This window comes from Euprymna scolopes, chromosome 2, assembly GCF_053919585.1.
Source record: "Euprymna scolopes isolate OS-2025 chromosome 2, ASM5391958v1, whole genome shotgun sequence".
NCBI classification, from domain to species: Eukaryota; Metazoa; Mollusca; class Cephalopoda; order Sepiida; family Sepiolidae; genus Euprymna; species Euprymna scolopes.
Window position 1 is genome coordinate 14,016,229 of NC_136483.1, and position 519,172 is coordinate 14,535,400.

The window sequence follows — 519,172 nt, forward strand, 5'->3', positions numbered from 1 at the left end:
AGTTTAGTGAGGGGGTACCATAGATGTGAGTTCAGACAAGCACTTGCCATAACGATAAAGCAGAGACAGGCTCGCAATGTTTCTTCTGTGAGAAAGAGGTTGAAAAGAAAAGCCCCTCCCCCCACTACGAGTCTACAAAGTCTATTTTGAACTCTGTCAAGGCAGAATAAGAATTTTCTAGCAGCTCCTGCCCAAATGTGGCAACAATACTCCATCCTGATGTAATTCTCTATTTATATGAAAGCCACTTTCTTTTTTTTTTTTGTATGGGTACTTTTATTGATTGTCCCTCTTCAAAGTAATCTCCTCTGGCTGCAATGCACTTGTACCATTTCAACACCTTCTGGAAGGTCTCATGGAAGACCTCTTGTGTGAGCGTGTCAATGACTCTCGTCACAGCTTCTTTCATCTCCTCAATTGTCTTATAATGACAGCCTCTAGGGTTTCATTGAGCTTAGGGACTAACCAGAAGTCACAGGGAGCAAGGTCTGGACTATAGAGAGGGTCATGGTCCTGATGCCCATCTTGGTCAAATAGTTTTTTGACAAGAATGGAGTTGTGGACTGGTGCATTCGTGCAAATCTTCTGCATCTTCAGTTCCTTGCGAATAATTGTGTGTACAGTTGCCACACTGACCTGAAACTGTGCACTTATTGTCTCTGTAGACACATGATAGTCCTTATCCATGAAATTTTTTATTTGGCCAATCAACTCTGCTGTTGTAACTTTCTTACTCCTCCCATACTTCTCGTCATCCCTCACAGACTCCCTACATTCCTTAAATCTCTTATACCAATCAAAAACTGACGCTTAATTTATGCAAGTCTAATGCAGTCTAATGCATTCCATATGTTTCTGCCATTTTTTCATGTTTTTTTTTTCTAAACAGTTCACTTCTTGTAAAAAAAAAAAAAAATACTCAAGCTGAGATCGAAACAAAAATCTAACAACAGTGAGTCAAATATGATATCCATTAGACCAGATTGACACAATATCTACAAAGTGTTTTCAAACAATCTTATTCTTAACATAAAGAAGCTGTCATATTTCACTGCCACACATGCACATTCATGAAACAGTTAACAAACAGATAAAAATCCAATTACTCCCAAGTACCAATTCTAAAATTTTTACCCCTTAGCAGCCATTTTTTCCTGATGAAAAGCAATTAAAAAGTTTCCTGCATGTCTGAATATCTTAGATACCAAATTTCAAGTTTGTACATCAAAGATTTGTTGAGTATAGAGGTTGAGAATTGTCCTTACACACACACACATGCGCACACACATTCTCACTAACACATGAAAATGTGTTGGTTTAAAATTCTTTCAATAATATTTTTCACTTTGGTCCACACCGTGCATATTGTTTCATTTTGTGCATTTTCATTGACCAATCATCTGATTTGGTTTGAATGTTTTGAGATGGAATATAGAGAAGGCATTTTCTTGCTTGGTATTTGCTATACTGAACGATTAAATAAATGAATCATTCTTCCCATCTCGACAAACTCAACTGTTGTTAATTAAAATTAACAAAAACAAACTTTTGTTTGTTTTTGTTTTTTGTCTTTTTTCTTATAAATCAGCAGGGGGGGGGGAATATAACTGCAGTTTGTTTTAACCATTTTTTTAAGGACATCTTCTCAACTCCCTTACCAATCGGTTTCTCACTTATAAAATATTTTCCAACTTTTTTCAATTACGTCACTCCCCATGTGATTCATACTCCTACTTCCTGTTTTTTCCCATTTGCACACCTTGCCACCTCTGAATATCCTGACCTCACCGGACAATCGCTTGCCCTATCATCCTTAAAAGCTTCTCTGTACTTCAGCCTATGACGTCAGATCCTGCAACATAGTTTTAAATCTAGTCTGTATTGTTTTTAACTTTACACACCTACCTCTAATCCTATTAAACGAGTTAAAGAAATTTTCATAACTAGCAAATATATGTTCCCTCCTGTTTTACTAGGCTGGGCGGATTATATAATCATAAAACAATTACATACTGTATGTAATTAAAATAAAATGATTTTGACTATTAAAATAATTTCCAACGCTATTAATAATGTTTACTCATTTATTTTTTTTAACATTGAAACTATAATTATCTTGTTGAGGTAACGTTTTAAGCTCTATAACAATGTCCAAAAAGGGTTGTTAGTAAAACCTCATACTAAAGATTTTGATTTTGGCATAAGTTTTATTTATTAAGAATTTATTATTTACTATTAATGTAAGATTATCAATTTCTTAAAATAGCTAAATAAAATACAGTTAAATATGTTTCCTTTTTACAAATGTCAAACACAAACGAAGACCCCATAATATTATTGTTATAAATAAAATAAAAGTAAAACTTTATATGGATGCCAAGCACAAATAAAAACTCAGCAATATTGTTATTAAGAAAACTAACGTGTGAATGCAGACCTGACTTCAAAATAAAAAATACTCTCGCCCCAAACTTTATCTCATGAGGCTTTTGTTTTTGGTTCAAGTTATTTCAATTTAATTTATTTTTATTTCGGACTATTATTCTCATCTTTATTAGTTGTTGTTTTTTTGATCTTTTATTGTTTTTTTTTATTCACAACGTTTCAGCCAACTATTCCTCTGGCCTTCGTCAGGTGGTAACCGCGACGGATAGGAACTTCGAATCTCCTAACTGCATTCTCAGCCATCACTGCCATCCGTAGTTGTTGTCGTCTCACCACATTTTGGTCAATTAACCTCTGGCACGCTTTGGGTGGGATTGAAACCGCTATCTTCAGACAATGTTTATCTGGAACTGTAGAGATTAAACGTCTCTATCAACTGCGCCACGGGCCCCAAAGGGCGATCAAGGTTGGATTCTTTGATCTTATAAATCCACGTTTATTTATTATCTGATCTTCCATAGTCAGGTCCGTACCAATTGGTATATATATATATATATATATATATATATATATATATATATATTATTCCTTAATTGGAATGCAGTTAGGAGATTCGAAGTTCCTATCCATCGCGGTTACCACCTGATGAAGGCCAGAGGAATAGTTGGCCGAAACGTTGTGAATAAAAAAAAACAATAAAAGATCCAAAAAACAACAACTAAAGATGAGAATAATAGTCCGAAATAAAAATAAATTAATATATAATGCTCATCTCCAAAATGAATTCCAATTAAGGAATAATATATATTTATTTCAATTTGGTTGGATGAATTTTTCAACTCAAATGATTTCTACCGAAAAGGTATTGAGAATCTTGTTGGATGTTGGGAAGAAATTATAAACACAAATGGAGAATACATCATTGCTTAAATAGTTGTTAGTTCTTATTTTACTTTTAAAAAATGTAGATTTAAAAAACGGCAAGAACTTAGTTGCCAACCTAATATATTATATATAGTTCAAGCAATATTAAATTTATTTTGCTTTAAAAAAAATTGTTTTTGATTAATAAATAAATTCCAACATTATTGATTATGTTTAATCATTCTTTCATTTTTTTATGATATTAATTATTAGCAGTCATTCCTGGTTATAAAATTCGCTTAAATATAATTTAATTCATGCAGATTCGTATTTATTATTACAGAGTCAATTTTCTATTGAATATTATATTGTACCTAATATATAATACTGATTTTTAAAAGATTAAAAAAATGACTTGGGTACTTTCGTGGCTTCTCTCGGTGGCTGTGGTACTATTAGCTAGAATCAAAACCAAAGCATTTAGCATCTCAGCCACGTTCTCTGCCGTTTGAACTATTGACAGATATATCAGATTTTGAATTAAACCACTTCAAGCTATGAATGAATTTGCACATACGCAAAAGTAATAGAAATATGTTGGCAAGTTGAAATGAACATTTTGCATTTCAACTTTCCGACATATTTCTGTACATGTTATTCATCCATCCAAACAAAGAGTTTACTCATTATAAACCATCCTTGGTGTATGATTAATATTTCTTATTAATTTCAATGTTATGTGATCAGTAGTTTAAGAGTTTATCGGTTAAATATTTACAAACACACATACATACATCTGTTTTATTTATATATAGATTAAATTGTTTTTATTGTCATTAAAGCAAAATGAATTGTTTAAAAAAGAAAAAAAAAGAAATTGAAAAAAAGCAACAATAAAAAACATGAATTTCGTTGAAGTAAAAATGCTTTCTTTCAAAATTAAAAATACTCCTGTTCCCGACTTTTTGTAGCAAAAAAACATGGATATTTTTCTCGTGAATTTTTTTTTCATATAATTTTTATTTACATTTCTTTATATCTTATACTAGACTACCCGTGACCCGTTTGGTCAGTATGGTATATTAGTGATGGAATTCATGTATGAACGTGACACTTGTGACATAAAGAAAATAGGGGTTGTTTTTGACATAGCAGAAACATTTCTATGAAAGTATATTAAAATGAAAAAAGAATATAGATAGATTTCTATGAGTCGTTCTGTTTATTATAATTGATTATTTTTTTTTTTTTAAATTACAGTTACTGAATTATAAGTGGTTGGCCATACTAATAGGTAAATGTGCACTGAACAGATATCATAATACTTATTGTAGTTAAATTCAAATTTTGATATATCTGCTTTTTTTTTTTTTTTTTTTTTTTTTTTACATCGTTCATTTCTGTATTACGTTTAAATTATTTTAAACCCCTCTCATCCCATGTTAAATAATAATTTCGAAATAATAACGTTAATATTTCAGCGTCCCAATTGTCCTTTGTTTTGTTTTTTCGCGTTTAAATTATCCAAATAAACAATTGTTAATACTGTCTGCTTTTTTTTTTTTTTTACATCGTTCATTTCTGTATTACGTTTAAGTTATTTTAAACTCCACTCTTCCCATGTTAAATAATAATTTCAAAATAATAACGTTAATATTTCAGTGCGCAGGTCATGTGCGCATGTGCAACTGGATGTCGTAAACCGGAAAGTGGGTTACATACATCGTTACAAGGTCATTTGAGTTTTATAATTGTATAGATTAAATTGTTTTTAATGCCGATACGTCCTTTTAAAATTTACCTCTAATATATAGTTAAATCAAAATAAATTGCTTTAGAATATTAAGATGATTTCCAACAGTTTTTTTAATTATGTTTACCAATTAGTTCAGTTTGTAGAATCTTAGATTGAAGATCTTAAGATTTCTTTTTCAATTCCTAGTGTTGGGAATTTATTATTTATTCTAAAAAATATTTAAGATTTGCAACATTTCGAAATGAGACAAACTCTGCAATACAAATAGGGTTCAATCTTTAGATCTTTATTTCTGATATTCATAAACGACTTCTTTGATAAAATTGTGTCCGAAGTGGATATATTTGCTGATGATAACACATTCTATAACAGACATGAGTGCAAAACGAATGTATACATGTCCAAGAAAATGTCAGAAACCTTAGAAAACTACATTCAGTCTGTAGTGGAATGGATCCGTAAACGCAAAGTAACATTTAATGCTACTAAGACTAAGCTTAACAATTACAAAAACATTCTCAACCACCGATTGCCATGACAAATAACACCTTATCTGAGAGCTCAAACTCTTTGGCTTAACATTCATGGGCAACATGAATTGGAACAAATACATTTAGAACATTGCTACGGCTGCTGCAAAGAAGATGGGTTTTCACTACCATGCTAGAAAATTACTTATACCAGAGAGTATTCTTTATCTTTACAAAGCCACAATTCGCCCAAGCATGGAGTATTGTTGCCACATCTGGGCTAATGCATCGACCACTAGTCTTTCACAGGATCTAAAGAAAAGTCTCAAATCTGATAGGCTCCACACTATCAGCCCAGCCCCAACCTCTGTCCATTATCGCAATGCTGCATCTCTGTGCTTGTTTTACAACTTTTTTTTTCTTTTTACTTGAGTCACCACTTATCAAGACCCGAAGGTCACTCGAGGATAAGGGTTAATGAATGTAAGGTAATAGTTTAGTAAGCGTTAATGGTGTAAATTGGGTGGAATTTGATTATTTATGGGAATGGCTCAATAAAAACTTATTTACATTGGATTTGAAGGCTACCATGTTGTATTCAACTGGGAAGCAGGCCAGCGGAACAGTGTTCCAAAGGTGGGCAATTCTGGGAAAGAAGCTTTCTTCATAGAATCTGCATTTAGATTTAGGTACAGATAGAGAGTGGGGAAATCATATATAGTGGCTGTAGCTAGTTGAAAGTTTTTTTGTGAAAGTTTGGCAAGGGGGCATCATAGATTGGAGTTCAGTCGAGCACTTGCCTACTTTAATGGTATCTGTTCTAATGAACTCCAACACTTGTGCATCCATCCCCAATATACATACTTTTGATTAACCCAACAAGCAGCAAAATTTCACTCCTTCACTATTGAGGTCCCTAGTTGTAGGAAAGTCTTATACTCTAATAGTTTATTTGGATTGCTATACTTTGGAATTCCCTTCCTGTTTCCTGCTTTCGTGACTGTACTTACATACAGAAGTTTAAATGTAATGTGGACAGACATCTCGCTACTCAACTCCCCACAATCGCCAGTAAGACATGATCCCAAATAATAGCCCTTTATGACCAAGTGGCAGTACACCTTGTTTAGAATGAACAAGAGTAAAAATCCATTAATTTTTTAAAAATGTACTTATGTTTAAAAAAATTGTGGTTGACGAACAGACAAAATCTCTATTTATATAAGATTTAGATATTTTTTTTTTTCTATTTAGTTGTTTCATCTAATCTAAAAAAAAAAAAAAAAAAATCTGTCATTTTCAGAATTTGTTTATTTCCTCTTTCAAATCAAGCTTTGGTGACATAATTGTCTTGACCGAAATATTTTCATGTTAACAATGTATTCATGAGCAACAATTACTAAATACTTCCTCCGGGTTTAAATAACTTACCTGAACGAAGAAAATCTAAGAAGCTGTGGAAGCAGTTTACTATCTAGAAAAAAAAAAGGTATTATTAATGAGCAAATTATCCACGACCCATACACAAAGATTTTTTCTATGCACCTGCTAACCGTGTTTGTCAATAAAACATAGTTACCTGATTCTCACACTAAATAGGGAGAGATTTCTTTCTTTTTATCTTCTTAATGCATCAAGGTCATTTGCAAAGCTCTGGAGGTCGTATTTATCTTAATTCTAATTAGATTAGATTTATTGCAATGAAACTCATTGTTTCAGAGAATTCAGATCATTCTAAACTTTTATATCATCATATTCGGTTTAAAATCATTATCATCATATTCATTTTAAAGTCTGTTTTACATGCTAACAGGCATTCGACGACAGATTTAAGAAATTGATTTTCAAACTAACCTATTACTAACCAGGTTTTTATCTAAGTTTATTTTTATAATTTTCATGTTTTCCTTGCTACCCTTCCCCCATGCATTAAACCTGCTACTTAACTATGACACAATATTCAAGAACTCTCATAGATTTTTTTAAATCTGTCCATACCACCAAAGTGATGACAGCTCAAGCAAAAGTTACGTTTAAACCAGGACCAAACTCAAAGAAAACCAACCTGCCTCCTCTCTTGAGGCTTGCATTTATTAATATCCGCGGGCTTAGAACTAACTTAGATGATGAGTCATTTCTCCTTGTAAACACCCCGGATATCTTAGCATTAAGTGAAACTAACCTTCACTCCTCCATTCTCTCTAACCACTTTAACATGCCTGGTTATCTCCCACTCTACCGTAAGGACTCGGACAGACATATGCATGGGCTTGGAGTCTATATTCGTAACACCCTCCCCCTGACTAGAGAAATAAAACTAGAATCAGAGGACCAGGCCTTTATGTGCTTCAGACTAAATATGCAACACAATATTAGCTACTTGTATTTTATCTACCGCTCTCCTTCAAACCAAGACTGCACCCTAATAAACAGTCTCAGACGGCATAGATATAGCACTCTCCCTCGATACTAGCGCACAAATACATGTATTTGGTGACTTCAATGTCCACCACAGTGACTGGCAAGGATTCTCTAATCACACAGACATAGCTGGTAGCACAACACATAGCTTCTCTATATCCCATTCCCTATCTCAGTTGGTTACATTTCCGACACGTTTCCCAGACCAGCAAGATCAACATGCCTCACTTGTAGATCTCTTTCTGACAAAGGTTCCTGATGACTGTACAACAAAGGCCCACAGCCCACTCAAGAATGCAGATCACGCTGTGATAATGGTAGAAATCAGCCTAAATTCTCGCCCTAAAACTGAAGACCCACTACTCAAAACAACGAGGTATTACAAAAAGGCTGATTGGGAAGCCATCAGGGAGCTCATCAGAGATGCCCAATGGCAAAATATCTTCCTTGGTTTACCACTGCTTGTGCAGCTGCCATTTGTGAAAGGCAGCATGCGTTCTGCAGATTCAACCGACATGTCCAGCTCAAATAAACAGAAGTTTATAGAAACAAAAAGTAATTGTAAGAGAGTGATAGAGACAGCTAAGACAGATTACTCTGAAACCACCAGAAAACGCATCGAAGCACAGAAATTAGGAACCCGGGATTTTTGGAAAATCTGCAACAGCGTAGTAAATAATGGACAGTAAACTATTCCCCCACTATCAAACAATCATGAGGTTGCTTGCACGGCAACTGACAAGGCTAATCTGCTTGCCAGTCAGGTTGCCTCAAACTCCACACTGAACTCGGTACACCACTCCCTCCCTGATTTTCCTCTGCGAACAGACGCCACACTACACGATTTGAAAATCACCCCTTCTCAGGTACATGCTATTATAAAAAACCTAGACACCTCAAAAGCATGTGGACCAGATCTCATCCCGGCTGTGCTATTAAAAAAATGCTCTGCCGAGGTTGCTCCAGTTCTGTCCAAACTTTACAATAAATGCCTTAACGAATCTTGCTTTCCCGACTGCTGGAAAACCGCCTCTGTGGTACCAGTCTTCAAGAATTCTGGTGAAAGAACTGACCCACTAAATTATCGCCCCATTAGCCTTCTCCCGCTTTTCGCCAAAATATTTGAGTCCTTAGTTAATCAAGCCCTAGTCCAGCACCTAACAGCTGCTAAACTCCTGACTGACAAGCAATATGGATTCAGGCAAGCCTGTTCAACAGCAGATATATACCGTTCATTGGACAAAACAGGGGAGGGTAGAGCGGTGGCCCTTGATATATCTAAGGCTTTTGACAGGGTATGGCACGATGGTCTTCTAAGGAAAATTAGATCATATGGAATCACTGGAAGAATTCATAATGTAATTAAATCCTTCTTAAGTAATAGAAAAATCAAAGTTGTCCTCGACGGTCGTACATCTAAACAATATGACATAAATGCGGGAGTACCTCAGGGGTCTATCCTTGGACCTCTATTATTCCTGATATTCATAAATGACCTCCCTGATAAAATTGTTTCGGAGATGGGTATATTTGCCGATGACACCACTCTCTATAACAGATATGAGGGGAAAACAAATGAACACATATCCAAGGAAATGGCAGAAACACTAGAGGATGACCTCCAATCCGTAGTGGAATGGGGACAAAAATGGTTGGTCACATTTAATGCTGCTAAGACTAAGCTTGTTTCCTTCAATAACCTTCTCCACCACTAATAGCAATGGCCAAGAACACATTGCCTGAAAGTACTTCCTTTAAACTCCTTGGCCTAACGTTTACAGGGAATATGAACTGGAATAGATACATTGAGAGCATTGCCAAGGCTGCTGCAAGGAAGGTTGGATCCCTCTACGTGCTAGAAAACTACTTACGCCTGACAGTATCCTATACCTCTATAAGGCCACCATTCGCCGATGTATGGAGTACTGTTGTCACATCTGGGCTGGTGCATCTGCTGCTTGTCTCTCACTCCTGGACAGGGTTCAAAAGAGAGCCGCCAACCTGATAGGTCCTGAACTGTCATCTAGGCTTCAGCCTCTGTCCCATCGACGAGATGTTGCATCCCTCTGCCTGTTCTACAAATACTTTAATGTTGAATGGTCTGACGAACTGCAAACACTTGTACCTCCCCGACGTAACTACCCCCGACAAACCTGACAAGCTACTAAGTCTCATCCCTTTACAGTAGAGATCCCTAGGTGCAAGAAAGCCTTTTACTCCAATATTTTGTTCCCCAGAACTACGGGTCTTTGGAACTTCCCTCCGGGATTCTGCTTTCCCAACTGCACTGATATGCAGAAGTTCAAGTGTAATGTTAACAAACATCTTTCTACTTATCTCCCTTCATAATGACCCCGCTAATTAAGTCCCTGATAGTAGCCCCCTGCTTCAAAGTGGCACTGTGCCTTGTTTGGGGTGAAAATTGAATAAAAAAAAAATAAATTAAAAAAAAAAGCTTCCTGTTCTGTTCACATATCTCTATATGCTGTCCATATTTTATTATCTAGTCCTGACGGACAGTATACAAGTCTCTTAGACCTTTTTCTTACAACTTGCCCAGAACTGTGTTCATCCTTCGTTCTGTCTCCACTGAGATCTTCTGATCACTCGGTTGTCTCAATTAAGATAAAAACAACACGTAATAAGTCCTCAGATGTACCTCCATTGCACAGTACAAAATTGTCGCCCTAGAAAAGATGATATGATTCCATATTCGTTTGATGAAAACCGGTTTTCTTATTTTTTTGTTGCAGACCATCTACTCGTTGGCCAGTTGTGTACAAATCCCAAGAGCGATTGGAGCCTTATATCATGTCTAAAAAAGATGTGCCGCTGTACAACTCATGCTCTCTACTGATACAAGTTATGACAACAGTACCATTGCCAGCACCCTCAAAATAGAAATCCGGATGGTTCAATGCTTGAGGGCACAGCTCAACAAAGTTTCCAGCTACAGTTATGGTTTTTGGTTTCAAGTGAGAGCCACATCATGCCACCTTGCATTTTCGAAGTCGGCTTAAAAGTCAACACCAAAGAGTACCTGGGTGTACTGAAGTGTGGTGATCTTCTGGTGCAATTAGGTGGCCGCAGGGCTTGGCGCTGGCCCACAAGATCAAAGAGACCCAAGCTTGGCTAGAGAAGGAGTGCTATGACTATGTACCCTTCTCTCATTGGCCCTCAACTCCCCTAACCTGAACCTGCTGTGCTATTTCGTTTAGTCATACGTTGAGAACATCACCAACATGACCTCCCACAGCACCAAAGCCAGCTTGATTGCCGCCATCCACTGAGTATTTGCTGAGCTCCCACTGGCGCTTGTGGAAAAGGCATGCTTCCAGTTCCAAACCTGTATCAAGGCAGTGATTGAGGCTGAAGGCAGCTACATTGAATAGATGTCATCTCTACTACATAATCAAGTTACCTGGAGTGATTTTTTTCCAATAAAAGTTTAAAAATAAAATTGTAGTGTTGTTTTCTTTAGGGCGACAAATTTATCGCTCCACCCTGTATATCAATACTCTATGGATGTCTGTGATAGCTTCCGAACATTTATATAAGATATACCTCTGCATTCCATGTTTTAAAAAAATGTGTCTTCTATAGTATTAAACTGGACTGACTGGTTAACTGTTGGTATAGACCGCTTCATACTCTCCAAGAAATTCCAGCAAAAACTCAACAGCCAGCTATGGTTCACTCCAGAATGTACCGCTGAGATCATGCACAAAAACTACTATTTTAATTGTTTTCAAAAAATAAATGTTATGAAACTAAAGCCGCCTTTAGAAATGCCAGCAACCACTGCAAAAGAGTAATAAAAAAAAAGTGAGAGAGTCACATGCTTAGTGCATCAAGTCTAAAGTAGCTGAGCGGCAGCTTGATTCCCATGAGTCTTGGCAAATAACAAACAGGGTCCTGAACAGAGGCGTGCCTTCTATCCCACCTATCATCAATGGACCTGAGATAATTTTGTCAGCATCTGACAAAGCCAAACTCTTTGCTAAGAATTTTGCAGCAAATTCTACTCTTTGTGATCAGGGCCGCCTACCTCTCATATTTCCTCCTGCTGTAAACCTGCATTGGTCTGCATCCGTCGAATCCCAACTCATGGGACCATAGATTCAACCCAGCAGGGCTAGGGCATACACACAGGCAAGAAAATGCATACTAACCCTAAGTCCTGAGGGCTACAGTTTTAACTGTCTAGTGGTCGACCCCTCAAAATGTAACCAGATGCTGATTATTAGAAACTACTGCTCAGGGCATGCAAAACGTGCATGATCTCTGTAGCAACACCTTTATCTTCGGGTGACTATTCATTGTCAGATGCTGCAGTTTGGAATTCCTCCTGCAGATGCCCTGGTGAATGGCTGGTATATCTCCTCCTTCAGCACAGTCCAGACTGGTTGTGGCGTCGGTGTTTCAAATCACTAATCCAATAATCAAATCCAAAAGTAACTCTTATGAACAAAAATAATTATTGCCTAAAATCATTTTGGATACAGCTTGTACACAAACAAGCATTGGTTAAATTTGGGGCTTCTCTCAGATTTAAGAAAACAAAATGTTTCTGGATGCAGAATCTTTCAACTGAAATCAAACTCTTCAATTAATTTTCTTGGTCGGAGGAGGAAAGTCGTTCTTTTCACTTTACTCTTTCGAGGGTCGCCAGTCTTTTGGGCTGACAGCCCGAAAGCTGATCTGTTCTGCTCTGAGGCCAACAAGTGAAGTTCTTCATTTCTAAAAACACAATGATTTTTATCAAACTCTTATTCCAACTACCCATCATTCTGTTTGAAGATTACCCTTTCTTTTCTGAATCTCTTTTTCTTTTTTATCTTAACCATATCCCTCTTCAATTCTCTTTTGCCTTTTTCTCCCTTTCTAACTCATTTTCCAAAGAAAATGGCTTATCTGTTATGCTTAAGTCAATAATTTATTCATTTGTCTCTTTACTTCTTTATATATTCTAAAGGTTTTTTGTAACGACCAACCTTTATTTTTCTCTGACTGATAGTTTATTGCTGTCTTATGGCTGCCTGGGTGGTCAATCATCTAGACATCTGAAATATGGGAGACCGGGTAGATATTCTCCTCTGATTCATAGTTATTATAGACTTCTTGGTGACACAGTCTAGTTTTTAAATCTAAATTCCATGTAACTGTCTGGCTTCATTAGTTATTTAAAATCTATTTTTACCAAACCCAACAAGAAAAACAATCTCCTTCCCTAGTTCCCTTGTTCTAAAGAAATTCCATTATCAGGTTTATATTTTTCTTTCATTGAAACAGATATTATTTTTCTGATGCACAGAATTGTATGGAAATCTGTTTTAATTGACCAAGTGTCAGCATAGTCCCCCTTTAGCCATACCTCATCCTCTTTCATCCTCAGCTATCTGAGCAAGGTTCCTGGCATCGCCCAGGATCTTGCTACGTCGTGACTGAAAACACACTATGCGATATACAAACATCTGTGCGTGATGTTGCCAAACTTATCAAAAACCTTGATTCTATTAAAGCAATTAACCCTGATAGCATTCCAAGCAATGCTTAAAAATCTTCAACCAGAACTAGCTCCTATACTTACAAAGCAGTTTAAACGCTTGCTTAAGGTGAAATGCTTCTCAACATGTTGGAAAAATTCATCAGTCTGCCCCATATTTAAAAATTCTGAAGATTGGTCATTCAAACCAATCAGTCTCTTGAGTAAGTTGCTGAAATCTGCAATAAATAGAGAAATGGCAAAAGCAAAAATAGCAAAAATACTCAGTGAAATTCTATATGGTTTTCATTTTGCTAGATCTGCAGCTGATGTGCTAAATGTAATATCCCACAGGATTAGTAAATCACTTGATGGAGGGGGGGGGTTCGTTTCTGGACCAACTGCTATTGACATATCAAAGGTTTTTTATAGGGTATGACACAACGGTTTACTTCACAACATTTCCAGCTACGGAATAGATGGAAATGTTGTCTCAATTACTAAATATTTTCTCTCTGATAGGTTTATAAGAGTAGTCATAAATGGGCAGAAATCAGAAACTCATAGTATTAATGCTGCCATCCCCAGGGTTCCATTCTGAGTCAACTCTTCCTGACTTTTATCAATGATCTTCCAAATCACATTCGTAAACATTTATGTAGACCACGCTACCACCTACAGTAACATTTCAAATGTATAACGTGATCGACTTGAGAGAGTGATTTGCTCCCCATTGGCGAGGTTGAGACCCCCTTGGGACTGAGAAAGACTGAGTAAATATACTGATTGTTTAATTGATCCCAGACGACAGCGGATATCAAAAGACTTGAATTAGAAGATATAGATATATATTTTGTTTTATTGTCAAAGTCAGATATATATGTTACTGTTTGAAAAGCCAGATATATATTTTGTTGTTAAAAACACCCAATAACAGGAAACATCAGAATAATGTAGAAATGAGATTGTACTTGTTGGCCTGGAAAACACCTTTGGACTATGGCTTTCTGAGTGGCAGGGATTGACACCTGGGTCATGTGAACAGATATCAGTTTTGGTCCCAGGTTTCAAAACTCTAGACTATGGCTGAACTGCACACACAAAATTTAGATCTGGAAATCCCCAGATACGTGACTGGTTCTGATTGGTTGAATAGACCACCACACCCCAACCCGGCCCTGACTATAAAAAGCCAATGCCGCTCGAAATTAGACAGATTGCGTGGAATCTCGAGATAATAACACCGCTCCCAAACGCCTGCCCCCCTCTCCATTTCGCCTGAGTGCCATCTACAAAGAAGAGAGATTTTTTACTAAAAATGTGCTAAGAACTGAACGTGTACATATCTGTAAAAAGACTGTAATTTTTGTGAAATTAATTTTTGGTAGATAGAACCAAATTGTTTGTCTTCCTTCTTTCTGGCATATGCGAGCTTCACTTTTTGCTTTCAGAAGAATTCGACACAGAGGCGTTCAGAATTTAATGTGGAGGTCTCTCGGAGAACTAGACATCACGACCCACGGTTCTTGAAGATGAGAGGCAGTCAGTCACTTGACATCAGCGCGAGAGACATTCACAATGACTAAGATCTCTCTGATTCCTTCTCTTCTGACCTTGAGCATGTGGTGTAATGAGGAAAAAGATGGCTGGTTAATTTTAATGCATCTAAAACCAAACTTCTCTTTTTCCATCATCAACGCTCTGACTCACATTTGGTTCCAATTGAAATGAACGACTCTCATCTTGGGGAAGCACCGTGTGTTGACAAACTTCTGGGACTGACCTTAACCTGATCTGAAATGGAACACACACATCAAATCTGTTGCCAAGTTCACCGGAAAAAATACTCCAGTAGAAATATCACTGCTGATGCATTTCTCTACCTTATAAGAGCCAAGTATATCCTAGTGGAGTACTATTGCCACATCTAGGCAGGAGCTGGTTGGGATACTTTATCCTGCCTTGACAGAGTTTAAAATCGGCTTTGAAACTTTGTAGGTGATGCCATTTTCTTTTCCCTGCAGCCTCTTTCCCCCGTGAAAAGACATTGTGAACCTGTCTCTGCTCTATCGTTATTTTCATGGCAAGGCCTCGTCTGAGCTTCAATCTATGATCCCCCCTACCAAACTTTAACAAAAAACATTAGGCTAGTTACAACCACTATCAACAATTTCTCACACTATCTATGCTAAAATCTCCATGATCATGGCTTCTTTCCTAGAACTGCCCACTTGTGGAACTCTGTTCCATTAGCCTGTTTTTCAACTGACTACAATATGCTTATCTTCAAGTCCAATGTAAACAAGTTCTTGTTGAACTGTTCCCTTAAATAATCAAATTATACTTGTTTTTTACCATTAACGATTACTATGCTGTTGTCCTGGTTAATACTGTACACTCATTAACCCGTATCCTCGAGTGGTCTTCAGGCCTTGATAAGTGGTGACTCCATTGAGTAAAAAAAGAAGAAAAAGAAACAAACGGTCTGAAAGTGAATGTTTCCAACAACAAAATGAAATGTTTTGGAATTTCCAAAAATTTAATAGTATATACATGACAAATACTAATCTAGGTAAATATAGACTGTTCCAATCTTAGTTTTTATGTACCATTAAGATATTTATAAGTTTATTTGAAAAATGATTAGTGGTACATCATAAGAGTTAAACAATATGATAATTGCTATAAATATAAAATAAACATGCACTTGGATGCATGTTTAGTGCATGTATATGAATAATGGCTACAATCCACACAGAAATTTAGTTTCTCACTTTGAAAATGTAATTGCTTCTCAGGAAGAAGGCTGCATGCTGTGAGAAATGACTTACTTGCGATTAAGTGAAATTTATGTTCATAGAAATTTATGAATCTCCGAGGTGATCAATCCTAACTGGCAAATATTGTCTATATAAATTGAGGTCAATGAGAGAATTGGGGGAAAACAGGAATGTAAACGCAACTTGGCTGTTAATTTTGATTTGCTAAAAAGCAATTCAGATAGACTCATTGCTAGCAGCATTAACCCTAGGCTGGTTGAATCAATTTCTTCCAAAGGAAGAAGTGTCAAGGGAATATATAATTCACAAGCTTTCCTCAGTCATGTGTATATACCAGTCGGGGAGATGATGAGGATGTTATGTCTTTGAAGTTTTTACAGGGAGGCTTTGACATCCTCCTACATACAGCACCTAGTATTCCCAGATGATCACCTATCTGGTAATGACTAATGCCTCATTGCAAATTGGTGTGGCCATGCCTCATTACAAGTCTGTTTGGTTGATACTATTTTGTCTTCATAATCCATTGCCAATGTTGCTGGAAAAATGGTGGGATCCTTCTATTGATCCAGTAGATATCTCACTGCTGATGCAATTCTCTATCTATATAAGAGCCAGGTACATCCAAGAATGAAGTATTGTTGTCACATCTGGGCAGGAGCTGCTGGAAAGAGCTTATCCTGCCTTGAAAGAGTTCAAAATAGACCGTAGTCTTGTGGGGGTGCCCTTTTCTCTTCCCTGCAACCTCTTTCTCACAGAAGAGACGTTACGAGCCTGTCTCTGCTTTATCATTATTTTCATAGCAAGTGCTCGTCTGAGCTCCAATCTATGATCCCTCCTTCCCAAACATTCACAAGAAACACTCGTCTAGTTGAAAACACTATCAATAATTTCCCCCACTTTATCTGTGCCTAAACCTAAATGTAGATTCCATGAATAAAGCTTCTTTCTAAGAACTGCACGCGTGTGGAACTCTCTTCCAGTTGCCTACTTTCTAGCTGACTACAATATGGTCGTCTTCGAGTCCAACAAGTTCTTGATGAGCATTTCCCTTTAATAATCCAATTTCCCAAATTTCCACTACTAAAGATTGACTACTATACACACTTTAACCCTTATCCTCGAGTGGCCTCTGGGCCTTGATAAATGGTGACTCCTTTGTAAAAAAAAATTAAATTAAATAAATAAAATAAAATAAAACTTTATTACTTGTTAAAAACTAGTTGTGATTTTACTTTTTGAGCAAAACACCGTTTGTTGCAGCATTGACAAAAATCACATATTTGAAACTCTGTTATCAAAGTTAAGCAACAATGGATTCAGGCTGCCTGTTCTACAAGTACTTTAATGGAGAATGCTCTGACGAACTACAAGTACTTGTACCCCCTCGACGTAAATACCCCCGACAAATCTGACAAGCAGCTAAATCCCACCCCTTCACAGTAGAGATCCCTAGGTGTAAGAAAGCATTCTACTACAATAGTTTCTTCCCCAGTTTCTTCCCTAGAACAGCTAGACTTGGAACTCCCTTCCGGGATTCTGCTTTCCCAACTGTACTGACATGCAGAGGTCCAAGTGTGATGTGAACAGACATCTTGCTACTCATCTCCCTTCATCATATCCCTGCAACTTATGCCCCGGATAGTATCCCCTACTTCAAAGTGGCACTGTGCTTGTTTGGGGTGAAAATTGAATAAAAAAAAAAAAACGTGACCAGACGTCAGCAGTAATATATATATATATATATATATAAATTTAAAGGAGATTAGAACAATAGTCTAAAAAGCAGAGTGTATTTTAATGTAATAGTAAAATTACTAGTTTAATTAAAATACAGGGAAAGAAAAAGTGCTCGTTGTAATTTAGATATATAATAAGCTCGATTATCAATCACATTACTAAAAATATATATATATATATATATATATATATATATATATATATATATATATATAAAGGCCACTTTATACCTGGATTTTCTTAGACAAGATTTAGTCTGTGGAAGAAACTGCTGACATGAAATTTTCTTTTATTCTCTGTTAAATATACTAAAACACCAGGAAGTTCCTTCATTATGGCATAGGTTACTTGGTGTCTTCTCTCATCTAAACTTTTGTACTTCAAATTCTAACTTTGGCAATTTCGAATTTAGACTAATAATTAATCACAGGACAAATTAAATCGACATATTTGACAGAAGATAACGACCCTGTGATGACGGTTGGTTAAGTGGTTAACGACAAGGACTGAAAATTCACGTGTATTGAGTTTCATTCCACAGAAACATTTTCATCAAACCCACATTTAACCTTGTGTCTAACTTGAAAAGGAAGTAAATAAACTAACTTGACCTTATGATCCCTAAAGTTCCAATCAAAATTGCGAATGCAAGCAATATGAAAATGCACTTGTGTAGAAAAAGACCCTACATTATTTAATACAAAAACAGAAGTATATCACCTGACATCGATGTCCATCGCAACTTTTTCTGAGGAGAAGGGTATATATTGTAGATACCTATCCCCCCTCTTGAAAATATTTGAAAAGTAGATCAAAAGGTATTATGAAGTCATAGGAAATCTTTATTTGGACACATTTGTCTTTCAAAGTCAATATTTAGTACTGAGATAACCGACAATAGTAATAATTTTATTGAACAATTTCTGATCACTAATTCTGATATATGGTATAGTTCTGTGCTAAACTTGAACTGAGTAGAGAGGCGAGACAACCATTATCGGAAATGATTATCAGCGAAGGCCAGACATCAAAAATGAGATATATGAGAAATTAAGCATGAGAATTTCCATTTTCAAAAAGGCATGGGAATGTTTTTTAATATTTATACTGGAATTCGTTCTCACAAAAACAGAAGAAAGCAAGAATGTAATTGTTGCAAATGTCAAAAGCCACTAAAAAGTCAAAGACAGAGATTTTGATCTCTCTATCTCTCTTTCTGCATATGTTTATATAATTGGATGACCGTTTGGCTGTAGCATGGCTCTTAAGTATAACTAGAGATGGCAAATTTTTCCAGTTGAGAATCAAAACCTTTGATCAAGTTGATTCAACATCTTACACTTATACTATTTCACTAGTTATGAAGTAAGAAAATTTAGAATGTATGCTACCAAAATGTCTAGAGAGTTCAATTCTTTTTACAAAGAACAATACTTTATGCAAAGTGGCACCTGTTAATTCCCATAGGAAAGTTCAATCGACAAATGAAGAATAAATGTAGTTTTTGTGATGTGGCTCGAACACGTGACTACAGTTCACATGTATTTAAAATACCAGGAAGTTCATTGATTATGCCCCAAGTTATGTGGTATCTTCCCTCACTTAATCTTTTGTCTATCAATTTCGTATCCAGACTGATAATCTCGGAACAATTTGAATCAACATATTCAAGATAACTTGACCCTGTTACAAATGTCAAAAACCACTAAAAAGTAAAAGAGTTTTTAATCACTCTTTTTCTGCACGTATTTATGTAGTCAGACAACCGTTTGCCTGTAACATGGCTCTTAAGTATAGATAGAGATGGAAGTGTTTTCATTTGAGATTCAAAACCCAACTGCTGATCAGCTGTTTCAACATCTTACCCTTATGCTATTTCACTCGTTATGAAGTAAAGGAATTGATAACTTATGCTACCAACATGTCTAGAGAGTTCAATTCTTTTTACAAAGAACAATGCTTTATGCTAAGTGGCCACTGTTAATTCCCATGGGGAAGTTCACTTGACAATTGAGCAATAAATGTTTTTGTGATGTGGCTCTAACACATATATTTAAAAAGAGCGAGATTAGTTGGAGTCAATTGAATCTGTAAGTTGGAATGTGAATATTTAGTAGTTCACTTGTAAACTCACTTACCAGTTGTTGCTACCTGACACGGATTTCTATTATTGTACCTAACCGAATAAATTTATTCTATTTTTTATATCTATGTATAGTTTTCCACTCAATGATACAACAGTAGTCATCCATAGGCAGCTGTTTTACAATATATCTTTTGAAAACAAACAATGTATGCATGGACGTAATATTCAGTATTAAATTATATTTTTGTATTACTATCGTCAGATATTAATAATCAGTGTTAATCAAGATTCATTGAAGGAGAGATATTCCTGGCGACAAATGTAAGAAACATTAAATAATTATCAAATGTATCAAAGGATGATTTGAATAAAAATTATGAACCTGACATCTTGTTTAATACCTAGGCTGGTGTACTGAGAGATCATTTTGACAAAAGCGTGTACCTGTAAAAGCAATAAAATAATTATCAAATGTACCAAAAGTTGATTGAAATAAAAATTATGAACCTGACACAGGCACATGTAAACAAAAAACTTGATCAATTGTCAAAAAGAAGATAAGTTAAAAGTATCATGTTTGAAAGGTCATTTTTGGCAAAAGGTTACACAGGTGTAATCAAACTCAGGTCAATCCAGTGAAACGCCAGTGGTTGAATAAACCGCCCTTGGGATGTGGTTGCAGTTACAATGCTGTTACAAAAAAAAAGCATTTCAGCTAGTCATAAATAATAACAACCAAAATGGACATCGTTTTTGGTTGACGATTTGAGCCTGAAAAGAATCATGTTGAATCCTTATGTGTGCATCTCCCTCCTAACAATCAACCGTCCATAACCGTCACCAAGAATAAAAATATATTGCTATATTTTTATATATCAGGTCATCGTTATTCTTTTAAACACAGTAGAAATCAACAGATTGAAACAATTCAAAATCCTCTCCCAATCCTCTCATTATGTTCTTTATCTTTCAACTAACAATCATTCCATCTCCATTAACCTTTATCCTTGAATAGCTTTTAGCTAAATAAAAAGATTTAGAACTAAGCCTCTACCCAGCCAAGAATAATCCACACCAAATAAGTCCAAATACCACCATCATCATCATGTAACAATCATGACTGTGTGAATGAGATTCCATATAAATGTGCAAAACATGTCGTCCACTAAAAGTAAGGTTAGAAGAACATAAAAAAAAAAAAACGTAATATGTGGAGAGATTGAAAAGTCAGGAATGGCTGACCACAGATGGAGGGAAAAAGGAAACCATATACTCTTACTGGGACGAAGTAAAAATTATAGACAGAAAAGAATGGTAAATGTAAGATGACTCAAAGAAGCAGTACATTATGTTGGGTGATGATCAATTACTAAGCAGACTTAGTATAGAATTTAATACAGTATGGGAACCATTAATTATAAATTATATATATATATAAATAATTATTTTCCACAGCCGAACCAACGTTGCAGCCCACAAAAGCCAAGACGTTGGTTCAGCTGTGGAAAATAATTATATATATTCTCTCACACTTTCTGAATATATATATATATATATATGGCATAATCACGTTGACACAAGATCACTGAAGTTAAGCAACATTGAGTCTGATCAGTACTAAAATGAGTGATCATTTGAAAATACCAAGTGCTGTATGTGCTCTCTGCTTATCTCAGCATTGTTTCCAGTTGTTGTGGACTTCTTCTTGCCATTGAAGTCAAAGAATGTTGACTCAGGAGAGAAGAGAGGTTAGAGATTGCACCACCCTTGCTTCATAATTCAGTGCATGTCAGATGATCCTCATCATTCCAATAGATGGACATCTTGTGTGTGTGTGTGTGTGTGTGTGTGTGTGTGTGTGGCATGTGTGTGTGTGTGTGAAAACAGCATTCAAGATAAGAACGGTAGTCCAAAGTATTCAAATAATATGAACAATCAATCCTCATCTCAAAAATTCAGAAACCTAATCATGAAATCATGAAATCATGAAATCATGAAGCATATATGTTGCTCCTGACACCAATGACAAGAGTTGTTGCAAATAACTGGAGGTGGGGGTACAAACGTGACAATATTTATTGATTAACCTTACTTATTGATTTGTTAAAAGGTGGTTACTGTCTATTCTAAAATTTATTGTTATATATTATTGCCTTTCTACATAAAAACTCAACCCATTTTTACTTCTGAAATTCCAGCTTGAAAGCTTGTTCTCTGTTCGAAGGCTTTTGATTCTGGACCAATGACTTGTCCATCCCCCACTTCCATTACCTAGTGGATGTACATGCCACGACATGTCAATGGCAAAATGATTAATGGCTTTGTTCAACTTGGTGAACTAAAATTCCATTCAGGATATTATTCAACTTTCAAAAAAGATCTATTTGGGCTTTCCATATCTGAACAGACGATATGACATGTGTGTAAATGTTTACAGTTTCTCCAAAAGATAACTACGTCAGAAGCTCAAAAGGAAAAATAGAGACACAGAAAACGTTTGGAAATATTTTTTTTACTTTACAGTTTGACTTGTGAAAGTTCATTAAAATGTTTCATTCATTTTTTTCAATTTGATTGTTTTACTTTTTATGGGAATGGAGCATCCCACCAGATGCCAGACATTCATCTGCTATTTCAGACATTTTAATCGAGCAATCCTTATAAGATTCTAACCATTCTAATAAATGCAATAAACGCAATGCAATAAACTCCAATCCCTGGTCCCCCCTCGCCAATCTTTCACGAAAAACACCCGTCTAGCTGAATCCACTGTGAAAAATTTTCCCCACTCTATATCTGTGCCTAAATCAAAACGCGGATTTCATGAGCAAAGTTTCTTTCTTAGAACTGCACGCCTGTGGAACTCTGTTCCGTCTGCCTGCTTCCCTCCGGACTACAACTTGGATGTCTTCAAGTCTAATGTTAACAAATTCCTAATGAACCGCCCCCCCCTAATTAAACACTTCATAAAATCTCCTCACTGACGTAATGTACTTGCAATAACCCTTATCCCTGAGTGGCTTCCGGGCCTTGATAAGTGGTGATCACTGTGTAAAAAAAAAAAAAAAAAAAAAAAAAAAAAAATTGTTTGTATCTCTCTTGCATTTGGTTCACTGGATATATTTGCCAGGCAGTTTTAAAAAATTCTTTTTCATGGATCTGATTGCTCCTATTATTACAGGAATGATGGAGATCTTCCTAAGATTCTAGTTTCTTCTCACGTCATACATAAAACCTTGGTATTTTGTTATCTTTTCCCTTTCAGTTCTGTTTAACCCAGCTTCATTGGAGACACTAACATCTACTAAAGTTGCTTCTTTCTCCCATATCACTATGTCAGGTTTAACAGCTACGTTTTCTAGATACATTTTTTTTATTCAATTTTCATCCCAAACAAAGTACAGTGCCACTTTGAAGTACGAGCTACTATCAGGGACATAAGTTGCAAGGGTACTATGAAGGGAGATGAGTAGCAAGATGTTTGTTCATGTTATACTTGAACTTCTGCATGTCAGTACAGTTGGGAAAGCAAAATCCCAGAAGGGAGTTTCAAAGTCTAGCAGTTCTGGGGAAGAAACTATTGGAGTAGAAGGCTTTCTTACATCTAAGGATCTCTTCTGTGAAGGGATGGGATTTAGCTGCTTGTCAGGTTTGTTGGAGATATTCACATCGAGAGGGTACAAGTGCTTGTAGTTCGTCAGAGCATTCACCATTAAAGTACTTATAGAACAGGCAGAGGGATGCAACATTTTGTCGATTAGACAGAGGCTGAAGCTTAGATGACAGTTCAGGACCTATCAGGTTGGCGGCTCTCTTTTGAACCCTGTCCAGGAGTGAGAGACAAGCAGCAGATGCACCAGCCCAAATGTGACAACAATACCTAAAAGTACTTCTTTTAAACTCCTCGGCCTAATGTTTACAGGGAACATAAACTGGAAGATATACATTGAGAGCATTGCCAAGGCTGCTGCAAAGAAGCTGGGCTCTCTCTACCATGCTAGAAAACTACTTACACCTGAAAGTATCCTGTACCTCTATAAGGCCACCATTCGCCCATGTATGAAGTCTTCTTAGGAAAATTAGTACTTCATACATGGGTGAATGGTGGCCTTATAGAGGTACTGGATACTTTCAGGCGTAAGTAGTTTTCTAGCATGGTAGAGAGAGCCCAGCTTCTTTGCAGAAACCTTGGCAATGATCTCAATGTATCTATTCCAGTTCATGTTCCCTGTAAACGTTAGGCTGAGGAGTTTAAAGGAAATACTTTTGGGTAATGTGTTCTTGACCATTGCTATTGGTGGTAGTGAAGGTTTCTTATAATTATTGAAGGAAACTAGCTTAGTCTTGGCAGCATTTTTGTCCCGATTCCACTACAGATTGGAGGTCATCCTCTAGTGTTTCTGCCATTTTCTTAGATATGTGTTAATTTGTTTTCCCCTCATGCCTGTTATAGAGAGCGGTGTCATCAGCAAATATACCCACCTCAGAAACAATTTTATCAGGTAGGTCATTTATGAATATCAGGAATAATAAAGGTCCGAGGATAGACCCTTGAGGTACTCCCGCATTTATATCATATTGTTTAGATGTACAACCATCGAGGACAACCTGGATTTTTCTTTTACTTAAGAAGGATTTAATTACATTATGTCTTCTTCCAGTGATACCATATGATCTAATTTTCCTAAGAAGACCATTGTGCCATACCCTGTCAAAAGCCTTAGATATATCAAGGGCTACCGCTCTACCCTCCCCTGTTTTATACAGTGAATGGTATATGTATTCAGAGATTACAGTTAGGATATCTGCTGTGGAATGGGCTTGCCTAAATCCATATTGATTGTCGGTCAGGAGTTTAGCAGCTGTAAGGTGATGAACTAGAGCTTGATTAATTAAGGACTCAAATATTTTGGCAAAAAGCGGGAGAAAACTAATGGGGCAATAATTTAATGGGTCAATTCTTTCGCCAGAATTCTTGAAAACTGGTATCACAGAAGCGGTTTTCTAGCAGTTAGGAAAGCTAGATTCGTTAAGGCGTTGGTTGTAAAGTTTGGAGAGAACTGGAGCAACCTCAACAGAGCATTTTTTTAATAGCACAGCCGGGATGAGATCTGGTCCACATGCTTTTGAGGTGTTTAGGTTTTTATGATACCATGCATCTGAGAAAGGGTGATTTTCAAATCATCTAGTGTGGCGTCTGTTCACAAAAGAAAGTCAGGGAGGGAGTGGTGTGCTGGGTCCAATGTGGAGTGAGGCAAACTGGCTGGCAAGTAGGGTAGCTTTATCGGTTGCCGTGCAGACAACCTCATGATTGTTTGATAGTGGGGGAATCATTGACTGTCCATTATTACTACACTGTTGTAGATTTTCCAAAAATCACGAGTTCCTAATTTCTATGCTTCGATGCGTTTTCTGGTGGTTTTCTGTGTATTCTGTCTTATTGTCGCTATTTCTCACTTACAATTACTTCTAGCTTCTATATACTTCTGTCTATTTGATCTGGACTTATGTCGGTTGAATCTGCAGTACGCAAGCTGCCCTTGAGCAATGGCAGCTGCACAAGTAGAAGTAAACCATTGGGGAGAGTGGGGCTTGCTATAGAATTTCTGTGTGGGAACATGTGCTTCAATTGCAGTTTTGAACCATTCAGTGGTCTCATTTGCGCTCTGTTCATCAGGAAGTGAAAAGATATTTCGCCATGGGGCGTCTCTGATGAGATCCCTGATGGCTTCCCCATCAGCTTTTGTTATAATATCTCATTGTTTTGAGCAATGGCTCTTCAATTTTGGCCCTAGAGTTTAGGGCGATTTCAACTATTTTCACTGCATGATCAGCGCTCCCAAGTGGGCTGTGGGCATTCCTAACACAATCATCAGGAACTGTTGTCAGAAATAGATCTAGAAATGAAGCATGCTGATCTTGCTGGTCTGGGAAACGTGTTGGAAATGTAACCGTCTGAGATAGGGAATGGGATATAGAGAAGCTATGTGTTGTGCTACCAGCTACATCTGTGTAAGTAGAGAATCCAAGCCAGTTACTGTGGTGGACATTGAAGTCACCAAATACATGTACTTGTGCACTAGTATCGAGGGAGAGTGCTATATCTATGCTGTCAGAGACTTTGTTTATTAGAGTACAGTCCTGAGTTGAGGGGGAGCAGTAGATAAAATACAAGTAGCTTATGTTATGTTGCATTTTTAGTCTGAAGCACATAAAGGTCTGGTCGTAGCTGTAGAGTTTGCATAGTCATAGTGGATGATGTATGATATATTTCTAACTGTTCTTTTTGACATATATTCCCAGAACTTGCTCGCTAATAAAACCAATGTGTATTTATTTGTATATTTTTATCTTTTTATCCTTCCCATAGGGCAAAAGTTAGTGAGTAAAAAATGTATCCTTTTGTAGTCTCCAGACGAAACCATTTTAAGTGGTGGGGGGGGTGAGAAAGTTAATAGCAAGTCAGACAATTACTCCAGACTCACCCCAAAATGAATTCTGAAAGAAATCATTCAATAAATATTAGTGTGAACATTTTTGATGGATAGTGTAAGTGAGTTTTAGATCAAACATAGGATGTTTGTCTTATTTAATGAAATAAACTGGATTCATTAACTTGAGCACGTGCACGCATGTGTATGAAAGAGAGAGAGAGAGAGAGAGAGAGAGAAAGAGAGAGAGAGAGAGAGAGAGAGAGAGAGAGAGAGAGAGAGAGAGAGTTTTCACTATTCAATATGTATGACATCCGGACAACACTACATTGTTATCCTCAGTAAATGAATAATTTTATTTGAAGGCATATTTAAAAGAAAAAAAAAAAAAAAGAATCATCTCTATTTTTAATTTTCTGTGAAACAATAGAAAAAACTGTTATCTTCAATAAATATGTAGCTGAATTATTGGGTGAGGGGGAATGTTTATTTTTCAACATAATTAATTCCATTAACAAAATGAATTTAGTCTCACATATTAATCATTTAAGGTGAATACTAAATTTCACATGAACATATATATATATAAGTTTCGTGGTTAAATTTTAAATTCTGAAAAAACAACATATAGAGACATATATTCGATCTAAGAATTTATTGTTTGACAAAAGGAATATATAGAAGGGGTTATTTTAATTTCCTTAATCCATGGATTTTCAACAATGGCTCATATCATCAGAGGAAATGAAATGCAGTTAGCAAAATGTTCAGCTACGAATGGACGCTATTTTGCTTTTTAGCACAATTATTGAAAATAGTTTTTTGAGTGGTTGTGGATAATTATATGGAGAAAATTATACGAAAAGAGAAGTTGATACAACCTGGGTAATCCATTATCGGAAGGAGTCCAATGTCGTTCGAGGTTATAAATACAGGTGGGCAGAAAATAGGCCCATGGGAGAAAGTGATATTCCCATATAGCGAAAGTGTATTGCTCCTTTTTGATTTTTCGTAAAGTATACGGGACAACCTTATTCGTTGTTGCGTTGAGTGTATGTTGGTTGCTGTAGTCCAAATGCTTTCTTGGTGTTGAAAAAGTGTATCCGAATTTCGGTGGATATACCATTCCATTGTAATAGAATTTGAGTATTGAGTTAAGTATGCAATGGACCTCAAAATCAATAGTGTAGGTAACAAAATAGCAAAAATAGCAAAATAATCCTGGAGATGATATTCAGAACGGTGCGTTGGACGGCTTGGTTCAGGTGTGAGTCTCTGTAGAAAGATAGTTCGTTTTCTTGTTTATAGTGGGTGAGGGAAGCCTTTTAGATGAGGGAAAGAGGAAAGTTGGGTGAAGTAGAGAGGGTAAAGAGAGAGGAGGGAGGGTTAAAGTTGGGCGAGCATACAAGTTCTTAATGGAATTTTTTCGGCAGGGAGGGAGGAATTGTATTTTAGTATTCTTTAAAAGGGTTGAACTCTTGATTTTAAGTTCAAGTGGGAAATGGATATTCTTGTGATTTTCAATGGGGGTGTGCATGATAAGGGGTGGGTGTGCTGTTTTGGCTGTGTGGATGGCTGAGCAGATCACTGAATATGCAATGTAAAAATAATGATGCCACTTTTGGGTTGTACGTGAAACTAAAATATACCTTCTTGGTCTTCTAGCTAGGATCCAAGAGTAGTATCTGTTCTATCTTAAGATGGTATAATGATATCGTGGAGTTTTCGTTCATGCTGGGCATCCATACAATGGAAGTATGTCAAGACTCCTATGAGAATATTGGAGATAAACCATAATTACCAGATACATTCTGACACTACATTACAGTTTTAACAAATGCGGGTAGTGAATTAACCATGTTTTCACATAGTCCAAATACCTAAGCTCAATTTGTTTACACAAAGAGCATTGCTTAATACGCTAATGGCAGTTTAAATAATGTTATTTATTTATTTATTATATACTAGCAAAGCGCCCAGCGTTTCTTGGTTGTAAAAGAAGCTTAAATATGATATTTTAACTTATGCAGATTGTAATGGGGCGCCAGTATTGAATTATGATCGCATATCAGTCAAGGAAGATAACTCAGTATATTTTGAGTTGTCGTCTGTCTCTTCCATTTGTGTTTACTTTTTCAGTTTGTGTTTTGAGTTTCGTTCTGTACGCTCAAGAATAAAGTCTCTTCCTCCCTTCAAATGGTTTCGTGTGATATACTATTATTTACTGGCATGGTGGCAGCGGTTTATTTACCCTCATTCACTATTCCGAAGGAGTAAAAAAAAAAAAAAGGATTTTTTTTTTTAAATAAGGAGTATATTACTCATCAACTAATTGGGCGACCACTTGAAGGGATTATCTTGACAAGACCGGACTATTGAAGTGTCTCTTATCCATATATACCAGTTGTTTAAGTTTATCTAACTCAGTATGTCTGCACACGCCCCCAAGCAGTGGTGCCTGGGAAATATTGAGACTATCTCTTCCTTTGAGGTGTGGAGAAATAACCTTATATAATGTCTCTCTCGATGCCAACTATGCACCATTCCTTGAGACAAATTAGGAAAAGAAGTCACAGACTCATCCACACAGGGGCTTCACAAATGATGGTATGGAAATATCTGATGTCAACAGACTCACTGCTACCCCAAAAAAATAATATTGTGGAGATGATGTTGGGACAAGTGGCAAATTACTGCCCCGGCATATCGTGGAGTGCCATTGTTAAGAACTCAACACCATTAACAAATGTTAGGCAAACCATAAGACAACATTATGCTTTCCAGACTAGCGGCTCTCACATAATAGTATCTCACACGGTTTTGCGTAATTGTAATTACCACTGGAACATTTTAAATAAGGGACTGTTCAACGGTCACCGGGATATACAAGAAGAGAGACTCTCCCTGGACTGAACACGATAAGCACTACACATTGTCTCTTTGTAAATATGTTAATAAATGGCTTTGAAACAAATGTGAGTGTTGATGACATTAACTGAGAGTTTGATCATGCAGCAAAAAGCCCAAACTGACTTTCAAAAAAAGATGTCAGTTCAGCAGGAGCGTTTTAAAACATTTGTTTTCTGGTAGACTAACAACATAACAATTCATTCAATCTGAACTAGTTTTAATTCCATATAAACACATTAGCTTTATATATATATATATATATATATATATATATATATATATATATATATATATATATATATATATATATATACAAAGTGTCTGTGTCTGTGTCTGTGAGTTCGTTCCCAATGAACTTCAAAACGTCAACGGCCGCCAACCCCCAATATTTCCTCCTGTATCAGAAAACACACTATGTGATATACAAATATCTGTACCTGATGTTGCCAGGCTAATCAAAAACCTTGATTCCAGTAAAGCAACCGGCCCTGACGGTATTCCAATTATAGTACTCAAAAAATTCAACCATCAACCATACCCATCAACCACTACTCTTATGCGCCTATCAGAGAGAAATGATTTAATAATTGAGAAGACATTTCCAGCTATACTATAGCTAGAGATCTTGTAAAGTAAACCTTTATGCCATACTCTAACAAAGGCCTTTGATATGTCTAGAGCAATTGCCCTAGAAAGGTTGCCTCCGTCTAGAGATTCGCTAATCCTATGAGATATAACTGTAAGCACACTTGCTGTAGATCTAGCGGAATGGAAATCATATTGTGTGTCACTAAGAAGGTTATTTTTGCTGAGATGGATGATTATTTCTCTATTTAACACAGATTCCAGCAACTCATGATGCAAAGGAGACTTATTGGGATGAGCGATCACCTGAATTCTTAAATACAGGGCATACTGATGAGATTTTCCAGGGTGATGGTAAGCAATTCTGCTTAAGACAACGTTTAAACAGTTTTGTAAGTATGGGCACTAGTTCTGGTTGAAGTTTTTGAGTACTATAATTAGAATACCATCAGGGCCAGTTGCTTTACTGGAATCAAAGTTTTTCATTAACTTGGCAACATTGCGTACAGATATTTGTATATCACATAGCATGTTTTCTGATACAGGAGGAAATATTGGGGTTGGCGGCCTTGGTCACAAAGGGTAGAATTAGCTGCAAAGTTCTTGGCAAAGAGTTTGGCTTTGTCTGATGCTGACGAGATTACCTCAAGTCCATTGATGATAGTTGGGTTAGAGCACACGCTTCTGTTCAGGATTCTGTTTGCTATTTGCCAAAACTGATGGGAACCAAGCCGCTGCTCAGCTACTTTGGACTTGACGGACTGAGCATACAACTCTCTTGCGTTCTTTATTACTTTCTTACAATTGTTGCTGGCAGTCCTGAAAGTGGCATTAGTCTCCATACATCTATTACGTTGGAAGCAATGGGAAAAGTGATTTCTGTGCGCAATGGCAGCAGCACATTCTGGAGAGAACCATGGCTGGCTGTTAGGTTTTTGTTGGAAATGTTAGGGAAAAAATTAGGTGAAATCCAAATAGATCCACAAACGACACCAAGATTAACCGCAAAGAATAATCAAGGATATGTCGAAATGACATACAAATGTTATCCTATAAGCTTCAAAAGCAACAGCTTCTTTCTGCATTACAATTTCAAATAGACTCATTAGAAGTCGATCCTTGTTAAACCGTATCAGAGAAGGCGCACTCAATATCATCTTCACAGATGGAAAGTTATTCTCATGTCAACAGTCTCACAATCATCAAAATGATAGAGTCCTTGTAAGAAGTCGTAAGGCAATACCTGATAATGTAGGAAAAGTTTCAGAAAGCAAAAACTAACACCAGTGATGGTCTGAGCAGCCATTTCTGAAAGAGGGAAATTTCCACTTGTTTATCCTCCATCAAGGGGCCAAAATTAACAAAGAACGTTACATTGAAGACATTTTTGAAGGTGTACTAACCCCATCGTGTAATTCTGTGTACGGTGATGAAGTTTGTACTCTCCAACCAGATGATGCGACAAACCACATTGCTCATATAACACAACAGTGGTGTAAAGACAACTGTTCATTCTGGGTCAGCAAAAAAGAATGACTTCCCTCATCACCTGATCTTAACGCTCTTGATTAGTCTTTGCGGTCAATTGTGAAGCATGAAGACTGCTCTACTCATTGTGAAAATATTAAAGCTTTTAAGATAAAATTGATCAAATTCAGGGATAAAATACTCTTAGATGTTGTGCGTGCTGCTATAAATGATTTCCCCAAAAGACTTCCTAGTGTAGTGAAGGCTCAAGGGAAATATTTTGAAAAATACTTATGCCATATTGTTGTTTCAATATTTGCTGATCATTTTCTGTAATTGGGTTTTGTAAGAAATTATTTTGTTGGGATAAATCTGAGTTTTAGTTTGTAACAGTATTTATGCCTGTCTCTGTATAAAGAAAATAATTTTTAAATGATTTAAATCAATCAATGTGAAATCGTTAGCATTACAAGTCTAATATCACAAATTTCGAATTGTTGTGGATTTATCAACCCATTATTTTTTTCCCAGAAGACGGCGCAAGACATACCATTTTTGCTTACTCATAAAATTTAATTTTCTCAAAAATAAAACTATTTGATCAATTTACATGTTTTTGGAAAATGACATTTTTGTTCCATGCCGGGTATGTACGTACATCATAAAGATTTCTTTTTGTACTTTCTGTATTTTTTAAAATTAAGTTAAATTATAAATAAGAACAAAAATAAAATAAAATAAACAAAAAAAGATATTGTAAAATCAGCAAATAGTGAAATTATAATTTTTTTTTCCATTTTAAAAATATTCAGAACAGACAAAAAAACCCTTGATGACAGATATGAAATCCATTTAATTTTTAATAAACGCTGATTTTATTAAAACAAAATATACCATTCTACGAAAAACAGACAAAACTAGTTGATAAAATTTGGCAGCCATTTTAGGTGCTGACTGGTTCAATATATCTCGATAGAAAACACAATAAATATTGTGTATTCATAACGTTTTTATATTGTACTTAATATAAGTTGCCCGGTATTAAACAACGTTAAATTCCTTTAAAAACTGAAGTAAAAGAAGAAAAAAAAAAATCGAAAGAATTTTGAGACATGTGCATGCAAGTATTGTTTTTTCTAAACAGTTCACTTCTTGTAAGTAAACACAAAAACAAAAAACATACTCGAACTGAGATCGAAACCAAAACCGGAAGACACTGAGTTAAGGATGATAAAGATTAGACTAGCTTGCAGCGTTCTTTAAAAAAGTGTTTTCAAACCTATTTATTTTTAACATAAGGAAACTGTCATGTGAACGATTTGCGCATACACATTTGTGAAACAGTTGACAAACAGATAAAAATCAGATGGACCCAAAATACCAATTTTTCGATTTTGACCCCTTAGCAGCTCTTTTTTCCAGATGAAAACCAATTAAAAAGTTTTCCAAGTATCTGAATACCCTATAGACCAAATTTCAAGTCTGTAGATCAAAAATTTATTGAGTATATAGGTTGAGAGTTGTCCTCACATGCATGCACACACACATTCTCACTTATATCTTTATATCTATATATATATATCTTTACTATGATATAAAAGAAACTGTGTGTGTGTGTGTGTGTGTGTGTGTGTGTGTGAGAGAGAGAGAGAGAGAGAGAGAGAGAGAGAGAGAGAGAGAGAGAGAGAGAGAGAGTTTGTTCTTTATACACTCCACAATGGTTGGGCCGATTTTTATGAAATTTCACACAAATTTATTTTATGTATCTGGCAGTGTTCTTAGATAGGTTTTGTATCAGAATGTCTTTGATGAGTATCGATAATCCAAAAAATCAGATGAAAGAACGAACAGGCGATTTTGACTAAAGTTAACACCTGATACAGCCTAACATCACAAGTGCATTTGAGAAGTTTTACCACACAAATATAAAGGCCCGGCATATAAAATCAACGGCAGGTTCTTTGATATCACAGGGACGTGTTCAAAATAAATGTTTCTGTTTAGAGCACAACTGAAGCATGATACTTGACTTTGGCATTTTAAACTTTGATTCAAGCTGTTATATATAAAATTTTTTTATAAAATCAACAGTAAGTTCTCTACATTACAATGTAGACTAGAATATATTGTGGATTAAGTTAATGCGGGAGGCATGTAAATTTTCATCCTAGTGCACTGTGATGGGTCCCCAACTAGAGCAGACAATCAATCGATTTTATTGAAAAATTGTCGATTTCACCGATTTCGATAACAATAAAAATATGGGAGTGAGAAACATTTGTTGATCATCATTGAATCCTGGACAACACTAAGTCTCCCTGCTAGTTTATATATGTATGCAACTTATTGTCAGGAATGAATATCACATTCATACACATAATTTCCATCGATTTCTGAGAGGGAACAGGTTAATGTACGGAGTATTACTTAGATTTATAACGAGGTTAAAAACAAGCAAATAATATAAGAAAGAAATAAAAGAAAACAGAGAGAATGTCATTGATATTAAGAAATAATTTTTGAACAAAGATCCACAAAAACACTCAAATTAAAAGCGGTTTCGAAATAAGTGTCTTATGACTGACAGCAAATATAATTTTCTTGATCGTATCACGTAAATACTCAACTGAACTCCAATATATGATTTCCCCTTGCCAAACTTTCCCCAAAAAAAACACTCGACTAGTAACAACCACTATCAATAAATCCACTCTCTATCTGCGCCTAAATCTAAATGCAGATTGTATGAACAAAGCTTCTTTCCCAGAACCATCCACCTGTGGAACACTGTTTTACTGGCCTGCTTTCTGGTTGAATACAACATGGTAACCTTCAAATCCAATGTAAACAAGTTCTTATAGAGCCGTCCTCATAAATAATCAAATTCTACCCAGTTTACACCATGTGAGAAATTCCAGTTACAATACCATTTTCATGTTATAAGCCACCTACACACATTTCTTGTAGGCAACCTGTGATTGGTTAATTTGTATGAGCCAAGATAATTACTTGGCGCCTTTTTTGTAAACATTTTGTTTTTCAGTCTAAAAAACCTCTGGCAAGAGCGAGACTCGCCAAAAGTCGGCTCCGAGAAGAATACCTTATCGGGAATGGAGCCGCAACAATTTCATGTTTATATCACCTAAATGTTTGGTAAAAAGGACTTAAAATCTCTAGAGACACCTTTATATTGTGCCGAAGATATCCCAGTTAGGGGATGGCATCATTTCAACATTTTCATCATGTTTATATCACCTAAATGTTTGAACTTTTCTCAATCCAATTAGGGTTCCAAGAGAGCACCATGAATTATCATGGACCTTATTGAAGGAAAACCACGCTACCACTCCAACAAAAGGAGTTAACTACTGGCTCCCAATTTGGGAAGCAGAACTGACCCACCGTTTTGCAAGAACTGTAACCAATAACCTTTCTTTGATGTTATAACTGAATAAAATTTGAGTTTAAAGGTATTGTTTTGTAATTGTGGAATTATTTTGCCTCAGCCAGGGAGTATTGAGTCTATAAGATTAATTTCTCACAACCATTAATGATTACTACACTACCACCCTATATTCATGAACCCTCATCCTTTAGTGGCCTCTGGATCTTGATAAGCGGTGACTCCCAAGAAAAAAACAAACAAAAACATATTTATATAGAGTTCACAGTGAAAATCTTTTTTTTTTTAATTTTTTTTTTATTACATTTTCACCCCAAACAAGGCAAATTGCCACTTTGGTGTAGGGGGCTACTATCAGGGGCAACAACTACTGGGGTACTATGTAGGGATTTGGGCAGCAAGGTGTCGGTTCACGTTACACTTGAACTTCTGCACGTCAGTACTGTTGGGGAAGCAGGGACCTGGAATGGAATTCCAGAGTCTTGCGGTTCTGGGGAAGAAACTAATGGAGTAAAAAGATCTTTTACATCTAGGGACCTCTACAGTGTGGGGGTGGGATCTAGTAGCCTGTCGGGTTTGTCCAGGGTGCTCGCGTCGTGGGGGCACAAGTGATTGCAGTTCGTCAGAGCATTCACCACTAAAATACTTGTAGAAAAGGCAGAGGGATGCAACATTTCGTCGATGGGACAGAGGCTGAAGCTTAGATGCCAGTTCAGGGCCTATCAGGTTTGCGACTCTCTTTTGAACCTTGTCAAGGAGCGAGAGACTAGTAGCAGATGCACCAGCCCAGATGTGGCAGCAATACTCCATACATGGGCGAATGGTGGCCTTATAGAGGTACAGGATACTTTCGGGTGTTAGTAGTTTTCTAGCACGGTAGAGAGAGCCTACCTTTCTTGCAGCGGCCCTGGCAATGCCTTCAATGTAATTGTTCCAGCTCATGTTTCCCGTGAACGTTAGGCCAAGGAGTTTGAAAGATGGACTCTCAGATAAAGAGTCGTTGGCCATTGCTATGGGTGGTAGAGAGGGTTTCTTGTAATTATTGAATGAAACTAGTTTAGTCTTGGCAGCATTGAATGCGACCAACCACTTTTGTCCCCATTCCACTACAGATTGGAGGTCTTCCTCTAGTGTTTCTGCCATTTCTTTAGAAATGTGTTCATTCGTCTTCCTGTCGTGTCTGCCATAGAGTGTAGTGTCATCAGCATATATACCCATCTCAGAGGCAATGTTGTCGGGGAGGTCATTTATGAATATCAGGAACAATAGAGGTCCAAGGATAGAACCCTGGGGCACCCCCGCATTTATATCATATTGTTTAGATGTGCGACCGTCGAGGACTACCTGGATTTTTCTCTTATCTAAGAAGGATTTAATTATGTTAAGTATTCTACCAGTGATACCGTATGATCTGATTTTACTAAGGAGACCCTCATGCCATACCCTGTCAAAAGCCTTAGATATATCTAGAGCTACCGCTCTGCCTTCCCCCGCTTTGTCCAGTGAATGGTATATACGTTCAGAGATCACAGTGAGGATGTCTGCTGTGGAACGGGCTCGTCTAAATCCATATTGTTTGTCAGTCAGTAGTTTAGCATCTGTAAGATGATGGACTAGAGCATGGTTAATTATGGTCTCAAATATTTTGGCAAAAAGTGGGAGGAGGCTAATGGGGCGATAATTTGATGGGTCTGTCCTTTCGCCAGAATTCTTGAATACTGGTACAACAGAAGCAGTTTTCCAACAGCCCGGAAAGCAAGCTTCATTAAGACATTTGTTGTAGAGTTTGGAGAGAACTGGAGCTACTTCGGCTGAGCACTTTTTTAATAGCACAGCTGGGATAAGATCGGGTCCACATGCTTTTGAGGTGTCAAGGTTTTTTATGATAGCATGCACCTGAGCAGGGGTGGTTTTCAGATCGTCTAGTGTGGCGTCTGTCCACATAGGAAAGTCAGGTAGGGGGTGGTTGGAAGGGTCCAGTGTAGAGTTTGAGGCAAACCGACTGGCAAGCATGTTAGCCTTGTCGGTTGCTGAGGAGACAACCTCGTGATTGTTGGTTAGTGGGGGAATTGTTGATTGCCCATTATTTACTACACTGTTGTAGATTTTCCAGAAGTCTCGAGTTTCTAGTTTTTGTGCTTCGATGCGCTTTTTAGTGGTTTCCGTAAATTCTCTCTTAGCTGTCGCTATTTCTTTCTTAACGTTATTTCTAGCTTCTATATACTTCAGTCTGTTTGAACTGGACTTATGTCGGTTAAACCTACGGTATGCATGCTGGTTTTGTGTAATGGCAGTTGCACAAGTCGACGTAAACCATTGGGGAGAGTGGGGCTTACTATAAAATTTCCGCATGGGAACATGCGCTTCGATTGCAGTTTTGAACCAGTCAGTGGTCTCGTTTGCACATTGTTCAGCAGGGAGAGAGAAAATATTTTTCCATGGAGCATCTCTAATTAGTTCCCTGATGGCTTCCCAGTCAGCCTTATTATAATATCTCGTTGTTTTGAGCACTGGCTCTTTAGTTTTGGGTCTAGAGTTTAGGGCGATTTCAACCATTATCACTGCATGGTCAGCGTTCCCGAGTGGGCTGTGGGCCTTTGTTATGCAGTCATCGGGAACTGTGGTCAAAAACAGATCTAGAAGTGATGCGTGTTGTTCTTCCTGGTCAGGGAAACGGGTTGGAAACGTAACAATTTGTGATAGGGAGTGAGATATAGCGAAGCTATGGGTTGTGCTGCCCGCTGCATCTGTGTGAGTAGAGAATCCAAGCCAGTTTTTGTGGTGGACATTAAAGTCACCAAACACATGTATTTGTGCGCTAGTGTCGAGGGACAGTGCCGTGTCTATGCTGTCAGATACTTTGTTTATTATGGAGCAGTCCTGAGTCGAGGGAGAGCGGTAGAGAAAATAATAGTAGCTAATACTGTGTTGCACGTTTAGTCTAAAGCACATAAAGGCTTGATCATCTGTTTCTAGGTTTGTTTCTCTAGTCAAGGGAAGGGTATTACGAATGTAAACTCCAAGTCCGTGCATATGTCTGTCAGAGTCCTTACGGCAGAGTGGGAGATATCCAGGCATGTTAAAGTGGTTAGAGGGAATGGAGGAGTGTAGGTTAGTCTCACTTAGTGCTAAGATATCCGGGGTATTTGTTAAGAGAAATGCTTCAACATCAGCTAAGTTAGTTCTAAGCCCACGGATATTTGTGAATGAGAGCCTCAAGGGAGGAGGCAAGTTGAATTTGTTTGTCCCTAATCCTGGTTTAAGCTTATTTTTAGATTGTACTGTCGTCATATTTTTTTTTTAAGAGTTTCGGTAAGGGGGAGCTAAACAAGAGGTTATGCGGAGCTTCAGACATGCATCACAAGTAGACCATCAGCTGACCTTTCTCCAATTAGGATTGTGGCCTCAGGAAAGCCCACCGGGGATGAGTGCAGGGTCCCTTTCCATGCGCGTCATGGCACTGCAAACAACCCGATATTATTCAACTGTTGATGGAGCAGCCGCTCTAAGCGCTACCAAAGAGTTAGGGCACCTGTACTACCAGTCGGGAACAGCAGCCAGGAACTGTCAATCCGGTACCCTCAACCCTTTAGAAGAAGGTCAACCAAATCTAATCGCTCAGGCATATCTTATACTCAAGCACTCCCAAATGTTCAGTTTTAGGGGTGGGGCATGCTGGGAATGGGGAAGAACGGCGTTCATTGCCCTAGCCAGGAAACAAGATCTACCGCTGGGTGTTTCTGTTGAATCACTGAGATAGTGTCTCTGCGCTTGACTAATAGGCAAAGAAGGAGTATGGAAGCCGGGCGATAGACAGAGCCTATCTACTCCTTAAGCAATTTAGGTTTGCAAACCGGTGAATTTGTTTGAGTCACCAGCTCTAGGAAGGTTGTCATCCAAGACTGAAGAGGCCTCTCTCCCCTTTGGTTTAGTTTCAGAGTTTTCCTTCTCCTAGACGGATGATCTGGGAAGACCTACTGGGTCCGTCAGCCCTGAGAGGGTTTTCTCCGCGCCTAGGTTCTAATCCAGATATTTCTGCGACCCCGCGTTGTTAGTGTTAATGGCTTTTGAAAATTTTGAAATTTTTATATGCTTATAAACGTTGGCCAGAGTGTGACATTAGGTTTTGGTTTCTATTCTAGCTGATGATGATGGCACCCAATTTTTTGCGCGCATGTATCAAAAGTAAGTGCACGTGCGCGAAAATAAACATAGCCACCAGTGGGAATACATTGAATAATAACAGTATTAATATCATAAAAATACCTGTTGGCGACAATTTTAAATGTGATATTCGTTCAAAATAGATCCGAATACATCTTGAAATCAACTTTTTGAAGGTAAGTATTTAGTTGGTATTCTAGTGCACATTGACCTAATCTGCATGAATGAAAATATCATATAAGCGTATTTTACGATAGGGCCAAGGGCCACTACTATATATTGGGCACAATATATATATATATATATATATATATTAAAAATTATTTCAAAATTATAGTAATGCAGAAGAATAGGCGACTCGAAGTCGGCAGCAAACATTAGATAAAATAATCGCATATACTTAATTATTTTTGCATATTTCATTGTTTTTATCATAATATAAAAAATATATTACTTTACGAAATATTTATTGATTTCTTTATATTTTTAGAAAAATAAAATAATTTTTTGTCTGACATTACTTGTGCTGCGGACTCGCCTATTCTTTTGCATTAAAAATGACTTGTAGTTTTCTTAAAAGACTCTGTTAACAACAACAACAACAACGGCAACGGCGCTAAGTTTATGAATTTCAGCAGTGAATTTCTGTCTTGGATTTGATTGGTTAAAACGAAAAGCTTTAACCAATGAAAATTGTGTACAAGTTGCGAGAGTGAAAATCTTTAGCGCTTTAATTTGAAATTTTCCTAAATGGATTACGTACTACTTAGGTGTTTATGATAAACCCTGAAGTTTATTTTTCTTAAATATTTTATAATCTCGATATAACTTGGTAAGTTCAGTTTAAGTTTTCATCATATTTAATTTAATGACATTCATATTTAAATATATATTTCTCTTCGCTTACGTTTTTTTTCGTTCTGTTTACATTTTGTGAAATCGTTTTTTTTTGTTTTTGTTATAGATTTTTTTTGTTTTAATTAATAAAATTATTTAAAAGTTGGAAGAACAGTAACACGTACACCTTTCCTTAAAAAAGTAGAACACTTCACGCATAAATAGTCAAACGAAATGACAACCATATGTGAAATAAAGCAATTGCCCGGAATAGTTTTTTTGGTGCAAGTCTATTAATGGGCCGAAAATGAAATCGGTTACATGGAAAATCTGCAAAAAAAAAAAAAACAAAAAAAAAACAGTATAACGTACGTACTTGTCATTGCATGTACATGTCATATTCCAAAAATCACGTAAATCGATCAAGTAGTTTTTTTTTTATTTAAGAAAATCAAATATTAAAGCACAGTTAATCGAGAATAAGTCGAGTTGGATCGACACTATGTGAGCTAACGCCACCTAACAGCTAAATGCGATCCACGTTTTTTTTTTTTTGTCAAAATAAACAAAAGGGGCAGGATTTGTTTTACTGTACACATAAATTCGAAAAAGTTGTCAAAAAATAAATATATAACAAATAAATGTTATCAAAGGCAAGATAAGTTACTTTTCTACCAAACTGGATATATTTTTCATGTTTTTATTCAATGTAACATGTTTATTCAGCTCGAAAAACATACAGTGTTTACCGATGTATTCGAAAATTCAAGATGGCGTCTGATTCTCTCTTTAACACGGTAAGTTTGGGAAAAGGTGTTATAAATAAAAAAACGGATAAAATACTGTTAAAAACTCGCTCAATATATGTTACCGTGATATAAGTTGACATATATTCGGTGTTTTTTTAATAGTATTTTGTCTGGTTCATTATTTATAACGCCTTTTCCCAAGCTTACCGTGTTAAAGAGAGAGTCGGGCGCCATTTTGAATTTTCCAATACATCAGTAGACACTGCATGTTTTTCGAGCTGAATAAACATGTTACATTGAATAAAAACGCGAAAAATATATCCAGTTTGGTAGAAAAGTAACTTATCTTGCCTTTGATAACATTTGTTATATATTTGTTTTTTTGACAACTTTTTCGAATCTGTGTGTACAGTAATACAAACCCGAAAATTGACAATGGGATGGAAAATTATGAAATATTTCTCCAGCATGTTAGTGAAATTTATAATACTTAAAAAAATGCTACATTAATAAAAACACTAAAAACATATCCAGTTAGGTAGAAAAGTAACTTATATTGCCTTTGATAACATTTATTTGTTATATATTTGTTTTTGACAACTTTTTCGGGTTAACATTTACGGATATGGTCCCGACGTCCCGTCTCGCTCGTTCTGAGTTCGGGGAGAAGCCGTCTGACGTAAGCGGTGTCGAGGCAGAAAATTACCCCTTCAATAAAGTTTCGAGTTGTTAAGAAAAAAAAAACCCGTTCCAATAATTAGAATTTTTGATAATTCAACAGTTCAAACAATTAGAATTTTTGATAATTCAACAGTTCAAACAATTAGAATTTTTGATAATTCAACAGTTCAAATAATTAGAATTTTTGATAATTCAACAGTCCAAACAATTAGAATTTTTGATAATTCAACAGTCCAAACAATTAGAATTTTTGATAATTCAACAGTTCAAACAATTAGAATTTTTGATAATTCAACAGTCCAAACAATTAGAATTTTTGATAATTCAACAGTTCAAATAATTGGAATTTTACAAAATAAAAACAGTTCAAATAATTGGAATTTTCCTTTTTTAAATATCTAAAAAAAAAAAAAATAAACATTGAATGAAATAGAAAAAATAGCTATCAGCGTCCGGTATTTACTTGACGATATAAGCATAACATCAGCTTTCATTAAAAAAAAAAAAATAAACTTGGTTTTAAAAAAAGTTTATACTTTGGACTTTGCAGGTAAATTTCCAAAAAACACTTTTTTGTTTTTGTTTTAAATTAGAATATTTTATTTATTGATTTTTTTTATCTTCAATTTGTGATATATAAAACTTTGGTACATATTTAATTTTTAATAGACATTTCAAAATGGGGGGGGGTGAATTTAAATAGTAAGGTTTGTCTAAAATATTATATTTAGTTTATTGGAAAGAGCATAAAATTTCACATTGACCCTGAAAATATCGAAAAATTTAAACCAATAGAAAAATTTCGATAGATTTTTAAAGTTTAAAAATTGAAAAAAATTTCACTCGTAAAATTCAATTGATTTCATACGTAAAAAAAATGGCTGGTGAATGCGCACCGGCACTTTGTAAATACTGTTTTTAAAAAAATAAAAAATATTTTTAAACAGCTTTAATAGTTTATTTTGGAAGTATATTCCATACAGAAAATAAACAACCCACTTTAAAAAGAGAAATTACGAGTTTTTTATATTTTATTCTGTTTTCTGTTAGGGGTGTCAAAAATTCCCTCAAAATTCTGATACTCCTACAACTCCGTCATAGTTTATGTGCGCATGTAAAAATGTTTGTAAAAGTGAGAAATTATTTTAATATTTATTTTAAAAAATTGGTATTTTTTATTTTTTTTAGATTAGGTCAACCTTATAAACACCCCCAACCTCCCCATAATTTCGTAATAAACACCATTGGGGGGGGGGGGAATATTTGAAAAATTTAACTGATATTTGTTGTCAGCAAATACTATTTAAAAAAAAAAAAAGGGGGGGGGGGTTCAGTGTCTGTTACAGAGAAGTAGATTTATTTATCAATAAAAGTCATCATTTAAAAAAATAAATTATGGAGGTGGACCTAAATGTAAATATTTACCAAAAAGTTATCTGCTCATGTAAATTAAAGGTGTTTGTAAAAGTGAGAAATTATTAATAAATGTTTAGTAACTTTTTTCTTTTAATATTCGCTAGCGGGAGGGTACCTGGCGTTGTCCGGGTGTTTTGAGGTGTGTGTGCTCGAGTGGGTGTTAATCAAAACATAAGAATAAGCGAAGTAAATATATTGAAAAAAAAACACAAAAAAAACTAACGTAAGGCAAACAATGTTTTTTTTTTTTTTTTTTTTACCCAGTGATCACCACTTATCAAGGCCCGGAAGCCACTCAGGGATAAGGGTTATTGCAAATACATTACGTTAGTGTGGAGATTTGATGAAGTGTTTACTTAAGGGGGCGGTTCATTAGGAATTTGTTAACATTGGACTTGAAGACATCCAAGTTGTAGTCCGGTGGGAAGCAGGCAGACGGAACAGAGTTCCACAGGCGTGCGGCTCTAAGAAAGAAGCCCTGCTCATGGAATCCGCGTTTTGATTTAGGCACAGATATAGAGTGGGGGAAATTTTTCACAGTGGATTCAGCTAGACGCATGCGTAAAACTGATCTCGTCATGAGAGGACTTTTTTTGCTGACAACCCCCCCCCCTCCCCGTAGAAAAGTGTTGATTTCAGGGTGAAAAAATTCACATTTTTGGCCAGTTTTTCAATATTTGTCGGACGAAGGATGGGGCTTTCATATGAGACCAAATTTGTGAATTTTTGTTCTGTCTGTGGAAAGTTTTTAGCAGGCACACAAACATACGTACATATTCGCTTTTATATATATAGACTAGTGGGGGGGGGAGTACCCGGCATTGCCCGGGTGTTTGTAGGTGTGTGTATGGGGGGGAGGATAAGTAATAACCCTGAAACGATGTTAAAAAAATCGGAAAAACCAAAAAAAAAAAAACTGCGAAAAAAAAAAAAACGCTGTGTGTATAGAGGGGGAGGAAGTAAACTAAAGAATAAACAAAGTAAAAAAAAATAAAGAAACGTTGCCTGCGTGTCTAAAGATGTAAAAGAAAAAAAATAGTTTTGGTCGTGAGGCTGGATTGAACCCAGGAGCCTTGACGCGGAGGTGAAACAAACTCCAACCACTTAACCGTGTAGGCCAAGAGTAAGAGGAATTGATTATAGTGTTAAAATAAGGCTTATAAAGCGAGTGAAAGAGGTTTGATTGACAGATAGCCACTAAATGAGGTCATCGCGGGAGCGTTACGAGATGACGTAGCAGTATTTTATTTTTTTTGTTTTACTTCACATTAGCGTTTATTAAATTACGTATTTCGTTTCCTGTCTAGACATCTCTCTCTTCGTCTTCCTTACTCTAAAGACAGTTACTAAAAAAGAAAATGGCGTCTGGCTGTTTTTTTTTTTGTAAAAACTTCGATCGTTAATATTTTTTGTAAGCGTATTTCTTTTTTTTTTTACTTCACATTTTTGGCTTTTTATTTTTCGTTTAACTATCGTAGCTAAGTATTTTTAATGTGCTAATAACTTTGGTAACGTTGTCATAGCGTAGAAGTTCATAGTTTAGCTTGTGTGAGGATTAAATTTTTTTTACCGATAACATTTTTAAATTTTAAATTCAGACTGCCATTAGAGCTTGCTGACGTCAAGATCACGTGACATGACTCAGTGGGTTTTAAATACAAGTTGACCCAAAATAAACGGCCCCGTGTATACTTTATGTAGAAGAGTTGGCGGCCGTATTTTTTGGAGCAGTTAGAAATCGATTTAAAAATATGTAATGTTTAACATTAAAATGTCACTCCCCCCCCTGCAGAAAATCGATCAGTTGACGCACTTCTGATGGTTCTTTTGGGCTAATTTTTCAATATTTGTCGTCCGGAGGGTGGGGCTTTAGTATGATACCAAGTTTGTGAATTTTTGTTCCGTCGGTCAAAAGTTTTTAGCAGACACACAAACATACATACATACATACATTTTCGCTTTTATATATATAGACTAGCAAGGGGTACCCGGCGTTGCCCGGGTGTTTGGAGGTGTGTGTAAAAAAAAAACCGGAAGCCTTGACGCGCATAGTAAAAAAAAAAACAGGTGCCCATGAAAAAAAACGAAGCCTTGACGACGCACAGTTGGAAAATAGTAAAGTGTGGAAAAAAAAACAGGTGCGTGTTTTTGATTGATGTGACCGCGATAGCTATTCAGCAGTTACTATTTTGTGCGGGACAGTTTTTAAATAAATAAATAAATAAATAAATCGGTTTGTTTGTTTTTAACTAAGTTCGGGGAAAACCAGCTCCCTGTTTATTGGGGAGTATCTCGTCTCGAAATGAAAGCTACCATCTGATATGACGAAGTCGACATTGAACAAACGTTACTTAGCTTCTCTAGAGACCGCTGGCTCTGGGCCGGTGATTAGAGTCGAGTTTCGCTTTTTGTTTATACCGAAAACCGAATGTAACGCGTGCCGATGCGGGAAATGTGGAATAATTAACGCTTGAAAGTCAATAAAATTAAATAGACAGGCGAACCCCGTGGTTGTGTGAGATATTACAATTTATAGATGATATAAAAAGTTTTAAGAAGTTGCGAAGCGAGCGAGCGCTTCTCTGAAAGAAGCCTTTTGTGGACATCGAGGAAAACGTACATACATACATACATTTTCGCTTTTATATATATAGATAAAGAGTAAAACTTTTTTCAATATTCATGAAAAGAGTTAAGCCAACGCAAATAAATAAATGTTTGTAAAAGTGACAAATTATCAATAAATGGTTTAGTTACTTTTTTTATTCATGAAAAGAGTTCAGCCAACGTAAATAAATGTTTGTAAAAGTGCGAAAGGCAGCGTAAATAAATAAATAAAAAATTTAATGTGCGCATGTGTTAGCCTTAACTAAGGGGGGGGGCTAAGGGAGCGACCATTATATAATTCTGCTGGTCGCCATGGAACTCAACGCCCTTTAAATTTTACAATACATCGGTAAACACTGCATGTTCTTTGAGCTGAATAAGCATGTTACATCAAATAAAAACACTAAAAACATATCCAGTTAGGTAGAAAAGTAACTTATCTTGCCTTTGATAACATTTATCTCTATATAAATAAAATGAATTCATTTTTTCTCGTCTGATTTTGACCTTAATAGGATTAAAAATCAAGATATTTCATGCAAATATAATATGCACAAACGGCAGAACAATATCTGAGGTGTGTTATAGGCTTATTATTTCTCAAATTCCTTGATAATCTTAGATTTCTATACTTTTTCTGCTGAGAAGTCACGGCCAAAATCGGTTAAGATCAATGGAAGTGGTAAAATATTTTCTCTCTTATAAATTCCTCCTCCCCCTGCCACCACTTAACACCGTTTGGGGATCGTTCACAAGGAACAGTTGAAAAGAGAACACCGGTTTGGCTTCGTAGTTCTTTCATGTGAAGTTATTTAAAATCACTAAACTAAGCTGCAGTGCTCTGTGGCGTAGTGGTTAGCGTGCTGGACAATTCACATTATATTTTCACGTTCGCGCAGACCTACTGTAGTCGTTTTTTTTTTTTTTTTTTTTTTTTTTTCCTAAACAACTGGAATGGACTTTTCTTGGTGGCCAGACTGTTAACGTTGCAGATGTTTTTTTTTTTTTTTTCTTTTTTCACACACTTTATTTTCCTACTTTTACTCATGACTCCGGGTTTGATCCTTCCTACTTACCTACCATAACATTTTTTAAAACTCGGCCCCCCCCTCCCGTCCCGGAAACAAACACTCGGGCAATGCCGGGTACCCCCGCTAGTTTGTTATATATTTGTTTTTTGACAACTTTTTTGAATTGTGTACAGTAATACAAACCCAAATGACAACTTTTACAATTCTTATGAATTCTTTGAATTTTCAGACACTGTCAAGAATTTTTTTTTTTTATGACCTGCCCCAGCATAGTATAAACACCCCATATTAAGAACGGCTTTTGGAGTAACCCCTCCATGTTAGGAACAGCTTTTGAGCTTGGGGTGTTTATTCAGAAAGCTATTCTTAACATGGGGAGGTTGGGGTGTTTATAATAGTACTCTTGCATAATTTGACCTGAATTCTCGTGAATTCCCATCAAGCATGGATTGGGCGAGACCGGCAATCATCGGTGTCAGCCGAGCATTGATCAAATGTTGAAACACTAACTCGACTTTTTATTTTATTTAATTTTTTTCTGTTATATTTTTAGTAATTTTTAAGGTGATATTAAGGGAGTGGGGGGGTGAATTTTTACTTATTTATTATTTATTTATTTTTTTATTTAATTTTTGGGAGTTTGATTAGCCAAAGAAAAAGCGCTATCTAAATGGAATCAGATGACATTTGAATTGGAAGAAAGCGACTAAACCAAAAAAAAAAAAAAAAAAGCTGACAAATATATTTTCAAACTCACCAAACAGAAAAATGACAGGCAAGAAAATAAATTTATACATGTTAGAAAAAGAAATGAAAACATCGATGCAGAGAATCTCATATTGTCAGGAGAAGAAATTGCTGTCCCCAAACATTGCAACAATTGTAAACACAAATGTTTACTTAAAAAAAGATTGTGTGAAAGGATGGTTTCTCCTGGAGATGTACAAATTGACAGTGCCACAAAAAAAGTTGACTGAACAAGTCTTGAAAATAAAAAAAAAAAAAAAACAAGAAAAAAAAATATAGTTACAAAAAAGAAAACAAAACAACAACAAAAAAACTTGTACTTAACCTAACAATTATATGGTTAAAAATCTTTTCTTGGAGAAAAAAAACAACTTTCTGTTGATAAAAAATTTGCATTTGTATTTTTTCTGTTTTGTTTTGTTTTTTTATTAGTCTGTGTCTGTTACGACGTGCTCGGCTGACATCGATAATTGGCGGTCTTGCCCGATCCATGCTTGACGGGAATTCACGAGAATTCGGGTCAAATTATGCAAGAGTACCTTTATAATATGCTGGGGCACATCGTAAAAATCTACCCGTTTTAATACATAGAGCTTCCTTAAAAAAAAAAAAAAAAAAAGTATCCGCAACTTTATTTTTATGCTTTCATTCTTTTTATAATTTCATTTTTTGTTAGGCGCTTGTGTTTGAAAAAAACAAACAAAAAAAACAAATAGTTGCCATTTTATTTTCTAAATTAAAAACTTTGACATTTTTTAATAAAAAATCATCGAAAGAGTTGCATCGCAACGTTTTCGGATATTTATTTAAAAAAAATAAATTCTCATATGAAAACAAACAAATCTCTTAGTAAAATGGTGTTATCCCTCCTCAGATTTCGTTTGTTTCATTCAGTTAGGTAGTTCTGTTTTTACATGAACATGAGTCACATTTTTGGCATTATTGTCTAGCAACAGTTTTGTTTTATTATCTAAATCATGTTTGAGTAAAGAAATAAAGGTAAATTTTTACATTAGGTGTGAGATATTCTCTCATCTCGGTTTTGCCTTTGGATGAATGAAAAAACAATCACAAATCACAACAGGCTCACCTTTAAACTTCAACGTAAATTTTATTAAAGTAAAAAAAAATAAAAATCCAAATTGCAAAAGATGCCATCTTTAGCTATCTGCTGTTCAGGGCTGGTAACACCCGAAAAGGGGAGAAGGTCATTGTTTATCTTCATGTTTGCAGTATACAATACTCCACACTGTTCGAAGAATAGTCCAATGAGTTGAGTGATACCTTCCAAGGATAAATGCTGCCAGTCCGGTAGTCATCATGGAGTTCACTGTGAATAACCATTCGAATGGTGGACAAAGGATGGATCAAAATGTAGACCTGAGAGACCGTATATAAAGAATGAGGAAAGTCAGTCTATTCGCAGAGCATAAGTGTGATGAATATAATATTTCGCCTAACATAAGGGTATTTGCAAATGATAACATTTTGCCCCACATTAAAGCATTAATAAGTCTCAATGAAACAAAGGGGTTTTGAGGCCATGAGTGAGTTTTCTTACGTCCATTTTGACTTGTTGTCTTTGTGAAAACTGGTGGCCAAGAATACGCCTCGGCAGTTAGTAAGAACAATCTGATAGGTTCAAACAAAATCGTGGGCGGTCAAACTGACCAATGAGGTGCCTGCTTATTTCTGCAGAATTTCTTACATAGGTCCACCTCTACAATTTTCTTTAAAATGACAACTTTTATAGGTTTTCGACTACGCTAAATAAGAAAATCTCATTTAGATTTTGCAGAGACAAGTAGTTTTCGAGATATAAAGACCTGTGTTATGCACTGTAATTCACTGGCCACCATGTTTGTATGCACGTGGTAAAGAAATCTACTTCTCTATGACCAACACTGCCCCCCCCCAATTTTTTAATAGTTTTTGCAGGTGGGTATATTGACAACAAATATCACTTAAATTTAGGGCAAATAGTTTTTCAAATCTGGGGGTGTTTATTTCGAAGCTGTTATCATGGAGAGGTTGGGCGTGTCTATTCCGAAAACGTATACAAACATGATGAATTACAGTGTATAATACAGGTCTATATCTCAAGAACTACATTTTACAGAAAATTGTGGAGGTGGACCTAAAAAAAAAATACTGAAATAAAACTAAAAACACTAAGTTATAGCAAGTTTCAGCGTACACGTGAAACGCCAAAATGAAAATTATATTGTAAAGCATAATTAATATAGTTGTCATTTTTATAAACAAGGCTAGCCAAAAAAAGAGCAATGATCCATGTTTATAATTTTCTAGTTAAAGAACATGGCGCATATTCAAAGTTGTACTTTGCGATAAGCAAAAATAAAAATAGCGCTACTACATTTGAAATAAAGTATTTTTTTTTTTTTTAATTTAAATATAGAGCACAAGTGCATGTATTTGGTGACTTCAATGTCCACCACAGCAACTGGCTTGGATTCTCTACTTACAGACGCAGCTGGTAACACAATGCATAACTTCTTTATATCTCATTCCCTATCACAGATTGTTACGTTTTCAACTTGTTTCCCAGACCAGCAAGAACAACATGCATCACTTCTAGACTTGTTTCTGACCACAGTTCCCGATGATTGTATAACGAATGCGCACAGCCCACTTGGAAACGCTGATCATCCAGTGATTATGGTTGAAATCTCCCTAAACTCTAGTGCCCAAACTGAAGAGCCACCGCTCAAAACAAGATATAAAAAGGGAAGCCATCAGGGATCTCATCAGAGATGCCTCATGGGGAAATATCTTTTCTCTTCCTGCTGAACAGTGTGCAATTGAGACTACTGAATGGTTAAAAACGGCAATTGAAACACATGTTCCCATGTGGAAATTTTATAGCAAGCCCCACTTTCCTCAATGGTTTACTTCTACTTGTGTAGCTGTCATTGCGTAAAGGAAGCATGCGTACCGCAGATTTAATCGACATAAGTCCAATTCAAACAGACGGGAGTATATAGAACCTAGGAGTAACTGTAAGAAAGAAATAGTGACAGCTAAGAGAGAATTTACTGAAACCACCCAAAAACACATCGAAGCTCAGAAATTAAGAACCTGTGATTTCTGAAAAATGTACAACAGTGTAGTAAATAATGGGCAATCCACAATTTCCCCACTATCCAACAATTATGAGGTTGTTTGCACAGCAACCGAGAAGGCTAACATGCTTGCCAGTCGGTTTGCCTCCAACTTCACACTGGACCCTGCTAACCACCCCCTTCCCGACTTTCCTTTGCGGACAGACGTCACACTAGACGATCTAAAAATCACCCCTTCTCAGGTACATGGTATCATAAAAAATCTTGACACTTCAAAAGCATGTGATCCTGATCTCATCCCGGCTGTGCTGTTAAAAAATGCTCCGCCAAAGTAGCTTCAGTCCTCTCCAAACTTTACAACAAATGCCTTAATGAATCTACTTTCCTGACTGCTGGAAAACTGCTTCTGTGGTACCAGTATTCAAGAATTCTGGTGAAAGAACTGTTTCATTAAATTATCGCCCCATTAGCCTCCTCCCACTTTTCGCCAAAATATTTGAAACCATAATTAACCAAGCTCTAGTCCATCACCTTACAGATGCTAAACTTCTGACCGCCCAACAATATGGATTTAGACAAGCCCGTTTAACAGCACATATCCTAACTGTAATCTCTGAATGTACATACCATTCACTGGAAAAAGCAGGGGAGGGTAGAGCAGTAGCTCTAGATATATCTAAGGCTTTTGACAGGGTATGACATGAAGGTCTTCTTGGGAAAATGAGATCATACGGTATCACTGGAAGAATACTTAACAGAATTAAATCCTTTTTAGATAAGAGAAAAATCCAGGTTGTCCTCGACAGACATACATCTAAACAATATGATATAAATACAGGTGTGCCTCAAGGGTCTATCCTTGGACCTCTATTATTCCTAATATTCATAAATGACCTCCCTGACAAAATTGTCTGTGAGATGGGTATATATGCTGATGACACCACGCTCTATAATGGACACAACAGGAAAACAAATGAACACATATCTAATGAAATGGCAGAAACACTAGAAGATGACCTCCAATCTTTAGTGGAATGGGGACAAAAATGGATGGTCACCTTTAATGCTGCCAAGACTAAACTTATTTCCTTCAATAAATACAAGAAACCTTCTCTACCACGAATAGCAACGGCGAAAGACTCATTATCTGAAAGTACATCTTTTAAACTCTTCAGCGTAACGTTCACAAGAAACATGAGTTGGAACAATTACATTGAGAGCATTGCCAGGACTGCTGAAAAAAGGTAGGCTCTCTCTACCGTGCTAGAAAGCTACTAACGCCTGAAAGTATACTGCACTTCTATAAGGGCACCTATGTATGGAGCATTGTTGTCATATTTGGGCTGGTGCATCTGCTACTAGTCTCTCACTTCTAGACAAGGTTCAAAAGAGTTGCCAACCTGATAGGTCCTGAACTGTCATCTAAGCTTCAGCCTCTGTCCCATCGACGAAATGTAGCATCCGTCTACTTGTTCTGTAAGTGTTTTAATGGTGAATGCTCTGACAAATTGCAAGCACTTGTACCCCCTCGACGTAAATACCCCCACAAATCCAACAAACAACTAAATCCTACCACTACACAGTAGAGATCCCTAGATGTAAGAGAGCTTTCTACTCCACTAGTTTCTTCCCCAGAACTGCCAGACTTTGGAACTCCCTTCCGGGATTCTGCTTTCCCAACTGTACTGACATGCAGAAGTTAGTGTAACATGAACTCACATCTTGCTGCCCAACTCCCTACATAGTACCCCTGTAGTTTAGGTCCTTGATAGTAGCCCCCTACATCAAAGTGGCAATGTGCCTTGTTTGGGGCGAAAATGTAATTAAAAAAAAAAAATTCAAATTTTATGCTTTATAGCGATAATTTATTGTTGCAGCTATGTATTTCTGGAGAGGTTAATAAGGGGAGGTAATTAATTTGACCTTCTCTACATACATTAATAAAATTCTCCGGAATTGGCATCAATCAGCTTACGAAAATGTTAGTTATATAGATAGAAGTGTTAAAAGAAAGTGCAGAATTCTCTCTAATGCAGTTATGTGACTGGAAAATGTTTGTCAGGGATATTTGTGTGAATATTTATTTTTGTTGGGGTAGCATTGTGCATGTTTGATGACATAAATTTATGAAAATAGATACCAAATTAATTTATTTACAACTTTATATAATGAGTAAAAAAACATACATTTTTTATACAAACAGTATTTTTGTGTGTATGTGCACATTTGTTGGTCTCTACAATCATGAGTGGACTGAAGTTAACATATTTTGTTTAATGTTTTTACAGAGTTAATTCATGGATTGAGAGTTTGTTCATGATTTTGCAATGTTTGGCTTACCTCTGTAAGGCTGGATTGGTACGCAGTAGTTCATTCATTACAGAGTTACATGTGTAACCAAACTCGGAGCGTGTGATACACATCCATCATTGTCTGTGCCTCAAGGAAAAGAGAGAGCTGGAAAAGGAAGTTGATATCGCCACCTATGGGCTGAAACATGTATGGCTGGAAATAACGAACGATCACCATATAACGTTAATAAATTATTTTGTTTTAAATTGTACCTTTATGTTGTCTTTCCAACATTATTAAAAATATAAATAAATAAGAGTCCAGTTATCTGCTCTTTCTTTCATTTTACTATGGCCGCTAATTTGTCTCCCTCATCGAGAACGAGTACAATTTGATTTTCTTGAATAAAATAAAAACTACTTGATCAAAATATGTAATTTTCAGAATATTTCATTTTTGTTCTTTGACTGGTACATATATCAGATTTTTATGTATTTTCTTTACTATTGATTGCTGCCATAAGTAACAATTTGAATAAACATCAAGAACACTGCAAGTTCATCAATTTGAGTAATTGTTATTGGCTAACCTTGCTCTTGATTTGTCTATAAAAATGGCAAGGACAAAATCGACTTTTTTTAACGGTCTCATTATGCTTACTGTGCTTGTAGCATTTCACTGTGTGTGTGTGTGTGTATGTATTGGGATGATTAATCGCAATCTGGAAAAATTGGAACTTTCTGGGATATCATAATCAGACAAATTTGTGCCTATTTTCCGATGCCAAAACAATTCCTTTAATTGTCTTATTTGATTTTTGTTTGAAAAAAACTTTCTACTGCTGGTAGTAAAAATAAATTTATTATAAACTTCCAGTAAAACTAAAAGGCTTCAGTGGAATTGATGTCAGACAAATTTTAAGACGCAGATGACCAACTACAGGGTGGTCAAAAAGTCAGGTAACATTTTAAAGAAAAACGATATTAGCAATACACATATATTTAAGTACCATACATTGAAATATAAAATTAAACAAACATGAAATATGTTTATTTTGTTAATTGTCGTCCATACGTGTAATCATGTCAGCTGATATCCGCGCAATCTCCTCTTCAATAAATAACTTTAAAGACGCTATTGTATCAGGCTTCTTGCCATAAACGCTATCCTTTACAAAGCCCCAAAGCCAGAAATCAGGAGGGGTAGTTTATATATTACACTCAAATATTTAAACAAATAATATTAAACGAATAGAGATTATAATGGATCATATTGTTTTTTCTACCTTTAACATGTTACCTGACTTTTTGACCACCCTGTATATATATAATATTGCTTTTTTTTAAAGCAAATATAAAAATAAAAGTTTTATTCAAACATTTTTTTATTTGAATTTTTATAACAAAATCATAACTTTTATAATAAAAATGTTTATGAACTGTTTTTTTAATCAAACATCAGAGATGTTGGTATTTTTTTTTTTTTTTTTTTCAATGAAAACCGACTAAAATCTATAGATCACCCTTCACAAGTGTTTTTATATTTGTGGAAATATATGCACATTTAAATTTTTTTACAGTAATCAGGACAAAATAACCATTTTGTAGTTGAATATTTAGAGATTTATAAAGAATCAGAATCGAGAATTTAGTATGGAATCGCAAAGAATATTGAAATCATCCTATCACTAATACACACACACACACATATATATATATATATATATATATATATATATATACTGAGAAAAAAATCTGTTCACATTAATACTTCCGTAATTCCAATTTAATTTGAAAATTACATAAAACACTAGTCTTTACTTTAAAAGTTTAGATAAAAATAGTCTTCACTATTAAATTTTTTTGACTATCTTGTAATAAAAATATTTTTAGTTTTTACATTGAAATATTTTTTAATATCTTGGGTGCTTCTGCAGAATAACGGGATTTAAAACACATGCATTCCAAGTGAAAACACTGTCACATACTTACATGTTATGTCGAAATTAGTATACATTCCAAAAATTACAAAAAATTATCCATTAGATGTGCTAAATCTGATTTTTACAAAAAAATAATCATGCCTACTACTGGTCCGACATTTTCTATTTTAGAATGTTGGATTTTAATTGAAAGCAAGGCAACCAAGGGAGATAAGTTAGTTTTTCATACAGAATTCGTTGCAAAGAACTGTTCCACATTAAAACATAACATTTTATAATTTGATAAATTTTAATTATTTTTTTTATTGGCTCATTTTTCATAAGTTTTGGAATTTATACTAATTTCGACATGACACGTAAGTGCGTAATGCATTTGCTTCAAATCTTACTATTTTGCAGAAGCACCCAAGATACTAAAAAGAAAAGGAAAAATTATATAGATACAGTAAATAACGTGTGTGTGTGTGTGTGTGTGTGTGTGTGTGTGTGTGTGTGTGTGTGTGTGTGTGGTATTAGAGGAGAAAAATATTTAAAGAATATATAAATCATATTTTTTTAAATTTTTGTCAATTAATGCACCTCTTTCTACCAATTTTGTTATTATTAAACCAGAATTTGAATCTTCAGAAATGATCAAAATATAAAATGATTTATTTTTTTCTTTTCCAGATTTGCAGTTTTTGAACAAAAAAATCAAAATGAGTGGTGCAGCATTTTTAGAAACGCTGCGTAAATTGGAGTATCCTCGCTTGGAAAAATTAAATTGTCCGCTGTTGGACAGACTTTTTGCTAATCAGAAAGCAAGCCAACCTTTTGTAGCCTGGTTTTGTAAAAATGTTAATGCCAAACATTTGTTGAGCCCAGAGGAACTGAAAAGGTGATCACTTTTATTTTATGACAATTATTCTTTTTTTTTTTTTTTTTTTTTCTCATTTAAAACATTTCAATAATTTGTTTATGCATCTTAATAGAAATTTCTTTGACAGTACAGGACCCCCCCCCCCTAAAAAAATCTTATTTACAAAAAATGTTTCAATTACTATATTGATTCTCAGATTATATTAAAAAAATTGATAAAATGACTGTTCAATTTTTAGGTGTTCAGTTTCCGATGTGTAATTTTTTTTATTCATTTATTTTTTTTTTAAATTACTGCAAGGCATGAAGCTACTTAATGTAAGGCGCTAACAAAAACGAAAGATGATTATTGCAAAGATAGAAGATGCCTATTGACCTTAGTCTTAAAAATATTAAGTCTATAGGTAGGAGGAAAACAGTCAGCAAGAAGAGTTCTGAAAGTCTGCAATTCTTGGAAAGAAGCCACTGGAATAGATAGCTATATTATGAGGTATTGAAATGGTGACTTAATGGAGACAGACGAATGAGTCAAACTAGAAAAAAGGAATAAATTGGACAATTCTGAAGAACACGTAATAATAGTATTTACAGAAAAGAGACATCTGGGAGAAAGGGTACAGTCAATCAAATGACAAATGATTGCTTACGCTTGAAATTCTGAAGACATTTATAAACAATTTTTTTTTTTTTTTACAAGTTGAACCATTTTACACTTAAATTCCATAGAAAACTGAATCCCTCTGCTAAGAAAAAAATGAATGCATAATTTTTGCCGGAATTTAGTGCATAGTTGACATTTACAAAGAAATAAAAAAAATCAAACAAACAAAAAAATGGTGATTTTTTTTTTTCCAGAATTTACCCATGTAAAAAAACAAAAAAAAAAAAAATAGAAAAAATCTTTGTATTTACTCGGCATGGAACAAAAAATATCATATTCCAAAAATTACTTAAATTGAAGTATTTTTTATATAGAAAATAATTTTTATAATTTTTTTTTTTTTTTTTTGGTGATTAATTGTAACCATTCCAAGGCTGAAAAAAAAAAAAAAAAAATCTGAAGTTTGAATTATCTCCCTTTGCAAGATTGCAAAGTGAGACACCGTCCTCATATCCTAATAAAATTGGATTTTCTTAGCTAACTACTTGCTCAATTTATGTGATTTTTAGAATGTAACCTTTTTTGTTATATATTTATTAGAGATATGAGAGAGCAGAAAGTCTTATACATTTTGTGAAATTTCTTGATCGGTGAAAATTTTTGAAAACACATAAAAGTTCATTTTATGAATCAAAGCAGAAATGAATATTTGATAATTTGCATAACATTCAACACGTTTCTGATAAGGTTTTATGTGTAAAACTAGGATCAGAATTCTGAAGTTAGCAATTTTTTAAGGAATCCAAAATCTATCATGAATTTTTAAACAGACACTAGTATGGGCATTTGTTTTATCAACTCGGAACTAAGTTAAGGAAGAAGCAACTTTTCAAGTTGGGGGGGGGGGTAAGTGATTTGTACATCCTCAACTCCATATTTAATGTTTTTTATACCATTTTTTTTTTTAAGAAAAAAACTGAAGTAATTTAAATGTTTTTAATAAATTAATCTGAAAATAATTTTATTTATTGAAATAGTTTTTAAGTTTTATTTTTTCCAACATCATAATCTTCATTCATTTGTTACTAATGAAACATGAAGTAACAAATTTAGATTTCTTCAAAAATCATTTTATTAAGTACCGGCAGCCAAAATTTTAATATCACCTATGACTAAATTTGATCCTCTTATATAAAAATACACAAGAAAAATAAAACAAAAATCATGAAGATATCTTGTTTAGTTTTCAAGTTATGATCATTTTCATATTTGCAAATGTAGCTTGAACATGTTTACATTACGACATGGCAATTTTGAAAGCAACTGATAAAAAAGTAACCGGTAAAAATGTCACAAAAGATGCTTTCATCACTCTTAGTATTAGAAGACAATAGGAAATAAAAGTATAATCGTATCTAATTCAATTTCGGCCTTCATTTTTGAGATGTGAAAAGTGAACATTGCAATATTTATAATAGCAAAATCGCACTGGTGGGCACTTTTTGAAGTATCAGCAAATTGAATTTAAGAAACCTATATGTGAACATGCAATAAAATTCTATACATAGTGGTTATTATGCCTATTTTTATTTTATTTATTTATTTTTCAAACAATACCAGCTGCAAGTTTTTTCATTATAAGTCAATAAAAATACTGATATCTTCAATTTCAATGGCGGAAATAAAGTACCAAATGTTTGAAACGTATACAAATTTCAAAATCACAAAAACTATTAAAGATACAGATGTGAAATGTTGCATGCATAATCAATACATATTGTAGAATGTCATATCCAAATTTCAGCTCTGTACACCTTGTAGTTCTAAAACAAACTTAAAAATCGCAATAATTCACTGTTTATCATGGCGAAGTATCGTATATAAGCAAACGTACCTATTCAACACCAATTTACATTCAATACAAAAGGAAGCTGCATCTTAACAATAGAGTTCTCTATACAATTGATATTTCCTTGTGATTCTGTTGAACTCTTCGCTGGGAACTGACCACATTTGTCCATTTGAGGTGGTTACCTCAAACCCCCAATCAAACACATACAAAGAAGAGATTTTCTCTACTTCTGACCTTGCCCATCTAAAGGCATTTATTTTCACCTTACACTTGTCCAGAAATTTCACTTGTCCTTCTTCACTACTTGTGACAGAAATTACTTGACCTAAATAAGTCATCGTCATAATATACTGCCACAAACTGTCCTTGTTTGCTGAAGCTGTAGTTTCCAAACTCTGCCTGATCAACTAGAGCACTTTCTTCATCTGTTTCACTTTCTGATTCTTCGTTGTCGGGAAGTGTTTCATAGTCATTTATTAGGTCTATGCCATTCAAAAATGCTTTCAAGTGGCTTGCTAGTAACTCTAAAAGTTGGTCAAGTTTTAAATGTTCAGACTTATTGCCCAGAACTATTTTCTGAAACCTAATTTCATCTTTGAGGGCCTCTAGTTTACTGTTCCTACTTCCTAGTACATGCAGCATTTGTGTGACATTCTCTTCACTGAAACAAGGCCCACCATGTGTCTTCACCTTCTCAATGATGAAATTTTTTCTTATGGTTTGCTTCCTTGTATTTTTCTCCTTTTCTTGTTTTGTTTTCTCCAGTTGTTGCTTCCTCTTCTAAAGTACCACCTTCTGTAATGTCTGCTGTTGTATTTGGAGTTTAGATTTGGATCCACACAATCCAAGCAACTTGTTCTTTTCAGATTTACTATCAAGCCAAATTAAAGTCGTTAATTTTATGCTATTTATAGTTTTTTTCATTGGTCAAATGGCAAAAATTCGCGAGAGTTTTAAATAAGGGGTATGATTTTCTTGATTTTTAAAAATTTAGCAGTTAGCGTTCGATATCAAAATTTTATCACTTTTGTTGGTGTTATTAAAATAAATCAGTAAAATTGAATTTTTATTCAACAAATACAAAATAAACACCATACAAAAGAGGAAGATTTGCACTTTTATTTAATGTATATTTTATCCAAAAGCGAATTTAAACAAATGAAATGCAGGCTGGTGAACATAACCTAAATTTAACCATTTTTTTTATGAATTCTACCCATTTTTCAGGCTGCTGCTGGTACCTAATTTTATGGACAAATATTTCCTAGAAACTTGTAATTAGTAAATTTAATATTCAATTAATTGAATTTTGTAAAATTATTGCTTGCTTTTTGCTTAAAAAACAGAAAGAATTCATTTCTTTGATATAAAAAAACGTCTCTTAGTGAAAGTTGTACAAATTTTCTGACTCCTTGTATGCATGTATATCTATTCTGAAACTTGACGAATGGTTTTATTTCAAAAAATCTTTTCTAGTTTCAATATTATTCAAGATTGCGGAGAAAAAATTTTTGATGGCAAACAATTAGAAGAATCCATGAAAGAATTTTCTGCCAAAGAAGCTATTTTAACCTCGGAGAAAGAAATAAAGTAAGTTCATAAGTTTTGCTTTAAATTGCATGTTTTCAAGTCTTTTTTTTTCTTTTTTTCGTTTAATATAAAATGTTAAGATTTATAGTGAATATTTCCTATACATCTTATTGCTTTTATTTTTTAAAAGTGTTTTTGTATTAATCTTTTACCAGGAACACAAACAATACAGTATGTTAATACATAAGAACTGTCGACCCCCCCCCCCTCCATCCTGTATAGTTGCTGGACACTCTTAATTCTGAGACCATTAAAATGCCTAATTGCTTACTGATAGGTTCAGTCTTACCTTTTTGGGAGATGGTCCTCTTTGTTGGAAAGATAACACTTAACACTTAACGAGTTTAGGGATTAGAGTTTTGTCAGCCAGCCAACCTTGTAACCTCTTCCCTCCTAATTGGGTTCTTGGAAGGCTTACTTTTTGGCTGTTCAGGGGATTGAATCATGGTGGTGGGGTCTCTGTTAGGCTTAGTTTTCCTTGAAATAATTTTACCTTTGTCTCCTCTTTTATTAATGTTTTTCACAAATCCACACAAGAAACACCTTACTATTTCTTATAGTAACATTAAAGATTAGGTCAAACTTTCCAGATGTCCAATGCTTTCTTTTGTGCAAATCTCTTTACACTATAGCTCTTTGTCAGACTAATTTGGATATTTCTATTGATAGCATTGATCAACATATAGATGGTTATTTGCATCTTGTCTGCATGGTCTTAATTTTTCCTCTGCAAGAATCTCCCTATTGCACGTGTCCTCAATCTTAAATCTCATGGGTATCCTTTCATCAGTTTGTTTGCTGCACTGCATTTCCTATTTGTTCTTTTTGTACCATTCCATTTCTGACAATAATTGGTTCATATCAATGCATTGCAACTTCATTTGACAACCTCCATCTTTGTTTTGGTTGACTTAAGTGCTCATCGTCTAATCACAAATCTTGATGAAATGTCTTAACTTTTATGTCTCATGATTGTTCCAAATTGTCACATTCCTCGTACGCTTTTTTTGATAATGACCTTCTTCATCCATCTTTAACTTTTTTCTCACTTCTTTTCCTGACTTGTGTTTAATTTCCCTTTCTCTTCTATTGGATTCTTCCAATCATGCTTTCTCCATCCCCCCTGGTGTTGATTTTTTTTTTTAAAGTGTTTTGTTGATCGTTTTTTCCACAGGAAGACAACTACATGAAACCTGATTAAAATGGGTTTTGCAATTTCATATATGATGTACTGTTATATAGCCGTATATAAATGTGTGAATATGTTTATGAGTGTCTTTAATTGTTATGTATCTATTGAATGTGTATAACTGGTATATATGTACTGTATTTATGTATGTTTATACATACTTTTAAATGTCTCTTATCTTCGAGTAGGTAAAATGTGTATATACATTCAGTTAGTAGTATTGTAATGTTCTCTTTCATTAAGTGGCTGACTGTGGAAGAACGTTTACACAGATATTATTCATTTACTATGTGGCAATACATAACATACACTGGGACACGTACCTTCTTCCTTTTGGCTGGTCTGTAATTAAAGGTTTCTTCTGACGAAACACCAAATCGAAGTTATATTTTTATATAACTTTTATTTCACAGGTTTTCCCGGAGTTTGCTACTACTTCACATCGTGCTATATTACACCTGTTAGCTGACCGGCATCAAGAGACCAAATCTGTTCCAAGTCAAAAAGCCCAAAATCTAGCTTCTTAGCTTTCATTCCTCTAACTCAAACTGGTCTGTCTTTTCTTCTGGCTAACATGTATATAATAAAACTATTTCTTTGTAACTATGCCCTTATCTGCAAACGTAGCACAAAGAATCAATCATGTAATAACGCCATTGTTTTCATAATTCCTAATTGCTATTGATTCTAAAATTCCTTATGCATATTTTAGCTGATATTCCATTTTTCCCAAATTCCAAACATCAACAACATTTTCCTCTATTGCATTTTTCACATTCAAACATTTAGATTTTTTATTACAATAGTAATAATAATAATCCTTAGGTCACCTGGCATTATCCGGCAATGCTCAAATATAATAGTATGATAGGGTTGTATCTTTAGTGATTCTGCTAAGGTTACTGACTTCTTTTTGGAAGTGACACCTTCATTCTTCATTCTAAGTTTCTCTTATTCTTCTCCTTGTTTTTTTTTTTTTTTTTTTTTTTTTTTACAAAGGCATCACCACATTATCAAGGCCCAGAGGCCACTCAAGGATAAGGGTTAAAGAGTGTACATATGGAATATGGAACGGCTCATCAAGAACTTATTTACCTTAGACTTGAACACAACCATATTGTAGTCAGCCGGAAAGCAGGAAAACGGAAGACAATTCCACAGGCGTGCAGTTCTAAGAAAGAAGCTTTGTTCATGGAATCTATGTTTAGGTTTAGGCACAGATAAAGAGTGGGGGAAATTATTGATAGTGTTTACAGCTAGACGAGTGTTTCTTGTGAAAGTTTGGCGAGGGGGGACCATAGATTGAAGCTCAGTTGAACACTTTCCATGAAAATAACGATACATCAGAGACAAACTCGCAACATCTCTTCTGTGAGATAGAGGTTGTAAGGAGGAGAAAAGGACATCTCCTACGAGGCTACGAAGTCTATTTTAAACTCTATCAAGGCAGGACAAGTCCTTTCTAGCAGCTCCTGCCCAGATGTGGCAACAGTATTCCATCCTTGGACGTACCTGGCTCTTATATAGATAGAGAATAGCATCAGCAGTGAGATATCTACTGGATCGATAGAAAGATCCCACCATTTTTCCAGCGGCCTTGGCAACAGATTTGATATACGTGTTCCATTTAAGATCAGGAGTAATGGTCAAGCCCAGAAGCTTGTCAAAACTTGAGGCCTCCTGAAGACGAGAGCCATTCATTTCAATTGATGACAAATGTGGATTAAAATGATGATGTAAAGAGAGAAGCTTGGTTTTAGATGCATTAAAAGTAACCAGCCACTCCTTTCCCCATTGTACTACATGCTCAAGATCAGAGGAGAGAGAATTGGAGAGTACTTGCTCGTTTACTGTCTTAGATGTGGTACCATAAATGGTAGTGTCGTCAGCATAAATGTCTACAAATGATGTAAGGATATGATTTGGAAGATCATTAATGTAGATCAGGAAAAGAGTTGGGCCCAGGATGGATCCCTGAGGGACACCGGCATTAATACTGTGAGCTTCTGATTTTTGCCCCTCAACTACTACTCTTATGAACCTATCAGAAAGAAATGATTTAATAATTGAGAAGACTTTTCCAGCTATACCATAGCTAGCGATCTTATGAAGTAAACCTTTATGCCATACCCTATCAAAGGCTTTAGATATGTCAAGAGCAATTGCCCTAGAAAGATTGCCACCGTCGAGAGATTTGCTAATCCTATGCGATATAACTGTAAGGACATCTGCTGTAGATCTAGCAGAACGGAAACCATATTGAGTGTCACTAAGAAGGTTATTTTTGTTGAGATGTTTGATTACTTCTGTATTTAACACAGATTCTAGCAACTTACTCATGACGCACAGGAGACTTATTGGCCTGTACTGAGAGGGGGATGAGCGATCACCTGAATTCTTAAATACAGGGCATACTGATGAGATTTTCCAGGGAGATGGGAAACTATTCTCCTTAAGACAACGTTTAAACAGTTTTGTAAGTATGGGCGCTAGTTCAGGTTGAAGTTTTTTGAGTACTATAATTGGAATACCATCAGGGCCAGTTGCTTTACTGGAATCAAGGTTTTTGATTAGCTTGGCAACATCACGTACAGATATACGTATATCACATAGCGTGTTTTCTGATACAGGAGGAAATATTGGGGGTTGGCGGTCTTGGTCGCAAAGGGTAGAATTAGCTGCAAAGTTCTTGACAAAGAGTTTGGCTTTGTCTGATGCTGACGAGATTACCTCAGGTCCATTGATAATAGTTGGGATGGAGCACACGCTTCTGTTCAGGATTCTGTTTGCTATTTGCCAAAACTGGTGGGAACCAAGCCGCTGCTCAGCTACTTTGGACTTAACAGATTGAGCATACAACTCTCTTGCGTTCCTTATTACTTTCTTACAATGGTTGCTGGCAGTCCTGAAAACGGCTTTAGTTTCCATACATCTATTACGTTTGAAGCAGTGGAAAAAGTGATTTCTGTGCGCAATGGCAGCAGCACATTCTGGAGAGAACCATGGCTGGCTGTTAGGTTTTTGCTGAAACTTTTTAGAGGGTATGAAATGGTCAATACCTACAATTAACCATTCAGTTAGGTCTAATACTATAGAGGACACATCCTTTTTAAACATGGAATGCAGAGGTAGATCAGATATAAATGTACGGAAGCTATCCCAGTCAGCCTTAGTGTATCGATATACTGTACGATGAAGTGGTACGTCTGGGGACTTATTACATTTCATTTTTATCTTAATTGATACAACAGAGTGGTCGGAAGATCCAAGAGGCGACAGAACAGAAACTGAACATAGTTCAGGGCAAGTTGTGAGAAAAAGGTCTAGTAGGCTCGCATACTGGCCGTCATTATCGGGCACATGGGTAGGTTCCTGAACAATCTGAGTGAGGTCATAGGCAATGGAGAAATCATGACAGAACCTCCCCTCATCATCGGTCTTGTTTGAGTGGGTCAACCATTCGACGTTGTGAACATTGAAGTCTCCACATACGTGAATGTTAGCTGAAGGATAAGTAGAAAGGACTTGGTCAATTTTCTCAGATATGCTTTGAAAGATAGTAACTCCGCTGTTGTGGGGGCGATAGAGAGTAAATATAAATGCAGTAGTGTGAGCTAAAGCAACCCGGAAGCACATATAGGGTAAGTTAGGATCTTCCCTGGAGATGTCCCTCCCACATGGAAAGCTATCTTTAATATAGGCACATATTCCATGCCCATGGCGATCTTGGGGGTCAGATTTAGAAGTTAAGTTAGAGTATCCTGTAATTGCAAACTCATCTAGGGAAATAGCCTGTCCAATGCCAGTTTCACTTAAAAATAAAAGGTCTGGTTTAGTCTCCTGTAATTGGGTTTCAACCTCTGGAAGGTTAGAACGTAGACCCCTGATGTTGGAGAAGGAGACATGGTAGTAGGGGTCTACGTTGGAAGTTGGAGAACCGGGTTTAATCGTGTATTTTTTCTTGAAACTTGTCATGATGAAATTTTGGAATTTGTGGACTAGGTCGACAGATTTACTTAGAGCAGGACAGAGAGGGGAAACTAAGAGAGAAAAAGAAACGAAGAATTTTTTTTTTTTTTTGTACCACATGATAAGGTAAAGCCGTAACAATTACCCACTAGTATGGCATCGAGAGGCCCCACCAGAAGCTACTGCATGGTCCAGATTCCATTCACCAAATGGCAATACAGCAGCCCCAGTACTTTGCACCTGCTGATAGGACAGCCTCCTTAGTGGTTAATCCAAGGTTCGGGTCCCTGACTATCAGGCGGATAACGTCAGCCCAGACAAAACGTTTACCTCCAGCACCCTTACTAGTGACATGGCTACAAGGATAGACATAGAAACAGAAAATTTCCACCAACTCTGCCAACTGTTCGCGCAAAAATACTGCCAACCTAGAAAACAGCTTTTTCTTCTCCCTTTGTCAGAAAAATCACTCATTTAAAAAATGAGGACTGAGGGACAAATAAGAAGAAGCAAGAGTAACAGGAGCTGCCGATAACGCATCCACAATGCGTTTTCTACTCTCCATTAAAAAAAAAAAAAATAAATAAATAAATAAAAAATAAAAAATAACTATTAAGTATTGTACTTAATAAAAGTCCAACGGACCTGTTTAAGGGAAAGTATGGTGATAGATTCCCCTCCCACGAACTAAAAATGAGTACAATAAGGTAATCTATTTTTGCAATCAACTCGGTAGATAAATAAACATTTATGGACGAGAGAAAAAAAAAAAAAAAAAAGAAGCTAGCATTTAATACAACAGAAATACATAAATTAAATACTGAAATAAAATGTAGTTATTAATATTTGAATCTTAAAATAAAAAGTGCGAATTAGTAGAGAAAAAAATCACTTATCACAACAACGCATTCCGTCTCCAAACTAGTGAAGAATTTAACTTTTAATAGCGTTCAGAAGATTTTTTTTTTTTTTTTTAAATTAACCGTTAAGAGAAAGTGTGATTTTATTCTGAACTTTAACTAATCACGTTTTAAGCAACTTATGATATAAAACAAAATCGGATGGGGGGGGGGGTTCTTCCGAAGTTAGTTGGTGACGTTATAAGTAATTGCGAGATAAGATGGGAGCCAGAAATTAGGGGTGGGGGACTGAAAATGATAATATAATGGATTGATTATACAATATTTAAGATCAACTTGGTAGATAAACATTTATGGACGAGAAAAAAAAAAAAAAAAAAAAAAAAAAAAGAAGCTAGCATTTAATACAACAGAAATACATAAATTAAATACTGAAATAAAATGTAGTTATTAATATTTGAATCTTAAAATAAAAAGTGCGAATTAGTAGAGAAAAAAATCACTTATCACAACAACGCATTCCGTCTCCAAACTAGTGAAGAATTTAACTTTTAATAGCGTTCAGAAGATTTTTTTTTTTTTTTTAAATTAACCGTTAAGAGAAAGTGTGAAGTTTTCATTTGTTTATGCTTCTGCCATTGCCTATCATAACTATTACTTTAATAACTATTGTCTGGATGGTTATGAGGTTCTGAAACAATCCTACAGAAGAGATAGCAATGATTACAAGAAAGCAATCTCTAAGACTTACTATTCGCAAAAGATTCACAAATCTTTTCTCCAAAGATCGGTTCTTGTGATTTTTGGAGAATCTAAAATAGTGGCAAGTTTACTATTCCTCCTCTTTTTAATGGTCTTCAAGTTATTTCATTTGATCTCTTTGCTCATCTTTTTATGACAATTTTTCTCTTGATGATTCTGGCGATGTCTTTCTTGATTTTCATTTGAAAACTGACCACTCTCTTTACTGTTATCCCCACCTCAAGATGGTTGCTACAGTTCTTTCTGATCTTAACCAATCTAAGCCTTTCGGTCTTAATTCAATTTATGTTGTCCTGAACTTCTATCTTGAAATTATTCAATCTCAGTTCTGCTTCTCTTCTTGGAAACCATTCTCTGTTGTTTCTATTTTAAAAAACACTGGTGATACAACTAAGTATTAACCTGTTTGCACCCACTGTTTTTGAAAATGATTAACAAGCTTGTACAATTTCTGCAATATTTGGGCCTCTTTTATGATGTTCAGTATGGCTTTTGTGATTTTTGTGCAAGGCATAATCAATCTATAAGCTTGCTCAACAATGTCCTCATGAGATTCCTAAACAAATCACACAATCCCATCCCCCTTAAAACATGTAATCCTCTTAGCAAGCCTACTCTGTGAACTAGGGATGGAGTATCGTGCCCCCATGATTATGAAAGTGGAATGTGGAGAATTTTTCACCAATCTCCTTTCTGGGCTTACATTCCCATCAGTAACCGAATGGTACATCACTCTGCTCCCCTAGTCTCCTCCACAAAGCAGACCCAGGTTCTCATGCCCCTCTAAGGACCCTTCACATCACCCTGTCGTGTCCTGCTCATACTCCTTTCCATCTGTTAGAGTTGCCTCACAAAGATATATTATACTCCGAGCAATTGAGACAAAATTGATCTCCAAATGATATGAATTATGGGTGAAAACCTAATCACCATTTCACAGGAGAGAAAACAAGATGAAAAAAAATCAGCAAAAAAAAAAAAAAATGAATAAGATATGATGTTGCTAATTTATCTCTTTTTTTTTTTTTTTTTTTTCATTAAAGCATATCATAAAATACAAACAAAAGCTGTTTTCATTTTCTACCACTAGTCTCTCACTCTTAGATAAGGTCCAAAAAAAAGAGTCTCAAATCTAATAGGTCCCGCACTATTGGTCAAGTTCCAACTTGCGTCCCATCACCACAATGTTGCATCCCTGTCTTTAAAGATAATATAAAAGGAATATTTTAAAAAATAATAAAAATTTAACATTTTAGAGTGAGGGATTACTTTCTCATATAAGTTTAATGTAAAATGAGCACCCATTTCTTGGCCATGTAGCGGTAAATGAGACGTGATCATTAGTATTTTTTTTAGTTTGGTTGCAGGGGAGGGGCAAAAGAGGGAACAGAATGGGGATCATAAGTTCAAACATTTTAAAAATATGTAGAAACACTTCAAAGCATGGGGGGGGGGGTACTTGTGCAAAATTTGAACCAGACATAACTAACTGGCTGCTCGACTTTGCTCAGAACATGACATCAACCACAAGTTTTTGCCAGGCGTCACTGATTATCACAGCGTAAGAATGCTACTCAAGGAAAATAAAAAAAATCACCAGAAAAAAACAAGTATATTAGATATAATAAAAATAAAGAAACAACAACCTAATGCAACAATTCCTGTTTAATTGTTGTACGAAGTTTTTTGGAGTGAAAAAAAAACAAACTTTTTTTTTTTTTTTTTTTGCTCAAACAAAATTAATGAGAATCAATATTGTTTTTCATATTTTTAACAAAGGTTTTTTTTATGAAAGCACTTTTTTTTCATGTATTATATATATATATATATTTTTTTTTTTTTCATTTCTTTAAATTTTTTTTCTTTAAATTTGTAACTAAGGTAAAGTAAACTTTTTCTTTTCTTTTCATGTTTTCATGAACATTTTTTTCTGTGGGGCTGGGCCACCAAATTTTTAAAATTTAAATTAAGACAGCTGGGATATTCCCTTATGATTAGGTAGACTTTTCTATGGCCACATCAGACGATGTTAAAGTGGCATGAGAAGAGAGAGTGAATGTGGAAGAAACTTCGCCAGCCGGGTAGCTTTCTGATATATGGCTTAAAATGGAAACAAAAGATCATTGCCAAATTTCTGTCTTCACATAAACTTGAAAAATAACTGTCGAGAAGCTCCTGGCATTTGCAACTGACTCTTGATCCAAGGTGGAAATTTTCACCTTGTATAAAGTTGTTAGGAACGGCCATTTGAGGTTGTGTTGTTTACTTAATTTAATGATTTTATTTTCTTCCAATATTTTCACCAAGGATCGTCTGCTCTTTTGCCACACATTAAGCGGACAGTTACGTCTGGTTCAAATTCTGCACAAGTATCAAGATTTGCTTTGAAAAGGTCTCACTGTTAAATATTACTTAATTATTATTTCCTGATGTTAAAAATAATTGTGTGTTAACAAAAAAAAAAAATGAGGGTGGCCATGTACAATGCACACTCCTTGTATTTTTTTCGTCATGTTTTCAATTTTTTCAACAGATTACACTCCTCTTCTATAAAGGATTTTTCATTTAATCTAAGGACAATGATGTTAAGTCCTTTATTATTCAATGTATTCTGTATTATTTTTGCGTGCATTCAATTTTTGTGCATTTATACATTAATTCTGTATAGTCACTTGCACTTTTTTACACATTAATTCTGTCTATTCACTATTTCATGGCTTGCTATAACATATACTGACCCAACTAGTAAATTATTATTTTATAGTTATTATATAGAAAATAGAACTTTTCATTTGAACCTTTTAAAGGATATCAGTTCTAATTTGTCATTTTCAGTCTTTTTAATGTTTTAAAAATGTAAAAATAAAATTTTGCTGTAAAATAAAAAAAAATAATATAAGAAATTCAATTCGATTTTCACACTTTTTATTTTTTATTTTCAGTGATGAAGAATTAGATATTTGTCAGAAAAGAAAAGAAATGCTGTTACAATCAAGAGCTGCTTTAGAGTGAGTACTTTTCTTTTTACTTAATTTCTCAGCACATAACAATAAATGTTGGAGACAAATTCTTTCAATTTAGATTCAATGGAGATAAGACATTTTTTATATTAGAATAAATGTTTTTATTGTGAACAAAGCTTTTTACTTAATCAAAATATTTATGATTAAATCAGTTCTGTAATAATTTTCATTTAAAATTTTTCAGAATAATATCTATTTACTTGCTTTTCCATGAGGGTAAGGTTACACATAAGGGTTTGTTTTTGCTTTTTTATAGAGAAAATTTGGTTCACTCAAAAGTGGAACTTTTGGCCTATAGAAATTAAAAATTACTTCACTTTAATCACTGATTGCCATGAAAAATAACGCTCTTAATGACCATCCTAAGCCTAACATCTACAGACAATATGAATTGAAACAAATACATTGAGGACATTGCCAAGGCTGCTACAAAAAAATTGGCTCTCTCTATCATACATTTCTGGTGCTACCAGATCAGACTGTTTGGAGATATTGCCTTCCTGAGATAAAATGCACCTAACATTGATGATTTTTTTTTTTTTTTTTTTCCCTTTTTGCCAAACTTAATTATGTTCTACAAATACAACCGCCCACCTTTCCTCTCTTTCTCTTTCCCCCACTTCCCGACTGGTTTCCTTACTTAAAACAAACATTAATACTATAACTCTTTTTCCCTCTCTCATTGCAAAACTTATGCATGTTCTGCAAGGCTTGGAACAAAAAAAAATCCACAACAAGACAACCAAGCCAAACACGACAAACTGGTGATTGAAGATAGAGTGAGGAATAAAAACGTACCAAACAACTGAAACAACAAATGAATATTTGAAGATATAAAGAACTTGAAGCATAAAAATTGCTTCCAAAATTACTGTATTTGGCATTAAATAACCTGAAAAGGGTGGATATGCCGTAAAACAAAACAACCAAACCTATCATATGAGAAAATCACTCACACCTAGGAGTATCCTATACTTTTACAAACCCATAATTCACCCTTGCATAGAGTATTGTTGCCACATCTGGAATGGTGCATCTACCACTACTCTCTCTCACTCTTAGATAAGGTCCAAAAAAGAGTCTCAAAAGCTGCACTATTGGCCAAGCTCCTACCTGTGTCCGATCACCACAATGTTGCATCCCTATGCCTGTTTTACAAGGACTGTAATGGAATTTGCTCTGATGAACTCCTAGCACTTGTGCCCCTGCGATGTACATACTACGAACAAACAGCAAAATCTCACCCTGTTGATGTTTCTAAATGCTGGAAAGCCTTATACTCTAATAATTTTAACCCTCAGCTCGTTAGACTTTGGAATTCCCTCCCTGCTCCCCTGAATGTATTAGCCTGCAGAAATTGAGACACATTTTGTTGCTCAACTCTTCACAATCTTTTTTTTTTTTTTTTACACAGTGGTCACCACTTATCAAGGCCCGGAAGCCACTCAGGGATAAGGGTTATTGAAAGTACATTACGTTAGTGTGGAGATTTGATGAAGTGTTTACTTAAGGGGGCGGTTCATTAGGAATTTGTTAACGTTGGACACATCCAAGTTGTAGTCAGGTGGGAAGCAGGCAGACGGAACAGAGTTAGACATGATCCCAAATAGTAGTCCTTTACATTCCATGTGGAAATATGCCTTTTATGGGGTGAAAAAGAATTTAAAAAAAGAAAGGATTTACTTTTCATTGACCACGGTTTGGTTTGTTTTACAACATCTCGACCATCTATGGGTTATTTCATGCCAAATACAGTTATCAAATATTATTCTATAGGTAGGATATTTCTAGAATTCATTGCTCTTTTGAAAACATTACTTTTTAGTATTGGTAATCTTTTTCAACATCATTGACTCTCAGTCACTGCCTTCTAGTATCTATTGGGGGAGAAAAAAGGTTTTTGGTATTTGAAGAATCAGATTTAATGATATGGTTGGTCATGAACTTACAAATTCTAGAACATAACGTGACCAGCCAATTGATCAGATTAGACCTCTTTGATCTTCTATCTAGCTGAAATAAAAGATGAATTGGAAAAACGGCTCAGTCACCAGAATTCCTTCCTAAGGCATCATGAGTCACCAACCATGGCCTACAGGTGGCTCTGTTTTTTTTTTTTTTTTTAATTATTTTTTATTTGTTTTGCATGATGTGTAGTCAGTGAATTCATGGTGAGAGGGCAGTCACTAGCTAATGACAGAGGGACAGATAGCAAAATGCAGTATGAGAATAGATATACTAAGAGTCAAAAGATCAAAGAAGATCATTCAAATTATGTTTTTAAAAAGATTATTTTAGTTTTAGCAGGGTGTTTGATCTTCTATATAAGTTTAATGTAAAATAGTCTCTCTACTTTATTATTGAACTTCTCAAATTTGAACAGTCATAATTTCTCTTTATTGTTAAAATCAAGTCGCTGTTGATTATTATATTGTAGTAAAATAAAATGACTTGGGTGCCATTAGCTAGAATTGAAACCAGAACATTTAGCACTCCGTTATTTGTTACCATCTGGGTTGCCCATATGCATATAAAAACTTTAAAAAAATAATTTTGTTAAAGGTATAAATGTATATTTGTGCATGCATAGAAGTAACATGTTTAGTTGACTTATGCCTACCAAGTTCCAATTTTTTTTTTTCAAAGTTCACCCCTTAGTAGCTATTTTTACCAGCTAAAAACTAAATTAAATTTGTTCCACAAATTCAAATCCCCTATTTATCAAGTTTCAAGTCTGTAGACCAATAATTGACAAAGGAGTTTGGTAGAGATCCTTCCTCACACACAGACAAGGTCACTTTATATATCTATATCAAGAAGTAAAAATTAAGTTTACAAGTATTTTAATGGAAAGTGCTCCAACGAACTACAAGCCCTTGTATCCCATCCTTGACATAAATACCCGACAAGCTACTGTAAATTTAAAGCGAATATTAATATTTATATAGTAATCCCAAACAAGATAGGAAATAGAGCTTGTCATAAATGAACATAATTTAAAACTATAAATTATAATTTACAAGAATTTATTACTCGACAGGATACTTTGTAAATCCAATTACTTGTTATGAGAACATTGACTCTTATGATCATTTCGCCATTGGAATATCCTTTCATCTGAGTTTTAAATCTTTAATTTTTAATTTACTGCTTTCATTTCTTTTCTCCATTTTATGAACTCTTTATACTAACCTTTTTTTCTTTTTTAATGTATGACTAGTTTTCATATAATGCAGTTTCAATTCATGCCAGTACCAGCAAATTCATAGCTTCACTATAATATTAATTTGCTAATATCTTTCCTCTGGTGAAAAGAATGCATTCTTTGAAACTCCATAGATTAAGGAAATCTTTATATTTCTTTGAGTATCCTGTTGGACAATAAATTCTTGTAAATTATAATTTACAGTCTTAAATTGTGTTCTTATATATATAAAGGATCAATAATGGCAATAAATTGCAGTAGCATTTTATAGCGGTTTCACTCACACAAATTAGTTTTCATTATATCCTGTATGAGTTTTTTCAGTAATTATTCTTTCAAATAAGGATGTTTGTTTGTTGTCAACGATGAAATTTTCTTGTCTATAGTCCTGCTTATGATGTTTTATTTTGTGTTCAACTGTTGCAGTCAACAGCTGAGTGTTTTGAGTAAACAAATGGCTCGAAGCCAGACTCTGATTGATGACGCCAAAAAGAAATATACTGCAGCTGAGCAACAATGCCAGGACGACAATTCCAAAGTAAGTTGCTCAATTCACTATTATGTTCCGATAGTCATTATCCTGAATCATTTCAATAGGCGCCATTAAAAAAAATCTGTATTTCTACTTACTATAAAGATGGTGCGATTATGATGGTGTTGCTCCTAGGATGCAATGTAGCATTTTATTAGAGCGACTAAATGTGTCTAAAATATTCTTCTAAAGTTACATATAACAGTGGCAAATAGTCTAGATATAATAAATTAGTATGTGTCATCTGTTGTTGCAAACCTACAGTACTTTGGTCTAGAGATGAATTTCTGCAATCAAATATATATGGAGGTATAGGAGCAAGCGCAAACCTTTAAATCTGTTTAAATGGAAGTAAAGTATCATGTTTTTAGTATAGCAATTTAATTTTTACATATTAAAATGAATGTAGTTTGATATTTGTATAATCATTTTATATACATTAATAAGAAATCATTAAAAAAATTAGTCAGAATACTGATTAAAAAACATTAATCTAAGGCGTAAAAAAAAAAAGTAAAATTTTTATTTCTAGCTTGAATTTTGCAATGTGTTCATATAGTCATGTAACCTGATCAGTTTTCTTTTTAAAAATGAAAATCAAATTTTATGGCAAAATTATGAGAAACAATCTTGTGACACAATCTTGAAAATGGTGAAGGAAAAAGGGAGATAACTCTAATTCAAATTTGTAAGATTTGAAAAAGCTAATCGTAACACAGAGGAATATTGTAAAAACTCAAATTCACTTAAAAATGATTTTCTTTACAAAAATAAAGCTACTTGATCAATTTAGGTAATTTTGGTGATTTTGGTGTATAATATGTTCTTTTAGTTACAGAAATACAGATTTTTCTTTATTTTTGTTTTTTTTATATATAGGAGCAATTCTGAAGAAGGACCAACATTTTTAATAAGTATCTAAGGTCCATTTCTAGCAAAACTGATGTTTAATTGAAAAAGATCTGTGTTTTTGTTCTATGATACAAATTTCTGATAATTTTAAAAATTTCAGATGCAAACTATTTTGAAGCATTTGACTGAATCTGTGAAAAACCTATCTTCTTCCTATGTCCAGTCAGCGTCAGGTGATGCTGGTCCTAACTTTCTGTCGCAAGCATCTTTAAGCAGCTACGAAGCTGCAGAACACAAATATCTTGATGAGATCAACAATTATATCAAAAAACAATTCTCTGAGGTAAGTTTAAAAAAACATTTTTTTTTTCAATTACAACCATTAACATAGTCATTGGTTGAAATTAAGATTAACGTACATAAAGATTCAGAAGTTGTTTTTACACAAAAAGATTTTTTAAATTCTTTATTTTAATCTAAAGTTCAATTTAAATTTTAATTAAAAATGTTTGAGTTTTTATATATAATTTTTGTACAAAAAAAAGAAAAAAAAACTAATTATTTTTTTATTTTATTTTCACCTCAAACAAGGCACATTGCCACTTGATGTAGGGGCTACTATCTGGAACATAATTTGCAGGCATACTATGTAGGGAGTTGAGCAGCAATTTGAACTTCTGCATGTCAGTACAGTCAGGGAAGCAAGAACCTGGAAAGGATTTCCTAAGTCTAGAAGTTATAGGAAAGAACCTATTAGAGTAGAAGGCTTTCTAGCATCTTGGGATCTATAGTGTGTAGGGGTGGGATTTTGCTGCTTGTCGGGTATTTATATCAAGGATGGAGTACAAGAGCTTGTAGTTCGTTGGAGCACTTACCATTAAAATACTTGTAAAACAAGCAGGGGGATGCAACATTTCGTTGATGAGACAGAGGTTGAAGCCTAGCTGACAGTTCAGGACCTATTAAGTTGGCGGCTCTTTTTGAACCCTGTCTAAGAGTGAGACTAGTAGCAGATGCACCAACCCAGATGTGGATACATGGATGAATGGTGACCTTGTAGAGGTACAGAATACTCTCAGGCATAAGTAACTTTCTAGCACAGTAGAGGGAGCCCACCTTTTTTGCAACTGCCTTGGCAATACCCTCAATGTCTACAACCTTTCTAGAGCTGGTAATATTAATAAATTCTCCAGTTTGCAAACCTATATTGCCTAAGGAGTAGGTAGGCTCTGCCTATTGCCTAACTTCGATTCTTACATTTTGTCAGGCACAGCTTTACAATATAAGGGATTCACTTTAGACACTCTATGCCTGGACTTGCTTCCTGACTAGGAGAATGAACTCTGACTCCCCATTTCCTATTTGTTTCTCTCACAAACTGAATAAATGGTTTTGCTTGCATGCTACTTATGTTCACTTGAATTGTTTAAGTCGTTATTGTAAAGTTGTTGCATAATGTACTTAAATTAAATTTCCCATCTTTATTTTATCATAAGTGATATCTTTATATCATAAGTGATATTATTAAATAAAAATATAAATTTCCAAAAATCCACAAAACGACCCCCTGCTGATATGCTTAAGTACTGATTACAGGCTGAAAAGTAGAAATATAGCTGCTTATAATGCTGAACGCAACGAGTAGTCGAAACATTTGTGGAAGGCGAGCCTCTTCGTATTCCTTACTTGCTTACTAAGTATTGTAAAGTTTTTTGATTATTCACCTAAACTTTTATTTTGTGCTCTTAATTGTCTGATACTTCCTCACTCTTTTGACGCTCCTAAATTATCATTCCCTGACTAAGTGCATGCTTAAATATAAGACCTATACTGGTTGTATGTATATGGTTACTTATGTATAATACTAAACTAACTGGCACAAATTCTTTTCTAAATGTTGAGTTAAAAGGGCTGGTTACTTTGCCTCAAAGACGTGTCTGTTTTGCATAATAAACGTTATAAATCCTTATAATCCTTAATCCTACCATAATTCCTGTATATCCTAATATGTTAATTTGGTGTCCTTGTAGATAATCTCTTCTAGACAACTGGACACAAACCAATTGCTCTTCTCCCCAAGCTGCTATGCGGGTACCATGGGAGAGGGGGGGGATTATCTTCTGATCCTTAACCTTAGAATAAGAAATTTAAACCTCAACACTAAACATCTAAAGTTATCTATAATAGATACCTATACAAATTATCTATAATAGATACCTATACAAATTATCTATAATAGATACCTATACAAATGATCTATAATAGATACCTATACAAATTATCTATAATAGATACCTATACAAATTATCTATAATAGATACCTATACAAATTATCTATAATAGATACCTATACAAATTATCTATAATAGATACCTCGATAGTATTGGTTCCCAACTGGTGTACTGCGAAGAGATTACAGGATGGAATTACAACTTGTTTTAGATGGAAAACTGCTTTCATATCGTTATAATCGGAGTTGTTTGTATTAATAAATACTAACTCACACATTATTGCTTACATGTTTAAAAAATATCAAAAAATAAATTGTTTGTTTCAATTGTTCTCAACCACTGATAGCCATGGCTAATGATGCATTAGCTGAAAGCTCTTCGTTCAAACTCTTTGGCTTAACATTCACAGGGAACATGAGTTGGAACAAATATATCAAGATCATTGCCAAGCCTGCTGTGAAGAAGGTGGTCTCTCTCTACCGTGATAGAAAGTTACTTATTCCTGAGAGTATCCTGTACCTCTACAAGGCCACCATTTTCTCATGTATGGAATATTATTGCCACATTTGGGCTGGTGCATCTCCTACTAGTCTCACACTCCTGAATAGGGTTAAAAAAAAGTGGCCAACCTAATAGGTTTCACACTGTCAACCAAACTCTAACCTCTGTCCCATCGACGAAATGTTGCATCCCTGTGCCTATTTTACAAGTTTTTAATGGAAAGTTCTCCAAACTCTAAGCCTTTGTACTACCTCAACATAAATACCCCCACCTAACATTGATGCTTTTTGTTTTTCTACTTTCTTTTGCAAAACTTAATTATGTTTTACCCCTTTTTCCTTCTTCCCATTTCCCCTTTCGTTTTCTATCTCCCCCACTTTCTGACAGGTTTCCGAACTTAAAATCTACCAAACATTAATACTGTAACTCTTTTCACTCTCCCATTGCAAAACTCATTCATGTTCTGTAGGGCAGGAAGCAATAACGATAAAATCCACTAAAACAACCAAAGCCAACACTACAAACTAGCGGTTGAAAATACAAAGAGCTTGAAGAATAAAAACCTTCTACAAAATAACTGGATGCAACATGAATACTATTTCCAAAATAACCCGAAAAGGATTGATATGCCGTATAACAACCAAACCAGTTAACAGCAATGACAGCAGTTTCTTTTATGTTACACACATAACTACAATCTGCATTCTCTCCTTCATTATTCTGTTTAGTAATCTTGAAATTTTTATAGGTTGTTTTGTAATTGACAAATATTTAAAGGGTTTTTTTTATCGTTGCAGAATTTTTCAGTTTTGATAATATTTTCATTAGACTTTGTCAGTTCTTTTACAAATAGTGAAAAAATTCTACTTTTAGATATAAAATACCAAAGTGTGTTCAATAAATTATTTTATTATTAAATTATCTTCAAAAACAGATAAAATAGATAAACCAAACAAATATTTTTTTTCTTTTTTGCTTTAAAAAAATTGTGAAAAATGAAAATTGTTTGACTTATTTCTGCTTTTTTTTTTTTTCCCCCAGACAATTTCTGAAATTAGTGGCCAAGGGGAATGTGATCGGTATGAACTTTTGGAGGTCAGTAATCCTGACATTTTGTTAGTGAGAGGAGAAAATGAAAAAGTTAACATCAATGAATGCAAGGAATTGGCTCGACTCCAAAATCTGTATGTACCTCCTCAAATCAATTTATTTAAAATCCGTGTGAACGTTCAGATATTTCCGATATTAATGAAATTTTAATGTCTATTATTAGTCATCAATTAATAAATATCCTCTGATTTTAAGTTTTTTGGAGTATTTTAAAGGGCTTTTATGGAGTATAATGTAGGCATAACTTCCTCTTGAAAAATCGAATTTTTCAAATTTGCATTAAATTTGATTCATAGTTATTAAATATCAATAAAACCAAATTTAAAACTTTATATTTACACCTCAAATTGAAATTTTCCTAAAATTAAAATCTTAATCTTGGTGAAGGGATATAAAACGGCTTGATGACTGGTTAACTTTAGTAGGACCTATGTCCCAGCATTGGTCAGGAAAATTTAGGAACCAAAGAAATTATAGCTTTCACTCCTGATGAATATTTGATGTAAATGAATTTAAGAAGGAAATGCATTTTATCTGTAAAAGTGAGAATGTGTGTGTGTGTATGAGGACAATTCTTAACCTATATACTCTACAGATTTTTGATCTACACTTGAAATTTAGTATATAGGGTATTCAGACATGTGGAAAACTTTTTAATCAGTTTTCATCCAGAAAAAAGGGCTGCTAAGGGGTCAAAATCCAAAAATTGGTATGTCGGAGGGTCATTGGATTTTTATGTGTTTGTCAACTGTTTCATGAATGCGCATGCATGAATCAATCAAATGACAGATTCATTATGTTAAAAATAAATAGATTTGAAAACACTTTTTATAGATCATGTCAAGCTGGCCTACTTGACCGACTGTCTTAAGGTTATGGTTTTGATCTCAGCTCATATTTTTTTTTTTATTTACAAGAAGTGAACTGTTTAGAAAAAAAATATAATGCTCGCATGCACATATCTCGGTTTCTTCCAGTTTTTATTTTTTTTTTAACTACACTTTTTTAAAGGAATTTAATGTTATATTTAAAACCTATGGTATTTTTGTTTATAATAAATAAGAATTCTGCATTAATTAAAATATAATATTTATGTATATTTTACGACCTGGCAACACCAGGCGACCTGTTATGTTTGTTTGTTTATTTATTTGTTTTGGTTACTTATTAAAAAAAGTTTATCCAGACTTGAGTTATTTGTTGGTAAAATGTTATATTTTTCTATTTTTGACTGAACGGATACCTTAGTTTGTTAATATAGCTAAACTGAATAATTTCTCTATGCTTTTAGTTTATTTTTTGTTATGAAATACAGGTGCTGAGTAGAGAGTGCATGTGCACAATGAAAACTAGAACAATATGAGATTAATCTTTAGAAGTGCGGGAAAACCAAGGAGATATAAATGTCAAATGATTACTTGTAGAAAAAGGTAGGATAGAAAAGAAATTTGAATTGACCCCCTTTTTTTGTTTGGCTCAACTCAAAACCATTCAAAATAAATGCGCCATGTTTTCGATGTAGCGTGAATGAGATCAACAAAGATAAATTTATAATAAATAATGATGATGCAATAAAAATCTGTTCAGAATGAAGAAAATTGGTCACATCTTTGAAAACATTATTTTATAAGTTTAATTTGAAAATTTAGAAAACCGAATGTTATTTATTTATTTTTTTTTTAAATAATTTTTTTTATAAAATGATTAAAATCATTTTTTTTCTGTATTCTTAGACTTTCTTTGTTAAAATGACATTTATAGAAGATCTTTTTCTTTTTTTCTCTCTTCATTTTTTTTCTTTTGATATTAATTTGAGGGATTGACTCCTTGTGAAGAGAAAAAAGTAAATGTCATGTGTTGTTAACAGCTGCTGTAAATCTGAATTGATTTAAAAAATCTATAAATATTCTGTTTTAATAGTGAAAGTCTCAGAATAAAGAAAAAACATTTAATAAAAAAATAACATTTTTTAAAATTTTCCAAATTTGTTTATTTCTTTAATGTTAAGTTTGGATACGACTGACAATTCAACATTTTGTTTTTCTTTCTATTTCAGTTATCCCAACAGTGAACGTCTTCTTGTTCAGGCAGCACTTGACCAAAAGATAATGTCGGTTTCACATCGATATCTGGAGAAATTATACTCGGCACTTGAAGAAAAGAAGACCAACTTGGCATCTCGCACACGGTAATAAGTCCTGCTTATGACGCAAACAACTCAGGATTTCATTGCTTTTGTTTTTAGTTAATGTATTTCTTCAGTTATCCATACCATCTTTTTCATATCATTATTCCAGCCATGTACAGAAATGTTCAGTCATGTTAACAGCACAGATAGTGATAGCTTTCATGTTTAAAGTGAGATTGCATCAGGAATCTGTGCCAAATTTGTTTGTGTCTTAGAAATGTTGTCCATGGAGTTTCGTACAGGTTGTCTGGAAGAGATGATGTATGCTGCTGATTCTAGTGCTTGTGAAACAATGGAAAGTTGATTTGGTAAGTTAAACACTTGGAGGAATGCTGTGGAAAGTAAAGGTGTGAGAGTGAATGTTACCAACATTAAAGTGATGATCAGTGTTAGAAAACTCCCCAAAAGAGGGAATTTCCTCTGCTCAGTGTGTGGAAAAGGATTTGAAAGCAACTCGATTTTATTTGATTATATTCATTTTTTTTGTGATAGTTGTAGAGTGTCGAATTACAGCTAGGTTAAATGATGATAGCCGGTTTATGTATAAGATGATGAGAATTCACATGTATATTTGGATAGCAAGGTTATTGATTTTGTTCAGAATTTGTTTTTTATGGTGGTGATGCCGTCAGAGCAGAGGAAGGAGCTAGTCCTAGTATAATTGCAAAAATTAATAGTGGATGGAGCAAGTTTAAAGAACTTTTGCCATTATTAACTAGCAGAACGTTACCTCTGGTAACCAAAGGAAGAGTATCAGACTTGTGTACAAAGTGTGATAATGTAGTGAAACCTAGCCAGTGAAGGTTGAGGACATGTGTTGCATGAAGAGAAATGACATGAGAATAATGTGATAAATATGTTTTTTATATGTACTAACAAGTTACTACTTATCACATAATGTGTAATATAAGTCTTAAAGACTTAGGTCTGATGTCTTCACATGAAGATTAAATCTAGATAATGTAAGATGGGTTAAGAACAGGACACTTTGTTGGTTTGGTCACATTGAAAAAATGAATGAGAGTTCTTGGATTAGTAGATATAGAACAGTTGAGGTGAAAGCTGAGGATGGATTTGAGGGATAAATAAAGAGCTGGCCAGAGATAGATTAGGTTGAAAGTCAATTTCTAAAGGCTGTCTAACATATATGAAACATATGTTAAACCAAATATGATAAATGATCACCTAATTCTGCATTTGTTTTCCATACCATTGGCCACTTCTGCAGATTATCATACCATGTTTCAGTTCATTGTCATCTTTTGCAGTTATCTATATCGCATTTTTTTCCACATATTCATGCCATTTTCTTCATCTGCATTTATCAATACCATTTCTTTTTCTGCTTTTAATTTATTTTTTCAAAGATTCCATTTCTTTTTTAAATTGTCAGATTAATCGAAGAAAATCAGAAATTGCAATCAAAACAAAAATGTCTGAATACAAAGTTTGAAAAAAATCTTCCATTGTTGATTAAAAAGAACGCAGCATCGCAAGTTTCAAAGATTCTTACAGGAGATTATGAAATGAAACTCGCACGGCAGAAATATCATTTGAGCAAATTAGATGAGGTTTGTAAACGTTTTTAGATTAAAAAAAATAACTTTATGAAACTTATACCAAAAATTTTATATTCATTTTGTCAATGAAATAAGTTACCGATATATTATTCTACAAATAATCATTGGATATGCTGTTGAATTTATCTGGAGCTGCTGTTGCTAAGCAAATTGGGTACACAAAAATGGATTAAAAGTTTATGTATTTATTTTACTAAATTATTAATAAATGTTAATTTTTTTGCAGTTGACAGTTTGTTGAAAATTTTATGATTAAAGTTTAATCAAAGTCATTAAATTTTAAGTCACTACATGTCAGTTGACAAAACTTTGAATACCCAAAATTTCAGTTTTCAAATGAAAACCCATGAAAGTTGAAAATGGATTTGAGTTTTTTTTTTAACATATTAAGATACTCTTGCAAATTTTTTTTAAGCTTTATACAGTTTTTTTTTATCATCTTGGAGTTTTTCTTTTTAAAAAAACTAAATATACATTACCTTTTGTAGTTCATTTTTTTTTTCACAAAAATAATTTTATTAGATATTTTAATTGTAAAATACAAATAAAAAATAGTTACAATAGATGTTATTTTTTAACATTTTTTTTTAAATATTTAAAAAATATTAAAATTTAATTTGAAACTTAAAAATAATTTTAACTAAATTATTTGACACTGATTTGCAATTTAACTACACTCATAATGCATTTCATTTTGGCATTGCTTTAATTAAATTACACTTGATTAAAAAAAACAACAAAAATACAGAAAAATCTTTGTATGTACACATCATGGAATGATATCCTATTCCAAAAAATCAAAATTAAATTTTACGATTTTTAGTGATTAAAAAGTTGGAATTATCTTCTCCATATATAAAAAAAAATGACTGCAGAAATTCCCCTCTGAATCAAAGTATTTTAGATTTGCAACAACAAATACCACATACAAATTCAATACGTGTAGGCTAATAGCCACTATCTTGTCACCTTTCAAACACTATTTTGGACACATTCAGTTGTGATGTTAAAATACAAATACTACATTACATACTAAGAGCAACGCCATCACAATCACAACATCTCTAGAGGAAGGAGTCCCTAGTTTTCTCTCTAAATATTTAGTACTAGTACTGTTACCGGTTGTCACTGGAATAAATTCTACATGTTCTACAGATTCTGTGATTACACCGACTATAACTGGCTAATATATACATAGACCTAACATAATCTTTCCGATTCATAAATAATAAAGGCTCCCTTTGTCCATTCTGATTGGCTGAGCTCTGAAAATTCTTATCTTTCAGAATCCAATTCTTCCCTTTATAAACGAACGGTTACTATAATTAAATTATGGTGTCACTAAGAGACCTTATTTCTCATGGCGTCAAATTCGTTTAATTCTTAGGTCATTACTATGGCTATGACAAGAGAATATTCTTTTCATTATTTTGACTCTTAAGTATATATCAATTAACCTTATGTTTTTAGATAGTGATATGGTTCTTACTTGATTAACTGTATCGGCTGTATACTCGAGCGTCAAAACAATAATATTCTCTTGTCATAGCCCTAATCATTATAGCTGTGTGTGTGTGTGCGCTTGCGTACGATACAAATCACTCTATTACTTGCTTTTTAGCTGTCAGCCTGCTGTTCCCTATTATTCTGTGTGTACAGGGATTACTCTTCACTCCCTCCTTCTCTCACTGCATGTATTTCCCTTCGCTAATGATTTTTTTGTGTGTGTGTAAATAAACAATACAAAATGCAACTTTTCTTGAGAAAAATAAATATATATATTCAGTAAATTTACAGTAAATTTTTATTTTCTATTTATTGTATTTGTCTATTTATTTTAATATTTCTGCATATGTTACATCACTCGGTTTCATCCAATGACAGCCAATCGAGCCCGAACCATAATTGACAGAAAATCCTGATCTGGGTTAACTTTTGCAAGAGTACCAAAAAATTTTAGATGGTATGTTCATTGTACAGGTCTGCCAATAAAAAGGGTGGTTCTTCGTTATTGTAGTGAAATCTGACAGCTAAAAAGTTGACTTTTAATTAAGGACACAATGATAACTACTTACAACTTTTTATCAAATTCAACAATAATGTTATCTAATTGTCATGTCAAAATTAGTTCAGTCTTCCATGATTCAATGTAAAATGATTTCAGCTATGTTTGTTTTTTCATTTGACATGTGCCATAAACACAAGGAAATTTTTAATTTTTACAAAAACTATTTTCTTTACTTTATAATTTATGCCTTCTCATTTTTTGTAAGCTTTGAATATTTTTATTACTGTGACATGATAATTCAATAAATATCATTGGTTTCACTTTTTTTTTTTTTTTTTTTTTTTTAAATTCAATTTTCAACCCAAACAAGCATAGTGCCACTTTGAAGTCGGGGGCTACTATCAGGGACATAAGTTGCAGGAACATTATGAAGGGAGATGAGCAGCAAGATGTCTGTTCACATTACACTTGAACTTCTGCATGTCAGTCCAGTTGGGAAAGCAGAATCCCGGAAGGGATTTCCAAAATCTAGCAGTTCTTGGGGAGAAACTATTGTAGTAGAAGGCTTTCTTACACCTAGGGATCACTACTGTGAAGGGGTGAGATTTAGTTGCTTGTCGGGTTTGTCGGGGGTATTCACGTCGAGAGGGTACAAGTGCTTGTAGTTCGTCAGAGCATTCACCATTAAAGTACTTGTAGAACAGGCAGAGGGATGCAACATTTTGTCGATGGGACAGAGGCTGAAGCCTAGGTGACAGTTCAGGACCTATCATGTTGGCGACTCCCTTTTGAATCCTGTCCTGGAGTGAGACTAGTAGCAGATGCACCAGCCCAAATGGATAACAGTACTCCATACATGGGCGAATGGTGGCCTTATAGAAGTACAGGATACTTTCAGATGTAAGTAGTTTTCTAGTACAGTAGAAAGAGCCAACCTTCTTCACAGCAGCTTTGGCAATGCTCTCAATGTATCTATCCCAGTTCATGTTCCCTGTAAACATTAGGCCGAGGAGTTTAAAGGAAGTACTTTCGGGTAATGTATTCTTGGTCATTGCTATTGGTGGTAGTGAAGGTTTCTTATAATTATTGAAAGAAACCAGTTTAGTTTTGGCAACATTGAACGTGACCATCCATTTTTGTCCCCACTCTACTACAGATCGGAGGTCATCCTCTAGTGTTTCTGCCATTTCCTTAGATATGTGTTAATTTGTTTTCCCCTCGTGCCTTTTCTAGAGCGTGATGTTGTAAGCAAAAATACCCATCTCCGAAACAATTTTATCAGGGAGGTCATTTATGAATATGAGGAATAATGAAGGTCTGAGGGTAGACCCCTGAGGTACTCCTGCATTTATATCATATTGTTTAGATGTATGACTGTCGAGGACAACCTGGATTTTTCTCCTTACTTAAGAAGGATTTAATTACATTATGTATTCTTCCAGTGATACCATATGATCTAATTTTACTTAGAAGACCATTGTGCCATACCCTGTCAAAAGCCTTAGATATATCGAGGGCTACTGCTCTACCCTCCCCTGTTTTGTCCAGTGAACGCTATATACGTTCAGAGATTACAATTAGGATATCTGCTGTGGAACGTGCTTGCCTAAGTCCATATTGATTGTCGGTCAGGAGTTTAGCAGCTGTAAGGTGATGGACTAGGGCTTGATTAATTAAGGACACAAATATTTTGGCGAAAAGTGGGAGAATGCTAATGGGGTGATAATTTAATGGGTCAGTTCTTTCGCCATAATTCTTGAAAACTGGTATCACAGAAGCGGTTTTCCAGCAGTCAGGAAAGCAAGATTTGTTGAGGCATTTGTTGTAAAGTTTGGAGAGAACTGGAGCAATGTCAACGGAACATCAATATTTTGATTTCCGACTTTCACCACAATAATGAAGAAGCACCAAAATGTTTACGAATATTTTCCTTAATTATATTTGAAAGGAATATTTTTTTTCTCCAAAAATATGTGCAAAAATAAGGATATTTATTTAATTAATAAAAACAAAAAAAAAGTTTTCCAAACTATTTTCTTTTTTAAAACTTATCCAACAGCATTTTTACATTCTTTTCTTCTTCCTTCAGAATTATCATCGGTCTCCCACTTTGTTGGGTTTATTTCTTAAACAGTTTTCTTTTCAATTTTTCCATCGATTTATTTTTCATAAACCACTATACTTTCATAGAAAAAGAAAACAGCTAAATTTTTTAATTTGAGATTTTCAAGTGCATGCTCACATGTTCATAGTAAAATTAAACTCCGGTTTTCTTCTGTCAACCTCGAAGAACGGGCAACGAACGTGCATTAAATGACTTTAATGGATATACCATTTTAAGATATTGCACTTCACAATTCGCTGTGTGTTTGCAATAACCATTAACAAATCTCAAAATGTTGTGTATCCACAAGTATTGAGAACATAAATATAAGAAACATACACTTTGTCTTCTGTTTGTTTTCCATTTAAACAAACTGAGCCACAGCAACGCATGGCTAAGTACAGCTAGTTTTTTAATATAAACAAAATCTCTACAGTCGAATTGAATTGTCTACCTTGAATTTTGACAAAATTTAAAACAATATGGCTGTTTCCAGTCTCCTCCTTGCTTCCTCATAAAATTTTATTTCCTTAATTAAAAAAAAAAAAATATTTAATCAATTTATGAAAATTTTAGAATATCACATCTTTCTTCCTTGTTGAGTATGTATCGCAAAGATTTTTCTGTACTTTTTTTTTGTGTTTAATTAAAACTATTTTAGACGAAATATAAATAGGAATACGATCTCTGCAATGTTTTATTATATATTTATTTATTTTCTAAATATTGTTTTTCCGATTTTATTAAGGTAGAATATAAATATTTAGAGAATTTTCAGAGATATATTAAAGAAGAATTAAAAAAGAATGAAAGTTGAAACAAAACAATATTTTTATTTGTTATGAAAACTTAAATTTAAAAAAATTTTTTTTTTTGTCCAGTTGATCCAAATTTCTGGTCGTCAACAATCCCGACAAGAATTCATCACAGCTGCTTACACAGTTGAGGATCAACATCAACGAGATGCTCATCATTTGCTGACTTCAATTCAGATGGAATTAACAGCCATCAAAGATAACTGGCAAAAGAGAATGGTAATATTAAAAAAAATTTTATCCAAAGAATTTTTTTGTCATAGTTTGAATATTTTGGTTTTATTTTATTCAGTTGATATGTGGATCCAACTTATATTGATTAATTGATGTCGATCAACTTATATCAATTCTGACGTGTAGATATTCAAACTGATGAGGATGAAAAATTTCACTAAAAAATAAATTCTTGAGCATTTCACTTTCATTTTTAAATATTTCTACTTATTTGTTTCTAATTTAAAATTTGACAAGAAAAAAAGGTTAGAAAATTTTCTTAATTTTGTTAAAATAGTTTTTAATTATTTATATCTTTCAGAGAATTTCTCCAATTTATTATGTAAGGAATTGCATAATATACAATAAAATCGATCTTTCATGTAATTGCTACAGATTATTTAATCATAGATTGAAGATGATTTGCCACGATTAGTTTTAACTGATGTAAATGAGTACAAAACACTTTCTGGCTTAAATTGTTTTCGTTTACTCATTTCATTTTCTGATAAGGTGTTGCATGATTGGTTTATAGAATTGGTTGCATTGATTTCAAATCCTATTCAACGTATTTTGATCATTTCAACACTAACACTGCCATGAAAGTTATGTTTATTACCCCTCCTCTCCCTTCAGTAACAATAGCAACTTATATTCAATTAAGTGTATGCAATTGTCTCAGTTGATTTTCCAAAGCAAACAATAATTGACCAGAAATGTGTTTACATCTTATTTTCACAAACTCGATGATGCAATATTCAATATTTATTTGCATTATTTTTATCCTTATTTATTTTTTAATAAATCTAATGTTTTAATTGTTTAAAACTCATCATCATAAAGATGTTGAAAAATTAATCTTAACCCATTTCTCTTAACTGCAAATATACCATCTTGAAAAGAACATTTTTGTTCGCTTGATGATTTAATAGCCATGGATCTTTTAATGTAATTTTCTCCAAATTTATCCATTAATTGCTAAATAAAAATATTTAAAGAAACTTACCTAAAATGTATTAACATTTGCAGATTAGACATTAGGGTATCTAAAAAAAAATGTACTCGCACTTCAAATGATGATAAAACCTTTTATTTATGAACATAGAGTGAAATAGAATAGCTTTGAATACAGAAGATAAATGTAATTAAAAAATCATGTTCGCAAATGTTCAAATTGATGAATATTAGTCCCCGATTTATTGGAGAGGGACCTATGTTTTCAGTGGCATCCATCGGTTAGTCCGGACAATTGCCAGATAACTTCCAAGGTAAGTTTTTTTTCTCCAGATCTTTATTTATCCTTCTTTCTGCCGGATTCATTTCGGTCACTTACTCTCATGGTCCTCTGTGAACTAAATCTTTTACATCAACTTTTCTACATCTACTAACCTAAGAACTCTCATCCATTCTTTCATTGTGGCCATACCATCAAAGTCTCCTGTTTTGGACATAGCTTCCTATATGTTTCAGTTTTAATCTTCCTCTGAGGTTATCAGAACGAAGCCTGTCTTTAAGACTTGCATTATGCATCCATCATATCATTTCTCTCCATACAACACGTTCTAAACCTTCACTGACCAGATTTTATTTTCATGCATCTCACTGTATACACATGCCTGATAGACTCTTTCTTTGACCGACAATGATAATGCCCTGCTGGGTAGTAAACAGGGTTTGTACAGACTTGAAAAGTTCTTGAATTTTGACTTTTGCTTTGAAAAGGCCTTATTTCTATTATTAGCTTGAAAATATGGAAAAGGTCTTGAAAATATCTTGAAAAAGCCTTGAAAATCATATTCTCTATTAAAAATTTGTGTTGTAATATTAAAATCGAAATAAATAGTATTAAATTATTTTTTAAGTAAAAAAACACCATTAAACTATTTTTTAAATATTGAAAATAAAATCAGAATACATTGTTCTGAAACTACATCATACAGTAGATAAGAGTTGCTTCCCTTTTATCACAAAACTATATAATGTTCCTATTTACTTGCCCATGAGGGCAGAGTTAGACACAAGGTCGATTTGAATTTTGTCTGGAGAAGACCCTGAAAAACTTTGGAAAGCCTTGAAAATGTACATTGAAAATCTGTATGAACCGTGGTAAAAGAACTGACTCTATCCACACCTAATTCTTGCAATCGCACTAAACACCCGTTCTACCCTGTGCTTGACTAATATCATCAAGGTAAAACTTCTCAACAACCTTGATGATTTCACCTTTCAGATATACATGCAAACTATACTTCAACTATAAATATATTTATTCACATAATTTTGTTTATAAATAAAAAAAAAAAAATATTTAAACACTAAACCATGATTCGGCATAAAATAACCCAACAAGGGTGGACATGCCATTAAACACACACAAAAAAAAAGTTCAGTCTTTCGGGATGACCATTTTTTTTTTTTTTTTTTTTTTCTTAGTGTCTGATTTGTTAAGTTCGTGATCATATGTCTGTGTCTATTTGACCTGCAGCCCACGTTTCGGCAACGACACTTGAGAATGCTCATCTTCAACTTGCTCACAACTTCCTGTACTATTTCTCAATTTTTATAGCTGAATCGGATATTGTTCCAGCAACTTTTACATTTTCACAGTTCCATGAAAACTCAGTATTCAACAATTTTTCATTGTGACATCTCCAAGCATCCCTTTTGTTCAGTTCATTTGTCTTAATGTAAAATATCTCCAAGTACTTTGACAATGTCTTCGATGAAAGTCTTTTCAAGAAAATCTACTCGAATGGCATTACTGGACGAGTATTTATGATCAAATCTTCCTTAGCTAGCTAAAAGAAATATTCAGGTTATTCCTGATGGTCGTACAGTGCAAACAAAACCACAAAAACAAAATCTACTACCTGGACCAATCAATATGGATGTACCCCAGGTCTCGATACTTAACTCATTTTCTTCAGAATCTTTATAAATGACATCTTGATGCAGTCTAGTCCAAGATGGGTGTATCTGCTGATAACAGGACACGATTTTTGGCAGGAGGGTGAATTGAATTCCCACACATGCAATGCAATAGATGAAAATTCTTGGAAAATAACCTTCAGAGGTGTTTGGAATTCCCCTCACATTCCTGAGTTTTTCATTTTTTATCCTTATTTTTCCTCTTTTTATATCTTTTGATCCCAATAGTAGAATGATGTCACAGACGTTTATGTGTACAATATGAAGAAACCAACAAAACCTGGAATCTTAGCATGACCTTCATCATTCTCATAATAATAGGAACAACCAAGCTCATAAAAAAAAAAAATGATACTCAGTCAAAGCTTTTTTTTCTTTAAGAAAACCTTTCCAACCAATGATTGTCATGTCTGATAGCATTCTTTCAATGTTTAAACTCCTCATTCTGATATTCTCAGCCAATATGAAATTGAATAAGTACAAAGAAGATGCTGTCAAGTCTGCTGCAAAGAAAGTAGGCTTCCTTTATTGTGCTAGAAAACTTCTCACACCTGCCAGTATTCTATATCTCTACAAAGCCACCATTCATATGTGGAGTATTGTTGCCACATAACAAACCTAAACGTAGATTCCATGAACAAAGTTTCTTTCTTAGAACTGCATGCCTGTGGAACTCTCTTCCGTTTCCCTGCTTTTCAGTTGACTACAATATGGTTGTCTTCAAGTCCAACATAGACAAATTCTTGATGAGCCGTCCCCGTAAGTAATCCAATTTACCAAATTTCCACTACCAACAATATTGTCCCATTGACTACTGTACATTCATTAACCTTTATCCTCGAGTAGCCTCCGGGCCTTGATAAGTATTGACTCCTTTGTAAAAAAAAAAAAAAAATCACAAACCTCTCGTGGACAAGGTGCAAAGAAGTATTTAGATCTTAATGTCCTGCACTGTCTGCCAACTCCAACCACTGTCACATTGCTGCAATTTTTCATCCCTGTGCATTTTTAAAATTTTTTATTTAGTACTTCATGGAATGTGATGAACTTGCTCTGCTTGTATGCCTTCAACATTATATTGTATTAATGTATTTACACTTGAGTTAATGAGTAGTACCCCCACACCTCACCCCTTCACTGTTGAGATTTCTAGAGGTTTGAAGATTCTCTACTCTAATAGCTTCTTGGATTGCTAATCTTAAAATTCCTTGCCTATTTCCTTGGCCATACCAACATGCAGAAATTTAAATGTAATGTAAACAAACATACCATAAGATAATACGTTTTTTTTCTTTTTTTTTCTTTCAGTCGATGTTGGATGATTTTTCGTCCGTAGATGAAAGATATCAACGTAATACAGTTGATTCTCGGAACAAATTTATGAAGCTTTTGTATGACTCGCTTGTGGCTTGTAAGTAACATTTATCTCCCTTGGATAACATAGGTTTCCTTCACTTTTTTTGTGTTTTGTATGTATGTATGTGTGTGTACGATATGAATTTGAAATTAAATGTTTTTATTAACTACAATCAACGAATGATATGTGAAGCCAAATTTATAAAATTTATAAAAATATTTCTCACTTATTCATTTGGACACTTAACCTATCGACTATATAAGCTTGGAAACAAAAATAAATTTTAATATTTTATACTTTTTTGTAAAAAAAAAAAAAAAAAAAAAAAAAAAATGACTATTACTGTACTAGTAGGACTTGTGGAAATTCCATGGAATAAGAAATTCCACTTAATCAACATAAAAAAGCTGATATTTTTTTGGATAGCAAAAAAAAATCTTTTGAACAGAAAAACCAATAACACTCAGCAAATATGAGTTTATTAATATTTCTATGAAAATAGTATCCATTATATTTTAAATACAGAATTGACCCAAATGAGATAAAGTAATCAGTACTAATAAATACTCAGAAAGTAATATTGTGTTACATAGTTTAATACAAATAATAAAATCAGTGTAAGACACCATCTTTAATTTACTTTTTCAGTCCAGCACCTCTTGGCAAACAATGTTCTTTTTGCCTTGTTCCTTTCAAATTTTTTCTTTTTTTTAAGTAACGTTTTGCTTTGTTTGTTTTTTTTGTGATGAACCATTATATGTCAAAATTGAGAGTTGTTTTCTCACACCATTCTAACAATGATCATAAATAAAACTCGAAAACAAGGCTACATCAAAGGAAGATCACTTTTATATTCTTGTCCAGAGTTACCAGATTGACCTTTTTAATGCCAAATTTTGCAGGGTTTTTTTTTTTTTAAGCGTAACGTACAGACTAAGGAAGTAACAAACAATTATAGATAGTATTACCTACATGTAATAAATTTGATTTATCTGAACATTTTATTGCAGTTTCATGATATAACCACTCTTGAGTGATGTAAAAAAAATTAATTTGAATAAAAATTCAAATAAAATACAATTTTAATTTCGATTCAAAAGTATAAAATCGCTCAGGAATATCTGAAACACTTCTGCTACAACTCATCAAAACAACTTCTAAACATATTGAACCTTTTAAATGATGACAGTTTGCAGAGTTGTGATTTGGTTCTCTTACACAATTCATATCTGCAGAAGTATTGAGGCGGGTGATTCCTTTTTAACACACTTTGGTGGATTTTGTTAATTTGTTTATTTTAATAATGTTTATTGCTGATAATTAAAATGAAAAAAAAAACAAATAAATGTTGGTGCTTATTCATAAAGAGACTAGCAGGGTGACTTCATGTTGCCCGGCATTGAATGATGATCAACATATGTTTTTATTGTCATTGAAATCGATGAAATAGCCCTTTTTTCAATCAAATCAATTGATTACCTGCTTTAATTGGGGACCCATCATGATACACCTGAAGGAAGCTTCACATGCCTCTTGTAGTGACTAAATTCACAATATATTGTAGTGTACATTGCACTGTAGAGAACCTACTGATACAAACCCTAAAGATATATCATAGCTGGAATTAGTTTAAAATGCAAAAGTCAAGTATCATGCTTCAATTGTGCTCTAAAACAAACATTCATCATGAATGTGCCCCTGTCATATCAAAGAATCTGTTAATTTTATATGCCTGGCATTACTGATTGTGCAGTGGTAATGGCTTGAATTTAAGTTTAAAATGAAAAAGTCAAGTATCATTGTGAAAATGTGCTTTAAACAGAAACATTCATTTTGAACGCACCCCTTTCATATCAAAGAATCTACTATTGATTTTATGTTTGACCTTTCAGCTTGTGTGGTAATAAAACTTCTTAAATGCACTTGTGATGTTAGGCTGTATAAGATGTTAACTTTGGTCCAAATCGCTTGTTCCTTCTTTCATTGATAAGTATCGATAATTGATATAATCCAAAGACATTCTGACACAAAATCTATCTAAGAACACTGCCAGGCACATAAGTACCTTTGTGTGAAATTTCATAAAAATTGACTCGGCCGTTTGTGAGTCCATAGAGAATGAACTCACAAAGTTTGTTTAATATAGTAGAGGTAGAGATACATGTGAAATATGTTTAGAATAACAAGAAAAACTTGTGGATTTTGTTGGCAGTGAAAAATCTTAGTGTATACCACAAATTAAAAAAGTAAGAGTAGAATTTTAATTTAAACAAAAAAAATTATTCGGAATCAACAAACTCCAATCAATATTTGCATCAAGTCAGCATATCGTAGAAGATTATCTCCTTTCTATTATTTGAACATGCTACAGTCTTTTCGTTCAGAGTTAATTTTAATTTTGTTTGTTAATTTTCTGTAATTTTTAGTGTACACTAACGTTTTTCATTGATAATTATAAGTTTTTAGTGTACACTAACGTTTTTCATTGATAATTATAAATTTTTAGTGTACACTAACGTTTTTCATTGATAATTATAAGTTTTTAGTGTACACTAACGTTTTTCATTGATAATTATAAGTTTTTAGTGTACACTAACGTTTTTCATTGATAATTATAAGTTTTTAGTGTACACTAACGTTTTTCATTGATAATTACTTATAAGTTTTCCTGTTAATCTGATATTTTTCTTTCCTTTTAAATATAAAATTTTTCTGATGAAATAAAAGTGATGTGGACTTTTTTTTCAGCTGAAAGTGAATCGCACCCAGAGACCCAATTATGTCTTCCTTATTCCATTATGATAGAAGCTGCAGAAAGGTCAAAACTTAGGAAGAACAACGTATTACAATCGTTGGCTGTTGCTGAAGAGAAGCACACCGAGAGACTGGAGTTGATGTAAGTTTCGCTGGAATATATATATATATATACACTATTAGTTACATTTGACGTTAACAGTTTATATAGTAACATACCCCATGAATTAGGAAAAGAAGCAGTAACATTTTGGATCAACAGACACACACAAACACTGCACCCTAGATTCACAAAACAATTCATCATCGATAGTATACACATAATCCTAGATAATAATTCCTTCAAATTCAACAATGGCAACTACATCCAAACACTAGGTACAGCAATGGGAACGAAAATGGCACCGACTTACGCAACTCTTACTACCTAGAAGAAACCTTATATGAAAAGATAGAACAAACATTTGGTTACAGCACTAAAAAACTGTTTATAGAATTCTGGAAAAGATACCTTGATGACTGCTTCATCCTGTGGAAACCCACATGGGGGGGGGACATCAGACTTACACACCATACTCTAAAACCTACACCTCCAAATTAAATTCACCATAGAACAAAGCTCTACAGAATTATCCTGCCTAGATATACTGATAAAGATTAAAGACAATAACATTATTAGACATTTACCACAAACCTACAGACACTCAACAATACCTACACTTTCAAAGTCACCACCCTAAAAGCTATTCCCTACACTCTAGCACGTAGAATCTGCACCATAGTTACGGACAAAAACCTTCAGACAATCCGACTCCAGGAACTATGAATGAATCTAAGAAAAAGAAAATACCCACCGCAACTTATAGACAAAGGGATCCAACTTGCGATAAATATACCAGTAGAAGATTTCAGAACCCCTAAAGAACGAAACAAAGAACAAATCCTAACATATGTCTCCACACACAACACAAACAACCCAGAGTTTTTCACAGAGATAACGAAAAACCTTGTCGTACTTAACCAAAACAGCAAACTAAACAACTTCCTTAAAACAACAAAAATAATAAAAAGCAAACGCCAACCCAAGAACCTAAAATGCATTCTTACTTCATCCAAACTCAATCAAGACACAACAAAGAGTCACAAAGTGCAACAAACAACGATGTGAAGTCTGCAACATAATATTAGAGGGAAATACATACACATTCATGAACCCCATACAAACGTTCAAAATTAAAAAAAAGACCTAGATTGCACCTCAAAAAATGTGGTCTATGTAATAAAATGTGCAGCATGCAATAAATCCTACATAGGCGCCACAAAAAACCTTAGTAATAGAGTAGCCCTACATCGATCCAACATCAAAATCGCAGAAAATAGACACCTGCTTGTATCACAGCACATACGCACAAATTAGAGATAATGCCCATTTTCCAAACTGACAACTACTTCTACTTACTAACACAAGAAAAAACTTCATAGCATGGTTCAACCCCACTTTAAACGTTTTCCAATAATTATACACATAAATAGACAAAACACAAAATACACTTACACGCATGCATACTTAGGTAAATGTGCACCCTCACACACAAAACAAAACAAGCACAATAAAGCAATGCGCACACGCACATCCATATCCAGTATAATACCATTTCCCTAAACTAAACAATTAGAAACAAAATACACCACTCTGCCCACATCTAATAAAAGAAAATCTTTCTAGACAAAAAAATCTTTAACTAATGTGTGTGGTGGGTGAGCGGGTGGGTGCATGTGGATGCGTGTGTATATATATCATCTGTTATCTATTTTCCATCTTGTTTGTGTGTGTGTGTGTGTGTGTGTGTGTGTGTACTTATATTTGGGTGACTGAGTACATGTATGTATGGATTCGGAAAGACAAAGAAAACTTTAATCAATATGTGTGTGTGTGGGTATTTATATATATATATATATATATTATATATATATATATATATATAGTGTGTGTGTGCGCTTCTGTATGTATGTGCCTACATGCATATGTGTGTATGTATATATGTGTGTGTGTGAGTGAGAGATTGTATGTGCGTATATATCATCTGTTATCTATTTTCCTTTTTGTTTATGTGTGTGCGTGCACTCATGTTTGGATGACTGAGCACTAATATGTATGAGTGTTTGGATTGGGAATCGGGGGGGAGCACATATTCACACGCACGCACAGCGGCAACTCTCGCCTTAACACATGGGCACACACTGGCGCACGCATACACACACATCAAAAAAGAAAGAAAGTCATAAAAACACCATAAAAATCTTCACCAAATAGACCAAAAGCCTAACCTCCTTACTAAATGGACTTAACTCTGATTGAATTCTACAATGACACACTGACCATTGGTGACAAAAAGTCTGAGATTGAATGTGTTTTTCAGAGAAATGCCAGTGTCAAACTTTCACTTTAAAAAACCTTTATATAAAAATATCTGAAGAGCTGAACAAGACTTGAAACACGTTATAAAAATATTTTAAAATAAAAAATGATAAAAGGCTGAAAAACCCACAATTGTTGACGGCTACACTCTTAATATATATATATATTAATTTCAAATCCACATTTTGTAAATAAACTAGTTGATTGTGATTTGTTCAGATTAGCCCAACTTGCAAATTAACAAAAGTTAAAAAAAAAAAAAAATAAATAAAATAAAAAAAATATGGTAACTAAGTAATAAGAAAATTTTTAAATATTGATTCTTAAATGTGGAACAAATTTTACATATTTTTTTCTTTTCACATAAAAAAAAAATTTGTTTTATAAATTCAGGGAAGATTGCATCAAGAAATGCAAAGATGTTCTGTGCAGTGAGCATGAATTAAATGAAAATCTTGATACAATTCCGATTCTCCCATCTGGACTCCAAGACACAACCATTTTGCTGAAGGATACATTAGAGAAACTACACAAAGAATTGGAAAGCATTCTTCATGAATACAATAATAAAAAGGTAAGTGGTTTAAATCTTTTAACCGAATTGAAAATAAAAAATGAATTTTTTGAGGGGGTTTGGAAAATGAATATCGTATGTTCGCATGCAATGAAGATTTTGACTGTGCAAAATTCTTTTAAACAAGTTGTGTTGCAAGATGAAATGTTGCTGGGAAGAACAGTGAAAAAAAAATCATGGTGACGAAAGAAAATCATGGGAAGAAAAAAATTTTTTTTTCCCTAATTTCCACTGAAAAATAGTCTTGTATTGATGTGAACAAATGGTACACAAGTCCACAGTAAATTAAAACAAAAAATCTGTATTATGTAGATACCTATCATAAAATGAAAATGTAATATTCCCCCCAAAAATATAAATTGATCAATTTTTATTTTTTTTTTTTATCGTTTTTTTTTTTTTTAAAGAAAATCATTTTTAAATGATTTTAAGTGATTAATGTGAAATTGTTAGCAGTACAAGGCTGATCTTGCTAGTTTGAATTATTGTTGAATCATCTGCTCTTGTTTCTTCAAAATAGCGACACAAGACAGTCTTTTTTTTTTTTTTGCTTACTCATAAAATTTGATTTTTCTAAAAATGAAACTACTTGCTATATTCTCATGATTTTTTTGAATGACATCTTTGTAAGAGCGTGTATTCAAAGATATCTTATAACATTTTATGTGGATGCATGCAATGATATATATCAATTCATTTAAAAAAAAAAATTTCTGAAAACATCTAAGCCAATTTCGAATCTTGCATTTGAATGGTCCAACAAAACTGTCATTTGGATCAAGAGAGCAAGAACCAATCATCTCCACTTAATTTGTTCCATAAAATTTTTTAACTTGTTAACATTTTTGTACATAAAGATGAACTCAAATCTTGTCATAAACTTGTTTGTATTGAAAATACTTATATGAAATCGATCACTACTTTAGTTATTCCATCGTCAAATTTTTTGTTGAGGGTTTCCTTTTGTCATTCCATTTTTGTTCTTTTTTTTTTTTTTTGACTGGTCTTGTCTGTAGTTTGTAATTTTTTTTTTCTTATGCATTCATAAAAAGGATTTGAAGAACTTTTCTATCTTGCACATTCATTTGAAGCTTTTTGTTTGCTTTCGTTTTAGGCGCAGCACAAAACAGATTGGCTTCAAGCAAAAGAACGTCAACTTTTTGTCTCTTTTCACACTTGCCCGACCCAATTAGAAATGGATCTTCAAAAATTGGAAACTCGCCTGAAAGTTGAAAATATCATCCAAGATTAAAGAAAACTCTTTTCATCATATTTATATTTGGTAAATGTTTTTAATGTGAAATAATCAGCAATAAATATTTTAACTTATCTTTAAAAGCAATTCTGAAAGTGCCCGGATGTCATATGGATTTGATTCTTTGAATTTTTTTAAAACCGGCTCTTCATGTATGGTATACAAACTGTGTTAAGTTTTCAAGTGGTGTCTTTTGTCTAGATTTCTTGGAACTGATGTCATTCTTTGGTGGAAGGTTTCTCGCAAACTGTCCTTCTCTTGATATGCATTGCTGTTAGTATATGTTGTCAAAGGATAATGAGAGGTGAAGTCCAGATACTGTCCAGTGAAAGTTGGTTTTCAATATGGATGACATAAAACCCTGACAAGTATGAGTTATCAGTACATCTAAGAATCTTATTTTTCTTTTCCATTGTGAACTGTAGTTGGAGGGATCAAGTTTTCATGGTCCAGTAATGTCTGAACATCTTCCTGCTGGGGCCAGAATATGAATGTATCATCCACATTGTTGGCTTAACACCATTTCCTTAAAGTATTTCATATATACATTGGCTAATCCCACTACCAGAGCTTTTGCTATATCAGATACCATCACAAAGTATGTGGTTTCTACATAGATAAGATGTTGGCCTTCTGTCGTCAACTTATCCCACACCGGTCTCATTAGTGGGTACTTTTGTGAACAGACTTACCATTTGGTTTGAAAGAATGAGAATTTTTAAAGTGAGCTTTTTTGACATTTGACGGGAATTTGCCTATGATTGGAGTGATTATATTTACCAGGAATTGGCATGCTGAAAACTTGAGCACTGACATTGTGCTTTAAAAGAATGCCATCTTGTAGATGATATTAAGTCCTTCAACTTAATGGAGATCTGTGACAGCTTTTGACAAATTTCTGGTTTCAAAGTTGAATTCTTATTTACTTATAGTAGCCACCAGATTCCTATAAGGTCTGCCAATTTCTATCCATTAGCACTGTAGAATTGCCTTTGTCTACATTTGATAGGTTAAACTTCGGATTTTACATTAAAAATCTTGTAAGTTATTTTTAGATTCAAGAAATGCAACTGTCAAAGTTAGAAACCAAGATATTTTTTTTTGATTGTTCATGATACCAATGTATTTGGTTTTTAATTTGGGTTTCAGCATAAAAGTGTGATTCTGTTGTTGCCATTGGTTACCTTATTTCTTGAATTCAAGTACTTACAGGAGGAAACACATGAAGGTTGCAAACATCCACTATAGAAAGTGGTGCTATAAGTGACTGGATTTAAACTTGGCCGCCTTCCAAATTATGGAAATGGCAGAAGATTTTGCAAAAATTGTTTCATACCGTGAATTCCATTGACTTGTGAAGATTTCCCACTTAGATTCTTCAATCAGTTGCAAATTATTTAAAAAAATGTTTATATAAAATGTTTCATGGCAGGAAGCAACCTCAATCGAAATAACAGATGGGTGAGGGATATAGAAATATTTCATCTTATTTAAATTCATATGTAACAAAATCCTTGCTTACAATAAAAAAAAAAGTCTTAAATATAATTTTTCACACATTCAAAGATTTTGAAATAAAAAAGTCTAACAGTTCTGATTCTAATCTTTTCATGGCACAAAATTAAATAATTTACTCAGCTGAAATGAAAGCTCTCATATGAATTATTTATCAAACATGAAATAAAAAATGCATTTTAAAATTTACAAAACAAAAAAACTGAAAAGGCTTCCATATTTGTTAACAAATATTTATTAGCACTTCCCTTTTTTTTTTTTCATAGTAATCAAGAAATTTTCCTATATTTACTGAAATTGCAATTTTTTTTAATAGAATTTGTAATGAAACATTTTCACAGCACTTTTTGTTATAACCAATAATTTAGTGTCATTTTTAACAGTAACTTCATGAAAAAAAAATGGACACATAACAGTACAAATAACTCACCAGAAAAGGAAGAAAAACACTTGGAATAATTAAATACATCAACATTTTCTCTTCTCAATTCACTGACTGAAAACGGAGGGGAAAGGTAAAAATTGAGAATTTTTGATTCCTCATAAATAAAACCTCCACATTTTTTTTTTCCTTTTCATGCAACACTTTTTTAAAATATTTCCATTGTTAACATTCATCGCTAGTAAATCATTTTCTCTCTGCTAAAAATAATGAATTTCTTCATTTGAAAAATAAAATGGAAAACATGTAAATTATAGGTGTTATTATAATTTTAATATCTTCAGCATTTTTAACCGAGAAGCATATTTTAATTTAAAAAAAAAATTTTCATTCATATGATAACATTAGTAGAACAAGGTGCTTGTGTGTTGTCTCGACTTTTGATTCCAGACAGAATCACGATGCGAAACTGCAATAATAATGCACCAAAATATAAGTTCTGCATCATGATTTCAATTAAAATCAAACAACTATTGTTGTGAAACGCACCTCGTTGTTCAACAATATTTCAAGCTGTAGGAAAGCTCATTGATTTGCTTGAAAAGAAAACTTGTTTCATGCTTCTTTCAAAGAATTTAAATGGAGCAGACGATTGTCCATGATATTTGTATTCTTCTTGAGGCTTAAACACAACACATAATACATTTACCATTGCAACAGTCATTTAAAAACATTGAAGTTTTTTTTTTCTTTTTTTTCATAACTTAAACCCTTTTTTATTTTTTAGATGACAATAGAATAATGGTCATTTAAAAAAAACTGAAAGTTTAACATGTTTTCTCAAAATTAAATGATTTTAAACAATGAACGTAAGATTAAAAAAAATACAAACTTAAGAATTAACAGATACTACCCAAATTGTTGACAAAATATGTAGCAAAATTGCCCTTTATTTAAAGTTTTTTTTCACATAAATTTGAATCTGTATTAGGGTCGTATTAAATATAAACATTTTCATAGTTTCAAGATCAAATAAACCAAGATATTTTGTTATTCAAATATGTTTAAACAAAATTTCTTTACTTTATTTATTGAACTTTACCAATTATTCTTATTTGTCAAAATCGACAGTTGTATATTATTTAGATTTGTTTGTAGGATCACCTTTCAAACATGGTTCAGATGTTTGTCTTAATTGACAACTTACTCTGTTCAAAATTCTCAGGAGTATAACAGAAAAATAAAGTGAAGTTTGATAGTGATACCAACCAAATTAAACATGTATCGAAAATCTATGAATTGAGTGAATTCTTATGTTAAATTATTGAATATAGAGATGTTGGGAGTCTCTCCATCTGATGATATCACCATTCAGAAAAAAATATCTAACATTTTGTTTTAATTTTAGATTTAATCACACAATGACAGATTCAAGAACCTAATTGTACTACAACAATATTTGAAATGGTTGCACAACATTAAAAATTCCTAATGTCTACTTCATAAAAATTAATAGCAACATCCGATTGGGTTCTATAACTAATTTATATTTGACAGTTTATAAAATGCTTTAAAGACATACCTAAAGAAAATAAATCATCCAGATTTCAAGATATTGACAAAGTAGGTATTAAACTGAAATACTTCTATTTTAAATGATTTGGTTAAAAAAAAAAAATATTTTGTAAAATGTTTCCATATTCTAATCAAAGCAATTTACAAATCTTAACATTTCTTCCAGGCAGAAGAAAAATAGTCTACAATTTAGACTGGGAAAAGGGGGTTTTTAAGAATTCAAGCTCAGATTTGCAAAAATCTTAAATTTTCTGATGTCTGTTTTGCTTGTGTAAAACTAAACGTTTTTTTTTTTTTAATGTTCAAATTTTACTCTAATTAGTTCGTCATTTTCTTAAAAGAAATCTAACAAAAATATTTAAACATCACTTTACACAAATTTGCATAAAGAAAATTCACATTTTAATAGGTTTTTTTTATTTTAAGCGCTGGAAAAATTGTGATCATGGATTTAAAAATAAATTTCTCTGGAAACCTAAATAATCATCAACCTTGAAAAATACAAGTCAAGAAGGCTGGAGAGCACATCAGCCAAAAAAATCTTCAAAAACAAAATATTACCAAATTCAGAGAAAAACTTTTATATTAATTCCTCAAGAGACAGAAACATTTGATATTTTTGATTAAAAGTTTGATTTCTACTGGAAAATTGATTTTGGGTGGGGGGCATTTGAGTTTGGTGTAGTGGTTTGTGTCATTAATGAAGTCACCAAGTGGGATTCAAAATCCAAACCATTACATTTATTCAGAAATGTATGAATCCTCCTAGCTGGAAAGGAACAGACTGCCAGGTACAACTACCTCAAACCTACATATCTAAACAGCTGAAGGATTAGAATATTCTTCAACTTGAGTAGAAAATAATCATATCTGATTTAAATCTTTTGGATTTTTCTAATAACAAATATGTCAAAAAGGGGGAGTTTTCTTTTTCAACCATTTCAGTATAAAAACGAATACTTACATGGTGATTAAAAACAAAAAAAAAAAAAAAAAAAAAAAAAAAACGTGCGTATGAAAATTATTTCAATAACTTACTTTATATGTACTTTTTTTTTCTAAGATCATCTATACAAGTGATAATAGAACTTTGACTTGTGATTCAAATTAGTGTAAATGTATCACAAAAAAATATGACTTGTAATTTTCATGATGCATTTCAATTTTCAAGCAAAAATACAGAAACAAAATTTTCATTGGAATTTTCTCAAATTATTTCAGATGATAACATTTTAATCTGAGGTTTTTGAGAATTTATCACTTTTTTTGTCTTAAGTCCAATAGCTAATTTCCTAATTTAGATTATTCAAACTATTGTTCTCATCGTGAGTGTTATTTTTACAATAAATCCATGAGAAAATGACATTCAGGGTGAGAACTCTTAAGTAATATGAATTATCAATCCTATTCTCAAAAAGTCAGAAAACTATTTCCTAATATGGCCCTTCATTCAAGTGATTTCCATCTGAATTTGCTCATAAGAATTGTTGCATTATGTATGTGTATATATATATATATGTGTGTGTGTGATTACCTATCAAAAGGAATGTTATATATAATAAATAAACCATCTTGAAGTGCCACCATTTGTGTAAAACATGTTCTTAGTGTGTTCCACTAGATTTGAATCAACTTTTTTTTTATTTGTGCATATACACAACATGAAATCGTCCACTGATTTAAGAACCATATAAGGTAGATTTTTTTTTTTTTTTGACAAAATCAGTTCAGACAAAAGAAAATGTTTACATCAACTATTTTCTGGAGCGGAGAGATGAAGACATCTTTAGTAAAAAAAAAAAAATAAATAAAACAATTCATATTAAAAGAAAAATTTCAAAATTAATATTCAAACACATTTTTTCATCATTTTCTGATTTCGTCAAGTTTTTAAAAAAATTTATTTCATTTTACTGTGAAAAACATTTTACACATTGTTCATCAAGTTGAAACATTTTTTGTTACCTCAAAAAATCTGACATGATTGAGCAACGATGAATCCATTATATTATTCGATCGTTTAAAGGTCACACCGCTACGAGAAACACAAATGTATGGAAAGCAGAAACCCCATCAAGGTCTACACTCTAACAGCAGTATTTGAGAAGAAAATTCTTTAGAAATTTGTGATTCTCATCTGGACAAAGTCTAAACCAAGAAAAAAAAAAAAAACAAAAAAAAAAAAAAACGTCCAAGATGGAAATAAGAAATGAATTACAATATTTGCTTTTTTTTTTTTTTTTTTAAATACTGATATTTTTTTTCTTTTACAAATTTCTACCATGCCAGCAGAGATTTTTTTTAGATGATGGCGAAACCACATAACTGCAACAAAAACCACTTGAGTCAATTTTACCAATACATTTGGAGATAATTTAAACGAATCTAATCACGACAATCATCGGAGATGTTATAGCTAGGAGAGAGGACAGAAATGAGGGTCACGGCGAACATAAATGCAAATGGACTCCAATAGGAATTATGTACAACAGCATTTTTGTCTTTTTTTTGATAAGCAAATTTTACATTTTTTTCTTTCACTTCCAGTTGCAATTGAACTTGATAATCATCAACAGTATGTACAGAAAAACAGAAAACAGCATCTGTATGTCTATATAGACCAATTGTATAGTTTGTTTTGATAAAGAGAGCAAGTTTGTGTCAACATTTGCTTTGTATTCTTTTACCAAAAACTTGATATTTTTTCATTTGAATTTCTAAAATAGTGAAACAATGAAAACACGAAGTTCCAAAGAAATGTTGTGGGTGATGCTATTAGGTTCATTTATTTGATCGTCTCTTCACACCTAGAAAACATCAGAAACAATAATAGTGTGACAACATTATTGTAATTGTTGTAATATATCATAATTTCATGACATGATTAGTGCGTAATCAAGATAGGAGAGAGAGAGAGAACACGAGTTGTAAAAAATAAGTGGGAGTATGCCTCCTCCTCCTCTCATCCCCTGCACTCTTGTTGTTCCTCTCCCCCATTCCTTCTTTCAGATAAAAATCCATATTTTTGGAATGTTTGAATAAGCTGAAGGTCAGTAGATATATTTTTTTGTGATGACTAAGTTTTTTTTTTTAATGGTTTCTTTTTTCAACAAAGAGACTGCATTCCTTTTTCTTCAAACTCGGCCCAGGCATCATTTAATTCCATAAAAATCATTTTTGCCAACGCTTCATGTGGCGTGCCTTGTAACTGAAAACAGAAAAATGAAACAAATTTTATTACCAACGGTTTCAATTGTTTACCCCCCCCCTCCACGATTTCTGGGTTCTTCAATATGACATGGATGCATTAAAACATGATTTCAATTGCTCAAATGAACCATGATACTTGATGTTTACACTTAACTGAATGCCTGAAATTATGTTAATTTACTTTTTAAAAAGTTACAAAACCACTTTCAAATCTAAGTCAAAATAAGTTTATGTATTAATAAGTTGAAAATGTTTGACAAAAACTTTACAAAATATGTTAGCAAACAAATGCTGAAAACAGCAAATGAAATATTCAAAAATGTTGTAGACATGTTTTACCTTATCTGGATGTACAGAAAGAACAGCTTTTCTGTAGACTTTTTTCACCTGATCAGCTGAGACCAATTCATGCATTCCACATTCTTTCCACCGCGTCTCTTCTTCCCACAAAACTGTGTGCAAGGAACAAAGAAGGGCACGGATGTTTCGCTCTTTCCCTTTTGTCCAGTCCATTATCTACAAATTGAAACATACAAAAATTTGATTATTTTTAAATACAGTTTGAAAGCTCAAATAGTTAAGAAACTTTAATATTGATTTTATTTGCATATAATGAATATATATTAAATGGCCTGTGATACCTTGGATCAAGACTACACTAAACAGCTCAATATAAAAAGATTAAAAGGTTATGAGTTTAACATTATCAATGTATTAAAAAAGCAGAATCAATAAAACATACATTTTGGCAATGTTCACAAAGTTAAAAAAAACTTCATAATACATTGTGATGTCATAACAGACCACCCCTTTCTCTCTCTTTTTTTCTATTTACACTTTCTTAATTATTGACATTTCATTCTTCTCACCTCTTTTCACGTTCTCTTTATTTACATTATTTGCCTTTCTACCATCCTAAACATGCACGGTGACAAGCAAGAAAACAGTCACAGTTTTAGTCATTTATACATGTATATATTCTGTATGATGTGTGTAATGTGTATATATATATATATATATATATTACACACACACATTGCAGCATAAGTAACACCCTACGTTTACAAAATTAAAATTTAAACTATTTGCTTATTATTTACTTTTTCAAATATGAATATATTGCTACAGATAAATAAAATTAAAAAGGATGGTACTTATACTACACTGTGTGTGTGTGTATATATATATATATATTGGGTAGCTATAACCTATAAAATTCATTAAACTTTTTGACAGACCCAGAAATTATCTGCATTTCATAGGTCAATATATTCAAAATGTGCAAAGAGTAAAAGAAATTTTGTCTGATATACATGAGTGCTACTTCTGTAGCGAAATACGCATCGGCTCCAATGTTGTACACAGTTTGATTTAGGGAGCAATTATTATTTTTACAAGGAAAGAATTTTTGCGTGTGTGGCCTATTTAAAAAAAAAAAATTTTATTTTTATTTTGGCTTGAACTTTGCGCTTTATTTTATTTATTTATTTTTTTTAGGGGGGGTGGAGATTATAGTTATAGGTAATTATTAACAGGAAAATTGGTGCAAGTTCAAATTCGCACTCGTGGCAATAAACAAAAAGCTTTAGCGTGTATCTACCTCTCATGGAATGTCGTCAGTCGAAACACTGAAATGTTATTTGGTGCTTAATGCACTTATTGATTCACGCTATTTTTAAATATTATTTTCAAGTTTAAAGTTTTACGATACCTGTTTTTATTAAATTGTTAGGTGAAAATACAGAATAGGTACACAACACCCTCCTGTCTCCATGTTAAGAATGGCTTTCTAAATAACGTAATTATTTCAACACGGCTCAATAAGTGCATGAGTACCTTTTATTTTCTTGAATAAAATAAAAACTACTCGACGAGAACACTACTGTTTTTGTTTATTTTTTTTTTTTAATAAAAAAATAATTATTAAAAAATTCCAATTGTTCAAACGTGCTTTTTGGGGATTTTTTTTTAATTACCAAATTTTTCATGTACATGCTTTAAAAAATGTTTCAAAATTATTTAATATTTTTTCACTTTTCATGTTATAAGCCTCTCTATACATGGCCTCATCGACGTGAGACCATTTTATTTTTCCTACTGATCACGATATGTACTTCAAAAAATCATATAACAAAATAATTCACAAAGTTCAAACCCAAATAAAAAATATCCATTAAAAAAAAAAAAAATATACCCAAACAAGCCAAAATAAAAATGCCATAATAAATAAGAAAAACTAGGCGCTCCTTAAGTCGAACTATATACAATATCAGAGCCGATGCGTATTTCGCTAGAGGGGTAGCACTCATGTACGTCCGCTGAAATTTTTTTTTTTTTTTTTTTTTTTATAAAAACACCAAAATGATTTATTATGAATTCATTTATTTGAATGAATAATTTCATTAAAAAAATTACAAAAAATACCAATTAAAACTCCCAAAATTACAGACACAAAAAATATCTTTGTAAGTTCATTTTTTATCATTAATGATGAACTCACAGAGTTTCTTATTAACATAAATCTATATAGATCTATTTTAAAACCGATTAAGAAATTAATCTGAAAAATATATTCTACTAGAAAAAAAGTAATTGTGGTAAGATTTAGTTTTGGAAATATAGTCATGGCAAGTGCTCGACTGAACTTCAATCTATGGTCCTCCCTCGCCAAACATTCACGAGAAACACTCGTCTAGCTAAAAACACTAGCAATAATTTCCCCCACTCTTTATCTGTGTTTAAACCTAAACGTGGATTCCATGAACAAAGCTTTTTTCTTAGAACTGCACATCTGTGGAACTCTCTTCCATTTAACTGCTTTCCAGCTGACTACAATATGGCTGTCTTCAAGTCCAACATAAACAAGTTCTTGATGAGCCGTTCCCCTTAAGTGATCCAATTAACAAATTTCCACTAACAATTACTACGTCACTGTCCCATTGACCATTATACACTTATTAACCCTTATCCTCGAGTGGCCTCTGAGCCTTGATAAGTGGTGACTCCTTTGTAAAAAAAAAAAAAAAAAAATCCTTTTTGATAAAGTTTCAGCACAAGGTTAGAAATTCAAAAAAGAAAAAATCAGTTCAATTTTTATACATTCATTATTTAAAAAAAATTCACAATTTAATTTTTTTCATAATGAATAGGTAGGTGTGTGCTTTTTCTCATTTCATACCTTTATTTTATCTGGATCCATTTCTTTCACTAATATTTCTTTTCTCATTTCACCAATCGTCCGCGGTTCGTTTGCTTTCTTCGAACTAAAATCTCCAAGCAAATCACCAAATGTATCAGAGTGAACTTTCGGCTTTGGTCCTTTAAAACAAAAGAAACAATTTTTTTGAGATTAAAGTTTTGCTCATCTCGATCGCAAATTGATTTTCAGCAAATGATCTTTCATTCTAACATGAACACGTTTTGAAGAAATATAAAAAAAAGTGCAAATTATTTTTTTTTTCAAATGCGGATCTAAATTTTAGTTTGGTTTTATGTATTCTTGTCAGAATTTCTCCAAATTAAAAACAACAATAAAGAAAAATCTGTATGATGGACATAGCCATGACAAAAAAAATATTGTATACCAAAAATCATGTAAATTGATCAAGTAGTTTTATTTTTAAACTAGCAGTACCTGTTGCCTGGAGGCATTTAAAAAAAATGCTAACTAAAAAAATATTAAATATTCATTTTTAATGAATATATGCTTAAAATTAATTTGTATTTACATGTAAACACCCAAAATTATAATTTGAGCTTTATTTCCATGTTGATTCTTTGAATCTCACAAATGAATGCAATTGCATTCTTTTGTATTTAAGTGATCAATAGGGATTTCCAATGTTTAGAATTTGTAATGTCATTATTTTGCCTGTATTTTATGAAGCTGTTTATAGGTATTGTTTATTAATGGATAAAATAAATATTACTTCAGCATAGATAATGGTAAAATTCCGAGGGATTGTGATATGTTTTGTTCAGATTTCATGGGGGGGGGGGGGGTACGAAAATAATTTTCTGAATTCTTTAACTCACACATGCAATGGAAGTATGAAATGTGGAATATGAACGGAACAGTATTGGAAAATGCTGAAGGCAATCTATTTTTGTTTTCTGTGAAGGAAATTAATTGTGATATTCAAAAACATTTTTTTTCTAGGAATAAACAGCAATGTCTGGTCTGATGTTAAACTTTACTAAATCAAGTTTTTTTTTTTCTTTTCTTCCAATCCAAAGTTCTCCAATTTTTGGACAAGTGGATGTTTCTCCACATTAAGAACTGACTTTTTGTCAAAATTTTGTCTTGTAGGGAGGCAAGTACAATGTGAAAATAATGTTATTTAAAAACCCATTCTAAACATGGGGATGATTGGGGCATAATGACCTATTCTGTACTTTCAGCTAAAAATTTAATGAACCCAACTACTGCTAAAAATTAAGTTAACTTGAAAATCATAACCTCTCCCTTTTGAGTATATACCCCTTTTTCCACTTCCCCAAAAATGTTACCAATGAACACAAGCACTGTTAAAAATTAATTGAACTTGAAAATCCTGAAAAAAAAAAAAAGAGTAAATTTTGATCATCTTATGCCCCCCCCCCTCCTCCCAAAGTTGAAACAATCTTGTAACTTTGTTGTAAATGATGCAAAAATATTTATAAAAAAGTTGCAGTAAAATATATTTAACCATAAATAAGGAATACTTTTATATATTTTAAATCAACTGTACCTTTGAAAATGATTTATTGTATAATTGTAAATACACATTAAAACAGTTAATTGCAGTTAAAAAAAACAAAACAAACTTTATGTGAATGACAATTTTTGTAAGAATTTAATGGGATAAAATAAGAAAAGAATCTTAAAAAATCATATTTGAATAATTTTATTCTTCGATAATAATTTCTAACAATTCAACTGTAATTTTGATATACAAAAAAAAAAAATAATGATTTATATAGAAAAGTTTTCAATCATGTAATTTTTAAATTGTACAAAATTAAAAATCAAAATGATTTCTATATAAAAGTTATCTTTCTTTTAATTCAGCTGATACTTTTGAGGAAACGATTTCCTTTGCAAAACAAGATGTAAAAAAGATCTTATTATAATTAGTAACAATTCCCTGACTTCAAATATCCGTAGGATTTCACATGAAGCAACATTTTATTTTCATTCTGTTTATTAAGGGATAACAAATTACAACAATAGCCAAAAAACAGATGAGGAAGAAAATATTTAAAAAAAAAAAATGGCCGACTTACAAAAATTTTAAAAGCTTTTTAATGAATTTCCAATAATTTTTCAGAGGAAAAAATTGAAGTGTATAATAACGAAGACAAAGAAAAATGCATATCCTTTTTTTTGCAAAAGTTAAAACTGTACTAATGATGGTTGGTCTGTAATGCTTACGTGTCAGATCATTAGTTCTTTCCATTTGTCACACAAATTTAAAATGAAAATCTTCAAAATAATAAAAATTTAATTTTTATTTTTTAATTTTATTTTCACCTCAAGCAAGGCACAGTGCCACTTTGATGTAGGGGGCTACTATCAGGGTCATAAGTTGCAGGGATGCTATGTAGGGAGTTAAGCAGCAAGATGTCTGTTCACATTACACTTGAACTTCTGCATGTCAGTACAATTCAGAAAGCATGAACCCGGAAGGGTGTTTCAAAGTCTAGCAGTTCTGGGAGGAAGACACTATTAGAGTAGAAGGCTTTCTGGCATCTAAAGATCAGTGTAGAGGTGGGATTTTGCTGCTTGTCGGGTTTACAAGGGCTTATAATTCATCAGAATAATCACCATTAAAATACTTGTAGAACAGGCAGAGAGATGCAACATCTCGTCGATGGGACAGAAGCTGAAGTTTAGATGACAGTTCAGAACCTATTAGGTTGGTGACTCTTTTGAACCTTGCCTAGAAGCGAGAGACTAGTAACAGATACACCAGCCCAAATATGACAACAATACTCCATACATGGGTGAATGGTGGCCTTGTAGAGGTACAGGATACTTTCAGGCGTAAGTAACTTTCTAACATGGGAGAGAGAGCCCACCTTCTTTGCAGCGGCCCTGGCAATGCTCCCAATGTATCTGCTCCAACTCGTATTCCCTGTGAATGTTAAGCCGAGGAGTTTGAAAGTACTTTCAGATAATGTATCTTTAGCCATAGCGATTGGTGGTTGAGAAGGTTTCTTGTAATTATTGAAGGAAACAAGCTTAGTTTTGGCAGCATTGAATGTGACCATCCATTTTTGTCCCCATTCCACCACATATTCGAGGTCTTCCTTTAGTGTTTCTGCCATTTCCTTAGATATGTGTTCATTTGTTTTCCCCTCATGTCCGTTATAGAGCGTGGTGTCATCAGCAAATATACCTATCTCTGAGACAATTTTATCAGGAAGGTTATTTATGAATATGAGGAATAATAAAGGTCCAAGGATTGACCCTTGAGGTACTCCCGCATTTATATCATATTGTTTAGATGTACGACCATCGAGGATAATTTGGATTCCTTATTTATTTAAGAAGGATTTAATTATGTTAAGTATTCGTCCAGTGATATCGTATGATCTAATTTTCATTGTGCCAAACCCTGTCAAAAGCCTAGGGCTGCTGCTGTACCCTCCCCTACTTTTTCCAGTGTATGGTATATATACGTTCAGAGATTACAGTTAGGATATCTGCTATAGAACAGGCTTGCTTAAATGTTGGTCAGTCAAAAGTAGAGGCTGTAAGGTGATGGACTAGAGCTTGGTTAATTATGGACTCAAATATTTTGGCAAAAAGCAGGAGGAGGTTAATGGGGAAATAATTTGATGGGTCAGTTTTTTTTGCTAGAATTCTTGTAAACCAGTACCACAGAAGCCGTTTTCCAGCAGTCAAGAAAGCAAGATTCATTAAACATTTGTTGTAAAGCTTGGAGAGAACTGGAGTTACCTCAGTGGAGCATTTTTTTAATAGCATAGCCGGGATGAGATTGGGTCCACATGCTTTTGAGGTGTCTAAATTTTTTATGATACAATGCACTTGAGAAAGGGTGATTTTCAGATCATCTAGTGTGTCTGCAAAGGAAAATCAGGGAGGGAGGAAGTGGTTTGCTGGGTTCAATGTGGAGTTTCAAGCAAACCGACTGGCAAGCATGTTAGCCTTCTCAGTTACCGTGTGAACAACCTTATTATTGTTGGATAGTGGGGGAATTGTCGATTGCCCATTATTTACTACACTGTTGAAGATTTTCCAGAAATCACAAGTTCCTAATTTCTGTGCTTCAATGCGTTTTCTGGTAGTTTCAGTATATTCTCTCTTGGCTGTTGCTATTTCTTACAATTACTTTTAGCTTCTATAAACTTTTGTCTTAGAAACAACTTCACAAAAATACATAAAAAATCAAACTTTCATAATTACCAAATAACTAATAACCTTTCTCCATCTCTTCTGAACAATGACAACAAAAAAATTAGAATATTAAATACACATTCAAATAAACAATGTTGAAAAAGGGAAATGCAGTAAAAAGAAAAAGAGTATTAAAAAATCAAAAGAGTATTAAAAAATCAAAAGAGTATTAAAAAATCAAAAGAGTATTAAAAAAGAAAAAGAGTATTAAAAAGTCAAAAGACGACAGATCAAACAAGTTTGATTGGTTGTTGGCTTACATGGCACGTCAATCATTGATGGATATTTGTATACTGAAACTATATGTATTTTAATTGGCTTGTAAATTTATTTGTTTTGGATACTTAGATTTTGTAAACAAATTTTCTATTTAACCCATAGAGAATTGGTGGGGGGTCCTAACAGGAATTTCTATTCTTGACCAGAGTGAACTTGAGAGTACTGATAATTAAGGCTTGGTTTGTTTTACAGCACATCAACCCTTTTCAATATCCTATAATGCTGAATTTGTTTTTTTTGATAAAAGTTTTTATTCTTCAAGTTGTTTTAAATCTTCAAATATTTATTAATGGTGTTTGGTTTGGTTGTTTTGTTTTTGACTTTGCAGAACCTGATTACTGTTTGCAAAGGGGAGAAACAACAATAAAGTTTTGTGTATTTTAAACCAGTATCTTCAGACTGTCTGATCTGGTAGCATCAGTATTGAAAATTAAAGAATAATTTCTAAGTGTTTAAATTGCACTTGAAGAACATGTACAGAACAAAAAGAAAGAATACTATGAAAAAGAACAAGTAAAAAAAACAAAAAAAAAAACAGGATTGAACATTGTATCATTGTTGGTTTTAGTATTATTATTAGACTGGGTTTGTGTTCAGGAGAGATGAAAAAACATAAGCTCAGTGTCTTCCATTTTCAAAAAAGTATGAATTTTATAAATGTTTGTAGAATCATGTTGAATGGATGACGAAACATAATATCATTCATTATGCCGAACTGCAGAAATAGATTGCCAAAATTGAAACCATCCGATTGTTTTAAATAATTCATGATTAAAGCAAATCTTACCAAATGGTTTTCGAGTACCACGATCATCTCTGTTACCGATCACACTGGCTGATGTGAAACCAGCTTTTGATTGCGGCTGAGCTGGCTGCTGGGGTGGGACTTGTTTCTTTGGCGACGGCGGAGCCTGGGATGCAGGAGGAGCTTGAGTTTGTTGCCAGCCGCCACTAGCTGTTGTTGGAGCACCACTAGTCGTACCTACAATATATATATATATACCCATCACATTTATTTACTTGTACCTACAATATATATATATATATATATATATATATATATACCCATCACATTTATTTACTTGTACCTACAATATATATATATACATCACATTTATTTACTCATACCTAAAATATATATATATATATCTCCCCATCCATCCATCACATTTATTTACTCGTACCTACAATATCATATATATAAATTCAACCAAAGCAGGTTGGGGAGTACACCAGACAAAATGATGTAGAAATAGAAATCTCAACATAGTTGAAGACAAAGGATGGAAATAATAATTTAAAATATCCATACAAAAAGGTTGATAACAATGAAACATTACTTAGACATAACAAAAATTCTATCATCATTGAACTATAAACTAGTGTTGGGACGATTAATCAGAATCGGAAAAATCAGAGCTTTTTGGGGTATCGGAATCGGGAAAATTTTAGCCTATTTTCCGATGCCAAAACAGATTTCTTTAATTATCCATTTTATTTTGTTTTTATAAAACGTCTTCCATTGCTTGTAGTAATAAAATAATATTTATTGATTTAAACTTCCAGTAAGATTAAAATCTCTAGATCACACCCTCACAAGTGTATTTTTAGGTTTGAGAAAATAGGATGTGTTTTACAGTAATCGGGACAAAATAATAACTTTAGAGTTAAAATATTTAGGAATTTATAAAGAATCAGAATCGGTAATTGTATCGGAATCGGAAATTTAGTACGGAATCTGGAAAACTATTGGAATCGTCCCATCACTACTATAAACACAAGTGTTACATATAATGTTAATATGATCATGCTTCCTGCCAATAACTAATGCATGTTTTTGCAAATTAACAGTTACTTTCATTGGATTTCAGAATTTCTTATATTAATTCTGACTATCTTGACTCTCACAAATCAGTCATCCTTTGAGAAAGTGAGCAAAAATTTCACTCACTTCTAGGAATTTTCCTTCATTGTAAACTTTTTCATGCACATTCTGTTATTGTTTTATTTTCTTATTCCTTGATATTTTCTTTCAACTTCCCTCAGTAAATATAGACCACTCCTGCAAGCTAACATTGTTGCTGCATTTTGATTAGCTGACTAAAATCCTATTCATGGAATAGAAGAATATTATTGCTGAACACTAAACAAACAACGGCTCTTAGCCCGCCATTCAGTAAATGGCATTCGCTTACAAAAAACTATGCTTCTAAAATTTCCATGAGTCTCTTTTTATGCATAAAAAAAATTACTTTGAAATAATTTTTCAGATATATATGTTCAATATTTGATATGCAAAAACGAATACTCACTATGATTTGTAATCATCTGATAAGACATCACTCCTAGAATGAATATTATTGATGATTGAAAAGTTTTTAATTATTCACAATATAAATCAAGTTGATTAGATTTTCAATGAATTGTATAAGAAATTTTTCAGGTGAAATCATTCATCTCAATAGTTTAGAAATGAAAAATTCAAATTTTCTAATATTTCCTTGTGATAACTTTTCTCAACATACATGCTCTTTGTTTCATTTTTTTTTAAAACTCTTAACATACTTTTTCTCTACACTTCAAAAATGATAATGGTCCATGTTAATTACAAAACAATATTCACTTCTGATATAACAAGAATTTAACTTTGTTTTGTACTATTTTCAACAAAAATCAGTTTGGTTTGGTTCAAATTCTGTAGAAGCACCAAAATAAAAAAAAAAAAATCCACACGCTGATCTTCTATCTAAACACAAAGTATTTGACAGACTTCTTAGTGTGTGTGTGTGTAGGGGGGGGGACAATTAATAATTTTTAAAAGACTATCTCTTTCACCTAAGAAAAAAAAAAAACATTTTTCTGCAACACCTTCCATTTTAAATGATTAGTTTGGTTAAAACTATAACAAAAAATCTAAATCAAATAATTTGATTAAAAAACAGTATAATTAAAATAATAAAAAGAGGGAAATAAAAACGAAACGGAAAGAACTGGCAATGTTGGATAAGTATATCTAACAATCTTTTATTTAAATTTAATAAAAAATATTTGTTTACTTTCAATCAAAGTTGCAATAATATTTAGTCAAACTATTTTACCCTGCATAGCATAATCTAAAATAATAACTGTACGACATAATATATAAAAATAACTGAATGACGTAATCCCAAAAAAAAAAAAAAAAAATAACTGCATGACGTAATCCAAAAAAAAAAAATAAATAACTGCATGACGTAATCTTAAAAAATATATAACTGCATGACGTAATCTTAAAAAATATATAACTGCATGACAATCTAAAAAAATTACTGCATGACATAATCTAAAAAAATAACTGCATGACATAATCTAAAAAAAATAACTGCATGACATAATCTAAAAAAAAAACTGCATGACATAATCTAAAAAAAATAACTGAATCACATAATCTAAAAAAAATAACTGCATCACATAATCTAAAAAAAAATAACTGCATCACATAATCTAAAAAAAATAACTGCATCACATAATCTAAAAAAAAATAACTGCATGACATAATCTAAAAAAATAACTGCATGACATGATCTAAAAAAATAATGTAATCTAAAAAAATATCTGCATAACGTAATCTAAAAAAAAATAACTGCATGACATTATCTAAAAAAATAATGTAATCTAAAAAAATAACTGCATAACGTAATCTAAAAAATAACGTAATCTAAAAAAATAACTGCATGACATGATCTAAAAAAATAATGTAATCTAAAAAAATAACTGCATAACGTAATCTAAAAAAAAAATAACTGCATGACATGATCTAAAAAAATAATGTAATCTAAAAAAATAACTGCATAACGTAATCTAAAAAAAAAATAACTGCATGACATTATCTAAAAAAATAATGTAATCTAAAAAAATAACTGCATAACGTAATCTAAAAAAAAAAATAACTGCATGACATTATCTAAAAAATAATGTAATCTAAAAAAATAACTGCATAACGTAATCTAAAAAATAATGTAATCTAAAAAAATAACTGCATCACATAATCTAAAAAAAATAACTGCATCACATAATCTAAAATAATAACTGCATCACATAATCTAAAATAATAACTGCATCACATAATCTAAAATAATAACTGCATCACATAATCAAAAATAATAACTGCATCACATAATCTAAAATAATAACTGCATCACATAATCTAAAATAATAACTGCATCACATAATCTAAAATAATAACTGCATCACATAATCTAAAAAAAATAACTGCATCACATAATCTAAAAAAAATAACTGCATCACATAATCTAAAAAAATAACTGCATGACATAATCTAAAAAAAATAACTGCATGACATAATCTAAAAAAAATAACTGCATGACATAATCTAAAAAAAATAACTGCATGATATAATCTAAAAAAAATAACTGCATGACATAATCTAAAAAAATAACTGCATGATATGATCTAAAAAAAATAACTGCATGACATGATCTAAAAAAAAATAACTGCATGACATGATCTAAAAAAAATAACTGCATGACATGATCTAAAAAATAATCACATGACAATCTAAAAAAATAACTGCATCATATAATCTAAAAAAAATAACTGCATGACATGATCTAAAAAAATAACTGCATGACATGATCTAAAAAAAATAACCGCATGACATGATCTAAAAAAATAACTGCATGACATGATCTAAAAAAATAATGTAATCTAAAAAAATAACTGCATGACGTAATCTAAAAAAATAACTGCATGACGTAATCTAAAAAAATAACTGCATGACGTAATCTAAAAAAATAACTGCATGACGTAATCTAAAAAATAACTGCATGACGTAATCTAAAAAATAACTGCATGACATAATCTAAAAAAAAAACTGCATCATATAATCTAAAAAAAATAACTGCATGACATGATCTAAAAAAAATAACTGCATGACATGATCTAAAAAAATAACTGCATGACATAATCTAAAAAAATAACTGCATGACATAATCTAAAAAAATAACTGCATGACATGATCTAAAAAAACAACTGCATGACATGATCTAAAAAAATAACTGCATGACATGATCTAAAAAAATAACTGCATGACATGATCTAAAAAAATAACTGCATGACATGATCTAAAAAAATAACTGCATGACATAATCTAAAAAAATAACTGCATGACATAATCTAAAAAAAAAACTGCATGACATAATCTAAAAAAATAACTGCATGACATAATCTAAAAAAATAACTGCATGACATAATCTAAAAAAATAACTGCATGATATGATCTAAAAAAAATAACTGCATGACATGATCTAAAAAAAAATAACTGCATGACATGATCTAAAAAAAATAACTGCATGACATGATCTAAAAAATAACTACATGACAATCTAAAAAAATAACTGCATCATATAATCTAAAAAAAATAACTGCATGACATGATCTAAAAAAATAACTGCATGACATGATCTAAAAAAAATAACCGCATGACATGATCTAAAAAAATAACCGCATGACATGATCTAAAAAAATAACTGCATGACATGATCTAAAAAAATAACTGCATGACATGATCTAAAAAAATAATGTAATCTAAAAAAATAACTGCATGACGTAATCTAAAAAAATAACTGCATGACGTAATCTAAAAAATAACTGCATGACGTAATCTAAAAAATAACTGCATGACGTAATCTAAAAAATAACTGCATGACATAATCTAAAAAAATAACTGCATCATATAATCTAATAAAAATAACTGCATGACATGATCTAAAAAAAATAACTGCATGACATAATCTAAAAAAATAACTGCATGACATAATCTAAAAAAATAACTGCATGACATAATCTAAAAAAATAACTGCATGACATAATCTAAAAAAATAACTGCATGACATGATCTAAAAAAACAACTGCATGACATAATCTAAAAAAACAACTGCATGACATAATCTAAAAAAACAACTGCATGACATAATCTAAAAAAATAACTGCATGACATAATCTAAAAAAACAACTGCATGATATGATCTAAAAAAAATAACTGCATGACATGATCTAAAAAAAAATAACTGCATGACATGATCTAAAAAAAATAACTGCATGACATGATCTAAAAAATAACTACATGACAATCTAAAAAAATAACTGCCTCATATAATCTAAAAAAAATAACTGCATGACATGATCTAAAAAAATAACTGCATGACATGATCTATAAAAAATAACCGCATGACATGATCTAAAAAAATAACTGCATGACATGATCTAAAAAAATAATGTAATCTAAAAAAATAACTGCATGACGTAATCTAAAAAAATAACTGCATGACGTAATCTAAAAAATAACTGCATGACGTAATCTAAAAAATAACTGCATGACATAATCTAAAAAAAATAACTGCATCATATAATCTAAAAAAAATAACTGCATGACATGATCTAAAAAAAATAACTGCATGACATGATCTAAAAAAATAACTGCATGACATGATCTAAAAAAATAACTGCATGACATAATCTAAAAAAATAACTGCATGACATAATCTAAAAAAATAACTGCATGACATGATCTAAAAAAATAACTGCATGACATGATCTAAAAAAACAACTGCATGACATAATCTAAAAAAACAACTGCATGACATAATCTAAAAAAATAACTGCATGACATGATCTAAAAAAATAACTGCATGACATAATCTAAAAAAATAACTGCATGACATAATCTAAAAAAATAACTGCATGACATAATCTAAAAAAATAACTGCATGACATGATCTAAAAAAATAATGTAATCTAAAAAAATAACTGCATAACGTAATCTAAAAAAAAAATAACTGCATGACATTATCTAAAAAAATAATGTAATCTAAAAAAAATAACGTAATCTAAAAATATAACTGCATAACGTAATCTAAAAAAATAACGTAATCTAAAAAAAAATAACTGCATCACATAATTTAAAATAATAACTGCATCACATAATCTAAAATAATAACTGCATCACATAATCTAAAATAATAACTGCATCACATAATCTAAAATAATAACTGCATCACATAATCTAAAATAATAACTGCATCACATAATCTAAAATAATAACTGCATCACATAATCTAAAATAATAACTGCATCACATAATCTAAAATAATAACTGCATCACATAATCTAAAATAATAACTGCATCACATAATCTAAAATAATAACTGCATCACATAATCTAAAATAATAACTGCATCACATAATCTAAAATAATTAATTGCATCACATAATCTAAAATAATTAACTGCATCACATAATCTAAAATAATTAACTGCATCACATAATCTAAAATAATAACTGCATCACATAATCTAAAATAATAACTGCATCACATAATCTAAAATAATAACTGCATCACATAATCTAAAATAATAACTGCATCATATAATCTAAAATAATAACTGCATCACATAATCTAAAATAATAACTGCATCACATTATCTAAAATAATAACTGCATCACATTATCTAAAATAATTAACTGCATCACATTATCTAAAATAACTTCTGCATAAACAGTTATTTTCACACAGCAACTATTTATGAGATTGTTGCATTAGCAAATTGACAAACATTCAATAAATGATTGCAACCTAACTGGAAATCTTACCTGGGAACAATCCAGCAAACGGATCCTTAGGTTGTTGGGGACTGGGCTGTGGCTGCTGCCATGTTGGTGCAGCTGGAGATGGTGTCCCCAGACTTGCTGTGCTACCAGGAGATTTCATTGAAGATAAATTACCTGCAATATTCAACCAAAACTTACCATTTTAATAACAGGAATCTGCATTTTTTTTTTTAAATATGTAAAAATCAGTTTTGACAGACAAACCAAACAAATATAAACCTTTTTTAAAATTTGAATTTAAATTAAAATGAATGTAATTTAAGCAAAACAATATTTTAGTCACAAAATATTTTTAATAAATACAATTCATTTTCTATTTTAATTATAAAATATTATTACTTGTAAAAAACGATTATCAATCAATATTAAAGTTAATTATATATTTAATAAAATATTATGTTTCTGATTTTGTAAATACGATTTTATAATTTGGATTTTTTTCTTTAAATAAGAATTAATAATTTGGATTTTTTTTCTTTAAATAAGAATTAATAATTTCGATTTTTTTTCTTTAAATAAGAATTAATAATTTCGATTTTGTCTTTAAGAATAAATAATTGGAATTTTTTTTCTTTAAATAAGAATAAATAATTTGGGTTTTTTCCTTTAAATAAATTTTTATTTGATTTTTCAAACTACTGTTTTCATTTTGGATGTTATTCTTATGCTTTGAATTTCTTTAGGTGAGTCTGGTTGAATTTGTGAATCTTTGTTAGATTCTCGAATTTGTACAGAATTTCAAACAGAATCCTTTCATTGATTTATAGCGGTCACTTGTTCTTGTTCCATCATCCATGACTAGATAGAAGTATTAAGTTGCAGTTGTATTCTTAGTATTGTCTGTACTGAGGATTGAACCTTCAACCTCCACAAGATTGTCACTTAAAACTAACATACTTAGCATTTTCATCCGTTGCACCATGGGTTCTTGCTGCTAAGAATACAATTACAAAATTACTAAAAACTTCTACCTGGTCATGGTTGACAGAATGTGAACAAGCTACTTCTGTAAAAGGTTCTTTTTGAAATGTACAGATTACTATTGTTGGCTTTGACGGGTTTTAATTTGTATGCACTCCATGACTCATAAAATAATGACGTGCTTAAACTGCGTTTTTATTTAGCAGTTATGGTTGAAATATTTTGTTTACATTCTTGCAAACAGGAAAGAGAAAAAAAAATTATTTTATTTTAAGGAGAAAAAAAGAAAAAAATTTACCCAAGTCAGCAAATGGATCTGGAGATTTTAGATTTTGAGCACTTTTTGCTGGTTTTGGTCCCTCACCCAAAATATTCATGGCCGATGCTGCCGAAGCCGTTCTTGGAAGGCCAGTGCTGCTCATATTCATGGATCCCAGATTTTGTCCGCCAAGACCCCCAGGAGCAGAAATATTTGGTAGATTAAGTCCTGATGGAAAGCTTGGATTCTTTTTAGGTAAACTACCTGGGAAAAGGTTGCTAGTAGAGCCACTTAGGTTGGAGCTACTTAAATTGGAGTTGGAGCCAGTATTATCCCAAGAGCCCATCAAATCAATCCCAGCAGTTGGGGAAGGTTGTGGCTGGGCAGGGCTTTTTCTACCATCCATTAGATTAAAAAATTCATTCTGCGTATTCGAAGATGACTGGAATGGATCAAAATTACCAAAATTCATTTGTGGCTCTTTGATTTCTGGTTTCTTCTGAGGTGACACCTGAGGCTGAGGATAAGTAGGTGTTGTGGCTTGCTGGAAGGGATCAAAAGTATCACCCAGGTGAGATCCTTGTGATGAAACGGACGTCTGATCACCCTTCCAGTCTGACCCACCCATCAAGAGATCAAAATTACTGACTGGTGCCGAATCATTTATGTCCAAAAGATTCATTTGTCCAGCTATCTTTTGACCGCTACTGTCATTGTTTGGTGATCGTCCACCTATATTTAGCAAATCAGCTGTTTGCTCTGGAGCTGGAGGGGCGGTAAATGTAGCCGCGAAACCGGCTTGACTATTCTCTTTATCTGTGGGTTGGGTGGGTTTATGCTGAGGTGATCCTTGGTGTTGGAAGGGTGTGGGGCTTGGCCCGCGTGAAATGTTGACCCGTGTATTTGACAATGTGGAAAAATCATCTTCAGCTGTATCTGTGTCTTCAAGAAGACTTTCGGATGATTCTTCTGGGGGTCTTGATTGACCACTGGGCGATGCACGGCCATTTTTTTGCCAGTCAAGGTTATCAAAGAATTGACTTTTGCCTACTTGTTTCGGACCAGACTCGGGTCTTTTTGGTTTTGTCTGTGGGCTGCTACCCAACTGGGGCGACCCTCTTCCAATTGAAGATTTACTTGGACTATCATTTGGAGTGTCAGATGAGCCATGACTGGAATGGCGCTGGAGAGAAGATTGTTCATACATAGCTGAAATTAAAACAAAAAAGAAGTTTTCCTTAATCTGATAACATGTTCAAAAAGGATTAGTTCAGTGAACAGATGAAAATTGCATCTCAAGTAAAAACTCTTTCATATACTTATGTATCATCACCAAAAATTAGGAAAAATTATTGAAAAGAATTTTAATTAAAAATAAAAATCAGTTTTTGTATTTTGCTGTTTATTATTACTAAGTTAAATCACAGACGGACTTATCTACAGTGTTGCCAATTTAATGGTTTTCTTGCCAGATTTGGAGATTTTGTTTAGAATCCAGTGAGTAAAATTTTAATTAAGCGTTCTTTTTTTCTGGAAAATCTGGAGAGTTTGATATCCACACACCTACAATTTAAGATTTCAAAAATAAATAAAAGCGCTTAAAAATACTTAAAAACAAACTCATCCAGGAAGGTAGAAAAGTAGCTTTTATTGCCTTTAGTAACAATTATTTGTTATTTGTTTCTTAGACCAGTTTTTTTCTGTTAATCATTAAAAAATTGTTATAAAATAGATTTCTCAAGATATGTTTTTTGGGGGAAGGGGCATTCTAGTCTATAGTTTTAAATAAGGATCTAAGAATTTCCCTTGTTTTTAATGTGGTGAAAATCTTGCTCCCCCTCAAAAATCTTTAATCTAAAAGGAGTTTTCTTTCACTGACCGAGAACAGAAAAGATAAAGTATAGTATCAGACGGATTCTATACTTTTGTGATATACCTTTTCGGGGTGTATTTGTCACAATCCTGGTTCACAGGACCAAATATATAATACATCTCTGGTGGGTTTTCATTGTATATATGGGCAAGAAAATGTGCACTAACCCTAAGTCCTGGTTGCTACACTTATCTTTGTCTCATAGTGAACCCTTCAAGGGTGACCAGACTCTCACTGGTCGCTGGAAAATACTGCTTTGATGCTTAGGGTACACAAAACATGCATGACCCCAAGTCCATGTGGCAATACCATTAGCATTCTAGTGCCTGTTTGTTGGTTTGTCGTGTTTTTTTTCATAGATGCTCTGGTGTCACTTAGATATCGCTTTTCCCAGTGCAGTCTAGGTTGGTTGTCAGTGCTGTAATGAACTGGCTTTTCAAATCAAAGCAATTTAATAACTAAGAGATAATTTTTTTTTTTTTTATATAAACAAGAATAATTATTCAAAAGATATTCAGGATACAGTTCGTGCAAAGGAAAGTTAATTCTTTGGGTTCTTAATGGCTTCATGATGCAGGATGTTTTCAACTTAGGTTCGTTCAGACAGCTTCTTAGTTTTTCAACTTAGTTCTTCTGAGGAGGTAGAAGCCCCAAATAATATGTACTCTCTGATGTCAGCAAGCAAGTCCTCTCCATTTCCAAAACATAATGGGGTTGTTTTTTTTTTAATGAACTTTAATCCTAACCACCATCTCTTTGAGATTAGCATTTCCTCCTTTCTCGTTTAGAGATTACTCTTTTCTTTCTCTATCTTAAACCATATTTCTCTTTAATTCTCTTTTTCCTTTTTCTTTCCAACTCATTTTTCTGAAGAAATTGTCTTATCAGCTATACCCTTCCATTTTTCAGTTTAATCCCGATGATTTACATTGGAGAGTCTCCCCCTCCACTTGCTTTATTTGTATAACTAGGTTTACTTTTTCTCAAATGCCATTTTGTATAAGAAAAAATAAAAATAAAATAAACAAATATTGTTATCTTGAGAAGGGTGAATTTGGATTCTCATCCATAAATAATGGTGCTAGCCATCTTGCTTTGTTCATAGGAAAACCATTTAAAATAAACTTTTGGCCACATTAATCTCCCCACCAATTGTTTGTCTAACCCAGGTAATTTCCCCTGGAGTTGTGTTTTTAATAGATTCTCTGGTGTCGGGATTCTAAGATGTCAACACAATGTGTGGTGAAACAAAACAGTTTCTCCCGTATCAATTCAATCAATTGCATGCGTGCATCAAGTCAATATAACAACAGCCTTTCTCAATGCTCTCTCCTTCCATCACCACCATCACCATAACCATCAACATCCAACCCCAAGCCCGTAAGCAAGGTTAACTTGGTATTACCCGGGCAACATTGTTACACTTTGATGTTAATTTTTTTTCGAAAATTAAAAAAATAAGAAAAATAAGCCAAAAATAAAGTATTGTAAAATTGGCAAATATTTAAATCATAAGTTTTTCAGTTTTAAAATGTTAGAGAATGGATCAAGAGAGAGAGAGAGGGAGGGAGATGAGTAAATTATATTGTAGACACGTTGACCGGAAGTGAGAGTCAGCTGATTGGATTGCGTGTGAGTCATGTGATCAGGTTGGCTGAATTGAGGAGATTGCGCTTGGACTTGGAAGGCGACGGACGGCTTAACAGTCGTCTCCTCCCCTTCACTGGGGGGAGGGGAATGCTGACGTGTGTAGAAATGAGACCAAGAGAAACCACGCAAGCCAGAGATTCACTTCCATCCTTCTGCAAGACATCTGGAGGTGAATAAACTATAAAACCAATTCATCGTTTTGGAGTGATTGAATCTTCGTCCAACGGGTACCAGTCTCCCTCCAAGACACAAGATGAATCCAGATAGACCAACATCCAACACGCATGAAGGTATGTCCGATTATACATGACCACACACGCACACAACGGCATATGAACATATCATTTAATAGAAAGAACAACTAGACGATCACACAACGTTCCCCCTTATGAGATATAACAACACAACAAAAATATTCAGAACAGACAAAAAATAAACTTGATTGTGAATGGTGGTAGGCATGAAAAGTGTTGCATAATTTAATAAATCAATACTCCCCATTTCTAGGCCTTTGTCTCAAGACTTCACCATTTTTTTGCTATAGGAGATAAATTCTGTGTTTTACTTTTTAAGGTGTTTTGTATGGTTTTATGACTGACAGTCGGACTTAGGGTTAGACAGCAATAAAAGAGGAGTTAACTTTCCCAAAAAGTTATGACCAAGAAGTGAGGAATCATTTAATATATTTCCATCGTGCTATTTTTTCTCATTTACTTGTGCCCAATTTTTATTGGTGCCAAATTTACCCTTCCCTCTCTCAGAACAGTTCTAAAATCTATCAATTAATCCACGTATAAATTTGTTGTCTGTATGTTTGCAGATTTCTTTTTTAATTTCTATTTTACAGATATTAATTTTGCTGATATTTGCAAAGAATTTCTTCAGTACTATTCAATATTTAGATTATTATGTTTATTTTGTAACATTTTTATTTTTTGATAAACACTGATTTTATGATTTGATTCTTGCAAAACTAAATATATAGTGCTGCAAAAATCAGATAAAACTGGTTGATAAAATTTGACAGCCATTTGGGGAGTCAACAGCTTCAATATAATCACAAAAATATATAGAGAATATTTACACAGAATATTTTGTACATTTGTACTATTTTTTTTATGTAGGGTAGGAAGTTAAAATATAGCGTTTTCTTTTTTGGAGATTTTTTTTTGATTCAGTATTTTTTTTGATTCAGTATTTTTTTTTCGCAACACGTTAAAAATTTTCTGGAGATATTTTTTTTGATGTAGCAGGTTTTGAAAATCTCAGTTAGCAACATATAACATTGGTTATTTCTCCCTGTTTTACAAAATTTCCACTGATGGCAGATTGGCAAAATACAAAACTAATTTTTATTTTTAATTAAAATTCTACTGAAATATTTCTCTTTTTTTTTTTGCATTTGAACCTCAAACAAGGCACAGTGCCACTTTGATGTGGTGGCTACTATCTGGGACATAATTTGTAGGGGTACTATGTGGTGAGTTGAGCAGTTTATATTACACTTTAATTTCTGCATGTCAGTACAGTCAGAGAAACAGGAACATGAAAGGGAATTCCAAAGTCTAGCAGTCCTAGGGAAAAAACTATTAGAGTAGAAAGCTTTCTTATATCTAGGGATTTCTACTGTGTAGGGGTGGGATTTTGCTGCTTGTCGGGTTTGTCGGAAGTATTTATGTCGAGGGGGTACAAGGGCTTGTAATTCGTCGGAGCACCTACCATTAAAATACTTGTAAAACAGGCAGAGGGATGGAACATTTCATCGATGGAACAGCAGTTGAAAACTAGCTGATAGTGCAGGACCTATTAGGTTGAAACTCTTTTGAACCCTGTCTAAGAGAGAGAAACTAGTAGCAGATGCACCAGCCCAAATGTGGCAACAAGACTCCATACATAAGCGAATGGTGGCGTTACATCCTCCTTTGGAGTTCTATTTCTAAATATTCCAGGAAATCAGAAATAATCCGTTTGTCGAGAGGGTCATCGACAGGAGCATGTGCTAGACAACATTTCGACCAGCCTTGCTGTCAAAATTTTAATAACATATTTTAACTTAGAAATGCTGCCTGTAAGCTTTGGAGGGGTTACATCAATTATCGGTGTATTTAAACAGAGTTCACATGACTATACCTAACTAGAGAAAAGTAAAGACGACACGTTTGGTTAAAAAAACGTTAACATGATCCTCCCTTTATTTTTTTTCTCTTTTATCTTTTTTATTTATTTTTTTTACAAGGAAGTCACCACTTATCAAGGCCCGGAGGCCACTCAGGGGTAAAGGTTATTGCGTATACAGTAATCAATGGGATAATATCGCAGTAATTGCTAATAATGGAGATCTGATAAAGTGTCTTATTTAAGGGGGCGGTTCATCAGGAACTTGTTTATGTTGGACTTGAAGACATCCAAGTTGTAGTCAGGTGGGAAACAGGCAAACGGAAGAGAGTTCCACAGGCATGAAAGAAGCTTTGTTCATGGAATCTATGTTTTGATTTAGAGTGGGGAAAATTACTCTAAGTGGTTTCAGCTAGACGGGTGTTTTTCGTGAAAGATTTGCGGGGGGGGGGGGAGGCCAGAGATTGGAGCTCAGATGAGCACTTGCCATGGAAGTAATGATAAAACAACGACAGGCTCGCAACGTCTCTTCTGTGGGAGAGAGGTTGCAGGGAAGAGAAAAGGACATTTCCCACTAGGCTATGAAGTCTATTTTGTACTCTATCAAGGCAGGATAGGCTGTTTTTAGCAGCTCCTGCCCAGATATGGCAGCAGTACTCCATCCTTGGATGTACTTGGCTTTTATATAGATAGAGAATTGCATCAGCAGTGAGATATCTTCTGGAGCGGTAGAAGGATCTCACCATTTTTCCAGCGACCTTGGCAACAGATTTGATGTATATGTTCCATTTCAGATCAGGAGTAAAGGTCAATCCCAGAAGCTTGCAAAACTGAAGAAATGGAGCCTCCCCAAGACGAGAGCCATCCATTGATGCCAGATGGGGATCAGAGCGCTTGATGATGTAAAGATAGAAGCTTGGTTTTAGATGTATTAAAAGTAACCAGCCACCTCTTCCCCATTGTACCACGCGCTCAAGATAAAAGGAGAGAGAATCAGAGAGAACTGTCATTTACGGCCTGTGATGTGTTGCCATAAATGGTTGTGTCATCAGCCTCAAAAACACATAATATATACGAGTCGACAACAATTAAAATTCCAAAGTAAAGCAATAGGAAATAAAAAATGAAGCAGTTGATAACAATTTCTTTCAAGATAATTTGTGTAATGTAGATGTACGAGCATGCTAAAGCCGATTTATTTGAGGGATTTTGTAATTTCTCTCTTTTCTATGTTACCACTTCTTGATAACGGAGTCCCAAAATCATTCAACAGGTATGGACTGGATGGGATCTTAACAGCAACTGACAGATTGACCAATGCCCAAAATAATGGTTGCTTTTATCTTTGGTGCTAGAGTTGGTTCAGTTTTTTTTTTATCCAATCTGATTGGCCACTTACTGGTCTTCCTTCATTAGATTGCCCTGCTGTTACCCATTTTGGGTGATAACGATCTTGGATTGTCAGTGGCCTTGTAAAGGTACAGGATACTCTCAGGCGTAAGTAATTTTCTAACACGGTAGAGAGAGAAAGAGAGAGAGAAAGAGCCCATCTCTGTATTAGCCTTGGCAATGCACTCATATATCTGTTCCAACTCATGTTCTTTGTGAACGTTAAGCCGAGGAGTTTAAACGAACTACTTTCAGGTAATGTATTATTAGTCATGGCTGTTAGTGGTTGAGAAGGTTTCTTGTAGTTATTAAAGGAAAGAAGCTTAGTCTTGGCAGCACTGAATGTAACCATCCATTTTTGTCCCCATTTCACCACAGACCAGAGGTCTTCCTCTAGGGTTTCTGCCATTGCCTTGGATACATGTTCATTCATTCTCCCCCTCATGTCTGTTATAGAGCTTGATGTCGTCAGCAAATATACCCATCTCAGAGACAATTTTATCAGAGATGTCATTATGAATATCAGGAATTTAATTTTTCCTAATATCTAAGTATATCAAGGTGCTTTCCTGTTTATTCATTTGGAACTGCGATTTTCAACTCTGCATCATATTGTATAAATACGAGATTAAAAATTAAAACATAACAGGATTTTTGCAACCATGCCATAAAAAAGAACATAATTTAGTACTATACAAATGTTTGCTTTTAATTGCTAAGATTAAATTTTTAAAATGGAAAATAACAAAAGCATGATGAAAAAAGTTTCCATGTTTTTTTTTAAGTACTACAATTTATGAAATTATTATCATAATTATATTCATAAATTTCAAAAAATTAAAATATGGTTTTAATATAGGCAAGAGAAGTTTAAATGTTTTAAAATGTTCTAAATTAGAGTCTTATGTATATGATTTAAATTTCACTTAAATCCAATACACATATTTGAAGTTTTAAGAGATTTTTGTCTCCAGAGGTGGAGTTACAGAGTAATGTAGAGATTTGAGATCACTTTCATTGTCTTCACTGGAGAAGTTTGTACACATGATATAAATTTCATCAAAATAGAATATATTTAAAGTTTTAAAGATTTTAATCATCATAGCTCTTAGGTTAGATTAGAGATTCAAAACCACTTCCATTGTCTTCCCCAGAAAACTTTATATATATGATTTAAATGCCATAAAGTTGAAGTTTTAAAAAGGTTATGCTTGCTTAAAAATGCACTTTGAGATTTGAGGACACTTATTTTTTTTTTTGTACTAAGGAAGACAATGAAAAAGTTCAGTGTTTATTTATTAAAGTTCAAAATAGGTGAGAAACACTCACACACGCATCAATCGGCTGAGGTGAAGATCAGGGGAATTTGAAAATTGCCAACACAAAATTTTTTTGGATAAAAAGATGGTTTTGGATTTACTTCATGTAAAATCATTTGATTTCTACCTGGATAGCCTAACAATAAATTATACATATAATCATATACATATATGCATACACACACACACACATATATATATAGCTCATTTGAAATCAGCTTACCCATTTCAGCTGTGATTTTATCCATTTCTTCTTTAGAGGAAAATAAGATTTTAGAGTTGATTGGCGTTCTATCAAAGTTCTCCCAGGGTAAAACTTGATCATCTGTAGGTCTATCATTTGGACTAACTTTCACTTCAAGGCTAACTTTGAATAATTCTGGGAGTTTTTCAGGGGCATCAATGCTGTCCAAATCAGTGCTAGAATTGAACAAATAAAATGGGTTTATTTACAAATTTCAATCTTTAATTTAGATTTGATTTAGACAGATATTCGTTAGAAATGATACACATTAAATATTGATAACAAATAACTTTATTGGTGAGTCTCATTAGAATTTGTTCAAGTGAAAGTATTAAAGCATTAGTAATAGATTTTTGAGGATGCAATGGAGACAATGCATCATCAATACCATTTGGCAGATACAGTCTGAAACAATGTTCTTAAAATAAATAAAGAGCCAACATTGCTAGCATAGTATACGCATTGGTGAAACAGATGCCGAGACATTTTATTATGAGAAATCTGCATTTTATGTTTTACATTGTCAAAGTTGATGAAGAGATTCCGATATGAGAAATTAAGGAAGAGGAAAAAAAAGGAGGAAAAATTACTTACAAGAGGTATTTAATATTTTCTGTATCAGGTTTGATCATTCCCGTATGGAACTGAAGTTGGAACATTTTCATGGAGGTGATCTAATAATAAAAAAGTACATGTGAATGCTTGCAGATCGATAATTGCATAATTTTTATATACGATGTTGAGGACAAATGTCATTTTGTTTTGTTTTTGCATTCTAGAATCATGTTAAAGTATTCAAGAACGTAATATGAAACAAACAGCTGTTTCTGTATTACTATTGGTCGGTTTGAGAGTAGAAGACAATGGAATATTGGAAAGGTATTTGAAATAATATAGTTGCAGAAAATTCCATTTTTTTTTTTTTTTTAAATTCTTTTTCACCTGAAACAAGGCATATTATCACTTGGATGTAATGGGATACTATTTGGGATCATACCTACAGGCGACTATTATATACGGCATAATCACGTTGACACACTGGTTTTCATCAGATCAAAGTTCAGTAACGTTGAGCCTAGCTAGTACCAGATGGGTTAGGGTTAGGGTTAGTACCAGATGACCATTTAGGAATTCTAGGTGCTGTATGTGCTCTGTTTATCTCGGCATTGTTTCAGTCATCCTGAATCTACACTAGCCACTGGTATTTAACAATAATGACTCAGGAGAAGTGTGGTTGGAGATTGCGCAACTCTTGCCACAAAAATTCCATGTGCAGGCATCCTTACTACAGTGGGTATCCATAGTTTGTCAAGATTGAAGGAAGCTACAATGTAAGGAGATGAGCAATATGTTTGTTCACATTACATTTGAATTTCTGCAAGTTAGTACTGTCAAGGAAGTAGGGAGGGAATTCCAAAGTGTAGCAGTTTGGGAAGAAGCTATTAGAATAAAATGCTTTCCGACATCTAAGGAGCTCTGCCATGAAGGGATGGGATTTTGCTGCTAGATAGGTTTTTCGGGAGTATGTACATCGAAGAGATACAAGTGCAATGGGTTTGTCAAAGTAAAAAGTTCTAAGAAAATAAAATAATTATAATTTGTAATTAATCCTGGTTAAGCCTATGTTATTTATTCATTGTGTGTGTGTATATGTGATGTAAGAATCCGTTGCACATACCTTTCCTTGAACTTTTCCACCAAACGTTGATCTGGCATGATAAACAATAATGGTGACATCTCCAACAGCAGAAATATTCAGTGGAATTATTGCTTTGTATTCTTCAATAGAAAATCCTCTGGAAAAGACAAAAAAGTTTGATTATTTCGTAAGAATAATAAAGAAACAAAAATTTCTAAGATAATCCCTATATATATATAAAATGAACTCATTTTTTCACCCTCTGATTTTGACTTTAATAGGATTAAAAATCAAGACTTTTCATATAAATGTAATATGCACAAACTGCAGCACAATATCTGAGGTGTGTTATAGGCATATTACCTCTCCACTTCTTCGATAATCGTAGATTCCTAGATTTTTTCTGCTGAGAGTTCCCCGCCAAAATCGGTTAAAATCACTGGAAGTAGTAAACTCTTTTCTCTCTAATTAATTCCTCCTTCCCTCGTCACCTATTTACACCATTGCGTGATCGTTCTCAAAGAACACTTACGAACGAACGCTGGTTTCGGTTTTCTGTACTTCATAGTTGCTTGAAAAAACTGGAATTGAATTGCACCGTACCTTTCCGTTCTATGCTTCCTATTGGGTGAAACGTACCATGGAATTAACCGATAGCAACATTCACACAAACATTAATTCTTATCCCACGCTTACTTTTACGTTGCTTAATTACCATTATTTTCTCAACATTTTTACAAAAAAAAAAAAAAAAAAAAAAAAAAAAAAAAGTATTCTTTTCATTTTTTTTTTTTCATATATAAAATAAACATATAATACATCATTTCCATTTTATTTTGTATGGAATTTTAACGTTGATTGATTGATTGATTGGTTTTACGGCATATCAACCTATGTGGTCATTTAATGCCGGAGTCCTTTTTTTTTTTTTTTTTTTTTTAAACTTTTTTTATTGGGAGGGGGGGGGGAATGACTTTTTCAGCCTTTCCTCCCTTTTTTTTATAAAATTGAACTAAGAAATTAAATGTTGTATTTATACATGGATGTGTATATTTGGGTAACTTTAAATTTCCTTAAATTTTCTTATATAAATTTACTTTCCTTAGGTATGCTAGAATATTTGCTGAGTTGACCTTTTCAAAAAGGTCTTCCATATTGCTTTCTGTATAATATAATTTTCTAGTTGGGGCAAGGTCATCACACCCAACTAGGATATGTTTTACTGTGAGTGTCTCCTGGCATGGGATGCACTCTGGCGCCGATTCTCCATTTAGTATATAAGAATGAGTAAAGTTGGTGTGCCCTATGCGCAGCCGAGTCAGTATCACATCTTCTCGGCGTGATCTCTTGATGTCCGGACATCGTTCCTTAAGTTCAGGTTTGATTGAGTATAATTTGTTGCCCTCTTGCTGACTCCACCGCAGTTGCCATTTTTCCTGTATGTATGCTTTTATCTGGGGTCTAAGATCAGTATGTAGAATCTTAAAATTGTCAGTTGGAAGGTGAGAAGATCTTTTTGCAGCTATATCTGCCCTGTCATTGCCTTTTATCCCCACATGGCTGGGGATCCAGACAAGAATAATGTTTTTAGTAGTTGAAAGGATATTGATTTTTTCTATTAATTTTGTTGTTAGTGGATTTTCTTGTTTTTGATTTTGTATAGATAATAGGACTGATAGAGAATCTGTGAGAATGATGAAGTTTTTGGTGGTTTCCTCTGAAATGATGTTGAGTGCTAGATCGATAGCTATAGTCTCTGCAGTGAATATAGATGCTTCATTTTGAAGATTTCTCTTCATTGTGGTTTTATGGTACGTTGCTGCACATCCAGTGTGATTGTTGCTTTTAGACCCGTCTGTGTAGATAAAGGTGTAGTCTGAATATTGTAATTTTAAATGTTGAAGTTCGTCGTGGTATTCAATAGGGTTTGTGGTAGATTTGGACTTTTTGTTTAGGTTGAGTTTTATTTCAACTTGTTTCATGGTCCATGGGGGTGTTTTAGGCAGTATGAAGTTGTGAATGCTGGAGATTGGAATTTTCGATTCTTCAATGCTTTCCTTCATTCGGAGCCCGAACGTTTTGATAGTTTTTCTTCTCATGTTAAAGAGTTCTTCATATTTAGGATAGAAGGTACATTGGTATGCAGGGTTGTTTGGGCAAGACTTCAGTTTCAGTAAATATTGAAGGGCTAACTTTTCTTGCCTTAGATCTAGTGGGGGTTCGTGTGCTTCCGTGTATAGACTGTTCACGGGGGAAGTTCTGTATGCTCCTAGGGCCAATCTTAGGCCAGTATGGTGAATAGGGTCTAGGCTTTTTATATATGATGTTCGGGTTGATCCATATATGAAACAACCGTAGTCTAGCTTTGAGCGGACTAGTGCTCTGTAAAGTTTAAGGAGTGTTTCCCTGTCTGCACCCCAATCGGTATGTGCTACCACTCTCAAAAGATTTACAGCTTTGTTACATTTTCTTTTCAGATAGTTTATGTGTGGAATGAATGTTAACTTTTTGTCAAATAAAATCCCTAAGAATTTGTACTGGTCAGTAACGGGTATGGGAATTCCTTCCATGGTTAGGACAGGATCATTATGCATGTTCTTTAGTTTGCAGAAATGCATGCATTTCGTTTTTCTTTTGGAGAATCTAAATCCATTCTCTTCCGTCCATCTCATTACTTTGTTTAAGCACAATTGAAGCTTCCTTTCTATTATAGATATATATCTAGATCTACAGCATATTAAGAAGTCATCCACATATAGGGAGCAATCTACCCCAGGGTTAAGGTTTTTTACAATGTTGTTAATTCGGATACTGAACAGGGTCACTGACAGTATACTCCCTTGAGGTACTCCATTCTCTTGTTCTTTCAAGTCCGAGAGAGCTGTGCCAACCTTTATTCTGAACAGTCTATTTTTTAAAAAATTTTCAATAAAAATTGGCATTCTGCCTTTTAGTCCAAGTGCCTTCAGATCCCTTGTAACACCGTACTTCCACACAGTATCGTAGGCTTTTTCCATGTCAAAAAACACTGCTGTTAAATGTTCCTTCCTTACAAAGGCTTCTCTGATGAAGGTTTCAAGTCTGACTATGTGGTCTATTGAACTTCGGTTTTTCTTGAATCCTGTTTGAAATTCTGTAATAAGATTCTCTGTTTCCAGGAACCAGATTAGTCTTTTGTTTATAATCCTTTCCATGGTCTTACAAATGCAGCTTGTTAGAGCTATTGGCCTGAAATTCAATGGATCTGAGACGTTACTTGATTGGGATTGGATGTTTGAGTTTTCAGATTTGGGGATTGGTATTATTGTGGCCTCTTTCCAGGTCTCGGGTACGTTTCCACTGGACCATATAATATTGAAAATTTCAATAGGTATTTCATTGAGGTTTCTGGAAGTTTTTTGAGGATTTCATATGGAATTTCATCGGGCCCTGTAGCTGTGTCATGGGATTTGGTTAGCGATTCTTTTAATTCAGGCAAGGTAAGAGGTTGGTTGTATTTTTCAGTATTTTGTGATTTAAATAGAATTTTCTTTTTCTCTTCCTTTTCTCTAATCTTTTTGAATTTCTCTGTTTGTCTGTCACATGATGAAATTTTTGATAAATTATCTGCCAGGTTATTGGAAATGTCTTTTTGATCGGTGTATATTTTGTTGCCTTTAGAGATGTGGGATATTGGTGTACTACTACACTTTCCTTCTATTTTCCTCATCATGTTCCAAACTGTTTTCGCCTTGGTATTCACATTAATTTTGGATATATAATTTCTCCAAGTTGTTCTTTTGGATTCCTTTATGATTCGTCTGGCTTTTGCTCTGTTGTTTTTGAAGAAATCCAGATTTTCGCTTGTTGGGTACTTTTCGAATTTTCTCAAGGCAGCTCGTCGAGCTCTGATGGCTTTTCTGCATTCTTTTGTGAACCAAGGTTTGTTGTGATTGTTGGTTTTGGTTGTTTTCGGTATGGTATTATTTGCTATGTTTGTGAGTGTTTTAATGAAGTAGTTCAAATGGTCATCTTCATCATTCTTTTCGATAATTAATTGGTTTTTGCACTGTTCCTGGAAGTCTTCCCAATCCGCTTTATGTAGGTTCCATTTGGGTGTTTTTTGTTCAGTGCTAGTACTTAGACTTTCCAGGATGATTGGGAAATGATCACTCCCACAGGTGTCATTGTGTACTTTCCAGTCATAGTCCATATATATGGAAGGATCACATAAGGTAAGGTCAATGGCGGTGAAAGTACCTGTTGCTGGGTACATATAGGTGTAGTTTTGATTATTAAGGAGGCATAGATTATTTTTATTTATTATGTTTTCTATTTCTTTTCCTTTTTTATTTGTTTCTTTACTTCCCCATATTAGATTGTGACTGTTGAGATCTCCTAGTAGAAAAAAAAGGTTTAGGGAGTTGTTTTATTAATTGAGTTATCTCAGTTTCATTGATTGTATCTTTTGGAGGGATGTATATTGAGCAAAGTGTTATAGTTCTATGTAGAGTCACTGAAACTGCAATTGCTTGCAAGTTTGTGTTTATATTTATTTGTCTTTGAGGGACTTCATTCTTCACAAGTATTGATGTGCCTCCAGAAGCTCTGTCCGTATCTTTATTTATGTAGTTGTAAGATGTGTAGTATTTTATGCTGATGGTATTATTTTCTTTCAGAAAGGTCTCCTGTAGACAGACAAGTGCTGGGCTCATATTTGTTATTAATAATGTGAGTTCATTTTGGTTTGCTTTTATCCCTCTGATATTCCATTGTAATATTTTGTTCATCATTTGGAATTGTGTTCAACTTCCATCGTCTCCAATCCCTCAAATCTATTTTCTGTCCCTGTTCGAGATATAGATCGGGATCTTTCTTTTCCTGTTTTTGTTTGTTTTTTTTTTTTGTCTGGGGGGATTTTTGATTCTTTTCTGGCTTGTGATGTGTTTGATGGTTGTTCGGTTGTTTTTGTAGAAATGGTTTGTGGTTTTGTTTCTTTTTGTGGTTCAGTAGTGTCTTTACTTAATATTATCCTTGGATTGGTTGCAGACATTGCACTATTCATTTTCCTCATTTCTTCTAATAGTTCTTTCATTTCCTTTATTAGTTTGCTTAGGACATCAATTTTCTTGTCAGTTGTATCCGTTACATGTATATGACCATTTTGATTGTTGATTGGATTAGTTTTTTTTGTTGCATCTGCATATGTTTTAGTTTCGATGATTTTCCTGGCCTCTGGGTAGGATATATTCTTTATATGTTTTAGTTTGGTCACTTCTTTTTCTCTTTTCCATATTTCGCAATATCTAGAGCCAGCGCCATGGTTTCCCAGGCAGTTGGCACACTTGAAATCTTTTCTGCAGTCAATGTGTGGGCCACTTTCTCCACATCTTCCACACACTGGTAATCGTGTGCACCGATCTTGATGGTGTCCAAACTTCTGGCACTTGAAGCATTGGAGGGGGTTTGGAATATAAATTTCTACATTTATTTTCATATATCCGACTTTCACTTCTTTGGGTATGGTGAGCGAATCAAAAGTTAGTATATATGTATTGGTATCGATTTTCTCACTGCTTTTTTTAATTTGAACTCTGCGAACATCTAACACATTCTGTTTCTGTAAGTTTGTCCTGATTTCCTCCAAGGGACAAAGTGCAAGTTCGTGGCTTTTCACTACTCCTTTGCAGGTATTTAGGGTTGGATGTCTGTAGCATTTGACTTTGATGTTTTCAAATAATTTTAGTTTCAATATTTCTTTAGTTTGTTCTTCGTTATGGGTTTCTATTAGCAGGCTGCCGTTAAATTGTTTTTTAATAGACTTTGGTTTTAGAGTTTTAAGATTTTTTTCAATTTTAAAAGGTGATAGCTTGCTCAAAGGAGTTTCCTCCATTGATTCTATTACTACGAATGTTGAGTTCCTTGGTTTTATCGTCTCTTCGTCAAAGCTACTGATGTCAGAGACATCAGAGTGGGTTCTCTTTGGGTGGTTGGGTGGTTTTTGGGAAGAATAAGCCATATATTTTGTTTTCTTTTTTCGTCATCTTTGTTCCCCACCCACCTTGGAGTCCTATTTGGGAAGAGCCTGGGGGGAAACCCATTCGCCCAGCCTCTACAGGGATACAATGATGATATAACCGACTTTGGTGGTATCATAATGATTATCTGTTCTCTCTTGATATTGCTATGGGATCTGTAGCAATCCCGAGGGGTTTACAGCCTCGTCATCGATATTCACACCTAATCGATTGACCCTCAGCCACCACTTTCCATCATATATTAGGGAGTAGGGTTATTTGTGGGAGAGGGGGGGGATGTGTTGTATTAGTAGTGAGTTTCCGGAATGGGCAATATATGGTGGGGCTTGGCGTGACTGGCCGATTGGTCGGATCGGGCCTCTCCGACTGCCCATCTAGTCGAAGTAAGGGCCAAAGTAATGTGTTGCGGTGCCTAAACTTCTATGTATCCTGGTTTAGGTTCGCTCAATCACCAGGATCACGTCCTAAGACTTTACGGGTAGCAACCCACGGCTAACTGGTTGCCCCATTGAGGGATTTTTACCCTCTGCAGGGGGGCAGTCGGTTTGTTCTCATGCCCTACCGACAGGGCAAAAAAATAAATAAATAAATAGATAATTTAATAGAATATATTTGTTTTCTTTTTCTTTCTTTTTTTGTTGTTTCTTTTCCTTTTTAAAATCTGTTTCTATTTAACCCATAGTTGGGACCCTAACAGGTACTACCACTCCGGGTCAGGGTGGACCTGGGAGCAATGGCAATTAAGAGGTGGCTCCACACTCCCCAAGCCCGTAAGCCGGACCTCACCATCGGATGTAGTTAAAGGTCATATCCAGGACCGGGAGTAAGGTAGGAAAAAATAAAATAAAAAGGGGGGGGGGGAAATAGGCTGTTGTTTTTGTTTTTGGTTTTGCAGAACATAATTAAGTTTTACAAAAAAGATCAGAAAACAAAAAAAAACGTCAATGTAGGTGCATTTCGTCTCAGGAAGCCACAGGGCAGCCTGATCTGGTAGCACCAGGGAATTTTAACGTTCCTTTTCGTTCTATGCATTCTACTGAGTGAAACGCACCATGGACTTAACTGAAACGATGGGTTATTTATACCATTTTTTTTTTTTTTTTTGCTTTTCGCTGTGTTTCTTTGTTTTTGTTTTTCCGACCACGTTCATCATTTTTTTCCCCTTATTTTTGCTTTTCCGATTTCTTTTTTAAAGAAGTTTTACGTTTGTTCAGTGCTTTTTTTATTTTCGGTTTCCCAATTTTTTTTTAGGAAGTTTAACATCGTTTTTCTTTTTTTTTTTCAATATTTAAACAGGATTATTACTTCGCTTAAACACCCGGCAAATGCCGGGTACCCCCGCTAGTTTTGAATAAAAGTCAAAAGCTGTTAAAAGGGTTGTTTCTACTCTAGCTTCTGAAAAAGGTTTTATTTAATCATAATAATTAATCTTAATTTTGTCCAAGTGCATTTCATTTCCATTATTATTGTTAGCAGCAGTAGTTCTCCATGTTTTGAAAGTTTTTTTTAATGATAGTAGTAGTAGATCATATTTTAAGTTTTTTTTTTTTTTTTAAGTGATTTGTAATTTTTAGTATAAATCTAAAAGAGCATAAATGTAATTATGAGAAATGTGATCAAGCAGTTGAAAATAATCAGAAGTTTGAGGTGGAATTGAATGACACAGATTAAATTTAGTTAATTAAATATAGGGGAGGGGTATGAATAATTTCAGGCATCACGTGTATATATATATATATATGAGCCCCAAAACAATTTGTTGAGCTTTGTATTATCCCGATAAGTCTCCTCTCAAAGAATCGATCTTATTCTTTAAACCCCCCCTCCCAGCCATATATATATATATATATTACTAGTAGGGAGGTCCGACATTGCCTGGGATTGAAAGAGAATCACTGAATCTTTCACACTTCCAATACTTTCATTGTCATCAAAATTGGTAAAATCATCTATTTTTCAATAAATCGATTAATTTTCTGCTCTATTGGGGATTCACCACAGTGCACCGGGAGGAAGCTTCACATACCTTCTCACAGTGATAGTCCACAATACATTGTAGTCTATATTGCACTGTAGAGAGCCTACTATTGATTTTATAAAATTATTTATATATATATAAAATGACTTGCATTAAAGTTTAAAATGTGGAAGTCAAGTATCATGGTTCAATCGTACTCGAAACACATTCTTTAATGTGCCCATCTTATCAAATCCACTGTTGATTTATAAGTGGAGCCTTTCCACTTGTGAGGTTATAAAACTCAAATGCACTTGTGATATTAGGCTGTATAAGGGAGTTAACATTAGTCAAAATCGGTCTATTCCTTTCTTTAATTGGATTTTTTAGATTAGTGATTTTTTTTAATATTTATCAGAGACATTCTGATACAAATCTTACACAATTTAATAAAAAAGTTCAGAGAAAAAAATAAATATGAAAATAACATTGTTTTTTTGCTCTACAGTATTTTAAAATCACATTTAAAATATTATCCATTTGACAAAACTGTTCAAATACGGTCAATCAAATCTGTGTGTGTGTGTATACTTCCTCCCTCACTTACACAGAAAATTTGATTTCAAAATCTTACCTCATTCTTTCATATTCTTGTGATGTAGTTAGGAGTCTATCTTCTCCTAAGAAAACTTCAGCAAATGGTCGACATCCAGTCCTGGAAGGAATAAACATTCACATTAAAAAGAAAATGTTTTTTTAAATTTTTTTCTGAGACAATTTTGGGTTCTTTAAATGCTAAAACACAATACATCAAAGATGAACTACCATTTTAGCTATTGTTGAATATTAATTGTTTGAAGTTTGGAAAAATTAACATTTCCAGGCAGAAGGGGACATAAAATAAGACAAGAGGAAAACAAAATGATGAAAGAGAAATAGAATTGCATCGAAACAGAAATCAAACTGGTTAGTTAAAAAAAAATTTAAGTAAGAATCCTGCCTTTTCTGATTTACTTAATTAAAAAAAATGTGATTTTTCATTTTGAAAGAAAAAATTATTTTAGAATTCCAGTTTTTCTGAATTATAAAGAAGCTGAATTCCACTAAAAAGCATAGGTTTCACATCTCTTAAAAATAAATAGCAGGAAGGAAGTTAACACTTTACAATGCATTGATAGTTAATATTGTTGTAGATGCAAGTGAGACATAAATTATTAAGAGGAAGCTAAACGTCTTTGAAACGGAATTTTTTTAGATAAACTGAGAAATGCACATATCAGAAAGAATATTGACCAATCAACAAGGTTATTTCAGAAAAAGAGATTAATGTGGTTTGGACATGTTCCCCAGACATCAGCTATGTAAACAAATCATTCAAGAAAGATCAAGAGGACATCGCTAAAGAGATGGACTGACCAGATGATATTAGAACAGTTGAAAGATTGTTCCAAGATCAGAAGTGGTGGAAGTTTGTTTTTAAGCAAATGGCAAAGTTCTCTGAAGTATGTAAATATGTCAAGCAAATTACAAATGAATATTAAAAATTAAGCAATATGAAAAATGTTGCCCAACAAAAATAAAATGTAAACTTACTTTACTTTATTGAACAGTGGAATTGGGGACATCGTCAGAGAGACCAGCAAGACAGGTTTATTATGAGGAATCACAGGTGGATCACGGACAATATCAGCTACGTATTGTATATACCTGAAAAGAAAGAGAAACAAAAAATAATGGTCGAAATAATTTACAAACAATAAAGTTATGAATTGTTGAGCTTTAAATAAGTTGTGACAATTATTACAAGAATAAAAAGTTTTGTCTTAAAATCAAAATAATCGATTTTTTAACAATTATTTTTTGTTTTTGACAAAATTTTAGTGTTAATATCTCTATTTCTTTTTTCAAACAATGTCTTTTTGCAGAAATCGTTTTTGATAAGGAGTCAAATCGAAAACTGCTATAACTTTATTGCTATTTAAAATATTTTTTAAAAATTAGTTGTACAATAACTTTCTTGTTACCTTTTTTTAAAAAATTATTTTAATTAAAAAAATTACTTGCACAATAAGTTACTTTTTAAAAAACGTTTATATTAAATGTTCATCTCTTTCACAAATAGAAAAAAATGTGGCCACAATGGGAGACATAACATAATTTAAGCAACAGTTTTGCCATTTTTTACTCTGTAGACAATTATTAATTTCATTTTAAAACATAACTTGTCTTCTGTTGATGAAAACTCACTTCTTGATCTATCAGGTTGACAAAGTTCTTGTGTTTTTTAATTTTTAAATTCAGATGAACATAGCTCTAGCAAAAATCTATTGATCGAAATAAGCACCATCAGAATCAACACCCTTTTGCCAACATAAAACAACATAAAAATCTTGCGTTCTAGTGGCGATGAAGTCGCTGAAGGCGTTTTTGATATCGCTTAGGTTTTTGAAGCATTTCTCATGCAGAAAATTGTTGAGATACTTGAAAAAGTGATAGTCAGTAGGCGAGAAGTCTGGAGAGTACGTCAGATGAAGCAGAGTTTCGTAGCCAATTTGTTCAAGTTCTGCAGGGTCAGTTTAGCAATGTACAGTCGGGCATTGTGGAGAATTATGCATTTTCTGTTGACTAATGCTGGGTGTTGTTGTCAAAGTTTCTGATGCATTTCATCCATTCGTTGACAGTACTTCTCTGCCATAAATGGTTTCGCCTGCATTCAAAAAACAGTCAGCATGACCTTTTTTGATGCAACTCTGGCTTTGGGAAGTGTCATGAAGTGTCATGAAGTGTCATGAAGCTTCATAGGCATCCAACCACTGAGCTTAGCATCGCTGGTTCTTGTAAAGAACCTACTTTTCATCACAAGTCACAACCCAGCGGTCGAAAAACAGGTCATTCTTGTTGCATAAAAGGGACAGTGTTTCTTCTGGTTGTCATTCAATTCGTGAGGCAGCCATTTCTTAAAGTATTTTTTCTTTCCAATCTCTCTCAAGTGGTTGGAAATTATTGTATACGTTATGTCTAATTCAGAAGTTCTCGAACAGTTGTGCATGGATTAGCTTTGACTAAGGTTCTTAATTGATCGTTGTCAACATCCAATGGCTGAACACTATGCTTATCAGCTTTAAGACTCTTGTTGCTGCTACAAAATTTCTTAAACCACCATTGTGTTGTGTGCTCCGTAGTGGTTCCTGGGCCAAATTCTTCATTGATATTGCGAGCTGTTTCAACAGCTTTTCAGCCTAACTTGAACTGAAATAAGAAAATTGTACGAATTTGCTTTTTTCCATCTTGCATTCAACGTTCTGAAAAGACATAATTGTTTTAAAACAATTGTAATTGAAACGATTAAATAGAGGGGAAAAATGCTATTTAAAATGATATATAAAGTAAAGGTATTATAACAAAAACTTATTTGAAAATACATCATTTGAAATCAAAATTTTAAATTCTGCAAAAACTTTCTCATCAATCTAATATTTCTGATTACACTACCTGAAACTTGGACAAAGGTCCATCGCCCACTCAGGAATGCTGATCACCTTGTAATATCGGTAGATATCACTTAACTCTTGACCCCAAGGTGAAGAGCCTTTGCTCCAAATGATTAGATATTTCATAAAGGCTGATTGGGAAACTACCAGAGACTACATCAGAGATGGCTCATCTTTTTTTCTCTGTTGAACACGGTGTAAATGAGGCAACTGAATAAGTCAAAATAGTCATTGAAGTAAATATTCTGACACGGAAATTCTATAGCAATCCCCATTCTCATCAATGGTTAACTTTAACCTGTGCAGTTAGCATTATGCAAAAGGAGAGGCACTCCGCTAATACAACCATCATAAGTTAGATGAAAATAGGCAAATATTTGTAGGAGCAGGAAATCATTATAAGAGTGAAATAGATGCAGCCAAAAGATATCAAAATGATCAGAAAACAAATGAAGTCATAGAAATTGGGAACTTGCAATGTCTGGAAATTTTCTAATAGTGTGGTGAATAATGGACACTCAACAATTCTCCCACTATTCAACAATCATTATGTCAATTAGATTTGCCTCCAACTTTTACCCCATAAACCACTCTCTCCCAAATTTCTGGAAAATTTCTAGTACTGCAATGAGTAATGGCCTATGACAACAGCATATTTTTATCATTGTTTTGACTCGAGTATATATCCGACACAGTTAATCAACTGAGAACCACATCACTTTATATAAAAGCATATAAGATATCAACGGATACACACTCGAGAGTCAAAACAATGAAAATATGCTGTTGTCCTGGCCTTAGTAATGATCAATCAACAATTCTCCTATAATTTAACAACAATGATGTTGCTTACATGGAAACTGAGAAGGCTGAACTACTTGCATAGTGGTTCGCCTCAAACTTAGACTCCATAAACCACTCTCTCCCAAATTTCCCTTTGCTGACAGAAGCCATACCCAGTGATGGCCCCTTCCTATGTTCGTGATATCGTAAAAACTTAGACATCTCCAAGACGTGTTGACCTGATCTTATCCCTAATATACTAGTAAGATATGTTCTGCTGAGCTGGCCCATCTTGCATCATTGATAGCTGGAAAATCACTTTTGTGGTATCAGTATTCAAGAATTCTTGTGAAAGAATTGTCTTACTCAGTTATCACCCATCAGTCTCTTTCAATCTAACGCTAGTCCACCACCTTATCAATGCTAAACTACTTTTTGACCATCAATAGGAATTTACGCAAGTCCGTTCTACTGTGGATATCCTAACAATCTTCTTTGAATACATATACCATGCACTGGACAAAGCAGGGGAAGTTAAAGCAGTAGCCCTTGATATATCCAAAACATTTGACAAGGTTTGATATGAAAATTACATTATTCGGTATTACTAGATGAATACTTATTAGAATCAGATCCTTCTTGGATAAATTCAGGTTGCCCTCAATAGCCATAGATCTAAACAACATGATATTAATGTGGGTGTATCCCAGGGGTCGATCTTTGGACTTTATTGTTTCTGATCACCCTGATGAAATTGTGTCTGAGATGGGTATATTTGCTCTTGACAATACACTTTGCTAAAAATATGGTAAAACAAATGTACACATGTCCAAAGCAAGATCTGAAACCTTAGAAAATGACCTCGAGTCTGTAGTGGAATGGGGACATGAATGGATGGTAGCATTTAATGCTACTAAGACAAAACTCATTTCCTTCAATAATTATAAGGAAAATTGCTCTGGCTAATAATGCTCTGAGAGTTCATCATTTAAATTCCTTGACCTAACCTTCACAGATGATGTGAATTGGAACAAATACATAGAAAACATTGCCAAAGATGTCGCAAATAAGATGGGCTCCCTTTACTATGCTAGAAAACTACTCACATTTACCAGTATCTTCATTCTCTACAAAGCCACCATTCACCCATGCACAGAATTTTGTTGCCACATATGGACTGGTGCATCAACCACTAATTTTCCTCTATTATGCAGGGTCCCCAAAAAAAGTATCCAATCTAATAGATTTTGTATTGTCAATCAAGCTCCAACCCCTGTCCCATCACCACAATGTTGTTTCCCTGTGCTTGTTTTACAAGTACTTTAATGAAATGCGCTCTGATGAATGCATAGCACTGGTGCCCCCTTTCAACATAAATACTACCAACAAGCAACAAAATCCCACGCCTTCAGGTCTCCCGATGCTGGAAGGCCTTCTACTCGAATAGTTTCTTCCCTTAAACTGCTGAACTTTTAAATGTAATGTGAACAGATATCTTGCTGTTCAACCTCCTACATAGTATGTCCCTGTAGGCATGGTCACAGTAGCTCCTTGCATCTAAGTGGACATGTGCCTTGTTAGTGGTGAATATGAGTTAATAAAGAAGACAGTTTCTTACATTTTTTTAGGGTTAGAGTTTCCACAATTTTTTTTTTCAATTTCCAAAACTTTGCAGATTTTCTGTTGGTGTTACCGCAGGCAGATCTTGCAATTTACTTGAGTCATAATTGAAAATTGTCAGTTTTAGCAAGGGTCACAAACTGTACAAGTACCTTGTTAGCTCTTCTATAACGTTATTTCCTATTTTAGATATATTGTTTAATAGAATGTTTGCTTGTGAAGTTCTTATCTGTGTTATTTTCATTATCTTATTTAAATAATGGTTTACCCCATTAAAAGATGGAAAGACATTTTCAGTAGTAATTAAATTTAAAACGAAAAAGTAAATAATTCTAAAATGCAGGAAAAAAAATTGGATAATTAATTTTACAAAACATATGACGAATAAAGTACAATTATGTCATCCATCCCACCAATTAAAGTTTATCAACTGTAAGAATGTGACAAAAAAGAAAAAAGAAGCAAACCTTTGCTGGGACGCAGTCAGATTTGGAGAGCCTCGTTTTGCTATGAACAAAGAAGAAGCTTCTTGGACAGATTTACAAAGATTGCAAAACACAAGGAAAGCACAAACTGCAGTGGCAGACACAGATTTACCATCCTGAAAAAATAGATACAATATATATATATATATATATAAACATACATACAGACATATACATTGTAATACAAGATGCTTAGGACATATTTTTTCAATAAAAAAATCAAAAATGTCATTTTAAGAATACCATCAAAAGTTTGGATTTGAATACAGGTGTGACAAATAGAACTTCCAAAATGTTCTCTCATGGCTATTTTTGCAAATATACAAGAAAAAAAAAAGAAAAAAGAGTAATGTATGATTACTCAGAAAATGTTTTTTTCCCTTTAAGCAAGAAGTGCATTAAAAGAGTGAGTCATCCTGTAGAGTGCAGTTGGGACTTTATTTCAGCATCCTAATAAGTATTATTTCATTACATTCAGCATCCCAAGGGCAATTTATGTTAAGTCTGGTGCAATTCTAATAAATAATATTAAAACCCGCGTATTAATAGTTGTAGTATGTGAAACATCTATGATATGAGAAATTCAAAAGGCTCTTCATACTAAAAATTATGACAAATACTTTTAGAGGACTTAAGTATTTATTAGTAATAGTAGCATTCGTCAGAGACGGAATAGTAGTAATAATAGTATATGTTTTCTCTCCGTATCCCTTCCATAAGTGTATGTAATAAAATGCATAATTCTTTTTTTTCTTTTCTTAATGAAATTGTTAGTGTGTAATCATTTTTTTCCTTCTCTATTTTAAGTGTATGTTTATTTTTCTAAATAAATGTGTGTAGTAAGTAAGTAAATGTGTGTTTATAAAAATTGTCCGAATTGTAATTACAAATGATCAGATGTTTTTCTTTTCTATCCTTGCTCTTTCAGTTTTCCAGACCCTCTTTCTTTCTTCATCTAATGAGTGTGTATTTTTGCTGGTAATTCTTTTCTTTTTTTAAATATGTTCCTTTATGGAATTTTTATTGGTAATTCTATTTTTTTTTTTTTAATATGTTCCTTTATGGAATAATCCAGTCACGGAAACCAGAATTAAAAGTCTGCCATGTACTTTATCGACCACAAACATCTTAGCAATAATATTGATGGTTCCTTTCTTTATCCTTGGCCAGAGAAATATGAACCAAATCACCATTACTATGTACACCAAACATGCCATAAGGTTGTTGTTGGTGGTGTTGTTGTTGGTGGTTGCTCCAAGGACTCTAGAGATGTTTGTTATTTTGAGTCTAACCAAGAAAGAGGCTGATGCATTCTCACTTCTTGCTTGTCATGTTACAATCACAAAGCTTATCTACCCCTTGATATGTAGAAATACGCTTGTCAGACTGCTAGCAAGCTTTAACTCGCACACACACACACACACACAGGCACAATTCATTAGCAGCTTTCAGCAATAAAAGAATAGGCGCAGTTATCGCCCTTTACTTAATCAGTTATATTTTCTAATACAGGTGGCAGTAACCACATCTGCTTTTTCTATATCTCTCTACCTCTCCTGATGCCAACATGAGTAAATGCGTTCGAGTCTGCTCCGCGAACGTATTAACAAAAACAACAACAAAAATCTCTTAAAGTGACATATATCTCCTTGAACACGGACCATTTTTCATATTTTTTATTTTTTTGGAATCTTTTGAGATGAGGCTTCATAATTTGTGTATCCATTTTTTTACGGACTGTCATCCTCAGCTTCATAGTTATTGCCATTTCATCACATTTCAGCCAAGTATTCCTCTAACCTTAAAGTGGTTAACTGCGATAGGATAGGAATACTGCATCTTGTAACTTATCCCCAATAATTACTGCCTTCCATAGTTGTTGTCTCACCGTTATCTTCAAACAATGCTCACCTGGAACTGTAGAGACTCAACACCTCTATCCACTGCACCACGGGCCCCGAGGAATAGTTGGCCAAAACGTTGTTACTATGAAGATGAGGATAACAGTCGGCAAAAAAAAAAAAAAAATCAATGCACAGACCTTTTTCATCTCATTGCATAGATTTTGCATAATCATTACTAAGGTAAGAACACAACAACCTGCATATAAACTTTAATACACAATCACCACTGTATTGTTGATGTATTATTTGTTGTCACAAAAATTATATGGGTTGTAAATATCATGAATTTAGTGAACGTTGCTTATTTCCTCCGATGTTCCGCTACCGATCTATCAATCTACACCACCATGACACATTCGTAGTCTTTAGGATGCTTCATCCAAATTTTGTGCAACACTTTAGAGTAATTTTAGGGCCAATAACTGACAGATAAAAAAGCTAGGCTTAATTATAAATATAAAGTTGGCTTATTTCTTAATAATCAGTGATTGATAGGTTATATGTGCATTTGCATATACACTTACATAAGTAATATAAAAAGTAATTGGCCAAGATCCTCCTAAGTATCACGTCTTCCTAATGGACCAATGAGAGATCAAGATCAATTCATGATGCATGTAAACTTCAAAACATTTTTTCTTCAAATTATAAATGAGGTTTCTATACTTGACTCTTGTTGCACCACCTTCTTGTGGTGAGAGGTAAGCAACAGTTGGTGGATGTGGTCAGGAAAAGTGTGGTGGTCTTGATCATTGAAGCTAGCTTCCTGTGTGTTGATCTCCAGCCGAGGAATTATGCAGTAGTTTCTAAAGCTTCAAATAAAGATAAATCATGTCCTTCTTTATATGAGAACTGGTCTCATATCTTGTGTTAAGTTTCAAACAATGTACGTTAACTTGGAATCGAAAGTTGAACAAGAATGTAGTTAAAGAACTATAGAATGACATTCTGGGAATTGAGATAGTATAAACATACTCTAAAATAAATTATGATTAAGGAAATACAAATAAAACAAGATCATAAGTGAAAATCAGTAAGTTCTTTATTTGGCTGAATTGATGGCTTCAGTTTGATTTGAAACCTCATCACCAACGGCAAAATATTTGAACTTTCAACTAAATTGAAGCAGCACTGAAAGAAGGTTTGGCACTTACCAAACAATGTATGACACACATATTTTTGGGATTTTGGCGCAACCAATTATAAATACTCTTGCAGGTTTCGAAAAGACTTGCCAAAGTGGGAGCCCTCTTTGTAGGCCAGCCCAATTCGGAGACCTGTAATAAAAAAAAAAGTTCAACTAGTTACATGGTATGAAGAGAAGAAATTTTGCATCATACATTGATTGCAATTAAAAACAAAACTAAAAATATACAATTTCACATACAATTTCTCCCATAATTTTTATACTTTTATATATTGACACTTTATAAGAAACAAAATATTTGGTATTTCTATTAATACTTTCTACATTCCATCTGAAAAATTTGATAGCAGAATGAGGTCACCAACATGCAAATCCTTATACCAGACAAAATTGGTACCTACTGAGGCAATGCTTTTTTTAGGAGATATGCAGATGGCCTGACTATGTTCACAAGAATGAATCGTTTATTTATTTGCGAACTGTTATCCTAGTTGTTGTTTCATGACATTTCGGCCACCTATTCCTCTGGCCTTCAAGTGATTAACCGCGATGGGATAGGAATGCTAAGTCTCTTAACTGTATCCCCAGTAATTACTGCCTTCTGTAGTTGTTGTCGTCTCACCACGTCTTGGCTAACTAATCCTCTCACCGATTTTGGGGTAGGATTGAAACTGCTATCTTCAATGTGAACCTGGAACCGTAGAGATTCAATGTCTATCCACTGTGCTACGGGATCCAAAGGTTGATATTTTGATCTTATAAATTAAAGTATTTTATTCTTATCTGGCTTTCCATCGTCCGGTCCGTACCGAATGGTATATTATTTTATTATTGGAATTCTTTGAGATGAGTAATTTGTATATTTTTATTTATTTATTTGTGGACTGTTATCCTCATCTTCATAGTCGTTGCTTCATGACGTTTCAGCCATCTATTCCTCTGGCCTTCAACAGGTGGTTAACTACGACGGGATAGGAATCTGAAGGCCAGAGGAATAGTTGGCTGAAACATCATGAAACAGCAACTATGAAAATGAGGATAACTGTCCACAAATAAATAAATACGCAAATTACTCATCTAAAAAAATTCCAATAATAAAATTTGAATGAATTATTATATTCTAAAACAAATGTTAATTTTTTTTAACTGAGACATGGCCATAGAAATAGAGGATATCCAAATGAGATATAAAGATATGCAAAGAAAAATCTTTAATGGTGTTACTTATCTCCGTCTGAACTCCTCAAAATATTATGGTAAAAATAATATCAAACAACTTGGACAATTTTCAACAACAGATAACAGATCATAGATTTTTACACCAACAAAATTTGTTCTTTGTATATAAACAAAAAATGGTTTGGCACTTTTTTTTCTAGAATGAAAAGTTATTCTCTGAAAATGTGGAAAGACATGTCTGAATAATGTCAGAAGCATGTGTAAAATGCACTTCTTTTAACAGCTTGCATACAAAGTGTCAAATCAACATTACACTAATAAGTTATTAAATTGTGTAGCATTTGAAGTATCCAGAGTGTTTGCAACAATATCTGCAGCTAAAGAGTTACATGTATTATTTTCAAATGCAGGAAGACTAAAAGATTTTTGATATTAAAATCTGAATCACATTTATCCAAGATTTCTTGCTTCTCTTGTCTATCATCAACACAATTGTTTCTGTCTTGACAAAACTGTAAATAGCCAGAAAAAATTCAAAGGAGTTAATTTATAAACCACAATATTGTTGGCATATTCTGTTTGCCAAGACAATGGATATCCTATGAAAGGGTGTCTGCATGATGAAGAATTTATAGTGAAGCAAGGATTACACAATCACCAACCACATTTCTCTTGAGCCTACATGCTAATATCCAGTGGCAAGGAGATATCTAAGATAACCACAAGCAATGTTGTGACAAGCAAAGAACTAATGTGAAAACACCAAAAACTAACCAATCATTCTGTACTTATTGTAACCATTACTTATAATCAGCCTGGATTTTTTCTCTGATATTAGTTATTCTAATGAGATTTCAGATTTCACATTTCATTCTCTCCTATTTTCTAATCTAAAGCTGTTCATTAATTGTCATTCTGGAATGTGTAAAAATGTATACGGTAAGAATGGTAGTGTTGACTACTAATAAGGGTCTGCGTATTTGGCATCCAATCCAATATTCTTTTATTTGATGAATACGGTTTGTAGGAGAGAGGAGAAATGGACTCATATCTTGCCCAAGAGTGTTAGTAATTTAAGAGCTAGTTTTCAAACGGTCACCCACCTAAGTACTGAGCATACTAAATGGAAGTTAATTTTGGTGAACTGATGAGATCTGTTAATTTAACATGACACATCTGTAAACTTTAAATTGTATAAGGTAGAAAAAATTAAGGGAACTGAGAGTTTCACATGCAATAATTTGGGTAAGAAATTTCAGATCAATATAGAAAAAAAAAAAGCTGGATCAGCTAAATCAAGGCAGATATGATCACTAAATCAGATCATAAAGTGATGCCAGACTCACCCTATTTTCAAATTTAACTGCACGGTAGCAGCGTTGGGATAAATTGAAAACTGCATAATAACCACGGTGCTTGGATTCAAGGAAGTAACGGACATCATCAATGTGATTTCGGAAAGCAGATTCAACTCCTTCAGCAGGGAAGGACATCACTAATGAGAAATAAAATTAAAATAAACACAAAAATGTAAATCAATATTAGAAATAAGAAAAAAAAAAAAAAATTAAATGAGAAAAGTGAAAAGAGCATAAAGATGTTTATAACCAAGTCCTCGATTCATATTGGCAATGAAAGTGAGATTAATTTGGAGTCAATTTATTTGTTTAAAATTAAATATATTAAAGATAAATTAAAATATATTTGGTAGGGGGTCTTACTATAAGAATCCTTCTATAAATTACTAGCGAGGGGTACCCGGCGTTGCCCGGGTGTTTTTCGGGGTATGTGAAAAAAACCCGAAAATGTGAAAAAAAAAAGCCTTCACGACGCGCAGTTGGAAAATAGTAAAGTGTTAAAAAAAAACAGGTGCGCGTTTTTGATTGACGTGACGGCGATAGGTATTCAGCAGTTATGATTTTGTGCGGGACAGTTTTGAATGAGGTGAATAAATTGGTTTGTTTGTTTTTAAAAATCCGCTCCCTGTTTATTAGGAGGAGCGAAATGAAAGCTACAGTCTGATATGACGAAGTCGACATTGAACAAACGTTACTTAGCTCTCTTGAGACAACTGGCTTTGGGCCTGTTATTAGAGTCGAGTTTTGCTTTTTTTTATACCGAAAACCGAATGTAACGTGTGCCAATGCGGGAAATGTGGAATAATTAACGTTTGAAAGTTAATAAAATTAAATAGACAGGCGATCTCCGTGGGTAACTCTGAGATATTACAATTTATAGATGATATAAAAAGTTTTAAGAAGTTGTGAACCGAACAAGCGCTTCTTTGAAAGAAGCCTTTTGTGGACATCGAGGAAAAGCGTACATACATACACACATACATTTTCGCTTTTATATATATAGATGAAAAAAACCTTATGTGCTTTGTATGTTTAGCAGCTTATAATGTTCCTTCTGGATTACTTAAATTCATTGCAGAGAATTCACTGAACACAAGTTGTTATTTTTTACCAAAAAGAGTTTTCATGCCTTTACCAGATTTTTAAAATATTTTTTTTTTAAATTGATTAAAAACATCAACAAATCTTACCAAGCACTCTTGATGTAATATAATTGACATCCAATTCATTTTTGTTCATTGATCTGAAAATAAAAAGACAATAATTAAAATTGCTTTCCTTTAAATTAAAATTTGTTTCATAAGACATGTCAATACTTTTTCGATTGTTGCTAACAGGTTCACCCATCACAATCAAAAAAATTAAATTTTAACTTAATCAAAATTTAATCTGACATTTTAGAAATTCAAGATATTAAAACATGAAAATTTCTTCAGTTGCTTAACGTCCATATTGACATACTGATTTTTACTATTAATAGCTTAAATAATTTATCACCAACCAATTTAGCATTGCTGATTCAGTCAATTTTTTGATAGTGTCTCGATTAAAAAAAATATTCTTAATACAAAACTGGTCTTATATGACATTTTTTCCATAATACAAATAACCAGATATATTTTCATTTTCAAATATATATTTTTACTAGCAAAAGTATGCTCCCTCTGGTTGCATATTTTTGAGAGCCTGGCAGGATGATATCATGATAAATAAACATATACTACACTGACCCCCAAAGGAGGAGGTAATGGCTGAGAGAATAGTATCATAACGAACATTATTACCCCCTCCCCCCAACCAAGAAAGATGAGTTAACACCTGATGATATAACAGATACAGTACCCCCCCCCCCCCAAAAAAAAAAAAACAGGAGAGGGCGATCTCTTAGGAGGATGGCATCATAAGGAACAAACATATTACAGTGACCCCCTCTAAAAGAAGTAGCGCCTGATAAGAAAGTATCATGACAAATGAAAATATACAAGTTATATCCCAATAGAGGTGGTAAAGCCTGAGTGGTGCTGCATGGAATGCGCTTTCCTGCCTTAATAGTACAAAATTGATCCTGCAACCTAGTAAGGAATGTTATCTTCTCATCCTGCCAAACCCTTTCACATAAAAGAGATGTTGCAAGAGTCTCTTTACTAAATCATTATGTTCATAGTAGGTGTTCAACTGGTACCTCTATCCACATAAAACATTCGCAGCAAGCACTCTGAGAAATTTCCTTTCTATTACCAAAAGCAAAAACTTCCATCAACAAATTTTCTTTCCTAGAAAGTCCCATCAGTGGAACAGGATATCACGAACTTTTTTTCAGGATAAATTTATTGAAAATATTTTGAAATTTTCTTAATTTCTTCTTTGAATGTAGAAATCTACATAATATTTTGAAATTTCCAAAACAGGATTTTTTTTTTACATGTTAATAATAAGTTCTGTCCATCAGTCATTATGCTTCAGTTTGAAACAGCATTTTCAATATTAAACATGTAGAATGAACGAATGCATCTTAAAAATATATTTTGTTGAGTTTTTTTTTGTTGTTTATGCTATGAAATCACAAGTTGTAAAATCTGTTGTTTCTTAATGTTTTATCAAAGTTTGGATATGCAGAGATGCAGTTATTTCTACTTATTTATTTGAACCTAAAACGCTAATGTAAATAAACTTTTAATTCTGAATTAAAAGTGCTTAAAAATTGGGAGGATTACCCACATTAAACATTTATTTTTATGATTCTTTGGCCTTTTGGCTAAAACCAACATGATGTATCTGTTCTCAGCATCCTAATGAGATGAGATATTTCACTACTGACCAAACTTTTGCATATAAGAAAATATAACGATGCAAATTACAAATGTATATTACAGAATATTTATTAGAAACTGTTTATAAAATAAATATGAAAATTAGGAATACCTAAAGCTGTGTTTGTAGATTACTATATGTACAGTATTTCAAGATTGTATACTGTATAACAGAATTAAAGAATGACTCATATTTTGCTAGTAAAGTAAATTTATCATATGAATTGGGACAATTATGTTGTTATTGGTTTCCCAGATTTTTTCTAGAAAGAAATAGAATAATTGCAAGAACAACCACATGAAGGTTGCTAACATCCCTAAGTGAAAGTGGGGCTATGGAACAAATGTTATTCGAACATAGCACACTCGGCTTATTAACCTGTAGAGTTTTAGCAATGCACACACACACACACACACACACACTTGTTACTTACCTTTGCAATTAAGAAAAGTATGCATTCAAAAAACTGATAGTCATTCCAAATCTCGTTATCAGACACAAACAATAAATTATTTTATTTTTCGGATGAACAATAGAAATTGTCAATCAATGCTGTTGATAAAAGTAAAATGGAATCATCCATGGATTTTTCCTTGGTAAATATTTAATTAAATGAAACATTTGAGAAAACAAACTTTCTTTTTATTGTCAAAATTTCTCAACATGATTGTGTGTCATAAAAGTAAAATGAACAAAAAAAATTAGAAATCAATAAAACCAAACAATTACTTATTAAAGTTTTTGTTTTTAAATCAAGATGCAAATTAATCATTTCATTCAGTTTGTGAAATGAGATTAGTTTATACATAAAAATACAATTGCACGTTTCATATGAGTAGGATTGCAATGTGCATGATAGAGGTAAAGCAACAGTATAAATAATATCAAAGACAATAATTGTTAAACTCTAATATTTTAAATAAAATTATTGATAATAACAATAGCGTAAATAATGATGAGGATTGTGACATAGTTTCGGTTACAGACTGATACTTAATTTCTATTATAATAAGATATAATAATTTGTAACATTAAGTTATCAGAATCTTTTTGGAAGATAACATAGAAAATTAGGTTGTGCAAGTAGCAGGGAATGACCCCCAGGTTCAATCTACCCTGATATTATGAGAGCTTTTTGAGGTTAAAGATTAAATTGTTATTCTTTCCATTCTAACATATGTGAGATGTGTTTTAACTATTGACAGAGACTACAATGTTAATTCTGGATGACAAGCGAAAGAGAGAGAGAGACCTAGGAACATTCATGTTCCTCCCCTGCTTTACAACAAGATTAAGGGAATATTATCTTCTACCTCATAATAAAGACCAATGTGTATTTATTTGCATATAAATAAATATATGTACTTCCATACAGTCATGCAAAAGTTAGTGTGTAAAACATGTGCATTTTCTAATGGGCGAAACCATTTCAAATGATGAAGTATAAAAAAAAAAAAAAGTGAATAGCAAATCAGACAACCACCTCAGACTTACTCCGCCGAAAGAAATCCATAACTCTATAAAACGTCAACAGTGTTTTTTTTCTTTAGATCATCAGAAATGATAATTTATATCTGAAAAAGTTAAATTGCTGACATAATTCTGATTTTATATGAATATTTCAGAAAAATATCTAGATAAATAGCAAGTGCTAACACTGAAAAAGCATAATTTTTTCTCATTTTTGACTGAGGTGTAAACATTCCAAAGTCTAGCAGTTCTGAGGAAGAAACTAATGGAGTAGAAGGCTCCTAGGGATCTCAACTGTGAAATGGTGGAATTTTGCTGCTTGTCGGGTTTGTCGGGGTATTTACATCGAGGTGGCACAAGTGCTTGCAGTTCGTTGGAGCATTCACCATTAAAGTACTTGTAGAACAGGCAGAGGAATGCTACATTTCATCGATGGGACAGAGGCTGAAGCTTAGATGACAGTTCAGAACCTATCAGATTGGTGACTCTCTTTTGAACCTTGTTTAGGAGTGAGAGACTAGTAGCAGATGCACCAGCCCAAATATGACAACAATACTCCATATATGGGCGAATGGTGTCCTTATAGAGGTACAGGATACTTTCAGGGGTTAGTAGCTTTCTAGCACAGTAGAGAGAGCCTACCTTTTTTTGCAGCAGTCCTTGCAATGCTCTCAATGTAATTTTTCCAACTCATGTTTCCTGTGAATGTTAGGCCGAGGAGTTTAAAAATAAATAATGACAGAGGAGAAACCATTCTATCAGTCACATGTCCTCTAACCGTTACCCGAAGGATTTAAAATATTTTCGCTTCACTACTTGACATGTCTATGGATACTCATTACTGTAATATGCTTTCATTTTTTTCTAAACCTAACGCATATTGTTTATGCATGGGTTTAACAATTTCAGCTATTTAAAGCAAATGTTGACTGCTTATTAGACGTAATTTTAATATTTAAAAATATTTTTAAAATATTTGTAGATATTCAACTCTTATATCCACTGTCTTTATGCTTATATGTCACCATATATTTCATTCAACTTTATTGTAAAATCTACAAATATGCATTATTGTTAGGAATCTCATTCCAGTGGTAATATATTTACTATATTTATCCAGACAAATATCAGAAAAATACCTTAAGAAAAATCAGTATTTTGCTTTTATGTATCTGAAGAACTCTTGACAGTATGCCACGAGAGATGTCTGGTGGGTTTTGTATAAACTCAGAACAATCAAGTGGTTAGTGAAGGTTGTTCAAGCAATGTATGGAAATGTTCAGTTGCTTTTCATGCAGTTCTAAAAAAGCCAGGGTTGTATTTTTTTGTTACCTCTGAATTCCAAAATATTTTTATTATATATATATATATATATATATATTTTTTTTTTATTCAATAATTATAAGATGTGTCCATACATCTTTTCATCTAATGACAATCTTTCACGATATAACAGGTTACAGTAAATAGCAAATGGGACAAGAAGTGATGGAATGTGGGAATATAATTCTGAAGAACTCTTTAACATCGTCCTAGACTTTGCTGAGATTATATATATATACTAGACTACCCGCGACCTGTTGGTTCAGTATGTTATATTAGCTATGGAATTCATGTATGAGCGTGACACTTGTGACGTAAAGAAAGGGGTTTTTTTTTTGACATAACAGAAACATTTCTATGAAAGTATATTAAAATGAAAAAAGAATATAGATAGATTTCTATGAGTCGTTCTGTTTATTATAATTGATTATTTTTGAAAAAAAAAAAAAATTGCAGTTACTGAATTATAAGTGGTTGGCCATACTTATAGGTAAATGTGCACTGAACAGATATCATAATACTTATCATAGTTAAATTCAAATTTTGATATATCTGCTTTTTCTTTTTTACATCGTTCATTTCTGTATTATGTTTAAGTTATTTTAAACTCACTCTTAATAAACAATTGTTAATACTGCCTGCTTTTTTTTTTTTTTTACATCGTTCATTTCTGTATTACGTTTAAGTTATTTTAAACCCCACTCTTCCCATGTCAAATAATAATTTCGAAATAATAACGTTAATATATTAATGCGCAGGCCATGCGCGCATGCGCAACCGGATGTTGTAAACCAGAAAGTGGGTTACATACATCGTTACAAGATCATTTGAGTTTTATATATAGAAGATAGAAATCCATATTATTAAAAAATGTAGTCCTAATCAATAATAGTGATCAACAGATAAAAACTAAAATGAAAAATTCCTTTGATTTGGTGATGGGTGCCCTTGACTCTGTAAAGATATCGGATCTGCATGAGTGCTCTAAACTTTGGAGAGGTATGGGCATATTTTATACAGGGTTCTTACAGATTTTCAATGTCATTTTCAAGACCTTCTCCAGACAAAATGCACGTTTTCAAAACAAAATTTGAGGTTTCTTTTATAATCCCCAGCGATTCGAAAAAGTGGTAAAAATCAAATATACAACAAATAAATGTTACCAAAGCCAATAAGTTACTTTGTTATCTATCTGCACCATTTTTTGGTGTTTTTAAGTAGTTTTAAATATTTTTGATATTTCAAATAATAACTCTCTTTAAGGTTTTTTATTTCCAACCTGCCGTCTTGTCCATTTTTTTTTTGGGGGGGGAGGGGGGTCTGGCCGACCTAATTTAAAATTATCAAAATTTTTAGAGTGGGGTGGGGTGAGAGTGCCAGTGGAGAGTTCCGTCTGCTCAAGGAAAGTATTTTTGGGGGAGGGGGCGTAATTTTATTTATAGTAGCCCCATTGTGTCACTCCCACCACCAAAATTGAATTATAACTGAGAATAAAAATAGACAGAGATTTGAATCCACAGTTTTGTGATAAAGGGATGTAACTCTTATATCCACAATATTATGCAATTTCAGAACAATGTATTTCGATTTTCAATATTCAAAAAATATTTTAATCATATTTTTTTATTAATACTTAAAAAAAATAATTTAATAGGATTTATTTTGATTTTATTTTTTTGATAGATTTTTACTGGACATAAAGAATACAATTTTCAAGAGATTTTCAAGATTTTTCAAGGTATTTATAAAAATAAGGCCTTTTCCAGGCAAGTCAAAATTCAAGGATTTTTCAAGTCTGTATGCACCTTGCTATATACCCTCACAAATACATTTCATAATACAGATACCAGTCTGTATAGAGATGATTGATTGGCTTATAATAAGAGATTTCAATAAGGTTAAGGTGAACATTTCAAGAAAATTATACATATGGAAATGAAAAAATTAAACCTAAGTGTAGATATATTAGTTAACATGAATTTTGATAAATATTAAATTGGATAAAAGGCAATATTGGAAAATGGAGCAAAATGTAAGATCTTGTCTAAAATTTAATTAACAAATAATAACTTACGGCTTATGTGGTAAAAATTCCAGCCTATACGGATCACTGTTTATATTTTCATAATGTTTAAAAATTGTTATTTTATTATAACCATCATCCAAGTGGAATTCTTCGTTCACATTTTGGCATGCTGCGACCCGTTGACGCCATCTTGCTTTATTGAGAAATACAAACTCTTTATTGATTTTATGTTTGGCACAGCCCGAATAACAAATGGTCAGTCTAGTGGTGTTGTTTTTGATGCTTGCCCGCATACATGTGTCATTCATGTTTAATCCAGTCTGTTTGTTTTCTTTCATGACTTTGATATTTTAACAAGATGTCCGACAAATTTTTTTTTTTTTGGGGGGGGGGGTATTGAAAATACAGTTTCAGAACCTAGGATCCTTTTTGGGGTAATTTTACTGAAAATATTTTGAACATTTCTTCTTTGAATGTAAAAATCTACATGATATTTTGAAATTTCCAAAACAGGATTTTTTTTTTAAAACATGTTAAGAAGTTCTGTCCATCAGTCATTTGTTTCAGTTTGAAACAGCATTTTCAATATTAAACATGTAGAATGAAAAATATATTTTGTTGATTTTTTTTTGTTGTTTATGCTATGAAATCACGTTGTAAAATCTGTTGTTTCTTAATGTTTTATCAAAGCTTGGATATGCAGAGATGCAGTTATTTCTACTTATTTATTTGAACCTAAAAAGCTAATGTAAATAAACTTTTAATTCTGAATTAAAAGTGCTTAAAATTTTTTTAAAAAACTATACTTCAGTTATATTTTATTAAGTCTTCCTATAATATAAACATGAAAGAAATTGGACGAAAAACATTATAAAATAATTGCTATTATTATTATCACTTATTTATACTCATTAAATTTTCATATTACAATTATGATGACACCTTATGATTTCAGATATTTTTATTAGAAATAAGTTGTTCCAAAATATACAACTAAATTGTAGTAAAATACAAACTACATATCCATTAAATTACAATAACACTTTTAAATATACATATAGCATTCACTTTTATTCATATGTGTTAAATGTACTTTAAAAAACTAATCTTGTTGGCACTATAAATACTACCATTAAGGTGAATAACAAACTTTCAAGTACACTATACTTCTGTTTATTATTAATACAGCTATTTTTTTTATCAACAGAAAATTGATTCAAAAATATTTAACTAAAACTTAATTAAAATGAATATTTATAAGTTTAATATATTATAAAATCACAAAGACCAGACATGTGTAGCAAAATATTTTTATACATTTTATATTAGAAAGTTGTTTATAGTCAATGGTGTAACAAAAATATTATACAGCAAACTTTTATATATTTTGCTTAATGTTATCAGTTGTTTGCTGTTATCAAAAAAAACAACAACCTCTAAAAATGATTGTCAGAATAACTTATTATACACAGGAAAAAAATTGTGTTCACAATCAAAATGAACATCTGCATCTTAATGAAAAAAAATTCCTAATCTTCAGAAAAATAATTTAAAGTACTACATGTTATCCAAAGATTAAATATTATTAAAAAAAAAACAAATTGATTGTTGATTTCAACAATAAATTGACTAAAAATAAAATTTAAAGCAACTAAGTAAACATCTACATTCCTTTTTACAATGGAGTTCTATGTTATTACTGTAGAATGCTGTTTCAAATAGTAAACAACAATGCTTATTACAAAATGGAGAAAAATAAATGTATAAAACAGTTATAAAAATTTGTGAACATTACGAGTAAGAAAATTGATAAAAAGAATAGAAATAAACAGAGATGAGTGTGTGGCTGATGATGATGCTGATGTGGCTGACGAAAACATCTGATATTCAATTGTAAAAACACCCGATGGAATGTTTGACGTGTAATGGCGATGGCCAAATGAAATATATTTAACATTTGAAATATTATTGAAAGCTCAGATGAACATCTGGTACAGTAGGAAAAAAAATCAATTCCCTTTCATTTACTAGCAGAATAGAAGGAGGAGGAGGATGAAGTAATTCTAAAAGCAAATTAAATAGTAATTGATTAGAAATATATGAATTACAATCACTAATGGTTTGTAATATGTATTTGTGGCATATCAACTCTATCAAGATTATTTAATGCCAAAGCACAATACCTATCGTAACCAATTTATTTTATACAATTTGTTTTTTTTACACATGGCAGAGAGAAATTTGTGGATTCATACCTTTCCCAACATAATGAATAATGGAAATTGAACTTGAAAAAAAGGGGAAGGGTACATGTAAGAGATTAACCACAGGCAACACAAAATATTCATGCTTGATGTAAACATCATGGCATCAACATCCAAGACTATTAAAGATCTACTTTCACCAAACACTTCCTTAACCCCAGCTCGAATGACATTTCCTCCTCAGTTGGCAGCAACAATGCAAACATATTGTTGCATATTAGTTAAGGCAAAAGGTCATCAACTGGGGATTGCAAGATAACATTTCAGATGTTGCAAAAATTTGTATTGGGGAATTTCAAATTACAATCTACGTGCATAATTTGTTGCTGATATTTCAAATAAAGAATAAAAAATAAACAAACCGTAAATACCTAGTATGGTATTGGCCATGAGTGAGCTATACTGGCTTCTTCTAAAGGAGGAAGTTTACAGGGAATTTTCTAGAGGTGAAGAGTATAGGAAAGATTAGAAACATTTATGCTGGTGACACTACCATTTATGGTAGCACATCTAAGGCAGTAAATGAGCAAGTTCTCTCCGATTCTCTCTCCTCTGATCTTGAGCATGTGGTACAATGGGGAAAGGAGTGGCTGGTTACTTTTAATGCAGCTAAAACCAAGCTTCTCTCTTTACATCATCAACGTTCTGATCCACATCCGGCATCAATTGAAATGAATGACTCTCGTCTTGAGGAGGCCTCAAGTTTTGACAAGCTTCTGGGATTGACCTTTACTCCTGATCTTAAATGGAACACATACATTAAATCTGTTGCCAAAGCCGCTGGAAAAATGGTGGGATCTTTCTATCGATCCAATAGATATCTCACTGCTGATGCAATTCTCTATCTATATAAGAGCCAGGTACGTCCAGGGATAGAATACTGTTGCCACATCTGGGAAAGAGCTGCTTTAAAGGACTTGTCTTGCCTTGATAGAGTTCAAAATAGACTTCGTAGCCTCGTAGGAGATGTCCTTTTTTCTTCCCTGCAACCTCTATCGCACAGAAGAGATGCTGCGAGTTTGTATCTGATATATCGTTATTTTCATAGAAAGTGTTCGACTGAGCTCCAATCTAGGACCCCCCCCCCTCGCCAAACTTTCACAAGAAACACTCGTCTAGCTGAAAACACTATCAATAATTCCCAACTCTTTATCTGTGCCTAAACCTAAATGTGGATTCCCTGAACAAAGCTTCTTTCTTAGAACTGCACGCCTGTGAAACTGTCTTTAGTTTTCCTGCTTTCCAGCTGATTACAATATGGTTGTTTTCAAGTCCAACGTTAACAAGTTCTTGATGAGCCGTTCCACTTAAGTTAACAAATTTACCAAATTTCCATTACTAACGATTACTATATTGTCTAATTTTACTACTGTACACTCTTTAACCCTTATCCTCGAGTGCCCTCTTGGCCTTGATAAGTGGGGATGCCTATGTAAAAAAACCAAAAAAAATAAAAAAAATAAAACACCAACTTAAAAGTAATAAGTTTTTAGAGTTAAGTACAGATAATGTTTGCCCAATGAAAAAACTGCTGGGTAGTATGATTGACAAGGTTCTGCTCAGTTTAATCATTTGACAGAAGAAAGGTTAAAAGTCAGATATCAGTTGAAAAGTAGACTTTTGATTAAAAAAAAAAAACCCAAACAAACAAAAAACGAATGTGACATCAGGAAGATAGAAGTGCATAAGCATTCTGTGGAAATGGTTCAGCTAGATGCAATTCATAGTTAAGGAAAATTTATCTCCCTGTATGGTTAAGATTAATAGAAGTATATTTAAAAAAAAAAAAAAAATGATCATTACCCATTCTTCATAGACATATGAGCTCACTTGAGAGAAAAATATCTTGAGAAGTATCCTGAGAATAGTTATCTTTGGCCCTTAAGGAAGAAAAAAAGACCCAAGTTCCAACAATATAAGATAGAGTAAAATATGGAAGAAATCAGAAATTACTATAATATCCCACTAAACCAACCAAATGCATTATGGTGGATTTAATTTTGTAATAATAAAAAAAAAAAGAATTAGTTTTATCCTATTGCATGTTTTATTTAAATAAGTATTCCATTAGCAATAAATCAAAATAACATAAGTCATGTACAGGCTAGAGTGTTGTTTAGAAGCAGGAAACACACATGGGAAGTTGTTTTAATTTTATTAATCCCAAAAGATTGTATCTATTAATATTTTTTTTTCTCAAAGTATTTTTTTTTTCAAAATAAAATGAAACTCGAATATTGTACAGTCAAACAGTTTGCTTAAAGAAACTGTGTTACAAAGTTTGGGATAATTTTTATTTCATATTTCTTACTTTTTTCTTTATAGAATTATTTTAAGTTTAACTTAACTAAAACTTAATTTCTTCTTAACTAAAACTTCAGTTTCTTTCTTATAGTGATTAAACAAATATATAACAATAAAAAATACATGTCACAACTTATTGGAATGCAAAGTTTGGTTGACATCAAGCCTGGAGTTTCAGAGTTTGTAATGGACAAAACAAATGCACCATTTTGTTTTAGAATAGAAGATGGTAGTTAAAAATAAATGCTTCTAAAGTCATATGGTAAAAGTAAATTTTTAGATAACCATTAGAAATCAATTATTAGACTGAAAGTAATATTAGTAGAAATTATAGGAAAGAATATTCCTGCTCACAAATGAAAAATTATGATTAGAAAGAAAATGTGAACATGCACTAAATATGCTTAATTCTTTCATCCACAAAAGACAGAATTAGAGAAGTGTATAGCTGAGTTTTTTTTTTTTTCAAATGTGTTTATATATATATATATTGTCATGTATGTCAGACTTTATGTATATTTATATTTACATTTTTGTTAGTTTTATTTAACAATTCACCAAATTCCAAAATATTTTTTTTTATTTAAATATTAAATTCTGTTATCTTCCATAATATAAAGTCAAAAGACTACTCTCCTGGCTTGGAAACCAAAATCTCTTTCCCAACCCCATGTAGCATTTTATGATGAAATCCGAAAGTCTCTTCATATCTCTATATGAAGCTACAGACTTCTGGATATTGACCGGATACTAAACCCACTGTTTTTTGTTTCATATTGCCATTAATGTGTGAAGCCAAGAGGTGCCAGATGGTTTAGAACTTCAAAGGAGAAGCAGCATCACCTTAAACTAGCCACTTCCCCAATGAAGACAATTTCAGTTTTTCTCAAAATCAGATCAACACAAAATGAGAAATTAATACAATTAACAGTCACATGATTGGTGTTGACAATCATGCTCATCAGAGAGAGATTAATTATTGGAGTTGACCGTTTCTCCATAAATATGATTGCAATCAAGAGAGAAGTTTCGTTGTCAAAGAGTAAACCACAAGCTTCACCCAAATAATCCATTTTGAAGCATATTTTTCATCTACTTCAATTTCATCTGATCACGTTCAACATATGGCCAAACATGAAAATTAAGTCAGCTTTTAAAAAGTGTTGTATGCAATATTATTACATTTCAGAATTCTATCGGAAATCGGATTTTTTTACCTAATGTAAAATCGTGTCGTCTCAACCCTAAAAAACATGTAGGTTTGAAATTCTAGAAGTGTAAGCCATTTTTAGTTTCATAACAGTTTCAGATGGTTTGCTGTTACACACAAGTCCTGGGAGGTGACTTGTTTGTAGTAGACAGTTCCACAGAACAAAATATTCTTACCGTGTCGAGACGGAAAAGAACATGTGAAATTGCTCCAGAAAAGGTTTAATATTTATGAAGCAATTCTGGTTTCTGATTGGTTGGTAGCAGAACGTAGTTAATTTGATTCGTCAGTTCTTAGCAGCATCGTTTATAAATAGAATCGTCCGACTGTGTGGGATCATACCCCATTATAACACCAAAATATTGCAACATAAACCATATGAGTATGATTGACGATATTGTTCTTAAAACTTCAACCTGTCAGTGATCATATCAATCTTAGTAACTGAACACTTTTTCTTGGCCTTTTGGCTAAGAGAAAAGTGTAGGATCTGTTCTGATATCAGACATGTCCTTTGTTCAGTCAGTGAAGATGAAATCCTAAATTGATGCAATTTAAATTTTAGTTCTAATCCAGCGTGTTCCATTTTTTGGGAGGGGGTGGTGGATCCTCTCCCCCATTAAATTGATTTTTCTTTTATCTGTCCTTATGAGGAGGCAATTAAAGATTGTAAAAATATTATTTTCTCCATTGTATGTAATTATCTTCTTAAAAGATAAAGTTTGAATTCATTTCATTCGTAAAAACTAGTTGTTCCAAGCCAGAACATTATTTCTTTTCATGTCAATATTTTCTTTATTCTTCCTTACTTTTCAATTATTTGTATAATATCCTTGTAAATAAAGCATTCATTTTCTACAAGTTTCTGTGTCATTGTTTATTCGCTGTTTCGTGGTTGATATTTTCTCTGAAACCCAAAACTAAGTATGAAAATGTATAACAAGTTTTATATTTTTAAATATTTCAATCTGAAAAATTGTTTACATCTGCTGATAATGCATTTCCTTGTACAACATGTCACGCCCGTTTATGACAATACATATATATATACATATACACTCACATACACACATTACATACCATTCAAAAGCTTACACTTACTTATTAGCAACATCTGAGACTTTTCTGTACAAATAAAATTTACAATAGACATGAAACAATATTTAAACAGGAATACATATAAAACCAATATTATACAGACATAAAAGAGAGTGAACTTTGGACTAATTATTTACCAATTAAAATTTAACTTTTTTCAAATGATCATCAACTTCAATAATGTAATTGGTCCTGATTAAAAGTCAACTTGATTGACCTTGATGGTTTATTGTGTCTGTGCATATCAACCCATTCTGGATTATTTAATGCTGAAAAAAATCCTATAGTAAATGATTTATTGAACATTCATTTTGTGAAGAATTGTATTTATAGATTCGATGTCATTAGAAATCTGATCTGACCCAAACTCGGCTTAGTCAATTTCATAGCATGCTGAAATCCACTACACTGCTCTGATTGAACTCTGATTTCTCAGTTTATAGTTCATGCCAACATTTGTCAACATTTGCAACACCTCCTCATCACATATACCAATAAGTAATAAAATGAACCAATCAATCGCAACATCTGCATGGTTTAAAAATTAAGCAGATGAAAATGGAAAATTGCTAGTAACATACAGATGTAAGCACTGATAGAATAGTCACAATCCAAACTTCAATTCTTAGCTGCAAAATCCAAAAAAGTCACTCAGTAACATGTTATTTAACTATATGGCATAATCTTGTATGCAACGTAATCATGTAGACAAAGTGGTTATCGTTAGATTACCAAAGTTAAGCAATGAAGAGCCTGGTCAGTACTGGATGGGTGACCATTTAGAAAATTTATTTTTTGAATACTGGGTGCTTTATGTTATCTTTCCATGACAAGAATACACATGCAGCAGGGGACTCCTTGTGAATTTGATATTCCTTGTAAACTTTCTTCTTTGGAGGAAATCAGTATAGTACAACCAGAGTTAAATACCACACCAAATATTACTAGTCAGGTTGTTTTTTAGCATTATCATTTTTGAACTACTATTCTCATCGTAATTGCTATATTCACAACGTTTCAGCTGATGTAGCTTTTGATCTTGAAGTGCATCTTTTTTTAACTTGAAACTTTCTAGTCAAATTTATATGAAATTTAGAACTGGATCATTCAGTTAAGTCACAGGTTTTTCTGCATTCCACTAGCCATGACTTTTAGGTAGAAGTGCTAATTTATGTTTTTAGTTATTCTCATCTGTAGTAAAGATTAAACTTTCAATCTTCTGAAAACTGGTCGATTTACATTCTTAACTATATGTTAGTGTGGACAATTTTAGTTTGCATTTCTAGAGCCTTCATGATATAGAGGTTGAAGGTTCAATCTTATTACAGTGGATTTTACTAAAGATGTACGATTAAAAATTATGTATGATCATCGACAAAATGTTGCAATCCCTCTGCCTGTTCTACAAGTACTTTAACGGTGAATGCTCTGACAAACTGCAAGCACTTGTACCCCTCGATGTAAATACCTCCGGCAAACAGCCAAATCCCACCCCTTCACAGTAGAGAACACTAGATGTAAGAGAGCCTTCTACTCCAGTAGTTTCTTCCCGAGAACCGCTAGACTTTGGAATTCCCTTCCAGGTCCCTGCTTCCCCAACTGTACTGACATGCAGAAGTTCAAGTGCAACGTGAACTGACATCTTGCTGCCCAACTCTCTACATAGTACCCCTGTAGATTATGTCCCTGATAGTAGCCCCCTACATCAAAGTTACAATGTGCCTTGTTTGGGGTGAAAATGTAATAAAATAATTTTTTTTTTTAAAATTGTATGACTAATTGCCACTGCTGTGGATTAAAGCAACTTTGACGCAGGCAATCAACTGGGTCCGGCAGCGTAAAATATCGTAAAGTGTCACACAGAATTGGAAAAAATATTTTAAAAAAATGTTTTTGGTAAATACTTTTTATATCAATCTAAAAATATATTTGCCAAAAATAACCTCTTGATTGAAATTTGTAAGTAAATTCATTTTATTGTTTATTTTAATACAACAGATTTTTATGATATTTTGCGCTAACAAACACTGTATCAAGTCCGTGTAAAAGTTGTTTTAATAGCAAATCAGCAGCAGGAGCAAATAATCATACATAATTAGTTGTACAATTTTAGTAAACCCCCTTATGTACGATCAAAATCCGGCATGACTAAATTGTCTGATTTGGCTCCTGCTGATTCAAGCAACTTTACATGTTTCTATATGAAAAACAGTAGGAGCAGTTAGTTGTACACTGATCGGGAATAATTTTGGTCGTATATATTACAGTCAATAATAAGAATGATATAAATTATCACTTCTACCCAGAATGAGAAAAATCTGTCCCCATGAATTAAATAAAGGGTTCAGATCCAAATAATCCAAATTAATATTTCTTATTGTGAAACAGCATATAATTGATTCCATGCCATTAAGTTGTCAAGTTGTTTAAAAAAACTTGATAGTAATAATGCATTTACAACAAAAAAGAAAAGATTTTTATTATGAAAACTGTTTATCTTTAAATTAGGTTAGGCAAGTTGCTGTGGTGCACGTGAAAAAAAAAAGAAAAAAAAAAAAAAAAGAAAAAAAAAAAAAAAAGAAAAAAAAAATCAAAGAAAAAAATCAAAGAAAAAAAAACACCTACACTGTGCAACAGCTGCACGGTACATAGAAAGAGTCGCATATTTTTTAACAGAATTTTTTTTTAACTCTTGCATGTCATGTCAACAATCATTTTTTTTTTTGTTTTAAATTTCGAATGAACAATTTCCAACCTTATTCACAAAACATCTAAAACATTTAATGCTGTATTATGAGCAATAATCTCTGTATTAATGCAATTATGAAACTTTTCTGTCTGTATATTTTTCGCATCTACATGACTTTCATTGAATTTCTATTTTTGTTTAAAAAATAAAATAGAAATTCAAAAGAAATTTTTCAACCCATTACCAATAATTTTATGTCTCTACTTAGCTTATGCTGAGCAAATATACTTAGTTGTATAAAAACTAACATCCTTTATTTTTGACTAGATGTTTGCTATCTGGTTAAATTAATTTAATCTTCATTTTATATATATATATTCATTCATATATAAAGAAAAATCAATAGGTTTTCTAACTTTGGACATTTTAAAAAGATTTTTTTACAAGGTATTCACCACTTATCAAGGCCCGGAAGCCACCCAGGGATAAGGGATATTGCATGTACAGTAATCAATGGGATAGTATTGTAGTAATCGTTAGTATTTGAGATTTGATAAAATGACTTACATAAGGGGGGCGGTTCATCATTCAGGTTGTAGTCAGGTGGTAAACAGGCAAACGGAAGAGAGTTCCAAAGGCATGCACTTCTAAGAAAAAAAGCTTTGTTCATGGAATCTACATTTTGGCTTTGGCACAGCTAAAGAGTGGGGAAAACTTTTGACAGTGGTTTTAGCTAGACGGGTGTTTTCTGTGAAAGATTGGTGAGGGGTGACCACAGATTGAAGCTCAGACGAGCACTTGCTATGGAAATAGCGATAAAACAAAGACAGGCTCACAACATCTCTCCTGTGGGAGAGAAGTTGCAGGGAAGAGAAAAGGACATCCCCCACTAAGCCACAAAGCCTATTTCGTACTCTGTCAAGACAGGATAGGCTGTTTTTAGCAGCTCCAGTCCAGATGTGGCAGCAGTACTCCATCCTTGGACGTACTTGGCTTTTATATAGATAGAGAATTGCATCAGCAGTGAGATATCTTCTGGAGCGGTAGAAGGATCCTACCATTTTTCCAGCGACCTTGGCAGCTGACTTGATGTACGTGTTCCATTTCAGGTCAGGAGTAAAGGCCAAGCCCAGAAGCTTGTCAAAACATGGAGCTTCCCCTAGATGAAAGCCATCCATTTCAATTGATGCCAGATGGGGATCAGAGCGTTGATGATATAAAGATAGGAGTTTGGTTTTAGATGCATTAAAAGTAACCAGCCACCTCTTCCCCCACTGTACCACGCGCTCTAGATTAGAGGAGAGAGAATCAGAGAGAACTTTGTCATTTACGGCCTTTGATGTGTTGCATAGATGGTCGTATTATCAGCATAGATGTCAACAAATGATTTAAGTATGTGTTTTGGGAGATCATTGATGTAGATCAGGAAAAGAGTTGGGCCCAGGATGGACCCCTGAGGGACTCCAGCATTAATACTGTGGGCCTCTGATTTCTGCCCATCAACCACTACTCTTATGAGCCTATCGGAGATAAATGATTTAATGATTGAGAAAACATTTCCAGTTATACCGTAGATGGAAATCTTGTGAAGTAGACCCTTATGCCATACCTTATCGAAGGCCTTTGATATGTCAAGTGCAATTGCCCTAGAAAGGAAGCCTTTGTCAAGAGATTCACTAATCCTATGAGATATAACAGTTAGCACATCTGCTGTAGATCTGGCAGAATGGAAACCATATTGTGTGTCACTAAAAAGGTTGTTTCTGCTGAGATGGTTGACTACTTCTCTATTTATTGTGGATTCCAGCAACTTACTCATAACACACAGGAGACTTATTGGTTTGTACTGAGAGGGAGATGACATCACCTGAATTCTTAAATACAGGGCAAACTGATGAGGTTTTCCAGGGTGTTGGGAAGCACTTCTCCTTAAGACAACACTTAAACAGTTTTATAAGTATGGGGGCAAGTTCTGGTTTAAGCTTTTTCAGCACTATAATTGGAATGCCATCAGGGCCAGTTGTTTTACTGGAATCAAGGTTCTTGATTAGCTTGGCGACCTCACGCACAGATATTTGTATGTTGCATAGCGTGTTGTCTTATAGGATTTCATTTGGCAGAGATTTAATTTTGTCTGCACAATGAATTAAGGAATTTTTCAATTGATGTTTACAATGAAAAAGAAAACCCGTCAATTTCATACCATATCCGGCCAGACACATCCTTTAGCAAGATAAACTTTATAATTTCCTTTATATCATCTTACTCCATGCAGATAAAATTCAGCATTCAAATGTGGATTTGAAACCAATAAATATCATTGATTGGGTTTTGGAAATTGAAATAAAAAAATATTTCTTGGTGGAAAAAAAGAAAAAACGACGACCATCACATGCATGCATGTGCATATATTGTGTGTGTGTATAGAGTAGATTAAATAATGGATTCAGTTTGAAATTCACGGAAGATTACCAGAAAACAACTGGAGAGTACAACAGGAAAAACATTGTCAAGATGAAAATAGCAATGTGAAACATGTAAATATTGTCAGATTTTAAATCAATGATACATTTTTAAGAATCTTCTCCAATTTTTTTATTTGTAGAAAAAAATAAATTATTCACAAAAGAAGCTCACAGTATTAATGCTGGAGTCCTTCAGAGGTGCATCTTGGGCCCAACTCTCTTCCTGATCTACATTAATGATCTCGCAAATCACATCCTAAGATCATCTGTAGACATTTATGCTGACAACACTACCATCTATGGCAACATTTCAAAGGCAGTAGATAACCAAGTTCTCTTTAATTCTCTCTCCTCTGATCTTGATCAAGTGGTGCAATGGGGAAAGAGTTGGCTGGTTAATTTTAATGCATATAAGACTAAGCTTCTATCTTTCCATCATCAACGCTCTGATCTCCATCTGGCATCAATCAAAATGAATCTTGTCTTGGGGAGAGTTTGACAAGCTTCTAAGTCTGACCTTTACTCCTGATCTGAGATGGGATACATATCAAATCCGTTGCCAGGGCTGCTGGGAAAACGGCAGGATCATTCTACTGCTCCAGTAGATATCTCACTGCTGATGCAATTCTCTACCTGTATAAGAGCCAAGTACGTCCAAAGATGGAGTACTGTTGCCACATCTGGGTAGGAGCTGCTAGAAACAGCTTATCCTGTCTTAACAGAGTTCAAAATAGATTTTGTAGCCTAGTGGGGGATGATCTTTTCTCTTCCCTGCAACCTCTTTCCCACAGAAGAGACGTTGCGAGCCTGTCTCTGCTTTATCGTTATTTTCATGGCAAGTGTTTGTCTGAGCTCCAATTTATGCCCCCCACCAAAAAACATTCATCTAGTTGAAACCACTATCAATAATTTATCCCACTTTATCTGTGCCTAACCTTAAACGTAGATTCCATAAACAAAGCTTTTTTTCTTAGGACTGAATGCCTGTGGAATTCCTTTCCGGTTTCCTGCTTTCCAACTGACTTCAAGTCCAATGTGAACTAATTCTTGATGAACCATCCCCTTAAGTAATCCAATTTAACAAATTTCTACAACTAACGATGACTATGATGCATTCCACTTGACCACTGTACACTCATTAATCCTTATCCTCAAGGGGTCTCCAGGCCTTGATAAGTAGTGACTCCTTTGTAAAAAAAAAAGTAGAAATAAAATGAGTAAAGTTGATACTCATTTAAAACCTTAAAAAAACAAAAAAATTATTTTGAAATAACATTTGGAATAATTTGAAATAACATTTGGAATAATTATAAACTATTTATCTGTAGATTACCACAAAAGTTTTATGGTTTCTTTTGAATTTTTTTCATATGTAGTTTTTCTGTCAAACTATAACACCACAGAACTGTATAATTGACATTTCAGTGCACTGCATTTATGATTTGATTTATAAAGCAGCCAAATCATCAAAATCACGAGCGTTTTGTGTTGTTATACCTTAACATAAATAATGTTATTGTGAAGAAAAAAAAAACTTACGCAGAAACGGTCTCCATAACTTTTGATGAGGCATCTTTGATATTTTTAAAGAGGCTTCCTCCAGCTCCTTTAAGGGAACTGAAGAGCTGACTGGCCCCAGATGCAGGATATCCTTGGGTCATTTCGGAAGGGGGGACGTAATGAGATGAAGGGACTGATGAAGTTTGAGGTGGAGGTGGTCGTGGAGGAGGGGTACTTTGTACTGACTGATTTTCAGGAGTTGGAGATGTAGCTGAAATAAAAACAAAAAAAAATTTAATATTTTACTCTTTCTTGTTCTGCCTTATTCAAACAGTTTCAAAACAAACGTTTCAGTTTTTTTTTTTTTTTTTTTTTTAATAGAAATTATTTTCATAATTTTTTTGCTGGTGTAACCTCCAACCTTCTTGTGTCTTGTCGAACTCAGAACTGAACCCTTTATTTGATCCACAAGTAGAAATTGTCTTTATTCCACCAGCCATGATTAGGTTGAATTCTTAAATATTCATTTTATTCTTAATATTATCCGTAGTGAGGATTGACCCCCACCCCACCCCCCCCAAAAAGATTGTTACTAAGAACTGATTATTATTTAATTACTTTATCCATTTCACCATCTGTCTAATGTTGTGAGAATAAAATCCAAGATGACAACAAATAATATCAAAATAATGAAAATTAAACAGTGATCATCAAAATTTTTATCCTATCAGTCCTAAAATGATTTCAAGTTTTATGTTCCTGGTGTCTGTCCTGACAAAATTATCAAAACATCAGATTTCTAGAACTTCTACTGTTTGTTTCTTTTACAAGGAAGAGAAAGTCCTACATGATTACTATGCAATTAGCATTGTTTCACCAATTCACCGAACTGACTATCCCGCTTAACATGCAATCTTATTCAATCTATCTAATATCCCATTCAATTACAACACATAAAATTCAAGTTCAATTCATCAATAAATATTATCTCCCTTGCTAATGCTTTTTCCCTCAAATTATAATCATAGCACAACATTTTCAAAAACGCCATTTTGTTCAATAGTATTTGTTTATTAGCAAGAGTTGATCACATGATGTCAAGTTATATGGTTTTATTTGTGCTACAAACGGAAAACATTTTCTCATTTACTCCTGTCAAACTTGATTTGAGTATTTTAATGGGCTAAGAATTGACTATAAATTTGTGGATGACTTATGGTGCTTCTGGTCTTAAAGTGGTAAATTTTAAAATTTAATAAAAAGAAAAGCAAAAGCACTCTAAAAATTAAGACCTACCACGGTATCACCTGACTAAACAAATCAACTTTTAAATCTTTTCTCCAATTTTTCTACAACGTTGTCACTAATTCACAAATACAGTATTATTGTTTACAAATATTTACCACAGTGTTGTTGAAAAATAACGTCAACTTTATAACAAACTATATTTTTGAAGAATCTTTGTAAAACAATGTCATATTACTCTTTCTACATATACCTAAAGCTAAAATAAACTACTGAAATTTTTTTTTTTATTAATGTCTTCCTGTTCTTGAACCTTTATTAGTAGCTAGGTTTAGAAAGATGGATTAACTGGGATTTTTTTAAAAGGTGTATATTTTAGAACTGGTAAGAAATAATGTATCATCAATAATGTAAATCTATGAATATGAATTGCTGAAGCAGTTTTGCAAAACAATTAGATAATTGTGATAATCATACACCTTTGGTAGATTTTACTAATTATTTATCACATCTTATATATGAGGATCGTTCCAAATATAAAGCCTCTTATCTTTTAAACACAAAAGTGTAAGAGCTATGAAAGCAGGATAGGTATCATTAAAACAAGCGATGGTTTGTGCTCTAGAATTTATTTTTCTTCAAAGTCACCATCATTCTCAATGTACTTTGTGATACATTTATTAAAATGTATAATAAATTATTTTATTGATTTTTAGCCGAGAGGAGATATTTTCAGTATATTTTATTCACTGTATCATTTTTGCGCCAAAAGGATCAAATTCACGTCTGCTCGGTCATATTTTGTAAACAAAACAGAAAAAAAGGGGAGGAGGAGGCTTGCGAGCAGGAGGAGAAGGGAGAGAGAGAAACTGCGTAGAGAAAGAGAGAGATCGTATATAGAGAGAGGGGCCTGAAAAAAGTTGTCAACAGGCAGTGGAGCTTCGCGCTTCAAAGCGACAAGACGTAAGTCAGCGAAGGTCGAGTTGGCAAAGCTGGCGTGGTAAATATCAATGACACCAGCCGATGATCAGCGGTCAAAGTTAGAATATTGACTGAACAAAAGAATGAACCCAGCAAAGGAAAGATCAATGGAGCAGTGAAACTTTTACTATAAATCAAGGGCTTCGATGAGTTTCGGAAATGAATATTTGGAGCAATTAACACGCACGCGCGTAATGAAACATAAATCATCCGAAGGACAAAAATATGAAAATTAACCTGCACGCGCGCGTAATCAAAAACAAGTTACAGGAAAGGAATATATATATATATAAAAAAAGAGACGAAAGAAAGATCACATTTCAAAGGACAGTGAGTTTTTCAATGAAAACTTTTATTTCTCCAACATCTCTCTCTTACTCTAGAACCTGTATCTAATTTAGCAGATGATTTCTTGTTTTATGTGAACATTGACTGTTGATATATTTTTCTCTCGGTAGAATTTGAATCATTAAATCATTTCATTTAGTTAGGCATATTTAATTTTCTTTTCTTTTCTTGAATTTTATTTTATTTTTATATAAATAAAAGTTTGTTAATTTTTCGACGATACTTGTCCTCATTATTTCTTATGTGATTTCGTTGTCCAATACATTTAATTTTATTGTTGTCCCATTCCCATAACGCATTATCAAGGAACCTGAGAAACTTTATTTTTTTTATATATTTCGTTACGTCACTCATCTCTACCGTCCTCAGTAGGACTGGGATACGTCGTAACAACTTTTGTTAGGAATTCAATGACACATCTTTGTTTCTGATGCATGTTCAAAACAGAGATTACTTTCTTAGAGTCTTATACCATCAATATCTGTAACAGAGAGATGAAACTTCCAGGTCATGAATGCACAAAATGAAATTAAAAAAAAAAGAGGCATTACTTCTGGAACATTTTTCATATAAAGAAAAGTTTATTTAATTCTTGACTTTAGATCATTTCATCTGATGATTTTTTCTTTATCCTTCGAGCATGTCCTTTGCACTAAAAAATTCATTTCAGTTCTATACAAAAATACTCATTTCAGCAAGGAAGATTGTTACAATAGAGATAATTTTAAATAATGTCCTAAAAAGCTCATTTTAAAATTAAAATAGGAGTCATCTCACTTCTCTAGATTAATAAAATTATATGCTCAATTTCCTCGTTTCTATATTTATTGCCTGTTTGTAACTTAAATTTTTTTAAATAAAAAATGTAAATTTAAATAACATTAATGAATTCTGAGCAATGCCGAGTAGGTACAGCTCATATATAACAAATAAAAACATAAATCATGTAGATTATACTTTAATATAAAAACTTTTCAATGCAGAAAAAGTTAAAAAAAAAAAAAAAAAAAAAAATGAAACAAAATTATTAAAAAAAAAGAAAAAGAAAAGACTTTTTTGTACCTCAAAATTCAAAATCCACGATTGACTATGAGGAAAGTTCTAATACTACACTTCATCTTTTCTGTCCTCAGTCAGAGGAGAAATCCTTCTAACCTGAGACAATTTTAACTTTTGTTTGGTTTGTTTTATAGCATATCAACCATTTAAATTTTTGTCTAAATCCAGAGTGAGGGAGGAAAGTTGTATTTTCTTACATTAAAAGCTGACCCTGTGTCAAACTGTCTTCATGGGGATGCAAGTAAATAGGGACTTACAAATAATTGTGTGAAACATTATCTCCTTTTTTTGTAATTACAAGACATTTTTATATTCTGTTAATGGTCAATTCCATCAGAAATTGATAATTGAATTGGTTTATCTTTTTCTTTCTTAAATATTGTTGATTTTTAAAAATAATTTCAAATATTCACTCAGAAAAAAACCCCAAATATTTTTGATGGTAGATAAAAAAAAGGTATTGCTGAAGCAGAGTACATAAATTTTATTTTTTGGAATATTATTTAGAAATTAAATATTCCATTTCCATTTCAAAATTTCCTTAATTCCATTTTCATTTTTAGAAGTAAATTGACCAGAAAGAACTGGTATTCTTTTTAACAAAAATAACATCTTTTTACTTTAGGAAAAATCCATCCTCTCATTGTTACAACATTTCATGAGAAAATGTCAATAAACTATTCTATAATTCTCAAAACAAAATTCAAAGTTATATTATAGCTAAACAAACAGTAAATAATAAAATAAATTCTTGCTGTGATTTTTTTCTATTTTCACGCTTCCAATTTTTATACCAACTTTATCTTCCCATTTCCACTTGAGTCGCAATTTCTATTTGCTTCAGTTTCTGTGAAAAATCATTAGTTTTGTTTGTTTAGCAAAATTCAATATCATTTTTACACGGTTCAATTAATAATGAATAAAAAATGATAAGGTAAAAATCAATATTGCCTTTTTTTTTTTAGATCATGATCAGAATTGAACAATTAAATGTGCCACCTCATAAAACTTAATTGAAATAGATAAAATTCAAATGTAAGTAAAAGCTTAATGATTTTTTTAAAGAAGGTAAATGTAATTGACAAAGCTAATCCTTGTGATGTAAACAACAAAAACTAACCTGTGCTATGCATGAAAGCCTGAAAAGAGAAATTTAGATAGTGTCCAGGCGAACTGATAAAAAGTTGAAAACAAAAAAATGAGAGAGGGGCAGAAATGATGGATTATTGTTAGAAGATAGACCTGGATTCTTTGGTTTTGTGTATTGCTTTCTTGCAATCAATTTCAGTGTCATGATGGCAGATAAGAGACTGATCTGAAGCTTATATGGAATTTAGTGGATCGGATCCCAGCCAATCCATTATTGAATGGATTGAGAAGACTGAGTTTCTGGTAGATTTACAGAAACTTCCTATCCCATTAAATGACATGATGGAGACCTTTGTCTATTGATTGCCCAGCCATGTTTAACAACTCCTACGAGCTTCTTCTTGGATAGAGATTAACATTTCTCAACCTGGCTAGAGTAATAACTATTGAAAGACGACCCACCTGGACTTGCATTAATTGCAGCAGCCATGGGGCTAGTGAAAAGCAAGAAAAACCAGATGAAGAACACGATAAGGTTTAAGATATAACAGCTATGCATCAGCTGCTTCCCCCAAAAAGATGTGAACTGGATGCTGCCAACTGTAAGGATAGCTGAGTGGGCAAAGAGTGCATTGCACTAGTTGATTCTGGCTATTGTTGCATGAAAGTGAGCAAAAAAGTGTGAGAGATATGGTGAAACAAGGCTATTGAAATGGTTACTATTAGTGGAAGAATACAGATATGTAGAGTTAGATCTATTAGTCTTATAGTGGAGAGTGGATGTGCAGTTGTAATTAAAGTTCTGGTAATGGTTGGGAATCAACTTGGGTTTGACCTCTTGATAAGGATTGGCGCGATAAAAGTTCTAGGCGAAGTATCCATTTTGAAGTTGGGGAGGTCCAATTTCTTGACAAGAAATGTTATTCAGAGACAACTTTAAAATGTGTTATTTTTAGGTGGGGTGGAGGAAGAAGTTGTATGTTCAACATCAGATTATGTGAAACATGCTTCTTTCAATTATTAGCATAGTTGAGACGCAGAATTTCTAAACCTAATAGCGTTTTTATTAAAGCTAGGTATGCATCCTATTTTCTTAAAAATTAGGCAGTTAATCTTACTTTTTGGTTCACCAATTTTTTTTTTTAACAAACAATGATTTAATTTTTTCGATGATGAATTATTTATTTACAAAGCTTTACTTTGGATGATTGTTAAGTTTAACTATAACTTCACCTCTCCACATTTATATTTTTGACTTATTGGAAGCAATCATGTGATGTGATGAGATAGGGATTTGATGTGAGAAAAGCATCTACATCATCACATTAGTGACCTTGTGTCTTCTCTGAAGACAGCAAAAAACAACACAAAATTAAAGAAAATGGATCCATAAATTTTGTAATGATAAAGTGTTATGCTCTAGTGCTGAACAAACACAAAATAAAGTGAATAACTTGATAACTGTTATTTGGGCTCTGCTCCATCAGAAACAACAGTTAAGAGGTGATACATCGACTTTAAATGTAGTCTTACAAATATAAATGATGCTAAACACTCAGCTCACTCAAATTTGGCAGTTATCACGGAAAACATAAAATAAGTTCATAAACTCATTGAAGGTGATCATGATTTGAAATTGGGGGAGATAGTAGAGAAGCCAAAGATATCAAAAGATGACAGTGTATTCACCATTTTATATGAACTGTTTTTCATGTCGTTGATTCACAACATTATCTGTAACTATTTAAACACATCAAAAGGGAATTTTGTGTTAATGTGAGACAATGGATGAAACATGGATCTATCCCTTCACTCTGCATTCAAGCAAATAGTCAGCTGAGTGGACAGCAGCAGCTGAAAGTCATATGTGCCCAAAGATGCAAACATCAGCAGGCAAGGTTTTGGCCCCTGTATTTTGAGATATGCAATTTCCATGTTCATCAATTTCCATGAGAAAAAGGACCATCAACAGTGAATATTACATTGCATTTTTAGTGCATATGAAGAAAAAACAAAAAACAGTTATAAATTTTTAAAAAAAGTTCTTTAACCAAAGCAATTCACTATGTCAAAAATTGATGGCAATGATAGCAAAACTATTTTGAATTGTTAACACCAATCCTGTTCTCAAAATCTGGACCCCAGCGATTATTGGCTGTTTGCAAACCTTAAAGATATCAGAAACCAAAGGATATTTTTAAACTCAAGACAAATCGTTCTTCAAAAAAGTACATCAAATTGTTAAAGAAGCAGGTGAATCAGTGTATCACTCTAGAAAGAGACTATGTTGAAGTATAAATTTGAATTTTGTCTAAAAATAGTAAAGTACATTAGTAAATTCTTCCTCATATCAGATTTTTTAAATGCATTTTACTTAAATAGGAGTTAATTACATCATCTGAAAGCATTTTTTTTAAGATTAAATTTGAAAACTTTAGAAAAGTGAGTATTTTATTAAATGAAAAATCATTTCTTGAATTTTTTTAAAGACTTTTGATGGCATCCACCTTAATCAAAAAAACTTTGAAATTTTTTTTCTCTATTTTTTTCTTCTCATTTTGCCGGTGATGTAAGTCTTCTTTCATGATAAGGTTCTATCCGACTGAAAGTCAGAGTTTTTTTTTTTATTTAATAAAATTTATACTACATTACTCGGTTTTCTAGAGTTTTCCAATTTAATTAGTTTTTTTTTTTACCATGCTCATTAATATGGTCACACAATTAAATGATAATTAAACATGCCATCCATTCAAGACTAGATTATCCTATAGGGATGCTCAAGCTTGAGAGTCTAAATTTGAAGTTCTTGAATTATATATTAAATAGTTTCATCAACTGAAATGATCTATCAACATGATAAACTGAAATTTATTTTGATCATTTTATTGTTGAAATTTGCAATAAAGTAAATCGCTTTTCTTGAAGAATATTTAAACAAGATCCTGAGATGCCGGATAGCTTTCTACTCTAATAGTTTCTTTTGTTGAAGTGTTGACTTTGGAATCCCCCCCCCTCCGTTTCCCTGACTGTACTTGACAGAAATTAAAGTGTAATGTAAACAGACATCTCGCTGTTCAACTCTCTACATGGTGTCCCTATAGATATGGTCCCAAATAATAGCCTCTTAGATCTAAGTGGCACTGTTCTCTGTTTGGGGGGTGAATAACAGTGTAAATATTTCTAGTTTATTTAAAGAATTTATTAGAAGTTTACTTCAAGTTTGTGTAAATGATGTTAAAATATTCAAGATGGATGCAAGCAACTTAGATTATGTGTATATGTATATGTGTGGTGATGCATAATTTCAGTAGTTTAATGGGCACAAAAGGTCATGACCTGATCCTGCCTCAATTTTTGATTGTATCTGAAATCAACTCACCTTGAGGATTCACACCATTAGAAAGCCCAAGCCCAATTTTCAAATCCACTTCACAAGCAATTGCGATTTGTTGTAATCTATCAATAAGTTCATTTATATTTGGACGATGACGAGGATCAATTTGAAGCATAGAACCTAGAAAATTTTAAAAGGAAATTTATTTTTATATCTTAATACATACAAGAAATAATAATAATCAGAATAATACATAAAAGAAACATTTCTGACAAATCAAAAATTACTAAGTTTGGTAAGTCTGTTTTATGCCATATGAGACTTTCTGGTTTTATTAAAAAAATAATTTCTATTTTCAACAACTTATTGTTCTTTCCAATAAATTGTTAATCTGGAAAAGCATTTGATTTTAGTGTAAAAAAAGCTTAAAATTTTAATTTTAAAAATAAAAAATTATATCAGGCAATAAATCAAATTCAATAATTCACTTATTTATTGAGAAAAATTAATGCGTTTTCTGGATAAAAAAAAAAGAATAGTTTAATAAGAGGAATAAACTTAATTAGCACTTACGTATCAAATCATGAAAAACAGTGAAAGTTTTATCGGTTTCAGGAATTGAGTAATTGGCATTTAGTATCCGTAGTTTAGCAGAATCTTCAAACGGATGTTCATTAAAACACAATTGGAAGAGAAGGCAACCAAGGGCCTGGAAGAACAAATAAACAGAACATTAAATCAATATATCAACAGTTAGAATATTCAAATAGGTTTCACAATAAGAGTTTAATTTTTCATAGTATCTAAAAACACCATTGAAATTTTCCTTCGATTCCATCTGGAATCACTGGGGGTAATTATTTGAATTTGACTTTGTAACCATTTGACCAGCATGATGATTACGGCTAGGACAACAGCATATTCTTTTCATTGTTTTGACTCTCGAGTGTGTATCCATTGATATCTTATATGCTTTTATATAGAGTGATGTGGTTCTCAGTTGATTAACTGTGTCAGATATATACTCAACAGTCAAAACAATAAGAATGTTCTATTGTCATAGCCCTAATGATGATCACAGACGGTTTTTTGGAGAGTGGGGAGGTTATGTTGAAAAACTCTGCAAATTTTTTTTTTCTTTTCAATATTTAACCTCTCAACCTTTCTTTAACCCATTACTAACCCCAAGTCTGAGTGGCAAGCCCACCAAAAAGAGAAAAAAAAGGAAAAAAGAAAAAGAAAAAAAAAAGAAAAAAGGGAAAAAAAAGAAAAAAAGGGAAAAAAGGGAAGAAAAAAGGAAAAAAAAAAAAAGGAAAAAAACAAAACAAAAAGACAAAAAACTTTAACACCATCACTAATCATCTGTTATGTTTCTGAATTTTTGAGATGAGGATTGGTTATTTGTATTATTTGGATTCATTGAACTACTGGTCTTATCTTGAGTGTGATTGTCACAATGTTTCGATCGATGTAACCTTTGACTTTCTTTAGATGTATCTTGTTGAACTCTGGAATGTTTCTGTCAGAGTCTGGAATTTGGGACGTAACCCTTTATTTACTTCATGGGGGAAGCAAAAAAACAAAATACATTTCAAATGACTTAGGACCTTTATCCAGTCATGGCTGATAGAACAAGAGCATGCTACCTCTATGTAATAAAGGGTTCTGTTCAAAATTCCACAGTTTGACAAAATACACCTGAAGGAGGTTACATTGACCGAAACATGAAAATGAAACTCAGATGAGAACAATAGTCTGATGAATCCAAATAATATGACCAATCATCCATATAAAAATACAAAACGGTTAATTGTCCAAGTTGGAATGCTTTGGAGATGGGAGATCATTTTACATTAAATTCATACACAAAACTGATTTTCCATTCTAAATTTAAAATACTGATTTTTTTCAAGGTCTTTGCATATAATCGCCTAAAAAGTAGAATATAATGTTTTTATTGGGGTGGGGGCGAGGGCAGTGATTTAGCAAAGGATGCTGATTCACGATACCTGTTTTTTATGGGTAGACAGGAAATAATTTTTCATGAAACAAAAGTCTTCTACTTCCTCTATCCTCTCAGAAATTGCTAAAGACAAGATGGGTAGAGGAGGAGAAAAAAGATAAAGCAAGAAAGAAAGAGAAATACAATTTATTCGAGACCAAAATAATCACTTCCATTTAAAGAAAAGAAAAAAAATAAAGCTGGAAATCCTGCTTTTTCCAAAGTAGAAATCCTGCTTTTTCCAAAGTAAAAAAACAAAACAAAAAAAAAAAAACAAGAGGATTCCACCCTTTTTGAATTATAAAAATAAAGAATTCTGTTAAAAAACAGATGTCATATGACTGCTGCCAAATTCATCCTTTCATACAATACATGAGCATTTGTTTGTTGGCCCTTGAATCACAATATCAAAAAATCAAAATTTAGTCTCTTGACCATGAAATAAGTCCTAACGATAAGATCAAAATGTAGGTGTTTTATGCATTTTAGTTTTCCCTTATTTAGTGTTGATTTCAAATAATTTATGTATAATTATCACATCTCAATATTAGCGAGACACATAAGATCTTATTAATGCAGAGGTGAATGTAACCAAGGGGAGATAATAATTCAGAAAAATAACTCAAGATAGTTTACTGTTAATCACATCTTATTTTTAATTTAGAAGTTTCCAAATTTAATTTTTTAAATTTTATGCTAACGTTTTTTTTAATTTAAATGTTTAACTCACATTGAATTGATGAACACACACATAAAGTTGTTGCATGTAACTGTTTTTCTTTAAGAAACATTCTTATTTGTCCCTCAGTCCTCATTTTTGAATGAGTGATTTTTCTGACAAAGGGAGAAGAAATAGCTATTTTCTAGGTTGGCAGTATTTTGCACGAACAGTAGCAGAGATGGCGGAAATTTTCTGTTTCTATGTCTATCCTTGTAGCCATGTCACTAGTAAGGGTGCTGGAGGTAAACGTTTTGTGTGGGCTGATGTTATCCGCCTGATAGTCAGGGACCCGAACCTTGGATTAACCACTAAGGAGGCTGTCCTATCAGCAGGTGCAAAGTACTGGGGCTGCTGTATTGCCATTTGGTGAATGGATTCTGGACCATGCAGTAGCTTCTGGTAGGGCCTCTCGATGCCATACTAGTGGGTAATTGTTACGACTTTACCTTATCATTAGCTACAAATAATAAAAAAAAAATTCTTTGTTTCTTTTTCTCTCTTAGTTTCCCCTCTCTGTCCTGCTCTAAGCAAATCTGACGACCTAGTCCACAAATTCCAAAATTTCATCATAAGTTTCAAGAAAAAATACACAATTAAACCCGGTTCTCCAACTTCCAACATAGACCCCTACTACCATGTCTCCTTCTCCAACATCAGGGGTCTACGTTCTAACCTTGAAACCCAATTACAGGAGACTAAACCAGACCTTTTATTTTTAAGTGAAACTGGCATTGGACAGGCTATTTCCCTAGAAGAGTTCGCAATTAAAGGATACTCTAACTTAACTTCTAAATCTGACCCCCAAGATTGCCATGGGCATGGAATATGTGCCTATATTAAAGATAGCTTTCCATGTGGTAGGGACTTCTCCAGGGAAGATCCTAACTTACCCTATATGTGCTTCCAGGTTGCTTTAGCTCACACTACTGCATTTATATTTACTTTCTATCGCCCCCACAACAGCGGAGTTACTATCTTTCAAAGCATATCTGAGAAAATTGACCAAGTCCGATCTGCTTATCCTTCAGCTAACATTCACGTATGTGGAGACTTCAATGTTCACAACGTCAAATGGTTGACCCACTCAAACAAGACCGATGATGAGGGGAGGTTCTGTCATGATTTCTCCATTGCCTATGACCTCACTCAGATTGTTCAGGAACCCACCCATGTGCTCGACAATGACGGCCAGTATGCGAGCCTACTAGACCTTTTTCTCACAACTTGCCCTGAACTATGTTCAGTTTCTGTTCTGTCACCTTTTGGATCTTCCGACCACTCTGTTGTATCAATTAAGATAAAAATGAAATGTAATAAGTCCCCAGACGTACCTCTCCATCGTACAGTATATCGACACACTAAGGCAGACTGGGATAGCTTCCGTACATTTATATCTGATCTACCTCTGCATTCCATGTTTAAAAAGGATGTGTCCTCTACAGTATTAGACCTGACGGAATGGTTAATTGTAGGTATTGACCGTTTCATACCCTCAAAAAAGTTTCAGCAAAAACCTAACAGCCAGCCATGGTTCTCTCCAAAATGTGCTGCTGCCATTGCGCACAGAAATCACTTTTTCCACTGCTTCCAACGTAATAGATGTATGGAAACTAAAGCCGCTTTCAGGACTGCCAGCAACCATTGTAAGAAAGTAATAAAGAACGCAAGAGAGTTGTATGCTCAATCCGTTAAGTCCAAAGTAGCTGAGCAGTGGCTTGGTTCCCACCAGTTTTGGCAAATAGCAAACAGAATCCTGAACAGAAGCGTGTGCTCCATCCCAACTATTATCAATGGACCTGAGGTAATCTCGTCAGCATCAGACAAAGCCAAACTCTTTGTCAAGAACTTTGCAGCTAATTCTACCCTTTGCGACCAAGGCCGCCAACCTCCAATATTTCCTCCTGTATCAGAAAACACGCTATGTGATATACGTATATCTGTACGTGATGTTGCCAAGCTAATCAAAAACCTTGATTCCAGTAAAGCAACTGGCCCTGACGGTATTCCAATTATAGTACTCAAAAAACTTCAACCAGAACTAGCGCCCATACTTACAAAACTGTTTAAACGTTGCCTTAAGAATAGTTTCCCATATCCCTGGAAAATTTCATCAGTATGCCCTGTATTTAAGAATTCATGTGATCACTCATCCCCCTCTCAGTACAAGCCAATAAGTCTCCTGTGCGTCATGAGTAAGTTGTTGGAATCTGTGTTAAATACAGAAGTAATCAACCATCTCAACAAAAATAACCTTCTTAGTGACACTCAATATGGTTTCCATTCTGCTAGATCTACAGCAGATGTGCTTACAGTTATATCTCATAGGATTAGCAAATCTCTCGACGGAGGCCACATTTCTAGGGCAATTGCTCTTGACATATCTAAGGCCTTTGATAGGGTATGGCATAAAGGTTTACTTCATAAGATCTCTAGCTATGGTATAGCTGGAAATGTCTTCTCAATTATTAAATCATTTCTCTCCGATAGGTTCATAAGAGTAGTAGTTGAGGGGCAAAAATCAGAAGCTCACAGTATTAATGCCGGTGTCCCTCAGGGGCCCAACTCTTTTCCTGATCTACATTAATGATCTTCCAAATCACATCCTTACATCATTTGTAGACATTTATGCTGACGACACTACCATTTATGGTAGCACATCTAAGACAGTAAACGACCAAGTTCTCTCCAATTCTCTCTCCTCTGATCTTGAGCACGTAGTACAATGGGGAAAGGAGTGGCTGGTTACTTTTAATGCATCTAAAACCAAGCTTCTCTCTTTACATCATCAACATTCTGATCCACATCTGGCATCAATTGAAATGAATGGCTCTCGTCTTCAGGAGGCCTCATGTTTTGACAAGCTTCTGGGCTTGACCTTTACTCCTGATCTTAAATGGAACACGTACATCAAATCTGTTGCCAAGGCCGCTGGAAAAATGGTGGGTTCTTTCTATCGATCTGGTAAATATCTCACTGCTGATGCTATTCTCTATCTATATAAGAGCCAGGTACGTCCAAGGATGGAATACTGTTGCCACATCTGGGCAGGAGCTGCTAGAAAGGACTTGTCCTGCCTTGATAGAGTTCAAAATAGACTTCGTAGCCTCGTAGGAGATGTCCTTTTCTCCTCCTTGCAACCTCTATCTCACAGAAGAGATGTTGCGAGTTTGTCTCTGATGTATCGTTATTTTCATGGAAGGTGTTCAACTTAGCTTCAATCTATGGTCCCCCCTCGCCAAACTTTCACAAGAAACACTCGTCTAGCTGTACACACTATCAATAATTCCCCCCACTCTTTATCTGTGCCTAAACCTAAACGTAGATTCCATGAACAAAGCTTCTTTCTTAGAACTGCACGCCTGTGGAATTGTCTTCCGTTTTCCTGCTTTCCGGCTGACTACAATATGGTTGTGTTCAAGTCTAACGTAAATAAGTTCTTGATGAGCTGTTCTATATAAGTTATCAAATTTACCAAATTTTCATTACTAATGATTACTATATTGTCCAATGTCTACTGTACACTCTTTAACCCTTATCCTTGAGTGGCCTCTTGGCCTTGATAAGTGGTGATGCCTATGTAAAAAAAAAAAAAAAAAAAAAAAAAAAAAAAGCATATCAGTAACATTTTCCATCTTAAAATGCTTTAAATAATTTGGTAACAATCAAAATTATTTAAAACTAAATCTTCTAAAAACTATGCCGTTATTTCTAGAATAGCTTCTCCAATAAATACTTTTTTTTATGTATTAGATGTAAAAATGAACAATATTGCCACCATTTGCAAATAAGTTCATTAGACATTAGAATCAAGCAATATTTTAAATTGTTAAAAACCAATCAAAAAAATGTTAAGAAACAAATGTGCTAATGAAACACATTCTTAATATTTATGTAATAAAATGCAATTGTTTATCTATATAAATAAAACAGTTTTTTGCTAAACTCTTAAATTACTGGTCACATAACACGAAAATTAACAGGAAATAGTAGTCATATACCAACGATGGTTAATAACAAGTAAAATCTTTGTTTAGACGGATGAATAATGCATACAGAAGTCAGCAAGTTGAAATGCAAAATGTTTGTTTTAACTTACCGACATTTCTATTAGTTTGCGCATGCAAACTAACCATAGCTAAAAGTTGTTTAATTTTATTACATTCTTATCTATCTGTTGGGTTAGCTCAAATAGTAGCGAATATAGCTGGAGTGCTAAATGTTTTGGTTTTGATTCTAGTTGATGGCTCCAAAGTCATTTTTTTTTTTATTTTTACTTTTGAAATTAGTATTATATATTTGGTACAATATAATATTTAACAGAAAATTATCTCTGAAATAATATGAAATCTGCATGAATTAAAACATTAAGTGTACTTTACAACCGACAAAGATATGAAAATTATGAAATGTGTGTTTTTTTTATTATTAATGACATAAGTTGATTGTTCTTTGTAAAGAATGTACCAATTTTATAAATCTTCATAATCCAAATAATTTTCTAAAGAAACAGAAACGAAGTACATTTTTAAAGTCAAAAATAAAGCAAAGAATAACTAGTCAGAAACAAATATCGATCTGTCAGATGTATTGCTATATGGGTTAAAATTGAAAAATCTGACAAAATAACTTCATATGTCAGATGCGCATGTACACACACACACACGCACACAAAATGAATTTAAAAGGTTTATGAAAATCCATTTGCAATGAAAAAAATGTTAATCTCTAAAAGGTGAAAAGTGAAGTGATAAGATTGAATAGCCAAAACTAAAAGAGGAAAGGCCATCATTGATTGTGTTAAATGTCAAGTTGTGCCGGGATTGTCTTCTGGTTGGCCAATATGTCATGAAAACATCATGGCTGTGATATGTTATAGCATCTCTCAGGAAGATGTTCATGGTAAACTTATTAAAACAAGCTGATTTATTTTAAGCTAACAAGAAAATACACTTTAGCTGAATCATTATATATATATATATATATATATATATATATATATATATATATATATATATAGTCATCCATATATAGTACTGTTTCGCTGTTTCACAGCTCATCAGTGCGGCTAGACAGGCAACTACCTCAAGCCAGGATTGAAACCCGACGGTCTGTACGGCAGTCAAGGCTCCTAACCATTACGCTATTGGTGGCTGCTGAACGAGTAGTGAATTTAACGATGTTTTGACATTGTGTATATATATATATATATATATATATATATATATATATATATGTGTATAAAATAAAAATTACAATTAAATTTACCAAAATGATCGAAGATGGTATATTATAAATATTAAGGAATTAATATTTATAAAGTAATCTCAATCAGATGTAAAAGCTTGATAAAACCAAATAGGAGATAGAGCTTATAATAAGAGCAAATAGTTAATAAAACATGTTAAAAAAAACTTTGAAAAAGAGTTAAAAACATATTTAATCTGAAAAGTAAACACTTAAGTGGATAGTCCTTAATCCGCGGAGTTTTGAAAAAATACTTTCCTCCTCATCAGAGGGTAGGAATTAGCAAAATGCGGGATCGGATTTTGCATACAAAAGTATTTGATGAAACTGCAAGTGAGTCAAAGATCTTACTTGATAACAAAAAGTGAAGCAGAGGGAATATGGTGAAGAAAAAGGTGATTTCACGTGAATGGATAGTCTGGTGAAAAGTAAAATATCCAATGACGGTAAAATCCAAAAATGTAAATCCAAGAAAGTTAATTAAATTTCCATTCGCATAAGTAAAATCCAAGGAAATCGCGTAATCGGAAGATGGTCCAAAATAATCCAAAAGGCCGAAATCCGTGGAATAATTCACAAATATTTACAAGGAAAAGGGGGAAAAAATTCCAATAATATTGATAAAAGAAAAATAAGATATGCGTTTAACACGGCTGCTAAGACAAAGTGTAATAAAGAAAAATCAGTGAAGAAGAAGAAAAAAAAAGATTAAATGGTGATAGAAGTAAATATAAAATAGAAAAGCAAATGTCAAAATGACCCACACAAGATGATGTTAAAAGGCACAAAATATATAGGGCAAAAAAAAGTCAACTGAAATGTACAGGTTATTACTTAAGAAAATGTTAGCAAGAGTTATTAAAAGACACTAAATTGAAAAAAATAAAATATTTAAAAAAAAAAAAAAAATTAAGGGGAGAGGATGGCCGGTATCTGCAAATTCCAGATAAAGCAAGTAAGTATGTAGGAATATTTAAAGACCAAAACAGAAATTGCAGATAAAAAAAGGTATTTTTCGAAACTCCGCGGATTAAGGACTATCCACTTATTAAGTGTTTCCTTTTCAGATTAAATGTTTTTAACATGTTTTATTAACTATTTGCTCTTTTTTATATATATATATATATATATATATATATATAAAAAGGCACGTTTGATTAAATACAACAAAGTTTTCTTTCTTCTGTATTTTTCTGTTGATTTCCTCAATCTGCCAAGCATTGTTTTTGTTAAAAAGGCTTTAAAAAAAAAAAAGAAAAAAAAAAGAAAAAGAAAAATTGCTCCTGATGATTAATGATCGAAAACGCTTGAGGAAAATGGCTGACAAAAAAGAAAAAAAAAATCACACGGCAATCTAATACACAACTTACCAACTCAAACGAGAAAAAAAGCTCGGCCGATCAAGAAAATCAACAGAAAAATAAAGAAGAAAGAAAACCCTGTCGTATTTAATCAAACAGGCCTTGATAGTGACTTGCTGCCAAAATATATATATCTTAAAGTGTTCTAAATTGAAAATAAAACAAGATCAGTTATGCAGTGTAAAGAGTGAATTATTGACACCAAAAAGCACGAAACGAATCTGTCCTAGTGAAATATTTTAGAATGATTACTGGATGGAATAGAATGCTTTAGGCATCTGATAATATGTATGTGAAAAGCATTATCAGTTTTTATTGCATAATGAGACAGACTGTGAAAAAAATTATTTTTTTAAAATACTCTTATTCACCTCAAACAAGGCATTTTGCCACATAGAACATCAAAAACTACTTTTTGGGCTCATATCTACAGAGACACTATGTAGGGAGTTAAGCAGCAAGATGTCTATTCATATTACATTTAAATTTCGGTAAGTTAGTACGGTCAGGGAAGCAGAAAACAGGAGGGAATTGCAAAGTCTAGCCATCCAAGGGAAGAAAATATTATAGTAGGTTTTCCGGCATCCAGCGATCTCAACAGTGAAGACGTGAGATTTTGCTGCTTGTCAGGTTGGTTGGGAGTATGTAAGCGGAGGGGGGCATAAGTGCTATGAATTTATCACAGCACATTCCATTAAAATACTTGTAAAACAGGCATATAGATGCAACATCATGGTGAGAGGACGGGTGTTTGAGTTTGATTGATAGTGCTAGACCTATCAAGTTAGAAACTTCTTTTTTAGACCCTGTCTAAGACTAGTGGTAGATTCACCAGATATGGCAAGAATACGCTATGTATAGGTGAATGGTGACTTTGCAGAAATGCAGGATACTGTCAGGTGTGAATAGCTTTCTGACGGTAGAAAGAGCCCACATTCTTTGCAGCAGCTTTGGCAATATCTTTAATGTATTTGTTCTAATTCATGTTGCATGTGAATGTTAAGTTGATGAATTTGAATGAAGTATTCTCACATTGCATATTATTAATCATGGTAGTTGGTGGTTAAGAAGGTTTCTTGTAATTGTTAAAGGAAAGAAGGTTAGTCTTAGCAGTATTAAAATGTTATCACTCATTTAGGTCTCCATTCCACTCCAGATTGGAGGTTATTCTCAAATAAATTTCTATTATTCTATTGTATTGGATATGTGTATATTAGCTTTTCCCCTCCTGTTTGTTATTGAACATTGTGTCTGAGATGGGTAAATTTGCTCATGACACCATTTTATCAGGAAGGTCGTTTATGAATATCAGAAATAATAAAGGCACAAAGTTGTGTTTCAATCTAAACTTAAAGCATTTGTTTGTTGACACTAAACAACCGTGATACAATAAAACTCGATAACTATCATTACGTTATATCTTTTAACAAAATATTTTTTAAAATAATATATTTTTCAATATTTATTTAAAAAGTGCTCAATGCAAAGTAGAGCTTAATAATAATAAAAAGATAAATTTGTGAGTACCTATGCAAATGCAATTATGTTTTGAGTCCAGATCTTGTTAGGTTAAAATCAAACATCAATTTTATGAGGAATCCAATCTTGATATTAATTCTATATTTCATAATGCACTAGAAAGTACCTGTGTCTGGATGGATAAAATTAGTTCACTAAAAAAATTAATTCTTGTAACATGTTTTTGACTCCTAATTGGGGTATGAAACGAATGGATTCACCAATCATTTTTATAAGCACCAGCTGTGTTAAACAACCAATGAAAACATTTCAAAATTATTATAAAAATTATCGAATTTTGGATTCAATCAGTTTGCCGTTAACTACGCCATGGACCCCATTTGATTCTTGGCCGCCATCTTGGTTACTGATCTGAACTATGCCACCATCTTTGTTCAACACAATATCTCAAAACTTAACAGGTTATGCGCCCAGCCATCGTCTTTTCTTTGACGGATTGGAATCTAAATTTGAATTGTGGCAGGTAAAATTTCTGGGATATCTAAGGATTCGAAAACTACACAAAGTCATACAATCTCCAACAGAGAATCTAAACGACCCCGAATTTATCGAAAAGAATGCGACTGTTTTTGCAGAACTGATTCAATGTTTAGACGATAGGAGTCTGTCTCTGATTATAAAAGACACATTGGATGATGGACGAAAAGCATTGAACATATTAAGAGAAAATTATTTATCAAAAGGGAAACCGAAAATTATATCCCTATATACAGAACTAACGTCTCTGAAACGTAACGAAGATGAAACGATTACCGACTACGTTATAAGGGCAGAAACAACCGCCAATGCCTTAAAACTCTCAGGTGAAATAATAAGCGATAGCTTGTTGATATCAATGATCCTCAAGGGACTTCCAGCCGATTTTAAACCATTTACAACTGTTATAACTCAGAAAGACAAACCCATAAATTTCAGTGAATTTAAAGTGGCATTGCGCAGTTACGAAGAGACTAATCGTATGCTCGTGGACAATAATAATTCCAGCAATATTATGAAGTTCAAAAATGCTTCTCGAAAGCAGACACCACCAAATTACGCACCTCACTGCAACGTATTCTCCAAAAGTAATTTTCCCAAGAAAAAGAATAAAATTATCTGCTATAATTGTGGACGACCCAACCACAAAAGTTTCCAATGTCGATATAAACGCTCTAAAATGGACTTTGTAAAAAACGTTGAGAACTATTTCTATTCACATGTAACTTTGACAATACCACAAATGGTAAAAACCTCCTTGTAGACTGTGGTGCTACAGCGCACGTTATCACCAAGGAATCTGATTTTATTAATTTTGATTCAAACTTTAATCCTCAAAGTCATTTTGTCGAACTTGCCGACAGTAGTCAAATAAATGATATAGTCTTGAAAAGAGGCGATGCTAAAATATACCTAAAAAATAATAAAGGCGAAATCTGTAACTGTATTCTAAAAAATGCTCTGTTCATACCTACATTCAAGCAAGACATATTTTTCGTGCAGGCTGCAATTAAACAAGGTGCGAATATAAAATTTGGCCAAAATACATCAAAATTGATATACCCCAATGGAACTGTATTTGACATTAAAGAAAATGGCCGACTATATTATTTAAAAAGTATGGTTCCCTCAAAAATTGCCTGTCACGACTTGGAAACCTGGCATAAAATTCTAGGACACTGCAATACAGCTGATATTAAAAAATTACCAAATGTAGTCGAAGGCATGAAAATAATACCTTCAGACGATCTCCCAAATTGTGATGGGTGTGCACAGGGGAAACTGACAAAAGATATAAGCCGAACGCCAGACAAAAAAGCTACGAAAATTCTCACTTGCGCATTGTGACTTAGCAGGTCCGATCAGCCCAGTGGGGAAAAACAATCTAAGGTACGTTTTGAACTTTATTGATGATTTTTCCGGTTTAATTATGGTTTATTTTCTAAAAAACAAATCCGACACAATCCTCGCCACTAAGAAATATTTAGGTGATATTGCCCCGTATGGTTAGACTGAATTTACTAGTAAAGACTTTGAACTTCTATTAATTAACTACCTTATTAAACACGTTTTCGTGTTTAATACGGTAGTTAATTAAAATTACTTTAAATCAGCGCTGTATTCCTCCTTACAAAATGGCATCGCTGAAAGGGCATGGCGAACCCTTTTTGGGATGACAAGATGCCTACTTATCGAATCGAAATTAGCGCATAGTTTATGGACGTACGCTTTAATCGCAGCAGCATATAACAGAAATAAATTGTTCAATAAGAGGCTAGGAAAAACGCTGTATGAAGCGTTTTGCAGTGTAAAACCTAAAATGAATAGAATGGATCTATTTGGTTCTGATTGTTTTGCATTTATAGAAAACACCAGTAAACTAAATACTAAAAGCGAAAAAGGTACTTTCGTAGGTTACGATAAAAATAGTCCGGCATATTTAATCTACTTCCCAAACCAAAATGCCATAAAAAGGGTTAGATGTGTAAAATTCAATGATACATTAAATTTAAAAAATGGCAATCCAGTGGATGAAAAACGTGAAATATTACCTAGTATCTTAATCGATCACAATGAAAACATTAATAACGACGACAATTACAGTAGAACTTCTGACGAAAATATTAACCAGACACGTTGATACCCAATAAGGGAGTGAAAAAGGCCAGACTTCTTACAAATTGAAAAGATACAAGATTACGCCGTGGATTACTGTTATTCGTTGAACAGCGCACCAGAAAGTTATAATGAGGCGATTAATTCAGAAAATCACCAAGAATGGGAACAAGCTATGGTATCCGAATTGAAAGCTTTATCTGAAAATAACACATACGAAATAGTGGCAAAACCAACAGATAAAAATATAATTTCTTCATACTGGGTTTCTTCCAAAAAAACACAGCTTCTGGCAGTGTAACTTTTAAAGCAAGATTTGTTGCAAAAGGTTTTTTACAAATTTCTGGAGTGGAATATTTTTCCAACATTTTCATCAACGACAAATTTAACGACAATTAGAATTTTATTACAACTTACCGCTCAATACAATCTAAAAATACATCAAATGGATGTAACAAATGCTTATTTAAATGCTCCGATTGACTGTGAAATCTACATTTACCCTCCAGAGGGATTTAAAATTAAAAATAAAAATTGGGTGTGGAAATTAAATAAATCGTTATATGGACTAAAACAAAGTGCACACAATTGGAATTTAACACTCAATTATTTAATAGAACAGAAATTCAAACAATGTCCCGCAGATGCGTGCATGTATACCAAACATATAGATAATAAATTGTTGATTTTGTTTTTTTGGGTTGATGATATATTACTCGCCTCAAACTGTGACAACACTTTAAAAGATGTTAAAAATGAATTAAATAAAAAATTTAAAATGGCCGATCTTGGACGACTGTCATGGTTCCTTGGTATAAAATTTACATGTGAAAATGAAACTATAACTATGAACCAATCACGATACATTGAAAAAATTCTATTTAAGTTCGGAATACAAAATTGTTAGCCGCGTTCAACTCCCGTCGAAATGGACATAAATAAAAATATAGGGACCAAAACAAAATTCATAGATAACCGAATATACAGGGAAATTGTAGGGAACCTCATCTACTTGATGGCCGCAACAAGGCCTGACATATGTTACACTGTAACAAAGCTATCTCAAAATTTATTGGAACCGACAATTAAAGACCTTAATTGTGCAAAACAAATCCTTCGTTACCTAAAAGGAACCAAGGAACAATCTTTAAGATTTAAAAAATCCACATATCCTCTAAATTTAGAAGGCTTTTCGGATTCGGATTGGGCTAACTCTGAGGATAGAAAAAGTATAGCGGGGTATTGTTTTAGACTGTCAAAGACTGAACCTATGATCTCTTAGAAAACTAAAAACAAATTGTTGCATTTTCTACTTGTGAAGCAGAATATGTGGCTCTTACTCATTCCGTGCAGGAGGCAATTTTTCTGAACACCTTTCTAAAATCTATTTTAAAACCAGATCTAAGTAAAAAAACCTATAGTAATTCATTGTGATAATCAGACCAGTATCTTATTAGCAAATAATTCTATGATTCATCAAAGGTCGAAGCATATTGATATCAGATATCATTTTATAAGGGATGAAATAAAGAAAAAATCTATTACTCTTACTTATGTGACGTCTGAAAATAATATAGCCGACATTTTCACTAAACCTATAAAAAGAATAAAATTAAGACATTTTACAACCAAACTTTTTGGAATCTAATTATGAATAAATCTCTTTTCAGAAACCCAAAAAGAGAAGCATGAACAGTCAAAATCACACACAAAAAGAAAAATTGTAAATTATCCCGGGCACGACGTTAAACTGCGACCATTTGTACCTTACTAACCAAATTAACCAACTAATACCTAACATAATGTTTCCAGTTTTTGCAAAAAAAAAAAAAAAAAAGAAAAAAAAAGTAGCTTGATAAAACCTTTTCTTTGTAAATTTCTTATTCGTCAAATAATTCTTTTTTTGTATCTTTTTTTTGGCAAACGTTTGTTAAAAAAATAAAAAAAATGTATATTTGTGAATTTTTGTGCATATGTTTATATGTATTTGAAAAATATTCTATTTGTATGCTTATATATATTTGAAAAGTGTTTATTTTTATGTATAAAAAAAAAAAACCCTCAATGTCATAAAAAAAATGGCTTCTTTTTGCACACATTATACCAATATATTAATAATTCTTTTTGACCAATGAGAATAAAGACAAATTCCCCCAAAACCAGAAGAAGAAAAAAAACAAAAACAATTATTTTATTAGTTTATTTTTCTTTGTTCATTTATTTGTTTATTTTTATTTATTTTTCTTTCCTTTTCTCAAGTCAAACCAAAATTGAACCCGAAAGGATTGTTCCATTATATCAAAAAAGGGGGTGTGTAAAATGTTTTTGACTCCTAATGGAGGTATGAGATGAATGGATTCGCCAATCATTTTTATAAGCACCGGCTGTGCTAAACAACCAATGAAAATGTTTCAAAATTATTATAAAAATTGTCGAATTTTGGATTCAATCAGTTCGTCGTTAACTACGCCACGGACCACATTTTGATTCTTGGCCGCCATCTTGGTTACTGATCTGAACTACGCCGCCATGTTTGTTCAACACAATGTCTCAAAACTTAACAATTCTATATTCCATAATGCACTAGAAAGTACCTGTGTCTGGACGGATTAAATTAGTTCACTAAAAAAATTAATTCTATATTTCATAATGCACTAGAAAGTACCTGTGTCTTTTTTTTTTTTTTTTTTACATAGAAGTCACCACTTATCCCGGAAGCCACTCGAGGATAAGAGTTAATGGGTATACATTAGTCAATGTGATTATAGCGTAGTAAACATAAGTAGTGGGAATTTTGTAAATTGGATTACTTAGGGAGAGGTTCATCAAGAACTTGTTTACGTTGGACTTGAAGACAACCAGATTGTAGTCAGCAGGAAAGCAGGCAAACAAAACAAAGTTCCAGAGACGTGCAGTTCTAAGAAAAAAGCTTTGTTCATGGAATCTACGTTTAGGTTTAGGCACAGGTAAAGAGTGTGTGAAATTGTTGATAGTGGTTTTGGCTAGACAAGTGTTTTTCGTAAAAGTCTGGCGAGAGGGGACCATAAATTGAAGTTCAGATGAGCACTTGCCATGAAAATAATGATAAAGCAGAGACAGGCTCGCAACGTCTCTTCTGTGGGAAAGAGGTTGCAGGGAAGAGAAAAGGGCATCCTCCACTAAACTACCAAGTCTATTTTGAACTCTGTCAAGACAGGATAAGCTGCTTCTAGCAGCTCCTACATAGATGTGGCAACAGTACTCTGTTGGCCGTACCTGGCTTTTATATAGGTAGAGAATTGCATCAGGAGTGAGATATCTACTGGAGCAGTATAAAGATCCCACCATTTTTCCAGTGACCTTGGCAATGGATTTGATATACGTGTTCCTTTTCAGATCAGGAGTAAAGGTTAAGCACAGAAGCTTGTTAAAACATGAGGCCTCCCCAAGATGAGAGCCATTCATTTCAATTTATGACAGCTGGACATCAGAGTATTGATGATGTAAAGATAGAAGCTTGGTTTTATATGCATTAAAAATAATCAGCCACTTTTTTCACTAAACAAATTTTATATTTTATAATGCAGATATCTGTGCCTGAATGGGTAAAATTAATTCAAACAAATTAATAGTATATTTTACTAGCAGGACCCATTAACCGGCATTTCCCAGTTGTAGTTTTGTTGGACAATATTTATAAAATTTAATGATAAAACAGAGCACCTGCAATATTTGTTTTCAAGAATGATATCCACGTTCAAAGTAAACATAAATACTATTTTTAATAATTAATGTGTTACATATTAAATGTACTAAGGTTGAAGAAAAGAAACTGGTCTGTACTGCCAAAATAGCCTAATCAGTTATTTTATTTTTTTAATAAGTGTATAATAGGTACCTCTAATGTGTGCCACAATTTTAAACCCCCTGTATGTAACACCATGTAACTAATTTGATTTAATATTATTATCCTAAGTTTTGTACCATTTAAGAGAAATTTTAAATAAACTGCTAATATTCTTAAATTTTTTACAGCATACAAAACAAAAGAAAATGCTAGACAAAATTCATGTTTACATTATTGACACTTTAAAACAACATTCCTATGTAGTGACGTTTTTGAAGCCGTAAACATACACGTTTTAAAAATCTAGAAAAAAATGAAACAATAGTCATATTTTCCTGAAATTTTCGATATTTAATCATTATTAAATAAACTTACATAATAAAAGTAGGTTTTGTTAAATATATTAGAAGAAATATTTCATTTTAGGTGTTCTCCCCTCCCACTACCAAAGGGAAAAAAGTGCAAATATGACACAGAAATTCAACTTTGTTCATATCAATTTCATTTCAATAGCTAATGTATTGAATCTTCTTAGTATGATTCATAACACATTAGAGATCAAGATAATTTTTTATTTTAATTAGAAATTGATAAAACCACTCAATTGTGGACCATGTAAAAGCAGTTGAACAGACAATTTGGTAAAAAGGGCAAAAAAGGGTTAAAAAAAAAAAAAAATGAGTCCAAAGTATATGTTACTGAAATTGCTGTAAAAATGTAACCATTGGAGGTAGAAGCTTAAAACTTTGCAACTTTTTAGTAAAGTTGCAAATCTAATTCATAACTTGGAATAGTCAAATAGTTTTTTTTTCAAAATTGTTTAACATGAAAGATTAAAGATGTTGCAATAGTTTGACTATTTTTTTTATTATTATGAGATTCTCTGTTAAAAAAGCCAATAACAAAGTTGAAAACAGTAAAAGAAAAGAAAAAAAAAGGTACAAACCCATATATCACCAGCTTCATTAATTGGAAAATTCTGATAAAGATCTAACATTTCTGGCGCCCTATACATGGGCGTTGTGTTCTTGGCAATCTACAAAGAAATTTTTAAAAAGCTTACCGTTAATGTGGCATTTGTAACATGAAACAGATATCAACATATTGCAGTGTCCTTGAAGAATTAAATCATTAAATTCAAATTAAAAAAACATACATATTATATATTCAATAATAAAGTCATCTTAAAAAATTATTATAGACTATTGTTTAACTTCTTACCATTAACAGACTTAAAAGGTGATTATATTATTAGAATGAAAGAAAAATGTCAACTGTGGATCTTAGACAATTCAATTAATTACAATAACATTTAAATTTGAATAGATTAATCTCATCTTTTTGTAGCAATTAATATCATTTCATGTATTTATTTTCAAATTAAATCTAACACTAAACAATAACCAACAAAAATATTTTCTACTCTCATTGATTTTAAATAAATAAAAATTAGAAAGATTGTTTTATTAAAAATTCTAATTAATATGTATGTATTTTCCGATTGTGTAGGTTTTAGTGTCCTAAATTCAACATTTAAATTGGTACTACTCTTATACATTAGCACCCTAAATTTTTTCAAAAGGTGAATTTTAGCATTGGTTGACTCCTAAATTGACATCTTATGTTTTACATAACAGGTATCCAACTTAACCAACTTCGACAATTATATATTATTCAACCAATCTTCTTCAACTTGTAAGTAATAATTAAAAAAAAAAAAAAAATTCTCAAACATTCTACAAATAATTAAACGATGTGAATTCTTCCAATTAATCTTTATTGATAACCAATTTAATTTACTAAAAACTTCTAAACACTATATGAAGGTAATACTTGGTTATTGTCTAGAATTTCTCCATATTAAAAACAAAAAGGAAAATCTGTTTGATGTATGGACCCAAGACAAAACAAAAATATCATATTTCAAAAATTATGCAAATTGAATAAGTAGTCTTATTTTTAAATTAGAAAAATCAAATTCTATGTATATCAGAGGAGTGTCTATCTCGCTCACTATTTGGAAAAAAAATTTAAACAAGGGAGATAACTCAACAATTCAACCTTGTGAGATTTGTTGTAATGCCTACAAATTTCCATTAATCGCTTAAAAATGATTTTTTCTAAAAATAAAACTACTTGATCAATTTTCGCAATTTATACAAGAAATTCTCTTAATAATGCAAATCTTGGAATATACCATTGTATTTAAGATAATTTCAAGTAAAACAAAATCCTTGTTAAAAATTATCAATATTAATATGACATTCATTATTCTTGAACTAAAATTGATTAAATTATTTTTATATTGAAAACTCAATGTAAATTTGTTTTTCTCTACATTTCTATTTAATATTATCAGCAACTTAATGGAATGTCAGCAAAATATATATATTTTTTATTATTATCAGCAACTTAATGGAATTGTAGCAAAATATATTTTTTCAAATATTATAACATTATAAAAATAAAAGACAATCTCATTTTTTTCACTGTGGCTACATACCTCATCTTCAACCAAACTTCGCTGTATAGCAGACCACGACACATCAGGACTGTGAGTTTTAATGGTAGCACTTCCAAAATCACACAATTTAATAGTGCCTTTGGAACTTATTAGTAAATTTTCAACCTGGAAAAGAAAAGAAAAACAAAAAAAAACTTAAATTAAAAAGCAAATGCATTTATTTTTTTGAAAGAAAAATTTGAACTTCGCAACAGAATCAGAGCCTTTGTTTTTTTTAGGGGTGATCAGTCTGTTGATAATTGACACGCTTCAAAAACATAGCTGACCCCACTACTGTTATGAACACCGATCAATATCTGATGAGCTCCCAGAATCCAAACCTCATGATGGTACATTAGTTTCAAGAAACAAGAACCATCATAATAATCTCATCACAAAACTGGCCAAACATTTTGAACAAGACTATCTTATGAGACAGAAATACAAAACAAGCCTGCTATGAAAATAGCTCAAAAGAGTCACCAAAAAATATATTGCAAAAAAATTGGAAGTATGGGTCAATCAACAAGCATGTTAAATATTTTTAGAATGAAATGACCCAGGATAAGGAAGGTTCTATAGACTGGCTGATCATTCCAATGAGATCAGAAGATGATAATGGCTACCCAATTGCTTGATAACCAATGCTTTTAAGATGAGTGGTCTCAGCAATGAGAACAAGTGCAGGTTCTGCCACACAAAAGTAGAGAGTGTGAACCACTTAACATCTAGCTGTAAGGTTCTGTTAGGGGATGGCTACTATACAATACAACACAATAAAATGTGTAAATATCTCCACTGGACCGTTTGTAAGAAGCTGAATATTGTATGCAGCAACAAGTCCTAGGAATGTTGGTCAGAAAGAACAGTTGGAAATAAGGCATACACCATTTATTGACTATGCAATTCCTATAGTTACTTACATAGAAACCAGAACTATTAAACCTGACATAGTGATATGGAACAATAAGAAGCAACCTTATTAAAAGTTGTTACCCCAATGACGCCGAGTTAAATAGAGCTGAATTGGTAAAGATAACGAAATACCAATGTTTTATATATAACATGAAAGAAACTTGAATCTTAGATTGCTACCGTTCCAATAATTATAGAAGCAACCAGACTCATGAAGAAGAAGTACAAAAACTAGTTGGCAAATATACCTGGTGAACCAAGTGCAAGAGAGATACACATAATTGCACAAAGGGATGTTTAGAATTTTAAAGATCTCTCAGTTGGAATGTATGAGATAGCAGGTGTTAGAACAGAATTATAAGAAATTAAAAAAATAATAATTCAAGATAAATCAAACACAATGTAATGGTCAGAAATAGAATCAGTAAGAATCTAAGTAAAATTAAAGTTAACACACACAGATAGGGGACGAAGGTAGAGAACTACATACAGTGAAAACAAGATCAGCCAAAAGAGACAAACACATGTAGTTGAGATAAATATGTCTGACTTGATATTTATTAAATTTTATTTGAATCTTAACATCTGTAATATATTCACTTTTTTAATACGACATGTTGTCTTCTATGTTGAAAGTACATTATTTTTCTTACTTCATTACAGGTATTCAACTGCTAACCAGTCTCTGTCCGACTGTAAAAAATTGCTAACCAGTCTCTGTCCGACTGTAAAAAACTAAAAACTGTTAACCAGTCTCTGTCTGACTGTAAAAAACTAAAAACTGCTAACCAGTCTCTGTCCGACTGTAAAAAACTAAAAACTGCTAACCAGTCTCTGTCCGACTGTAAAAAACTAAAAACTGCTAACCAGTCTCTGTCCGACTGTAAAAAACTAAAAACTGCTAACCAGACTCTGTCCGACTGTACGAAACTAAAAACTGCTAACTAGTCTGTCTAACTAAAATTTAAAGTCTAAGCATGGAAAATGAAAATAGACCAATTTATTTGCTGTATAAAAGAAAAAAAGTCACAACAATAAGTCATTTTCCTTGCTCACTCATATTTCTGCGCACACACACATACTAAAATTTAAATAGAGCAAACAGGCACTTACATATACGTACGAAAAATTAGTACATAGTAGCTGCAGTATATAATTGCAGGGTTTTTACTGTACTTTACAACCAAGTTATAAAAGTACTCCAACCATTGCAGATAAGTTTTGAAAATTTCAAAAGATCAATGACTTATATATTAGCAACAGAAAAACTTATCAGCTAAATCATTTGGAATGTTTCTTTTTCTTAGATATTTTTGATTATTCAGTTGAAGTAAGAAAAGTAAGATGATTCTTGAACTATACACAAAAAAATATTCATTTTTTTTTTTTTAATGTATTTTACAAACACTTAATATTTCATATTTAAATTTGTAGATTTACTTTAAATCTACAAATTTAAATATGAAATATTAAGTGTTTATAAAATACATTAAAAAAAAAAAAATGAATATTTTTTGTGTATAGTTCAAGAATCGTCTTACTTTTGATTTGTCATCAATTCATGATCCAGTGTTCAAATTGAAAATTGATCAATTTCATAACAAGGTTTTATCTTGGCTATTCTCAAGGTATTTTATTATTTGTATGTGTTTTCTCTGCATTGGATTGGGAAATAAATAAACGAAGTGGATATACAGACAATTATACACACACACACACACAGATATTAGTGTTGAACACCAAACATCACAGAGAGCCCAGTCATCAGGTCAATGTTTGTCCTCACTGTTCCTATCCAAGTCTTCAGTTGGTTGCTTCTGCACTTCTTCCAGTCATGTGATGCAATTGGAGTGATCAACTTGCAAACAAATTCTTTCTCAGGACACTGATTAACATAATCAAACCAGTGAAAATTTCCTTGTAAGAATTGTCTCTGTGATGTTAAACTAAGCAGAATTTTCCAGGTTTCATTCCCGTGAAGATTCATCAGGTTATTTCAGGGAAGTGATATTATGATATGTTTTTATATGTTCATGTGATGCACAACACTAACATCAATTGCATGATTTGACGAATCCTCACCAGGATGAAATGTGTAAAATTCTGTGCAACTTAATTGCCATATATATATATTTTCAAAACTTTATATACGTATTAGTGATGGGACGATTCCAAAATTTTTCCTGATTCCGATTTTTTTTAAGTCCCTAAATATTTAACTATAATATTGTCATTTTTCCTGATTATGATTTTTTTAAAGTCCCTAAATATTTAACTATAATATTGTCATTTTTCCTGATTATGATTTTTTTTAAGTCCCTAAATATTTAACTATAATATTGTCATTTTTCCTGATTATGATTTTTTTTAAGTCCCTAAATATTTAACTATAATATTGTCATTTTTCCTGATTATAATTTTTTTTAAGTCCCTAAATATTTAACTATAATATTGTCATTTTTCCTGATTATGATTTTTTTTAAGTCCCTAAATATTTAACTATAATATTGTCATTTTTCCTGATTATGATTTTTTTTAAGTCCCTAAATATTTAACTATAATATTGTCATTTTTCCTGATTATGATTTTTTTTAAGTCCCTAAATATTTAACTATAATATTGTCATTTTTCCTGATTATGATTTTTTTTAAGTCCCTAAATATTTAACTATAATATTGTCATTTTTCCTGATTATGATTTTTTTTAAGTCCCTAAATATTTAACTATAATATTGTCATTTTTCCTGATTATGATTTTTTTTAAGTCCCTAAATATTTAACTATAATATTGTCATTTTTCCTGATTATGATTTTTTTTAAGTCCCTAAATATTTAACTATAATATTGTCATTTTTCCTGATTATGATTTTTTTTAAGTCCCTAAATATTTAACTATAATATTGTCATTTTTCCTGATTATGATTTTTTTTAAGTCCCTAAATATTTAACTATAATATTGTCATTTTTCCTGATTATGATTTTTTTTAAGTCCCTAAATATTTAACTATAATATTGTCATTTTTCCTGATTATGATTTTTTTTAAGTCCCTAAATATTTAACTATAATATTGTCATTTTTCCTGATTATGATTTTTTTTAAGTCCCTAAATATTTAACTATAATATTGTCATTTTTCCTGATTATGATTTTTTTTAAGTCCCTAAATATTTAACTATAATATTGTCATTTTTCCTGATTATGATTTTTTTTAAGTCCCTAAATATTTAACTATAATATTGTCATTTTTCCTGATTATGATTTTTTTTAAGTCCCTAAATATTTAACTATAATATTGTCATTTTTCCTGATTATGATTTTTTTTAAGTCCCTAAATATTTAACTATAATATTGTCATTTTTCCTGATTATGATTTTTTTTAAGTCCCTAAATATTTAACTATAATATTGTCATTTTTCCTGATTATGATTTTTTTTAAGTCCCTAAATATTTAACTATAATATTGTCATTTTTCCTGATTATGATTTTTTTTAAGTCCCTAAATATTTAACTATAATATTGTCATTTTTCCTGATTATGGTAAAAACACATGTTAAATGTGTAGATATTTTCTCAACTGTACAAGAAAAACACTTGTAGGGGATGATACTTAGATTTTAGTTTAAAATCAAAAAATATTTTATCATTACTATCAGCAGTGGAAGATTTTGCTTTAAACAAAATCAAATAAAAAAAGATTATTAAAGGAATCGTTTTTGGCATCGGAAAATAAGCAAATTTTTCTTATTTCGATAACGATTCCGATACCCCAAAAAGTTCTGATTTTTCTGATTAATCGTCCTAATACTTATATATGATTAGTTATCTTTCCAAAATTAGAAAACCCAAAAACTGACATTATTTTATAGTAATTTTGATTATCACATCTCAGCCATATATTTCTTTTGTCACAAATATAGTCATATAGTCAAATTTATAATACCTTGAGATCTCTGTGAATAATGGGCGGCTTCAGTCGGTGCATATGCTGTACAGCTCGACATGTTTGGTAGAATATCAACAAAACTTTATCACATGGCAAAGGAGAACCTTCTCTTCTCTGTAATGCATCTATTAATGGACCACCTGCAAAACAAATATTAGATATTGAAATAAACACAGGTCTAAGCATGGAAAATGAAAATAGACCAATTTATTTGCTGTATAAAAGAAAAAAGTCACAACAATAATTTTCCTTGCTCATTCATATTTCTGCGCACATACACATATATATAAATTGATATTCCTGTCTGTACGTTTGTTTACAATTTAATATATACAAAAGGTCCATTACTTTTCTATTTCATTTATTTCTATACCTAGTATGATTCTCGCAAAATATATAATTAAGAGGCAACCTCATTTGAATATTACATTAAGGAAAATCTATTTTACTAAATAGTTGTATGTTAGTTACTGTTTATAGCAAGAGAATTGTTTTAAGTGTTCTATTTAAGATTGTTATTTAAAGTTGATTTATATTGATAATATGTACAATTTATTTTGAAGCACATGTCCCCACGTGGAAATTTTATAGCAAGCCCCCACTCTCCCCAATGGTTTACTTCCATATGTGCAGCTGCCATTGTGCAAAGGCAGCACACATACCAGATTTAACTGACATAAATTCAGTTCAAACAGACAGAAGTATATAGAAGCCAGAAGTAACTGTAAGAAAGAAATAGCGACAGCTAAAAGAGAATTTACTGAAACTACCCAAAAATGCATTGAAGCTGAGAAATTAGGAACCCGTGACTTCTGGAAAATCTACAACAGTTTAGTAAATAATGGGCAATCAACAATTCCCCCAATATCCAACAATCATGAAGTTGTTTGCACAGCAACCGAGAAGGCTAACATGCTTGCCAGTCGGTTTGCCTCGAACTCCACACTAGACCCTTCTAACCACCCTCTCCCAGACTTTCCTTTGCGGAGAGACACCACACTTGACAATCTGAAAAATCACCCCTTCTCAGGTGCATGCTATTAAAAAAGTGCTCCGCTGAAGTAGCTCCAATCCTCTCCAAACTTTACAACAAATGCCTTAATGAATCTTGCTTTCCTGCCTGCTGGAAAACTGCTTCTGTGTTACCAGTTTTCAAGAATTTTGGCGAAAGAACTGACCCAGCAAATTACCGCCCCATTAGCCCCCTCCCACTTTTTGTCAAAATATTTGTCCATAATTAACTAAGCTCTAGTCCATCACCTTGCAGATGCTAAACTTCTGACCGACCAACAATATGGATTTAGGCAAGCCCGTTCCACAGCAGACATTCTAACGGTAATCTCTAAGAGTATATACCATTCACTTGACAAAGCAGGGGAGGGCAGAGTGGTAACTCTAGATATATCTAAGGCTTTTGACAGGGTATGGGACGAAGGTCTTCTCAGGAAAATCAGATCATACGGCATCACTGGAAGAATACTTAACATAATTAAATCCTTCTTAGATAAGAGAAAAATCCAGGTTGTCCTCGATGGCTGTACATCTAAACAATATGATATAAATGCGGGAGTGCCGACATTAATTTTTTTTAGAAACTGGTTTAAAGTGAATTCCCGTGTTGTTCTATTAAAGATTGTTATTTAAAGTTGATTTATATTGATAATATATTTAATTTACTTTGAATTATTATTACCGACATTAATTTTAAAGTTAATTCCCGTGTTGTCTTATCTATTATGTAAGTCTCAAATGATGGTTTGTGTGCTTGTTCGTATATCTGCTAAAATCTTTCGCAGCGGACCAGATCTAAACCAATACAGATTCAGTTCTTTCCTGGAGGCGTTACTCAATATTCTTAGTATAGCAGCTTTGTCCAAACCGAATTTCATGTCCACCCAGGTAATGCTGGGTATCCATGCTATACATATATCTGCAAGCAAAAATATTCATCATATTTTATGATTGTTGGCTATTTTGCCCCTGTTTAGGTAAATATAATTATTATGCTCTTAAGCACTGTTAAAATAAAGAAAACTTCAAACATAATATATTATGTGATATGTTTAAAATTCATATAAACCGGTAATAAACACGTTAACTAACCTTGAAGTTATATATATAAATAAAGGCTTAAAAAAAAACAAAATATTAGATTATTTATTGCATTATTATATATGTGTATGTGTGTTTATTTTATATATAACTAGTAGGGGTACCCAGCGTTGCCTGGGTGTTTCGAGGTGTGTGTGCTCTTAAATCAAAAAGAAACACGGGGGGGGGGGGTGTTAAACATTTTTTTGGTAGGTAGGTAGGTAGGATCGAACCTGAAGTCCTGAGGCAAAGTTGGAAAATAAAATGTGAAAAAAACATGACACATTAACCTCTTGGCCAGCAAGAAAGAGTTACTGAAAGACGTTTGAATTTATTTAAGTAGGAAGAGAACTAACAGGTGCTCGCACTTAATGACTTAATGAGGTCAAGTAGAAGTCATGGAGTTAACATTTTCTGCGAGCGTTACCACGACATAAACAATAGCTATTCAGCAGTTAACATTTTCTGTGGGGACAGTTTTTAATGAGGTCAAAAATCCGGTTTGTTTGTTTTTACCCAACTTTTGGAAAAATCAGCTCCCCCCCCCCGTTTATTAGGGGAGTGTCCAGACGAAAGCAATTGTCTGATATGACGGTGAAAAGCCGACATTGACCAAACGTTTACATCACTTTCAGAGGCCACCCAGCCGTGGGCAAGGGAACTGCCGATTCGAATCCAGTTTTGCTTTTCTTATACTGAAAAGCAAAAGAAACATGCAGCGATTTAAAAATCTGGAAAAAATAGCGTGTGAAAGTCTGGCAAATTAAATACACACACGGCCCCCATTTATAACTCATAGATATTATCATTTAGACAGCATATAAAAAGTTTAAAGGAGTGAGCCGACTGAGAAGCCCAGCGAAAAAAGCCTTTTGCGGACATACACAAAAAGTGAACATACATAGATACACACATTTTCGCTTTTATATTTAAAGAAGGTTTAAAAAACAAACCAAACAAAATACAGTTTTTATTTTCATATACATTTTAAAATTTATTTTTTACTTTTGTTTGATTAAAAAATATTGACTAGATAAAGCAAAATGCATATGCTTAGAGACATTTTGAAATTGAGACGAATTAGAGGTGAAAAGATCTTTTTCTTTAAACAACTTATGCTTACAATAATATGGTTGAAAAATTGAGAAAAATACAGTAAAAATGAAAAAATAAATGAATACTTAATCATACTTTAGCTTTTCTAGCTGGATGTGTAGATTTTTGAAACATAAGATTGAGCAGTTACTCCAAAGAACAATACAAGGAAAATAGGAAACAGGGCAAACTAAAGAAAAGGTGGACTGAGTGGACAGCAATAAGTAAGATTAAATTTAAGCAAAATCAAATACAATCTCAAAATAAAGGAAGACTACCACTAGCAGGTACAGTGTAAAAGAAAAAAAAAAAGAATAATTCAGTAAACTAGTTTGACAGCAACAAAATATATTTCCTTCTGTTATTTTATCCAGATTAAAAGGTGCTGGACCACCAGTGCTGGAAAATCAGTGTTGCAACTATATTTTGAAAATCAAGGTGGATTGAATTTTGAACAAGAAACTAAAAATAAAGGAGAAAAATGTTATTTTAGAAGCAAACAAGATGATCAAAACTTATAATGCGATCGTGTATTAAGTAAAAAAAATTAAAACAAAAAACAATACTTACTTGTAAAAAACAAAATGCAAAGATTTTAAGAGTTTAAGATTATTGGAGTATTAGCTACTTGAAAATTTGACTACTGAAAACAACAAATAATAAAGTTTTTTGGGGTTTTTTTTTTTTTCCTGGTGAGGTGATTGTAAAGATGGCAGCAAATATGAGTTTAAGGACAGAAAATCTTTGTAAATGTTGAAATCTGTGTGCAACTAACATCAGGAGTTTGTGAAGAAACCTGATCCAAGAAATGAGACAACACATGATAAGTTTCTAATGTAGAGGAATAAAAGCCAATCCTCGATAAGTGTGTTTATATATGTTTACCATGACAATCGGCCTTATGAGTAACCAACAATATCATTTAACCAGGGATGCTGAGTGCCACAAGTATGAGAACCAATTGAGTGGAAGTATCAGTATCACTTGTGGTTATGTTATTCAGAAGAAAATGTACACGAAATTGTGTGTTTTTGTCTGCTTGTATGAAAGATATTGGCCGCATTAACACATTCACTGCCAGCTATAAGCTATATTAAATTTAGAGCCATTGCCAAGCTATTTTTTCTGCAATTTCCAAAAAATAAAATCAATAAATAATGCACATGAATACAATATGAAATATTAAATTTGCATTTATTTTTAAAGGAATTGTCATGAGCCACTTTTTCTAAAGGAATTGTCAGTTTTTATCAGTTTGTATATTTTTTTGTAATAAAAAGAACTCAAATCAGCTTTTATTTATAGTGAATCATTCAACTTGTAACTTTCGCTAGGAAAAAACATAATACATAGCAGGCCAAATACAAGATAACTCATAAACATACTATTTAATATTTGTTATTTTGAGACGCCAGATCAAGTTAAAGACAGTTATTGTATGTGCTGAGCGCACATTGACTAATAAAAAAAGAATTGTTACAAGTTTACTCGTAGCAAGCAAGGCTAAGCAAATGCTAGGGTACAAGAATACTCGAAGTTGATAGTGATTGTGTTAAAGAGTCATGCAAAATGTTATATGTGACAGTGTATATGTTTTGTTTTACTTTTTACATGGTTTTGCTCTCACAAGAGTTAATGAATACTTAATAATTAAGTAAAACTCAATTCCAGTTGTTTTAACTTTGCTTCCAGTGTATTAATCAAAGGAAGAAAAATGTTTTATTTCTCTGATGAATTCATTGCATTTATCAAGGGATATTCATATTAAAAAGTATGAACAGTGCAGCATGGGATAAACACATTCCTAGAATACCACATCTGAAAAATTCATTGTTTTTATGACCTGAAAATAAGGTCAGTAAGAGAAAGGTGAGAACATATTTTAGTTATATGAAAAATATCACATACTAATGAGAATAGAAAATTTTAGTTATATGAAAAATATCACATACTAATGAGAATAGAAAATTTTAGTTATATGAAAAATATCACATACTAATGAGAATAGAAAATTTTAGTTATATGAAAAATATCACATACTAATGAGAATAGAAAATTTTAGTTATATGAAAAATATCACATACTAATGAGAATAGAAAATTTTAGTTATATGAAAAATATCACATACTAATAAGAATAGAAAATTTTAGTTATATGAAAAATATCACATACTAATGAGAATAGAAAATTTTAGTTATATGAAAAATATCACATACTAATGAGAATAGAAAAATGTAAGTTTTTCTTTGTAAAATGATCACATTTAATTTTCAAATATAAATATGTTGAGAAAATAACCAGACAAAATAAATGACTGCACAGCAAGGAAAGCAAATCAAAATACATAAATATTTTACCATATTCAGCAAAAGATTTGATTTTTATTGCTAAGTACAAAAAATGCACACTAAAGTAAATATGAGAATGAGGGATAAGGCAGAAATGAAGGGTGACTAGCAAGGAAGGTATGGTCAGCAAATACACGAGGAGGGGCAGGAATAGAACTGAGAAAAATGTTTGAAGGGGAAAAATTTGAAATATGTGAGTAATTAACCAATAAAAACCTTTGTTCATTTTTTAATATCATCTTTTCTATACACAAGATTAATTTTTGCATTTGTCTTTTTTTTTATTTCAGTAGAAATGTAATTATAAATGCGTGTGTTCAAAACATGTCCATTTGCTTAAAAACATGTACATATATTGAAGTGATGTGTGCCACCATATGTGGGTTGGGCAGAAGATTTCTTGAGAAAAATTGTTTATCCTCACAGCTCAACAAATATTTATTTACATTAAGCTTGAAGATAACCATATTGTAGTTAGCTGGAAGCATCGTCACAGTATGTTGTTCTGCAGATGAAATGCACTAGGAAAGAAACTTTGTTCATGGAAGTTATACTTGGTCTTTGGCACAGAGGGAGAGAGAGAAAGAATGGGGGAAGTTCTCTACTGGAGTTGTAGCTAGGTGAGTTTTTGCTATGAATGTTTTACAGGGGTGGGGAAAAATTAGGGATAGTAGGCCAGTTGAGCACCTACAATGACCATAACAATACAGTAGTAAGTCGCTAGCAACATCTTTTCTGTGCGAAAAAGGCTGCAAGGATGAAAAGAAATCATCGGCCACTAGATTGCGAAGGTGATTTTGTATTCCAATGTAACAGCAGTTCTCCATCAGGATGAATCTGGTGCTTATACAGGGGAAGGAGTACCTTCTAACTGACAGAATAATCTAACCATTTTACCAATAAGTTATGAAGATTTAATCTAAATCTTCCATTTCACGTCTGGAGTAAAAGTTAGACTCATGCGCTTATCAAGGATGGGAGTGGGGGAAGCTTCCTTAAAGAGAGAGGTGATGCTTAGGTGTAAACAAATATCTGAGTCAGCTGATTAATCTATATTGCTGTTATGAAGGCGTGTCATGTTGCTAATCAATCACTGACAACAGTCATGTAATTAAACAAAAACATTTTACTTCTTCAGATTTATTTTCTGCATCCGTCACATTCACATGCGGCTGATTTGCTTCCATATTATTTCCTGTTCATGATTTCCGATATCATATTTTTTTCTTTTTACTCTTTTTCACCCATAACAAGACATTTTGTCACTTACAATGGAAGGGGTTACCTTTTGGGATCATGTTTAACAGGTGAATGTAAGGAGTTGAGCAGCAAGATGTCTGTTCATGTTACATTTAAACTTATACAGGTTAGTACAGTAAGAGAAGCAGGAAACAGGGAAGGAATTACAAAGTCTAACAATCTGAGGGAAGAAACAGAGTACAAGGTTTTCCAACATTTAGGGACCTCAACAGTAAAGGGGTGGGATTTTGTTGTTTGTAGGCTTAGAGTGTGTATGTTGAGGGGACACTGTTTCAATTTATGTTGCTTGTGAATGTTCAGCAGAGGAGTTTGAAGGAAGGGCTTTCAGGTCGGGTGTTGTCATGGCAATCGGCGGCAGAGAAGGTTTTTTTTTGTAGTTGATAAATGAAAGAAGCTTAGCATTAAAATGTTACTATCCATTTATGTCCGCGTTCTACTACAAACTCTTGTACATTGTTCTTGTCTGTTTTTAGAAATTTAAAAATCCATTTTCAATTCTTTATGTAACACAATACTTGAAGATTTCTATCAATGATATTGCTTTAGACAATTTTAATGTTGATTTTGAGCATCTGGAACAAAAACTACTTATGTTGCAATATTATGCAACAAGACGAATGGTAGTCTTATTCGAACATTCATACTGCTGTTACTATCTACATAGCATTTGAAACACATTTTGTTCAAAAAACCCTGGTGTTAATACTTATTAATATTCTTTTATTATGACCGTAGAACCAGTGTCCCAGCGTTGCTCGGGAAAATTGAGGAAACCAAGAATCGCTAAAACATTCACAACAAACACTCGTCTACCTATAACCACTGTTAATAATTTACACCTAAATCTAAAAGCAAATTTCATAAAAAAAAGTTTCTTTCCTAGAACTGTGAAACTATACTGCAGGGCTGCTTTTCAGCTGACTACAACATGGTCATTTTCAAATTCAATATAAACAAGTTCTTGCTGAACTATCCTCATAAATAATCAAATTCTACCCAATTTTGACCACTACAGATCATTATGCTGTTGTCTCACTGACCACCTTACACTCATTAATCCTTATCCTCGAGTGGCCTTCAGGCATTAATAAGTGATGATTCCCCATGTATAAAAAAATTGATCAGAAAGATTCTTGGCACAAAAAATGCTAGGTGTTTCACAAAATCAGTATATTAAGCTGTTCATTATAATGCCGAGGTTTTAATTTCACTGTCAGTGCAACAGATGGTCAAACTTTATAAATCTATTATTAAATTAAATGTTTGTTTCCCTAAGAATTTTCTATATATACTTTAAGAACAAAATATATGCCAAAATATACTTTAGTTATGCGATTGAGTTTATTCTGATTAGCAGTAATTTGTAATTAACTAAACTAATCTCTTAGCTATGTATTTCTCTTATCACCCTCACTCTATGTTGATTCAAACACTCTCAGATTTCTTAATGCCTCTGTGAGCATTTAGAGACCAAGTCACTTTTTCAGTATGACTTACATGTTTGTACACAGCACAAACACATATGTAAATTAAATATTTCTTAATGTCTCTGAGTGCATTTAGAGAATGAGTGACTTTTTCAAACTAATTTACATGGTGTGTTCATGCACACCATAAACACATACATAAATTAGATAGCGCTATAACAGGTCATTTTTCTATATCATCAATAAAAATAAAGACTTATTTTTATCAAGCAAAAAACATTTTCTAGATAGATCAATCTAGAAACTGAAAATGAAAGGCTTTTTTTTTTTCAACTCCCATATAATTTATTTCTCCAAGTGAAAATAAATACATTAAATATTAGAGAATTAAAATAAAAAAATTTCCAGTGTTTATTAATTAATAAATCAACACTGATATAAAGTATTTATTTGACCATGGTTTAATAAAATAAAAAAAATTTTTTTTAATACAAACATACATTTTTTAGGTCACTTAAATTATTTTACCTCTTTCCCCTTCATTTCATGGAAGAAATACATATTAATAAAAATATACTGGAGTTACAAATCCAGAAAAGTAGAATAGATGCAAATGTTTAAAAAGTATATAACAATTACCTTAATAAAAGATTAAAGTAGATCTTTATGAATATTTTACATCTTCGATTGAAATGTAATTTTAAACTTACAAATTAAATAATCATATAGAATAACATCTTTGGAAAATGAAATTCACTGATGCTTAAAACATCATGAGTCACATCTGCTGGGTGAAGATTACAAACCTACATGACTTATTTTTCGCCATTCCTTCTGATCCAGGGCATGTTGGTTGCTGGACGGCCAACTGTTGAGATATCCAATCAAAAACATTTTATCTCCACCTTCTCCTTTGCTTTCCTCTGCCTCTTTTGCCTTCTAACATACCCTCAAAGTATAACTTTGACAGACCAGTAGATGATCGTTTGACATGGCCAAAAAGTTTAAGGGTTTTACTTTTTATTTTATCAAATTGAGGGAGTAGGGAAGTAGTTTGACGGAGGGTGGATATTTTTTTTTTTTTTTTTTTTGATCAGGTATGTCCATTAATGAAATGTATTACATAATTTTTAAACACCTCAATACGATTGGTTACATACACAACCCATATGCAAGCATTGTTGAAGAAACCATTTTGGAATGCCTCATTCACTGATTTTTTTTTGCATGCATTTTGGATAAAATTGTCTAAAATTTTTGCAAAAATAAAATTTCTCATTTACTTTTTAAAGTGTTGAAAACCTAACTTTAATTCAATGGCAGTTATGGCTTTTAAACTTAGGAAAATTCTATATTACTTGTTTTGATCAGACTATTGTTTATTTTTTTTGTTGTCTTTTATATTACATTTTCACCCCAAACAAGGCACATTGCCACTTTGATGTAGGGGGCGACTATCAGGGACACAAGCTACAGGGGTACTATGTGGGGAGTTGGGCAGCAAGATGTCGGTTCACGTTACACTTGAACTTCTGCATGTCAGTACAGTTGGGGAAGCAGGAACCCGGAAGGGAATTCCAAAGTCTAGCGGTTCTGGGGAAGAAACTACTGGAATAGAAGGCGCTCTTACATCTAGAGAGCTTTACTGTAAAGAGGTGGAATTTAGTTGCTTGTCGGGTTTGTCAGGGGTATTTACGTCGAGGGAGTACAAGTGCTTGCAGTTCGCCGGAGCATTCACTGTTAAAGTACTTGTAGAACAGGCAGAAGGATGCTACATTTTGTCGATGGGACAGAGGCTGAAGCTTAGATGATAGTTCAGGACCTATCAGATTAGTAACTCTTCTGAACTCTGTCCAGAAGTGAGACTAGTAGCAGATGCACCAGCCCAAATATGACAACAATCATACATGGGCGAATGGTGTCCTTATAGAGGTACAGGATACTTTTGGGGATTAGTAGCTTTCTAGCACGGTAGAGAGAAACTACCTTCTTCACACCGGTCCTGGCAATTCTCTCAATGTAATTGTTCCAACTCATGTTTCCTGTGAATGTTAGGCCGAGGAGTTTAAAAGATGTACTTTCAGATAAAGAGTTTTTGGCCATTGCTATTGGTGGTAGAGATGGTTTCTTGTAATTATTGAAGGAAACAAGTTTAGTGTTAGCAGCATTAAATGTGACCATCCATTTTTGTCCCCATTCTACTACAGATTAGAGGTCATCCTCTAGTGTTTCTGCCATTTCTTTAGATACGTGTTCATTTGTTTTCCTGTTGTCTGTTATAGAGCATGGTGTCATCAGCATATATACACATCTCACAGATAATTTTGTCAGGGAGGTCATTAATGAATATTAGGAACAATAGAGGTCCAGGGATAGACCCTTTAGCTACTCCCGAATTTATATCATGTTGTTTAGATGTATGACCATCAAGGATAACCTGGATTTTTCTCTTATTTAAGGATTTAATTAAGTATTCTTCCAGTGATGCCGTATGATCTGATTTTCCTGAGAAGACCTTCATGCCATACCCTGTCAAAAGCCTTAGATATATCTAGAGCTACCACTCTACATTCCCCTGCTTTGTCCAGTGAATGGTATATACGTCCAGAGATTACAGTTAGGATATCTGCTGTGGAACGGGCTTGCCTAAATCCATATTGTTGGTCGGTCAGAAGTTTAGCATCTGTAAAGTGATGGACTAGAGCTTAGTTAATTATGGACTTAAATATTTTGGTGAAAAGTGGGAGGAGGCTAATGGGGCGGTAATTTGCTGGGTCAGTGCTTTTGTCAGAATTCTTGAAAACTGGTACCACAGAAGCAGTTTTCCAGCAGTCAGGAAAGCAAGATTCATTGAGGCATTTGTTGTAAAGTTTGGAAAGAACTGGAGCTACTTCGGCGGAACATTTTTCTAATAGCACAGCTGGGATGAGATCAGGTCCACATGCTTTTGAAGTGTCAAGATTTTTTATGATAGCATTCACCTGGGAAGAGGTGATTTTCAGATCAGTCGCGTCTGTCCACAAAGGAAAGTCAGGGAGAGGGTGGTTAGCAGGATCCAGTGTCGAGTTAGAGGCAAACCGACAGGCAAGCCTTCTCGGTTGCTGAGCAAACAACCTCATGATTGTTGGATGGTGAGGGAATTGTTGATTGCCCATTATTTACCACACTGTTGTAGATTTTCCAGAAGTATTGCTCTTATCTTGAGTATCATTTGTGCAACATTTTGGTCAATGTAGCCTTCAACCTTCGTCAGGCATGTTGATTGCCATCTTGGAAAAGAAACGTTGCACAAATAACACTCAAGAAGAGAACAATAGTTCAATCCAAACCAGTTATATAAACAATCAGCCCTCATCTAGATTCTGTTTACACAAGATTTAATCAATTTAAAAACCGATAATGCAACAATAACAAATTATTGGAAACAATAAGTGATATTCTCTCTTTTCAATGATTTCTATGTTTGGAAATTATTTACACTAACCTGCATCTTTTTTTTGCCATTATTCCCAAACATCTTATTTTATCATAGTTTTATGTCATTCTCTCGAGTAAACACTACTTGGTCTTGATTTTAATCATTTTATTTATATTTTTAAAAGATTAAAGCACTACTAAATTAAGCATAAAAAAAAACGCAATCAAATTTAGCTGTGCAGTTTTTTTTTGTGTTTAAAAATTAAAATAAAAAACAAATTTTGTTATTAGCTAATGTAAATGTCTCCTCTCATCACCTAGGACTTCTCTATTGTTTCAGAGTGTAGAGTGGAACATAACGTGTATGGAACTTGGAGGCCACACTCAGACTTCATCAAGATCGTCAGTGCCGTGTGTAATCAACCCTCGTCAGTCTCTTCGCCCATACCTCATTGACTAAGGAAAAGTGTGCTACTCATCTATGCTGTTCTATGACTACACATCGTCAGGATCTCGCCGCTTTCGAAAGCAACTCATTCCACCTGGATAAATAATGAGCGACAAAATTGAAGTCACTTGCCCAGTTACTGGATGTGGCTGGAAATACCAGAAACTCCCTGAATCCCTCAGTAACGTGCTCATTATCTCCATGAATCTTCATCCCCAAACTGCCCATCCAGCCCCAATAGCCAATCCCCAACAACCAGCAGCTCCCAGGCTTAAGCTTAAGTCCCCATCTATTGGTGCTGGGAGCACTTCCGATCAATGGTTGTCCTTCAAGCGACAATGGTCTATGTATAAGACTGGCATGACTATCACTGATGCTATGTGTGCCACGGCCCTCTTTCACTGCTGTGATGAGGACCTCATGAATGACCTCTTGAGAGACTTGCAGGAAGATGTGTCATCAATGATCGAGGCAGACCTCCTTGCTGCTATTAGGTGCCTTGCAGTCAGGGAAGAGAGCACTCTGGTCCACCACATCAAACTCAGTAGGATGATACAGGCCCCTGGTACCCCTATCAAGACCTTCCTTGCTGCTCTCAGGGGTCAGTCCGCCTTATGCCAGTACACAGCAAAGTGTAAGGAACCGAGTTGTGGCCACACTTATTATAGCAGTGAGATTATTAGGGATAATCTCATTCGTGGTATTGATGATCCAGAGATTTTTTCTGATTTGTTGGGTGATCCCAAAACAGACCGAACCCTGGAGGAAACTGTTGCCTATATAGCCCAGAAGGAACAAGGTAAATCCACCAGGGCAGTCATTGGGGAAACTATCGCCGCCATGAGCCATGACAATGACAAACCCCACCAGTCACAACCATCTCGCAGCAACAAGCAGAACAAGTGCTGGGCCTGCGGAGAACTACAGCACAGTAAGTCGAATGACCAGAATTCCAGAGCCAAGTCCTGCAGTGCTTGGTCTATAACATGCAGCAAGTGCTCTGTAAAAGGCCATTTTGCGACCAACTGTAGTAAGTGCTTGAACTGCGGGTTATGGGGCCACCGAGACAGATCTTCCAGGTGGTGCTCTCAGAACCCCCGCTGTAAGGTTAAGCCCAAGTACAGTAATAACACCTTGCACATGGGGGATGACGAAGCTGGCACTCTATTTGACTAACTTTGTACTGTCCAGACTCATCAACCCTTAACTAGCAGCTGCAAGCCAATCGAACATCATGTTTACGAAGGCAAATGGGTTGCTAGACCTTCCAAGCCTCACCCAATGATGACGGTGAAGCTCACCCCATTACCAGATGACCACAAGAAGCTTGGCCGCCCACTCAAATCCTCCCACATCAATCGAAATACCTATGATGGCAGATTCTGGTTGTCAGAGTTCCATCATACCATCAGATCAGCACTTTGATGCTATTATCGCCAACTTCAAAAACAAGGTTAAGTGCGTGGATGACACGTGCATGTGGGCTGACTCAGTTGAGGCATCATTCTTTCAGGCGTGCAAGTGGTTGGACCTCTGTGCCAGAAATGGGATTACTCTCAACCCCAAGAAGTTCCAGTATGCCGAAGAGACTATTGTCTTTGTGGCCCTCCAGATCAAGCCCACTAATGTCACCCCGTCTGACAAGTTCTTGGAATCTATTTGAAATTTCCCTACTCCGAAGGAAATCACTGGTGCAAGGGTTTGGTTTGGATTGGTCAATTAAGGAGCATATGCATTCCCCATGGCCAAGCGCATTCAGCCGTTCTGGCATCTCCTGAAACCATCCACCAAATTTCAGTAGACAGAGGAATTGAACGAGATATTCACTGAGTCTAAGCTCAAGATCATAGAGGAAATAAAGGAAGGAGTGAGGTTGTTCCAGCCATCCCGCCAAACCTGTCTGTTAACCGATCGGTCGGTCACCGGCGTCGGATACTTTATGATGCAGAAGTACTGTGACTGTGCCACCAGGAATCCAGTGTGCTGCAAGGAGGGCTGGAAGCTCTGCTTGGTGGGTAGTCGCTTCACCCATGCGGCAGAATCCAGGTAAGCACCCATTGAAGGAGAAGCCCTCGCTGTTGCCTACGCCTTGCACCAAACACGGTATTACATCCTCGGATGCCGTGATTTGACTGTGGCTACCGACCACAAGCCGCTGGTCCAGATACTCAATGACCGCTCCTTGACGGAGATAGACAATCGCTGTCTGTTGAATCTAAAGGAAAAGACCCTCTCCTACAACTTTGAAGTCATCCACATCTCTGGAAAGAAGAACCTGGGACCTGACGCCGCCTCTAGGTACCTGCCAGCCGTGCAGATGATGCTTCTAGCCTAGAAAACACCACAGATATTGGAGAGGATAATGGGATACACACATCTATGTCTAACACTCTCTATGCAGTCACTAATGTGGTTTCCTGGGACATGGTGCGGGAAGCTACATCTTCAGACGCAGACCTACAGGAATTACACCGACTGATTCACGATGGATTTCCTTTGGACTGCCGACAGCTAAGGACCGCACTCCGGCCGTACCACCGCATCTCCAACAGTCTTTGCACCATTGATGGCGTCATCCTTGCCGGCAACCGCATCATTGTGCCGGCAACATTATGCCAAGAGATATTGGAGGCCCTGCATGCAGCCGACTAGAGAGTCAGCTTAATGTGTGCCCACGCGGCTGACTAGGTTTATTGGCCCAATATCAGCATTGACATCCAATGTGTCATGGACAATTGCACCCACTGCCATCGGATTGCAAAGTCTAATGCTATCCAGCCACCTTTTTACGCTGCACCTCCAGAGTACCCGTTCCACAAGATCGCCAGCGACTACTTCATACACAACAACCATGATTATGTTGTGGTCGACCGGTACTCCAACTGGCCGATGGTATTTCAAGCAGAGAACGGCGCAGATGGCCTCATAAAGTGTCTCAGAGAAGCCTTTGTGACTTTTGGGGTGCCTGAGGAGCTGACATCCAACGGTGGGCCCCAGTTTACTGCTGGGAAGACTCAGGATTTACTCTGATCATGGGGAGTCCATCATCGCCTCACCTCTGTTGTCAACCCTCACACCAACTGTAGAGCAGAAATTGCAGTCAAAACTGTCAAATGAATGCTGGTGGATAACACCTCAGCGGGCGGGTCCATCAATGTGGACAAGTTTCAACGGGCGATGCTAATACACCGCAACTCCATCGACCCAGAAACAAAGGCATCCCCTGCTCTTATAGTTTTCGGACAACCCATTAGAGATCCTATCCCGATCCCAATGGGTCGGTACTGCCCCCACCCCACATGATCTGAAATGCTCGTAAACAGGGAGAAGGCACTAGCAAAACGTCATTCCCTTGAGCATGAAAAGTGGAGCGAGCATACAAGATCTTTTCCCCCTCTAAGCGTGGGTGATCATGTGCATATTCAAAACCTAACTGGAAATCACCCTAAATGCTGGGAATGAACAGGCACTGTTGTGGAGGTGAGACAATTTCACAAATATGTGGTCAAGGTAGATGGTTCTGGGAGACTCATGCTCAAAAACTGACAACACCTTCAGAAATTCAAGCCTTTCAGGACCACAACTAGCGAAGATGTGATAGAGTCCTTCTTACCAGTCACCAGGCTGCCGGAAGACACCTCTGTAAGCACCCTACCAGGGGCGCCAGAGGACTCTCCTGCCACCCTGCTAGAAGTCCATGCTGGTAATCCAACAGATAGTCCTATACGTAAGTGCGGCGATAAAGATTTTTATGACATGCCATCGAGCCCTTCTGAGATCCTTCCAGCTACTCCTCATGCTTCTGACCTAGCTAGAGATTCTGGCACTCCCGAGAACTCTGTACCGGTCGCACATGCGACCACTCTCAAGAACACTGGAGCTGAAAACGATACCACCCTCAAGAACATGCATGCAATTACCAAGAAGGCCCCCAGGGCCTTGAGCCGACTGATGCCACACAACACTTCTGGTGCTTCAGAAACTGCACCAGCAAGTATGGAACTTGGAGGCCACACTCAGACTTCAACAAGATCGTCAGTGCCGTGTGTAATCAACCCTCGTCAGTCTCTTCGCCCATACCTCATCGACTAAGGAAAGGTGTGCTACTCATCTAGTTATGCAAGAAAATGACAATCATTATTTGAAGGCAAATAATACGCCATGAGACATCAGAAAATTACTTATTTTTCTTGTAAAATTAATGTATTTTCAATAACAAAAATTTGGAATAAAAGTTCAATTTTATGTTATAAAGTAAATTAGAATTTTATTTTAGAAGAAAAATTCCATTTCATACCAAGAATTGATTTTACCGAAAATTCGGACGAGATACCAAGAAAAATGTATTGATTTTAATTTGAGTTTTCAATCCAAAGATTTGCACAGATTTATACTCAAAGATTTATTTCATTTTTTTTACCAGTGCAATTACAAAATTACATGTTTAATAATGAAATACACACACACACTAGCAGATTCCTGTCCTGGCACTGACATGAAACTCCTGGCCCCCAAATTAAACTGTTAAAATATTTATTGTTTATGGTTGTCCAGTGCAAATGCAGACTCCATGATATTAATATAAATGGCAATTAGAAAAGTAAAAAAACAAAATTAAGTATAAAATTTGCAAATCCATAATTTTACAAATGGCTAAAAGAATTAATTTCTAGTATTTTAGAATGAACGAAGCAAAATGCATTATTGTGAAATTAAATTTTGCAATGAAATAAAATTGAGTGGGAGGGGGTATTAATTTTTTTTGCTTAGCCACAGTGTGTTTCAGATATTTTGTTGGTAATATACAATTTAAAATAAAATGACTGATTTGTGTATAACTGATACAAAATGCATTATGGTGGAATTTAATTTTGTAATGAAATGAATATGGGGATGGGACCAGAAATATGCATTTGTTTTGTCATAGTTTATGTCCGCTTTTGTTGGGGAGGGGGGGGGCTTGCTTAGTGGAATCATAATCCTCAGAAGTAGATCTGAAAATAGCTGAGAAAAACGCCTTTCATTCAGAATGTTAACTCCTCATCTATAATGTAAGAAAATTGTCATAAAACTGTAATAAAATGAAAAGTGTCATTAAATTAGGAAACACGATTAAGAGTATATTAATGAGATGTGATTTTGTAAAATTGTAAAAATACAAATTCATCATAAGAATACATATATCATATGGGCACGCAGAATGTTACAAATATAAATTTCTTTTAATTTGAATATGAAATGTGACTTCTGAGAATTATGATTCCACTAAGCAAGCCCCCCCCCCTCCCCAACAAAAGCGGACATAAACTATGACAAAACAAATGCATATTTCTGGTCCCATCCCCATATTCATTTCATTACAAAATTAAATTCCACCATAATGCATTTTGTTTGAGAAATGACCCAATATATGTGTGCGTATAGACAGTCTAAAAGTCCATTTATATTTGGTTAGTTGACAGAAATTAAATAGATAAAAAATATCAAGCATCGGGTTTCAAAATACTAAATATTGTTAATAAAGGGAGTTAAATTCTATTTACAATGGAATGATATTCTGCATTTACACACAACTGAAAAAAAGTAAATTATCAACAACAAAAAATTAAATGACATTACGTTCCTTCCCTCATCAGATTTTACCAACCGTAATTAATAGATAGAGTACATCAACTTAACACCAATTGGTTATATCAAAATTGAGGTTAAGTATTTGCCACTAACCTTGACTCAACGGATCAATAAATTGTCTAATTAAATAAAAAAATACATGTCTTTACATGACAAACTAAGTCAAGAGTACTTTTCATAGTAAAATAAAAAAGTTTTGCCATTTTTAAAACAAAAATTTCAGAAGGATATATTTTCGTCTCTTACTGGCTTCTCCATCCAAAAAACAAAACAAAAAAAAAAAAAAAACAAAAAAAAAAATCAACTGCTCATGTGTTTTAATTGGACTACTATTCTCATCTTGCCCAATGTAACCCCCAACCTTCTTAAGAGGCATCTTTTTGAACTCTGTAACTCAAACAGTATTTCCAAATCAAACCTTATATTTAATTCATAGGAATATAATGTTCTTATTCTGTCAACTATGACTAGGTGCAAGTATTAATATTTATGTTATTCTTAATTATTATTGCCTATAGTAAAGGTTGAACCTTTAACTCCAATAAGACTTACCTTAAACTGTTAGTTTTTACTATTATCCTATAGGTCATATGAGCAATTCTAGTATGAATTTTGAAACCTTAACGATAATATGTGATATTTATCAATCATTTATAAGTCACTTAGAACTGATTGCTAAACGCTACTCTCAACCGTTAGGCCATATATTCATGTGAGAACAATCTTCCTCATCATGAATTAAATAAAGGATTCAAGTTAAAATTCATCACAAATTCCCAAGCTTGAACGATTCATCTGAACAACGTCTGGCATTAAATTGATTGAAAAATTGTGAATAAGATAAGAATAATCCAATTAATGAATCATCATCTAAAAAAATATCTTGAAATTGTCTTTTATAGATTGTAACATTTTAATTGATTTTAATTTTACATTATTTCACATCTCACAATCATTACAGTAGGTAAAAATTTAAATGAAAAAAAAAAAAGTGTAATTACATTTTATAAACATGTAGACATAATACATCATTAAAAAAATATTAGGGAGTAGGCAATCAAAACATTTATGTACATCAGATTTTTATTTTAGTGAAAGAAAGCCCAAATAACTTGAAATTTTGTTAAGTTTCTCTAAAATAAAATTCGAACAAACAGTAAGAGTTCTGTGTAAACACTCAATAGCATATCCAAAATTTTTTTGTTACTCATTTCCATTTTGCAGTTTTTATTTTCTATGACTGTTGACTCCATTTCAATATCTACTCTCTTTTCCCTTTTTTTATAAAACACATTTACGGGGACCTATTTTAGCATCAGATTGCTTGGGATTATTTTTACTTTCACCCCTCCCCCTTCTCCTTTTGTTACAATTTTGTTCATGTAATTTTCTTTTAATCTATTTATATAATGATCGAATACAAACAGTTTATAAAAAATTTAAATCTTAATATTTGCTAAGAATTTTACATGATTTTCTATTCAACAGTTTCAATGCTTCCAAATTCCTTTCACATTCTGAAGAGTCACAAAGTATTTTTTATCAACTATTAACAGAATATAAAAATAGCCAACTTACTGCATAACTGAGATGCATTATGGTAGATTTAATTTTGTAATTAATTTTTTTTAATTGGAATTTAAAAATTTGTTTTATTTTGCATTATTGCATTTATTTTATTTCATTAAATAATCGATTAATAATAAAAAATAATTCAATTTTTAATTATCTAAATTACATTGACACGAGAAATACACATGCACAATTTTATTAATATAGAGATTTTATACCTCTATTCTTGTAGCTGTTCTGAATGAACATTAAAAATGATAAAAGATTTGCAAAGTGATGCATAGTCATGAGGCCATAGAAAGCAACTAGCATGTTTAGGTGGAGTGATTTGTAACTTAGCAACAACATTTACAGGTTATAATGTGACCACCAATTCAAAAGTAATCAGACTTAAATCGGGGATTATCCCTAATACGATAACAACAAGGAAATCTTATTCTAATAAATATGAAAAAGGTCAACCATTAAATTTTCAATATTATTTTTTTATTTAAAATATCCAAGAAAGCGTGCGCACACACACTTTATCACATACAAAACACTTTTACATTTATAACATACAAAACACTTTTACATTTATCACATACAAAACACTTTTACATTTATCACATACAAAACACTTTTACATTTATCACATACAAAACACTTTTACATTTTTAAAAAATCTGGATATATGTAAAAGAAAGCCAGATTTGTTCTTGACTGAAGAATAAAAGAACATATTGTCTAAAGTCCGAAACTACTTTCATGTTACTATGTACTTTGATGAATGATCATTTGGGAATAACAGTGACTGGTCATTTGTAGTGATCTGTAATGACCATTTTAATAAAAGATTTTATGCCACAAGTTTTTAATACATAAAGTTATTTATTCATGGTGGTTGCTTTAATTATTCAGGATATAAAAAAACTGATGCAAATGATACCATTCTGAGTCAGAGTACACCTGACAACAAATGGCAATAAAGAGTAACTCCTTAAATTTCTCAAATTGAAACGTCACCATTGAATGCAGTCTTGTCATAGTCAAACCATACAATGTGAAATCAATGCTCTATACCCAATGGCTAGTACTTCAATACTGACCAAAAAGTTTAAATTTTTTTCGGAAATGAAAGATAAATAACATCAAAATTTGATATTGGTCTAGATTTCAAATCAGACAAAACCAACTTTCTGTTCGGCCTTTTCAAACTGTTTATATAAACAGTTGTAAGATGCCAAAGCATTTATTCAATCAGAAGGTGAGAAAAAAAAATTGTAAATCGATTAAATAATAAATTAATTTTATGCTATGTAAAATCTTCCAGGGTTAGGGCTAAATCTGACAGAATAATTTCAGAATTTTGGAAAATAATTAAAAAATTTCTCTAAATAAAAAAAAATAATTAAAATAAAAAATAAAATAAAATAAACAAAAAATAAATATAAACGTTATTCCATTATTTATCTGCTATACAATTTCTAGTTTATTCATACATTTGAAAGTAATAAAATTTGAAAATGAGTAAAAAAAATATTCTGGGGGAAAAAAAATATAAAATAAAATCAATTTCTTGTGAAAGACAAAATCATAAAAAGATGTTTCATTAACTTTGTTAAAAAATGCCTTTTCATAAAAATATAATACAGTGGGCATTTTTCTTGCTTTAAAAGTTATTTCATTTTTTTTTTTTTTAATAGAATGTTGCTTCATTTTGATTTTGATACAGTTCATTTTTAACTTGTTTTTCTTGTCTTATTTATGTATTTTGTCTGTATTCTCCTGTCTTATCCGTCACCCCCCCCCATGCTACAAAGTAAACGATAAAAACAAACAAAATGCCGGCAACTAACGATTAAAAAAAAAAAAAAAATGCTGGAAATTATTCTCTATTAGAGTAGATAAACTTAGGAATTTATTAAGTAGTATACTTAATATATACTATTACTGCAAGCTTGTCTGTATTGAAAATGCTTGCTTCTTTGCTGGCCAATCAAACCATCTAATATAGTTAGCCTTATGTTCAAGTACATTCGAAATATAATACAGTGCAAAGAAACAGTTTCCCATGAAAACGAACCTCCTAAAGTAAAACCTTGAATAATTATCTAAACTCGAATGTAAATTAATATTAAGCCGACTTTACAAATTGATAATAGTTAATTATTGGATTTTAATTAATTATAAGATGAAACTCTAATGATTCAAACTCGATAGATAACGATAAACTTCCACCCATTAATATGGGAGGGGAGATTATCATCAAAAGTGTCCTGAATTGTTAACTTAGCACCGGACTTACTACTTAGATATAAATAAGTCACTTGTACCCATTCCCCTTCCCCCCCCTTTATTTATTTATTTATTTTTTTTTTTAAATGGAGAGTAGATAATACAGTGGATGTGTTATCGACAGCTCCAGTAACTCTCGCTTCTCCTATTTTGTCATTCAGTCCTCATTCAATGAGTGATTTTTCTGACAAAGGGTGAAGAAAAAGCTGCTTAAAGGTCGGTAGTACTTGGTGACCAGTAGTCTGAGATGTCGGAAATTTTTCTGTCTCTGTCTGTCCTTGTGGCCATGTCACTAGTAAGGGTGCTGGAGGTAAACGTTTTGTCTGGGCTGACGTTATCCGCCTGATAGTCAGGGACCCGAACCTTGGATTAACCACTAAGGAGGCTGTCCTATCAGCAGGCGTAAAGTACTGGGACTGCTGTATTGCCATTTGGTGAGTGGATCTGGACCATGCAGTAGTCTCTGGTGGGGCCTCTCGATGCCATACTAGTGGATAATTGTTACGGCTTTACCTTTTTGTGTGCTACAAAAAAAAAAAAAAATTTCCTGTCTTTTTCTCTCTTACTTTCCCTCTCTGTACTGCTCTAACCAAGTATGCCGACCTATTCCGCAAATCCCAAAACTTCAACATGAAATATCTCCAGAATAAAAACTCGATTAAACCTAGAACCCCATCTTCCAACGTAGACCCCTACTACCAGGTCTCCTTCTCCAACATCAGGGGTCTACGTTCCAACCTTCCAGAGGTTGAAACCCAATTACAGGAGACGAAACCGGACATATTCTTTCTAAGTGAAACTGGAATAGGGCCGACCACTTCCCTAGATGAGTTCATAATTAACGGATACTCTAATTTAACAGCTAAATCTGACACCCAAGATCGCCATGGGCATGGAATATGTGCCTACATTAAGGATGGCTTCCCGTGTGGCAGGAATATCTCTAGAGATCCTAATTTACCCTATATGTGCTTCAGGGTTGCACTTGCTAACACCACTGCATTTATATTTGCCCTCTATAGGCCCCACAACAGCGGAGTTACTATCTTTAAGAGCATATCTGAGAAAATAGACCACATACTGTCTTCACATCCCTCGGCTAACATCCACATCTGTGGTGACTTCAACGTCCATAATGTGGAATGGCTGACCCATTCAAATAAGACAGATGATGAGGGGAGGTTTTGTCATGATTTTGCCATTGCTTATGACCTCACTCAGATTGTTCGCGAACCCACCCGTGTGCCCGATACACCCGGTCAATATGCAAGCCTCTTAGACCTTTTTCTCTCAACTTCCCCTGAGCTATGTTCATGTTCCATTCATTCTCCTCTAGGATCCTCCGACCACTCCGTCGTATCAGTTAAGATAAAAACGAAATGTAAGAAGCCCCCAGACGTACCCCTCCACTGTACTGTATACTGATACTCTATGGCTGACTGGAATAGCTTCCGTACATTCATATCTGATTTACCTCTGCACTCCATGTTTAAAAAGGAAGTGTCCTCTATAGTATCAGATCTGACCGAATGGTTAATTGTAGGCATAGACCAATTCATACCATCTAAAAAATTCCAACAAAAACCTAACAGCCAGCCATGGTTCTCCCCAGAATGTGCTGCTGCTATTGCGCACAGAAATCACTTTTTCCATAGCTACCAACGTAATAGATGCACTGAGACTAAAGCTGCTTTCAGGACTGCCAGCAACCACTGTAAAAGAGTAATAAAAAATGCAAGAGAGCTATATTCCCAGTCTGTTAAATCCAAGGTAGCTGATCAGCAGCTTGGTTCCCACCAGTTTTGGCAAATAACAAATAGGATCTTGAACAGAAGTGTGCGTTCTATCCACACCATTATCAATGGACCAGAGGTCATATCGTCAGCGTCAGACAAGGCCAAACTATTTGCAAAGAACTTTGCAGCTAATTCTACCCTATGCGACGAAGGCCATTAACTCCCCATATTTCCTCCTATAACACAGAACAAGCTAGGTAACATACAAATATCCGTGCAGGAGGTCGCCAAGCTAATCAAGAACCTAGATTCCAGTAAATCAACTGGCCCTGATGGCATCCCAATTATAGTGTTAAAAAAGCTTCAACCAGAACTTGCTCCCATACTTACAAAACTATTTAAGCGCTGCCTAAAGGAGAAGTGCTTTCCGACTCCCTGGAAGACCTCATCAGTTTGCCCTGTATTTAAGAATTCAGGTGATAAGTCATCTCCCTCTCAGTACAGACCAATAAGTCTCCTGTGTGTTATGAGTAAGTTGCTGGAATCCATATTAAATAGAGAAATAGTCAACCACCTCAGCAGGAATAACCTTCTTAGTGACACACAATATGGTTTCCGCTCTGCAAGATCTACCGCAGATGTGTTGACGGTTATATCCCACAGGATTAGTGAATCCCTTGACAAAGGCTTCCTTTCTAGGGCAATTGCTCTTGACATATCAAAGGCCTTCGACAAGGTATGGCATAAGGGTCTACTTCACAAGATTTCCAGCTACGGTATAACTGGAAATGTTTTCTCAATCATTAAATCATTTCTCTCCGATAGACTCATAAGAGTAGTGGTCGATGGCCAAAAATCAGAGGCCTGCAGTATTAATGCTGGAGTCCCTCAGGAGTCAATCCTGGGCCCAACTCTCTTCCTGATCTACATCAATGACCTCCCTAAACACATACTTAAATCATTCGTTGACATCTATGCTGATGACACAACCATCTACGGCAACACATCAAAGGCTGTAAATGACAAAGTTCTCTCTGGTTCTCTCTCCTCTGATCGAGCGCGTGGTTCAGTGGGGGAAGACGTGGCTGGTTACCTTTAATACATCTAAAACCAAACTCCTATCCTTACATCATCAACGCTCTGATCCCCATCTGGCATCAATTGTGATGGATGGCTCTCGTCTGGGTGAGGCCCCGTGTTTTGACAAGCTTCTGGGTTTGACCTTTACTCCTGATCTGAAATGGAACACGTACATCAAGTCTGTTGCCAAGGTCGCTGGAAAGATGGTGGGATCCTTCTACCGCTCCAGAAGATATCTCACTACTGATGCAATTCTCTATCTATATAAAAACTAAGTACGTCCAAGGATGGAATACTGTTGCCATATCTAGGCAGGAGCTGCTAAAAACAGCCTATCCTGCCTTGAAAGAGTACAAAATAGACTTTGTGGCTTAGTGGGGGATGCCCTTTTCTCTACCCTGCAACCTCTCTCCCACAGAAGAGACATTGCGAGCCTATCCTTGTTTTATCGTTATTTCCATGGCAGGTGCTCATCTGAACTCCAATCTCTGGTCCCCCCTCGCCAGTCTTTCACGAAAAACACCCAGCTGAATCCACTGTGAAAAATTTCCCCCACTCTATATCTGTGCCTACAGCAAAACGCGGATTCCATGAACAAAGCTTCTTTCTTAGAACTGCACGCCTGTGGAACTCTGTTCCGTCTGCCTGCTTCCCTCCGGACTACAACTTGGATGTCTTCAAGTCCAATGTTAACAAATTCCTAATGAACCGCCCCCTTAAGTAAACACTTCATCAAATCTCCACACTAACGTAATGTACTTGCAATAACCCTTATCCCTGAGTGGCTTCCGGGCCTTGATAAGTGGTGATCACTGTGTAAAAAAAATTCAGCCTTTTCTGGTTGTTTATGCAAATCTGTGTCTATTTTATCTGGTTCAAAAGCTGGGCAATCAGAACTCAAAATTCTCCAGGCATCAAGTAATAATTTTTTGTATTTATTCTTAATGAGAAATATTAAATCTGAATTATATTATACCCCACATCCAACTTAATTGATAGATCAGAAATGTGAATCGCTATCATAAACATGATTCTCTGATATACTGATAAGCTTGTTCAGTTAAACACTTTATCAATATGGTTTATCTTTTTGAACACCGGTTCCATCTCTGTAACAACCCAATTCATTGTTATTTTAGCTTTTCTTTTACTTCTGATAGTATACATTTTGTCGGTTCAGCTATTTCTCCCAATTAATTCACTGTATTCTTAACGCAGAGCAACCAAGCATGATGATCCATGAAATGAATGACAGTATTGATTCCACTAACATTGTTGATACATGGACTGACAATCAGTTCTCTATCTGACTTCATCATTCTGAGCCAGATTTGAATTGGTCACCACCCCACTTCTTTTAGCACCAAAGTGGAACTGAATCAATAAACTGTTCAAAGATTTGCCTCGTGCACACCAAAGACTGTGACAAAAATGGTTAACATGTTTTCTCAAAGGAGGAGATTTTGGATCATAACATTTGTGACAAACTCTTATTTCTAAACTTGGAGGATGTGACGCAGACAATAGTGATCAAAGATTTCAAGTCTGTAATGGTCTGCAACTCATTAGCCAGAATATCCAGAGAGAAGGTTGGTGCAAACAAGATAAATTTTTGTAGCTTAATTTCTTATCTGGATCGCAATCAAGATTTTAGCCAGCAGAAAGTAAGGCAGACATTTACATTGCAGCCATTTATAATCTGCCCCTTCTGCCTGCTGCAATAATAATAGAACCGAGCTATTTGAAGCATTCAACATCCTCAAGAGAAGTTCAACACCAATGACGCTTAGCTGCTGTCAGTATGTTGGTTTCTGCCACATTCACCGTCATGCAGAGTTGGGAAGAAAAGCTTTGCAATCCGTGTTATTTAGGTTTGTAACAAAGTAGAGGAATCCCAAAAAGAATTCTCAAAAATGATTTGTAATTTCTGGCTTTAATAGACTAGATTTTTTACAAAGATTTTTTCTAAATTATTTCTTTAAGAGAACGATTCATTTATGAATGATATTTTACCCATATTTAATTATGATTGTGTTATTTGTGTTTATTGATGATCCTTATTGGCTTAATTCCAATGTACTGACCATTTTAACATTTAAAAATTCTAAAATTTTAAGTATTTTGTATTGTGAATCAAGCTTAAATAAAAACAAGGGAAATAAAGAGAAAAAAATTAAAAGAAACTCAAATATCAAGATTTTGCAGTCATGATTTCTTGTGAACAGACACACACACACACACATATGTGTGTGTTCACAAGTAATAACTGAAAACCCATGTATAAATTCATCTGATGCATTGGTACAATTTCTACTATTTTCAGCTATGGAGAAAATAAAGTTATAGTGAAATAACATATGAACTTTAAAAAGCCTATTTTATTTACGATTTTCCAATCATTATTTCATATTAATGGATATTTTCCAATTTTCTCTATGCTCACCACCAGTCGTGGTCAACAAAAAAAAAAATATTCATTTCATGGTTCCAGTATAATTCTAGGGTAATTAAGTGTGCAGAATCTACATACAAGAAATGTTAAAGTGTATCAAATGAGAAGTAACATAATCAGATTATGACATATAGCTATGTGACTCATATTCATCCAATTAACGTATCATACCGAAGCAACACTGACTATGGGGATCAAACTGGTTCTCTCCAAACGAGAAAGTTTCACAAGAACATAAAATTCAAAAGCTGTCCCCAGTCATCCAATTGCATCCATAATATTCAATTGTCAATTTATACTTTCTGTTTTGATTTAGATCACAGAATTATAATTATCTTCTGCTAACTTAGACTAACGGGAGAGATGGAATGCCAATAATGTGTAAATGATCTGGATCAATTTTGCCATATTTGTAGATTCTTCACCTCAGAAAAAGAAAACAAAACCACAAAAGCAACTCAAGTAAACAACAAATGCTACTTCAAATAACCAAAGAATAAAAAATGGCCGCCTCATATTGTGTTCAGGTGTTAATCACTTAAGTGAATGGAAACATGGGGAAACAAGTTTGTCGTACCAATCATATGGCAAGAACTAAAAGACTATAACAATGATTGCAACTTCTGTCATATAAATATGCAAGGAATAATTGCAAGGACACAAACTACAGCAATCTGATCAATACCAAAAGAAACACATTTTCAATTTGATTCTGACATTCTGGTTCAATAGCAAAAAATTAAAATGAAAACCAAATTTAGTGAATTTATTAAATTAGTAAGATACACATATTCAACATTTGTTGTTATGCTCTCAAACAGTGGTGGGCTCATCAATAGCCGACTGTCCTGCAATCCATTGATTTTGCAGACGTTTTCAACTTCCCTGACAAAGGTTCCCTCAGGCACATTATACAGGAAAATAGTATTCCTGCAAATCTTCATCTCATCCAGTGTATTAGAGAGCATTTTCTTCATTTACATTGTTCACTACATTCTTGATCACACTCTTCATGATTATAAGGGGGTGGCAGTTGGGCAGGAGATGAACATTGAATTTTGCTTATGCTGATGACACTGTATTGTTGAGGTCAACTGTGCAGATTGCGCTGAACAGGCTGCAGAAAGCTGTGCTTGTGTGAATTTGCGCATCAACACATAAAAGACTCAGGTTCTCTATTCCTTGATCTTTCCTGAGAATTAAAAATTGCTATCTCTGAATGGTGTTACATTGGAGGACATGACGTCATTTGTGTACCTTGGTTCCACCAATATTCTATCTGAGCAAAATGCAGAGGAGGTCGACTTAGCTTTTGTACATCTCCAGTGGTCCTTATGTGGATGTAGAGAGATTTCAATAAATACAAAGAAGCATATTTACAAATATGTGATTTTTTTTTTTTTTTTTTTTACACAGTGATCACCACTTATCAAGGCCCGGAAGCCACTCAGGGATAAGGGTTATTGCAAGTACATTACGTTAGTGAGGAGATTTGCTGAAATGCTTACTTAAGGGGGCGGTTCATTAGGAATTTGTTAACATTGGACTTGAAGACATCCAAGTTGTAGTCCGGAGGGAAGCAGGCAGACGGAACAGAGACATGACCAATGAGGGTGGCTGATTAACGGAAGCTTGAATGAGGGTGGCTGATTAACGGAAGCTTGAATGAGGGTGGCTGATTAACGGAAGCTTGAATGAGGGTGGCTGATTAACGGAAGCTTGAATCACATAATCTTGCATTAGCAGCTGACAGTGCCCCTACTACTTCACCAATGTCTCAATCTTAAGTCTCGACCATATGTCCTTTTATAGCAATGAATGCTATGGTTTGGATATGCAGCTTGTCAACTGGAGGAAGAGCTAATTCACAATGTGTTCCTACTGTCCTATCTGAGCAATACAAGCATATCAGTGGACAACTGAGAATCTGGACTATATATTTTCTGAAGACATTTTATCTTGTTTTTTTCTCCTGTTGAATTATTTTTTTGTTTGACTGTTTTACTCTCTTTCAGATATATAAGTAAAATTATAAAAACATCAGAAAAAACTATGTGGATTAACATACATTTCGACAATATTAATCATCTTGTCAATGGTTCAATAACTGTTTGCTAACAAATTTGTAGAACCCCTGATGAGATGATTAACATCATCGAAATGTAGACTAATCCACATAGGGTTTTCTGATGTTGATTTAATTTCACTTATAAAAGTCCTGCATAAGTATTGAGTACCATTTGAAAAGAATGCTTTCTTTTTTTTTTTTAATTTATATATATATATAATTTCTGCCACTACTTGGGGGCCTTCTGCTGGTGTCTATTGTATTATCTCTCCACGGATTTTTTATCCTGCCTTCACTTTTTATATAGACAGTACTTTTTTTAATTGAGTTGAATATAAATCTCAATCTACATGATTTCCTTCAAAAGATTTTAAGAAATCTTTTTGGGTTTTAAATTCATACTTCAGGAATGTAATCTTTCCAATTTTTTCTAGTCATCACCCCTATTGTAGACCACTTTCGAAAGTTTTTTTGGACATGCTTATACATATGGATTGTTTGGATCAACTACTATCATCTAAGGTTTTCTTAAGGATTGCTTCATCTGTATTGGAGTTTATTTCTGGTAAATTTATGGATCGATTGCCGAAATGTGGAGTTTGTTTGAGGTTTGTTTTGCCCAAAAATTTTACAATGCAGTTCATCCTCAGAAGGATTCCTGTTTGATTAGACATTTGAGGCCCTCTTCAGGATTGCTGTACCCGGTTTTCTTACTTTGGAGTTTATTTTTGGGCTGATTTGTATTGGACTACTGCCGCCTGACCTGGATTACCTTTCTTAGGATATTGGTTGGACTATTTCTTCAGTTTTGAACATTTTTCCATCATGCTCCTACTTAGATTTTTCCATTTCTTCACTTTTTTCTTATAGGTATTTTCTTATTTTACTCATTCTTTCATATTTCTTCCTTTTTTTTCTGTTTCTACCCCTTCCTCACTACAACTTTTCAATTTGTATTCTTCTCTTTTTCAAGTGGTGAAAAAAAATGGGGCAGTTATTTTATTTTTTTTAACCTAAATATTCTGAAACTGATTTTATTTGTATACCCTTATATTGTTAAAATGTTGGCTTTTCCCCTCTTCTGAGAAGCATTTAGCTTCGAAATGCCATGGCCTAAAGAGGTTCTTTTTCCACTTTCCTCTCATTTTCATCCTTATTGATCTGATTTAATGAAGTTCTATGTAACTTTTATTCCTTTATCTTTTTAATTTTATTCATATATATTAGCCAAGATACCAGGCATTTTTTGGGTGTATGCATATTAGTCTAGCTCCCTCCCTTTTTCCATCCTTCTCTTATTAAAAACTTTAACTAAAACCAATGTAAAAAATTGTTGAATATCTATATTTTTTCAGAGTTGAATGTTTATTGGAATTTTTGTCAATTTGTGTCACTTCTAAACAGGAAGCATGTGATTCACTTTTATCTCAATTGATTCAAGTACGATTTCCCAAAATATCAACACTTAATGAACGATCCTGTGGACACAAGGATATATTTTTTTTTAGAACTGACCCATACACAGAATTCAAAACTGATTTTATTATCCATCACAAATTTGCAGAAAAGATGGAGCTATATAATTCTTATTTTTCCAACATTGTTATTAAGAAAATTCCAAGAAAAATGATGGCAAGAAATATTACATTAATCAAACCAAAAATAATTAAACATAAAAAATATTCAAACTATTTAAATCTCAATAAAATTCATTTTCCTTTAAGCATCATGCATTTATAGATGAGTTTTAAACAAATGGTTGGCTATTATTACTTTATATAAATTGACCACAAACAATTCTTACTTTTTATATCATACTTTGAATTAGCTGCTCCTGATATAAATATGCAATTATTCCCTTAGTGTTACGTACTATTTATACAAATATAGATTGAAACAGTTACATGAACTGTAATATGTTCGATTCTTTAGATAATCAAATGATTTTGTACAGTGAAGGTTTTTTTTTTTTTGCAAATGAAATTAAAAAAAGACGACAATATTTCAGCAACATAACCTATACTATTATGTTCGGTCAAAATTCCATATAAATTCATAAACTTAAAAGATTCCAAGTTGAACAAGATGCACCTAAAGAAGGTTGGAGGTTATGTTGTCAGAAACGTGAAAATAACATCCAAAATGCAAACACTAATCCAACCAGTTCAAAAAATAAAAAATTACCTTAAAATAAACAATTTACATCATGCATTTATAAATGAGATTTTTTTCAACTAATTATCGTCTATTGCTACATCTCATGAAGTGACCACAAACAATTCTCACTTTTTATATTTTTAATCAGCTGCTCCGGATATATACTTATCTTTCTTAATAATAATAATGATATATATATATATATACATATATATATATATACACACACCATTGTTTCAGTATTTAATTCATGGATTGGAGGTTAAAACTGTTGATTATCAACTAAGTGATCATAGGCTCAATTCTTGACTCAGAACGGGTGCTCATCTACATGCACAGAATAGCTGAAACAGTGTGGATGATATATAAACTTTTGAAAAAATGTTTTATTTTTAGCAGGAGGGTGTAACAATTTAATTTCTGTGTTTGATTTTGGAAAAGTCAAAATAATCTTATTTTGAAACAACTTTGTGGAGGGGGGGGGGAGTAATTTCACATAAATCTTATGCAGCAAACAATACAACCTAATAAATTTGATAGTATTTAAATTTTTTTTTTTATATAATTAGAGAATTTGATTGTTTAATCTATACAGTAATCTTAAGAAAAAAATAGAGATTTTACAGAATAGCAAAAAATCCTTGGAAAATACAGACAAGGATTATTTTACATTAAGCTTACATTGTAAACTAACTCCAGCCACTGAAAATTGAACAAATCAGTAAATAAAATTATACAGATAAGTTGAAAATCTGATTACTTAATAGTAATCAATTTATTTTTGTAAATTAAACAAAACTTGTGCTAGTGGTGAAGATTTGTACATATATACAAAACATATTTATATACTTGTAAATAACAAAATACTGTCATCTTTATACTTTTCCAAACTTGTAGGTGATAGAATGGAAAACTGGGGGGAAAAAAAAAAAAAAAAGTTTATCTATGCAAGTTTTATTTTTTATGTGTCTCCAGTAGAAACACTATTGAAAATCTTTTTTTTTTTTTTTTAATAAAAAATTTTTAAAATCAATATTAATTCATCAATCCAATAAGAAATTTCACAAAACAAAAAACTGAAATCCATGCTTTTTTTTTTTTTAAAGTGCTTAAATCACTAAAAAACTTAATTTTTTTTAAATATCACTTGATTAAACAAAAACAAACTAAAAATAGAAATTTTATGACAAGATTAAAAGCAGCACCCTGGAAATATTTTTAAACTTTATCATCTAATGGGTAAATATTGCTTTCAGTCCATACAACTAAGATTTTTATTATAATTATTATAATAATAATAATAGTTATAAAATATCATTCACACAGACATTTCTGTGTGCTGACTGCAGTCCACACAGTTAGGTTTCAATTCGGTTTTGAAATCATGTCTAGTCACACTGAAGATTCGCAATATAACAGTTATGTGAATCACACACTAGATTTTTTGATTTTATAAGAGTCAATTTAAAAGTTTTCAACACAGCTATCATGTTATGTTATGGTCAAGGTCATAATCACAGCAAATGTTGCATTATAATGGTCATCACTGAAATGATAGTTCCACCAATTGCCATCGTCACTGCTGTTGACTCTTGTACCCTAATTATTTTGTGAACCCACAAAAGAATATACATGCACTTGTATTTATATAAATATGAACAAAAGACATTTCTATTAAAAACTATAGAATTGAACAGCAATCACTATTTTTATTATTTCATTTTATTGAAAATTACTCAAAACACATGTAAACGCTGGCCATTTTGGTTGTGACAACAAGTTAGAGCAGAGCGGCTGCCCTGGAAAAAGTATTACTCAAAAGTTGTGGTGAAAAGGTAATAACACATTTTTCTCAAGGCCATGGTGCTTTGGTTCTATGAGGTTACTAAAATAGCGACCATTTTGGATTTAAACGATAGGTTGTCAATTTTTATTATGTCGATAATTATTTTATTTGAAAATATAATTTCAATAAAGAATGATTTCAAATTTCTAATGTTAAAGAAATTAATGCAAAAAATAAATCCAGCTTTAAATTCTATCAGCCTTTGTTAAATGGATTATTAAAGCAAGATGGATTAAGGAATTAAAAAAAAAGATTTATAGTACCCCCCACCCAAACACAGAGTTGTTTTATTTTTATTTGTAGCTGTCATGGCTAATCTTTTAATGGGGCACTGTCATATATATTAATAAATTCCTGTTTGCTATATGCATTATAAATCAATATTCAACATTTTATTTCATAAAATATTTTCGATCTTTTCTATCTAACAGGTGGTTTTATCTCTATAAAATTGTACTTCCTGTTTAGAGTTCTCTATAAACATATATCCTGAAACTACATTATCTAGCAATAAGTATATTTAACTTTGATAAAAGGTAAGGGATAACAATATTGTTGAGATGGTCAGGGTTGGCAACATGAGTGTACAGGGGAGAGGTGTTGTTTTGAAACATTGGTGGTGCCTGAAAGGGATTAAAGACTAAACATTCACCAAAATTGAATGTCATTTTACTTACATTCCTCATATCCAATCAATGCTTAGTATATCCCTACCCAAAAATCGAATCAAAATGTACAAAAATAATAAAATAAATTATATGTTGCTAAAGATTTGGCATAAAAAGGTTCCTCATTCAATGTGTGACAATACCGGGTCTTTTTGTTAGTATACACGTGTGTGTGTGTGTGTGTATATATATATATATATATATATATATATAACTTTTTGATGGTACAAAACCTATACAACACTTTAAAAATAATATGTGGAAAAACCCTAGGGGCCTGGCTAGTACCAGATGGGTGACTATTTGAGAATTCTAGGTGCTGTATGTGTTCTCCGCTTATCTCGGCATTTGTTTCCAGTCATTCTGAATCATCATTTGCCACTGGTATTTAACAATGCCAACTCAGGAGAGATGTGGTTGGAGATTGCGTTATTCTTACCAAATAATTCCACGTGCAGGCACTGTTACAATGGGTATCTATTGTTTGTTAAGACTAAAGGAAGCTACCTATATATATATAGCCTTAAAAATATTCATGCAAGATATTTAATTAAAGTAGAAAAATTTTTTTCTCTATCATGTCTGAATCTCGGAATGTAACAATTAGCATGAATTACTGACAGAGTTAGATTCAGAAATAAATACATAGATATACACACAAAAGTTATAATTAGTGTTTTAAGTATAAGTTGGATTAAAACTTATAACATTTTCTTATTATCTTACATAAATCAATATATATATATTTTCGGCATCAGTTTTAGAGAAATTCTATGAACATTACAGTATTTCTTTAATAGTGTTCATTAAAAAGTAGAGCCATAGATTTTTAAAAATAAAATATTTTTTATCTGCGAACAACATACATTGCTACATTGTTGTTTTTTGATTTAATATTTGGGTATTATCAGGAGAGGATATAAAAAATATTTATTAGGTGGAAGCAACTGCATTTGTGCAGCAAAATATATTTGTATAAATAAAAACCATAAAAAATTTGTGTAAGGTGTTATATATATATATATATATATATATATATACATACACTGCCCTAAATGTCAAAATAAAATAAAAGACTAAAAGATACTTTTTAAATAAAAACTATTTCTTTCCAACCTAAAATCTGTAATAGTTATATATTAGAAATATATTTTATTTTTAATCTAAAAGGAAAACAAAATTCATACAAATATAAACTAGAAAAACCATAAAAAGAAAAACATAACATAAAAAAACAAAACTTTTCACCGATTCCAATTTCAAGTAAAGATCAATTTTGGTACACAAAATCTTGACTCACCTTGTACATAAAAATAAATGAAATAAAATTCAAATAGTTATAAGTTTTTTTTTTTTTCCTAAGTTTTTTTTTTTTTTTTTTTTTACCTGTGCAGAGTTCTGTACAAATTAAATATTCCGCTTGGCCATGGTCAGACTCTTCTTTACTGATTGATGCTGCCGAGATAAACTGGATCACATTCGGATGGCCAGAAAGTTTTTTCTGTATTCAAAGTTAAAGAAAATTTTTTTTTGTTTTTTTTTTTGTGCTGTTTTTAAAATTTTAACCACCCACCCATTTTTTATATCCATTCCAAACGTCCCACCAGTCAATCCCTTTTTTTCTTTTTTACTAGAAAAATAACAAGAAAAAGTAGAGTACTTGAGAAGTGCAGACACAGACACACTATTGTATGGACAATAGGCAGAGAGAGAGAGAGAAAGAGAGATAGATATGAAATTAGATAGAAATGAAATAACTTAACCTCTTAACATTTTAGTAAAACCTCTACTCCCCCTCTCTGTGTTGACTGTTTGCTACCGTTCCACCCTCATAATCTTGTTTTACTTTGCAGAAAGCATTTGAATAAATTACAGGTAGAATCAATATATTAGGAGAAACTGTAGATGCTAAAACACATTGGTCGTTTAAACACACACTAAAAATATGGGCATTGCAAATTTTTGATAAAAAAGAAAAAGAAACACGAAATTTATAAAATCAAGTAAAAACAAACAAACAAAAAACACACATGCATGAGAGAAAGGAAAGGGGGAGAGTATATTTTATTAGCAGTAGGAAGAGAAAAGCTAGTATTTGTTGCTTATCATAAATTGTCCGGAAAAATGTAATTACATTTTTTCCAGGCAATTTATTTATAAATAATCAAAAATAAATAAAATGGTGTCAAAATTAAAAATAATTAGAAACATTGTCAAAAGTATTAAAATCATGTCAATTAATCTAAACAACAAAATTATAAGAAATTGAGGTTTATTACAAGAATTGAACATTTGTTATCTTATAAGAAAAAACAAACAAAAATAAACAAAAAATTTTTTTATAGTTTGTTTATATTTACTCGATTACCAAAGATCGCAGAATATGAAACAAGGTCATTTTTTAATATTGGGAAAATCCATCTCCACAAAAAGAGGCATTCTCGGTGGGAACAAAAATAAAAATTGCCTCAGTCTAGGACGATTTCTCCCTTACTGACTGAAAAATGTAGCGTAGTATCAAAACAGATACTACACTTTTCTCCTATCGAAAAGGCTAAAAATTGTTTACAGGTTTTGTACTTCGAAATTAATCCAAACAATTCTGCTCAAAATTAGCACACCTTACCATTCTTCATTTGAACTTATTTTTTTCTCTACTATTTAAAAAAGAAAATAGAAAAATGCATGAAGCAAAAATCTAACTTACCAAAATAAAACTACCAAGATTTATATAGAAAATTAACTTCCAGGGTATTTTTATAACTACTAGAACACCTGTGATCAATTGGTATTTGTTATATTATCTATTGTATAATGGGTAGGTTTGTGTCCAGTTAAAAGTAACCCCCCCCCCCAAAAAAAAAAGCCACTAAGTTGATATTTTCACAATTGGTGTTGGTCTGGATGAATTTCGAAAATTAAAAAAAAATTGTTTGAGGATCAACTGAGTCAGGTTTCATCAATGGGAAGGGGTGGTTTTTCAGCACTTTTCAATCATATTATGCACCAACTTGAAAAGAAAATGCTGTCTCATTTTGAAATTATCAGATGCTAACCCTGAATTTTATTTATTGTTTCTTAACATTCTCTTCAGACTATTTCTCTTCAAAGGAAGGAGGGGGTGACAAGAAACCTATAATGTGTGATTTTAATAGCGTTTTGGAGTCTTTAATTTTATTTATTAATAGCACTAGATATCTCATCAATTTTGATTCTTTTCACTTTATATGAGCAGAGTAGAAAGAGGATGGGAAAGATAGAGGGAAAATGGGAGAGGAGGAAAGAGAGACCTGAGAGAAATATTTAATAGAAATATTTTACACATTTTTAACCTCTTATTTTAGTGGGTCTGGGCAATGTCAGGTAACTCTGCTAGTTAAATATATAATTTATTAACTTTGATATTGGTTGATAATCATGTTTTTACAAGGATTACAAAGTTACGATACAATGTGATGTTCCATCTCTCTTGACTAAAAAAAATAATTTTTTTTAATTAAAAGAAAAAATAAAAAAATTTTTAAATTAAAAGAAAAAAAAAATAACATTTTTTTTTTGCACATTTCTTTAATTATCTGTCATTTATATTATTCATTCTTTCTCCCACCATTTAAAGTATGCAAATACAAATGAAATGTGCACAGTGACAAGAAACAACATCATCGTTTGAGACAGATTTCACATCTTAATCCAAATTTGTGAAAATATATGATGCATAAATTATTGAGAAAAAATGGTCTTGACTAGATTGAAGTCTATCTACAACAATCAACATGAGAAAGGCATGAACTCATATTCAAGCAGCTTTAAAAGTAATAAGCCAAAGTTTGTCATATACTATTGTCACCATGTAACTAAGCTTCTGGAGAAGTGATGAGTACTGTCAAATGATGCAATCCACATGATATCATTTTTGTTAAGAATTATTTGGATGAGGCATCATTTTTATTCTCATCAATGTTACTACTTCTATTCCTAATATGATTTGACTGATGTAATCACTGGCCTTCAGTTGGATAGTCATGGATAAAAATAAATGTCTATACAATGGTTTATAAGAACGGCCATTACTTATGTCGTACTCTGCACGAGTGGGTTTAAATAAATTAGCAAAAATATGCTCCTCTAGTCGCATATTTTTGCTAGTTTATTTATATGACACATATACTACATAAAACACGAAAAACACCCGTCTAGCTGAATCCACTGTGAAAAATTTCCCCCACTCTTTATCTGTGCCTAAAGCAAAACGCGGATTCCATGAACAAAGCTTCTTTCTTAGAACTGCACGCCTGTGGAACTCTGTTCCATCTGCCTGCTTCCCACCTGACTACAACTTGGATGTCTTCAAGTCCAATGTTTACAAATTCCTAATGAACCGCCTCCTTAAGTAAACACTTCATCAACTCTCCACACTAACGTACTGTACTTGCAATAACCCTTATCCCTGAGTGGCTTCTGGGCCTTGATAAGTGGTGACCACCATGTAAAAAAACTACATTGTCCTCTCGCAAAGGAGAAGGTAATGCCAAATATAAATAAATAAACAAAAGTAATGGATGTTAAAAATCATCACTTATGTAAGACAAATTAACATACATAAATGAATTATTATACTAAAGTTGAGTACGTTTGTACTTGCCTCCCCACGAGGGCAGAGTTAGACCCTGAATCAGGTTTAAAGCAAAAAAAAAAATTAGCTTCCCAAAAAGGGAGCGAGTTTGGACAGTCATCCACTGTATGCCAACATACCGATGATAATCTAGAAAGATCTCTCCTTAACTGATGACAGATATTACACTTCGACCTCCAACCTGAAGGCAAAGCTGAGTCATTTAGGATTTGTTTCCCTAAAGTTTTTTTTCTTACTATATCCTTTCATCATAGAATACATGTTAAAATATACCTTAGTTTTGAGATTGAATTATGGTTGAGGAAGAAAGAAAAAAAGAGATCTGTTTTAATTGTTCTAATTAACTGAACAAGTCATCCATCTTAGCTATTAAAGTATTTTTTCATTCCTCACAATGTCGATTTAATGACTAATATTTTTTAATTTCTGCGACCATTTAAAGACTTTTCCATGTTCACATATAATTTACATGATTTTTGTACACACCGCAAACACCTAACGCTAAATAACAAAATAAGTCTCTTTACTTCTATATTATCAATAAGAAGTACAGAGACTTATTATTTGTTAAGTAGAGTGTCTTAAAAGATATGTCACAGTTTATGAATTGTTAAATGAAACAAAGAGTAAATAGCGGTAATGATTGCGAGCCAAGAGGTCACAGGTATGTCTTCTAATAACTAATTAATCATATTTGGGCACAAGAAAAACATCATCTTAATTCAATGATACCCCTAAAGAAGGCTGGAGAGCACATTGGCTGAAACATATCTTTTTGATGAGCATATTGAAGGGAAAATATATATCTTTTTGATGATAACAAAAAATATTAATATTTCTGGACTTTTAACAAAATAGATGCAGTTGATATCATTTCATGTAAATAATTAAACTTAAATGACTAATTTACAAAGAAACTTGTAGTACAAATATCTACATTAGTAGAACGATATTATGATAGACAGAGAATCTCCTTTAATAAATATTGAAAATCAAATTAAAAAAAAAAATAGAGTAAAACAAACATTTTTAGAGATCAAGAGATTTGAAGGAAAGAATAAAAAACTATAAGCACGAATAGAGGTCAGATAGCGTCCACTACAATGCACACAAAGATTATATCTCTGCATCCGTCTTGCTGTGAAAAACCATCACATGCAGCAGATAAAAATGGGTTCATCTACTTATATTAATTATGTGACAATTTTACTTTGTATTCTTTTTTTTTTGCATTTTCAATAATTATACATTGAATTTCTTTTTTTTAATATTTATTGTAATCAAAAATGCAATAACATAAACTAAACTAAATTTTTGAAATCCTATTTTGGATTCATTAATATTAACTCTTCTCCTTTCGTTTACAAACAAGGCTGGCATTATATAGCCAGTTTGCAGGAATCGCATAATATACACTCTCCTACAATAAGGCTGCTTGTCAATTTAGTACTTCTGGCTCTTAGCTTATTATTTATAAATGAAATAATTTAAAAAAAAAATATGTACATAATTTAAAAAGAAAAAAGTTAAAACAAAAATTAAAGCAAAAAAAAACAAACTTCCAAACAATGTCATAAGTACAGATAGTTTTTATAATATTGTCTTTTAAAATAAGACAATTTGTGTTTATCAATATAAAATTTTATATTTTAATAAAATAAGTTGAAACTTTATTTCATGAGTTTTCAAGAAAGAATCAAAATTGATTTTCTAAAGTTTCTACAAATCAACAAAAGAACCATACCACTATTTCCACAAATACAAACACAATTAGAAAACAGTCATTCAACTAGTACCCATTTATAGACCATTGAAGCATGAAATGGTGGATTAAAATAAAGGGGCAATAATGTCATGCCCAAAACAACAAAGAATATATCCAACTAGCAGAAATGCATGCTCTTACCCAATAATGAATGAGAAACTCTGTATCCTCTTGCACCTAGCACTAAACCCCATATTATTATATTGTCATCAAAATTTCTCTTCTAATCAACAAAATCCTAGACTCTTTAATAATGTTTTTTTTTAACATAGGTATCACTACTTATCAAGGCCAAGAGGCCACTCGAGGATAAGGGTTAAAGAGTGTACAGTAGAAATTGGACAATATAGTAATCGTTAGTAATGGAGATTGGGTAGATTTGTTAACTTATTTTATATAGTGAATTTTTTTTATGCTATTACATATACATTTTTTCATTTTCAGAATCAGAATAAATATATATATATATAGTTTTAACAAAAACCAAGACTGTTTTAATGCTCAATTATGAAATATGATAATTTTATAGCTTCCAGTTTAAATCATCTCCTTTTGGCTTAAAATTTATTGGCATATGAACGATTACTGAATTATATGAACACAGTAAAATTCGAAATACTACAAATAAGACTATATATATGTGTGTGTGTGTGATAGGAGCAAAATTTGCAAAATAAGAAAAGATTAAAAAACTTTTCAAATATGAAAATGTAAAAATATAGAAGTATATATTTATCAAACTTGAAACTCCATGGAATAATAAACCTTTCGCTTTTATTTCATATTCCTGGTTTTGAATAAAATATTGTAAATTTAATTCTACAATATCTTAACTTTTTCTACTAATATAATTTATATAACAATTGCATTTATATCTGTAACATTTGCATTTAATTCACAAGTTCGAATCTTACCTTGTTGCTCAGTCTGATTCCAAATTGAAACGGTCATATCACAAGAATAATACAATTGTAAATTAGTATTTGGAAAAGCCAAATATCAGGACAACTTTCTTTCACAGACAAATTAAAGTTGTTACGCTCACAATTCTTTCTTAAGAATGAATGAAAGTATAGAGGCTAACCTGAGAAAATAAAATTACAGCTAAGTAATTGCAGTTTATTACAGGAATCAAATGTATACCAAAGAAACCTTTACATTTGCTAAATTTAAAAACTAAAAAAAAAATAAAAATTATCACCAAACTCCTTGTCATATAGCTCACATTTGCATATAATTTCCTTTGAATACCAAAAATTAAATTTGATGAATATTTAATAGGATATTAAAAATTAAACGATTCAAAATTTCTTTCAAATTTCCAAAAGATAAGTAATTATTAAAAAAACAAAACAAAAAAAAAAAAATAAAAACTGATGGATGATTAAAATGCCTGGATTGTAGTGGAAATGTATTATCATGAATTAAATTTCTTTTTTAAATAGGATTTTTAAAAGTTATTTTTTGGTAATTTATGCTATTGCATGTTTGCTTTCAATAAATAGTCAATAAAAAAAAAAATGCATGACTTACAAAGACTGAAGAAACACAGAGACACATAAAAAAAAATGATCATACAATTTGATCAATATATTATATAATCCTTCTAACAGTAACAACATGTTAAGGGAGACAAAAAGATTAACCTTAGCAGGTGTCTGAAACTCTCTCTCCCAACCACAGCAGCTTTGCTGACCCTCTTTTCCTCAGTTTGGAGTAGGTGGTGGAGGCAGAAAGTTACCCCCCCCCCTCCCAGTCACTGACTAAAATAATACCATGTTATCTAGTGATTTATAAACATCAGGTACAGAGTTCATGGTTCATAACATTACTGACAATAATAAACATACTTTTTCTTCCTTTTCTGTCTAATTACCTCCCCTTAATACACAGACAACAGAAAAACGTTATTCAAATAAATTATTATTCTTGTGGTTACTACTGCTGTAATCACTATTTTGTTTACCATGACCTGTGAACATCAGTTCATGTGTTATTCATAGACTACAGTGTTAACTTAAAAAAAATTCAATTATATATATCATATATATAATGTTTGCAAAAAAATTTTTCTATGCCTAAAACATGAACTTTATCTCTAAGTCTGATATTTATAAAATAACTTGAGGGGTCTTAACTAAATGTATGATTTTTGTAAATGCATGAAGATTATACAAAAAACATTTCTTTTCCACCCAGAATGTTTATCTGCTACAATTAACTTTAAAATAACATTTTAATCGCAGATTGAGTTGACAAATCCTAACAATATCTGTTCTTAGCTTTCAGAATCCTGTAAACTGATTTTTTCCGCATGTGACTAGATAACCCTATAAGCATTTACAACTTTGTTTTATCATTGAGAATTCTTTTAAAGTTAAGACTGTAGAATTTGAATTTTAGTGAGGAAACATGTAATATAAGATCCTGGCAGATGTAGATATTTTTATTTCATTACATTTTCACCCCAAACAAGGCATTGCCAATTTGGTGTAGGGGGCTACTATCAGGGACAAAGGGGTACTATGTAGGGATTTAGGCAGCAAGATGTCGTTACACATGAACTTCTGCACGTCAGTACAGTTGGAGAAGCAGGGATCTGGAAGGGAATTCCAGAGTCTAGCGGTTCTGGGGAAGAAACTACTGGAGTAGAAAGATCTTTTACATATAGGGATCTCTATAGTGTGGGGGTGGGATTTAGTAGCCTGTCGGGTTTGTCGAGGATGTTCACGTCGTGGGGGCACAAGTGCTTGCAGTTCGTCAGAGCATTGACCATTAAAATACTTGTAGAACAGGCAGAGGGATGCAACAATTCGTCGATGGGACAGAGGCTGAAGCTTAGATACCAGTTCAGGGCCTATCAGGTTTGCGACTCTCTTTTGAACCTTGTCTAGGAGCGATAGACTAGTAGCAGATGCACCATCCCAAATATGACAGCAATACTCCATACATGGGCGAATAGTGGCCTTATAGAGGTACAGGATACTTTCGGGTGTTAGTAGTTTTCTAGCACGGTAGAGAGAGCCCACCTTCCTTGATGATTAGACCCCCAACCCCCACACATAATTCTTAACCAAGTAAAAATGATCGATATTAAAGTAAATAAAATATATTGTAATTCAAGTTTTTTATTCATATATTCTACTTACGAGTTTTAAATTGTCTCTCTGAGCATACAACAAATGAGCAACACAACGTCTATTGAAAGGTATCTAACAACATGTAACTCTTCACTTCTTATCAAGCATAAATAATTAGGAACAAATACATTGAGGACATTGCGAAAGCTGCTGCAAAGAAGGTAGGTTCCCTTTATCGAGTTAGAAGATTACTCACACCTGAGGTATCCTGTACCTCTACAAGGTCACTATTGGTTCATGCATGGAGTATTGTTGCCACATCTAGGCTGATACATCAGCCACTAGCCTTTCTCCCTTGGATAGGGTCCAAAACAGAGTTTATAGATTCATTTTTGTTTTGTCAGCACTTTATTTGTTAACAAATAGTCTGCAATGTCTTCTATTTCATCCATAAATCTAACAGATATTAATCTGACTCAAGTAGTGGTAACGAGCTACACTTGAAATTATGATGGTGAAGAGGGAGGGGATTGAGTAGTTGATACCGTTGGTAATGGGGTAGGTAGGAAAAGATAGAAGAGTCTGGAAAGATGTATTTCAAGGCAGAGTAGAGGCAAACACCTTGCCCAAGAGTGTCTGAGGCAGTTTAGTAATGTGCCCAACCCATAGATAGGGCCCTGACAGGTACTATCACTGGGAGTAAAGGGCAACTATGGGGTAACTTACTGTAGTTCCCAAATTGAGGCTTAACTATCAGATAAAAATAGAACATGAGAGGAAGGAGACAGGCAGTCATTCCGACCGACCACACACACCCAAAAACACCCGGGTACCCACCGATTTTTTAAATTTTAATATTGAAACAGGCTTATTTAAGTCATTTTTCATGTTTTTTTTTTTTTATTTTTTATTTTTCAGAAGTTTTAACGTTCGTTTTTCTGTTTTCTTTTTCAGATTTTTACATTTAACATCGTTTGTTTGCATTATGTTAGTTTTTTTTTTGTGTTTTTTGTTTTGATTACCCCCACCCCCCATCCCCACCACCCGGGTACCCCTCGCTTTATTTTTCAGATAAGTTTAAACGTTCGTTTTTCTGTTTCTTTTGTTTTTTTCGATTTTTACATTTAACATCATTCGTTTGCCTTACGTTAGTTTTTTTTTCTCGATGTTTTGATTACCTTCTCCCCTCCCTCCACCACCCGGGTACCCCCTATTTATGTTTTAACGTTCATTCTTCTGTTTTCTTTTTTTACTACGCTTATTCTTAGGTTTTCATTCACACCCCCACCCCGACCAGACACACCTCCAAACAATCGGGCAACACCGGGTACCACCCCCTATATAAAAGCAAAAATGTGTGTATGTATGTATGTATGTATGTTTGTGTGTTTGTATGTCTCGCAAAAACTTTCCACATGGGACATGGATTTTCGCCTGATCGGTATCATTTTAAACTTCCAACCTTCACCCGACAAATATCGAAAAATTTGCCAAAAACGTTAATTTTTTCACCCTGAAATCATCACTTTTCTACAGGGGGGGGGGGGGTCAGCAAAAATCGTCCTCTCATGACGATTCCGCTTCTATGCATGCGTCATACGACATCGTAACCGGATTTAGTTTAAATATTTGAAAAACTGACACAATTTCGTGGAGGTCGTCTTAGCCCAGTTGGTTAGAGCGTTTGTGTTTGTATGTCTCGCAAAAACTTTTGACACGAGTTTCACGAGATTGGTATCATTTTAAAGCTCGATCCTTCGCCCGACAAATATCGAAAAATTGGCCAAAAACATTAATTCCCTCACCCTAAAATAATCAGTTTTCTACAGGGAGGGGTCAGCAAAAACCATCCCCTTAGGACAAGTTCGCTTCTACGCATGCGCAAATGACATTGGAACATGATTTAGTTTAAATATTAAAAAAACGACCTAATTTTGTCAACGTCGTCTTAGCTCAGTTCATTAGAGCACAGCCTCATTATCTAAAGGTTTTGGGTTCGAATCATGGTGTGAGAGGTTTTTTTTTTTTTCGATTTTGAAAGGTTTAATATTGAAACAGGGTTATTTAAGCCATTTTTCACGTTCTATGTTTTTTGGTTTTTATTTCTCAGATTTTTTAAAGAAGTTTTAACGTTTGTTTTTCTGTTTTTCTTTTTCCATCACATTCGCGTTTTCTTTTTGTTTTTCCGATTTTTACATTTAACATCGTTCATTTGCCTTATGTTAGTTTTTTTTAGTGTTTTTTTTCGATTTTTTTAAGTTTTAACATTTTTTTATATAAAATATTTAATAATTTAATAAAAATATTTACTTTGCTTATTCTTAGGTTTTCATTAACCCACCCACCCCACCCCCGCCCAAGCACACACACCTCTAAACACTTGGGCAATGCGGAGTACCCCTGCTAGTCTATATATATATATATATATATATATATATATATATAAAAGTGAAAATGTATGTATGTTCACTTTTTGTGTATATCCGCAAAAGGATTTTTTTCGACGGCTTCTCGAGGCGGTCGCTCATTTTTTACATTACGTCGAAATCATAATATCTATGAGTTACGAACGGAGGTCGTCCGTCTATTTAATTTGCCAGATTTTGAAACGTTAAATATTCGACATTTTGGGATCGACGCATATTGCTTTCGTTTTTGGTACAAAAAACTCGATTCAAATCCCTGGCCCATGGCCAGCGGTCTCTAGAAAGTGATGTAATGTTTGGTCAATGTCGGCTTACCGTCGTCATATCAGACGGTTGCTTTCATTTTAAGACAAGACACTCCCCTAATAAACGGGAGATCTGTTTTTCCCCAAAGTTAGGTAAAAACAAACAAAACGGGTTATTGACCTCATTAAAAACTGTCCCACAGAAAATGTTAACTGCTGAATAGTTATTGATTACGTTGTCGTAACGCTCGCACAAAATGTTAACTCTATGACTTCTGTGCGGGCACCTGTCATTCTCTTCTTACTTAAATAAATTCAAACATCTTTCAGTAACTCATTCTGGCTGGCCAAGCGGTTAACGTGTCATGTTTTTTTTTCACATTTTATTTTCCAACTTCGCCTCAGGGCTTCGGGTTCAATCCTACCAACTTACCAAAACATTTTTACCCCCCCCCCCGTTTTTTTTTTGATTTAAGAGCACACATACCTCGTAGCACCCGGGCAACGCCGGGTACCCCCGCTAGTCTATAATATAAATCTCACTGTTTCAATGTATGTATGTTTGTATGTCTGTCTAAAACTTTTGACAGAGGCGACGGATTTTTACCAAATCAGTATCATTTTGAAGCTTGACCCTTCAGATGACAAATATCAAAAAATTGACCAAAAACATTAATTCCTTCACCCTCAACTGAGCACTTTTCTACAAGGAGGAGTCACTTTTTTCGTCAATATTTTCATAAGTCATCCCCTCTTTTCGATTGACTAGCCTTAATTTAAACCTTCGCGACTTCCGGTTTGGCAATGGACACAATGGCAAAGACATCATGTTTTTTTTTCATGTTTTTTTCCTCCCTCGCGGTACGGGTTCGAGCCTGCCTGCCTACTACCATTTTTTTTTTTTTCAGCACACACATACTTCCAAACACCCGGGCAACGCCAGGCACCCAGGCTAGTTCTATAATAAATCATAAAGGTGTTAGTTTTTTTTTTTTTTTGATAAAATGATGAAATTTCATTAAATAATACTAACTAAATGCTAGTACAACAGTTTTGATGTTTTAAAACCTAAAACTTATGAAGAAACCCGTACATAACTGATGACCAGCTGTGATGCAGCTACATAATAATAACTTAATAACAAAAGGAATGATATGGTGTTAAACGGAAACTCAACTATTCTTGACTGCTTAATATCCATTGTAAATGGATAGTTCAGCTAGTGTTATATGTTCTTAGCACTGTTTAAAAAAATAAAATAAAGAATCAACAAACCATGTGATTCACAGAAAGCTAAATTTACATTCTTACTGGGAATCTGCCATTTCCATGGAAAATGTTTATAATAACTGTGGCTTATCACAGATCTGGCTGAAGAGATAACATAAAGCTATCAATTTCTTTCTCACTTGAAAGAAATATAAAACTGGATAAATTTGTCTGGCATTTAATAAAAAATGAAAACGTCATTTTTTTAAATCTTTACCAAAAGTAGGAAAAGATCTAGTAAATTCTATCTGGCAAAAATATCAGATTCCATAGTTGCGGCTATTTAACCATGAAAATGCTATTTTAAACTTAAGTGTGATGGAAGAACGGACCAACTAACAAAACTGCTTACAGAGATGCATAGAAACATGGACTGATGACCTTTGTGTCCAAAGTTTAAAGTCCCTCCTATAATCCCAGTGTCTTTCTAGAAATAATTCTGACTAGAAATATATCGGGAGAACCAATGTCAACAATAGAATCTTCTGTCTAATTTTTTTAATAAAATACTAGATGACCTGTAATTTGTTTAGTAGTCAAAATTAGTACATTGCCCATAAATCTATACACTTAGTGTTCTGAACTGATTTTGAAAGGAAATTTTATATTTTAAAAGCACATTTATTTAGTGATAGCTTTGAAAATATAATATTCTTAAAACCCACATTTTACCCCCAATTTTCACAAAGTCAAAAGATTTCAGAATATATTGTGATGTCATAATATTCCTTCTCCTTTCTACCCTCTCACTTTCTTTTCCCCTATTATTTACATCATTCCTTTCATTTCTCATCATTTGCTCTTTATTTATGTATGCTGCCCTTCCGCCTGTCAATTAAAATGATGTCTAGGACAACAGCATATTCTTTTCATTGTTTTGACTCTCGAGTGTGTATCTGTTGATCTCATATGCTTTTATATAGAATAGTGTGGTTCTCGATTGATTAACTGTGTCGGATATATACTTGAGAGTCAAAACAATGAAAAGACTATTCTGTTGTCATAGTCCTAATGATGACACCATACTAGAATAGACGCTAGGGGAAAAATGAATGTACACATATCCAAAGCAGTGGCAGAGAACCTAGAAAACGACCTTAATGAAATGGAGTAATAAATGGATGGTAACATTTAATGCTACTAAGACTAAGCTTCTTTCCTTTAACAACTAAAAAAAACAACAAAAAAAAACATGTTTAAATCACTGATTGCCATGACAACATTACCTGAAAGCACATCTTTCAAACTCCTCGGCCAACAATTACAGGTAATATGAATTGGAACAAATACCTTAAGGACATTGCTAAGACTGCTGCAAAGAAAGTGGGCTCTCTACTGTGCTAGGAAATTACTCACACCAAAGAGTATTCTATATCTTTACCACAATTAACCGATGCATGGAATATTGTTGCCACATCTGAACTGGTGTATCTTAGTCTCTCACTCTTAGACAGATTGTAAAAAAGAGTCTCAAATCTAATAGGCCCTACACTTTTGGCCAAACTGCAACCTCTGTCCGATCGACACAATAGTACATTCTCGTGCTTGTTTTATAAGTACTTCAATGGAACGTTCTCTGATGAACTCATAGTGCTTGTGTTCCCTCAATCTACATACTCCAGACTAATCCATCAAGCAAAATAATCCTACCCCTTCAGTTGAGGTTCCTAGATGCCAGAAAGCCTTCTACTCTAATAGTTTTTTCCTTTGGACTATTGTCATATATTCACTGTGGTCGATCATCAAATGCGTTTTTAAATCTATTTAATTTCTAAAAATCAACCTTTGTCATTTCCTGATTTATACACTTGTTGGTGATAATAAAACAAATACAGCTGGTTATGAAAATATTGTTTATTCAAAATCACCTTTTTGGTTTTCAAATGACAGTTTTGACAAGTGTGATAGTGTCCATGGTGGTGGTGGGGGAGGGGGGGTGTGCTTGCCTCTAGTGGTCTTTTATTGGCCCAGATGATGTCAACATTCCAAACATGTATTGTGTTGAAATGTGGGTCAAACTTGCTGCCCCAATCTCTGGGGATTCTACGTTCCACAATTTGACCTCCTTTGATGTCACCTCCCAGGCCTTCACATCCAGACTTGTAACCAACTTTCTTTTTTTTTTTTTTTACAGTGATCACCACTTATCAAGACCCGGAGGCCACTCCGGGATAAGGGTTATTGCAAGTACATTACGTTAGTGTGGAGATTTGATGAAGTGTTTACTTAAGGGGGCGGTTCATTAGGAATTTGTTCACGTTGGACACATCCAAGTTGTAGTCAGGTGGGAAGCAGGCAGACGGAACAGAGTTCCACAGGCGTGCAGTTCTAAGAAAGAAGCTTTGTTCATGGAAGCTACGTTTTGATTTAGGCACAGATAAAGAGTGGGGGAAATTTTTCACAGTGGATTCGGCTAGACGGGTGTTTTTCGTAAAAGATTGGCGAGGGGGGACCAGAGATTGAAGTTCAGACGAGCACCTGCCATGGAAATAACGATAAAACAAGGATAGGTTCGCAACGTCTCTTCTGTGGGAGAGAGGTTGCAGGGTAGAGAAAAGGGCATCCCCCACTAAGACACAAAGTCTATTTTGTACTCTGTCAAGGCAGGATAGGCTGTTTTTAGCAGCTCCTGCCCAGATATGGCAGCAGTATTCCATCCTTGGACGTACTTGGCTTTTATATAGATAGAGAATTGCATCAGTAGTGAGATATCTTCTGGAGCGGTAGAAGGATCCCACCATCTTTCCAGCGATCTTGGCAACAGACTTGATGTACGTGTTCCATTTCAGATCAGGAGTAAAGGTCAAACCCAGAAGCTAGTCAAAACACGGGGCCTCTCCCAGACGAGAGCCATCCATCCCAATTGATGCCAGATGGGGATCAGAGCGTTGATGATGTAAGGATAGGAGTTTGGTTTTAGATGCATTAAAGGTAACCAGCCACATCTTCCCCCACTGAACCACGCGCTCGAGATCAGAGGAGAGAGAATCAGAGAGAACTTTGTCATTTACAGCCTTTGATGTGTTGCCGTAGATGGTCGTGTCATCAGCATAGATGTCAACGAATGATTTAAGTATGTGTTTAGGGAGGTCATTGATGTAGATCAGGAAGAGAGTTGGGCCCAGGATTGACTCCTGAGGGACTCCAGCATTAATACTGCAGGCCTCCGATTTTTGGCCATCGACCACTACTCTTATGAGTCTATCGGAGAGAAATGATTTAATGATCGAGAAAACATTTCCAATTATACCGTAGATGGAAATCTTGTGAAGTAGACCCTTATGCCATACCTTGTCGAGGGCTTTTCGTATGTCAAGAGCAATTGCCCTAGAAAGGAAGCCTTTGTCAAGAGATTAACTAATCCTGTGAGATATAACCGTCAGCACATCTGTGGTAGATCTTGCAGAGCAGAAACCATATTGTGTGTCACTAAGGTTGTTTCTGCTTAGGTGGTTGACTATTTCTCTATTTAATATGGATTCCAGCAACTTACTCATAACACACAGGAGACTTGTTGGTCTGTACTGAGAGGGAGATGACTTATCACCTGAATTCTTAAATACAGGGCAAACTGATGAGGTCTTCCAGGGAGTCGGAAAGCACTTCTCCTTAAGGCAGCGCTTAAACAGTTTCGTAAGTATGGGAGCAAGTTCTGGTTGAAGCTTTTTTAACACTATAATTGGGATGCCATCAGGGCCAGTTGCTTTACTGGAATCTAGGTTCTTGATTAGCTTGGCGACCTCATGCACGGATATTTGTATGTTACCTAGCTTGTTCTGTGTTATAGGAGGAAATATGGGGAGTTAATGGCCTTCGTCGCATAGGGTAGAATTAGCTGCAAAGTTTTTTGCAAATAGTTTGGCCTTGTCTGATGTTGACGAGATGACCTCTGGTCCATTGATAATGGTTGGAATAGAACGCACACTTCTGTTCAGGATCCTATTTGTTATTTGCCAAATTGGTGGGAATCAAGCCGCTGATCAGCTACCTTGGATTTAACAGACTGGGCATATAGCTCTCTTGCATTTTTTATTACTCTTTTACAGTGGTTGCTGGCAGTCCTGAAAGCAGCTTTAGTCTCAGTGCATCTATTACGTTGGTAGCTATGGAAAAAGTGATTTCTGTGCGCGATAGCAGCAGCACATTCTGGGGAGAACCATGGCTGGCTGTTAGGTTTTTGTTGGAATTTTTTAGATGGTATGAATTGGTCTATGCCTACAATTAACCATTCGGTCAGATCTGATACTATAGAGGACACTTCCTTTTTAAACATGGAGTGCAGAGGTAAATCAGACTTTTGTCTGACATCACTCTGGGGAGGACGTAAGTTATTCAACACTTTTCTTTTTTAGACTTTTGAAGTCCTTCCTTATTTCCAGACTATACTAAACAGCAGAAGTTTAAATGTTATATCTTGCTGCTCAACTCCCCATTTTCTTATCCAGTGACAAGGTAAACATGATTCTCAAAGTTTAAGTACTACATAGATTATCCATTTCATTCATCTATCTTGAAAAAAAAAAAAAAAAAAAATAGCGACTATGGTTCGTGTATGCATGCATGTGTTAAATCCATGCATAGCTTTAAAGCTATTCATGGATTTGTACTTTCATCTGAATACTTTTATGGTTTTATTAGATTTCAGTTTTGGAGACAGAAAACCAACAGTACTTATATAACTAGAATACATAAATAACATTTTTCATTACAACAGGCCGCCTGGCATTGCCCGGTCATAAAATACGCTTAAATATGATATTTTAATTTAAGCAGATTTCGTATTTATCATTATACTAGCGGGACATGTGGAAATTCTACAGGGAATTCATTCATATGTAATATATTGATGTTGGGATTCATTCATATGTAATGTATTGATGTTGACATTCTGTGGATGTTCAGTGCAGATGGAGACACTCTGATATTATTGTAGTTTTTTTTGTTAAAACTGAAAAAGTATTTATCTAGTACGAACACCCAGCAAAGCCCAGTCATAAAGTATGCTTAAATATGATATTTTAATTCTTGCAAATTTCATATATATTATTATATAGTTAATATTCTATCAATTTTTATATATTATAAAGTTGCAATTTCCAAAATAAAAAAATATATGCATATGACTTGGGTGCATTAGCTTGCATCAAAACCGAAATAAAAACTTATGAAAAAAAAAAAAAATATATATATATATATATATATATATATATATAACTTGAGTTCCTTCAACCATAATTGAAATCGAAACCAAAACTTATAAAAGATTCTTGGTAAAATGATTTATGACAAGAAATGAAATTACATAACAATTAAACGACCCGGATGTAAGCATGACATAGAAAATAACACATACGCTATTGTATTAATATATAGATTATATTGGACCCAATATATAGTAATGATTTAAAAAGTTAAAAAAAAAAATTAAAAAAAAAAAAAAAAATGACTTGTGCACCACCACCTAGAATTGAAACCAAAACGTTTAGCTTATGATTTACTTTTTCCTTTGACATTAATGTCTGAGCTGAGGACATGTTTTTTGCAAGGCTAAAAATTAAAACATGAAGCAACTGCTATTACGTTACGTATGTATATTCATAATGCTATTGTTCGACCTTCACCTGGCAAATTCCATTCTTTTTTAATTTTCACACTTTTGCACTGATTTTCCCCAGCTAAAACCCAAATATATATAGTTTTGCATGGGTTCGAATACCTTATATATTAAGTTTCATGTCTGTAGACCAAAAACTGACAGGAGTTTAGTAGACAAAACTTTTTAAACAAATATATAAACACACACAAATATATATAGAAAGAGTTTTAAAATGAAATGCGTATAAAATAAAATTCAAATTCAGTCAACGCTTCTAACACGAAAAAAAAAAAGAAAGAGGTTTGTGCTTACTATAACCTTTCTACGCAAATATTACGCAAGTATAAATCATGTAGAATATCTGCATGAATATAATTACACGTAATAGTTAACTAAAGATGATCAGCCCATAAGAAACCCGAAAAAATTTATTGAGAAGTAATTAAAATGAACGTTTAAAAGAATATGCAAATTAGCTAGGTCTTTTGCAGATGAATGCAATTCCACAACTCATATATAACAAAGTTGTATTTTCTTTTTAAATAAATAGAAAAAAGGGGTTTTAATATGAATATCAAAACAAAACAAAAAAAATTATAGGCATATAGATAATGTTTTAAAGTTTATTTTGCTTAGCAAGGAGAAACAAAATTTTAGTTATATAATTTTAGATTAAACTGACACAACAAACTGCCCCCCCCCTTTTAAATTGAAAATTTTATTCAGTATGTTTATTAATATACAAGTCGGTTAATCGGTGCTTGTGCATCTATGCCACTGAGCTATTTTTTAAATATTATTTTCAAGTTACATTCAATTTTTATAATATTTTTGTTTATTAAATTGTTAGGTGAAAGTACAAAATAGTTACGAAACATCCTCCCTATGTTAAGAATGCATTTCTTAATATTATTATTTCAGCACGGTAACATAAATGCACAAGTACCCAATTATTTAAGATGTTTGAAATGAGGAACTTATTGTAGTAGCAACCTCCAGCCCGTTCTTCAGTAGCATCTTTTTGAATTTGGAAATTATTCTTCAACTCTAGAATAGGTATAAAATTTTTTAACTAAATTTTATTTCATCCATGTGGTAGATTGTTCTCATTCTGTCAGCCATTACTGGGTACAAGTGTTAATTTATGTTGTTCTTTGTTATTATCTGCTTTGGTGAGGATTAAATCTTCAAGTTCAAGAAAATTCATAAAATTCACCATTAACTAATATTTTCTTGTTTTGACAATTATGCTCTATGTACATGTTGATTTTGAAACATAATGGTTGTAAACAATCCATTAAAACCAAAGTGATATTAACTGGAGAGGAGTATTCATACTTTTATGAATCGTATTACAACAAATTCGATCAGATTTTAACTTAACTGATTCCATAGTTGTATGAATAAATCATAAAGAACATTGACATAACACCCAACAAACAAACCCCAGGAAAGTTGTTGTTTTTTTCAACAAAGACAAATCAAATAATGGGAATAAAAGAAAAAAGTCTCTATAAAAGATTTTTGGAGAGATGTTTGATGCGATCGCATTGGAGAGATGTTTGATGCGATCGCATTGGAGAGATGTTTGATGCGATCGCATTGGAGAGATGTTTGATGCGATCGCATTGGAGAGATGTTTGATGCGATCGCATTGGAGAGATGTTTGATGCGATCGCATTGGAGAGATGTTTGATGCGATCGCATTGGAGAGATGTTTGATGCGATCGCATTGGAGAGATGTTTGATGCGATCGAATTGAAGAGATGTTTGATGCGATCGAATTGAAGAGATGTTTGATGCGATCGAATTGAAGAGATGTTTGATGCGATCGAATTGAAGAGATGTTTGATGCGATCGAATTGAAGAGATGTTTGATGTGATCGAATTGAAGAGATGTTTGATGTGATCGCATTGAAGAGATGTTTGATGTGATCAAACTGGTAACAAATATTACCAAATGCCAGTAAGCCTTCTACTCTAAGAGTTTCTTCCCCAGAACTGCTAGACTTTGGAATTCCTTTCTGAGTTCCTGCTTCCCTGACTGCACTGATATGCAGAAATTCAAGTGTAATGTAAACAGACATCTTACTGCTCAACTCCTGATAAAGTATTCCTGCAATTAGGTCCCAAATAGTAGTACTCTACATCAAAGTGGCACTGTACCTTATCTTGAGTGAAAATGCAATAATAAAATTTTTTGTTAAATTTTTAACCTATGAAATTTTAAAAGATCCAACTGCAATATGAGAAATTTTCCACTAGTAATAATTTATATATACTACACATTATATTTATAGAGTTTTGATTTTAAAGAGGATGGGGATATTTTTAACGGTTCTGTAAATTCAATATTTTGTTAACAAGCAAAATATACTCGAAGACATCCGAAGTAATCCGAAAACTGAAACATTGTTAAAAAGCAAATTTTGTTTGAATAAAAAAAAAATATGGAGACACCCATATTGCGTTGGTTATTAATATATTTTGAGTCACTTCTTAGCTTCATTATGCTATTTACTAAGGAAATGTTTTGGAATTTTTTTCTTTTTAAGATGAGGATTGATAATTCATATCATTTTGATCAAAATGGGGGAAAAAAGTAACTGGTTAATTTTAAACGCTCTGATCCCCACTTGGTGCCAACTGATATAAATAGTTCTCGTCTCAAAGAAGTACCTTGCTTTGACTAGCTTCTGGGTCTGACCTTCACTCCTGACTTGAAATGCAAGACTTACATCAAATCTGTTCCCAAGGTCGCTGTACAAATAGTTATGTCATTCTACCATTCCAGAAAGTATCTAATTCCTGATGCAATCCTCTTCTGCCAGATACGTCCTAAAATGGAGTACTGTTGATATATTGGAGCAGGAGCTGCTCGGAACACTCTATTTTGCCTTATCAGCGTTCAAAACCTAGTAGATGATGCCCTTTTTATCCTCCTAGAACCTGTTTCTCACAGAAGAGTGGTTGCAAGCCTGTCTCCACTATTATTACGTTCATGGCCGAGCTTCAATCTATGGTCCCTTCACTGCTAAACTTTCACAAAAACACACTTGTCTAGCTACATCAATTTCCCCCACTCTCTATATGTCTAAAACTAAACCCAAATTCCATGAACAAAGTTTCTTTTCTAGAACTGCTCACCTGTGTAACTCTGTTCCATTGGCCTGCTTTCCAGCTAACTACAACATGATTGGCTTCAAATCCAATGGAAACAAGCTCTTATTGAGTCGTCCACTTAAATAATCTAATTTGACCCAGTTTCCACTACTAATGATCACTACGCTGTTGTCTTGGTGACCACCATGCACTCATTAACCCTTAACGTTTAGTGGCCTCCGGGCATTTGGTAAGTGGTGACTCCATTGTATAAAAAAAACCAAAAAAACACTATTTTAATTTTGGATGTTATTCTCAGAAAGTTTAGGCTGATGTAACTTCTGACCTTCTTCAGATGTATCTTTTGGAATGGGAATTTATATAGAATTTTAAACTTAACCCCTTCTTTAATACATGGAAGTAGATTGTTCTTCTTCCATCAGCAATGGCAGGGTAAAAAATGTTAAGTGATCTTTATTTTATTCTAAGTATTGATTGTAGTGAGGATCGAATCTTCAACCTCCAGAAGACTGTCACTCAGAACTGATTGTATTCAACACCTTTATCCATTGTGCCATGTGTTTCAAATACATTATAAATACTACCAGCAAACAAGTTAAAGGAGACTCATCCAAAAAAATCTGATTGCTAAAGTTATTAGTATAAAATATATAACGAACATCAAAACAGATTAGAATATAAACAAGGCCGATATCCATTAGTCGCGTGCTCTCGTTGAATGTGTGAATGTAGGATTGACATGAAATTCTTAAAGATAAACTAAAATGACCGAAAAATGGGCTGAAATGACTTAAATAAATAAAAAGTGAATGACTTGAATGACCTTAAGAATTACTTGAATGCTTAAAAAATAACTGGAATCCTTCAAAAACAACTTTAATGATCTGGAGAATGACTTGAATGGCTTTGAGACTGACTGGTTGTAAAGTGGGTGATCATTTTACATTAAATTAATAATGAAAAGTGATCCCCCACTTTATATCACAAAGTTACAAACATAAGTACAGCATGTAGTAAGAACAGATGCTGCACTTTGATGTTGTCCAAAAGGTAAAGAAAAGCTTAAAAAGCTAAGAACAGTATCTATTAACAACAGACCTTTAATCTTAATCAAAAAGGCCAAGCACAGAAGTGTTACGGACAGACCGATGGAGTGACTTATAGAGTCACTTGCACGCGACTAAAAATGCATTCATCTTAAATAATCTTTCATGGATTCTTTTATCATTGATCGATCATTTGATACTAAAGAAATATTTCTAGTGAATTTTCACATGGATTCTGAAAAAAAAAAAAAAAACCCTTCAACCTTACATCTTAGATTCAAGCATTCTAAAAGACAAAGACAAGAAGAAGATCTTATCTATTATATAAAGAGCAGTTGTCTGTGTGTACGTTTGTATATGCTTGACTAAAACTAAAAAAATACAAAACAAACCCACAAAACTGGTATTTTCTTGATCAGTGTTGCCTCGGATGAATAATATCTAAAATTTAGAAAATTATCTTTATTCTTTGATCCTAAACTGATTCAGGTGGGGTCGGTTTTACAGCCAAAAGTAAAAGAAAGTTTATTTTTAAATCAAGGAGTTACTTCTCTTATATGGACTAATTCCTCAAGGAATCATAAAAAGTAGTTGTGTGTGTGTGTGTGTGTGTGTGTGTGTATAGAGGGGAAAGGGGGTGTTAGGGTGAAAACGGGAGAGTGGAGAGAGAGTAAAATAGAAGTTTTAGCAGAAATGTTATGTTTTTGCCTCTCTGGCTTTACTAAAAAAATAAAAAAATAGCAAAAAAAAAAAAAAAAAGACTAATGAAATTAATCACCATCTTTTCAAGTGATTCTTAATGTCTGTCTTAACTATTAACTTAATTGAAATTGATTCCTCAGCATCCTCTGTTATCTACAAGATGTTACCCCCTTCTTGATAAAAAAAAAAATCAGGAATTAGTTGGGGTTTTTCAGCTGATTGCCCACATTTAATTCTAACAGAAGAACAAAGACACTGCTTATTCTTCTTATTATTGAATTTGGAGTTTAGAGAAAGTGTCAGAAATTCTAGTGTTCAGTACGTTATGTTATGGAATTTTGAGATGAGGATTGATAATTTGGATTATTTGAACTACTATTCTCATCTTGTTTTCACAATCTTTAAGATGATAAAACCTCTGATCTTCTTCAAACGTATTTCTTGACGCTGGAAATCTTTTTATTTGAAATTAATGTTAAATCCAGAACCTGTACAAAATTTCTCATTGAACCTATTTAATCCATAAGGGCAGATTATTCTGATAAAAGTGTTAATTTTATGTTATCATTAGCTATTATCTGTACTAAGGATTGAATCTTTAACCACCCTAAGACCGTCAACAAAACGAAGGTGAGAATAGTAATCCAAATAATGAACATGCAAATTCAGTATCTTATTTTTTTTTTAACAAATTTCAAAGAGAGTTAACTATACAATAAATGGATGCCCAAACTGTAGTCAGTCATCAAGTTATAATAGTTTGGCTTAATATCCTTCAAATTTACATCAATTTAGAAAATAGTCAAAGATGAGGTTGAATATATATTTTTGAAAAAAATAAAGTAATAAAAAAATTAAAATTAAATTTCTTCAAAAATCCAGGTATGGTTTAAACTTTTACCATTTAGAAAAAAGTAAAAAAAATATAAAAAATAAAAATAAATAATAAATAAATAAATAAAAAAATGAAAATGAATCAGAAATTCTGGTATGGTTTAGACTTACATCATTGGGAAATTAGTCCAAACTGAAGAAAAAATAAAAATGATAATTTTTGAACACAACCTCTATCATAATCAATGAAATTCTACACAATTAGGTTTTTACCCATTCAATCCAAATTGTTTTTATCAATCCATATCCATCTTTATGAAAATATACATTGCCAAGTGATTTTAGGAAAAAAAAAAAAAAAAAAAAAATTGCATCAACATGGTTAAATGAAGTAAAAGCAATGCATTTTTTTCTGTGTGTAAAACATTGTTTTGTCTACCATTAGATTTCTACCTATTTGACATCATTGTATGCAAGGACAGATCCAAAACGAGAGGTGCGAATAATACAGACCGATTAGCAGTTGTTTTTTTTTAAGCTTAAAATATTATGTCTACACATTCATGGCAGATTACTTAAAATGTTCTTTATTTGGTAATAAATGCAGGGAGACAAAGCTTTATGGGGATCATCGCTTGACAAGAGCATCCTAATCTGCAACCCCCAACCCATGCAGATAAACATGTAGGTGCACCCTAGCTACATGAATTGAACGTGCTGCAGCATAAAAAGAACAGGTTCGTTTCAAGATCGTCTGCAAACATTTCAAATTAGAATTTTTCCCTCCTCAAATATTCCACTTCTTTTAAACCTTGTCACTAATTTTTAATTTTTTTTTTTTTTTTTTTTTCATTCTTTTATTATTATTTACATGTTTCGGTTGCTCTACTCTCCTGCTTTCTTCAGGTGACTTTTGTTTACTGACTCAGTAGCCATCTGGGAATTCTAAACTTTGGGTATATTTTTTATTCTACACCATATTCCATACTCATTATCTTATATTTTTCACATTCCTTTACTGATGATTGAACTCACAACCTTCTCGTAGAATTTATTAACTAATATCTCTTAACCAAGGTGTTCATTCACTTAAGTAGGTATCCGATAAGATATCCACCTATACATAGCCAAGTGGATAAAGGTTTTAACTTTAACAGATATTCTAGCAAATTCTATCTGTAGATTGTGAGTTCAATTTCCAGTGAAGAACTTTAAAAAACATTAGCTTTAAATATGGATATCTAAAAGGCATGTAACAAGTCTATCCAAGTGGTTTCAATACAAATTCTAAGATGGTTACCGACTATGACCTAAAGTTACCTGAAGAAGACCAAAGAGTAGAATGGCTGTAAATTTGTAAACATGACAGAAACTAAAATGAGAAAAACAGTTGCAATCGTGTAAATAATATCACTATACATCATCTAACAAGTCAAAATTCTTAAAACTTTTATTCTAAAATTTTAGTATAAAATAATTTTTCGAGGTGCACAAAATGGTTTAATCTTTTTAATTTGAATAACTTTCTGGAAATTTTTTTTTCTTTTAACGCAGCTTGGAAGTAAAGAAATGCCTTACTAATCAAACTTAAATAGATTGAATTCTAAAGTATTTAATAAAGAATAATAATTGAAAAAATAATAGCCAGGTTTTATTAATATCTAACGGCTATATTGTGGAAGCTGGCGAAATATTGTGGCACACAAAACAGCAAAGGATACCAGAAATCGGATTTCTTCCATGATGATGGTGCTTTTTTCGTCATCATTTGCAAGCAGCCGCTGAAAAAATTAAAGGAAAATTGCTAAAAACATCAGCGAATAAAACGCAATGACAAAAAAAAAAAAAATGAAAAAGAAAGAGGGAAGGAGGATGAAAGAATTTTTGTTGTTGAGAGTCAATATGTAAAGTGATTCATCTATTTTATGGCAAATAAACCCTGAAAGGGTTATTTGATGCCAAGACTGTCTACTTAAAACAACTGAACACAAATTGCTATTTTACCCATAGCTTAGGGGAGGATTCATACCTTCCAACATTATTAGTACATAAATAAGGACAATATGTGAAAATCCTATCAATTTTAAACTCAACTGTTTTAATTGGGTCAATAAAGGGAGGGGGTAAGTTGACAATGCAAAATGCTATAAATCAACTGAATTGAATATGTGTGTATTCAAAAACACTTCTAAGTGAAAGGTTAAATTTAAATGAATATTAAATATCAACCAACCCAAGAAACTTCATGAGTTGTAAGACAAACAAGGAATTTGCAGCTGAAGTAAAAGAGATTGTTCATTCAAAAATGATCTCAGCACTTCTCTTTGGCATGCCCAAGTTGTCATAGTCACCAATGAGTGACCTTAGAGAATTGTGACCAAATAATTCACCATGTTTGATGTTTATTATCCACTGCCTTGTTGATTGCCATTAAATTAGTCAAATTCATTATTAATGTAGACAACATTCCATTTATCATCAGATAAGAAAATGCAAATCTTATGCTGCCTTTCAAGCAGATCTACAATGTTCTGTTCATGGTAAGCAAAGGTATTGCCTGCTTTCAAACAATGAAACATACACAGAAAATGCTTTATAGATAGCTTAGTCTATTTAAAACGAAAGACAGAAACGATAAGAAAGCCCACTACAATGCCATATGGAAGACATATTAGATTAGCTCCTTTCTGCTTCTAGAAATAATGGGGTACATGCTATAAGGTTGCTTGTATGATGAGGAGCTTCTTATAGTGAAGCTTATACAATAAACAATCGCACTTTCCCTGACCTAACAATGCATATGCCCAGTGGCAGGGAAAAATCCAAGATGACCAGAAGAAATATTGGGTTAAATGGAGATCGATTAGGATTATTTCTTCAAGTTTTTAAAACTTTTTGTCCTAGCAAGGCCTAAATTTACCCTATTATTACACTTGCAGCTGGGACTCCTATTTTCCCAAGGATATGAGAGAAACTATAATTTTAGTCATCCAATAAAAACCGGAGTTTCAACATGACATATGACATAGATGTTATGTGTTAATAGTAAATAGATACACACCATCATTTTGAGTTGTGAATTGGGTGTTTTATTAAACATTCAGAAGTCATTAAATTTAGCTAATAGGGTTGTTAAAAGTATAGACACGTAGATACAGTGTATACAACTTTTAAAATATAATAGACATCATTTAGATATGTGATAACAAAGTTGTATATGTTAAAATGTTCTTTGTTTTGTACTTTTATATTCTGGAGACTCACATAGTCCCTTGATCTCCCCGTTCTCCTTGACCAGATTTTTAACTTAGCAGCTGATATGTTAACAATAGTTACTTCCTACTCTTCTATTTCACTGTCAATTTCATTTCAGACCCCCCCTCCCCTTCTCGGGGCCTTTCCTTTCTTTTTTTATTTTTAATTCCTTATTACTCTTTCTTTTCTCCTTTGCTTTCTGTCAGGTTTAAAGCTCTATGGCATGCAATTCCATTGGTGTGATTATAGGACTTTTTTGTGAGATTAAATATTGTAAAAAGAGTATTTTTTTACGTTATCATATTCGGTTTAACGTTTATTTTACATGTTGGTATGTGTTGGACAGTTTGTAGAAATTGACTTCCAAAAAAAAAAAAAAAAAAAAAACTATCTCTAACCAAGTCTTTATTTTTCCCTCTTTCTCAAGTCCATTCTTATCCTTATTATTCCTTGACTACTAGTATTGCAGCAAAGTAAAAATTCAAATATTGTGACAACCTTACATGGTAAATGCATGAAAATGGGTGTTTGCGATTGACACACAGTGATTTATTACTTGTACTAAGTACAACTAAAAACGGTACTTATCCATAAAATGCTAAATGTGCTAACACAAGTATTTTTGCAAAGTTTAAATAGTTTTGAACTTGACCTAAAACATCGTTCTGCAAAGCATATTTTGCATTACGACCTGCATTTCCACCATCTACAAATTAATTGGGTAACGATTAAGGCAAAAGGACTATGCACAGTGGTTTAATCAAAGCATGTCATATGAAAATAATTAAGGCAAATAACAACCTCATTTTGTTAATGAGTGATTAAGTTCATTTTCATCTCACTAACAGGATTTTTTTGTGAGAAAATGTCAAGCCTCGTATATAGTACAACTTGAAGGAAGCATTTCACATGGAAGTTGTTCAAATCATGGGGGGGGGAATTATTGCAAGAACATTTTCAGATATACGTAACTAAAAATGGATGTTACTTTCAACCGTTTTTGTTCTCAAATTCTAATTCAATACAAAAATACATTGATGTCAATAAAATTTTTTTTAAATTAACGATTTGGGGAATTTTTCATAAACACACACATATATATATATATATATATATATATATATGTATATAGCTCTTGGAAGACTGTTCGTTGCAAATCATCAGAACTTGGCAATCTATAGTTTGAAAAACTATATCTTATAAGTAAATAGTTGGATGAAGATATTTGTATATTTTACGGCCTTTTACATAACTTAATGCAAAAACGACATCTATTGTACCTATTTACTATGCCTCCCCACGGGACAGAGTTAGACACCAGGGTCGTTTTTTAACGTGGAGAAAAGGTACAAAAATAAAAATTGTCTCAGTCGTGAAGGATTTCTCCTCCACCGAAAGAGAACAAGAAATAGAAGTGCAGCATCTGAAGAACAGATACTACACTTTGATCTTGCCCCGAAGGCCAAGAATTGTAATTGATTCATTGCATACAATTAAATGAATGCAAGTTTCTATTTTAATCATTTCATATATTTATTTATTTGTGTTACAGAAGATCTGAAAAACATTGGTACCATAAGTTTCAACTCCAAAACAAGGGGGACAAGTTTCTGATCACATATGTCAGACGCTCTTCGGTCCCTATTCTCTTCCACAAACCATACATGGGTATTATATATACACTATTCAACTTCAGTAGTAGTAACCTTCTACAGATGCATTCAACGTTTTTATAGCCATTGAGAAGATTGACCTTAGAGTCAGTATGCAAGTCTTATCGTCATTAGTTTTGCAGAAAGATCCTTGTGAATGTGTCGTTATCCACCCACATACAACAACTGGTATTCCCAAATGGTCACTGATCAAGTTCGCTTTACTTCAATGATGTAAGGGGAACTAGTGTATCAATGTGATTATCGAAATATATTTTTGTAAACAATAATTGACCTTTCCCAACAGTATTAGTGCATAAATAGGTCTCTGCATTGTGTATGTGTATAAATAAATGTCATAGAGTTGTGTATCTCAATACATGTATGCTGAACAATGTAATGTGCGTGCATGCGTGTGTCAAGTATGCAGAAGATCAGAGACATGCAAATATATACCAAATCAAGATGACATCATCTTTAATAAATGACATAGAAATTAATCTGGATTAAAAAAGTCCTCAACAACATTCCAACGATATAAGTATTACCTTCTTGGCTTATATTTGTAGCTGTATTCAAGTTTTTTTTTCATGATCAAACAACCAAATTAAGTAACTTTCAAGAATTTCTGAAAATTGAACAGTTTTAGTTATGGAAGGCTCTAATCTATCTAGATAGTACATTATCTTGCTTAGCATTGTACACACTTCACCTTAGATGGTGGTAGGAAAAGTGGATAACATAACGAGTAAATGATAGGAAAAGTGATGAAAAAAACCCAAATGAAATACAATTGAAAACATGTAGATTTTTATGCTTTCCTGTACAATAGCTGGATGTAAACTTAGAAACAAAAATGGCGAATGTATATTTTCATTTTTTTTTTTTTTTTAGAGGAATAAAAACCATTGCTTTCTCTACTTTATCATTATTTCCATGAAAAATGCTCCACTCCCCGATTCTTCCTTGTAAGACATTCACAGCAAGAACACATCTTTTTAACAAAACTGGGGGGAAAAAAACTAATTTCTTCATGTGTGTGCCTAGTGGAATTTCCATGAACAGAATTTCTTTCTAAAAACTTCCCATTTGTGGAACACATTTCCATGGAACTACTTCACTGCAGACTATCACATGGTTATGTTCAAATCTAATGTCCTTATTATCCAACCCCACAAATAAACTGTTCATCCCAATAATCATATTCTTTATCATTAATACTGATAGATACATCTCATTAAACCTCACCTCTAAGTATCTTTTAGCTTTGATAATTGATAAGCAGCAATTCATTAGATTCCCCCCACCTCCACCTAAAAACAAACAAAAAAACAAAACAAAAAATCCCACTGCTCTATAAGCAGGTTTCATTTTCTTTGGGATTTCTATAACTTTGAAAATTATTTCATTTGGGAAATTAGAGTGTGAACGTAAAACAAATGAAAAATTTCAAATATTTTTCTCTGAAAAAAAGAATTGAATCACTTTCACAAATTAAATTATCATTTTAAAATAAATTATATAAAACCCCTCATTTGTTTTATCTTCACTTTTTGATTTTAAAAATTTCCAAGATTCAAAAAAAGAAAAAGAAAATTAAGTAGGAAAATGAAACGCTTAAACATTCAGGCATTTTTGCTTGTTTTATGGCAAAGTTATTGTAGACATATACATTTTCTTTTTTTTTTTACATTTTCTCCCCAAACAAGGCACATTGCCACTCTGGTGTAGGGGGTTACTATCAGGGACAACAACTACTGGGGTACTATGTAGGGATTTAGGCAGCAAGATGTTGGTTCACGTTGCACTTGAACTTCTGCATGCCAGTAGAGTTGGGAAGCAGGGACCTGGATTGGAATTCCAAAGTTTAGCGGTTCTGAGGAAGAAACTACTGGAGTAGAAAGATCTTTTACATCTAGGGATTTCTACTGTGTGGGGGTGGGATTTAGCAGCATGTCGGTTTGTCGAGGATGTACACGTCGTGGGGGCACAAGTGCTTGCAGTTCGTCAGAGCATTCACCATTAAAATACTTGTAGAATAGGCAGAGGGATGCAACGTTTCGTCGATGGGACAGAGGCTGAAGCTTAGATGCCAGTTCAGGGCCTATCAGATTTGCGACTCTTTTGAACCTTGTCAAGGAGCGAGAGACTAGTAGCAGATGCACCAGCCCAAATATGACAGCAATACTCCATACATGGGCGAATGGTGTCCTTGTACAGGATACTTTCAGGTGTTAGTAGTTTTCTAGCACGGTAGAGAGAGCCCACCTTCCTTGCAGTGGCCTTGACAATGCCTTCAATGTAATTGTTCCAACTCATGTTTTCTGTGAACGTTAGGCCAAGCAGTTTGAAAGATGTACTCTCAGATAGAGAGTCGTTGGCCATTTCTATTAGTGGTAGAGAGGGTTTCTTGTAATTATTGAAGGAAACAAGTTTAGTCTTAGCAGCATTAAATGTGACCATCCATTTTTGTCCCCATTCTACTACAGATTAGAGGTCTTCCTCTAGTGTTTCTACCATGTCTTTAGATATGTGTTCATTTGTTTTCATGTTGTGTCTGTTATAGAGCATGGTGTCCTCAGCATATATACACATCTCACAGACAATTTTGTCAGGGAGGTCATTAATGAATATTAGGAACAATAGAGGTCCAAGGATAGACCCTTGAGTTACTCCCGTATTTATATCATATTGTTTAGATGTACGACCATCAAGGACAACTAGGATTTTTCTCTTATCTAAGAAGGATTTAATTATGTTAAGTATTCTACCAGTGATACTGTATGATCTAATTTTCCTAAGGAGATCCTCATGCCATACCCTGTCAAAAGTCTTAGATATATCTAGAGCTACCGCTCTGCCCTCCCTCACTTTGTCCAGTGAAAGGTATATACGTTCAGAGATCACAGTTAGGATGTGGAACGGGCTTGTCTAAATCCATATTGTTGGTCGGTCAGAAGTTTAGCATCTGTAAGGTGATGGACTAGAGCATGGTTAATTAAGGTCTCAAATATTTTGGCAAAAAGTGGGAAGAGGCTAATGGGGCAATAATTTAATGGGTCAGTTCTTTAGCTAGAATTTTTGAATACTGATACCACAGAAGCAGTTTTCCAACAGCCCGGAAAGCAAGATTCATTAAGGCATTTGTTGTAGAGTTTGGAGAGAACTGGAGCTACTTCGGCTGAGCACTTTTTTAATAGCACAGCTGGAATGAGATCGGGTCCACATGCTTTTGAAGTGTCAAGGTTTTTTATGATAGCATGCACCTGAGCAGGGGTGATTTTCAGATCGTCTAGCATGGCGTCTGTTCGCATAGGAAATTCATGTAGGGGGTGGTTGGAAGGGTCCAGCGTGGATTTTGAGGCAAACTGACTGGCAAGCATGTTAGCCTTCTCAGTTGCTGAGCAAACAACCTCGTGATTTTTGGTTAATGGGAAAATTGTTAATTGCCCATTATTTACTACACTGTTGTAGATTTTCCAGAAGTCACGAGTTCCTAGTTTTTGTGCTTCGATGCATTTTTTAGGGTTTCCGTAAATTCTCTCTTAGCTGTCGATATTTCTTTCTGAACGTTACTTCTAGCTTCTATGTACTTCGGTCTGTTTGAACTGGACTGGTCGGTTAAATCTGCGGTATGCATACTGCCTTTGAGTAATGGCAGTTGTGCAAGTCCAAGTAAACCACTGGGGAGAGTGGGGCTTGCTATAAAATTTCCGCATGGGAACATGCGCTTTGATTGCAGTTTTGAACCATTCAGTGGTCTCGTTTGCGCACTCTTCAGCAGGAAGAGAAAAAGTATTTCCCCATGAGGCATCTCTGATAAGATCTCTGATAGCTTCCCAGTCAGCCTTTTTATAATATCACATTGTTTTGAGCACTGGCTCTTTAGTTTTGGCTCTAGAGTTTAGGGCGATTTCAACCATTGCATGATCAGCATTCCCAAGTGGGCTGTCGGCATTCGTTATACAATCATCGGGAACTGTGGTCAAAAACATATCTAGAAGTGATGCGTGTTGTTCTTCCTGGTCAGAGAAACAGGTTGGAAATGTAACAATTTGTGATAGGGAGTGAGATATAGAGAAGCTATAAGTTGTGCTGCCTGCTGCATCTGTGTAAGTAAAGAATCCAAGCCAGTTTTTGTGGTGGACACTAAGGTCACCAAATACATGTACTTGTGCGCTAGTGTCGAGGGAGAGTAATTTTGAGCTTTGCTCGTAGTCAATAGTTACAATAATCTGTAGCATATTACAAGGGTTATGTAGACAGAAAATAAAACAGTACTCAAGAAATTGAAACAATACTCTTAGAAACATTTATGAAAATCAAACATACATTTTTTTAGTTATGGAAGGCTGTAATAACAACTAATGTTACATACTTCTCTAGCTCTCCTGAATGTTTAAAAATACATTAGTAAAAAAAAAAAACTGGCAAAAATGTATACTTTCTCTTGATATCCTAATCTTTTGCACTTGCTCCTTTTTTAAATGTTTTTCTCTTTGTTACATCAACATTCCTTTTAGTTTTTCTATCTTGCATATATTTTTATATTCTACAACTATACTCCCATTGTCACTCCTAGTTTAATATTATTAGACTAGGATAGAGTTCATGAGGAATCGAATTTGGGTCATCCATAATTATAAAAAGTCCAATTTTTATGAATGCTCACAGATTAAATATATTAGACTATGACATAAAAAAATTACTATAATTCCTATGACTTATAATTCAATAAAATTATAAGTTTCGTGGCATAATAAATAATAAAAAAGTATTTAAAATAAAATGAAAAATAAATGAAGATGGTTGCACATATTTGAGCAAGACAAAATCCTGTAAAAGCTGACATGAGTATCTACAAATATCTTGGCTTAGCATGGAAGTCTTATCAGTTGTCCGCATGCTAAATAGTTTTGGCATTCGGAATCAAAATTCCTGTGTAAAGAAAATGTCAGATGAATTGTCAAATATAGAATTAGGTTTAGTTTGAGACTGAGATTGGTTCACAACTTCTTTGTATGAATCAAAGAAAAAATGAAGATGAAAAATAAAATATGGCATTCATTTAATATTGCCACTATATGCAGATACAGCAGAAGAGTTAAATAATAGGCTTATTTAATAAAAAAAAATTATAGAGTACAAAAATAAACTGCCGATTAGTCAGCAAAATATATTTTAAAAATATTAAAATGGGTAATATAAGTAGAACAATTTCCATTTTGAAACTAGTCAAATATTTTGGACAAGACTGTTTTACAAATGAGACAGAATTAGAAAATAAATCTGCTATGGAAATAGCCCAAAAGAGTTGCCAAAAATGCACCAAGACCTTCCATTGCAAAAAACTGGAAGAATAGACCAACCAACATCATGCCATTTTCTGGGTGAATTCATCCAGGACTATATAGACAAGAAAGGTTCTATAGACTGGCTAAAAAGGATTGCTCCACTATGACCAGGAGAGGATTATAATAGCTGCCCAAGATCAATAACAGCAAGTGCAGGTTCTGCCACACAGAAGTAGAGAGTGTGAGGCACCTAACATTCAACTAAGTTTCTGCTGGAGGATGGCTACTATATGACTCGACATAATTTGTAAATATCTCCACTATACAATCTGCAAAAGGTTGAATATCAAATGCAGCAACAAGTCCTGGGAATGTATACCAGAAAGAATGGTCAGAAATAAGTTATACATCATCCACTATGCAATCTCTACATTTATATACCTAGAAAATGGGGCCATAAAACCTGACAGTGATATAGGACAAGAAGGAGGAGGAGGAAACAGCCTTGGCAGAAATTAGTGTCCTCAATGATGCTGTGTTAAACAAAGCTGAGAGGGAAAAGATAACGATCATGAAATACAAAGGTTTTTATGTACCGAAATCTCAGGAAGATCTGTCATTCCAGTAATTACAGGAGCAATTGGACTCATGAAAAAGAATTTCAAGAACTACTTGGCAAATATACTCGGTGAACCAAGTGTAAGAGAAATTCAAACAATCGCACTTAAAAGGACAGTCAGAATCTTAAAAAGATCTCTCAGAATATCTGAGTTAGCAGGTGAATGTTTACCATTCAGTAAGATACCCCATCCTCAGCTTGAACAAACTGCTAAGAAAATTTTAAAAAATTTGAATAACATATGAAAATTCATAGTTACACTCACACACAAAAAAATAAATTTAATAATTTTATTCTATTTGCTGCAAAGATATTTATTCACTACAATGTAACTTAAAAAAAAATAAATAAAAAACAATTACCAATCCAAACTGTTTTTAACTGGTCAATTAGAGAAGAGAAAATTATGTTCTCAACTTCTTTATCACCTCAGTGTTTGAATTTTAATGAAATATTCGAATATCTATGTATTTCATATAGAGATCAAGTGTTAGCTCCAGGAATGTGAGCCCCTTGATTTCTGAGTGAAATGCAATAGATAGTGAACTGAGCTATTGTTGACTAAATAGGTACAAGTAAATGTTTATGCTTTGAAGAAAAGCAAATATAGCGCTTGTATCTTGTTTGTTCTTTTTTGACTTGATACTGCATAAATTGCATTGATAGCATCTGTAGCACAATGTGAAAATCAAATATCAAAAAGTGAAAATTTTAGTAAAAGCAAATGAAATATATAATTGCTATCACCATTTTATTTTAATAAAAGCAAATGAAATATATATTATTTTAGTAAAAGCAAATGAAATATATAATTATTATCACCATTTTATTTTTTTAAATTTTATCACCATTCAGGCAAAATAGGTTTAATGTAAAAGTCACATAAATAAGACTAAGCAGACAACATTACCCCCCCCCACCGCCAATAGTGACTTGGAAATAAATTAACAACCCCCGCTTTTTCAATTTATATTTAATTATTAATAAAAAAAAAAACATATATATATATATATATATATATATATATATATATATATATATATGTGTCAATATTCAGGTTGTGATTCTATAATTTTTGAAAGAAAATAAAAGAAGAGCAAAACTTAATTCAAATCATGAAATAAAAAAGCAACTGACTGCATCCAAAAAAATTAAGACTTAACGTAAAAGGTTGTTTATGGTGTTTCCTAAAGTCAAGATTCCAAATGGTTTTAAAAAAATAGGTATTAATCAAAATGGACGATATAGAAGTAGTATTAAAAAATTAATAATTTAAGCCTTCTTTTAAACATATGTAAAGCTGTGAAAGAGATATTTATTTTTTATCAAGAATATAAGCGGACGAAGATGTGAGAAGGTGAGTAATCATATAAAATTCTGAAGTGGACTAAGTATTATTTGAAAGAAACTGAAGCAACAAAATACATAAAAAAATTGGCTAGTCAGAAACAAATGAGTTAATTGCTATCGACAACAAACTTTGAGAATCTAACAAGATAACTATTATTAGATTACTAATTTATTATGCACCAAGGATGTTTCATGTCAAACTTGATTAAGCTCTCTCAAGTAAGACTATAAGTGAACATTAAAATTATCCTCACCTAAAAGATGCTTCATGACAAATTTTGTGCAATTCTGCAAGTAGTTTTGGAGCTTATAGATAATCAATAAACAGACAAAAATATGATCTCTTGCAATATACGTTAACTATATTGTAAAGCAATCTTGGCCATCTACGTAAATAAGCACAAGTAACAATCATGTTGTAGCAACACATTTTAAAAATAAAAGACATGCTATACAAGGTAAGAAAAAGTCAACGTATTAAAATGCAAAAGAAATGACAAATCACAGACATATAATTGAAGATGCTGGATTGTTTAGCTGCTCGATCAAGGAATCAAAATATGGAAAAATCTACATAAATAAAACAGTGTGTATGTGTGTAAAAATGATAAACTATTAAACTACAAGTCACATAACAATGAAATTAAGAAATAGTAATCATATACCAAGAATGGTTTATAACAAGTAAAATCTTTGTTTGGATGGATGAATAATGCGTAGAGATATATGTTGGCAAGTTGAAATGGAAAATCTTCATTTCAAATAGCCAACATATTTCTATTACTAGCTAGAAGTGGTTTAATTTTAAGTCTTTCTTATCTGTCAATAGCTGAAACAGTAAGGAACGTGGATGGAGCACTAACTGTTTTGATTTCAATTCTAGTTGATGGCACCCAAGTCATTTTTTTTTTTTACTTTTGAAATCACTATTATATATGTATATGACATTCCATAGAGAATTAGCTCTGTAATAATGAACACAAAATCTGCATGAATTAAAATATATTTCTTTTACTGCATCCCCCCCCACCTCCCGCTTCACCCATAATAGAAACTGAAATGTTGGAAAACGCTCTGAATTAATGTCGTATACGTATAGCTTAAATTTGATGAAAAACATATTTGAAGTTTAAAGATTTTGTACTCATGAATCACTTAGAGCTGTGGCTACACAGATATTTGGCATATGGAGGGTAATGTAGACACTCTGGACCACCTTCATTGTCCTTTCCAAAAATTTTATACATATAATTTAAATTTCATAGCAATAGAATATATTTAAAGTTGTAAGGAGATTATGCAGACAAGTCTAACGTAAACAAGTTTTTGATGAACCGTTCCATATAAAGTTAACAAATTTACCCAATCTCCATTACTAACGGTTACTAATATTGTCCAATTTCTACTGTACACTCTTTAACCCTTATCCTCGAGTGGCCTCTTGGCCTTGATAAGTGCGTACGCCTATGTAAAAAAAAACAAAAACAAAAAAAAACACACACACACACACACACAAACATAACCCATTTTATGGGTGCACTTAGAGATTCAGAAATACTTCCATCATATTCTCCAGTAAATACTCTTTTAGATTTTATGTAGATTTTCTAACCTACAATTATTTTCTTTTCTTTTTAAAGGAAACACTAAAACATCACATATACAGAGTTTTATATATAGAGATCATTGGTGCATTTGAAAGTAGAAATCATCTCCCAAAACAATCCAAATAAAATGTTCTTTCACCAAGACAATGCACTATCTCATGAGTTGATTACAATGATGGGAAAACTATGTTAATTGCATAGTGAATTGCTTCTGCTTCCACCCTATTCTTTAGATGTTGTCCCTCCCTCGATGACCACTGGCTTTTTACAGTCATCAAAGGAATGCTCCAGGAAACAAATTTGCCTCCAATGAAGAGGCTACATCAGAAACTGGAATCTATTTTGAGGATAAAGATGGATCACTCCACAAAAAAGCATCAAATTGTTAAAGAAGCCTTAGAATAAGTGTATCACCCTCGAACGAGACTATGTTGATGAAGAAAATGTTCCCTAAAACTTGTTTATTCGTAAAACCCATAACTTATTAAATGAAGTGTTGGGTCATTTATGTAGCTATTAACTGTATATAAGCTAGACGAACTGTCAAAACCATTTGGGCTCAGTATGCTACTAAAAAGTCTGTGGATTTTTCTTTTCCATGAACATTGGATGCATATTACAAACAGATAACGCCAGCCACTGAAACAGGTGGAAGACAATGGGAAAATCCTTTATTACATTATAAATGTCAAAAGAACAAAAGGATGTCATCATAGGTCGTTCATGTGAACAATAACTGTCCATACCATATATATATATATAAATTGATATAGAATTGATATTTAGATTTCCTAATACTTTTGTGCTAGCAGTAAAGCTTATTTGGTAAAGTAGAGCATTTGTTCATTCAAATTAACTAGTCTCGAGTAAAAGAAAATATTCTTAATTTCGTCTGAACAGGCGATATGTATATATATATATATAGACACTGTATGTGGAACTGGTAAGACTTTTAAATTGAAAATTTAGGTTCTGTTGTTTTTTGGCATGATAAAATGCCAAAGTGTATTGCAGACATTTGTTAAAGTCTGGAATTCATAGATCCATGTTTAGCATCATCTACCCCCTCCCAAACCTCCCTGTCTACAAGTTGCATCAAAGCTGACATTGGCATTGCAGAGAATTAACAAGCAATAGAGAATTGTGCAAATGAAGCACAAGTGTTCATCTCAGTTTCTTCTGCTTTGCTTCAAAATTTACAATTGATTAATAAAAACGGTTTCTCATCTTTGATTTGCTCGGCTATATTTATTCATTTCGCCAAAATCTGGTGATGAGGAGCAAGATCCAACAAATGCAACCACCGGCATTGCCTGGTATAGTTATTTTTTTTTTATTTTTTTTTAACATTTTTAAATTTATATAAAAGAAAGAAAGAAATTAATGAATGCTAATCTGTTATTCTGATATACTAAGAGAATGTGAAACCTATAGATTCTGAATGAATGAATGAAATTGGTCGGTTTCACTTTGGTATGTGCAAGTTCATGAGAACAGATACTTTAAGAAGAAAAAATAAAGTAAAACGTATAAATAAAAAATAAAGTAAAATATATCAATAAAAATAAAGTAAAACGTATAAATAAAAAATAAAGTAAAATATATCAATAAAAATAAAGTAAAACGTATAAATAAACAATAAAGTAAAATGTATAAATAAAAATAAAGTAAAACGTATAAATAAAAAATAAAGTAAAATGTATAAATAAAAAATAAAGTAAAATATATAAATAAAAATAAAGTAAAATGTATAAATAAAAAATAAAGTAAAATGTATAAATAAAAATAAAGTAAAATATATAAATAAAAATAAAGTAAAATGTATAAATAAAAATAAAGTAAAACGTATAAATAAAAAATAAAGTAAAACGTATAAATAAAAAATAAAGTAAAATGTATAAATAAAAATAAAGTAAAATGTATAAATAAAAATAAAGTAAAATATATAAATAAAAATAAAGTAAAATATATCAATAAAAAATAAAGTAAAATATATAAATAAAAAATAAAATAAAATATATAAATAAAAAATAAAGTAAAATATATAAATAAAAATAAAGTAAAATATATCAATAAAAAATAAAATAAAATATATAAATAAAAAATAAAGTAAAATGTATAAATAAAAATAAAGTAAAATGTATAAATAAAAATAAAGTAAAATGTATAAATAAAAATAAAGTTAAATGTAACCAGCATTAACCTGGAATAATTTTTCATGCATAAATCATATGGGTTTGAAAACTATAATAAAAAAATGTCAGTGTAATGAACAATTGTCTTACTGACTCCCGAGTCCATTGTGTTTGCTGAACTCAAATCTGCTAATCGAAAACATAAAACTTTTTCGGAATAGGCAATCAAAAATAAGTGTAGGTAATGGGAGTGTCTTGTGTTTCGGAGGAGAATGTAGAATAGCAAAAGCGAAATATTAAGGACAGTGTTACGAACATATGCACACTATGAAAAAGGTTTCCTGCTGAAAATAGATAACAGTACATCTGAAGGCAAGAAGGAAAATTCTTTTTGAATAGAAAGCAATACCAATCAATGAAAAAAAAGAGAAAAACAATAACTTTACTTTTTTATATAGATGTATAATATTTAATGTATTAGCACTTCTTTTTATTTCTAAGGAAGCAAGTCATTCTCTTGCACAACACTCAGTTATTATTGAACTATGTCAAATGTGTGACTCAATCATTGTCTTATTTAAGGGATTAACTACTGATATCAAACTTAAAATTCATGAATTACATTTTTTACAGTTAACATCTTAAAACAGTGACCACCATGAAAGACTTATTAAAAGTAACATTTGATACTTTATTCTGTTGTAACTTTCTTATTATAGACTAATTGTATAAGTGTGTACTGATGTGTGTGTGGTGCGTACCTTAACATAAAAAAACAAAACAAAACACACAAAGCAAGTTTCAGACTTACTCTCTTTTGATATGATTTTTATTTTGTAATTGTGAAACAGTTTACTTATAAATTATATTACAATGTGATAAGATATTTCTTTAATAAAGATATTTTTTACAAAGAATCTAATGATAATAATTAGGTATTAGATATTGTACACCTAAAAACAGCAGAGAACCTTTTTATTTTATTTATAGCTCCAAATTTATCAAAAGTTAAAAAAAATAATAAAAATGGTATTAAGTTTGGCAGCAGGAGTACATCCACCATTCTAACCAATACAAGGGGTGCTTGTTATATTATATGTAGTTTAATGAAAATTGAGATATTTTTTGATAATGATTAATAAAATAGCTGAAAGTACTCAAAAACAAATAGATCAATTGGAAACTTTTCCTTGCCAACGAAATAGACCAAAATTTCTTAGCCGTCTTAAGAGAACATGAATGCCTAGCTTATATACACACACACACATTATATATATATATATATATATATATATATATATATATATACACAGGGTGACCCGAGAAAAAAAGAAAAAAAAAGAAAAAGGGCCCCAACTCTAATTAGGCCCTGTTTCTTAGTGTTTTGTCCGAATGAAATGAAACTTTAGTCATAACTAGTTTATTATATTCAAAACATCACATCAAAACACTAGGGTCTTTGGCCTTTTTTTCTCCGTTGACTGTAAAATGCTCAGAAAAACAATTGAATGTCCTGTTTTTTTTGGGGGGGTCACCCTGTGTGTATATATATATATATATATATATATATATATATATATATATACACACACAGGGTGACCCAAAATTTATATATCAACAAAACAAATTTTTATATATATTATATATATAAAAATTTGTTTTGTTGATATATACACGAGCACTGATAATGGCCTAAGAAAAATACTACATATATGGCAAACTTAAAGTATTTATAGTTCTAGTCCAGTACTATTGAACTATTAATAGAAATTTGTGTTTTTATTTATATTTGGAACACACACATGACAAAATGTCTATGTTCCAAATTCCAAGATATTGTTCATCTTACCATTTATTTATTTCAGCATGTTAAAATGTTCAATTCTTGACAGCACCTGTTTCATAGTGAAGAAATAATTATATAATTATAATGTCAACTATTGAATATTTTATGCCTTGACTCAACAGAAGAATAATTCATTCACTTTAAAAGAACATTCTAAAAATTTGGGCATGATTACATAAATCCGAAGAGTAGTTGCAATCGTGTTTTAGGAAATTTATGCCATCTTTGATTTTTATAGATATAAAAATCAAAGATGGCATAAAATATTCAAAAATTGACATTAATTGTTTCTGTGCTACGAAACAGATCCTTTCAAGAACTGAATATTTTAGCATGCTGAAATAAATGGTAAGATGAACAACATCTTCGAAGTTAGAATATACTTTTTGTCATTTATTTGTTTATACTCTGTAGTTATATTTAACATATATTGAACTTCATAAAAAAAAAAATTGGTATAAATAAAGGCTGAAATATAATTGAATAAGCATATTTTTCTCTATAAACACACACACACACACACACACACATTCCAAATTTGTTGTAAGTATGCAACTGTTTTTACTCATTTTTGAAATATACACTTTTTCTTTATAATAAATTCAAAATGTTTTCAAAGAGCTTTTTCAATGAATTTTTATTTCTCCCTAGATTAAAATAACAAAATGAAAATCTCAGAATTGTTAACATCAAATTTGTACTCTTCATTTTACTTATAACTTTTTTTAGTCAAAAGACTAATCACAGACATTATGGAAAATACTTTTTTTTTGTCTTTAATATTAGTTTTGATTATTCACCTACATAAGGATGCAACTGATATTTTTTTCATTAGTTTGCTTTGAAAAAAAAAAAAGAAAGAAAGTAAAATGAAGAGGATGATTTTGATAGTAATGGTTGTTTTTTTTTGGGGGGGGGGTAATCTGATGGCAAACAAAATTTATGAAAAGAAGTCAGAAAACCAAACCTTGTTCATGGAATGCCTTATTTATAGCAACTTGGACTTGTTTTAACAACACGTGATTATAAATATCAGTATACACCGACAATATTATGGTTGTAAAGTTGGTAGCCTAAGCATTTTAAAAGGTCAAACTTTGCACAAAGACAGTATTTTGCATAAGTAATAATTTATGTTAGATTATTTATAGCGTAATTGTCTTTAACGAGCACAGGCATGTTTTTTCAAGGCTGCATGACTTAAATGTTTTTAATGAACACGATCTAAGAAATTCAATTTAAAAGAAATACATGATGAAAAATGGCCTCAAACAAACAAAAAATATCAAAATCTTTGTGTCATTATTAAGCAGTCATTGCCATTTAAAAATAAGTGGACCATCATTTTAGAATAAGATTTAAATTTTTTTGTTTGGGGATATTTTTCATTACATATCAAATAAATATATCCAACTCAATAGTCCTGGACAACATGCTGTTCATTTTGTTTCCAAATTTTACTAAATACTTGATAAAAATCTAAGATATAACTTCCATATCTATCCATGCAAAATCTGAAGAACAAAATGTTTAAGAACTAATTTTCATTTTTGACAATCTTATGCATTCTTATAACATAAAAAGATTAATAAAAACATGTTTAAATTCGACTCATAGAAATCACTCAGATAAAAGAAAAAAGTTCTTAAAAAAATATATATAATAATAATAATAATAATAATAATAATGAGAATGAGAAGTGTATCAAAAAGCGTGGGTAGATATACATTTTTTGACAAGAAAGCAAGCATCATTTTTCAAAAGCGTAGACATATAGGCAACTCTTTTTTTCATCTTATAAGACAGTCTGCCTCTCAACCTAAAAAGGATTTATATTTAGCAAAAACGTTTTGTCTTGAAGTGCTTATGAAATCACTCCATTCAAACCAATTAAAGTACATACTATTGTATTGATAACACTTTAATTAATAAAAGATAAAGGACCTTTGCATAACACATTTGCATAATAATATCATGTTTTTTGTTTGTTTTAGAATTAATACTATACATATATTATTAATACTATACATATATTATTAATACTATACATATATTATTGCCATTTTAATGTATGATCAGTCCATTATGTCTAAAATCAAATTAGTATCTGTCTGGGAGATTTTGGGAGGTTTTTTAAACCAAAGTTTGGAGTGATCGTTTTCAGCTAGCTTTTAATCTGTGAGGTAAAAAGTCAGTTAGGAGTTGGCAAATTTTGCAGGAGTTGGCTGCATATAGAATTCAGTCATGAATTTTTAACTTGACTCAGCATCTAAATTTTTATATTATATTTCTGACCAAAGTGTTAGTTACCAATATTATCCTAAGCACATTTACACGAGTAAAAATTATCTCCAAACATTTTATTTAAAGCGATATTCATTTGGCGTACCGATAGAATCTGACATAAAACCATGGAATGTAATTAGGATAAAAGCAAGAAATAGAGGCTTATTAATGGTATATCAACATATTTTTATTGAATGGAATCATTCTGATACTATTACACTTGTCTCTACCCCATGGCAATTGTTCAGAGGAAGTAAAATTATTGACTTAATGCTAACAGATTTGGTATAGTAATTCCCTTGGGGTTGTTTTAAAGTTGAATAGATTAGTTTCGATAACACTTTTTATGCTTCAAGTTATTAATATATAAACTCCTAGATGAGTGATAGATAATACCACTGAGGGTGAGAATGAACTTGGAGTCATGGAAACTAAAGGGTGAATGTATAACCTAAAATATGGCCTCACTATCGGCTGCAGTTTTGTATCATGCCTAGAATGGTTGCTGAGAGCTGGGATAGTTGCATGTCTCTTCCACCAACCTTCAAAGAGTTTAGTGTAGCACTAAAACAAATGCACCAAAGCTGCCAGACCCGACAACATCCCTACAGAGCTGCTCACACAAGGGGGGTCTTCACTCTCATATTAAAAGCATGGAAGGAAAAACAGGTCCCTAGTGACTGGAAATATGCTCTCCTTGTTACTTCAAAAAGAGAAATAGAAGAGAATGTGGGAATTATAGAAGGATTTCGCTACTATCAATAGCAGGGAAGATTCTGGCCTGTATACTTATATAAACAGACTATAGGATATAGCTGAAGATATCTTGCCTGAAACCCAGTGTGGTTTCTGCCCACCAGAGGAACCGTTGACATGATTTTCTGTGCCCGCCAACTGCAGGAAAAACCAAAAGAACAACAAAAACCCACATTCCTAATATTCTACAACCTTGAGAAAGCATATGACAGTGTTCCAGCAATGTGGTCAGTCTTAGATCAGTTTGGAGTTCCTGAACCATTTGTGGACATGATCAAAGCCCTGCATGACAGGATGTCAGCTAACGTGATCCACCAAAGCAACCTTTTAAAGCCCTTCTTGATCACTTGCGGGCTTAAACAGGCCTGTGTGCTGGCACCGACACTGTTCTCCCTCTATCTCGCGGTTATGATATTCAAAGTCTCCCAAAACAACCCCAGGATATATATCAAGTTCAAGTTTGATGGAGGAATTTTCAAACTGGCCAGATTAAAATCAAAACGAATGACCAATACCATCAAAGTGACAGAACTGCAATATGCAGACAACACTGTCGTGGTCCAATCCCCCAGATGAACTCCAGTAGTCTGTGGACAATTTTCATGCCACGTACTTGTGCTTTGGCCTTACAGTTAACAAGACCAAGACCAAAATGCTGGCCCAACCACTGCCAGAGGAAGTTGTGCCAGACTTCAACATCACCATGGATGGCACCACCATAGAATGCGTTGAGCATTTCCCATACCTGGGCAGCATTCTTTCCACTCAAGCTAACTGCTCAAAAGAAATTGAAAACCGACTACAGGCAAGCCACACCACTTTTGGAAGACTGTCCACCAGGGTTTTCAAGAAGAAGGATCTAACCATCCAGACAAAGATGATGGTATACAAAACCAAAGTTGTATTATATGCATGCGAAACCTGGATCATCTACAGTAAAGACTTTAAAAAAACTCAAACAATTTCAGGCGATTATGTGTCCAACATAACTGTCCTCGAGAGAGCCAACGTCACCAGCATCGAGGCCTTGATCATGAAACATCGACTGAGATGATCTGGCCATGTGGCTCACATGGAGGACACTAGAAACAGTGTTCTTCAGTTAATTAAGTGCAGGAAATCGACCCAGAGGCCGCCCGCTACTTAGATTCAAAGACCAGCTGAAGAAATCTCTAGGTGAAGCCAGTATAGATCCAAACACCTTTGAAGCCTCATTCAACAACAGACATAAATGAAGGAACAGAGTCAAAGTGGGTATAAGCCAATTTGAAGAAAATAGAATAGAAAATCTAATAACAAAACTTGAACAAAGGGCCCTTAAAGCCAACCACTCTCCACAATACAATGTGACCAATGCTCCTGAATATTCAGAGCCCAAATTGGTTTTTCCAGCCACAAAAGGACTTACCATTCTGATAATGACTAAAATTCTTTTGAGACACAAAGCTCTCTCTTCTGCTTCTTTTCTGTATAGGACTTGGGAACTATGATATTTGGACACAAATGCATGCCAATGATGATGATAGGAACTGACCACAATAATTAGCAACTAACATAAGCCACAATAATTACCTGAAAATGATAAGAGAAAAGGGGTAATGGTAATGCTGTCATCAAGAACAAAAAAAAAAGACTCATCTTGATTGAATTGACAGTACTTTATACAAGCTGGGTAGAGAAACAGCAATAAAAGATAAAATATGAAGATATCAAAAGAGAGCTGACCTGTGAAAGTTATGTGTAATCTTTCTAGCTGTTGAGATTGGAGCAAAGGCTTTCATTGTAGGCTCTCTATATCAGCTTTTAAACCAACTTGAAATTAAAGGCTGAAAAAGAGTTGCAGCTGGTAGCTTCATAGAGATAACTGACCAATGTGCAATGAGGTTCTAGACAAAAAGGAATACTGCATTATAATACAGTAGTAAGTGTCTACAGTGTAGTTATCTCTGTGAGTAGATTTATTTTATGTATTTTAATTTGTTTTTTTTATTGAATTTTAAAATTTATTTTTCTTTTATTTGTTCATTTTTTCTTTCTTTTTGATATGAATGCGTCTTAACGAATATGTTGGACACAGCCTTTGAAGATTTAAACGACACGTGAAACAAAAAAACCGTTGCTTAAAACAGGAAATGCTAAATTATTAAACATCCAATTTTTTATATTGTATTGTGCAGTTCATTTAAATGCAATTCACATAATGGGGCCTCACATCAGTGAGAAGGGCTGATATGTGAAAAAAACATTGGAAGGAAGGCTTCAAAACAGTATTTTCTCCTGATGACCCAAAAAGTGACAAATGATTATATACAAGTCTAAAAGTGAATTAACTAATAAGAAATGGCGTATATTCTCTCCTGATGATCTGACATTAACTGGAAGTTAAAATGAAATATTTCTCAAATGAAAACAGCTGACAAACATGATTATATACAAACCTATGAGGTAAGCCGCTTCTTTCAAAACACAATATCTTCTGTTGCTTGCTTCATAGCAAATTTCTGCTACTGTTCCAGTAGAAAATTTTACTCTATTTTATTCTTAGAGTAAATGTCCATTTTTTGGAATCTCAAATAATTTTTGTGTTTTGTTAGTAAATTTAAGTAACATTTTCAGAGATATTGTATGTCTATAACAGATTATGTATAAAAGTAAAAAAAAGAATTAAAATGAACCCTGAAAAAAATTCATTGGTAGTTGAATATCTGTTAAAATAACTGCCTAACATATTAAACACTAAAATGAGGCATGCATTTATTTTAATAGTTGTATTGATAGTAAGTTATTAAGTTATTTAATGCAACGAATGTTGCCCATCTTTCTTGTTCTCTTGTATCTGACCCTTTCTTCTATAGTGGTAGTTATATAATCAAGCAAACAGCCTTTATAAAGTGGTTTTGTTAAGTTGAAACCAAAATAATGCAGATTTTTTAAAACAAATTTTCACAGAATATTGTATGTCTATAATAGATTATGCATGCTGTTTATAGTTAATAATTGATTTGAATTAAATTTTCATCAAAGTCAATAAATATGAACCACTATGCACTGACAGAACAACCAAAATAGATATTTCAAAAGACAATACATAGAAATGCTAGAAACTTACTAACATTAAAGAGCATTCTATATCTTTACAAAGACACAATTAACCCATGCATGGAGTATTGCTGCCACATCTGGAATGGTACATCTACCACTAGTCTATTGCTTTTAGATAAGGTAAAAAAAAAGAAAAAGTCTCAAACCTAATAAGTCTGCAATGTGAGCCAAGTTCAAGTCTCTGTCCCATCACCATAATGTTGCATCCCCATCCCTGTTTTACAACTATTTTAATGGAATGGGCTCTGATGAACTCCTAGCACTTGTGTCCCCTTGACAGATATACTTCTGACTAACCCAATCAACAGACTTTCACTGTAGAGATGCTTGAAAACCTATTTTAATAGCTTCTTCTCTCAGACTGCTAGACTTTGAAATTTCCTCCCTGTTTCTTGCTTCCCTGACTGTACTAAACTGCAAAAGTTTAAATGAAATGTGAACAGACATCTCTCCGCTCAACTCCCTACAGTCCCTCTTAGACATGCTCCCAAATAGGAGCTCTTCACATCCAAGTGGCAACACACCCTGTTTGTTTTTTTTTTTGTTTTTTTTTACATTTTCACCCCAAACAAGGCCCATTGCCACTTTGTTGTAGGGGGCTACTATCAGGGGCATAAGCATCAGGAGTACTGTGTAGGAAGTTGGGCAGCAAGATGTTGGTTCACGTTGCACTTGAACATCTGCATGTCAGTACAGTTGGGGAAGCAGGGACCCAGAAGGGAATTCCAAAGTCTAGCTGTTCTGGAGAAGAAACTACTGGAGTAGAAGACTCTCTTGCATCTAGGGATCTCTACTGTGAAGGGGTGGGATTTAGCTGCTTGTCGGGGGTATTTACGTCGAGGGGACACAAGTGCTTGCAGTTCGTCAGAGCATTCTCCGTTAAAGTACTTGTAAAACAAGCAGAGGGATGCAATGTTTCATCGATGGGACAGAGGCTGAAGTTTAGATGACAGTTAAGGACCTATCAGATTTGCGACTCTCTTTTGAACCTTGTCCAGGAGCGAGAGACTAGTAGCAGATGCATCAGCCCAAATATGACAACAATACTCCATACATGGGCGAAATAGTGGCCTTATAGAGGTATAGGATACTTTCAGGCTTTAATAGCTTTCTAGCACGGTAGAGAGAACCTACTTTCTTTGCAGCGGTCCTTGTAATGTTCTCAATGTAATTGTTCCAACTCATGTTTCCTGTGAACGTTAGGCTGAGGAGTTTAAAAGATGTACTTTAAGGTAAAGAGTCATTGGCCATTTCTATTGGCGGAAGGGAAGGTTTCTTGTAATTATTGAAGGAAACTAGTTTAGTCTTGGCAGCATTGAAGATGACCATCCATTTTTGTCCCCATTCCACTACGGATCAGAGGTCTTCCTCTAGTGTTTCTACCATTTCTTTAGATATGTGTTCATTTGTTTTCCTGTCGTGTCTGTTATAGAGCGTGGTGTCGCCAGCATACATACCCATCTCAAAGACAATTTTATCAGGGAGGTCATTTATGAATATTAGGAATAACAGAGGTCCAAGGATAGACCCCTGAGGCACTCCCGTATTTATATCATATTGTTTAGATGTACGACTGTCAAGACAACCTAGATTTTTCTCTTATCTAAGAAGGATCTAATTATGTTATGTATTCTTCCAGTGATGCCATATGATCTGATTTTCTTAAGACCCTCATGCCATACCTTGTCAAAAGCCTTAGATATATCTAAAGCTACCGCTCTACCCTCCCCCGCTTTGTCGAGCGAATGGTATATACATTCCGAGATTACAGTTAGGATGTCTGCTGTGGAACGGGCTTGCCTAAATCCATATTGTTGGTCAGTAAGAAGTTTAGCATCTGTAAGGTGATGGACTAGAGCTTGGTTAATTATGGTCTCAAATATTTTAGCGAAAAGTGGGAGGAGGCTAATGGGGCGATAATTTAATGGGTCAGTTCTTTCGCCAGAATTCTTGAAAACTGGCACTACAGAAGCAGTTTTCCAGCAGGCAGGAAAGCAAGATTCATTAAGGCATTTGTTGTAAAGTTTGGAGAGAACTGGAGCTACTTCAGCGGAGCACTTTTTTAATAGCACAGCTAGGATGAGATCAGGTCCACATGCTTTTGCAGTGTCAAGCTTTCTTATGATAACATGCACCTGAGCAGGGGTGATTTCCAGATCGTCTAGTGTGGCGTCTGTCTGCAAAGGAAAGTCAGGGAGGGGGTGGTTAGCAGAGTCCAGTGTGGAGTTGGAAGCAAACCGTCTGGCAAGCATGTTAGCCTTGTCGGTTGCTGAGCAAACAACCTCATGATTGTTGGATAGTGGGGGAATTGTTGATTGCCCATTATTTACTACACTGTTGTAGATTTTCTAGAAGTCTCGGGTTCCTAATTTCTGTGCTTCGATGCGTTTTTAAGTAGTTTTAATAATTTCTCCCTTAGCTGTCGCTATTTCTTTCTTACATTTATTTTTGGCTTCTATGTACTTCTGTCTGTTTGAACTGGGCTTATGTCGGTTAAATTTGCGGTACGCATGCTGCCTTTGCGCTATGACAGCTGCACAAGTTGAAGTGAACCATTGGGGAGAGTGGGGTTTGCTATAGAATTAGCGTGTGGGAACATGTGCTTCAATTGCCGCTTTGAACCATTCAGTGGTCTCATTTGCGAAATGTTCAGCAGGAAGTGAAAAGATATTTTGCCATGAAGCGTCCCTGATGAGGTCCCTAATGGCTTCCCAGTCAGCCTTTTTATAATATCTCGTTTTGAGCAGTGGCTGGTGAAAAGGAGCTATAAAAAAATAAATAAATTAAAAAAAGAGGAGGAAAAATGTATTCCTATGCTTTTATCCAAAAAATAATTATTAGATTTTTTTTAATTATCGTACAATCCCCCTAAGTAAAATATAAGAAGCAAGCCACCATAAATAAATGTAAACTTGTGCTCAGGTGCAATACAAATTTTCTTGAAAAACTGTCGACAAATTTTAAATTGAAAAGAAACTCATAATCGAAAACAAAATATTTTACACTTCTCGGTGATAATTTTGATTTTCAGCAATGTTTCTTTTGATTTTTTTTTTAAATATTTCAAAGAATAAACCACACACTTTGCTGCAAATGTACCCAACTCTTTTTTCAGAGTTTGTCTTCCATATATTTCAGTATCATTATCACCTTGGACATGCACAACATCATTCAAAAAGAAATTAAATAATTTGTAAAATAACTTCAGTTTAATTTGTTTCGATGAATAAGGGAAAAATGTCTCAATAGTTTTCTCAGCAGGAAAAAGTATTTTCAGAAAAATAAAAACCAAAGCGAAATAAAATATATCCATGCTATTAATATAATGGATGGGGGAGGGGGACAAAAATAGGCTTGTCCTTTTCAAGTCTCGATAATGTCAGATAAACTGCTATTAAAGTCCAACTTTGAACATCTAAAAAGATAACTAGATATCTTGTGTGTATATTATTATGACCAACAATTTTAGGAGCAATTAAATAATTCACATTAATAAAATTATACAGTAAAGTTTTAGTGTAGTTCTAATATTTAAGAAAAAAAAAGTATATAAATTAAAATAAAAGTAAAAGTTGCTTTGACTCCTGCCATAAGCAAGCTAAACTTTTTCGCCTTCAAAAGCCATTATGCAAGATGAGTTCATTGTAAACTATGCGTTTGCAGTATTCATCTATGCAGATGAGAAATAAGAGAAAGCATATATCAAAGCAAACACACCCAGAAAATACAAGGAGTATAGATTCTATTTCACTAAAAACTTAGAAGAGGCAGAAAATCAGAAGATGCTGAAAAGGAAAGAAAAGATATATTATGACCCCAAAGATTTATATTATAATCCCAAAGATTGGTATTTCGGCAAGCTAAATTTGATGATTTATGAGTGGAGGTAACCTGTTTTTCCCTTAAGATGCCTCGGTCAATAAACAACCCAATTTTTAATAATTTATTCAAACGGTTCAGTAGTAAAAATCTATTATCGCTCAGCATAAAAGAAAATCTGGAAGAATACTAATTTTGTCCATTTTATGATATAACAATGCAATTTAGTAACCATTTTCAAATAGATCAATCAACAAAACAGAATTCCACCAATTAGCAAATAACTCAACTTGTTTCCTGTTAAGCGTCTCACTTTTGTACATGCACTAATAAAAAAAGCTTTGTTGAATTAATTTTTTTTTCTCTTTATATAAATCGTTTAAAACACCAAACTAAAATATTTATAGGAACCTGCTTATTAAAAACATGCTGTTGGTTTTGCTTGGAGATAAACCGTTAACAACTATCTAAATTTTCATTTGCCAATTTCATAATTTCAACTCTTCGTTTTACTTTTTAAAATTGTTAAAATTAATGAACTCAGATTTTTTTTTTTTTATCTCTGCTAAGGTGAAGGTTGTGTTCTCGGTCGTTTGTCACCATGTTTAAACACATCCTAGCATTTACATAGTTTGACCAATCGTCATCGGACATAATCAAAATATCAGTCATAATTTTAACTTAGAACTGATTTCGTTTGAGATATCTAGGTCAAGCATGCATAGAGTTGGTAACAAATTTATGGTCTTGTCAACAGAGCAGACACATTGAGAAAGTGAAGGAGAGTGAGACTAAGAGTTTGTTCAGAAACATGTAGAAAACTGGAGCATTTTTAAGAAAGATTTTTCATGAACTAGAAAAGATGAGGTACGAAACCTGAAGAAATATTCTGTAATTAACACTAACAGGTCTGCCATAACTAGATAACATTAATCAGACAAAATATCTTTAGGAAAAAACTAATTTTTGTTAAGTGTTTTTATATTAATAATAACACGCTTACATAATATAGTTACAAGAAACTTGAATAAAAAAAACTGAAAGTAGAAATATTTTTTCAATTCTTGTTTAGTTTGTTTTATGGCATATCAAACCTTTGGTGTCATTTATTGCAGCTTATTTTGCATTGTCTATGATCAGATGAATGAACACCAATCACCATTTTACCAGCTGACCCAACCAGTGGCACATCAAGATATGGTGCAGACAATCCTTCTCTATAGTTGTGAAACATGGCCAATGAGAGCAGTTGATTTGCTTAGGCTTTAACAACTGCTTTTGTTTCATTTTGTGCTGTCATTGTGTGGATTGAGTACCAACACAAACTCTGTCAATAAATCTGATTCTAGTGGTCCATTCATCTTCAATATTAGCTAAGATAGTTCAGGCATGCATTGGTGGCAGGAGGAAGAGTTCATCTTTTGCTTGATTAGCATAAACAGGCTGTTGGGCAATTGAAAACGTGGACAGTGAAAATACAAAGGTGACCTAGCGACACCATCAGGTACAATTAGTTTTTGTCTGGAATCGGGATTGGATAGTTATATTATGATCTAGCTCAGGATTGGCAAAAGTTAGATGTGTTGGTCGAAGACACCGTACTTTCTTGAGAGTTACCTGATTCTACAACAATGTCCATCAAACGTATTGTGTATCCTCATGAATTCTGTTTAGGAGAAGGAAAAGAACCATAGTTAATCAGATGTTAATTTTTTTTTTTTTTTAATTTATATCCATAAATTAAAGCCACAAAGAAAAGCAGTAGGCTCGACTTGCTGCCAACCTTCAAACCAAACTCTCTCAGTTTTGTTAAAAACAGAGTTTCAATTCTTTTTAAAGTATTAAATATTTTCTTAAATATTTAATCGTATTCAATAGTCTAAACATGTACTTGTTTGACATAAAATATAAACATTTATCACAATTTTTTCACATCTCCAATATTTTAACCTAATGTAATCTTGAATGCAGAAAGGTGCATATTATATCAAAAGCGGCCTGAACCAATAAAAAGCAAAAGCACTTAAATCTTCCATTTCATTTTTAAACGCAGATATCCCACACACCCACACAAAAAAATGGACTGTACATTCTGGAAATAAGTTTTGTAAGAAACTAAGTGTTTTGTTTGTTATTTTGCTTTCACTATTAAATTGAAACAGTAAATTTACACTAATATCACACACTAAATATTGTCCTGAAAACATACAAACAAATCTGTTATACTTTCCCTCGATTAGAACATCTTGAAAATGTTCAATAAGAGTATCAGATATAACTAGCATGAAACCTGTCACATATCAGATGAGGGTCTTACAATTTAGGCCTTAAAGAAGTGAAAAATAAATGTTCACATTAACACATTGTACATATATGCACCTATGACAAAAAGAAACCTCTATTATATAAAGAATTTTGTGGGAGTTTGTTCCCTATGAACCTGACAACGGCTAAGCTAATTTTTTTTTTTAATTGCACACGAATTTACTTGATGTGTCTGAGAGTGTTCTTACGTAGGTTTTGTACTAAAATGCTTCCAATAAGTATCAATTATTGAAACAATCCAATTAAGGAAAGAAAGCCTGATTTTGAATAAAGTTAACACTTTTAGACATCCTAACATCACGAGTGCATTTGAGAAGTTTTATCATCACACAAGCAGAAAGGTCCAGCTTATAAAATCAAGTGCATTTTTTTTTAGCAGATGGACATGTTCGAAATGAATGTTCCATTTTACAACACAACTGAACCATGATACCTGACTTTTTGTACATTTAACTTTAATTTAAGCAAATATATAAAAATAATTCTATAAAATCAACAGTTGGTTCTTTGATAAGACGGGTGTGTTCGAAATAAATGTTTCTGCTTAGAACATAATCGAATTATGATACTTAACTTTTGCATTCAAAACTTTAAATGAAGCCATTGTATAAAATCAATTTTTATAAAATCAACAGTAGGTTCTCTACAGTGCAATGTAGACTACAATGTATTGTGAACTAAGTCACTGCAAGGACGCATTTAAAGCTTCCTCCTGGTACACAGAGGGGGGGGTTCTAACTAGAGCAGGCAATCAATCGATTTGATTAAAAAAAAAAATGGACGATTTCACCGATTCTGAAGACAATAAAAGTATAGGAGGATGGAACATTTGTTGATCCTCATTCAATCCCAGACAACATCGAATCTCTTTGCTAGTAACAAAAAAAAAAAAAAATTCAATTTTTAGCATGAGGGAACTTGTTTATAATGTGAGCAATTTCTCTCGTGAATGTACATTAATGTTAAATTATTATCTCATTTGTGCACTTCTGTTCATTCTTGATTCCCTTCAACTTTGTAAAAAAAACAAAACAAAAAAAAAACCATCTTACTCCACTGCATAAATGACGAAAGCAATTTCTACATTTGGAAAAATTGACTCCAAGTTTATGATTTATACTTGTTAATATATGATGGAATTCCAATTCCAAGAAATCTTTTGATCTATGAGAGATGCAATGTTAATCTTGAAGGGTGAACCAATTCTTGACCACGACGTAATATGATTGTCAGAATATGATAAAAAAAAAATTTTTTAAATTCTACTTGAACATAAGATCGCTTAAAAGCCTGTAGTAAATGTGACATCTGCCACTAAACTAATCCAACATTTGTAAATAGTGAAAGAATTTAATTTTTCAACTAATGAAAAAGAAAATGCTATTTCCAAGTGAAGTGTTACATATGCCGAAAAGTACTGAAATAGAAGTTAATATCTTTTTAGAATGTCAGGCAATTGATAAGAATGAGATTACAACTCCAAATTTATATTCAAAAATAAAATAGCTTTCTAATATAATCAGGTGTATGTAAACAATGTCTTAAGGTTAATTAATTTGCATATGGCTTTGCAGAAGGACATCTTATCCATTTACTATTATTTCTGTTTTCTAAGTATCACATCTGATAATACACAACTCAAACATGAGCAGAGGACGAAGTATGATGTTTAATAGATTTATTCAACAATTTACAAATTAAACAGTAAGGTAGAAGCCACTGGATGCATAATAATTAAAGTTTGATGGGAGATACATTTTTTTTACCTCTTAATTTATCATGGCAGATGTGCTTTTCTGCAAAGGGTAAAAATAACTTATTTTGTTTAATTTTTTACTTTGTACCTAACATTAATTCAAGGATTGTTTTCATTTCATTCTAACATAATTCTATCAACCCCTTTTTATTATATCATGGATAGATAGTAAGCATTTTGGATGAAAAGAGTCTAGTTTTTTTTGTTTTTTTTAGTAAATTTACTACTGGCCATTGTGATCCAGTTCTACACTGCAAAATTAAAAAAAAAAAAAAGCTCCCACTTTTAACACGCACTCATCGTCACCAAGCAAACATGCCAGCGAGTATTCTTCCTCTCATCACACTTAATTTCATTATGAAATTAACCATTATGAATTTGTCCATAAGTCAGCCATTTTATTCTTTTGTTGAATTGTAAATTTACCCCTTTCCCTTACATACAAACTCACACTTCAATCAAACAAACAAGTCATGAGTATTCGCGACCAGCTCCAATAATTTTTCATAAATATTTTTTTTTTTTTTTTTTTATCAGTAGTCCTGGTCTATTTACTTATAAAGGCTGTGATTTTTGGATTTCATCACAGTTCCCAGACAATGCCGGGACATAGGTCCCACGAATGACTATTAAAGTCAATTTAAAATACACAAAAAAATAAACGGCAAATAGCAAATACAACCCACCTTAAATGTAACTCTTGAAATGATCCAATAACAAATCAGAATGGTGTGATTATTTTTACATTTCAACACACGACTACAAGAAACTTATGCAAACAAGAAGTTACAAATACTACAGCATTAGTTAACCTTAACAACAATAAGAAAATATGCTATCATTCACTACAAATGGACATCATGCAACAAGACATGCGAAAAACTGAAAGGGAAAAAACAATGTCATTTATTTGTGTCCAGCAAATAGATTTGTCAAAATTGTTGATTTCATATTCAACAGTGTATATAATAGTAATATGCAGATCATATTCTTTTAAATATTCCATCAGATAAAACTAAAAAGTGCCCTTGTAAATTCATTTTTTACTGTTTTTTGGGGGGCTTTTTTTTTTAATTTGGCCAGTTTATTTTTTCAAATGATTTACAAAACAGCTATGTTAACCCGATTATTTTTATTAATTGTGTTACTAAACAATTTAAGTGACTGAAATAGGAATTTAATTCAAACTAGAAATTACCCAGTTTAAACTTTTAAAATTACTTTCAAATTTAAGCTATTTTTTTTTTTGTCAAAGCTTGACCAAACCTGTTTCTATTTTAAGTGTTTACAGCATAAAATTATGGCCACTATGAGTGACCATAATTTTATGTTGCTACATATTCAATGTTATTATTGCATATACAGTTTCTTTGTTAAACTTTAAAGACACTCATCAGGTATGAATGATCCCTAATGGGATCTATAAAAATTCTATTGAACTGTTTCACCATTTTTAAAATAACCAACACTAAGCATCTTGTACAAATACAAAAAGGAAAAACATTTTTATAAAACTGTTGTGGTTGTTTCTTCAACACCAACGAACTGGGTATATAGTAATCATATCTAGAATCTTGTATGATAACAGCTTAGAAGGCACACTAATTAGACATCACTTTGAACAATCTTGTCAATTATGGGCACGAAAAGTGGGTCATGGAAACTAGAAGATATATATAAAAAAGAAAAAACAAAAAAAAACGAGATCATCTGATTCCCAAAGATGAAATGCAAAGAAAATAATCTGATATCATTAAACTTAAAAAATTAAAGATTTTTGCATTTCAAAATGAATTGTTTCAAAATAGACTAAGATGTCATGAATAGAATTCTGTTGTTGTTGACTTTTTGTTTTGTTTTTTTATTTAAAAGATATTTAAATCAGATTTATTTTTATGGCAAGGAAGAGATTATTTTTAAGATTTAGACTGTTGCAATAAATAAATTAAACGATCAAAACGTTACTTAAAATTTATGGAGGGGAAAGGTATCTTTAAGGTAAGAACAAATACAGTAGGTAAATAACCATGGAATATCCACAGAGAACTGTTAGTTATAATAACAGTCTGGGAATTTAGAGATATAAAAGGGATTGAAAGAATTGTCTATCAAGACATTGTTAGAATGCAGCGTAATCAAATTGAATCGTTTTTTCTTTTTAAGAAAATCTTATTGCTGTATTGGAAAGATAATTTTATTTAAATTGTGGAATTGGTAAAGAGTACTGATCAGCTTTAGCTGGCGGATAATCATTAGCAGAGATTAGCAGGGAATAAAGCACTTAAAGTATTATCCCATGACAGAAAAAAAAAAAAAAATTATCAGTGATTAGATAAGATTTAAGCAGGAGTAGCGAGTTAGCTTAACAAACGATGATAAAAAATTGTTATCAATATTTCTACTAGTCACCCCAGAGCTGAGGAGCCACAGTCAGGGCAAATTCATTTCTTCAAAGCCGGAGTCAAACTTTTTTTGAGTTGCAAGAGTCAGAATTTTGATTAAAGTAGAGTATGTGAGCTACAACTCCAAAATTCTGTTTTTATCATTTCTTTTTATTTGAATTCTTTAGATTTTGTTTATTAAGACTTCGGAGTTTTGAAAAAATATGCTTGTCCTCTTGAAGATCAAAATATTAGAAATAATCTAACAAAAGTGGATCAGATGTTCCATGTTAGACCTTAATAGCTTCCATTCTAAAATATCAATATTTCATTCTGAATTGAGATTTCCTTTTCTTTAGCATTGATACATGTTCATTTCATCTAGTCTTTCAGGACGCTTCACCACCGAATCTACACGGCTTCTCCAGTTCTCTCGATCTCACATGACAGTTTGCAGGCCTGAAACACTTTCCAATCCTGTGTCCTGTAGCAGGTTATCAATGTAGGTCATTCTTCTTCTACCACGGTTTGGGTGTCCATCTGTTGGTATCCAGAGAACTAGCTTGCTTGCTTACTCTTCACTGTGTCTCATGCAGTGACCGGCTACTCTCATCCTTCTCTGCTGCTGTTCCAGTGATACTGGTGGTAGGTCACCATAAAGCTGTTGGTTTGTTGCATGGCTCCTCCATGATGCATTGAGTGCCATCCTGAGCATCCATGAGTAACAGCCATCCAGTCTCTTCTTCAGCGCATTTGTAAGAGTCCATGCTTCAGCACCATAGAGAAGAACTGTGGCAATAAAGAGTCTTACTTTCAACTTTTCTGAGAGAGTAGATGACCATATCTTCCTCAACTTATGACATGCCCTCCATGCCAGTGCTTTTCTCACTTCCAAATCATTTTCAGTGCTTTCTCACCATGCTCCAAGATACTTGAAGTTTTCGACAACCTTGATCAAAGTCCCATCAAGTGCTTTCACTGCAATTGAGTTAACATGATTGAAGGCCTGTATCTCTGTTTTCTTGGCATTGCAGTACAAACCTACCAATAGCGCTTCCTTTTCCAGTTGGGTTAGGACTTCTTGGGCTTGACCAATTTCCTTAGTAATGCTAGGTCATCAGCAAAATCGAGATCAGTAATAACAATTGGTTGGACACGCTTGCTCTTTCGTCTGTGCCGATGAAAACCAGGCATCTCTTCTCTTCCATTGAGTGTCTTTCTTAGAACAAAGTCAAGTACTATGGCAAGACTCCAGCAATGATACTGAAAAATTCTGTTTCTCCGTCTGCTATTATTACTCTTGCCCTGGTGTTCTCATAGATCTTAGTTATCACTTAGAGTAGAAGCCATAACAGGAAAGCAATCATTATTTTCTTAGACTTCCAGAAGGCGTTTGATTCAATACACAAAGGCATGATGATAAAAATACTGAAAGCTTATAATGTTCCTCCAAATCTACTCCAAGCGATGATACATGTTAGGAAAAAAAATAAATTGTGATTTGCTATTTCATTTGCACGTATACTTTATCTGACGACAACCAACATAACTGCCAGTTATGCTGCCAGCAGGAAATTATACGACCAATGCTAATTGCTATAGTGCATTCTTATATTTTGGAGGATATTAATCATTAATTTAAAAAAAAATATTTTCATTCTCAATACAGATTTACAAATATAGTTAATTTGTGGTAGATTTCCTAATGGACTGCATTTTGCAAATGACATCAGGGATTTCTTAAATAGTCGTCGAGCATTTACAACTGATTTTTTGTTTTTTCTTAGTCGTCGAGCATTTACAACTGATTTTTTGTTTTTTCTTAGTCGTCGAGCATTTACAACTGATTTTTTGTTTTTTCTTAGTCGTCGAGCATTTACAACTGATTTTTTGTTTTTTCTTAGTCGTCGAGCATTTACAACTGATTTTTTGTTTTTTCTTAGTCGTCGAGCATTTACAACTGATTTTTTGTTTTTTCTTAGTCGTCGAGCATTTACAACTGATTTTTTGTTTTTTCTTAGTCGTCGAGCATTTACAACTGATTTTTTGTTTTTTCTTAGTCGTCGAGCATTTACAACTGATTTTTTGTTTTTTCTTAGTCGTCGAGCATTTACAACTGATTTTTTGTTTTTTCTTAGTCGTCGAGCATTTACAACTGATTTTTTGTTTTTTCTTAGTCGTCGAGCATTTACAACTGATTTTTTGTTTTTTCTTAGTCGTCGAGCATTTACAACTGATTTTTTGTTTTTTCTTAGTCGTCGAGCATTTACAACTGATTTTTTGTTTTTTCTTAGTCGTCGAGCATTTACAACTGATTTTTTGTTTTTTCTTAGTCGTCGAGCATTTACAACTGATTTTTTGTTTTTTCTTAGTCGTCGAGCATTTACAACTGATTTTTTGTTTTTTCTTAGTCGTCGAGCATTTACAACTGACTTTTTGTTTTTTCTTAGTCGTCGAGCATTTACAACTGATTTTTTGTTTACCTTGAGGATGCATACTAATTTCAGATTTATTCTTCAAAAAACAACAAAAAGTTTTATTTAAAATTATATACATAAAACAACAAAAATACAGCTTGCGTTAGCTTTAAGAAACATGCATATTGATTTTGTGAACCAGATATGCCTTAACTATAGAGTAATCTTTATTTTCTCATTGGAGTTTGGAAATTTAATTAATGAAACAGTGGGCTACAGTGATCCATAATTTGTTTTTATTATTTCTGTTTACTTAAAAATAATTAAAATCAATTTGTTTAACTTTTCATAAAAAAAACACTGTGATATAGTGAATCATCTGAGATGTAAACTCAGAAATCTGCAAATTGAAAACTGAAATGTAGTGAAGCAATGTAAATTGAAGAGTAATATAGTGGAGGAGCACTATATATATCGAAACAATTTCTAATTTTTGCATGATTTCTATTCTTCACACTGGCTATTCAAGAACTATTAAGATTACAGAAACCTTAGAAAACTTTATTCAACATTGCCAAAAATAAAAGAAAATGTTAAAAAATAAATTCAAATTTTTAACATAATCCAATTATGCATTTTTCACAAGTGAAAAGAAGCTAAAACATTTCTGCCAATGGCATAGGTAACAACTAAACAATATTCAGAGCTAAACATTTGGTACGAAAAAAAAAAAAAGAAGAATTTTTAGATGTTAATATAATAAGACTTTAACAATTTAAACATGATTTGAATAAAATTAAAGTAGAATTTAAAGCGCTTAAATTTACAGAAGCTTTATAAGGATTTATACAGTATTCAGATAGAAAAAGATGATTGAGGCAGACAATAACTTCTACAAAGAAGTAAACATAATGAGTTTTTTTCTGTATTAATATTATTAGTTTTATTTTAAATGGAGCCTTGTAGCAAATTATGGCTGAATTAATGTAAACATTCAGGTCAAGAGTGTATCAAGTTACTGCTTAAAAGTGAAGGTGGTATTGACACAGAATAAACAGAAATGTAATCCACAGAATGTTATGAAGAATGAATAGGAACAAATTAAAATCTTAAGTTACAAACCTTAAAAAAATATATTTAAAACATGTCTATGCTTATCTATTAAGAGGCTCTGTCCGTCTGTATGCTTGTGTGAAGTCACATTTTCAAAGCTTATGTATGTTTCAGACTATTGTGCTCATCTTAGTTATTGTTAATAGGTGTCCATTTCACTCACAGATCTTCAGGTGATTTATACTGTGATGTAATAAATAATATCTTAGTTATATTTACGTTTCCACCAATGTAAAATTCAGCCTTTTTTCCGGTGCATCTTTTCAAACTTGGGAACATAGACAGAATTTCTAAATGGACTCTTCATTTAATTCAGATGGGTAGATTGTTCTTATTCTATCTAACATAACCGAATTGCTAACTTATGTTATTCTTGATTATTATCACCGATAGTAAGGATTGCACCTTCAACCTCGACAAGACTCAAATAAAACTGATTGTTAAATAACACTTAACTATTACGCCATACGTTCTAATGGCTTCAATAAATAGTTCAATTTGAAAGTGCATCCAGATTACAAAGTCCAAAAAGATACACATGAACCTCAGTTAACTAACGAGGTTCATGTGCGTCTTTTTAGCCAAAACATATCAAGATGATAATAATTAACCGAATAATTCAAATTATCAATTTTCTTCTCAAAAATTGCAAACCATAGAAAATTATATCTGATTTCAGAAATATTGTGAAATACTATCCAATCAGTTCTGACTTGATGTAATATACGAATGGAGATAATTAAAAAAAAAAAAAATCAATAAAAAAATAAATTAAAATCTTTGTACTATTTTATTAAGTTGTGGATTTTTTTTTTTTTTTTTGATCATTTTTTTATCATATATTATTACTTGTTTTTATTTTAGCCAAACTTGATTTTTACTAAGTTAATATTAACAAATTGATAATATTTTGATTTGGGAAGAGATAAAATTATGTAAAGGTGTATTTAAAAAAAAAAAAAAAAGGTTTGCATGGACAGGGAATGGGACATTTCGATATCAACCACGTCAATCAAATTTTTATAAAGATTTTATAACTTTTTTTATACAAAATTAAGAAAAACAACATGAAAATATATCACTTAGTGTTTTTAAGAAAAATCACGTTTTGCAAAACTTTTGATTATTTTCTAATTTATTTTTTAATGATTAAAAACTTGAAAATTTCTTTTGGTGCTTATGCACTCACTTATGTTACCGTACCGAAGTAATAACATTTAGAAAGCCATTCTTAACATGAGAAGGGGAAGTTGTTTTGTAACTATTCTTCACTTTCACCTGACAAGATATCAGGAAACTTGAATTTAACTTGGAAATAACTATTCAAAAATAGCATGGTAACATAAGTGCATAAGCACAAAAAATAACCATATTTTAAATAAACAACACAAAAACAGACAACACTTGGTCGTCAATAACAAGATTATATTTTCATATTGTTTTTAATTAAAAAAATTTTTTTATGGTGCTTATGCACTTATGTTACAGTGCTATTTTTTAAATAGTATTTTCAAGTTAAATTGAAGTTTCACTATATCTTTTTATTAAATTGTTAAGTGAAAGTACAGAACAGTTACAAAACATTCTCTCCTAATGTTAAGAATGCCTTTCTAAATAATGTTTCAGCACAGTAACATAAGTGCATAAGTACATTATATTTAAGTCTTTTTTTTAATTAAGAAAAATAATATGAAAATATAACCTTGTTGACGATTGGCTTATCTGTTTTTGTGTTGTGATTTAAACACGGTTCAAACGTTTTAATGTTTATATTGATTTAACTGTTTAAGGTAAAATCATGTTTTTACAAAACTTTTTGGTTAATTATTTCATAATTCATTTTTTAAGATTAAAAGCTTAATATCTTACTGTTTTTTTTATGAAGAAAAACAATATGAACATATAATCTCGTTTATTTTGTGTTTTAAAAAAAACATGCTTATATTTAAGATTTTTTTTAATCAAATAAATTTTTTCATTTAATAATTTTTATTTCCATTTTATTCGAAGAAAAAATATCTTCATTTACAGTATTAATTTTATAAAAAAAAAAAAAAACTGACTATAACAACAAAGTGCTAATTTGATGCTCCCCCAATCATACCCAATCTGCATGGACAAATTGCTTTTTTCTGTTTTACAGCAGATCCAATTTTTCTGGGTTATTTAATGCTATAACAACTATTGCAAACTAAACAGTTCACTGTATAATTTAACACAAATTGCTTTTCTTTATCTACCGCTGTGGTTCATATATGTTCTAACATCATTAGTGTATAAATGATCACAATACACCCAATTGAATTTTAACTAAATTCCTTAAGTCATAGCAGTATCCACTTTTTTTTTTTTTTTTTTTTTTTTTTTTTTTTTACACAGTGGTCACCACTTATCAAGGCCCGGAAGCCACTCAGGGATAAGGGTTATTGCAAGTACATTACGTTAGTGTGGAGATTTGATGAAGTGTTTACTTAAGGGGGCGGTTCATTAGGAATTTGTTAACGGACTTGAACACATCCAAGTTGTAGTCAGGTGGAAAGCAGGCAGACGGAACAGAGTTCCACAGGCGCGCAGTTCTAAGAAAGAAGTCTTGTTCATGGAATCTACGTTTTGATTTAGGCACAGATATAGAGTAGGGGAAATTTTTCACAGTGGATTCGGCTAGACAGATGTTTTTCGTGAAAGATTGGCGAGGGGGGACCAGAAATTGGAGTTCAGACGAGCACCTGCCATGGAAATAACGATAAAACAAAGACAGGCTCGCAACGTCTCTTCTGTGGGAGAGAGGTTGCAAGGTAGAGAAAAGGGCATCCCCCACTAAGCCACAAAGTCTATTTTGTACTCTGTCAAGGCAGGATAGGCTGTTTTTAGCAGCTCCTGCCCAGATATGGCAACAGTATTCCATCCTTGGACGTACTTGGCTTTTATATAGATAGATAATTGCATCAGTAGTGAGATATCTTCTGGAGCGGTAGAAGAATCCCACCATCTTTCCAGCGATCTTGGCAACAGACTTGATGTATGTGTTCCATTTCAGATAAGGAGTGAAGGTCAAACCCAGAAGCTAGTCAAAACACGGGGCCTCTCCCAGACGAGAGCCATCCATCCCAATTGATGCCAGATGGGGATCAGAGCGTTGATGATGTAAGGATAGGAGTTTGGTTTTAGATACATTAAAGGTAACCAGCCACGTCTTCCCCCACTGAACCACGTGCTCGAGATCAGAGGAGAGAGAATCAGAGAGAACTTTGTCATTTACAGCCTTTGACGTGTTGCCGTAGATGGTCGTGTCATCAGCATAGATGTCAACGAATGATTTAAGTATGTGTTTATGGAGGTCATTGATGTAGATCAGAACGAGAGTTGGGCCCAGGATTGACCCGAGGGACTCCAGCATTAATACTGCAGGCCTCTGATTTTTGTCCATCGACCACTACTCTTATGAGCCTATCAGAGAGAAATGATTTAATGATTGAGAAAACATTTCCAGTTATACCGTAGCTGGAAATCTTGTGAAGTAGACCCTTATGCCATACCTTGTCAAAGGCCTTTGATATGTCAAGAGTAATTGCCCTAGAAAGGAAGCCTTTGTCAAGAGATTCACTAATCCTGTGGGATATAACCGTCAGCACATCTGCGGTAGATCTTGCAGAACGGAAACCATATTGTGTATCACTAAGAAGGTTATTCCTACTGAGGTGGTTGACTATTTCTCTATTTAATATGGATTCCAGCAACTTACTCATAACACACAGGAGACTTATTGGTCTGTACTGAGAGGGAGATGACTTTTCACCTGAATTCTTAAATACAGGGCGAACTGATGAGGTCTTCCAGGGAGTCGGAAAGCACTTCTCCTTAAGGCAGCAGCAAACGGACGTTAAGTATTTTTAAAATTCATCCTAAATAACGTAGACCCCTACTACCATGTCTCCTTCAACATCAGGGGTTTACGTTCTAACCTTGCAGAGGTTGAAACCCATTACAGGAGACTAAACCAGACCTTTTATTTTTAAGTGAAACTGGCATTGGACAGGCTATTTCCCTAGAAGAGTTCGCAATTAAAGGATACTCTAACTTAACTTCTAAATCTGACCCCCAAGATCGCCATGGGCATGGAATATGTGCCTATATTAAAGATAGCTTTCCGTGTGGTAGGGACATCTCCAGGGAAGATTCTAACTTACCCTATATGTGCTTCCAGGTTGCTTTAGCTCACACTACTGCATTTATATTTACTCTCTATCGCCCCCACAACAGCGGAGTTACTATCTTTCAAAGCATATCTGAGAAAATTGACCAAGTCCTATCTGCTTATCCTTCAGCTAACATTCACGTATGTGGAGACTTCAATGTTCAAAACGTCGAATGGTTGACCCACTCAAACAAGACCGATGATGAGGGGAGGTTCTGTCATGATTTCTCCATTGCCTATGACCTCACTCAGATTGTTCAGGAACCCACCCGTGTGCCCGACAATGACGGCCAGTATGCAAGCTTTTTCTCACAACTTGCCCTGAACTATGTTCAGTTTCTGTTCTGTCGCCTCTTGGATCTTCCGACCACTCTGTTGTATCAATTAAGATAAAAATGAAATGTAATATGTCCCCAGACGTACCTCTCCATCGTAGTGTATATCGATACACTAAGGCTGACTGGGATAGCTTCCGTACATTTATATCTGATCTACCTCTGCATTCCATGTTTAAAAAGGATGTGTCCTGTATAGTATTAGACCTGACGGAATGGTTTATTGTAGGTATTGATCGTTTCATACCCTCGAAAAAGTTTCAGCAAAAACCTAACAGCCAGCCATGGTTCTCTCCAGAATGTGCTGCTGCCATTGCGCACAGAAATCACTTTTTCCACTGCTTCCAACGTAATAGATGTATGGAAACTAAAGCCGCTTTCAGGACTGCCAGCAACCATTGTAAGAAAGTAATAAAGAACGCTAGAGAGTTATATGCTCAATCTGTTAAGTCCAACGTAACTGAGCAGCGGCTTGGTTCCCACCAGTTTTGGCAAATAGCAAACAGAATCCTGAACAGAAGCGTGTGCTCCATCCCAACTATTATCAATGGACCTGAGGTAATCTCGTCTGCATCAGACAAAGCAAAACTCTTTGTCAAGAACTTTGCAGCTAATTCTACCCTTTGCGACCAAGGCCGCCAACCCCCAATATTTCCTCCTGTATCAGAAAACATGCTATGTGATATACGTATATTTGTACGTGATGTTGCCAAGCTAATCAAAAACCTTGATTCCAGTAAAGCAACTGGCCCTGATGGTATTCCAATTATAGTACTCAAAAAACTTCAATGTGAACTAGCGCCCATACTTACAAAACTGTTTAAACGTTGTCTTAAGGAGAATAGTTTCCCATCTCCCTGGAAAATTTCATCAGTATGCCCTGTATTTAAGAATTCAGGTGATCACTCATCCCCCTCTCAGTACAGGCCAGTAAGTCTCCTGTGCGTCATGAGTAAGTTGTTGGAATCTGTGTTAAATACAGAAGTAATCAACCATCTCAACAAAAATAACCTTCTTAGTGACACTCAATATGGTTTCCGTTCTGCTAGATCTACAGCAGATGTGCTTACAGTTATATCTCATAGGATTAGCAAATCTCTCGATGGAGGCAACCTTTCTAGGGCAATTGCTCTTGACATATCTAAGGCCTTTGATAGGGTATGGCATAAAGGTTTACTTCATAAGATCTCTAGCTATGGTATAGCTGGAAATGTCTTCTCAATTATTAAATCATTTCTTTCTGATAGGACATAAGAGTAGTAGTTGAGGGGCAAAAATCAGAAGCTCACAGTATTAATGCCGGTGTCCCTCAGGGGTCCATCCTGGGCCCAACTCTTTTCCTGATCTACATTAATGATCTTCCAAATCACATCCTTACATCATTTGTAGATATTTATGCTGACGACACTACCATTTATGGTAGCACATCTAAGACAGTAAACGACCAAGTTCTCTCCGATTCTCTCTCCTCTGATCTTGAGCACGTAGTACAATGGGGAAAGGAGTGGCTGGTTACTTTTAATGCATCTAAAACCAAGCTTCTATCTTTACATCATCAACATTCTAATCCACATCTGGCATCAATTGAAATGAATGGCTCTCATCTTCAGGAGGCCTCAAGTTTTGACAAGCTTCTGGGCTTGACCTTTACTCCTGATCTTAAATGGAACACGTACATCAAATCTGTTGCCAAGGCCACTGGAAAAATGGTGGGATCTTTCTATCGATCCAGTAAATATCTCACTGCTGATGCTATTCTCTATAAGAGCCAGGTACGTCCAAGGATGGAATATTGTTGCCACATCTGGGCAGGAGCTGCTAGAAAGGACTTGTCCTGCCTTGATAGAGTTCAAAATAGACTTCGTAGCCTCGTAGGAGATGTCCTGTTCTCTTCCTTGCAACCTCTATCTCACAGAAGAGATGTTGCGAGTTTGTCTCTCATGTATCGTTATTTTCATGGAAGGTGTTCAACTGAGCTTCAATCTATGCCCCCCCCCTCGCCAAACTTTCACAAGAAACACTCGTCTAGCTATACACACTATCAATAATTCTCCCCACTCTTTATCTGTGCTTAAACCTAAACGTAGATTCCATGAACAAAGCTTCTTTCTTAGAACTGCACACCTGTGGAATTGTCTTCCGTTTTCCTGCTTTCCGGCTGACTACAATATGGTTGTGTTCAAGTCTAACGTAAATAAGTTCTTGATGAGCCGTTCTATATAAGTTATCAAATTTACCAAATTTTCATTACTAATGATTACTATATTGTCCAATGTCTACTGTAAACTCTTTAACCCTTATCCTTGAGTGGCCTCTTGGCCTTGATAAGTGGTGATGCCTATGTAAAAAAAAAATAAAATTTTTTTCATGTTTATTTTGTTTAAACTTGTTTTATGTATTTATTTGTATCTACTTTCCTGTCTTATTCGTCACCCCCCCCCCCGCCCATGCTACAAAGGAAACTAGCGATAAAAAACAAAACAAAATGCTGTGAATTATTTTTCTCTATTAGAGTAGATAAAGTTAGGACTTTATTTAAGTAATATACTTAATATATACTATTACTGCAAGCTTGCCTATATTGAAAATGCTTGCTTCCTGGCTAGCCAATCAAACCATCTTATATAGTTAGTCTTATTTTCTATTATATCCACTTAAATCAATCATGCATCAAATAAGTCTGAAGCCCTAGCAAAGATATAATGGTCAACATAAAGCAAAATCAGCCATCTGGTTCCTCTTTCTCTGAGGTAAGGAATGAACTTTGAAGATTAGAATTTACTCAGAAGATGAGAAAAAAAAATAAAACTATCAATATGGTTTAAATGTGTCTTCAAGGCCAGTGATACAATGGAACACATTCACAAGGAATTAGAGGAAGTAATTCACCCAAGCACTGAACAAAAAATTAAAATTTAAAGCTACTGCACAAATTGTCCAGTTGAATATAAAGTACAGTTATAAAACAATAAGTAAATATTAACATGGAGATCAATGAAAAAATTATGTCTTAATTTTAACAAACTTTCAGCTTCTTATTCATTTTTGGGATTTTCAAAATTAACGTTTGGAAATCTAAATTTGATTCAACCACAACCAGAGTACAACATCTAGAACATTTAAACGTTTGAGATCTAGCAAATCACATATCGGAAGAAATTCTACAATTGGTAACTTTCACTAACTTGGCAACAAAACTTTAGAATATTATATAATAATAGCAGGTAATTTTTATCAATAACAGTTGTTTTTCTATTGTTATCACACACAAGGCAAATCATATCGTAAGAACTGAAACTTACAAAAAAAAAATTGAAACTTACAAAAAAAAAAAAAAAAAAAAAAGTTACATCTTACATAAAAAAGAATACATTAGATAAGCTTTACTCAAGAAAAACTATCCTCTCCTCTCTCCAGAATCTGTAAATAAAACATTTGTTTGTCTGTGAATTAATTTCCTATTTTAGCCACAGAAATATTATAAAGGGGATTTCTTACATTTGTCAATTTTTTTTATTTTTGTATGTGTCTGCTAAAAAATGAAAAATCTTTTCCATTAATTTTTATTATCAGTTATTCTTCAGATTTTCTCCTCTACTTTTCTCATAAAATAAATTTGCATACGTGAATGTTGAATTTTTATTACATGGAATAAAATAATGCCACTTCTATTTAACTAAACTGCTATATATAATATCCAGTGTTATTTAACATTGTTTTAAATAATATTGAAAATTTTATTTATAAACGTATTGAACCAAATCCTAGAAATAAAACAAGTGTTTCTTTTATCAATGAAATTCGCGGCTCTAGACGTTTGATTCCCAAAGAGTTAAGAACCATTGTTATAGAAGGTTACTAAGAGAATTTTCATACTAAATGGAGCTAAACTGTGGCCTAAAAGAATATGATTTTGCTAAATATTTTGATAAGAAATTTGTTTTCATCAAAAACGGGAAAAATCTTTACTAGCTTGAAAATCATTGACTTCAAATAACTGCATATATTTCCTGTGCTATTGACCTTATTCTTAACTCATTTGAATCCTCAACTATCCTTCTTCTGAATTCTTTATATACATTACTATTGTTATCTAAGCCCTGGTTCGAAAAACTTTCACTAATTCAAATTACATTTCATATGTTACCCAGGGTGCACTTCCAAATCTTTAATGAAGGGGGGGGGGGTCTTTTTCTTTTAAACAAAACAAGCAAAAAAAAAAAAAGTTAAGTAATATACTTAATATCTTCAATTTCTATATGTTTATATCTACTGTAAATATAACCATACAGCTATTTATATCTAATTATTCATAACGAAATTTCATAGCTCATACCTAACTTCCTGTTTTTTACCTGTATTGAAATGTACTTTTAATCATAGTTATATCATTACGCAAACCTATATTGAATAGATACATTTTACTTTTCACTCTTATCGACTTAAAATCTAATGCATGATTCTGAATATTTATCTTAATTCCAAGTACCACTTTGCATCTTGGTTAATCATTTTTATATTATTGTTAAACTAATATATGAACAATATCTTAATCATATATAAACTCCTAAAATCAACCAGTTGCAAAGCTACATCCTTCCACTGTACGCTTTTCACTTGTACCCTCTTTTCCATTAACAATTAAATAGAGTTGTCAAACCCTTTCCAATTATTTCGAGTGTAACATTTTGGTAGATGTATAAACTTTAGTGTTGGCTCAAAAAATCAAAACTCTCCATGTGGGGTTTGGGACTCCGGCGCAGAAATAAAAAATTAAAAAAAAAAAAAAAATATGCAGTTATTCCTACTCAAACTAAACTTCTGAACGGTAAATATTACAAATTTTATCTTAGTTCTTCCATATTCCGTCTTACCTACTGACTTATAACTTTGTATCCAGATTTCTGTCTCTCAAGTCAGAAAATGTTTAACTATTTGCTAGCATTTATTAAGATTGGAGAATGAGTTTATATATTTTTAAATAGCATTAGAAAAGTCGAAACTCATCCTTTAAATTAAATAGAAGGAAAAAATTAATAGCTGACCCGTTAAAAAAAAAAAAAAAAATGAAGATGGCCATTAAGGCCCCTCCCCTTCTTATTACTAATCTGTAATGGATAGAAATCGTGATAGATTGATTTTCGGTTTTCAAACTGTTCAAACTGACTAGTCACTACAGAAGTTCGGTGCTAACCAGAGTCCTAACATCATATTTCGAGGCCTAGTGTGCATTAACAACTGAATTTTGTCCTTAGAGCAAGCTATTTCTTTCAAGTCAATTATTATGAAGGGGGAAAGAAAGGAGCTGCTAATGATTGTGCAAGATGCATTTCTGAATTTGGTGAAGCGGAAATTTGTCCTTGAACGTTAGAGGGCAGAAGAACTTTATTAAGTAATATACTTAATATCTACAACTTCGTATATGCTATGAATATGCCCATATTGTTATCTTATGTTAAATTACATACAGGATCTTCAATAGCTTATACATTACTTCCAGTTATACCTGCATTGAAATGTACTTTCATAGTTATATCGCTACTTAAAGCTATATTGTATGATGTTTAATTGTTTCTTTCAAAACTAAGTTAATGGCGCTGCTAGCAATGCTACACATATCCAATTATATCAAATAGATACTTTGCCTCCAAATCGACTGTCTGTGTCTGTTTTGCATAATAAACATTATCCTAAATTTTTATACTCTAAACTCTACCAAAAAATTTGTATATTCTAATGTGTATTTGTACTGTATTCTGAAAGTTATAATCATCTCTCCTGAAAGCTCATCTTTCCAATCTGCTATAAAATCACATACATTGCATGTACCTCTGGAGAGGGGTTTAGCTTCCGGTCCTCAACCTTAACAGGCTGACTCTTTAAAAATCAATACACACTAAACATCTATAGAATTCTATTGCTAAGGCATGCATTAGTGTATATTCTTATCCTATAGCTTAGCTATAAAATAAATACTTATTAGCCATAGTTTTGTACTTAGATTTAAAGTGATCTGTATTAAATAGCACTCTTTATCTCTTTCCCTTAGATGGGTGAAAGCAATACAAAAAACTTATGCAAAATAAAATTTCGAATTTTAAACAAAAGGACAGTTATCTTTCTTGCTAAAACTTTAAGAAATATACCTCATATGTACAAGTTCTATATGTTTGTATCTACTGTAATTATGTCCATATTCCTATTTATACTAAATTATACATACTAAATACGCGATAGCCTATACTTTACTTCCAGATATACCTATGCTGAATTATGCTCCAAATCATAGATATGTCGCTACTTTACTATATATTGAATAGATACATTTTATCCCTCCTATCGTCATAAATATGCAGAGTTTGGGCATCAAACTTTAACTTAATTTCTTAATATTAATTTAATCATACTTTAACTTGTTATCCTATTCCCAAACTAACATATGAATAATATTTTAAATCAAATATTAACTCCTAAAATCAACCAGTAACATAGTAGTGTCATTTTAATTATTCTGAGGAGTGTAATTTTTCAGTAGATATATTACCTTTAAAAACTAACCCCTTAACATTAACTACCCATGCAGGGGTCGCAGAAATACCTGATTTAGGACCCAGGTGCAAGGCTAACCTTCTCAGTGCTGATGGACCCATAGATCTTCTCAGGTCATCCATCTAGAAGAAAAGCTCTGAAGCTAAACCTAGGGGTGGGAGGCCTCTTCGTTCATGGTTGACAACCTTCCTAAAGCTGGTGACTCAAACAAATTACTGATTTGCAAACTTAAAACTGCTTAAGGAGTAGCTGTAACATTACAAGCATATGCTGTATTTTCGTGGACATCAGCAATATTGCATACCTAATGTGCTTCAACAAGTCATATCTTTTTTATTTGTGGGTCAATTAAAAAAAAAAATACATTGATGGAAAGAGAATAGAATAAACATTCCAATGATGTTAATTTATTTTTCTTTTATGCGTTCAATGTTTTAATGCTCCAAGTTAAGAATGAAAAAAATGATAAAAAATGACAACAAAAGAGGAAAGTGTTTTTTCAATATTTACATTTCATACGTTGTGTTTGGATACACATGCATGCGGTCAAATTTGATGGATATGGCTAAAATTTTAAAGGCTATATAAGCATAGAATTTCATCTCTACTGGACTTTGATTTATATTTTTACGATCATAGGAAGCAAAGTTACAATCGAGCAAAGTTGACGAAGAACATTTCAAAATTGATAAGATAAATCAGCATATATCATCCATTTTCATATAGATAATATTTTCAGGATTATTTTCACGTATAATATGTAAATATTTGATGGTTATTAATGGTGCGGAAATTTGTTTAAAATGTTATCTTTTATAGAAATTCAAATTCGCTTAATGGGGAAAACGGCTCGCTATACACTTATGTGCTGAGCTGACTAAAGTCAGCGCATTAACAAGTTTCGTTTGTATTCTCTTAAAAATAAAAAACTGTTTTTTCTGTTTACAAAACGAAAGCAGAAAAATCAGTTTCATTTTTTATTCTGAGTTTGTCAATTTAAAACAATTATTTTCAAGTTTTTTTTAATTTGATTTCCAAACAATACTATTTTGTTGTTTTTAACGCTTTTAGTACAATGTACTAAAAGCGTTAAAAAACAAAATGTACTAAGTGCATGCATTTCTGTCATTGTATTTATAGCTTCTTACTTGTACTTAAGACAGAATTGTGTTTTTTAGTGATAAAAAAAGCAAAAAACAAAAAAATATATATAACGAATAAAAAGGTACTTATGCACTTATGCTACCATGCTGATTTATTTATTTAGAAACCGATTCTTAACATAGGGAAGGAAGGGTGTTTTGTTAACTATTCTGTACTTTTACCTAACAAATAAAATATATTGTGAAACTTGAATTTATTTTTAACTCATTGTCAAGACCATTTTTTTCGAATCTGTAAAACAAACCTGTTTTTTTTTTTAACTCAAGATATCTAAATAATAATAATAATAATTAGATGGTCCGATAAAGAATTTCATTGTGATGCATTTTGTAAATTTTTACCTTGTTTCCACCTTAACATTTTTCTTTAAAATGACTACCTTTTAAGGTTTTCAGGTATGCTGAAAATGAATATTGCATTTAAATTTTCTGCAAATAAGTAGCTTTCTGGATATTAAGCAATGTCATTTCTTATGTTATTGCTGGTGGCCATATTGGTACGTGCGTTTGCGCATAGTTTCTCGGGGTTATGTTTGCGCGCTCACACATACCAAGATGGCCACCAATGATAATATAAGAAATGACATTGTTTAATATCTGGAAAACTACTTATTTGTGGAAAATTGAAATGCGATATTCGTTTTCAGCATACCCTAAAATATATAAAGTAGTCATTTTAAATGTTAAGGTGGAAACACGGTAAAAAATTACTGTTTTATTTCTTTGTTTACATAGTTGAATTTTCAGTAAAACACCAGAATAGAAATGACAAAAATTACCATCAACTGGTGAATATATAGTTGTTGCTTATCAGGATTCCTGGTATCCTGGTACTGTGAAAGCTACATCAAGGATTCATGTAGAGTACGATTTATGGTTGCATCTCAGAAAATAGGGGTATATTTTGGGCCAGATAGAGAGGATTTACAAAATTGAAAATTGGACTGGTTCCAAAATGCATAAGTTCTTGTCGACTATGGGAATTTACATCTTTTACAGAAATTCAAAATCTATGAAAAATTTTCTTTGATTTATTTCTGAGATGAATTCATATCTACTCAATTTTTTTTTCTTTTCTTTGAGGGGAGTAGTAAATACTGTCCATGAATGCTCTTTAGATTTAGCTCTCCTGTGGTAGGGAGGCAGCTAAATACCTATTCTCAATAAAGCTGTATATAAATACTACTATATTACTTAGTCTTGTTCATGAATAGACACCCACTGTATGATACCATGTGCCAGTTTAAAAAAAAATTGAAATTGTACATCCTAATTTATAATTCATGGCTTATGGTAAAAAGATGCATCAGATTTGACTGCATAATCAGAAAGAGCACACAATTTTACAAGAGTGCTAAGTTTCATGAGAATAGCTTGAAAAATAAATAAATTTCTTGAAATGTTGAGGTCCATAATTTAGCTGACTTTTTCTAAAGAATTTTTCACGGAAAAGCATAAATTTTAGCACTTAAAATTCTCATAACTTTTGAACTACTGCTGGTATTTGCATAATTCAAACGGTTTTAAGCATCTTTTACATAGCTCTTTTCATGCAAGTTGATAAAATAACAATTATCTAAAAAGAAAAAAAATCAACTTGTAATGCTAGTAGATAGACTATCGCCCAGCTTTCATACTCCTTTGCCTATTAGCCAGGCGGAGAAGTATGAGCACAGGGACTCGACAGAAACACCCAATGTTTGATCTTGTTTCTTGACTAGGGCAATGAACGCTGTTCCTCACTTCCGCCCTATTCCCATCCCCTAAAACTAGCCACTTTGGGGGTGCTTGAGTGCCATGCATGCCAATGCAATTGGACTGGGTTGATTTTTGTTCGACTAGCTGCTGTTTCTGACTGATAGTATGGGAACCATAACTCTTTGGTAGTATTTAGAGTGGCTGCTCCATCAACAGTTGTATAATATCGGGATGGTTGTAGTGCCATGTTGTGCATGGAAAGGGACACTGCACCTATCTCGGGTAGGCTTTCCCTAAGCCACAATCCTGTAGATGAGAAGTTGGATCATTTCTCCTTACAAACACCCCAGATATCTTAGCACTGTAAAACTAACCTACACTCCTCCATCCCCTCTAATCACTTTAACATGCCTGGTTACCTCACACTTTGCCGTAAAGGCCCAGACAAACATATGGACAGATTTGGAATCTATATTTGAAACACCCTCCTCTTGACTAGAAAAACAAAACTAGAATAAGACAACCAGGCCTTTATTTGCTTTAGACTTAACATGCAACATAACATTAGCTACTTATATTTTTTTTTATCACTCTTCCCCGACCCAGGACAGCATAGATATAGCACTCTCCCTCAATACTAGTACATAAGTTGGTGTTCACCACAGTAATTAGCTTGGATTCTCTACTTAAACAGCTGCAGCTGGTAGCATAACACCTAGCTTTTCTATATCCAATTCCCTATCACAGACGGTTACATTTTCGGCACGTTTCCCAGATCAGCAAGATCAACATGCTTCACTCCTAGATCTATTTCTGATCACAGTTCCCGATGATTTGATTGTGTAACAAATGCCCATAGCCCACTCGGGAATACTGATCATGCTGTGATAATGGTAGAAATCGCCCTTAATTCTTGTCCCAAAACTGAAGAGCCATTGGTTCAAAACGGCAATGAAGCACATGTTCCCGGGTAGAAATTCTTCAGGAAATCCCACTTTCCTCAATGGTTTACTCCTACTTGTGCAGCAGCCATTGCAGAAAGGCAGCATGCATATTACAGATTTAACTGACGTAAGTCCAGTACAAACAGACAAAAGTATATAGAAGCTAGAAGTAATTGTAAGAAATAGTAATAGCTAAGAGTGAATATACAGAAACCATCAGAAAACGCATCAAAGCACAGAAATTAGGAACCCGTAATTTCTGGAAAACCTACAACAGTGTAATAAATAATGGGCAATCAACAATTCCTTCACTATCCAACAATCATGAACTTGTTTGTACGAAATCCAAAAAGGCTAACATGCTTACCAGTCGATTTGCCTCAAACTCCATGTCGGACCCAGCAAACCACGCCCTCCATGACTTTCTTTTGCAGGCTGGTGCCTCACTAGATGATCTGAAAATCTTCTCAGGTGCATGATATGATAAAGAACCTAGACACCTCAAAAGCATGTGGACCCGATCTCATCCCGGTAGTGCTATTAAAAAAATGCTCAAGTTGCTCCAGTCCTCTCAAAGCTTTACAACAAATGCTTTAACGACTTGCTTTCCTGACTGCTGGAAAACTGCTTCTGTGATACCAATTTACAAGAATTCTGGCGAAAGAACTGAACTATTAAATTATTGCCCCATTAGCCTCCTCCCACTTTTCACCAAAATATTTGAGTCCATAATTAACCAAGCTCTAGTCCATCACCTTACAGCAGCTAAACTTTTGATCGACCAACAATATGGATTTAGACAAGCCCATTCTTAACTGTAATCTCTGAATGTATATACCATTCACTGGACAAAACAGGGAAGGGTAGAGTGGTAGCCTTAGATATATCTAAGGCTTTTGACAGGGTATGGCATGATGGTCTCCACAGGAAAATCAGATCATATGGTATCATTGAACGAATACTTAACATAATTAAATTCTTCTTAAATAAGAGAAGAATCCAGGTTGTCCTCAATGGCTGTACATCTAAACAATATGATATAAATTCAGGTGTACCTCAGGGGTCTATTCTTGGACCTTTAATATTCCTAATATTCATAAATGACCTCCCTGATAAAATTGTCTCTGAGATGGATATATTTGCTGATGACACCATTCTATAACAGGCACGCGGGGAAAACAAATGAACACATATCTAAGGAAATGGCAGACACGCTAGAGGAAAACCTCCGATCTGTAGTGGAATGGGGACAATAATGGATGGTCACATTCAATGCTGCCAAGACTAAGCTTGTTTCCTTCGATAATTACAAGAAACCTTTTCTACCACCAAAAACACATTACCTGAAAGTACTCTCCTTGGTCTAATGTTCACAGGGAACATAAGTTGGAACAGGTACATTGAGAGCATTGCCACGGCAGCTGCGAGGAAGGTGGGCTCTCTCTAACGTGCTAGAAAGTTATTTACGCCGGAAAATATCCTGTACCTCTATAAGGCCACCATTCACCCATGTACCTGTACCTCTATAAGGCCACCATTCACCCATATATGGAGTATTCTTGTCACATTTGGGCTGGTGCATCTGCTACTAGTTTCTCCTTCCTGGACAGGATTAAAAAGAGTCATCAACCTGATAGGTCCTAAGCTGTCATCCAAACTTCAACCACTGTCCCATTGACGAAATGTTGCATCCCTCTGCTCGTTTTACAAGTATTTTAATGGTGAATGCTCTGACGAACTACAAACTCTTGTACCCCCTCAATGTAAATACCCTTGACAAACTTAACAGGCAGCAAAAGCCCACCTCTATACAGTAGAGATTCTTAGATGCAAGAAGATCTTCTACTCCAATAGTTTTTTTTTCCCCCAGAACTGCTATACTCTGGAACTCCCTTCTGGGTTCATGTTTTCCCAACTGTACTAACATGCAAAAGTTCAAGTGTAATGTGAATAAACATCTTGCTGCTCGACTCCTTACATAGTACCCCTGCAACTTATGTCCCAAATAGTAGCTCTCTACATCAAAGTGGCACTGTGCCTTGTTTGGGGTGATAATGGAATTAAAGATTTGCTTTAAAATTTGTTAAATTCATGCAATATGCCAGAAAATGGGGAAAAATGTTAAAGATTTGCTAAAAAAAAGGCAAAAAAAAAAAAAAAAGCAAAAAAAAAAAAAAGAAGTCATTATCCTACACACATAAGTTTGAAATGAATTCAATAGTTTACATTATTTTTTAACAAGGGTGGAATTTTTTGATTATTGAAAAATATGCAAGATTACAAACAAAAATAACAAATCATTCAGTTCATCATATGTCTAATTTAGTAAAATAATTAAAAAGCAGATAAAGTTGAATCTAGTTTGAATTGAACGCAAAATCTAAAACATTTGTAAAAATGTAATGAATGAAAATAGTAAATGAAGCCTGATAATAAATAATACTTTGGTATCAGAGTTACCTGGCTTGGAGGTAAAGTGATAGAGAGTGTTATGGTCGTGAGATTAGGTACTTTTGTGATTATTATTAGTAAACCCTTTAAACTGATTGGATATCGTTGAAACCACTCTTTTTTTTTTTGCATGCTTCTTAAACATTAACTGGTCTTTTGCCTCTTAAGGTTATTTTTCTGATTGAGTCACCTGTCAGAGATATGGCCAAAGAACTAAATGATCGTATTCATATCCCCCCCCCCCCGAGTATATTGTTGTGGAACATTGTATTTCTTGTTTATGATTAATTTTTCTTAAGTTTCTTTCTTTATGTATTTACATGTCTCTTTGACCAGCGTTTAATTTCAAGTTATTGACAAACAGTAAATAAGCATTAATCAACTGTTTTCTTTTATCTTTCTTTTCTGACATGCATGCCGTATTTAATGATACAACAAAACATCCCGCTAATAACGGATTTCACATGCATAGAAAGCAACACGAGCAGCTAAAATGAATATCTAATATTCATACTTCATAGTGGCATCCATCTTCATGAATAAATTGAATTGTTAAAATCTGTCTCATCTTTTTTGTTTTCGTTTTTTTAGAATGCTTTAAAAGAAATGTTTTTGTCTCTAAGATAGAGAAACAAATTTGTTTCATGATTTAGAAAACGAAAATATATTTCCTTATAATCACTAGAAAAAACTGCTACCTTTTCTAAATTCATTCGTACTCATAACTCAAAAGAAAAACAAGCAGCAATAGGTTAACCAGTCATGGTTAAAGTTGAAGTCAAACTAGATTGACTGACTATGATGCAAAACCATACTAGACACTGGTTTTCAATGGATCACTGAAGTTAAGCCATGTAAAAGCTGTGAGTCATAGACTTTGAAAATTATCTAAAAACAATAGGATTTGGACGTTTTGATTAACTTGTGAGTGAAGCACTCTCATATGTCTTCACATCTATCACTTTTTATAAATCAGACGTTCTATTTATAATTTCGGGCATTTACAGAATTACAATAAATAAAAGAAGTGTCAAAAGTATCGATACTTTGATATTCTTTGATACCAAATCTTTTAAAACTATACAATATTAGCTGGAATACCTGACATTGCTCGGGATTGAATGAGTAACACTACTATGAACTTTTTCACAATGCTCATAACGCCATATTAATTTTTTTGCTTTTACTATCCCCCCTCCCCTGATTTCGACTTCTAATATGGTTGAAAGAAGCTGAAAACTTTCTGCATTAGTGCCTTCTATAGATGGCCTAAATTTCATTAAAATTTGCTATACGTATTGAAAGTTTTACAGGGGTTGTGTTCCTATGGGTCATAGGTTGGTGCAATTTAAATATTCATACACATAGAGGGTAGCATAGATACAGAAGAACACTTCCACCATCTTCCACAAAAAAAATTATAAATATGATTTAAATTTCATAAAAATTAGAAATATTTAGAATTTTAAGATTACATTCTCCTAGCCCTATTAGGAGTACATGTCCAGATTCAAAGGCATTTCCATTGTCTTTGCCAGCAAATTACTTTTAGATCATATGTAGATAACCTTTTCTTTCTTTCTATAGAAATCAGTTTTATATATTATTTCATATACACACATAACATTAAAAGGAAATATAATTATGTATAGATTTTCAGTATATAAAAAGAGAAAGCTTTGTTCAATAGCGAAATGATACAAAATTATGAAGCTATAAAATTTTAAAATGACAATTTTACATAGCTTAATATTTGACCATTCAAAAGTTATTCCCTTTTCATTCTCTTTTGTTTGTGCCTGTTTTTTTTGGTGCCTTTTAGTATACCTATTCAATCTTTTAATCTCCTCTTCCTTTGTCCTGGCCAAATTTTGATGCATTACCCATGTTCGTTTCCTGCTTCTATTTCTATTACCGGGTCTGTGTTTATTTTTATAACGATAATCATATAAAATTTAGACATTTGGTATATCATATCACTACAAAAGACAACTTTAATTTTTTAATTTATTTGTTTCTATTGTATACCATTATACAGCATATATCACAGCTATATCATGCAGAAACATAGGTTGTCGGGTCATTAAAGTTAAGAAATGCTGTGCCTGATCAGTACTTAGATGGGGGACCATTTAAGAATACCAGATGGAGGAAAATATCCCTTAAATTATGCATCAGAAACTTGGTATTGGAGAGATTATAGATGCCTTAAGCGCTCAGCATAACAGATGTTTTGCCCATGTACAGTGTGCCACGCCTTGCATCAACTCCATAATACACTTAGATATCTTAAACACTAGGGAACATGGTAGACCAAAACAAACCTGTAAGTGATACTTCATTCAATCGATATCACCCCTTTGGATGTAACCACATGGAGAGCAGGCATGATATGGGTTGCTCACACAAGAGTCAGAGACACTTGCAGAATCCTAAATACCACAAGATGAAGATGTTAATCTGGCAGTGGAACTGGCTGTAATGTCTCTTCATCTAATATCCTCGGGGAAGATATGAATTTAACTTTTATGCCCCCCCCTCCTCCTAGCAATGGGAAAAATAGTAGTATGGACTAGATTCAAGCTTTGATAGCGCAACTAGTCTAGAAGGAAACACCAAATCATTGTGCTTATCTTAGATTTCTACCTGTCATGTTGAACAACATTGAGCCAGTTAAAGTGCTTCATTATGCAATCATTGTGCACGCGAACTTTTCTAGCGTATCATTTTTCAAGACAGAAAAATGCTAAAAACATTCATTAGACATAACCAGTTTGGTTGGTTGGTTGTTTTTGTTTTACGGCATATCAACCCTTTTCGGGTTATTTAATGCCAAATCCAAAGATTTTGAAGAAAAATTCTTTTAATAGAATATATTTGTTATTTTCACGTCGGTTTCTATTTAATCCATAGTTGGGACCCTAACAGGTACTACAACTCCGGGTCAGAGTGGACCTGGGAGCAATGGTAATTAAAGGGTGGCTCCACACTCCCCAAAGCCCACAAGCTGGGGCCTCACCACTGGATATAGTTTAAGGTCATATCCAGGACCCCCATGCAGGGGGGGGGCAGTCGGCGTATTCTAATGCCCCACCGACAGGGCCACATAACCAGTTTGGACATGAATAGACGCATCAATGTAAACTACAAATGTTTTTTCTTAACCTTTTTTGTCAAGATTTTTTTTTTGGTGCAAATGATATCCGTTTTTTCTTGCATGATGTTAATCTGTCTCATTTGTACAAAAATCAAACAACAATTATATATATCTACATATCTATCTATACATTATATATATATATATATATATATATATATTATATATGTACATTGTACTTACTTTTAAGGCATATTCTTTTCCAGTAACCACATCCTGTGCCACATAAACAAAAGCAAATCCACCTGAAAAGACAAAACAAAACGATTCAAAATGTATAAAATTATAATTTTTTTATTTTTATTTTTTTTTTTTTATTCAATTTTCACCCCAAACAAGGCACAGTGCCACTTTGAAGCAGGGGGCTACTATTAGGGAATTAATTAGCGGGGTCATTATGAAGGGAGAAGAGTAGAAAGATGTTTGTTAACATTACACTTGAACTTCTGCATATCATTGCAGTTGGGAAAGCAGAATCCCGGAAGGGAGTTCCAAAGACCCGCAGTTCTGGGGAAGAAACTATTGGAGTAAAAGGCTTTCTTGCACCTAGGGATCTCCACTGTAAAGGGATGAGACTTAGTAGCTTGTCGGGTTTGTCGGGGGTAGTTACGTCGGGGAGGTACAAGTGTTTGCAGTTCGTCAGAGCATTCACCATTAAAGTATTTGTAGAACAGGCAGAGGGATGCAACATCTCGTCGATGGGACAGAGGTTGAAGCCCAGATGACAGTTCAGGACCTATCAGGTTTGCGACTCTTTTTTGAACCCTGTCCAGGAGCGAGAGACAAGCAGCAGATGCACCAGCCCAGATGTGACAACAGTACTCCATACATGGGCGAATGGTTGCCTTATAGAGGTATAGGATACTGGCAGGCGTAAGTAGTTTTCTAGCACGGTAGAGGGAGCCAACCTTCCTTGCAGCAGCCTTGGCAATGCTCTCAATGTATCTATTCCAGTTCATATTCCCTGTAAACGTTAGGCCGAGGAGTTTAAAAGAAGTACTTTCAGACAATGTGTTCTTGGCCATTGCTATTGGTGGTAGAGAAGGTTTCTTGTAGTTATTGAAGGAAACAAGCTTAGTCTTAGCAGCATTGAATGAGACCAACCATTTTTGTCCCCATTCCACTACGGATTGGAGGTCATCCTCTAGTGTTTCTGCCATTTTCTTGGATATGTGTTCATTTGTTTTCCCCTCATATCTGTTATAGAGAGTGGTGTCATCGGCAAATATACCCATCTCTGAAACAATATTATCAGGGAGGTCGTTTATGAATATCAGGAACAATAGAGGTCCAAGGATAGACCCCTGAGGCACTCCCGCATTTATGTCATATTGTTTGGATGTACGTCCGTCGAGGACAACTTTGATTTTTCTATTACTTAAGAAGGATTTAATTACGTTATGAATTCTTCCAGTGATTCCATATGATCTAATTTTCCTTAGAAGACCATCGTGCCATACCCTGTCAAAAGCCTTAGATATATCAAGGGCCACCGCTCTACCCTCCCCTGTTTTATCCAATGAACGGTATATACGTTCAGAAACTACAGTTAAGATATCTGCTGTTGAACGGGCTTGCCTGAATCCATATTGTTTGTCAGTCAAGAGTTTAGCAGCTGTTAGGTGCTGGACTAGGGCTTTATTAACTAAGGACTCAAATATTTTGGCGAAAAGCGGGAGGAGGCTAATGGGGCGATAATTTAGTGGGTCAGTTCTTTCACCAGAATTCTTGAAGACTGGTACCACAGGGGCGGTTTTCCAGCAGTCGGGAAAACAAGATTCGTTAAGGCATTTATTGTAAAGTTTGGACAGAACTGGAGCAACCTCGGCAGAGCATTTTTTTAATAGCACAGCCGGGATGAGATCTGGTCCACATGCTTTAGAGGTGTCTAGGTTTTTTATAATAGCATGTACCTGAGAAGGGGTGATTTTCAAGTCGTCAAGTGTGGCGTCTGTTCGCAGAGGAAAATCAGGGAGTGAGTGGTGTACCGAGTTCAGTGTGGGGTTTGAGGCAAACCGACTGGCAAGCAGATTAGCCTTGTCAGTTGCCGTGCAAGCAACCTCATGATTGTTTGTTAGTGGGGGAATAATTGACTGTCCATTATTAACTACGCTGTTGTAGATTTTCCAAAAATCCCGGGTTCCTAATTTCTGTGCTTCGATGCGCTTTCTGGTGGTTTCAGAGTAATCTCACTTAGCTGTGTCTATCACTCTCTTACAATTATTTCTAGCTTCTATAAACTTCTGTTTATTTGAGCTGGACTTATGTCGGTTGAATCTGCGGAACGCATGCTGCCTTTGACAAATGGCAGCTGCACAAGCAGAAGTAAACCATTGGGGGGAGTGGGGCTTGCTATAGTATTTCCGTGCGGGAACATGTGCTTCAATAGCAGTTTTGAACCATTCAGTTGTCTCATTTGCACACTGTTCCGCTGGAAGAGTAAAGATATTTTGCCATAAGGCATCTCTGATGAGCTCCCTGATGGCTTCCCAATCAGCCTTTTTGTAATACCTCGTTGTTTTGAGTAGTGGGTCTTCAGTTTTAGGGCGAGAATTTAGGCTGATTTCTACCATTATCACAGCGTGATCAGCATTCCCGAGTGGGCTATGGGCATTTGTTGTACAGTCATTGGCAACTGTTGTCAGAAAGAGATCTAGAAGTGAGGCATGTTGATCGTGCTGGTCTGGGAAACGTGTCGGAAATGTAACCATCTGAGATAGGGAATGAGATATAGAGAAGCTATATGTGGCGCTACCAGCTACGTCTGTGTGATTTGGAGATGGAGATTAGGTATTTGTAAACAGAACTATGTCGCATTTTTTAAGTTTTATTTTTATTAATTCCGAAACATTGTGATCACAGTCTTATTTTAATATTATTGCGTCGGATTTGGATTCACTTAAAAAATGGTTATATTATGAATTATATTTATATGGTGTATATTATTAATATGCAATATTTTATATGCTAGCTGTCTATACTTGGTACTGCCTAGGACTCCTGAATATAAAGTATTTTTTATTATCTGGATTTTGACAGTTTAATTAGAATGTAGGCTTTTTTTTTGTCTTTTTTTTTTTTTTTACATAGGCATCACCACATTATCAAGGCCAGGAGGCCACTCAAGGATAAGGGTTAAAGAGTGTACAGTAGAAATTGGACAATATAGTAATCATTAGTAATGAAAATTTGGTAAATTTGATAACTTATATGGAACGGCTCATCAAGAACTTATTTACTTTAGACTTGAAGACAACCATATTGTAGTCAGCCGGAAAGCAGGAAAACGGAAGACAATTCCACAGGCGTGCAGTTCTAAGAAAGAAGCTTTGTTCATGAAATCTACATTTAGGCTTAGGCACAGATAAACAGTGGGGGAAATTATTGATAGCAGTTTCAGCTAGAAGAGTGTTTTTATAAAAGTTTAGTGAGCAGGAACTGTAAAGTGGAGCTCAGATGAACACTTGCCATGAAAATAATGATAAAGCAGAGACAGGCTCACAACGTCTCTTCTGTGAAAAAGTAATAGATAGGTTTTTTAGTCAAATGTGAAGCAAAGATTAAATTGCTGAACTGTTTAAGAATAAACCAAAATGCATTCTGGTGGTATAAAATGTCAAAATAAATAATTGATTATAAGTAAAAATGAAGTAGTGTTTAAGTCATGTGAGAGAGATATTTACTAAAATGGATTTATATTCAAATAAGCCGAAATACATATTGGTGAATTTTGTAAGTGTTGTAAATCAAATAAAGAAAAATTTAGCATACCATATTACATTTAGGATATTAGGAAATTATTAGAAATTATGATATGGTTTAATTAAATAAATATGCAAATATTAAAAAAGTATTGTTTGCCCAAATCCAGGATAGAACCCACAACCTTTATTTCCCCAGTTTAATGCTCAATCAATCCATCAGTTAAGAACAACATATTAAGAAAAATGAAATTGAACAAGCTGAGCATGTGGGGTCCCACTCCATGAGTGAAAAATTTACTTTCACCATAACTAATGCTTGTGCAAAATTTTTAAAAAATTCAAGGCGTGGTTATTGAGAAAAATGCAAACAAACGAACGGACAAACAATTTGGGGGCAATTTTACCCCTATAATGCCTCTTAGGGGGGCCACCAGAGTTACCTCAGAAAATCTGTTCTAGCAAAAATTTACTTTCACCATGACTAATGTTTGTGCAAAATTTTAACAAAAAATCCAAGCCATGATTATTGAGAAAATTGCAAATGTACAAACGGGAATGAATTACTAGGTCCAATAATTATATGCATGTAGAAGACTTTAATGAAATTAATTTCTTATCGCTTTACCTTCCTTCTCTTAGCATTTCCCTTCAGACAATAGGATACCACTCCAACGATTACTATTTTTCTCCAACTATTTTCAATGTTTTGTATCGATCAATTTTCTATGCAAGGTGATCGTATGACTGTCTTATTTTTAATTTTTTTGCATAATTTGAAGTTTCTAGTTTGAATGTATGAATTATTTTGCAGAGAAAGAAAGCTAAATAATTTTATTTAAAGAATGAAAGGCTATTCTTAATAATGACTCATCACTTAAAAAAAAAAAAAAATGAAAAAAAAATTACTAATTAATCGATTGAAATTTTCTTTGTATTTCACCAAATTATAAATTTAAGAAAAATGATTTGAATGTTTATGTAAGTCTTTTCCCAAGTTATATTGAAAAAAAAATTGATTTACTTTGTCAATTCATTTTTTTCTTGATTCAATCAATTTAACCCAACATGAATGGGTGGCCAACATTTATTTATTTTAATCTATATAAATAAAACAGTAGTATAGTTATATATGTGTTCGCCTGTGTGAAAATATTCAACCAATATACTTTTAAATTACTGATCACATAACACTGAAATTAACAGGAAATAGTAATCATACACCAAGGATGCTTTAAGTAAGAAATATGTTGGCAAGTTGAAATGTAAAATGTTTATTTCAATTTGTTGACAATTCATAGCTTGAAGTGGTTTGATTTTAAATTTTTCTTATCTATCTGTTGATAGCTGAAATGGTAGGGAATGTGGCTGGAGCGCTAAATGTTTTGGTTTCAATTCTAGCTGATAACACCCTAGTCATTTTATTTTTATTTTTAAAATCAGAATTATACATATATAATATTCAATAGAGAATTGGCTCTGTAATAATACGAAATGTGCATCAATTAAAATATATGTATTTTAGAACTAGGAAAAGCCAAGTGCACCCTCACTAGTTTTATTAGTTGATTTTTTGTCTTTTTAGATAATTGTCATTTTATCAACTTGCATGAAAAGAGCTGGGTAAAAGATGCTTAAAACCGTTTGAATTATATAAATACTAGCAATTTAAAAATTATGAGAATTTTAAGTGCACAAATTTATGCTCTTCCATGGACGGTTTTCTTTACAAAAAGTGGGCTAAATTACGGACCTTAACATTTCAAGAAATTCAGTAATTTCGACACCATTTATTTTTCAAGCTATTCTCATGAAACTTGGTACTCTTGTGTAAAATTGTGTGCTCTTTCTGATTATGCAGTCAAATCTGATGCATCTCTTTACTATAAGCCATGAATTATAAATTAAGATGTATAAATTAAAATTTTTTTTTAAACTGACGCATGATATCATACAGTGGGTGTCTATTCATGAAAAAAAAAAACCTAAGTATTATAGTGATATTTAAATATAGCTTTATTGAGAATAGGTATTTACCTGCCTCCCCACCTGTAACCCCTCACGTGAGAAGGTGGTTAAGGACTCTTATTTCTCTAGAATTCTCGGCTCATGTCATCTAGTCTTCTCTGAGGTTGTTACATGAAATCTAGTATGCTGAAATGCGAATATCAAAGTAGCAGGCAGGAAGAAAGACAAACTCATGTAGTCTATCTACAGAAGCTTAATTTTGCAGAATTATGTACAAATGTTTTTACAATTCTCATTCAATTTGTAGTAAGTTTTTCCAAAGTCTCCAATCTCTTCAGACAGCGACAGACGGTTGGATGAGGAAGGTGGAGGGGTCACATCTCTTCTTGGATTCAACAAGCAATCTGCTTCAACTCCCAACTCTAACTAAACTGAGTAATTTTCGCACGACAGTAGTATATATAGTAAGGTATGTGGATGGGTTGGAAAGTCTCCCCAGCCAATAAGATTTCGCCACAAAATCGAAAGCTTTAGGGTTTTGCGTGGATACGATTCCCACACCTGAAATCTGAATTACTCATTCTCAAGATTTCCAAGTTCAAATGTCAATTCTGACATCCGACCTTGAGTTCATTTAAGGCCAGACAATGTTATAAGTGAAATTTCCTGTCATCAACTTTCAGCCGTAAAAATATATTTCTCTGGTTTCAAACAATATCTATTTTGACATGAAATAAAATATATATATTTATCTTTTCTATCTTAAATCCTTGGGTTATCTGGCGTCACCCAGGAATACAAAGCTTTACTACTCCCCTCAAAGAAAAGAAAAAGATCGAGTAGATATGAATTCATCTCGGAAATAAATCAAAGAAAATTTTTCATATAGATTTTGGATTTCTGTAAAAGATGAAAATTCCCATAGTCGACAAGAACTTATGCATTTTGAGACCAGTTCAATTTTCAATTTTATAAATCTTCTATCTGGCCCAAAATATGCCCCTATTTTCTGAGATGCAGCCATAAATCGTAATCTACATGAATTCTCAAATGTAGCTTCCATAATACCAGGAATCCTGATAAGCAACAATTATATATTCACCAGTTGATGGTAATTTTTGTCATTTCTACTGTTGTTTTACTGAAAATTCAATTATGTAAACAAAGAAATAAAATGGTAATTTCTTACCTTGTTTCCACCTTAACATTTAAAATGATTACTTCTATAGGTTTTAGGGTGTGCTTAAAATGAATATCGCATTTCAATTTTCTGCAATAAGTAGTTTTCCAGATATTAAACAATGTCATTTCTTATGTTATCACTGGTGACCATCTTGGTACGTGCAAGCACACAAACGCAACCCCGAGAAACTATGTGCAAACACACATACCAAGATGGCTACCAGCAATAAAATAAATGACAGTGCTTAATATTCTGAAAGCTACTTATTTGCGGAAAATATTCGTTTTCAGCATACCCGAAAACCTTAAAAGGTAGTCATTTTAAAGAAAAATGTTAAAGTGGAAACAAGGTAAAAATTTACAAAATGCATCACAATGAAATTCTTTATCAAACCACCTAATTTTTACATTTGGAAACCAAATATTTTGTTATTAAAAGTGATTTTAAAAACAGCGAGAACGGACACGTGTCAAAGGCCGACATTTTAAAACCCTAACCCTTGACACGTGCCTTTTTTATGCATTTGTTTTCCTGATGCTTAAAAATTAGTTGGTCGATAGAGAACTTTATTGTAATTAGTTTTAACCCGCCCCCTCCCCCACACACACGCGCACATACTTTTGGGTATTTCTCTCCTGTTATTTTACTGCATTGAGATACTGTTTGTGAAATTTTATCTAAAATATTAAAAACAAAAAAATGAAATTATTTAAAGTACAATTATATATTTTTATTTTATAAATGAAACAGATAAGATATTGAAACGAAAAAAAAAACGTTATTCATATATTTTTTTCATATCGTAAAGTTTTCCGATATAAAAAATATAAAAAGGTGAAGAAATGGTTGTTGTTATTATTATTGTTAGTATTTAGATATCCTCAGTTAAAAAAAAACAAACAAAAACGGGTTTGTTTTCCTTATTCAAAAAAGGGTCTCGGTAATGAGTTAAAAATAAAAAATTATACAAAATACTATTAGAAACCCAATAAATGTCCCAAAAACATTTATTCGTTGGGTTTCTAACAGTATTTTGTATATTTTTAAATCATTGTTGAGATTTCAAAGACATGAGATATGAGACGTGGTTATTTTTCTTGTGTTTGTGTAATGCTTGACACTACTTACTTTTCGAAACAAACATTTTATATCAATTAAATACACTTAACACTTATCCAACTAGGTAGAAAAGTAACTTATCTTGCCTCTGGTAATATTTATTTGGGTGCTTATGCACTTCTGTTACCATGCTATTTTTTCAAATAGTATTGTCAAATTAAATTCAAGTTTCATGATATCTTTTTAAAATTAAATTGTTAGGTGAAAGGACAGAATAGTTAACAAAACACCATTCCCTCCCAATGTTAAGAATGGGTTTCTTAATAACATTATTTCAGCATGGTAGCATAAGTGCACAAGTACATTTTATTTGTTATATATTTGTTTTTTTGTTGACCACTAAAAAACAAGTCTACCTTAAGTACAAGTAAGAAGTTATAAATACCATGATAACAGAAACGCATGTACTAAAAGCGTTAAAAAACAAAACAGTTTTGGCTTAGTTTTGTTTGCAAATAAGAAAGACTTGCAAATAATTTTTTAAATTGACAAACTCAGAATAAAAAAATGAGTCTAGTAACACGAAAGCAGTAAAACAGTTTTCTATTTTTAAGCAAATACAAATGAAACTCGTTAATATGCTGACTGTAGACAGCTCAGCGCTGGTCAGCGCATTAAGTGCGTAGCTAGCAGATAAACTTGTGATGTGTATATATATATATATATATTAGTGTTGGGACGATTAATCAGAATTGGGGAAAAAAAAAAACTGGAAAATTTGGGGGTATCAGAATCAGAAAAATTCTTACCTACTTTCTGATGCTGAAAATTTTTTTTATTGTAATTTTTATTTGATTTTGTTTAAAGCAAACGCTTCCATTGCTGGTAATAATAAAATATTGATTTTAAACTGCTAGTAAAACTAAACTCGCTCATCATCTCCTACAAATGTATTTTTACGTTTAGGAAAATATCTGCACATTTAACATGTGTTTTTATGGTAATCAAGGAAAAAAATGACAACTTTATAGTTAAATATTTAGAGACTAATAAAAAAAAAAATCAGAATCGGTAATTGTATCAGAATCAGGCAAAATATTAGAATCATGACATCGCTAATTATATATATATATATATATATATACATATATATATATATATATATATGTATGTATATACACACACATACACACACTAGTTGTATATATCCGGCGTTACCAGGTTCAAACATACTGCCAGGTCGCGAGTTTAATCACATAGCATTTAAGATATACCAAAGGTATTTATTTTTTGCCCACCACAAGAAATATGACATGAGAGTTAGAAAGTACGATTGAAAAGTCGGCACCCCAGAGGAAGAGCACTCCGACACATCTGCATTCCCCAAACAGAGGCATCTCATGCAATAAGCAATAATCTAACCTCTTCTCAAAGAGAGAAGACAACGTCTAGGAGGATGGACCTCCTAGAACTGCACAGAATGAGCATTACACTGCAATCAACAAAGAAACAGGTCATTACAGAAATGGTTTAATCTCTGTTGATGTTTTGGAGGGAAAAATATCACTTAGCCGAATATCTCTACTCTTAATCCGGTTACGTTTTTTTTTTTTTATCAAAGTGGACCACATGTTGGATTTTTAGAAGTATAAAACACATTCATCTTACTCTATGAAAATCAAACAGGAAATAACTCATAGCTTAAATAAAGCTTACTTCTGTTTTTAAATGCAACTGACGTTGAATAATAATAATTAAAAATAAATGAAATAAATCAACTTTAAATAATATTCCTAAACAGAACAATTAAAACAATTCTATTACTAATAACCATTAATAACAAAGCTAATTAATAAAATAGCTTTTATTTAATGCAATATGCAAATACTTCTTTAATATAAGTTTCCTAAAGAAATCATGTGCATAAACGTTTGTTTTCAGTATGAAAATTTGTGAAACAGTGTCCCTTTTGTATGTATTAATCATGTAAGTGATTATATATATGTATGTTGTACGTATAAATTGTAAACAAACAAAAAATATTATAATAGAAATATATATATATATATATATTTCTATTATATTTTTTGTTTGTATGTGTGTATATATATATATATATATATATATATATACATACACACACACACACATACTATCGCATTGCACTGTAGGAGCCTTCTGTTGATTTTATGAAATTTTTATATAATGAGTTGAATTCAAGTCAAATATCATTGCTGAACTGTGCTTTAAACAGAAAAAAATCATTTTGAATGCAACCATCTTATCAAAGAGCCAACTGTTTATTTTATACGCCGCACATTTATACTTGTGCGGTGATAAGACTTATGAAATGCACTTGTGGTGTTAAGTTGTATAAAAGTGTTAACTTTAGTCAAAATCAGACTGTCCTTTCTTTAATAGGATTTTTTCAATTATCGATTTTCAATACTTATTGGAGATATTTTGATTCAAAACTCAAGAACACTGCCAGGCACAAACTACATTTATGTTAAATTTCATAAAAATCGGCCCAGCCATTTGGAGTCCATAGAGAACAAACTTTCACACACACAAAGTTGCTTTTAAATCTAAGTAGATATAGATTACACACACACACACACACACAAGCACACTGTGGACATTGCCTGTTATCTTGTATGTTTGTTTATCTTGATGCACGATAGATGAAGTTGGAAGAAACTGGGCAAAACCTTTATAACATCACAAAAGGATGACAGCATCTAGTATAACAGATTGAAAATATCAGGAAGAGATTCTGTATGACGTCATGGATGCTGAAGTAATAAAAGGATGAGGTCATCTATTTAAATGAAACAGATTAGAAATAAAGTGTAGTATCTGTTCTGATGCTTAACTTGGTTAATTCTGTCCTTAGTCAGTGAAGGGGAAATCCTTCTCGACTAAGGCAATTTTTATTTTTGTCCCAATCCAGAAAGATCATTTTTGAAGAGCTGGATGTTCTTCACATTAAAAACAACACTGTGTCTCATCTAAATGTGCCGACATCAACTGCATCAGCTTTGTAAACGTTCAACAGACATTAGTGAATGTTGATTCTTAAAATTTTTCTGCATGGAGAATTTTTTTTTTTTTTTTTTTTTTTTTTTTTTTTTTTTTTTTTTTTTTACACGGTGGTCACCACTTATCAAGGCCCGGAAGCCACTCAGGGATAAGGGTTATTGCAAGTACAGTATGTTAGTGTGGAGATTTGATGAAGTGTTTACTTAAGGGGGCGGTTCATTAGGAATTTGTTAACGTTGGACTTGAACACAGTGGGAAGCAGGCAGATGGAACAGTTCCACAGGCATGCAGTTCTATGCATGTCCATGACAGGGGTTGCGTTCTTTGTCTCATACCGTCAATATCTGCAACAGAGAGATGAAACCTTCATGTCATTGTTATATTGTAAAATAATATATCTCGATTTACATATACAAAATGTAAATGACAAAATACAAATTTAGCAGCAGCAGCAACGGAATATAAATTATTAGCAGTAGTTTCAAGAATACAGATTAACAGCCATGATGGTGCTGTGTGACAGAATGTGTTTGTTGTTATATCCCGAACAGGTATGACCAACACACATGAAAATGTCAAAGACTATTTTTTATGTTCATTTCTATTTTTTTTTTTCACTTGGGAGTCACTAATTATCAAGGCCCAAAGGCCACTCGAGAATAAGGGTTAATGAATGTAAGGTGGTAGTGCAGTAAACGTTAATGGTGTAGTGAGGTACCTACTAGAGATTTGATGTCTGTGTTCCATTTCAGATCAGGAGTGAAGGTCAGTTCCAGAAGCTTGTCAAGAGATGGAGCTTCCCAAAGATGTGAGCCATTCGTTTCAATTGAGGCGTGATGGGGGTCAGAAAGATTATGATGAAAGGAGAAAAGCTTGGTTTTCAATGCATGAATATTAACCAGCCACCTTTTTCCCTATTGTACCACGTTCTCAAGATCAGAAGAGATAGAATCAGAAAGATTTTGCTCATTGCCAGCCTTTGAAGTGTTGTCATAGATTGTGGTGTCATCTGCATGAATGATCTAAGAATGTGATTTGGGAGATCATTGGAGATCAGGAAGAGAGTTGGGCTCAAGATGAAACCTTGAGGGACGCCAGCGTTAATACTAGGAGTTTCTGATTTCTGCCCATCAACAACTACTCTTATAAGCCTATCAGAGAGAAAGGATTTAATAATAGAGAGAACATTTCCAGCTATTCCATAACTGGCGATTTTGTGAAGTAGACCTTTATGCTATACTCTATCAAAAGCCTTTGATATGTCAAAAGCTATTACTCTAGAAACGATGCTCCTGTTCAGAGATTCACTAATCCTGTGTGATATAATAGTTAGTACATCAGCTGTAGATTTTGCAGAACGGAAATCATATTGCATGTCATTGAGCAGATTATTTTTGCTGAGGTGGTTGACCGCTTCTGTTTATCACAGATTTCAGTAACTTACTCATGATGCACAGGAGATGGTTTGTACTGAGAGGGAAATCACTGATCTCCGGAATTTTTAAATACTGGGTGACTGATGAAGTTTTCTAGGGTGTTTGGAAGCATTTTTCCTTAAGGTAGTTTTGTAAGTATGGGAGCTAGTTCCAGTTGAAACTTTTTGAGCACTATGACTGGAATGTTATCGGGGCCAGTTACTTTACTGGAATCGAGATTTTTTATAAACTTGGCAACATCACGTACAGATATTTTTATGTCGCATAATGTGTTTTCAGTCACAGGAGGAACTACGGAGGGTAGGCAGCCCTGATCGCAAAGGGTAGAATTTGCTGCAAAGTTCTTGGCAAAGAGTTTAGCTTTGTCAGATGCTGACGAAATTACTTCAGGTCCATTGATGATGGGTGGAATAGAGAACATGCTTCTGTTTAGTTTGTTTGTTATTCACGAAAACTGGTGGGAACCAAATTGCTGCTCAGCTACTTTAAACCTGACGTACTGAGTATACAAATCTCTTGCATTCTTTACTACTCTTTTACAATGGTTGCTGATAGTCCTGAAGGTGGCTTTAGTTTCATAACATCTATTATGTTGGAAGCAATGGAAAGAGTGATTTCTGTGAATAATGGCAACGGCACATTCTGGCTTTTGCTGGAATTTCTTGGAGGGTATGAAGCAGTCTATACCGACAATTAACCATGAGAAATGATCAAAAGGACTTATTCAACTAAGTAAGAACATTCAGTTTTGCAAATCTGTCAAAACAAATTTTAACTTGAATAACAACTTCAACAAACATCATGAGAATATAATATTAATTTAAATCTACCGGTAGATTCATTGAAATTAATCTGAAATGAACAAATGTATGTTTCCCTAAACAGGTAACTCCTCATCGAGAGACAGGCGCTGAAAGTAACACATTCAACATAAAAGCAATCGCCTCACATGCAAGATTGTTATGCCTACAACTACATCCGCGCACAACATATAAATTCAATTGTTCCTCAATGATCAGGGAGAGACTGAGAAACAGCAGCATCGTCAAAACTGTCGATCAAAACAATGACTCAGATACAAGAGAACAACTAAATTTAACCCTGACCATTGGGCGAAGGGTTCTTGATAACTCAGTTGTCTACATCACTGATTAAAAACATTTCAAGAAAATGTTTTTAATCATGAAACTATTCAACTCCAAAAATTGGATATGCACAGGCAATATCTTCATAACGAATGATAGCCACTTAAACGGTCTAACACCACTATGACATCGTCTCACATGATAATTTCCATTATAATAAAATAAATTACTTTTGGAACATTCTACCTTTGTATAAAGATATACTTCTGTTTTGTCATGCAAGTAAATGTACTTCCTTCATGAAAATAATAAATTTCTCAATGAAACAATTTCAAGTGTTATGAGGAAGGGAACAATCAAATTGCAAGTCAGACAATACTCCTTTCCTTTGTCATCTGAAATGAATTTGGAAATTTCACTAATAAAGCATTTAAAAAAAAATTTTTTTTTTCTTATTTCTATACGAAGTGATAGATTGCTCTTTTTTCAACTTTCTGTCTTTTTTTAAACTTAACCAAATTAAACATTTTATGTGAATACTGATGTGTTTTATATTTAGACAGAAACATTCTAAGATGAAATATTGTTGCGACATCTAGGAAGATGCTGCTCAGAGCAGAGCACAGAATTGTCTTCACAATCTAGTAGAGGATTTTCTCTTCTATTCTTTACAGATCTTTTCTCACAGAAAGTTCTAGTTTTTAACTATTCAATCAGTATTTTCATAAAAGATTTTTGAAGGAGCTTCAATTTCTGGTTCTTTACATTTACAGCAAGAACTTTTCTACCACAACTGAAAAGAATTTTCCTTTCTTCATGTACCTAGTGTCAGGCAGAATTTCCATGAACAGTTTTTTTTTGTAAGAACTTACACAGATGTGTGACATATTACGACTGGATTGCTTCCCTGCAGACTACTACATGGTCGTCTTCAAATCCACCATTAACATACTGGTCAAATAATCAAATTTTGTTCATTCCATTCATCATCTTCAATTCTCTCATAACATTCTTCATCATTCAATTGACAATCCGTTCATTTCATTTAAACTTATCCTTGAATGGCTTTTGGCTTTGAAAAGTGGTGGCAGTATATATAAAAAAATAAAAAAAAGAAATGAGTTTAAAACATAAAAGAAAAAAAGTTTTAAATGAAAAAAAAAATCGCAGGCAGGAGGATAATAAAAAGAAACGGGAATAGAATACAAAGATATTTCTGAAGATGGACAGAAAAAGAAAATGTTTAAATAAAAAAAATAAATTTTTTTTTTTGAAATGGCAGAAAACTGATTGGAATAAATAGTGTTAGAAGAAGGGTGCATGTGGTTGTAACAGACGAGACTTGGCGATGGATCTCGTGCTCTCATGGCATTTGTCCAACCAAAAAGGAAATGTCTTTAGCAATCGACAGATTTTGATTCACGCTTGTCATCTTGCTGTGAACGAATGAAGCAATCTGTCCGTTTCTGAGGCAAAGATAGAAAAAGACTCATTTATAGACAGTTTTAAATGAGCCAATCAAAAAGGAAAATTTTCTTTTTTTCCGTTTTGGCAAAAGAAGCAATGCACAAGACGATTGCAATTTATCTTTTTCAACAAATGCTCTTTCAACGCATCTTTTACATTAGCAAATGGCATGTATAGCAATGAAGCTAAAAAACTGACCATCGAAATGGTAACTGTAGTTTAAAGTCGCAACAACTATCATAGCATTTAGTTATCATTAAGACTTAACCGATCTTTCTTAAGTTTGGTATCTTCATTTTCTTTATATATATTTTTATATACATCAACCCCACGTGAAATCTGTCTGTTGGCATCGGAATTAGGTTACTTTCTTTTTTGGTATTAAAATTATCAGTTAATAAAACAGAATGGAAAAGAAACAAAAAAAGAAACAAAAAAAAAAAACAGAAAAAAAAAAACAAATAAAATAAAAACAGAAACAAAGAAAATAAACAAAAATGAAACAAATAAAAAAAGAAATAAAAAAGTTAAAGGACAATAGGAAGGTGAAAAAAGTTTTGCGAGGAAGAGATTGAAGTCTTTAAATATGCATGCTTAGTAAAATGGGTAAATATCCAACCGAAATTATGATTAGAAAAAGTGAAAGTTGGTCATTATGGGAGTTTATTTATGGTAATAAAATTCCTGTCTGTTGATCACACAATTGCAACTGATCTGGCAATCAAGTTTTGAATTTCATTGTGAGACAACTTGCCCAGTCTAGTGACATTCAAAACACTTTTCCTATTTACAATGCCTCCCCATGGGACAGATTTAGACACCAGGGTCGTTTTTTTTAACGTGGAGAAAAGAAACAAAAATAAAAAATTGTCTCAGTCGTGAAGAATTTCTCCTCCACTGACAGAGAACAAGAAATTGAAAATGAAATGATGGCATATGGAGAACAGATACTACACTTTGATCTGGTCCCGAAGGCCAAGCTTGCAAAACAGTTGTTTGTGAATGACGTATGTATGCGTAAAGTTAGATGCCCCACCTCCAAAGTTACTGCTTGACAGGTTTCACAAGAAAAACTAGATATAAAATAGACAAGTGTTTCGTTAGCATAAAGTACCTATTAGTCCATGTTGTTAGAAAATGTTTACTTTTGATGCATTTCTTTGATTTTTATATTCTAGTTTGCACATTTTTTTTTTGTGTTAAGTGGAACACCTCATTCTATTTTATAGGGCTCAGAAATAATATAAGTTTCTGCACATTCATTTGAAAATAACAGAAATAGTGTTTGCTCACTTAACATCAATCACTTAGAAAAAAAAAAAATTGGAACATTTTATTAAACAGTCTTCAAACTTTTTCTTTTTAAGAAAAAACAAAAACATTAGTTCAAACTTATTTGGCACAATTTACATTGTGTTCAGTTTCTTCATTTCTTTCTTTGTTGAACTAGCATCAAAGTAATTCTTTTTTTAGGTAGAAAATACTGTGAAAATATGTGGATCCACGATGGCAATGGAACACACATTCTTTACAATGACTAATATAGTATTGTTATGTTTTTTTTGTTTGTTTTTTTTATTACATTTTCACCCCAAACAAGGCACATTGTCACTTTGATGTAGGGGGCTACTATCAGGGCCATAAGCTACCGGGGTACTATGTGAGGAGTTGGGCGGCAAGATGTCGGTTCATGTTACACTTGAACTTCTGCATATCAGTACAGTTGGGAAAGCAGGAACCCGAAAGGGAATTCCAAAATCTAGCGGTTCTGGGGAAGAAACTACTGGAGTGAGTTTCAGTTTAGGTAAGGGGTGCTGAACAAGTGGTTATGCAGAATGCCAGACATGCAACACAAGCAGACCATCAGCTGACCTTCCATCTACTAGGATCGTGGCCACAGGAAAGCTCACGGGGATGAGTGCAGGGTCTATTTCGATGCGCGACATGGCACTACAAACACCCGATATTATTTAACTGTTGATGGAGCAGCGGCTCTAAGTGCTACCAAAGAGTTAGGGCTCCTGTACTACCAGCCAGGAATTGTCAATCCAGTACCTTCAACCCATCAGACGATGGTCAACCCAATCTACTTGTTTTAAGGAGTAGATAGGCACCGTCTATCGCCCGGCTTCCATACTCCTTTGCCTATTAGCCAGGCAAAGAGGTTGAATCACAGGGATTTGATAGAAACACTCAGTGGTTGATCTTGTTTCCTGACTAGGGCAATGAACACCGTTTTCCCCTCTCCCAACACATCCCATCCCTCTAAACTGGGCACTTGGGAGTGCTAGAATGCCATAATGTAATGAATGCACAGAGGAAAGTGCTCAAAGATAGCAGTATTGTCTCAGACAAGCATATGTATAATCAAGAAATAAAACTGAGATTGACCTTTAAAAATGATATGAACATAAAGTTACAGGGTATACAAGCAAAAAAGCTGAATAAGTTTAATGATCAAGTGAGAGAGTCAAAGCACATGAATGAAAATATTAGGAAATATCTTAATTGGAACTTGTCTCTTTTTTGTCTGACAAAGCAGATTGGATGTCGATATCCATCCTATCTCTCTTTGTTCCCCCTTATCCAAAGCAATTCGGATATCTTTTTATAGAGTCCTTAAAGTTCATCAGTTTATTTCCACATTACTGAATTTGATTATTTGTTTCACCACAGATTAATGACGATAAACTGTTAAGTTTTGAGACATTGTGTTGAACAAACATGGCGGCGTAGTTCAGATCAGTAACCAAGATGGCGACCAAGAATCAAATGCGGTCCGTGACGTAGCAAACGGCGAACTGATTGAATCCAAAATTTGACAATTTTTATAATTTTGAAACGTTTTCATTAGTTATTTAGCACAGCCGTTGGTTATAAAAATGATTGGCGAATCCATTCGTCTCATACCCCCATCAGAAGTCAAAAATATTTTACACCCCCCCCCTTTTTTGATATAATTGAAAAATCCTTTTGGATTCAATTTTGGTTTCACTTAAGAAAAATAAATAAATAAAAATAAATGAACAAAGAAAAATAAACCAATAAAATAATTGTTTTTTTTTTTTTGTATTTTTTTTTCTTTTGGTTTTATGGGAATTTGTCTTTATTCTCATCAGTCCAAAAGAATTAATATATTGGTATAATGTGTGCAAAAAGAAGCCATTTTTTTTTTGGATACATATAAAAATAAACACTTTTTAAATATATATAAAGATACAAATAGAATACTTTTCAAATACATATAAACATATGCACAAAAATTCACAAATATACATTTTTTGTTTTAACAAATGTTTGCCAAAAAAAAAAAAAAAAAGTTATACAAATGAACTATTTGACAAATAGGAAGTTTACAAAAGGGTTTTAACTAGTGTCTTTTTTTTTTTTTTTGTAACAAAAACTGGAAACATTATGTTAGTTATTAATTGGTTAATTTGGTTTAGTGAAAATGTCGGCAATATTATTCTCAGACGTCACATAGGTAAGAGTAATAAATGTTTTTCTTATTTCATCCCTTATAAAATGATATCTGATATCAATATGCTTCGACCTTTGATGAATCATAGAATTATTTGCTAATAAGATACTGGTCTGATTATCACAATGAATTACTATAGGTTTTTTACTTAGATCTGGTTTTAAAATAGATTTTAGAAGGGTGTTCAGAAAAATTGCCTCCTGTGCGGAATGAGTAAGAGCCACATATTCTGCTTCACAAGTAGAAAATGCAACAATTTGTTGCTTTTTAGTTTTCCAAGAGATCATAGGTCCAGTCTTTGACAGTCTAAAACAATACCCTGCTATACCCTTTCTATCCTCAGAGTTAGTCCAATCCGAATCCGAAAAGCCTTCTAACGTTAGAGGATATGTAGATTTTTTAAATCTTAAAGATTGTTCCTTGGTTCCTTTTAGGTAACGAAGGATTTGTTTTGCACAATTAAGGTCTTTAATTGTCGGTTTCGATAAGTTTTGAGATAGCTTTGTTACAGTGTAACATATGTCAGGCCTTGTTGTGGTCATCAAGTAGATGAGGCTTCCTACAATTTCCCTGTATATTCGGTTATCTATGGATTTTATTTATGTCCATTTCGACGGGAGTTGAACACGGCTTACAATCTTGCATTCCGAACTTGAGCAGAATTTTTTCAATGTATCGTGATTGGTTCATAGTTATAGTTTCATTTTCACAGGTAAATTTTAGACCGAGGAACCATGACAGTCGTCCAAGACCGGCCATTTTAAATTTTTTATTTAATTCATTTTTAACATCTCTTAAAGTGTTGTCACAGTTTGAGGCAAGTAATATATCATCAACCCAAAAAAACAAAATCAACAATTTATTACCTACATTTTTGGTATACATACACGTGTCTACGGGACATTGTTTGAATTTCTGTTCTATTAAATAATTATGGAGTGTTAAATTCCAATTGTGTGCACTTTGTTTTAGTCCATATAACGATTTATTTAATTTCCACACCCAATTAGTATTTTTCATTTTAAATCCCTCTGGAGGGTAAATGTAGATTTCACAGTCAATCGGAGCATTTAAATAAGCATTTTTTACATCCATTTGATGTATTTTTAAATTGTATTGAGTGGCAAGTTGTAATAAAATTCTAATTGTCATTAAATTTGTCATTGGTGAAAATGTTGCACAATATTCCACTCCAGGAATTTGTGAGAAACCTTTTGCCACAAATCTTGCTTTAAAAGTTTCACTGCCAGAAGCTGTGATTTTCTTGGAAAAAACCCAGCATGAAGAAATTATATTTTTATCTGTTAGTTTTGCCACTATTTCGTATGTGTTATTTTCAGATAAAGTTTTCAATTCGGATACCATAGCTTGTTCCCATTCTTGGTGATTTTCTGAATTAATCGCCTCATAACTTTCCGGTGCGCTGTTCAACGAATAACAGTAATCCACGGCGTAATCTTGTATCTTTTCAATTTGTAAGAAGTCTGGCCTTTTTCGCTCCCTTATTGGGTATTGACGTGTCTGGTTACTGTTTTCGTCAGAAGTACTGTGATTGTCGTCGTTATTAATATTTTCATTGTGATCGATTAAGATGCTAGGCAATATTTCACGTTTTTCATTCACTGGATCGCTATTTTTTAAATTTAATGTATCATTGAATTTTACACATCTAACCCTTTTTATGGCATTTTGGTTTGGGAAGTAGATTAAATATGCCGGACTATTTTTATCGTAAACTACGAAAGTACCTTTTTCGCTTTTAGTATTTAGTTTACTGGTGTTTTCTATAAATGCAAAACAATCAGAACCAAATAGATGCATTCTATTCATTTTAGGTTTTACACCGCAAAACGCTTCATACTGCCTCTTTTTCCTAGCCTCTTATTGAACGATCTATTTCTGTTATATGCTGCTGCCATAAAAGCGTACGTCCATAAACTATGCGCTAATTTCGATTCGATAAGTAGGTATCTTGTTATCTCAAAAAGGGTTCGCCATGCCCTTTCAGCTGTGCCATTTTGGAAGGGGGAGTACGGTGCCAATTTTTCGTGTTTAATAAGGTGGTTAATTAATAGAAGTTCAAAGTCTTTACTAGTAAATTCAGTCCCATTGTCTGAGTGAATACATTTTACTGAACCGTATGGGGCAACATCAGCTAAATATTCCTTAGTGGCAAGGATAGTGTCGGATTTGTTTTTTTAGAAAATAAACCATAATTAAACTGGAAAAATCATCAATAAAGTTCAAAACGTGCCTTAGATTGTTTTTCCCCACTGGGCTGATCGGACCTGCTAAGTCACAATGCGCAAGTGAGAATTTTCGTAGCTTTTTTGCTTGGTGTTCGGCTTATATCTTTTGTCATTTTCCCCTGTGCACACACATCACAATTTGGGAGATCGTCTGAAAGTATTATTTTCATGCCTTCAACTACATTTGGTAATTTTTTAATATCAGCTGTATTGCAGTGTCCTAGAATTTTATGCCAGGTTTCCAAGTCGTAACAGGCAGTTTTTGAGGGAACCATACTTTTTAAATAATATAGTTGGCCATTTTCTTTAATGTCAAATACAGTTCCATTGGGGTATGTCAATTTTGATGTATTTTGGCCAAATTGTATATTCGCGCCTTGTTTAATTGCAGCCTGCACGGAAAATATGTCTTGCTTAAATGTAGGTATGAACAGAGCATTTTTTAGAATACAGTTACAGATTTCGCCTTTATTATTTTTTAGGTATATTTTAGCATCGCCTCTTTTCAAGACTATATCATTTATTTGACTACTGTCGGCAAGTTCGACAAAATGACTTTGAGGATTAAAGTTTGAATCAAAATTAATAAAATCAGATTCCTTGGTGATAACGTGCGCTGTAGCACCACAGTCTACAAGGAGGTTTTTACCATTTGTGGTATTGTCAAAGTTACATGTGAATAGAAATAGTTCTCAACGTTTTTTACAAAGTCCATTTTAGAGCGTTTATATCGACATTGGAAACTTTTGTGGTTGGGTCGTCCACAATTATAGCAGATAATTTTATTCTTTTTCTTGGGAAAATTACTTTTGGAGAATACGTTGCGGTGAGGTGCGTAATTTGGTGGTGTCTGCTTTCAAGAAGCATTTTTGAACTTCATAATATTGCTGGAGTTATTATTGTCCACGAGCATACGATTAGTCTCTTCGTAACTGTGCAATGCCACTTTAAATTCGCTGAAATTTATGGGTTTGTCTTTCTGAGTTATAACAGTTGTAAATGGTTTAAAATCGGCTGGAAGTCCCTTGAGGGTCATTGATATCAACAAGCTATCGCTTATTATTTCACCTGAGAGTTTTAAGGCATTGGCGGTTGTTTCTGCCCTTATGACGTAGTCGGTAATTGTTTCATCCTCATTACGTTTCTAAGAGGTTAATTCTGTATATAGGGATATAATTTTCGGTTTCCCTTTTGATAAATAATTTTCTCGTAATATGTTCAATGCTTTCCTACCATCATCCAATGCGTCTCTTATAATCAGAGACAGACTTCTATCGTCTAAACATTGAATCAGTTCTGCAAAAACAGTCGCGTTTTTTTGAGAAATTCGGGGTCGTTTGGATTCTCTGTTGTAGATTGTATGACTGTGTAGTTTTCGAATCCTTAGATATCCCAAAAATTTTACCTGTCACAATTCGAATTTAGATTCCGATCCGTAAAAGAAAAGACGGTGGCTGGGCGCATAACCTGTTAAGTTTTGAGACATTGTGTTGAACAAAGATGGCGGCGTAGTTCAGATCAGTAACCAAGATGGCGGCGTAGTATTAAATGCGGTTCGTGATGTAGCAAACGGTGAACTGATTGAATCCAAAATTTGACAATTTTTATAATAATTTTGCGACGTTTTCATTGGTTGTTTAGCACAGCCATTGGTTATAAAAATGATTGGCGAATCCATTCGTCTCATACCCTCATCACGAGTCAAAAACATTTTACATAAACAATAAAGATTTTTAAAAAAAATAATAATCGAGAGTCTGAATGATTCTAGTGGAATAATAAGTTGCTCTCGCTGTCTCTGGTGGTCACACACCAAGAAAGGTGCTACCACATTGCATGCTGTGTTTGCGGTCGTAAATGGATGGTAGTTTTTCAAAAACCAAATGAAGCGAGCATGGGACCAAGAACACTAGGTTGTAAACAATGACGAAAGCAGTCGACAAATTCTTGTTACCGATTATGTTGAGGAGTTGTTTCATCAGATAATGATGGTTACAGGTAACTAAGCATAAATGGGTGAAATTTGCTTGTTCAGCGTTTTATCTTTTACATATGTTGCACTGCTGAGCCTCTCCTGATGTTGCGTTTATGTTTCCACTGATCCAGTTGCTTATGGCATCTGTTGTTTCTGCTGGTGATTCCCTTCTAACTTCTTGTTCATGCTTCTGGTGATCCTGTCGTTCCCCTACATTTTTTGAAGGTAGATTCATCTCTGGAAAGAGCAAATATTCTTGAACTCCACCACAAATCACCAGTATATAACTTTAAAGAAAATGAAAAGCCAGCAATTCTGATATATTTCATATGCATCGTACACGTTATTTGCTGCTGCTGATGCTACATGTATTAATTTCTTTAAAATTTGTGCATCAAAGTTCTAAACAGAGACACTGATACAAAGATTCAAAGTCTAATGTAATTGTCAACGTTTTATCGATAAAAACACTAGAGATTCTTTATCTTTCAAAAAGCCTTTGAACCAAAAGAACAGCAATTAGTAAATGCATAAACATTTTTATTTTTTTAAATTTAAATGGGTGATGACCAAATATTTATCTACAGAAGAGGAACAATTTGGAAATTACCAAGTCTTATTAGTTCAAAATTAAATTAACTCTAAAAATTATCACATGCAGTAGATAAGCATTGGTTAAAACTAAACTTTGGGAATTAGAAAAGAAAAGTTTATTGAATAGATATTTAAAAAAAAAAAATAAAAAAAAAATAAAAAACTCTAAAAACTACTAAATGGAAATTATAATGAAAAATATTTTACATAGTATTATGATAGACAATTTTAAGAAATAAACCATTTAATTACATCATAAATGCACTGATCCCCATCTGGCATCAATTGAAATGAATGGTTCTCGTCTAGGGTAGGCTCCATGTTTTGATAAGCTTCTGGGTTTGACCTTTACTCCTGATCTGAAATGGAACACATACATCAAGTCTGTGGCCAAGGTCGCTGGGAAAATGGTGGGATCCTTCTACCGCTCCAGAAGATATCTCACTACTGATGCAATTCTCGATCTATATAAAAGCCAAATACATCCAAGGATGGAGTACTGCTGCCACATCTGGGCAGGAGCTGCTAAAAACAGCCTATCCCGCCTTGACAGAGTACAAAATAGACTTCGTGGCTTGGTGGGGGATGCCCTTTTCTCTTCCCTGCAACCTCTTTCCCACAGAAGAGACGTTGTGAGCCTGTCTCTGTTTTATCGTTATTTCCATGGCAGGTGCTCATCTGAGCTCCATTCTCTGGTCCCCCCCCTCGCCAATCTTTCACGAAAAACACCCGACTAGCTGAAACCGCTGTCAATAATTTTCCCCACTCTTTGTCCGTGCCTAAATCAAAACGTAGATTCCATGAACAAGACTTCTTTCTTAGAACTGCACACCTGTGGAACTCTCTGCCGTTTGCCTTTTTCCCCCCTGCCCCGACTTCAACTTGGATATCTTCAAGTCCAACACAAACAAATTCCTGCTGAACCGCCCCCTTAAGTAATGACACTTTATTAAATCTCCAATGCTAACTATTACTACGATACTATCCCACTGATTGCTGTACACACAATAACCCTTATCCCCGAGTGGCTTCTGGGCCTTGATAAGTGGTGACCACCATGTAAAAAAAAAAAAAAAAAAAAAAAAAGTAGAAATAGACATGAAAATGTCAATTTATATACATTTTATTTGTTAGTGCATAAAAGTGGATGCTCATTTTTTATTAAAAAAATAAACATTTATATCAGAATAACACTTATCTTTATTCCAATGTAGTGTCATTTCTCCAATTTGTAAAAATTTTTAGTGTTAAATTTAAATTAAATTTTATTTTCATGAAACTAATTCTTCTTAATTAAAAATCTGATATTTCCTTATTTTTAAACATTAATTCAGTATAGTATTTCATCTCTTCTACAATTGATCGAAAATGACTAGTGATTTATTTGCGTTTTTTCATTGTCATTATTGGTTCACAAAAGTGGATATTCATTTTTTTCATTAAAAAAAATTAACATTTGTTCGAGAAAAACAATTATCTTCTTTCTTTGTTCCATTCACCTTGGGGAGGGGGTGTTAAAGAATTTTTTTTCCCATTGTTTCATAACTTTTGTGAATTTTCACTATTGAAGAATTGATTGCCCAACAACAAAACAAACCATATCTTCATACAAATAGGTCACACACTGTAGGTTAAAAAAAAAAAAAAAAAACGCTACAAAGAAATTAAAAAACAAAACAAGAACTACACAAGTACAAATTAATACTAAATGTCACTTATTCTTTTGGAGCTTCCTTGGCCACAGCTAAGACACCAGCTCAGTGAGATATAAAATATTTAACTTGAAAAAAGAAAAAAAATTATTAAAGTATCATTTATAAATAAAAAATAAATAAAAGAAATTTACTGCCAGTAATTTACCTGACTCAAATAGGAATTACAGTGCTTAAAAAAGAATGTAAGGTAAATTATTATTACCAAACCCGGAATAGTTGAACTCCTCAAAAACTTCAAATTCTATTATGATGGAGAATACCAGTCTTTGGCTAAGTAACAGTGACCATAATAAACTTCACAAAACCATCCATAGAATATGAACCAAACAGTTTTTGCTTTTTAAATTTTTACCCTATCCTAACTCTAAACTAAGTTTTAGTTTGCAAAGTTGGTTTACTTTGATTTGTATTATGTGAAAGCATCAGAACTTAACTTTGCTTTCTCTGGAAAGTCAGAACTGCTTATGTCATTGTCACAACTGTAAATTTCATGATATATAGTTCTAAAAAAAAAACACCGAAAAAATTTGCAGGAGCAGAAAAAAATGTATCTTAAAACATTAAATATGATTTCTGTATTTTGTTTTATTGCAGGAAAAAAAATTTGAGGAGCTTGCTTTTCTTGCAGATATTGTTTTATTGTTAAACTAGCGGGGGGAGGGGGGTACCCGGCGTTGCCCTGGTTTTTAGAGCCGTGTGTGGTCGGGGGGGGGGGGTAAAATGAAAACAAAGCGAAGTCATAACCCTGTTTAAATATTATAAAATCAAACAATGTTAAAACTATTAAAAAAAAAAAAAATCGTGTAAAAAAAAAATAAAAAAATAAAAAAATGAACGTGATGCAGTACGAACGGTCCGGCGATGCCTGTGTTTGAAAAATCCAAAAAAAAAGTTTGAAGGGAGGTGGGCGAACTCGAATCATTGAGGCGAAAGCACAAAAACTCATGAATTAACTAAAAAGTGAATTAGGTCAAATATCAATTCCACAGTGAAGTTTGTTTTGGTTTAGTTTCAGTAGTCACATCACACTAATTCTAAATGAATGTTTTTGTTTTCTCGAATTCTAAATGAATTTATTTGTTTTAATTTTAATTGAAGTGTAATGCAAGTGAATTCACGATATCGTTGCGTTGTAATCTTTGTGTAAAAATAAATGTTGAGTTGAAAGTACTAATAAATAAAGGTCGTAGTTAGATTCACGGTTAGAGTCGTTAAAACCGTCTTACACTAACAAAAAAAAAAAAAAAAGCAAAAAGAAAAGAATAATAGTAATCGCGTTTTTGCGTTTTTTAAAAAAATTTTCTATTTCTATTTTATTATTTAAAAAAACAGAAAGCATAAATCAAGGGAAAAAGATTTTAAAAAAGAAACGGCTATAAGTAACCTTGTACGATTCCAAACCGGCGTGTTTCCGCGTAGTGTTCCTTGTGAACGCATCTTCTGCAGTGTAAATGGGGAGAGGGGAAAGGAGGAATCTAATAGCGAGAAATGATGTTGCAACTTCCATTGAGTCTAAGCAATTTTGGCAGTGGACTCTCACCGGAAAAAATATAGGAATGTACCATTGTCGAGGAACTGTAGAGGTAATAGGCCTATAGCAAACCTCAGATAATGTGCTACAGTCTGTATTTGCATGTAATGTCATGATTTTTAATCCTATTAAGGTCAAAGTTGGAGGGGGAAAATGAGTTCATTTTATTTATATAGAGATCATTCTTTTACATTCCTGAGTAATGAGTTTTGCTAGCATAGAACACAAGGTCGGTGTTTAACGTGAGAAAATTTCAGCTAAAAAGAAAAAGCATTGGATTGGAACAAAAATAAAAATTGCCTCAGTCTAGAAGGACTTCCCTTTCAATGACAGTTCCATATACAAGTGAACACACGAACAGAAACTTGTGACTTTAAGGTAATCACAAGTTTGTGTTCATGCCTTCACTTGTATATGGAACTCGATTCTCATAGAATAGACTAAATGTAGCATCATAACAGATACTACACTCTGTTCTTAGTTGAAAGGCCAAGGAAGTTGTTGAAAAATGAAAGAGTACAATCAAATAGGGCACTGATAGATCATTCATAGAAAGAATCTCACAAGTCAGGATTCATTATCTGAAACATTGTTATAAACAGTGACTTTTCAGATTGTAGGAGTTACTAAAAAAAAAAAAAATAAATAAATAAAAAAAGGGATGCATAGAGTTCACTATTGACCACCTACAGAACTCTTTTCATATTGTTCGAAGTTTTTCTTTTCTTTTTTTTTGTACGCTTGTTCACTCCAAATAAAGCATATTATCATTTGGACATAAGGGGGGGGGGGGCTATTATTTGGGACCATGTTTACAGGGGACTATGCAAAGAGATGAATGAGATGCAAATTTACGTTTCATTTAAACTTCTGCGTAAGACTACAGTTAGGGAAGCATGAAAGAGGGAGGGAATTCCAAAGTCTAGTAGTCTAAGGGAAGAAACTATTAGAGTAGAACGCTTTCCAGCATCTATAGATCTCTACAGTGAAGGGGTAAGATTTTGTTACTAAACGGGTTTGTCAGGGGTATGTACGTTGAGAAGGTACAAGTGCAAGGAGTTCTTCATAGGACTTTCCAATAAAATGATGAGACAGAGGTTGGAGCTTAGTTGACAGTGTGGGACTCTTTTTTGGACCCTATTGAAGACGAGAGACCTAGTGGTGGAATAAGGCTTGAAAATGTTACCCCCCCCCCTTCAACTATTTTTGCAATAATTATTACACATGATAAATATATTCATATCTTATTAATCCAAAGTGATCTCAACAGCTTTGATAGAACTTGAACTCAGTTGTCAGCCCGTGACAATTATCACTTACATCTTGAATATTCGATGTTCTCTTGAAATATGAAAATGAATGTATTTTGCATGTAATACGTGTATAAAAGATTTTCAACTTTCAGATTTAATTGTTGAGATCTACTAAAAAAAAAAAAAACAACAAAAAGATCCTTACACAAGAGTAAGAGATGCCGGATAATAGGTTAAGTTAAATATCCCTTTTCAATGATATATAGACACTTTTTTCTTCATTGCAGAGATCTAAGGATATCCCTTTTCAAAATGACATTGAAAACCACCTCATTCCTAGAATAGATTGGTAATGAGGATAACAATCCACAATAAAATGAATACACATATATTCAGATTTTGAGAAATCTACTAAATTTGTGTGATCCAAGTATGGTTAGAAATCTTATTTTAATCAGAGGTAAAAACTTAAGTGGAGTGAACATTTTCTCCACATGGGGCATATTTAAAAAAAATAGATAAATTTGCATAAGTAAATTACCATTTTTACTAATTTCATATTCGTAAGTTGAACAATCAAAAACATTTAACTCATCTAAATCGTAAAATACATAGAATATGTGACTGGAGGTAAGGGGGAAGAAGAACGGGTTCTGAAAATTCAAGAAACTTTTGTTTTGACCCCTGAACCTCATTACACTCATTAACATTGAATACAGAATGCAAGTTAACATAATGGCTGCCTTGGTGTATAAAAAAGTAGAAAAAGAAATAAGTAGTTAAAATACAATCAAAAAGAATGAAACCCTTTAGTTAGAGCTAAAATATATTATAAAAAAATTATCCTTAATAGATATCGAACTCTTCAATCATAACCTCTCTCTCTCCCTCTTTGAATGTGTTTAAGACAATATCAACCAACAGTAGTGTTGGTACAATTAGCATAATAATGTATTTGTGTATTGTAGACATATCACAACAAATTGGTCATTTATCATAAATCACTAAAATAGTGTCTTAATAAAAAAGTTTTATCTTGAATTTTAAATAAAATGAAATGAACAATAGTATGTGTAGTGCATTATGGTTTCGTTTTGTTATTTAATAATTTTAGTTTGAAATCCCAGGTATTCAAATATGGTCAGTGATGATTAATAGACATTCATGTAGAAAAGAAAACTAATTCAAGCAGAAAATCTCTGCTGTTTAATCTGTTTGTAAAAACTTGCATGATTCGCCTTAAATATTTACAAATAATTTTGCAATGATCTTTAATCACATCTTGTGATCATCTTTCAAATCCCAACGGATGATCACAAAATAATAATCTGATCAATTAATCAAGCTACGTGCAAAAAGTGAAAGATTAAGTTGAGAGAAGCCCCCCCCCCCACACACACACTAACAATAGAAACCAACTGATTCGTGACATGAACAATGAGATATTACAAACAGCAATCAATTTTGAAAAATAGGAAAATAAGTTTTTGTTTCAGAATTTTTTAAATGACGATTGAAAGTATTTGGATTATTTGAACTACTATTCCCATTCTCCAGGTTTTGATTTTGATTTCTGGTCATGGAATCCATTTGTTAATTTATTATTTATCCATTTCTTAATGTCATTAAAATCTCAGCTATTTCAAAATGAGACAAAGTTCAACAGAGTCGCAAATCTGATAGGCCCTGAACTGGCATCTAAGCTTCAGCCTCTGTCCCATCGACGAAATGTTGCATCCCTCTGCCTTTTCTACAAGTATTTTAGTGGTGAATGCTCTGACGAACTGCAATCACTTGTGCCCCCACGACGTGAGCACCCTCGACAAACCCGACAGGCTGCTAAATCCCACCTCCACACTGTAGAGATCCCTAGATGTAAAAGATCTTTTTACTCCAATAGTCTCTTCCCCAGAACCGCTAGACTTTGGAATTCCATTCCAGGTCCCTGCTTCCCCAACAGTACTGACGTGCAGAAGTTCAAGTGTAACGTGAACCGACATCTTGCTGCCCAAATCCCTACATAGTACCCCAGTAGTTGTTGCCCCTGATAGTAGCCCCCTACACCAAAGTAGCAATTTGCCTTGTTTGGGGTGAAAATGTAATTAAAAAAAAAAAAAAATAAAAAACAAATTTGGCAATGTACTTAATTTATGACTGATGGACAAACAAAATCTCTATACAAGATTAATAAAGTAACTCTTTGATTTATTTACAAAGAATGGTTTCATACTACTCCCCCCCCACCTAGAATCAGGTGAGCGAATAACATCGCAAAGACAAGAATTTTTAAATGAAAGTTACAATTGGAAAATGTGAATGAAGTTCACATCAATGGCTTCTTTCTGTTCATCACAAAAGTAATATTTCATCTGCCAATCCTTCAATGTTTCATCCATTTTCAAGTTAACACTTGAACAGTCTTCAATTTCTCATGTCACACGATGATATCAATTGGCTGTCAAGGTCATTGGATAATTTATCAGTATTTACTTGCTTCCCAACAGAACTAGTACCAAAAAAAAAAAAAAAAAGGCAGAGAAATGTTTCCTAATTCACCCACTAATAGGAAGTGTTCAGACAATAAGGATCAACACTATATATCACCCTTCTGTAAGTGGGAGGGAAATATGGAGTGGGAGACATTGTATCTTGTAACAAGGTCTGAATTTAATTATGAGAAATGGAAAACATGTTAAAATAAGCTACGTGACAAACTAATGACTGAAAAAAATATATTTAGTGTTGGGATAAGATACTGAACAGCTGGAAACAGCTGGAAGTTGTCTGCTGATCAGGTTTCAGACTCTCAATATGAAAGCACCTGCTACATTAAGCCACACTGAAGAGTAATAATATGGTAAAACCTGTCTATAGATGATGTACATAGTATAATTCTGTATGTCTTAAGAAATATAAGCAATGCTCAGTTATGCTTGCAAAAGCATAATATATTTATTACATATACAGTAATAAATAGATTATCAATACCTGTTGTTTCAGGAATTATAGAAAATCTTCTTTTGGGCAATTTTTTCCTTTCAAACATAATAATGCTATATATCATTTGCTAACATAGATTCTTCCTTTCTCAAGGTAATCAAACAAAATACCTATACAAAAATCCAAACTTTACCTGCTGATGTTTGGTCATTTTAGATGGCTTTCATTTGCTTTTGTCCACTTAACTAACTACTTTGATTCCTTATTGAAGTGGTAGATTCATATTTTGCCCATTATAATATATTTACACACAAAAAAATCCTTTTTGTCACATTTAAACAGCAATGTAAATTGTCAATGTTTTTTTTTTTATCAATTATGAGCAAGTGTGGCACCCACCTTGAACAGTTTTTTCATTGACAAATGTATGTGCAAAATGCTGAATATATTGCCTTGTGATATCTCAGACAACTTCAATTTATGATCAACTAAAACGAGTTAATGAACTTGATGTTTTTCCGGGACAACTGCTAGCAAGCGGACATATGGATTTTTATCAACTTCCTCAAATTATTATGAAACCTATATATTTGAATAGCTCAGAGTCTGAGGTTGCAAAAAATAGGCTCAATTGCCTTCTAATTCCAATTATTTCTCAAGATATGCCATTTGAAGTTCACAAATTTCGAATTTTGGCAAAATTGTGACTACATTGATTTTATCAAGGAGTAAATTTGGGTACATCTGAAGAATTGCTCAAAATTTATTCCAGAAACCCCTAAATATGTCCTATAAGCCCCTTAGATAATGCCAGATTCCCTAAATTTACTTCATTATAAAAAGTGGAACACATGAACAAGTTTTTGACTTGTTTTTTTTTGGGGGGGGGGTCACAAAATTTACCATAAAAATAAGCATTTTTTTTCCATACAAAAATGCTCAAAATTTGCCCCCGGTCGGTAACAAAAGATTGCAAAAAAAAGCCCAGAAATGAAATTTCTCATCCTTCAGAAATAAGAATCTACACACAGAAAGCTATCCAATTGGATGAAAAAAAAAAAAAAAACAACAACAAAAAACATCACTCTCAGGAACCATTTTAATTCTAACATACTGAAAAATTGCCCATTTTTCTGTAATTTTGGACAATCTACAATGACCGTTTAAACCATAAATCCAGATAATTCTTGCCCTTGCTCAAATTTCATAATCCAGACCACTTTTCCGATGTTTTTGAGGGTGCAGAATCCAAATCTGGCATCAGAAAACTATGAAACTGCACTGTTTTCTGGAAAATTCTGATTTTTACCACTTTTTAAGATATTTTCAGTCAAATATTGGTTGTAAACCAGAAAAAATTCTTGATTTAGCATTAAATGTTTTGGTTTCAATTCTAGCAGAGGGCACCCAAGTCATATATATATATATATATATATATATAATTAAATATTTCTATTTTTCAGTGTTTCAACATCTCACATTTTATTTTATTTTAAATGCACAATCATAATCAATGATATGACAAACATTGCTTTCATTGAGATTTTCAAGAACTGCAAAAGATCTCGATCCGACAAAGAGCCAGACTTCGATAAAATTGTGAAACAGGTCTCATCCAAGCTAGAGGTCCCACCTAGTGATAAACTTCTATCTGACATCAAAGTTGTGTTCAAAGACTTTCAGCAGCAACAAAAGAAGAATCGTTCATCCAAGTCATTTGATGAGAAGGTAGTGCTCCAACGTCACACCTACGTACTGAAGGAAAAGCATCCTCTAGAAGAAGTCAACACCGATAACTGAGCAACTATATGGATTCAACCAAAGCTGCTGCTGAAGCACAGAATACTTCCTCACCAAAATGTCTGCCTTTGGTCTGAAGAACAAATACTTTCAAAACAAAGAGGTTGCTAAAGTGGGATGCTCTATCCTTTGCAAGGAGTCCATCCAAGACCGACACGTTTCATTGGAGGTTGCATCTGCCATCTACGAGAATGGCAAAATGACCAAACGAATTTACACAGATATTTGTTTACTCCTAAAAGATGCTGGAGCTGATGTTCTTCCATCATATGACAAACTGTTGAAATTTAAGAAGGAGCGGAGGCCAATAGTACAAAAACATACAAGGAATATGAACTGGAATAGATATATTGAGAGCATTGCCAAGGCTGCTGCAAGGAAGGTTGGCTCCCTCTACCGTGCTAGAAAACTACTTACGCCTGACAGTATCCTATACCTCTATAAGGCCACCATTTGCCCATGTATGGAGTACTGTTGTCACATCTGGGCTGGTGCATCTGCTGCTTGTCTCTCGCTCCTGGACAGGGTTCAAAAGAGAGTTGCCAACCTGATAGGTCCTGAACTGTCATCTAGGCTTCAGCCTCTGTCCCATCAACGAGATGTTGCATCCCTCTGCCTGTTCTACAAATACTTTAATGGTGAATGCTCTGACAAACTGCAAACACTTGTACCTCCCCGACGTAACTACCCCCGACAAGCTACTAAGTCTCATCCGTTTACAGTAGAGATCCCTAGGTGCAAGAAAGCCTTTTACTCCAATAGTTTCTTCCCCAGAACTGCGGGTCTTTGGAACTCCCTTCCGGGATTCTGCTTTCCCAACTGTACTGATATGCAGAAGTTCAAGTGTAATGTTAACAAACATCTTTCTACTCATCTCCCTTCATAATGACCCCGCTAATTAAGTCCCTGATAGTAGCCCCCAGCTTCAAAGTGACACTGTGCCTTGTTTGGGGTGAAAATTGAATAAAAAAAAAATTTAAAAAAAAAAAAAAAAAAAAACTCCATACAGTGGTGTGAAGTACTATTACCTCCAGTGCTTGCAACTTACGTCTGCCCAATTGTTTGCATCACTTCAGTTGCCCGCATTCCACAACGAGATCCAAATGAAAACTGTTCACCCAAAGAATCAATAGTGAATCAAGAGCCAAGATTGAGATATATATATGACTAGAGTGCTATCTGCCAGAATTGAAAACAAAACATTTAGCACTTAAGCCTTAATGCTACCGTTTGAGCTAATGACACATGGCTGTCATTTAATCATCATTAACTCAGATAGGAAAGTAAAAATTGACGAGTTCAAAGAATTTTGTCGCGCTACATACCTCCATGTTGGTTCAATTCCATGAATTGATATCACTCAAAATGCTCATGTTGTTTTAGGGCACAGTGCTGAGTTAATTGCAGAAAATGGCAACATTGGTCTGCTCAACAATACAGAATCTGGCATTGAGGCAAATAAGTTCTTATGTCGGTATCGGATAAACAAGTCTCGAAAGACAAATTATCAGATTGTATTAACAGACTCTGGGACAAAGTGATCCCATTGTTATGAAGACAAGAGAACGTTTAAATGCAGAAATTGCAAGTCATTAGGTCACAGCATTAAAAGTTGTGAGCAGCTTAAAACTGCAATTCATGGTTGCAACAGTGAATATGAGCCTTTGTTGTGCTTTTTGATGATGATGATGATGCATGTTGAGCTATCTGATACATTGAATTAGTTTTTCCATTGTGTAACCTTTTAGTAGTGTATTTTCTCATTCTAACTGAATATTTGAAAAGTTTGTTTCATGCAGTATCAAGCAGAGGTATAATTTGTCTTCTTAGCTTGAATAGTTTTAAAAGATACAGGCATTTAAAGTTTGTCCGTAAATGTCTAAATTTTGTCTGCCAGCAAATTTATGATGTTTTGGTCCTTGGACTCTTAAAAGAACGATTTTTATGTTGAATATCGGCTTTCCAACATCCTACCATGGTATACCATACTATTTGATGTCAAAAATGAACTCAAAGAGCTAAAAAAAAAAAAAAAACCTAGCCGCTTACATTATAGGTATACATAGGTAAATGTCTGCTTGACCCCCCCCCCAATTAAGCCCACTGTGTGCTGAACTTAGGCAACTTCAGCATTTAGCATTACTCTGTATGATTGCATTTAAAATTGGCATACTACTTCTTAATCATTCTTTTTAACTGAACAGAATCTGAATAACATTTACCAAATCATTGCTTTGCTTGAACAGTATTTTTTCCAATCAGAAAGCAATGCTTTATCAATATATGGTATTCAGATTTTCCTTTGCTTTGAAAATTTTCAACAGTAACTTTAACTATAAAATGTAAAGTAAGAATATGATTGGGCTCCAATTTTCACATGTGTCATTTGAAGGTTGTGCTTCATAAAAATTGACTTTTTCCCCTTTTTATTATTGGTGCCATCTATGTCAGATTTGGAACTTATTGAGAGATGTGTTAGTTTAAGACAAGTATTAATCTTGTTTTAACAAAGGTATGTTTTTACTGAAAAAGTAATGAAAAAAAAAGTGACAAAAGTTTTGAACAGGGAAAAATTATATCCAACCTTCCTTATTTTTAGTCAATTTTTTTAAATTTAAAAAGATTTTTCAAGAAGTCGTTTTCTGTGTATGCCGTTATGGAGATATTTTAGTAATTTCAATTTTTTCACAGGCATTGATATTTTCATTTTCTTAGCACAATTTTTTTTCAACATTTTATAATTGCTAAATAATTTTCATAAGATTTTTTTATAATACAGCCAAAATTATTTGAACTATTTTTAATTACACGTTTTTAACTTTTGTTTTTTTTAGGAAGTTTAGTTTCGTCATGGCTAGTTTAACAGTGATGGTGTATAAAAACCCATGTTGGGCTTTTTCGCAGATTTAAAAAAAAAAAGTAAATTTCTAAGGAATTTAGATGCAACTAATCATTCAGCCAAAATTAAATTGTGAATATCCAATCACACATGAAGTCCAGATAAATCCATTTGATCATGCCAAAGTAATATCTAACAGTCACTACTTGTCTCTGCAGAGTAACAGACAAAAGGTTGGTTTTAAATGTGAGGAATATCCAGTTCCTCAAAACTGGACACTCTGGATTGGGACAAAAATAAAAATTACCTAAAAGGATTTCTTCTCCACTAACCAAGAACAGAAAAGATATTTTGTAATGAGAACAGATACTACACTTTGCTTCTAGTCAAAAGGCCAAGAAACAGAACACATTTCTAATTAAGTGTCAGAATTAGCAAAAAAAAAAAAAAAATTTATTTGATTCGTTCACTTTTTCAGTTAGAAAAAAACTCCACAGAAGTAAATGAAGAATGTTTTTAGTTATAAAAATACTCTTTTATTCTGTTTCCCACTCAAGTGTCAAACTGACATTTCCAAAGAGTTTGGAAATGTTTACAAAGTGTCACTTTCCATCTTAAATAGCAGAGACAGCTTGTGTGACAAATGAAATGTAATGCTGGTCATGAACTGTGCACTCAACATCTCTGAAACATCTAATTTGAGCGGGTGAGTCAGAGAGATATATCTTTATTTTTCTTGAGCGAGGAACAAAGAGAGAGTGAGAGTGAGAGAGAGGAGAACAAAATAATATATTTACAATATAAATGCTTAGTTATAATCATCTCAGAGGATTGTAGAGTCACTTTCTTTTAATATCTTTGGAAAATTAAAGAATTAAACTCACCACACATCAATTATGAAGAAGTAAAGTAGACTAGATTTTCAATCTTTGATATGTCAACTACTCTAGGAACAAGATGGGACGAGCATGCGGGGGAAGTGCTTAAGGATTGTATGCCAATGTCTAAGTCAAGCCTACCTACAGTGAAAATGAGTTCATCCAAAGGCTATAAAAAAGTCAATAACAGTCAGACATCGAGTAACTCTCAAGGTTGCTCTGGTAACGTGTTGTGTTGAGTCATTGCATTCGAGATCATGTTGATTCGTTGGAGGTCTTCAGGTTTGAATTAGCGAAGTTGTTCAGGATCGTGTCAGGTCATGTGAACGAAATTGTTCGGGTCTGTGTTGCCGCATGTGATTTTTGTTTTGTTCTCTCTTCCCTTGTGAAGCAACAGTCTATTTCAGCCATTATGGCCTTAGACCCAAAGCTCATACAAGTATTCGATGGTAGTAAATTTGGACAGTCAATAGTGAAGTGGCTGAATTGATATGTCAGCTGAGTGGGGTGAAGCACATTGAGCGCATCATTCCAATGCATTTGTCAGGCGGCGCATATACTGTGTACCAGCAATTAAGTGAGGAAAAAACGTGGATTTTGATCATGTAAAAAAATTAAAAAACAAAATGAAAAAAAAAATTAAAAAAAAAAAAAAAAATTAAAAAAAAAAAAAAAAAAAAAAAAAATGAAAAAAAAATTAAAAAAAAAAACAAAAAAAAAAACCACTGTATACAACCTTTGCTCTGGATCCCTTTGCTGCATGGAAAGCAGTTTACAGCATGTCACTTTCAACCAGGTGAAATAGTAGATGTACTTTTGGCAGAACTATGCAGGCTTATTGTTTGCCGGCATATCAGATCAGTGCCTGCCATGTGCAAAAACTATTACGAGCATCCTCTGTCACACGTGCTGGCACATGTTCGTGCCACTTTAAAGAACTGCACGAGAGTTCCAGAGCAGGCTGCAGTAATTGCACGGTCAGCATAAAGCACACATAAGGAGACTGATACTTCCCAGCGATGTTATAATTGTAATGGATCTAATCCTAGAGTAAGCAATTGTCTACTGGATAGGGAGACAGAGGTGCTGGTGTCACTCCCCCCCCCCCCAATATCATGTGCTATCAATGTCAGTGGCGTGGGCACATTGGCAGGAGAGGAGTGGGAGGGAGAATTCAATGCTAATCTCATTCCTCAAACTGTTGTAAATGGCGCATTGCCAGGTGTAACTGTTCACATCAATAGACTACCACATACAGTTCTAGTGGATACTGGATGCACGCAATCACTAGTCCACATGTCATGTAAGGAATGAACAAAGAAAATGACTTCTATGCTCACAGCAGATGGAAGCACACTTAGCTGCTGTAGAATAGGAGTGCAAGTTGGTTAGAAGCTGAGAATTAACACCAAAGTCTTAATTGTGGATGGATACTTGGATTTGATTTGTTGCTTACGCTGGACACAATCAAGCGGCTGGGAGGAGTAGCTGTGTTTAGTGTATAGAATAATCAAAAGAACTGTAGTAGTCAATAACACACAACAACAACAATAATAATAATAATAGCAGGTGATTCAGCCAATCAGATGGAACACAACGGGCAAAATCATCAGTTCCCTACCAGATCGACAAGACCGAATCAGGGTTAACGGATCCGGAAGGATCACACTTAGGAACCGCCGTTTCCTCAGAAAATGCGAACTCAAGCCTGCACCAACCCCAATACCAAGTGCAACACTAGGACCAACAATTCCCTCAAGCGATACTACATTCTTGCATCTCCCACTGTCTCCCTGTAATAGCACATACACAGCAACCAAACCCCAACAACAAACCACACATATATTCCCACGCTTTTGATCATCAAGGATTCCCCGAGCTCTTTCTAGGTTACTACCACACAACAAACTAGGCCTAAAAGAGAGATACACCTCTCATACAACCCAGCCTACTCGTGGGGGGGGGGGAAGAGGTGAGATGTAGAATAATCAAAAGAACTGTAGTAGTCAATAACAACGACGATAATAATAATAATAGCAGCAACACTTACCAAGGGTCCAGCTTATGCACAAGACAATATTTATTTGCATAAATATATATACAAAATGTGGCACAAGGCCAAAAATAGGGGGGGGGGGTTAATGTGGACCTATCTAACATAAAGTTAACTAGACTCTTTTACCAGAATACCAGAATCACTCTATGGGAATCCTAATTATAACCCGAAAAATGATATATACATGATGTGGGGGGGTTGGAGCTAAAAATTTTATATACAAAAAAGAATGAAATATTTACAATGAAAAAATAGTAGTTAGTAAAAGAGCCCCCCACTACTAATTGTGGCAGATAGAAAGCTTTGTCAGTCGAAAAGATGCAGGTCCACACGAAAACTGACTTTATTGAATAAACACCACAAAAACGACCTGCATCACTGACAAAGCAGTCCATCCGTCACCTAATTGGGGTCGGGAATGGGGATTATCGAACCTAAGGTGGGGGAAAAAAAAGGGGGGGGACAAGGGCAAACTAAAAGAGGGACTGGGACGATGAACACATACATACTCTAGCTAAGCTAAAAAATCAAACAATAAAGCCTAACTAACCTATACTAAACTAATTGGTCCGATACTGATGTCTTGTTAGTTCAGGACACCCAAAATCCTTTTTGACCTAAATCAAATCAGAAACGAATTCAAGGCCAGCTCCAGTCACTCTACACAGTCGCGAAGCTTTCACCCACCTTTCGTTGAAATTCACAGGAGTGAGTTTCACCTTCTCCAGCTTAATTCGCATTTTCAACCGATGCTTGAACATGAGAACAAGCTGGGGAGCAGTGAAGGTCTCATCTCCGTAAACCTCCTTCTGTCGTGTCGACCAAATCACGCCTCTCATAACAGCTAGCAAACACAGAAAAACATAACGTTCCTCTTTCTTCATACTCGGCGCCCAATTGCAGCACGAGGAAACCGCATCCAGTACAAAAAAACGCCCGTTTAGTATGCGAACCGTGAAGCTCTCAACTAACTCACATAACGGTCGAACGATAGCGCAACGGAAGAAAGCATGGTTTAGGTCTTCCTCCCAATCTCTGCATCGGACACAACTAGGTGTCATTGTAAAACCCGCTATAAAAAGTTTTTTGTGAACCCAGAGGGCATCTCGGATTACCAGCCAGGTGAGCGATGCCTCGTAGTTATCGAAACAGCTCATCCCGGGCGCCCAAGGCCATATCGAGCGACGCTCCTCATTCGTGAAACTGAACTCCTCAATCTTTTCGTCTCGGACAGATCCCCTCACTAAAACCCTATATAGCGCTTTGCGAGACAACAGCCGGGTGTCAGAGAGGCTTTCATTCACCCGTTGAAGGAACCTCAATGCCTGTCGACACTCGTAATAGAAATGTCATTCGTTTCGGGGCCTCCTGCGTGCCTCTCCCTCAGCCGAATGCACACTCTCCAAAGCCGGAAAGGCTTTCTTAGTGTCTTCCATCCAGAAGACACCGTTCCCTAAGTCAGGTGTACACATTCGGTCCAGGTATATCAGCCTTAGAGTGTGTCTACGTATTTTGATATTAGGCATACCCAGACCGCCTTCAGACGGATGCAGGCAACAGATCTCCCGAGCAACAATGGCTTGCTTTCCGCGCCATAAGAACGCGAAAAGAGCACGCACTAGTTCAAGTAGTGAGGACTCCGGGAGTGGAAGCACTGATAGACGGTATAGGATCAGGGGGTAGATATGAGTATTGCATACCTCCGCCCGACCCTTTACAGTTAGTTTTCTCAAAGACCACAAATGAGCTGTGGTCTTGACCGCTTTCAACACTTCCGACCAATTTTTCTCCAGCTGGAGGTCGGGGCCAAACCAGACGCCAAGTAGCTTGCAGGGCCCATCAGTCCAGCCAAAGGGCCCCTGAAGGGGCGTTCCCCTACAGGCACCAACACGTAAGCCAATAGACTTAACGTGGTTGATTATGGCCCCTGTTACCTGTGCATACCATCTTGTTTCCATGTCGACGACTCTAATCTCGGCATTGCTCGTTACAAGCACAGTCACGTCGTCGGCATAGGCGGTATACTTTACTGGGGTAGAACCACCTGACAAAGTAATCCCGCAAAGGACCGGATTCACCCTAAGCTGGCGCAAAAAGGGCTCAAGGGCGATGACATACAGCATGGGTGATAACGGACAAACTTGACGGATAGATCTTGTTAACCTGAAGGGCTTCGATCTCACCCCATTCACCTCCACCATAGCACCGGGGTTAGCATACAAGAGGCGAATCCATGAGCGAAACTGGGGTCCAAACCCAGCCGAGCAAAGAACAGCCCCTAGGTAACGATGGTCCACCCTATCGAATGCTTTGGACTGATCTAAATTGATCAGCGCGGCTTCTGTGTCGACTTTCTCTATGATCAAGCATATCGCGTGCAAATTATCTTGAATCGTCCGGCCCTTAACAGAACACATCTGTTCGGGACTTATGAGACGATGTAAAACAACCTGCAGACGATTTGCTAAGATCTTGGCCAAAATCTTTAACTCTGTGTTTAACATCGTTAAGGGCCGGAAATTGCTAATCCCATCCCCTCCATTTTTATCTTTGCGAAGCAATTTAATGATCCCCCTGGTAAAGTACTGAGGTATAGACCCGTTCCTCAACCAGGAGTTTAAGAGTGTGGCCAGCAAAGGAATAAAAATGGGCGACAGCCTCAAGTACACTTCGTAAGGCAGACCATCAATCCCAGGGGTCCTGTCTAGCCCGACTTGTTTCAGAGCCTCAAGGACTTCTTCCTCTTTTATGCTATCTTCACACGTAGCTGCTTCGGTCGCTTCAAGGCGAGAAAAGTCAGTTAAATACGTGTCAAACTGTTCAATCTCCAGACCGGGCTCCATGGTAAAAAGCACCTGCAAATGAGCTCGAAAACCCTCCAGGATTCCATCATTTGATGTTACGGTTCGTCCGTCCGGCAATGTGACACTGGCGATGTGTCGATCAGTCGCACGTCGACGCTCCTCCACACGCATTGATGCGGCCATGTTTGTTGCCTCGTTCGGCACTCTTTTTAACCTAGCCCTAACTACTAGACCCTGGTCCTTCCTGTTATCCAGGGAGTCCAGTTCAGCCTTAATTAAAGTATAACTATCACTATCCCCCTCCTCCACCGCCCTTTTTAATCTATCATCTAGTGCCGCTTTCGCTGCTCTAGAACTAAGATTGAGTCGATGACTAAAATCAGCAGCGAAGGACCTAATTACTTGTTTAAGTTTTCCCCACCACTTATTCCCGATAATGGCTCCCGTCAATTCCCTCTGTATTGTTAGTAAAAGCTGTTCCCGGAAGCCCTTCACGTCAAACAACGACGTGTTGAACTTCCGGTAACTAGCCATCCTAGGTTTAACGCTATCTAAGTTTACCCGAACCCGGACTAACCTATGGTCCGAATAAACTATGTTATGAAAACTTGGACAGTCTAAAAGCCCTAAGTCGACTCTCCTAACTAAGAACCGATCGATGTAACTCGAAAGTTGCACCGGATCGGAGCCGCGTCTAGCTGTTCAAGTCCAAACTACATCCCCGGGCTTTTCGTTTCGAAATTTATCGACAAGATCAAACTTGTCGATAAAGTCTCGAAACGCCTTAGCATCCCGGTTCTGGTTAGTAGCCCTTGAAGTATTACCCCCGCGATCTAAATCGGGATCCAGGACCGCGTTCCAGTCTCCCGCTAAAACTATCCGCCGAGACGAATTCATGAAGGGCTCGATCCCCCGGAAAAAGGAAACCCTCTCGCTATGGCTATTGGGAGCATAAACCCCAATAAATCGAAATGCCACATCCTTTACGGTAACATCCAGCACGTGCACTCTTCCCTCTGGATCAGCATAGACTGGGTCACACGAAGCATCAAGAGCGCGTCTAACTAGCCAGGAAACACCCCTCGAGTGGGAATCAAAATGTGCTGAATAGAGCTGAAAGTCCCTAAGCAGTACACCCTGATAATCACTGGGAATGAAGTGCGTTTCCTGTACACAGCATATATCCACCCCGAGGCGTTGAAGGTCGCGTGCAACTCGAAGTTTACGAGAGGCGTCCCTCAACCCTCGGACATTCAAAGTAGCTAACCTTAAAGCCATTGTGATCTATCTAGGGTTGGGTATCCTTAACAAACATGGACGGTGCCAAGACACCGACAGCTGTCCCCAATGATCCAGAGGTCATCTCATTAGTGATGGCCCCATCAGGGGACAGACCACCGATGTCTAGAGGAAATGTTAACTTAATCGCTCTATAAAGTGAAGGGTAGATTTTTATGGGGACCCATCCAATACATAGTTTCTCCATTTTAAGTATGTCGGAGTCGCTAAAAAAGGCTGCTGGAGGAATGATATTAAAAGCAGAGTTTGCTTCCTCCAGCATAGTCCAAACTCCTTTGGCCTCTTCACGACTTCTAACCACAGTTAAAAGCCTTTTGGCATTGGGAAAATTTTCTGGGTTTGTAATGTCCAGTTTGTTTATCTGCTTCACCGCGTAGAGGTTTCGGTAGTCTTTTCTACCATGATTTTTTGATATGGCCTCTATATCAGCCGTGATCTTACACACGTCTTTGCCCTGAAAAAAAGGGGGTCTTTTCTTTTTTTGGTCTTTTTCCAGGGAGGGACTTCTTTGTCTTTTCTTTTCAGAAGTAGAAAGGCGAGGTGATGGAGGAGGGGGCATATCAATTTTCATAGGGGAAGCGGGGGGGGGAGTTTTTGGGTGTATTGTTTTGGGAGCAGAATGGAGACGGTTTAGGGGACGGTTTAGGGGTCTTTTTGGATGGGGAGCCAAGGGTTGTCAACTTTGGGTCTCTTTTTGGTACGTTTGCGGGAGAGAGGGGTGGCGCTTTACGGGGTGATCTTTTCTCTTTTGGAGGAGGGGCAGGCTTTTCGGGGAAGAGAGATTCGGGGAAATCTAATATCTTTTTTTCTTTTTCTTTTTTCTTCTCGCTTTGCTTGCGGTTTTCATCAAGCGAGTCCTTAAGTTTTAGCAGGGCCTTAAACTTGTTGCCCCCCGGGTCTTTACTGGTCCTAATGTCTAATATCTGCTCTTTGGTCAGTTTATCCGCGTACGTTTTACGAGGCGATTTAGTAAACGGTACCAGTATCCATTCTCTCTTTTTGGGCGATTCCATCTCGGAGTTGAATTTTTCCTCAAATTCTTCTGTTGTGATTTCTTTAATCACTTCAATTGTTTTGCTTGTATTTGGCGTTCTAGCCTCAGGTTCGAGGTGCCCAACAACCACCTCTTTAGGGTTTGTTGTGTTTGTGACATTGGTTTTTATCTTTTTCGGACAGGTGTAAGTTAAGTGACCTACTTCACTACAAATCCAGCAGGTCGGCCTCCTCCCTGTGACCACAATGGGGAGTTTTTCAGCTCCCGCTTCCAGGAAGTAGGGTATTTCGAGGAAAGCTTCTTTGTTTAATAGGATATCGAAGGACCAGACTCCGTTGTACTGGTCCACCTCTATACCAGTGATATCACCGAATTTCAGGAGGTAGGCAGCTAGATATTCACCTGGAACCGCCCCTGGAACTTCGAAAATGGAAACAGTCGTTCTCCTCCGTCCTAGGTACTCCATTCTTAATATGTATTCTTGTGTAATGATTTCCTTTTTGGTTAGTGCGACGCATTCTTCCTCTGTTTTAAACAGGGCGGCCCAGGTATTGTAGCCTCTGCATTTCGTTACACGATCCGCACGCATTCCTGCCGTTGCCAGTAATTTGGTTACCGTTTCATAGTTGACCTGATCAATTTTTTGGTCTTGCGATCAATCACAAAAAGTGAAATCGCTTTCTTGGCAAATTCCTCTAGCCGTGGTGCTTCCAAAGTAACTCCTATGTCTGTAACATATTGCAGACATTTCCTTGCTTCCGTTAAAAAGTTGTTAACGTCAATTTTAACTTTGGGTGGTTTCGCCCACCCATTCTTTTGTTCGTCACTTTTGTCCTCTTCCGACGGCACATTGCTGGCGGACGCCATGGCCGACGGGTTAGAGAGGGGAAAAAAAAATTAAAAAAAATAGGGTAAAAGTCCCGTTCAAAAATAACAGCAGGAAGATAACAGCAATAACAACTTTAACAAATAAAACAAATTTAACACGGCAATAACAATAATAATAACAATATGTGAAACAATCGCAGGAAAAAATAACAAATCAACGTGACGATAAAGACTCGGCTTATGCACAAGACTGACACCAGATTGAGCTGGACTGAGGACTTGTATTTATGTACAAGCATATCCAATCAGGTGATTCAGCCAATCATAATCCAAAGAATAGACTGGCCCATGTGTGCACAATGGAATCTCCCATTGTGCCATAAATAGTTCTCTTTCATGAGAGGTAACTTTAGTCTTTGCCAAGTTATCCACAACTTGAACGCTGACCGAAAGTCCACTACACAATCCAATATAGTGCTGATGAGGTAACTTTTCCATATTTCAGTAAAACTAATTTTGCTGCTACCACCATTACCGAGCCTGATTTCTCTGCAGAGTATAAAAAGAACACTCGAAAGTATCCAGCCCCAGTACAAGGATATTGATTGTAACTCGAGACAGAAGGAGGCTAGTCAATTTTTTTTTGTTTTTTGTTGAAGAGTGATATTTTGATTGAAATGGTAAAATAAATAGTGAGGTTAAATATTTGCTTAATTTAATGCTTTACTGGATGAAAATTGTGAAAGAGATATGGGGAAGAGGAGGGTGGTAAACAACAGAATGATTTAATTCATCACTTCAGTATTCTTAAACTGAGGAATCACTGCCTTTATATTTCAAAGTGTGTAGAAAAAAAACTAGATAAATATCCAAAATTATTTGTAAATTCTGCAAAATTACAAAAAAAAAGTGGAGAAAAATTTCAAAGTAAAAACAAGTTGGTCTATTTTGCTTTTAAATTTACACAATAAATAAAAACCTTAAGTTTTTTCAGTTTTGCAACTGGTGTAGCAAGATACATATTTATATAAATGGCTATGTTCATTAGTTATACTTAATCTTTGACATTCGAAAATCACATACAACGTAGTGCAAAACTTTTGTTAGCCTCAACCAAAAACTAACAATAATAAAAACAAGTAGTAAAACAAAATAACCGTGTAATGGATTCAGTTTATTCACTTTCATCAACATTTTCACTTACTCAAAAGTCAGTATAAACACCATCCTTTTCATGGCACAAAGTGATTTGGTGGCATGATTTGTATGATATTTTATAAAGTTTTGCTTTCATGACTCTTACTCTATTGTTATTTTTTGGTATGCGCTTTTGAACCACCTTAAAATTCTGCTGTTTGTTTTAAGTTATGAGAGGCTTATCTTAATCCACACTTTTCTAAATCCGTAACTTCAATTATGTAAGCTGTATTTACAGTTTGCACCATGGCAATGTTTTTGATTATTTGTAACGTTTCATAGTACAACCCCCAGAAACTTTTTATTGGGTTCCTGAGGAAGTATAAACTCATTGAAAATGAGTAACTATTTGAATTAAAAAAAGTTTGAAACCATTAAGATTTACAATTATGTGGATTTGAAAATTTGGAGAAACTTTATTGTTTAAGACACCGCCATTCATCTTATTAAAGTTTTAACTTTGTTTTTAATAAACCTTTTTTCTAAAGCTATAACTTCAAGTAAAAATTTAACCTAGTTTAAAATTCCATCAAATTATGAAGATTACAAAACTTTCAGCAAATTTCAATCATTTTCACATCCTTAATGGAAGCTTTATTCCACAAAATCAAACGACTGTTAAACCTATAGCTTTGTTTATGTAAACTATTTTCATACAGTTTTCACCAAGCATGATATTTCTTTTTATTGCTTTAAAGTATATTTCGTTGTTCAAACTCATGGTTCACGGATGTCTCAGTATTATAAATACACCCTAGGACAAGTAATTCAGTCATCTATATGAATAAAATATAAAGTCTGTATGTTTTGATGTACACACACGTTTTCAGCAGAACAACTGCAAAATTGGATTTTTTTTTCACATATAACGCAATAAGAGGCACAAGATTATGTGGGCGAGGGACGCTGACAGTGATCAAGTCACAGTTCACAGACAGCATGTAGTCTACTTTGCACAGTTCTATGCAAAGCAATCGGATCAACATCAGAGAATTCTAGCTGGGTGCTTTGCGAGTTAATAATAATGGTACAGCAAAACTCCATAAAAAAAGTGTAATTTGATTTTCTTCTTTGCCAACAGATTGTAGACATTAAAGACTTACAAAAAAAAAATAAGTAAAAAAATAAAAACAAAAAAATAAATTCAAATAATCAATATCAAACTATTTGATCAGCTCATGACTTCAATTCAAGATGATTACAATAGCAGACATGAGTTAAATTTTTTAACGATCATTGATGATTTGAATTTTACCCCTTAAGAAATAAAAAGTATTATTTTTAGTGAATATAAATATATTATTATTCATTAAAAAGTAACTCATTCATTTCTTTTAAACTATGTATGTTCTGCTTAAGATCAAAGGATTTCTCCGTGATTAGGATCAAAGTGTACAGTGTTTTCTTAATAAATATGCAAATAGCATATTTGACAAAGAGAGAAAGAGATGGGAGGGAGGGAAGAAACAGAGGGACGAGGACAGAGAGAAAAAGACAGAGTTTCAGTTTAAGAAAACATACAAAATCAATTATTGCTTCAAATCGCTTAAGTAACAAGCAAAGCATGCTGGGTCCCCCACCACGAGTGAAAAATTTACTTTCATCATGAATAATACTTGTGCAAATTTTTTTTTTTTATCCAAGGTGTAGTTATTGAGAAAAGTGCGAACAGATGAACAAGAGTGAATTATTAGGTTCAATCCCTCCTTTGTCAGGGGACAAAAAAAAATATATATATATATATATAAGTTCAATAAAATTATTTAGGATTTCAATTAAAAAAATTTTTTTTTTAATCGAAATCACTCCAAACAAGGCATGAAACTAAACAAAAGATGATTATCACAGACAGGAAATGCCTAATGCCCCTAGTCTGAAAAAGACCAACGATCTAGATCGAAGGAAAAGAGTTAGCATGAATGGAGATCCACAAACCTGCAGTTTTGGGGAAAGAAGTTACTTGAATATGAAACTGAATTATAATAAGATATAAAATCTTAAAATTAAAAACCACTAGACTAACAAGTTAAACCAGCTGAAACAAACGAAGCAGAGAATAGATCAGACAATTCTGAAGAATGCATGCCATAATAGTATTTATGGAAACACCAAAATTAATATAACATCTACGAGAGAAGATGGAAAGAAGAAAGGTTGGGTCCAATCAAATTAAAAGTATGGTTTGTAAAAGTATTAAGAATTCTCTCATGGAACAGCAATTCACCAGCTAAATATGATAACAGCATACCCTATAAGGTTTGATAGACTTGTAAACACAGAATAACCTCAGGTGTGAAAAGTGTTTGAAGAGTTAGAGAAAACCCGATTATGAGAAGCAGAAATAGCAATGGCCTCCAAGTAAGATTTGATGAGAAAAAAAAAAGCTTCAGAGTCGATTTCTCCTCAAGATCAGAGCCATCTTTGAAAATTTCAAGAAGAAAAGGGACACACCTACGATTGAAAGATGCAAGCCGAGTGTTAACAGGATTAAACAAAACAAATCATTTTGTACCAAAATCCACAACTGAACCAAAGTCAACTTCTAAATCAACTGCATATTTCAACCGATCCAAGGGAGATATGAGACGAGCAACACAAGAATAGAGAGTGGTGTCATCAACATAAAAAAGTTCATTTTCAGAATACTATTCTCCGTCAGATCATTGATATAGAGAAGAAACAGTGTTGGGCATAGAATAGAACCCTGAGAAACACCAGCATTTATAGGGAGACACCAGAGTTACTTACAAGCTTTTCAATTAAAAAGAAAAAGAACTTCATCACTAATACCATTACCTTGAAATTTGTATAGAAAAAACAAGAATGCCATATTTTATTAAATGTCTTGAAAATATCAATGCAATTCTCTCCTGAATTATCCATAAATCAACCAATCTGCTCAGTTACATCAGTTAAAAAATTAGCAGTTGAATGAAAACCATACTAAATATCACCAAAGAGGCCCAAAATTTTCAGAAAAATGAACCAAACTGTTGTTCACTAACAATTCAGAAACCTTGCTAATCACAGAGAGAAACTAATAGGATGATATTTACTTAGGTCACTATAAATATAGGGATATTAGAGGACTCTTTCCAACAAGGGAAACAGGACCAAGACAAACAGATTGAATAATTCAGAGAAAATAGAAGTTTAGAAGATCAATATTAGAGAGACAACAGAAACTGGCCAGGGTCAAAAAGAACCTTAGCAACTATCTTTGGAATAATGATGGCAGAATCAAAGAGTGGTCAGTTTTCAAAGGAAAATCGAAAAGAGCAGCATCAAAGTAATTAAAAGAATTGTCAGCAAAAAAAGATGTGCAAAAAATGAACTTTATCCTTAAAAGAAAAAAATAGTCTGAGGACCATTAAAAAGACTTCCCACTTAAAAATATTAGTGTACATTTTCCAAAAATCATGAGAACCAATCTTTTGAGATGAGATAGTCAAACATTTTTTGAGAATAACTAAACTTAGTTTTGTTTCCTTGAAGGTATTTGTTATTCTATATGAATGGTTTCCTCTAAACATTCTCCTGGGAGGTGAGGCAATTACCAGTTGGAAGTTGCGAAACTGCTATTATTATTTACCCTGTAAAGGAGAATGACTAAAATATTTGCACTGTATCCATTATCGATATGTGTTATGTGTTTACATTCTTCTTATAACATTAACAGTCCTATATTTTCTTATGAACAGCATTGCTAGTTCTTCTGTAGGATTGTCTGGAAGTTTCGAACCATCTCAATGATATGGATTAAAGTAATGGTTACAATGGACAATGGCAGAAGCACAAACAAATTGAAACCAGTAGGAGAATAAAGTTTGAATTGAGGAATGAATGTGTCAATTTCAATAATAAGCCAATCAATAAACTCTTTAGCATCAGAATTAGGAAACATACTAAAGATAGGATCTCATCACATAGGAAGCTGTGAATCCCATACCAATCATACCAATTTCTTGTAGTTAAATATCTTCCTATGGAAGAGATGATCAACGCAACATTTCACAGAAAAAAAAGAAAATAAAACAACATCAACAACAGCATGATCGCAAGAACCCAAAGAAGAAAAAGAGGAAATAGAACATGAGTCAAGAGTAGAAGTGAGAAAAAGATAAGGGTGTGTGGGGAAAATAGAGAAGGCTTACCGCAAAAAACATGCTCATGTCTCTCTGTTGTGTGGGCTGAGAAGGAAAAACGAAAAGATTCAAGATGGTGACCCTAGTCTTTTAATGTCCATGGTCTCCAAAAGTTCTTGAAAAATCGTGTATCACACGTGATTTTTAGGTGTACCCGAGTACCATAAAAGCAGGTTGTTGGGGGGAGTGGGCAAAAGCGTTCAGACCTGTGAACATCGTCAGACTTTCCCAAACTTGTTTACATTGGACTTGAAGGCAACGATATTGTAGTCAGTCACAGAAGCAAGCCAGCAGAACAGTGATCTATAGGCAGGCAGTTCTAAGAAAGAAGCGTTCAAACCTGTGTAGAACAAACATCGTCGTGCGACTCAGACTTTTCTGATTCAGGGTGTTTGATGAAGATCATTATCAGGAATGTGCTTGTGTGTGTTAGGGGGAGGACAAATCATGAGCCAAAAAAGTTGACATATTACACCAGCTAGACCTGTGTGATTAAAGTGGGGGAGCCAATCAGAATAATGACCAAAAACAAAGATGGCGGTTGACAGATGAGGATTCAATGCATTAGGAATACTGCTGGTAACAACTGAGCCGTCATTGTAAGAAGGGGAATGGTACAAAAGAAAAAGCTAGGAAGTGGAGTGTAGCAATGACAAACTTCGATAAAAAGTCACTTATGAGATTACAGACTGGGGCCAAATGAATGCGGAAATACCTGCGAAGAAAAACAACAAAATCATGCAAATGTGTAAAAGAGCAGACAAAAGGCAAATGATCATCCACATGTCGATTGTTGTTAATAATACAAGTATTCACATGATTTGCACAAACAGCAAATGATGTGAAGAGATTTGCTCAAGGAAAGTTTAACTTCACTTCTCATGTTACTCTAGGAAATAGTGTCTTAGTGCTGATTTGTGGAAGATATAAAAATGGAAATAAAGATAGAATCATTTTAAGACAAAGCTTGAAAGAAACCCCACGACCAGGGTTCAATCCTATGTGCTCTAAACAGGCCAGTCAAAAAGCAAACTATTAGGAAAGGAAGGGGTTAACTGATAAAAAGATCTACCCCTAAATTGAACAATTCTATAAAACCTGTTTCAAATCACACTTGTATTATGATTATTACTAATCAATGATATAAATATATGCAACATTATTCACATAAATTTTTGATTCTCGTGTTATTAGCATTCATATTTGGAAGAAAAACAATTTGGTTGAATTGTTTTATGACATAAAAATGTTTTCAGTAGTCATTTTGATGAAAAAAATTCATAGAACCTGTCCTAGATATTTACAAATATCTATAGATTAATTAGTTTTTGCAAGCATATATTTTGTAAATAGTCAGCAAATGATAAATTGTAGTTAACACGTAGATCGGACAAAAAGAGATAGTATGACTCTTAGAGTGAACCTGAGAGTAAAAACAAATAAAAGATAACTCATCACTATCCAATGCTTCAAAATTGGTGGCTCAACAAAAAATAGAGTTTAAGGTTGTATCCGGGGTCAGGTTAAGAGTAAACAGAGTTTGAATAATTGATGGGGTTGGAAAGTAGGGAAGGCAGAACAAATTTTTTTATTTTTTAAATAAAACAAAATGGAGAATGGATGCAGAAATACAAATTTTAGGATGGGTTAGGATAGGGCAAACACCTTACACAGGGCATCAAAGGCAATTTAGTACTTTTTGTATTTCATGTAATCGCACAAGATACCCTTTGCACCCTGTTGACAACTTTGTAAATCCAAATTATAGACATGTTTATATACTTCATGATGCAAAAATCTCAGAATTGCTTTTTACAACACAAAAATGTATAAAGTTTGAAAAGGATTTGTATCAATTTTTTTATGATTTCTCTAAAGTAAATGTTATGCTTCAGACTTTTTTTTTTTTAATTTTTGATCAATATTTTTAGTCTCCACCACAAAAAAATCCAAACAAACTTATAATATGAACTACTGACAACCACAAACTGATTTTTGTTTTTTTTAATTATTTTCATAGAAATAAATTTCCAAAGATAAATGAGAAACCTAAATTTTGCAATAACATAGTAAGAAACTTTAACAAAGATGGTCTGGTCTAAAACTATGTCTGGTCATTAAATGAAATGCTTGTTAAACGCACTGGTACTATTTTTACAGCAGTCATCGTATGGAGATAAGTACATTTTTTTATAGTTACAACAAGTATATTGTCATAATTACAAAGCGACCATTATTCACAGATGTTAATTCTGTATGTAACCAGGTCATAATTTTTTACTATATCTGATTCAATTAAGCCATATGATTTGTCATGTTTGGCAGCAGATCATCCTCTTGAATTATTTAATGAATATAAAACCTATTTTCATCAATGAATTCGACCAAAAATCAAAAGTTGGACTCATTAAATTAAATAAAATGAACTGTAGATTTCCTTAAAATATAAAATAAAGACTATATTTTATTCATTTTCAAATACATTTATGAAAATTTAAAGTTAGTGACAAATATTTGATAATGATGCTTATATTAACATTTATTTTTTTTAACAGAATACACAAACATTTTGTTTTCTTAAAGTTTTGGTCACTTTAACTTTGACCATCTTGAATACATAATGTTATATTCACTTGAACTACCTCTCATTAGTTTTTTTTTTTTTTTTCAATTATGGTAATGTAAACAATAATTGTTGGCCAATAAACATCTTTGTATAAAAGACTAGCAAGCTACCCGGCATTGCCCGGTTGTAAAATATGCTTAAATATGATATTTTGATAAATGCAGATTTCGTATTTATACCTGGCGTTTCCTGAATGTGAAAAGGTGGTGTAGTAAGGAATCCCAGTAGGTAGCCCAGGTGGAGAGAGGTGTTAAGATAAAAAAAAAAAAAGGTGGTAGTAGGCAAGCAGGCTCGAACCCGTAACGCAAAGGAGGAAAAAAAAAAAAAATAAAAATAATGTCTTAGCTGATGCTTGCATCACGAAACTGGAAGTTGTGAGCGTTGAAATTAAGGGTAGTCAATCGAAAGGAGACGATGACTTGTGAAAATGTCCACGAAAAATATCTGCATGAATATAATTACACGTAATAGTTAATTAAAGATAATCATCCCATAAGAAAACCGAAAAAAAAACTAATAGGGAATTTAATTAAAATGAACGTTTAAAAGAATATGCAAATTAGCTAGATTTTTTGTAGATGAATGCAATTCCACAACCCATATATAACAAAGTTGTATTTTCTTTTTAAATAAATAGAAAAAAGTGTTTTTAATATGAATATTAATACATAAAAAAAAAAAATTATAGGCGTATAGATAAACTATCTATATTTATTTAGGTCATTATTTAGCATTACAAGTTGATTTTTCTTTTTAGATAATTATTATTTTATCAACTTGCATGAAAAGAACTATGTAAAAGATGCTTAAAACCGTTTGAATTATGCAAATACCAGCAGTAGTTGAAAAATTATGGGAATTTTAAGTGCTAAAATTTATGCTTTTCCATGGACATTTTTCTTTAGAAAAAGTCGGCTAAATTACGGACCTCAACATTTCAAGAAATTTGGTAATTTCGCCACCATTTATTTATTTTTTTTCAAGCTATTCTCATGAAACTTGGTACTCTTATGTAAAATTGTGTACTCTTTCTGATTATGCAGTCAAATCTGATGTATCACTTTACCATAAGCCATGAATTATAAATTCAGATGTACAATTTTCAATTTTTTTTAAAACTAGCACATGGTATCATGCAGTGGGTGTCTATTCATGAACAAAACTAAGTATTATACTGGTATTTAAATATAGCTTTATTGAGAGTAGGTATTTACCTGCCTCCCCACTAAACGAGAGCTTAATCTGGGGTGTAGCCATTAAATGCCTAAAGAGGATTCATGGCCGGTATTTACTACTCCCCTCAAAGAAAAGAAAAAATTGAGTAGATATGAATTAATCTCAGAAATAAATCGAAGAAAAGTTTTCATATAGATTTTGGATTTCTGTAAAAGATGGAAATTCCCATAGTCGACCAGAACTTGTGCATTTTGGGACCAGTCCAATTTTCAATTTTGTAAATCCTCTCTATCTGGCCCAAAATATGCCCCTATTTTCTGAGATGCAACCATAAAATCATACTCTACATGAATTGTTGATGTAGCTTTCACAGTACCAGGATACCAGGAATCCTGATAAGCAACAACTATATATTCACCAGTTGATGGTAATTTTTGTCATTTCTATTCTGTTGTTTTACTGAAAATTCAACTATGTAAACAAAGAAATAAAACAGTAATTTTTTACATTGGTTCCACCTTAACATTTAAAATGATTACTTTTATGGGTGTTAGGGTATGCTGAAAACGAATATCGTAGTTTTCCGGATATTAAGCAATGCCATTTCTGGTGGCCATCTTGGAGTGTGCAAACGCAACCCCGAGAAACTATGCGCAAATGCGTGTACCAAGATGGATACCAGCAATAACATAAGAAACGACACTGCTTAATATCCGGTAAGCTACTTATTTGCAGAAAATTTAAATGCAATATTCGTTTTCAGCATACCCGAAAACCTTCGGAGGTAGTCATAAGGTAACAATTTACAAAATGCATCACAATGAAATTCTTTATCGGACCATCTAATTATTATTATTATATATATATTATTAGATATCCTCAGTTAAAAAAAAAAAAAAAAAAAACGTTTTTGTTTTACAGATTCGAAAAAAAAAAAAAAAAATGGTCTTGTCAATGAGTTAAAAATAAAAAATTATACAAAATACTATTAGAAACCAACCCAATAAATGTCCCAAAAACATTTATTGGTTAGGTTTCTAACAGTATTTTGTATATTTTTAAATCATTGTTGAGATTTCAAAGACATGAGATATGAGACGTGGTTATTTTTCTTGTGTTTGTGTAATGCTTGACACTACTTACTTTTCGAAACAAACATTTTACATCAATTAAATACACTAAAAACTTATCCAACTAGGTACAAGAGTAACTTATCTTGCCTTTGGTAATATTTATTTGGGTGCTTATGCACTTATGTTACCGTGCTATTTTTTCAAATAGTATTTTCAAATTAAATTCAAGTTTAACGATCTTTTTTTATTTAATTGTTAGGTGAAAGTACAGAATAGTTAACAAAACACCCTTTTCTCTCCATGTTAAGAATGGGTTTCTAAATAATATTATTTCAGCATGGTAGCATAAGTGCATAAGTACATTTTATTTGTTATATTTTTTTGGTACTTGTACACTTTAATCAAGACATTAAAAATGAAAATATCGAAAAAAGTTTATATTGCACGTATCCATTTTGGACTGAAGATCTCCGAAAAAAAAAAAAATTTCACTTAATTTGATTGAGTAATTTTTTTTTACAGCGGAAAAACACGTTTTAATGACAGCGCGTTGAGGGCAGCATCGTTGAATTTTTTTAACACGCCATGGGGGAGATAATTTAAAGCGCCGACACTGCCTCCCCATCTTTAATTTTCTTCCTAAAAAAATCGAACCTTTATGCTTAGTATCATAAAAAATTATATTTTCGTTGTAAAAAGAAAAAAAACTATTTGATGAAATTAAGTGAATTTCTGTGGGGGTGGGGACTTCGTTTCATAACGGATACATACAATAAAACCTTTTTGCGATATTTTCATTTTTTAATATCTTGATTAAACTGTACAAGTACCTTTTTTTTTGTTTTTGACCACTAAAAACACAATTCTACTTTAAGGTAGAGGTAAACGTTTTGTCTGGGCTGACGTTATCCGCCTGATAGTCAGGGACCCGAACCTTGGATTAACCACTAAGGAGGCTGTCCTATCAGCAGGTGCAAAGTACTGGGGCTGCTGTATTGCCATTTGGTGAATGGATTCTGGACCATGCAGTAGCTTCTGGTGGGGCCTCTCGATGCCATACTAGTGGGTAATTGTTACGGCTTTACCTTATCATTAGCTACAAATAAAAAAAAAAATTCTTCGTTTCTTTTTCTCTCTTAATTTCCCCTCTCTGTCCTGCTCTAAGTAAATCTGTCGACCTAGTCCACAAATTCCAAAATTTCATCATGACAAGTTTCAAGAAAAAATACACGATTAAACCCGGTTCTCCAACTTCCAACGTAGACCCCTACTACCATGTCTCCTTCTCCAACATCAGGGGGTCTTCGTTCTAACCTTCCAGAGGTTGAAACCCAATTACAGGAGACTAAACCAGACCTTTTATTTTTAAGTGAAACTGGCATTGGACAGGCTATTTCCCTAGATGAGTTTGCAATTTCAGGATACTCTAACTTAACTTCTAAATCTGACCCCCAAGATCGCCATGGGCATGGAATATGTGCCTATATTAGGGATAGCTTTCCATGTGGTAGGGACATCTCCAGGGAAGATCCTAACTTACCCTATATGTGCTTCCGGGTTGCTTTAGCTCACACTACTGCATTTATATTTACTCTCTATCGCCCCCACAACAGCGGAGTTACTATCTTTCAAAGCATATCTGAGAAAATTGACCAAGTCCTTTCTACTTATCCTTCAGCTAACATTCACATATGTGGAGACTTCAATGTTCACAACGTCGAATGGTTGACCCACTCAAACAAGACCGATGATGAGGGGAGGTTCTGTCATGATTTCTCCATTGCCTATGACCTCACTCAGATTGTTCAGGAACCTACCCGTGTGCCCGATAATGACGGCCAGTATGCGAGCCTACTAGACCTTTTTCTCACAACTTGCCCTGAACTATGTTCAGTTTCTGTTCTGTCGCCTCTTGGATCTTCCGACCACTCTGTTGTATCAATTAAGATAAAAATGAAATGTAATAAGTCCCCAGACGTACCTCTTCATCGTACAGTATATCGATACACTAAGGCTGACTGGGATAGCTTCCGTACATTTATATCTGATCTACCTCTGCATTCCATGTTTAAAAAGGATGTGTCCTCTATAGTATTAGACCTAACTGAATGGTTAATTGTAGGTATTGACCATTTCATACCCTCTAAAAAGTTTCAGCAAAAACCTAACAGCCAGCCATGGTTCTCTCCAGAATGTGCTGCTGCCATTGCGCACAGAAATCACTTTTTCCACTGCTTCAAACGTAATAGATGTATGGAAACTAAAGCCGTTTTCAGGACTGCCAGCAACCATTGTAAGAAAGTAATAAGGAACGCAAGAGTGTTGTATGCTCAATCTGTTAAGTCCAAAGTAGCTGAGCAGCGGCTTGGTTCCCACCAGTTTTGGCAAATAGCAAACAGAATCCTGAACAGAAGCGTGTGCTCCATCCCAACTATTATCAATGGACCTGAGGTAATCTCGTCAGCATCAGACAAAGCCAAACTCTTTGTCAAGAACTTTGCAGCTAATTCTACCCTTTGCGACCAAGACCGCCAACCCCCAATATTTCCTCCTGTTTCAGAAAACACGCTATGTGATATACGTATATCTGTACGTGATGTTGCGAAGCTAATCAAAAACCTTGACTCGAGTAAAGCAACTGGCCCTGATGGTATTCCAATTATAGTACTCAAAAAACTTCAACCTGAATTAGCGCCCATACTTACAAAACTGTTTAAACGTTGTCTTAAGGAGAATAGTTTCCCATCTCCCTGGAAAATTTCATCAGTATGCCCTGTATTTAAGAATTCAGGTGATCGCTCATCCCCCTCTCAGTACAGGCCAATAAGTCTCCTGTGCGTCATGAGTAAGTTGCTAGAATCTGTGTTAAATACAGAAGTAATCAAACATCTCAACAAAAATAACCTTCTTAGTGACACTCAATATGGTTTCCGTTCTGCTAGATCTACAGCAGATGTCCTTACAGTTATATCGCATAGGATTAGCAAATCTCTCGACGGTGGCAATCTTTCTAGGGCAATTGCTCTTGACATATCTAAAGCCTTTGATAGGGTATGGCATAAAGGTTTACTTCATAAGATCGCTAGCTATGGTATAGCTGGAAAAGTCTTCTCAATTATTAAATCATTTCTTTCTGATAGGTTCATAAGAGTAGTAGTTGAGGGGCAAAAATCAGAAGCTCACAGTATTAATGCCGGTGTCCCTCAGGGATCCATCCTGGGCCCAACTCTTTTCCTGATCTACATTAATGATCTTCCAAATCATATCCTTACATCATTTGTAGACATTTATGCTGACGACACTACCATTTATGGTACCACATCTAAGACAGTAAACGACCAAGTTCTCTCCGATTCTCTCTCCTCTGATCTTGAGCACGTAGTACAATGGGGAAAGGAGTGGCTGGTTACTTTTAATGCATCTAAAACCAAGCTTCTCTCTTTACATCATCAACATTCTAATTCACATTTGTCATCAATTGAAATGAATGGCTCTCGTCTTCAGGAGGCCTCAAGTTTTGACAAGCTTCTGGGCTTGACCATTACTCCTGATCTTAAATGGAACACGTATATCAAATCTGTTGCCAAGGCCGCTGGAAAAATGGTGGGATCTTTATATCGATCCAGTAGATATCTCACTGCTGATGCTATTCTCTACCTATATAAGAGCCAGGTACGTCCAAGGATGGAATACTGTTGCCACATCTGGGCAGGAGCTGCTAGAAAGGACTTGTCCTGCCTTGATAGAGTTCAAAATAGACTTCGTAGCCTCGTAGGAGATGTCCTTTTCTCCTCTTTGCAACCTCTATCTCACAGAAGAGATGTTGCGAGTTTGTCTCTGATGTATCGTTATTTTCATGGAAAGTGTTCAACTGAGCTTCAATCTATGGTCCCCCCTCGCCAAACTTTCACAAGAAACACTCGTCTAGCTGTAAACACTATCAATAATTTCCCCCACTCTTTATCTGTGCCTAAACCTAAACGTAGATTCCATGAACAAAGCTTCTTTCTTAGAACTGCACGCCTATGGAATTGTCTTCCGTTTTCCTGCTTTCCGGCTGACTACAATATGGTTGTGTTCAAGTCTAAAGTAAATAAGTTCTTGATGAGCCGTTCCATATAAGTTATTAAATTTACCAAATTTTCATTACTAATGATTACTATATTGACCAATTTCTACTGTACACTCTTTAACCCTTATCCTTGAGTGGCCTCTGGGCCTTGATAATGTGGTGATACCTTTGTAAAAAAAAAAAAAAAAAAAAAAAGTACAAGTAAGAAGTTATAAATACCATGTTAACAGAAACGCATGTACTTTGTACATTTTGTTGTTTTTTAACGCTTTTAGTATATTGTACTGCGTTAAAAACAAAATAGTTTTGCCTCTGTATTGTTTGGAAATCAAATTTGAAAAACTTGAAAATAATTTTTTTAAATTGACAACTCAGAATAAAAAATGAAACTTTTTTCTGCTTTTGTTTTGAAAGCAGAAAAAACAGTCATCGATGTAATTCTTTTAAAAATTGACCAACAAATAAAAAAGATATGACTTGTTGAAGCACATTAGGTATATAATATTGCCGATGTCCACGAAAATACAGCATACGCTCGTAATGCTACATTATTAGCAAAAGTTTTCGCTGGTTTGCAGAAGTGGTATTTAAAACCATTGTAATTTATTTTATGCAAATTATCATTACTTAAAATGTATCATGATTAATTTATAATTTTTCTTTCAGATTATTAAATCATATTTTTCTGCAATATTCACACGCATGTTTACGCTAAAACGACCTTCTTTAGTCAACTGAAAGGGAGTCATCTTCCATCATGATAATGCTCATCTTCACACAGCACTACTAAACGAAGAAAAATTTATCTGGGAAATCCTGCACATTCTCCTGACCTAGCTCACTTGAATTATCATTTATTTTGAGGATTGCAAAACCATTTAGATAGCCTAAGGTTAACATCTCAAGAGGAGATTGACAGGAGCTAGATTCATATTTCACATAAAAGCCTAAATAATTTTACAAACAAGGCATTTATAAGCTTGCTGACAAATGGAATCAAGTTATAGTGAGCAAAGGTCGTTATGAATAAAGCTCTTCAAAAACCAGTTTTTCATTTTCAAGATGAAATTTTAAAATCGGCAAAAAAAAACATTTTCACTGTCCTAATAAATACAAATCAAGAACTAGACCATCATATGTAGTGGAGTGATTGGCCACCAATTTATGCATATTAAATTACGATCACTAAAATGGTTGCAATTCAGTAAAGTTTATACTTAAAGGGTGAACATGGCAAAGAGTTTAGACCGATTTTTTTCAAATAATTTTACTGAGGAAAGAATTTAAAATGATATAAGCTTTGATCAGCGATAATCCATAGAGTAGTCCAAATATTTCGTTAATTGGTTCATCACATGACGTCACCCTTTCACAAATCATAAATTGATATTCAAATGAGGTTCCTTTCAGATATGTGACAAAGAATTGTTGAGTGTATAATTTGTTTGGCAGAATGGGTATGGAAACACAAGAACCCATTTTATATCTGTAAGTATTCTGCACTATGCCACTCAAAGAAATGAATTGGGCAGTTATAATTTTTTTTCATAACTGCACCTTCATCTTGTTTACAAACTTCAGCTGAAATAAATATGGGCACAGTCGAATATTTATTGTATTAATTAATTCATTTTTATAAACTATCATCTGCAGATGAATTGCTTGTAGATGAATTAAATTCTTAAGTTATCTACATCAACACATGATCTTGTTAGACCAACCGGACCTGTTCGCATTTGTCTACGTTCACTATCTAGCAGAGCAACCAGTTCATTTTACGTTGGGTTCACCAAACAAATATTTTGTCTTGTGAATGGAAGAAGTTGGTTATCTCTTTGAAAACATTTTGAAAATTTAATTTGAAAGTTTAGAAAACCAAATATTATATAATTTTTTTTTTTATTAATATTTTAGTATATTGTACTGCAAGGAGACCTGATGTTGTCCAGAATTGAAATAGAATCAACAAATGTTCCACACTTCCACTATTTTTATCATCAAAATCGGTGAAATTGCCCATTTTTCAATCAAATCAATCGATTGCCTGCTTTCATCGGGGATCCACTCTGGTGCACGGGGAGGAAGCTTCACATGCCTCCCTGCAGCGACTTGTAGTCTACATTGCACTGTAGAGAACCTACTGTTGATTTTATAAAATTACTTTTATATGTTTTGAATTAAAATTTAAAGTGCAAACATCAAGCATCGTCGTTCAATTGTGCTCTAAACAGAAACATTCATTTCAAACACACTCCTGTCTTATCAAAGAACTGTTGATTTTATGTGCTAGGCCATATGGCATTTTCGCCTTTGGAGGAAGCCCATCAAGGGTGTGTGCCACTAGATATTTAATTTTTTAAATGCCCTTTTCTCTGTTGACTGAGGAATGGTTGATATCCTGTGTAGTTCTAGGAGGTCCACTTCCTAGACTGTTGTATCCTGCTTTTGGGTGGAGTAAATTTATTGCTTACTGCCTGAGGCATCCCTACTAGAAAATACAGATGGAGCTGCTCAGGCAAGTTTTAATAGACCAAATTACTCCTCCTTTAAAAGGTGCTATCTTGACTTACAGCCTTGTGTCACATCTTCCTGCAGTAATGATAAACAAAAAATCCTAGAATTTTTACTTGTTTTCTCTTCATTTTATCAACATTTTATTTTTCTATGCAACTCGTTTACATGATTGAACGAGGGCCAACAAACTCAATTGTCACCACTGTTATTGGAGTAAAAAAAAATCTAACATTTTTTTTTTTACATGGAGCATGGATTTTACCTAGAATTAAATTTTCTTATGCAATCGTGCCATCTGGCAGGCATTGTTAATGTTTTTATCTAACGACACTTCTTGAATCCTGACACAAACTGTTTGTACCACGACCAAATTTATAATCATTAAAAATTATTGTTACTGTTGTTGTTGTTGTGAAGCATCATTATCAAGCGATGACGAGAGTACAGAGGGCACAGGATACAAGATTAAAAAGATTAACAATTAAAGCAAAGATAAGACAACAAAATCATGAGTGCTTTTCTTCATCCAAAATTTTGAAATGCTGACACATAGAAACAGGTTTTATGAAAAATAAATTGGGTTTGAATTTAGGGGAGGGGCTAGTTTTACCAGTTGAGGATTTGTTTGTGTACTTTTTGCTGTCCATTCAAATTAAAGTTAGAAAACATATTGAGTGAAATTGGTGAGGAGGGGGGGGGGGAGCAAAGGTGAAAGTATGGCACCATGATTGGTGTCAAAAAGCGACTGACAATGTTTTGTTTGAAATATTTTGAGGGGTTATATCTGTAGGTTTTGAATAAATGAGGTTGAGTTGCCAAAAACAAAACAGTGGTGAAGAATCGTTTTTAATATGTGAATCAGCACAACGCCTAAAGTTCATTGAAGTGCTTATGAAGGGGGTGCTTTTGTACAAGATACATTTTTGGAGTCATGGACTGGAAACAAATACTGAAGGATTTAAAATTTAACATCTCATATCTTAGTTATGGAACGGACTCACAGTGTTAAATTATAATGAAGTAAATTTTTTAAGCCAAAAATATTTTTATGCAAACATTTATTCCAGTTTGCTTGCTCACAACATGTCGGATCCAGCACAACATAAAGGGGACAGCGTCTATCCTTAAAAGAACCCTCGGATATCAATTGAAATCATAATGAAATCAAGTGTTAGCTCCACAAGAGAGACCCTTAATCTCTTAAAACTAATTGAAGTAAAATAAAAATAAAAAAACACAGAACAAGTTGCACTGTTATTTTCCATCTATGACCCAATGTGCAGCATTGGCGAGGGGACTTTTTTTATCCTGGGCAATGCCACGCCAGTGTTTTTTTTTTATTATCATTTTCTTATTCATATTATTTGGGTTTTTTTGAAAATCTGGTTAGAATTTACTTCCTTTGGGACGCATCCTCATATTTGCACATCTCAAGACACCCATTTGCATGGGAATGCTGGGATATATTAATAAAGCCCTTTATAGAGAGACTGAAGGCATAAGGTCTGTTTTTAGTAGGTTTTTCAATTCTCTCACACAAGAAAGCCTATGAATAGGTATCCCAAACCAAAATTTTATTTTCATTATATCTAAAAAAAAAAATTAATGTGGTCATATACATTTTTGTAAACCATAAAAAAAAGTACCAAATTTATTTTGGTAGCTCAATTAGCTATCAAGTTATGATCGTTCAAAGTTTGTCAGAAAGTTGAAAATTTGCTATCATGGTCCAGAAGCCAAATTTCATAGTATATAACTAAAAATGTAAGCTACTAACAAGTGAAAAATCCTTATAAATGTAATGTCATCTTGTGGTAAATGAAAATTAATACTAATGAAAGCAATAATTATTAGATGAAACCAACCTAAACACTAGACAAAATCCCACTACCAACAGGGAAAAAAGTGCAAATATGACACGGAAATGCAACTTTGACTGTTGATATCAATTTCATTTCAATAACTAATGTATTGAATCTTCTTAGTATGATTCATAACACAGATATAAAGATAATTTTTTCTTTTAATTATAAATTGATAAAACCACTTCATTGTGGACCATGTAAAAGCAGTCGAACAGACAATTTGGTAAAAAGGGCAAAAAAGGGCTTAAAAAAAAAAAAAAAAAAAAAAAGCGTAAAAAATATACGTTACTGAAATTGCTGTAAAATTGTAACCATTGGAGGTAGAAGCTTAAAACTGTGCAATTTTACTAATTTTGGGGTGAGGAACCTCAAAAATTTTTGCCTTGTTTCTAATAAAACTTTTTGCCACAGAAATATTTTTACTTTGGGGAATTTAAAGTCACCAAAAAAGGACCGACAACAATAAGATTTTGTTATACAAAGTCACAAGTGATTTTTTTTCAAGCATTGAAAAGCTTTCAGCTTAAGTAAACAAGTAAGATATTTTATAGGCAGAGGTCTTACTACAATTCCTTTCCTTATTGATTTTCTCTCAGAATTCTTCTATGGTAGATATATCAGGAACACTCCAAATCCTACCAGCACTTGAAACTGGCATTACCTCAAAACCCCATCTGTAAACAAATGCTGACTCTACCTGTGCAATGTCATCTGACAAAGGCCATCGAAAAAAATCTTTTCTACCTTTGGTTTACAATAAAAAAGTTATTATAGCGTTGGATGCATATATAACCTCAATGACTTTGCCAATGTAAAAGTTGGTGCCATAGTAGACAGCAACCCATTGTCCTTGATGCTCATAACTGAAGATATCCGGAGATGGTTCTTCATCACAACTGCAGGAGTTATCTGAATTTTCAGCAGATTCACTAAGGGACTTTTCTTATTGCTTTGGAGGTGGAAATGAATCAACTGAATTTCTTCTCAAGTAGTCAGAGAAAGCAACTTCCAGTTGAACTTTATTTCCACTGGTGTTGATTTTGACACCTAACACAACCCTGAGATATCTTAGTTCAAGTTTATCAAAAACACCTGTTAGAACATATAAGTTTCGGGGGTACTTCTACAGTTTATCACCGAAAATGGAGACGCCATTTTGTTTTTGTGCACCTGTCGTTAAAATCGGGGGGAGAAATCAGTATTTTAAACTATGACCGAAGCATGAAATAAATAAAATAAAAAAAATTAAACTAGATAATGATTTTTCGGTTTCATTTAAATTAATTTGTTGTTGACCCTTTAAAGTTGCTTTAATTAAAAAAAAATGTTTCATTAAAATTATTCATTTGTTTGGAAACAAAAACTATTTTATAAAAATCCAATGTTGCTTTCATTACAAAATTGTTTTATTAAAATTATATTTTCTTATGCAAACTTTTCAATAAATGTTTTTACAATTATATTTCGATAAATTTTTATACAGTAAATGTTTTGGTTTTCAAATGGTGCTCACCCAGTTTAGACAATTATGAATATGTCGTTTCATCTTCTGTTTTTAATAATAAAAATATGTACATTTCATGAAAAACATTCTCATTAAATTGAAACATTTTCAATTAAAAAATTTCGGATATATGTTCTCTTTCCCCTTATTTACTTTTTTTCATAGTTCTTTCCGGAAGTAATTAATATCTAGATTAATTTTTTTGCTATTTATTTCTAACTTTGGTCATAGTTTAAAATACTGATTTCTCCCTCTGACAGGTGCGCGAAAAAAAAATGGCGTCTCCATTTTCGGTGATAAACTGTAGAAGTACCATTTCGAGAATTATTAAATAATAAAAAAAAAATTATTTTTACAGTGAAATTAATTTTTTCACTTATGCACCACATGCACATAACTTTAACTATATTTTCAGTTATTTTTTAAGTAATGTACAGTGTAATTAAAAAATAATTTAACAAAATCTTCAAATTTATCAAAAACGCCTGATGAAACATGAACAAACAAAATGCACATTTTTACGTGAAATTAATTTTTTCATTTACACGACTTGTTGCACGTAACTTAAAGCTTATATATTTTAATTTTTTTTTTAAGTAATGTAACTATACAGTCTAATAAAAAATAATTTAAACAAAATGTTAGATATATCAAAAACATCCGACAGAACATAAGAGAAATAAATAAACGAAAAAATGAGGCACATTTTTTTTTTAAATGAAAAAATTTTTTTCCGTAAATCACACGCAACTAAAAATGTTTTTTTGGTTTAAAATGTACCCAGTTTAATTTTTAAAAGATAATTTAACTATGCTGAAGTTTATCAAACTGAAGGAAGATAAAAGCAAAGAACATATGAAAGTTTGAAAGAAGATATAGAAAATAAACAACTGACATTATTTTTTAAATTGTGAATTTTCATTTCTTTTATTGACGTGTTTGTCGCACTAAAAATATTATTTTAAACAATAACTTTCTATAACTTAAATAAAGAAAAACAAATCCATAGCGAAACAAGTCGTTTGTTTACGTTTTTGTTGGGTCAAGCTGACAGTTAATTTTCGTGATGATATTTGGTCACTTGGCATTAAGTTCTAAATCTCCATGTGTAGGTACATTTACTTTTATTTGTGGCGCTCCTTGATTTATGAGCCTAGTAATATGACACCAACAGATTATTAAAGAGGAGATATTTCTCTACAAAACATAACCCAAAAAATAAACGAGATATCGCAAGTTGAAGTTAAGGGAAATTTAACTTTATTTACCAGTTTTCAAATCCTAAACTAGGCTAGTTTGGGATACCTACTATGAATTAAAGCAAAGCTTTTTCAGACGAAAGCAAAGAGGAATTGTGAATTGACTAATACTTACCCAAGTTTTCAACATTATTGCACCAACACTAAAGTTCTGCAGATCTTTTTAAACACAGTGAGAGTAGACCGATTGATAAAGTAACAAATTGGAATGCAGATGATCCTCGTTGCATCGGATTACAACACTTAATATAGAGTGACTTCCAATGTATGTTTGCAGCACATTTAGTGTCAAACCATCCAGAATATTCCAAAGTAACTTCCACGGCCCATACGGCTATACAACCACAAAAGTATTCTATATAGAGAAGTTCGTGCATCTCTATTGATAGTGGATATGATGAGATTTCAGACATACAAATGACAAAACAGCGAGTGATGACCAAGTTTGTCACAATATATCCACAAAAGCATTTAAGTTGCTGGTAAATCTCGAGTCTGATACAGAGATGCCAATTTGCAGTGAGCCAATAACAAATAGGTTTCCTGTTATTGCTTCAAGATATCCTTTCTTTCAATGTGGCCTGGCTGCAGCAGTTTTACTTAAAAAAAAACATTGGTTATATTACTTGATACTGACCAGAAAGGCAAAAGATATCATATTCATTCTCAGGAAAAACAAAGCCATATTACCTAACTGACGAGTATACAGCGATTGTGGGAAATTCAGATTCCAAATTGTAATTCAAGATATAAGAATCTCTTGGATCAAATCTTAACTTGTTAGTAATAGAGACAACATACAGGTAGGGAATGCCATGAAAACCTATATCTCTATGTTTCACAGGCAGTTTGACTCACTGCCAGCGTGTCTATATAATTATAGAACGAAAACCTAAAAAAGCTAATAATGCAATGCAACACAATTACTTTTTTTCTTTTTAAGTACATCAAATCAAAGAATGGTAAAGAATGCTAAAGTTCTGTTATGAAATAAAAATTTCTGCCAAGTCATTTTGGTATGGTTTTATTACATAAAAGAAAATCACACGAAAATAGCCACAATTCTGTCTTGGAAAACTGTCAAATTTAAATCCCATAAAGACCTATCAGTCACTTATTGATACAGATTGATAACTTCAATGTCATCAAATATGATGTTAGAATAATCATGTTTTAAGTAAATTTGACAGTTATTGGTTTAGGATGCTGCAATGTTTTTACCAACATTTTTATTTTTATAAATCTTATAGTGTATATCAAATTAGGTACAAATTAGTCATAATCAGAAAATGCTGAACATTATCCATGATTTAAGAAATTATTGGTGCTAAAACACTCTTCCAAAAAACAGTCACAATTTTTAAATATATTTTTTAACAAATTAAAAAAGCAAACATATCTTTCCGATTTTTACTTTTATCAAATAAAACTTTCTAAATTTATGTTTAAATAAAAAGAACTCGGATTCCTGCTATCTTTTATTGTTTAAATCATCAAGTTTTGTTTATATTTTTATTTGTATAAAAAAATTTGTTTACAATTGCATAAGCATCCAATTTTGTTTACATTTCTGTTGAGCAAACCAGTTTTGTTTGCATTTTTGGGCAAACCAGCAAGTTTTGTTTACATTTTTGCTTCAAGGTTGTTTGCATTTTTTAAAAACTATCAAGATTTGTTAACGTTTTTAGTGTTTAATCAAGTTCTGTTAATATCTTTGTTTAAATCATCACGTTTTGTTTACATTTTTATTGTGAAAAATTAAGTGTAAAAATAAATTTGAATCATTTTTGGCACTGGAAAATAAACACACTTTTTTCCAATTCCGACACTTGAAAATGTTGAAACTTTTTCGATCTTTAATTCAGATTAATCATCCCAACGCTAATATATATTTTGTGACGCTACTCATTTTCAAGTAAATATGTATAAAATAATATATTACTAGTAAATAATAGATTTCTAACAGAAAAGAAACAAAAAAAGCAGAGATCAACACCCATAATTGGAACCTAGATCTTTAGTCTTACACTCTTCCAACTGAGCTATTTGGGTTAGCTATAGCTCTTGTAATACCAAGCATTTATATTTGTACTTGCTTAAGAATAGACAGCTGCTGCTGTTAAATTCATTTGAAAAATGCTCAAAGGCAGATAAATTATTTTTTGAAAGAAATTGAATAAAAATATTTTTTGTCTAAAACATGGACCAATGTTCCATAAAGGAAGCTAATGAATTAGAATCACAGACGGATTTTGTGGGAAAGAAAATAAATTTTTTTTTTAAAATCAAATATTCAAGACACAGACTCACTTTATTAGATAAATTAAATATCAGTTTCTTTTTAAATTATTTAAAAAAACAAAAAGTTAAAATAAAATTTGGATGTCATCCAACATGTTCAAAACATTTCTTTAAGGAAGTTGTGTAAGAGAGGGCCTTAAATTGACTCCAAGTGAGATCACCAGAGTTCTAAAAGGTAAAATCTGCTTCAAACATTAGAAACAAATTCTTTTTCTACCAAATTAATTTTTCTTTTGTAATTTTATATGTATAGTAAATAATCCTTATTTTTTTTATATACATACTGTGCTGAAAGAAATATGAGACAAAGCTTAATATTGCATTGTCATATCTGATATTTTCCCACTTATTTGTGTATTTATCCAGAAGTTAATATTTCAAGTAAGAGGGTATTGAAGAGGAGTTTGTTCAAATGCTGGTCATACAACTATTATTGCATTTGTGAACTACAGTAAACTGGAGGTTCGTTTTCAGATTTGTGGCAAGGTATTAAACTCAACTTTTTGCCATACTTGCTCTTGTTGAGAAGAGAGAGTAAAAATTAAGGTTACATTTATTCGGTAGGTTTCTATCAGTATTTGGTATAATTTTCGATTATTGAGCGATTATAGGGACTCCATAGATGATTCAACTATTTTTTCTTGTTCTCGGTTAAGACTCAATACTACTTGTGCTTAAAAGTAAATAAACGCTTTAAAATAAGTTAAAAAATTAATACAGAAAACTTATCCAGGAAGGTAAAAGAGTAACTTATCTGGCTTTTAGTAACATTTATTTGTCGTATATTTGTTTTTTGACTACTTTTTTGTTTGTTGTCCATATTGGAAAATACCCAGAATTAACTAAATTGAAACTGAATAATAGACACTTGTACTTCCTCTACAATTCTCCTTCAATCCTGGGCTGTACTCTCCTCAACTCTGTCTTGGAAAGAATTGATGCAGCATTCTTAAGATCAGAGCACCCAAATACATGCATTTGGGGATTTTAATGTTCCCCACAAATTGGCTTAATTTCTCGACCTACACAAACAACTGGTAACAGCACACAGTTTACCTATTGTACATTCAATTTCACTGATTCTTAGTTTCCTGACCCCGCACTTAAATCATGAAGATCAGCAAGCCTCACCTCTTGATATATTCTTGACTCAACTGCCTGAACATTGATCACCTTGTGATAATGGTTGATATCGCATAAACTTTCAACCGCAAGCTTTAGAGTTATTGCTCAAAAGAACTCGATGCTATGAATGGACTGATTAAAAATGAAGAGATCAAATCAGTGACGCTCCATCGAGTAAAACCTCTCCTTACTGAAGAGTGCACAAATGAGGGAACTAAATGGGTCAATGCAGGCACTGAAACACATGTTGCTTATAAACTTTATAGTAAGCCACATTTTCCACAAAGATTCCTTAAATCTGTGCAGGTGCTACTGTGCAGAGACAGAAAGCATTACGCTGTTTTAACTATTATAAGTCTGATGCAAGTCGACAAAAATTTATCAAATCACTGCAAGAACGAAATAACAGTTAAGAATAAGTATTTTAAGATAAGCAGAAAATGCATCGAGTCACAGAAATGAGAAACTTGTGATTTCTAGAAAATCTACAATAGTGGGGTGAATATCAGATATGATATTGTATGGCAACTGATGAGACTGAACTGCTTGCCTAATGATTCACTTTGAACACCACAAATCACTCCTTCCCAAACTTACAAATCATACTGGCTTGATCTTATCTCTATTATAGGAATAAATACTCTGTTGAGCTGAACCATTTTCTTCAACAAACGTCTTGCTGAATCTTGCTTACCTAATGGCTGGAAACATGCTTCTGTGGCATCCGTATAAAGAACTCTGATGAAAGAATTTATCTGTAAAATCATTGCCTTACCAGTGTCATCTCATACTTGGATAAAATCTTTGAATAATTAATCAATCTAGCAATGGTCTGTAACCTCGTTAATGCTAAACATCTTTCTGTCCAACAGTATGAATTTTAAGCAAGCCTGGTCTACTGTGGATATCTTATTGGTTATCTCAGAATCAACCATCTCAGAACGCATTTACCATAAAATGGACAAAGCTGGTGAAATTAGGGCAGTAGTGCTCAATATATTGAAAGCTTTTGACAAGGTCTAACATGAAAATTAAGTTGTATGGCATTACTAGATGAATATTTAACATAATCAGATTCTTTTGAGCCAAAAGATGAAGTTGTTTTCAATGGTTGTACATCTAAACAATATACTAATAATATACTATTAATGCAAGTGTATCTCAAGGATCAATGCTTGAACCATTATTATTCCTGTTTTTTCTAAATTGCCTCCTGCATGCAATGATGTTTGAGATACATATTTTTGATAACAACACCACACTTTATTATTCATATGTGGAAAAAGTGAACACACATATTAAAGGAATCTTAGAAAGAAACCTCCAATCTGTAATGAAATGGGAACAAATACATGGTAACATTTAATGCTACTAAGACAAGACTCTTTTTTTTTTTTTTTTTTGTTACATTTTCACCCCAAACAAGGCACATTGCCACTTTGGTGTAGGGGGCTACTATAAGGGACATAAGCTACTGGGGTACTATGTAGGGAGTTGGGCAAGAAGATGTCGGTTCACGTTACACTTGAACTTCTGCATGTCAGTACAGTTGGGGAAACAGGGAGCCGGAATGGAATTCCAAAGTCTAGCAGTTCTGGGGAAGAAACTACTCGAGTAGAAAGCTTTCCTACATCTAGGGATCTCTACTGTGTAAGGCTGGGATTTAGCTGCTTGTCAGGTTTGTCGAGGGTATTTATGTCATGGGGGCATAAGTGCTTGCAGTTCGTTAGAGCATTCACCATTAAAACACTTACAGAACAAGCAAAGAGACACAACATTTCGTCGGTGGGACAGAGGTTGCAGCTTAGATGACAGTTCAGGACCTATCAGGTTGGTGACTCTTGTGAACCTTGTCTAGGAGTGAGAGACTAGTAGCAGATGCACCAGCCCAAATATGACAACAATACTCCATACATAGGTGAATGGTGGTCTTATGGAGGTACAGGATACTTTCGGGCGTTAGTAGCTTTCTAGCAGGGTAGAGAGAGCCTACCTTCTTCGCAGCGGTCCTGGCAATCCTCTCAATGTAATTGTTCCAACTCATGTTTCCTGTGAACGTTAGACCAAGGAGTTTAAGAGAAATACTTTCAGATAATGAGTCTTTGGCCATTACTATTGGTGGTAGAGAAGGCTTCTTGTAGTCATTGAAGGAAACCAGTTTAGTCTTGGCAGCATTTAATGTGACCATCCATTTTTGTCCCCATTCCACTACAGATTGGAGGTCATCCTCTAGTGTTTCTGCCATTTCTTTAGATATGTGATCATTTGTTTTCCTTTCGTGTCTGTTATAGAGTGTGGTGTCATCAGCATATATATCCATCTCAGAGGTAATTTTGTCGGGGAGGTAATTTATGAATATTAGGAACAGTAGAGGTCCAAGGATAGACCCCTGGGGCACTCCCGCATTTATATCATATTGTTTAGATGTACAACCATAGAGGACAACCTGGATTTTTCTCTTATCTAAGAAGGATTTAATTATGTTAAGTATTCGTCCAGTGATACCGTATGATCTGATTTTCCTGAGAAGACCTTGATGCCATACCCTGTCAAAAGCCTTAGATATATCTAGAGCTACCGCTTACCCTTCCCTGCTTTGTCCAGTGAATGGTATATACGTCCAGAGATTACAGTTAGGATATCTGCTGTGGAACGGGCTTGCCTAAATCCATATTGTTGGTCGGTCAGAAGTTTAGCATCTGTAAGGTGATGGACTAGAGCTTGGTTAATTATGGACTCAAATATTTTAGTGAAAAGTGGGAGAAGGCTAATGGGGTGATAATTTAATGGGTACTTTCACCAGAATTATTGAAAACTGGTACCACAGAAGCAGTTTTCCAGCAGTCCGGAAAGCAAGATTCATTAGGGCATTTGTTGTAAAGTTTGAAGAGAACTGAAGCTATTTCAGATCCACCTGCTTTTGAAGTGTCAAGGTTTTTTATGATAGCATGCACCTGAGATGGGATGATTTTCAGATCATCTAGCGTGGTGTCTGTCTTCAAAGGAAAATCAGGGAGGGGGTGGTTAGCAGGGTCCAGTGTGAAATTGGAGGCAAACCGACTGGCAAGCATGTTAGCCTTTTCGGTTGCTGAGCAAACAACCTCATGATTGTTCGTTAGTGGGGGAATTGTTGATTGCACATTATTTACTACACTGTTGTAGATTTTCCATAATACACGGGTTCTTAATTTTTGTGCTTCAATGCGTTTTTTGGTGGTTTCAGTAAATTCTCTCTTAACTGTCGCTATTTCTTTCTTACAGTTACTTCTAGCTTCTTTTAACAATTTATAAAAAAAAACCCTGATTACTTTGGCTACTGGCACCCTACCTGAGAGACCATCATTCAAACTCCTCAGTCTAATATTCACAGGTAACCTAAATTAGAACAAATACACAGAATACATAGCCAAGGTCAAGGAAAATGGGCTCCCTCTGTTGAGCTAGAAAACTTCTTGCACCTGCCAGTATTCTATATCTCTACAAAGCTACCATTTGCTGATACAGGGAGTATTGTTGTTACACCCAAGCTGGTGAACAAACCATTAAACTCTTCCTCTTAGACAGAGTTCCAAAACAGCGTCTAATCTAATAGGTCCCACACTATCTAACAAGCTCGATCTCCTGTCCAATCACTACAATGTTGCATCTCTCTGCTCATTTTACAAGTACTTTAATGGAATGAGCTTCAATGAACTTGCTGCACTAGACCAACCAATCCGTCAGCAAAACCCCAACTTTTCACTGTAGACATACCCAGATGCCAAAGAGCTTTCTACTCTATGAGTTTTTCTTAGAACTGATGGCCTTTGGAATTCTCCCTTTGCTTCTCTGAATATACCAACATTTAAATGATGTGAACAAACATCTTACTGCACAAATACCCATTTAGGATGCCCCTAATATCTCAGTGGTGTGTGCCTTGGTTGGGGTGAATGAAAGTTTATATAAATAAATTATTTTTTTTTACAAGATAGTCACCACTCATCAAAACCCGAAGGCCATTAAAGGATAAGGGTTAATGGATGTACGGTAGTCATGTGACAACATGTGTATTAATCGTTAGTAGTGGAAATTTGGTATAATTTGATTATTTAAGGGGACAGCTCAGCAAGAATTTGTTTACATTAAACTTGAAGACGACCATATTGTAGTCAGCTGGAAAACTGACTAGCAGAACAATTCCACAGGCGGGCAGTTCTAGGAAAGAAGTTTTGTTCACAGAATCCATGCTTAAAGTTAGTGAGTGGGGTATTGTTGATAGTGGTTGTAGTTAGAGAAGTGATTATTGTGAAGGTTTGGAAAAGGGGAACCATAGATTGGAGCTCGGACGAGCACACACACACACATATACATACACACACCATTTTTCCTTGAATACATAACTAAAGTAATTAACAGACTGTGTCAGTAAATAAGTGGTCACAATTTCAATCCTACCTATCGGCTGTATTGTAAATTTTTTTTCCGATCATAAAAGCTTAAACTTTGGTAATCTCCCCTCCAAATCAAATAAAAATCAGTTATTTGTTCACAATATGTTAGTAATAGCAGTGGGTTAAGTTTTGTTGAAAAAAAACGTGTGCATAATTTTGTTTTTAACATACACTAACACAAAAAACATTTAGGGTTTCCCCACCTAAAAAAAATTGCATAGCAATTCCTATCCAGAGATATTTTTTCTAAATATAAAACAAATTTTAAACTCTCGCTTAGCAACCCCCCCCCCTTTTTTTCTCTTCATTTTTAGGGGTGGGGCGAGACCTTGAAAGTATTCTTTACTGGTTCATTACTTAAACAATATTTTGGCTTGGCTGATTTTTCGAACAACATTTATGCATATATGTATTCTATCTTAAAGGAGGGGTCGTGTAGATTTTTTCAGGATGTCCGATACATTTTTACCGATTCAAATCTGGATACGGTACAATCATGTTGACACACCGGTTCTCATCAGATCACCAAAGTTAAGCAACGTTGAGCCTCGCCAGTACCAAATGGGTGACCATTTGGGAAGACTAGGCGCTATATGTACCTTATGGGAAGGTTGGGCGTGGAGCAAGCACCGTTATCCCCAAAAAAGAACTCCTCGCTACAAAAGCATCTAGAAAGTTGTGGATGGCGTGTGGATGGCCTATACCCCGCCAGGGGCTCAAGGCTATGGATTCAAATCCGGAGTCGATGCGAGAATATTCATTCTTAGTGATAAAACATACAATTTTCAAATATTCATTTTTATCTATACATTTAATAATCAAAGAACACAATATTTATAAATAGATAAAAAAAAAAAAATGATTAAAAATAGAGTTAAGAGTCGGAGCAGAGGTTTTATTTGGATTCTTGGATTTTCCAGGGCAACGCCGGAGTACGATTCCTGCTAGAAGTGAATAATGTCACGTAGAAGCGAGACGTAGTTACACAATTTTATTAATTAAGAGATTGTAATATTATCTCTAAATTGGTAAGAGTGTGTTTTTGTTTTTGCTGTTGTTTTAAGAAAGTAACAAATACTTTTTGGCCAAGTTTAGTTAATCGTCGAATAAAAAGGGAGTGGGGTGGAAGGGTTTTGTGGTGGTGGTGGTGGTGGTGGTGGTGGTGGGGAGATCGGGTCACGGGGCCATCCTAATTTACGATGCCCGGGTTTCGAAATCAAACGAAAACGCTGACAACAGAATACTAAATACGATAAATAAATAATAGACTAACATTTAAAAAGTTAAATATTTTAGATAGACTTGAAGAAAAATATTAATTATTATTAAGCAAAAAAATAATAAATAAAAAAATTTTAAATTAAAAAAAAAGGAAATTATTCTATTTTTATAAAACAAAACATGAAGGTTGAAATTAAATAATTTTGCGTAGGAGGGTTTTTTTACGGAAAAAGATCCGTTCCTGAAATTGTATGCGTGGGTTGACAGAATCGGATGATACGACCCGGTTTGACTTAGCAACAATATTTCGCAGGCTTTTAAATAAATAATATATAAACGAAAGAAATAGTAATGGTTAATAATAATTTCGCAAATTGTAAATCTCCTTAATATTTTCATAAACACAAACAATAATTATTGATATGCGACACAGCCACGACCATCGACACAGCCCACTCGTTTTTTGTTCGTTCACCTTGTTCTATTTTCAAAACATTCGATCCTAGTATGAAATAATATTACCAAGATGACATATATATATATATATATATATATATATATATATATATAATTTTTTTTTTTCGTAAATGTTTAGGATTTTTTTCTCTTGAATTGATGCTGAATAAAATGTAAATACTTGAATTTCTCATAAAAAGGTCAGGTGTATTTGTTTTCATAAATAATTTTCGCCAATACCAAATTAGAACTAAATCTAATCATGTAGATTTAGTTTCAAAAATATTTTTTGCCAATTTTACGTGATATACGATAACTAAAGATGAAAAAAGAAAGCCTTTGAATTAAAAAAAAAAAAAAAAAAAAATCCGATCAGCCAAACGTCTCACACAATACAAACATGGGAGTTGGTTCAGTTTTGTTACATAAAAAAAAAAAAAAAAAAAAAAAAAAACTATTGTTCGAAAGATAAAGACGAAAAAGTTAATCTAATCTTAGGAGTAATGTATTTTTATGCTTTTTTTTTAATATATAACACAAGATATATATATATATATATATATATATATATATATATATATATATATATATATATGCAAACGTGTCTTATTTCTAAATACAATAAAAATATTTACTTGTGACTGTGTTTCTCGGCTCGATGTGACTTACCCATTTTGGTGCTAAGGCAGACAGTATCCGCGCTATTTTTTTTTAAATCGTATTTCCACGTTTAATTAAAGTTTTATATGTTTCTTTTTTATTTAATTTCAAGTTTTTGTTAATATTTAAAAAAAAAAAAAAGGGGGGGGGTTGTTATTTCGTGACCCTTCGTAAGTCATTTAAACTAGCTTCAAAACTTAGCGAATACCTATTTAATTAAAATATTTAGAGATTATTTACAAAAAAAAAAAAAAAAAAAATTAATGGCATTTCGCATTTATGCAGTTTAACATTGTTAGGCAGATTTTGAAAATCATTCTTTACATGAGGAGGGGGGCGTCATTCATTAACTATTACGTTGCGCGGACAGAACTTTGCTAAAATGAAAACAATTTGCTGGTGTATGTTAAACTGCACTAAACTGGTGCAAAAAAAAAAAAAATAAGCAAAACAAAAATAAAGGATTACGATAACGCCCACAGTAGACACCGTTTGGGTAAATTTTTACTTGGTTTGCACCTTAACATTTTCCATTAAAATGATGACTTATAGATTTTCAGGTATGCTGAAAACGAATATCGCATTGAAATTTTCTGCAAATGCGTAGTTTCCCGGATATTAAGCAATGTAATTCTTTGTTATAATAAGTGGTGTGTGCCACCCCACTTATAACAAAGAATTACAATGGCCACCACACCAGTGGTGTGGTGGCCATTGTTGTTAAAAAAAAAAAAAAAAAAATGCACGCGCTCGCGGGTACAACAATGGCCACCACTTATAACAAAGAATTACATTGCTTGATATTCGGAAAACTTCGCATTTGCGGAAAATTTCAATGCGATATTCGTTTTCAGCATACCTGAAAATCTATAAAAGTTGTAATTTTAAAGGAAAATGTTAAGGTGGAAACCAAGTAAAAATTTACCTATGAAATAGATGTATTGTTACAGCAATTAAATAACTCGAGTTGTAATTGCCAACAGTTTTGTTAATGTCCCACTCCCTCTATATAAATTTACATTGATTATTTTTAAATTAGTTGGTTGTAATGGAATACGATTAAAAATGTATTTTTAATATTTTTTTATTTTATTTTTGCGTATTCTGATCAAAGAAAAAAAGTGACAAAAACCAAGAAACTTGGCCGGACATGACTCATCTCTTCTAATGCCACTCTTCATCTTTTCTGTCTTTGGTCAGCGAAAAAAAAAATCCTTTTTTATTTTTGCCCTAATCCAGAGTGCCCCCTTTTCAAGGAGCTGAATTTTCCCAACATTAAGAATCGAACTTTGCCTTCGTGGGGAGGCAAGTTAAATAGGGACTCATCGTCTAAAAACCAGATTTCTGTGAAGTATATGACGTTTCAGCGTCCGAAATTTCAATTCGTAGTTTCAAAATTATATTGCAATTTAAAAGAAAAAAAAAGTTTAAAATATTTATAAAGATTTCATTAAATACAGATTTTTGTTAAATAAAATGCGAGAGAAAAAAAAAAAAAAAAGGAAAAGCGAGCAGACCCAAATTAAAAACTTGGTAAAATAAATAAAAATAGTAAAGTTCAGGATTTAAAAAAAAATACAGTTCGATTCAAATTATGTAGAAGTGCTCATTTATTAAAATAAAAAAAAGATTATTTTAACTAATTAGAATGTTATGAAATAACAATCAAATGTATTTTTATATATTTACAAACATTAAAACAAGAAGGTAGCTAATTAAACGGGTCTGATTTAGAATGTCTCCTCCACCTTTTCTTCATATGGGCACAAAGTGGGTGGTCATTATACATAATAAGGGTATTAAAAACTGATCCCCCAGTTCTTATTAGACAATTTATGATATAAATGACCACCTACAAATAAGGATGACTTACCTTCGGCGATGACGCTCTTGACACGCAGTTTTTGGGAACCAAGCTCGACAGTTTGACCCACGAAATCATTGTCCTCTCGTCCTGGGGTTCCCCCGCTAAAATAGCCAAAAGCTGATTTTAAAAAATCTGCCATATTTCTAGAAACATGAGTTTAATGTAAGTCTCCAATCAATGAAACTAAAACTGACGAGTTCCTTCTTACGTCATGACAGCTTGCCACAAACTGAACTTATTCACTGTCGTAAAACATTTCGTCGTATGTCGTAAAAAACAAAAACAAATCAAAAACACGAGTTATCAACAAACTGAAGCGTAACTTCTTTACCCTCTCGTCTCGTCTACAACTTATACAATTCTATTTTATCTGTAAATACTTTCATGTATTTTATCCTTTTCGTATCAAAAGATTTAATTATTTATTCATTAAGTGCCGTTTTCGTTGGGTTTTTTTCCCCTTTGATTTAACTTTAAAATCTAAAAATGGTTCTTATTTTAGAATACAATCTGATTAGGTAAAGAAAAATCCTGTCACGGAACAAAAATGTCATATTCCAAAAATCACATAAACTGATCAAGTAGTTTTATTTTTAAGTAAAAAAATAAAATTTTACGAGTAAGCAAAATGGGACTGCCTCACATTGTCATCTTGTATAATAAAAAAAACAAGGGCAGATAAGTTGATTATAATTAAAACATAAGAACCCTAAAAATAAACAATAATAAGAAAAAAATGGTAAAGTTTTACATTAGGTCCACCTCCACCTTCACGATTTTCTTTAAAACGACGACTTTTAACGGTTTTGAAGTCGACTATCTCATCTAAATTCTCATCTAAAAATAGTTTTCGAAATTTAAAGACCCGTATGCACTGTAATTCACTGGCCTACATGTTTGTATGCACGTGCAATAAACAAACCTACTTCTCTGCGACTGACACTGCCCCATCCATTTTTTAAATAGTATTTGCATGTGGGTATGCTGACAACGAATATCACAGTTAAATTTGGACCAAACATTTTCATCTTCGCCCCCCCCCCCCCCAAAAAAAATGGGGGGGGGGTATTCGTGCCCATCATCATAGATGGCCTGTCAGCTGAAAAATGACGTCATCGCCATTGGTCCTAGCAAGCAAGATAAGTGGAACACAGACTGTCGATAATGAGCAGACATTTTTCACAGAAAGCGTTAGAAAACTTCAAAAGTGGATTAAAAAAAGATAAACATGATACTTTGTACTGAAACGCATCCAATATTAATAATAAAAATATTAATAATAAAAAACGAATTGAAAGGGAGAAAAGTTGTTAAAAAGTTTAAAAAGAAAAGGAATACGATTTGATTTGTATGAAACTGAAATTTATTCAATAGAAATAAATAAAAATGAACAATAAGTATTTTTTAAATCAAACAAAAACAATATTTTAAAAATCAAAACTGAAAAACAAACGATAAATTAGTTTAACTGAAATACGAACAATAAATTAGTTTAACTGAAAAACGAATAATAAATTAATTTAGCTGAAAAACAAACAATAAATTAGTTTAACTGAATAATGAACAATTAGTTTAACTGAATAACAAACAATAAGTTAAAAATTAAATTCAAACAAATGTTAGTATAAACAAAATTACTAAGGCAGAAATATTTCAAACATTGAATATTAAAACTTTTCAAAAATCTGTTGTAGAATTTAATTAAAAGTTTAAATTTTTCTTTTTCTGATATTTTTTTTTTTTACTAATATTGTCATTCTCTTTGCGACAAAAATTGTTTATAAGGGAGTTCGATGAACTCCATATCAGCATTTTTTTAATTTGCTGAATAGTGTGGCCCCTCATCACAAGAGTCAACATGAAATAATCGATTTTGATCAGCCAAAATATTTAAAGTTATGTACATGACTAATTTTCTCTGATGAATCGAATGTAAAAAAGAATCGCATTTTGTATGTTTGTTTATAACTATATAATTATATAAGACAAAATTATTAGTTATATCATTTGGGTATAGCAGAGAACCTCTGTTAATACTCTGAAAGTAGACGTTTAATTCAGCTATTTCTTCAACAGCTTCTCTCCCGGATATTAAATTTTTGCAGCTATTGCATTTCAGTTTTTTGAAAACTGCATGACAGCAGTAACCTGCTAAGTATAATATAACAGGAAATACTTCCTTGCATTAATTAACATCATCGTCTATTACATCTATGTTAAATGTATAAACATGTAACTCTTGCTCTCTTGTCATTTCATCCCAGTTAGTTTCTTTTAAATTTTTCAATTCAATAGTTCGATTATTAATTGGTAAGCTCAATTTTAAAACTGACAACATTCTGAGTTTTTTTTTCACATTCATACACCTGACGTATCAATATATTATACTGATCTCTACTAAGGTGTCGATGCTGGTCAAACCTTGCCTCAAGGTTATCTGTCTGAAACTTTCCTGGTAATATATACACCATATTCAGTACATTTATACAATATTTAGTCAATTCTAAAATTGCGTAAGTAGTATGGTGCAAAGCAGTATATGTTTCCTTTGTTAACTTACCAGTTCTTCCAGGAATGCTATTCCAAGTTTCTAACCAGTCACAGAATACATTTAGGAAACTATAATTATCACTATTTAATGAAAGTGGATTAGCATATTTATTACGAAGTCGACAACCTTTATATGGTGTTTTCACATTCAGTATTGTCCACCAAATATAAAATATTTGAATGTATTCTGCGATTTCTGCATAATTTGGCAAGCATTCCTGTTTTCCTAAAGTTAGCAAACCTTGAATAGTATAGTCGTTGAAAATTTGCAAAAAATTTCAAAAGTAGTCGGAGAAAGAGCTTTTGAAGTCAACTTATAGCAATATTTCACAAGTGATTGAGATTCTAGGGCATAAAGTTTATGTAAACTAGAAAATGGAGCACTTTGGATGTTATCTAATTCATGATTTCCATTATAACAAAACTTTGGGAACATCATGCATTTATGTTCATCTTTTTGGCCAAGCCAATTGTTTCTAATGCATTTTAATATATACACTGAGTCGAATAAGAAGAAAAGAGGGCTAGACGTTCTAACTGGATGGGGATAGACAATTGAAAGCTTTGATGGGCTACAAAAGAAAGACATAGCTTTTTTATTTGTTGCATTATTATCTGTTATAACAGATAATACCTTAAACCCTATATCTTCTAAGCCAATTATTACACGTTTAATTATGTCAAATAAGTTCTCAACTAGAAGACATTTAGTTGGTATAACATGCACAACATCCTTATATTGTGAGAATACACTGCTAAGCATAAAAGCAAATGCATTTGTGGCAGGTTCATTGTTGTTGTTAGCTAAACCAACAATATTACCACCTTTATAATCAAGATAAGGTTTGAGATGTATTTCATTAACAAGTAAATATACTGCGATGTCATGCTGCATTAGTAACTTGAACTTACTTTTAATATACATGAGAAAATTGCTATCGTGTTCTTCAATGACAGGATTCATAGAAGTTGATAAGGTTAATCTTCAAATGGTTGAATAGCATGGTAAAATTACATTTTTAGTGTCTCTTAACAGTCTGTACCCTCTAGGGGAACAGTTATATAATAAGGAAGAAAATACCATCATTTCACTCGAATAATTAACCTTATTCATTATCATTATGTTAATTTGTTCATATATGAATTTAATGGCATTAAAATATTTAAACGGTTCATCTTGCACTAATAGCAAAAATGATAAAATTAATTTTAATAAAGAACTTATATTAGAAGTTTTCATTTCCTTTTCTTCGATGTCCATTTTTTTCATGTTTTCCATCAAAATCTGCAGAGTATTTTCCTCTGTTACATGTTTAGGAATTCTATACTCCCCTATAGCACTCATTTCATTCATAAAAATTTGATCATCTACTTGATCAAATTAAGTGAAATTTTTTTAATGAGAACTTGTCCCTTGTGTCATATTTTTCAGTGTGGGAGAAAAATAAACACCGTAACTTTTATTGACTTCATGAAACGTGAACTAAACAAGTCGATCGGGAAAAAAAACATGATTTATAGGTACAGGCAAAAATGGACAAATAAAGATAGGGGGATCTAGTTTTGAAAACCGATATATCATAATTTTTTGTGGGTTTCTGATTACTTTTTGATTGTAGTTGAAAGATTAAAGACTACAGTTAATTTCCGAAACAAAAAAAAATATTTGTGCACATGAAAAATAAATGTTATGAAAAATGTTTTCATAGCCAGCTGACCAATTCAGCTAAATTTTGTAGTTAAATAAATTCATTTTAAAAATCCTTTAAAGGATAAATATTAGTTTTCTGGGTCTATTTAAAAGATAATTAGTAAAGCAAGGTCCTAAGATTAATTAAAAAAAAAAAACTTGTTTGTACAAAATATAGCTTAATAAACTCAAAAAGCAGGGGATTTTGCCTCTCGCAAAATTGCAGCAAACGGGAGTTTTTAAACACGGATATACAGAAGCTCAAAATTTCAGCCAATCGAAACGCTTCCTGAAAATGACGTCATATAATTCAAAGGAGAGAGTGGGTGCTAGTTTTCTTTCCCCCCCCCCCTGGTGTGTATCCGTGCATACCAATCCTAAACGTTTGTATCATTTTTACAATTTTTTAATTTAATTATTTTTCTATCTTCGTGTTTTTAAATTCAATTTTTTTTCAATTATTTTTCAAGATTATATAAAAATTATGTTACGCCAAAAGTTTCACATTCATGCAAGCAAGGAAAATATTAAAATCTTACATATAAAAATTATACAAAACCTGTAAATTAAAAAAAAAAATAGTAGAAATATTTTTTGCAATTATAATTTTTTTGTGTGAAAGTATTAAATAAACAATGCTTAATTCAATGATAATATTGGTAGAAATCAATTTTTCTTCGGGTTATATCGAATTAATTAATACAGACTTTTTTCAGTTTACGATGCTTTATTTTCATAAAAAAAGGCAAAACATAAATTAATTCATTTTTTTTTTGTTTTTACTACTGAAAACCATAACTTTAGCAAAGGTATTTTTTTGTTTAAACAAAAGAATACACTTCCTTTAAGATTTAAATAAAAATAATGCATTCATTATATTCTGTGATCATTATTTGAAGTACTGAAATTTTCATTAACATTGGTTAATTTCCTGATTTTTGGTAACTTTTTAAGTAAAGGGAGGGGTGAAAATGTTTATACATTTTGCACGTACCTATATATATATATATATATATATATATATATATATATATATATATATATATATATTCCTACACGTCAACACACAGGAAATAAATACAGAAAAGATATAAACATTTATATATTTTTCGTATTGATTTTTTATTCATACATTCATTATTCATACATATTTATGTATATATATATATATATATATATATATATATATATATGTGTGTGTGTGTGTGTGCGTGTGTGTGTGTGTGTGTGTGTGTGTGTGTGTGTGTGTGTGTATGTAAATTGTTGACGTGTAGGAATATAAATCAACAAGGGGGATAACTCCTAATATAACCACGAAAAATAAAACAAAACAAAGAAAACATTGCGAAATAATGTTTTTCTTTACCGATTATGGCAACTGCAACCTTCTGCATTACTAGAAACTGTTATCCCACCACCATCATCACCACAGAAGAAGAAGAAGAAGAAGAAGAAGAAGAAGAAGAAGAAAGAGTAACATTAAAAATAAATAAATAATCAATAGTAAAAGTTTGAGTTATCTCCCTTTTTCATTTATCGATTTGTTGATTGTCTTGCTTTGTCTGAGTTTCGCATAGACAAATAGATTTGTTATACCTAACTTTTGAAAAACGTTTTTATTTTCTAATAAAACACGGTTTTAATTTTAAGAAAGAAGTTTTTTAAGTTATCTCGAGAGCAATGAAACTGTCAAAATCCATTTCACTATAAATAATTTCCAACCAATCATTAAGATAGTTCAAATCTGAAAATTTTAAATAATCTTTTTTCTTTTGCTGAAAAAAAAAAAAAATGCATTGCAATAAAATTAGTCACTGACTGTACTTAGCAGATTATTTCTCCATTTTCTGCTTTGAAAAATTCCCACATTATACCGACGAGATGTTGTAACATCTGGACTTGGTATAAAGTGGCTACATTTTTTTCTTGTCTTTTGCCCCCACCTTTTCTAATGAATTAGTTTCTATAACTATTAACTATAGTGAAATCATAAAACGCTTTTCTTCTAGTCTTTTTACTATGATTGATACAATTATCACAAAACTAATCTATCTTCTGTCTAATCTTCTAATCTAACATAAAGATTTTCACCTTACACCCATATAGCAATACATCTGAGAAATCGATATTTGCTTCTGACTAGTCAAAAATTGTTTTTATTTTGTACTATGCTATTTGACCTTAAAAAAAAAAAAAAAAAAAAAAAGAGAGAAAGATATTTTGTTTCGGATTCTTTACAAAATTAATTATTCCAGTCCAGAAAATTTATAAAATGGGTACATTCTTCATTAATGGCATCAAAAGAAAAATCAGTTAATGTAATTCATCATTTTCTAATCTATTTTTGCTATCAGAGAAACAATTACATTTCTTTTTAATATAAATGTCAGCACATTTGTTTTTTTAACATTATTTGAATGTTGTACAAGTAGGTAAATATTTTTCATTTAAAACGATTATTTACAAAGCTGGTTACTTGTAATGCTGTAAGCGGACAAAATTGCAAAAAGACATGTGATACCTTAAGCCTTCAAAATGTAGATTCATGTAACTTTCAATATTATTGCATATATAAACTAAAGTTTAGTAATATGAGTCATTCTTGTACTTAGTGTAAAAATAAACAATATTTTTGGAGAATTCACTGTATTTAAAAAAAAAGTCTGCTTTTATGAAATTCTTCTTTCAAACATTTTAATATAAATATATATTAGTATTTTGATTCTTACATCTTAGAGAGAAAAAATTAAGAACTATGAATATACATGAAAAATTCATATGTGTGTTGTGCATATTTAATGATTCTATAATTCTTTCTTAATATTAATCAGATATTTAAATCACAAAAACAATAAAGTAGAATAAAAAGCTATTTTGTAAAACATATTTCAAAGACTTCAAAATTAAAAATATAAGACTTGAATAACAATAAGCTATCTGGAGTTATTTCCTTTGATCATGATGTTTTCAGTTGCTTCACTTTAAATGGCAAGATTGGTACAATTCAAAAGGTTAACACTAATATTTGATATAGCAATGATGGAAACGACTCCAAGTAGAGTGTAACCGTATATCACTAGTGAGTTTTAATGAAGAGAAGAAAAGGGAAGCAAGCAGCATAAGAATCTATGTGAATATCCAAACGGTCAGTAGCGATAGCCTTACCAAGATAATTTCACAATAAGCAGCCATTTTGACAAAGACTCAAGTCGTATTAGAAGCCCCATCCTCCCACAATCCAACTCTTCCTCATCATGGGAGGAGTGGTGACAATGTGATAGCGTCAAAGCAAGAGGGTTCTGGTGAAAATCCAAGAGATTTCAACATCAGGATCCGTTCTCCTCTGGTTGTCCCTGCCTCTATGTGTGGCAAGCAAGGAAGAGTCAGGCATGAAACTAAAAGTCCATGGAGAGAGAACAACACTGTTGTTTCTGTGCATATGTATATATTCTATTCTTATGTATATTTTGGGTCAAACTATTCCTGACTTCATATGTAGCCATTAGGCCATGCTGCTTTGGTTAGTGAGAGCAAAAACCTGCAATCTTGCAGGTAGAATGAAAAGCTACAATCAATGAGGAAGACTTCATATAAACCAAATAATCATGAGGCATAAACTTTATGAGCTCTGTTCAGAAGTTTGATTTTCCCAACAACAACAGCAGCAGCAGCAGCAGCAGTCAATACAGAGACACTTGTCACCATCATCAGGTAGATGGTGAGACAAATACCTTGAAGATTAGAAAAGATGATTAAAATTTGGTAAGAATTTGATTATTTGAGAGGACAGTTCACAAGAATTTGCTAACATTGGACTTGAAAACAACTATGTTGTAGTCAGCTAGAAAGCAGTCCTGTTGTATTATGTTTCACAGATGGGTAGCTTTTGGAAAGAAACTCTGCTTATGGAAGATCTGTTTAGTTCCAGGTACATAGAAAAAGAAGTGGTTGTAGCTAGACGAGGTTTTGTTGCGAATGTTTTATCGGACGATGAACTACAATCAAATGTCATAAATGTGACGTAATCTCCATGGTGTGCCTACTTTATTTATTATTTTTACATAGGCATCACCACTTATCAAGGCCAAGCGGCCACTCGAGGATAAGAGTTAAAGAGTATACAGTAGAAATTGGACAATATAGTAATCATTAGTAATGGAAATTCGGTAAATTTGTTAACTTATATGGAACGGCTTATGAGGAACTTGTTTACGTTAGACTTAAAGACAACCATATTGTAGTCAGCCGGAAAGCAGGAAAACGGAAGACAATTCATGGAATCTACGTTTAAGTTTAAGCACAGATAAAGAGTGGGGAGAATTATTGATAGTGTTTTCAGCTAGACAAGTGTTTCTTGTGAAAGTTTGGTGAGGGGGGACCATAGACTGAAGCTCAGTCGAGCACTTGCCATGAAAATAACGATACAGTAGAGACAAACTTGCAACATCTCTTCTGTGAGATAGAGATTGCAGGGACAACAAAAGGATATCTCCTACGAGGCTACAAAGTCTATTTTGAACTCTATCAAGGCAGGACAAGTCTTTTCTAGCAGCTCCTGCCCAGATGAAACCTGCTGGTCATATTCTGTAGCTGCTCTGGTGATGTGGCAGCCAGAATTTCCATCTTTTCTTCTCCAGCTTTGTTGAGTTCTTCTTCTTTTTCCTTTTCTTCTTCATAAATATTATTAATAACAAAACATCACAAATTTACTTGGGTTTTAAAACTCTCTTTTGAGTTTGATATCTCTTTTATAGTATACATGTATAAACATAAAAATATGCACATCACTCTCCTATGGCTTTGTTCTTTGTTGTCTCTGTCAAAGAGAGAGATTCTCTTCTCATTCATCATGTCACTTTAGCAACTTCCTGTCCTTGTGACATCACTGCCTGGACATGTTGCTCTCATTTTCTAATTAAAAAATTCCATTCCTCTTAATTTTAACCTTACATATAAATTTACCATTCTAACCTTATTTTTACACATCCGTATGCATATATTATTATATCAGCATCAGGGAGGTGATGATAGCTAAGTGGTTGACAACACAGACTGACAACTTGAGTGTGCCAAGTTCAAATACGGTTTGTTCCACAGAAACACTTTCACTTAGGGATGTTGGCAATCTTCACGTTGTTCCTCCTATAAGTATGCAATGTCTTTCTAGAAATAATTCTGACTAGAAAGATATCAGGGCAATCAATGGCAACACCAGAATCAACTGATTCATACAAAATGAATGAATGATGCTCAACAACAACAACCCCAGCAGCACAACCTTGTCACTAAATTTGGAGCAAAGACTGAAAACCAAGCTTTTTCAAGAATATCGGTCGTAGGTAAGCATCTCCAACCATCCCCGATTCTCTTCATGTTTGTCGCCATCTCATGACGCCAAGTATTTCATGTTCTGCCATTCTTTGTTTTTCCCTGTGGCTTTCAAAAAAAAAGGTTGAAATCTTGTAAAGAGTTTGACTAATCCATGTCCAAGGTTTCTGTAGAATTTCTACATGTCCAAGTTACTACTCTATTCTTTTCCACGGTTTTCTGTTGCTGATAGCAATGCAAGTAAGAACATTATTTCAAATAACTTTTTTAAAACTCTTTACTATTTCATTTGACATTTAAAAAGTTACACAAGAAAAAAAAAAATATCTTTCGTTTGTTTTGATTTTGTTCACAAGATGACAATTGAACAGATATCACACTTCCTCCTCCAGGTCAGAGTAAGAGGAGAGTAAATTATTATTTTGCTATCATCTAGAATGATCTATTATTTTGAAAGCTGGATCTTATCCAAGCAAAAAAGTGACAAACTTTAGTCGAATCCTGACTTCGTGGGGATGCAAGTAAATAAGAACTGTCACTTAAAACTTCAAACATTGTTAATTATATAAAATTTTTGTTCAAAATTCTATAATATATATATATATATATATATATATATATATATATATATATATATATATATAGAGAGAGAGAGAGAGAGAGAGAGAGAGAGAAATAAAAAGGAACACACACATATATATATGGAGATTCTCCAAAGGCAAATATTGATAAATGTGTTAACCTTTCTCAGAGAAAGGGCAGTTATTCTCAGAACTTCTTCTCCATAAAACACAACTGATTTCACCATCATTTTGAAGTTTGTGGACAAGGTTCTGAGGTTCTGTAGATATTTTCTGATAATAGTGCATTTTGTGAATCGAATGTCTGTCAACGTACACTCAGGTTTGCCCGGCACCTGATGTAAATCGCTAGAATATGCCGAGCAAATTTTTAAAAAATCAGAAAGCGACAACAAACACGATCACCCAATGAGAAGCTACATAGCAGACGATTTTTTTGATAAATTGGAAGAAAAACGAAAAGAAAAAATATAGAGAATGGGGGAATTTTTTTTATTCCCCAACTCTCGTTGCCTAAACTGAAAACTATTTTCACCATTGTCAAAATTCCACCATTTTGTAAACTTGGCAGTTATTACCTATCTCAGATATATCCAAGGTCATCAAATATATAACAAAAGTAATAATTTTTAAGATGGTTTAATTGAATTCAACATAGCCGATTCCTTAGTCTGTAATTGTATCCATGAACCCCCAAACTATTCGGAAGGTTGACTAATAGTGTAACTGTCTCTTTTCACTGCTTCCTTTTCCCTGACTTTCTCATGAAACCATGATTCTAATGCATAGTTCATCTTTTTTTTTTCTCTGAATCGTCTTCTCTTTGCCTTCCATTGGTCCAATCAGCTTTTTATCATCACCGTCCTGATGAGGTTTCATCCAGCTGATAAAATAGGCACACGTTTGATTCGATCACTTTTGTGTAGTTGGATGGGAGTACATATATTTATGCATCTAGGCTACCAGGCAAGATTATGCTTTGTATCTGGTGGTCATCAAGTGGTTTATTATGAAATGCTACCAAGAGGCCAAACGGTCACTGGAGATCTATACTCATAGCGATTGAAATGTGTACAAAAGGTATTGTGCCAGAAAAAGCCAGCACTGGTGAATTGCAAAGGTGTGCTTTTCCTCCATGACAACGCCAGACCACATGTTACACAAGTGGTCAGAGACAGCATACAGCAACTTGGATGGGAGACTGTGTCATCCACCTTATTCACATGATTTTGCACCATCTGATTACCACTTTGTCCATTTCCTGGATAATCGTCTTTGTGGGAAATCCTTTAGCAATGAAGCAAACTTGCAGCAAATTCTCACAAACTTCTTTGCATTCACCCTCTCCCTTATATTCTACCGCAAAGGGAATTGAACAGCTGGAGACATGTTAGCAGGTGATGAAGCCAATTGTGATTACTTCAAAAACTAAATATAAGATACACATACTGTAAAACGCTTTCTGGTGTTTCCTTTAAAAATGGACAGAACTTTTTTTGGGTCGCTTGTGTGTGTGTGTGTGTATATATATATATATATATATATATAATTTAAAGGAGATTAGAATAATAGTCTAAAGAGCTAAGTGTATTTTAATGTAATAGTGAAATTACTAGTTTAATTAAAATACAGGAAATGCTCGTTGTAATTTAGATATATAATAAGCTCGATAGTTAAATGTCCTAGAGCTAATTCAATATTAAGTAATGTGATTTATAATTTAAAAGTTTAAAATTTTTTTTTTTTTTTTTTTAAATTTAACAATCAAAATTTAATTAAATTAAAAATCAGTTTCATAAGAAGGAACAACAACAAAGTCAATTATCTGTACGATCGTTTCGGAAATCCGTGCTTTTTATTTGTGGTATACATGAAGTCACGTAGAATAATTATACATAGTTTTTTTGGTAAGCACGGTCTCCTCATCAGCAAATTTAGGAGGATTTCTATTGAATTGAAAAGACACCAAAAATAAACCTAGCATTAAAAGTAAGGCAGATGAATCTGAAAAATTGAAGTAAAAGGTTTGGATATAAAATTTATAAGAAAATTAATAAGAAAATTTGTATAGGTTAGAGATAGAAATGAGTAGAAAATATATATATATTTTTGAATTTACATAATAAATTTGATTTAAAAATATATAGATATATAATTACCTTTTGGTTTTTCTTTTTTTGAAATCAGGAACTGTATTTAAAGTAGTCATTTAGATGTTTGCTATAGCTTTTTATTTTATTGAATGATGAATTTTAAAAGGGCGACGCTCGTGCAGTAAATTGTTTCCGTTAGCGTATTTTGATTTAGAGACGCTACAGTTAATATCTATAGAGAGAGAGTTTTTTTTTTTTTTTTTTTTTTTTTTTTTTTTTTTTTTTTTGCAAGTTTTTAAGGGGAGATAATTGTCATGGCTTTATTTATTATTTGATTTACGAGTCTAAGGGCGGTAATTGGTTTAACTTAATTTATTAATAAAAAAAAAAAAAAAAAAAAAAAAAAAAATCTATTTTTACTAATGAGTAATTTTTAATAATTTAAGGTGGTTTATATTTATTAAATTTAAACCAACGTTTATGATTACACGATAGAAGCTCGTGTCTTGAATTTACTAGTTTGGTTGTGCTTTTTATATCTTCATGTTTTAAAATTTTTAGGGTTTCTTTTGTACATAATGTACAAAATTTATCTCCTGGTTTATATGATTTGCAAGTCTCAATTATTTGCCATTTTAAGTTGAAAGAAATATTGCTATTTTTTAGTTGCCAAATATAGTTGGATAGAGTAGTTTGGTTTGATAGAGAGTTATTTTTAAAAGAATGTTTGTGCGTTGAAACTCTATGTTTTATTGGGCCAGATGTGGAACCAATATATATTACCTCTTGATTATTATGATTATTTTCCGTTAGGTCTATTGTGTTTATTGTATTGGTGTCTTTTCAATTCAATAGAAATCCTCCTAAATTTGCTGATGAGGAGACCGTGCTTACCAAAAAAACTATGTATAATTATTCTACGTGACTTCATGTATACCACAAATAAAAAGCACGGATTTCCGAAACGATCGTACAGATAATTGACTTTGTTGTTGTTCCTTCTTATGAAACTGATTTTTAATTTAATTAAATTTTGATTGTTAAATTTTAAAAAAAAAATTTAAAACTTTTAAATTATAAATCACATTACTTATATATATATATATATATATATATATATATATATATATATATATATATATATATATGTACACATGCTCGTGTATCTATGTACACATGCCCATAGCCTATTATAATATTGGTTCAGAATTTATTAGCAATGAAAATGATTATTCATTTTTCTTTTAAGTATTGATTTGTGTACATTTCAAATATTGAATATTGCCAGCATCCAATATTGATTTCTGCTAATTTTAGGTATTGTCTTTTGCTGGTATTGATTATTGATTTTTTAACTATATTTAGTGTAGGTGGGTTTTCTTTTATCAGTTTCGTATATATTGATTTCCTCGTGGGTGTCGGCATCAGTCCAGTAAAGTGTGAGTGTTCTTCTCATCCATTGATTTCTCTACGGAGTGGGATCTTGACATGAAAAAGGCAATAGCTTAATGGAGCCATTGCAAGAAAAGACAGAATTTTGAAGATTTAGAATCAAAAAGACAAACCAAAAGATAAGACTTTTTTTCTTAAGTCACTTTACATGAATGCTCTATAATATTTCAATCTTTTCATATTTAAATAATTAAATGCTAGCAAGGCTACTTGGTTTTGTCAGTGTATTATATAAAAACATGATACCAGAAATGGATAACAAATTTAATACCAGAAATGGATAACAAATTATCTAATTGTTAAAATTAGAAATGCTATATTACTTAAATTATTTGAACTGAATTAATTATTTTTTAAAACTCATTTTCACCCAAAAGAAGGTGTATTACACTTGGATGTAAGGGCTAATATTTGAATCATGTCTAACAGGGAACTGTGGGGAGTTGAGTTGCGAGATGTCTCTGCACATTACATTCACACTTCTGCATATCAGTATAGTCAGGGAGGCAGAAAACAGAGAAGAAATTACAAAGTAGCAGTTTGAGGGAAGAAACAATTAGATTAGAAAGCTTTCGGCATCTAGGGACCTTAACATTGTAGGGGTGGGATTTTTGTTGCTTGTGTGGCTAGTCAGGAGCATGTACATTGAGGGGCACAAGTGTGATGAGTTCATCAGAGTACATTCTATTAAAGTATTTTTTTTATCTTGGTTGTAATTTTAACAATGTTTTGGCCAGTGTAATCTCCAAATTTTTTCAGGTGTATCTTTTCAAACGTGGGAATGTTTATGCTAAACTCGGGATCCTATACAGAATTTAGAACTGAATTTTTATTTAATCTGCATAAGTATATTGTTCTCATTCTATCAGCCATGTTCAGGTAGAAGTATTAATTTTATATAATTTTTAGTTATTATCAACCCCAACAATAGAGAATTAAGGTAAGAATTTTGGGACCATTAAACTTGTTTACGATACAAAGAACAGATACTACAGTTTGAAATATTTATTTGCAAAAAATATAAAAGTTTTACATTAACAACAAATTAGGCACAAAGCCATCAAACGTGTGGGGGGTAATGGGTATTGTTAGTCATCTTTGGTCACAAATACTAACAAATATTTATTTTACTCTTAACTAGAATCATCTGATTCACCACAATACCACATTTACACTAAGGGCTTTTCTACTTAAGGGGTGAGATTTTGCTGCTTGTCTGGTTTGTCAGGTGTATTTCCGTTGAAGAGGCATAAGGGCTTGTAGTTCATCAGAGCATCCACCATTAAAATCCTTGTAAAACAGATAGAGGGATGCAACACTTCATTGATGGGACAGTGGCTGAAGCTTAGCTGATAGTGCGGGACCTATTAGGTTGGCGACTCTCTTTTGAACTCTGTCTAAGAGGGAGAGACTAGTAGCAGATGCACCAGCCCAAATATGGCAACAATACTCCACACATGGGTGAATGGTGGCCTTATAAAGGTACAGGATACTTGCAGGCATAAGTAACTTTCTAGCACAGTAGAGAGAGCCTACCTTCTTTGCAGCAGCCTTAGCAATGCCTTCAATGTATCTTTTCCAACTCATGTTCCCCGTGAATGTTAAATCAAGGAGTTTAAACGAAGTACTTTCAGGTAATTTATCATTATCCATGGCTATTAGTGGTAGAGAAGGTTTCTTGTAGTTATTAAAGGAAAGAAGCTTAGTTTTAGCAGCATTGAATGTGATCATCCATTTTTGTCCCCATTTCATTACAGACTGGAGATCATCCTCTAGTGTTTCTGCCATTGCCTTGAATACATGTTCATTTGTTTTCCCCTCATGTCTGCTATAGAGCGTGAAGTCATCAGCAAATATACCCATCTCAGAGACAATTTTATCAGGAAGGTCATTTATGAATATCAGGAATCATAAAGGTCTAAGGATAGACCCCTGAAGCACACCAACTAGATTTTTATGATATCATGTACTTGAGAGAGGGTGATTTTCAGATCATTTAGTTTGGTTTCTGTCCACAGAGGAAAATCTGGGAGGGAGTGGTTTGTTGATGTCAAAGTAGACGTGGAGGCAAACCTATAGGCAAGCAGATTAGCCTTCTTGTTTGCTGTGTAAACAACTTCAATGAAAAACAAAAAGATTTGCTAACTCTTCCTTAGTGATAGAAAACTATTTTCCGATTTGTTCAGAAACAAAAACTCCAGAAAATCTCAAAAAACTGCAATAATCTCTAAATGAGAGTGGGATATAAGTAGAAAAAAGAAAATGGATGACGGAGTTTTGAGAGGAGGTGGGGTTCTCCCAGGATTAATTCATTTGGAGACGGCTAAGGACAAAAAATTAAAAGTGAAGTTTCTTCCTTGTTGGTCCTATCCTCCTCAGAGATTTTTGCTTTTCTTTTTATCCCCTGCTGCTGTTGTTGTTGTTGTTGTTGTTGTTAAGCATCATTCATTCATTTCGTATGAATCAGATGATTATTGTTGGCATTTGTTTCTCTGATATCTTTCTAGTTAGAAATCTTTCTAGAAAGACATCAGGTACGAGGTGCCTTAGATAGTAAAGACATCAAACTCTAGCCTCCTCAGAAGTAATCTCTTCCAGTTGCAATGCACTTGTTGTACCTTCCAACAACTTCTAGAAGGCCCCATGGAAGTCCTCTTGTGTGAGCGTGTCAATGACCCTCTTCACAACCTCTTTCATCTCCTCAATTGTCTCATAATGACAGCCTTTAAGGTTTTCCTTGAGCTTAGGGAATAACCAAAAGTCACGAAGAGCAAGGTCTGGACTATAGGGGGGGGGGGTGAGGAACTGTCTTGATGCTAATCTACCTCATGGCAATGTATTTCTTTCTGATCTTCTCTGAGCATCCTTCGGACAAACTTTGTGCAAATCGTTCACATCTTCAGCTCCTCACGAATAATAGTGTGTGCAGTTATAGCAAACTGTGCACTTATTGTCTCTATAGACACATGACGGTCCTTATCCATGAAATTCTTTATTTGTCGGTGTGATTCTTGACTATATACAAAGATGCTCCAAAATGGCTTCTACCAAAGCTAGGGACTCATGGAACAAGCTTGACAGGATGTTAAAAAAACTGTCAGAGTCCAGCCTCTATATTCATTTGCACAAATGCAAATTCATTGCATTGTCTGTCACTTACTTCGTTCATTGGATCAACTTGGAATGTCTTTATCCCACAGAAGAAATGATCGATGCCAAACCAGTTCTCCAGAATGTAACAAAACTCAAGGCTTTTTTTGTCTCTCTTTTAGTTTTATGCCAAAGATGTTCTCAATGTTGTAGATAAGCTAGGACATCTGTATTGCCTCCTGCAGAAAGGTGTTTCTTGAAGATGGTGCAGAAGTGCATCCAAATCAACATTTTTTAGTAAACTAAAGATTTGTTACAGAGTGCAAATGTTTTGTTTGATTATGACTTTGAAAAAGGATTGATATTAACCTGTGATACCAGTCAATATGGTGTCGCAGCTGTTTTGTTACATGTGTTAACTGATACGTCACAGAAATCTGTTATTTTTTCTTCCAGAATACTGACACCCACAGAAAAATATCCCAGACAAAAAAGTTTTAAATGCCTTTGTTGAAGTGAAAAAATTCCACCAGTACCTTTTTAGCTGTGCATTCCACATCATCATGGATCATAAACCTCTCATCAGCCTCCAGTTCCAAAAGATAACACTGGACTCCTTATCATCGAGAACAATACATTGACTATGCAGATTATAATGACCAAAGCTTGTTTGTTATCATGGATACACATTCAAAATGGATCGATATGCACATAACAAACAGGAGTTTCTAAGTTCACGTCAGCTTATTACTTGGATATCGACTTATAGACTTGTTACTTTTGGGGTTTGAAAGGATTTTCATTGGTTGAAAATACTTTGAGTTAACGCATTCTTGTGAAAACTAGCTTACGTTTAGAAGTGAAGAGAAAAGCGAATCCAACAAAATGGTAAAAGAAAGAGAGGAACAATTAGAGCCATTTGCTTTTTAATGTTCATTTGAAGTGTTTTGCGATTAAATCAGTACAGTGGATTATAATGATTAAACCTTGTTTGTTATCATGGGTGCACATTCAAAATGGATCAACTTGCACATAACAAACACAACTACACCAACCACTACAATCGAATGACAGTCTGTGTTGTTAGCCACTTAAACGCTGTCATTGGATTTTCAATCACAGTTGCCAACTTGAAAAAAATAAAATCAACCACTACATTTAAATATAAACTATGTATTTTGACATGTTTTTGTAGTCAACAATAATCAGTTCAATTTTAGTCAAGGTTGCTAGCCTAAAAAATAAAAATAAATCAATTTCATAACACAATAATTGAGCATATATTTCTTGGGTTATGTTTAACTGATACCAAAAAGAAAAATTGAGTTTTTTTCATTTTTTCTTTTTCTTGTAAATCACCACTTATCAAGGCAAAGAGGCCACTCTAAGATAAGAGTTAGTAAAATGTTAGGTAGATGGTGAGACAATGCAATGATGATCAGTAATGATGGAACTTGAGTTAGACTTAATAAAGAGGATGGTTCTACAAGCACTCATTTACATTAGAATTGAAAACAACCATGTTATAGTCAGCCGGGAAGCAGCCTCCCAGTATTTTGTTCCACAAACGGACAGTTTTAGGAAAGAAACTCTGATCATGGAATTTTCATTTACTTTTAGACACAGATAGAGAGTGAGTAAAATTGTTGACGATTGTTGTAACTTGACGGACATTTGTTGTAAATGTTTTACAGGAGAGGGATCACAGTTTGAAGCTCAGTTGAGCATCTATCATAAAAGTAATGATAGAGCTAGACTCACAATGTCTTTTCAGTGAGAAAGAAGAAGTTGGGGGGTGGGGCGAAAAGGTCCTTCCTCACTAGATTTCGAAGACGATTTTGTACTCTGTCAAGGCAAGAAGGGTAATCTTAGCAGCTCCTCCCCAGATATGACAACAGGAGTCTATCTTAGGACATATTAGGCTCTCGTACAAGTTAAGGATTGTGTCAGGAGTAATGTACTTTCTAGAGTGGTAGAATGATCCAACCAAATTTTTCCAATGATTTTCACAGTAGATCTGATGTAAGTCCTCCATTTTAGGTCAGGGGGGTGAAGGTCAGCCCCAGAAGTTTGTCAAAGCAGGGTGCTTCCTCAAGATGAGAGTCATCCATTTCAGTTAGAATCAAGGGGAGATGAAAAAAATTGACGTTTAGTTTTGCACTGACGGAATTTTGGGGTCGTCACCAAAATTCATTTTTTAAGGTAGCGAATTGAAGGGGGGGGGGGAGAAAAAATAAAGATGTAAAGCAAATTTTCCGGAAATGGAAAACTAAAGAAATGAGCGAATAAAGTACAGAACTGAAATGTGATTAAAATGATCCGAATTTTATTAAGAGAAAATAAAATTTTATTACTTTTATTTTCCAAAGCTCGGGTTTAAAAAAAAACCCCCAAAAAAACCTTAAGGTAACATATGAAATAAAAAACAAATACAAGAAAACAACAATTCTTACTTGAAAAAAAGACTGAAAAGAAAAGAACATACAAAAAAAAAAAAAAAGCCAAAACAAAAAATAGTTCTTTCAAGTCTTTAAATTCAGTCTTTCAACAAAAAGTTTTTTTTTTTTTTTTTTTTTTATGTTTTCAGCAAGGCTGAGTTGCAAAGTTCTTTTAAAGTTTTTTCCTTTCTTTTCCTCTGTCCTTTTTTTTTTTCAAAACAAACGAAACCTTCAAAAGGTTTTCTTTAAAAGTTTGGCTCCCTCTCTCTGAAGTATTACTATAGATGGTAGTATCGTCTGCATTAATGTTGATGAATGATTGTAAAATATGTTTTGGGAGATCGTTGGTGAAGATTAGGAAGAGAGTCGTACCTAGTATGTATCCTTGAGGCATGCAAGCGTTAATACTGTGTATTTCTGCCCATCAACGACTAATAAACTTATCAATTCATAAAGAGGTGTAAACTGAATGACCATAATAATCAAGGTGAGGATATTTGTCCAAGCGTTTCGGTATATTTTGACACTGAAATATAATCAGTAGGTTATAAGTTGACAGCTGAACAAATAAACAGACACTTTGTAGACATTAAAAAAAATATTAAGTGAAAGTTATAACTTTTATAGATATTTGTCAATATGAATAAATTAATTGAAAGAGAAAATGCGATTTACTTACATTCTTTGATTTTTTTTCCTTTTCTAAACGAAACGTAACCGTAAAACGATGAACGCAAACCAATGAAATTTCAAAATGCAAGGGAGGCAACTCTTGTAAATATTGTTTTAAATCCAAGAAATGTGAGTGTACGAACAATCAATACTGGCGTATCTACGTCTGAACCCCTATCTAGTTTCTGAGGAGGGGGGGGGGAGGAGGAGGCTTACGAGATTGCTTCAAAAATGCCTTGAAGGCCTCCTTATCATTTTTTCCATTACTTAAAATATTGTTTGAAAAAATATATAGGCGATGGCCCAAACTAAAATTTGGTTAAACTTCCATTCTTATGGTGTGAAATTTGAAAATATTTATTTCTCATAAAATGTATAATATATTGAATAAATACTGAAATTGCCATTAAAATTGAATAATTATATGAATTATTGATTAAAAGAATAAGAACACTGTTTGGTTTACAAAGAGTCGTCTCCCCTAGTTTTGCCCAAGATGTGAACCCCAAGTTTTTCACATCAATGAGAAACAGGGTTGACAGATTAGCTTTTTAAGGAAAAATTTGTGAATTTGACTTTAAAAAAAAAACGTTTGGCCTTAAAAAATCGTATTTTATCTTTTTGTAAATTTGACTTTTTTATTATTATTATTTTACTCAAATATTTATTTGATAATAAGCTAAAATTACAACATCATTCAATGATAAAGAAAAAGCTGTAATTATTTTTTAAAAGCAGTTTGGTCTTCAAATATTATGTAAGTTTTTCTTTGTAGTTTGGCTTTTTCTTGACTATGTTGCAAATATATCTATTTGAGAGCAATTATTAATGAAAACGTCACAAATAAATGTTATTGTCTTTTTTAAGTTTTAACTTTTTAAAAACGCATTTTATATAAAATCATATTTCGTAGTAACTATTAAAGAAAATGTTATAATTAAGTATTTCTAAATTATTGAGAGAGATAGCACAGTAACTGTGATATTGGCATAACAACAGTCCATTGAACAAAATCTCTATTTAATAGTTTCAGCTAATTAGAGAAAACCAGCATATAGCATAAAAAGCTTAACACAACACCTTTCTGCATCTTTCCAAGAGAACACGTATGTTTGTGTTGCAATCCAGTCAGCATTGTTTTGGAACCTGAAATATTCAACTCATCTAACCAAACTCTCTTTATTCTGTTATTTTTTATCCCTAGTCAATGCATGTGAGTATCTTTTTAAAAGCTAATTCTGATCCCTAGTGAAAAAGGACTGGACAGATGAATAAGACTTTTATGGACTTCTAGATACAGTGTCCAGTGGGGCATATACAACCAACAAACGTCTTTCAACAAACACACAAGTACACTTCATAGACGTATGTGCTGAAAACTATCTGACTCGTATTCAAACTAGTCTTTCTGCTCACCTATATTTCAAAGCTAAAAGTTGAAATGATTGATACCTGCATTCACACTTAAAACATTATCTCCATTGTCCAATAACATTGAGGATGATAGGACCTTTTCAAAAGAAAGGAAGAATGACAAAGTCTATGTATACAAAATAAATAATTTTTTTCTGACAATTTCTCGTTACATGCCACGAAGGATGGGGGTGAATTTAGAGTTTCATGGTAGAAACTGAGACTAACAATTGGGAATTTTAAATTGTTTAAATATAAATACTTTTACTATTATGTAATGTGCATTTTGACTAATCAATAGTGTTTAGGAATGCCAGTTGATATTGAGTTATTACATTTTAAGACTGTGTATGTAATTTGAATTTTAATGCACCAAATAATTCAAATAACTGGTTTTAAAAATACAAATTATTTTTACCGAAACCATCCAATCAAACCTAAAATTACAACATAATTCAATGAGAAATTAATCCACATTCGAAATCAAGAAAATCTGGATAATTATTAAAATCTTGAATTTTACTGATATCAATTCTTTCTCCTAGCGAGAAACATATTTATTGACTACGTTAATCAGAGAATTAGCCACTCTTAATATATAAAATTATTTTTTTATTATTTATTTACTTATTTTTATTTTATTTCTCTCTCTGTCTCTCTCTCTCTCTCTCTCACACACACACACACACACACACATATATATGGTGGATTCTCTCATCGAAGACAATGAATGAGGGTTCAGTATGCGATCTTCAGCGGCTCTTAAGCTCTGTGACACCACATGCATAATTGCAATCCTGCAGACGTCCGGCACACTCCTCCGCAGATGGTGAACTTTCATATGCTCGTCGGTCAAAGATGCCTTCTCGAGTGAACAGATAACCCTGCTTTGCTGCGTGCTCTGAAACCGCAGTGGCACACATATTCATTTTTAGGTGGATTTTTCTTGTGTTTTGCTTTCATATTTGCACGAAGGGTGTCCTTATGACAAAGGCGGTTATGTTCAAATTCTTTGGTCCCCAGGAAACACATCTTCCTCCATTCTCTGCGATCCCCTGCTGCACTCTCCCAGGAACTCAGAGAAATTACACAATGCTTCAGGTTGTCTTTTAGTTTATCTTTGTAACGAAGCAGGGGAAGCCCTATTGGATGGCAAGAATTTGTCAGTCACCCATAAAAAAGTTGCTTAGGAACTCTTGAGTCATCCATTCTTACAAGATGACCCGACCACCGCATTTGTATTCTGATCAGAAATGATTCAATATCAGTGATTTCACATCTCTCCAGTAATTCACTATTCGGAACATAATCCTGCCATCCAACATTGCAAATAAAATGCAGGCATCTCATATGGAAGGAGTTAAGCTGATTTATATGCTTGCAGTACAAGGTCCACGTTTTGGCACAATACAGAACAACAGATTTGTAGACTGCCACCTTTACTTTTAGAGACACATCGTGGCTGTTCCAGAGTCTGTGTTGCAACCTACCAAATGCCTCACTAGCTTTATTAATTCTACTTTGGATGTCCTTTTTAAATTTAACATCATCAGACACAACAGATCCGAGGTATGTAGAAAAAGATACTGTTTTCAAAGCTTCACCATCAACATATACCACTGGTTGTGAAGAGGACGTAGCATTTGGTTTTGGCTGGTGAATAATTTCAGTCTTTTTTTTATACTAATTGTAAGACCGAAGATCTTACATGCACCAGAAAAGCTTGAGGATATTCTGCATGTCATCAACACTATGGGTGACAAGAGCATAGTCATCAGCATAAAGGAGGTCAAGAACAGTCTGCACAGAAGTCTTGGTTTTGGCCTAGAACCGTTACTGGTTATATATATATATATATATATATATATATATATATATATATATATATATATACTAGCATGGGTGCCCAGAATTGCCCGGGTGTTTGGAGGTGTATGCTGAGCAAAAAAAAAAAAAAAAAAAGAACAGTCAATTTTAACATTTATTGTTTTGGGCTCAAATCAAGTTATTAATTTAGATCCATGTTCAAGGAACCTATATCTAAAATTTCAAGTGTTTAGGCCCCAAATTGTCGGAGGAGTTTGGTAGAATTCTCAAATGTCACATCGTTGAACTTTGATCCCTTAACAGCTAAATTTCTGGCTGAAAACCGATCACATAGATTTTCCCAAATCTCAGTATCCTATGTATCAAATTTCGAATCTGTAGACTAAAAATTGACAGAGTTATTGCGTAGGGAAATGTACACAGACACATAGACAGACAGACAGACAGACACACACACACACACACACACACACACACACACACACACACACACACACACACACGTTCACTTTTATATATATACGAGCATGGGTGCCCGGCGTTGCCCGGGTGTTTGAGGGTGAATGCTGAGCAAAAAAATAAAAAAAAAACTCAACTTTTTTAACTTTGACCCCTATTATGACCTCTTAAAATTTATTGTTTTGGGGTCAAATCAAGTTATTAAGTTATATCCATGTCCAAGGAACCTATATCTAAAATTTCAAGTGTTTAGACCCAAAATTGTCGGAGGAGTTTGGTAAAGTTCTCAAAGGTCAACTCGTTGAACTTTGACCCCTTAACAGCCACATTTCTGGGCGAAAACCGATCACATAGATTTTCCCAAATCTCAGTACCCTATATATCAAATTTCGAGTCTGTAGACAAAAAATTGACAGAGTTATTGCGTAGGGAAATGTACACACACACACACACACACACACACACACACACACACACACACACACACACGTTCACTTTTATAGATATACTAACATTTCGGCCCGGGGTTCCCGGGTGTCTGGAGGTGTATGCTGAGCAAAAAAAAAAAAAAGAAACAAAAAAATAAAAACGGTCAATTTTTTAACTTTGACCCCTATTATGACCCCTTAACATTTATTGTCTTGGGGTCAAATCAAGTTATTAAGTTAGATCCATGTCCAAGGAACCTATATCTAAAATTTCAAGTATTTAGACCCAAAATTGTCGGAGGAGTTTGGTAGAGTTCTCAAAGGTTAAATCGTTGAACTTTGACCCATTAATAGCAAAATTTATGGCCGAAAACCGATCATTCAATTTTCCCAAATCTCAGTATTCTGTATATCAAATTTCGAGTCTGTAGGCAAAAAATTGACAGAGTTATTGCGTAGGGAAATGCACACAGACAGACACACCCACGCGTTCACTTTTATAGATGCAACAGAAATATATGCGTACTAGCATGGGTGCTGGCGTTGCCCGGGTGTTTGGAAGTATATGCTGAGCAAAAAAACAAAAAACAAGAAAACAAAAAAAGGGTCAATCTTTTTAAATTTGACCCCTATTATGACTCCTTAAAACTTATTGTTTTGAACTCAAATTAAGTTATTAAGTTAGATCCATGTCCAAGGAATCTATATCTAAAATTGCAAGTGTGTAGACCCAAAATTCCCGGAGGAGATTAGTAGAGTTCTCAAAGGACAAATCGTTGAACTTTGACCTCTTAACCGCCAAATTTCTGGCCGAAAACCGATCACATAGATTATTGAATATGTTACTATGTTGGACAATAATTTTTCATAATTTCAACCCACATTATTGCCCCTCACTTTACTAAAATATTAAATGTGATATATTGTATCGGCTGATTATTTCATAAAGAAACACAACTATCAATTAACTCACATTTCATCATTTTTAATAATTCTTGGATATGGTACTAACTTTGACAATAATTTGTCATCGTTTAAACTCACCATATCGTACACCTTACTAAAATAATAACTTTGATATAGTGTCTAGGCTGATTATTTCATTACAAACACATATCAATCAACTCACATTTCATCATATTTCGTAATCGTTAGATATGTTACTAATTTCGACAATATTTTTTTATAATTTAAACCAACGTTGTCGTCCAACCTTACTAAAATAATAACTTTGATACATTTGCTGGGCTGATTATTTCATTACAAACACACTAATCAATTAACCTCCAGGTCATCATTTTTCATAATTCTTGTCACATACTAATTTTGACAATAATTTTTCATAATTTATACCCACTTTATCGCCCCCTCCTTAATAAAATAATAACTTTGAAATATTGTATTGGCTTATTATTTTATTACAAACACACTAATGCATGAAATCACATTTAATCATTTTTCATAATTCTTGGATATGTTACTTATTTCGACAATCATTTTTCATAATTTTAACCCACATTCTCGCCCTTCCCTCTTTACTAATAACTTTGATATATTATGTAGGCTGATTGTTTCCTTACAAACACACCAATCAGTTAACTAATATTTCATCATTTTTTCGTAATTCTTGGATATGTTACTAATTTCGACAATATTTTTCATAATTTAAGCCCTCCTTATCTCCTTCCTCTTTACTTATATAATAACTTTGATATATTGTCTAGGCTGATTATTTCATTATAAACACCAATCAATTAAATCACATTTCATCATTTTTCGTAATTCTTGGATATGTTACTAATTTCGACAATAATTTTTTATAATTTAAACCATCCTCATCGCCCTCTCTTACTAAAAAATTACTTTGATATATTGTCTATATTGTATTTCATAAAAAAACACAACCATCAATTAACTCACAATTCATCATTTTTCTTAATTCTTAGATATGTTACTCATTTCGACAATTATTTTTAATATTTTTAACCCACATTATCAACCCCCCCCACTTACTAAAATAATAACTTTGATATATTATCTGGGATGATTATTTCATTTCAAACACACCAATCAATTAACTCACATTTATGAAAAATGATGAAATGTGAGTCATTTTTCATAATTCTTGGATATGTTACTAATGTCGACAATCATTTGTCATCATTTTAAACCACACCATCGCCCCACTTATTAAAATAATAACTTTGATATATTGTCTGGTCTGATTATTTCATTGCAAACACTAATGCATTAAATAGCATATTACATTTTTCATAATTCTTGGATATGTTACTAATTTCGACAATTATTTTTCATAATTTAAACCATCCTTATCGCCCTCTCTTACTAACATAATCACTTTGATATATTTCCTGGGCTGATTATTTTATTATAAACACATAATCGATTAACTCACATTTAATCTTTGTTCATAATCCTGGATATGTTACTAATTTCAACAATAATTTTTATAATTAAAGACCCACATTATGCCTCTCCCTCCTACTTATATAATATATTTGATATATTGTCTGGGCTTATTATACCATTACAAATACACCAATCAAATAACTCACATTTCATCATTTGTCATAATTCTTAGATATATTACTAATTTCGACAATAATTTTCATAACTTTAACCCACTATGTCGCTCCCTCTTACTTAAATAATAACTTTGATATATTTCATTACAAACAAATCAATCAATTCTGGGTATTCTCATAGTATATATGTTTCACCTATCTTATCCAATCCCAGGTGATGCTGCATATTCTGCTAATATATATCGTTCACCTATCTCATTCGATCCCGGGCGACGCTGGGTATTTTGCTACTATATGCTTTCCATCTATCTCATTCAATACTGGGCGACGCTTTCTGAAAGTCTATATTTGCACATCTCATTCAATCCTGGGATTGACTTCAAATCTGTCACCTGTTGAAAATTAAATAAAGTAATGTTTTAATCGTAAACTGTTTCAGCCATTTCCGGAACTGACTTTCTTTCCCCAACCGACGGCTAAAAATATACATGAAATAATGTAATGTCTTAATAGTAAACTGTTTCAGCCATTTCCGGGACTGACTTTATATCCCAAACCCACTGCTAAAAATATACATGAAATAATGTAATGTCTAAATAGTAAACTGTTTCAGCCATTTCTGGAACTGACTTATAATCCCCAACCCACTGTTGAAAATATACATGAAATAAAGTAATGTATAAATCATAAACTTTTTCAGCCATTTCCGGGACCGACTTCTTATCTCCCATCTTACTGTTAAAAATATACATTAAATAAAGTAATGTCGAAAACATAAATGGTTGCAGCCATTTCCGGAACCGACTTCATATTTCCCACCCCAATGTTAAAAATATGCATTAAATAAAGTAATGTGTAATGCGTAAACGATTTCACCCATTTTCGGCACAGTTAAAAATATACATGAAATAAAGTAATGTTTAAATCGTAAACGGTTTGAGTAATTACCGGGACTGACTTCATATCCCGTAACCCACTGCTTAAAATATACTTGAAATAAAGTAATGTTTAAATCATAAACTGTTTCAGCAGCTTTTCGAAAGTAATACATAAAAACATTAACACGGTTAGGGATTAGGCAACCATTGCTTCAACATGAATGTCTGAGTGTAGTATCAGTTTCAGCATTCCAGTGACTTAAATCCCCCCTTTTTTGGTTTTGGTTAATGGAGGAGAAATCCTTCATTACTGATACAATTCTTATTTTTGTTATTGACCAGAGTGCCCCTTTTGGGGAGCTGGTTTTCCCCTAAATTTTTAACCGACCTCATGTCCAATTCCGCCCTTGTGGGAGGGCAAGTAAACAAAAAAGAAAATCAGAACGGACATTTTCCAGGGCATTTTATAATTAACCAGAAGTGACATTTCCAAGGTATTTTGTAATTAAATCAGAAATAACTTTTTCCAGTTACTTTTTTAATATTAAAACTTTGTTACATTAAACATAGTACCTATTCACAATGCCTCCTAACGGGACAGATTTAGACACCAGAGTCGTTTTTTAACGTGGAGAAAAAATTGTCTTAGTTGTAAAGGATTTCTCTTCCACTGAGAGAGAAGAAATTGAAATGTAGCACCTGAAGAACAGATAATACACTTTGATCTTAGCCAAAAGGCCAAGAAAGACAAATCGTTTTTATTAGCTTTGCCTCAACAGCGACACCAATTTTTTTATTTATTTTTTTAATTTTTTATATATATATATATGTTTATATGTATATGCTTATTTGGAATATTCCACTTTTTGGAATATTCCACTTTCCTTTTTTTAGGGATGCACAGCATGATAACGGACGGAGCGATAAGCGTAATAATATAATGATATTATATTGGACCCAATACAGAGTACTGATTTAAAAAGTAAAACAAAAAACAATGATTCATGTGCAACCACCGAGAATCGAAACCAAATCGTTTAGCTTACGATTTACTTTTTCCTTTGATGTTAATGTCTGAGCTATAAAGACATGTTTTCTGCAAGGCTAAAAATTAAAACATGAACCAATAGGTATTACGTTATGCATGCATATTCGTAATTCGACCTTCACCTGGCATTTTTTAAATTTTCACACCTTTGCACCGATTTTCCCTCGCTAAAATCCAAATATAAAGTTTTGCATGGGTTCGAATACCCTATATATTAAGTTTCAGACCAGAAACTGACAGGGGTGTTTATTAGGCAAACTTTTTTAAATAAATAGGTATACGCATATATATATATATATATATATATATATGTGTATGTATATATATATATATATATATATATATATATATATATATATATATATGACATGCCACCGTTAAATTGCACAGTGCTCCTCATGCCATCATGAAGGATCTTATGATGCTGAGGAGTTTTGGTGGGCATCCAATTAGTGGGAGAATTTTGAATAGTCCATCTCTGCTCACGAGATCGAATGCCTTGGTCAGGTCTATGAAGGCAACATACAGAGGCTGGTTTTGCTCTCTGCACTTCTCTTGCAGTTGACGTAGGGAGAAGATCATATCGATTGTTGATCTCTCTGAACGGAAGTCGCATTGAGATTCTAGGTAGATTCGGTCGGCAAGAACGTGTAGTCGCAGTAATACTATACGTGCGAATAGCTTGCCAACGAAGCTCAACAATGAGATACCGCGGTAGTTGTTGCAGTCACCGCGGTCCCCTTTGTGTTTGTAGAGAGTGATGATATTTGCGTCTCTCATGCCCTGAGGCACTGAGCCTTCTCTCCAACACTATCAGAAGACTATGGAGGGACTCAAGCAGGCTAGCCTTTCCACTTTTGGTGGCATGTCTGCTGAGTTCGGGGTGAGGAGTGGTGTCAAACAGGGTTGTGTGTTGGCCCCAACACTCTTCGGCATCTTCTTCTCCCTACTCCTGAAGCATGCTTTCAAGAACACAACGGATGGTATCTGCTTGCACTCCAGGTCAGATTGTGGTCTCTTCAACATCGCCAGACTCCGCTCCAGGACAAAGACCAGGACAGTTCGGATAAGAGACATGCTGTTTGCCAATGATGCATCAGGAAGATGGTCTTCAAAGACTGATGGACAGGTTTGCTAATGCTTGCAGCCTGTTCGGTCTCACCATCAGCCAGAAGAAAACCCAAGTCATGGGACAAGCAACCGCCTCCCCACCTAGGATCACAATCCAAGGCACACCACTAGAGGTTGTACGCCAGTTTCAATATCTAGGCTCCACTGCTTCAGACACCCTCTCATTGGACGTGGAGCTAAACAAAAGGATTGGAAAGGCATCCACAACCCTCTCTAAACTAACTAAAAGAGTCTGGGAAAACAGGCAACTTACCACTTCCACCAAGATGACCGTCTACAGAGCATGCATCCTTAGTGTTCTACTGTATGGGAGTGAATCCTGGACTACATACTCAACACAAGAGAGGAAACTCCAGGTCTTCCATATGAGGTGTATACGTAGGATACTTGGTATCACATGGCAGGACAGAGTGAGTAATATTGATGTTCTGCAGAGAGCGGGCATCCCATCCATTTACTCTTCGCTGGCTGGGCCATGTGCGCAGGATGGATGATGGGCGCATCCCTAAAGACCTTCTCTATGGCGAGCTTGCCTCAGGCTCAAGAAAGAGGGGGTGACCCCATCTTCGCTACAGGGATGTCTGCAAGCGTGACATGAAGGCTTTCTCGGTGGACAGGAATACATGGGAGGCCTCTGCAGCTGACAGAACTGCCTGGAGGAAAATGATATGCCAGGGGATTATCATCAGCGAGAGGACCCTCCATGTTGAAAACGCTGCAAAGAGAGCTAGGAGAAGAGCGAGTGTACAGGCGGAACAGCCGGATGAAGCGGCAAATTGCATAACAACCTTCGTATGTCAAGGCTGTGGCAGACTATGCAAATCAAGAATTGGTCTCTACAGTCACACAAAAGGATGCATACAGGCAACATCTTAATACGGCGCTGATCCATAGTCGTTTCGACTGACGGATGCCACATATATATATATATATATATATATATATATAGATGTTTTGTTTTTGGTTTTAGCAATATGTTTTGAATGAATTCAATTATTTACAAAAGTGCATTTTTACCTAAATGCGAGTTGGGAATAATTTTCCCTTTTTAACCAATTTGGTACACCCACATGGGGAGCGGTATATACATTATTTTTAAAATGTAATTATCCACTGACACGTGTTTTGTCGTCTACGACTCATTAGAGTGGCTGTATCTAGCGAGATTCGAAATCGGGACCCAACGGTAATGAGCCTAAACCCTTACCCCTGGACCATCTTGCCAACTGTCTGGATATATCACGATTTAATTAGATGTTGTTTTGTTTTACCCTTTTAAATCTGGATAAAGTTGTTGTTTTATAAATATATTTATATTTATATTTTTGTACTTTTAAATTTAAAAAGTTTTTTAATAATCGTTTCTTATCTTGCAAATTTTGCTCATATATATATATATATATATATATATATATATATATATATATATATATAAAATTAAATTAACTTTCTTAGACTTACATTTTTGGATTTTACTGTCATTGGATGTTTTTCCTTTCACCTGGCTGTCCATTCAAGTGGAATCACCTTTTTCTTCACCATGTTTCCTCTGCTTCACTTTTTGTTATCAAGTAAGATCTTTGACTTACTTGCAGTTTCATCAAATACTTTTGTATGCAAAATCCGATCCCGCATTTTGCTAATTCCTACCCTCTGATGAGAAGGAAAGTATTTCTTCAAAACTCTGTGGATTAAGGACTATCCACTTATTAAGTGTTTCCTTTTCAGATTAAATATATTTTTAACTCTTTTTCAAAGTGTTTTTTAACATGTTTTATTAACTATTTGCTATATGCCTATCTATAATATTTTCCCGTCTCTGATGATTTGTGTGCTGGTAGCATTAGCTATATGCAAAATGAAACGTGTAAAATACTTATAAAAAAATTAAGTATAAATATTCGTCTATATATTATCGTGATTGTGGATTGATAATTTTTGTGGTAACTGTAATGAAAATTTCTAATATATATATATATGTATATATATACTTCATTTACTCACATAAAATTAATATACGAAAGTTTAAATTTATGCGTAAACTTTCAGTATTTACTTCAAAAGTGCTCAATATGTAGGTAGAGCTAGTTAGTAAGTTATAAAATATATATGGCGATTAAGCTACACTGAATATTCCGCGTTTCATCCAAAGCCTAAAGAGTCCTAGAGTGGATGAAACGTGGAATATTCAGTGTAGCTTAATCGCCATATATATTTTATAACTTACTATATATATATATATATATATATATGCGGATGACTATAAATATTCCCTATTTTGTTTTGTGTATATTGGGGAGCAAAATAACAAGCTATCACTAGCGTACAAAGCAATGCTTTTTATGTAAACAAATACAAATAGAGCTTAGGTGTTTAGACAACGTTTAAACATTGTAATTTCGCATCTCAGTAGCAGCCAAATAGCATAACAGTGAGAAGCACTAACTGTCGCATAGGCGGTCGAGTTTCAATCCTGGATTGAGATAGTTGCTAGCCTAGCCGTACTGATAAGCTGTACGTGGATGACTATATATATTTCTTGGATTCTGCATTTTTGGATTTTACCGTCATTGGATATTTTACCCTTCACCAGACTATCCATTCACATGAAATCACCTTTTTATTCACCCTATTCCCTCTGCTTCACTTTTTGTTATCAAATAAGATCTATGACTTACTTGTAGTTTCATTAAATACTTTTGCAAGCAAAATCCGATACCGCATTTTGCTAAATCCTACCCTCTGATGAGAAGGAAAGTATTTCTTCGAAACTCCACAGATTAAGGACTATCCACTTACAAGGGGCATGCAATAAGTAATGCCCCTGACCTACTTCCTATAGAAGACTTCCAGTAGAGCAACAAAACTTGGCACAGTTATTAGTCTTTCTCTACATAGGAACCACCCAGAGTTATGCATTTCTCCCATCGTTTGATGCAGCTCTGGAGACTGTTTTTGAAGAACACCCCAGGTTGGTCCTCCAACCGCGACGTGACTTCCGAAGTCAAGGCTGCATCATCTGGGAAACGCTTTCCTTTCAAAAACAACTTCATGGCTGGAAGAGGTGAAAATCAGAGGGTGCAAGGTCAGTAGAGTAGGAAGGATGAGGAAGGATTTCATAACCACATGCCCATGCTTCTGATCTGGTGACATGCGAGTTGTGGACTGGAGCGTTGTCCTGCAGAAGGAGGGTACCTTTGCTGATCTTGCCCCGCCTCTTGATTTTGATAGCTTCCCTTAATTTCCTCAAAAGTGAAGCATAATAGGCTCCTGTAATTGTGGTACCCTTTGCCAAGAAATCTGTCATCACTACTCTGTCCTGGTCCCAGAAGACTGTGAGCATGACCTTGCCAGCAAAGGGCTGCCCCCTTGCCTTCTTTGGAGGTGGTGAGTCCAATTGCTTTCACTGCATTGACTGGGCTTTATTCTCTGGATCATAGTGATGGAACCAGGTTTCATCCTGTGTAATCAGTCTTTTGAAAAATTTTGACTCATCTTCTTGCCGCATCTCCAAATTCATCCTCGAGCACTCAACGCATTCTCGCTTCTGGAATGGTGTGAGCAACCTGGGAATCCATCTGGCAGACACCTTATGCATATGCAAATGGTCATGAATGATAGTTTCCACAGACCCTGTACTAATTTTGACATCTTGGGCTATTTGGCGAATAGTAATGCACCGATCTTCCAAAATGGCAGCCTCAACTTGACGGACAGATACCTCACCAATGGCAGAAGGGGGGCGACCAGGTCTTGGAGGTGTTTCCACAGAATTCCAGCCATGTTTGAATTCACGATGTCAGCGTTTTACAAGGTCATATGATGGGGCATTATCACCATAAGTTTCTTTCATTTCATCAAAAGTCTCCTGTGGTGTGCGTCCTTTCAAATACAAAAACCGGATCATTGCTTGACATTCAGCAGGCTCCATTTCACACCTGACTCTGTTCAAACACCTGTAAAACAGAAACACAATTAGTTCAGATCTGTAATTTGCCACATAACCCGTAGAGATATAAATCATTGCACATGCAAAATTTCAGCTAGATCAGACAACTGGAAGTAGGTCAGGGGTATTACTTATTGCACACTTATTGTATTTAGTGTTTCCTTCCTAAAATTAAATGTTTTTAACTCTTTTTCAAAGCGTTTTTTAACATGTTTTATTAACTACTTGTTCTTATATATATATATATATATATATATATATATATATATATATATATATATATATAAAGTAATAGCATTCGTGTGTGTGTACAACTCGTCTAGAGCCCACAACATTGGACCGATCATGACCAAACCTAGCATGATGATGGTCCCCCACCTAGGGATGGCGCACACCATTTTCCAAGGTAAAGGTCAAAGTCATAGCCAATGTATATATACTCTCCTACAGCCCACACCACTGGACCGATCTTGACATGACGATAGTCTCCATTGCACACTATTGTGCAAGGTCAAATATTAAGGTCGGGACTTTGCTAATATACATATACATATATTATACTTCATCATCATCATCATCATCATCATCATCATCATCATCATCATCATCATCATCTTTTTTTATATATATTATTGTATATTATTTTATTCACATGTTAATATAAATAGTAGTGTTGGGACGATTAATCAGAATCGGAATTGGGAATCGAAAAATTGGAACTTTTGGGGTTATCGCAATCAGTATCTGAATCAAAAAAATATGTGCCCATTTTCTGAAACCAAAAAATATTCTTTAATTGTTGTTTTTTATTTGATTTTCTTTAAAGCAAAATCTTCCACTGCTGATAGTAATGGTAAAATAATAAATATTTATTGATTTTAAACTAATAGTAAAACTAAAATCTACAGACAATCCCACTACAAGTGTATTTTTATGCGTGAGAAAATAGCTGGACATTAACCATGCATTCATGGTAATGGGGGAAAATAACAACTTTATACTTAAATATTTAGAAGTTTATAAAGAATCAGAATCGGTACTTCTATCAAAATCGGGAAAAATATTGGAATTGTCAGATCACCGAAGTTAAGCAACGTTGAGCCTGGTTAGTACCAACTGGGTGATCATTTGTGAATTCTAGGCGCTGTATGTTCTCTTTGCTCGGAATTGTTTCCAGTTATACTGAAACACACACACACACACACACACACACACACACACATATCTCTCTCTCTCTCTCTCTCTCTCTCTCTCTATATATATATATATATATATATATATATATATATATATATATATATAGAGAGAGAGAGAGAGAGAGAGAGAGAGAGAGAGAGAGAATGAGTTAAGAGATGCCAACGAGAGAAAAATGTATATTTAAATGAGTGAGGTCACCAACAATTGTTATGTTTTTTATACTTATTTTATTATTTCATGTTTTCATTTTTAGTTTTTTTAATTATTTGGGTCATTGAAATAATTTTTTGAAATAGTTCATGTTTTAAAGCTTCCTCTTCAAAAAGTTTGTAAATTATTGAAAATGTAAATTATTGAAAATTGTTATTTTGATACTAGATGCTTCCACGAGGTGGGAATATTTCTAAATATTTTTATGAGTGCAAACTTCCTTTTTCTTTATTTATTGAGGTCAGTATATGGTCATTGATGTTGTTGTTTTTTGCTTTTTATTTTTTTTTATGTAAGTGCTAAGTTTGTTTTTCAATTTAGTTAGTTTTTCCCGTAATTTAAACTGCATTTTTTAATTTTTAGTATTGTATTATCTTTTTGTAAAATGCTTAAAGCTTCTTCAGGCTATATATATATATATATATATATATATATATATATATATATATATATATATATATATATATATATATATATATATATATATATATATATATACTGATAAGTTGCATTCTATTGACAAAAAAAAAAAGGAAAATATCAGTCCACACTTATAATTTTTATCCTTTATGCCTCACACGTGTTTCACAGTCAATAATGAAAAATCATCGTCTTTTGTTTATTTAGCTGTTCTTCAGAGATATTCAAAAATTAATAAAAGAAAAACAAAAAAACAAAAAAACAGAAACAGTGTTAAAATTAAAAATAAAATGGAAAAAGACAAATAAGATTAATAGTTAGTCAACAAACACGGATGACAATTCCCTCCCCACCCACCACCCCACACAATAAAAGAATTGTAACATTGTTTTGGAAGGTTCTTAAGCCGCAATCTTGTGTGTGTGTGTGTGTGTGTGTGTGTGTGTGTGTGTGTGTGTGTGTGTGTGTGTGTGTGTGTGTGTGCGCGCGCGCGGCGCGCGTGTGTGTGTGTTTTGTTTATATATATATATATATATATATATATATATATATATATATATATATATACATATAACATAGCATTAGATAGAAAACAAACGTAGAATTATCATAATTCTGCGATGAAAAATATTTTTTCTTTGTTCTATTTAGCAACCAATCAACTAACCCATCCACAATAAGGATCCTCATTCTTTTTTATCACACCGATATAATAAGGAAGGTACTCATCGTTACATGAAGCCCAAGATGCTTTGAATGATTTGTTGTTTTTTTTACTTTTTCTTCTCTTCTGATGTTCTTCCTGGTTTGTAAAGCAAAACAAAAATAGCCAGCGAGAGATACAAGAACAAAGGAATTGATGTTCTTTTTTTTTCTTTCTCAATGGAAAGAATTCCCTTTACTTTTGTTTGTGTCGCATTGTTGAGATTCAGCCAATAAAACAAAAAATCTGCCATCTTGAAAATGTTGAGATTGCATAACACACTTCAAAGTGATTGGGTTGAGACAATCACAAAATCTGCAAGGAAGAATAGGCTTTCCGAAATCAAACAATGAAATTGATGCATAATAATGTCGAGAAGAATGTTATCGGTATTCTCCATTATAATTCTAGTGATCTATAATAGAAAGCTTGACCCCAGAGACGAATTAAGAGACGACAGCAAACGACATTGAAGTTTTACATTGAAGTACCTTTTATTTAGGCTGTTGAAAAGTAATTTGAATCAAATGACTCTAATTGCGACACTATTTCTCCACTTTGTTGAAATACACTTTCCTCCTCACTCCCCAATGCAGGAAAGTTTTCACAGGATCGTGTGAACTCAAAGTATTTTCAACCAATGAAAAGCGTTTACCTCTTCCCACAAATAATACATCTATATAACAGTAAACTTTCACGAAAATCACCCGTCTAGCTGAATCCACTGTGAAAAATTTCCCCCACTCTATATCTGTGCCTAAATCAAAACGCGGATTTCATGAGCAAAGCTTCTTTCTTAGAACTGCACGCCTGTGGAACTCTGTTCCGTCTGCCTGCTTCCCTCCGGACTACAACTTGGATGTCTTCAAGTCTAATGTTAACAAATTCCTAATGAACCGCCCCCCTAATTAAACACTTCATAAAATCTCCTCACTAACGTGATGTACTTGCAATAACCCTTATCCCTGAGTGGCTTCCGGGCCTTGATAAGTGGTGATCACTGTGTAAAAAAAAAAAAAATAAAAATAAAAAAAATAAGCCAGTGTAACTTAAAAAAATCCTATAAAACCTGGCCAACAAAATCAGTTTTATCCAGAATTCTCAAGATGGGCACATCTGCATGAAAGACCCCCCCCCCAAAAAAAAAACGTTTACCCTCCATGCCTCTTTCAGCCGGCAAGGCGGTCAAAAGAACTCAATGACTCACATACCAGCTTTATTCATCTCGTACACACATTCCTACACACTAATGACAGTTAAGCGAACAGAGATGAATTACTAATCATATCTATAAAGACACTAATCAGAACAAGGCAAACCAATACATATACACAATATCACGCTGCCAAATACTCATATAAACATATTATTCACACAATGAACATTTTGAGATGCACATTCCTAAATCTTGTGACTATTTACTGAACTTTCTTTACCAAACACAAATTTGTATAAATGAACATTTTCATTATTGAAAGTAACTTTTATTTTCTTATCTCTTGCATAAAAATGTTTTGTTCTAAAATTTTGCTTTTTGGTCAATTTTCCATTTACAAAACTATACTTATATTTTAGGTTGCACTTGTTACCTGGTGACCCTTATATTCTCTTAATGTTTCATGTTCTTTTTTTCATTTTTATGCACATACACACACACACACACAAAAAAAAAAGGAAAAGGTCGACAATTAAAACATATACATTAGTACATAAATATTTAATCATCAATTCAATATAAGTAATATATAAGGATAAGAGATATAAATGCTCTTTATACCTAGGTATTTCAAAGTCTAATGCTTCTCATTAGAAGAGGAGAGGGGATGCTAGGTAGCAAATGATAAATGCGATGTCTAGCGAAAGGTTTCTCACCTAGCCAATTGGAGTGAATTAATTACCTGGGCAAGATGCATTTTGTTCATTAGGAATGAAATATTGGGGTATCTAGGATAGAGGGTAAATAGTATACAGGTGGAAGGAAGTCTCCATTTACAGAATCTTCTAATTCTTCTTTGATTCCCTCTTATATGGCATGACAGAAAAGAATATTTTTCTAAGATTAATATATGCTTATTTATACTTACAAATAAGAATAGTGCTGAAATAACTTAGAGCATCTCATTAAAATTGTATCAAACAATGTTGAATTAATAAACTTCCATGGGTAAGTTAGTCCCCGGATATGAACCCAATTAAAAACCTTTGGGGCATATTAGACCAGAACCTTCACAAAAAGAAAATGAAGCCATCTTCTAAGCCTGAACTTTTAGTATTATTGCGTCAGACATAGCAAAAAATTCCTCAAGATGATATTCGTCAACTGATGAATGCCATGCCTAAAAACAGCAAAGAGAATGTCAACCAAGTATTAGTTATTAAATTTGTGACCATTTAATTTTTTTTTGCACAAAGACGCCATCATCATCCAAAATATCCCTAACAAAGCCAGGGACCATACCACAAATTAAAACTGTCAATGATTTATAAAAAGCATCAAATGAGTTGATCGATTTTTAGTGAATCATTGAACTTTGGCGAACTGAACAAAATGCATCTTGCCCAGGTGATTAATTCACTCCAATTGGCTAGGTGAGAAACCCAAATTGTATGGATGCTGTAAAAAGTAGTCCAATGATTCTTGCGTTTCTACACCAGGGCCACTGATTGGCCGGTGGGTCAATTACTCAGTGGTACACCTGTCTATTTACAGCAAAGGGAAATAGTACATAAAATTATGTGACTGCTATAGGAATAATTCCATGTTCATCGACCACTGCTGTGGGTAAAATAGCATCTTTGGATACAAAGAATCGTTTAGAATAAGTATTGCCCTTCAGTATTTAGTTGATTTGCCGGTATACAGAACAACCAACCAAATTCATTGTATCCTAAAATCAGCAATTTAATGATGATGATGACGACGATGATGATGACGATGACAAGCATGTGCTACAAACACTATATGAAAACTACAATAGAAGTAAAACACAAAGATAGTGACACTCCACATTGGACCAAGAAAGTTGAAACCATAAAATTCTACGGTCCACCACCATTACCATTTCCAAAAATTGTAACGTTGGAATCAACTGACGCTACACCAAATAGTTGTGAAGAAGCAAACAAGATGAAAAGCCGTGGAGAAAAAGTACTAACCAAACCCTCCAGTTAATAAGTACAAAGAGAACTAGGACCTTGAGGAGGTTTGTTGCTACCCAAATTCCAGTGAAGACTAATGGTTGTTACCAGCAAGAAATCAATGGTAAGTGGTTGTTGCGATAATGCAAATTCATTTACAAAGGTTATCAAAAGAAGTAGAGAGTACTGGAAATCTGGGAAGACTTGTTATTATTCAGACTCCAAGGAATACTACGGATTTTTGTCAGTGAGTATCTCTAATGATGACTTGTGTGAAAATTCCTAGTGAGTACAAATAATAATAAACCTATCATCACACACAAGAACGTTATGAAGGGCCAAAAATAATGGGGAGATCGAGGAGAGAGAGCACTAAACTGATCTTCACTGGAAGAGTGCAGAAAGTACTAGAACCTTCGAAAGGCTTATTGCCCCTTTAATTCCAGAGGTCAACAGTTGCCGCGAGTGAGAAATCAATGATAAAAGACTGTTGTGATAATGCAAAATAATTTTTGACCATGATCGAAAGAGATGAAGAAAACTGGAGATCTGAGGAGACTTATTGTTACTCAGATTCCAAGTAATGGCACTTGTTATTGTCAACGAACAATCATTGATAAAGACTTGTGTAAGGATTGCCGAGTGAATAATAATAATAATAACAACAATAACATGAAAATCACAAAATGGGACGTTAAGGTACGAAGAGGCAAACTCATTCAAGCAAAGAGATTGGATAGCATAATAGTTAACAAGAAAAAATGTTAAATTGTAGCTTTTGCTATCCCAGCAGATCGCAGGGTAAAGATTAGAAAACGGAAAATGAAGTCACACATGAAGTTGCTAGAAAACTTACAGGGCTATTAAACTCCTTTAGTTTTCTTCAGTTTCCTTCCAGACTGTCTTCACCACGGCTAAGGAACTCCATCTACTCCTTGTATGGAACCCTCTAAAATATTAAGGCTAACAGGTGCTACACCTTGCCCAGGGGTGATCTGGAAGTGTTCAAGGCAGTTGCGTCAGCTCCCTAAGGTATTATACATACCTGCATACCTAAATACATACAAAGCCTAGTATTCTCAAATTGTCACCCATCTAGTACTAACGAGGCTGAATGTCACTTAACTTTGGTGATTTAATGAGAACTGGTGTATCAACATGATTCTGCTGTACATGTAACATGATTGTAACATGATTGTAATTCGTTATCTTTTTTCGTAAGATTAATTTATTATTTTACTTTTTTCATGTGAAATTTTGTGAAATTGCATTACAATATTATATTAACTAGAAGATGTACCCCCACGTTGGCTGGCATTAAACATAATGTTAAATTTCTTTAAAGAAAGCATGAAGTAAAAAAACGGTAAGAAACTGAGACATAATGCATGCGAGTATCATCTTTTTCGAAACAGTTCACTTCTTGTACTGGCAAGTACTTAAAACAAATTTTTGTAAATACTTGAACTGAGATCGAAACAAAAATCTGAAGGCAGTGAGTCAAGTACAATAACCATTAGGCCAGCTTGACACAATTTCTAAAAAGTGTTTTCAAACCTACTTATTTTTAACATAATGTGAATAATTTGTGCAGGCACAGTTGTGAAACAGTTGACAAATAGATAAAACTCCAATGACTTGCAAGTACCAATTTTTCAATTTTGACCCCTTAGCAACCCTTTTTTGCTGGATGAAAACCGATTAAAAAGTTTCGTCTGTAGATCAAAAATTTATTGAGTATATAGGTTGAGAAGCGTCCTCACATACACACATTTTCACTTATATATATATATATATATAGATTACAAGCATTTATGTTCCTTCAACTGTAAACATCCTTTATGTCATATACAATTTAAATCACTTGAAAAGCTTAGAATGTAATAAAACCTTTGTCGGACACTGTAAATATTTCACTGAGAATTCCACGTATTCTCAAAATTTTGTTATAGACTACATAAAGGAAATTTAAAGAAAGCAATATAATGCAAAGATGTAATGATTAGAACAAACCTGAAACAAATTAAGACATATAGAGGTCGAATAAACTATGCAGATTCCCATTTTATTAATACATATAATTAATGTTTTTTTTAATATTTTATATGAGCATTGTATTCTTACTTATATCAGCATGGCCAGATGGAGGTTCCATATTGCATAATATTTCGAGAAAATTTCCCTTTGTCAGATATGTGTTTGACTTTAGTTCAAACATGCATCTGTTACACCTCTACATTTTATTGCCTTCTATGAATTTCCTTAATATACACAAGACAATGCTTCAAGCAAACTACCTTAACCTTTTATTTGTTACAGTGTTTTTTTGTTGTCATATTGAGGTTGTTCAGAAGTTTTGTTACCTTGGTGATACCATCGGAGCATTAGGAGTGGATGGAGTAAGTTCAGGAAACTTCTGTCATTACTAACCAACAAAGTATTACCACTGACAACCAAGGAAAGAGTCTATAAGGTATTTGCGTGCAAGTGTGATTATGTATGGAAATGAAACCTAGTCATTGAAATGAAGAGAAATGATATAATGATATGATAGATGTCTAATGTGAGTCTTAACGACAGGCTTAATTTGATGACCTCAGAGGAAGGTTAAATTTGAACAGTATAGAGTGATGTGTGCAAAACCGAATACCAATGGTATAGCCATGTTGGAAGAATAGATGAGAGTTCTTAAGTGAATAGATGTAGAACAGTTGAGGTAAAAAGGTTAGTTGGTAGGGGAAGACCAAGAAAAACATGGAAGGATGTGATAAGGATACATTTAAGAGAGAGAGGGATATGTAAAGACCTGGACAGAGATATGTTAATTTGAAAATCAATTTTTTAAATCTGCCCATCGCAACTCATCATATAAACTGATGTGAAACTGAATATGATCATGAGAAAAAATATATTCAAAACTTTTTTTCAAATAAGTCTACTACACAATTAGATTTTCTTTACTAATAGAAGAATATATTTTAAGAACAAATGACATCATCAAAGTCGAAACAGAATTTGTGTAGAAAAGGGTAAGAAAAAAATTGGATGAATTCAGAAATAATCAAAAAAAAAAAAAAAAAGAAAAAAAATGAATCCACAAGCAAAAAATTAGAATCAACAATTTTTTTATTGGAATCAGGATTCAAAATCAGAAGTCAGAGTCTATTCAGTTGACTCCTTAACTTTGAAAAAGGGGAGTTTAAAAAATTTTTTTTTTTATTATATTTTCACCCCAAACAAGGCACATTGCCACTTTGGTGTAGCGGGCTACTATCAGGGGCAACAACTACTGGGGTACTATGTTAGGATTTGGGCAGCAAGATGTCAATTCACGTTACACTTGAACTTCTGCATGTCAGTACAGTTGGGGAAGCAGGGACCTGGAATGGAATTCCAGAGTCTAGCGGTTCTGGGGAAGAAGCTACTGGAGTAGAAAGATCTTTTACATCTAGGGATCTCTACTGTGTGGGTGGGATTTAGCTGCCTGTCGGATTTGTCGATGGTGTCTACGTCGTGGCGGCACAAGTGATTGCAGTTCGCCAGAGCATTCACCATTAAAATACTTGTAGAACAGGCAGAGGGATGCAACATTTCGTCGATGGGACAGAGGCTGAAGCTTAGATGCCAGTTCAGGGCCTATCAGATGGGCAATTCTCTTTTGAACCTTGTCTAGGAGTGAGAGACTAGTAGCAGATGCACCAGCCCAAATGTGACAGCAATACTCCATACATGGGCGAATGGTGGCCTTATAGAGGTACAGGATACTTTTGGGTGTTAGCAGTCTTCTAGCATGGTAGAGAGAGCCTACCTTCTTCGCAGCAGCCCTGGCAATGCTTTCACTGTAATTATTCCAACTCATGTTTCCTGTGAACGTTAGGCCAAGCAGTTTGAAAGATGTACTCTCAGATAAAGAGTCACTGGCCATTGCTATTGGTGGCAGAGAAGGTTTCTTGTAGTTATTAAAGGAAACCAGTTTAGTCTTGGCAGCATTGAATGTGACCATCCATTTTTGTCCCCACTCCACTACAGATTGGAGGTCATCCTCTAGTGTTTTTGCCATTTCTTTAGATATGTGTTCATTTGTTTTTCTGTCATGCCTGTTATAGAGTGTGGTGTCATCAGCATATATACCCATCTCAGAGGCAATTTTGTTGGGGAGGTCATTAATGAATATTAGGAACAATAGAGGTCCAAGCATAGACCCCTGAGGCACTCCCGCATTTATATCACACTGATTAGATGTACGACCGTCGAGGAAAACCTGGATTTTTCTTTTATCTAAGAAGGATTTAATTATTTTAAGTATTCTACCAGTGATACCATATGATCTAATTTTCCTGAGGAGACCCTGATGCTATACCCTGTCAAGAGCCTTGGATATATCTAGAGCTACCGCTCTGCCCTCCCCCACTTTGTCCAGTGAATGGTATATACGTTTAGAGATTACAGTGAGGATATCTGCTGTGGAATGGGCTTGTCTAAATCCATATTGTTGGTCAGTCAGAAGTTTAGCATCTGTAAGGTGACGGACTAGAGCATGGTTAATCATGGTCTCAAATATTTTGTCGAAAAGTGGGAAGAGGCTAATGGCTAATAATTTGATGGGTCAGTTCTTTCGCCAGAATTCTTGAATACTGGTACCACAGAAGCAGTTTTCTAACAGCCCGAAAAGCAAGATTCATTAAGGCATTTGTTGTAGAGTTTGGAGAGAACTGGAGCTACTTCGGCTGAGCACTTTTTTAATAGCACAGCTGGGATGAGATCAGGTCCACATGCTTTTTAAGTGTCAAGGTTTTTTATGATAGCATGCACCTGAGCAGGGGTGATTTTCAGATCATCTAGCATGGTGTCTGTCTGCAAAGGAAAGTCAAGCAGGTGGTGGTTGGAAGGGTCCAGTGTGGAGTTTGAGGCAAACCGACTGGCAAGCATATTAGCCTTGTCGGTTGCTAAGCAAACAACCCCGTGATTGTTGGTTAGTGGGGGAATTGTTGATTGCCCATTATTTACTACACTGTTGTAGATTTTCCAGAAGTCACGAGTTCTTAATTTTTGTGCTTCAATGCGTTTTTTAGTGGTTTCAATAAATTCTCTCTTAGCTGTCGCTATTTCTTTCTTAACGTTACTTCTAGTTTCTATATAATTCTGTTTGTTTGAACTGGACTTATGTCTGTTAAATCTGCGGTATGCATGCTGCCTTTGAGCAATGGCAGCTGCGCAAGTAAAAGTAAACCATTGGGGAGAGTGGGGCTTGCTATAAAATTTCCGCATGGGAACATGTGCTTCAATTGCCGTTTTGAACCATTCAGTGGTCTCATTTGCGCACTGTTCAGCAGGAAGAGAAAAAATATTTCCCCATGGGACATCTCTGATAAGATCTCTGATGGCTTCCCAGTCAGCCTTTTTATAATGTCTCATTGTTTTGAGCACTGGCTCTTCAGTTTTGGGTCTAGAGTTTTGGGCGATTTCGACCATTATCACTGCATGATCAGCGTTCCCGAGTGGGGTGTTAGCATTTGTTATACAATCATTGGGAACTGTGGTCAGAAACAGATTTAGAAGTGATGCATGTTGTTCTTGCTGGTCAGGGAAACGGGTTGGAAACGTAACCATTTGTGATAGGGAGTGAGATATAGCAAAACTATGTGTTGTGCTGCCGACTGCATCTGTGTAAGTAGAGAATCCAAACCAGTTTTTGTGGTGGACATTAAAGTCACTGAATACATGTACTTGTGCGCTAGTGTCAAGGGAGAGTGCTGTGTCTATGCTGTCAGAGACTTTGTTTATTATGGTGCAGTCCTAGGTCGAGGGAGAGCAGTAGAGAAAATAAAAGTAGCTAATGTTATGTTGTATGTTTAGTCTAAAGCACATAAAGGCTTGATCGTCCGATTCTAGGTTTGTTTTTCTAGTCAGGGGGAGGGTGTTACGAATGTAGACTCCAAGTCCGTGCATATGTCTATCAGAGTCCTTACGGCAGAGTGGGAGATAACCAGGCATATTAAAGTAGTTAGAGGGGATGGAGGAGGGTAGGTTAGTCTCACTTAGTGCTAAGATATCCGGGGTATTTGTTAGGAGAAATGCTTCAACATCAGCTAAATTAGTTCTAAGCCCACGGATGTTCGTGAATGCAAGCCTCAAGGGAGGAGGCAACTTGGATTTTTTTGTCTCTAAGCCTTGTTTAAGCTTATTTTTGGATTGTTTTTATAGAGTTTCAGTTAGTTAGGTAAGGGGGAGCTGAACAAGAGCTTATGCAGGGTATCAGACATACAACACAAGTAGACCATCAGCTGACCTTTCTTCAACTAGGACTGTGGCCTTAGGAAAGCCCATCGGGAATGAGTGCAGGGTCCCTTTCCGTGCGCAACATGACACTACAAACATCCCGATATTATACAACTGTTGATGGAGCAGCCGCTCTAAGCGCTACCAAAGAGTTAGGGCCCCTGTACTACCAGTCAGAAACAGCAGCCAGGAACTGTCAATCCGGTACCCTCAACCCATCAGAAGAAGGTCAACCCAATCTAATTGCACAGGCATACTCAAGCACTCCCAAGTGCCCAGCTTTGAGGGGTAGGATGTGTCAGGAGTGGGGAAAACGGCATTCATTGCCCTAGACAAGAAACAAGATCTACCACTGAGTTTTTTGCCGAATCACTGTGATAGCGTCTCTGTGCCTGACTAATAGGCAAAGAAGGAGTATGGAAGCCGGGCGATAGACAGAGCCTATCTACTCCTTAAGAAGTTTAGGTTTGCAGACCGGTAATTTGTTTGAGTCACCAGCTCTAGGAAGGTTGTCATCCAAGACTGGAGAAGCCTCCCTCTCCTTAAGTTTAGTTTCAGAGTTTTCCTTCTCCTAGACGGATGATCTGGGAAGATCTACTGGGTCCATCAGCCCTGAGAGTGTTTGCTCTGCGCCTGGGTCCTAATCCAGGTATTTCTGCGACCCCGCGTGGTTAGTTAATGTTACAGGGTTAGTTTGTAGAGGTTATATATCTAATGAATAGTTACACTCCTCAAAGTGATTTAGGGACATTGCTATTTCATTGTTACTAAGGAAAAAAACAAACAAAAAAAAAAAACTCATGCAGTGGAAGCAACTATGTGAGTAGGCTTGTTAGAAAGGCGTTAGTGTGGATTTTTTTGCAGAACTTGGAGTCAGAAGTTCGAATTGAGTTTTTAGATTTATTTTTTAACAAAAGTACGAATAAAATTTCTCACTTCTGTTTCAAATGACATTTTTGTGGTCTATGAAACATCTAAAATTCTTTGATTTGTATATTCTTATTAATATTGTGTGAGTTTGTAATTATCTGTACATTAAACAAATAAATAAATGAAATTTTTGTTTTTATTTCTAGTCGTTCAGGAGTGAACAGACAACATTCAGTTCTGCCACTGCAATTTATTGGCCATTAGACAACTGGAAATTATGAAAAGATCAAGAAAAAAAATTCTTTTCAAATAAATATGAAAAATATTTGAGTAATTACAGAGTTATCTCCCTTAGATTTGTTTATCTTCGTTTAACCTATTTTTGTCTTCGTCTGTTGAACGAGATCGGAATTTTTTGATAATGAAAGAAATATTTTCTGACTTTTGTTCTTTCTCTTATTTTTATTTGTAACCGCATAACATACGTCGCATTAGCTTGTAGGTTTTTAAAAGGCAAAAAATAAAATATGGCAATTATTTCTTCTATTTTTCTTTTTAATTTATCACGGATATAAAAATAACCAAACAACAAAGAAAATAAAAAACGGCAATTATTACAAATATTTTATCATTAAAAGATAAAGGCCACAAAATATGTCGAGAGATACAGGAGTTCAGTATGAAAGAGAGAGAGAGAGAGAGAGAGAGAGAGAGAGAGAGAGAGAGAGAGAGAGAGAGAGAGAGATATCATATATTAATGTGTGTGAGAGAGCAGTTTTGTTTATACATGAGAAAAGGGTGAGTACTTTTTATTATTGTTATACCATCATGTTTTTTTACTTTTCTCCATTGAGCCTGGACTTCATTTTGGAATATCCTTTTAATTTTGGCCTTTTATAAATTTTCATACAAACTTTAGTTTTCGATTTATGTGCCACTGCCACACACACACACACACACACACACACACACACACACACACACACACACACACACACACACACACACACACACGCACGCACACACACACACACATATAGCTGTATGTGTGTAAGGATATACATTAATAAAAAACAGTGTGTGTATGTGCATGTATATCTGAACGCATACGAGAGAGAAAAGAGAGTGTTTACATGTGTGCGTGAGTGTGTATGTGTGTGCGTGAGTGTGTATGTGTGTGTGTGTGTGTGTGTGTGTGTGTGTGTGTGTGTGTGTGTATACATTTTACCGCTTCCCATGTGGGGGTACCAAATTGGTTAAAAGGGAAAATTATCCCCAACTCGCATTTAGGTAAAAATGCACTTTCGTAAATAATTGAATTCATTCAAAACATATCGCTAAAACCAAAACAAAACAACATCTATATATATATATATATATATATATATATATATATATATATATATATATATATATATATATATATACATATATATATATATACATATATATACATATATATATATAGATATATATACATATATATATATATATATATATATATATAAGTAAATTTTTGGTACAGCAGAATGGAAGGAGAAATTTCAGAGGAAACATAATTAATTTAAATACCAAAAAAAAAACAAAGAAATGGGCAGGTGAAATTAAAATTTTCCCTAAGGCCTTATCGTCTGACCCTCTAAGAGGAAACGTCAGAATGATAGATTAAAAACTAAGAAAACGAATGAGGGAAGAGGGGAATTTTGGTTACAGTTGGAAGAACAGTAGAGAAAAAAAAAAAAAAAAAAAAAAAAAAAAAAAATCTCACTGTTCAGGTGGTTTTAAATCAATGAATATCTCCAACTGATGTCTAAGAATCTTTTGTCTACACAGGCTAGGTCGAGAGTTGTTAATAACTAACGCCTCAATGATATTGAGATGATAGTTCGACCTAGCACTGTATAAAACAGAAAACCACCCATCGGAATATTGATCGGCACACCTATTTATACTCAACAGGTGATCGCCGATGGCAGACTCATGAGCCTGTGAGTGCCCGGATGCTCTCGAAACCTGGTGTAGTCGAATATCCCGAGGGATATGTTGGGATATTCTCATTTCTAATCTTTGGGACGTTTTGCCAACGTAGTCAGCTCCACACTGACAAACGAATTTATAAACAACAGAGTTCTTTTGAATGGTTGGCAAAACATCTTTACGAAAAGAAGAGAAAAAGGTTCGAGTTGTGTAAACTACTCTAAGCATAGTAGCTGGAAAACATCGTTGAGTAGCAGAAGAAATCCTTTTAACAATATGAAGGCCATCAGGACCCAACCATGGTAATTTTAGATAAATGGGACAACGTGATGGACCAATATGTTTACCGCTATTAAATGTAGTAATTTTACGTTCAATAGTAGATTTTATTATATTAATGGGATATCCATTATTAAGAAAAATAGTTGTAATTTCACTAAGTTCCGTATCAAGACGGTTTGGTGAACAAATCATAAGCGCACGATGCGTAAGAGCGCTAATGAGGTTTATTTTTCTAGACTGAGGGGCAAAAGAAAACCAATTAAGATAGAGCCCTGTAAATGTAGGTTTTCTATAAACAGAGGTCTCAAACGTAGTACCAACTTTAGAAACACGAACGTCGAGGAATGGGAGAGAGCTACAGTCTTCAACCTCCATAGTAAATTGTAAAGATGGATGCAGGTTGCAAAGAAGACGAAGAAACTGTTCAGCTTCGCTCCGAGAGGGAAAGCATGCAAAAGTATCATCAACGTAGCGTGTGTAGAATGCTGGCTTAATAATTTTGGAAAATAATTCGTTTTCCAAAAATCCAACGAAAATGTTGGCTAACGAAGGACCAAGAGGGCTACCCATTGATATCCCATCAATTTGACGGTACATAATGTTGTTGAAACTAAAGGAGACTGATTTAGTAGCAAGTTCCATTAGTTCAACAAAAATTCGTTCAGGAAATTGTGGAGATTTTAAGGGGCCACGGTATAGATAGTCAGCACAAATACCAATGGTTTCATCCAAAGGTATATTAGTATAAAGACTATTAATATCAAAGGAAGCCAAGAACTCGGTATTTTTAGATAAAGGTAATTTTTGTATCTGAGATACGAATTGAAAAGAATCAGAGATACAATGGACCGAATAAAAAGAAAGCACAGGTTTAAGAAGGTCAACTAGCCATTTACCAAGTTCGTGTTGTGCAGAACCCAACATAGATAAAATGGGTCGCAAAGGAATGTTGGGTTTATGGACCTTGGGTAAACCGTACATTCTAGGCCTTTGAGAACCGATGGGTCGGATTCTATCATAGATCTCCTTAGAAATAAATCCGCTTTTATGAAGTTGAAGAAATCTTTTCTGGATTTTTATTTCCATACGAAAAGTATCATCATGGCATAAATCACCCAAACGGAGAAACTTACTTTTATCGTCCAAGATTTGTAACATTTTGGAGATATAATCCGTTTTGTTAAGTATAACAACGCCCGATCCTTTATCCGGGCGAGAAAGGTAAATGTCGGGATTAGACCTAATTAATTTTGCAGCTTCAAAATGATTTTTCTGCCAAATAAAATCACTAGATTTAGTATTTATGGCAGAAAACCTCCGACCTAATTCGCCCAACTGAATTTTAACACTAGTTAATTCATCAGTAGAGATAGGCGAATGGTGTTTTAATTGAGTATACAATAATTCAATTTCACTAAATACTGAGATTTTATCAACAGAAGGGGGAGGAATGCAAAATTGTAAGCCAGCAGATAAAACAAATTCTTCTGTAGTGGACAAAACATGAGAAGAATAATTAAATATATGTTTATCCAAATTTGTTATAATCCCAAACTTCTTAGTAATTAAATTTTTTAAATATTTATCATAAGAAGAAGTACATTTAATACGGGTAAAATTATCGCCGATGGATAAAAACCTAGAAAAACGGAGTTTATCAAAGAAAGATAGTTCTTTCCAAACCATGGCCCAAAGAAAAAGGTGTTTACTACGTAACGAATTATATGTATCAGAATTAAACAGGATTTCATCTTGTAGGAAAACACGTTGAACTGCCAATGTATTTCTACATTTAATTTTAGAAATACGATTGCAAATATAACCGGGAGCAACATGATTTAGGCGGCAAGATTTAAGAAATTCCATCCTACACTTCAAAACGATTAACTTATTTTTAATACGTATAACTTTGTTTAACGTTTTGATAAATTGTGAGTTGTACCGACCTCGAAAATATGTAAGTAAATTTTTGGTACAGCAGAATGGAAGGAGAAATTTCAGAGGAAACATAATTAATTTAAATACCAAAAAAAAAACAAAGAAATGGGCAGGTGAAATTAAAATTTTCCCTAAGGCCTTATCGTCTGACCCTCTAAGAGGAAACGTCAGAATGATAGATTAAAAACTAAGAAAACGAATGAGGGAAGAGGGGAATTTTGGTTACAGTTGGAAGAACAGTAGAGAAAAAAAAAAAAAAAAAAAAAAAAAAAAAAAATCTCACTGTTCAGGTGGTTTTAAATCAATGAATATCTCCAACTGATGTCTAAGAATCTTTTGTCTACACAGGCTAGGTCGAGAGTTGTTAATAACTAACGCCTCAATGATATTGAGATGATAGTTCGACCTAGCACTGTATAAAACAGAAAACCACCCATCGGAATATTGATCGGCACACCTATTTATACTCAACAGGTGATCGCCGATGGCAGACTCATGAGCCTGTGAGTGCCCGGATGCTCTCGAAACCTGGTGTAGTCGAATATCCCGAGGGATATGTTGGGATATTCTCATTTCTAATCTTTGGGACGTTTTGCCAACGTAGTCAGCTCCACACTGACAAACGAATTTATAAACAACAGAGTTCTTTTGAATGGTTGGCAAAACATCTTTACGAAAAGAAGAGAAAAAGGTTCGAGTTGTGTAAACTACTCTAAGCATAGTAGCTGGAAAACATCGTTGAGTAGCAGAAGAAATCCTTTTAACAATATGAAGGCCATCAGGACCCAACCATGGTAATTTTAGATAAATGGGACAACGTGATGGACCAATATGTTTACCGCTATTAAATGTAGTAATTTTACGTTCAATAGTAGATTTTATTATATTAATGGGATATCCATTATTAAGAAAAATAGTTGTAATTTCACTAAGTTCCGTATCAAGACGGTTTGGTGAACAAATCATAAGCGCACGATGCGTAAGAGCGCTAATGAGGTTTATTTTTCTAGACTGAGGGGCAAAAGAAAACCAATTAAGATAGAGCCCTGTAAATGTAGGTTTTCTATAAACAGAGGTCTCAAACGTAGTACCAACTTTAGAAACACGAACGTCGAGGAATGGGAGAGAGCTACAGTCTTCAACCTCCATAGTAAATTGTAAAGATGGATGCAGGTTGCAAAGAAGACGAAGAAACTGTTCAGCTTCGCTCCGAGAGGGAAAGCATGCAAAAGTATCATCAACGTAGCGTGTGTAGAATGCTGGCTTAATAATTTTGGAAAATAATTCGTTTTCCAAAAATCCAACGAAAATGTTGGCTAACGAAGGACCAAGAGGGCTACCCATTGATATCCCATCAATTTGACGGTACATAATGTTGTTGAAACTAAAGGAGACTGATTTAGTAGCAAGTTCCATTAGTTCAACAAAAATTCGTTCAGGAAATTGTGGAGATTTTAAGGGGCCACGGTATAGATAGTCAGCACAAATACCAATGGTTTCATCCAAAGGTATATTAGTATAAAGACTATTAATATCAAAGGAAGCCAAGAACTCGGTATTTTTAGATAAAGGTAATTTTTGTATCTGAGATACGAATTGAAAAGAATCAGAGATACAATGGACCGAATAAAAAGAAAGCACAGGTTTAAGAAGGTCAACTAGCCATTTACCAAGTTCGTGTTGTGCAGAACCCAACATAGATAAAATGGGTCGCAAAGGAATGTTGGGTTTATGGACCTTGGGTAAACCGTACATTCTAGGCCTTTGAGAACCGATGGGTCGGATTCTATCATAGATCTCCTTAGAAATAAATCCGCTTTTATGAAGTTGAAGAAATCTTTTCTGGATTTTTATTTCCATACGAAAAGTATCATCATGGCATAAATCACCCAAACGGAGAAACTTACTTTTATCGTCCAAGATTTGTAACATTTTGGAGATATAATCCGTTTTGTTAAGTATAACAACGCCCGATCCTTTATCCGGGCGAGAAAGGTAAATGTCGGGATTAGACCTAATTAATTTTGCAGCTTCAAAATGATTTTTCTGCCAAATAAAATCACTAGATTTAGTATTTATGGCAGAAAACCTCCGACCTAATTCGCCCAACTGAATTTTAACACTAGTTAATTCATCAGTAGAGATAGGCGAATGGTGTTTTAATTGAGTATACAATAATTCAATTTCACTAAATACTGAGATTTTATCAACAGAAGGGGGAGGAATGCAAAATTGTAAGCCAGCAGATAAAACAAATTCTTCTGTAGTGGACAAAACATGAGAAGAATAATTAAATATATGTTTATCCAAATTTGTTATAATCCCAAACTTCTTAGTAATTAAATTTTTTAAATATTTATCATAAGAAGAAGTACATTTAATACGGGTAAAATTATCGCCGATGGATAAAAACCTAGAAAAACGGAGTTTATCAAAGAAAGATAGTTCTTTCCAAACCATGGCCCAAAGAAAAAGGTGTTTACTACGTAACGAATTATATGTATCAGAATTAAACAGGATTTCATCTTGTAGGAAAACCCGTTGAACTGCCAATGTATTTCTACATTTAATTTTAGAAATACGATTGCAAATATAACCGGGAGCAACATGATTTAGGCGGCAAGATTTAAGAAATTCCATCCTACACTTCAAAACGATTAACTTATTTTTAATACGTATAACTTTGTTTAACGTTTTGATAAATTGTGAGTTGTACCGACCTCGAAAATATGTAAGTAAATTTTTGGTACAGCAGAATGGAAGGAGAAATTTCAGAGGAAACATAATTAATTTAAATACCAAAAAAAAACAAAGAAATGGGCAGGTGAAATTAAAATTTTCCCTAAGGCCTTATCGTCTGACCCTCTAAGAGGAAACGTCAGAATGATAGATTAAAAACTAAGAAAACGAATGAGGGAAGAGGGGAATTTTGGTTACAGTTGGAAGAACAGTAGAGAAAAAAAAAAAAAAAAAAAAAAAAAAATCTCACTGTTCAGGTGGTTTTAAATCAATGAATATCTCCAACTGATGTCTAAGAATCTTTTGTCTACACAGGCTAGGTCGAGAGTTGTTAATAACTAACGCCTCAATGATATTGAGATGATAGTTCGACCTAGCACTGTATAAAACAGAAAACCACCCATCGGAATATTGATCGGCACACCTATTTATACTCAACAGGTGATCGCCGATGGCAGACTCATGAGCCTGTGAGTGCCCGGATGCTCTCGAAACCTGGTGTAGTCGAATATCCCGAGGGATATGTTGGGATATTCTCATTTCTAATCTTTGGGACGTTTTGCCAACGTAGTCAGCTCCACACTGACAAACGAATTTATAAACAACAGAGTTCTTTTGAATGGTTGGCAAAACATCTTTACGAAAAGAAGAGAAAAAGGTTCGAGTTGTGTAAACTACTCTAAGCATAGTAGCTGGAAAACATCGTTGAGTAGCAGAAGAAATCCTTTTAACAATATGAAAGCCATCAGGACCCAACCATGGTAATTTTAGATAAATGGGACAACGTGATGGACCAATATGTTTACCGCTATTAAATGTAGTAATTTTACGTTCAATAGTAGATTTTATTATATTAATGGGATATCCATTATTAAGAAAAATAGTTGTAATTTCACTAAGTTCCGTATCAAGACGGTTTGGTGAACAAATCATAAGCGCACGATGCGTAAGAGCGCTAATGAGGTTTATTTTTCTAGACTGAGGGGCAAAAGAAAACCAATTAAGATAGAGCCCTGTAAATGTAGGTTTTCTATAAACAGAGGTCTCAAACGTAGTACCAACTTTAGAAACACGAACGTCGAGGAATGGGAGAGAGCTACAGTCTTCAACCTCCATAGTAAATTGTAAAGATGGATGCAGGTTGCAAAGAAGACGAAGAAACTGTTCAGCTTCGCTCCGAGAGGGAAAGCATGCAAAAGTATCATCAACGTAGTGTGTGTAGAATGCTGGCTTAATAATTTTGGAAAATAATTCGTTTTCCAAAAATCCAACGAAAATGTTGGCTAACGAAGGACCAAGAGGGCTACCCATTGATATCCCATCAATTTGACGGTACATAATGTTGTTGAAACTAAAGGAGACTGATTTAGTAGCAAGTTCCATTAGTTCAACAAAAATTCGTTCAGGAAATTGTGGAGATTTTAAGGGGCCACGGTATAGATAGTCAGCACAAATACCAATGGTTTCATCCAAAGGTATATTAGTATAAAGACTATTAATATCAAAGGAAGCCAAGAACTCGGTATTTTTAGATAAAGGTAATTTTTGTATCTGAGATACGAATTGAAAAGAATCAGAGATACAATGGACCGAATAAAAAGAAAGCACAGGTTTAAGAAGGTCAACTAGCCATTTACCAAGTTCGTGTTGTGCAGAACCCAACATAGATAAAATGGGTCGCAAAGGAATGTTGGGTTTATGGACCTTGGGTAAACCGTACATTCTAGGCCTTTGAGAACCGATGGGTCGGATTCTATCATAGATCTCCTTAGAAATAAATCCGCTTTTATGAAGTTGAAGAAATCTTTTCTGGATTTTTATTTCCATACGAAAAGTATCATCATGGCATAAATCACCCAAACGGAGAAACTTACTTTTATCGTCCAAGATTTGTAACATTTTGGAGATATAATCCGTTTTGTTAAGTATAACAACGCCCGATCCTTTATCCGGGCGAGAAAGGTAAATGTCGGGATTAGACCTAATTAATTTTGCAGCTTCAAAATGATTTTTCTGCCAAATAAAATCACTAGATTTAGTATTTATGTTCTCAAATCGGTTCTCAAAGGCCTAGAATGTACGGTTTACCCAAGGTCCATAAACCCAACATTCCTTTGCGACCCATTTTATCTATGTTGGGTTCTGCACAACACGAACTTGGTAAATGGCTAGTTGACCTTCTTAAACCTGTGCTTTCTTTTTATTCGGTCCATTGTATCTCTGATTCTTTTCAATTCGTATCTCAGATACAAAAATTACCTTTATCTAAAAATACCGAGTTCTTGGCTTCCTTTGATATTAATAGTCTTTATACTAATATACCTTTGGATGAAACCATTGGTATTTGTGCTGACTATCTATACCGTGGCCCCTTAAAATCTCCACAATTTCCTGAACGAATTTTTGTTGAACTAATGGAACTTGCTACTAAATCAGTCTCCTTTAGTTTCAACAACATTATGTACCGTCAAATTGATGGGATATCAATGGGTAGCCCTCTTGGTCCTTCGTTAGCCAACATTTTCGTTGGATTTTTGGAAAACGAATTATTTTCCAAAATTATTAAGCCAGCATTCTACACACGCTACGTCGATGATACTTTTGCATGCTTTCCCTCTCGGAGCGAAGCTGAACAGTTTCTTCGTCTTCTTTGCAACCTGCATCCATCTTTACAATTTACTATGGAGGTTGAAGACTGTAGCTCTCTCCCATTCCTCGACGTTCGTGTTTCTAAAGTTGGTACTACGTTTGAGACCTCTGTTTATAGAAAACCTACATTTACAGGGCTCTATCTTAATTGGTTTTCTTTTGCCCCTCAGTCTAGAAAAATAAACCTCATTAGCGCTCTTACGCATCGTGCGCTTATGATTTGTTCACCAAACCGTCTTGATACGGAACTTAGTGAAATTACAACTATTTTTCTTAATAATGGATATCCCATTAATATAATAAAATCTACTATTGAACGTAAAATTACTACATTTAATAGCGGTAAACATATTGGTCCATCACGTTGTCCCATTTATCTAAAATTACCATGGTTGGGTCCTGATGGCCTTCATATTGTTAAAAGGATTTCTTCTGCTACTCAACGATGTTTTCCAGCTACTATGCTTAGAGTAGTTTACACAACTCGAACCTTTTTCTCTTCTTTTCGTAAAGATGTTTTGCCAACCATTCAAAAGAACTCTGTTGTTTATAAATTCGTTTGTCAGTGTGGAGCTGACTACGTTGGCAAAACGTCCCAAAGATTAGAAATGAGAATATCCCAACATATCCCTCGGGATATTCGACTACACCAGGTTTCGAGAGCATCCGGGCACTCACAGGCTCATGAGTCTGCCATCGGCGATCACCTGTTGAGTATAAATAGGTGTGCCGATCAATATTCCGATGGGTGGTTTTCTGTTTTATACAGTGCTAGGTCGAACTATCATCTCAATATCATTGAGGCGTTAGTTATTAACAACTCTCGACCTAGCCTGTGTAGACAAAAGATTCTTAGACATCAGTTGGAGATATTCATTGATTTAAAACCACCTGAACAGTGAGATTTTTTTTTTTTTTTTTTTTTTTTTTTTTTTTCTCTACTGTTCTTCCAACTGTAACCAAAATTCCCCTCTTCCCTCATTCGTTTTCTTAGTTTTTAATCTATCATTCTGACGTTTCCTCTTAGAGGGTCAGACGATAAGGCCTTAGGGAAAATTTTAATTTCACCTGCCCATTTCTTTGTTTTTTTTTGGTATATATATATATATATATATATATATATATATATATATATATATATATATATATATATATATATATAGGAACAATCAATACAGCAGAAAATAAATGTTTAGCTGATATAATCCAAGGTAAACTTTGATTTAATATAACTATTAATATTTATATATTAATGAATTAATCCCAACCAAATAAAAAAAGCTCAATACAGACACAATAGAAAGTAGAGCTTATTATAGGGGAAAATAACGGAATTTAAAACTGTAAATTCAAATTTACACTTAAATTATTATTTAACAGAATACTCCAAAAACAATTTTCAAAGTCCTTATTCCGTGGAGTTTCAAAGAATGCCACTCTTGCTATTCTACTCATTAGCAAATTATAATTTTAGCAAAGCTAGAATTTTACTGGTTGATACATTAGATGAAACAACAATTTATGATATTTAGTCATAAATTGCAAAAAACAGTTAAAAAATATATAGACATGAAACAGGTGGAAAAAGTGTACAAACCAGGAATAACATTTTAGTGTGGTTAATGACTCCTTCATTGGTAATCCGAAAGGCGAAAGGAAATTCTTTTTAAGAAGCAAAATCTCCAGAAGGAAGACTTTTATAATTCATAATTAAAAGTAAAATTCATTTTAAAATAAAGAAAAAAGGGGCGAAGAAGAGAAAAGAAAAATAAAGGGGTGAGGTCAGCTGACTGGTTTTACCCTTTCTTTCTCAAAACTGTATCGGGAGGGGGGATTTTAAAAAGGGAAATGGAAAATATGTATATTTAAAATAAAATTACGTTGCATTCCGTTATGTGTGTGTGTGTGGGGGGGGGAAGTGATTCAAATAAAGCAACGTTATGATATTTTTTGAAGATCCTAGATAAATAAGAGTCTGCTCTATTTGTCAATCTTTATTCGTTGATTAAACAATGACCAAGATCTGAAAATAACAGAAACAGAAACTGCGATGAGTACACATGTGACTAATAAACAAATACGTATACATGCACCATAATTGTCTGATAATCCTATATCTCCCCCCCCCCAAGTCTTTTAGTAAGGAAGCCATATGTATGTTGGCGTGAGATGCTGGACTTACTGATTGAAAAAGACTTATATAAAACTTGAAAACAAAGAAACATAATGAACTGTTCGGTATAGTGTAAATGGGTAGATTCCACTGTACTTAGGAATCAACTGATGTGCACTAAGAGTGCATGAATGTCATTTATGTGTTTTTTCACATAACAAAGTCCTTTTGTCACTCTGGGGCATGTTTCACACGGCTGGAGCATCTCGGCGGAGAAGGTGTATCCTCAACTGCTGGTGACGGGACATGATCCGTTTCAACCCGAGGGGGTCCAAGAGGAAGGTCTAGTGGCCTGACATCTGGGAATTGTGGCTCCTCTGGCGCACTGGAATATGTGCAGGCGTCTCACACGATGGTGCCATGGTTGGAGAATTTGCAGGCGGAGGTGGCCTGTTGGGTAGCCTACTGACATGTTACACAGGCGTAGATTTGCTAGGTCTTGGAGCTGTGCCCGGAGCCACAGCAGTTGGTACTATAGGTTGTGGCATGTAAGCTGATGGTTGGCGTAGTCCTACATCCGAGTCTATGGTGAGTCTCTTTGGTTTAACCTGCATTGGAATATATTTGCGTAAGAATTTCCTGTTTCGCAGAGTAACCCGTCTCGAACCATCAATGCGCACAACATATTGGTCAAACTGATGAACGTTGGCAACCACCCCTGTCTTGTCCCACTTGTGGGGAAATGGCCCAATTTGGTTTTGGAGACAAACTATTTTTCGTTGCGGAGCCCGATCTTGATCATAAATAAGAGTCTGCTCTATTTGTCAATCTTTATTCGTTGATTAAACAATGATCAAGATCTGAAAATAACAGAAACAGAAATTGCGATAAGTACACATATGACTAATAAACAAATACGTATACATGCACCATAATTGTCTGATAATCCTATACTAGAGACTAATCATTCCCTCTGGTTACAGTTCAAACCGAACCTGAATGATCTCCAAGATCTTGAAATGGAATGTTGAGTGAGCGCAACTCAAGATTGAAAATGAGTTCGTGCTGAAGTTTGCCGCACATGATGGGCTTTTAATGAGATGGTCAGCGATTGAAGACCTGTATGTGTTGTCAAATACATCTGTTGCTCAGTATGTCTCATTTTGCTAGGCACGGGTTGTTGGCATCTTCCATCCAATCTCAATGCTGTTTGACCCACATAGCTGGCACCGCAACTACATTCAAACTTGTAAATTATATTATTATTATGATGGGGGGGGGGGGGTGAACATTCTTTTCGAGAAAATAGCATCAAGGTTTTCGTAAAGAACATAACATGCACATTTGAAGCAAAATAACATTTTTTGCATCGTTGAGGTGATTTGTTTGGCAAATTTCTCACTTACTGTCCACCAACAATAGTAAATGGAAATATATTGGACATTTATTTACTGTTTGAATTTTAATTTCAGAAAATGCGACTATTTTTCTTTTAATAACTGATCTAATCACTTCAAGAGGGTATCCATTCTTGGATAGGGTATCAATAATTATTTTAAATTCCTCATCCAATTTTGATTTTGAACAAATCATAAGTGCACGATGTGTTAGGGTCCAAATTAAATTGATCTTGCGTTTTGGGGGGCAAAATGAATCCCAGCGCGTATACAGTCACAAATATGTAGATTTGTGGTGTATTGATGTAAGGTAACTAGATGATGTTTTTGTTACTAATACATCAAGGAAAGCGATGGACGAGTTACACTCTCCTTCATAAGTATACTTTAACACGGGATGCATTTTATTGAGTAGGGAAAAAAAAATGATTGGAAAAAAATGATTATATATGTATATATATATATATATATATATATATATATATATATATATATATATATATATATATATATACATATATATATATATATATATATAGCAGTTAAGCTACACAGAATTTTCTGTATTTTATCGCCATAGGAACATATTAAGCCAAAATTTCAATTTAACGAGTCCTTTATGAGGATGAAATGTATAAAAGTCTGTGTAGTTTAATTGTTATATATATATTTTAAAATTTACTCTCTCATCGATTTCGATGTATGAGATTCCACCACAACAATTAAGTTGTTTGGAAATCCAAAGATGATTTGTTTATAGTGGTGAAGACTTTGTGTAGAAACAACCACACTTTTTGGTATTACTGCTAATCTTTGTTGGCACAAATGATTGCCACAAGACAGAGCAGACAACAGACAGTAGACCGTAGGTTTTTACATAAGAGTTTATCTTCTCCTAATGCATGTCTTAATGAAGACTGGGGTCGCATCTCTCCCAGTTAATTAATGCACCCCCAGATACCAATCTGGAAATTTTTATACAGCGCCCAGCTTTTCCAAACGGTCACCCATCTGATACTGGCCAGGCTCATCATTGCTTAACTTCGGTGATCTGATGAGAACCAGTGTGTCAATGTGATTGTATTGTGTGTGTGTGTGTGTGTGTGTTTATATTTTATAAGCATGTTATATATTTTACATGATATTATATTGCTATTAGCAGTAGTGCAATAAAAAAAAAAAAGTTCTTATGTATCAGCAGGTCAATTTTTATTGCTATATTGATTATGGTCCTAGCCAATAATGCCGATCTTTTTACCTGGCAAATTAATCAATAAACATTCCTATGCAATGAATACCTGGCATATTGCATTAAACAAACACACTATTCGTGAAAAAATAAAATAAAAAATATTTATACATGGATTCGTACTTCTGCTCAGGATCAGAGATCTATGCACTCTGCTTAGCATCAAGGTGATACTATGAATAATTCTACTTCCTATTTAAAATTAGGAGTGATTCAATCTGATAAAATATAGTGTAGATTAGCTGATGCACTCGTCAATAATTGCAAATAGATTAGAATTATAATTGTCAACATTTCATCCTTTACATTTATTCATATAACTTTACTAAACTAAATATTAACTATTATTATCATTTTTGTAAAATAAAAACCAAATAAAAAGTTAGAAGCTTGCATAGAAGTTTCTGTGAAATTGTTGAATATATATTGCGACGTTATTATCATTAACTAAAACAAGTTTTTTTTTAAATAACATATTTCAATTGAATATGTGGTGCTTCTATATTATAATAACGAAAAAATATTGAATTTCAAGTAAAAGAAATAATACCTACGTAATTATCATGTCGCAAATAGTAACATATTCAAAATTAGGGAAAACGATAAGGTAGAAAAATAATTATTAATGAAAAATAGTTTTCGATAAAGTTTAGACAAAGAATAAAATTTGTCCGACATTTTGAATTACGTTCATTACATGACGAAAGCAACAGAATTTAATTATCTCCCCTGTCAACTTATCTCCTTTGTTTAATTATCTCCCCTGTCAACTTATCTCCTTTGTTGTAAACGTAACATAGTGATTTAGTTTCATTTCACAAATTTCTTTTTTCATTAATAATTATTTTTCTATCTTATCATGTTTCGTAATTTTTGGATATGTTACTATTTGAGATCTGATAATTACGTAGGTACCATTTGTTTCACTTGAAATTCAATATTTTTTCGCTATTATTATATGTTTACAAATTGAAAGGAATAATTTTTAGATCGGAAATAACAGGTCTCACTTTTGTTAGTTTAATTCACACGGAGTTGTCATTTTGTCCAAAGCTTTCACATCTAAATTTTTGTAGAAAGATTTGTGAGTCGCGGTGGTTAATAGCACAAACTGAAAACCTGCGTGAGCCAAGTTCGAATCCAGTTCATTCCACAGAAAGACTTTCACGAAAACCAACATTGAGTTTGTGTCTACTCTCCTAGAAAGACAGAGTTAATTTCTTCCTCGACACTTGAACTTAAAATGTGGTCTTACAAAATATATTTATCATCGTAAGTATTTAAGAAGCAATTTCTTCTTACTTCAAGTATTAACTGAACATATGGTTTTACATGATAATCATTGCTAATTTTTTCAGACTGAATGGTTGGTGGATGTGTACTACAAGATTGAAACAGAACATTTATATATAGCAACAGACCTTAAGAGCTGACAATTAACTTGATGGATTCAATTCTTAAGGAGGATGGGAATCCAGAATGAATTGATTCACGAGTGGTTCTTCTGGCAGCTTACACAAGAGACCCTCGATACATTTTTGAATGTCTAATTGATGTCATGGCTTATGTTCGGTGAATGGGCTAAGCCAACTTCTTTATCACTTTCATGACAAATCAAAAGTGAAAATTATAGAAAATTTTCTACAAGGACAAGAACCTCAGGATCGTTCAGATATTGTTGCCAGGATCTTTAGACAGAAGCTAAAAAAGCTAATGGAATTTATTAAAAAAGGAGGATTTGGCAGGTTGAGGGCTTTCCTGTATAGAATTGAATACCCAAAAGAAAGGATTACCGCATGCACACATCCTCACCTGGCAGGCTCCAGAGGACAAAGGTCAACCAGTACAAATAGCTCTGCATATCTGCAAAGAGGAAGACCCTGATCTCTGCATATCTGAAGATATGCAGAGATCTCTGACAAAGAGGAAGACCCAGACCTTCACGAAAATGTGATGGCACATATGGTGCACAGACTTTGTTGACCATTGAATTCAAGTTGCCCATGTATGATCGACAACAAATGCTCCAAAAAATATCCTAAAGAATTTCTTCAGTGTACCGAGCAAGGCCAGGACTCTTATCCCAAGTACAGGTGAAGGAAACAAGATGGAGGTCAGATTGGTACAATAAAGATGAAGAAAAGTGGTTGGCATGTTCATCAAGAAATCACAAACTAGTAGATTGTTCCCTACAAAAGGGTCCTCTTTCAGCAGTTCAATGCTCACATTAATGTAGAAATTTGTACCTGAGTGTAAAGCAAAGTCCCGCAATAGTTGATTAATAAAAATTAAAGTGACTTAGTAATTGTGAGTAGTTTGCAGAATAGTTTAAATAAGAGTTTTAAAAGTGTGAATCGAACATTGATTTAACGTAAGTGGCGAATCAAGGGTGGGTGGGGTTTGATTGGCCACCAAGCATCACGATGGAGGAGGGAGACAAAGTACTCTCCAGTCGTGAATAAGCCTACAAAGTGTTTCTATTGTTTGGTGAGAAGAAGTACACCCTCGTTTATGGCAAAATATAGCTTTTAATTATTGACTAAAGAAGCGCTACTGTTCTGTTCTTCGGCAATATGTAGAAAACATGAATGAACTGTTCCTTAATGTTGTTTTGAGTTTAACTGTGTTTTTTTTATTACTGATTGCAAAATACACACATCCAAACGTTAGGTAACAATAACAATAAAGAGTTTCATTATATATCTTAAGCTGAATCACAGATTGATTCTGAATCACCAGGGGAAAATCGACTTTACTTATTATATCGATTAACAGTAGCCATACCTTGCTTTCTAATAAATTTTTATTTGTGTTTTTTCTTTTTCTTTAAAATATCTACAAAAAGAAAAAAACGAAGAAAAATCCACTGATCTTTTATGAGCTTTCTAATTGAAGGAGGGTAGGGGGACAGACACCAAAATACCCTTCAGTCGTGACCAAGCCTACAAAGCATACGATAGTTTAAAATAACATTAATTGGGTACCACCATCATTGAGATGGCATTTCACAGATTGAAATTTAATTGTTTACTATTAACAATTCAATTTTTATTGATGAAAGGAATTCAAACATCTCATCTATAGCTCATGCTTTTGATTGACTTATATAGTTATTTCAGGTAAAAGAGAACATTTCAATTATTGATTAAAGAAGCGCTGTCGTTCTGTTCTTTGACAGAAACCATACATTAGTTGTTTTATTAATGTTGTTTTGAGTTTAACTGTTTTTTATACTTGCCTTACTAAGTATTCCAAAAATATATCAACACACACACACACACACACACACACACACACACACACGCACACACACACACACACACACACACACACACACACACACACACACACACACACACACACACACACACACACACACACACACACAAACGTTTGGTAACAATAATAACGAAATGTAAACAATAATAATTTTAGTGACTAAACTAAGAAATAACAGTGTTGTCATATATCTTAACTAGAATTATGGATTGATTCTGAATCACCAGGGGGAAAAAAAAACTTCACTTTATTATATAAACTCGCAGGACCCGTTAACCGGCGTTGCCCGGTGGAAATCTTTCCCCCTTCCCACCTCGCAAAAAGTAAACTACACTGTATATGAACTTTTTAGATTGATAGAAACTCCCCATGTTAAGAACGGCTTTCGGAATAGACACCACCAACCTCCAACATCCTCATGGTATATCGGAACAGACCATCCCCTTTTTAGTTGGGGTGGTAGATAAATAAATTCCCCAAATTTAACCGTGAAAATCGTAGGCAGTATACCCATTCGTAATTGATATGGTTGGTGACAGTTTCGATAGGAGAGAAGTATACTTTTGTATCGCACGCGCGTGTACAAATCTGGCAGGCATTGGATTACAGTGCAGAATACATGTGTTTATATCTCTAGAAGCACTTGTCTGCATAAAATTCGAATGAGATTTTCGTAATCAGTATAGACGAATCAGTAACGAAAAATGTGGAGGTGGACGTAATGTAAAAATTTACTCCCCCCCCCACAAAAAATGTTAACGTGTGCTCGTGTAGAAGAAATCTAACCGTCTACCGTACTAGTAAGTGGCAAAAGGCAAAAGCCGTAATTGTAATGAAAAATGTAGAGTTGGTCGTAATGTGTTAATTACTCCTCTTCCAAAAAATGTTAACGTGTGCGCGTGTAAAGAAATGTAATCGTCAACCTTACTAATAAATGGCAAAAGCAAAAAAACAAGAATCAGCAAAGGTGAACATGTTTTGGTCGATTGTACATCTTTGCCACCTTGCTATCTTTGCTTTTTTAAATAAGTTATTCAGATTAAATTAAAGCTTCACGATATCTTTTTTTATTATTAAATTTTTAGGTGGAAGCACAGAATAGTTACTAAACACCCTGTTCTCCCTATGTTAAGAATGGCTTTCAAAATACTAGCGTTATTATTTCAGCACGGGGCAGGAGAGCACAAGAACCCATGTATTTGTTTCATGGCAGGTTTTTGTTTTAGGGAGGTGGGGCGATATTAGTAACTGTCGATATCGAAATACCCTGGCCAAATCATTGCGAAAGAAATCATCCGCGTCCGTCCAATTAAAACATCGAATTAGAAACTTGAAAACAAAATGAAACAAACTTTATTTTCATTATTAACAGAGAAGATGTATTTCCCCTGTTATTATTTTAGTAAGAATGAATTACAAATTCGTTATTTTTCTTACTAAAATGAAATAAAAATAATGAATTCTTTTCTTTTTTTCATGCGTACTTGAATAAAATTCACTGAAAATGTAAGCAATAAATAATACTACGCTATTGGCCAAATAACACATCAAATAAGTAATAAACAAGAATTATGTGATCTTGGCTCGAAGGCCAAGGAATTAAAAGCTCCCAAAACTTTCAATCGTTTAAATTAACTGAGAAATTGCTAAGAATTTTAAAACCATGAATTGTTATTCGATAGAAGGCTTTACCTATTTCGTCTATTTTTTGTAAACAATGCAATTTTAATCGTTTGTTCATATTTACTTCGCGACTTCTCAGAAGCATTTAAATAGAAAGTCCCGGCTTTAAAATTGTTAGCAAATTGTCATAATAAAAATAAAGTTCGTTTCATTTTGTTTTCGAATTTCCGATTCGACGTTTAAGTTTTATGGACGCGAACGATTATTTTTAGCGGTGATTTGACCATTGTAATCTGATAATAAATGAGAATTTGGTAAGAATATTAAAACCGTGAATTTTTATTCGGCAGTTTAAAGGCTTTACTTATTTCGTTTCTTTTGTGTAAACAAAGCAATTTTAATTTTTTGTTAATAGTTGCAAGCATATACGGAGAAAACTGTGTTTGTATATGAATTATTTTACTTGCGCAAGTTAGTTCCATGAAATTATATGAGCGGTTTATACTTTTTTTTTAGTGCTCGCTATTGTGTATTGCGAATAGCGACAGAATAGTAGATAATCGATGTAGGAAAATCAGACAGTATTTATGCAAGTTTTTACCAGTGAGTGTCTGTGGCGTTATATGAGGTTAGCAATATGTAAATGTCTGTTTTGAATGATTTATAATCGGTTAATGTTAATGTCTCCGATGGAGGGCGACGCCATGTTTGTCAAATTTTAGAAGTGTTCGTTAATGTAAAAATTCGTTTCATTCGGAAATATGAGAATGTCCGGTTTCAGTCAAGCGTAAAAGCCGGAACATTGTCGGGGAGAAGTTAGTAATTCTAATGCAGAACTCGGAAGGCATATGTTATGTCTATGAATGTAATCTTGCAGCTACAAAGGGTGCAATCCCACTGTAGTAGAAAAATGCAGAATCGTGCCCGGTGAGAACTGGTAGCAATGCTAGGACTAAACATATATAGAGAAAAGTAAGGACTTCTTCCTCTTATAATGTTGCGATTGTGATATAAGTTCTTCACCGATTGAATTTAACGTTTAAATATCACGACTAAATGTGTATGTAACGGCGTATAAAAGTTACATAAGATGGTGGGTAATAGTTTAGACATAATAAATTTGTATATGGCATCTTTTATTGTAAACCTATGGTAATTTGGTTCAGGGGGGTTAGGTAATTTGGTTCAGAGGGGAATTTCTACAATTAAAATATTATATACAGGATTAACAGTACTCATACTTTGTTTTCCAATCATTTTATTTATTTTTCTGTTTCCTTTAATTCAATTATACTCACTCCCGTGGTTAAATATTCGTGCTTGGGGTTTCTTGATTAAATAAACAAATAAATAAATAAATCGCAATTATTCTACATCACTAAGAAAACACAGATTCACTCTCGCTCCGCCCCCCCCCAAGTTTTTCAAACAATCTGGTTCAAATTTTGTAGAAATACTAAACAAAGCACATAAATATACACAATTATTTTATAATTTATACTGGGGAATTAGTTTTGATGTATCTTTGACGTAATATCTTGCTGTTTTTGTTATCGAACAGAGTATTCCAGAATTAATATGTAAATATTAACAGAGCTTGTACTTTACTTCACTCCCATAGTTTAATGTTGGGACCTGAAAATTCTCGATTAAATATATTTTCCCGGGCACAAATGTACATGTATTCAATAATACTGAATATATACATTCCGTAAGGAGGGAATGCATGAACTGTTAAAGTAAGTCGACAATAATCGACCAATAATTGCCAGTTTTGGAAATCTCAATTTCGAGATCTCACAACTGAATATGGAATCTAGAGATTGAGGAAATAATTGCAAGCTATGCTTTTGATTTTCGGAATTATTTGTATCGCATTGAAAATGACGTCGGGTCGTTTTTTTAACATATACATTTCTTTTAGATTATCTTTTAAAGAATACTCAACCTAGATATTTGTTTAACGTGCAATATTCTCCTTTGTGTTTCGCATTTCTGCGAAAAATACTGCAAGAAATAAATCTGGTCCAAAAGCAGGTCCAAGAACAGGGTATTGGGTTTGGATATCTGCATAACTCACCTGTAAGCAATATTTTATTTGACAGAAGCTCTGATGTGTAAACCAATTATTCTGAGTCAAACCAAGCGCAAAGAAATGGAAATGGCAGTTAAAAAGCGAATTAGAGAAGAACTGAACATGATATTGATCAAATGCTTGAGCTGAAAGAGATCTATACGAACGTCAGTATCAGATTAGTACTGAACTGGAAGTAAAATGTGACTCCTTGTTTCATCTGAGAACTATCTTTTCTGGATTATCACCACCAACAATCCTTGAAGACACAGAGAAGTTGCATCAAAAATGTAATAGTCTCCGCAACTAATATGTTGGGATTGGATGTTTCTATGTTATTTTTGGGACTTTTAAGCGGCAGCTTTCGAAAAGGAAAGTGTTATAAATCTAACAATTATGACTAAATCATCATGGCTGCTATTGAATGGCTGAAATGGATTTATCGATGGCAAGTGTAAGAAACAGTGCCAAATATATGTTATTGCACTTGAGCTGTTTTTGTTTTTAAAACCTTTACAGCTTCTGTTGTCACGGCAGAAAGAAGTTTCTTAAAACTAAAACTTATTAAAATGTCGAGATCTTGAAAGGTATATAATAAACAAGAAACACGGTGGTATATTTAGAAAAGGTATTTACATTAGTACAGAAAGATATGTTACAGAAAGACTGCTCCAAGACTATACACAGTGTGTGGAAAAATCAATATCGTCCCGAAATAAGGTCGATCACCATTACACTATAGATATTATTTAAGATCGAACATGTTGGAAGATCGCCTATCGAATTTATTGCTCTTATTAATTGTAAAACTGATTAACTTTTACAAATAAGTGAATTTCTTTCGACAAAATCTAACAAAGTCAAAATTCAATAAATAATCGGCACATATGTTAATAAAAAAAATAGTTTTCAATAAATCGGCACATCAGTTAATTTTGTAAAAATTGTTTTTCATATTCAGCATTTTCCATTGTTTTTTTTTAATCACTAAAATTATAAATCTTTAATTTCTTTTTGTCTTTCAAGAAAAATAGCAGTACTTTGTTTCGACATTGTTTTTCGTCTTTACCAGCTTCTCTCTTAAAAACAGACCATTACATAGATAAATCTACTATTGTGTAATTTTTCCTTCTCAGTTAAATCAAAATTCTCTGTCTGTGTATAACTCTGTCGGTCTGTCTGTCTGTCTGTCTGTCTGTCTGTCTGTCTCTCTCTCTCTCTCTCTCTCTCTCTCTCTCTCTGTAAATATATGTAAATACATGTATACATGGTGATCGTCACTTCTTGACAGAAGATCATCTTTCCCTTGCTTTATTGTTGATTGTTCATTCATTTCCATGTACTTTTGAAATAATTTTTTTTTGTTATTCCATTTAATACGTTTTATAATTCATATATATATATATATATATATATATATATATATATATATATATATATATATATATATATATATATATATATATATATATAAATGTTTAAAGGTACAGAATTTAAATAAAGTTTTAAATATAATGGGCGGAAGTCTCTCGAGAGCTCTTTCAGCTATCATCTCATCAGGAGAAAATCGATAGCGTAAAAATAATACTATGTCGAAAGTCAATTCAAATGCCAGTGCGATGCTGGTTATGTTGGGCGAACATCCTTGCATCTTTTGACTCGTATAAACCAGCATGTTCCATCGAAGATCAGACAAGGGAGGATGGGGACTGTAGTCTCCCTCCTTCTGCAGCCTTGGACTCTGCTATTGGCCAGCATTTGGTTGACAACCCGTGCTGTGCCGATAGATATAAAATTGAATGGTTCGAGGTGCTACATAGAGCGGACTCCAAAAACCATTTAAAATTTGTTGAGTCTGTCTCTATTGCGGTGCGGAAACCTTCTTTGTGCCGGCAGAAAGAAACATCTAACACATTGTTTCTCTTTGGGGAACTGTGAATCTTTTCTCCCGTTTTTACCCGCTCGTTGTGCCATTATTTTAATCGTTTTTTAAACGTTAATAAACTTTATTTTAGTGTCCCCGTAATTTTTGGCACATTCAATAGTTCCCCATCAGAACTCTTTAATTTCGACATAGTATTACTTTTACGCTATCGATTTTCTCCTGATGAGATGATAGCTGAAAGAGCTCTCGAGAGACTTCCGCCCATTATATTTAAAACTTTATTTAAATTCTGTACCTTTAAACATTTATATATATATATATATATATATATATATATATATATATATATATATATATATATATATATATATAAATGTTTAAAGGTACAGAATTTAAATAAAGTTTTAAATATAATGGGCGGAATCTCTCGAGAGCTCTTTCAGCTATCATCTCATCAGGAGAAAATCGATAGCGTAAAAATAATACTATGTCGAAAGTCAATTCAAATGCCAGTGCGATGCTGGTTATGTTGGGCGAACATCCTTGCATCTTTTGACTCGTATAAACCAGCATGTTCCATCGAAGATCAGACAAGGGAGGATGGGGACTGTAGTCTCCCTCCTTCTGCAGCCTTGGACTCTGCTATTGGCCAGCATTTGGTTGACAACCCGTGCTGTGCCGATAGATATAAAATTGAATGGTTCGAGGTGCTACATAGAGCGGACTCCAAAAACCATTTAAAATTTGTTGAGTCTGTCTCTATTGCGGTGCGGAAACCTTCTTTGTGCCGGCAGAAAGAAACATCTAACACATTGTTTCTCTTTGGGGAACTGTGAATCTTTTCTCCCGTTTTTACCCGCTCGTTGTGCCATTATTTTAATCGTTTTTTAAACGTTAATAAACTTTATTTTAGTGTCCCCGTAATTTTTGGCACATTCAATAGTTCCCCATCAGAACTCTTTAATTTCGACATAGTATTACTTTTACGCTATCGATTTTCTCCTGATGAGATGATAGCTGAAAGAGCTCTCGAGAGACTTCCGCCCATTATATTTAAAACTTTATTTAAATTCTGTACCTTTAAACATTTATATATATATATATATATATATATATATATATATATATATATATATATATATATATATATATATATATATATATAAAAATGTTTAAAGGTACAGAATTTAAATAAAGTTTTAAATATAATGGGCGGAATCTCTCGAGAGCTCTTTCAGCTATCATCTCATCAGGAGAAAATCGATAGCGTAAAAATAATACTATGTCGAAAGTCAGTTCAAATGCCAGTGCGATGCTGGTTATGTTGGGCGAACATCCTTGCATCTTTTGACTCGTATAAACCAGCATGTTCCATCGAAGATCAGACAAGGGAGGATGGGGACTGTAGTCTCCCTCCTTCTGCAGCCTTGGACTCTGCTATTGGCCAGCATTTGGTTGACAACCCGTGCTGTGCCGATAGATATAAAATTGAATGGTTCGAGGTGCTACATAGAGCGGACTCCAAAAACCATTTAAAATTTGTTGAGTCTGTCTCTATTGCGGTGCGGAAACCTTCTTTGTGCCGGCAGAAAGAAACATCTAACACATTGTTTCTCTTTGGGGAACTGTGAATCTTTTCTCCCGTTTTTACCCGCTCGTTGTGCCATTATTTTAATCGTTTTTTAAACGTTAATAAACTTTATTTTAGTGTCCCCGTAATTTTTGGCACATTCAATAGTTCCCCATCAGAACTCTTTAATTTCGACATAGTATTACTTTTACGCTATCGATTTTCTCCTGATGAGATGATAGCTGAAAGAGCTCTCGAGAGACTTCCGCCCATTATATTTAAAACTTTATATATATATATATATATATATATATATATATATATATATATATATATGCATACACATATATATACATAATATATAAACATACATATATATACATATATATATACATATATATACATAAATATATATGCATACACACACATATATAGACACACACACATATATGTAGAGAGAGAGAGAGAGAGAGAGAGAGAGAGAGAGAGAGAGAGAGAGAGAGAGAGAGAGAGAGAGAGAGAGAGAGTATGGACGTTTTTCAACCTTCAAGACTAAAATAAACAACTTTTTATCTTAAGTCCTTCGTTTGATCACAAAAGTTGAAGACAGTCCAATATTTCTCAACCATAAACTGGGCCGTCTATCTGGTTTTAAAACTGACAATACCGATGTTTTTGTGATCTTCTGTAAAGTTTTAAAATAAATAAATAATATGCTACTATATTGAAAATTTTTCTTTATAATTCAACACTTTGCTGGTGGTCTTTCCCACAAACAGCACACAGGTATATTACTATTATTGTTTTTAATACTAGCTGTTTAATTTAATGCTAGTATTTAATCTTTTCGGGAACCATCAGTGCAGAGAGTTATGATTACAGCCGGTTGGGAAATTCGAGCCCAGCCACGAAGCCATCTCAGACTTTATTAGCAAGGAACAAACCACATGGCCAACATTAACCGCGCGAAATAAAGTTGAAATTAACATTTATATAAATATCTAGACGGTGTGAGTATCCTATGATTATAACATCATGATCTGTTCATGTGAGCTTAAGTGCAAGCAAAATCCGCTCCCGCATTTAGCTAAATCCTATCTTCTGATGAGAAGGAAAGTATTTCTTCGAAACTCCGCGGATTAAGGACTATCCACTTATTTTGTGCTTCCTTTTTAAAATTAAATATGTTTTTAATTCTTTTTCAAAGTGTTTTTTAACATGTTTACTTGTTCTTATATATATATATATATATATATATATATATATATATATATATATATATATATATAGAGAGAGAGAGAGAGAGAGAGAGAGAGAGAGATAGATAGATAGATAGATAGATAGATAGATAGATAGATATGCATTGAAAGTGGCTCGATCTATCTTTGTTCAAGTCTGCTCCTGTCCTACTTCATGATAGACTAATCAATTCTTTGAAACTACCAATTTCCAAAACACAAGAATTGGCAGCAGTTCTCTGTCTCACCCCCATCATACCAGATTAGCGTAGGGTTATAAACAGACATAGCACTATTCTGCGACACTCAGCCATTTTTGTAAGCAGACACAAGAATGTATGAAAGCCGTGCAGTACCGTAATTACAGCCCGTAGTAAGATTGATTTACACACAGAATTTCTTGCGTCCATTTTTTTATTCTCTTTCTGTTGCTTTATTTTCAGTATTTGCAGACTCTAAATAATTCAACCTCAATGTAGAGGAAGAAAACTTGACATTTTGATAGAACATTCACACAAAAAATCTTGATATTTTGACAACCGTGATAATTCTGAAATATAATGTAAATCAGTTTTGTAATAAAATCGGATATTTTAAATGTAGAAATTTATTATGTTGAGAAGAAAGTTCTTGTATATTTTTTTTAGTTTAATTTCAAATGATGTATTTTCAAATACATTTTCATTATAATACTTGTGGTCTAAGATGCTACCAAAGGCAAAATAAGTTGCTCTTTTGTAATTTTTTTTACATGGGTATATCCACTTATCAAGGCCCAGAGACCACATAAGGGTTAAGAGTGCACAGTAGTCAATTGGACAATATAGTAATCGTTAGTAATGGAAATTCGGTAAATTTTTTAACTTAAGTAGAACGGCTCATCAAGAACTTGTTTACGTTGGACTTGAAGACAACCATATTGTACTAAGCTGGAAAGCAGGAAAACAGAAGACAATTCCACAGGCGTGCAGTTCTAAGAAAGAAGCTTTGTTCATGGAATCTACGTTTAGGTTTAGGCACAGATAAAGAGTGGGGGGGGGAATTATTAATAGTATTTTCAGGTAGACGAGTGTTTCTTGTGAAAGTTTGGCGAGGGGGGGACCATGGATTGAAGCTCAGTCGAGCATTTTCCATGAAAATAACGATAAAGCAGAGACATCTCTTCTGTGAGATAGAGGTTGCAGGGAAGAGAAAAGGACATCTCCTACGAGACTACAAAGTCTAAATTAAGAACTTAAAAAAAATTAGTATAAATCTGTTTGTGTGTAGTTTGCAGAGTTCCGTGTAGACAAAAAGAATGAAGAAAAAAAGAAAGAAAATGGCCGTTTTTCTCTTTATATGCTTACGAAATTGTTACACAACATGCAAATGAGATGCTTCCGATTGGATATAAAAAGCCTGATTTTTCAGAGACGGGGTTAATTTTGGAGTTCGATGTCAAAGTAGCAAGTGTTGTCAGCAGTGCGTTGTATTCTAGAGTTGAGTTTTGACGGTAGATTATTGAGATTTGGAGTTTAGTTTTTGATAGAAGAGCGTTGAGATATGGAGTTGAGTTTTGACAGAATAGTATCAAGATATGGAGTTGAGTTTTGACAGAATAGTATCAAGATATGGAGTTGAGTTTTGACAGCAGCGCATCGAGATTTGGAGTAGCGAGTTTTTGGCAGCAGTATGTCGAATTTAACACTTTTTAATCACAATACCTTTACTTCATATATTATTTTAAAGAGTGTTTTTCGCTCTATCTAATCGTTTAAATTACAATCGTTGGAAAACAATTATGTCTTCTTTTCAAAACGTTGAATACAAGATGGAAAACAAGCAAATTCGCACAATTTTTTGTTTATTTCAATTAAAGCTAGGTTGAAAAGCTGCTGAAACAGCACTCGATATCATTGAAGCATTTTGTCAAAGGGACCACTACTGAACGCATTAGTACAGTGGTGGTTTAAAAAATTTCGTGGCGGCGACGATAGTCTTGTATATAATGAGCATAATGGTCGGCCATTGAATGTTGACAACGATCAATTAAGATCTTTAATCAAAACCAATCCTCGCACAACTATTCGAGAACTTACTTCTAAATTAGACGTAACGTATACGACGATTTCCAACCACTTAAGAGAGATTGGAAAGACAAAAAAACACTTGACAGATGGGTGCCTCACGAATTGAATGATAACCAAAAAGAAACGCCGTTATTAAGTGTCATGTTTCCTTAATTTGCGCAACAAGAACGACCCGTTTTTCGGCTGTATTGGTACTTGCGATGAAAAGTGGGTTCTTTGCGAAAACCGGCGACGCTCAACTCAGTGGTTAGACGCTGACGAAGTTCCATGACACTGAATTGCACCAAAAGAAGGTCATGCTGATTGTTTGATGGTCTGTGATCGGTCTCATGCATTACAGTATTTTGAATGCAGGCGAAACCATTACGGCGATGAAGTATTGTCAACAAATGGATGAAATGCATCAGAAACTTTGGCAACAACATCCAGCATTAGTCAACAGAAAAAGCCCAATTCTTCTCCACGATAATGCCTGACTGCACGTTGCTAAACCGACTCTGCAGAAATTGAACGAATTGGGCTACGAAACTCTGCCTTATCCGCCATGCTCTCCAAACCTTTGATCTACCAACTAACACTTTTACAAATATTTTGACAACTTTCTGCGTGAGAAATGCTTCAAAAACCTAACCGAGATAAAAAACAAAAAACAAAACCTTCAGCGACTTCATCGCTATCAGAACACAATATTTTTACATGACTAGCATAAATACACTTGTTTTGCGTTGGCAAAAGTGTGTTGATTTTGATGCTGCTTATTTCGACCACTAAATTTTTGTTGGAACCGAGATATATTTTATCTGCATTTAAAAGTTAAAAACCGCAAAAACTTTTTTGTCAACATAATAAATCCCATTTATTTATTTTTTTTCAATTCATAAAAAAAGAATTGTCTTCAACTAGATAATAAAATTTGGAACATAAAAATGAACATTGCTTAACTGTTGTAAGAAATTGTTTTTTGCAGAAAGGCAAAATAAACTTTAGATAAATATGTAAAAAGTAAGTTATTTTACTTCAAACGAATAGACATAGTACGAAATAACCTAATATATAAAATTAATATATAAAAGCCGGTTAGAGTTTTGAAGTTAGACTTAAATAGTATTGCATCTGATAAATCGATATTTTATTCTGATGAGTGATGTCTTCTTTTTTATCGTTGCAGCATGTCCTTTACATATACAGCATAGTCACGTTGACACATTACTTCTTGGTAGATTACCGATGTTAAGCTTCGTTGAGCCTGGTCAGTACTAAAATGGGTGACCATTTAGGAATACCAGGCGCTGTATGTAGGAGGACGTTTGCACTTCCCTACAAGAAATGCAAAAACTAGCGTCGTCATGATGATGATATTGGGGATCGCTTGCGAATTTGATACTCCCATGAATCTTTGGAGGAAGCCAATTCAAGCCGCTCAAAGTGAGTGCCGTTTCATCGGTCGGTCATGTTTTTAATACTAAAAAATGCATTTGCTTTGGTTCCTTTTAGAAAATACTTATTATGGTTTGGAAGTTTGTGAGACTACGGGAACTTTTCATTTATGACCTAAACACCACCACGCGCTTACGAAATTGGTAAAAAATTTCTACAGTTCACTGTGAACAATTTCAGATAATTAATTCTATTTAAAAAAATAAAAATTAATTTATTCATTGATTAAAACTACTTACTATCATAATAGTAAATTGTTATTGTGTTAACTGGTTCACCTATTTGAAGAATGAGTGGAATTACCCAGGCACAATACAGTTACATCTAAAAATTGTGGAAGCTATTGGTGGCAGTTATGTCGCCAGAATAATGAGACGCACTTCTATAACACATTTTTGTTAATACACTTTTATTAACTATACCACCGTGTTTGTCTTGATTATTCACGGCCTGCAAGGCTACAACACTGGCGATGAGGAATTCGAGACTTATTTTGCTCCAATACTCGTGGCAACGATTCGAAAATCACATTTGCAACGTTATCGTTGAGAATTTATTCTAACATTACTCAAACCGGAGTCGCAAATCATTATAAATCAATACGTTTGTCAAAATTTGGTGCCGAAATAATAACATTTACATGGATACATATTTTCATCGTGATATACTATGATTTGGAATCAACAATTAACGTGATTCAACTAGGATGTTAAACTTTTAAAAGTTTACCCCCTCTCCGAAATAACACTCTCTTAAATATTACCACCTCAAATGTACATGTTATCAATACAATTGTTTTAACTTACAGTGCGCATTTCTGATTTTTATTATTATTATTATTATTATTATTATTATTATTATTATTATTATTATTATTATTGTTGTTGTTGTTATTATTATCATTATTATTATTATTAACAACAACAACAACAACAACAAATAATAATAATAATAATAATAATAATAATAATAATAATATGATAATCATTTTTTTTATAGTTAATAAAATCCCGGACACGCCTGGGAAAGGGATACTGCTAGTTTTATACACAACACATTAGTTTACAAGTTAATGGACACGTTGATGCTGTGATCATTTCTAACGGGGTTATCTTTTTTCTCCATCGAATATTTTCATTAACAGCCAGAAGAAAATGTTTCATGGTTTTATCGTTGCGATTCTACTTTTCCTTATTTATTTCCCCATAAAAATATATTTGACTAAAAACAATTGTTTTAAAGAAATGTTTACCAACCAGTTGACACGTAAGTACGTAATAATGTTTTTATCTTGAAATGCATTATTTAAAAGATTACCAAAGCAAACAAGCGCCAGAAATATATACGAGGTTAACGTTGTTATTACGTAACATTTCCACTGATGCTGTGTGGATGCCTGTCTGATATATTTTATTTGATGCTTCTATATTGAAGGAACGAAATTTCGTAATTTTTTGATATGTCACTATTTACGACATGATAATTACGTAGGTAGCGTTTGTTTTACTCCAAATTCAATATTTCGATTTGTTCGTTCAATATAAAAGCACCTTTTATTTCATTTAGCATTTCATCTGTTTAACCATTTTCGAATACCAGCTGGAAGTAAAAGATTGTTAACTGACATCAGATTCATGTAATCCAACACAAAAAATACATCGAATTTCTGAATCAAATAAAGATAAATTATCACTCGCCTTAATACACTATGGAAAATAAGACAATTACGAAATGTAGATTTTTTCCCATCTGAATTACTGAAATATAATGTAAAACTCATAAAGACGTGCAAACACAAACAGTATCTTAAAAAGCTTATATATATATATATATATATATATATATATATATATATATATATATATATATATATATATATATATATATATATATATACCAGCAGAAGTACCCGTCGTTGACTGGGTTCAAAAATAGCCTACAAAAAATGGACTGTGATTGATGAAAGTATGATAGGTTATGAAAAGGAGGGGGTTGTAAAGAGATAGGTTGTGATACTCAAAAATTTCACCCTAAGCAAAATATGATGAAAGTAAAGATAATTTTCGCGAAAATATATTTTTTTATATCAACTTTGTTTCCATTCGTAGCCAAGAGTGACCAACAAAATGATGTTTCCTTACAAAGAAAAAATGTTATATATATAATAATATAAATATACAAAAAGTAAATGTTATCATAGTCGATAAAAGTTACTTTTATGGTAGAAATGTTCATTGGTTTGTATTTTTAAGTAGTTTGTAAAAAAAAAACATTTTTTTTAATTCACGAACCGGTTTAAAAAAAATCAAAATGGCAGCGATTTTGAAATGGAGAGCCCCGTTTTCAATTTGAATCTGAGCATTCTGTGTTAACAATTTAAGAGAGTTCCGTCAACGTAAGGAATATTTATAAACATATTTTAATGCTTTCCGTTATTTTGTGCTTGAGGAATATTCGATTATGGCATGTGTAGTTTATATAAAAATTCATTTAAGTAGTTATCGCCTCATTTCGTTTTAATTTCGGTTTGCTGAAATTATTTCAAGTAAAGAGCATTAAAAACTATTTCAAAACAAAAAAAAACATGAACTGAACTTTTATTGACTATGGTAACATTTATTTCTTGTATATTTATTTTTTCGGGTAGTCGTTTGCTGGCTTTTCTGATAAACACTCTTACTAAATAATATCGATGAAATATCGAAAAACAAAGAAACAAAAACAGTTTTGAAAAATAATGAAGCTTTACTTACTTTAGTAAAATAATCCGAAACAGCAAAATGGGATATTAAAAAAGTAAACACGTAATTACTTTAGTTTTTAAAGCAAAGAATCTATATAAATATGAATAAGAAGAAAATGGTGCCATTTTCAAGCAGAACAGCTTCGTTTCAGTTTTACAGTATTGAACGGTGTAGTATTGCGCCGTCGGCTTCAGGGTTGTGCTATTATAATGTAAAGAACACGCAGAAAGGGTTGCAATCAACTGAATTCCTTCTAGTACACTGACAAAAAAAAAGCTTAAACAGATATATAAATAAAAATAAAAAGGTATGCAAATGTTTTTAAAAAGACACGTAATCACGTGAGCAGCATTTTTCCTTCTTTTGACACGATAACAAGAAACGTTCTTATTTTTTATTATTTATCTATTTTCGAAAGAGTGCCACGTACAAGTGGAGAAGGAAAAAACAGAGTTATGCAAAATTTGTGTCGAGAATTATCTAAAGTTCCGACTTTTTTTTTTTGGGGGGGGGGGTTTCACTTTAATAAGAACGTGAATTTATGAGGTGAATTTATTCGACACAATATGATTCAACTCAAAAAAATAAATAAAAGCTAACGTGAATTAAAATTAAAGTTAAGCTGTTATTGTGAACCCTCATCCCTTTTAGAAAACCTTGTTAAACTTTGTGACATATTTACATTCTATGGAGGTCAGGCGCGAACGAACACCCATCAATTTTATTATACCATATTTCTTCAAACTGAAACATAATTATCAAAGTATACTTACGCAAATAGATATGAAAAGCCTTTGTTAAAGCTTGTGCCATATTTCCATGGAGTACAGGCGTGAACGCAGAACCCACAATTTTATTATACCATCCATATTTAAGTTGAAACATACTTATCAAAGTATTCTTATCTATATCAAAAACACTTGTAAACGTTTTTTTTTTTAATTTTTACATTTTTTATTTCCATACTTTTGGAGTAAGGCGCGAACGCAGACCCCACAATTTTTATGCACCACCGTTCTGCCAGATCAAACATACCCATTTCTGATCCTCGATACATCTTCTATCATTATATGTAATCAGTTTTTTAAAATAGCGAACCAGATAGGAGCCTATTCGTGACCACACACACACACACACACACACACACACACACACACACACACACACACACACACACACACAGGCGTTCAGCTTTATATATATATATATATATATATATATATATATATATATATATATAAAGCTGAACGTCTGTGTGTGTGTCTGGTCACGAATAGGCTCCTATATGGTTGACTATTTTAAAAAACTGATTACATATAATGATTTTAACTTAAATATGGATGGTATAATAAAATTGTGGGGTCTGCGTTCGCGCCTGGCTTCCATAGAATGGAAATAGGCACAAACTTTTCATATCTATGTAAGTATACTTTGATAATTATGTTTCAGTTTTAAGAAATATGGTATAATAAAATTATGGGGTGTTCGTTCGCGCCTGACCTCCATAGAATGTAAATATGTCACAAAGTTTAACAAGTTTTTTTAATATAGATTCACAGAATGTTTCAGTGTGAACATGTATGGTATAATAAATTATGGGGTTTATCTATTTTATTTTTACTTTCATCATATTTTGTTTTAGTTTTGATACCCCGAAATTCGAAGCCATCTCTTTACAACCCTTCCTTTTCATAACCTATCATACTTTCATAAATCAGAGTTCATTTTCTGTAGGCTGTTTTTGAACCCAGTAAAACGGGTACTTTTGCTAGTATATATATATATATATATATATATATATATATATATATATATATATATATATATATATATATATTTGCACCTTTCCCACCTCAGCGAAATTAATGCAGCAATTTGATTGGTTAGTTAACATACATGACTAACCATTTCAATTTAGTGGTGAATATTTGGATTTCGAACAATTTGGTATTATTATTATTATTATTATTATTATTATTATTGTTATTATTATTATTATTATTATTATTATTATTGTTATTATTATTATTATTATTATTATTGTTATTATTATTATTGTTATTATTATTATTATTATTATTATTGTTATTATTATTATTATTATTATTATTATTATTATTGTTATTATTATTATTATTGTTATTATTATTATTATTGTTATCATTGTTATTATTATTATTATTGTTATTATTATTATTATTATTGTTATTATTATTATTATCATAATTATTATTATTATTATTATTATTATTATTATTATTATTATTTACTCACTAGGAGTAGTCACACAGGCCATCATCAAAAATTTCTATTTGAGAACAACTTGTGGTATTCCCTGGAGTCTGAGTGACAACAAATCTCCTCAGATTTCCAGTGCTCTCTACCTCTTTCAATAACCATTGCAGATGAATTTGCAATAACCTCCCCAAGAGCCCAGTCTTCTTTGCACTCATCCAGCGGAGGTCTGGCTAGTGCTTCCTCCTCTCGGTCTTTTCATCCTCCTTGGTCTTCCTTGCTTATTTGACGTGCCGTCTGTTTTTGGTGACACAAAAAAATTGTAGGGAAATACTTAACAATTCTTTCTGTAGCGTTCAAAGTTCCGAGATACCAGTGCAGTTCAGCGTAAAATGTAAAATTTCAAAGAGAATATGATCCATAAATCTTGCTGTTTGACTTACTCGAAACTTTAGTAAAGAATTTTTTTGTATTCAATCTGACAAGCCAGCCTCGGAATTAATTGTAAACTTGCGAAGGATATGGTTTCAGTATTTTGGCAAATCCACCGTGAAACTGCACCTTCACGGAGTTCATAAAAAAAGGTAAATAGTTTTACAAAAAAAAAAAAAAAAATAAAAATAAAAAATGATGACAGTTCGGGACCTATTAGGTTGGCGATTCTCTTTTTAATCCTGTCCAGGAGCGAGAGACTAGTAGCAGATGCACCAGTCCAAATGTGACAACAGTACTCCATACATGGGTGAATGGTGGCTTTGTAGAGGTACAGGATACTTTTAGGCGTAAGTTTACTCATATATGTCCGCATATATCGGTATGTTTCCCTGTTTGACCACATTTACAATGCAAATTAGCGAAAAATAGAAACGAAACTGATATTTACCTAATGGGGATATTGATGATGACACGCGGTATTATAGACTGGAAACAGAAAACTTTGGAATCAAGATTTTTAGGAGAATATTTCCATATAATTCTGATGAGGAAATAAAGCATATAGTGCAGAATTTTTACAATATTGCAGTGAATATGTTTGTGAAAAAAACGGTGAAAGACCCTCAAGAAATAGAACAGTAACTGCGCGATAGAACATGGAAAGCGACAATTCTTCACAGCGCTCCATGCAAAAATTACAGAAGACATATTTACAAAAATTACAGAAGACATATTTGCATGTGCAATTTAGTTAAGAGTAACATTGAATTAAGTGAGGAAAGTATTGAAAGCAATAGCAGTCGCTACTTTGAATAAAGATTCAAATATTTATTCTGACGATACACTTAAGCAGTAGTAGTTGATGGTCATAGACATGATTGACACCTGATTGCGCAAATCTTCAAAACTAAAGGAAGTTAAAATACTGAAGTAAATTAAAAAAAAAAAAAAAATAAGGTATGTCTCATATTAAACTAACTCAAATTCTTCGAAAATCTGATTTCGTCGAAAAATTGTTTGAACAAAAAATAATTATCCTCTGATGTCTTATAAGCAGATCAATCAGCACATACACAATCATATCTCCATGACAACAAAGGAAAAACAACAATAAAAAACAAAAAATAGCAATAGCCACATCTATCGTCTTGATACCAGCAACTAGCATTTGGATGCTTAGAGCGAGATGAAATTAGTTGGGTTTTTTTTCACATGAATATGAATATGGTTTATTGAATTGATCGCTTACGGTTCAAAATTCTCTTATTTTTTAATAGAAAATTGCAACAAGATATGTTTAAATGAGATCTATGCCCTCACAGATTTCTTCAAAATTATGATTCTGTCTTTTGTCTACAGAAAACTGACTTTGTCTACATAAAAATTACATTGATGCAAGGTTTGAGATACAAAAACATCGTCGTCAAAGATCAGAATCATGCGATGACGTTCAAACACTTTAATAACGTTTTCGCCATGACGTTATCTTTCGTGTTGACTAGGATTTGTTTTCAATTAAATGGAATGAAATCTAACATTTATTCAAAACCCAACGAAAACAAATGCAGTGAAGATGGGACACTGAAAGGACTATTGCCAACGATTTCATGACAAAAATAGGTGACAAATTTCTAAGACCAAGATAGTTGCATTAATTTTGCAATAAGTATTCGAGACCATAAACAGAATAAATGTAGTTAACAATTGTAAATCATTTATTTGATTATATATATATTCTTAATTCCCGAGTTGCAACTTACTCGAACTTATACCTGAGATTGCGAGTGGTACTTACTAAACCAGTGGTTATTACAAGCGGTTTCACAAATTAAAACTAATAGAAAGTTCTTGTGTTCTAAAATGGTAGCTTATCCTAAGCTTTATAATAAAAATTTCTATTTGAGAACAACTTGTGGTATTTAATCCATCGAAGGCGATGGAGTAATTGATCCATCTGCGATTGTTAATCATTAATAAATAATTAATAAATGTTAATAAAAACAATTAAAACAGAGTCGTACTCATCACGTACTCATCACCTAGGCGAATGCTAACGTATGGGGATGCATGCAACGAGGAGGGAGGGAGATTAACAAGGCGAATACGCAAACACACACACACACACACACACACACACACACACACACACACACACACACACACACACACACACACACGCACGCACGCGATATGGCAACTAAAAAGGGGCAAGATTATACACAATTAAATACGTTGAATGAACTTACTAATGAAAGAATAAAATTGTAACCAACTTACCATGGAAACAGGGATGATCAGCTAAGAAAGGTGGGCTAGGAGGAGGAGGAGGAGGAGGGGCCAGAGATAGCAGAGCCTAGCAGACGATACGTACACGCGCGTGCACACACACTTATATTCTTTCTTTATATTTTTGGCATTTTCATTTTGTATTTTTTGGACTTTTCGGGATTTAAAAAAAAAAATTTTTTGGCATCACGCGATTTTTGAAATCATATCTAAAAATCTTCGTATCTTAGAACGTAAATATAGATACAATGTATCATCGTAAATATAGATACAATGTATCATCGTAAATATAGATACAATGTATCGTATTTAAAAAAAATCGTATCTTAGTGCATTCGTATCTCAAGGTAAGATGACGAAAAATAAAACAAAAATATTGTCAACATGACGTCATCACCAAGCACGCGCGCGAACTAATACGATCTAAAGTAAATAAACAAGCAGACAAACAAACAAACAAACAAACAAACAACAACAACAACAACAACAACAACAACAACAATAATAATAATAATAATAATAATAATAATAATAATAATAATAATAATAATAATAATAAACTACACTCTATGTTTAATCAAATATTTAAACTGTGGAATCAAATGTTATTTATTCATTGGCGACTATCCAAGAAAATAAAAAGAACTCAGTTTTGCGACGTGATTCCCGGCCCTGGTAGGACTATTTTTGAACGACGATAGCGTCTTTGAATATTGCTAAGAACCACACCGACATTTAATATAATGTGTGTATAAAAGTTCTTGTTCTGGCGAAGGAAGAAAATGAAGAATACATATATGCACAAATTCATGCATAATATGGAAATAAATACAACATTGAAAACATAGAAAGGTTACCAGTTAGCAAGTGGCAAATAAAACATAAATGGAGTTTTATAAATGCAAAAACTGGGAGAAATTAAATTTTATGAGAAAAAAATTTTAATACAAGAGACAAGAGTATAAAAGTCATTTTCAATCATAAAAATATTATGCAAACTTATGTTTGGGTAAGAACAGTTGAGTTGGTTGTTACAAGACTTAGAAATGTGTATATAAATATGTTCATAGTGTAAATACGCGTGTATAATATATAAGTAATATATGTGTGTGAGTGTTTGGCAGCGTGGTACTTGGTTTACCTTGTTCTTGTTAGTGCGTGTATAGTTGTGAGTAGTAATTTTTCCTGTTCGTGTGATCCTCGCGTGTGTAAGAATGTGTTTTCGAGATGAAGAAGGTTGGTATGTGCGTCCTTTTCGCCTGCCCCCCCCCCCAACCAAAGGCACGGAATCAGTTATAGAGAATGCGTTCTTGAGATTCTGTTCGTGCCGCCGGCGAAGTCAATGTCTCTCTCTGTCTTTGGGCTGTTTATTTTCTAGGAGTTTATAAGTTCACGTTGGCCTATTATTTTGGCATAGACTTGTTACTTTTTGGGTTTAAAACGATTTTCATTGGTTGAAAATACTTGCAGTTAACACTTTCCTGTGAAAACTTATTTGTTTTTAGAAGTAACAAAGAAAGCGAATCCAAACGAAGCAGAGAAAGAAAGAGGGTAAGTTATTAGAGCCATTTGCCTTTTAACATTCATTCGAAATACTTTGCGGTTAAATCCCCATTAGTTAATTCAGAAGAAAATTTGAATTTGCAATATATTATAAGCAAGACAACAAAACTTTCGTTAATCAAACGATCAGCAAACACTTCGAATTTCCAAATGTGTTAACAATACGAAAAAAAAAAAAAAAAAATGGAATTTCAAAACTCATCAATTAGACGAACAACATAAAAAAGTTGGTTATTCGACGAAAATACGAACTTTTTTCTCAAGACATCATTTGTACGACAAACGGCGAAAAATAAGTTTGATTTCAAATACGCTGAACTAAATTCCACCATTCAGTTGACGACAAAGAATTTCAAATTAAAAAAAAAAACACATCCATCAATGTGTATTTATATCTAAAAACGAAAGAAATAATGATAGACTTTTCTTTTTTATTTATTCAAACAAATCATTCAAAAAGAGGATTATATATATATATATATATATATATATATATATATATATATATATTATATATATTATATACATATTATATATATATAAACAATGATATATAGAGACTATGCTTCTTGTTATTTAATCAACGCTTTTCATACGAAAATCGAACCAAAAAGGGGCGTATTGTAGAACTTTGTTTAGCAGCAGCAGCAGCAGCAGCAGCAACAACAACAAGAACAACAACAATTGCAACAACAACGGCAACAAGAACCCTTTCTCATCATAGTAAGAGTTATGATAACATGATAATATCACAGCTATGTCATCTTGAACTCTAAATCTTGTCAGAGCCATTCATGGCTGAGAGGTTTAGCACTAATCGATATATCGGTATGATGGCCGTAGCCTGACTAACTTGGCACTCGTGAATCTGTTGATTGCAAGTGGTAACGTTGTTCATGCACCATCCATTTGTGTGTCCTGTGCCAAACCTCCTCTAACATCCTATGTTACGGCTGAGTATTGCAACTCTTGGTATTTTGAGGTACATTTTTTCTGAGCTTATATGCAGAAGTCTGATTTGTTTAACAGCAGGAGCAAGGAAATAACGGTGGTTAAGTGGTTAACAATACGAACAGACAACCTGGGTGCGCCAAGTTCGAATTCAGTTCGATCCACAGAAATATTTTCACTTTGTTTGGTATGTTGGCAACTTTTACGTGGTCCTTCCCGTAAGGACCCGATGTCTTTCAAAAAACGAATTCTAACTAGAAAGATATCGAGGAAACGGATGCCCACAATAATCATTTGATTCATACGAAATGAACGAATGATATCCAATAACAACAGCAGCAAGAGAAAAACGAGTTATGTAAGATACTCAACTTTGATTGATTACATATTTAATTCTGATTGGTTACCGAAAGAAGACTTCAACCAATCAGTCGACCACCTGGATACATAAGTGAGAACGTAAGTATATCCAGCCTGACACACAGCACGGTGTTATAATAGACTCATAACTAAACTAAATCTAGCTTTGGTCGTTAGGCTATAGGTTTTCGGTAAACAACACAAACAGCACAGTTATATGCTAATAAACATGGTGATAGCTTATACATACAGTTTAACACACGCTGTCTATGTCTAGACACTTTGAACTTCTATTAACTCTTTACTTTTGGTTGTTCTAAAAAGTCGTACGTAAAATCAGTATATTTATAAGTGTAACGTAGTACACCTTTTTTAAACGATGTCGTTACCGTTTAAACGTCCCTGTTTGTAGATCCCGTCGCAAGAAACAGAAGAAAGGAAAAATCTCGTCTCACATTTTTAACAAAAGCCTTTATATCTTGTATTTTCAACAACGTATTTTTATAAATTGTTAAATACCGGCCTTTCTATGCATAAGGGAAATTACACCGGTTCTCACTATATATATATTGTGCCAGTAATGTATACACCGGTGTGAAGGAGCGACAGTACTCCACTCCACTGCCTAGCTGAGCGCTAGTCAGTTATACCCGTATTCCTACCTTTGTACCTGTGATGTTAATACACTTCGTTTGTTAAACCAACCTCGACTTGATTTTCTTCTTTTACTATTGTGTTACGACACAACATAAATATTTACGCAATTCATTTCTCCCTTTCTGGCCACGTGTGACTTTTCTTCTTTGCTCTGACGCCATCCACGCGTCTTGAATACCACATCTCCGAACACTCGCGTCTCGAACACGTCATTTCCTGCTTCCATGTGTCTCGAACATGTCTCGAACACCACTTCTCCGAACACCACTTTTCCGAACACTCGTGTCTCGAACACGTCCTTTTCCGCTCACTTGTGTCTCAAACACATCTCGAACCATGTACGTCACCAACACGTTTCGAATACGTGTTTCTCTGAACACCTGCTTTGCCAAACACACATTCTCAGCATACCTGTATCCTTTTTAATCTGCTGTGACGTCACTCACACACTGGCTCGGTCATTTGCGTATTGCTGCTTCTGCTAACCCAGTGTCAGCGGCTCTGTGACATGTGTTTATAGGTTTTTGATATTATCTGGTCCATTTCAACAGTACATGATTAGGTTACAATAAAACTGACATTTTATATGAATATTATTTGATAAAGCTAGATATGTAATCGTGTGAGGGTATTATAGATGGTGGGCAATGACAATCCTGCCTCACAGATAAATAATGCAGTTGTGACAAAAAAAGCAGAACACAAACCACCAGTCTTGAGATAAAAAACTTTATTTCGGAAGAAAAAAGATGTGAGAAGGTTGTGTTACATAAATGATATTTGTGGAACTTATATGTGACGGAAGATCCGTTCTGTTAACATTTCTGGTAGAATTCTTGTTTAGTTTTGGCGTTCGATTTTTTTTTTAATAAATAATTTTTTTTATATTGTTCAGAAATAAAATTCACACGTTAAATTTGAAGTCTATTAGCTGAGCCAATCTCACCTTACAAATTAGATATTTACCATTTGGTGTCATGAAAAAAGACCTAAGACATTGGCAATAATTTCTACATTAATATAATTGTGGGATCACTTCTCGTGTGGCTGAGTGTCAGCGTGAGAGTTTCGCACCTCTATGTGACTTTCAAATTATTATTTTTTATGCATTTTTATTTATTAGTAATTATTTATTGAAATTGCAAAAGACTAGAAAAAAAATTTGTTTTTTCCAAAAATACGATTTAAAAAATAATTTTGATTACGAAATTCTATCAGAATACATTTTAGTTTCTTCATAAAAATATCCAGTCGGTTTAATCTTTTATTACGAATTGACAAACTAGAATACATCATTTTGTAACTTTGAAAGGAAATTAGAATTATTTAAATTTCCCAATAGAAAAACATTTAAACTGGCTTTCAAATTCTTAAGAAATCCTCATTGAGTTAAAATATCGAGTTCTAGAAATATCCAACCATTTTATAAGTAGTAATTAAAGCAACATTAGCTTAACAAAATTATAAATTTTATAATAATTTTATTTAATTGATATTTTAACGACAAACTGATACGATAGTAATTAAATTTAACATCTAAATTAGCAGCAGCAGTGAATTTTGTTTTTAAACATTGTCGCTTGTAGACAAAAGATCATACTAATAGTTTCTTTCACCCAATCAAATCGCTAGAGATATTTACTTCCAAATTTCTCGCGTAGTGTAAAACTCCATTAAAACTCTCCATTCTGTATTGTTTTTACAGAGTCAACGCATATACGTACATTCTGAAAAGGTAACCTGGAAAGTTAACCTCGACCCCTAATCGAAGGGAACTTGATAAAATCAATGAGAAAAACAAACGAAGTTCTGTAGTCTAACGAAGCACACACACACGTCATTCACAGAATGCATATACACAGTCCATACATATACTCTCTCACTAGCAAAGCATACACGCTAATACACATGTTTTCATGCGTATCCAATTTAAACACACGGTAACATACGTTGCGCTAGCCGAAATGAACATCAACTTCTTCTTATAGACAAACACCTTTCTTCCACCAGTATGTATTTTTGGACCCTTTGAACTTGCATTTATTGCTTAACTTTATTTTGCATTGTTTTAACAAGTTGCTTATATTAAATTCATATATTTTGTCTATTTCAAAAACCTCATGCAACACATTGGATCGACATTTTAAGACGCTCATACACGCCACCAAAACAACGCGTTTTTTTTTCAACATTGGGGATTTTTTTGAAGACAAGATTTGTGAGACATAACATTAGTCATCTACAACACAACCATCCAACAATTCTACGGATCGATTTAGGTGCTGCCGATTTCGTTGTGCATTCTGATCCACACTATTCCCGTAACAGTCGTAAACATCGACATTTCTCCCCCTTGAGGAGGCCTTTGCGAGGTTGTTTGGTCATCTAACAACAACTCAGACTCCAGGGCGTAAGAATTTTGGCCGGACCTTTGAACAACTATAACTAGATGTTTAGGGATTTGCAGAGCAGGCAAAGAGCTTATAGGCACCCCTGAAGAAAGACGCCTAACCCTGCCTTCACTTGAAGGTATACTGCTTGAAGAAAATACTTGCGATAACTAACCATTATTATTTCTATTCTTTCACTTTGATTTATGAAGGGCATTCCAAAAGTAACGCCTTCTAATTTTTATTCCCACCAAATGGATCAGAGGGATTGCACATTGCATTACTATGATGACTGAATTTGTGCATTTATGGCAGTTTATGAAAGTTTCATCTCTCTGTTGTAGATATTGACAGTGTGAGACTCTAAGAAAGCAACCCCTGTCATGGACGTGCGTCAGAAGCAGAGATGCGTCATTGAATTCCTAGCATTGAGTGCAATGAGAATGGTGGTGATTATGTAAAAAAATAAATTATTGAACACAAAAATTGCTCGTTTCAATGGTACCACTCCGTCTTCGCAGCTCTTCAACTTTTTTAGTTAAAAAAATAGGAAACTACTTTTGGAACGACCTCCGTAACTTCTGGCTACCTATATCTAACGGCGTAGGTAATTTGTTATTTATAGAAGAGCCTTGTTTTCCTTTCGTTGGAGATTCTTATAAGAGATAGTCTGACAGATTAGCTTTTACACTTCAACATTGGTAAATCACAGCTGTAAGAACTATTCACTTTACCTTGAGTCTACATAACTTAAAACAATTAGAAAATATTTCTCCATGCGATCACTACCACGGCTACCGAGTGCCACTACACACATTTAATCCAAATGCACACTCTTTTACAGAATTTCCACTTCGGCGTTCGAACAAGAAACTTGTTCAGACGAAAATAACTTCACCGTTTTGAGATGTAAATAGCTACACCTCAAAAACAATTTCAATTTTCAATCAACACATCGTCAGGTACAGTTCAATAATAAATAAATAAATGAATAAATAACGTTAACGATTGGGACTCACGTGAGAAGGATTACACAAGAAAATTCTGTCACTTTGACCTATTTTCTTTAACCCACGTGATGAAAAATGAATAAGGGAACAACATAAGTCGTCTTTTATTGTGAACACGTGGACGACATCAACAAGCAAAAAAACAAAGGAACAATATTGAACAGAACAAATAGAGTGAAAAATTTCAACCCAACAATAAGATTGAAACAGACTTTACAAAAGAGGATAATCTCAGAAGCATAATCATGTTTCAACATAATCATCTGCGCACGTTGCGTTAAGCAACAATCAAGAAAAAAAACAAAGAATTCGAAAAACAAGAACAAAAAAAAAATAAAAAATGAAAAAAAAATAATTGAATACCTCAATGCTTTAAATAAACACTTCATCTCTAGAATGAAATTGAATCATTCCAGGCTACTAGTCTTTAGAACTCAAAATTACACTGACCCCCCCCCAAAAAAAAAACAAAAGCAAAAAAAAAAAAAAGAACAAAACAAAGCAGGCACCTAAAAACACGATATCCACAACAAAAATTCGATTTTTCAACACATTGTCTCCAACACAATATCAAACTCGTCAAATCGCCTCGTAAAATCAACATGCTATTGTTACAATACCGCAGATACTATTCGCCTCGGATTTCCTGAGACTGGATGTAACTCTTACCGCACTAGGCGCTCTCCCTAATAAAGTTGATATCACGTTTGCTCTATCGATCGGCTCTTGTTTCTTAACTAAATACCTCCAATCATCACTTCATGATGGCAGCGGTGGCGGTTCCCTTCGTTCCTACCGTAAACTAAAACTAAACAGGTGGGATGTGTAAATTTTATACGAAACACAAAATAAAACAGCACGCGACATGCCACGCGGTTAAATAATACACACGACGCCATATTGCAAACTGTGAGTAAAAATTGTTTTCGTCATATCGTTCAAATGTAAAACTCTAGTCAGAAGATAAGAAATAATTGACGCCGCGGATATATATATATATATATATATATATATATATATATATATATAAATTATAAAAAGAAAACATTATGGCACATCTCCAGCAAACGATGAACTGGTCTGAACTAAATCTGAGTGATGACATGGCGTTTGTTTAACAAAAGATGACTCTATACGTAAAAGATGAAGAAATAACTACAGAACAAAACAAGCTAGGAAAATATGCCGTGGTATAAGGAACCAAGGCGTAAGATGTTAATTGATCAACAAAAGAAGTTACCCAAACACCAATGAAATTTCTTCGAAAGGTAGCTTAGAGCGAATATCAATTTTATGCAATATCGTCAGTAATCAAATGAATCATGTGACTTCATAGATCAGGAACTGAGTGAGAGACTTGTAGAGCTCATCATATTTTCAACACCATATGATGCTTTCCGGAACAAGCTTTATAGTAAACTAAAAGGCTACAGTAAATATTCAACGTCCTGACTGAAGGACGGAAGTATGAAGCCCTTATCACCGGAAATGACCAGCTGAATCAGTTCGGAATGCCGAAAGCAGAAAGAATATATAGCATTAGCCAGAACATGAAGTGTGGGAACTGTGATACAAGCCACAAGCCTCGACAGTGCTTGGTGATGAGAACTCTAAGCAGAGGACTTTGGGCGATGTGTTATAGAAAGACTAAATCAAGGGGACACAAAGAGAAAAGCAGACGCAGGAGCAAGTCTCCCAACCACCGGCACCAATCCTCAAGGAGAACGGAATGCAAGAGACAAAAGAGAAACATCAACCACATCGATACTAGAAGTGACGAAGATGATTGCCTTTAGCAGTCCCACTTTCTAACCATCAATTCTAAATGCATAGATAGTGTAACCAGGGAACCGAGGAACGAAGCCTACACGAGTCTGAATATCAAACCACCTCACCTGAAATACAGAACATACAACGCTCTCTACACGAAAATCTAATTGGGAGCATCTGACAACACACTCCCACTTAGAACTTTCCAATAGACGTATGGAACATCACTAAAAGCTCTCTTCATTCTGCGACCCTGTCTACATGTTAAACTCCCCTCATACGAAAGTGACCGCATTCGATGTCTTGGAACCATCAGCTTTCCATGTCAGTATAGGGACTTAGAATGGATAAATATAACATTTTATGTTGTAGAAGTACCAGGACCTGCAGTCGTAGGACTTCCAACATACAAAACGTTGAAACTAACAACCATACATGTGGGCTTGAAAACGTTTAAATACACCTATTTCTTCTATCAGCCAACATGTTACAATATCCCAAGTAGTTTGATAGGATTGGAAATTTTAGTGGGACCAAAGGTTTTGCATCTTCCTACTAAAGGAGGTTGCAGAACCTTTAATCGACCCTCCACGCCAATGTAGTATCCACATGAAAGACAAATGGAATGAGGAATTTAACAGACTTCTTGGGGAAGATATGCTCTGGAAAGTTGAAGAACACACAGACTAGTGCTCCAGTTTGGCATGCAGCACAAAGAAAGACGGGTCCATTCAAATATTCATGAATGAATATGAAATTAAACTGTGGCACTAACCCTAAGGTGGTTTTAACTGGCTTTCTTCGAAGGGGGAAGTTTCATGGGAATATAAAATTCAAAAGCGGTGTCCAGTCAAATGTATATCCCTGTTAGGGGAGCTGACGACATTTTGATTTTTGTAACTTTTGCATGGAGGTGTCAACGTCCTCCTATATACAGCGCCTGGTATTCCCAAATTGGTCACCCATCTGGTACTGACCAGGCTCAGTGTTACTTAACTTCGGTGATTTATCGAGAACCAGTGTATCAATGTGATTGTCGTATATTATCCAATATGCATGGACCCACAGAAAGTCAACGCCAGCTTCAAAAGATGACCGCACAAAATACTGACAGCAGAAGCCAATATGTTGAGTAAACGATGCCAAAGCGGGATACTGGTCGGTCCACCTGGATGAAGAATCACAACTGTTGAAAACTTGCAAGACGTCGTTTACTTGAGTTGCTGGAAATGTCTACCGTTTGGCCTCAATGTGTCACAAGATATTTCAAACAAAAATTAACCAAATCATAGAAGGACTAGATAGGGTGGCAAGTATAGCCGACGACGTAGCCATATTTGGTCAAAACAATGAGCACCATGACAAAAACTTTAAGCAGCCGAAATTGGATCGTATTCAACACCAAGAAATGTTTCATTAAGCAGCCCAGTATATCTTTTTCTGTAAACACTTGAATGAAACCAGACTTGGATAAGGTACGCAACATCAAGCAAACTCACAAAACAAAGAAGAATTACAACAATTTCTAGGTAGGTTAAATTACCTTTGCTCATATATGCCAAACTTCACTGAAAAGGCTCACTCATTCTAAAACCTTAATCACTATGGATTTGGATTTAGAACCCTGACCATCAAAAGTGCTATGACAAGCTCAAGGACATGATTACCGATGACACATGCCTTTCATACTACGATCAGACTAAATCCACATCATTGGAGGTGGATGTCTTACAAAAGGTCATGAGAGTGAAACTAATCGAAAATAGCAAACCAGTTGCATTTGGATCCAAAACATTAACTGATGCACAAACCAGGTACAGCAACATCAAATGAAAGATGTTGACAATTGTGTATGGTATACATTTTTTTTTTTTACATGGGGTCACTACTTATCAAGGCCCGAAGGCCACTTAGGGATAAGGGTTATTGTGTGTCAATGAGATAGTATTGTAGTAATCATTAGTATTGGGGGGCTTTGATAGAGTGTCTTACTTAAGGGGGCGGTTTGTCAGGAGTTTGTTTATGTTGGACTTGAAGACATCCAAGTTGTAGTCAGGTGGGAAACAGGCAAGCGACAAAGAGTTCCACTGGCGTGCAGTTCTAAGAAAGAAGCTTTGCTCATGGAATCTACGTTTGAATTTAAGCACAGATAAAGAGTGGGGAAAATTATTGACAGTAATTTCAGCCAGACGGGTGTTTCTCGTGAAAGATTGGCGAGGGGGGACGAGGGATTGGAGCTCAGACGAGCACCTGCCATGGAAATAACGATAAAACAAAGACAGGCTCGCAACGTCTCTTCTGTGGGAGAGAGGTTGCAGGGAAGAGAAAAGGGCATCCTCCACTAAACCACGAAGTATATTTTGTACTCTGTCAAGGCAGAATAGGCTGTATTTAGCAGCTCCTGCCAAGATATGGCAGCAGTACTCCATCCTTGAACGTACTTGGCTTTTATACAGATAGAGAATTGCATCAGTAGTTATATATCTGATGGAGCGGTAGAAGGATCCCACCATTTTCCCAGCGTCTCTGGCAACAGATTTGATGTACGTGTTCCATTTCAGATCAGGACTAAAGGCCAAACCCAGAAGCTTGTCAAAACATGGAGCCTCCCCAAGACGAGAGCCATCCGTTTCAATTGATGCCAGATCGGGATCAGAGCGTTGATGATGTAAAGATAGAAGCTTGGTTTTGGATGCATTAAAAGTGACCAGCCACCTCTTCCCCCATTGTACCACGCGCTCTAGATCAGAGGAGAGAGAATTAGAGAGAACTTTGTCACTTACGGCTTTTGATGTGTTGCCATAGAGGGTCGTGTAATCAGCATAGATGCCAACGAATGATTTAAGTATGTGTTTTGGGAGATCATTAATGTAGATCAGGAAGAGAGTTGGGCCCAGGATGGACCCCTGAGGGCTCCAGCATTAATACGTTGGGCCTCTGATTTCTGCCCATCAACCACTACTCTTATGAATCTATCAGAGAGAAATGATTTAATGATTGAGAAAACATTTCCAGTAATACTGTAGCTACCTCTTCAGGAAATATTTTTCTATTGTCACAGACCATAAGCCAGTGATTACAATATGTGCCAAACCATTGCATTCAATACCACTCCAGCTACAGTGAATATTAATGAAGATTCAGAGCTACCTATACCAAGTACATGCAGACTGGGTAGTGAAATGATCCTTGCTGATACTGTAAGTCGATTGGCCAATCCTGAAAACAACAAACCAATTTGAGCTAGATGAGATTGTGGATTGCATAAACAATAAAGTCGATGAGGATAAGATCATTTCAACCATCAACTTCTCATTCCAAAAGCAGAAAAAAAGAAACAGTAAAGAACTTAACCATGAATCACGTTAAGGAGATCATATACCAAGAATTGTCAGATAATATCCGTGAATTACCTGCCGAGATCCGATCATATTGTTTCTTCCGTGATGAACTTGCCATCGAATCTGGAATCCTGTTCAAGGGCAAACAAGTACTCATCCCGAACTCCACGAGAGAAGGCATCCTATACTAGCCCCACCAAGCCCATCAAGGCGTAGAGAAAATACGCCGATTTGCGCAAGAAATCATGTACTGTACTGGTTAAATATCAACAAAGATATTGAAAGGATGTGCAAGTCGCGCATACTTTGCCAGGAACATCAAGATACGCACAAATACGAACCATTTCACACACACACACACACACACACACACAACACACACACACACACACACACAACACATACTATCACAGCCTTGGAAGTTCATCGCATCAGACCTTTTCGAGATTGATGGGCAGCAATTCCTGCTCACCATCGACAGATACTCAAAGTACCAAATCATCAGTGAAATGCCAACATCAGCAAAGCAGTGGCAGATAAAATGAAATGTTTAAAGATTTGATGTTCAACTTCATGTCAAAAAAACGACCAACCTAATATATATATCTATATATCTATATATCTATATATCTATATATATATATATATATATATATATATATATATATATATATAAATGTAACTTTTGGTTCGTTCGCAATTAATTGTCTAAAAAACCACTGGACGGATGGCTTCCACGTTTTGGTATAATATGTTTACTATATCCATGTGTGTTTTTATATATTTCTTTTTATATATTTCTTTTTAATTATAACATTATACTTAATTTTTCTATGATAAATAGGTGGATTTCTTTGTACCGATAGGCGATTTTTTTTTTATTTAGGGACAATTATTTATTACCGCTTCCTGTCACGTGACCAGTGTTTCTAATTTAGCGGTTTTCCTGCTAGATCTGGAGATTTTGTTTACAATCTAGCGGGAAATTCTAGAAAATCTGGAGATATTTCGCACCCACACGCCCGCAAACGGTTGAAAATACTTTAAAACATAAAATAAATTCATTCATGTAAGTAAAAAAAAAGTAGCATTTATTGCCTTTGGTAACAATTATTTATTGATTATTTGTTTTGTTTTTCACCTTTTTTTTCGGCTAACCATTCTTAAATCTCGCTATAAAATCGATTTTTCCAAGTACATTTTAGGTGGGGGATGGCATTCCAACCTTCGAAGTTTAGTTTGAAATACGAAATTTAGAAGTATTTAGTCGAAAATTGTAAAAAGCAAGAAACAACAGCAAAAAAAAAAATTATATCAATACAGTAGAATTTAATTATCTACCAACCTAAATACTTTTACCATGCTAAAACAAAGTTTTTTTGGTTTTTTATTTTTCTAATTTCAAAATATGTTGCACCATTATTGTGATGTTTAATTTGCAGTATATTTCAATTTAACTTTTATTATAAAAAGTTTGAGTTTATGATTTGTTTCCTGCAAAAAAATGAAATACCCTCTCTGAAAAAACAGGTACAACTAGCTGATAAAATACGGGAGCTAACCGCTTCAATATAATTCCAGAACCATACAGTGAGAAAACACGGAACATTTTATATATTGAATATACTATATTTATAATTTTTTTATGGTAGGAAGTTAAAATAGGGAGGTTTCTTTTGGGGGGGGGATTAGTGATTTTTTTAAATTTCAGATGAAAGGTAAAAATCTAGCGATTTTCTGGACTTTTCTTTCTCCTGATCTCGCGGGTTTTTTTTAAATCTCAGTTGCCAACACTGCATCACTAAAAAAAACACTACAGGCTTAATGTAAACAGAATGTGTTTACAATATCGGTAAATTTTCACATGATTATTGATAAATTTACCACACGTGGTCGCTTTTCTATTAAATATTCATCGAAAAATGAATGCCGACGCCCAAAGTGTATAAATATTTTGACCCCTCCCTTTACTTAAAAATTCACCAAAAATCAGGAAATTAACCAATTTTAATGAAAATTGCAGTATTTATCAAATAATAATCGCAGAATATAATGAACTAATTATTTTTACGTAACTCTTAGTGAAAATGTTTTATTTTTGTTTAAACAAAAATACCTTTACTAAAGTTATGGTTTTCAGTAGTAAATAAAAAACGCAAGAATTTATTTTTGCTTTTTTTATATAAATAAAGAATCGTAATTTGTAACAATAAAACATAATTTTTACAGTAACATTACGAAAAAAGCCCCTAAAGTCTGTATTAATGAATTCGATATAACTCGAAGAAAAATGAATTCTCGCATACTATTCAGGAAATTAAAGATTCAATTAGATTCCTATTTCAGTCACCTAAATTATTTAGGGTGAAATGAGTTTAGGAATTAATAGCCGAACCTAATTTTTTTTTTTTTGCTTAAAAAAATAGCATTAATACAGTAAGTTAGGTAAAATTTGCATAGAATGCTCTGCTTTACGGTTGTTGTAAAAATGGAACGGAAATTTGAATTTCGTTCCCTTTTAAATTCGGTACATTTTTACATTACGTCCAACTCATCGTTCACATTCGACACATCAACTTTTATAGCTTTTCGGGTATGCTAGCAAGGTTAGGGGTGTCTATTCCGAAAAGCCGTTCTTAACATGGGTAGATTGGTAGGTGTGTCAGAAATTTCGTGAAAAATAGTGAATAATTCCACCCCGTTTTTCCAAGCTTATAACTCCTCGAAAAATGTAACTCAAGCCTTAATTTTTTTCAATTAAAGGAGCAAGGACCAAGGTTTCATTAAAAAAAAAGCAAAAACAAACAAACAACGTGTGTTTTTTTTTTAAAGGTTTTAAACTTCGGACTTTACAGGTAAATTTCTAAAAAACACTACTTTTTTTGTTTTAAAATTGAATATAGTCTTTATTGACATTTTCTCTTCAATTTGTGATATATAACACTTTGGTGAGTAAATTATTTACTTTTTAATAGACATTTCAAAATGGGAGGCGTGAATTATTCGACCTCCTGTCTTTCCAAGCTCATAACTCCTCGAAAAATGTAATTCAAGCCCTAATTATTTTTCAATTAAAGGAGCAAAGACCAAGGTTTCACAAAAAAAAACAACAAAAGAAAAAACAAACAACGTGGTTTAAAAAAACAGGTTTTAAACTTCGAACTTTACAGGTAAATTTCTAAAAAACACTACTTTTTTGTTTTAAATTTGAATATATCACTTATTGAAATTTTCTCTTCAATTTGTGATATATAAAACTTTGGTGAGTAAATTAATTATTTACTTTTTAATAGGCACTTGAAAATGGGGGGGCGTGAATTAAAAAAAAAACGTTTGTCTAAAATATCATATTCGGCTTATTGGAAAGGGCATAAAATTTCACATTGACCCTAAAATATCGTAAAAATAAAATCAATAGAAAAATTTTGATAGATTTTCAAAGTTTAAAAATTGAAAAATATTGAGTTCGTAAAATTCATTAGTTTTTTCAAAAATAAAAAAAAATATTTCTATTACTTTTAAAACAACTTTATTAGTATATTTTGGAAGTATAATCCATGAAGAAAATAAACAACCCACTTTTAAAAGAGAAATTACGAGATTTTTATATTTTATTCGCAGTTTCGTGATTAGGGTGTCAAAAATTCTGATACATCTACTAGATTGGAGTGTTTATTCGTTGTAAACGTACCCTACAACCTATAAATGTCGACATTTCCAATGTGAATGGTAAGCTGGACTTATGTAAAAAATAACAAAAAGATATACCAAACTGACTTTTTCGTTTAAAAATGGAATTATTTCCCTTTCGTTATTAACTTTTTTTTTTTTAATAAATATTTTGTTTTTTATATACATAAAGTACAATTGTTGAATGTTACTGTTTTGATTATATTCGTTTGAGGGGGGCACAATTAAAAAATTAAGAAAGATTAAAACGAAGAGAAATTTAAGTTTCCGTTCCATTTTTACAACAACCGTAAAACAGCGCATACTCGGTAAGTTTTATCGTAATTTATAAGCATTATGTTGAAACACTAAATCAACATTTTATTTATTTTTTTGCCTAATTAATGATGGAAGTATTTTTCTGTTTATTTTCTAAACATCTGTTAAAAAAATAATAATTTGTGCATTCTCTTGAAAAAAAAGAATCAAATTTTTCTCTACTTTCACATAACTATTTACAGTGTTCATCTGTTCTTTTTATAATAAAAATTCCGTTTTCAAAGAGAAGCGTTTACTGACAAATTTCTTTAAAAAAAAAAAAAGTGCAAGTTTTCCTGAAAAAACAACCTTCACCTAACAATTTATGGTAAAAAATTAATCTTTTTTTTTGTGTGTGTGGGGGGGGGAAATAACAACTTTTATTGATTAAAAAAATTGCAAAATATAATAAAAGTAAATAAACGAACAAAATGCAATTTTTCTTGAGGAATGTGTTAAACTTAACAAACTGAACCACAGCAACGCGTGGCCGGGTACAGCTATATATATACCGGCAACAAGAACAAATACAAAACAAACAGTGAAAAGCTCAGGCATAATAATACACAATTATAGATCGCAGACAAACAAAACGAAACTTTTTACACACACACACACACACACACACACACACACACACACACACACACACACACACACACACAGGCACACACACACAAGGTTGTATCATTCTCTGAAACAGCAAAAAACAATCCGATATGCAAGAAATGTTAACGTTCGTAAAACAAAATAAAAAAATCTAAACCCTTTCGAGACGAGGCATAAAAAAAAGCCCCAAAACAGGAAAAACAATAAGCGATAAATCTCACCACGAAGGAAACAGAGAATAATCTAAAGACATTTCATCATCCTTACAAAGTCCAATTATCACTCACGTATATTTCATCGCGTTTCCAATTTAACTTTCATACTCTAGTGAATCAACGAAATCTTTCAGAATCATATCGACTTCAACTCAATAAAGTTTCTTAGAAAAAAAAAGTGAAATTCTTTTACCAGTCTCCATTAAGCAAAATTTCAAATTATACTTAAAAAAATAAACAGGGAAGGTAACTGCAGTTGGTCTTGTATGGATGAATAGTTAAAACATGAAAATACATGTTTTATATAATAATGCGGTTATATAATATTAATTGCAACATGACAATGACGTAAATAATTTTGCTTTTAGTTGAAAATGATATAAAATTAAGTAGAAAACATTGGTTTCTTGTAGAAATTCAATTTTGAGGCTTTCGATTTTCGTTCTTATTCCGAAGAAACTAAAGACTGAAGTCTTGATTTTGCACACACAGTATGTATGTATATATATATATATATATATATATATATATATATATATATATATATATATATATATATATATATATATATATATATAGTGATTTAAAGGTTATGAGGGTTTTTGAAGCATGAAAAACGATGTTACTTTTTGTATTTAATATTTTTATTATTGTTTTTTTTTATATTTCAAGCGGACCCGCACTCTTGGTCACAAAAAAGTATCGAAATGAAAAAGAAAAAGAAAACCGTTGAAAGAACTGGAGATTTATAGAGTGGACAGCGTTCATTCCTAGCAATCATGTTCGAAAAAGTTCACGTGAATCATTTTAGCCGTTTGTGGAAGAAGATTGTGTGTTTTTAAATATTTTTTAATGTTGCAACGTAAAAGCGTTTAATTCAATAGACACAGAGTGACTTTCGAGCCAAAAACACATACATTTAAGTACCTGCTCTGATAGAATTTAGGAAAACTCGTCCCGGGAAAACTCGCCTCGGGAAAACTCGTCTCCGGAAAACTCGTCTCCGGAAAACTCGTCTCCGGAAAACTGGTCCCCTTTCGCTAGGTAGGAAAACTGGTCCCTTATTGAATAAATGTCGATTGAAAACACATTTTATGATCGTTCTTGAAGGAGATATTGATTTTTAAAATAGACTAATAATCTAAAAAATAATTTAAAAAAAAAATATTTTTACTTGTTTAATGTTTTTTTTTTTTTTTTTTTTTTTTTTTTTTTTTTTAAATAAAATCGATTTTCTAAGTGTCCGTTTTCTACCTAACTGGTAGTGGTTAAGTTCTTAGTGGTTTCACTTATTTTAAAGCGGTTATTATGTTCATAAACGAGACCGCTTTTTTTATATTAATATAAAAAGAATTTACGGGTTTGTATTACTGTACACATAGATTCGAAAAAGTTGTCAAAAAACAAATATATAACAAATAAATGTTATCAAAGGCAAGATAAATTACTTTTCTACCAAACTGGATATAATTTTCGTGTTTTTTCAATTTAACATGTTTATTCAGCTCGAAAAGCATACAGTGTTTACCGATGTATTGGAAAATTTAAAATGGCAGCCGACTCTCTCTTTAACACGGTAAGTTCGGAAAAAGGTGTAATAAATAATAAACTAGACAAAATACTGTTAGCAATTCGCTCAATATATGTTATCGTGACATAACTTGACATATATTCGGTGGTTTTTTAATAGTATTTTGTCTAGTTTATTATTTATAACACCTTTTCTCGAACTTACCGTGTTAAAGAGAGAGTCGGGCGCCATTTTGAATTTTCCAATACATCGGTAAACACTGTAAGCTTTTCGAGCTGAATAAACATGTTAAATTGAATAAAAACACGAAAATTATATCCAGTTTGGTAGAAAAGTAGTTTATCTTGCCTTTGATAACATTTATTTGTTATATATTTGTTTTTTGACAACTTTTTCGAATCTATGTGTACAGTAATACAAACCCGAATTTACTTATTTACTGTTGTTTGTAAAAGGGTAATATCGATTTTTCTACCTCGCCGACTATGTTGTTTAATTTATTTGGAATCGTTTATTCGGTAAAGAAAAAAAACAAAAAAAAAAAACACAGAAAACAAACAAAAACATGTCGAGTGTTACGTGAGAATGAGAAGTAATGTCCGGTATATCACATCTTAGGGGTCTTGATAATCGCTAAAAAATAGAAAATTAAAGAAATTACTGAGGGAGATTTGGTTTTAAAAAGAAAATAATAAATTTTAATATTTTTTAAAATATAATTTAGAGAGAGAGAGAGAGAGAGAGAGAGAGAGAGAGAGAGAGAGAGAGAGAGAGAGAGAGAGAGAGAGAGCGGGACGGGGGTAAAAACTATATCTCCCTCCGAAAAACAACCAACAAAAAAAAGATTCTTGATAAATTTATTTAGTGATTACTTTTTCTCTTAATGATTGATTTTAGAATTTTGAAGTAACGCGCCAAAAAAATATTTCGTTTTTAATTTATTAGTTAATTTTTGCAAAATTTGACAAGACAACAATAAATGTTGATAATTGATAAAATTATAATTTTAAATAACGCATGAGTGCACTTGGTATGAGAGAAAACAAAAACATAACAACAAAAAACTATCATAATTAAAAAACCAAAACAAAAAAGTAACGAAAAATCGAATCGCTCCCTGTTTTTTAATTTTTTGGTTTTGTTTTTAATTATTGTTTTTATGACTCCAAAAAACATCGTTAAAATAAGAACAAAAAAAAAATTGTAATTAACTTTGTATGAACATAATAAACGCTTTAAGTGAAACCACTAAGAACTTAGCCAGTTAGGTAGAAAACGGACACTTAGAAAATCGATTTTATTTAAAAAAAAAAAAAAGAACAAAAACATTAAACAAGTAAAAATATTTTTAAAAAATATTAGGGGGGGGGGCTATAGTCTATTTTAAAAATTAATATCTCCTTCAAGAATGATCATAAAATGTGTTTTCAATCGACATTTATTCAATAAGGGACCAGTTTTCCTACCTAGCGAAAGGGGACGAGTTTTCCGGAGACGAGTTTTCCGGAGACGAGTTTTCCGGAGACGAGTTTTCCGGGCACCGCTCTGAGAATTCCGTCGGGACTGAGACTATTTCTATTCTCATTTAATTATTAACTAATATTCATTTTATTGATATTATTATTATTATTATTATTATTATTATTATTATTATTATTATTATTATTATTATTATTATTAATAATAATAATAATAATAATAATAATAATAATAATAATAATAATAATATTTATTTATTTATTTATTTATCTATGTTCGTCCCATCTTTATTGACGGAGAGACGGAATTTACTCACCATTAAAAAAGCCGACATTGTTTCTAACTCTGCCCTCTTCAGTAGTTTTATTATTATTATTATTATTATTATTATTATTATTATTATTATTATTATTATTATTATTATTATTCATAACTAATAATTACATTATTTTTACCATTTAACAATTTCATTTCTATTCCATTATACATATTGAAATCAATTGCGTCTCATTTTTGCCGTTTGAATTAAACGCTTTTACGTTGCAACATTAAAAAATATTAAATCTTCTTCCACAAACGGCTAAAATGATTCACGTGAACTTTTTCGAACATGATTGTCCACTCTACAAATCTCCAGTTCTTTCAACGGTTTTCTTTTTATTTTTCATTTCGATACTTTTTTGTGGCCAAGAGCCGAGGTCCGCTTGAAATATAAAAAATAATAATAAAAATATCGTCCGAAATATATATATATATATATATATATATATATATATATATATATATATATATATATATATATATATATATATATATATATATATATATATTTCTATTAAGTACAATACTTAATAGTTTTTTTTTTTTTTTTTTTTTTAATGGAGAGTAGAAAACGCATTGTGGATGCGTTATCGGCAGCTCCTGTTACTCTCGCTTCTTCTTATTTGTCCCTCAGTCCTCATTTTTTAAATGAGTGATTTTTCGGACAAAGGGAGAAGAAAAAGCTGTTTTCTAGGTTGGCAGTATTTTTGCGAACAGTTGGCTGAGATGGCGGAAATTTTCTGTTTCTATGTCTATCCTTGTAGCCATGTCACTAGTAAGGGTGCTGGAGGTAAACGTTTTGTCTGGGCTGACGTTATCCGCCTGATAGTCAGGGACCCGAACCTTGGATTAACCACTAAGGAGGCTGTCCTATCAGCAGGTGCAAAGTACTGGGGCTGCTGTATTGCCATTTGGTGAATGGATTCTGGACCATGCAGTAGCTTCTGGTGGGGCCTCTCGATGCCATACTAGTGGGTAATTGTTACGGCTTTACCTTATCATTAGCTACAAATAATAAAAAAAAATTCTTCGTTTCTTTTTCTCTCTTAATTTCCCCTCTCTGTCCTGCTCTAAGTAAATCTGTCGACCTAGTCCACAAATTCCAAAATTTCATCATGACAAGTTTCAAGAAAAAATACACGATTAAACCCGGTTCTCCAACTTCCAACATAGACCCCTGCTACCATGTCTCCTTCTCCAACATCAGGGGTCTTCGTTCTAACCTTCCAGAGGTTGAAACCCAATTACAGGAGACTAAACCAGACCTTTTATTTTTAAGTGAAACTGGCATTGGACAGGCTATTTCCCTAGATGAGTTTGCAATTTCAGGATACTCTAACTTAACTTCTAAATCTGACCCCCAAGATCGCCATGGGCATGGAATATGTGCCTATATTAAAGATAGCTTTCCATGTGGGAGGGACATCTCCAGGGAAGATTCTAACTTACCCTATATGTGCTTCCGGGTTGCTTTAGCTCACACTACTGCATTTATATTTACTCTCTATCGCCCCCACAACAGCGGAGTTACTATCTTTCAAAGCATATCTGAGAAAATTGACCAAGTCCTTTCTACTTATCCTTCAGCTAACATTCACGTATGTGGAGACTTCAATGTTCACAACGTCGAATGGTTGACCCACTCAAACAAGACCGATGATGAGGGGAGGTTCTGTCATGATTTCTCCATTGCCTATGACCTCACTCAGATTGTTCAGGAACCTACCCGTGTGCCCGATAATGACGGCCAGTATGCGAGCCTACTAGACCTTTTTCTCACAACTTGCCCTGAACTATGTTCAGTTTCTGTTCTGTCGCCTCTTGGATCTTCCGACCACTCTGTTGTATCAATTAAGATAAAAATGAAATGTAATAAGTCCCCAGACATACCTCTTCATCGTACAGTATATCGATACACTAAGGCTGACTGGGATAGCTTCCGTACATTTATATCTGATCTACCTCTGCATTCCATGTTTAAAAAGGATGTGTCCTCTATAGTATTAGACCTAACTGAATGGTTAATTGTAGGTATTGACCATTTCATTCCCTCTAAAAAGTTTCAGCAAAAACCTAACAGCCAGCCATGGTTCTCTCCAGAATGTGCTGCTGCCATTGCGCACAGAAATCACTTTTTCCACTGCTTCAAACGTAATAGATGTATGGAAACTAAAGCCGTTTTCAGGACTGCCAGCAACCATTGTAAGAAAGTAATAAGGAACGCAAGAGTGTTGTATGCTCAATCTGTTAAGTCCAAAGTAGCTGAGCAGCGGCTTGGTTCCCACCAGTTTTGGCAAATAGCAAATAGAATCCTGAACAGAAGCGTGTGCTCCATCCCAACTATTATCAATGGACCTGAGGTAATCTCGTCAGCATCAGACAAAGCCAAACTCTTTGTCAAGAACTTTGCAGCTAATTCTACCCTTTGCGACCAAGACCGCCAACCCCCAATATTTCCTCCTGTATCAGAAAACACGCTATGTGATATACGTATATCTGTACGTGATGTTGCGAAGCTAATCAAAAACCTTGATTCGAGTAAAGCAACTGGCCCTGATGGTATTCCAATTATAGTACTCAAAAAACTTCAACCTGAATTAGCGCCCATACTTACAAAACTGTTTAAACGTTGTCTTAAGGAGAATAGTTTCCCATCTCCCTGGAAAATCTCATCAGTATGCCCTGTATTTAAGAATTCAGGTGATCGCTCATCCCCCTCTCAGTACAGGCCAATAAGTCTCCTGTGCGTCATGAGTAAGTTGCTAGAATCTGTGTTAAATACAGAAGTAATCAAACATCTCAACAAAAATAACCTTCTTAGTGACACTCAATATGGTTTCCGTTCTGCTAGATCTACAGCAGATGTCCTTACAGTTATATCGCATAGGATTAGCAAATCTCTCGACGGTGGCAATCTTTCTAGGGCAATTGCTCTTGACATATCTAAAGCCTTTGATAGGGTATGGCATAAAGGTTTACTTCATAAGATCGCTAGCTATGGTATAGCTGGAAAAGTCTTCTCAATTATTAAATCATTTCTTTCTGATAGGTTCATAAGAGTAGTAGTTGAGGGGCAAAAATCAGAAGCTCACAGTATTAATGCCGGTGTCCCTCAGGGATCCATCCTGGGCCCAACTCTTTTCCTGATCTACATTAATGATCTTCCAAATCATATCCTTACATCATTTGTAGACATTTATGCTGACGACACTACCATTTATGGTAGCACATCTAAGACAGTAAACGACCAAGTTCTCTCCAATTCTCTCTCCTCTGATCTTGAGCACGTAGTACAATGGGGAAAGGAGTGGCTGGTTACTTTTAATGCATCGAAAACCAAGCTTCTCTCTTTACATCATCAACATTCTAATTCACATTTGTCATCAATTGAAATGAATGGCTCTCGTCTTCAGGAGGCCTCAAGTTTTGACAAGCTTCTCGGCTTGACCATTACTCCTGATCTTTAATGGAACACGTATATCAAATCTGTTGCCAAGGCCGCTGGAAAAATGGTGGGATCTTTCTATCGATCCAGTAGATATCTCACTGCTGATGCTATTCTCTACCTATATAAGAGCCAGGTACGTCCAAGGATGGAATACTGTTGCCACATCTGGGCAGGAGCTGCTAGAAAGGACTTGTCCTGCCTTGATAGAGTTCAAAATAGACTTCGTAGCCTCGTAGGAGATGTCCTTTTCTCCTCCTTGCAACCTCTATCTCACAGAAGAGATGTTGCGAGTTTGTCTCTGATGTATCGTTATTTTCATGGAAAGTGTTCAACTGAGCTTCAATCTATGGTCCCCCCTCGCCAAACTTTCACAAGAAACACTCGTCTAGCTGTAAACACTATCAATAATTTCCCCCACTCTTTATCTGTGCCTAAACCTAAACGTAGATTCCATGAACAAAGCTTCTTTCTTAGAACTGCACGCCTGTGGAATTGTCTTCCGTTTTCCTGCTTTCCGGCTGACTACAATATGGTTGTGTTCAAGTCTAAAGTAAATAAGTTCTTGATGAGCCGTTCCATATAAGTTATTAAATTTACCAAATTTTCATTACTAATGATTACTATATTGACCAATTTCTACTGTACACTCTTTAACCCTTATCCTTGAGTGGCCTCTGGGCCTTGATAATGTGGTGATGCCTTTGTAAAAAAAAAAAAAAAAAAAAAAATATATATATATATATATATATATATAAGGTAAAATTAAAAGCCAAGAACAATGCGAGATTTTTTTTTTATATAGAGTAAAATTAAATGCAAACAAAAGAAATAAAGTTCTTTTTTTTGTTGTTTTTTCTTTTTCACACAAATTTTAACTCTAAACAACAGTAATTTTTTTTTCTGTTGTATTCAATGGTGATATATATATCACCATTGAATACAACAGAAAAAAAAAATTACTGTTGTTTAGAGTTAAAATTTGTGTGAAAAAGAAAAAAACAACAAAAAAAAGAACTTTATTTCTTTTGTTTGCATTTAATTTTACTCTATATATAAAAAAAAAATCTCGCATTGTTCTTGGCTTTTAATTTTACCTTATAATTTTCTTCAACAATGCTTCAAGCAAACTACAACCTACTTATATATATATATATATATATATATATATATATATATATATATATATATATACATATATACATATATATATATATATATATATATATATATATATATATATATATATATATAAAATATTTTTGTAATTTGTAATAGTTTTAATAATAATAGTTTTAAATAGACCCGGCCAAAACGGAAGGAGAGAGAGAGAGAGAGAGAGAGAGAGAGAGAGAGAGAGAGAGAGAGTAAATATTTTTTGACGGAGTCTCTCTTTAAAAATCTACCAAAAATCGAGTAAATATCCAATCAATATGAAATTTTCACTGATTATTAAGTGAAGAATGAACTTTATAATGGTATACTTTTTCATAATTTATATTTATATGTATATTCTTTTGCATACAACCCCCTCTTATTTATTTGTGGATAGAAATATGCTTAAAATAATCAGCCGAAACTGAGCAAAATATATTGTATTGTGGGGAGGGGGAGGATTGTAAATAAAACAAACAACAGAAAACAACTGCGCCAGTATCAAATTTAAGGTTGAAAATCTGAATTTTGAGTGTGTTTAATTTTTAATTTTTTGTGTTTTAGAGGCGTGAAATTTGTTGAATATGTTAATAATAATAATAATTATTATCTTCCAGATTGGCATATATATATATATATATATATATATATATATATATATATATATATATATATATATATATATATATATATATATATATATATATATATATACTACTTTAAATCTTTGAAAAATAAATTAATAATTTTCTTTTACTGAGCCTAATATTGCTAAAATACCATTAACTGCTTTGAATAATCGATACCAAAAAAGAAAAAAATCGATAAATTACTTCGCATTTTACTAAAAATACGATAATTTCTTTCGGCAATTTCGTGTTACTTGATATCAATTCATTTATCGTCGACTATACGCGCTAACATAGGTGTTCTGTATTTACAAACAGTTGTTACCCCCTCCCCCCTTTCCAAAATTACGAAGTATGAATTTATTTTGTATTGTAAAGGACTTCTGTAGTTTCTTAAAAAAAGGAATGTTAAATTTTTACTTATTGAATTTCGACATGGGATTTCTACAATTGAGATAAAAGAGTAAATTATTTGAAATTCAGGCGCTTATGTAATATTTTTGTATATTCTTATAGCAAATCATTCTAAATCTAATTTAAACAATAAATAAATAAATAAATAAATAAAAAGAAACATATAATTGATTCAAAAAGCTTTAAAAAATTAATTGTTCATTTCTCGATATAAAAAGTTGCGGTGAATAGTGCTTTTTTGTTTTTTTGTTTTTTTGAAAATTCAAAATTTAAAATTCTATTAAAAATAATAGAAAAAGTTTTAAATTATTCTGCTTTTTCATATGATAAAATCCAGGCTTTTATCTTTCTGGAAAAAAGAAGTTGCCCAAGAATAATCGGTTTTAATAGATTTTAATTAGTTTAAAAAAAACAACAACAGCTTGGTTTCTCTTTCACTTTTTATCCGTGCCTAGTTTTAAACAAGATATCTGGAGTCATGTGGAGTTGGGAAAAAACGCATAAAAAATTAAGGAAGGAAGCGAAAAGGGGCGTTGATAAAAACGCTTAACGACTAAAAAAGGGGGGAAAACCCCCCAAAAAACTATTAAATAAAAACTCGAGACGTCTTTTTTATCAAGAGAAAAACAAAATCCCCGAATACGATTTAAAAACGCAAAATATTAGTAACTATCGTTTAAAATTAATTTTTACAACGTGGGGTGCGGAAATGGAAAATCGCATCTCAATCTTACTACAGCTCCCCACTAGTAATAAAATTAACAAATTACCAATTTGTTAATTTCATTACTAGTGGGGTGGGGAGCTGTAGTGAGATTGAGATGCGATTTTGGTGGCAACAACAACACTTGATTAAAGCAGTGCAAAGAAACAGTTTCGAAATAAGTAAAAGTAGTCGTTACAATTTAAAAAAATAAAGCGCCAGAAAATAACGATGTCTAAAATATGTGCTTAACTTGAATGCTTGGTACTGATTGGAGCAGATACTAAATTTCGATTGCTTTCCAATTCCCGGATTTAGCCAATCAAAAACAATCTCTCCTTGAGCCGAGCATCTGTTCTCAGTTTTTATATAAAGAATTGCGTTCGTGCTTTTTACATCAGTTTGCGGCAAGAAGGCCCAGCTGCCAATTAACCCACATCATTTAAGATGATTGGCGCGCAAACGAAACCGGCCTTTAGACTTTAGCTATTAGCGTCGGCACATAAACTTTCCTTTGATTTCAGTATATATTTATTTCCAAATTATAATGTGAACTCTGCCAGTCTTATGAACCCACTCTTATTTCTATCCAAACATGTATCGGCTTTTGAATAGCATTCTCCTCTTATGGACTCGTAATACCATTTTCATTTCAAGACTCATGAACTTATAACAACCTCTTTCTTGTCCAGGATTATGGACTCAATACAACATTTTCTTTATCTTGACTCACGAACAGTGGCGGCTCGTGCCTGAGATTAGTGGGGGTGCTGCTTCAAAAATTTTACGTATTTTTTTAATATCGTGTAAAGGAATTCGAATATATAAATAAATATTTAATCAAATAATAAACAAACATTCAAATAAATATTCAAATATATAACAAAGACAAATAATCAATCAGAAATAGATAATACGCAAAAACTTTTTTATTAAAAAGATTTTTTTAAATTATGTACACTTTACAGAATAAAAATAATATATATATATTTATTCCTTTTCAAATTAAATAAAAGTTTGCGTTTTTTTTTCTTTTTTGCAAACAAACGAAAAACATTTTTAAAAATAACTTATTTTTTATAAAAACAAAAAAGAAAAACTTTGAAATTTACCTGCCTCCCTACGAGGGTTGATTTAGGAGTTTACTATTTGAAAATAGCGTTTTATTTAATAACAGTTTTATTTACAAAATTTATTTTTAAAGATGTATTTATAACAAAACGTATTTGTAAATAAAATGCAAAATAAAAAAGTTTACATTTTTATATAGTGAGCAAACAAACAAAAATATTTAAAGATACAAAATTTTATTTACAAATCTTTTAACAACTTGCTTTTTATATAAAAAGAACAAACTTGGCTATTTACTGACCTTCCCATGCCGGTAAAGATCAACATAAAGTGGAGATTTATCATAAGAAAATAGGATGTCATATACAAGCATTATAAAACATCGAATTTTAATGTAGCTTTCTTCCCCAAAAAACAAAAAATTAAAATTGTCTCAGTCCAGAAGGATTTCTAATTACTTTTTTTAATGCGTATTATCTGACCCATCTACTAACAAATTCAATGTAAAGTTTCAAAATGCATAATTATCAAAAACTGTGTGTTTTTTTTTTACTTACAAACACATTTTAATTAAAAAATCTTGTGTAAAAAATCCATTTTTCAAAGTGTAAAACTTCTAACATTGTCCTTGTCGGAGGCAAATAAATGCTAGTTTGTTTTATATCTAAAACATACACGTTAGAAAGATTTCTAACTAAAATATATTTTCAACATAAACTGTTTCTTCGCTTTTTTGCTCCTAGGAAAAAAATGTAAACAGTTTTTTTTTTTGTAAAGTTTAGTTGTTGCAAAATAAATAGCATTTAAAACTACTTTAAAGAAACAAACAAAAAGGCAGGTAGATGGAAAAGTAACTTTATTTTTATGGTAAGATTTATTTATTGTATATTTGGTTTTTACCCTTGGCCGCGTGTTAGCTTCACTGCTAAATTCCCGAATACTTTTAATAAATAAAAATAAACAGTTTCTGCATATTATATATTTCCGTCTGCTACCGACTTAAATCGCAACGCTAAAAGTCCGCGTATTTAAAAAAAAAAAAAGTACAATATTTTATGTACAAGAACACGTTATGTGCAGATTTTAATAATAATTTAAAAAAATATAAGTAAACCTCCTTTTTTTTTTCAATAACAATGTTATCATATCTATACAGGCGCACACTCTAAGCAAACAACGAATTTCACGACACGGAGCTGCGCCAAGCGACAGTTCTTCAAGCGGCTTTCATCGGCTGCCTAAAGCGTCTAATCCGCGCATGCGTACAAGAGAATTTCATTAAGAAAGTGTAACTGTGAATTTCACAGCTCCAAGCAAGTTTATTTTTGTTATTATATGAATTTAGAGATACCGACATTAAAGTTAATGATTTTATAATGTACACATAGAAAATAATAATAATATTATTATTATTATTATTATTATTATTATTATTATTATTATTATTATTATTATAATAATAATAATAATAATAAAAAAACGTATTATTTTTAATTTTATCATTAATATTGTGTAGAAATAACTTGGGGGTGCTGCACTGCACAGCTCCATGCACGAGCCGCCACTGCTCACGAACCTTCAATACTAACTTCTTCGTCAAGACATACGAACAATTAACTTCTTAATTAAATGCCATTTACTTGAACGGAGATCATCAATTCATGCAGTTATTTAGTTTTTTGGGGTTTTTTTTGTTTGTCTTTTTGTAATTCACTTGTGACCAGACCCAACGAGTACACAACCCCGCTCACCGAACGCACACACGCACGCAAGCACGCACACACCCACACATACACACACACACGCGCGTGCACACACGCGCGTGCACACACGCGCGTGCACACACACACACACACACACACACACACACACACACACACACACCTTCATGCAATACAGTAACACACACCTTTATGCCTGTCTCATTTACACACACATAAATTCACGCGGCACCAGCTGGAATGAACAGGTGCATTTCTTACAGACAAATAACTTTCTTCCATGAGAACGTCTCTGAACTCTTTTGAACTAATTTTTCACAAACTCATCGTCGATCTTTGTGTAAAACGAAGTTGTCGATAAAAATTATTTATTTTTTATGGATAGACTTTTTTTTTTTCTCACTCTATCCACAATAAACTTTCAAAATCATATTCTTAAAAAGTAATAAATATTGAACGAAAAAACAAAAAATACAACGACAAAAAAATTACATAAGTTTAAAAATGAACATGTTGGCAACTGTAAGTTATTTATAAACCATTTAAATGTAAAAATGTATTTTCAATCATTGGGGAGAAGGGGCTATGGTGAACTTTTGTCCGTTTCCCTACTATTTTCTCCTATGAATCTGTCCTGTCGCCGTGTTAGATATGCCCCCGCCCACCATCATCCCAACACAACACCTTGCCATCGATGACGTCGCAGTAACTGAGTCATTTACTTTTACTGCTAAATCAAATTGGTACGTTTAAGTTTTTAAATCTAAGAATTGTTTGTTTGTACAAATAAATCAATTGCTGCATGACACACACACACACACACACACACACACACACACACACACACACACACACACACACACACGCGCACGCGCACATATATAACTTATTTTAGGCGTGGATTAAAGTGCAGTGGCTGGTCTGTCCTCGTTCAGAGGACGAGAAATTCTCCTCGAACAATTAAAATTTTTGTTTCTAAACCAAAGTATCCCTTTTTAAGGACTTACATTAAAAACTGACTTTGTGCCCAACTTTGTCCCCGCGAGGAACCAAACGAAAAGCAACAACTTTTAATGTTTTGACTAATTTCTATTTCAGTCACGTCAATTATTTTGAGTAAAATGGGTTTCTGCATGACTTCTAAATAACTTTTTTTTTATTATTCAAATCACGTTTTTGAATAATAATAATAATAATAATAATAATAATAATAATAATAATAATAATAATAATAAATAAATAAATAAATAAATTAATTAATTAATTAAGTAATTAACTGATACAATAACATTAAACATTTATTGACGACCAGTTTCATTGTACACGTGAAACGCCGAAATGAAAAGTCGAAAAATATAGTCGACATCTTTATGGACATGTCAAGAATGAAACTGAGTTATTGTTCTTTCTTAGTACGCCCGTTATCGACTAATAATAATAGGGACTATATATTTTCCGCCAAACACTTAATTTCGGCGTTTGAAATAATTTACGTGACTGAAATGGGAATTAATCAAAAATCATATTTACTTACCTCCCTACGAAAGCAGGGTTAGATACTATTTCGTTTTTTAATGTGGAGAAATTCAGCTCTCACAAAAAAGGATACTCTGAAATGAAACAAAAGTAAAGATTTTCTCAGTCTAGAAGGATCCTTCATTGACTGAGGATAGAAAAGAGGAATAGTAGTGCGCGGAGAGTGGCGCAGACATGGCAGACTTAAAAATCAGAATTTTAGAATTTTGTTGGAAAAAATTAAAATATGTAAGAAAAAAAAGTTGGACGTTGGACGTTGGACAAAAAAAAATGTTAAACTGTTTAATTACACTTTATCAAAAACTAAATGTGATAAATTCATTTTTTTCTCCTCAAATTATATCTGTTTATACAATACAGATTAAACAAACTTGTTAACAAATTAAACATGAAAAAAAGAAAAAAGAAAAGAACTCTTCTAATTTATTTTTTTTTAATTCCACTAACAAACAAATAAACGAAATGCAGTTTTGTTTGTCGAGATATTTTCTGTTGCCATTTAGGTCATGACCTCTATGCATACGGAACTGCGAATTTTATATTCAATACTTACACGCGAGAGAAATAGGATTTTAAAAGAAAGGGAAAAAGCGCACAAAAAAAAAAAAAAGCGCAAAATAACTTTATGAAATACTTTTTTTTTATTTCGTGTAGAAAGAATGAATGGAAAAAAGAAAGAAAGAAAAATATATAACAAAAAAGCAAATATGTTCTTATTCGTGAAAGTCGAATTTAAATAGAACAAACATTAGAGAATATTTAAAAATTAAACCGATTCTCCATGCGCAATATTCACGGACAATAAAGTCATTATTTTTTCCTGTTTAGTGTTTTGATGACCCAGAAACACATATTTCGCTCACACTCTCACTGCAAAAATAAAACAAGAACAAAAGAAAAGTCTCTAGTTTATCATATTAACTTATTTATTATTCAAATGTTAATTTGATTTTAAGTATTGTTCTTTGCTATAATAGTGTCGCGGCGGAGATATTTCGTTTTCCTTTAAGAGTACCGCAATATTTGATGGTGCTCTCTTTCTTTCTTTCTTTCTTTCTTTCTTTCTTTATTTCTTTCTTTCCAGCTTTTTTCGTTTCTTTCCTGTGATCTCTCTTTCTCTCTCTCCCTCTCTCTTATATATATATATATATATATATATATATATATATATATATATATATATATATATATATATATATATATACAGCTGTAAATATGTAATATATATGTGTGTGTGCGTGTGTGTATATATATATATATATATATACATCCATATATATAATACAAATATATATTTTTGTCTTCTAGTAAAATGCGTTTTTTCAATAATATTTCACAGTGTATACCAATCCTTTTTACTCAGAAACTCAATGTATGTTAGATATAACAGCAGAGCATATTTTTCTTTTTCCTTTTCTTCCGACACTATATTGTCATACTTTTCTAATCTAATAATCTTTTCTAATCTAATAATCTTTTCTAATCTAATAATCTTTTCTAATCTAATAATCTTTTCTAAGGTTTCTACTTTTTCTGAGACGTATATATATATATATATATATATATATATATATATATATATATATATATATATATATATATATATATATATTTACGAGAAGAGTCGGTATAGACATAATTAACGATTGTTTCTGCATAACGAAACGGATCTGTAAAAAATGTACCAAAATTTTAACATACTGAAGGAGATATTTTGCACAAAAAATAAATATTCATATCTTGGCATGAAGCGATACTGTTATTCCTATCTATATAATGTCCCCGCTCGGTCCCAAAAGACAAAGGATACACCCTGCATGGGCAGCTGCGCGTGTATGGCAAGGGCTGCGCAATCTCCAACCACTAAAATCAGCACTGCTTGCGTCCAGTAGCTAGGAAAAGTCCAGAGCGACTGGAAACAATACCAAGATAAGCGAAGAGCACATACAACATCTGCAAACCTCAAATGGTTACCCACTGGCAAGGCTCAACGTTGCTTAACTTCGGTGATCTAACGGGAATCGACGTGTCAAACGTGATTATGCCTATCATATATATATATATATATATATATATATATATATATATATATATATATATATATATATATATATTTATATATATATATATATATATGTATATATATATATATATATATATATATATATGATGAATGTATATATATATATTTATATGAATGTATGTATATATAAATGTATATATATATATGATGATTGCAACGTCTCTTGTCAGACGAGTGCCACTACCTCAGACATTTAAAATTCATGAGCTCAAATGCCTAGGAGAGTATCTATACAAAGATGATATTACAGAGTCTTAGCTTTGTACGACAGCTAAGTCTCTCTCTCGGTTCAAAATGTTGAGATCCAGCAACAAGCAAGAGCAAGATAGCCAGCAACAAATTAAACTGCAGACCAGCTTAATGCGGGTACTGGTCTCTCGCTTTATGGTTTTTTTAAATCAGAGATTTGCTTCTCCTAGAAAGGTTGCCTTCACCACGGCTTACGGGAGCCCTATCCACCCCAATACACATATACACACACACAAATATACATAGTGCTAGTTGGCCGTTTACCCAGAAAAGGAGTTCATTCGCCCTTTGAATGTATATATATATATATATATATATATATATATATATATATATATATATATATATATATATATATATATACATTCATGCATATATATATTTATATATACACGCACATCTACATATATATATGCATATATATGTACCTTTCCGCACACACGTATATGTACATACCTGCATATGTATACAGATATATATTCAAACATATATATATATACACACACAAACATATGTGTGTTTTTGTGTATGCGCGCGTGTGTGCGTGCGTGTGTGTGCGTGTGTGCATACATATTTATATATATATACATTAAAATATATCACTTGCTGTTGTCTTCCTTTCTCAACATAAACAACTTTCCATTTTTTGCATTGTGATAGCCTTCTAATATTTACTTTCGTACATAATTCACACAATGCTTCAAGCAAACTACATTTCATTATATATGTATGTATGTATGTATGTATGTAATGTATGTATATATATAGGTCCAAGCGTCTTTAATACATATCAGTTGAATTGTTGTTTTCGTTTGATTCGTACATCGATTTATTTGTAAAATAATGTGTGAATTTGTCATCATCATCATCATCATCATCATCATCATCATCATCATCATCATCATCATCATTATTATCTACCGCAGAAGTGTGAGTCTCAAACAAACTTCTTATTTTTAAAAAAAGTCCAAGCGTCTTTAATACATATCAGTTGGATTGTTGTTTTCATTTGATTCGTACGTCGATTTATTTGTAAAATAATGTGTGAATTTGTCATCATCATCATCATCATCATCATCATCATCATCATCATCATCTACCGCAGAAGTGTGAGTCTCAAACAAACTTCTTATTTTTAAAAAAAGTCCAAGCGTCTTTAATACATATCAGTTGGATTGTTGTTTTCATTTGATTCGTACGTCGATTTATTTGTAAAATAATGTGTGAATTTGTCAACATCATCATTATCTACAGCAGAAGTGTGAGTCTTATAGACAAACGTTTTATTTAAAAAAAAAGAACAAGTAGGAAGAAGGACAAAAACAGTCCAGCCGCTTTAATCGCTGATCGTTTGGATTTTATTTTCATCTAATTTCGACGTCTATTCATTTATAAAGTTGCACAAGTACTTCAACGAGTGACTGTCTCTTCTACAAATTATATGTATCTATGTATATATGTATGTATATGTGTATGTATGTTTATATATGTACATGTGTATGTATATGTATGTATATCTATGTGTATATGTATTTATGTATGTATGTATATATGTTTGTGTGTATGTATATACGTATATATATATATTTGTATATATGTATGTGTTTATATGCATACATATGTGTATATGTGTGCATGTGTGTATGTATGTGTATGCATGCACATATATATGTATGTGCATATGTGCATGTATGTGTGTATGTGTATGAATGCATATATATGTACGTGTATGTATATGTAGGTAAGTGTATGTATATATGTGCATATGTGCATGTATATGTATGTGCATATGTATGTATATGTGTGTATGTATTTGTATACGTACATACATATACAAATACATACACACATACATATGTGTATGTATATGTATGTATATGTGTATGTATGCATGTGTGTATGTATATGTATGTATGTGTATTATGCATTGTGTATGTATATATGTATATATGTGTGTATGTTTATAGATACGTATGTGTGTATGTGTGTGTATATATTTATATGTATGTATGTCAATGACCGTCATGTGTATGTTTGCACGTGTGTATGTATATGTATGTATATGTATGTGTATGTATGCGCATTCGTCCTTTGGAAGGTCTTGTTTTTAATCCTTCAGGGAGACTAGCCACCTTCCTCACTAAACAAGTCTGGTGGGGGAACCAGTTTAGTCGCCAGTGACCCGACCATGAGGCAGGTAGTACTGGGTTACATGGTACCAGTAGCATATGACATGACCTGACAAAGGGCGAATGAACCCCTTTTCGGGGTCAATGGCCAACTAGCACCATGTGTGTTTGTGTGTACGTATGTGTGTGTTGGGGTGGAGAGGGCTCCCGTAAGCCGTGGTGAAGGCAACCTTTCTAGGAGAAGCAAATCTCTGATTTAAAAAACCATACAGCGGGAGACCAGTACTCGCATTAAGCTGGTCTACAGTTTAACTTGTTCCTGGCTATCTTGCTCTTGCTTGTTACTGGATGTCAACATTTTGAACCGAGAGAGAGACTTAGCTGTCGTACAAAGCTAAGACTCTGTAATATCATCTGTGTACAGATACTCCATCAGGTATTTGTCTACTAAAATGGTCCTGTGGGGATGGAAGTCATTTTTTGGGCTCATGGAAGTGTCTGAGAGAGTAGCACTCGTCTGACAAGATGTTGCAATCATCATGTATGCGTATTATGTATGTATGTATGTATGTATGTGTGTGATATGTATATGTGTATGTGTATGTATGTGTATATATGTATGTATGCATGCATGTATATATATGTATGTATGCCAATGACCGTCTTCAGTGCCATGTCTGCTTGAGCGTATGAATTCGCCGGCAGGACTAAATAAGTCATTTTCGGGCTCATAGACTTTCAGTGTCTGAGGGAGTGGCACTCGTCTGACAAGACGTTGCAATCATCCTATATATATATATATATATATATATATATATATGATGATTGCAGCAACTCGTTCTCGACTATTGCCATTACTTAATATATCTCTAGCTCAAATGACGCAAACAAGAGCGCAACTAGCAGCACGTGCTAGACAGTCACCTGTATGAGCCTTCTATAGTCCAGCACATCCACTGATGACCGGGTCCAAGCTGTGGTACTCTGAACACCTACCAGACCAGACCCTGGAAGTTTCAGAGCCTTTATTGCCATTCACGCCCATATTTGCATCAGTCCTCATTGAATATCCGTTTGCCGTTTCAGGCTACAGCCAGCCTTTTTGTTATCGAGATACACATTGGTTGCAAAGTGTGCATTCCATTGCATATCAAGTAATGCCTGTGCTTGAA

The 519,172-nt window shown here is 33.5% G+C and overlaps 3 protein-coding genes and 2 pseudogenes across 6 annotated transcripts in view; 3 read left to right on the forward strand and 2 right to left on the reverse strand.

Moving 5' to 3' along the window:
- The first annotated feature begins 39,632 nt into the window (after positions 1–39,632).
- Positions 39,633–97,760, forward strand: LOC145288892 (HAUS augmin-like complex subunit 3). Its single transcript, XM_080136365.1, has 14 exons — positions 39,633–39,779; positions 55,002–55,209; positions 59,120–59,233; positions 68,956–69,021; positions 72,668–72,779; positions 73,786–73,968; positions 77,399–77,541; positions 79,524–79,655; positions 81,049–81,226; positions 86,229–86,381; positions 90,612–90,714; positions 93,409–93,556; positions 96,227–96,407; positions 97,522–97,760. Exons 2-14 carry the CDS (start codon positions 55,031–55,033, stop codon positions 97,657–97,659), a joined length of 1,830 nt encoding a protein of 609 aa, XP_079992491.1. The 5' UTR covers positions 39,633–39,779; positions 55,002–55,030; the 3' UTR covers positions 97,660–97,760.
- A 6,436-nt stretch (positions 97,761–104,196) lies between these two features.
- LOC145288846 (cyclin-G-associated kinase-like) lies at positions 104,197–399,338 on the reverse strand. 4 transcript variants are annotated; one of them, XM_080136361.1, is made up of 26 exons: positions 399,079–399,298; positions 321,585–321,646; positions 264,918–264,977; positions 239,864–239,978; positions 204,902–205,044; positions 200,048–200,173; positions 198,491–198,580; positions 180,833–180,968; positions 180,305–180,439; positions 172,243–172,474; positions 165,553–165,576; positions 152,234–152,286; positions 151,032–151,180; positions 148,514–148,636; positions 145,438–145,571; positions 140,670–140,783; positions 139,711–139,791; positions 131,142–131,259; positions 130,058–130,137; positions 129,443–129,639; positions 120,913–122,082; positions 119,676–119,807; positions 112,813–113,007; positions 107,523–107,662; positions 104,684–104,860; positions 104,197–104,342 (listed from the first exon to the last, which is right to left on the reverse strand). In XM_080136361.1, the coding sequence occupies exons 1-26, from the start codon at positions 399,209–399,211 to the stop codon at positions 104,241–104,243; spliced, it is 4,221 nt and encodes a 1,406-aa protein (XP_079992487.1). In that variant the 5' UTR covers positions 399,212–399,298; the 3' UTR covers positions 104,197–104,240. The 4 variants fall into 4 exon arrangements, with proteins under 4 accessions (XP_079992487.1, XP_079992488.1, XP_079992489.1 ...); XM_080136362.1 differs by lacking the exon at positions 165,553–165,576 and having other exon boundaries at positions 399,079–399,338; XM_080136363.1 differs by lacking the exons at positions 239,864–239,978; positions 264,918–264,977 and having other exon boundaries at positions 399,079–399,257.
- Positions 164,902–165,042, forward strand: LOC145243503 (U2 spliceosomal RNA; annotated as a pseudogene).
- A 27,814-nt stretch (positions 399,339–427,152) lies between the features above and the next one.
- On the reverse strand, positions 427,153–427,268 carry LOC145242686 (U2 spliceosomal RNA; annotated as a pseudogene).
- An 18,907-nt stretch (positions 427,269–446,175) lies between these two features.
- The window catches only part of LOC145288909 (putative nuclear hormone receptor HR3), a 938,903-nt gene continuing 865,906 nt past the window's right edge, over positions 446,176–519,172 (forward strand). The window contains exon 1 of the mRNA XM_080136367.1: positions 446,176–446,260. The gene's annotated coding sequence lies outside the window, so the exon portion shown is untranslated. The remainder of the gene's footprint in view (positions 446,261–519,172) is intronic.

What these genes read in the sequence shown, in the direction of transcription:
- LOC145288892 (XM_080136365.1), top strand. Translation starts at nt 55,031, where the DNA reads ATGAGTGGTGCAGCATTTTTAGAAACGCTGCGTAAATTGGAGTATCCT. An exon ending in TCAAAAAACAATTCTCTGAG is followed by an intron (nt 73,969 to 77,398) that starts GTAAGTTTAAAA and finishes TTTTTCCCCCAG; the next exon opens with ACAATTTCTGAAATTAGTGG. An exon ending in ACCGAGAGACTGGAGTTGAT is followed by an intron (nt 93,557 to 96,226) that starts GTAAGTTTCGCT and finishes TTATAAATTCAG; the next exon opens with GGAAGATTGCATCAAGAAAT.
- LOC145288846 (XM_080136361.1), bottom strand. Translation starts at nt 399,211, where the DNA reads ATGGCAGATTTTTTAAAATCAGCTTTTGGCTATTTTAGCGGGGGAACC. An exon ending in TGTTTTTCATGATTTGATAC is followed by an intron (nt 180,440 to 180,832) that starts GTAAGTGCTAAT and finishes AAAATTTTCTAG; the next exon opens with GTTCTATGCTTCAAATTGAT. An exon ending in CTGACTGCGTCCCAGCAAAG is followed by an intron (nt 140,784 to 145,437) that starts GTTTGCTTCTTT and finishes CTTTCTTTTCAG; the next exon opens with GTATATACAATACGTAGCTG.